Raw genomic sequence first — 535,785 nt, 5'->3', positions numbered from 1 at the left:
GTCAGAAGAACTGGATTCCAGCTCTGGCTCCTCTACCAGCCTGTTATAGAGTCTGGAAAATATAACTTTACCTCTCTGAGCCTCAGTTTCATCAACTGTAAAATGCAAATAAAATGCAATGTGAATGAGGACAATATGACCTCTAAGGTCCTTTCTAGCTCTTGTAGTCCTTGCTTCTCTGTATAGTATTAAAATAAATCTCTTCAAAGAATGTACAGCAACAGCTCTTTATAGCCTGGGAGAACTGGGAGCACAGAACTTTAGTGCGTTATATATTGCACTAAACTTAACCTATAATAAACCCTTTAATCACAGAGTTATCTTTTATTATTGGACTTCAAAATTTGGAGGTGAGTCAAAGACACTGGGTTCTTTGCTTTTGGCTCTAGATATAGTCAAATTGTCTCGAACAGCTCAAATACTCCATTCAATTGAGGCAGTAATTGGGGATGATTTGTATCAGAAGTAGGAAATAGGGCCAAGTGAGTCCAGTGGGGAATGGCTGTTTGGCAATGCCAAGAAACACTCCAGGGCACTGGGCCATGACCATGTCAGTGACACATAGCCCACACTGACAATGAATCCAACAGTAAACCGTAAGCTGATTGAAGTTTTGTTTCCTTTATAAACAAATAGGCGTGGCTGTGTTCAATAAAACATTGTTTACTGGTTTTGGTTATTATTATTTTTTAATTAACAATCATAAAGAAAGTCATTTAGAACAGGGGTCCCCAACCCCCGGGCCGCGGACCGGTACCAGTCCACAGCCTGTTAGGCACTGGGCTGCACACACAGCAGGAGGTGAGCGGCAGGCCAGCAAGTAAAGCTTCATCTGCCACTCCCCATCCCTCTCCATCACTGGCATTACCACCTGAACCATCTGCCCCCCACCCCCCATCCGTGGAAAAATTGCCTTCCATGAAACTGGTCCCTGGTGCCAAAAAGGTTGGGGACCGCTGATTTATTTATTTAAAAAAAATTTTTTTTAAATTTATTTATTTTACTTTTGGCTGCGTTGGGTCTTCGTTGCTGCGCGCGGGCTTTCTCTAGTTGCAGAGAGCGGGGGCTACCCTTCATTGCGGTGTGCAGGCTTCTCATTGCAGTGGCTTCTCTTGTTGCTGAGCACAGGCTCTAGGCACATGGGCTTCAGTAGTTGTGGCTCGCAGGATCAGTAGCTGTGGCTCGCGTGCTCTAGAGTGCAGGCTCAGTAGTTGTGGCGCATGGGCTTAGTTGCTCCGCGGCATGTGGGATCTTCCCAGACCAGGGATTGAACCCGTGTCCCCTGCATTGGCAGGTGGATTCTTAACCACTGCGCCACCAGGGAAGTCCCTTAAAAATTATTGAGGACCTCAAAAGAGTTTTTGTTTATGTGGGTTTTATCTATTGATATTTACTATGTTAGACATTGGAACCAAAATGAAAAATTAATAAAATAATAATAAACTCATATGTTAACATAATGTTTTTAAGAAAAATAACTATTTTTCTTAAATATGAGATAGGGACCAAATCTGCACATCTTGTTAATGTCTTGTTTAATTGAAGGCAGCTGGAGTCTCATAGCTACTTCTGCATTGACACTGTTGCCACATCACCTAACACGCAGCCTTCAGAAAACTCCATGGTACACTAGTGCAAAAATGAGAAGGAAAAAGTCAAAGAACGTCTTATTATTATGCAAATAGATTTGACTTCCTAGATCCTCCCCAGGAGGTCTTAGGGAGCCTCAGGTGCCCCAGGATCCCACTTTGAGAACAGCTGCCAGATAAAGTGTGTGTATTTGGGAAAGCTTGCCCACATGTGAAAGTGAGAGAGTGCACCCACCTGACTCAGAAGCATGGAGACGCAGCGACCTCAGGCGACTGGCCAGTACTACAACCCACAACGTTTACAACTACCACAGAAACGGTTCCTCAGAATCTGATCTAAAGAGAAAAATTTGACCCTTGCCTTCTTAGTCTGTTCAGTCTTGTCTAACAGAATTCCATTGATTGGGTGAATTAGAAACAAGAGAAATTTATTTCCCACAGTTCTGCAGCCTGCAAAGTCCAAGATCAAGGCACCTGCAGATTTGGTGTCTGATGAGAGCCTGCTTCCTATTTCACGTCAGAAGTCTTTTCCCTGTGTCCTCACACTGGGAAAGGGGTAGGGAGCTCTCTGGGGTCTCTTTTATAAAGGCACTAATCTCACTCATGAGGGCTCCCCCCTCAAGGCCTAATCACCTCCCCAAACCTGCCCCCCCTCACCCGGCCAAATACCTTCCACATTGGTTAATCCACATTTAGCACATCCATTGGGGCTGGGGGACACAAACATTCAGTCTATAGACCTTACCTAAAAAAATATTCTAACTGAAGTTTTAAAAGGTTTTAAAACAGAGATTTAACATGCTCTCATGACACAGAGTCTTTTGGAAATTTAAACAATATTTAATAGTAAAGTTTTTGTTTAAGGCTCCATTTATGACTTTTATTGTTATATATTTTATTTGTCCAACACCTAAAACTTTTATTTTCCCAGATAATGCTTGGCATAGTTTGTGGTATTAATCTTTCCAATGCATTATTTTTTCTGCACTTCTTATTATGGGGTGGTATTTGTTTCCATTCAGTAAGACATGTTTAAACAAGCAGCTTTGGTCAACATTCCGCTACTAATGCATTATATTTTTTAAGTAACTTTTATTTATTCATTTCTAATTTTAAAAGTAAAACATACTCATTGAAAAAGATTTAGAAAAAGAAAAATATAAAGTGCAAAATAAAGATCACATATAATCCCAGCTTCCAGAGAAAACTACTGACAATATTTTGTGCTCTAGTCCTCCAGATTCTATTCTATACATCACATCAATTTGTCATCACAGTACATAGATAGATATCTGAAAATCAGATGTAGCAAACAATTAAAATGTGGCCCATTTGCTTTAATGTTTGGTGTAAATTGAACAATGATGGTGACAGACTTTGCAAAAATACATGGCTTTAGTTTATACTAAAAGAGCATCTTGTGAATCTAGGCACTTAGTGTCAGAATATATTTTTCATAATTTACTAAGGCTAGGAAGAGTTCATTTATTGATGTTACTAATCTATCTAGAATTTGGTCTCAAGATCATATTCTTCCTTATGGACAGATAAGCCAGAGTTTACCAATTTGTTGGCAAGACTGTAATTTTGTAAATTACGGGGCCTGATAGAACATCACATAATTTTACACAGATGCTTCAGTAAAAGAAGCATCTGATGAGACCTTCCGAATTAACCAAATATGTTCTTGTATGTCTCACTGTTGTTTAGCTTACCATGTTAATTACCCTTTTCATATATTTACTCTGAGGTGTTCATCCAGTTATTCTCTGAACAGATGGTCCCCAGAAGTTACCTCATTCAGAACAAGGTAATTAAGCATGAAAATTATGATACGAAGTATAGTCCCGTTTTCCACAGAAAATGCTACAAAATCCTGCAGACGGGGTGGATTTAAACAAAGCGTCTTCAGGTGTTGTGCTTAGAACAGAGAGTGAAGGAGGCCCATACTTGGGTAAAACAGGTTACAAGAAGAATAGAAGCTGTTGTTCGGGTATTTCCAGTTAGTAAGGGAAGAACTTTCAGAGCTCACTGGCTATCCAACTCCCTGAGGTTTTTAGTGGTAAATCCCAAGTGAATATGTCAGGTTTTTCTAGGGCCTGATCTTTCTGCATGAAACTTTTGAATTACAAGACAGTTATGAAGCATTTTTTGCTTTGGTATATTAGATGTCTGGTTTTAATTCAGACATCCGGAAATTGTATGAAATCTTCAAGAGGTAAAGTTTAGTCCAGTCTAGTGGATGATCTATACAGTGATGGTTAACAAGTCTAAACCCCTATCCTAAAGTGTGTTTTGGAAATTTGTGGGGCTATTTTTATCCCTCACAATGATTGGAGGATGCAACACTAGCATTTAAACAGTGGGGACCAGGAATGCTAAACCACCTGCAGTGTGGAAGTATCTCCCACAACAAAGAATTATCCTTGTTTTGCGCAACTGTCCAATGTTCCACCAGACTAAACCCACTACAAATATAAATCAATGGTAATTTGGTAGATTTTAATAATGAAGAGCTTGTTGCTGTTATTGTTGTTGTTACTTTTACAAGAAGTTACAAAAAATACCCTGTGATTTAGGGGAAGGTGGTGTGAAGAAGGAAACATGAACGGATGAAAGACATAGTCTGAATAATTTACCAACTCTGATCTTCCTTCCTACATGATGCATGATTATAATTCTAAACAGAATTGACAGTAACTAAACTGGAAAGGGAGCTACTAGTACTGACTGAATAGTTTCCCTTTTCAAAGACATTTTCAAAGCTCGGTAGGCATCCCAAGGTGTCGCTTGTAGTAGTGTTGAAATTATGTAATGGCATGAAAAACTGGTTAGCAAATCTGTAGATTTAAAAGTCTGATAGCCTTCGTGGGGTGTGAATTTTTTTTTTTTTTTTTTTTTGCGGTACATGGGCCTCTCACTGCTGTGCCCTCTCCCGTTGTGGAGCACAGGCTCCGGACACGCAGGCTCAGCGGCCATGGCTCACGGACCCAGCCGCTCCGCGGCATGAGGGATCTTCCCGGACCGGGGCACGAACCCGTGTCCCCTGCATCGGCAGGTGGACTCTCAACCACTGAGCCACCAGGGAAGCCCGGGGTGTGAATATTAATACCATTTGTGGGAGTAACCTACCTCCTCATTTTCTCCACTAAGATTGTATGTTGTCTTGGCACATGATCCTTAAATTTCCTTCTCTGATCATCTACAAATACAGACCACATTTGTTCCCCTGCTCTTTCATTTTCGGCTTTTCTTTTATGGAATATCTTCTGATCCTCTTCCTTCTCTTAAATGCAGTCCTATCGATGACAAGGAGTTGCAAGGATCTGACTATTTCATGTCTTTCAGTGCTTCACCACTACTCAAAAGTACAGTCCAAGGACGAGCAGCATCAGCCTCACCTGGAAGCTTGTTGGAATTGCAGAATCTCAGGTCCTTCCAGAACTACTGAATCAGGATCTGTGTTTTTTTTTTACAAGATCTCCAGGGCAATCGTATGCATGACTAAAGTTTGAGAAGCACTGTGAGAGTGTAGCCATGCCCGATGGTTCACTTATTGAAATAGTGAAAAATTGCATAATAGTTTATTATAAATTATGTTATAGGCTGAATTGTGTCCCCTTAAAATTTCCCCTCAGAATGTGACTGTATTTGGAGACAGAGCCTTTACAGAGGTGATTAAGTTAGAATGAGGCCCTTAGCATGGGACTTAATTCAATCTGAGTGAGATCAAAACAGTATGGTACTGGCATAAAAACAGACACATTGATCAGTGGAGCAGAAAGAAGGCCTAGAAGTAAACTCATGCATATATGGTAAATTAATTTATGACAAAGGAGCCAAGAATATACAATGGGGAAAGGATAGTCTCTTTAATAAATAGTGTTGCGAAAACTGGACAGCTATGTGCAAAAGATGAAACTGTACCCCTATCTTATACCATACACAGAAATCAACTCAAAATGGATTAAAGACTTGAACATAAGACTTGAAACTATAAAAGTCCTAGAAGCAAACACGGGGGTAAGTTCCTTGACACTGGTTTATATTGCGCCTTTCTCTTCTACTGGTTTAGAAAATATACATGCAATTTATTCTTCTCATTGGTAATTCCTAAAATTTAAATATATTATTTGACAAAGTAAAAAATTGATGATTTTGTTCTCTCCTTGAACAATTCAAGAATTACAGTGTACTTTAACTTTGAGAGCACCACTCTCACCTTTACTTCTTTTGGTTGCCTAGTATTTTAGTATATGGCTCTTGATCTAAGTTACATGAGAAAATTTGTTTTCTCTATTTTTGTGTAGAAGGGCCTTTATTTTGTGATAATGTTAATAAGTCTAGTTTTACTATATTGTGATTAGGGAATGTGGCCTGTATTATTACTGTTCAAAATTTGTTCAGGTTTTTTTGTGGACCAATGTATGGTCAATTTTCAATGGACACTTGAAAACGAAGTGTATTATCTATCTTAAGGAAACACAGTATACCATGTTTTGTTGAATCTAGTCACAATTTCTTTCTTTTACATTTTAAAATCCCTGCTTGAGATTCATCTTTCAATTTTGGCACCTTATAATTACTTTTGGCCAGATGGCAATTGTAATGCACTTCTTATTGCTGGCACTGGCATAAACTTGGTCACCGCTATTTACATCATTGACACTTCAACTGAGTTATGTTTACATTGCTGGATCTATACATGTTGGGTTTAATTACCATTGAAAATGTGGTTGAAAAGATTACAGTGTATTTTGGCATTGAAACTAAAAGTTATTGGGTACACAGAAAGGTTTGGAAAGGTGAAAATTTGATATTAGTAAAGCAAATATTATTGATGGGAAAATTACTATAATTCCACATTTTCTTGCAAAAAACAACCAAAGACTATACAGAACCTTAAAACAATAAAGGACAATAACTATGAGTAGATGAATCTGTGGGGCATTTTGTTCCTGAGGCAAGCATAAGAGGATACCTATTGCACACGAAGTAAATCAACTGAATTTAGGAGAAATTGCCAAATCTCTCAAAATAGATGAAATAAATTTCATAACAAGCAGAGAACAGTGAGACTTCATGCATTTTGCAGGCCATAGGCATGTGTCATAGTTTAACTGATTATTAAAAATGACATGTTTTACAGTTGACTGCATCTTACATTCAATGAAATGTGATATATTGACCAGCTCTACCTTATCATGTTGCTTATGTTGTCTATATCCTCACATCATTTTTAAAATGTCTGTGATCTGCCTTGGACCAAGAGATGCAAATGAAAGTCTCCAAATGTAAGTGTATCTATTTCCCCTTGTTATCTCCTGTAATTTCTGCTCTTTGAATATTGCTACCATGCTTTAATTGCATGTATATCACAACTGTTATATCATCATTATCATTTAAATCTTCTAAGTTCATATTATAAGTAGCCCTATTTGGTCTCATTTTATGGTTTTTTGGTATGAATTTCTATTGCCTGATATTAAGATCGCAAACCCTGCTTTCTTTTTATTTGCATTTGCCTAGTTTACTTTTGCTCATCCTCTTATTTTCAACCTTGTGAATCCCTTTGTTCTAGGTGTGTTTCTTTTATATACTATAAAGTTTGGGTTCTTGCCTTGTGCTCTACTCTGAAAGTCTGCATATTGCTAAAAGATAAATAAGCACATTTAAAAAAAATTGACTGACATATTTGTCTTTTTTCTGTTTTTTTTATAAGTTTTAAATTCTTTCATGATGTAATTTGTTTTCTTTGCTTTTTTGATAATCTGATATTTGGAGAAGTTCATGGCTTTGTGGCCTTTATAATTTAAAATTGTTACTCAAGAAAATATATGCTTTTGCAAATAATGTATCTGATAAAGGAATTGTATCCAGAATATATTATCTCCCATTCTGAGGGTTGTCTTTTGGTCTTGTTTATGGTTTCCTTTGCTGTGCAAAAGCTTTGAAGTTTCATTAGGTCCCATTTGTTTATTTTTGTTTTTACTTCCATTTCTCTCGGAGGTGGGTCAAAAAGGATCTTGCTGTGATTTATGTAAAGACTCTTACAAAGCAATAATAAAAGACAAAAACTCAATTTTAGAATGGACAAAGTATTTGAACAGATATTTCCCCAAAGAAGATAAACACATGAAAAGATGCTCAGTATCATTAGTATTAGGGAAATGCAAATCAAATCCACAGAGATACTACTTTATATTCCCTATTATGGACCGAATGTTTGTACCCCACCAAAATTCATGTTTAAGCTCTAACCCCCATGTGTCTAAATGTGGAAATAGAGCCTGTGGATGTGGAACCAGGGGTATGGAGGAACGGCGGATACAAAGGGCTGACTATAAGGTACATGTAGATTTTTGACTGGGAAGGGTGGCGTGCACCCCCTAACGCCTGCATTGTTCAAAGGTCAATTGTACTATTCAGAGAAAATTAAGGAAATGGGGGAAAAAGGTAATGATTAAAGCTAGGGTAGTGGAATGGAGGTGGGGCAGGGAGGAATGCTATACAGGAAAGGAGAACATTCATTCATTCATTGTATATCACCTAGCTCAGCTATGAATAGTGTTTACATAGTCATTATAATGAAATTCTGATTATTTATATAAGCAATCTTACAGTATAACTCTGGAGACAAGGGGGATGAGAAATTGTGTGTGTGTGTGTGTATCTGTGAGAGAGAGAGAGATACAGAGATAGATATACAGAGACAGAACTAGAAGTGATGTCAATCCCTTATCTCCCCACGGTGTGAAATCAATAGATAATGCCTAAAATTGGGAATTCAAGAAGTGATATTATAAGCACATTATTTACAGACACAGAGGTTAACTATCAAAAGAATGAGCAAAGGGCTTCCCTGGTGGCGCAGTGGTTGAGAGTCCGCCTGCCGATGCAGGGGATGCGGGTTCGTGCCCCGGTCTGGGAAGATCCCACATGCCGCGGAGCGGCTGGGCCCGTGAGCCATGGCCGTTGGGCCTGTGCGTCCGGAGCCTATGCTCCGCAACGGGAAAGGCCACAACAGTGAGAGGCCCACATACCGCAAAAAAAAAAAAAAAAAAAAAAAAAAAGAATGAGCAAAAATAGTTAAAAAACATTATTCTGGGAAATGGGAAACAGAAGTGGGATGTTACAGGGATGACATGTTGGGGGTGGGGAATAGCTGGGATTTTTAAAATAATAAACCTTATAAAAATATTTGACTCTACACTGTATACATATAATTTTTTGTAAAATAAGAATGTATGGGGACTTCCCTGGTGGTGCAGTGGTTAAGAATTTACCTGCCGATGCAGGGGACATGGGTTCAAGCCCTGGTCCGGGAAGATCTCACATGCTGTGGAGCCATTAAGCTCGGGTGGTACAACTACTGGGCCTGCACTCTAGAGCCTGCGAGCCACAACTACTGTAGCCCAAGTGCCACAATTACTGAAGACCGTGCGCCTAGAGCCCATGCTCCACAGCAAGAGAAGCCACCGCAATGAGAAGTCCATGCGTGGTAACAAAGAGTAGTGGAATTAAATCCGCTATTAAATCGCGGAAACTAGAGAAAACCCGCGGTGCAGCAACAAAGACCCAGCACAGCCAAAAGAAAAAAAAAAAGAATGTACAGTCAACTGTGTTGAATGTCACCAAAAACAAACAAACAAACAAAAAACACACACACACAGATTCACTAACAGGAATTAAAAAAATAGATATTAATAACACTTGCCAACATTAATTTTCCTAAGAATTGCATGTGTTTTATCTTTTTTATGTGCTTTCCCTCATTTTATTTATGTATAGAACCTAGAGGAGCTACCCATATAAATATTTTTAGTTCATTATGAATTACAGGTTATCCATTGCCATTCTCTCTAAAATCATTTGGTTGTAGGAAACTTCAAAGGATAAATAATGTGTAATCTCCATCCCTTCCCACCCAACGGGCTCTCACTGAAATTCTTCACCTGTACCTTGAGGGCCTCTCCCATCAGCTAGATGTGAGTCATTGTTGCTTCGGGGCATGGGTTCCATTATTGGCACGTTAAAGTTATAAAGCCACTGGTTGAGGTGAAGACTGAAAAATCCAGATACACATTTACAGTTCCCTACCCACCTCTCCCCATGCACCCCTTCTGACCTTCTGACCAAGTTAAGATTCCACTGGCGGAAAGAAGAGAAAGAGGGGAGAGACCACACAGGAAGAGGTGGGTGGAGAAAGGCATCAGTGTTCAGCCTGAACAAGGAGGCCCAGTGTCAGCGGCCGGTCAGCTCCCAGAGGCCATCCAGTCTCTAGACACGTGAGGATGGTTCACTGCTCTGCTGTGTTGCCGTGTTAATTATCCTCGTCTTGTCACTCTCCTTCCCCTCTCTGACACCCAGAGCAGTCAGCGTGCCACACACTGCTTGTCTGTGAGCAATGACCAGCCTCTTTCCCAACAGAGGCTTTGCCACCTCCCACCCCACGGGCTCCATGCGTTCAGCTGGCCTTTCTGTGCCCATCATTGACAGCCCTCATCTGAGCAAGACTGGACCAGATACAAGGGAGGAGCCTTCTCCAACTGAGTGGGGTGTTGGGGAAACACTCCCCATTTCCTCCCTAACTGGGGTTGGGCCATCTGGAGGGGGCAGAACTTAAGGACAGGGAAGGATGGAGGGGGTCTGCATTTACTTCTCAGCTCACATTTCAAACACCACCAGCTAACTCTGCAAACTCTACCTCCAGAGATGCCACCCAGGACCCTGGTCTCCAGGTAAGGTGGGGAGGAATGGCCAGTCCTGGATGTACCCTGTCTATCTGCATGTCAGTGAGTAAAATAGTTGTCTTCTTGCAGGGTGACTAATTTAACATCAATAGTTTTGTTCTATTATTCAGTATTTTTAAAAGCAGTTTTCAAATGAAACCCTTTGCCTTTCTCTACTTTGAGGAAAATGAAATATTTCAAGTATAAAAACACCAAAGTTGGCACCCCCGATTCTGTAATCTTCCCTTTATGGCATTACATGATGGATAAGGTTATGATTAGCTTGAGGCCAAATGTGATTTAAAATACCAAAGAATGATGAAGTATGAAGTAATTTGTTTTGAACTAATAAACTAGTTTCAGCTGAATTATTAGTAAGATTTTTTTTTTAATGACCCAAATAGGCTTTTAAAAACCCTAGAAACTCGCATACTTGTAAGAACTTGACAAATTCCACTTCCTATGCTAGACAGATATGCAAGCACTGGCAGTTCTGAGCACCGTAATCTCAGCACTGACACTTTGCTCGTGTAACATTGATTTCTGAGGTTTTAAACACTTATCGAAGCTAAACTTAAAAGGGCAACAATTTAGTGCTTTGAAAAATCCGATAAGGTTTCTTACACATTGCTGACTCTTACTTTAATTTTAATCTTTTTCAATCCCTTAAAGACTAAAAGCTGGGGGCTTCCCTGGTGGTGCAGTGGCTAAGAATCTGCCTCTCAATGCAGGAGACACGGGTTTGAGCCCTGGTCTGGGAAGATCCTACAAGCTGCAAAGCAATGAAGCCCGTGTGCCACAACTACTGAGCCTGCACTGTAGAGCCCACGAGCCACAACTACTGAGCCCGCGTGCCACAACCACTGAAGACTGTACGTCCAGAGTTGGTGCTCCACAATAGAAGCCACCACAAAGAGAAGCCCGTGCACCACAATGAAGAGTAGCCCCTGCTCTCTGCAACTAGAGAAAGCCCGTGCACAGCAACGAAGACCCAACGCAGCCAAAAATAAATAAATTAATTAATTAAAAAAAAAACCTAAAAGCTGAACTATAATTTTATATTTTGAGTTAGACTTTGTAATCAGAAAAGTAGCTATTTCCCTGAAAGGATCTCAAATATTAGTCTTTAAGCTTAATACAAATATTTACTATATTCTCCTAAGAATCTATTGTTTTCAGAACTGAAATAGTAAAGATATTTCTAAATTGAATCTAAATTGGGGATTTTCCTGGTGGTCCAGTGGGTAAGACTCCATGCTCCCAATTCAGGGGGCCTGGGTTTGATCCCTGGTTGGGGAACTAGATCCCACATGCATGCCGCAACTAAAGATCCTGCATGCTGCAACGAAGATTCCATGTGCTGCAACTAAGACCTGGTGCAGCCAAAATAAATAATAAATGAATAAATAAATAAATATATTTTTAAAAATAAATTGAACCTAAATTTTATGTGAAAACCAAAAAATGGCTATAACTCTTATGCTGTTTCCACATTTGCACAGCAAGGCATAATAATTGCTAAAACATTAGAGAAACTGCCATTCTCCCTGGCATTTTGTGAAAGGATACAACTCGTGACTGAAAACGTTAGATTGTTTTGAATCTGGAGACACAGATTTAATAATATTGGATGGACTATTTCCTCTGTTGCTAGAACTTACCCCTAAGGGCATTTGAGTCTCACAAGAGTACAGCAGCTGCCTTGAGCAAAGCAAAGCAAAAGCAGGGTTTAGCAGTAGCTCATGTGAAAATGATTTAGGGAATGCAGGCAGCATTTATATCAGTATACACCCATTTTGAGGTTTCCACCAAAAAAGCGACTATGATCTTGGTCTGCATTAAGAGAAAAGCAGTGGTGACAGCTGCTCTCTCTCTACCCCAGAAACATGACATTCAGTTCTGGATGTCACGTCTCATAAGGAAAAGAGACAACTGCAAAGTTCTCAGAGGAATCAGGAGCACAAAGGGTCCTGCCACATGCCACACAAGGAACAGTTGCACAAACAACCTGAGCGTGTTTAGCTTTGAAAAGTGATGTATCAGGCTGACTGCCTTTAAATTTTTGACGGGTATTTTGTGGGGGATGCATTAGACTTAGCCCTTACTGCCTCAGGTTGTAGAACCAAAGAGTGAACATTACACGGAGACAAATTCAGGCTTAATCTTCAAGATACTATTTTATTAATGTTTCCAAACGTAGAATGAGGTGCTTCAGAAAAGAGTGAATCCCAGTCTTGAGCTCTGTTGAAATAGGTTGGACAACTCCTGGCAAGAAGATTTAAATACTGGGTGTGTCGTTAATAAGCCAATCTTTTTTTTTTTTTTAAGCCAATCCTTAAAGTCATCACCAAAGTCCAAAGTGTAGATTCCAGGACCTCAGTACAACAGTATAAATGCCCAGTTCTCTTCAAAATGTAACTGAAGGGGCTTCCCTGGTGGCACAGTGGTTAGGAATCCACCTGCCAATGCAGGGGACTTGGGTTTGATCCCTGGTCTGGGAAGATCCCACATGTCGTGAAGCAACTAAGCCCATGCGTCACAACTACTGAGCCTGTGCTCTAGAGCCCGAGCCACGACTACTGAGGCCCGTGCTCCTAGAGCCCGTGCTCGTCAACTAGAGAAGCCTTTGCAATGAGAAGCCCGTGCACCACAATGAAGAGTAGCCCCCGCTCGCCACTAGAGAAAGCCCCACGCAGCAACGAAGACCCAACGCAGCCAAAAAATAAATTAATTAATTTTAAAAAATGGAACTGAGGTTACATATGGTGATTTGGGGGTGCAAGCAATGCTTCCCACTTGCATATATCCTCAGATTATCAGCAAGGTCAATTTCTTTTTTTAAAAATTTTTATTGGAGTATAGTTGATTTACAATGTTGTGTTAGTTTCAGGTGTACAACTGTAAGCTCAATTTCTATCCCTCAGCCCCCATGCCCCCAACCCCATTATGTTTGGGAAACTCTCAAAGTGCTGTTACCAAAACGAGTTTGTTTTGCCTGGCGCCCAGCAAGCCAAATGCTGAGACACCAAAGTTTGAAGCAAATAGAGGGTTTATTCACAAGGCAGCCAAACAAGGAGAAGGGAAAACAAGTCTCAGATCTGCCTCTCCAAAGCCAAGGGGCTGGGGTACTTATGGGACAAAAAATACAGCAGCAGGGTGGTCTGAGGCAAAAGCAGAGGAGTATAGAAAAGGTGATTGGGAAAAGGTGTGTAATCATCGTTCTGAACAGGGGTAACTCATCTCCAGGCCTCTGCATGTTAAAAATGGAGGCACTTAGCACCCTCTGAGGGTGGAGTTTTGGCCCTCTGATGTCAAAAGGTCACTGAGCGGACACCTGTGCATGCTCAGTTGGAGGACCGGCAGTCCTAGCCCCTCTTACCCAGCTCAGCTGGAACTAGACACAGCTGACTCCAAATTCCTGGAAAACAACTCGGACAAACATCTTTAGGCTATGTGCTGCTTGGAGGACACGCAAGTCTTAAAACGACCTTGATTAGTGAAAGCAGGTGAAACGGACTTGACGCAGGGTTTCAGTGCTTTTTCATTTCAAGGGGCAGTCCTCCTTGCTCATGTATCACTGCTGGAGCCAAAACTCAGATGCCCACCCTCCACTCCCCTCTTGTGAGCCTTGGAGACTTCCACATCTGAAGACAGTTGCTCTAGAGTAGAAGGAGCCTCCATGCTGCTATTGCCATAGCCAGAGGGAAGTGGTATCCCAGTTGAAACCTAGGTAATCAAAGAGCTCTCTACTTACATCTGTTGCCATCACATGCCATTGCTAATCATGTCCAAAGCAACATGGCTGAAACTGTGGCTCACTAACACAGACCCTTCTCACACTCTTGGCAGTTCTGAAAGGTGTTTTAAAGAGCAAGGAGGTGGGATATAGAGGGTGGGAGGGAGATGCAAGAGGGAGGGGATATGGGGATATATGTATACATATAACAGATTCACTTTGTTATACAGCAGAAACTAACACAACATTGTAAAGCAATTATACTCCAATAAAGATGTTTTAAAAAAAAAAACAGAGCAAGGATGAGTAATACTCACCCTGGTCAGTTATAGAGCCTGAACTCCCAATTGAACAGCATTTTAGACTCAAATCACCAGCTAAGTTCTGGTCTATATGTCCCCAAGACTTATTCTCTTTACGTTACACTCGGCTGCCAGGAGAGATTTAATCAGGAAATGTGGAAAGACTTGATGCATCCCCATGAAGAGTGCTGCTAAAAAGGGAAAGGATTCCCATATCATGTTATCAAACCAAGTTAGGAGAATGGGAGCCACTTTGACCCAAATGACTCGTTAGGTTTATTGTGAATTTATTAGCCAACTGGGAAATTGCCGCTTAGTGGTTAGGACTGGGGGTTCTGGGGCTGGTCTGCCTGGTCACATTACTCCTCAAAGCCTCTGCCTCCTCATCCTTGTATTAGAGATGATAACAGCATCTACCTCACTGGGCACTTGTGAAGATTAAATGAAATGATCCAGATAAAAACAAGGTTAAGAGATTAGAATTCAATAAATTTTAGCTTTAAAACAGATTCTTCGGGACTTCCCTGGTGGTGCAGTGGTTAAGAATCCGCCTGCCAATGCAGGAGACACGGGTTCAAGCCCTGGTCCGGGAAGATACCACATGCCACAGAGCAACTAAGCCTGCGAGCCACAACTATTGAGCCCAAGTGCCACAACTCCTGAAGCCCACGCGCCTAGAGCCCGTGCTCCGCAACAAGAGAAGCCACCACAAGGAGAAGCCCGCGCACCACAATGAAGAGTAGCCCTGGCTCACCGCAACTAGAGAAAGCCCACGCACAGCAACAAAGACCCAGTGCAGCCAAAAATAAGTTAATTAATTAATTAAAAACAAAACAAAAAAATCCCAGATGCTTCTCGAGAAGATTCCCTGTGCTGGGAATCCTAAGTTTCCCAGTACAACCTGAGAATACTTGAACAGAAGGCTCTCTGCTAAAAACTTACATTAGTAATTTAGGGAGTCATTTTCTACATTATCTAGTTATTTCCTTTTTCTTACTAACATCTTTTGGACTGTACTTCTTCCTTAGACTTATCTTTAGTATACCTGTACTCAGATATCCTTGTACCCATAACAAGACTGCTGAACTCACAGGGGAAACAAAGCTTAAGATGGATCATCTTTGAAAAGCTTTTTGGATTTGATCCAGTAGTTGAACCAGACCTCTCCTGATAGGTCCCTCCCTGTCCCAATTCCCCCTTCAAGTGTGCTCTGTGTACCCTGGAATTCCCTGGCCAAATTGCCTCAAGAAGCTCATTTTTGCGACCTGACTGACTGGGCCCCATCTTCGGTCCATTCTCCCAAGAACGGGCCACACCACTGGTGTGCTTGCTCTTAGCTCGGAGGGGTGGGCAAGCATGTGGATAGAGCTTGGACATGAGGATGACATGTTCCCACAGGTGCACACAACCCCCTGTGGCCAGAATAGAGCTGGGAGGAGGGAGAGAAAGTAGATGGGCCATGTGGGGCCCAGAGCTGGGGCTGGACTGGCTCTTCCTCTTTCTCCAAGCTGGGGAGAGGAGGATGAGAAAGAGGAGGAAAAGGAGGAGGAAGATGGAGAAAAGAGGAGTGGGAGCAAAAGGAGAAGAAAGAGAAAGTAGTTTCCTACTTAAAAGACAGACTACTTGTTGTCTATTGGGGCCAGGTCTATTGTCTATTCTCTCTTGTCTAATTTCTTCCCTTTACACACACAAGTCTTTGTTTTCAGCCCTGCTTATTTTCTTAGGCCAAATCCCCAGAAGTAAACTGCTGAGACAAGGGTAAGAACATTTGTTAAGCCTTTTAAGATATAAGATATATTATCAAGTTCTCCTGCTGCAGCTCCTGTGACCTGGTATGTGGTGCTCTCTCCTAGACTTGATTCAGGCCTTCTACTGGCCACTCAGCTTGCCTTGCCCGTGTCCTGTTCACAAGACTTTTGTGAGATAAAAGCTGTTCCCTGACACCTTCTCCCTAAAACAATCTAGAGACTCCTGTGGTAGATGAGCACAGAGATCACCTTGCCATATTGCTGGCCTTAATGGGATTGTTTTCTGGTGTTTTACCATTAAATATAATGTTTACTTTTGGTTTGAGATATACACTTTTTTTTTTTTTTTTTTTTTTTTTTGCAGTATGCGGGCCTCTCACCGTTGTGGCCTCTCCTGCTGCGGCGCAGAGGCTCCAGACGTGCAGGCTCAGCGGCCATGGCTCATGGGCCTAGCTGCTCCGCGGCATGTGGGATCTTCCCGGACCGGAGCACGAACCCGTGTCCCCTGCATCGGCAGGCAGACTCTCAACCACTGCGCCACCAGGGAAGCCCGAGATACACACTCTTTAAGTCAGGTCAAGAAGATATTCATCTTGGACTAGTCAAAATTCTTGGTTTCAAAATCCCAAACAGAATCTGGGTAACTTATGGGAAGAAAATTTTGGAAGCCTATTTGATAGCCCATGGAATCTCTGGGAAAGCTGAAGTTCTAAACTCGGTTCATAAGAACAAGAAAGATTAGGAATTATAAAATTGGGGGTTCTTTTGAAATTTGGGGTTTTGCTTATTTCTGGACTGAGAAACATCCAGTAATAAATCTCCAGTTTGCAAATATGAATTCATCTGGTCCAAGTATCCATCTGCTATTTGACTCTTCACTGCAACATTCCTATCAAGTGGAGATCAATTAGTCTAAAAGCCAGTAATGGTCTTGCCAATTTTCTTTGACTTCCTATAGCATTTACCCATCGTTACTAGTTTTATGTCTTGGGTTATCAGAACAAACCCAATGCATTCTGTTCCCTCTACAAAGAATGCTTTTTTCCCGCCTTCAAAAGAAAAAATACTACTGATCTTTTAAATGTAAAGTAAAATTATATCTGTTCTAAAAGAAAAAAAAATGCTGGGAAGCCAGATTGCAGACAAAATTAGGCCCCAACAGTAGTCAGGTTGAGACTGCCTCCTGCCACCCCTACAGACCCTGAACACTGCCCTTCTGTTGCCATCAGACAGTCTATTCACCTGGACTTCTTTGCATTACCCACTTCTGACTCAGAGTAGCAGGTGAGGGTCTCTGGTTGACCAGGTTTGGGTTGGTGCTTGCCCTGTGTCTCCCAGGGTCAGGAAAAGCAAGTGTCTGGCTTTTCTACTGGGACCCCATGTCCCACTAAGATTCACACAAACTCCATACCCCAGAATAGGAAGCTGATGCTGGTTAGCTAAAAATATAAATGACAAGTGTCTACCACTCATCTATTCTGACTTTACTAAAAAATTTCACCAGGACTCAATACTGATTACCTTTCCAGCATTTGAAATGACCATATGATTTTTTTGCTCCAGACCTATTACTATAGTAAATATATTAATAGATTTCACTGAACTATCTTTCCAATTTTGGAATAAAACCCACTTAGTTGTGATATTGTATTCTTTTAATGTACAGCTGGATTCTGTTTGCTAATATTTCATAGGATTTCATGGTTAATTCATAGGTGAGGTTGGTGTGCATAAACCTTTTCAGGATTTGATATTCATATTTTGATTCCATTATAAAACACTTTGCATGATTTCCCTCTCTATCCTCTGGAACAGTTTAAATACTTGCAAACACTTACATATTACATACCATGTACTTCTAAGTGTGTTACATGTATTAATTAATTTAATCTCTGCAACAAACATATGAAGTAAGTACCGTTATTTCCATTTTACACAAAGAAAAACTGGGAGAGTGATTTAGTAACTTGCCCAAGGCCACAATGTTAATCAACATCAGGATGACATGTTCATTGAAAATTAGAAAGATTTTACCTGCAAGATATATCCAGGAATGGTATTTACTTGGATAAGGAGCTCTTTTAAAATTTTAAAAATAAATTCCAAAACAGGGGGTCTCACAGTGTGGTCTTCAGACCAGCAGCATCAACATCACTTAGAAAGAGACCTGCTGAATCAGAAACACTGGGTGGTCCCCAGAAATCTGTGTTTTAACAAGCTCTCCAGATGTTTCTGATACATGTTAAAGTTTAAGAACCAATGAGCCAGAAATATAACCATATCAGTCAAACGTTCAATGGAACATGGCTGAACCAAAAGGTAAGGGCAGATCTGAATTTGGAATCTTCAGGAATGTCTTTTGGTTTTGTCTATGTAAAAAGCTCTTCATTTGTGGAACTCATTCTCTCCCACAGCAATGCAATCGTGTGATTTTGGTGGGGCTGCTAAAACCAGGACCCTGTTCCACAGTGGGCACAGAACATTCCTGATATCCTGCTTACCTGGCTTTAGTAGGCAAAGGCATGCAACCCAAGTCAGGCCAATGAAAATCCCTCTGGGATTTTACATTTAGAGTTGGAGGGGAAAGTGCTTTGCTTTTCGCATTGTGGAGGTGGGGGCAGATGTTAACTGGGGGACTTTGTCTGATAATTTGCCTGCCATGTGGGAAAAAGCCCACCTGCACAGAAGAGAATAGGTCGAGAACAGTGAAAAAGCATAGTTGAGAGACCTGACAAGTTCATCCAAGACCTTGGATCTGTCATCCTGAAACCAGCCATAACCCGAAATTACCAGTTACAGTAAACTTACCAGTAAGTTTTTTTATTTACTGGTAATACCAGAAATTACCAGTAAACTCTCTTATGCTCAGACAATTGTACATTGGGTTTCTGTCACTTGCAAAGGAAAGCATTCTGCTTAGTACACTAGAGGCAGGGAGTGTATGGAGGGTGTTAACGTATTTCATAATCACAATATTTTAATTTTCAAATCTACTAGCATTTTGGCAACACCAAAGGGCTTATTTAAATTATGCTTTTATGCTACTTCATACCTTAAGCATTGTGTAACTAAGGTAACTTGCTTTTTGTATATTGTTGGTCCATAAACTTGCAATTTTTTTTGAACCCAAGCCATTACTTCCATCTGTCACCAGTGAGCTATGACACTTTATTTCCCTGCAGCTGGCAGCTGCTACAGAAAACATCAAGTCTAAACCATGGACTCCTTTGGGAGTTTGTTCACTTGGAAGAAAACTGAACAGGGCAAACCCTGGCAGCTCTCTTTCCTCTGTTTGGCTTAACCAAAAAGAAACCCTAACACATAGGAAGCACTCAATAAATATTTATTGAATACATGAAATAGAACCCATTAGAAACTTAACAATTAAAAATGAAAAACACTGCAGCTAAATTTAGTATCCATGCATGAATTTAGGAAATATATTCACTTCGGCAAATGTTAAGTATCAGGGGTGAGTGTAGTTACAGTAACAGAGATTGGATCATGGTGTCTTGAAGCTTTAGACAGGAACAACCAGGACACCTGCGCTTCACAGCCCAGCATCTGGGCTTGTCAGGTGGAAGGTGAACTATAAACATTCAGCTGGCGCTGCTTATCTCTGACCCAACTTCACCCTCGCAGCTGTCCAAGTGGATTACTGTATTGTCTTGGCTTCTAGCCGAGGCTGGCTTAGATGTGTATTTTTGAAATGTTTATGGCTGGTGAGATTCCAGCCTGAGTGGTGCTAAGCATTTACTCCGCTGAGACATCATTCCTAATGGGATATACATTCCAGTGAAAAGGAAGCTCAGGGAGACCTATTCATTCCCATTGGAGTACTAGAAAGATTCCCTTCACAGTTGTGGTTTTCTTTGGGTTTCTGGCATTTTTGAAAATTGGCCTTGTTTACAATTAGGTCTTCTGGCAAATTCATTTGTTTTTTTCCTAAAAGCAAATTTATTTAACCTCCAAATATGAGTATCCTTTGGCTACCTGAATCTAAAAAGTAGATGCTTTAAAATATGAGCCCTTTGAAAAAATCTGTAACTGAAACTTTTATATATCCCAGCTGTAATTTGCTAACCCTTTCTGGGCATTCTGGACATTCATAGAAAAGAAAAGAATATGTCTCATGTTTTGAATCAATCTGTTTTTTAAAAATTTTGATGAATTGATACTGCCACTAAATCAACACTTTAGTCTGCTTTTGATGTTTCCTTTGGGTTATTCCTTTAAATATCCTAAGGTTTTGATTCTAAATGGATTTAATTAACTGAAAGATTCCAAATATTTAAAACGTGAAATCTAGCCAATATTCTTCTAGAGTTTTCATTGGATATCATAACTGTAATGATCCATATAGTAGACCCTCAATATTTGCAGAGTCGGTCCAATTTCTATTTTTTAATAAATGTATTTATTTATTTATGGCTGCGTTGGGTTTTTGTTGCTGTGCGCGGGCTTCCTCTAGTTGCAGTGAGCGGGGGCTACTCTTTGATGTGGTGTGTGTGCTTCTCATTGCGGTGGCTTCTCTTTATTGCAGAGCACGGGCTCTAGGTGCGTGGGCTTCAGTAGTTGTGGCTCACGGGCTCTAGAACACAGGCTCAGTAGTTGTGGTGCACGGACTTATTTGCTCCGCGGCATGTAGGATCTTCCCGGACCAGGGCTCAAACCCGTGTCCCCTGCGTTAGCAGGCAGATTCTTAACCATTGTGTCACTGGGGAAGTCCAAATTCTTGACTCAAGCAGATTATACAAGTGGCTATGTTTGAGGGATTTTCTGTAAATCCCACCTCAACACAACCAAATTGATACAGCTCTCTGATGACATTTATCTTTTGTTAAGATAATAAAAAAATAATCCTGTAGATCTGTTTCTGCAGATTGGATATTGTTTGATTTTGGGGAGTAGACAATTTCACCTTTCTTTAAGTAGTTGAGAAACAAACAGAATCACATTATTTATCATGGAAATATACAAGCTCTAATTTGCCAAAATAAAGTGTCTGACACATACTGGGGAGGTTTTGGCATGCCCTAAAAATGCTGTAGGCCTTCTCTATACATTTACCAAATGATCATGGGTGTCTTCTGAACCATGTCGCAGGCACTCCCTTTTGGGAATGGAAAGCTTTGGGAACATAAACTAAGAAAACAAAGACAACACCTCTTCTTACAGAGTATTTTACATAGATATGTACTATTACAAAATAGAAGTCAGTTCCTCCTTAAAACTTTGTCACATAATACCAAGGATGATGACAATGTTAAAAGATTTTTAAGAAAAAAATTTTACTTCAAATACAAATATCCAATAGACGCCCCTCTTTAATTATGTATACTAGCTGTCAAGCTGAGTTCAAGAGCTTTAAACTTATATAAACACTATTTTTCCAAACTTATTAGAAGTTACTGACTCAATCAGCTCTCTCAAATAATTGAATCTAATTCTTTTTTGGTTTGTCAGAGCCACTTGCCTCTGCTCCATTCTACCCTATGTTTTGTGACATTGACCTCAAAACCTCTTTTAAACTTTCTTATTCTTCCTATGTGTTCTATTCTGGAACATTCCAAAGCATTCAGCCTGACCAAGCAACATTCTATTAGTAGAATGTAAAGCTCTGCTTTAGGCAATTACTAAAGCCTCTGAAATTGCTCCAGAAGTTTCTCATTCCTCTGCTGTATTGGACGCGTTCCTTATCCTTACCTTCTCTGGCTTCTGACTTCCCTGGCTCTGCACCTCTCCCGGTTCCTGTCTTGGGCCACTTGCTCGCTCTGATAATTCATTTTAGACACACCTCCCCGGATGGTGCTCTCTTGGAGGGACTGGATCCATACACTGTAGCTGGGGGTGAAAAGTTCTCATCCCCAACCTGACCCTGAGACCAGCAGGACCAGAAGTTTCAACAGATCAGCCCTGCCCAGCTCTTTTGGATTCTCTGCCTTTGCTCTTAGCTGTTTCTGATGAACACTGTCAGGCTCTTTGTGAGTGAATAACTCAGACCTTACCTTTTAAAAAGTAAGATAAAAAAAATCACACTACTTAACACAAAAATTACAAATTAAACATAGATTTCTTTAAAATACCTTTTATTGTGTTAAGAAGAGCTAAAAGAGATTCCAAAAGGTAGTTGATACATGTGAATAAGACTGATCTGCAGGGCTTCCCTGGTGGCACAGTGGTTGAGAGTCCACCTGCTGATGCAGGGGACACGGGTTCATGCCATGGAGCGGCTGGGCCTGTGAGCCATGGCCGCTGAGCCTGCGCGTCCGGAGCCTGTGCTCTGCAACGGGAGAGGCCACAACAGTGAGAGGCCCGTGTAGGCAAAAAAAACAGAAACAAACAAACAAAAAACTGATCTACAGATCTTATTCAGATTTTTCCAGTTGTCAGAATAATGGCTTTTATAGCAAGAGAAAATCCTAGATCATGTATTGCTTTCAGTTGTTTTGTCTATTTAGGCTTCTTTAATCAGGAACAGTTCCTCTTTTTTTTTTCCTTTCATGATAATATATATTTTAAAAATTTATTTATTTTATATATTTATTTTTGGCTGCCCTGGGTCTTCGTTGCTGCACGTGGGCTTTCTCTAGCTGTGGCGAGCGGGGGCTACTCTTCGTTGCAGAGCGCGGGCTTCTCATCGCAGTGGCTTCTCTTGTTGCAGAGCACGGGCTCTAGGCGCACGGGCTTCAGTAGTTGTAGCACGTGGGCTCAGTAACTGTGGCTCGCGGGCTCTAGAGTGCAGGCTCAGTAGTTGTGGCACACAGGCTTAGTTGCTCTGTGGTATGTGGAATCTTACCAGACCAGGGCTCAAACTCATGTCCCCTGCATTGGCAGGCCATTCTTAATCACTGAGTCAACAGGGAAGCCCCATGATAATATTTTTGAAGGGCCCTTAGTCATTTACTTTGTCCTTCAGTTTGGGTTTGCCTAGTGTTTCCTTAAGATTAAAATCAGACTGGGGGCTTCCCTGGTGGCACAGTGGTTAAGAATCCGCCTGCCAATGGAGGGGACGCGGGTTCAATCCCTGGTCCGGGAAGATCCCACATGCCGTGGAGCAACTAAGCCTGTGCGCCACAACTACTGATCCTGCGCCCTACAGCCTGTGAGCCACAACTACTGAGCACGTGTGCCACAACTACTGAAGCCCAGGCGCCTAGAGCCCGTGCTCCCAAGAGAAGCCACCACAATGAGAAGCCCGTGCACTGCAACGAAGAGTAGCCCCTGCTCGCGGCAACTAAAGACAGCCCGCGCACAGCAGCGAAGACCCAACGCAGCCAAAAATAAAATAAGTAAAAATGAAATAAATTTTTAAAAATTCAAAAAAAAAATCAGACTAGGTACTTTGGGCAGAAATTCCACAGATTTCTCAGTGTACTATATCAGGAAGCACATGAAGTCAATTTGTTCTCTATCTAATGATTTTAACTTTTATCCCTGGATAAGAAGCTGTTTGCCAGTTTTCTCCACTGTAAGGTAACTAATTTTTCTCTTAGTAATTAAGAAGCATATTGTAGGGACCTACGTGTCTCAACCGCCAAGCCCAAGCTCCTCTTGGGCCAGGTGGGAAGCGTAAGGGTGCATAGGGGGCCGCTCCCGCAGCTCACCTGCTTCTCTGCCCCGCCCAGCCTGCACCCCTAGGTCTCAGTCCCGCCGGCCCTTCCCCCGCGGCTGCGCCCTCAGGGTCCACCACCTTCCTTAGCTTTCAAGGCGTTCTGCTTCTCCACGCTGCCTGGCCTGTGCTGTCATTTGTCCTTCTGTACATGGTTGCATAACGGTCAGTAGACTGCTCACTTCCTGGGGGCAGGATTGGGTTTTATTTATTTTTGTGTCTTGGAATGTGTTAATTTGTTGCTTTTTTCAATGAATGGGTGTTTAGGTAGGGAGAGACCCAGGAAAAGTGATTTGCTTGGCTTTCAGTGCTTGTGTCATGTCACTGGGCCTCTAGACTTACTGAATGGTGAAATGTGAAAGCAGCTCTTTTGAAAGATAACAATAAAGATGTAAATGCCTCTTGCTTTTAAATCACACAATTTACTTCTTGTAAAGACCTAGGTGACCAGATATTCCAATCCTGGAGCTTTATTTTTTTTACAAAGGCGTAGAGAGGTTAAAGGATCCCCAAGATGAAGCACAGCTGGCACTATAAACTCAAGATTCCGAGTCCAGGACTTCCTTACAGTGCTAAATTCCTTTTGGTCTTGTCCAGCCCTTTACAGACACAAAGTAGGATGGACATATTTCATGGCCCTGGAAAGACTTTAACAGCAAATTAAGGTTGCTCCACTCTTTTTAAAAATTTTTTGGCCACACTGCCCCACGTGTGGGATCTTATTTCCCCGACCAGGGATCGAACCCGTGCCCCCTGCAGTGGAAGTGCAGAATCTTAACCACTGGAGAGCCAGGGAAGTACCCCCCAACACACCTTTTTTTTTTTTTAATTGGGGTAAAATTCACATAACATAAACTTGATTATTAACTATTTTAAAGTGTACAGTTCAGTGGCATTTGCTGTATTAGGTTTTTGTTTCTTGTTTTCTTACTTAAAAAATATCACATGTGGGCTTCCCTGGTGGTGCAGTGGTTGAGGGTCCGCCTGCCGACACAGGGACACGGGTTCGTGCCCCGGTCCCGGAGGATCCCACATGCTGTGGAGCGGCTGGGCCCGTGAGCCATGGCTGCTGAGCCTGCGCGTCCGGAGCCTGTGCTCCGCAACGGGAGGGGCCACAACAGTGAGAGGCCCTCGTACCGCAAAAAAAAAAAAAAAAAAAAAATCACATGTGAGATCCCATTAGACCTGGTCCCACTTAAACTTCAGATAGAGTTATTTTCAGAGGCAGATGAGTGAAAGCTTGTGTAGAGAAGGAAGGAAGTCAGTACTCCTGCTCCCCCACTCCTCTCACACAAACTACAGGGCGGGAGAGACGCTGAGTTAAACCCTTCAGTAGACACTTGCCAAAGACAATAAATGTCACTCCTTCGAGCAGCACTGTTTTATTATGAAGGGTTTGGGTGTGTTGTTGTTGGGTTTTTTTGTCTTTTTATTCTCCCTGTTATGCCTTAGGTGCAAAAAGAACGGAGGGAAAAATCTTAGCAGCTTTGATGACAGTTTTGGTTTGACTCATCCAACAGACGAGAGTGGGGTGGTGACTATTTAGGAAGCTCTGTGGAGGTGGGAGTGGTCTGACTCTCATCCAGTCACTGCAGTTCCAGTGGGTTCCACCTCTCACCTGAGGCTTTCCTCGCAATCTCCAGCCCCACCACCCCTTCTTTGGGGACTATTCATCTCGTTCCAAGTGCAGAGCTCTGAGTTTTTGAGTGGTCTTTTTATATACCTTGGTTCAGCTGCTGCAGTTTGACTGAAGACTCTATTTTTGAAATCTCTTTGTATTTGCCAAACTTACTACTTTTTCTTTTTTTTTAAATTTTAATTTAATTTTGGCTGCGTTGGGTCTTTGTTGCTGCATGCGGGCTTTCTCTCGTTGTGGCGAGTGGGGGCTATTCTTCATTGCAGTGTGCGGGCTTCTCATTGCAGTGACTTCTCTCATTGCAGAGCACGGGCTCTAGGCGTGCGGGCTTCAGTAGTTGCGGCACACAGGCTCAGTAGTTGTGGCTCGTGGGCTCTAGAGCACAGGCTCAGTAGTTGTGATGCACGGGCTTAGTTGCTCTGAGCATGTGGGATCTTCCCAGACCAGGGATCGAACCCATGTCCCCTGCATTGGCAGGTGGATTCTTAACCACTGCGCCACCAGGGAAGTCCTAGTTTTTCTTTAATTTGATGAATATGTGTTGTGATATGTCTTAAGTTCTTTCCCTGGGCATGAAATTTGTCTGTATTTCATGGAATCTAAAGTATAGGTCCACATGGTTCTTACTCCCTTTGAGAACTAAATTCTAATAGGAAAGATAAATAAGATATGTTCATCTGACAAATATTTATTGAGCTTCCTTCCTAATAGCCCACATGATGGCAGATGCCAGGGATGCAAAGATGAATTGAATGGCACTCAAGGACTCATTCACAGCATGATGAGAATTGGCAGTTTGGGCTGACAATAAGTTCACTCCTGAACTTAACCAGGGGACCCCTAGGACATGTTTGAATTTCTCATTTAGACCAGGGAAGGTGTGGTCTTATAAGACATCTTCACAAAAATGTAGGCCTAAGAATTCTTTTAATATCTTCTCTTATAAACAATTACTTGAGTGATAAAGAACCTTAATGAACTGGTGGGAGGGGGTCAGGGTCAATAAAAGGATGTTCTAGTTAGGGACAGATTAAAACTCTAACTCAAATCACCATGTCTAATCTTACCCAACACTGCCCCCAGGGCTTCCCTGGGGGCGCGGTAGTTGAGAGTCCGCCTGCCGATGCAAGGGGCGCGGGTTCGTGCCCCGGTCCGGGAAGATCCCACATACCGCGGAGCGGCTGGGCCCGTGAGCCATGGAAGCTGAGCCTGCGCGTCCGGAGCCTGTGCTCCGCAACGGGAGAGGCCACAACAGTGAGAGGCCCACGTACCACACACACAAAAAAACACTGCCCCCAGTTTTAGGCTATTTATTTTTGGGCAAAAAAGGAGATCAGATACATTTTATGATGCCTACTTGTGCCCTCAATGGAGATTTTTCAGGTACAGAAAGATAGTGCTGCTTCCAGAAGAAAGGGGTGGGCCTGGGAGGAGCAGAACCATGCAATTAGTTTTCATGAGAGAGATCCTGAAGAAGAACCCAGAGCTGCTTGCTCTGATTTTTGTTTAACTGGAAACACACCCTGAATGTTAGACAAAACCAAAATGGTTCTTTCATCTGACCTTGAGAAGAATTGAAGACTCTGGGTTTAATTACACTGCCCACACCCACACTAAACAATATGCACCTATTAATTCCCCCAGAGTTAACTGGGCCTATGAAACAATATAATCCAGCCCAGTGAATGTGGCAGAACAGGATACTATGTATTTTGTAGCTGCTCCTGTAGTCTGCATGTGTTGGTAAGAGTTCTGCTCTATTTCCTGCTTTAAAAAAATTTTTTGAAACATCACTGCCATATAATGACTTAAGACTTTTAAATCCTGAGTAGGCGAGCAAGGACATTTATATCTGCTGCTTAAGCCAAAACGAAGACCCTCCTTTGGTTATAGGCAATTGAATGGCTTTTAGTGATAGTTCACAAATAGTCTTCTGTGTGATGCTGGGATTCTGAAAGGAAGTCTAACAGACTTTTTTATTTTTTTAAAGTCAGTGTTCAAGTTAATAAGCCCCACATTTCCCCACAAATTCCTTAAATCATTTTCTCTCATACTGCTTTAACCTACTTCAAATAATTTGGGGTTCTTCAGAAAGGACAGTGTCAGGTAGTGTCAGTGTCAGATGGAAGATGAGTCTATGATCTTCATTCTACCATAAACCATAAATTCCAGGTTAGCACTGAAATAATGTCATATTACGTATGTGTGTTGTGTTGTGTTAAATTGAATTTCCTCTGTTTACAAGTGAGCAAAAACAAAGAGAACTTAAGCAAAAAAATCCTGAAGGGTGGAGGCCCTTGTGGGAGAATACTCGAGTATGGCCTTGAATGCAGGGAAGAGTGGGTAGCAGCATAAGCAGGGCATCTCTGGGGACCTTGGTGAACCCAGACACAGTCAGAGACTTTCTCCTTAGAGGGCTTGCTGCTTCAAACACTCCTTGGTCCAAATGTACTTCCTGGAGAAGAGAAGCTGATTGTCCCTCTTTGCTCAGGGTTCTGCTCTGGACTGGTCAACTATTCTCGTAGGACAGAACCACACAGCAGAAACAAGACTTAGGATAACCCACTCATCTGGGGACAGTGGGAAGTTCTTTTTTTTTTTTTAATTGTTTATTTTATTTATTTATTTATTTTGGCTGCGTTGGGTCTTCATTGCTTTGCGTGGGCTTTCTCTAGTTGCATGCAGCAAGCGGGGGCTACTCTTCGTTGCCGTGCGTGGGTTTCTCTTTGTGGTGGTTTCTCTTGTTGCAGAGCACAGGCTCTAGGCATGCAGGCTTCAGTAGTTGTGGCGCGTGGGCTTCAGTAGTTGTGGTGTGTGGGCTTCAGTAGTTGTGGCTCACGGGCTCTAGAGAGCAGGCTCAGTAATTGTGGTGCATGGGCTTAGTTGTTCCGTGGCATGTGGGATCTTCCCAGACCAGGGCTCGAACCCATGTCCCCTGCATTGGCAGGAGAATTCTTAACCCCTGTGCCACGAGGGAAGCCCAAGTGGGAAGTTCTTAAGTAGAATGGCAGTGAGGGAGGCAGGGACGGGGGGGTAGGGAGGGGTGGGGAGCAGTCCACTGCCCCCCACACATGGAGTTTAATACAATAACCATGTATTACAATTAAAGGCAAGCTTTGTTTATTTTCCATAGCAGAGGGATGAACACATTAAATGATCTGTTCTCTCCTAATACTCTATTTTCATGACTTTACAAAATTGAGGCTTAGTTCAGTGATGTGAGTCAGAGGCGTGACCAATGGAAAATAGAGGATGAGTCTGGCATCTTGATATGCAGTGGAAGATATGTGAGAGGCAAACAACTTGCAGTTATTACTATAAACATACAATCAAAGACAGATCTCTTATTTAATTAGCTTTAAAAAAATTGTATTATTATTTGGCTGCTTTGGGTCTTAGTTGTGGCACATGGGATCTTCGTTGTGGGATGTGGGATCTTTCACTGCGCCGCGTGGGCTCTTCATTGCGGCACGTGGGCTTCTCTAGCTGTGGCGTGGGCTTCTCTCTAGTTGTGGTGCAGGGGTTCTAGAGTGCGTGGGCTTAGTAGTTGTGGTGCGTGAGCTTAGTTGCCCCGTGGCATGTGGGATCTTCCCCGACCAGGGATGGAGCCTGCGTCCTCTGCATTGGAAGGCGGATTCTTAACCACTGGACCACCAGGGAAGTCCCTAATTAGCTTTTAAAATAGAATTAAAAAAATTTTTAAAGGTCTAAAATGTATCATTATTGTTCTATGCCACAGATGTTAATTGGCTTCTATTCTTGAATATGTGTATATACATATAGACACATGTACATATATTTTAACATCACTGTCCTTCGTCACACCCAAAACTTATGCTATGGGCTTCCCTGGTGGTGCAGAGGTTAAGAATTTGCCTGCCAATTCAGGGGATACAGGTTCGGGCCCTGGTCCGGGAAGATCCCACATGTCGCGGACCAACTAAGCCCGTGCGCCACAACTACTGAGCCTGCTCTCTAGAGCCCGCGAACCACAACTACTGAGCCCACGTGCCACAACTACTGAAGCCCACGCACCTAGAACCCATGCTCCGCAACAAGAGAAGCCACCGCAATGAGAAGCCCACTCACCGCAAGGAGTAGTCCCTGCTCGCTGCAACTGGAGAAAGCCTGGGTGCGGCAATGAAGACCCAACGTAGGCAAAAATAAATAAATAAAAATTTATTTTAAAAAACACAAAAAAATTATGCTATTACAGTCTTTTTAAATATACAGATGGAAAACCATAATTAAAAATGCCTATAGGGGCTTCCCTGGTGGCGCAGTGGTTGAGAGTCCGCCTGCAGATGCAGGGGACACGGGTTCGTGCCCCGGTCCGAGAGGTTCCCACGTGCCGTGGAGCGGCTAGGCCTGTGAGCCATGGCCGCTGAGCCTGTGCGTCCGGAGCCTGCGCTCCGCAAGGGGAGAGGCCACAACAGTGAGAGGCCCGCGTAATGCAAAAAAAAAAAAAAAAAAAAAAAAAATGCCTATATTATGTACATGTAAATGTAGCTGTTGGAGTCACTAGTTTGGTAGCCTGTGCTTGTTTAAAGATCCATTTATTTATTTATTTATTTATTTGTCTCACACAAATGTCCTAAGTCTGTTTCCCACAGCTATATGATACATTGGACATGATACATCTAATGCAAGTCCTGAGGTGAAAAGACTGTCAAAATGTTTTTCTGGAAATCCAGAGAACAGCTCAGCATGCCTGCAATGACCCCAGATTTGAACACTTCATTACTAGGAACGAGATTGTGTCAGCCCCTCTCCATCCCTAGTTCCTGGTGCTGTTAGAAACTGTGAACGAGGCCAAGAATGCACATATAGCTTCCTGCTTGGTTAATAAGTTGTCTTCATTTCTAGAGACACATGTAAGAAAATGTTTCTCCCTCTTCCAGAACTTAATAAACATGGGAGTCCTGGAAATCCTCACTCCAGACGGCAACAAACACTATATTTCACGTAAATAAATGAAGATATCGTTTCTTGAACTATTTATCTCATCATCACATTGGCTGGGATTTTTTTTTTATAGTTCTCTAAAAAAATTAACTTTGGGTTTTTTTCCTTTTTCTTCCATTATTTAGTAATAGAAAAGGTACCTATTTTATTTCCTCTGTCAACCTCAACCCACAGACGGTGAAAACAATTAGTCACCCAATTTACACCTCTGAAGGAAAACAAAACACCAAATAGAAAAAAAAAAATCTATCAAAGCAAATTCAATGATTCTTAGATCATCAGATTTTTCCAAACAAAGTTGACATGTTTGTACCTCAACCGCCAGACTGAAATCCCAGAAATCTGGGGTAACAAAGCAAAAGAAAGTGACTCATGCTCTCATTGGAATCTGCAGTGTTCACGGGAAAGCTCAGTCTTGGAGTCTCTAGCTCTGTACGTATGGCTCCCAGGTTCCCCAGGGAAGCAAGGTTAATTTCTCCCACAGGCCTTATTTCTGCCCTTTGTTCTTGCAGTATTTTCCGGGAGGGCCTACAAAGAAACTGGGGTTATCAGTCAAGCAGGCCTGGATTCCAATTGCCCCTCACACCCCCTGCTGTGAGGCTCTGACTGTCCTGTCCTTAGTATTCGCTTCTTCCTTAAACTGGAAATAGCAATATTTGGTCCAGGACTGTGGCAGGATGGTAAGCAATAGTGTCAGTGGCACCGGGCAGGAATGCTGGAAGTGATGGTGGCTGCTAGTGGTAACCCTGGGTTCTCCCTGTAGACACCTTCACACCGGGGGGGTGTGGGTACAGTAAGTGCCACCCTGAGAAATTTAACACTTGTTCCTCATTCCATAGACTCCTGAGACTTAACTTTTAAGAAGACAGTGGGAGATGGGGAGGGAAGGCCTCCTGCTCTGGCATTTCTTCATTTGTGTTGTGCCACAGAGAAATGCTTTGAAAGGGGTTACAGGCAAATAGATCAATATCAGAAGTATTGATGCTTCTGCCCTGAGGGAGGCTGCATGGATGAGGCTGCAAGAGTCCAGGGACCCGTTTTCTTCCACGGAGCAGCGTCGTTGTTTCACCCCAGTGTGCTGTACAAATACTCACATTTTCATGCCAAGTGCGGGTGGCTCTGTAGGCCTCTAGGAAACCTTATGTGCAGCTTCTAGATGAGCGTAGGCAGTCTAGAGAGCAGTAGAGGGTACGTCACTGTGATAAATGTCGAGGTACCCTATGACCCGTCAGTTCCCTCTCAAGGGGCATGTACGAGAGTATTTACCATGATAAGGTGTTCAGAGACAGGGAGCCGTGCAATCAAGGTGTGTGTCTCTGGGGATGGGTGCTAATGTAAGAGATGCCCACCAAGAAGTCCTGAGTAACAGACTAGATGCGCACACAGCAACACTGTGGGTCTCCAAAGCTGTGCTGAGGAAATGAAGGAAGAAACAGAATGAGATCTGCATCCTGACATCACTTACATAAATTAAAAATGCAGGAGTACAAAATAACCCTACATTTACAGTAAAACAGAAAACAAAATAATATACATTAAACATGTCAAAATGGTTGCCTATGGGAACTGGAAATAGGAGTGGGGAATGGAGATAAAAAGGGATAGAGGGATGGATGGATGAATGGATGAATGAATGAATGAATAAATAAATATGCTCCCTGTGCTGAGGGATTGGGGATATGGTTGACTCAGCCTTTTGCTTCTGTATTCCTAAATAAAAAATTATTTTGATTGGTGTGACTTTTAGAAGATTGGGAAGCAGCTGTTCTAGGTAATGCAAACATTTCCTTGGAAGCCACCAAAAGTAGCAATTAATAGCAATTCAACAAAAGTTAAACGTCAAACCAGGAGAGAAAACAATGTGCATACAAGGTGTTTTTCCCATAATATTTAATTATAGAAGAATAATTTGTAAAGAGAGGCCATTACTTTGAATTAAGATGTTAAAACCACTAGCTATGTTACATAAGTAATTATTTAAAAAATGCCTTCTTTGATATTGAAAGAAGATCATCAGGTGATCTAGGAAGTCTAAACTTGTAGAATGGTAGGGAGCAGTAGGGATAGTATTTTCTCTTAATACAATTTTGCTGGTCTCCCCACTGCCAGCGATGAGAGTCATGTTACACTTCTGGTCTCCATTCCCTACCCCCTGCCTGGTCAAAAATATCTGAGAGATGTGTCTGCAATCATCCCTTTGAAATCAATTTGGTTTTTCTCAGCAGCATCCCTCCTGCTGGGCCCTAGGAAAGGAGAGAATGCTGTTTTGGCTGAACCTTGAGTGATCAGTACGATTGGGAAGCCTGCAGATAAGTGGAAAGGACATTCCAGGTGTAGGGAACAGCATGAGTGATGGCACAGACTTAGGAATGTCCAGGGCAGATACAGGGATGGGTCTGGAAATGAAGAAACTACTCAGCAGCTGCGATGTTTGGCAGGCCTGGGCTCCCGCCACAGCTCAGACCCTTCCAGCTGTGGTTGATCCAGTCCTGGGAGCTTTCAAGTGTGCTGTGTTACATTTTGTGGGCCTGGAGTCAGCAGCTTCTCCTTTAAACCTCATAGATTTAATTAAAAAAAAAAAAAAAGCAGCCAATTACTGCCAAGTGTGGTTTTCATTTTCACTTGAATATTCTCAACTTCCCTCTGGCAGTGCTGCCAATTTCTAGGTGAGCTGTCCATCTCTGGTAGATTCTTGTGATTCGTTATATTTTATTTCTTTTCAATGATAAACCTCTGATGTATTCCAAATCTTGGGATGTTTGTGTTACTATTGTCCCAGATATATGCCTCTAACGTGCTGTGAAAGGGAAATGACTGGTTATCCATTAGACAGGAGGAACAATTTCTCAGTTCCCAAAAGGTTGCAGTGTTCAGCACCAAGTGCCAAATGTTTGAAAGTGAAGATCTTGGGCTACCCTGGTGGCGCAGTGGTTGAGAGTCCGCCTGCCGATGCAGGGGACACGGGTTCGTGCCCCGGTCCGGGAAGATCCCACATGCCGCGGAGCGGCTGGGCCCGTGAGCCATGGCTGCTGAGCCTGCGCGTCCGGAGCCTGCGCTCCACAACGGGAGAGGCCACAACAGTGAGAGGCCCGCGTACTGCAAAAAAAACAAAAACAAAAAACAAAACAACAACCAAAAAAAGTGAAGATCCCTAAACACTTACAATAATTTTTTAACTGCTTTTTTTTGAGATATAAGTCACATATGATACAATTCACCCATTTAAAGTGTACAATTCAATGGTTTTTGGTATATTACATTATTAATATTTTAAAATTGTGTTAAAGTAAATCTAAAGAAATTTGCCACATTCACCATTTTAAGTGTACAATTCAGTGCGGTTAATTACATTCATGATGTTGTATAATCATAACCACAGTCTATTCCAAACTTTTTCATCACCCTAAACAAAACTGCTCACAATATTGCAATGGTATAATTAGGTCTAGACTGAAAGAGTTTTGTTTATAAAAGAGGGTGTTTAATATCATCATCCTCTGCCATGGTTCCCCACCCCAGGTGTTCTTACAACCCCCTGCTTCCTGTTGGTACCTGAGCTGGGAGCACCAGCCTCGTGGTGAATCCCATCAATACCTGCAGGCTCCTCTCCAAGCCCAAAGGATGGGCCGCTGGAGGTTCTTTCTCTCCTGGAGATCTCAGAGGCAGAAGAAATGGCACCAGGCATGTGGGCCAGATGCTTTCAGATAGAAGCCCTGCATTTTGCATGAGTTTATTCAACCATTCCCTTTTATCTCCACTCCCCACTCCTATTTCCAACTCCCATAGGCAACCATTTTCATGTGTTTAATGTACATTATTTTGTTTTATGTTTTCTTAAAATGTATACAGTTTTGTACTCCTGCATTTTTAACCTGTGTAAGTTATCTAGGCCTGGACCTAGATAAAGGGGTAAGCCTTCCCATCCTTGTTTCTAGACTATCACTGAAACCAGCCTTTCCCCATATATCCTGGACACACACTCCTGACTTACAATAAGGGAAAATATGCACATATCTCATCACTAATGAGCTTACCTTCAACTCTTTTATGAGTCATATATAGCTTATATGAGAAATTGTTATCCATCCCCTGGTTCCTTTCTTTTAAATTCTATGTCACTATTCCAGAGGCTCTGTGTGCCTTAAGGTTCTTGACTATAAGCAACAGAAGCTAATTCTGACTTAAGCAGAAAAGGAAAGTACTGAAAACATATTGTGTAACTCACAGAACGGTGGGAAGGCTAGAGGTCCTAGGTCAAAGGAGGCTTCATATCAGGGGCCCAGAACTTGTCTGGGAAGGTCGTTAGTGTTCCAAGTAAGAGTAGGTTCTGTAGCTGCTATCCACAAACCGTGCAGGGAGGATGGCACTCTGTCCCCAGTGCCTTTGGGAAACTGAAGGTCGATACCAGAATGGATTCGCCAGTCTTGCATTGCTTTGGGTCAGATTCTGGACCTGCTGCATCTGATTGGCTAAACCTAGGCCTGAAAAAGAAATGGCTGGCTGGCTGGCATTTTTTAGCATCTAGAGTGGGAGGCAGACCCTGTCTCTTGCTAAGACTCAAATGGTGAGGAATTCCCCAAACATAGGAAGACAGTTCAGAGTGAGCAACCCAAAAAGTTACAGATGTCCTCTACAGGTAGGAAGCATCTGGTGTTCTGTACAGATCTGAGTCACAGCTTAATTTTATCTGTGTTTGAAAAATACTCTAAACTGGTTTGTTGGCCTCCCTTTCTGTTCTTAAAAAGATACACTTGGGCAATTTATTTTAGCAAGTTCTTTTAGAAATGTAAAAATTCTGACATCAAAACCTCACAGTATTTTTGTCTTTTTCAAGTTTACATTATTGTGTTGAAATATAACTATGGAGCAAGTCTTTTTATAGTAAACTTAACTATAGCTTACCTTCAAGATTCTAATCAGGTTCTTATTCTGACCCAATATTTACAGTTTTGTAATTTTCAGAGTTTGTTTTCTATTGTCTTTCTTCTTTTAAACTGGAACAGTTAGATTTTCTTAAAAAAAAAAAGTACATAGCTTGTAGTACATTACTACAAGGTAGAAAAAGAGAAAAAATAAGGCAGAACAAGAGTGAAGTACAGAAAAAAAATAGTTATTTTTGTAACCAAATCCAAGGTTAACAAGGATTTTTGTTAGTGAAACATCAGTTTATCCAGATTGCATTATTTCTCAGATAAATAGAATCATATTTCTTGTGTGTTAATAGCTAGTCTGTGTTTGTTTACTAGTTCAAAGACTATTTATTCTTTTTTTTTTTTTTTTTTTTTTTTTTGCTGTACGCGGGCCTCTCACTGTTGTGGCCTCTCCCATTGCAGAGCACAGGCTCCGGACGCGCAGGCTCAGCGGCCATGGCTCACGGACCCAGCCGCTCTGCGGCATGTGGGATCTTCCCGGACCGGGGCACGAACCCATGTCCCTTGCATCGGCAGGTGGACTCTCAACCACTGCGCCACCAGGGAAGCCCCGACTATTTATTCTTTAAAGTCTCAAAATCTTAGTCTGCTTCATTGATGTCCTATTTATCTGATATCTTTTTAATGAGTAATGACGTTTGAGCTGTCCCTGCCCTTTCACATTGAATGTACCCTCTCATCATTTCCTGTGGCTTTATGGTGAAAGATACTATATTTACTTTGTGATTTCATATTCCATCTCTGCCCCTAAAACTAACTGCCCCTAAAGAAACTGACGAGAGAGCCTCACTTTACGAATTAGGTACTTGCCTATCAGATTATTGTTCATTACAAAGTGGATTAGATCCCAGACCTACCAATTTCCTTGAACAGGGAAGAAAAGATGTTTCAAGTAAGATTTCATCAGTGAAAGAGAGCACCTTTGGTGGGAGTGGGGGAGGTAATTTGCATAATTTCCTTTCAAATTTTAGAAATTCATGGCCCAGGATGCTGCTGAAGTCCATTCTTGTCTCTGGGACTGGCAAATGTCTCTAACCTCCCCAAGCCATAGGATGCAGAAAGAAGCTGGTGTGAGAGGGAAGGGAAGGTCAGCCAGATGGTGGAGGCGTGGAGAGAAGGGTAGGGGGGAGGAGAGGAGGGAGGGTAGAGGTGTTAATTAGCTTTCCTTGGCTCACCCAGAGCCAGTGTCAAGCAGATGGCTGCACCCTTAATACCACCCTTTTTTTTTGTCCAGCAGGCAGTAGTGGTTGAACCCTGTGGTCAGGCAGAAAGCATGCACTTTTTAATTTTTTTTTTGCGATACGCGGGCCTCTCACTGTTGTGGCCTCTCCCGTTGCGGCGCACAGGCTCCGGACGCGCAGGCTCAGCGGCCATGGCTCACGGGCCCAACCGCTCCGTGGCATGTGGGATCCTCCCGGACCGGGGCACGAACCCGTGTCCCCTGCATCGGCAGGTGGACTCTCAACCACTGCGCCACCAGGGAAGCCCTGATACCTGTTTTTGAGGAAGGGAAAGGAATAAATATTTACTAAGCACTGACTATGTAACAGATATAATTTACATACATTAACATATTCAATTCTTTCAACATCCCTACATGGTAGTTCTTTCTCTGCTTTTTATAGATGAGGAAATGGAAGTTCACAGATGTTAAGTTAATCGCTAGAGGTCACATAGTGACTAAGCAGAATACACACTTGGGTATGCCTGACTCTACTGTCCTGTCTTTATTCTACCTGAACGCCAGTATCTCCATTGGTCCCCCCAATATCCTCAGTTTTATTTGTCCAGTGATTGGTTGAATCAGCCTACTCTACCTCTAAAGTAGTCTCCACGTTCTTTCTTTCCCCCACCCCAATGGCAGACAGAGATCTGGCATCCAGGTCTTCAACTGCTTAACTCTCTCGCACTAAATCATTTTTAGAGCTTTAAAAGACAAATGGGAAGTGAAACAGTATATTGCTGGTAATCCAGAACAGAGCATTAATTTGATCCCAATGTACAATTCTGCAATTCCCTTCTACCAAATTTTCAACCTTCACATTCACCTTGTACTTGCTAATATGTGACACATGGATCTTATTCTTGTATTTGATATTTATCCTATGGGCTGAACATGTTTTAGATCTAGCGACGTGTTGGATGTTAGCTAGATTCCATTTGGGGCAGATGATACATCTTTGGTTCTCTTTCTCATTGCTTAGCATCAATTTTTTAAGTATGCATTTTAGGGAATTCCCTGACTGTCCAGTGGTTAGGACTCCGTGCTTTCACTGCTGAGGGCCCAGGTTCAACTCCTGGTTGGGGAACTAAGATCCCACAAGTTGTGCAGTGTGGCCAAAAAAAAAAAAAAATCAAGTGGTCAAGTGGTTGATTTCCTCCAATTTCTTCATGATGAAGTTTGCTGGAAGCATTTGAGATGACATAGTAAACCTGAAACTGAAATAGGCTGTTCATATTTAAGGAGAAAAAGTCTTATATTACATATGGTTATTTACTATATTTGGTACTATTTTATCAATAATAGATAGATAGTCACAGAAATAAACATTATAGATCAGACTCTTATTTTCAGGCAAAAGTTATAGAAAATAAGAAGTTTTCCAAATGGAATTCTTACAAAGTCTTTAAATAATTGTTTTGGGAAGTTTTAAGAGTGTCTCTTGACTCATGCCTATTAGAGTTCTTTGCTCATTTCCTCTTAGATGAGGTAGGCTCATTATGAGAAATGAGAGATTGGTGAAAGGCCAGGACACTTAGATTATCCATTGTTGTATATTGTTCTACTCCCATTTGGGAGTTGTGGACAGAAAAGTGACAACATTTCATCATTTGCACTGTCCCTCAGGGAAATTCTCCTACCTTAAAGAATCATGATTTGGTCAAAATAATGGACCAAAAAGCAATATGCTTGGTTCTGAGTGACTGCTATAGATGATCATGCCATGGGGGTTCATAGGAGGAATGACATTTTAATTATTTTAGGGTGAAGCAGACATTTTGGATTCACTTTACTTTTAAAAATAATGATGCTGGGCTCATCGCTGTAACTTCTCTTTTCCCTGTGACGGTTGAGATCTTGTTTCTACATCCCTCACTTTGAGATCAACCCAACTTAAATCCCTTAAAGGAAGTATATAGTAAATGAAAAGAACTGAGAAGTTAAGATTAGAGAAATGAAACCAATTTCTTTTAAATGACAACACATTTCTGAAAACCTTGTGAAGGAGTTGATTCAAGTTACCACAGGGTGACTTTTCCAAATGAAAGTCACAGTGATGGAACTTTTCTGCAGTCATGGTTGTCATGGTGGGTTGTCTGACTTAGTTACTTCAGGTATGTAATGGTATACAGGCTTGTATTGTTCTGGATGTAACTCAAGAGCCCCAGTGAGACCAACGTCAGGAGCTATGTGCTATACTTCCTCTACGTTCTCCACTGCAGTGTCTCATAACTTTATCATCCCACGATCTCTTCTGATAAGCATAAAAATCTCATCTGCCCCTGCAAACCTGAGAAAGCCCCTTATAAACAGGGTGCCTTCTGTCCTTCCCCACCTTCAGTTGAGAATCACAGCTTTTACAAAGCCTGTCTGGCCAAGAAGATTTAGTCAAACTTTTAAATGTTTATTAAAACAATAGGTATTTTTTTTGCTATCCTAGATTTTGATAACTCCCTTTTTTCTTCCCTTCTTCCTTATCCTCATCCCCTTTGAAAATTTCTTCTCTATCCTTATTTAATTAAACTTGTGGTATGTCTTTTTTGTTTAGAAAGTTGTTACATTAATAAAAGAATTTAGGTCCTTGGATTACTAGAAATCAGTATTTATATCTGATCAATAGAATGATCAGTGTCCAAATATGTCAGCTTATAAAACAAACATAGTAGTGAAAAACAGAATTTCATAGGTAGAAACTACTGTTTAGGTTTCTTTCTTTAGAACTTTATTAAGTTCTCAGTTTTTTAGTATTCATATTCCAACCTTTTCAAGACAAAAATGGCAGTAGCTCTCTTCAAGTCACCAGTTTCACCCTTAACACCTGGCTTCATTACTCAAATACATCTTTTATTTATTTATTTAAAAAAAATTTTTGGCTGCATTGGGTCTTTGTAGCTGTGCACGGGCTTTCTCTAGTTGTGGTGAGTGGGGTCTGCTCTTTGTTGTGGTGCACGGGCTTCTCACTGCAGAGCACAGGCTCTAGGCGTGCGGGCTTCAGTAGTTGTGGCTTGCGGGCTCAGTAGTTGTGGCTCACGGGCTCTAGAGTGCAGTCTCAGTAGTTGTGGTGCACAGGCTTAGCTGCTCCGCGGCATGTGGGATCTTCCCGGACCAGGGATCGAACCCATGTCCCCTGCATTGGCAGGTGGATTCTTAACCACTGTGCCACCAGGGAAGCCCCTCAAATACATCTTTTAAATCTGATTAAGTCATAGGCTTAAAAAAAAAGGTTTTATACAATTTCTGACTCCTGAGAAATCACACAGGTTTATAGCATAGGTATAAAAAATGAAGAGTCCACAGAAAATTTAGAATTCAAGCAACAAATAAGGTGGAAATGGTATCCACTTACCAAAAAAAAACAAAAAGGAAAAAAAGCTTCCAAGTATACCTTATGAATTTTTAAATCTAATCTGTAAGAGACCAGGTTATGTTTTCATCGTGGTAAAATGTACATATAGTGAAATGCACAGATCTGAAGTGTACAATTTAATGAGATTTGATTACTGTATTTATCCATGTACCTGTGACCCTATCATTCCAGAAAGTTCCTCAATGTCCCCTTCCAATCAATCCTCACTACAGTAGATGACCAGTGTTCTGACTTCTTTCACATAGATTACACTTACTGTTCTTGAATTTCATATAAACCAGTCACATAAAATGTGCTTTGTATTGCTTGTGTGATTCATCCATGTTGTTACATGTAACTGTAGCTCATTCCTTTTAATTGCTCAGTAGTACTTATACCATGATTTATTTGTCTATTCTGTTGATGGGCATTTGGATTGTTTCCAGTTTGGGCTATTTTGAATAAAGCTACCACGAACTTCTTGTGCAAGTCTTTCAGTAGACATATGCTTTCATTTGTCTTGGAAATAGAACTGCTGGAATGCAGGGTAGGAGCATTTTTAACTTTATAAGGAGCAGTTAAACAGTTTTCTGAAGTGGTTGTACTATTTCATACTCCCATCAGCAATATATGAAAATTTCAGTTCCTACTTTACGCACTGTACATGTAAATCAGAGAGGTCGCTAAGTGCTTTCAATGTCATCTCTTTTCAGTGACTTTAACAGAATATTTTTGATATTGTTAAATCCCAAGCACGTGGGTATCCAAATTCTGGATAAGTCTTGCCCAGTTTCTAACATACATACTAAACATAGACAAATACAAATATTTCATGAAAAATATAGAATCATTTCACTTTATGGGATAGTTCTATTCCTGAAAAACTGTGTGTAAAGATTTTTTATTGGGGGGGGCACAGCATGTGGCACATGGGATCTTAGTTGCCTGACCAGGGATTGAATCCGCACCCCCTGCAGTGCAAGCGCGGAGGTTTAACCACTGGACTGCTGGGGAAGTCCCTGTAAAGATAATTTTTTATAAATCAAATCACTTACTGGATAAGACTTTCTCTACTTCAGTGTCTAGTTAACTCCTCTTTTTTCACATTGTCCTCTCATTCTCTAATTTCTTCATTCTCTAAATTTTAGCAGCCCCAGAGATTTGACACCTGTCATCGATGTCATTCCTTTGGGTCTTTGTCACTCATGGCTTAGTTTCCTAACCTATTTATTCGCATGTATACATTTCATTTCCACACACACAATACAACACCTTTATGGAGGAAATGAACCACATTTCATACTTAAAAAATTTTTTTTGATAGCATGTGGTGCTGCGCTTTGCACACAGGAGTTACTCAATAAAATTTCCTGCTTAGTTGGTTTTCTATTTTTGTTTTGCTTTAGGCAAAAGGCATAACATTTTACGACTCAGCTTCAGTAATGTTTTAATTATATGGTAATTTCCTCAATTTTCCATTTTCTTGACTAATGTAAGCCACGTTTAAAGTTAAGATTGTTGGGACTTCCCTGGTAGTGCAGTGGTTAAGAACCTGCCTGCCAATGCAGGGGACGCGAGTTCAAGCCCTGATCCGGGAAGATCCCACGTGCCGCGGAGCTACTAAGCCCATGCACCACAACTACTGAGCCTGCGCTCTAGAGCCCATGAGCCACAACTACTGAGTCCGTGTGCCACACCTACTGAAGTCTGCCTAGAGCCAGTGCTCTGCAACAAGAGAAGCCACTGCAATGAGAAGCCTGGGCACCACAATGAAGAGTAGTTCCGCTCACCACAACTAGAGAAAGCCCGCATGCAGCAGCAAAGACCCAACACAGCCAAAAATAAATAAATAAATTTAAAAAATAATAAATAACAAAAATAAAAACAAACAAAAAAAGTTAAGATTGTTGACTAAAATCTGCTTCCCTTACCACCTTACTAATTCCTAGTTTAAAGCACCCCCTACGCAGTGTGGTTTGAAATAAAAAGCACACCACAAGGAGGTTAGGGATTCCATCTGGGGTTTCCCTCTAATTCTCCCTGGAGATGTGGGTTGCTGGAGATGTGGGTTGCCATTTACAGGTCTCCACTGAGTACCCGATCCATTTGCCAGTCCCTGAAGACTGACATTCTTACCAGCCCAGCTCAGGGATCATCTGTCTGTGAGTGGTTTCCTCCTCCCAACTCAGAGGGCTGTCTGGTCCTTGTTGAACCTACACTACCTTGTTCATGCCTTATTTTTAGTACCGGGCACCGTGAGGCAGAATTTATTTACATGAATGTTTGCCTGTCCACCACAGGACTGGCAAGCTCCTCAAAGCAGGGATCATGCATGGACTTCAGTCATCCTTGCTCTGCATGTAGTAAGTAAGTCCTCCACAAATGTTTGATGAATAAATGCATGGGTTAATGAGTGAGCAAATGGGCATGACTTTTTAGGTATCCTGAACCTTTAAGAGTTTCTACTTTAATGTTTTTTTTAATATGCAAATTTATGGAGAATTTTAGGCCAGAAAAGCACTATTTATGTTATTTCTTTTACTCTCCTTCCATGAGGTAGATATATGCTGGGTTTTTTTTGTCCAGCATCCCTTCATTCCTGTTTAGGATGAATTCTTCATTGCTGATGGAATCCCATCCTTCATGGTCTGGTGAGGCCAACCTTGACTCCTGACTCTCTCCCACCCCTGACTGTCAAACAGGTGATTTTGGGATTGGACTTGGTTAACCAGAGTACATCCTAGCTCTGGACACAGCAGTCCATTCAAGGCTGGGCATGTGACCCAAAGAGGCAAATCAGTTTTCCTGACATTTGTTATATTGTGACTTAGTAGAACTTTGGCTTCAGTGTTTAGAAGCCAGGTTTTCAACCTTGTGGAGAGAGCTCATGTTAGAATAAAGCCTACTTGGGAGGAAAAGCAGTGTGAAGACATCTAGAAGGAGACCATTCTGATGATGGGATTGCAATCTCCCAGTGGCATGGACCAGTTGAGGTTTATATATTAATTATATTCGAGTTTAATACTCCAAAGAGTTTTCATCTCATCCTTTCTGTCCTGAGATTGATTTTAAGTCCAAGGAGATTCTTACCAACTGTAGGGAGAGCCATCTGCCTCTTGGTTTTGCTCTGTCTCCATTCTGTGCTGGCCTTTTCTATTTGTGACTTCTTTTAGTTCCTGAGTACGTTGGCCTCTGTCACGTCTGTCTTCAATGCTTCTGCTGAATTGTCTGCAGTTCCACCATGCCTTGAGTGGCCAGTTCACCCAGCTCAGTCTGCAGCATCCCTGTGCAATTCACTCAATTCAACCTGTTGGCTTTCCTTAGCTCCTCCACATCCTTCTGATGGGCATAGGAAAGGTGTACGTAAGGGTTCTCCAAAGAAACAGATCCGGTAGGAGGTGTATATATAGACAGATTTATTTTAAGGAATTGGATTGTGTGATTAGGGAGGTTAGCAAGTCCAACATCTACAGGATAGGCTGGAAGGCTGGAGATATAGGAGGAGCCAATGTTGCAATTCAAGTCTGAAAGCTGTCTGCTGTTAAAATTCTGTCTTGCTTGGGGATATCAGTCTTTCAGGCCTTCAACTGATTGGATGAGGCCCACCCACAGCATGGAGGGCAACCTGCTTTACTCAAAGTCCACTGATTCAAATGTTATTTTCATCTAAAACACCCTCACAGAAATGTCCAGATAATACTTGACCACATATCTGGGCACTGTGGTCCAGCTAAATTAACACATAACATTAACAATCACAGAAGGTTAGGCTATTCTGCACTCCCCTTGTTGCTCTTCATACCCCTTGTTGCCATTGTTTTGAGGCTGCTGTCTACAGTGATTCTAAGGAAGGCTGCTCTTGGCTTCTGTTCCGTTGCCTCAAGACAGAAGGAAACAAGAGACTTTGTTGTGAGGCACAAACCATCTCTACTCTTGGATCCTTCACCCCTATCCTCAACTCAGCTCAGGAATGGGACAAGGGACCATGACAGTGCATCTGGCTTCAAACTCTCCTTCCTTTTTCAGCCAGGAGGCATTCACTGGGGTTGGGGTGATAGGGATGGGAAATGGGGTGGAGGGGACTGGTTTAACCAGATTACACTTCTTTTCAAATCTTTTCTTATACCAATGTCAAAGTTATTGAACTTAAAAGCTGAGAATGGTGTGATTATCTTTAGTTCTGGTTTAACCATGCCATTCTGGGAAGAATGGCCCCCAAAATTGTGGTAATGAGGAAGAAGAAAAGAACATCCTGACAGCTGGTTGAAACGTCATTCTTCCATATCAACTGTGCAAGTATTGTAACTTCCTTTTTCCTCTGCATTCCTGAACTCAGCTGTGGGGTCTGGAAACAGTGCCGTTACTTTTCTAGATTGACCTGAAAGACTAAGATTTATGGGGAAATTTCAGGCAAAGCGACAGAGGAAGACTGGTGGGGAAGATATTTTAGGCAAGGAAAGTCTCACCTCAATAATCTATGAACTAAATGAATAAATTAAAGTGTTATTGGGAGGGATAAACCATACATCCAGACAAAGTGACTAAAGACTTTGTTTTTTCATGAAAAACTCTTTGAGTGGGGTCAGTTCCAACCAGAGCAGAAACAGCTGAATTACATGTAAACCCTACACTTAGACTCCAGTCTTTTTTGTTATTTTTACCATTCTAAAGGCAAAGATGCAGAATATAGGGTGAAGGGGCATACTTTTGTACGACTAAAAAAAAGCTGTTAAAAATCAGATGCATAGTATAGTTTAACAAATGCTTGAAAGATATCTTTTAAAAATAATTTAAATAAAATGTTGAGGTTTATGAGCATATTTTGGCATAAAATAAAACTAAAATACAAAAGTGCAAATTGGTTTTTCTTTTTGAGTAAATCACAAGCGATCAGTCAGATGGAACCATTGAGTTAAAATAATCCTGCCAACCCTACTCTTGCCATGTATCCAGATTTTAACAAGCAATTTGGAAAACAATTTTGAGCAGTGTATAAATTTCATGGGGCTATGCTAAGAGAACTCTATTGAAGGTGATAAATACCCTTTAAAACTCTTAAGTTCTTTTTAAAACACAAATATTATTTTATCAGAGTTGGAGTGGATTCTGGATAGTTCCTCAACCTTCTAAAACATGATTTATTCTTATGTTTTTATGATACCTAGAAAAAGTATTAACTTTGCAAAGTATATTAAATAGAAACAATCTGGTCTAGTGGAAGACCATGTATTAATTTATTTCGTCATTCAAATATTCAGAAAACATATACTGAAGAGACACCAGTTAAAAAAAGAGACACTGCTTAGCAATACTTTTCTTCATTTTGTACTGCATCCCTAGCTTCCCCATTTGTTTACACTGTATACTCAGCTAACTGCCAGCTGTCTCTCCCCTCTCCTGGGACAAAATTGGGTTACTTGCTAGCTTTCAGTCTCTCCTTCTCTTCTCCCTTCCTACCTACCCCCATCCTAGTCTGGGTCCCTTCTGCCCAGACCTGATAGGTATCCTGTGTTTTTTTGTTCCAGATCCATAAGACATACAGAAAGTAGGGCAAATGTCAAATAAATTCTCTGCATGTAGTGAGGCAGCTGTGTGTTTTGGGAGGAGTTTCAAAGAGGTAAGTGATGCCATGGGAAGTTGAAGTTTGGTGGCAATATACATGGCCTAACCACTAATCAGAACATGTGCACTGACAAGTAAGTGAAGGTTTATAGAAAAAAAATCAGGCAGAATATTTGAAATCATGATTGTCCTTGTAAATGCAGGAGCGTTGTCCCCATACTCATATAGTATTTGCTACTTCTCATTTATTGGGGAAAACGGTGGTGGTAACGGGATTGCAGGAATTCTTTAAATGAAGAGGGCTGGGCACATTTAGTATGAAAGAGCAGGCATGAAATAGGCCTTATTCCAGGTACGGAGTTAGGCTTGGGAAAAGCCAAGAGAATAAGAGAAGTTTACATTTAGTAAAGTGCCTGACCAAATGTTTGCACAGGTACCTAATTCTAAGGCTAAGAGATTTTCCATCTTTTTTCATTGCTTTTGGTAGGAGACACAGGATTACTATTAGCAAGGATTACTATTTAGCCTTCCCGTATTATGTTTAAACACTACACATATTACTTTAATTATTGCAAACCCCTGCAAGGTAGGAATCATCCCCATTTCCTATGAGGAAACCAAGGAGTAACTTCCATAAGGTTACACTACTATCACCAGCAAATCCCCAACTGTCTGACTCCAGTGTATTTGTTGTTTCAGCTAATAGGATATAATCTGAGTTTCCTAAAACAATGAGATTGAGGGATTCTCAAGCTTTCAAGAGAAAGCTTAGTGGGGTTGAGAGCAGTAGAGATCATGCCTGAAATCACTTCACATACAGTCTTCCAAAATGGAGAGAAAATAATTTTCAAATATTTCCAAATATTTTTTTTAACGTCTGAGGTAAAAGGAGGGTATGGAGTGAAAGCCAAGCTGTCAGTGTAGTGGAAAGGGCCTCAAGAAGACTGGAATTACATTGCAGTCCGGATTCTACCACCTTGGACACAGCACTCACCTTCTTTAGGCCTCATTTCTTTATAAGTAATTTAGATTTTCAAGGTCCTTTTAAGTTATTAAAACTTTACTTGAATACTTATAAACTCCTAACACCAACTTCAAAAAAGAACCTTTTCGACTTTTTAATTGTCAAGGACGTTAAGGAAGGAGGTATTTTAGATAACAAACAGGGAAGGAAATAGAACCGTTAATAAGAAGAGTATCATTACTCACAGAGTGCCCGGAAATTCAAGGAGGATGATATTCAACCGGTGCCTTTCACTAATTCTTATGTGCATGATTAATATTTAAAGAACAGGGCTTCCCTGGTGGTGCAGTGGTTGAGAATCTGCCTGCCAATGCAGGGGACACGGGTTCGAGCCCTGGTCTGGGAAGATCCCACATGCCGCGGAGCAACTGGGCCCGTGAGCCACAACTACTGAGCCTGCGCGTCTGGAGCCTGTGCTCCGCAACAAAAGAGGCCGCGATAGTGAGAGGCCAGCGCACTGCGATGAAGAGTGGCCCCTGCTCACCGCAACTACAGAAAGCCCTCACACAGAAACGAAGACCCAACACATCAAAGATAAATAAATAAATAAAATAAAATTAAAAAAAATATTTAAAGAACATTCTAGTCTTCATTTCTGCCATTATTAAGGTAACTAACCTGTAATTACTTTACCGATGCGTCCCTAAAGGGTTACGAGTTGGCCTTCCAGGTTATAGTTGAGGGTGAGGCTCTGGAGGCGATTGAAACCTCCTGGGTTCAAAGGCAGTCCTGTCGCCTGCCGGGCGGCTGTAAGGAAATTCATCTATTACGTGGATACATTTTCAAATGGAAGGAATCTGGTTCCCACACCACAGAATGTGAGGATGGATAATCCACGAAAAGCCCAGGGCAGGGCACATAGTAAACTTCAATAAATGTTAAGTCTAAAAGTTTAGAACTTTTCAAAGGGATTGATGGACATTCTGTTAGACCTGTGGTCAATTACATTTCAGGGGAATCCCTTTTCAAAGCAAAAAGCATTTCTACTTAAGTTTTCACAAGTTTCGATTTTGATACATGGGATTTTAGTGAAGCATGACCATGAAGAGCTTGTGCTATGTACTTAGTAACATGTTAATCATATCACTTGTGAGGTGGTTTTGATTTTATAAAGCCCTAAATTGTTAAGAAATAAACGGATCGGGGACCGCCCATCAGCACTGGCTTTTCTGTGGTCTTTATCCATCCGCTTCAAGACACGCGTGCGTCAATTTGATGGGAGGAGGTGTTTTGCTACACCGTTTTCCACCTGAGAGAAAAATAAAGGCTTGCACTTGGAACCCACACGCAGTTGGTCTTGAACCTCGGACACCAGCGCTCATTACGTAACTCCACAGCGGCCGGGCCTCCAGGCAGTTTTCCGAACCCTCACCGCGGGGCGGGGATAAGGTTACAACGCCCGCGGTCGTCCCGGGCTCTAAGAGTTTTGCGTGTGTCAGTTAGAGACGTTTACATTTGAATTTCCCTGAACCGCCGGGTGTGGGCGGCGGCGCGGACCCGCCCCGGAAGCCTCTGGGCCCCTTCCCGCCATCAGCCGATCAGACCCGACAAGCGGTCCACGCGGGCTGGTGGGAAGGCCCGGCCGGCGCGGGGCCCAAAGCCGCCGCGGTGCCCAAAGCCGCCGCGCGAGCAGTCTCCGGCACCCCTCCCCACAGCCCTCAGTCCTTCCGCCCCCCGCCGCGCCCAGCCAGGCGCGCAGAGCCGACGGTTGCCTGAGGGCCAGATTTTGAATTTACAGGCCCGGCCCCCGAGTTGCCGGCCCCCCATTGGCCAGCGACGGTCACGTGGAGACGCAGGAGCGCGCCGGCCATCTTGGGGAGCGCGGCGCCGCGGCCCGCGCCACCTCCGCCCCCAGCGGCTCGCAGCCAGCCCGCCCCTCCGCCTTCCTCCCCCCGCCCGCGGCTCAGCGCCGCCTGAGAGGAAACAAAGTGCTGCGGGCGGGAGACTCGGCGGCGGCGGCGGCGGCGGCGGCGCGCGGACTCTACTCGGCTCTCCCGGCCACCCTCACCCTGTATTTCCCGAGCGTGTGTGCGCGCGTGTGTGAGTGTGTGCATGTTTTCTTACAAAGGGCGTTTTACGTTTAATTGATTCGTAGTCCTCCCCCTTTGCCCTTTGTGCTGTAACCCCTCTCCCGCCATCCCAGGTGCTTCGTCCTTTCCCCCGACGTCGGCCTCTCCGCGAGCGCGGATCGTCGGTTCGTGCCTTCCCTCACGCTTCCCCGCCTGCCGCCCCCTCCGTGTTCCGTCGCTGCCCGCGGCCTCCGCGCTCAGCTCTCCTCGCCGATCGCCATGGCGACAGCGACCCCCGTGCCGCCGCGGACGGGCAGCCGCGCCGGCGGCCCAGCCACGCCACTGAGCCCCACGCGGCTGTCGCGGCTGCAAGAGAAGGAGGAGCTGCGCGAGCTCAACGACCGGCTGGCCGTGTACATCGACAAGGTGCGCAGCCTGGAGACGGAGAACAGCGCGCTGCAGCTGCAGGTGACGGAGCGTGAGGAGGTGCGCGGCCGCGAGCTCACCGGCCTCAAGGCACTCTACGAGACCGAGCTAGCCGACGCGCGACGCGCGCTCGACGACACGGCCCGCGAGCGCGCCAAGCTGCAGATCGAGCTGGGCAAGTTCAAGGCCGAGCACGACCAGCTGCTCCTCAAGTGAGTGCCGGGGGCGCAGCTCGGGCGGGAGGGCGAGGGCCGGTGTGCTCAAGTCCTTCGGAAGGGGCAGGGTCTCGGTCTCCAAGAAGGAGAAAGAATCTAGTGTTTTTCAGCAGGGGCGGGGGTCGCGCGGGGGTCTCAAGCTGTAGTGATGGTGGGACCGGGATGCACATTTCCCGATCCTGGATACCCAGTGGGACTCGGCGAAGTGCGCGCCTGGGGCCGCCAGCGACAGGCAACCGGCTTCGGGCCTCGGACCCCGGGATCCAGAAGGCTTTAAACGCGCGGAGATCGGGCGGGCGCCAGGTGCGGGGAGGTGGCGTCTGGGCGCGCGCTCGAATGCGCGCCCCGGTTTCCGGCCAGGCCCGAGACAAAGCGTCTGGTGGGTTTGCGGTGCAGGAATGGCCGGCCGGGGAGGACCGGCTGCCCGCCTGGAGAATGAATGAGTTCTGCGCGGGCTGAGAGAGGAAGGGGAGGGACCTGCCTCCGGCGTCCTGGTCTCCCGGGGGTGGGTCCCGCTTTGGCGCGCTCAGTCTTGGCCCTGTGACATTTTGCGATCTTTCTGCGCCTGCCTTGGGCGAAGAGGGAGGGGCGGAGTCTGAACTGCGCGCCACTGTCGGCTCTGGGCAAGTTGGGTGTTCAAGCTGGTTAGCTTTCTCTGGGGAAAGGTGTCCTTTCTTTCTGCCGAGACAGGCCCCGGTCTTTGGGTGTTTCTCTGCACCGGACTCCGCAAGCTGGGTTTTTTCACGTCTTGGCCACCGTTCTCGGATCGACGAACCGCCTGCCCTCCTGCAGCAGTCCTCTCCCCTAGCTTTTGTATCGCCCAGACATAGTCTCTTGCTTTTTCGGGTGTAGGGGAGACCCAGCTCAGTCCCCGCATCTGTCATTGTGTTGACAGGCCAGGGCAGGTGAAAGGGTGTTGTGTAAATGTGGAGAGTTGTGGCGAGGGAGAGCTTGTAATTTTTTCACATAAGAGGGTCTGAATTTTTCAGTCCAGGGCACACGGATAAACCAGCAAGCCTTTGCCGATCCTACCTTGCCTTTCTGATGAGCAAAATGCATAGTTATTCTCAGTAGGCAGCTAGTGTTGATGTCACGCTTTAGAATATTGCTCGGTTTTCCTCCAGAATTCCGGTGGTCTTCATCCCCTCTTGCCAGTTGAAATCTCTGGAGATACCTGATTCTGACTTTGACTTTTTGTTTCCCTGAATGTCTTTCTGTCTCCGTGTAAATGTTCCTGTATCGGTTTCTGTGATTTTCAGTATGTGAATCTCAACTTCCCCATCTTGTTAAATACTTGAAAAACGGTTCATAAAGAATATGTGCACTTGGTAAACAAACAAAAAAAAATGGTATAGACGGGCTTATAGTGAAAAACGATGTCTCTTGCCTCCTTCCAGGAGACAATCACATTTAGCCCTTTTGTTTTTATTTCTTTGAGTATTTAATTCCACAAAATAAAAATAATAATAAGCTTATGTTTCTGTTTCCTGGATTTTCTAATCTTTGGAGTCGTCTTTGAAATGGGTCAGTTCACTCACTGCTGTCTCCATCTTCCTCCAAACTTTTCATTACTGAATTTCTTCATATCTTGGATGCCATTGCTTATATGATTCACCATTATCACGTGTACCACTAAGAAGAAAAACTTCAGGGCCAACTATGCAGGATCCATCCTGTTGGACCCACCCTGTTTTCAGAGATGTTAAAGTGTGACACAGATTAAGTATCTGTTACCTGCCAGTCACTGTTTTATGTGGAGGATACAGAGATTTGAAAAAAATAAGTTACTGCCCTTATGTTGATGATAGGGGAGATACCCAGCAAGCGAGTAAAAATTGTATTTCATCTAATCTGAAACATTTTGACGCTGGTGCTTTTATAATCTTTTCAGAAGGTATCCACTGAAGGTTTTTCACACAGTAACAAGACTGCCACCTGGCTGACTGTAGTTGTAAAATGCTCTGCATGGATTGTAAAATGCATGCTGGTTTCATCAAGATTAAAAAGTGAAGAATATATGTGTTAGAATCAATGAAATTAGTGAATGTGATATAATGTTAGGATAACAGATACTAGGGGAATAAAAATAGATCAGGGTGAAGGGATGGTGTAGTTAAGGAAGGCCTGTCTGAGGGCTTGACAATTGAAAACAATTTTCTTTGAGATGTCAGGTAGTGTACTGGGATTTTATAGATAGATAGATATCTATATATAACTATATATAGAGAACCTGAATATATATATATATCTATTATTAGGATTAGATGTATTTTATTTTCTGATGTGCCATCAATTCCTCAAAACATACCACATTTTACTTTCATGTTTCAATCCTGACTTTCTTTGTACAGTTTTGTTCCTAAATAGCCTTCCATTTTTATTGCTGATTAAAGAAAAATTTGCCTTTAGCATATCTTCAAACTTTTAAAAGATATCTAATCATAATATCTATTATATGAGGCTACTTTCTTCCCTTAAGCTCTCTGCTCTTAAGACATGATGTGCAGTTGACGTCCTAGGAATTTACCTCATTTAGACCCAGTTTCCTCCTGTATCACATATTTTCGGTTCCTTGGTTTCTTCCTTCATTTTATTGGAGAACATCCTTAAGTTACTTATTCAGAAAAGATGGCAGGAGGTAGACTTTCCAAGTCTCATGTATCTGAAAATAATTTTGACTTTTGTCTCATGCTTGATTAATAGTTGTGCTAGGTGTAGAATACTGGTTTAACATTTTTCCTCACAGCTTGGAAAGTATCATATTGCCCCGTTGTCTTCTAGTAGCCAGTTGTTGTTCATGTCTACCTAATGCCAATCACAGTTACTTTCCTTTGGTAATTGCTTTGCCTCTCGGGAAGCTTTGGAATTTTCTTTTCTCCTGGTTTACTGGGATTGCATGGTGATAGGTCTAGGTATGGGTATTCTCTTATGCATTATAGTTGTTATAAGCAGGTCCTTTCCATTTAAAGTCTTGGTCTTTGTTTAGCTCTGGGAAATTTACTTTATTCCGTATGTTTTCTGTGCTCCATTTTCTTTGTTCTCTCTTGTTGGAATGTTGAACTCTTGGGTTTCTTGTTTTCTTATAATTCTTTTTTTCATCCTGGGAAATTACTTTGCTCTTCTCCAACTCAATAGTGACATTTTAAAGGCACAAGTCATACTTTTAATTCCAAGAAATCTTTTTGTACAGGTATTTCTCTTTTTTTTCAGCTTGTGTTTATTTTTAAGGATGCATTATTTTCTTTAATCTGTCTGAGGGTAATACTTAGGGTTTTCTTTTTAAATTCTCTTCTGTTAATTGGATTATCTCTTTTCCCTCCCTGGTCACTTGTTCTTTTTGTTTGGTTTGCTTTTTATCTTCCTACTCATTTTTGTCAATTGCTGATCCTTGGTTGTCTACATTTTCAAATGAAGAACTAGGTAATGCTTGAATATTACTGCCGGGTTATTTAGGTAGCTCCTTCCCACTTTTCTGAGTGTAAGAGCAAATTAGGATCTCTTTATGTAAGAATGGGATGTATTCTTGGCCAACTTGTTGGAAAGCCTGCAGTTATGTTAAGGGGTGCCCAGGATGGCGAGGTGCAAAGCTGTTTCACGAGTTAATCCCTCATTTTAAGTCTGCCTCACTTTCTCCTGTAGCCCGTGTGCGCGTTCTGTGGTAGGTACTTTTATCTACATTTTTTTTTAAGCCACTAAGTTTTAATTTTTTTAAAATTTATTTATTTATTTATCTTTGGCTGTGTTGGGTCTTTGTTGCTGCACATGGGCTTTCTCTAGTTGCAGCAAGTGGGGGCTACTGTTCGTTGCAGTGCGCAGGCTTCTCATTGCAGTGGCTTCTCTTGTTGCGGAGCGTGGGCCCTAGGCGCGCGGGCTTCAGTAGTTGCGGCATACGGGCTTAGTTGCTCCGCAGCATGTGGGATCTTCCCCGACCGGGGCTCAAACCCATGTCCCCTGCATTGGCAAGCAGATTCTTAACCACTGTGCCACCAGGGAGGTCCTCTACATTTTATCTACTAGAAATTTGTTGAAATGTTTGCTAATGATCCTTTTTCTGTTCACTTTCTTGCTATGGGTTTATTCATTGTTTACTGCTTTTTTTCTTAATATTTATTTGTTTATTTTGGGCTGCGTTGGATCTCCATTCCTGTGTGCGGGCTCTCTCTAGTTGCGGCGAGCAGGGGCTACTCTTGATTGCGGTGCGTGGGCTTCTCATTTGCGGTGGCTTCTCTTGTTGCCGAGCACGGGCTCTAGGCGCACAGGCTTCAGTAGTTGCGGCATGTGGGCTCAGTATTTGTGGCTCGTGGGCTCTAGGGAGCAGGCTCAGCAGTTGTGATGCACGGGCTTAGTTGCTCTGTGGCATGTGGGATCTTCTCAGACCAGGGATCGAACCCGTGTCATCTGTGTTGGCAGGCGGACTCTTAACCACTGCGCCACCAGGGAAGTCCCTACTGCTTTTTTATTAGGGTCTAGTGGGAGGTCAGTGCCTGTGCATAGTAATCCTTGGAAATCTTGGAAATATTTTAATTTTGAACAATAATTGAAGTATAATTTGTAAGATGAAAAGGAAGAAATGTTTTATTTTCTGTTTGGGTCCATTGAGCTCTTTCATTTAAGAATAATTTTCTGTGACTTATTTGGAGTTAGAGTCTTTGTAATTAGTCTATTATTTAGGTGGATTTAGATTAAGAAAGCAAGTTTTGGGGCTTCCCGTGTGGTTCACGGGCCTAGTTGGCCGTGGAGCAACTAGGCCCGTGAACCACAACTACTGAGCCTGCACATCTGGAGCTTGTGCTCCGCAACGAGAGGCCGCGACAGTGAGAGGCCCGCGCACTGCAATGAAGAGTGGCCCCTGCTCGCTGCCACTAGAGAAAGCCCACGCACAGAAACGAAGACCCAGCACAGCCAAAAATAAATAAATAAACAAACAAATAAATAAATAAATAAGCTTTCATTAAAAAAAAAAAGAAAGCAAGTCTTGAGAGAATTATAGATTCCAAAATTACTTAGTCCCTTCTTGGTTCTTTAGCATACAACATACCTCAAAGACAGAAGAATTCTCGGAGACACTTGTTCTGCTAGAAAGAATTTGACAATGGCTTCTGTGCAGGTGGTCTCTTACAGGGAAACTGATCTCAGATCTAAGATATAGCTACTCCAGTTTATTCCAAGCCTAATTATATTTCATTGGAAGCTTTTTTGGGGAATACTTGGCAAGAATGATGATGAATACCATCAGTCAACACTTTAAACAAAAAAGCAAAGAAAAACTGACTTAATTGAGAATTTCAGTATTAACTAATTCTGCAGGAAAACTAAATGTAAGAGAAAGTTATGTTGAACAGTTGTTCAGTAACTAATTTTGTGGATGCATACATTTTTTTTTCTTCAGTGGTACAGGTCCATAGTCTTTTATGTAAAACCCTTATAGCCACAAGTGTTTGGAATTAAAAGCAATTCCAACTTTAAGAAGGTAGTATGATGCGTATACTGTATATGACACCCCAGTGGGGTCTGGGGTAGCACTCTATGTGGAACAGGTATTTCTGCAGGGAAAGATTAATAGTCACAGTAAATGGAGAAAGACAACTGAAAATAGCCTCATGTCCATTCAGGTCAAGTTTTGTCACCAAATGAATTAATGAAAATTTAAGCTTTAGAGCTCTGGGATTACATATAAGAGAGTAATGATTCATGGTTTTTTTTTTTTTTTTTTTTTTTTTTTGCGGTACGTGGGCCTCTCCCGTCGCGGAGCACAGGCTCCAGACGCGCAGGCTCAACGGCCATGGCTCATGGGCCCAGCCGCTCCACAGCATGTGGGATCTTCCCGGACCGGGGCACGAACCCGTGTCCCCTACGTCAGCAGGTGGACCCCCAACCACTGCACGACCAGGGAAGCCCTGATTCATGTTTTTTAATTGACTACTTCTTAGTAACTTTGCTTGACTCATCAGGTTCTAGAAGTTGTGCTTTATTCCTCAAACACAAATAAATTTGATTGATTGATTGGTTCACGGTAGATATTCAAGCTTGAAAGGATGCAAAATTAACTCTAAAGTCATCTTCTCATTTTTGAGAATTATGAATTAATTAGGAAACTGGAGATGGGGGCTCACTGGAATATAACTAATAAAATGGATGCTGTAGCATTGTTTGAGATGCTGAGCAAGTCAATTTACTGTCCCTTCATTAAAAAAAATTTTTTTAAAAGGATGTCCCAGGACTTCCCTGGTGGCATAGTGGATAAGAATCCACCTGCCAATGCAGGGGACACAGGTTTGATCCCTGGTCTGGGAGGATCCCATATGCCATGGAGCGGCTAAGCCTGTGTGCCACAACTACTGAACCCACATGCTGCAACTACTGAAGCCCTTGTGCCTGGAGCCCATGCTCCACAACAAGAGAAGCCACCTCAATGTAATGAGAAGCCCATGCACTGCAACAAAGAGTAGCCTCCGCTTGCCACTAGAGAAAGCCTGCACGCAGCAACAAAGACCCAGTGCAGCCAAAAATATAAAACTAAATCTTAAAAAAAAATAAAAAGGATGTCCCAAGAAACATAGTTTAGGGTATTATAGGTATTGGGCCTCAAAGCCAGTGTTTTCAAATTAGTCTTTGAGATACTGGACAAAAAATTTGTTATTTAAAGCAGAATTTCATATCTTTTCAAAACAGATGGTGCTTCTTTTTAAATACAATTTTATGAAAAGAAAAGTTTTTCTCAAAATAGAATAAAGTGTAATGTTGCTTGTATTTTTTTCACAGTATATATGCACCTGAAGATTTTTAGGCTTCCTACCTCCATCCCCAAGCAAGTTTTGAATAGGATAGGTTTGAGGTTGAGGGGATCAAGCCTACATAGTATATTCCTTTGGGAAAACGACATTCCTCTGGTTTTGCTTTGTCAGTACGTTAGTAAGGAAACTTCTGTTGGGAAATTTGGATTTGTGTGTTTTCATTAAAAAATGTGTACAGATGTTCACACGCTACTCGCATGTATAATTGGGACACTTGTCAGGCACAGTAGCCTGAGACACAGTAGTGTTAAGCAAGAGCACTACATGAATTTGCACCTTCCTACATTTTGTGACTTGGGGCAGGTATTAATACTTTAATTCTTTGAGCTTTCATGCCTCATCTGTGTAATTGGGATAAGGCATAACTAGTAGTTGTTTTTTTTTTTTGCGGTACACGGGCCTCTCACTGTTGTGGCCTCTCCCGTTGTGGAGCACAGGCTCCGGACGCACAGGCTCAGCGGCCATGGCTCACAGGCCCAGCCGCTCCGTGGCATGTGGGATCCTCCCGGACCGAACCCACGTCCCCTGCATCGGCAGGCGGACTCTCAACCACTGCGCCACCAGGGAAGCCCCATAACTAGTAGTTTTCTGAATCTCAGGAAGAATTAAGAAACCCAGATCTTTTTCTAGCCTCTCATTTACTTGTCTCATAATAACGGATGGATTTTTATCAGAATTGGGTATTTGAAGAAATTAGGAAGTATGTGGAAGTGAAAGTAAATCAGATAAACTATTTTTTTTCTCTTTCTTTGGGGAGAAGGGGGTGCTGGGGATTTACTGTATATTTGGACTTATTATATATGTTTACTGTGTTGACTTTCTACATATTTTGGTCACACAGAATGAAATTTAGGTGCAGGGCTAAACAGTATCTGCAGGATTGTTTTAACATTCATATTTTTCAGTTTTCAAACCTAAAGTAATAAATGCTGATCTGCTCTAGGGACTTTCCTTTGTAGGTAGGATAATTAATTGAAAAACAAAAATCTTGATCCCATATATTACTTGGTCTTTTGTTTATGTCCTTATTTTGCCCTGGTAGAAGCAAGTTGCCAGTAACACCCTTGCCTTAATATGAGAGGTATAAAACTTCATGGTAAATATTACTTTAATTTTCAAGGGAAGAACAGGAAGGATAGACGCCTAGAATTGGTGTTAAAGTCTAGGAGACAGGTCCTAAGTAATGAAACCATCATGATACTTCCTTCCCATGCTTTCAAAGGATGTTTGGTAGAGCATATCTTTTGGAGTTGTTTATTTAAACTAGGAGGTTAGACTAGGTAATCTTTTGGTGTACCCAGGCTCAAGGAAGTAAACACACAGAGTGAAAGATAAAGCACTGTAAAAATATGCTGCTGAATGTTTTTTTTTTAATCTCCATATACTCCATTATGCTTGTTCTTTTCATTTGTCCAGATGATGTCACCTCAGGTATCTCTGAGTTAGAGATCTTTAGACTTCTACATCATCCCTGTAGGTCTATTTCATGCACAAACAGTGAGAATGAGCCTTAAGTGTTAATTGGGTAACGAGACCCTGTCTAACTGAAGTTCCCAATTATTTCTGGGATCCAGGGAAGTTTCCTAATCAGAGTTTTTAACTTTTTTTTTTTTCCCCAGTATATCTCTCTGATAAAAGGGATTGTGTTTTGGCTGTTATATTTGGGAAATTTAAAAAAACTAATTTTTTTGTTACACAAAAATTATATATTCATTATGGAAAATTAGAAAATACAGATAAACACCAAGAAGAAAATAAGTCACCCTTAGTTCCATAAATAAGAGCTCTGAAGTTTTTCTTTTTATATCCGTATTATTAACGAAAAATGGGTTTATGATAAATATTGATGTGTAACCTTCTATCACGCTACACTGCTTTGTGAACTTCTTTACATGTCAGTAAATGTGCTATATCGTCATTTTTGAAGATAAGTTAACAGCCTTCAATAGGTAGGATTAGTTTACTGTGACCAGAGATGTCGGCTTTGCAGTGATTACCTAATTTCTCAGAGGTCATAGAGGGCCATGATTATCCTCTTCCCTCTTTCTTTTTCTTTTTTTTTTTTTTTTTGTGGTACGCGGGCCTCTCACTGTTGTGGCCTCTCCTGTTGCGGAGCACAGGCTCCGGATGCGCAAGCTCAGTGGCCATGGCTCACGGGCCCAGCTGCTTCGCGGCATGTGGGATCTTCCTGGACCGGGGTACGAACCCGTGTCCCCTGCATCGGCAGGCGGACTCTCAACCACTGCGCCACCAGGGAAGCCCTATCCTCTTCCCGCTTTCTGAGAATATCAAATTTTTTCTCCTGGTTAAAATATTGATAAAAATGGTTAAATGTTAAACTAATTTACTGGTGAAATGTTAACCATTGGATAAAGTAATTACAACTTTGCCAGTTTTTGATGCCAGTAACAGCATATGGGTGTCCATTTGGGGGAATTTATTTTTAATTTCTGCAGGTTCTTTTTAGTTCTCGATCATTTTTATTGTTATGCTCATGTTGCAAACATAAAGGAGTAAAAAGATCCACATTTGGGTCATAATCTTAGGTTTCTGCTGATATCTTTGCTGTAGACCTAGATGATAAGTGAGACTTTCCCTAGCTAATATGTTTACTTGGTCCTTTTTAAATTTAATTTTTTGCCTTTATTGCATTTGTGTTTGTTGATCATAGGATTATAGCACTTTTATAGCTAGAAGGGGACTTGGATCATCTGATCTATCCAGCCCACTGCGTAGGTTCAGAAATTGAGACCTAGAGAGATTAGAATACTGGTGCAAGATGTGGGACAAAAAGAGCTAACATTTATCTTCTGCTTATTGTGTTTGCCAGGTACTGTTCTAGATGCTTTACAGACATTGTCTTTTAAGTGTTATGATAACCCTGTTTGATGGGTGAGGAAACTTGAGGCTCAGAGAGGTTAAGTATTTTGCCTGGGATAACTTAGCAGATAAATGGCAGAGCTAGAATAGATCCTAGCTCTGTCTTCTAGCATTGTTACAGGGTTTTCACATGGATCATGCCATTTAATACCGACCTGAAGCAGGCTCCTGGAGCACTGTCATCTGTCCTCAGAGTTTAAGTCTTACATAAGACAGTTGACTTTCAGGTTTGGGTGCTACTTTTGGAAATGGTACTAGATGTGATTTTTTCACAGTGATATTTGAGATAATCTTGGATTTTTCAGGAGGGTGCAGTAACTGAGGCAGCTGTTTGAAATACTGAGGGCTTCATTTGCTAATAAGGAAAGGGTAAAAATGAATTACTGAAAGAGACCTCTTTTGTCTTTTCTTCCTTGTTGAAAAACTTTCCTACTTTACTCCATACCTTAATAATAACTTTAAAATAAACTAAAATCTCTAAATAAGTCTTGAATACTCATGGCAGAAGTATTGTTTTCATTTTTTATTCAGCACACATTTGTGGAACAGGTACTGTTATGAAGTGCAGGTTTGTACTGCTCCCCACACAGAAGGCCAGTAAATCGAGAAACGAGTTGTTGGGGCAAAGAATAGTGACTTTATTTGGAAGGCCAGCACACCAAGAAGATGGTGGACTAGTGTCCCAAAGAACCATCTTGCCTGGGTTTGGGTGCTAGTTTCTTTCAGAACAAAGAGGGGGAGGTGAGGGGTAAAGTAAAAATGGTGATGCGTTGTTGCTAATATTTCCTGGCTCAGGCCAGAAGGGGAGGGGATGTGTTAATTTCTTCTTACCTGCATCCATTCCCAGGTAGGCCTGGTTAGGGTATTCCTAGTGAACTAAACCAAGGTATTTTAGCTTAACTGGGAGACAGGGTTCCTGGAGATGGCTCATTATGTATACTTTAAGCTGTAGGCAACATCCCTTTAATGATTAACTTATAGCAAAAGCAACAGAATACAAAGGTTAAAGTAGAAGAAACAGATCAATATGGAGTCAGGTTCTTCCCTATTACAAGTACTACATGCCAGGCCTGGAATCAGATGCTGGTAACAGGGAGATGGGACACTTAGTGCCTGTTAAGTTGCTTACAGTGTAGTGAGGAAGACATACAAAGCACTACAGTATTGCGATACTGTAACTGCAGTATGCTAGTACAATGTAATGAGTGCTGTGATAGCAGTATCCACATCTTGCTATGGAGAAAGGGGCTACCTCTTTCTCCACACCATGTAAGGCAGAGTAGGAGCTTTGTAAAGCTTTGAGACACATCCCAGAGGAATTGGGGAGGCAGTGAAATCCCAGTGTTGAGAGATAAGTAGGCTTGGCTTCTAAATGGAAAACATTAGTAGAGGCGTTGTCCTGAAAGGCAAGGAGATTTACAAAGGAAGGGTAGTACAGTTTTGGTGTGATAAGGCCTAGAAAGTATCCATTGACTTTGGTTCGTGGGGACTTATTGCTGACTGTGAGGAGCATCTAATGGTAGAGAAGAGCAGTAGGGTCAAAGCCACTGACCATAATTAAGGAAGAAATGGGGAATAAAGGTCATGAGTTTAGGTCATAAAGAGTGTTTGATGTGCAAGGAAGAAGACATTCTTAAAGGTCGATTTAAAGTAGATTCTTACTCAACGTTTATATAACAAAACATTGGATAGGGTACCAGAACACTTATCCCTCTAACATTCTGCACTAAAAAAATGATTACTTCACCGCCTTTGCTTAAAACACTTTAAGTGGCTTCCAGGATAGCTTCTAGGATGAAGAGTAAAATCCTCAGTATTACCTAATACTAGGGTGACCGTATAATTTAGCATTCAAACAGGGTTATTTCCTTCTTGGTGTGAGAGAGGGAGCTATTGATAATTATGCTGGGACACTGGCATCAATGGAAATTACCCTAGACAAACTTGGACATACCTAAAAGTTCTTCTCTTCATGAGCTGGCTCCTGAATGACTGTGGCTTCAACTCACACCATACTTGGTCTTGCTCTCTCCTCTCCAACCATGAAATTTTTTATTCAGTCCTGTTTACCATGCTCTCTCTTAATAGGGCCTTTGCATATGCAGTTTCCTTTGTCTGGACTTCTCTCATCATTGGGTTAACTCCTCCTTAAACCTCAGATCTCTAATTCATTTCTTAGGGAAATCTTCCCTATCCGGTTTTGTAAATGTGAGCTTGGAAAAAAAAAACCCAAAACCTGTGACTATCCAACAAATGTGTATGTGTGTACATAATTTAAGGATTCAGAGATCTCCAAGACTTCTTATGAAAAAATTACCTTCAACTATTTTAACTGCTCCTTTGATATTTATCTCGATACCTAAATGGCATTATTGACTTTGTGCCATGGAAGATGTGGAATTGAGTTTTTCATTTTGTTCTTCATAACAAATTTTTCTTCCTCTTATCCTCCCAATAGTCATACATTACATTTTAGTTGAGATTAGTTTAGATCAATTTTGGTATATAAAGTATTATTTCACTGTGTTCTGCTGCAAATGTGTCTGTAGCACCAATTCGTTCATATGTGACTGGTAAATAGAGAAATGATATTGTAATTAGAGGTTGTATTGACTTATATATGACTTTTCCTAGTAAAGGAGAGTCAGAATATCAAGAGTAGAGTTCAGAGGGAAAGAAAACTCTGATTTCAACTCTATTTTAAGAAAGTTAAAGGAGTGCCTGCACCCAGGATCCCCTCCCCCAGAGAGGTGTACACCACCTTTATTCTTGTAGCCGGGGTTGTGTTCAGAGTCTATTTCTATCTCTAATGTCTCAGTTCCTGCAAGCCAGCATGGCCACTCTGATGTTGTTGTGCATCTCTGAGCATCTCTTGAGGCAGCTCTAGACACACTAAACTGACTGCTTGCATTGTCCAAGTCATCTCCTGGAGTACTAATTATCATCATTATTATTTTTTAAAATTTGTTTTTATTTTTTAAATTTGTTTTTGCCTGCGTTGGGTCTTTGTTGCTGCACATGGGCTTTCTCTAGTTATGGTGAGTGGAGGCTACTCTTCGTTGTGGTGCACGGGCTTCTCACTGGTGGCTTCTCTTGTTGCAGAGCATGGGCTCTAGGCGCTCGGGCCTCAGTAGTTGTGGCATGCAGCCTCAGTAGTTCTGGCTCGTGAGCTCTAGAGCGTAGGCTCAATTGTTGTGGCACACAGGCTCAGTTGTTCCGCGGCATGTGGGATCTTCCCGGACCAGGGCTCGAACATGTGTCCCCTGCACTGGCAGGTGGATTCTTAACCACTGCACCACCAGGGAAGTCCCTGGGGTACTAATTATGTTACTGCTGGTGCTCTGGTTACAAGGTTGCATAGGTTTTTAGTGGTTTGTTCCAACCTTATTTTTCCCATTCTCTGTTAATTTTAATATGTGCAGAATGTAAGAGTTTTCAGGAACACATATATTGTGTTATAGCAAAAATACCTATACTCTATGAACATAATCCCCAGCAGAATTCAACAGTGTACTATACTTAGTTTCCCTTCCCTATACCACCTTTTGGTTGCCTGTGAAAATAGCATTTTTCCCACTTACTTAGTTTTGTCTAACTATAAAGAAAGATGATACCAGTTGTTAAAACACCAAGTTATTCAGAATCAGGAGGCTTTCTATTAGTTTTATCTTATTTAAAAGAAAATATTTATTTATTTATTTGGCTGCATTGGGTCTTAGTTGTGGCGCATGGGATCTTCGTTGTGGCATGTGGGGTTTTTCATTGTGGCGCATGGGCTTTTCTCTAGCTGTGGCACGTGAGCTCAGTAGTTGCAGCACGCGGGCTCTCTAGTTGTAGCACATGGGCTCTCTAGTTGTGGCGTGCAGGCTCCAGAGCACGCGGGCTTAGTAGTTGCGGAGTGTGGGCTTAGGTGCCCTGCGACATATGGGATCTTAGCTCCCCGACCAGGAATCCAACCTGCATCCCCTGCTTTGGAAGGTGGATCCTTAACCATGGGACCACCAGGGAAGTCCCAGTTTTATCTTATTAAAGAAGTATCATTTGGAGTCTGTGCTCTTTTCTAGTCTAGTTGCATTTCATAAACATTGATAGTTTTGATATAGAATTCTAAGTTGTAAAGAATATATCCTCAGGATTTTGAAGGCAGGCTCTACAGTTTTCTAGCTTCTGTTGTTGCTAAGAAGTATTAATGAGTGAGAAGTTAAAAAGCTTGTATCATCTTTGTGGTGTAGTTCTTAAATTTCACAAGGATGTTCCTTGGTGTGGATCTTTTTTCATCCACTGTGCTGGTCATTTGGTGAGAATTCTTCAGTCTGGAAATTCATGTCTTCAGTTCTTGGAAACATTCTTAAATTATTTTATTGATGATTTCTTCCTTTTATTACTTTTGGAAACTCCTGTTATTCAAATGTTGGACCTCTTAAATTGATCCTTTAGTTTTCTTATCTTAAAAAATCTTCTTTTCTCTGCTAGATGTTCTCAATTTTATCTTCCAACTTTTGCTGTCATATTCGAAATTTCCAGTAGCTTCTTTTTATTCTCAATGGTTCTTTATTGCATACTGATCTCATTTCAGTTTCATGGATGCAGTGGTTTCTCTTTTCAGAAGTCTCTGTTTTCCTTCATAGTTCCCGTTCCAAGTTAATTTCTTTTTCTAATTGTTTAGGTCTTTGTATCTGTCAGGAAACCAATAGATATCTTAATCAGAAAGGAAAACAATATGGAAAGTAGATGCTTATAAAAAATTATTAGAAGGGTCAGAGAAGCAGGAACAATACCTCAAACACTGTAGAACTGATCTTCTTTGGGAGCTTTTATGTCTGAGGTCACTACTGAAACCACTGAATTGAAAAAACAGTGTATAGCTATACCTCAGGACTAGGAAGCTGTCACTGCTGTTGCTGTAAGAACAACTGCCTCATGACACCAAGCAAACTGGAGAATGGACTTAGAATGGACATTATTTCAGAAGAACTTTACAGACCAATATCCCTTATGAATATAGGTGCAAGAGCTTCCCTTGTGGCGCAGTGGTTGAGCGTCCGCCTGCTGATGCAGGGGACATGGGTTCGTGCCCCGGTCCGGGAAGATCCCACATGCCGCGGAGCGGCTGGGCCCGTGAGCCATGGCCGCTGAGCCTGCGCGTCCGGAGCCTGTGCTCCGCAACGGGAGAGACCACGATGGTGAGAGGCCCTCGTACCGCAAAAAAAAAAGAAAAGAAAAAAAAGAATATAGGTGCAAAAATACTGGCAAACCAAACTCACCAACATGTAAAAGGATTATACACCATCACCAAGTGGGATTTATCCTGGGAATGCGAGGTTGGTTCAGTCTGTGAAAGTAAACAGTGTAATATACCTTATTAATAGAACAAAGGACCAAAACCATGTGATCATCCCAATAGAGGAAGAAAAAGCATTTGACAAAATGTACCAGTCCTTCATGATAAAAATATTCAAATGAGGGATAAAAGGGAACTTCTTAACTTGGTAAAAGGTATCTGTGAAAAACCTGTAGCTAACATCGTATTTAATGGTAAAGACTGACTGCTTTCTCCCTAAGGTCAGGAATAAGACAGGGTTGCCCACTCTTACCACTTATATAAAACATTGTATTGGAGGTTCTAGCCAGGGCAGTTAAGGAAGAAAAAGAAATAAAAGGCATTCAGATCAGAAAAGAAGTAGTAAAACAACTACACAGTTGACGCCTGAACAGCATGGGGGTTGGGGGGGCCGACTTTTTTTTTTTTTTTATAAATTTATTTACTTATTTATTTTTGGCCGCATTGGGCCTTTGTTGCTGCATGCGGGCTCTCTCTAGTTACGGTGAGCGGGGGCCACTCCTCGTTGTGGTGCGCGGGCTTCTCATTGCGGTGGCCTCTCCTGTTGCGGAGCACAGGCTCCAGACGCGCAGGCTCAGCAGCCGTGGCCCACGGGCCCAGTTGCTCCGCGGCATGTGGGACCCTCCCGGACCAGGGCCCGAACCCGTATCCCCTGCATCGGCAGGCAGATTCTCAACCACTGCGCCACCAGGGAAGCCCAAGGGGGGGCCGACTTTTGCAAGGCAAAAATCCATGTATAACTTACAGTCAGCCCTCTGTAGCCAAACAACGGCAGATCATGTAGTACTATAGTTTTTACTATTGAAAAAAATCTGCACATAAGTGGACCCTTGTAGTTAAAACCTTTGATGTTCAAGGGTCACCTGTGTCTTTATTTGCAGATGAAATGATTCTAAGAAAATCCTAAGGAATCTGTAAAAAACAAAAACTAAAAACTCTTGAAAGCTAATAAACAAGCTCAGCAAGGTTTCAGGGTATGAAAGCAATGTACAAAAGTCAGCTGTATTTCTGTAAACTAGCAGTGAACACTCCAAAAATGAAATTAAGAAAACTTCATTTTCCGTAGCATCAAAGAGATGAAGTACTTAGGAATAAGTTGAACAGAAGAAGTGCAAGACATGTATACTGAGAATCACAAAACATTGTTGAAAGAAATTAAAGAAGTGGAAGGACATCCTATATTGATGGATTAGAAGACTTAATATTGGCATATATATATATATATATTTGGCGGGGGGGGGTGTCAAGAAGTAAAAACATCTACTGAATATAAAACTAAAAAAGACAGAGTCCTCCTGGGCCCAAGAGACCCATGGCAGGGAGCCAAGAGTTCTGCATCAGGGCTGCTCTGGGGAGCCCTGGAAGAAGTCATTGCACAAGGTAGTGATAAGGGGTAGAAAAACAGTGTACTCCTGAAAGTCCACCTACTGGTTGCTGTTCTCGTCCAGATCACCCATCAGCTTCTTCAGGCCCTCCTCATCCACCTTCTCTGCCACAAAGTTGGGCAGCTCCTTGTGCAGAATTCCTTCATCTCCCCCTTAGTCAGCTTGAACCTGTTGCCCTCTTGGAGTACTTGTGGAAGGTGGTGACCATCACAGCCAGAACCTGCTTCAGGGGACTGGACATCTTGGATCTGGGGCTGCTGGTCTTGGAGGGTCTCCTGGGGAGGTGGGGGTTGGCTGTGGTTCTTCTGGGACCATGAAAGCTGGTGGCGGACATTTTGGGGAGTATCCATCTGCATGAACTCTCCTCGAGGCGGACATCTTGCCCAGGTAACCAGCACTGAGACCTGGCCCCACCCAACAGCCTGTAGGCTCCAGTGCTGGGACGCCTCAGGCCAAGCCGCCAACCAGGTGGGAACACAGCCCCACCCATCAGCAGACAGGCTGCCCTAAGACTTCCTGAGCCCACAGCCGTGTCTAGACACCTTAATATTGTTAAGATGGCAGTTCTCCCCAAACTGACCCACAGATTCATTGCAGTTTCTATCAGAATCACAGCTGCCCTGTTTGTAAATTGAGAAGCTGAGCCTAAAATTTAAATGGAAATGCATGGTATCCAGAATAGCCAAAACAATCTCAAAAATTGGAGGAGTCAGTTCTTGGTTTCAAAGTTTACTACAGTGATGTGTGTGGTATTGATATAGGATAAAAGAATTTCAGGTTTTAATGACCCTGCTTGTCAGCAGCAAAATTGCCACAAAGACCAGGATGGTGGCCCCATGATACTTCCTTCTTTCATATCGCTTATGGATGTATTAGAGTATCTAATTTGCATCCAGAAACCTAGCTGCAAGAGATTCTGGCAAATGTAGTTTTTAGTTTTCTAGTTTAAGAAAGCACAACTGGGAGGGTGGTATGGCCATTGGGTGAGTCAATTCACAGAGTTTTTCTCAGAGGTCTGATGACTATTGTATGTCCTCTGTATTCAGAAGTAGGGCTCTAAAAATCTGATGGGAAGTTCTACGCGCGAGTGGGGCTTCTTGACTAAGCTTCATTGTGTAACAGTGGAATCATTTCATTGGGAACACCCAGTATCAGTGTCTTCAGGTCTTCTCTCTTGGGCTTTGGCTGCACAGCGTACTTCAAGCTGAGGGAGATTGGGAGGCAACATCAGCATCTGTAAAAGTCCACTGGAATTCTCCTGCCTTTTCAGTATGGTAGTGCTGCCTTTGGCTGTACCAGGTGACACCAGGTCTGAGATTCTGTTTTACTCCTTAGAGAGTAAACCTTTCCTCTTTTATCCTGGTGAATGAGGGGCCACTGGCCCAGGAGTGTGATCTGCTTTGCTTCTTAGATAGATTTTCATCTAGTCCTACTTCAGAGTACTAGGGTATCTCTTGCTATCAACGGTATCTGCGGTATAAATTAGGTTACTTCTCACATAGCCCTGTGTCTGGCTTTGGGATTCAGCACTCTTGGGTGGACTAAGCTTGTTTTCACTCATCTAATTTCAGCTTCTAAAATTTTGTTCTTTCCTCACCAGTTGTTTTCATTGTGAATTTGTTCCTCAGTTGTTTAGTTGTGTTTCTGGAAGGGGTAATAGTGGAGTAATGTCTAATGTGCCATTTTTACCCAGAAGTTACATCAGGTGTTCTTGCAGCACTGTGTACTTTTTTGTCTTAGACAAGAAAGTTACTGACAAGTTTGATTTGTTAAGACAATTTTGATTCCCTTGTGATTGATTGATTCCCTTATTAGAGTGGAATCTCTCTGTGGACAGGGCTAGTGTCTGATTTTGCTTCTTCTTGTATCAGCACATTCCCTAGCACTCTCTAGGCTCCCCCCAAATAATTATTGACTTAGTAATAACCATTTTTTTAGGAGACTATTTTCCTATAAGATTGGGTTGCATATAACTCATAGAGGAGCAGTGAAATAACTAATGATACTAGTAACTGTATTGTTGGATAAAATCTGGGTTTGAAAAGTGATTTTCTGATGTGAAAAATGGCTATTGGCATAAAATCAGTCTCTTTCTGACCACACTGTATAAAATGATCACCCTCCTCTCTTCTCTCTCTCTTTTTTAAAAATAAAATTTATTTATTTATTTATTTATCTACCTATTTATTTAGTTATGGCTGTTTTGGGTCTTCGTTGCTGTGTGTGGGCTTTCTCTAGTTGCGGCAAGTGGGGCTACTCTTCATTGCGGTGTGCGGGCTTCTCATTGCGGTGGCTTCTCCTGTTGCAGAGCACGGGCTCTAGGTGTGTGGGCTTCAGTAGTTGTGGCATGTGGGCTCAGTAGTTGTAGCTTGTGGGCTCTAGAGTGCAGGCTCAATAGCTGTGGCGCATGGGCTTACTTGCTCCTCAGCCTGTGGGATCTCCGTGGACCAGGGGTTGAACCCGTGTCTCCTGCATTGGCAGGTGGATTCTTAACCACTGCGCCACCAGGGAAGTCCCTCTCTAACTCTTCATTCTGATTTATTTTTCTTCAAAATACTGATTACCCCTACTGTATAGGTATTTGTTTATTGTTTGTTTCTCCCCAGTATAGGGTACCTTCCATAAGATCAGATGGTATATATATATATATATATTTTTTATTTATTTATTTATTTTTTTTTGCGGTACGCGGGCCTCCCACTGTTGTGGCCTCTCCCGTTGCGGAGCACAGGCTCCGGATGTGCAAGCTCAGCGACCATGGCTCAGGGGCCATGGCTCAGGGGCCTAGCCGCTCTGCGGCACGTGGGATCTTCCCGGACCGCGGCACGAACCCGTGTTCCCTGCATCGTCAGGAGGACTGTCAACCACTGCGCCACCAGGGAAGCCCCGGGGTGGTATGTTTTGTTCGTTGCTGATTTACACACACCCAGATCAGTGGCCTGGCATATATAACAAAGTTGTGATTGTTGGTTGTTTTTTTTCCCCAATAAGTCATTTTTTGTTAGGACTTAAACTGTATGTGTCCACTTCCCATTCCTGTGTCTATTATGTCAGTGGATTTCTTTTGTTCAGAGAAATGGTTCTGTGGTCCAGTGTTGGTCTTACTGAATATTTTTCCTAATTTTAATCTGATTGCAATTAGGGATTGCCTGATTTTTTTTTTTTTTTTGTGGTACGCGGGCCTCTCACTGTTGTGGCCTCTCCCGTTGCGGAGCACAGGCTCTGGACGGGCAGGCTCAGCGGCCATGGCTCATGGGCCCAGCCGCTCCGTGGCATGTGGGATCTTCCCGGACTGGGGCACGAACCCGTGTCCCCTGCATCAGCAGGCGGACTCTCAACCACTGCGCCACCAGGGAAGCCCAGGATTGGCTGATTTTGATTGGGTTGTTGCTAATGTGTTGACTGCTCAGTTTATTGAATGAGTAGTAGAATTTTATTACCATCAGAAATTATCCATTGCAGCTTTTGAGTTTGTTCAGAAGCATCTTAGTCTTTTGCTTGTGTCAGAGGAGACCCTTGTTAATGGAATTGTGTTAACACGACTTTCTGGAGATTTTGTGTATTAAATTACATTTATCTTAATTGTAGAGAAGTTCATTGATTTTTCATAGTAGAAATATTGTGGATCACATCTCTTCTCCCTTTGGAAGGGAAGATACTTTGAGGACAGTATTGAAGCTGATAAATGAATGTTAGGGCAAACACATTTAATATGCAGTTTGAGTCTATTATTTTGAGAGAGATTACTTAGTTTCAGGACAGAAGGTTTTTGTTTGGGCATATTAATATCCTTTACCTTGAGCCCAAATAAAGTTTATTTTTCCTCTAAAAGTCTGGACCATGGCTAGATAATAAAAATGGCATGTTGATTCTGAACTCTAGGTATGAAGAGAGCCTCAGAAATGGGATTATTTGATAGTCAATTGAATAACTGCACTAGTGTTGAGTGGTGTTTAATTGCCACCAGACAGCTAGCTGTTCAGAAGAACCTTGCTGTATATTAACACAGAGCTCAAACAGCTGGGCCTAATTGGCCTGGCTCTCCATGTAGAGTGGGTCTGTTTTGAAGGATTTAAAAATCTTTGTTTTGTGGATATGATTAGAAATAATTTTATTAAGAATGGTTCCTGTTATCTGATTGCAGGTAAAAAACTAAATGGCTTTTCCCTTTCATTCCCTGTAATTTGTTTGTTTTTCTAAATAAGAATGGTCCTGAGGTGAATGTCAGAGATGAGTGCTGAGTAAGAAAGGTAGCTGGACACAGGCCTTGAAATCATTGGCATGAGTTCTTCGTGTTGGTCTTTCATCTTCCTTTGTAGTCTCATTTCCATTTGGAGATTATAAATTAGGAAGAATTATCAGTCTGAGTTTATTGAGTAGCTACTCTTTTTTTTTTTTTTTTTTGGCGGTACGCAGGCCTCTCACTGTTGTGGCCTCTCCCATTGCGGAGCACAGGCTCCGGACACGCAGGCTCAGTGGCCATGGCACACGGGCCCAGCTGCTCCGCGGCATGTGGGATCTTCCCAGACCGGGACATGAACCCATGTCCCTGCATCAGCAGGCGGACCCTCAACCACTGCACCACCAGGGAAACCCAGCTACTCTTATATAAGATGAACCTGACAATCTATAATAGCTTCTCAAAATTGCTAAGAAGTGATCTAAGCAACCAGAGAGTTGCCTAGTATTTTGCTATAGAATATTCTGAATGGGATTTAAAACTAACTTCAGAATCAGTTTTGGTTTCCGTAAGCTGTTGTTTTATCTGACATGTGAAGGCAGTCATTTAAAAAATCCAGATGCTTGAATTTCTATTTTTTATCTTTAGAAACATGAATATTTCTTGTCTGTTTTTTTCAGATGTGTAGCTTTTAAAAGTCTGTATTCTTAAGTCTATCAATATTATACTTTGGGTGAATTTTTTCATAAGAATACACATCTCCAACAGATTTTATGCATTTAGCAAGCATTTGGTGAACACAAATTCTTGCCCTTATCTATTCTTGTATATATGCAGTGTAATAATCTTTGGTGAGTTTCATGGAAATGCCATTTAATATCCAAAAACTAATTTTGTATACCTTTTTCTAGGTATGTAATTATTCTGCCTCTAAGAGACCATCTAATAATTGAGGTCTCATTTTGAATTGCTTAAAGTAACACTTTGTTCTTATATTTCTGTATATGAGAATCAATGAACAAGAACAAAAGTACTTGCGAAAAAAGTGAAAATTAATGGCACTTGTAAAAGACGGAATCCAAACCCAAGCATGTGTATAGATCCCATACTGAAAATGAACATGGATTCTTTGTTCATGGGTACCTAATAGGTGTTTTAGAGAAGCTGAATTCAGGGACTTTTGTGGCTGTGTTACTAGTCAAACTAGAAAATTCAGTCAGCTGAGCGTCTGTGATATATACTGACTTGTATGGTATAAACTGACCAGTGAAATGTTAACAGAAAGGCAATAATTTGCCAATGCTTGATTAATTAAAACTGTAATTTTTAATTAACAGTTTTTAATTTAAAAACTGTTCTGTAATGAGTTTCAGATTATGTCCTATGTATGTGTTTGTCCCTCCAGTTCTGCTTCTTGGTTTTTGTTTCATACTAATTCTTTGTTCCCTGTTTAAGTGATCAGTCTAATTTTTGAAGTGTTAAAATTATAATATGATTCAAGTAGTTATTATATACTTACTAGGTTTTAAGTTATTTTCTGTGTCATATATATGTGATATGACTTTATTTAAATGCTCTACAATTACTACCTAGCAATGCTGCATTTACCCTCATTCATTTTCCAGAACTTCTGTAATTGGTTGCATTTTCTTTCTTTCTTTTTTTAAAAAAATATTTATTTATTTTGGCTGTGCTGGGTCTTAGTTGCGGCACGTGGGATCTTCATTCCACCATGCAGGATCTTTAGTCGTGGCACGTGGACTTCTTAGTTGCAGCATGCAGGCTTCTTAGTTATGGCATGCATGTGAGATCTAGTTCCCCGACCAGGGATTGAACCCGGGCCCCCTGCATTAGGAGTGCGAAGTCCTACCCACTGGACCACCAGGGAAGTTCCGGTTGCATTTTCTAATCTCCACTTCCTTATTGGTGGGAGTAGTCTGGAATGGGGTACCCTTAGACAAATGAAGGATATTCCTGAGGGAGTGGGATACCTGAGTCATCCAAATAGAAAGGGTAGTACAGAGTCCTAAGCGAGTAGACACTGAGTTCCAGAGCCAGGTAATTCAGTGCAGAAGCCAGGGTTGAAATGCTGATCCTAAAACAAGTCAAGTTCAAAGAGTTCGTAAGTTGAAAAACCAAGATGATTAAAGCAGTGTGAAGTACAGTGGCATTGCTGGTAGTCAGAGGTGGTCAGGAGTAATTTAGAAAGTAGCAAGTAACGAGTTGTATTTAGGTTAGTCCTACAGGCCTCAGGAGATTATAAGGACAAGTCTCAGATTGTTAATTAGAACCAGGTTCTGTTGGAGACGTACATCACTGAGGCTATGTCTGTTACTCTTGACTCACTGCTATAGAATGTTAACAGGAATGTAAATGTATCCTTTCCAGCTGATTATTTTTTTTAATGGTCAGATATTCAATTAGACCTGGTTGCTTGCTATGACTGACAGTCAAGCTTACTTGAAATGAAAGCTAATTTTATTTATTTTTATTTATAGATAAGTGTTTTAAAATATTTACTTTATTATTTATTTTTGGCTGCGTTGGGTCTTCGTTGCTGCGCGCGGGCTTTCTCTATTTGTGGTGAGCGGGGGCTACTCTTCATTGGGGTGTGTGGGCTTCTCATTGCGGTGGCTTCTCTTGTTGTGGAGTATGGGCGCTAGGCACGTGGGCTTCAGTAGTTGTGGCTCGCGGGCTCTAGAGTGCAGGCTCAGTAGTTGTGGCGCATGGGCTTAATTGCTCCGTGGCATGTGGGATCTTCCCGGACCCGGGCTTGAATCCGTGTCCCCTGCATTGACAGGCAGATTCTTAACCACTGCGCCACCAGGGAAGCCCTAATTTTGTTTATTAAGGAAGGAAATTCTTAATTAGAATAGAGTGTTAATTACATTTTATAAAACTTTTTTTTTTTTTTTTTTTTTTTTGCGGTACGCGGGCCTCTCACTGCTGTGGCCTCTTGCGTTGCGGAGTACAGGCTCCGGACGCACAGGCTCAGCAGCCATGGGTCATGGGCCCAGCCGCTCCGCGGAACGTGGGATCTTCCCGGACCGGGGCACGAACCCGTGTCCCCCTCATCAGTAGGTGGACTCTCAACCACTGTGCCACCAGGGAAGCCCTTTATAAAACTTTTTTCCTAGCTGCAATTAAAGGTTAGGTTCTCAGGTGAACATCTACAGTAAATCGGTATGTTTTCTGACTTACAGTCAGCAGTGTGCATACATGAGAACGTCTCCTTATCTGGAGGTAGGAATAGGCAGGTCAGTAAGTGAACAAATCCAGTTAGGAAATATAGTCAAAGAAAAATGCCAATCTCTTCAGTGATACTTTCTGATAACTTTGGATTCCTGTCTAAATTACTCTTTGTTGCGGAGCATTGTCAGATGTTACTCTGTGCTTAGGTAATGTGTATTTTTCTGTTCATGTACGAATGTTTTATGATGTCAGTTTTGCAGGTTTCTGCACTTTGACCGTGCGCTGGTAATTAGCTCAAGACTTCCTGCATCATTTTTTAAAAAAATAAATTTATTTTTTTCATTTATTTTTGGCTACATTGGGACCTCGTTGCTCTGTGTGGGCTTTCTCTAGTTGTGGCGAGCGGGGGCTACTCTTCGTTGCAGTGTGCGGGCTTCTCATTGCAGTGGCTTCTCTTCTTGTGGAGCACGGGCTCTAGGCGCGCGGGCTTCAGTAGTTGTGGCACGTGGGCTCAGTAGTTGTGGCTTGTGGGCTCTAGAGTGCAGCCTCAGTGGTTGTGGCGCACGGGCTTAGTTGCTCCACGGCATGTGGGATCTTCTCGGACCAGGGCTTGAACCCGTGTCCCCTGCATTGGCAGGCGGATTCTTAACCACTGCGCCACCAGCAAAGCCCTCCTGCATCTTTTTTTTTTTTTTATGATAAGGGTTTATTTCTCACTCCTATGTCCTATAAAGGCTCAGCTGCCACTCTGTTCCATATCTCCATACTGAAGCCAAGCTGATGGAGCAGCCTCTCCTGGGAACATTTCCTGTCATTGAGACAGAGGGAAAGAAAGATGGGAAACTATGTTCGTAGTGTCACTTCTGCCCACTTTTCATTGGCCAAGTGAGCCCATAGCTACGCTGGAGTTCAGCAGGGCAGGCTTTTATTTATTTATTTATTTTGTAAGTATATTTATTTTTGAATTTTATTTTATTTATTTTTTTATGCAGCAGGTTCTTATTAGTTATCCATTTTACACATATTAGTATACATATGGCAATCCCAATCTCCCAATTCATCGCACCACCACCACCGCCCTGCCACTTTCCCTCCTTGGTGTCCATACGTTTGTTCTCTACATCTGTGTCTCAATTTCTGCCCTGCAAACCGGTTCACCTATACCACTTTTCTAACCTAACCACATACATGCGTTAATATATGATATTTGTTTTTCTCTTTCTGACTTACTTTACTCTGTATGACAGTCTCTAGATCCAGCCACGTCTCTACAAATGACCCAATTTCGTTCTTTTTTATGGCTGAGTAATATTCCGTTGTATACATGTACCACATCTTCTTTATTCATTTGTCGGTCAGTGGGCATTTAGGTTGCTTCCGTGTCCTGGCTATTGTAAATAGTGCTGCAGTGAACATTGGGGTGCATGTGTCTTTTTGAATTATGGTTTTCTCAGGGTATATGCCCAGTAGTGGGATTGCTGGTTCATATGGTAGTTCTATTTTTAGTTTTTTAAGGAACCTCCATACTGTTCTCCATAGTGGCTGTATCAATTCACATTCCTACCAGCAGTGCAAGAGTGTTCCCTTTTCTCCACACCCTCTCCAGCATTTGTTGTTTGTAGATGTTCTGATGATGCCCATTCTAACTGGTATGAGGTGATACCTCATTGTAGTTTTGATTTGCATTTCTCTAATAATTAGTGATGTTGAGCAGCTTTTCATGTGCTTCTTGCCCATCTCCATTTCTTTGGAGAAATGTCTATTTAGGGGCCTCCCTGGTGGCGCAGTGGTTGAGAGTCCGCCTGCCGATGCAGGGGATACGGGTTCGTGCCCCTGTCCGGGAGGATCCCATATGCCGCGGAGCGGCTGGGCCCGTGAGCCATGGCCGCTGAGCCTGCGCATCCGGAGCCTCTGCTCCGCAACGGGAGAGGCCACAACAGTGAGAGGCCCGCATACCGAAAAAAAAAAAAAAATGTCTATTTAGGTCTTCTGCCCATTTTTGGATTGGGTTGTTTGTTTTTTTAATATTGAGCTCCATGAGCTGTTTATATATTTTGGAGATTAATCGTTTGTCCGTTGATTATTTGCAAATATTTTCTCCCATTCTGAGGGTTGTCTTTTCATCATAGTTTCCTTTGCTGTGTAAAAGCTTTTAAGTTTCATTAGGTCCCATTTGTTTGTCTTGTTTTTATTTCCATTACTCTAGGAGATGGATCAAAAAAGGTCTTGCTGTGATTTAGGTCAGAGTCTTCTTCCTATGTTTTTCTTGAAGAGTTTTATAGTGTCCGGTCTTACATTTAGGTCTCTAATCCAGTTTGAGTTTATTTTTGTGTGTGGTGTTAGGGAGTGTTCTAATTTCATTCTTTTACATGTAGCTGTCCAGTTTTCCCAGCACCACTTACTGAAGAGACTCTTTCCTCCATTGTATATCCTTGCTTCCTTTGTCATAGATTCGTTGACCATAGATGCATGGGTTTATCTCTGGGCTTTCTATCCTGTTTCATTGATCTGTATTTCTGTTTTTGTGCCAGTACCACGTTGTCTTGATTACTGTAGCTTTGTAGTATAGTCTGAAGTCAAGGAGCCTGATTCCTCCAGCTCCGTTTTTTCCCCTCAAGACTGCTTTGGCTATTCGGGGTCTTTGGTGTCTCCATACAAATTTTAAGATTTTTTGTTCTAGTTCTGTAAAAAATGCCATTGGTAATTTGATAGGGATTGCATTGAATCTGTAGATTGCTTTGGGTAGTATAGTCATTTTCACAATATTGATCCTTCCAATCCAAGAACATGGTATATCTCTCCATCTGTTTCTATTATCTATAATTTCTTTCATCAGTGTCTTATAGTTTTCTGCATACAGGTCTTTTATCTCCCTAGGTAGGTTTTTTCCTAGGTATTTTATTCTTTATGTTGCAATGGTAAATGGGAGTGTTGCCTTAATTTCTCTTTCAGATTTTTCATCATTAGTGTATAGGAATGAAAGAGATTTCTGTGCATTAATTTTGTATCCTGCAGCTTTACCAAATTCATTGATTAGCTCTAGTAGTTTTCTGGTGGCATCTTTAGGATTCTTTCTGTATAGTATCGTGTCATCTGCAAACAGTGAGTTTTACTTCTTCTTTTCCAATTTGTATTCCTTTTATTTCTTTTTCTTCTTTGATTGCTGTGGCTAGGACTTCCAGAACTATGTTGAATAATAGTGGTGAGAGTGGACATCCTTATCTTGTTTCTGATCTTAGAGGAAATGGTTTCACTTTTTCACCATTGAGAATGATGTTTGCTGTGGGTTTGTCATATATGGCCTTTATTATGTTGAGGTAGGTTCCCCCTATGCCCACTTTCTGGAGAGTTTTTATCATAAATGGGTGTTGAATTTTGTCAAAAGCTTTTTCTGCATCTATTGAGATGATCATATGTTTTTTATTCTTCAATTTGTTCATATGGTGTATCACATTGATCGATTTGCATATACTGAACAATCCTTGCATCACTGTGATAAATCCCACTTGATCATGGTGTATGATCCTTTTAATGTGCTGTTGGATTCTATTTGCTAGTAATTTTTTGAGGATTTTTGCGTGTATGTTGATCGGTGACATTGGTCTGTAGTTTTCTTTATTTGTAGTATCTTTGTCTGGTTTTGGTATCAGGGTGATGGTGGCCTTATAGAATGAGTTTGGGAGTGTTTCTTCCTCTGTAATTTTTTGGAAGAGTTTGAGAAGGATTAGTGTTAGCTCTTCTCTAAATGTTTGGTAGAATTCACCTGTGAAGCCATCTGGTCCTGGACTTTTGTTTGTTGGAAGTTTTTTTTTTTTTTGCGGTATGCGGGCCTCTCACTGTTGTGGCCTCTCCCGCTGCAGAGCACAGGCTCCGGACGTGCAGGCTCAGCGGCCATGGCTCACGGGCCCAGCCGCTCCGCGACATGTCGGATCTTCCCGGACCGGGGCACGAAGCCGTGTCCCCTGCATTGGCAGGCGGACGCTCAACCACTGCGCCACCAGGGAAGCCCACTGCGCCACCAGGGAAGCCCTGTTGGAAGATATTTAATCACTGTTTCAATTTCATTACTTGTGATTGGTCTGTTCATATTTTCTATTTCTTCCTGGTTCAGTCTTGGAAGATTATACTTTTCTAAGAATTTGTCCATTTCTTCCAGGTTGTCCATTTTATTGGCATAGAACTGCTTGTAATAGTCTCTTAGGATGCTTTGTATTTCTGCAGTGTCTGTTGTAACTTCTCCTTTTTCATTTCTAATTTTATTGATTTGAGTCCTCTCCCTCTTTTTCTTGATGAGTCTGGCTAATGGTTTATCAATTTTGTTTATCTTCTCAAGGAACCAGCTTTTAGTTTTATTGATCTTTGCTGTTGTTTTCTTTGTTTCTATTTCATTTATTTCTGCTCTGATCTTTATGATTTCTTTCATTCTGCTAACTTTGGGGTTTTGTTCGTTCTTCTTTCTCTAGTTCCTTTAGGTGTAAGGTTAGGTTGTTTATTTGAGATGTTTGTTGTTTCTTGAGGTAGGATTGTATTGCTATAAACTTCCTTCTTAGAACTGCTCTTGCTGCATCCCATAGGTTTTGGATCATCGTGTTTTCATTGTCATTTGTCTTTAGGTATTTTTTGATTTCCTCTTTGATTTCTTCAGTGATCTCTTGGTTATTTAGTAATGTATTGTTTAGCCTCCATGTGTTTGTGTTTTTTACATTTTTTTCCCTGTAATTGATTTCTAATGTCATAGCACTGTGGTTAGAAAAGATGCTTGATAAGATTTCAATTTTCTTAAATTTACTGAGGCTTGATTTGTGACCCAAGATGTGATCTATCCTGGAGAATGTTCCATGCACACTTGAGAAGAAAGGGTAATCTGCTGTTTTTGGGTGGAATGTCCTATTAATCTCAATTAAATCTATCTGGTCTCTTGTGTCATTTAAAGCTTGTGTTTCCTTATTAATTTTCTGTTTGGATGATCTGTCCATTGGTGTAAGTGAGGTGTTAAAGTCCCCCACTATTAATTGTGTTACTGTCGATTTCTTCTTTTATAGTTGATGGCAGTTGCCTTATGTATTGAGGTGCTCCTATGTTGGGTGCATATATATTTATAATTGTTATATCTTCTTGGATTGATCCCTTGATCATTATGTAGTGTCCTTTTTTTTTTTTTTTTTTTTTTGCGGTATGCGGGCCTCTCACTGTTGTGGCCTCCCCCGTTGCGGAGCACAGGCTCCGGACGCGCAGGCTCCGCGGCCATGGCTCACGGGCCCAGCCGCTCCGCGGCATGTGGGATCCTCCCAGACCGGGGCACGAACCCGTATCCCCTGCATCGGCAGGCGGACTCTCAACCACTGCGCCACCAGGGAGGCCCTGTAGTGTCCTTTTTAACATTCTTTATTTTAAAGTCTATTTTATCTGATATGAGTATTGCTACTCCAGCTTTCTTTTGATTTCCATTTGCATGGAATATCTTTTTCCATTCCCTCACTTTCAGTCTGTATGTGTCCCTAGGTCTGAAGTGGGTCTCTTATAGACAGCATATATATGGGTCTTGTTTTTGTATCCATTCAGCAAGCCTGTGTCTTTTGGTTGGAGCATTTAATCCATTCACGTTTAAGGTAATTATTGATATGTATGTTCCTATTATTTTCTTAATTGTTTTGGGTTTGTTTTTGTAAGTCCTTTTCTTCTCTTGTGTTTCCCACTTAGAGAAGTTCCTTTAGCGTTTGTCGTGGAGCTGGTTTGGTGGTGCTGAATTCTCTTAGCTTTTGCTTGTCTGTAAAGCTTTTGATTTCTCCATCGAATCTGAATGAGATCCTTGCCAGGTAGAGTAATCTTGGTTGTAGGTTCTTCCCTTTCATCACTTTAAATATGTAATGCCATTCCTTTCTGGCTTGTAGAGTTTCTGCTGAGAAATCAGCTATTAACCTTATGGAAGTTCCCTTGTATGTTAATTGTCATTTTTCCCTTGCTGCTTTCAGTAATTTTTCTTTGTCTTTAATTTTTGCCAGCTTGATTACTATGTGTCTCAGCGTGTTTCTCCTTGGGTTTATCCTGCATGGGACTCTCTGTGCCTCCTGGACTTGGGTGGCTATTTCCTTTCCCATGTTAGGGAAGTTTTCAACTATAATCTCCAAATATTTTCTTGGGTCCTTTCTCTCTCTCTTCGCCTTCTGGGACCCCATAATGCAAATGTTGTTGTGTTTATTGTTGTCCTAGAGGTCTCTTAGGCTGTCTTCATTTCTTTTCATTCTTTTTTCTTTATTCTGTTCCGCAGCAGTGAATTCCACCATTCTGTCTTCCAGGTCACTTATCCGTTCTTCTGCCTCAGTTATTCTGCTATTGATTCCTTCTAATGTAGTTTTCATTTCAGTTATTGTATTGTTCATCTGTTTGTTTGTTCTTTAATTCTTCTAGGTCTTTGTTAAACATTTCTTGCATCTTCTCGATCTTTGCCTCCATTCTTTTTCCGAGGTCCTGGATCATCTTCACTATCATTATTCTGAATTCATTTTCTGGAAGGTTGCCTATCTCCACTTCATTTAGTTGTTTTTCTGGGGTTTTATGTTGTTCCTTCATCTGGTACATAGCCCTCTGCCTTTTCACCTTGTCTGTCTTTTTGTGAATGTGGTTTTTGTTCCACAGGCTGCAGGATTGTAGTTCTTGCTTCTGCTGTCTGCCCTCTGGTGAATGAGGCTATCTAAGAGGCTTGTGGAAATTTCCTGATGGGAGGGACTGGTGGTGGGTAGAGCTGGCTCTTGCTCTGGTGGGCAGAGCTCAGTAAAACTTTAATCTGCTTGTCTGCTGATGGGTGGGGCTGGGTTCCCTCCCTGTTGGTTGTTTGGCCTGAGGGTACCCAACACTGGAGCCTCCTCGGGCTCTTTGGTGGGGCTAGTGGCAGACTCTGGGAGGGCTCACGCCAAGAAGTACTTCCCAGAACTTCTACTGCCAGTGTCCTTGTCCTCAAGGTGAGACACAGCCACCCCCCCCCCAGGAGACCCTCCAACAGTAGCAGGTAGGTCTGGTTCTGTCTCCTATGGGGTCACTGCCTCTTTCCCTGGGTCCCGATGTGCACACTATGTGTGTGCCCTCCAAGAATGGAGTCTCTGTTTCCCTGAGTCCTGTCGAAGTCCTGCAATCAAATCCCACTAGCCTTCAAAGTCTGATTCTCTAGGAATTCCTCCTCCTGTTGCCGGACCCCCAGGTTGGGAAGCCTGACGTGGGGCTCAGAACCTTCACTCCATTGGGTGGACTTCTGTGGTATAAGTGTTCTCCAGTTTGTGAGTCACCCACCAGCAGTTGTGGGATTTGATTTTATTGTGATAGCACCCCTCCTACTGTCTCATTGTGGTGTCTCCTTTGTCTTTGGATGTGAGGTATCATTTTTTGTGAGTTCCAGTGTCTTCCTGTCGATGATTTTTCAGCAGTTAGTTGTGATTCTGGTGCTCTTGCAAGAGGGAGTGAGAGCACATCCTTCTACTCCACCATTTTGAACCAATCTACCTGCATCATATATATATATATATATATATATATATATATATTTTTTTTTTTTTTTTTTTTTTTTTTAATTTTTGCGGTACGCGGGCCTCTCACTGTTGTGGCCTCTCCCATTGCGGAGCACAGGCTCCAGACGCGCAGGCTTAGCGGCCATGGCTCACGGGCCCAGCCGCTCCGCAGCATGTGGGATCCTCCCAGACCGGGTCACGAACCCGTGTCCCCTGCATCGGCAGGCAGACTCTCAACCACTGCGCCACCCGGGAAGCCCTACCTGCATTATTTTTAATGAATGAAAAATAATAATACAACTAGAAAACTATGACATCAGTTATGTTCAAGATGTTAACTTGCTGCCTGGCCCATGTTTGTTTTTGTTGTGCTTATATGGCATATAAAACTTACTGATTTGTGGCTTCTTAGCAGATGGAGACTTGTGTAAGCAAAAATTTTTTTCATGACCCATCTAGCTTCGGAAATTGGCAATGTAATAGGGAGGACATCTAGGAATGTGAATTTTAGAGATTATAGAAGTGTCACAGTTATTTTTTCTTGTAGGAAAAGACGTGATATTTTACATCGCATAAAAAAAAGCAGAGTGAGTTTTTGGGGGGAGTGTATGGGGGATTTTCATTTAACAGTTATCAAAACACTCATTGTCTACAGGTTGTCTATACAGACGATAGAGGAATAATAAGTTGGCCGTTGCCCTCAAAGAGTTCTCAGTCTCTCAAGGTAGCTAAGTATATCCACAAATAGATAGGATCAGTATGGTAAGTGTAATATAAATATGTGCCACGTGCAGAAGCAGTGTTTGACTCTCTTCTCTCAAGCCAGGGCGTATAAGGGGTTAGCTTTTATTTGTAATTTTAAGCACATTTCCAACTTCTGATGTATATTTGCTTAATTTGTTCAGTAATGTAAAAGTTACAACTTTAAGAAAGACTTTATAATGGAACAATTTATACTTTTACAGAGTAACAGTGGTATAAGTGACTAAGAACTTGACATCAGATTTCAGCTGGTACCATTGCAGGGCTGGAGGGTACCTATCACAATAAGATAATAGCATATCCTACTCATCCCCTTAGTCCACCACTCCTTGTCTTACCTGGTCTTTATTTTTGTTGAAGAAATCACCATATTCTAGCCATTTAGGTGTACCGTCCTAATTTTTGGCTTCTCAAATTTCCTACACTCCACAAGACCATTGCACAGTAATTTCACTTGTGCTACAACATTCTGAATTTGGAATCATGACATGTATTATTATCTATTAAGCCAATGAAATCAAACAGAACATGCAGTAGCCAGTAAAATTGGTGTGAATTTTTTTTTTTTTTTAAATTCAGTATCCTTCTTGGTGGGCCATTTTGGTTTCTGGGAAGCACAGGTTCACTCTCCTGCCTTGAGTGACCATGTTCAGAAGCACCACATTATGATCAGAGACTTAAATATTAGACAGTGGTGCAGTAGAATTTTTGTAACTGTAAAGTCAGTAATTTTGAGTAAGTAGCTTTTGTAAATATTGTGTAATTCTCTATTATGGTATTTTTCCCTGTCAGCTCTGGTCATTTATATAGTGAGGTAAAGTAATATTCCCTCCACAAGGACTGATTCTTTTCTATGGTTTTCCTAGCTTTCAGACCCAGCACTTGTATGAACTAGGCATTTTTGTTACAAAGTAGTGACTGTATGGAATTTTTTTCTCCCAACAGTCCGTCCCCCCACCCTACCTTCCTAAACAAAGTCTTCAGGGAAAGGCTGCCATCTTGTGGTTTTTAAAAATACAGGATTTAAGGAAAAAGTTATTGTGATATGACTGCTGAGGTTTTATGTGTGTATGTAGTTGTTGTATAATACCAAAATGAGTAAGAAATGAGTACTATTAAATCTTCTCTTCAAACTACCTTTGTTATCCTTTGGATAGCTCTTTTCTTCATTTTATTATAATATTACAATATTTTTTAAAAGTTCTGTTAACTAAAGATTCCTCTGTTAAGCCCACTCTCACACATCAGTAGTAGAAATACTTGTCTGTAATATCAGTTTTAATTAAGAACAGCTATTAAGAATTTTTATGTTATTAAGGCTTTTCCCATATGACTAATTAATGATAATGGACTTATTTGGATTAAAAAATACTGATCTTTAAAATATAATTATTTGACAAAATATACCCTAAGGAACCTTAATTTTATAATGTAGAATTCCATTTAATAAAAAGTGATATTTAGAAGTAGAAGAAACCTTAATTTGAGTTTCATTCTTGGGTAGTTAATAGTATACACAGAAAAAATTAACTTTTCTTCAAAATACTAGGAAGCCCCTTATTTGTAGTTAAGGAAATTTTAAAATCACCTCTTATGTAAGAAATGGAAACTACTTGCAATCTTGGGGTCAGTTAATTCTGAGGTAATGTCAAAGGAGTTTCTATATATCATCAAGTCATAAAATTATTTTTTAAAGTAACATTTCATTTTCACTTATTTAATCACATCGTTTATCTTGATTTATATCTTCTGTACATCTTGTTTTATAATATTCATTGTATTTAAAAATAGTAAATTTCCATTTCTTCAAAAGTGTTTTAGTGAAGCATATAAATGCCTCTTTATAGAAAAAGGAGGACTTGTGTTCTCCCTCAGAGACAACCAGGATTCTGGTATGTTGGGCCTATGGACATTTTAGACCTAGAGTCATTCCTAATCAGGGAAGGGAAATCATTGAAAGAGAAAGTTATTATTCACCAAAAACTCTAGATATAGTGCTCCTGAATTGCTCCTGTAATTTTAGTAGGTTATGGCAGCCTTTATTTAAATTGCCTCTTCTTTTATTTCCCCCTTAAGCAGGGAGGGAGAAGGCTTCAAGTCAGAGGTATAACTTGATTTCTTGCACTTTTTCAAATGTCTTGCAGTTATGCTAAGAAAGAATCTGATCTTAATGGAGCCCAGATCAAGCTTCGAGAATATGAAGCAGCTCTGAATTCGAAAGATGCAGCTCTGGCTACTGCACTTGGTGATAAGAAAAGTTTAGAGAGCGATTTGGAGGATCTGAAGGATCAGGTTGCCCAGGTAAGGTAAACTCTGCTCTTGAGTCGTATTTGGCAGGTTAATTGCCCCATCTGTCTTGATTGATGGATTTTGTAAAATTTATTTTACGCTTTTTACTTTAAAAAATTTATTAAGTTATTTTGGTGGGTGGTTCACCTGCAAGGATAGCCTTGAGCTAGCTAACATATAAAGCACCCTCACCTCTCAGTCCTTGTGTCTGGATTATGCAGATCTTGTTGCTGCTCTCCGTCCTCTCTGTTGTGCTTATGCTCATTCTGTTTCTTGCTCTCACAGCCTATTTCATTATTGTACCAAAATGCGAGGTAAGAAGAGAGAAGGTGTCATAATGGTACTCTGCACACAGGAAAAAATGAAAGTGGTAGCTAATATCGTTAGTTTGAGTTTTGAAATGTAAGTCATAGGTTTCTGTTCATTCCCTGTTGCCGTTTACCAAATTAGAGAGGTGTTTTGATGTGACACTCTGTGGGTGGGACCAGCAGTTAAACCCACAGTTCTGTGATAAATGTTATCATGAGGGACTCTCATACATTAACAAATATATAGAAATTGTAATACTTGATTTGATTCAATCCATAGGTATCTATTAAATTCATTGCTAAATGGTTGCTGTATAATTTTCATTAATTCTTTTTCCTTATATTAGTTGGAAGCCTCTTTAGCTGCTGCGAAAAAACAGTTAGCAGATGAAACTTTACTTAAAGTGGATTTGGAGAATCGCTGTCAGAGCCTTACTGAGGACTTGGAGTTTCGTAAAAACATGTACGAGGAGGTAATTATATATAATTTTATTTTTTTTAAGGAATGGAAAGATCCCAAAAGGCTTTGTTATAAGCTATACGTATGAATAATGGGAAGAATTTTGTAGGCAAATTATTTAAGGCATTGTTGCTAAGACTGCGAGGAAGAACTCAGGGTGCTATGGTAAACTTAAAAGCTTTTACTTCCATCTAACTTAAAAAGGCTTGGCTACAGCTGTTAATTACTATCAACCTCTGCGTTTGTATTAGTTATATGTTTTGCCTAACAAATTACTTCAAATTAACAGATTACTTCAAAAACTTAGTAACTTAAACCACAGACTTTTATTATCTCACAGTTTCTGAAGGTCAGGGATCTGAGAGTTGCTTAACTGGATGGTTGATTCAGGGTCTCTCATGAGGTTGTAGTCAGGCTTTCAGCCTGGGCTGCAGGAACCGCTTTGGAGTTCATTCATAGGTTGTTGGCCAGAGGTATCAGTTCAGCATGGGCTTCTCTATAGGGCTGCTCATGATAGGACTCTTTGAGTGAGTGATGAGAGAGAGAGAGCAAGACAAGCCACATTAACTTCTATTAACTAATCCCAAAGTGATATACCCTCACTCCCCATCACACAGACCAACCAAGATGCACTATGGAAGGGGGATCACACAGCGGGTGAATACCGGGAGGCAGCAACCACTGGGGGCTGGTTACCCAGAGCACTTATAGTTATATATGTATATCTAACAGTGTCATTTATAAGGCGTAACTTCTGGTTAAGCCTTGAGGGGTGAAGGTAGCAACATTTGCCAAAAGAGGAGTGTACTGTAATACAGTTGAAGAAAAGGGAATATATATTTTCTCAAAATTGAAGAGGGTTGGATTTCACCCAGGTTAGAGAACATGCAGTTAAATACATAATGTTTTTAAAAGTAATGTAATTTTGAAAATGGTGACTAACAATGCTTTTGAAATAGAAATTTATTGTAGAAGTTAAATAATTTTTTTTTATTTGGAGAAAAAATAATATAATAAAAATCTGACCATTTTTATGACAATATAGTATTAAACTAGGTATTGTGGGGGCAAAGTGCACTCACTGGATAAGCAGCCAGACTTTGGACAGTTCTTGAGTCAGTTTCCCATTTAAAAATGAAATATCAGCACCTGCTCTTTTTTCTTCAAGGTGTGGTGAGGATCAAAGTGGAATATTGTGTGTGATAGCTTCTTGTAAACTACAGTGAATGCTGTCATATAATTATTATTATCATTATTATTATTTTCAATGAATCTATTTATTTATTATCTATTTTTGGCTGCATTGGGTCTTCGTTGCCGCACGTGAGCTTTCTCTAGTTGCGGCGAGCGGGGGCTACTCTTTGTTGTGGTTCACGGGCTTCTCATTGCAGTGGCTTCTTTTGTTGCCAAGCACGGGCTCTAGGCACTCGGGCTTCAGTAGTTGTGGCGCACAGGCTTAGTTGCTCCGCGGCATGTGGGATCTTCCTGGACCAGGGCTTGAACCCGTGTCCCCCTGCATTGGCAGGCGGATTGTTAACCACAGCACCACCAGGGAAGTCCCTGTCATATAATTATTAACTACAGTTCTGCTTATAAATTGAAGTATCTTTATATTAAGTTGACCTACATTTTTGTTTTGTTTTGTTAAAATTGTCCATGATCTATTATTTCTTACTTTTGACGCTGTGTGTACTCCTGCATCTTTAAACCAGGAGTTGAGTGTTTTTTTCTTTGTAAGTCACTGATTTTACATAAAATGTTAAGTGAAAAACGGCGTCAGTAAAAAGTAATTTAGTATTTTTAGAATGTTTGGGTAGCAAGTTTGAATTTTGGGGTTTTGCCTTTTTGAGAATGAATTTAAAATATTCCTCATTTCTTTTTTTTAACATGGAGAATAAAATTCTATGCAATAAGTATACCTAAATTCCTTATTATGAACAGTTTAGGGGTAAGAAAGAGGAAGGAGAAAAACAGGAAGAAGAGGAAAGGAGGCAGAGAAAGGGCAAAATGATTAGTAGGTACTCAATATTTGTTGAACTAAACCTTTCATTTGCATATTTTCATGATTTAAGTATCATTCATGTCATCAAATAGATGTGAGCCTTGGGAGATTAATGGCAGAACTGGAATTTGAACCCTGGTTTTCTGATTCTATCGAGTGCATCTTCCTCTGGTTAAGAGAAAAATGAGGAAGAAAAACTGCACGCTGTAATATGATACAGAAACATCTTCTTCTTATATCCCCCTCTTGTGGCCTCTTTAATTATTGCCATTAAAGACAGATCTGTTGTATTTTCAGAGCTAGAAGCTAAAATGAAAATTTTATCCTTGGACTTGTGTTCCTAGCCATTCAAGTTTGGATAGTTCCTTAAAACATAATGTGAAGGATTATGCCTATTATTTCTATTCTTTAATAGTGAATTGTCATATGTACTTGAGATAGCAACGTAATATTGTCAATAAGATTCTGTATCAATTGATGTTGATACCTTAACACTACCAGCTGTTAGGATAAGTCATGTAAATTAGCTTGCTCTGTCTATTACATCTTAGTATGCCTAAGAAAAGTTTTATTATGTATAAATCTTCCAGTTGAAGTTTTGCTGATAAGTTTCTAACTTATCTTGTAGATTTTTTTCAGAGTTGTCCTTAGTATCATCAGTACAATTTAGAAAAATAATTATGTGCTATTCAGTGTACCTAGTTATCCACGATTGCATGGTACTTTAGTAAGTCTTCCAGCCATTCCTTGCCTTTAGAGAAATAAATAGGTATGCTACTGAAAAAAACATAAAATTCCTAGGGCTTGAGATGCTACCATTTCTGTCATTAGTTCCAGCTCAAAAATCTTCTCACTTGAAAATGAAGGCAAAAAAGTATCTATTCACATACTTGCCCTAGGACAAAACATGAGGAGCTTGGTGTGTAATACTTCAGATGGCCTTGATGTCACTCAGACTTGTACCAGTGCAGCTATGGTAAGTAACTTGGTTTTATGTCATTTTTCCCCCCTAGGAGATTAATGAGACCAGAAGGAAGCATGAAACTCGCTTGGTAGAGGTGGATTCTGGGCGTCAGGTTGAGTATGAGTACAAGCTGGCTCAAGCCCTTCATGAGATGAGAGAGCAACACGATGCCCAAGTCAAGCTGTACAAGGAAGAGCTGGAGCAGACTTACCACGCCAAAGTGAGCAGACTCTTCTAGGGATGGCTTTACACACTTGAAGCCTTTGTTTCATAGTCTCCCTGAGAACGTGACTTGATGTTTGGTTTGTTCTAGTTTTCTTAAATGAATTCCCTTAGTCTCCATGAATATAAAAAATAGATTTTTTTTAAGAAAGCAGTTTTTTATAAAGTAAATGTTATTAGAGATTATTCAAAGAAAGTAGGGCTATTCCACTTTTATCAAAGGTAAGGTTTTTCTGTTTGTCCAACTGATCATTCATGTCAAGTCATATTAGTTAAACTCCAGCCATCTGAAAATAGCTTTTCCTTCAGTAACAAGTACTAATCTTGTTGGACTGCATCTAGTTCTGACTTCCATGTCATCATTGTACATAGGTTGTGACCACCACACTTTGGGCTTTTTTGAACAAAGGCCAAATGGACAGTGTCTGCAGTTTCCTCTGCCACTAATTATTCATTAAAAAAAGACTATAGAAACTTCTCTCTTGTATTAGGAGACAATGCAAAAATTTATTAAATCACTGAGTATGGGCTTTCATAGTAAATAATTTTAGCCCCATGTGTTAAATGTTACATGATTTGATTAAAAAGAGTTATTAGTGGAAGACTTAGAAAATTAGGGTCATAGAGGTGTTGAAAATAATTTCCATTGCATGGCCTCAAATTGTTCATGTTGCTTTAAATCCATGTTATGAAGTAGTAATTGCCTGGTGAGAGGGAGAGATCTTTTAATCCCTACATTTAGTTGTTCCGCACTTACTCAAGTGCTGGCATTGTGCTGGGCAGTGACAGAGCTAAAGTAAGGATCAGTCGGTCAAAGAGACTCTGGCCTCAAAGGGAGCCAAGGAGGAGACATACATAAAAAATGTGCCTGAGACACATGCAGAACAGAATGCTGTGGGCATTTGGAGGAGCGGGATATTGTTTCTACCAGAGGAGCTGTTTTTTTTGCTTCTGAAAGGAAGTGTGTCTGTTTGGTTTGAAATAACCTCTTAATTAGTACTTTCTGCTTATTGCTTTATATTCTGTATCAGATTTGGTGGGTTAGGGTGTATGATGCTTGTTGTCCTACAAATGCCACCACAGTTAAATTGCTCCTGTTCAGTCTCCTTATTAGCAGTGTTATCTGAGACATTAGAGATATAATGGATGAAATATTGAAGCACTAAATTTTGGGTAAAGACCCAGGTATATCAGCATTGTTAAGCTCCTATATTGGGAATTGAGCCGAAAAGGCAGAAAGACTTTTAAGGTAATTCATAACACATCAGCAAACTTCATGATGCTTTTCCTGTTTCATCAACTAGTTACTGGCAGGGTTTAGGTTTGAAATGAGAAGCCTTGAGATGAATCATGGTTCCTCATTTGTTTGTTCTAATTCACTAGATAAAACTGACTATGGTCTGCTTCCTTATTTAGCTTGAGAATGCCAGACTGTCGTCAGAGATGAATACATCTACTGTCAATAGTGCCAGGGAAGAACTGATGGAAAGTCGTATGAGAATTGAGAGTCTCTCATCTCAGCTTTCTAATCTACAGAAAGAGGTAAGTAAGCATGGGAGTTGTACTTGAAGGCCACTTCCACCACGGTAGTCTACCTGCTCAGCTCTGCCTGAAATCACTTTTCAGAGAGGATAGTATTTTCCTGAATTCTGGTTTCAGAGTGCTGTCCAGATTTTTTTCTGTTCGTCATTTCATAAGCATCCTCTGAGCAGAGACTGTTGTTCCTGACCTAATAGATTACTCAGAGCTGCCCTTGAGGGTGCAACCTGCTGGCTTATTCCTTGGGTTTACCCCAGGTTTTCTGACCCATCCAGCAGCCTGATCTCCACATAGTGCTCTTTCCAACGTACTCTTTTTCATCCCATTTAGAAACCATAATGAAGAAAAACCTGTAGAAATTCTGTGTGGGTGGTAAATGCTTTGTGTTTCTAGACAAATTCTTTCCGTGCTTAGAATACCCAATAGTTAGTATCTTGGGAAGTAGCATCAATTTGCGTCTTAGTTAAGAATTTAGTGACTCATTGATTCATTGGCACGCCTGTTGCATGACTGTTACTGGTTGTGTTGATGGGTGCCTGTCAGTATGTGATGGTGCACTCTGAGTGCAGTGTAAGCAGGCGTGGACACTGCCTGAAATCTGGTTTTTAGTCTGAGGGTGATGTCGATGTGCACACAAAATACATATACAACCATATAAGAATGCAGAATGTTTTGATAATCTGCTCACCTTAATTACTTGAGAAGTAACTTAAGCTTCTGTTTTCCTTAAGGGAGGAAATTTTGTTGTTTTAAATTTTCCACATGAGTAAACTTTTTTATTCTTGATTAAGCTTTCTTTTTCTTTTGTTTTTAGTAATATTCTTTTCTGATTGTAAAACTGAAGACATTTATTGTAGGAATTTAGAAAGCAATGAGTTATGTAAAACAGGGTGATGTAAAAAAAGTTAATTAAAAAATAGAAGTTTTTACAATGCCTATCATGTGTACTTTATTACTCACAACATAAATTTAAAAATTATTTTGGACCTATTTTGTTCTGATAGTATTTTGAAGTTTTCATGTAACAGTAGAGCTGGAAGGACAAGGAACTTTGAGTTCATTCAGTCTGACCACAGACCTGGGTGAGTTTAATGACCGGCCCAGAGACTGTAGGCTGATAAATGGGTTTCTTTCATAGTTCCCAGTTTTTCCCTTTACACCTCACTCTCTTCAAAGATTTTCTTTTAAGAATTTAACAATCTCACCACCTAGAGGGGTGGGATAGGGAGGGTGGGAGGGAGACGCAAGAGGGAGGAGATATGGGGATATATGTATGTGTATAGCTGATTCACTTTGTTATAAAGCAGAAACTAACACACCATTGTAAAGCAATTATACTCCAATAAAGATGTTAAAAAAAAAAGAATTTGGCCTTTCAGAGAATGCCTGTGAGAATAAGTGCATTCTAGAAAAAAAGAAAATAATTTAACAATCTCTTTTCCATTGCACCATTTAATAGGTACCTTTCTAAAAATAGTCCTGTCTGTTTTTACTCTGAGTTGACATTTACTACTTTTATCCATCTAATAAATCATATTCTAATTATCCCCTCTTCCTCAATTTTATAATTCCCTGTCTTTTGGGGGGTGGGGGGATGTGGCCGGTGCTTAATCCACTTGATTATGCTAGGTATGGATGTTTTACAGATGAAGAGACTAAGACTTGCCTGTGGTTAAATAGTGGTAGGCTCTGAAATTTGGTAGCTACATCTTCTGACTCAGGTCCAGGGCTGTTTCCCTGGTAGTTATGTTCCCATCTTTGCAAGTTTTTTGGTTAACTTCAGGTTAGTGGTTTTTAAAAAATGTTAGGCAGGGCCCTGGAGGTTTTGAGGAGTTCACTCCTTAGGAAATAGGAGAGAAGCACCTCCTTCAGCCAGAATAGTTTTAAATTTCTATCTAAATTTCAGGGGGATGAGGAATGATCCTTTCATCTATTCATTACTGGTATCAGATTTTATGATAAATAATGTATCTTGAGGGATATCTCCTTTGGTTGATAAATTTTAACCTTAAAAAGATCACCAAAAAGAAAAAAACCACATATTTTTCGTACTGTATATCTTAATTGTATTTGTTGTGGTGTCTTAGTTTCTTCATGCTGCATGTTAGGCCATAGAACTTCCTTTTTGTTTAAGTGACTCATGTTAGGGAAGTACTTCTTTAGTTATACTTAAAATTGACATAGCCTTTATTTTTTATTTAAAAATTATTTTAAACATCTTTATTGGAGTATAATTGCTTTACAATGGTGTGTTAGTTTCTGCTTTATAACAAAGTGAATAAGCTATACATATACATATATCCCCATATCTCCTCCCTCTTGCTTCTCCCTCCCACCCTCCCTATCCCACCTCTCTAGGTGGTCACAAAGCACTGAGCTGATCTCCCTGTGCTATGCAGCCGCTTCCCACTAGTTACCTATTTTACATTTGGTAGTATATATAAGTCCATGCCACTCTCTCACTTTGTCCCAGCTTACCCTTCCCCCTCCCCTTGTCCTCAAGTCCATTCGCTATGTCTGCCTCTTTGTTCCTGTCATGCCCCTAGGTTCTTCAGAACTATCTTTTCTTTTTAGATTCCATATATGTGTTAGCATACGGTATTTGTTTTTCTTTTTCTGACTTACTTCACTCTGTATGACGGACTCTACGTCCATCCACCTCACTACAAATAACTCAGTTTTGTTTCTTTTTGTGGCTGAGTAATATTCCATTGTATATATGTGCCACATGTCCTTTATCCATTCATCTGTCAATGGACACTTAGGTTGCTTCCATGTCCTGGCTATTGTAAATAGAGCTGCAATGAACATTGTGGTACATGACTCTTTTTTTTTTTTTAAATTAGTTTCTGTTTTATAACAAAGTGAATCAGTTATACATATACATCTGTTCCCATATCCCTTCCCTCTTGTGTCTCCCTCCCTCCCACCCTCCCTATCCCACCCCTCCAGGCAGTCACAAAGCACCGAGCTGATCTCCCTGTGCTATGCGGCTGCTTCCCACTAGCTATCTACCTTACGTTTGGTAGTGTATATATGTCCATGCCTCTCTCTCGCTTTGTGGCAGCTTACCCTTACCCCTCCCCATATCCTCAAGTCCATTCTCAAGTAGGTCTGTGGCTTTATTCCTGTTTTACCCCTAGGTAAATTCCATATATATGTGTTAGCATACGGTATTTGTCTTTCTCTTTCTGACTTACTTCACTCTGTATGACAGACTCTAGGTCTATCCACCTCATTACAAATAGCTCAATTTCGTTTCTTTTTATGGCTGAGTAATATTCCATTGTATATATGTGCCACATCTTCTTTATCCATTCATCCGATGATGGACACTTAGGTTGTTTCCATCTCCGGGCTATTGTAAATAGAGCTGCAATGAACATTTTGGTACATGTCTCTTTTTGAATTATGGTTTCCTCAGGGTATATGCCCAGTAGTGGGATTGCTGGGTCATATGGTAGTTCTATTTGTAGTTTTTTAAGGAACCTCCATACTGTTCCCCATAGTGGCTGTACCAATTCACATTCCCACCAGCAGTGCAAGAGTGTTCCCTTTTCTCCACACCCTCTCCAGCATTTATTGTTTCTAGATTTTTTGATGATGGCCATTCTGACTGGTGTGAGATGATATCTCATTGTAGTTTTGATTTGCATTTCTCTAATGAGTAAAGATGTTGAGCATCCTTTCATGTGTTTGTTGGCAGTCTGTATATCTTTGGAGAAATGTCTATTTAGGTCTTCTGCCCATTTTTGGATTGGGTTGTTTGTTTTTTTGCTATTGAGCTGCATGAGCTGCTTATAAATTTTGGAGATTAATCCTTTGTCAGTTGCTTCATTTGCAAATATTTTCTCCCATTCTGAGGGTTGTCTGTTGGTCTTCTTTATGGTTTCCTTTGCTGTGCAAAAGCTTTGAAGTTTCATTAGGTCCCATTTGTTTATTTTTGTTTTTATTTCCATTTCTCTGGGACGTGGGTCAAAAAGGATCTTGCTGTGATTTATGTCATAGAGTGTTCTGCCTATGTTTTCCTCTAAGAGTTTCATAGTTTCTGGCCTTACATTTAGGTCTTTAATCCATTTTGAGTTTATTTTTGTATATGGTGTTAGGGAGTGTTCTAATTTCATTCTTTTACATGTAGCTGTCCAGTTTTCCCAGCACCACTTATTGAAGAGGCTGTCTTTTCTCCATTGTATATTCTTGCCTCCTTTATCAAAAATACGGTGACCATATGTGCGTGGGTTTATCTCTGGGCTTTCTATCCTTTTCCATTGATCTGTCTTTCTGTTTTTGTGCCAGTACCATACTGTCTTGATTACTGTAGCTTTGTAGTATAGTCTGAAGTCCGGGAGCCTGATTCCTCCAGCTCTGTTTTTCTTTCTGAAGATTGCTTTGGCTATTTGGGGTCTTTTGTGTTTCCAAACAAATTGCGAAATTTTTGGACCTAGTTCTGTGAAAAATGCCATTGGTAGTTTGATAGGGATTGCATTGAATCTGTAGATTGCTTTGCGTAGTATAGTCATTTTCACAATGTTGATTCTTCCAATCCAAGGACATGGTATATCTCTCCATCTATTTGTATCATCTTTAATTTCTTTCATCAGTGTCTTATAATTTTCTGCATACAGGTCTTTTGTCTCCTTAGGTAGGTTAATTCCTAGGTATTTTATTCTTTTTGTTGCAGTGGTAAATGGGAGTGTTTCCTTAATTTCTCTTTCAGATTTTTCATCATTAGTGTATAGGAATGCAAGAGATTTCTGTGCATTAATTTTGTGTCCTGCTACTTTACCAAATTCATTGATTAGCTCTAGTAGTTTTCTGGTATCATCTTTAGGATTCTTCTCTATGTATAGTATCATGTCATCTGCAAACAGTGACAGCTTTACTTCTTTTCCGATTTGTATTCCTTTTCTTTTTCTTCTCTGATTGTTGTGGGTAAAAGTTCCAAAACTATGTTGAATAATAGTGGTGAGAGTGGGCAACCTTGTCTTGTTCCTGATCTTAGAGGAAATGGTTTCACTTTTTCACCATTGAGAACAATGTTGGCTGTGAGTTTGTCATAAATGGCCTTTATTATGTTGCGGTAAGTTCCCTCTATGCCTACTTTTTGGAGGGTTTTTATCATAAATGGGTGTTGAATTTTGTTAAAAGCTTTTTCTGCATCTATTGAGATGATCTTATGGTTTTTCTCCTTCAGTTTGTTAATAAGGTTTATCACATTGATTTGCGTATATTGAAGAATCCTTGCATTCCTGGAATAAACCCCACTTGATCATGCTGTATGATCCTTTTAATGTGCTGTTGGATTCTGTTTGCTAGTATTTTGTTGAGCATTTTTGCATCTATGTTCATCAGTGATATTGGCCTGTAGTTTTCTTTCTTTGTGACATCTTTGTCTGGTTTTGGTATTAGGGTGATGGTTGCCTTGTAGAATGAATTTAGGAGTGTTCCTCCCTCTGCTGTATTTTGGAAGAGTTTGAGACGAATAGGTGCTCTTCTCTAAATGTATGATAGAATTTGCCTGTGAAGCCGTCTGGTCCTGGGCTTTTCTTTGTTGGAAGATTTTTAATCACAGTCTCAATTTCAGTGCCTGTGATTGGTCTGTTTAAAATTTTCTATTTCTTCCTGGTTCAGTCTCGGAAGGTTGTGCTTTTCTAAGAATTTGTCCATTTCTTCCAGGTTGTCCATTTTATTGGCATATAGTTGCTTGTAGTAATCTCTCATGATCCTTTGTATTTCTGCAGTGTCAGTTGTTACTTCACCTTTTTCATTTCTAATTGTACTGATTTGAGTCTTCTCCCTTTTTTTCTTCATGAGTCTGGCTAATGGTTTATCAATTTTGTTTATCTTCTCAAAGAACCAGCCTTTAGTTTCATTGATCTTTTCTATTGTGTCCTTCATTTCTTTTTCATTTATTTCTGATCTGGTCTTTATGATTTCTTTCCTTCTGCTAACTTGGGGATGTTTTTGTTCTTTCTCTAATTGCTTTAGGTGTAAGGTTAGGTTGTGTATTTGAGATGTTTGTTGTTTTTTGCAGTAGGATTTTGTTGCTATAAACTTCCCTCTTAGAACTGCTTTTGCTGCATCCCATAGGTTTTGGGTCATTGCGTTTTCATTGTCATTAGTTTCTAGGTATTTTTTCATTTCCTCTTTGATTTCTTCAGTGATCTCTTGCTTAGGTAGTAGTGTATTGTTTAGCCTAAATGTGTTTGTATTTTTTACAGATTTTTTCCTGTAATTGATATCTAGTCTCATAACGTTGTGGTCGGAAAAGATACTTGATATGATTTCAGTTTTCTTAAATTTACCAAGGCTTGATTTGTGACCCAAGATGTGATCTATCCTGGAGAATGTTCCATGAGCACTTGAGAAGAAAATATATTCTGTTGTTTTTGTATGGCATGTCCTATAAATATCAGTTAAGTCCATCTTGTTTAATGTATCATTTAAAGCTTGTGTTTCCTTATTTATTTTCATTTTGGATGACCTGTCCATTGGTGAAAGTGGGGTGTTGAAGTCCCCTACTATGATGGTGTTATTGTCTATTTCCCCTTTTATGGCTGTTAGCATTTGCCTTATGTACTGAGGTGCTCCTATGTTGAGTGCATAAATATTTACAATTGTTATATCTTCTTCTTGGATTGATCCCCTTGATCATTATGTAGTGTCCTTCTTTGTCTCTTTTTATTTTTTATTTTTTTTATTTTATTTTATTTTTTTTTTTTTTTTGCTGTACGCGGGCCTCTCACTGCTGTGGCCTCTCCCGTTGCGGAGCACAGGCTCCAGACACACAGGCTCCGCGGCCATGGCTCGCGGGCCCAGCCGCTCCGCGGCATGTGGGATCTTCCGGGATCAGGGCACGAACCCGTGTCCCCTGCATCGGCAGGCGGACTCTCAACCACTGCGCCACCAGGGAAGCCCCTTTGTCTCTTTTTAAAGTCTAATTTGTCTGATACGGGAATTGCTACTCCAGCTTTCTTTTGATTTCCATTTGCATGGAATGTATTTTTCCATCCCCTCACTTTCAGTCTGCATGTGTTACTAGGTCTGAAGTGGGTTTCTTGTAGACAGCATATATACGGGTCTTGTTTTTGTATCCATTCAGCTAGTCTATGTCTTTTGGTTGGAGCTTTTTTTTTTTTTTTGCGGTACACGGGCCTCTCACTGTTGTGGCCTCTCCCGTTGCGGAGCACAGGCTTTGGTCGCGCAGGCTCAGCGGCCATGGCTCATGGGCCTAGCCGCTCCGTGGCACGTGGGATCTTCCCGGACCGGGGCACGAACCCGTGTCCCCTGCATCGGCAGGCAGACTCTCAACCACTGCGCCACCAGGGAAGCCCTGGTTGGAGCATTTAATCCATTTGCATTTAAGGTAATTATCGATATGTATGTTCCCATTACCATTTTCTTAATTATTTTGGGTTTGTTATTGTAGGTCTTTTCCTTCTTTTGTATTTCCTGCCTAGAGTAGTTCCTTTAGCATTTGTGGTAAAGCTGGTTTGGTGGTGCTGAATTCTCTTAGCTTTTGCTTGTCTGTAAAGATTTTAATTTCTCTGTCGAATCTGAATGAGATCCTTGCTGGGTAGAGTAATCTTGGTTGTACGTTTTTCCCTTTCATCTCTTTAAATATGTCCTGCCACTCCCTTCTGGCTTACAGAGTTTCTGCTGAAAGATCAGCTGTAACCTTATGGGGATTCCCTTGTATGTTATTTGTTGCTGTCCCCTTGCTGCTTTTAATATTTTTTCTTTGTATTTAATTTTTGATAATTTGATTAATATGTGTCTTGGCGTGTTTCTCCTTGGATTTATTCTGTATGGGACTCTCTGCACTTCCTGGACTTGATTCACTATTTCCTTTCCCATGTTAGGGAAGTTTTCAACTACAGTCTCTTCAAATATTTTCTCAGTCCCTTTCTTTTTCTCTTCTTTTTCTGGGACCCCAGTAATTCAAATGTTGGTGCGTTTAATGTTGTACCAGAGGTCTCTAAGACTGTCCTCAATTCTTTTCATTCTTTTTACTTTATTCTGCTCTGCGGTAGTTATTTCCACTATTTTGTCTTCCAGGTCCATTATCCGTTCTTCTGCCTCAGTTATTCTTCTATTGATTTCCTTCTAGAGAATTTTTAATTTCATTTATTGTGTTGTTCATCATTCTTTGTTTTGCTCTTTAGTTTTTCTAGGTCTTTGTTAAACATTTTTTGTGTTTTCTCCATTCTATTTCTAAGATTTTGGATCATCTTTACTATCATTCGTCTGAATTCTTTTTCAGGTAGACTGCCTATTTCCTCTTCATTTGTTGGGTCTGGTGGGTTTTCATCTTGCTCCTTCATCTACTGTGTATTTCTGTCTTCTCATTTTGCTTAACTTACTGTGTTTGGGGTCTCCTTTTTACAGGCTGCAGGCTCGTAGTTCCCGTTGTTTTTGGTGTCTGTCCCCAGTGGCTAAAGTTGGTTCAGTGGGTTGTGCAGGCTTCCTGGTGGAGGGGATTAGTGCCTGTGTTCTGGTGGATGAGGCTGGATTTTGTCTTTCTGGTGGGCAGGACCACATCCAGTGGTGTGTTTTGGTGTGTCTGTGAACTTATTTTGATTTTAGGCAGCCTCTCTGCTAATGGGTGGGGTTGTGTTCCTGTCATGCTAGTTGTTTGGCATAGGGTGTCCATCACTGGAGCTTGCTGGTCGTTGAGTGGAGCTGGGTCTTAGCGCTGAGTTGGTGATCTCTGGGAGAGTTTTTGCTGTTTGATATTACGTGGAGCCGGGAGGTCTTTGGTGGACCAGTGTCCTGAACTTGGCTCTCCCACCTCAGAGGCAAAGGCCTGACACCTGGCTGGAACACCAGGACCCTGTCAGCCACATGGCTCAGAGGAAAAGGGAGAAAAAAGGAAAGAAAGAGAAAGTGGCAGGGGGTGGTGGTGGTGGTGTGATGAACTGGGGGATTGGGATTGACATATATACAGTAATACGTATAAAATGGATAGCTAAGAAGAACCTGCTTTATAAAAAAATAAATAAAATTCAAAAATTCTAAAAAAAGAAAGATAAAATAGTTATTAAAATAAAAAATAAAAATTAAAAATAAAATAAAATTAAAAAGTAATTAAAAAAAAGAAAGTAGAGAGCAACCAAACCAAAAAACAAATCCACCAATGATAACAAGCGTTAAAAACTATACTAATGAAAAAAACAAAAAACAGAAAAAACAGACAGAACTCTAGGACAAATGGTAAAAGCAAAGCTGTACAAAATCTCACAAAGAAGCATACACATACACATTCAGCAAAAGAGAAAAAGGAAAAAATTGTATATATCTATATATAAAAAAAAGGAAGAAAGCAACCAAATCAATAAACAAATCTACCAAAGATAATAAACTCTAATTAGTAAACTTAGATAAACGTAAAACCAGAAACAAATGAGATGCAGAAAGCAAACCCCAAGTCTACAGTTGCTCCTGATGTCCACCACCTCAGTTTTGGATGATTTGTTGTCTATTCAGGTATTCCACAGATGCAGGGTACAACAAGTTGATTGTGGAGATTCAATCCACTGCTCATGACGCTTCTGGGGGAAATTTCCCTTTCTCTTCTTTGTTCGCATAGCTCCTGGGGTTCAGCTTTGGAGTTGCCCCCGCCTCTGCGTGTAGGTCACCTGAGGGTGTCTGTTCTTTGCTCAGACAGGACAGGGTTAAAGTAGTAGCTGATTAGGGGGCTCTGGGTCACTCAGGCCGGGAGGGGGGAGGGGTCGACGGATGCGGGGCGAGCCTGCGGCAGCAGAGGCCAGCATGACATTGCAGCAGCCTGAGGCGCGCCGTGTGTTCTCCTGGGGAAGTTGTCCCTGGATCTCGGGACCCTGGCAGTGGCGGGCTGCACAGGCTCTCTGGAGGGGAGGTGTGGATAGTGACCTGCACTTGCACACAGGCTTCTTGGTGGCTACAGCAGCAGCCTTAGCGTTTCATGCCCGTCTGTGGTGTCCACGCTGATAGCCGTGGCTCGCGCCCATCTCTGGAGCTTGTTCAGGTGGTGCCCTGAATCCCCTCTCCTCACATACCCTGAAACAATAGTCCCTTGCCTCTTAGGCAGGTCCAGCCTTTTTCCCGGACTCCCTCCCGGCTAGCTGTGGCACACTAGCCCCCTTCAGGCTGTGTTCACGCAGCCAACCCCAGTCCTCTCCTTGGGATCTGACCTCTGAAGTCCGAGCCTCAGCTCCCAGACCCCGCCTGCCCTGGCCGGTGAGCAGACGAGCCTCTCAGGCTGGTGAGTGCTGGTCAGCACTGATCCTCTGTATGGGAATCTCTCCGCTTTGCCCTCTGCACCCCTTTTGCTGAGCTCTCTTCCGTGGCTCCAAAGCTTCCCCCCTGACCCACCCCCCCCCCACTCCCCCAGTGAAGGGGCCTCCTAGTGTGTGGAAACTTTTCCTCCTTCACAGCTCCCTCCCAGAGGTGTAGGTCCTGTCCATGTTCTTTTGTCTCTGTTTTTTCTTTTTTCTTTTGCCCTACCCAGGTATGTGGGGAGTTTCTTGCCTTTTGGGAAGTCTGAGGTCTTCTGCCAGTGTTCAGTAGGTGTTCTGTAGGAGTTGTTCCACATGTAGATGTATTTCTGATGTATTTGTGGGGAGGAAGGTGATCTCCACGTCTTGCTCCTCTGCCATCTTGAAGACCTTCCTGACATAGCCTTTAAAATGCTGACTTAGAGGGGCTTCCCTGGTAGCACAGTGGTTGAGAGTCTGCCTGCCGACGCAGGGGACGCGGGTTCGTGCCCTGGTCTGGGAGGCCCCCACATGCCACAGGGTGGCTGGGCCCGTGAGCCATGGCCACTGAGCCTGTGCGTCCAGAGCCTGTGCTCCGCAACGGGAGAGGCCACAACAGTGAGAGGCCCGCGTACCACAAATAAATAAATAAATAAATAAAATGCTGACTTAGAAAATATTTTTAAAGATTTATATATGATAGTGTTATTATGTTTTGGAATTAGGAGTTTCATATATTGCTTATAGCATTTCTTTCATTTCTATCTAGATATTTGACTTTGGCCAAATTAATTGGTTGGTCAGAGACTGAGTGGCCAAAGTGTCTCCAGTGGCACTTTAAAATTACCTCTACTTTTTGTTTTTCTAACACCCGAACTCTGGAAACTTCTGTTGCAGCTAGATCATAATAAACTGGTACAATTATGTTACATACTTTAAAACAAAGAAAACCCAAGACCATTAGAAACCAGTTAGTAGAATATTAACTCTATCTGCCTGTAGAGTTACAGGCAGAATCTTAACGGATAGTTTAGTTAGACCTCTTCATTTTCCTAACGTGGATACCAGTTTAGTGAGGTATGTTACAGTTAATGGCAGAATCAGGAAGAAGAATCTAGGTCTGTCTCTCATGTTGTGTTCTTTATATTTCACTACAAAGCAGGTGTAGAGCAGCTATTTAAACTACATTTAACTATTTCTATTTAAAATACAAAACGACTCAGTAACTTTAAAACTTATTTATACCTAGATTGTGATTTTTTCCCTCTTAAAGAACTCTATAACATCAAAGGTGGACAAATAGAGACATTTTGGTGTTTACAAATTGAGGCTCAGAAGTTAAGTCTGAATCTTGGGTGGTTTATGTTCCTTTAGATTCTACCTTGTTGCCTATCTGTTTCTCCCACATGGGAGATAAAAGTGAAGAGATTGATTGAAGAGGAGACGTTTTATTTATTTTTTGGCCACACCACGTGGCCTGCGGGATGTTAGTTCCCCGACCAGGGATCGAACCCGTGCCCCCTGCAGTGAAGTGAGGAATCCTAACCACTGGACCGCCAGGGAGTTCCCAGAGAGGACACATTTTACACTTCTTATATTTTCTTCCTCCAAAAAAAATAATAAGCCTGAGAGGGAGAAAAAATGGATTTCTCAGTTTATAGCCTGGTTTTTTGCAAATGCAGTTAAATGCAAGTTCTCTGAGGCAGGATTTTGTTTAGTATCACTCTTGAGATGAATGCCTGCATCTGATATAGAATGTCTCTGGATTTTAATAAATTGATTGGTTGATTTTTTTTTTAATTAAAAAAATTTTTTTGGCTGTGTTGGGTCTTCGTTGCTGCGCATGGGCTTTCTCTAGTTGCAGTGAGCGGCGGCTACTCTTCGTTGCAGTGTGCAGGCTTCCCAATGTGCTGGCTTCTCATGTTGCAGAGCATGGTTTCTAGGCACGTGGGCTTCAGTAGCTGCAGCATGAGGACCCTAGAGCGTGCTGTCTTCAGTAGTTGCGGCACGTGGGTTCTAGGGTGCACTGGCTTCAGTAGTTGTGGTGAGTGGGCTCTAGAGCACAGGCTCAGTAGTTGTGGTGCATGGGCTTAGTTGCTCCGTGGCATATGGGATCTTCCCCGACCAGGGATCGAAGTCCCCTGCATTGGCAGGTGGATTTTTAACCACTGCGCCACCAGGGAAGTCCCTGGTTGATTATTTTTTAAATAACCTTTTTAATTTGGCATAATTGTAGATTTACAGAAAAGTTAGAAAGCTGGTACAGACAGTTCCCTTATCTCCCTCCCTGAGTTTTCCCCCATTGTTAGCATCTTAGGTGACTGTGGTTCATTTGTCAAAACTAAGACACTGACATTGGTACATTACTATCAACTAGACTCTAGGCTGTTTGGATTTTACCAGATTTTCTATTACTGTAGTTTTTGTGTTTTAGGATACCACAGGTCTCTGTAAGTCTCCTCTGGTCTATGACAGTTTCTTAGGCTTTCTTTGTTTTTCATGACCTTGGAAGTCTTGAGAACTGTCCAGGTGTCCTGTAGGCTGTCCCCCAATCTAAGTTTGTCTGGTGCTTTTCTCATGATCAGCCTGGGGTTATGGATTTTAAGTGCCCTTCTTGTTATTGTTACATCATATCAGGGATTACGTGACATACACACAACGTCACTGGTGATGTTAACCATCATCACTGATTAAGACAGTGTTTGCCAGGTTTCTCCACTGTTAAGTTACTATTTTTGCCTTTCCATACTCTGTTCTTGGGAAGCAAGTCACTAAGTCCATCCCACTCTCAAGGGTAAAGGGCAGGAATTTAGCTCCACATCCTGAAGAAAGTATTTACCTTTATTAAATGGAATTCTTTTGTAAAGATTCATCTTTTTTCCCCTCTATTTGTATATTTATTTATTCATTCATTTGTTTATATCAGTATGGACTCATGGAAATGTTTTTATAAAATGCTTTTTAATATAATATCGAATACTACATTGTTTTATTGGCTCAGATTGTTCTAGCTTTGGCTATAAGGAGTTCTGTCTGATTGGCTACCATGTTCCCCCTTTTTTTGAGCACTTCTTTACTTTCTGGTTCTATAAGATGCTCTAGGCTCATCTTGTATTTTCCCTGCCCCAGCACTAGAATCAGCTATTTCTGCAAGTAGCCCTGGTTCTTTTTATTGGAGAGGCATCTAGAAATTAAGATCTGGGCACTGAGTATGCTCAGTGGTATTGGGGTATCATTGTTTCTAGGCCTGCTTATGGGCAGAGCTAGGTAATAAATGTGTATATGCTAACCCATGTTTACACATTTATCTGTAATTGTATCTCTGTCCACTTGTGTTTATATTAAGGTAACCAAGAGTTTATACATATGTCTCTGACTCTAACCCTGTACCACTGGGTTCACTTTAGGCTTTCTTCCTTGCTTACCTGTAACTGCTCTCTGAGAGTAAGAAACCTGGTTTCTGCCATCCCGTTTACTTACTTGTCCAGCCCCAGTATACATGCAAAGTAATTTCAAATTTTTTAATCTGTACCCCTGTGAGAAATAAATTCACTAACCTGGAGTGTAGTGTTTCTGCATAACATAGAGCTGCTTTTTATCTTTAGCCTTCTAGATTTAACTTTTGCACAGTATGTGCCCTTTCTCTCCTGCTTTGATGTGCAGGTACTTGTGATTTAAGGGCCTAAGCTATACATCAGTCTTTCTGAGTTGATTACCTTTGTTATTTTCTGAGGTTATGGAGATGAATTCTGTCTTGGAGAAATACAGATGAATAATTACCTAGTGAACCACAGGGTTTCTAAGATGAACCTTCTGGTATAGGATGTGTGATTTTTCATTTTTTTAATACCAAATATGAAGTTTCTATGTTTACAATAATATTTGCAGACTACCATATATCATATAGTCTTTGCATGCTGATTGAGTGTGGGAAGGAACAACAGTTCTAAAGTGGTAACCGGAATCGCTTTTCTTCAGTTTCTGAACAGTTCCGGCAGTTCTCCAAAAGATACTAGGTTCCTTTTGTCAATGAGTTTTCTATCTTTTAATTCTTTACTTTTGTTACTTTATACTTTTGAGCTAAATGGTTTGCAGGGGAGCCAGACTTGACTTTTACTAAAACCACAGCTTATAATTTTGTTTTATTTGGTCAAGTAAAGAAAAATTGTATGTACATTTATGACACATTTGATGAATATATCTTTTTCTAGCCTTTTTATAAGATAAAACTTTCCCGAGGGCTGTATTTTGTATTGGAGAAATTTTGGTTTTTAATTTCTTAAAATAAAAATTTTCTTGGATTCTGGTGTCAGAGATTGGATTTGTTCCAGTCCAGGAAATAGTTTAGAATAGCTGCCTTGTGCTAATGTTGGAATGTTCCTAGAAAGTAAATGTGTTCCCTTGAATCTTAAGTCTAGAGCATGTTTGGAGAGGATTCAAGAGTTGGAGGACTTACTTGCTAAAGAAAGAGACAACTCTCGCCGCATGCTGTCTGACAAAGAGAGAGAGATGGCGGAAATACGGGATCAGATGCAGCAACAGCTGAATGATTATGAACAACTTCTTGATGTAAAGTTAGCCCTGGACATGGAAATCAGTGCGTACAGGAAGCTCTTAGAAGGCGAAGAAGAGAGGTGAGTAACTTAGTTGTCACCCTACCTCATAGTCTGCTTTTTGCCCCCACCCTTTCTATTTAAAGAAAAGTAAATAGTTTTTTTTTTTTAACAATTAAGGCAACTTTAAATATTTTCTTGTTTTTTTAATACCTAGCTGTAGAGATAGGTAATAATAGATCATACTTTTATCTCAACAATAGAACATGTTCAAGCAGTCTTATTATTTTAAATGCTGAACTCTGTCAGAATAGAGTTGAACTGTGTCAGGATAGAGTCTTTCCTTTGAGATTTAAAATGTTTTGATAATTTAATATGTTGCAAAATATCCGATTTGCTGAAAGAGACTTTATACTTATTTTTCAAATCTGGTTAGTGTATTAATCCTTTTATACCTTTTCTGAGAATAAAGTTCCAAAGGGAAAGTGTCTGATTTAGAATAAAAGCCATTTACTTTCAGTATTGTATACATTGTTATTGTAATTTTATAAAAAGAAAATGCAGGTATGAAAAACTTAAGGAAAGTATGCTAAATGTAACAGGGGTTGTGGTAGGGTGGTGGTAGATGACATGCTCACCCCAATGTCCTCCCCTCATCTCCCCACCCCCTGGTTTTCCAAACTTCCTGCATTATGGTTATAGTCTATTCCTACCTAAAACATTCAAATAATACTTTTTTAAAAAGAAAAAAAAATATTATGACAGTGGGCATTGTAGCACAAATAAGTTTCTCTTCGTTAAGATGTATGTTGGGGCTTCCCTGGTGGCACAGTGGTTGGGAGTCCACCTGCCGATGCAGGGGACACGGGTTCGTGCTCCGGTCCGGGAGGATCCCACATGCCGCGGAGCGGCTGGGTCCGTGAGCCGTGGCCGCTGAGCCTGTGCATCCGGAGCCTGTGCTCCACAACGGGAGAGGCCACAATGGTGAGAGGCCCGCGTACCGCAAAAAAAAAAAAAAAAAAAAAATGTATGTTGGCTTTGTCTAACAGATTGTCATTAATGTTTTGCTTTAGTAATGCATGTGCAGGATATTAATATCCTTTTTTTAAGGTAGGAAGGGCATCTGTGTTTCATAATTGGAATGTTTTATTCTTCCGTGTAGATTGAAGCTCTCTCCGAGCCCTTCTTCCCGTGTGACAGTATCACGCGCATCCTCGAGTCGCAGCGTGCGTACGACCAGAGGGAAGCGGAAGAGAGTGGACGTGGAAGAATCTGAGGCCAGCAGTAGTGTCAGCATCTCTCATTCTGCCTCAGCCACTGGGAATGTCTGCATTGAAGAGATAGATGTTGATGGGAAATTTATCCGCTTGAAGAACACTTCCGAACAGGTGGAAACACAGACCCCTTTTTGTCCAGCGTGGCTTTGCTGATTGGTGTCTTGCAATTGTAATAACTTCTCAGCCTTTATTTGGATTCAGTCTTTGTGGAATAAAAGTTTCCCTCTCCTTTTTAACCTAAATTCATGAAGTGTAGTATAAATTTAAATAGGAGGAGGAAGAGGGATGGTGTGCTTAGTAGTTTAAAGATTTTATTCTTTAGCTCTTCTTTAGAGAGCCAGGGCTTTTTTTCACATCTGGTCATTTTGTCACCATGGCCTTCCTAAGGATGAATTAATATTCCCTGTCCTACCTAGCCAGATTTGTGAAGAAGTTAGATTATGGGTATAGATGCTAAATATTCTTTCCCAGCTGTTAATTTTATGGAAGGAAGGAAATACGAGCCCAGACTCGGACACGTGTAGGGAGTGTTTTTCTCTCTAAATAAATGAATGAATAGTACTGATTTAATTTATATCAAGACTAGTATGAAGCCCTATCTTGAAATTATTTGTTTAAAAGTAAACATAAAATATTCATAGCAAGGAATTCTGAACTTTTGTGCTGGGGCTTTTGAGAGCTCAGTAGTGGAGGTCTTGGGAAGACCCTGGCTAGGCATCATTGAGCTGGGGTCGTGAAGGGGTATCAGGTGATGCCAGAGGAAGGCAGGTCTGGGGTGTAGTGGGGATGCAGTGGGATGGATGTCACTTCCAGAAGCACGTTCAGGATTTGTAAAATGTTTGTAAAACCACTCCTTTTCTCACCAAAGCTATTGAAACTATCTTGCATGTGGTTGAATAAATACTTTGGATGGGCAAAGGAGCTTTAGCAGTCCTGATATGGAAGAGCATAGGTTCTAAGCCCTCTTAGTCACAACTTTAGAAACTAAAGAACAGAGTAGCCTCTGCTACTCCATTGCAGTAGTTTGGCTGTTTTTCAAAAGGCATTGCTGTGCTTTGTGGAGCTATTCTGGAGCTGGCTGTCAGCCTTGTTTACTCCTGTCTTTGAGTTAGAGATGGATATAAATAAATTAATTCAGCTAATTGCCTTAATACCCTGCACTGTTCCTCAGGACAGTCAGGCAGCTCTGGGCAGCCTGCAGGCTAGCATTGATAGCCAGTGCTTGGGACTGGCTCATTATGTCATTGACCCATTTTTGATGGGTCAGTGCTTTAATGTAAGAGTTAAATATGGGCAGAAGTGGTACAGATGAAGAAGAAAAAGGACATATTTTCTTCCTTCTCTTTCCAAGCTTTATGTGTGTATATTTTAAAAGCTTAAAGCAATCAAAAATTAGATGTTTATAATGGTGGTTATGAAGCTAGATAGTGTTGTAAATTTAAATTATATACCTGTTCTAGCATTGAACATCACCATTTAATTTGGTTCACATCCCTTTTCTTGCAGTTTTGTCCTCTTTAAAATTAAACACCTTAATAATTAAAACTGCAGCATTGTCAAAGTTTCTGTTTTGCTGAATGACAAAACCATGTTTTCTTTTCATAGTAGGAAAATATGAACCATGGGAAGACAGTCATAAAGTTGTCTTAGTTTAACTGCCTATGGATTGATTTATTTGATTATTCCATAGCTTTCTGTATATTTTAAGTGACCTTGTTTTATTTTGTTCTTTCAATAGGATCAACCAATGGGAGGCTGGGAGATGATCAGAAAAATTGGAGACACATCAGTCAGTTACAAATATACCTCAAGATATGTGCTGAAGGCAGGCCAGACTGTTACAGTAAGTTAATTTAGTCATCATTTAATTTAACTTCATTATCTTAACCAATAGTTAAAGTAATTAAAACCATTTTAGCTTAAAGAGAAGCATTTTAGAAATGGGCATCAAAATGTTTTTGACATTATTAGGAAATTACAAGTGCTATTAAAGATTTTTAAAATTCTTTGTCATTGAGAGTGGTAATTGACTATTAAAAGTGAAAGAATTGACCTTTGAATTATTTTTATTTTCTCTACTCCAGTAGAAATTAACAGCTGACCCCCCCCTTCATCCCTAAAGAAGTTGAGGTGACTATCTCCTTTTACCAATTCCTTTTTAAAAATATTAAATACATGTTTAAGATTTTATGATTGATACAGACCTTCCTAAGTGTTTAAGATCAAAGGCTCAAACAGGTTAGAACTTCTCTTTTAAAAAGTGTATTCATAGAACTTGCCACCACATTGTGAAAATATCAGATGCTAATTTTGTGATAACAGGTAAAAATTGGAACAGATATCCTAACCACGCTATCTTTTCTTCTCTTTAGTAATTATTGTAGTGAGAGAAAATTTCTCAGTCCTATTATATGTCTTACGGAAGCTGCATAATGTGATGGAAAGAATCTGACATTTTTAATTCAGAAGATTCAGATTTGAGCGTGCCCTTTATCTCTTTAAAAGTATAAAACCACTATGCCAATCATCTGCTTTTTCCACTGGATACAGTTCCTCAGTGACTAAATAGATATATATATTCTATAGGTCTAGTGGAGAGCTCAATTTTCACATAAAAAATGTAAGGCATTTTTTTTTCCTTTGGTAGCTGGCATAAATGTGTTAAGAAGCTCTTTGGAATGTGGTAATCATAAGTGATATTTCTGTAAAATTGTACAAGGCAGGGCAATAGCAAAGATCAGTTTAAAACTCCAGAACAGAAGTAAGTGAACTACTATGTAATTTAAAATTTTCTTGTAGCCACATTAAAAACAAGTGAAAAAGAAAGATGTGAAATTAACTTTAGAACTATGTTTTAAATTTAACCCAATATATCTAAAATATTATCATTTCAACATCTGATGAATATAAAAGTTATTACATCACTTTAAAAAATATCTATTTATTTATTTATTTGGCTGCACTGGGTCTTAGTTGCGGTCCACAGGATCTTTGTTGCAGCATGTGGGATCTTTAGTTGTGGCATGCAGGATCTTAGTTGCGGCATGTGGGATGTAGTTCCCTGACCAGGGATTGAACCCGGGCCCCCTGCTTTGGGAGTGTGGAGTCTAAACCACTGGACCACCAGGGAAGTCCCCCTTTTTTTAAAAAAAATACTAAATCTTGACACTTGGAGATACCCTTACAGCACACCTCAGTTGGGACTAGCCATGTTTCAAGTGCTCACAAGCCACATATGGCTACCATATTGAACGACACAGCTCTAGGACATAGTAGTTTTAGGTTAAATTACCCAGTAAGGTTACTGACGTGTTACGATTATTATTAAACACTAAACCAACTGTATGATACCATATGGACTAGTGAAAAGTATAGCTTGAGGTTAGATTAACATTCCACATAACCTGAAAGTCAGCCCAGGTCCAGTTCTCTTTTCAGTTTTATCCTAGTAATGCTCCTTGCCCCTTTCCATTTATAATGGTGATGGAAGATCTGGAAGCTTCAAGTGAACACTTTAAGAGGAAGGGGTCTCTCCTAATTAGTAATTGATAAGGTTTTCTCCCCATTTAAAACAGTACCTGCTTATACTATCTCCAGTCTTCATTCTGCCATCATATGGCCCTTTATATTGCAAGACAATTTATGGAGTACAAAACTTTGCTGTCTCTTTTCATATGGTCTTGTAGAAAGATCAGGACTGGTAGTAGTGTCCCTACAGGTGAGGACATAGAGGTTTGTAGAGATGTAGTGTTATGTCCATGATACAAACCCAGTTTTCTAACTCTCAAGTGTTCTCTATTCTACCAATGCTCTTCTGCCAGTAAATACATAAAAAATGTTGCAGAATTTCCCTGCTTATGAAAAGGGAAATCTTTCTGTTTCTTTTGCCTATTTCTGTAGCAGTCATATTTTCCGTTGAATAATGGGTTATTTGTTTGTTTCCTGAATTCTTTTTGGAATTCAGACTCAGACACTGGGGTATTATGACACTGTCTCTGGTTGGATATATACCACCTTCCATTAGAATATTCTAGATAGGCTGTCTGCTGCAGAGATTTTGAGAGAAGTTAGTCATCTCCTCACTTCCTGCTATAGGCAGCTGGCGGATACCACTGGAAGGGGTAGAAGGCTCTAACACGGAAGGGCTGGCTCGTGAGACCCGTGGAATAATAGAATGCTAACAGTGAGAGCTTATATTCATTGAGTCAGCCATCTCCTCCATGTGGGTAATCATTTGTCTTCACAACAGTCCCGTGTATTAGCAGTACCATTTCTGTCCCATTGGAGGGTAAGTAAGGTAGCTTGCTCAAGGTGAGCTGGCATGTAGGCGAGCTAGGATGTGAATCTAGGCAACTTCACTTCAGAGTCCTGTGTGTCAACATTTTTATTTATCAGACTGGGAAGACGAGGCCTAGCTAAGCTCTATGGGATATACAGCTAGTTAATATAGCAAGTCTAAAGCTAGGCCATAGTTCTGGAACTTTTAGAATCAGTCCTCTTACAAGGTGTTAAAGTCTCATCATTATGTTGTTATTGGCACGTGGGAGAGCTGGGCTCTGTGTAGAATGATTTCCTTTTTTCTCTCTAGATCTGGGCTGCAAATGCCGGTGTCACAGCCAGTCCTCCCACCGACCTCATCTGGAAGAACCAGAACTCTTGGGGCACTGGCGAAGATGTGAAAGTTATATTGAAAAATTCTCAGGGAGAGGTATGGTCATTTTATTGGTACCACCACAGTGTCAATTTTTTTTCTTCATTGAAGTGTAGTTGACTTACAATGTTGTGTTAATTACTGCTGTACGGCAGAGTGATTCAGTTATACATATATGTACATTTTTTTTTTTTGGGCCACGTCACGCAGCCTGTGGGATCTTAGTTCCCTAACCAGGGATTGAACCCGGCCACTGGCAGTGAGAACGTGGAGTCCTAACCACTGGCCTGCCAGGGAATTCCTGTGTACATTCTTTTTTTAAAATACTTTTCCATTATGGTTTATCATAGGATATTGAATATAGTTCCCTGTGCTATGCAATAGGACCTTGTTGTTTATCCATTTTATAGATAATAGTTTGCATCTGCTCATCCCAACCTCCCACTCCCATCCCTCCCCCAACCCCTGCCCCCTTAGCAACCACCAGACTCTTCTCTATGTTCGTACCACAGTGTCAGTTTCACCTGAGAGTTCATCATGCAAGTGTGATTTCTTTTCAAAAATCAAATTTAAATGTGAAGTAACTGATTGCTTAAATCAGACCAAGGCTGCTGAGTCCATGAAAGTGATGCTAACTCCAGGTTTTAAGAATGAAATATGAGTGTATTGTAGTTCTGATTGTTAGTACAGGTTCCAGAGTCAGTCTGTGTCTAGTTTCTGTCTTCACTGCCCAGTGACTTTGGACTTTGGGTAAGTTCCTTCACCTCTCTTAGTTTTATCATTTTAAAATGGAGATAATAATAACAAGATAACTAATATAAATAAGATAATATAATGAGAATAATATAAATGAGACAATCCTTGGGAAATGGTCAGAATAGTATCTGGCCACTGGTAAATGCTTAGGTTATTAACCTTGTTACTGACTTTCAACATGCTCGTGAAACTGAGTTTAAGGATTGTGGAGTGTACATTTGCTTGATGTGTATGTTTTCAACACGTCAGTCCTAGAACTCTTGTCAAGGAACCTTGCCTACCCCCACTGTCACATAAAGACACTCCCAAATTCCCCCAGCCACGCACACATACCAAGAGATGAAAGTGTCTTCAAAGGATGGCGTGGTTTCAGGTCAAAGTACAGCATCCCCTTAGGGGTTTCTTCTCTGCTCCCATAGTGCCCAGGCACAGACCTTGTCTAGCTTGTCACGTTGTCCTCTCTCACTAGAGTAATAAGCATATCAAGGGCAAGGACCTGTTCTGATTTTTCCTGGCACATGATAGGCACTTAGTGAGAAATTACTGGATAAAATTTTAGGAAAATCAAACATGGACCTTTACTTAAGTTCAGAGAAATAAAGTGTAATTAATAGCATTCATTCTGGGGGTCTGAGGTGTTTGCATACGAGAAGTTCTCTGCCCAGCCATCTTTCCAGCCATCCCTCACTGTAAACATCTGCTGGTGTTTAGACTGCTCTTAGTAAGGATTTCACTGTCTGCTGAATGAAGAATGTCCTTTATCTCAGACTGAGGCTGAAAATGAAAGGGCATCTGATGTTTTCCACTGTAGACTTCAGTACAGTTCACCTCCAAATACTTGGTAGGTTCTCAGGGTGTGGGCGTTTACAGATGCCTTCCGGAATTCACAAACTTCGAGGAGCTGGATCTCCTCCTGTTCTCTGTGTGGAGCCCTGCTTGCTTTTTGCCTTCGGCACTTTGGAATTCTTCCCCGTTGTCACTGGTGCTGCTGCCCAAGTGCTGAAATTACTGCAGCTCCTATGCTGGTAGCTCCTTTGACATCTGAAATTGGCAGAATACATGTCTCTTTCAAAACAGTGTTACGAGTGCCGATTTGCCCAGATTGAAAAGCATGGTTTTAAGGGGCTATGGTAGATGAAATAGGGTTTCATGAACCATGGAATCTAGTCACCACCTTTTTCTGTGTGAAAATGTGTTCCAAGTTAGAAACGATCTTATAGGAGGCTATTTGGAATGCAGCGGGTTTAAAAGCGCACAAAATAGATACGACAAGTGAAAAAGTAGATGCCATGACATAGGATATGTCTGGAGGTAGTATTACCAGTGATGTTTCAATTAAGCCGAATGAAGCTCAGGTTTCCCTTCATAATTCAAACTGCTGAACTCTAATGGATTATTTGGTTGGTTTGTTTTCCTGTTCTTTTAATAAACTTCTGCATTCTGCTTGTTAGGCTCTATGAAGTGACCTCTGTCAGAAATGAGGAAAGTATTATGAATACAGTTCTTATTTCTGTGATTGCCAGGCAAGTACTTTTGGCATTTATTCATTTAATTTTGTGAGACCATATTTATTAATAGGTCCCAGACCATATTTATAATAATTCATAATTACCACCATAAAGACCACTTTTCTGTAAGATTGTAGGTAATCGGCTTAAGTCAGTGTAATTTTTTTACATATATTTTCTTGCTGAGACATTGGAGATATCAGGAAACCCAATTAAACTGGCTTTAAAATAATGGGAATATATGAGTTCACAAAACCAGCCATCCAGAGATAGTGGACTTGATCCATTGGCTCACCCAGTGTCCCCAAGGATCTTTCTATTGTCTGTTTCCTGAGTGTCTCCCTCAGGTGCATCATTCTAGGTTTACTTCTCGTGGGCAAGAGCATTGTGCCTAGTCAGGTCCTCGTCAGGGCTTTGCTCTCGTAGTACCAGCCTGGGTCACGTGCCCACCTCTGAGCCAGTTCCTGGAGTCAAGAGAACAGAGTTAGAGCTTGAGCCTTCTCCGTGGCTAGATCACACTCAGCTTGTGACACACATGTCACATCTCCATGGGAGAGAGGGTACCCAGGTAAAAGTGGGGGCTTTTACTGAGAAATGGCTGGGGAGGGGTGGTCCTAGGGATGAAAAACAGCAAATGTCACCATGGAGAAATAAAATGTTTTTTTAATGAGGGAAATAAAAAATAAAGCAGTCTCTCTGTACCTTCTAGAATATAGGCATCACTGAAATTTTTGTATATGCAGATGATTACTTATGTATACAGAGATATTCTAGTTTAACAGTCAGCTCCTTCATCAACAAAAACTGCCTTGATTTTTAGTATTTGCTGAACTGTGGTGATTTCAGGATACCCACACGCTGTGACTGAGCACGGAGTTGAAGAGGCAGCACGTGAGGTGGCGCTAGCTGGCCCTGCTGCACTGCTGGGGAGATGGGTGTACCTTTACGTGCCCAGGGCTTTACCCAGGCAGACCCATGGCATGTTGATAGAGACCATTTATGTGTGCCTTTCAGGGCACTTGATAGGGTTGGGTGTCTTGCTGAGAGGAATTTTTTTGGTAAAGACGTTTGTCTTTTAGCACCTTGACTAATAATTTCCTGGGCCTAAACCTTCCAGCAACTTTTGGTTCTAAATTTGTTTTATTATTTTTCTATTTAGTTTTGTCGACATTTATTTAGCTCACTTATATTCCATACAGGCTTTCTGCATTAAATTAACTGATTTTTAAATGTTGACAAATGAAAAGTGCTTAACAGCAGGCTTACATTAAAGGCAGTTATGCTGAAGTAATTCATAATTAATGAAGTTGGGCAAGTTGCTGTTTTCTAAGCTTCTCATTTGAGGCTCATAGTCTGGTGTTTCATCACAAGCTCTAAGAGCCAGTGTTTCCATATGGGATGTATATACACTGTCATGAGTTGCTAGAAGCTGAAATGTGAGAATTCTATAACAGATTTTATTTGACTCCTCTTTCCTCATTTTAAGATGAGTTGAGGGAAGCTAGGTACTCTGAAAACTTTTTGGGAATCTTTTTTCTGTTTTGTATGCCATCATCAGTTCAAAGAGTTGTAATTGATCTGAGGATTCACATGCTTTTTTATTAGTACTAATTTGGTTAAAGCAAGTGTTATTTGTGAAAAGACTCTTTGTGTGTATAAACACAGACTGATCTCACAGAATTGAAGTTTCTGGCTAACTCAGACTCAAAATGGTCCATCTTCCTCAGCCGTGCAACAATAATCAAAATTCCCTACAAAATACTACTGTACTACCTTACTTCATTTATAAAATATATATGTGGACATGTAAATAGAACTCTCATTTCTCTGTCACTGTTCTCTGGTTTTCTTCCTCTGCCATTTTAAACTAGCTGGTCTGTGTTAAATTTCAGGTAAGCTTTTACTGACGTGATTTTAGTGTCTTCATCTGGAGTTATCTTTCTCGAGTAACCTTAGGACATGCATGGTACAGAGTAAAATTAGACGCTCTGCAGCACTCTAGGACACACTCATTTACTTGCTGCTAAATCACCAGGTTAGCCTTAACCAGAAACACTGCTGCATTTGTGCAAGTCAGCATTCTCTACAGGAAAGTCATTTGTATTTGCGCCTTTCAGTAGAAAATGGAAATGGTTACTTTCTATTATGCCTCCAGTGAATAATAGGAGATCTGTTTTTTTGTACAGAGTACACTGGAACTTCACTAGTGTGTCATTAGTAAATAGTGTTCCTGTGTCTTGATTCTGTTTCATTCAAGAGGAACTAGCTGCTGAAGGAATGAAAGCTTGTCCTTTTCATCTCACTCAATCAGGTGGTCCTCTTGCCACCGAGGTCCCTGAGAGCACAGCAGTTAGCCTCTGACTTCATTTTATTCAGCATTTATTTAGCACCTTCTCTTTGCTAAGAGCCAAGATCTTTAAGCTGAATTCATGTTGAGTGTTATAAAGAATTTAGTGTGCCAAATCGTTTACAGAATTCTTAGTAACAGAATGGGATAAAAAGCAGTGGAAACTTCTCAGCAGGTATTTCAAATTGGATACCAGTAGCTCCCCTGCAGGGAATATTGAAAATCTAAGAACTGCTACTAATTATGCAAAAATTCCTGTTCAGTAGCTGAAGCTACTGATGAGCCACTTAAAAAAAAAAAAAAAAAAGTCCCTGATGTAGGAATGCTGTTTCTTAAATTTATGCAACGAAAAGATGTCGTCCTCCCACAGTCTTTGTGATTTTTAAGTATAGTGGGGTTTTTTTTAATTAATTAATTTTTTATTTTTGGCTGCGTTGGTCTTTGTTGCTGTGCGCCGGCTTCCTCTAATTGTGGTGAGCGGGGGCTACTCTTCGTTGTAGTGCGCGGGCTTCTCATTGTGGTGGCTTCCCTTGTTGTGGCACACGGGCTTAGTTGCTCCACGGCATGTGGGATCTTCTGGGACAGGGATCAAACCCGTGCCCCCTGCATTGGCAGGCGGATTCTTAACTACTGCACCACCAGGGAAGTCCCAAAGTATAGTGTTTTAACTTAAATCAAACTCTTGTGTTTAGGAGGTTGCTCAAAGAAGTACAGTCTTCAAAACAACCATACCTGAAGAGGAAGAGGAGGAGGAAGAAACAGCTGAAGTGGCTGTCGAGGAAGAACTTTTCCACCAGCAGGTATTACTTTAATATATGTCTTTTAAATTTTATTAACAGAATTACATGAAAACCAAAACCAATAGTGGAGCTTGTTTTTTCCCTATTACTTGATGAACTAAGTCAGTGATCTACCAAGTGGGGTTTGTTTTTCCTGAGGGGATCTTTAAGATACAGTACATTTGGGTACTGGAAGAAAATGTTTGCACTTCTTTTTTAAAAATTATTTCTCATATCAAATTTCAGTTTTGTCTTTTGTTTTATAATGTATGTAATATGTTATGGTAGGACATGTATGCCACATAAATAAGTATATATGGATTGGAATGCATGCTAAGAATTATTTATTGAAGGGTTCTTTGACTGAGTTTAGATGACTAAATTGGAGTAGGTATCTGCATATAAACTTAAAAAAAACAAAGAGTAGGGGCTTCCCTGGTGGCGCAGTGGTTAAGAATCCGCCTGCCAATGCTGGGGACACAGGTTCGAGCCCTGGTTGGGGAAGATCCCACATGCTGCAGAGCAACTAAGCCTGTGAGCCACAACTACTGAGCCTGTGCTCTAGAGCCCGCCAGTCACAACTACTGAGCCCGCGTGCCGCAACTACTGAAGCCCACGTGCCTAGAGCCCGTGCTCCGCAACAAGAGAAGCCACCACAATGAGGAGCCCGCGAAACACAACCAAGAGTAGCCCCTGCTCACCGCAACTAGAGAAAGCCCGTGCACAGCAACAAAGACCCAACACAGCCAAAAAATAAATAAATAAAATTAAATTTAAAAAAAATCATTACCTGATTAAAAAAAAAAAGTAATGTTCAGCTTCAGTGTGAAGCAAAATTCTTGCTGTCTTTAAGTTTTTAATCATTTAATTGCAAGATAGATTTTAGCTGCTGCTTGGACTTTTGAGAGTCCTTGAAATAAAGAAACTCCAAATTTGACTTTAATTAATTAAATTGGAATTATTAATAAGTAATGAGCCTTCAGTTTATATTCTCAAGCTGTTCATGTCTGATCATTAATCAGAATTCCTACCCTTATCCTTATAAGACGTCGTCACCATGTCTCCAGATTTATAAATCTGTTTGTTTTGCTTAATTAGCCCCAATCCTACTCCAAATAAACATTCTCATATTGTTCAGCCTCCAGAGTTGAGAACCACTTGAGGTGGGTTATGGTAGAATGAATTTTTGGCATGGATACTTCTTCGTACATTTTGGAGGAATATTTAAGAACAGGTGTTTTATACTTGGCTTTAATAAGAAACAGGTACAAGATCCATTTCCTGTCCTTACTTGAAACATTATAATGACTGGAAGTAAAATAACAATATAAGAGATATCTCAGGGTGCCAGGCTAGTGGTTCAGAGCATGAGTTGTAGCAGTTCAGATGCTGGAGAAGGCTGTTTAGGCCACCAGAACAGTTGAGAAGATCTCTGGAAAATAGGCTTGTCCAGTATTTTGAAGGATGGGCAATTATTTGAGTATTAGAAGGCAGACGGTAGTGTTCTGTGGTTGTTTGAATTATCTGTTGCTACATTAGGAGACCACCTTAAATTAAAACTCAGTGACTTAAAACTGATTTCTTAATTCCTATGACTCTGTGGTTTGACTGGGCTCCACTGGGCAGTTCATTTGTTCCCACACAATGGAGAGTGAAGTCAGTCATGCAGTTGCATTCAGCTGGAAGCTTGGCTGGGGCTGGAATGTTCTCCATGTTTGTTTCCACGTGGTTTCTTAACATTTGGTGGTTTAGCCCAACCTTCTTTACAACATGGCAGCTGGCTTCCAAGAGAGTGAAAACGGAAAGCATTAGATTTCTTAAAGGCCCATATTCTCTTAGTCAAAGTAAGTCATAGGCCAGCTTCAATTCCAGGGGAGGGTAAATAGTCTCCACCTCATAATGGGAGGAGTGGCAAAGAATTTATCATGATCTTTAATTCATCACAGGGTATATGTCAAGACTTGAGCACCAAGTATATCTGTCCATCCAGTTGTGTTTGTAGGGTGTGAGTGAGAGATAAGTGGGGAGGTTGGTGTTAAATCAGCATACTCTGGAATGCCTAGGGAAGGAGCTTCTGCACACTTTGGAGCAAGGAGAAGTTGAGACAATATCAGAGGGATGACTGTAGAAGGGAGATTGCAGACACACTGAGAGACTATGTAAATGGAGATTCATTTATTAAGGCATAGTGACCGAACTTGAGGGGGAGGAGAAAAAAAATCAAAGATGTGCGAGGTTTTTAGCTTTTGTGATCAGAAGAAATAATGATATCAAAGTTCAAAAGAGGAGGCTTCCCTGGTGGTGCAGTGGTTGAGAGCCCGCCTGCCGATGCAGGGGACACGGGTTCGTGCCCCGGTCCGGGAAGATCCCACATGTCGCGGAGCGGCTGGGCCCGTGAGCCATGGCCGCTGAGCCTGCGCGTCCGGAGCCTGTGCTCCGCAAGGGGAGAGGCCACAACTGTGAGAGGCCCGTGTACCTCAAAAAAAAAAAAAAAAAAAAAGTTCAAAAAAGGGAAGATGGAAGGATGGATCAGCTATTTTGACTTCATATTAGAGAATGAATCCAGTGGCCTTTCGAGTTGATTAGAAGTCTTTCTGGTTGACCTTCAAGAAACCAATTTCAGTAGTCAAGTGGTGTTTCACAGTCATGTTGTGAGATTTTAAGGAATTAGTGACTGATAAAGAAATGGATAGAGGGAGCCGTTTTGACTTCACATTTGAAGATGAACCCAATGCAAATGCTTCAGGATATGAAAGCTAAGCATCCAGCAAGCCATATTCCCTGATGTGGTTGTTCAGAATGCCGTCCACTGAGCTCCTGTTTCCTAAGTTGCCAAAGGATGTTATTGAATAGGAATTTTCAAATTCGGCTGCTTATTAGAATTTCTTAAGGAGCTTTAAAATTACATATAAATAGATACTCTCGCCCAGTTAAATGAGAAATTCTCATTTATTTTTAAAAATTTATTTATTTATTTTTGGCTGCGTTGGGTCTTCGTTGCTGCGTGCGGGCTTTCTCTAGTTAAAGCGAGCGGGGGCTACTCTTTGTCACGGTGTGCAGGCTTCTCAATGCAGTGGCTTCTCTTGTTGCGGAGCATGGGCTCTAGGTGCGAGGGCTTCAGTAGTTGTGTCATGCAGGCTCAGCAGTTGTGACTTGTGGGCTCTAGAGCACAGGCTCAGTAGTTGTGGCGCACGGGCTTAGCTGCTCCGTGGCATGTGGGATCTTCCCGGACCAGGGCTCGAACCTGTGTCCCCTGCATTGGCCGACGGATTCTTCACCACTGTGGCACAAGGGAAGTCCGAAATGAGAAATTCTCATTTAATTGATCTAGGGACCTAGATCAGAATTTTGTTTTAAGAACTCCTCAGGATCTCAATGTGCAGCTAGAGTTGAGAATCACTGTTCTGGAATTTGTTGGAGTATTCTAGGGGAGAAGTCCATACGAGAAGGTTAAAAAGGATAAGTGAGAAGTAATAAACGTCCATTTGAAGTTAGGTAATAATGAATTTGTAGTATCTCTGCCTTATTTTAAAATACCATGATCCATTTTCTTAGCACTAATTTTTTTTTCTGTTTTCCTCATCAGGGAGCCCCAAGAGGTTCCAATAGAAGCTGTGCAATTATGTAAACTTCTCACATCAACTGTCTTCCTCAAAATAAAGAAGTATGGTAATCCTTACCTACATGCAGTGCAGAGCCTTCTCAGAAGCACAGAATATTTTTATATTTCCTTTATGTGAATTTTTAAGCTGCGAATCTGATGGCCTTAATTTCCTTTTTTGACACTGAACGTTTTGTAAAAGAAATCATATCCATACACTTTGTTGCAAGATGTGAATTATTGACACTGAACTGTGTACTGTTTGAAAAGAGTCCCTCAAATTTTTTGACATTTTTTTTGTATGTGTGTGGTTTTTTTTTAAGTTCTTATGAGGAGGGGAGGGTAAATAAACCACTGTGTGTCTGGGTTTAATTTGAAGATTGCTCCATCTAGATTAGCAATCTGCTCTTGATTATTCTCTGCTATATATAACGGTGCTGTGAGGGAGGGGAAAAGCATTTTTCAATATATTGAACTTTTGTACTGAATTTTTTTGTAATAAACAATCAAGGCTACAAAAATTTTTTTTAAATAGAAAAGAGAAATTTTGTAAGAAGGCAATATTAACCTAATCATCATGTAAGCACTCTGGATGAAGGATTCCACAAAACTTTGTTTTATGGTTACTTCTTCTCTTAGATTCTTAATTCACAAGGGGAATGGGGGGAGGGAGGGAGGGGGGAGGGAAGGGTTTCTCCTAAAACGCATTAGTTGTGTTTTTTAAGATAGTGTAACTTGCTTAAATTTCTTATGTGACATTAACAAATAAAAAGCTGTTTTAAATATTAATCTGCTGTCTTTTAACTTTAGAACTGTTTTGGGGGAGAAAAGCGTTGTTTCAGTTTTACTTTTGATAAAAATAATTTGGCTTTTTGTTTGAACTAGATTTTTCTTTAAGGCTCTGACAATGGGGAATATAAACACACAAACTATTTTGGGGTCTCACCTGTTTTCAGTACTCTGTTGTCATTAATGATAGTACTAATAAAAGCCATAATAATAGCTAATTTTTTGGAGCCAGACACCATGCTCAGTGCTTTATATTTTTTAGCTTATTAACAATAAGACCTTTCAAAATCCATTTAAGAAAGCCATTTAGGAACATTAGGGACAGTGGGAGAAATTGGGTAAGACACTCCTTTTAAAGGAAAAAAATGGAGATAATATTTCTAGAATCTAGTTTTACTGTCTTTTTTTTTTTTTTTGCGGTACGCGGGCCTCTCACTGTTGTGGCCTCTCCCGTTGCGGAGCACAGGCTCCGGACGCGCAGGCTCAGCAGCCATGGCTCACGGGCCCAGCCGCTCCGTGGCATGTGGGATCTTCCCGGACCGGGGCACGATCCCGTGTCCCCTGCATCGGCAGGCGGACTCTCAATCACTGCGCCACCAGGGAAGCCCAAGTTTTACCGTCTTTTAAAACACAGAAGAGACACTGATTACGAGGAGTACAGTATGAATGATAGAAAATAGGTGTGTGCTGTGTGGGGTAGTTATGTATGGTGGTAACTAGGGTGTCATTTTTTACGCATTTGGAGAGTTTATCTTGTGATTGCTTTAGCTAAGTGAGTTAGTTCATCTTGTAGGAAGTAGAATATCCAAACCATCCCTAGAATGAACCGTTGATAACAATTCAGAAGCTAATCCAGAGCCAGTGTTTGCTTTTTCTCTTAAAATATTCCTGCAGTAAGCTGCACAGACTAGCAACTTACACTTGAAAATAACTCACAAAGTCCCAGAATTACTGTGCTCTGCAGATTTACTGCATTCACTGGTGCTGTCGGAGACACAAGATAAATGCTGGCTTAGAAATTCTGTCTGGTGAAGCAGATAAAATGATAACTTCTCCACACAGATTTATCTTCAGAATGAGAATGGCAGTGCAGGGTATGGCCCAACTTGGTTGTGAAAAAAGTGTTGCCACAAGATAGGATTCTTGCCATCAAAATTCATTCTAGGTACTTTATTGCCAGATAAATTGCGTTATAGGAATCACTTTAATTAGTTAAGCATTAAGAAACTTTGGCAGTTTTAATACAGAGGAATATTATATACTCTAGTGAAATTTAGAGTAAGAACCCAGGACTCAGTTAATACATAGCTGGGTGCCTCTGAATATGTGGCAGGAGATTGTTGAGTCGATTTAAGCTGACAGACTTTACACTAAATAGAAGTTTTCTGAAAGTGAGCTGCACTTACACCTGTTCCCACAGAGCATCTGGGAGGCAGAGGCTCAAAGGCTGCCTCTCTGTAGTAAGTGCTTCTCCCCATCAGTGGAGGCTGCGGCTGCATATCTGCATTATTGAACTGTTTCATAACAAGCGTGAAAATTTCCCCCCTTATTTCATCTGCAGTGGTCTAGTTTCACCACTATGTTTAGATACAGATTTATTTTCCTCTTGTTCAGCTCCCACCTCAGGGTTTTTGACTAAGAGAATTCTGGATGTTCGTATTTTGTTGAATATCAGCTCATCCCTGTTCGCTGTTCTTCTATTCTGGGATTTCTTTTAGCCTTACATTGAACCTATCCTCTTTCATATGTTTTAGGTTTCTTTGTGCTGTATTCTCGGTAACTTAGTATTTATCTCACTAATTATCTTCTCAGCCCTGTCTAATCTGTTTATCCCATTTGTTGTAGTTTCTAGTTTCGTTAATGGTACTTTTCATTTCTGAAATTGTGCTTGATTCTTTTTCAAAATTTGCCTGTCCTCTTTTCAACTTTTTTTCTTTTTTTTAACTATAGTTCTCATCTTTTAAAAAGGTCATTTTCATCGTACTTATTTTATAGTCTCTAGTCTGTGTTCTTGAGTATGCTCATTTTTTTTCTCAGCTACAGAAAAATTACTGGTGGTTTGCTTCCTCGTGGGGTTTTTAGGATTGTGAACTTATCTTCAGTAAGGGCTGTTTATTTTGTGAGTTGTCCCTGTCCCAGGGTTTTGCTACAGAGTAACTTGGAGGTTTCCTTTGCTGTCTCCCCAGTGATGAGGTGGTATAGTGGTCTGGACCTCTGTTGCTGTTTTCTCACCTTGCGGTGGTGAAGGCCCACTAGGACAGTTGTGCTGAGTGTTTGCTGGTTCTTGCAGGTGACTTCCATATGCAGTCCCCCGGCCCCAGCAGGAGCTGGGTTTTGCTCTGGGCCTGCAGGCGGTCCATGTTCTGCTTGCCTGGGCTGTGGGCTGCATGGCGTGGTCCTGTGCTTTGTGCACCGGGCCCTCTTCCTTGCATGGACTTAAAGCCATGTTTTCTGTCCCCATCTCCAGCCCCCGAGGCTTCTCCTTAAGACTTTGAGTTCTTTGTTCCCTTATGGCACCTGGGCATTTCTTGTTTTTTTAGGCTTAGTCCTAGATTAAAACAAAAATTAGTTCTAGTTTATCAATTTTATAGTGGAAGGAAGGGGTCATCTTGGCCAGTTCATTCCACCATCATACACACATACAAATAAATGCACATTTATTTTCATATGTGTGTAGTTGTTTTTTTTTTTTTTTCTTTTTTGCAGTACGCGGGCCTCTCACTGTTGTGGCCTCTCCCGTTGCAGAGCACAGGCTCCGGACGCGCAGGCTCAGCGGCCATGGCTCATGGGCCTAGTTGCTCCGCGGCATGTGGGATCTTCCCGGTCCGGGGCACGAACCCGTGTCCCCTGCATCGGCAGGCGGACTCTCAACCACTGCGCCACCAGGGAAGCCCCATATGTGTGTAGTTTTAGGAGATACAGTTATGCTAAATCATGTTCCTTTGGGTTTCAGTTTCTCACCCATCATCATCCCTTTTACCAAATCTTAAATTACAAAGAAATTTATCTGAATGCCCCTTCTTTTCCTGGCCAAATCACATGTTTAACACAAAGTGAGAAATTGAAGGGACGCTTTGATCCACCCTTCTGGATCATTGGCTTCTGAACAAAATGCAGATCTTTTTAGTTCCACTGCATGAAGTAGCGGCATGGATGTGAATTTTAGGAGGTACCACCAGAGGAGAATGACTCTTAGGGTTCAAACTTTTGAGCCCCTGAAGCAAAGTTCTGGAATTTCCATGATATTTACCTGGCAAAACCCAGAATTCTGAAATTGGGACTGACTCCTTCCCTTCCTACCAAAAAAGGCACTGAAAGAGGTGGTATTTAGGATTCGGTTTTTCTGCCATTTGTCTACCTTACTAAAGGGACATTCAGAACAAAGTTGATGGGAATGAGGAAAATATTTAGGCAAAATACATGTAAAGCTCACAGAGGTCACAGTTCATGTTGGAGAGGGAGCTTCACATTAACATGTTGAATGGGAAGAACAGTGAATTAATGCAGACAAGACTGGGAGTGGATGCGGCTTTGCTGTTTTGGAAGGTTAGAGTGCGGGCCGAGGACAATCACAGAAGTCCCCTGGGAGCCAGTTTGCCCTGGAGACATGCACCCGACAGCGGGGAATCACCTCACTCCCTACCTCCTATCCTTGCTTTCATGATACGTATTTTTCCTTTACTTTAACAGCACAGTAAATCCTGTCTTCTGCTGATGTTTCTTAAGAGACAAAATGCACCTCTCAGTTTAAGGAGACAGCTTGTTCAGTAGCTTGATTACTTATAACAATAAAACACATATTCATGCGGATTTATTATGTGAGTGCCCCAGTCTGTGTACCTTAATGATTTCTCTGCATTTTGTATACCATTTTCTTGATATTGGTGTTGATTTCTGTGGTTTAAAACATCATCCTCACCTGCCTTTTAAGCCTTCTTGCCTGCAGCTTGTGTACCCTAATGCCCTTTGCCACTATTGTCTGGTCTGCCAGCCTTCTGACTTTCTCCATGCATCTGGCTTACGGCAGACCTCCCCATACAGCTGTAATAGTTGGGGGCGCGTACCTTCCCTAGTCTTTGTTTTTCTTCAGTGCTTTGTGACTCAATGTGGATAATTATTTTCAGACTGTCTGGTTTGGCCTGTTAAATACGCTTGGGTATTTCCACAACCCCCTCCATATAATCTTGTGTCCTATGACGTAAGTTAGCCGCGAGTGTTAGCTAAGTGTCCATTGTGTGAGCACACCAGAGGGACATGTCTCCAGATAGCACGTCTCGCTCTGGCAGAAACAGGCTTTCTAGCTTAGTGGCCAAGAGCGGTCTTAGAGACAATGATCTTAGATCATTGTTGTGGTTTCCAAACTCTGAGTCCCAGCTCACTTGTTCCCCTCGTCCTTCTCATTCTCTCCATTCTCTATTTGTGAGCCAGGGAGCCTCCCAGCCCACCCCCGCCTTTAACAAGCACTGCTTTTTGACTTAGGCCCTGGCAGCTGGTCCGTTCTCTTCTGAAGCCTGGGATCGTGACCCAGCCTTGCTCTTCGCTGCCAGCTCCCCACTCCTTTGTTATGCTGCCTTCCAACCCGTGTCAAGAGGGCTGAACCCAAGCTCTTTCTAGGGCCAGAATTTTCCTCTCAACCATTTCCCCAGGTGCCCATTTCTCTTAAGTTTTTGTCCTGCTAAGAGAAAAATTGTTAGGAAGTTTGAACTTCGGAAAAACGAGCTGAAAACATTGACTGAGTGCCTGTTGCCTAGTTTTCATTATTCTACGTCATGAAAGAAATAGTGAGCCTGGACTGAACTGTGAGAGGTGCGGCCATGGGGTCACCAGGACTCAGTGCTTATGTTTACAAATCTGGGCGGGATCCTTTTGTGGAGAAGGAAGGGTTTGGGCATCAGAGGGGGGATGACTCAGGGTCCTCATACCAGAAGCTCCTGTAGGAACCTGAAGCAGGGCCTTTGGCTGTGTCGGGCACCTGGGGAACTTTGGGAACCCAACCAAGAGGAATGGGCAGGGGCAGGGTCCTGGATGTGCAGTGCTGCTCTCGCGCTGTGTGGGGGGCACAGAATATCACATGGAATAGTTTAGTATTCTCATGTGTAAGCAATAGTCTCTTGCTTATGCATGGAATAGTTTCAATCTCATACGGGAGGAGGAAAGACCCATAAAGAGGAAGGAGGGAGAAAGTGAAAGGATTAGACGTTTGTTGAATGTTCACACAGCCAGGCACTCTGCACAGGGTCGTCCCCCAAACATTAACTCACTTGAAGCTCGTAGTACCACACTGGGCAAGTAGTGTTATCCTTGTTTTGCAGATGGGGCAACTTGCCCAGAGGTTAAGTCATTCATTCATTCCTTCCTTCAATGACCGTTCACTGGGGGATTTAGTTTTGCCAGGCATTGCCTAGCCAGCAGCTGGAATACCAAGAGGAGAGATCCTGTGGTTTTCTTGGGAACTCAGTCTGATTGCCCAGGCCACCACCATCTTTTTTTTTTTTTTTGTCTGCCCGGCTTGTGGGATCCTAGTTCCCCCACTAGGGATCGAACCCGAGCCCCCTGCAGTGGAAGCGCTGAGTCTTAACCACTGGACGGCCAGGGGATTCCCCAGGCTACCAACTTCAACAGCTCTGCCTATTCTACTGTCCCAGGCAGCTGTTAGGAAATAATGTACATAGCTAGTATACCATTGACAGTGGTACTACTCATTGTCAACAATGAATGGGAACAATTCCAACTGTCAGGTGACTCCCAAATCCCTATTTTAAATCTCTGTTGTTTCTGATGTTCTTCAAATGAATGTCAAGGTAAATAAATATTACTTGCATGCTGCTGTTTAGAAAATTCCTTTGTGTAGATTAGCTGATGTGCCTTAGTCAGGAGTGGGCCGGGCATTCTGCTTTCTTTCCAGAGCTCAAGCTTGTGCTCATCTGTCTTCCTCACTCGGCACTGCATTTACCCTCTCTGATGAAACGGCAGGTTACAGCCTGGGTGGACTGCCCTTTCCTGAACTGGCTACGTTTTAAGATGTGTTTTTCCTGACATCAGGGAGCTGATTAATTGTTCTGGTTTAAAGTCTCCTGTGGGGTCACTGTTAGGTAAGCTAAGCAGGGGTGGTACAGGGCTTAACGAGTAGTTGAAAGCAGGCTGGGCCTCAGGGAAGCAACATGTTAGTGACAGATCTGGGAGTTGTTGAAAGTGGCCCAGAGAGTGTGCACGCACACCCCATTTATCCTAGTGGGCAGTAGGGGCTGTGAATGACAGGAATTACTAGAACTGTGATTCAGCTCTGATTGCAGAGGAGGTAAAAAAAATTTTTTTTTAATGATAGAGAATTAACTCATTTAAAACATGCCAAGTGTAGTCATGGGTTATGTCCCAAATTTGTACTTTTCCCACCTGGATGGTCCTTCTCCACAGACAGGCTGTAAATAGAAGAAAGAACAGCATTGTTTCTGCCTTTGAACTAACTCTGTGAATGGAAAACCCCTGATAGGAGCAGCATTAGTGATACTAAGTTGCTGGCACTTAATGGTGTGATCCTGAAAAAGCTAACATTCCTGTTTCTCAGTTTCCTTGTCTGTAAATTAGGACTAAAAGAAAAAAAAAAGTCCTATTAGAGAGTTGATGGGAGAATTATATTAGAGCATGTAGAAAGATCATACCAATATGGTAAATCTAAAATACATAGGAATTTAAAACTAATGATTACTTCAAATATTTTGATTAGGGGAATTGGGAAGTAAGGTGAGACTTTGGTTTTGAAGTGGCAGGTTGTTCATTGTTCTTAGTGTACGTAAGTCTACAAGTGAAGAGCTAACACTTCTGGTCAATTGAGTGGTTAAACAAGGAAGCCATTGAGAATACCGGAAGCGCCACATTTTATTCATCTCATGAATAAATACTAATTTCAACAAACATTTATTCAGCACTTACCAAGTGCCATGCTGTGTAAAAGGAAATCTTGTCCTGACCCTGATGGAGCTTACAGCTCAGTGTGGGCCTCAATTAAATCATCATACAAAGGCGGGAAACCACAGCTGTGGTTAAGTGCGCTTCTAGAAGGAAGGCACCACACACAGCAGGTTTCCCGTAAGAGACCAGGAGCAACTGGTCTCGCATAAGAGGAGGTAGGAAGGAGGCACTTGGGAACTCTGGTTTTAAACAACAGGGGCGGAGGTGCCCATGTGGCCAACCCGTCACAGATTGACAAAGATGCCCGTGACTGTCAAGGGGCCCCCTGTGCTCCGGGCTCATGGGAAATGGAGAGGATTTCTGGAACGTGTTTGCAATCACTTCCCGGTTCTCCACCGAGACCCGAACGCTGAGAAAATCTTCTGGCTCGCGCCCGTTGGCCGCCCTTCTCTGAGTGCTCTCCTGGCGCAGGGCCTGCGCGCTGCCGAAGCCGAGCTGTCCTCCCAGCTGCCCTCGAATGCACGCTGCGCACCGACTTGTTGTGGTTGATCCACGGAACTGAGGAGACAGGATCTCGCTTGTCCTTGATGTGGTGTCTGTAGGTTGATTTCAGACTTTTCATTTAAATAAATAATTCAAGCCTTCAGCTGGGAAAGGGGTTGCTACATCACCGGGCAAGGCCTCTGGCTGCTAAAGCAGCACGTGACCAGCCAGGGGGACTTCCCCCACATCCCCGCCCAGCTTGCTGGGAGAAGTAACTATGGGTCTTTGGCAGCTCTTTCCCAAACTGCATGATGAAGGTTGGGAAACACTGAATAATGAAATAAAGGAAGGCAGTCGGCGTGCTTCTGTCATCCTTGGCTCATGCATCCTAAGTTAGAGTTATGAGCTCAGCTTTGTGATGGTGTATCACAGGCTGCCTTGCAATTCTTCAGCAAGTTTTTTTCAGTGTGTTCTCATCAACAGACTCAGGAGGCAGGAGCTGACCTGTGAGTGACTCTGGGTGGTTATAACTGGGAAACGAGTCAACGCTCACCCATACTGTCTCAGCGGGAAATGAAATGGACAGGATTCCGGAAGGCTGTTGTTTGAAGAGGCTCCGTTCAGTTCCAAGAATACAGGGGAGGAGCAAGAAATGTGAACGTGTTTACTACCCATTCATTGACTCACACGGAAATTGTCCCCATTTGGGGCCTTGTGACCCCTGCTATGTCAGAAGAGCTACCGGGAAGTTGTGGAGACAGATGTGTCCTCCCCTCCTCTCTAATGCTCTGACCTGGGCGGACATACGGCCGCTTTCCTGAGTCTTCCAGGGTCGACTTTTGCTTCTCAGAGCTGCTGCCTTGTTCTTTTTCCTCCTCAGATCACTGTGTTCCAGGCACTTCTTCCCTGAGTGGTGTTGAACTCAGGAGTGGGGCGGGGGGCGGAGAGGGAGGGGGGGCTTCAGAGGATGTCACCTTGAGACACACTGATACTGACAACGGAAAGAGTTGGCCTGTCCCAGGATTCTCTTAATGGTGTGTGTGTGTGTGTGTGTGTGTGAGACAGGGTTTTTTTGTTTTTTTAAATTTTTATCGGAGCACAGCTGATTTACAATGCTGTGTTAGTTTCAGGTGTACAGCAAAGTGAATCAGTTATACATATACATATAGCCATATATCTTGTTTAGATTCTTTTCCCATATAGGTCATTACAGAGTACTGAGTAGAGTTCCTTGTGCTGTACAGTAGGTTCTTATTAGTTATCTGTATTACATATAGTGGTGTGTATATGTCAATCCCAGTCTCCCAATTCATCCCCCATCCTTTACCCCCCTGGTAACCATAAGTTTATTTTCTACATCTGTGACTCTATTTCTGTTTTGTAAATAAGTTCATTTGTACCATTCTCTAAAGATTCCACATATAAGTGATGTCATATGATATTTGTCTTCCTCTGTGTGACAGGGGTTTTTAATGTGCACCTGTGCACGCATGTGTGTGTCTGTGGGAGTGTATTTTCTGGTTCACAATTACTTCTTAAGCTGCTAAGTTTTCCTCTAGGAGAAGTACCCCAGTTTGGGTCCTCTGTCTAGATGCTGTTAACTCATTTTGGACCACAGAGGGCGTTCGATTCACAAAGCTTTCTCCTCATTTTGTCCTTTGGATGGCAAGTCTCTTATGCCCCGGGGCCCACCAGACACATCCTCCTTGTCCCCGGTGGGGATGGATCAGTAAGATGTGCCCTCACAGGGGCTGGGCTTTTCTGTCCATCTGGGAAGCCTGGCAGGGGTCGGGGCAGACCCGCCCGCCCGCCCTTGCACCTGCTTCGGGCCCTCGGAGCGCCCCGCACTGCCTGCCTTGACATGGGGACGCGGAGAGAACGCCGAGAACCAGCGCGTGAAAATCACTCTCTCACCACGAACCCCACCCCCGGCCTCCAAACCCAGCTGGGCGCGTGCCAGTCTTCCGGGGCGCTTGCGTCCTGTCTCCGGGGTGTGGAGGCCTCTGCAGCCGTAGGCCTGGCTGATGGGTGACAGCTCAGCGGTGCCTCCCAGTCTCAGCTGAGCGTGGGGTTTTTAAACAGACGCGCCGAGGACGGTCGGCCTTCTATCTGTGCCCGAAAGCGTCGTTCGTGGCACAGAACCTGAGGCTGCTTCTCCCCCATGCCGCCTCCTCTGGGTATCACTGCGCCGTCTGGCAGAGTTTCACTCCAGCGTGGCAAACAGCAAAGTAGTTGACCTCGGCGTGTATAACATCACTAAGAAAAATGACCAACCTTGACCCTACAGCCTCTGATTCAGGCCCATCCTTGGTCTCTCCTGTTCTTGCGGAGCCGCTCACTCCTACGGCGACAGCTCCAGCCCACTGCTCCCTGCCGAAGCCGTTTAGAGTTTGTGGCAGGCAGTTGTGTCCTACTACTTTTTTTTTTTCTAATAAGGTTTTACAGTGGAAAAGTTTAAACCTATATAAAAGTGGAGAGAATAGTATAATGAACCCCGTGTACCCATCACCCCGTTTCAACCATGATCCACATCCGGCCAGTCTTGTGTCTTTCATACTCCCCGACTCTGCCGTCCAGAGGAATCTGAGATATTGCACAACTTCTTCATAAATTCTTCAGAATGTATCTCTAAGAGACAAGGGCGTTTTATAAACATAGCCGTCATTCTGTTATCATACCTGAAACATAATTCCTTAATATGATCAAATATCCAGTGCTCAAAGTTCCCTGATAGTCTCATAATTTTTTTTTTTAATATTTGGTTTTTCTGAATCAGGGTCCAAACAAGGCCCATATGTTATATTTGTTGATACATTTTAAAAAGTCTTCTAAATGAATTATCCACCCCAAAGTGTCAATAGTACTGGTGCTGTTAAATGTTGGTCATTTAACAAACGATCAATCTCTCTCACTCCTGTAAACTAATAGACAGCAGTGCTTGATCACAGGCAGATTCAGTTTTTTGCAGGAATATCTCACAGTGTTTCTGTGCACATCCTACCGCATCACATCAGGAGGTACCCAGTGTCAGATTTTCTCTTTCTTGTGAGGTTAAGATCGATCTGTGGGTTTGGGTGCTGAGGGTCTGACTTCTATCATAAAGTTCCCCATCAGCTAATGGTTTTAGCTAATGATCATTAGGCACATCCATGACTTCATTTAGATTCTATCATTATTTCTACACTTTTTAGGTGCAAGTCTTCTCTAAAGAACTTTCCTTCATCCTTTAATACCCCAAGGTACAGTGCACACAAGACACTTTTTAAAAAGCCATTATCGGAATAATGATTTGGTTCTCTAGCATGCTCCAAAGGTGGCCAGTGAGGGTTTTTTTTTTAGTACCATTATAAACTCATGAATTTTAACATAGGTCATGTGTAACAATTCAGCATAGTCTTGTTCTCTGTGATGCCCCTATTGTCTACCTTAGGCCAGTGGGAGCCTATTTGGGTTTTATCCTGTGTCCTCTGGACATGACCACAGGAGTCCCCCTTGCTTTCTGATATGACAAGGTGCTTGCTCCAGATTCATCTTACACACATTCCCTGTCCCTGACCTAGACTCAGACATTTCTCCGAGGATACCTGATTCTTTTTAGTAGGAAAAGGGTATTTAGAAACCACAACCAGGTGTGCGCAGTTTTTGAAGACTCTGCATAAATAGCAATGAGCCTGTAAGAGATCTGTATATACAGAGGGGACCCAGGTGGTACACAAGGGCGTGATTGATGGCCACTGCATTTTTCACCAGGTGCATTAAACATAATAAATCCCACCTGAACCTCCTCAAATAGACTGTGCTTTTGTAGACCCTGCCTGAGTCTGATTCCTAGTCCTCCTCCTGGGATGAAGTAAATTTACCCATAACCGTTAGATTCTTTCCTCTCACCCTTCCTGTGAGCACAGGCTTCTGAGAGGCGAGGTTCGGGCCGAGGATTCTCTGCGCTCTAGAGGTTGCTCAGACAGAGCTGCCCTGCTCTGTGAGATCAGCAGGATTGCCCACGCCTTCCCAGATGGTGCATGCCTTCAGGGAGGTTCTCACACACAGGGACCTCCTAACTCAGGATTGCTAATTTCGTTGTAAGATGTTGCCTGCAAGGCTTGGGTCCTGTACCCTCACACAGGCTGCAGAATAGATCCACTGGTGCTCAGATGACGTAGTCTTAGATCACTTCCCATAGACCCCCCCCACCCTTAATGTGTCTCCGTGGTCTGGGGCCAGGTTGCCAGTGGCCCCTTGCTGCTGAGAGAACCCATAGAGGGTGAGCTCTGAGTCAGTGTCCTGTGGATGTCACCAAGCTGCCCGGTACCCTCAGCTGCTGAGTTGGAGGCATCAAATGTGGCTGGCCCCACGTTTACCAGGCGGGGACGGTGAGAAGGAAGGTAAATGATGGAGAAAAGCCAGTGACATTTCAAGCTCTGTAGGAGTACATTTTTACATTAGCAAAGTTATTTGCAAATTTCCCCAAAGCCAGTCTGAGCTTCCTGTCTAAGGGGCAGGAAAACAATGCTAGTTGTTATACTGTGGAAGTGATGCCAACTCACCCCTCGTGGGGGACACGCTCATCGCAATCTTGTCTACTGCTTCCCAGGCCTCGAAGGGTCTCCATGCAGGTCTGTGATGGATGTTCTGCACAGTCGCCCTCCCGGTCACTCCCAGACGTTTTCTCCCACAAATCTCCAGATTGACTTTAAAAAATCCTAACGTCAGCAGCCTTTAAGCCTTATCTGAGAACAAAATGCAGTTCATTTGTCTCCTAAGTGTTACTTATTTGCAGCTGGGTTAAAAGTCACAGATGCCTCCTTGCTGTGAATAGGGAGGGGATGGGGAGGGCGGGGGAGCAGGCCGTCAGGATGGGCCCACGCCTGTGCAAATCCTTTCCTGCCAAGCACTCCATTGCCCTTGGCAGACCCAGGGTCCCCAAGAGCCAGGGAGCTAGATGAGGTTACCCAGAATTTTAGAATAAAAAAGGACCTAACAGACTTTAGCACTGTTATTTTCCTTTGGGTGAAATCTAGCCCAGATCCCCAGTATATGAAGCAGAGGTAAAGTGGCTGGAGCACCAGAGCCAAGGTTTTGGGGGCTCTTTCCATGCCCTGTTCCCCGCAGCAACTCAGGGCTCCAAGAAGGACTTTTTGAGAAGTGCTCATGGCAGATACTATGGCAAACTTATCCTGAGTCTTGGCTCCCCTCACATCCCCCCGCGATCAACCCTGGAAGTGAGAAAAGAAAATAAAACCCCAGGAACACTTGGGCTGCAGAAGATGTGTGAGGAGCAGGGATGGATGCTTGGTGACATACCCTGGGAACAGGAAACGGGGGGGAGGGGGGAGGTGGTCATGTCCTTTTCTCTCTCCTGTATAGTACCTTTGGATGCATCATCACCTGCTTCATCACATCCCAGGAAACAGAAGATAGCAGTGCCAGCCCAGTGCCACCAGGTCAGTGGGGTAACATTAGGGCTGCATTCATCCATGCTGGGGTAGGTGCATATAGCATACGTACAGGGAGATCTGCCAGCCATATGGAGTTAACACGTGCCCCCCCGCCCCCCATTCCCCAACCCCTCCGGGCCCCCAACTATCCCCCTATGCTTCAAAGGAAAGCTGATGGCAATCCAGGCAGATGAAACTTAGAAAATGTGATGGGGATAGAGATATGAGGGCCAGAGTCACTTGCTGGGGTGTGGCAAGTGGAGAGTGGTTCAGTCCAAACGGCAGCACAGAGTATCTCCCACCCTCTCTGCTGACCCACCAGGGGTTTAGCTCCCCTGTCGTAGGTACACATCACTAGCCAAGGGAGTCAAGATCCCCAGGCGAGTATGCGATCACAGAAAAAAAACTAGACATGAAATAAGATGGTAGAATTAAGACCCAACATAATAGTAAAACAAATGTAAATGGATTAAAGTCACCAATCCAAAGATAGAGATTTTCAGATTAAATTGTAAAAAGAATATTTTAGCAGTATGCTGTCTACAGGAGACATAAAAGGATACAGAAATGTTTAATATTAATTCAGACAGAAAAGCTTTTTAAAACATCAGCATGGACAAGCAGAATATTAGAATGTTATATTTGGGGAAGAGGAGCAATATATCAAGAAGATATAATCATAAAGATAAATCTATTTATATTGCCTCAAATACATAAAGCAGCTACCAACAGGGCTAGAGGGAAAAATAAATCAACAATTGTAATCAGAAATTGTGTATGTCCCTCTCAGAAACTGACAGATCAAGCATGGAAAAAAGCAAAGATAGGAAGATGTGAACTACACAATTGATAAGCTGTAGCTTATTTATTCATATATATTTGTAAAAATCAACCATGTATCTTTTTTTAAAATAAATTTATTTATTTATTTTATTTATTTATTTTTGGCTGCGTTGGGTCTTTGTTGCTGCATGCAGGCTTTTCTCTAGTTGTGAGCGAGGGCTACTCTTCATTGCGGTGCGCGGGCTTCTCATTGTGGTGGCTTCTCTTGTTGCGGAGCACAGGCTCTAGGTGTGCGGGCTTCAGTAGTTGTGGCACGCGGGCTCAGTAATTGAGGCTCGTGGGCTCTAGAGTGCAGGCTCAGTAGTTGTGGTGCACGGGCTTAGTTGCTCTGCGGCATGTGGGATCTTCCCGTACCAGGGCTCGAACCCGTGTCCCCTGCATTGGCAGGCGGATTCTTAACCACTATGCCACCAGGGAAGTCCCTCAACCATGTATGAAGCCACAAAAACATGCCAGCATTTCAAAGAGTCAAATCATCAAGGACATAGTCCTTTGACCATAATGTAGTAATAACTGAAATACAAAACAAAAGAATAACACTCCCCACCCCTGCTCATTTGCTGAAAGCTAAATAACTCACTCCTAAATGACTTTTTTAAAAATTTTTTTACTGGAGTATAGTTGATTTATAATGTTGTGTTAGTTTTAGGTGTACAGCAAACTGCTAAATGACTTTTGAGTTAAAGAAAGAAACATAAGGGAAATTTAAAGTACTTAGAACTAAAATTTAAACATTAAAATTTTCAACAATTGTGGGAGATAAAGTAGTACTTAGAGGAAAATTTATAGCTTTAAGTCATTTATCCAAAAACAAACAGGAAGACTGAAACAAGAGTGATTTTTTTCTTTTTTTTCTGGCCATGCCGCACCAGAACTAAGAGTTCCCTGACCAGGGGTCAAACCCAGGCCCCCTGCAGTGGAAGCTCAGAGTCCTAACCACTGGACAACCAGGGAATTCCCACAAGAATGAATTAAAACAAACAAACAAGCAAACAAAACCCCCAAGAAGTAAGGCAATAAGAAAGATAAGGCTAAAAATCAATGAAATAGAGGACAAAAGAGGATGAGAAAAAGAGAAAATTAAGAAAGTTTTGAACTTACTCTTCAAAAAGGTTAATGAAATAAACCATTAATGCAGATTGGCTAGACAAAAGAATAAAAGACAAGATGAAAATAAGACACCAATGAATAAGGAAATAAGTACAGACTGAATGAAGGTGAGGAACGTCCACTGGCTGCACCAGAGTTTGGCTGGGATGTGACGGGTGGCCTGGCATGGGGTGTCAGAGACAGAGATAGATGGTGAGGGGGCCATCTACATGGGGGAGGGGATGGATGTGGAGACGAGAGACTGGCTACATGCAGAGAGGTTAATTAAATATAAGTAAATAAATAAAGACAATGAAAGCCAGATTTCCCATGGTTGGAAAGGGAGCTATAAATGTGAAAATGGGAAAAACAAGATTGAGCTCTGGTATTGGATTGGAAATGGTGGTGTTGGTTGGTGTGAACTCTTAATTTTTAATATATATAGAGAGAGAACAGAAAATATTACATAAGGTTTATCTACGAGTGAAAGGATAATTCAACAATAGTGTATCTTACTACACAGATTATAAAGTAGAAAGTCACACAAATTTCTCAATATTATATTGTTAATTATATTTAATTACTATCACTAATTAATTATGATATTTAAAATGATGATATAAAAACTCACCGAGTACTAGAAATTGAAGGGAAACACAATAACTCAACAAAATTATATAAGAAAAGTGTGTAGCAAATATCAATGATGGGGACACTGAACACTCTTTAAGATGGGAACCAGCAAATAAGCCTGCTGGCACGATTGCAACAGACCAGTCCTGGAGGGCCTGGCCACTGCACTAAGACAGGAAAGAGCTGGCATAGAAGGGTATCTACAAACTGCGAGAACCAATACAGAGCTCAGCAAAGGTGTGAGTGCCCGATGACGAGAGTTCCTCTACACCAGCACTAACCAACGAGAAAATAGAATAGAAAATAAGGTATCACTTATTTTACCATAGCAACACAACTATAAACTAGAAATTAAACTAACAAAGCATGCAGAAGAATTTTACTGACAACATTTAGAACTCTTATTTCAGGATGCAAAGAATGACTGAATAAATGGTGCTATGCTATGATCGTCACAGGAGATTGGCTAAAAGTTGTGAAGATCTGTAAAGATTGTAATTTTCATGAAATTAATATGTAAATTCACCACAATTCCAATCAAAGGTCCATCAAGCCTTTTAAAATGACTTAACAAAACTCTTCTAAAATTTATACACAGGGATAAAAAGCCTGTCCACAAATAACTAAGTCAATTTTGAAGAATAGAGCGAAGTTGGTGGGGACTGGGGAGGAGTTGCTCATTCCACTAGATAAAGAGGCACATTATGAAGCCATATTAAGAAAAACAGTGAGGTTAACTCAGGAAGGGACAAATGGGTTAAAGCCATAGACTGAGTATGCAAAACCAGATCGTGTTTATAAGGAACGGGGTACACAATCCAGGTGACACCACAAGTGAATGAAGAAAGGGGAGACTGTTTAGTAGATGGTGATGGCAAACCGCCTACCTTAGGGAGATAAAGTTGGATCCTTATATCAGGTACAGAGGTGAACTCTAGATAGTCTGAAGGCCTAAAGGTGATACATAAAACCATAAAGGAAGAAAATGTGGGAGACTATCTTTGTGATTTTGGAATGAGAAAGGACTTCTAAAATTTAAATAAGACGACCCACAGTACAAGACACATGACAAAAACTAGATTTGACTGCGTCAAAGTTAAGGATTGCTATTCAACAAAGTATACCGTAGAAAAGTTAAGAGAGAGTTGAACAAATGAGAGAATTTGCGGCACATCAAACTGACGAGGGAGACTAAAAAGGAAAAGGTAGTCAGCCCAACAGGAAACATAGAGAAGTGTAAATGTGGACAGATATAAGCAATAAGACCTAGGTTTATATTGTCAGATTGGCTAAAAATGAATAAATAAATAATAGCTAGTACAGGAAAGGATGTGGAGAAATGGGAAAACTCAGCCACTACTGGGGGCCGTCTAAAGTGGTATAGTTGTCCTGGAGAACCATACAAAAATAGTGTAATTAAACATGTCAACATGCTATAGCCCAGCATGCCCACCGACCAGAGCAGAGGAACCCTCCAACAGGGCTTTAAGGAGACAGGTAAGAGGATGTCCATCACAGCACTGTTGGATGTGGCAGGGAGTTGGAGGTTAACATAAAGGGAATGGAAAAGGAAATGGAATTCCAAGCAGTCATTGGAAGCAATAAACTAGATGTACAGCAGACAAATCTTAAAAACATAGTGCTAAGGTGGGAGGGGGGTGGGGGAGAAGAACTAGATTTACAGCATAATCACTTTTATGTAAATTAAGGCATATACTCACAAAACAATATGTTTTGCAAAGATATGTCCATAGTCAGTTTATATGTCAAACGTATTAGAATGAGTAACTAATGAAGGAAGGAGATTAAAGTGGAGATTAGGAATGAAGAGGAAATTATTATAAAACTAGAAGCTGAGAGGCATCACAGTGGTTAAGAGCAGGGACTCCAGAGCCTGGGTCTGAACTCCAGCTCTCCCCCTTACTAGCTCTGTTTCCTTGGGCAAATAATTTACCCTCTTTGGTTAAGCTTCTCCATCTGTAATAAGGGTCTGGTAGCTAATCTCCAAAGATGGCCCCAAACAATTCTGCCCCTCCCTGTATGTGCAGGCAGCTCCTCCCATCAAGAGGAGAGACCTGTGACTGCTTTGAACAATAGGACCAGAGGAAGTGATCCTCAGGGACTTCCAAGCCCAGGCAGGAAGCAGGAGAGAAGCTTCTTCCCTCTTGGAGCCCTGAGTGGCCGTGGAAAGAGGGGCCCTTTAACTGAGATGCCATGTGGAGAGAAACCACAGGAGAAGCACCTGGGCCGTCTGACTGTCTGAGACATATAAGTGCAATCAGAAAAGGCACTGCCCACAGACTGACTGGTGAGCCCTAGCCATCCCATGGAACAGTGAGGTGCCATAGAATGGTTGTTTGAGACCACTAAATTTGGGGGTGTTCTGTTAGGCGACAATGGATGAAGTAATTGTAAGAATTAAAGGAGGCCGTTTTCAAAGTGCTGAATAGCGCATGGCTCGTGGGAAGTGCTTGGCTCTATGTACACATTTGTGGAATAAAATAGAACAGGGACCTGTAGAGGCTGACGGTGCCAGAAACTGTGTCCTGGGCTAAAGTATAGGAGAAACTCAATTCTTTGCACCTGGTGCCCACAAATAAGATAAAAATAAAACCTACAATAGGTCCATCTATTCATTTCCTTGATAGGGTAACTGTGGCCCAGGAGGTGAAAAGTTTATCCAAAAAAAAGTTTTTCAAAACGACGCAGGCCTCCCTGAGCCCATCTCTTCTGCTGTCTTTGTGCCCGGAATTCAGAGCCTCCAAGAAGGCACTAGATATATGAGCTCAGTGACTCACGAGTCCCTCATTTCTGGGAACACAGACAACTGATGGACTATATTTGTTTTCCTCTGTAGCGCTAGAGCCAGAACGAGCACAGTTTTTATCCGTGATGAATTCTCAATTAGCCATAGGCTCCAGTATAAGGAAATGCAAGGATAAATGAAATCCACGCGTAATTCAAAGATCTCAATCAGGTCAGTCATTTCAACCTCCAGAAGGATCTCTTACAATTCTTTTTACTCCCAAACACAGTGTGCTCAATAAATATGTGTTGATTATTTAAAATTAATCCCTCTTCTTTTTGAAAAGGATTTAAAACCGTTTATGGTCCTTCAAATCATTGATCAAAGTTGTTTGTCAAAACCCAGGTGATAGACCAGACGTTAGCAACGGCGAGTGGAAGGAAGGGGTGGGAAGGGTGATGTTCATGCATGAACTGCTTACTGGGCACCTTACAAACCTTACAGGGACTGTCTGAGGTAGGTATCGTCCCCATTTTACAGAGGCAGAAACTGAGGCTTACATAGGTGGGACACCGCCACTGGGATACTGCAGAGCCCTATTCAAACTCAGGTAGCCTGACTCACAGCTGGTCCTCTCCCACTCTGTCCCACTGGGAAGCAAAGATCGAGACTCACCCCAGAGCAACTCAACAGCAAGGGGAAGGCAGTATGTCCCAAAGCCAACTCCAAGACACTAAGACTTTTGTAAAGTCAGAAAAGGTGGACTGTGGAACCTAATAGCCCGTGTATTTCTGCAGAACTGACACATTTTGGAGAGGGTCTGCAGTTCCCTGGGCATCACTATTTAGAGCCCATCTCTCATGACTGTAGCCTCCGTGGCAAGAAGCCTCCGACTGGCAGCCTGCAAGATCCTGCGTGTGCGTGGCTGGGAGGGATGGCGTCCAACCAGGTCCATCCTGGGCCCAACCTCTCCACCTAAAATAATCCCGAACCCCGTCCCCACCCACTGACCCACTTCCCATCCCACTTAAGCCTTCAGAATCACAACCTGTAATTCTGATCCAGCACGAGGGCTGCCTGCTCTGTGGCTGGTCTGCAGGGAGCTTCTGGGAAGACATTGGATGAAAGCGGAGAGGAAACATGTGCCGCCGATTCCTTCCCCAGGTTGCTTCCTCCTCTGGGTCTTTCGGCCTGAGGACACCCCCTGGGAGGGCAGGTTGAGGACAGAGGTTTTGTGCGCACCAGGCCTCTCTGTAAGCTGCGTGAAGCTTCCGGGCGAGGCAGACCCCGGCCGGGCCCAGGCCAGTGCCAAGAGGGGAATGAGAGGCCCCGGGGTAGGGAGCCTCCAGCCGGCTGGGGCCCCAGTGCAGGTAGCCAGGCTGCCGGTTCACTTCCATTTTCTCCTTTGGCTTCTCCACGTCCTCAGATGAGTGACTTTCACTGAAAATAAAATGACTGTGGCTACAGCCCAGCCGCACGCAAGTGGCCACCCTGGGTGCTCGGGGCACAGGGAGGGAGACCTGGACACGAAAGACAAATACACGCAATTTCCAAGTCATGCCATTTATTTTTCCTTAATTGGGTTTCACAGCCCGTCTGAGCTTCTGCTCAGTTCTCTGAGGAGCCGGAGAATTCGTGTGAACGCTCTGTGTCCCTGTCCTTCCCCAGAAGAGAAACAGGCAGGCACGTGAGTACACACAGGGGCCAGTGAGAGTGCCCTGCACTTGATTCTGTTGTTACTTTCCTCTCTGGCTTCACTGTGACACACGTTTGTCTCCATCTAATATTCTCAAGAAAAATGGTCCAGACAGGATACGGCGAGGGACGCGGGGAGAGGACTGTGTAAAGGGGTCGGTGGAGGGAAGCAGTGAACCAGTAGGATCATTTACCTGCCCCTCCTCGTTCCTTTTCCTGTTTCATTCTGGATTTTTCAAAAAGAAAGAAGCAGAGAGAGCGAGAGAGAACAAGACCACTGGTAACTCGTGCAGCACCCTGGTTAGCAAATGCACCCACCTTCGGACAGGTGCTGCGTGGCTTGTTGACATACGCAGAGCCTGGACCGAAGCTCCCGCTGCCTCTGTCCTCTTGGCTGGTGTCTTGTGCTTATGCTGCAGTTCCCGGACTCTCCCACCTTGAATGACCTCAGGGTTATTAAAGGGCCAAGAGGGGATGAAGTGTCTTCCAAGAGCTTTCAGAATCCCAGATGGGCCCTGGTGCTGTGGAGATCAGAGTCTCTCACTGGGCAGGGAGGCATTGATGCCTCCTTTGGCTGCCAGGGTGTCCTGCCCACCACCCCACATGCAACCCACTCCTTGCACGTGGACTCTGCTTAATTTCCCAGGGTGGGAGTGTGCAGTGGGGGGAGAGAGGCGTGACCCAGGCACAGTACTACTGTGCCTAACTTCCCAGCCCGGAAGCCCCAGCGAGCTGCCGGGGAGGGACCTGCCTGCTTTTGATATTTTGCTTCATTACATCTCATCTCATGAACCAAGACAGCAGGAATTTTCTGCAGCCAACCTCAGCAGGAAATGATCCCGGGAATCTACTGCTTCCTTAATTCATGGAAACAACAGGGAGGAGAAGGGGCATGGTTCTCTCATGAATGTTTGCATCACTCCGTTGAGAGGCTGGTTGACCTGACAGCTCAGGGACCAAGGCTGGGTGGACATCGTTTGTCAACTATATTACAGGGCTGCAATTCATATGCTACCAAGCTGGACTCTTGGCTCTGGAAATTTAATGTGTGACAGCTGCGTGCAGCCAGTGGTGTCCAGCATTTTAGAAAGGTCAATTAAGAAACGGTTGATGGTGGTGCAGCTAATGACAGCCCAGAGGGGTGAGCAGGGCCGAGTAAACAGAAGGGCTGAGATGTATATTACTGGAATTGAAGTGTCGAAGTGAAGCGTGCTGGGGGAAAACCTATTGTCACAGGCCATAAAGCACATCTGAGTTTTGCAGCGGAGAGCAGTACAGCTGTTTCTCTCCCCAGGCAGCGCGGGGAGCGGTCTGTGACCGGAGGGCTCGCCAGACAAAGGCAACACCTGCATCAGCTTGATCAATCTGCAGACAAAACTCATTACCCTCCTCACTGCCTGTTCCTTTGCACTTCCTGTAGCATGAGGCAGATGCTGGAGTGAGAGTTGCAGTGTGGGCCATGTTCTAGAAATCCATATTTTAAGCATTCCCCAAAGCTGGGCTCCGCCTTCTCTTCGGGGCTGTGGGTAGGTGGGCGGATGGGAGCCTGAGCGCCAATCTGAGAGAGTGCTGACCTCAGACAGCATGTCTGCTCCCTGGCTTCAGTGGACACGCAAAGGCAGGGAGCAGCCTAGACCCTTTACACTGCGATGGATAAAAGAGGGACATGGAGCCCTTAGAAAAAGCCTATTTCAGCCTGTGACAGAATTGGCTCATGGTTGGGGGAAGGCACTGCGTGGGGCCTTTTTCTTTGTTTTTTTTTGGAAAATCAGACAAAGGGGTCTTAGACTGCTCGGACAGGCTTTTTTGGCCACGTCTACCTGTCAAGCCGGAAATTCGGCAGAGCAATGGGAATGCTAATTGATACGCAAAATAGGTCCAGGGTTCCTAGAAATGTCTAATGATCCTCCAGTTCAATGTGAATGAAGAATTAAGACATGCGCTAAATGAAATGGGAATAGGAACACCAACCTTTCTGCTTTTGCTTTTTCTTTTTTCCTTTTTCAAATCTACTTTGGGAAACTTCACAGGTTTTGTGATTTAAAAAAATAGTATTGCAATCAGTGGGGGTTTGTCTTTCACACACTGGATATTTATTATTAGAAAATAGCTTCTATCAGCTGTCATTACCAAACAAGTTGAAAGGAGCGTGCTTCTCACCATAAATTGTTTTCTCCTTAATGAAATTTAAGTAAACAGTTCACTGTGGGGAGAGTTGCCACGCTTGTTTTTCCTTTAAAAACTGAATAATTAAATGAAGTTTAGTACAAAACATCCTTCAGATATGACTTGTCCTGCAGCTGTTACGCTGTCCCCTTGAGTAAGGGGCATGGAAGAGATGGAAAAGACACTCAAGCTATCAAATTACCCCAAAGAATCTACAGTAGAAACTGGGAAACAAACCAATGAACCCAAACAAAACCCATCCAAACCAACCATGAAATCAGTTTTAACATTGGCTTTTCAACTTTGATTATCATCTAAGTTTAATATATATATATCTCTCTCTATATATATTTGAAATAGTAATAAAAAAGGAAGAGTTGAATTGCATCCTTAGCAGGACAACCTTCCTCATATGTTAAAGAGGTGTTCAGAAAATTCCATACAGTATCTGCTAAATAAACATGTTTGGCAGCTTAGCAAATATCATATGATTGCAGCATCCATGATGTGAAGTCAAAGAGCGATTTGCTTTCTTCAGGCGGAGTCTGTTGCTCAGGGCGACGTGATAACATGGCTCTGGACGTTCTTCGACCCACGGGCTGGAGGAAGGGTTTCGGGGTGGCCCAGTGCAGAAACTTCCAAACCCCAAACAACAAATCAGCCAACCAAACACACAAACATCAAACAATTGTCTCCTTTGAGTTCCTCTTGACAGAGTGGAGGCCCAGCAAGGACTTCTGGTTAGAAGGGACGTTGACAGACTTTGGAATGAGGAGAATCACCCTCTGATTGGTCCGACGCCATTCATTGTACAATCGACAGTGGTACCTAAATGACACCTGGGGTCAGGAGAGGAAAAATAAGGGAAGGTTTCAGGTAAGCGGAAGCTGATTATCAATCCAAACAACATACATGCCATTTCAAACAGCTCCAAACAGCAGTACAGCGGGGCAAGAGCCGGGGGGAAACTGCTGTAGCAGGCAGCTGAGCGCTGGGAGACTGGCCCCAGCCCCAGAGCACCCACGTGTGAACAAAGGGCAGGTCTCCCTCGTGCCTCTTCAAACTGGGTAAAGTCGGAGTATTAATAGGAAATGAGGTTCCTCCCGAGTTTGGATTTATTTTCAGGACAGTGGTCTGGGCCCCAGAGTATCGGTGGGGCAGAAAGTTGGCTGGGGGCAGTGGGCAGAGTAGGTACGGCACCAGCCCTTGCCCAGCTGTGGGACTAGGCAATGTGCCTTTCTGGTCGTCAAGTTTCTCTCTGTTAAATGAGAGGGATGCTGGGGCTTCACGCACCCTTCTGTAGGTTGGACACTGCACAACTCGAAGGACCCCATTCACGGTATGATAGGAAGGGCACCCTTTGTACTGTGCTGTGGACAAACTGAACAACTGTGCTTGGCGGCCCCTGTGGGTGATCCCCATTGCCTCCAGCTCAGTCCTTCCATGGCATCCAGTGGGGAAGCTTTGGCCTGGGCGCCAACTCCACTGATGAGTTCTTCCTGAGCCAGTGCCTGTGCCCACCTCAGCGTGGCATCAGTGCCCTGTACACCACGGCCCTTGTTTCTCTCTCACCCTGCACTAGAAGCATGTTGAGGGCAGGTCTTGTGTTGTATTCATCTTTGCATGCTGTGTACCTATCACAGTGTCTGGCGCTTAGGAAGCTGCTTAGTTAAGTTCACTGAGTGACTAAGTATCCTGTACCTTCTAATTGCAACACTGCTTTAGATTTAGGCCTCTCTTACATGATACAGGACAGCACGAGCAGTAAACGCATCATCAATTGTGACATAACTTGCCCCCAAAGTGCTTGTTTCTTGTGTAAATATACTGGAATGAGATGCTTACATCTGTGGTGTGCTTTGGAGAAGGCTGGCACAAAGCACTGATGAACCGCCCAGGAAATTCAAATGATCTGTTCTTCTGAAGATGTACAAACTGCCTTTAAAAGCGGCAGTAGGGCTTCCCTGGTGGCGCAGTGGTTGAGAGTCCGCCTGCCGATGCAGGGGACACGGGTTCGTGTCCCGGTCTGGGAAGATCCCGCGTGCCGTGGAGCGGCTGGGCCTGTGAGCCATGGCCGCTGAGCCTGCGTGTCCGGAGCCTGTGCTCCGCAAGGGGAGAGGCCACAACAGTGAGAGGCCCGCGTACCGCAAAAAAAAAAAAAAAAAAAAAAAAAAAGTGGAAGTAGGTTCTAGTTTGAGTATATCAGATAACTAGGTAGTGCTGGGGAGGAAGGTGCCCATGACCTGAGAGTGACAAATTATCCAGGTATGGGCTGTTTAACCACCTGGGTTGTGTGGGTCATGTTGACCCTGGTACAGGGTCTACGTTGGTCAAAGAGTGGGCTGACCCCGTGGTTTGAGCTCGGTGTTTCTGGAAGTAGAGGAGAATGCAGGCCCTTGATCAGCAAGGGCTTGTCTGTCTTCATGGCAGGCTCATGAAATCCAAGGCCACTCACTTAGATTTCTGAGGCTAGAAAGCAGATGCCACAGGCTGAATGCCAGAGAGATTTGAGTATGAAAATAAAAGCTTTTAAACTCACACAGATGTGCTTTTCTCCAAGAGGCTCTGAACATGCCAAAGTGGATCAGAGGTTTTTTTCTTTTTTTTTTTCTTAAGCTTGATTCTCTTTAATCTGTTCTGTTCTGTCCTGCTGCTGCTTGGTGCTACTCATGAATGTAAGAGGCAGGCTGGAAAGCGTGCTGCTCAGGGCCAAGGGCAGGGACGGTGTAGGAAACAGACAAGTACTAATGAAGAGCTGAGGCGGTACAAGAAGTCTGGAACCTGGAAATATTACAGGAAAGCTGGATTCGAAATCAAGAGCCCCTTCGTCCGGGATGTTAAAGATCTGCGCACGCTTGGCGTCTCCAGTAAGCAGCAGAAGCGGCTGCAGCTGTGCGCAGGAGCAAGCAGCCCGAGGGCTCCGGGCGGGCGCACCGGGCCGAAGCCCCATCCTCTACGGATGTCTCCGCGACTTCAGGAGGGTTGTTTGCTGCCTCCAAGTCCCGGTGTCCTCGTTTGTAAAATGTGGATAATGATATCAGAGATAATGCATAAAGAGCACTTAAGACAGTGCCACTGCCACGCATTAGTGTTCTTGGCCTGTGATCTCTGATGGGTTAAATCTGGAAAAGAAGATACCTTTGTGACACTCCTTCTTGGATACAGGAAACTGGGGGCAAAAAGAAAAAGAGAGGCTGGGCTATTTCCTTGAAAGCCCTGCTCTCAGTGTGCCCGTGGAGGCCGTACCACCTGGGAGCTTGTTAGAACGTGACACCTGTGGGCTCCGCCCAGACTTAAGGAATCAGAGCGTACATTTAATAAACAAGATCCCCTGGTGATTCGCACGTAAGTTCAAGCCTGTGAAGCACAGGGCAACGTGGGGAGTCCATGACTTAGCAGGTCTCCTGGTTCCTTGGCCGGGAAGTAGAAAAATCAGCCCGCTTGTTCGGACAGACGAACGAGATCTTATTAAGCATTAATCTATCTTGATTGCCGTTCACCACCACGTCTGCAGGCAAATTCAACCGATAAGAAGAAAGCATCATGAAGATGACGCTGCATCGGGGAAAAGGAAGGTAGGTGCAGGGCAGAGGGACCATGGGTTTGCAGTCGCCCTGGGTAGTCCTGGCTGTGGTCTCTAGGAGCGCCAAGACACTCCCTCCCCTTGTGGAACAGAAGCGGAATAAAGCAGGTTTGATTTACAGCAATAAAGAGGCAGTGAGGAAAAAATAAACAACATGAAGGAAGAAGCAGCTATGGCAGTAGTAACACTGGGAACTTCATTTAGATGTTTCTTACATTTCTGAGGTTTTAAAGAAAGAGGGTGAAGAAAGAGCACAGGGCCACTATTCCAAAAACACTACTCTTTATGGGATGGGTTTCTTGAAGTGTCTTCATTTCTTCATCCAAAGGCTATTTATTAACCTCCTGTCATGGGCAAGGTCTGCACAGAGTTGCGGTCATGTGCATGGCACACAGAGGGCTGGAGCATATTAGCATCACCTCTCCCTGAGGGAGGTGATGGGCTGCACTGCAGCTTTGCTGTAAAGTCACAGCAGGCTTTGGGAAATCTCATTACGAATTTTGATTCTGCCCTCTCGGGAGTTTATGGTGCGCCGGAAGCATATTGGTGGGGCCAGGGCTTTGGAAGCTGCCTTCCCGGAACTGGGCCCAGCTCACTGACCTGTGATGGCACCGTGGAAGAGAAGAGGGCGGCGCGGGTGTGAATCAGCCACACCAGGTCGTGCTGGACACCCTCGGGGTGTGTCTAGACCCGCCCCACAGTGAGCCTTGCCGGGACAGTGTTCTGTGGGACCTTCCCCCTTCGTAAAGAGATTTTAAATGATTAACCCGTGGGACTGGGAGTCAGCCAGAGGAGCCGGAGCATCATTCATTTCATCCTGTGATTTAACTGGTTTCTGGGCTGGGCACTGGTTGCATCAGCGACGTGGTGGATGGTGGTACCTCCTGGGGGTCACTGCACGTGGGCATCGCTACACTGGGCTAATGCAGATCCTATGTGGACACTTTCCAAATGCTTCATGTGGACTCAGTTCTCACCTACTCTTCTCGTGTCTGTCCATGGGCTTCAAATGGTTGGTGACATGCACAGTGATGTTTCTGGGGCACCTTTCCCTCTCCCCGCAGCTCTCAGGGAGGAGGTGGTAGAGGTCTTGGCCTCCTGGGTCCCAGACACCTGTGTTTCCACACAGTAGGTTCCAGAAGGCAGAACTCCCCGAGTCTGCGTCAAGCCTGGGCCCTGGTGGAGGCAAGGAGCTCCAAAGGCACCCGCAGGGAAGCAGCACGGGCGCAGGTCTCTCCTGACAGCGCCCGGCGAGGCCCTTCCAGGAGGGCTCCTCTGAGGAGCCAGGCTGGGACTGACACTGTGTTTGTTTATCTAAGACATTTTCACAGCATATTCTCCTTAAGGTTGACAGCTTGTTTACAGTGCGTTTCTGCTGGAGGGCAGTTTCCAAGTGCTGTCAGCTTCTGAATTACGGCTCTTGCTAGGGCCGCTCAGTACAGCATTTATCTGGGAAGGAGTTAGTCTAGATTCCATAACCTGCTGCTGAGCTATGGCCGCGCGTTTTTCACACCCAAGGGGAGAAGCGCTTTCTTTCCCTCCAGCTGCTCGGCATTTTACAGGGAAGCCGGGGGCAGTGCGGGATGTGGTGGAACGCAGCAGTCAGAGGAAGAAAACCCATCCTCTGCCAGGTGCTCTGATGGATGTTCCCGAAGTCATCCCATCTCATCCTCACCATAGCACATTGGCCCAGGGGTTAGCAGTCGTTTCCCCAAGTTTTTGCATTCGGAGAAGGATGCTCAGAAAGGTTAGGGACCTGTTTGAAGTTACACAGCTATCAGGATGCTAAACCTTGGGTTTAAACACAGAGCCTTGGGATTCCGAAGGGACGTGCTTTTTACCACACAGCACTGCCTTTTGGAAGCATTTCTGGAATGACGTATGTTATCAGCCTCCTGAAAGAGCCACTCCGGGGACCTTTCCCTCCCAAATTTTCCTTTCACCTGGGATGAGAGATGAAATAGGACCACATCCTAGGTAATCTTTTTTCTTTCCCTCTTTTGCCCACCCTCCTCTTTTTTTTCTTTCTTGTTAGGTAAGTGTGTGCTTTACAAAGCAGATTTTCAAAAAGGCCTTAAGTTGGTTTGAATGCCCATCATTTAAGTCTATATCTTCATCCGTCCTTCATCTTAGGCACTTGTATAAGAAAAATCAGAGACTAGCAAACCTCTAAACATGGTAAAAACTTACACTTAATTATTTTCCAAAGCACTTTCCCATGGACACTTTCACTTCAATCTCGTAAGACCAGGGGAAGTTGGCAGGATGGGTATTAATCTCATCCCCACTTTACAGATGAGGATACTGAGGCTCAGAGAAGTGAAATGACTTCCCAAGGTGGTTCAGTAGTTAGACAGTAGTAGACAGACAATTTCTTTCTTTTCTTTTTTTTTTTGTTGGCTACACCACACAGCTTGTGGGATCTTAGTTCCCCGACCAGGGATTGAATGTGGGCCCTCAGCAGTGAAAGCTCTGAGTCCTAACCACTGGACCACCAGGGTATTCCCTAATTTCTTTTTCTTTTTTTTTTTTTTTTTTGCGGTACACGGGCCTCTCACTGTTGTGGCCCCTCCCATTGAGAAGCACAGGCTCCGGACGCGCTAGCCCAGCAGCCATGGCTCACGGGCCCAGCCGCTCCGCGGCATGTGGGACCCTCCCGGACCAGGGCACGAACCCTCATCCCCCGCATCGGCAGGCGGACTCCCAACCACTGTGCCACCAGGGAAGCCCCCTAATTTCTTATTTTTAAGCCTCTTCCCATCACTGTGTCCTTGTGGCTTCTGAGTCAGCCTGGTTGCTTGATTCACAATGAATCAGGACACACTTTGGAAGCACAGACATTTAAAGGAGACAATAATAGTTTTGCTTGGGGGCTTCATTAGGCTGGGAACAGAATGCCTACCTTAACCAGAGGACTCTGATAAAGCTCCAAGCATCGGAACACTACCTGTTTACCAAGGCTCATGTCATGCCCCTCTCACTGAGACTGAAATGTGTCCCCCAATTATTGCCTGAAATTCCCCCCTGAGAGGAGGCAAAGAGCTGGACAAGAGGGAAACGCAATGAGCAGGGGGTTGCGGTTGGTCAGTGTGGCAGGAATGGCAGCTGGTGGCACAGGACTCGGGAGACAGAGCAAGGGAGCAAGTGTGAGCACTAGAAGCTTCTACGTGCCGACACTGTGCTGCCGGTATGGGAATGGGACAGTCTAGACAGGAAATACATATTGAATAACAATGGAATGTGCTCGGATAGAGATGAGCAGGCACAGGAGAGTCATGCCAGGAAGCAGGGGGCCCGGTTTCTGAAAACCTTCTAGAGGATCGTGACATTCTTCCCTGCAGGTCCCAGAGGGAAGCATTAAGAGACAGCAGATGCTGCGCTTTGTGGGCTCTGCCAACTGGTACCTGAGCAATCATGGGGTTAAAACAATAAAGAACCAGAGAGGGTTAAAGATTTTCCCCTCATATACAGCAGGAACACTTATTGGGAAATGGTTTTTCTTTAGTGACAGCTTCTCAGCTAGATGAATTAGTGTTTTTATGCGCAGCAGAGTCAATATCCCAACCCAGCATAATCATCAGGCGAAGTGCAGCCCCACGTCCAACAAGGACTTTAGGCCGCGTCAGGACATAAAAAGAAAATAACCAGCAGGAGGATTCATGATCTGTGCAGGCAGCAACAGCAACAGTGGCCAAGTGCATCATTCACCATACATTACAATCCCGGCAAGAGAGAGGAGCATAAACGAGAGAAAGAGAACGCCAGGCCTCCTAACAGATGGAGTCCTTGGCTACGAGAGGAGAGGGATGTCTGGGGTGCATGTCTTTGAGGAACTCTCAGAAGCTGGGGCTTTTTCTTTACTTCATCTGCTCTTCCCAGCAGTGCACACACACACACACACACACACACATTCACGTGCAGTAGTAAACCGAATCACACACTCTCGCCAGCATTTGACGGTCTGTCTGCTCCCGGGTGGGTGAGGTGAGCTACAGACAAGAGGGGAGGCTGTGCCAGCTGGGGGGCTGCCAGCTCCCACCGACCTAACTCCCAGGCCCTGGGCCATACTTACTAGTGTCCAAAAGAGGTAAATAGTGAAGAGTGCGACAGTGAGTGCAATTAGTCCGACGGCTTCGAGCCGACTGCTAAAGTGCAGGTGGTCCACGGCGCCCCGTAGGCAGAGCCAGCCCGAGATGGTGGCCAGAGGAGTGATGAACAAGAAGCACACCATGTCTCCAAACAGAGTCCGCTTCTCGTGCTGGGGGCCTGGATTTCTGAGCCACTGCCAAGGGAAGGGAGACAGAGAAAAGCAAGGACAGGGTTAAACGCCAGGGAGGAGTGAAGACACACTACTCTGAGGTTGTCCTTGCCTTCAGCATCTGGAAAAAGGCACTTCTGACCTGTTCTGAGATCACACGGTAGCATTAAGGGCTCATTCCCATGCCCTGGCCCATGAACAGTAGTGATTATGATGTGAGTATAATATGACAGTAGTGATTATGACGATAGGAATAGTAATAATAATAATAATAAAAGCATCCTTGCTGTAGGTGTCCTGCTGGTTTTGAAAAGAGTCCAATGATTATTTATTATGAATCACAGTGACCCCATGTGGAAGGCAGACAGGACCTTACTTTCGGAAGGTAACTGAGCTGCAGTCATGTGCCAGAGCGTTCCTGTGTCTTGACCCTGGGAATGTGTGCAGGAAAGGGTTAACTCAGCAGGCCCCATTTGAGTTAACTCAAATCCTGCACATTCCTGAGAAAGCCCTGTTTTTTGTTTTGTTTTGTTTTGTTTTTATGCGGTACGCGGGCCTCTCACTGTTGTGGCCTCTCCCGTTGCGGAGCACAGGCTCCGGACGCGCGGGCTCAGCGGCCATGGCTCACGGGCCCAGCCGCTCCGCGGCATGTGGGATCTTCCCGGACCGGGGCACGAACCCGTGTCCCCCGCATCGGCAGGCGGACTCCCAACCACTGCGCCACCAGGGAAGCCCGAAAGACCTGTTTTTTAAGACTGGCTCCTAAGAGAAGAACTCTGAGTCCTTGTAATGATGTGCCTCATAAGAGCGTTTTTGTATGCCTGAGGCCTTGGGCCACATGGTACCAGTGTAAGCAGATAGTTTATGCCAACAGTGTGATTTATGCTGAACACCTATTTTTGCTGTAGGGGCTGGAGTCTGAGTAGCTTGAGGTCTTTCATGCAGGTGCTGCATGTCTTTTGTGACTGACCCCAATAAACACCCTGGACACATCCCTGAACACCCCTGAGCATCTCAGGGATGCTCACCCTGGAGGCTCGGGCGAGCATCCCTGAGAGATAATGCTTTGCATATGTTGTTACAGATTGTTGCTAGAAATATTAAGCACATCTGTGTGATATTACTTGGAGGGGACATCTGGGAGCTTGTGCCTTGTTTCTCTTGGACGTTGCCCCATGCACTTTCTCCCTTTGCTGATTTTAACTGGTATCCCTCTGTTGTAATTAACTGTAACCATGAGTCTAAGAGCTTTTCTAAGAGCTTTGTGAGTCCTTCTAGTCAGTCTCTGAGCCTGAGGGTGGTCTTGGGGAATGAGACTCATCTGACTCCATGTGTCTTGTAATGCCCCTGCCTCATGTTTTAGGACCCTGAACCTCCTACGTAGGACCATCTCTGACATCTTAATTGTGCTACCATCTTGACTGAACCAACTCCAGAAAGGGTGGGGAAAACGTCAGCTTGTTGAAAGACTAGAGATGAGCATTCCTGCAGGACGGGAAATAGGGTTGTTGTCCTCCCACTTGGGGAACTGCTAAATGCCTGCTGAGATGTTTTCCATAATCCATTCTAGGAAATGTCATGCTTACATATTGGAGTCAGTGCATAGTGGTAATGAAGCCCGGTGGCTTTCCTTTGGATTGGCATGGAAATGTGCCCAAGTAATTTGACATTCCCGTCTCACTATCCCGTGTAGTAATGACAGAGGCCAAGGAGTCCAGGGAAGGAGTGAGGTCACACACAGAAGATAGGGTGAGGTGGGAGAGACACCGGCTGGCTTCCATCTCATCTCGGGGACTAGCAGTGCTGTGAGCTGCTGAGCAGACACCCCAAGGGGCCAGCAGAGCATTTCCTACAAGACCATTGGTGGGAGGGAAAGGACCATGACAGGGGAGACAAGAGTGGATGGAAGTGACTGGAGAGAGGGGGAAGGCCAAGCTCAGGGCAGAGACAAGAGACAGACGAGCTGTGAAGAGGGCGAGCAAGTTGAGGAGAGAGCTGTGTAAGGGCCAACAAAAACCTCAAGGAGTGAGCACAAGAGATGGGAGGTCAAAGGCACAGAAGACAGTTTTCTGGAACGTTTCCTCCCTTGAATGTTTGCCTGAGGAGAATAGTAAATGACCCCGAATGCCTAAATTACCCCTTTCCAGTGACAATCCGCTTTAAAAATGGGCTGAGATGCTGAAAGAAGTCACCTCAGCTCAAAAATGGAGCTGAATACATATTAAAACATAGATTATGGGGAGTTGACTTGTCTGTGAATATAAACGCAGTATTATACAAATTTAATACAATACCAAAATGATCAAGTGCAAACAGTATTAACCCTGCTACGTGTTGTCGTGCTACCTCAGACATCTGGGCAGCTTCAAAGAAATTCAAAGAGCTCTTAGTTATCAACGTTTTCTTATCTAAATACTGGCACTCTCTCTGTGAAGTGAAGAGTAGAAATGAGGCCTTGTTATCCCAACTTTACAGAGGCTCAGTGAGGGAGAATGACTGCTCCAGGTGATACTGAGAAGGGGATCAGAATCTCTCCACTTTCATTCAGATGTCCTGTCAGTAAAATATTTGAAAATTGAAATTGCAAGACATTAAGAAGTCCAGATTCTTTAACAACAGTGCCGACCTAGCAGCAGCCTGACCCCCCACGCCCTCCCCCTCACCCCCGACGGCTTAGATTTTCCCTGGAAGCAGATCTGGGAGCCTGGCCTACTTTTCTCTGTGTCCCCACTTGTTGGAACATAGTAGGTTCTCAATAACTACGTGACAGATGTGCACAGACAAGCTTACCTCATTGGCTAGGACTCCCCCCAGTTTCTGTTCCTTGGGAATTCTGAGTACGTTTTATTACAACTAACTTAGCACTTTATGTGGCCCTTGACATTGCTCAATGAAATGACTCAGGAATGCAAGGAGGTAATTGTGGATGACTACTGAGCTCTGTTTGATGTAAAATAAATTGCAAAGGCAAACTAGAAATTGCGATTGCTTGTTTCCAGTTTCCTATTTTCTAATTGTTCTTTGATCTTCTATATTCCTGAAAAATTTCCAGGCCACTTTTTATGTTCATGACCACCAGTACCTGCATTCTGCACTGTATTAACACTATACATGTTCTTCCTTGGCTCAGTTTACTCTTTGTATTGTTTGCTGCTGGGTCACATTTAGGTATGAGGTTCTTCAAACAGGTACTGCTATGTTAAAATCTGTGACTTCTTCAGGACCCTAAGTATAATTTATCTCCTACACAAATGCAGGCCCCATGAATAAGACCACTGGTAATATCTGTTGAGGAAAAATTTACCCTGTGCCATGGTAAGAACCTCTGCCAAAGTATCCAAATAGGCTGATACAGGATATTTACACAAACAGAGTTTATAACAGAGAAAATGGGATTTTGCCTCAAGTTTCCAGCAATAGGGGATTGTCTAACTACAATATGGAATTTACTTAAAATAGACTACTATAAAGTAATCTGAAATGGTAATGTATATTTTATATTTACTGACATGATATATTGCTGAATAGGAAAAGAATTCTACTAGACAGAATGTGGAGTATGATCCTGTATATGTAGTGAGGTATTTACATACACATGGACATTTAATAGATTTAGTGAATTTACGTAGACAAAGACCAGAGGGATACTAGCAAAATAGTTGCTGCTCTTGGTGGTGGAATCAGAATGGTCTTTAATTTTTTTTGTATGTATATTCTTGTTTTTCTAAAATGAACATGGATTACTTGTGTAAATATATATATATATACATCCAGAGGGAGAGAGGGAGGGAGGGAGAGAGACAGGGAGAGAGGAGGGAGTCAGGGGAGGGAGGTGTCTAGTGCACAGCAAACTATAGCAATAAAATAAACTATTACAGAGCCAAGGCTGGGGCAAGCCACTGCTAGCTATTTGGAGTGTCTTATGCAATGTCTCGTTGAGTCTTCACAATAACCCTGTGAGGCAGGTGCTAACATTATCCCCATTTTACAGATGCAAACACTGGGGAGCAGAGTTTAATAACTCGCCTAAGGATAGATTGCAAGTGGGTATTAGAGGTGAGATTGAAACCAGCCTCACTTCTGTTCCTTGCTCTCCATATTTATGTTTTCTTTCTGCACCAAATGGCATTTGCGTGTGCGCGCGGACGTGTGTGTGTGTGTGTATACGCCTGCACATACACACACTAGATGTTTTGCAGATTTTCAGCTTGGTGGAATACGGTAAGTCCTGCTGTTTTATCGGTACATCAGATAACTGAATGGTTGGCTGGCCAGGATGTTATCATGGTAACTTTATAAAATATTTTTAGGCTGCTGTTCTGTTCTATGTTAATTCTTTTACTAAACCACAAAAAGGTCCAATTTCTGGGCATTTAATCTCAGCTACATTGTCATGCATTTTAGCTTAATTCTTTTTAAAAATTAATTAATTAATTAATTTATGGCTGTGTTGGGTCTTCGTTTCTGTGTGAGGGCTTTCTCTAGTTGTGGCAAGCAGGGGCCACTCTTCATCGCGGTGCGCGGGCCTCTAACTATCACGGCCTCTCTTGTTGTGGAGCACAGGCTCCAGACGCGCAGGCTCAGTAATTGTGGCTCATGGGCCCAGTTGCTCTGTGGCATGTGGGATCTACCCAGACCAGGGCTCGAACCCGTGTCCCCTGCATTGGCAGGCGGACTCTCAACTACTGCGCCACCAGGGAAGCCCTAGCTTAATTCTTAATAGGCAAAAGGTTGATCTCAATTATTGTTCAATTACATTTCTTGCTTTTCTATGTCTTCTGCCTCTCTTACCGGTTATACTTATTATATAGAGAGTATTATACCTATCCTGTAGTAGCATCTTCATCTCCCACACATTCAGTAAAGAGCCTGCTGAGGCAGAATGGCAGGTTTGTTGGTGTGTCCGTCTTCCCACTGACCTGAGGTAGGCCCTTACCTTTATGTCACTGGCATCTGTAGCACATTCAACGTTCACAAGGTTGAATGAATGACAGTAGCTTAAGTTTACATGTTTACTCAGACCTTACAATACGCCAAGCACTATCTTATCTGCTACATGTAGTAACTGATCTACTCTTCAATAATCTTTGAAAGAGGTACCATTATTATCATCACCATTTTATAGATAGGGAAACTGAGGCTCGGAGAAGTTAAAAAACTTGTAGAAGTTTGGCCTTGGCTTTGATCTGTGTGGTCTAGCTCCAAGGACTGTGCTCCTATTATATAATCGTTGTCAATAAATAAAAGGGGGGGGGAGGATTGCACCTTAACTGGTGTTATCAGTGCAAGAAGGAGCATTTACTTATCATGGTTCCCCTGGTACAAAATACCCATTAATTTATCCTGCTGCTTGTGGACAGCTTTTGCAGCTAAAATATCATTCTTGAAGAGTCTTTAGTTTGACCTTAGTCCTCAGCTTGTACTTGGTGGTTAGCTGTATTTTTTTTTTTTTTTTTTTTTGCGGTACGCGGGCCTCTCACTGTTGTGGCCCCTCCCGTTGCGGAGCACAGGCTCCGGACGCACAGGCTCAGTGGCCATGGCTCACGGGCCCAGCCACTCTGCGGCATGTGGGATCTTCCCGGACTGGGGCACGAACCCGTGTCCCCTGCATCGGCAGGCAGACTCTCAACCACTGCGCCACCAGGGAAGCCCGGTTAGCTGTATTTTAAGAGCAGAGGTCTGTGATCGAGAATGCTAATTTGCATGGCATCTTTCACTTGGCAGGTCCACCCATATGGCTTCCAGGGGGTCTGTGGGCAGCCCAGGGCACCTTCCTGCCTTTTGTTCTCTGATTCCATCAAAAACATAAAGCAGACAGAGATTGTGCAACTGAAAGCCCTAGCAGTGAGCTGCCCTTTTTTGTGGTGACCTCATTCCAATCACTGACTTGTTCCCGAACCATGAGATTGATCTACTCTTGGAAGTAGGTACAAAAACAACCAACCAACCAACCAATGAAACAAAACAGAAACCTCCACCGTAATCAGCAGTATAGGGCCTGAGATAGCAGAAGGAATTAAAGCAGCATTCCATTGCCAGGGACACAACATCATTCACTGGCTGTAAATGTACATCCAAGGTGAGCCAGGCACTAGTGGTTACTTTCAAGGTGGGTTAACTGTAGGTTCAGTTCTAATGACAGTGTCAGTTTGTTAAATCCCTACTGGCGGGTAGGGGTGAGAGGGTGCAGTGCTACAGGACATTAGATCCTGCCTCCCAGACTCTTAAATTAATCGGCTTAAATCTCCAAAGCAGACAGGACATCAGGCAGGTCAGTTTGTACTGGAACCAGATTACACTCTGGTGGCTAATAGCTCTGATCGATTACAACCTTCCCCATGAATCTCCTTAATAAGAAGCCATCATGAGAATGAAAGAAACTGATAGAAGGGGTAAAGGTGATAGAACCATAACAAATTTATGGAGTAGAAAAAAAAAGAAAAAAAAAGGCATGATCTCAGAATGTTTATTCAGAATGTTTACCTGCCTGAGCATCTCCTGTTTATCTGACACTTGGCAGAGTTATTTACCAAGCGCTTGCCTTTCTTGGGACAGGGCTTTTTTTTTTTTTTCTTTGCGGTACGCAGGCCTCTCACTGATGTGGCCTCTCCCGTTGTGGAGCACAGGCTCCAGACGCGCAGGCTCAGCGGCCATGGCTCACGGGCCCAGCCGCTCCGCGGCATGTGGGATCTTCCCAGACCGGGGCACGAACCCGTGTCCCCTGCATCGGCAGGTGGACTCTCAACCACTGCGCCACCAGGGAAGCCCTAGACAGGGCTTATTCTTGAAGTCCAACACAGCCTGCACTGAGTTGTCTTGCTTTCCTGGAGAGCCGCAATGTGAAAGGGGCAGTGCGAGGATCAGAAGATATGTGACAAGTCCTCTGCATAATTTAAAACTGAAGATGAAACCTGAAAATCATGCATTTCAGTTAACTTGAAACAGCAGAGAACAAAACCAAACAAACTCCCGCCAGTGTTTTAAATCCCCCAACTCCGCAGTCTGTCAGTGAATTTCCAGGACAGCTGAAGCTGCTCAGAAGGTGATTCTGATTCCAGGGCAGCTAAGGAGATGCTCGCTCCAGACATCCATCAACCCCGACTGGAAACAACGCACTTCAAATGAAAACTTCACAGATGATTTGCTCAGGACCCTAAATGCCAATCTCCAGCCTCAGCCTCTTTCCAAAGCTCCAGATGTGCATATTCAGCAGCCCACTCAACAGCTCCACTTACATGACTAATAGAGAACTCAAACTTAATCTGTCCACAACCAAACTCTTGATTTAGCACAGACCTCACGACCTTTCTTTTCTGCAACCCGAATCAGTAAATGACACCACCAACCACCCAGTCACTTTGTCATCCTGTTTCCTTTGTGTGTCTTACCCTGCACATCCAGCCCTTCTGTAAGTCTGGTCGGCACTCTTTCGACATACATCTGGAATCTGTGCACCTCTCTCCATGTCCACTGCTGCCATCCCGGGGCCACCATCACCTCCTACTTGGGAGGCAACAGCCTCCCTGCTTCCACTCTGGTCACCTCCTAGGCCAGTTCCAAAACAGCAGTCACAGTGACCTTGTAAATATATAAATCAGATCATGTTGCTCCTTTGCTTAAAATTCTCCAGTGGTTAGAATATAGTTCAAACTGTTTACCTGGGACTACAAGAAAACCTGACCTCACCTCTGCCTTCCTTCCTCTGTGTCTCTCCTATTACCTCTCGCCCTTCATTTTCAACTTTACACGTGGCTGTTCTCACATGGGGAATGGGCTCTGCCCATGTTCTTGCACGGTTGGCTCCTTCTCATCATTTAGGTCTCAGCTCAAATGGCACCTTCTTATTGAAAATGCTCTTTGCACCTGTGAGCACTACCTGGCTACATTTTCTTTTTTTTTTTTCTTTTTACCTGGCTATGTTTTCTATAGAGCACATGACACTCTCTGAAATGATGCTGCTTATCTATCTGCCTGATTGCTTGTTTATTTTTTGCTCCCCACTTCAGTGAGAGCTCCATGATGGCAGAACTTCATTTTTGTTCCTTCTTGGATGCCTCGATCCAAGAACAGTGCTGGAACATTGTAGATGCTTCATGAAAATGAATGAATAAACATCTGAGATGCCAGTAGCCCTGACCAGAAATGATCTTACAATATTAGTTAGACTAATCAAATCAATTGGTGAGGAGAAACTTTGTTGGCAGGTAAACATTAAGTCCTGAAGTTCACTGCTTTTAGCCCTCTAGGTTAGAGGTAGCATTCCTTATGTATCACTCCTTTTAGGTTCCCAAGAGAAATATCTACATAGTATTTTTTTTTAATATTTAAAAAATTTGTTTATTTTATTTACTATTTTTGTCTGTGTTGGGTCTTCATTGCTGCGCATGGGCTTTCTCTAGTTGCAGCGAGCGGGGGCTACTCTTTGATGTGGTGCGTGGGCTTCTCACTGCAGTGTCTTCTCGTTGCAGAGCACGGGCTATAGGCACGTGGGCTTCAGTAGTTGTGGCTCGTGGGCTCTAGAGCGCAGGCTCAGTAGTTGTGGTGCACGGGCTTAGTTGCTCCATGGCATGTGGGATCTTCCCGGACCAGGGCTCGAACCCGTGTCCCCTGCATTGGCAGGTGGATTCTTAACCACTGCACCACCGGGGAAGCCCCTACATAGTGTTTTGTTGCTACAAGGTGAAAAACCTGTAGTTTCTGTTCAAGCTTTTTTTTTCTAAGATGTAAATAACCGTGGAATACCATCTATTTTTCCATAGATCGTGAAATAGCATGAGAAATCCAGTAAATTATTCAAGGTCCTTTGTACTGTTTCCATCACAATTACTATCTTTTTTTTTCTAGAAAAAAACTACCTTGAAATATATGAGAAAAAGAGAATACCAAGTGTCCACTTAAAAATTATACAACTTGGGACTTCCCTGGTCCCAAGACCCAACGCAGCCAAAAATAAATAAATAAATAAATTAAAAAAATATATACAACTTGAGTTCAACCAAAAATATGTACTGAGTGCCTATTATGTGCCAGGTATTTTTACTGAATTTAGTAACACCAGGTGGTGGTGTTATTCCCATTTTGAATTAGGGTATTAAGCCTCAGTGAGGTTAAGTGACTTGTTCAATGTTATGTGGTGGAGGAGCCTGTATTTGAAATCTGCAGCCTACTTACTGTTCTTTCACATCTTCCCTTGAGCTTGCTTTTGTGCTACATAAAACCTTGATCCTAATTTTTGTTTGCTTTCACAATGGATAAGGTTGGAGAAGTAGCACTGAGCAGAGATAAAACACGTGCTTGGAAGCAGGAGACAGGATACTGCTTCCAGGTGCCCCCTCTTGGTTCCCCCTTATGCTGTGTGACCTTTATCAAGTTCCGTCACCTTTCTTGGGGAGTGAAAAATGGGGGGGTCTCCCTCAAAGGAGTGGGAAGGTGCAGCTTTGAGGGGAGTAGTGAAAGCCCCTCTCAAGTTGTCTTAACTTCCCACTTTTGTTCAAAATGTCAGGTTCAACTGTAGAGTGGATATGTCATCTTTTGACCCTACTCTCTTCTGAGCCCCAGGCTTGTGGATCCTGCTGTGTGTACTAGATCTCTCTCCATGTGTGTAATAAACATCTCACACTTCACCAGGTCCACAATGCCACACTGGATTCACAGCCACCACCCTAACTCTCCTACAAACCAATTCCACTCCCAGGTGGTTCCACACCAGTGCACGGCAACACCAACACCCAAAGGCTCTTGTAAGCAACCTCCGTGCCATCCTTATCTGCCTTTCCTCATTCCCCGGCCCCTCTACCCAATCCATCAGCAGGTCCTGGCAGTTCTTCTGGAACACATCTTGAACACGTTCACATCTCACTCTCTAGGGCCACTACTCTTTTCCAAGCCACCCTTGTCTTTCACCTGAACCATGTAGTAGTCGCCTCACTGTTCTACTCCTGTTATCCTAGAATCCAGGTTCTATATATAAAGCAGCAATATCACACCACTTCTCTTGCTTAGATTTCCCCAGCGGCTCCCCATAGCGCTTAGTCTAACGCCTTGCCGTGGCCCAAGAAACCTGCGTGATGTAGCCCCGCTGTTTGTACCCAGGGCTCCACAGACCCCAGGGGGTCCAAGGAGAGGATTCATGGGATCTGTGATTTTACAATGGGGGGAAAAATCACACCTTTATTTTCACAGCTTCTAATTGAAATTTAGTATTTCACTGAGTAATGCAGAAAATCTTAGTGGTATGAGCAGTACCTGTGACTTTGTCACCTAGAGAAACCACAGACATTTCATATCACATTACAACTGTTTCAGACAAACTGTATTTCATAGTTAGTTATTAGATCTACTACAAAATGTGTTAAAGCAGCACTTATATTTTATGTCACAGCTTTGTCTTTTAAATATTTTGATAGCTATATTATAATGTAATTGGTCTTCTTTGCATTCCTATGTATTTTTGTCTTATGTAATGAAAAACATGATTATGAGAAGAGATCCATCCGTAGGCTTCAACAGACTGCCAAGGAGTCCATGACAGAAAAGTTGAAGCACCTCCAAATCTAGCTCCTTTAACCCCTCAAACAGTGCTCCTTTGCAGTGTTTTTTCCTGTTTCAGAAATACCGAACTGGCCTGGCTCAGAGCCTTTGCAGTGGCTGTTGCTTCTGCCTGCTACTCTTCCCACATCTGGTTCCTTCTCATGGGTCATGGGTTCACATGTCACCTCTTCAGAGAGGCCTTCACAAACCCCTACCTTCTCTCTCTCTGGTCATCCTTTACCACAAGAGCTTGTTTCTTCCTTTATAACTTGTATCACCATCACAGATAATCTTTTTATTTATTTACTTGCTTATTCTGTCTTTCTTCCTAGCAGGTAAACTCTATTAGTACACAGCGTTCTTCTGGCCTATTCACAGTTATATCCCCATTTCCTAAAATATTTAGTTTGTGCTTGATAAATACTAGCCGAAGAAATACACAAATGCTTCTTAACCTGGGGATCGCTTTGAGTAGAAATCAGATGGGTTTAACTGAAATGTATACATATATATATAAAATCACTTCCCCGACTCTTCTGATCAAATCCAGTAAAGTAATTTCTGTCACAGACACATGCTTAGCAGTTGCTCTGGGCCTTCACAGCTGTGATGTGGCTGAAGTGTACATCATATTCAAGGACACCCTAGATATCTGTGATGCTCCCTGAAGTCCTCAGGCCGGTAAGCCAGTTAATGGGCTATAATGCTCCATAAGTATTATATTTGTGTCTGGAACATTATAATTTGGCTTCAGCATTATTTAAATAAATGCTACACACACTCACACCAAAGGTTTGAAATTTTCCAAGGATAAGATTAGAAGCATAGCAGGATTAGATGGCAAAATAATTTTATATATTCACTTGCAATTTCAGATATAAGTAAAATGCGAATCATCTGGCTCTAATTAGTTTAGATCATCACTGTGTGATCACAGCCAAATGGAGATTGCTTATCCAAAATATGAGAAGCGGGACTTCCCTGGCGGTCCAGTGGTTAAGACTTCGCCTTCCAATGCAGGGGGTGCGGGTTCCATCTCTGGTCGGGGAGCTAAGATCCCACATGCCTCGTGGCCAAAAAAACAAAACATAAAACAGAAGCAGTATTGTAACAAATTCAGTAAAGACTTTAAAAATGGTCCACATCAAAAAAAATCTTAAAAAAACAAAAACAAAATATGAGAAGGTACTGCAGAATTATGTGGCATATGTGATCCATGTAAATCTGGAAACATAAGAAGATGAGATAAACAACCAAGACAGGATGAAGAGAAAGAAAACAGAAATTTGCAGAAGAAATTCATCAATAAAATCCAGCAATAAGAATGATTACTCTGGGAGCCAATGGAATCATACCGTGTAGTCTACTATAAACAGGACACATACAGCAGCTCCCAGTTCCTGGAGCTCTGCTTCCTTTTGGCTCTTATGGGGCCCCTGGCCCTCCAGCTGGTAAAGCTGCTGGCATCTAACACTCTTCCTGCTCATCTGTGGTTGGAGCCCAGGTTTCTGGAGCTTCGAATAATTACTTCCAGCAGAAAGACAAGATCATGGGGTAAAAGATGCCAGGACAGGGTACCAAGTAAGAATCCCAGTTGGAACACTGTACAGAAGATGAGAATATGATGAATAACATGAATAAGGATAATACATCCCTATTTTAAGAATTGGGGATATTTAAAGGAATAGAGAGGGAGAAATCAAATTCACAACCAGGTCCTCAAAATGGGACCACATTAAAAAATCTGCGTCCCTCAGATGTAGTGAGAATGTGAGTATGAAAGCTACCCAAGCAGAGTGTGGTGGAGGGATTTCAATAAAATATGATGCATGTGTAAAATACAGGATAGAAGAGACAGTCTCACCAGGGCCATATATTCCCAAAGTCAGCAAGGATGGGAATACTGTGAAAAGAGTAACTTTCTGCTAGATGGACAACTGTGAGAACAGAGGAACTTTTACATTCACAGTGCTTACAGTCCAATGTTTTGCTGCCCCAAAGTTCCCCAAATATTTAGGGCCTGTCTGACCTTGCTGACGTTAGACACATCTTAGCAACGAATGGATCTGGAATCTCTCAAGGCTCCACTGGAGGCAATGGCTTAAGTTCATGAATTGCAGTATTTGCTGGAACCTCTTTAGTTTTGTTCGACACTCCTGCCCTCAGATTTCAAGGGGAGCCCACCAGCATTCGTGTAATTTGGATCGTGCTACGAACGTCATGCTCATGTTATCTAAGTTGTTCATGATTTGTAAGATTTCAGACATGCCCTTCCTTAGCCTCCTCACATCCAGGTGAAAGAGTCTCCCCCTCTCTGTCCAGGCTCCCCCAGCCACCTGTTTTTACTGCTCCCCTGGACTCTTCAGATACCCTCCATTAGGTATGGGGCCTGGAATATCAGACCACCAGGTAAAAATACGCTGCAGTGTCACGTGAGGGGAGGGTGATGGTTTCCATTTTGCTGGCATTACTTCTTTTGATTATGTTCAATGTTTGTAGACCATTTTGCTACAAATCTCCCAGAGCTGCCTTCAGGGAAGACATTCTTAATGGGTAGAGGCAATGGCTCCATGACAGGGGTCATGATGTCAGGGACTGGCATTTACAGACGGGCAAGCAGGAGACTGGCTGGATGAACACAGCTGCTGCTTGTGGGAAAGCTCGACTCCAATCGGGAGACACACATGCATTTTTAGCTTGAGCGATCCTGAGACATGTGCCCTCATGGCAGAACCAAGCCAACCATGGAAGAACCCAAGTTAATAACTAGCCCAGTCCTGTATATGTGCAGAACGGAATCAGCAGCCCTCCCATCAAGACTAGCAAATCATATCCGCTGTTGTGGCACCCCAGAATTATAATGTGGCCTCCTCACAGCAGAAGGAATTTACAGTGAAGGGTTGATAAGTTTCCCTTACTTTTCATGCTTAAAACATTTTAAGGGTGCAAGAGACACTTTTGGAAAATCTACATGTTCCCTTGCAGCTTATATAACTATCCTTCTAGGTCAGGGGTCTTTGACCCTGGGCGTAGGGCTTCAGAAAACCTTTGTGACTTTATTTGAACACTGGGTGTCTGTGCATTTCAGGGGAGAGAGTTCAAGCTTTGATCTGATTCTCAAACATATTTGCGGAGAAGAAGCACTGTTCCAGGGTATCTTCCTAAACTGTCTTAAGACACTCTTTGGTCTAATCCAACTCTCTGAGCTTTGATGAATATAGGAATATGGGCAGTGGGATTTGACTGCCTTCTGAGAATCCATAATCTCTCCTTAGACCTTGGTTTAAGAAAAAAATCAACCTAGGGCACAAACTATAATATTTAAAAAATTAATTGTGCAGTTGTAGGGCAGTAGAATCATGAAAGCAGCCAAATTAAATTAAAGGGCTTAAAGAAAAAAAGGACTTTTACTGGACAAAGATGGCAAAACTTCAGACCACATAAAAAAATCAATGCACAGATGATTTCCACACAATAAAAGAGTAAAACAAGCGAACAGGGTTTCATCACATAAATTGTGATAGGGAAAAGACAAAACTTTAAAAGGGAAGTAAACCATCCACACCTCTGTGCTAGTTTTCTCCTTTCTAAAACGGAGAAGGTTGTACATACAAATAGTAGAACACGAAAGTGCCTAGAACGGTGGCACAGGGTAAGTACTCAGTAAATGGTAGTATATTAAGGTAAATAGGATGTTGAGGAGTCAAATAAAAATGATAGCAAGGAAGGTTAAGATACGTTTTCTATAAAATCTGACACTGAACCTTGCAAACCTTATGCAACGTGAAGGAAACTAGTCACAAAGGACCACACACTGCAGGCTTCCATTTATAGGAAATGTCCAGAATAGGCAAATCATAGACATATAAAATAGATTCTTGGTTGCATTGGGCTGGGAGGAGGGGGAGGGGGAGGGGGAGGGGGAGGGGGAGGGGGCGGGGATGTGAGGACTGGAGAGTGAAGGCTGAAGTGTGTGAGGTTTCTTTTTAGGGTGATGAAAATGTTCTAAAATTGACTGTGGTCTCCTCCTCCGGGGGCTCATCTCATCTTGAAGTCGCTGGTATATATTGTCACTTCTAAGTAGGGGAATTCTTTTTCAATTTTATTTTTTATTTTTGTAATACTTTTCTTTTTCCCACACGTTTTAAAAATTGAATTATAGGGGCCTCCCTGGTGGCGCAGTGGTTGAGAGTCCGCCTGCCGATGCAGGGGATACGGGTTCGTGCCCCGGTCTGGGAGGATCCCATATGCCGCGGAGCGGCTGGGCCCGTGAGCCATGGCCGCTGGGCCTGTGCGTCCGGAGCCTGTGCTCCGCAACGGGAGAGGCCACGACAGTGAGAGGCCCGCGTACAGCAAAAAAAAAAAAAAAAAAAAAAAAATTGAATTATAGACACCTCCCTGGTGGCACAGTGGTTAAGAAGCCTCCTGCCAATGCAGGGGCCGCGGGTTCGAGCCCTGGTCCGGGAGGATCCCACGTGCTGTGGAGCAGCTAGGCCGGTGTGCTGCAGCTGCTGGGCCCGCGTGCCTGGAGCCCGTGCTCCGCAGCAGGAGAGGCCACCGCAGTGAGAGGCCCCTGCTCGGCCCCCGGTCGCAGCAACTAGAGAGGGCCTGCGCATTGGCGAAGATCCAACGCAGCCATAAAAAAAAAAAAAAAAAAATTGGACTGTAGGTGATTTACAATGTTTCAGGTGTACAGCAAAGTGATTCAGTTATACATATATATGAGTGTGTATAGAGATATATATATATATACACATCTATGTATATCTATATTTTTCAGATTCTTTTCCATTATCAGTTATTACAAGATATTGAATACAGTTCCCTGTGCTACATAGGCGGTCCTCGTTGTTTAATCTATTTTATCTGTAATAGTATGTGTCTGTTAATCCCAGATATAGTAGTGTGTATAAATTAATCTCAAACTCCTAATTTATCTCTCCCCCTGTTTACCCTTTGGTAACCCTAAGTTTGTTTTCTATGTCTGTGAGTCTGCTTCTGTTTTGTAAATAAGTTCATTTGTATCATTTTTTAAGACTTCACATATAAGTGATGTCATATGATATTTGTCTTTGACTTACTTTACTTAGTGTGAAAATCTCTAGGTCTAGAGTAAGACAACTCCTAAAAATTTTTTAGCACATATAAAAAGTACACAAATCATAAATAAGCTGGTTGATGGATTCTCCCAAAGTTTAAAACCCATGGAACATACAGATCAAGAAATAGAATATTCCTAGAGTTACAGAACCCTCCTCCCCCTCCCATGCCCCCTTCCAAGGGAAATTACTATCCTGATTTTTAATATCCTAGATTAGTTTCACCTACTTTTTTTTTTTTTTTTTTTTTTTGCGGTATGCGGGCCTCTCACTGCTGTGGCCTCTCCCGTTGCGGAGCACAGGCTCCGGACGCGCAGGCCCAGCGGCCATGGCTCTCGGGCCCAGCCGCTCCGCGGCATATGGGATCCTCCCAGACCGGGGCACGAACCCGTATCCCCTGCATCGGCAGGCGGACTCTCAACCACTGCGCCACCAGGGAGGCCCTCACCTACTTTTGAACAAGAACTTTGCCTGTTTTTGAGTCGCCAGTGCATATACTTTAGTGTCTGGCTTGTTTTGCTTAACATTATATCTGTGAGATTCATCTATGCCATTGTTGTGGTTGTAGTTCATTTATTCTCACTGCGTATAGCATGATTTATTTGTCCATTCTACTGTCATTTCTGTGCCAAGCCATCCTGGAGCCTGAGGAAAAATCAGCAATACTGATCCTGCTTTTATTTAAAAATTTGATATTTTGTTTATCATGGAGTTTTTGCATTACTTTTGATTGAAAAAAGCCATTGCATTAAAATATTATTTATCTTGAGTATTAGATTTTTGGGCACCATTTAAATTTTGCTCCTGAGGTAAGTGCTTCACTTACCTCACTCTGGTTCCAGCCCTGTCTGCTGGAGATGGACACATGAATTTTATACAGTTTTTGGCAAGTATAGGTAGTGTTGCTCTGAACATTGCCGTACATGTTTCATGGTGAACATAGGTATGCATTTCTGTAAGTATATACCTAGGAGTGAAATTTCTGTAGACAAATTAAAAAATATTTTTTATTAAAAAAATTGATTGTGGTGATGGTTACTGAACTCTGTGAATACATTGAATGTCACTGAATTGTATGCTTCAAATCCGTGAACTATGTGGTAAATGAATTGTATCTGAATAAACGTGTTTTAAAAATCTGAGACCGGGCCTCCCTGGTGGCGCAGTGGTTGAGAGTCCGCCTGCCGATGCAGGGGATACGGGTTCGTGCCCCGGTCTGGGAGGATCCCATATGCCGCGGAGCGGCTGGGCCCGTGAGCCATGGCCGCTGGGCCTGCGCATCCGGAGCCTGTGCTCCGCAACGGGAGAGGCCACAACAGTGAGAGGCCCGCATACCGCAAAAAGAAAAAAAAAAAAAAATCTGAGACCGAAAAACAGCCTTGGTAAAAGTGACTTGAAGTGTCTTGTAGATTCCCCTACAGACCACCCCCACCTCTTGCATGAACCCTGTTTTGTAGATATTTCTTTCTGCCTTGCCATAGCTTCATCCAATAGGGTCATTCTTCAGACATATGCATCTGTCAGGTACATCTTACAAGCAGCCGAAAATGTGTATATTTTGATGAACGAATGACTTCTGGGTTTCAACATTACACTCATAGCTTTTAAGCAGATGAGCCAGTGTTTAGCAAAATATTAGAGCCTTTTTCTTACTTTCATCTCTCAGGCCTTGTCTCCCATCATCTGCCAGCTTTATTGCAAAGATCTAGCCTTTGGAAGTAAGCAAAGTGTTAGGAGGGGCTGCATAATTTTCTAGGATGGTGAATGTTTTCTCTTCATCTGCTGATTTCTGTTTTTATTGATTCTACACAGATATGTCCTTAATGCCTATAAACTCTATTTTACAACTTTCCTGCTATTCCTACCTGCCAGCAGCATTTCACGTATACTACACTAGCCATTTTCCCTCAGAGCCCTAAAAGATTTTGAACTTCACCATTTATGCCAACTTTCTGTCTCTAATAGGATCGCTGGAGGTGAAGTGATGATAAAATAATGAGTAGAAAATATTTCATTTTCTTCTTTTAATCTGACCTCAGTCTTCACAAACAGATGTTTTACACATTTTAATAGGTGGCACACTGAAGAATTAAGCCTGCTTTTCAGTATTCTAAACTAAAAGCTTCAAAAGACTTTTTTTTTCTCTTTCATGTTAGACTCACACAAACATAACTTTGCTCTCATGTATCCATCACAGCATAAACCTATCCCTCTAGCTCTGTAGTAATGGATGGCAAAGAAACAGTTTTATCCCAGACAATCTCACGGGGTCCCTGTCTCTTCACGAATGAAGTCAGGCAGCCATGAGGCACCGCACAGGAATGTAAGTTTAGTGAACAATATGGAGGAGGAAAGCAAAGCAACAAGACCTGGAGGGTCTTTCTTATCTTTCCCCAAATCTGCGGCACCTGTCAAGAAAGGGAAGCGAAGAACTGAGGCAATTACATACAGAATTCAAGAGAAAAACCAGGGTTCTCCTTCATGAGCTGCAAGACCAGTGTCACCAATCCGAGTTACGTAGATGACAGTCTTTAAAGAAATTTACCTCGCGTGTGTATACAACCATATTATGAGCGATTAACCTTCACAACCTGTTCCTGAAAGGAGGGAAAAGGCTCAAACATTTTGAGTTCACCAAGCTTTCTAATAACATCTCTCCCTTAGGAGAGATCTCAGAAGAAATGGGTGACATAGTGACTCACGGAAATGAAGACGCAAGTGCCGAGAAAGAGTAACTAGATGGAAAGGGAAAAAGACAGGGTGTGTAAAGTCCCTTGGAAATGAAGAATGAGTTTTCTGGCTTCTAACAGGGTGGTGTACCTAAGAGCTTTGTTTCCCCGAGACCAGGGTATCAGGAGCACAGAGAAGAACTGCCATTCCACTGTCCCAGCACACAGGAGTCTGGCACAGCTCATTGTGGTTGTGTTGTTGTAATGCACTTCATTTCTTAGAAGTAGTTTTAGATTCACAGCAAAATTGAGTGGAAGGTACAGAGAGGCCCAATACACCCAGTGCCTCCCCACATGTACAGCCTCCCCCATTATCAACATCCTCCCCCCAAGACTGGTACGTTTGTTACAATCGATGGACCTAGATTGCCACGTCATCACCACCCCAAGTCCACAGTTTACATTAGGGTTCACTCCCGGTGTACAGTCTGTGGGTTTGGACACATGTATAACGACAGGTAGCCACCATTGCGGTGGTGTACACTGCCCTAAAAATTCTCTCTGCTCTGCCTTTCATCCTTCCCTCCCCGCTAACAGCTCTGGATTTCACGGATGAAGCCAACGTCAAGAGGAAATCAGGGCTTTAATCATCACTTTTTGCATTCTCCCCTTTTTAAGGGACATTTAGTCCCTTAAAAAGGCTGGCTGTTGGCAAAGAAGCCCTCGCTTCTGTGTGTGCTTGCACCTGTGTGTGTCAATAAGCAAGTGAAAGAAAGCAGTCTTGAGCCAGGAAGGAGGAAGCCAGGTATGGTGGCAAGTGTGTGGACTCTGGAGCCAGAGGGACCTGCATTCTCCTTCTGCCTTCTCTGCTTACTAGCCCTGTGGAGATAAGATGACTATATAAAGTGTATAGCACATAATATTTCCTCTCTGCCTAGGAAATGGTTAAATAATTTAAGAAGAGAAAACTCTGGAGTGTGAACATCTTAAGGATAAAAATAGATGGAGTCACAGCGAAATGAATGAATGCCCCTGGATTGGAGTGTCATGTCAAGATCTGTGCCTGTGCTAGAAAACGAAGATCTTAGCATAAATGGGCAAAGCAGGGTGTTATGCAGTGAATAAATGACCACTGAGCTCCCACTGCCTAACTGAGGATACTTCTCCACTTGGCTCATTCGAATATAATTGCCCATTAGGCAGCATTTAACCATAATCATGTACTGCTCACAATATTTCACACCATTATGTGTTTAAAAATGTGTATTCTTTCTCTGGATTTAAAAGTGTCAGGTGTTGGCACTTAAAACTGAAAAGGCAAGAGGAGGGCAGGCACAAGCCCTCAGCGGGGAGTTTCATGCTTATTTGGTAACTCTGCACCTGAAGTCTGCACCAGGGCTTATGCAATTTATGCCTCACTTCAGTTCAACCTGGTGCCTTCTACCTGCACAGGGCAGCTCCTGTGAGCTAATTGTGCCTTGTTATTTTGGCAGGACTTAGGAGAGAGATGATTACTGGATGTAGTCATTCAGTGACATTTCACTGCTCCTGGATCACACTCGCCTTTACAAAGCTCTCCCGCCAGCTGCCCAGGGACACTTTCCCCTCCACCCGCTGCCCCCCGAACTCCCATATAGTAACTTCGAATTGTCTGCCTTTCCAAGAAATGGACCCCTTGGTGGCCAGTACTACCTCTACTATTTGTTCTTACATTTGGAGGTAGCTCAAAGGGGCTGGAATCTTTCAGGATTACCTCCCTCATTCTGTTTACTTCTTGTTCTTGGCCCAGGTGTGCTTCAGGGGAACCTGGCTGAATTTTCTCCTGTCTTTGAGACTACCTGAGGATGAATTAGTGACGATTCCAGACATTTTCTCCCTGCCCCCTCAAGAGGCTGTTCTTTGAAAGGTATGCCACTCACAAAATGGTGACATTCGTTAATTCTAGGTGGTAGATACAAACCTGTTTATATAGTGTTCTTTGCCCTCCTCTGTATGTGTTAAAGCACAGAATGATTAAAATTAAAAAGTTGTGTGGGGGGCTTCCCTGGTGGCGCAGTGGTTGAGAGTCCTCCTGCCGATGCAGGGGACGTGGGTTTGTGCCCCGGTCCGGGAAGATCCCACATGCCGCGGAGCGGCTGGGCCCGTGAGCCATGGCCGCTGAGCCTGCGCGTCCGGAGCCTGTGCTCCGCAACGGGAGAGGCCACAGCAGTGAGAGGCCCGCGTAACGCAAAAAAAAAAAAAAAGTTGTGTGAAACAATTCTTGGTGTTTTGCATCTTTGCGCCTTGCTGCAGGAAACCCTCAGATGGGGAGGGGTTGAGGGCAGCTACTAGGACCAAGAAAGGTCCTCTTGAAAACATGAATTCTAATTTGTATTTCAACCCAAGCTTACTGTAAGTATCAATACAATTTAAAATACTAGAATTGGTCATGTAATTCTTTTAGTGCATGGAACAGGATTTCCCCCCCAAATTAGTCCTTCCCCAGCAGTGGATGGGCTGAAAACCCAGGCACCAGGCAGTTAGCTCCCTTCCATCTGGCGTGGCCATGTGAACACTTCAGTTGACTTAGTTTTTTAATGAAGTGATTTTTAATGAAGCAAGCTGCGAACTTAATAGGTACCTTAAGACAGCTTCTTTGTAACTAAGCTTTAAGTAACGAAGCAACTGCCAAATTAATCACCAGAACCAAGAGAAAAATCCAAGACTGAACAACTGCAGGATCAAGCATTGCTGGACTTAGGTCATCAGGCAGGTCATCTCAGCTGCTGGACAAAGGATGGGGAGGCTGGTGGCTTGCTCAGCAACCTTATCAGAGGTCCAGGAAGTGCTTGGCCAACACTAAGGGATGCTGCAGTGCAACGTACCTCTCACCACCGTTGGTGCCAGTACCCTGTCTCTTGGTGGTTCATTTATCGTGTGATGTTGAACCAGCCATTGAGGCTCACTAATCATGTGGGGACAATAGAAGGGAGACCATTGAGTTCAGTCTGTATTACCCTGGAAGAAAGATGTTGGTAGAAAGAAATCACATAGCATTAGCGAACTCTTTTAAACTCTTTGAAAGACATCACCCAATTCTGGAATCTCAAATGTAAATAGTAGGCACATAATGCAAGAGGGTGAAGAGGGCTGGGTGGGTGTAAGCACAAGGCAAGGCCTGGGGGAACTGGAAAGCGCATGCATGCCTCACCTGAAGGCATTCACACTAAAAAAAAGTGTTAATTCAATAAAGCACACCTGTGTGCGTGAATGAGGTCGCCAGGTGGCTAGTTCTGCTCTGTTTCACTGGTGAGGAAGCTGATGCACTAAGAGGAGAAATGACTTGTTCAGGTTCTCACTGAGGTGGTGGGCAGCCAGCTGGCTGTCTCACGGTTCTAGAACAGTAGCCACAGCCAGGATGTTAAGCCCTGCTAGGAAAAGTCACCGGCACAGATGTCACTCAGCGGGTCTTTGCTGCGTTGTCCGGAAAACAGACACAAAGTCCCTCCACAGGCTCCCCTTTCTGGTACATTATCTTTCCTTTGTCCTTCACGCTACGAGTCCTGACTCTGCTTTGGGAGGCCTTAGCCTGGACTGGAGCGGGTGGAAGAGCTGCCTCTGCGAGATGGAGCCGTAGAGGAGGGGCCTCATCAGCCCCAGGGGAGCTGAGGACCTGTGCTCAGTGCACGGGAAGGTAGGAAGTGGGAACTCCTGGCGGGTTCAGGTAAATCCCTCCCCCATCCCACTGCGCAAATGCTGCCGCGGTGCTTATCTTCCATTCGTCCCTCCAGCACACAGAAGGAGAGAGCGAGGCCTGAGTGCGGCTCCTGAGACCTTCCTTCCTCCTCACTGGGATCTTCACCTCACATAACCACCGGAAACCTGTGTCTTCATCTACCAAATGGGTAAGTCGATCGTTTCCCCCAAATACTATGGTGAAGCCTTTGCTTGCCCAGAGTTTGGATTCAGAGAAGCTTGACAAACGCCAGCTGGGCCTGAATCTATCCAAACGGCCTGGTCCTCCCCATCCCCCAAAACCCTCCTCTGACTCGGGCCAGCGTCTCCCTGCCAAGCCCTGAAGCACACGTTTTCTCCCCACTGGCTACCAGTGGTACAGGGCTCCTGCCACCTGCCATTCTTGAAAACCTAATGGAGGACTGATGACCGAACGGGGAGCCAGGATTTGTGAGAATCATCACATTTGTTGTGTGGCTCAAAGCAGTGGTGCTAGTTTGTGTTATATAAGCCCTTGTCCAACTGTGTCTGTCCTGAACTGTAAGGGCAAAGGGTCATTTTTTTTTTTGATTTACAACCACAGGCCCCAAATACGATACAGGGTTTGCAACTGGGGGAGGGAAGGTTCTCCATTCATCTGTTTATTCAACGAACAGAGGCTTCGTGATTGCCTGTCACATGCTGTGATTATGGTCCAGCCACCTTCCTCACTGGCCTGCCCTTCGCTCGCGGGTTGGAATGAAGAGGGGAGCTTGCCTGCCTCCCTTCGAGAAAGTAGGTGGTCCTCATGCCTGGGAAGCTTTCTCAATCAGTTTATACCCCCTCTGGTGTCATTCCCTAATTATCCCAATGCTACAAGGGTTTGCTGATGAAAATGAATACTCTGAAACACAAAGCTCACGTTTTTACTTATAAGAATACATTAAAAATCAAAACCAGGGACTTCCCTGGTGGTCCAGTGGTAAAGAATCTGCCTTCCAAGGCAGGGGACATGGGTTCGATCCCTAGTCGGGGAACTAAGATCCCACATGCCGTGGGGCAACTAAGCCCGCACGCCTCAACTAGAGAGCCTGAGTGCTGCAAACTACAGAGCCCATGCGCTCTGGAGCCCGTGCGCCACAACGAACGAGAAAACCCACATGTCACAACTAGAGAGAAAACCGTGTGCTACAACTAGAGAGAAGCCCGTGTGCCGCAAGGAAAGATCCCGCACGCTGCAATGAAGATCCCACGTGCCGCGATTAAGACGTGACGCAGCCAAAAATAAAATAAAATAAATAAATATTAAAAGGAAATCAAAACCAAACCAAACCCACTACAACGAAGCGAGCAACGTCCTCACCTGAGTCTGATAGAAACACAGTAGGAGGGTTTCAGTGAAGTCTCAAATCTATTAAATAGTGAAGCGCCAAGGTACAAAGGCATTTTTTTCACAGCAGTTCAACTCTGCTCCCTGTTGTATAGCTGGAGATGACAGTGAATCCAGGGCACACTTTAAAACCATTTTCCTCAGTGACTTAAAAAAAATTATAAATAAAAAGTTTGAAAAAAAATCCTTAATCCTCAGCTCCCTTTATATCCCATTATTCTGAGTAACTGATATGTGTGAAAACAGTCTGTTTCAATTTAGCTCAACCTCTGACTCACAGGGAACAGCTTTTAAATTGTTCATACAATTCTTATCAGTCAGCTGGGGTTGGGTAAAGGAAATAGGAATATGGAAACCTAATCACTCCTTCTGTGAAAAATCACCATGTCTCCCTGATTGGAGTAAGATCAGATCCTAGGAAGCCTTTCCTGCAGATTTCCACCATTTCCTGGCTGTTTCACTTTAATCACGACGTTGTTGAGGTGACCTATTACTTCATGAGTTTCCCGGTCAAGGGTGGGTGTTACTGATACACGTCTTAGGAAAGCCCACTGGCAGATATTCCCATCCCTAGAAGCTGATGTTGCAAGCACGCTACTTGCACATAGCAAACTGGGCTTCCTTGGCAAACTGCTCAATCAGATATGCAATCATGGCAACAGGCTGAAGTCAAGGCACACATTTTTGGGAACAAACTGTGATCTTTTTATTGGTTTGCTGTATTTCACCCTTATAAAAGAATGGTATTAGAGTTCAACTTACAGAGAGAAATGAGGAAAACTGAAAATGAGCAGGGAGGAGACCATAAAACTACCCAGGCTGGTCATTCCATGAATCCTTTTATGGTTAGTGGATGTCTATTTACTGCCAATACCAGGTCAATATTTTGGAGCTAATTCATCTGACAGATCGCCACTGGGTACGTTTTCCATCATCAACAAAAACTATGCAGCTTTCATGAGAGAAGTGCTGGCCGTGTATGTATGATATGTATGTGGGTTATATCTGCTCTTCCTTTTTGCTATGGACGGTTCGAATGCTTTCCTTTCAAGCTTTGCCCAGGTAGGCACAGATCTTAGGAGATTTACCTTAGCTGGACAGTAGAGGAAATTCATCCACAATTGAATAAACCGGATGATCGCAATGTAGCTCTCTTGGGTTGAAACTAACTCTTGTTATACTTGCTTACTTAGCACCAAGAAAATATTTAGGGTATAAAACTGGCAACGGACTTAAAAGACTAAAAGATTTAGTTCCGCCATGTAGGTGGGTAGGTAAGTAGACACACACAAGCAACTTACTGAAGTATAATTTACTTACCATACAATGTACACATTTTAAGTGTAGAATGTATTTTTTTGCCCAAGAATTTGAGCCTTATAGAGGCCAAAGAGATCACAGAGAGCCTGTAGCTCATCCTCCACACTGCAGCTCAGAGAAACAGCCACGCCACCCAGATGGTCAGTGGTAAGTGGAGAGGTGATGCCCTATTTGGAGATGCTAATAGTAACCAGCCTATTGATTTGGCCATTTTGAGTAGAAACTCACCCTTTTGCAGGGAAAGGGAGGAAAGACTTTATGTAGCAGCCTGTGTAGAAGATGGCTCTGGGTTCCTGATATGTTAAAAATGAACATCCAACCGCTGGCTGCAGAGAGTGTAGGAAAGGATGGAAGGGGAAGTGTCTTCCCAACAGGAATACTGAGGAAGACGAAGGCTTACGGTGAATGAAGGACTGAGAGTTTACTAAAGAATGGGAGTCTGAGGTGTTACAAAAATTCCGACTGATGTAACGTCTGGATGCTGACAAATAAAATTTATAAATGACTTTTTCAACCACTTCCTCTAGCAATGGAGTTGTTATTACCCCATTGATTTTGAAGTGAAATGTTATGGAATTTTCTTGCTTTAATGAGAAGGCAGATCCAACTGGTAAATAAAGTAATGATTAAAGCAATTAAAAGAGTGAAAATGAGTAATAAAGTAACAATACTCCTAATGCTTAACCCAAATAGGCAGGTTTTGCTGATTTACTAAAAAGATTCATGTTCATCTAGAGGTAAACATATTGAGAAGCAATGCTCACTGTGAATAAACCCGCCCTTTGGTAAGAGGATAAAAGTCAATTAGTAATGTCATTTGTTTAAAAATCTGCCTGCACCTGGTTCTCATTTGTCCTCCAGCTGAGAAACCAAAGACAACTTCTTTTTATTGCTTGTGGTCAAACAGCAAGTTCATTTCGCCATGGGATGATCAAATGGCCAGCCTCCCCGGCTTGAGAAGGTCTGCCTTTCACTTTCAACTTGTTCAATCATCATTAACTCTGAAAAATGTCACATTCCATTTGTGCAATGAAAATTTCACCACCAGTGACCGTTTGGGTGAAGTTTTTGTAGGCGAGGCCCTAAATCTTGCAGAGCACCTCACACATTCTCAAGGTCATTTGCCTCATTTCCTTGTTTAATGACAGTTGCCTAAGATGCTGGAGTCCGTCTATAGCCTGACATCAGCAGCTCTGAAGAAACCTCTGTGTTGGGGTACGTGTCCCTCTCTGAGACTGAAAGGGTTCACACGTGTGTGTTATCTGACACGCACGCACATACACCCCCTCCTTTGTTATCTATTGTATTATGCATACACACACTGGGTTTTTTACCAAGCAAAAGTCTTCTTTACTGGGGAGAGACCGGTAAAAAAAAGACCACTGGACGCAGCCCATTCAAAGCAGGGTTTCCTTACTCTGGGAAGTCGGCTTCCCTGGAAGAAGATGCAGTATCAACTTGGGAAGGTTCCAAAAAGTTTCTGGAAGGGAGAAATAGGCTTCTTTTTTTTTTTTTTTTTTTTTTTTGCGGTACGCGGGCCTCTCACTGTTGTGGCCTCTCCCGTTGCGGAGCACAGGCTCCGGACGCGCAGGCTCAGCGGCCATGGCTCACGGGCCTAGACGCTCCGCGGCATGTGGGATCTTCCGGGACCGGGGCACGAACCCGTGTCCCCTGCATTGGCAGGCGGACTCTCAACCACTGCGCCACCAGGGAAGCCCTAGGCTTCTTTTTAACGTTTGCCACTGGGCTTGGAAGTCTTCACCTCCTTTGTTTATTATTTAATTATATTTCCCCCTCTGCAGAGAAGTTCTGAAATGCAAATCCCAATGAATGCGGCATTGGGCCAAATCCCTCACAGCACTCTACAAAAAACGAATTTCTGGAAGTGGATGTCAAGCAGCAAGATGCCTAAATTAAGAGGTCACTTGATCCAGAATCTTAAAAAGAAGCATAGTGCTTATTGGGGCAAGTCAAATAAATTTTGTGCCATTTGGCAAGCAAGTCATAGTTAAAACAGGCCCCAGTTACAGGTCCTGATTAAATTTTCAAGGTCAAAACCAAAAGAATGTTTAAGCAGAGCTCCCTATAGAGTCTTAGTGCCAGGGTGCTAATACACCATTTTAAATAGCCTCCAAGAAGGGCTTCTTGATTTCTAGCTCTAGTTTAATGTCAAAGTTCCACTGGGTCAGCTGCTGAAATAAGGAGGAGGTTATCAGCCTGACTGGATTATAGCCATAATGTGTTGGTCCCTTTCAACTAGCTATGCTTCATAATGTATTAGAATATTTATTGTTGCCAATATCCAAGTTTTGAATGACTAGAAGTTGGGGGTAGGAGAGAAGGCAAAAATAATCTAATAATTTTTTCCAATTCCCCCAGTTAATACAAGACCAGACCCTGGGTCTAAAGAAGCATCATATGGCCCCTAAAATAGGAAAAGGAATGTCCTGACATTTTAATGGCTGAGTTGACAGCATCACTTTTAAGAAAAGAGATTCCAATCCTAAGAATCTCTTCAGGAAAAGAGATTCAGGTTATTAGCTGAAAAAAGCTTGCATGTAATTTCCTAGGAGAGACTGAGACTTTTCTTTTTTTTTTTTTTTTTTTTGCAGTACGCAGGCCTCTCACTGTTGTGGCCTCTCCCATTGCGGAGCACAGGCTCCGGATGCGCAGGCTCAGCGGCCATGGCTCACGGGCCCAGCCGCTCCGTGGCATGTGGGATCTTCCCAGACCAGGGCACGAACCTGTGTCCCCTGCATCGGCAGGCGGACTCTCAACCACTGCGCCACCAGGGAAGCCCCGAGACTTTTCTTATTCAAACACTTGAATATGTACCTGGTATTACAAGTGTATAGTAAATATTAACTCATTTAACCCTCATAGTAATTCCAATAGGTGAAGTCACTTACCTAAGGTCGTAGAACTATTCAAACCCAGAAGTCTAAGTCTATATGCATTATACAATGCAGCTATTTTTTTTCACAAAGACTTCTCAGACTAGGCAACCCAAATGCCCATTTATCTGTTGCTTCAAGGTGAGCAGAAGGTGTGCAAAGAGAACAGTGTTTGATCCGTTTGCTCCACGTCACAGGAATGGGAAATGGAGATCAAGTCTCTAAACGTCCCTTCTCCTCACACTGATTTCGCCCACTCTCTCGTCTCCACCTCGTGGAGGTCACCTTTCTACTGTTGGCTCCTGAGTGCTGGCTCTGTCTGTCTGTCTCTCTCACACACACGCACACACACAGAGCTATTACTGTGCTTCAGTGAAGCTGCACAGGGTTTATGATCTGGGCATAAAAGCAGACATCATTTGCTCATTAGAGTTAAGTTTTCAAGACGTGCCCCAATTACTGACCTCCACTAACGGCCTGGGTTTGCGCTCGACTGCAAACCTGAAGTGGCAGAGTTCACAGTAGCTGGTATTTGAGGATGACAGCCAGTGCTCCAGGCAGCTCCGATGAATTGTCCCCAGGGTCCCTGTACATTCACATGGAGAGAGCAAGTCCTCTTGGCTGCTGCCCTCGTGGCAGATCCTGCACATCGGCCGGTCATTGAAGGGGCTGCAAGAGAAGGAGGGGCACCTGCTGGTAACGGGCTGGAAACCACCGCCATGCCGTGGTCCTCTGGCTCTGTGTCCTTCGGACCCTCCCCCGAGGCAGCTGCTCAGAACAGACACCTGGTTCACAACCCGAGATCTATACTGGCACTCGGTAGTGGGAGCTGGGGTCCTTGGGCGTCTACTTCTGTCAATACAAAGAAATAGGGGGTGACCAATACCAGAGCAGGTGGGCCCAGGGCCATAAGCGAGTGAAAAGGAGCAATGTGTTAATTTTACCTTAGACATTGATGTAGTTCAGGCAAACTACCAATCAAAAAATAAAAATCATCCCTAGCTATTAAGAAGTTGTTTTGAAACGACACCAATTGTAGTTTCTAGACAAACTGCATCTTTTGAACCAGGCTGGGACACTTTTGAATGCCCAGAGGTTCCTTTCCTTTCTTCTTTCAGTGGGATGGGCGAGTGAGAGGAGGGAAACGGGCTGGCGGCCAACCCTGAAGCTGCCACACAGAACTGCAGTCTGAGCCAGAGCACGACGCTGTGGCAGCTTGGTCCTTGGAGCTTTCCTAGGATGCACTTTGGGACACTCAGGACGGTAAGCTGAAAGTGAGTAATGGTACGTGCTACCAAGGTGGCCTCAGTCCAGAGCTTGGCCTTTAACTTGGAAACACCACCCCTGCACATTCTATGAGGACACACAGGGTAGTGGTTTGTAAGGCAGGCTCTGGAGTACAGCTGCCTGGGCTCGAACCCCAGCTCTGTTGCTCACGAGCTGGCTAACTTTGGGTGAGTTACATCATCGCTCTGGACTTTAGTTTCCTCATCTGTAAAATGGGCACAAAGCATGGTGCCTTCCTCATATGGTGACTTTGAGGATGAGAAAAGATAGTCCAGATTACAAGCTTAGAAGAGGGACCAGCACGTGGTAAGTGCCTAGTTAATGGTAACTATTTTCACTTGTAGAAAAACTCAGGTTGGGGAAAATCAAAAAACATGGCCCTCATCACATAAGTCAGAGGCCAATGGAAGGCTCAAACCAAGATGGCCTCACTTCTCAATGGATACTGGAGGACTATCCCTCTCTGAGGAATGTCTTCTTATATTGCTAGAGGTCCTTACTGGGTATTAGATTTTAAAATGTCATCATTGTATGCGCCCTCGTGGCAGATACAGGACCAGACTCTTTACCCACCCTCTCCCGCCTCTTCCTGTCCCCCAAAGATGACAGTGTTCCAGGCTTATGCCCACCACTCTCTTTGACTCCATCTTTGTGGAAAAGCCTTTCTGGGGATGATCCTGGGAATGAGTGAAGGCTAAAAGGGGATTAAAAGAGGAAAGGATCTCCTTCCCACTTGCCAAAAGACCCTCTCATGCTCAGGGGTGGCAAAAGAAATTTTAAAGAGCTGACTTTTTTCTCATTATTACTGGCCTCCGTCCTTCACACTGAGCCAAATGCGTGTAAAACTGTAAAAGCTCTGGTTTACATTTCTACGTGGTAGGAGAACACACACGTACACTCACATTGGCTCACAGGTCTCAGTCGTTTCAGCTCTGCAGACTGTTCTTCCTGATCAAATGAGGTGACTGATGGCTCCAGGGTGATGGGGGCATATGCAGACAGATCACTATCTGTCTCACTTCACAGCAGAGCAGTGATGCTCACTGCCTCATCGTATACTGAGTTCTACCTAACCGATTGTTACAAGTTTTCCCAGAGGTGGAAAAATATATATTGACCTTTTTTTTTTTTTTTTTTTTTCCTATTTCTTCCCTTTGCAATAGCCGCAAAGATTGAAAGTAGATGGCACATGGATAATGTTTACAACACGTGGCAGTGTGTGAGTCCATGTCTGGTGGCCACCACGTCCGGGGCTAGGAGGGGGGGACAGAGAATGTTGTGGTGTCACTAGGAGTCCTGCTGCAGGGGCACGTAGGTGGGCCTGTATCTGCACCGGAGGGGTTGGCTGAATCGCTCAGACCAAGGTAAGCAGTTGAGGTCTGAGTGACTGACCCAAAGTTTCAGGGCCAGAAGTGTCAGCACTGAAATCAATGGGCAAGTCCAGTATTTTACAGTCGTAAGTCACAATCTCACTTACCCATTCTGAAACTACTGGAGAAGCCAAGGAGTACCTAGTGGCCAGGCAGCCTGTGGCTCTCAACCTGCCAGTGGGCAGCAAGAGCACCAGAGGAGACCTCCAGGGACAAAGTGCTGGGCCTGGATAAGCCGTCTCTGGGCTGCTCAGAGCCTTCATTCTGGCTCTGGTTTATCACTTGGGGGAGACAATAATACTCCACGGGGCAGTATGAAGGATTGTGGCTGGGATGCAGGGAGAGTGAAGGAGGAAGCAGCAGAAGAGGCCCCCATGTGGGGATGTGCCAGAGGAGACTGCCCCAGGAAGTAGCTGTGGACAGCCCCCATCACGGCATGCTGATTAGAGTGCACATCAGAATGTCACTTCAAAAGTTTTGCCCACATATCCAATCACTTTGGCTCAGTCATCTGAAACCAGGTGCCTCCTTCATTCTATTCTAACAAAGGGCTACCTTTGTTAGCACCTGGAGACAATGAGAATGTAATTACTGTAGTAAGGTCAACATAACAAATGTTAAGCAAGCAACCTTGTGCCTTGTGGGATCCTCCCCTGCCTGGCTCTCTGCAAGTGTGACTTTAAGCGGAAAAGTCCACAACGTGAGTTTTATCTTTTCACCCCATTGCTATAGAAATGGCAATGACAGAACATGTGTAGTTTTTTTTTTTTTTTTCTCTAAGTACCTCCTCTCACCTGACACAAAGACCTGAGCACTAATTACATTCCCTTTAGCATTTCCCATCTGACAGCCCTCCGGATCGATTACCGATTCATTGATTTTAACTGTGGTACTACCTCTGGGTGGCAAGGGTCCGCACTACTGTTGACAGCAGCTGCCCGTCCTTGGCTGAAACTTGCATGACATACTGCGGCTGCCCATTCACTAGGCTGCCACAGTCCTCCACGGTCTTCACCACGGGTGCAGCTGAACTGGTGCAATCTGGCAGCACTTCGGGCAGGTGACTGCAGCGGCTGGTTGTCATGGTAACGGACAGCAATTACTCTGCTAATGGCTTCCACATTCATACAGGATTTCCATCTAAGAGAGATCAGAAAACAGTTTACTTGGTCAGGGTGGTTAATAGAAAATGGACAATTTCAGGCCACCATCATCATGTCATTATTTAATAGAAATAACAGGGGTGGCCTAGACGCGGTACATTATCTTGCTACCATTTAAAACGCATGCGCACACTCAGCCCACAAGAAACAGTGGACGTGGTTATGAACAGGACCACGAGCGTGTCGGTGTCCGTAAACATCGAGGATCAGAGAGGGGAGGGCACGATGGCCCTGCAGCCAGATCTGAAGCGAAGATAAGCACTTCTCCCACTCTGGGCCAGAGAAGCAGTAAGTCTTTGTTAACACTCTCTCAAAGTTACTAGAACCATTATTAAAACCGCTTGCGGGGACTTCCCTGGTGGTCCAGTGGTTAAGACTCCACGCTTCCAACGCAGAGGGCCTGGGTTTGATACCTGGTCGGGGAACTAGATCCCACATGCTGCAACTAAGACCCGGCGCAGCCAAAATTAAAAAAAAAAAAAAAAGCACCACCTTTCTGACTTTTCCCATATCTGTGTTCCATAACACAATTATCTGCTCAATGTGTCTTGAAAATTACTTTCCTTTAAAAAGTTAACCTATTTTAGCCTTGTCTTAAAGTTATTCATGAAATGATAAGTTTGATGAGCTTGTTATATATATTTGTAAAGGATATTACAATAAATACATTAGTACTAAGTTTTTGGTTATTTGTGTACCACTTAAAATCCAGGGACACTGCCTTATCATAGGGGAACACATAGGCAAATGCAAGAAACTGATGAATGAGATCTCTACCACTTATTAAGAATAATCCATTCTTAATAGGGCCTTACCTCACTGACACATAGTCTACCACATAGAGTGCAAGAAATTCTGTTCCCAATCTGTGTGCTGTGGGCTTGAACTTGACCTCAAGTTCAAAGCATTCAGATCCAGTGGAGTAAGGAACACCGCTGCATCCAATAATAGAGCTGCATGTGATGTATAAGAAATAGAGGACTTAAGAGAAACTTGCAGGAGGAATTCTTTTTTTTTTTTTTGCGGTACGCGGGCCTCTCACTGTTGTGGCCTCTCCCGTTGCAGAGCAAGGCTCCAGACGCACAGGCTCAGCGGCCATGGCTCACGGGCCCAGCCGCTCCGTGGCATGTGGGATCCTCCCGGACCGGGGCACGAACCCGTGTCCCCTGCATCGGCAGGCGGACTCTCAATCACTGCGCCACCAGGGAAGCCCAGGAGGAATTCTTTACGTCTAAAGGTGAGAGGACACAGTTTCATGGTCTGTACGGACCATCTCTGCCCAGTCTGCTCACCTCGAGCTCCTGAGCCTGGGACAGCCTGGACTCAGTGGACAGTGGTAGGCTTGATGGATAGACTGAGTTCCTGTCAATAACCAGTCTGAGTGGTCAAGGCCCCAAGTCTAAATAAGTTTGCTTCCCAACCCTAAGAGCATGTTTGGAATTCCTCAAAGGGTTATTTTCTCCCAGATATTTGTTACATTTTACTCGACTCTTACAGGTTTGGAAAATAGGATCTGCCCAACTTCCAGAACAATGTGCATCAACTGGATGTTCTCAGGAGGAGAACGCAGTGTTTCCAGATGAACTTGAGCTGACACTGTCCCTGCTGACAAGCACATATCCCACAGGCCTGACCATTGGATGGGAACGGAATCCCCTTCTTCCTGCCGAGGTGTCTGGCTGGCTCCCTTTCCTGTTCTCCTAGGCTGCCTCTAGTCCTCTCAGGGTCTTCGGTCTGGCCTCTTCCAGGAGCCCTTTGGAACCTGGCAATGGGGCGAGGGCTGTGGACACCAGCCCTGGTCTTAGGCCTGATGTGGGGCAGAGGCAGGGCTGCCCCTTCCATGTCACTGTCACGACTCCGGTGGGCTTCTCAACCCCCAGGTACCAAGCATTCAAGAAACACAATGAGACGATTAGCTAGTATACTTTTCCTTGTTAACTAGGATTTGTTGCTTTTTTTTTTCTCCGCATTGCAAAAACAAGAATATACGTTACAGAAAGTACAGAACAGCACAAAGAAAATAAAAATCACTCAAAACCCCACCACTTGAATAACCACAGTAAACTTTTTAATTTTTGGCAGGGTTGGCAGGGTGGAGTCGATTTGTAGCTGGGGCCACAGAACAAAAAGGATGTTCAAAGGTCGGCTTCGAAATCTATGTCTAACCCCTGTCCCCTGGCCTGCCCTTATAAATCCCCATTGACATGATTTTAAATTCTCATAATGCCTCACGGTCACAAAGTGTAACTTCCTGGCACAGCTCTCTTGCTTCACAAGGCAGCCACAGATTAAGAGCCAGGGGTGTGTTGGCAGGAAAAGCAGACACAGTGACCTTCTTGCCACACGGAATCATTATGTCCGGGTGCAGTCTGAGAGTCTATTTTCGGGTTTTGCATTAACTCCAGCTCAGAGGGCCAAGCATTCTCTCCCTCCACTCCACGGAGCTGGAAGGAGGCAAAGAAGGGATGCAGAGTGAGAAAAGGAGGCCAGGCTGGTCAACGGTGAGGCTGCCCTTAGTGAGGGGAATGCCACTCAGACACACAAGGTTCCCAAGTTCATTCACTTATAACTAGACTAGATTAAGTCCTCACCAAAGGAAGTAGTTCTAAATGTCTGACCTAAATCTGCAATAAAATGCCCTTCAAACAGTTCTGGAAGTAGAGTTTCCTTAAAACTGTAGTTTCACTTCTGGATGATATTCTTCATTTCACTTGTCTTCTCAAGGGTGAAAGGGATATTACCCACCATCTGATCAGTTTATTCCATTCACAGAGAGTGCGTTGGGCATAAAGAAATAAAAGGCTCCTCTACCTTGCCTTCTTCTGCAAGCAAGCCCTGGCTGTTTCCCTCGTGCCATCTCTGCAGAACCCTGAACCCAACTTAGGATTGAAATGATACTCGAGTCCAGCACTCACTGAAGAACACGCCAGCACATCCACTGACCAGCACACATCAGAATAACCCTGAGATACTAAAGTCCTGCACGCCAGGGTGAGTCCGCACACTCCTCAAAGACCATGTCTTGAATTGAAAGTGGGGTGGGAGGGACTACACAGGGGATGGGCACCTCGATCCTGGTGGGAAGCACTGAGTTGGTTCCAGCCCCAGAGAGGGAATCAAATCAGGTGGAGGAGGAGACAAGGAAGCACACCTCCCCAACCTCAGTCAAAAGAAGCCCAGGGTGGGCTTCCCTGGTGGCGCAGTGGTTGAGAGTCCGCCTGCCAATGCAGGGGACACAGGTTCGTGCCCCGGTCCGGGAAGATCCCACATGCCGCGGAGCGGCTGGGCCCGTGAGCCATGGCTGCTGAGCCTGCGCGTCCGGAGGCTGTGCTCCGCAATGGGAGAGGCCACAACAGTGAGAGGCCCGCGTACCTCAAAAAAAAAAAAAAAAAAAAAAAAAAAGAAGCCCAGGGGGACTTCCCTGGCAATCCAGTGGTTAAGACTCCGTGCTTCCAATGCAGGGGGCACAGGTTTGATCCCTGGTCAGGGAACTAAGATCCCCACATGTTGCGTGGTGCGACTGGAAAAAAAAAAAAAAGAAGAAGCCCACGGGCTGAGATCAAGGTGTGGGGCAGGAGTGGGCCTTGCAGGCTGCGGGCACCAATTGGCATGCATATGTTGCACCTCAGGCAGTGACAAATGGCCCACTGCATTTCCCTGTCTCTTTCAGAGCCACCTGGGAAAACAGCAGGCAGGCTGTTGCCGGGGATGCTAGAAAGAGCTGAGCTGTGGGTTTGTAGCCTAGCATTGTCTTCCACTGATCTTTCCGCAAAATTTCAAGTGCCATTTGACCGCTTTCTTATCAATACCGCTCCTAGGAAGTCCACCCAAGAGTGCTGCTCTCTGGGATTTCTCTGGGAGCGGTGTCCATATACACTTGAAACCTCAAATTACACTGATGGGAGGAGTTCTTTGTTGGCCAGGCTTCACACCTTATATAATTCCTCAGGCTGAGAATAAAGCATGATTTGGCATTGGCCAAATTCAGCTGCACTCAGTGGGAGGGCTGGGAATAGGTGGACGAGAGGGAAACAAATAGAAAAGGAAGGAGTGGCTACAGAAATGAAAGCCTGATTAGACAATTGTGAAGATAAAAAGGCCTGTCTGTGAAACTGTGACCCCTTTAAGGAACAGAGTACAGTTTCATAAAAGCAAGGACCCAACCAGGCTGCAGCTAATTGTGGCTGCGTTTCTGCTGTCAGTAAGTGATTTCCATGGGAACATGGCTGGCATCACGAGGATGCGTCCAGAGGACGAGCGGGAACGGCAGGGAAGAGAGCCCTGCTCACCTGTGCAGCCCTCTTGCCTCACAGCCCCCGAACCTCCATAAGGACCACAGAGTTATGGGCAAGGCTCTGTTCTTAGAGGCAGGACACCCAAGCTTGCACCCTGGCTCACCACACACCATTCAGTCTCTCCGACTTTGCTGAGATTACTTGCATTTGAAATTAGGGTATTGATACTTCCTGAGCCACCTCATCTGGTTGTTTGTGAGGCCTCAAATAAGATGAGACATGTGAACGTGCTCTGGGAGCTGGAATGAGCCGTGCACAGGGAGCCATGCACATGTGTATTTTATTACTATATTAACCTTTCCTGCTCTTTTTCTGGCCTGGGTTGCATCTCGTTTCCGTCTTGTATAACTGCTCTCCTCCATGGCTGGTCAGTTTGTACCCACTGCTCCCTCTGGATCACACTTGAGCCCTGACCTTGTGCCACTCCATCCCTCCCCACAGGGAGCACAAAGGGAGTCTTGCTCACACCCTGTGTCTCCTCACCCTCCCAAGACCTGTCACCTTCACGTCCCCCAACACAGGTTGCACTTTTCCATGAAAATGTTTAGTACAGATACCTGATGAAAAACTGCTATTATGTTTGATATTCGTGTCTATTTGTTCCAGCAGCTACCATTATCTTAGCTAATCTAAATACACTGGAAAAGAAAACACAAGCCGCACCCAGCTGCCTTTTTAAGTCTGCTTCTATCAGAACTGTATTTTCAGTGCCAAGTCAACTTTAATCTCTCAGATGTAGGATAAGAAGGCTATTTTGGGGAGGTGCCTGATGCATTGGCATCTCTATTTGGGTATAAAAATTACCCACAGGATTTAAAGGTGAAAACAAGAGCATAAGGGTGTGTGCGCCCTGGCGCTAATTTGGTCGTGTGGGCTGCCTGGGCAGGCCCAAGCTCCGCGGGGCAGTCTAGAGCCAGACTGGACCTCTAAATTCAACCGTAATGCTAATTCCAGAGATTTTATTTTATTTTATTTTATTTATTTATTTTTTTATTTTGCGGTATGCGGGCCTCTCACCGTTGTGGCCTCTCCCATTGAGGAGCACAGGCTCCGGACGCGCAGGCTCAGTGGTCATGGCTCACGGGCCCAGCTACTCCGCGGCATGTGGGATTTTCATGGACTGGGGCACGAACCCATGTCCCCTGCATCGGCAGGCGGACTCTCAACCACTGCGCCACCAAGGAAGCCCTAATTCCAGAGATTTTAAAAAGTAGGCTCCTCAGGTGCTCAGTATGTCCTGGAAGGGCCCTGTATGACCTCCAAAGCCAGAGTTGGCCAACAAAGCAAATCAAAGGATTCGTTCATTATCTTATCCATTCAAACAAGCATTTTTTGAGAACTTACTAGGTATTCCTAGGAAGTTTCTGGTGGTGCAGGGTCTAACCATTTCAAGTCCTGCTTTGCATTTCCCAAGGGAAAGCACAGGCCACCAAACAGTATGGAGTGTTCCCCAGACCCTCTCCAGGGCTGCAGAGCCATGAGGACATGGCACCTTCCCCCTAGCAATCATGCCCTTGCCAATTCAGGGGATACCACCCAATGCCCTAAATTTGAGGGAATGAAAGTGCAGAACTATGGAATGGCTAGATGGCTTTCTGCTCCCACAGAGCTGTGCATCATTAATGCTGTTCCAGGATTCAGAAAACTGACCCTTAGTTTTACACGAGCAAATCTGCCTCAAAAAGGATCTCAAAAATGTCCTTTAGTCTCCTTCGAGGAGCTGCATACTCAGGGAGCAAGGCCTCCTCTAATGAGGCCAAGGAATGTATGCTACAAGTCGGTCAGTGATTGAAAGGGGAAAAAATAGCAATAATGGCCTGTCCAGGAACTTTCCCCTATGAGTTGGATTTTTAGACTTTGAATTCTAAGAACAGTCTCTGAGAATAGGATCGCTCTTTGATAGAACATTTCCCTGGCTTTTCAGGCATGGTATAAACAGACAGTGCACTGCATGGCTGATGAACTGAGTTAAGAGTATCCTGAATGTTCAGAAAAAATGAAGACAGGCAGGAAATCACACACTGACCTTCCTTTCCAATGGAAATGGAGCACATGACTAATTTCAAAACCATTAACATGTAAAAGCAGCATATTTCTTCTGAGAACATGGCACAAAGGCTCTCCAAGGAGATTGCTGGGACATGATTACCAGCAACACTTAAGTTTTCGAAAACGCACCAAGGAGGCTATTCACTAAGAGTGTGTTAGCGGCAAAATAGCTGCTTCATTAAACTTAAATAGCCGCAGCAGGGCTGTGCCTACAGACCCAAGCTACCAAATTATACATTTCTTTTCTGGATGCTTCACTGACCTCATTATGTAGAGCAGAGAGTTTGTCATTCCAAATAAAGTGACCATCCAAGTCTTTATAAACATGTCCATCAGGTGCTTGATGAGTCTGCAGAGTGAAACACTGGGAGCCCAGTGAATTAAAAAAACAAACAAACAAAAAACCGACTTCTCTTTTTGTCGTTTCATTCTTCCCTGCTACGTGCTCATTGTCACGCTTACAGAGCAGAGTAAGCAGGTGAAACGCCTGTTTCCGAGCATGAAGGAATTTTTGATTTGGGGGTTATGGCATTTTATTGAGAAACGTGTAAACACCAACGATGAACCATGGGAAGAAAAAAACCCAGACCAGCATAAGGCAAGTTGGATCCAGAGAGAGTTACAGCTTGTTCCCAATGTTCTTTTTGAAACTTATATCCAGAGTTATTTATCATTTCCCATCCACGTTATTAATTCTGATTCTCAGCCACAAGAAGTATCAGGCTAATTTTACTTCCATTTAAAATTACTAAATTTTTTTTTCAGCCAGGTAAAATCCTCTAGTTCTGCTGAAGGCAAATCAAGTAATGATTATAATATTTATACATATTTTTTCCCCTCAAGAAGTACTCATGAAATTAATTCAGATTTTGGAGGCTATCCCATTTTTTTCACTTCATTTTAATTATATAAAGGAAAATGGCAATTAAAATCCCACAACAACCCTGTGTGTTCAGAGACACAGCGACAGCTGAATCACACTTGTAAATAACAACTGGTCCTGCACAAGGAGCCCTGCTGAGCTAGGGGAGCCACGGGGAAACAGAGCTGCCCGGTTGAGTTCCAGGGGCTCGGGAACAATCAGGGCACATCAGAAAAGTTTAAACGTCAAGTTTAAAAAATAGAGGGGAGCAGGCAAAGCAGAATGAGATGTTCACGGGACATTACTCAAAGATGAGAAAAGTGTATGCTTCAAATGATATTCAGGGTGCCCAGTGCCAAATGGCTACCTGTTCAGCATAAGGAAGGTATGGAGGGTACGGCACACTGACCAGGATATCTGATGATATGGAAGGAAAATATTTTGGCTACAAATGAGGGCTGAACACGCTCTAAGGACTACAAGTTCTGGATTTGTGGATAGCTTCATACACATCTTCCACCAGCCTCCAAGTGAATGCCCGCCATTAAAGGAAGTTGATTTGGGGTTCATTCCAAGTCGTATCTCACCCTCCTCCATACAAACAACTCCGTACTAGCTACAAAGATGTGCTCCATCTTGACCCCAGCCTCCCAGAGCCTGGAATAAAGCCAGCTGTGGCTTATTTTAAGCCCCAGGGTTCCATGGGGCTTTCCCTAGCTGCATTTCACCAAGACCATGGGGAGGTTGCAGTCTTGCTCTCTCACGGGGTAGGGTGCAAGCTCTGCATTCTGCCAGGCTCGGGGGCCCAGGTCTCCCTGCAGTGTTTGCTGGAGCCCCAGGAGACGTTTGGCTGGTGGACCTCCATTTACACATGAGGATATCCGAAGTTACTCAGCTCGCCAAGAAATAGTAAGGCAAGTGCAGAGCAAAGACCAAAACTCTGGATTTTGCTCTTTAGCTGTCTTTGGCATTATGGGTGAGGTCCCTATCATATGCTTCATATTACTGAAAGTCCCCCAAACGCCACTTGTTCTTTCCTATGTGGTCAGAGTCTCCGGGTGTTTCTGTGTTGCCTTTGTACGTACTTGGCTTTGGATTCAGGGGAACCTCTGGGAGCCTTTGTGGGGGAGGGGACAGGGCCCTAGTTTTGGATCAAGGAGGCCTGGCTTTGAACTGCTACTCAGAATTTACTTGGCACTAAGCCTCAGTTTCCTCCCTGACACACTGGACCTGGGGTAGGTATGTGCCTGGCCTGTGGTGGTCACTTGGTAACCGGCAGTGCTTAAGATTGCAGTGCAGCAGGGTCAGCTCGTATCAGCCGAGGACCAGGGTGGGGAAGAGAGGTCCCTTCCAGACCCTACCTCTAATCCCCTTGCCTAGCCCACCTCTCTGTAGTCATTCTTACTACCCTACCATCTTCCCAAGCGAACGTCTTATGGGGGCAGAACTGCTGACAGTTCTGTTTTGACAGTCTTGTATAACATAGGTAACAAACACAGAAATGCTCCCTGGAATTACTCTTCTCAGCTCTTGGACACTGCTCCCCTTTCCCTCCACTACCCACACACTCACACATGCACACAAAAACCACAGTTTCTTTTTATTGGTTCCCTAGAATGTGTCCAGTCTTTTAAACCATCAAGATATAAACAAGCACAAGAAAAAGCTAATACTTAGCCAAGGACCAAGTTATCTGAGATCACTTTATCACTTAATTTCTTGACAGTTGTATCCTCTGGATTCTTGTGGACCGTGAAATTGGTGGCAAATAGGGCCTCATTCGTATTGATACTTCCTATTTACCTCAATGCAACGCACTTCCAAACCCCTTCAAAGGGGCCTCTTAGGCCTTCTGTTTTCTAAGCAGAGCACATGCCTCCTCCCGCAGTTGCTCCTCTGTCCATCTGTCCCATCTTGACCTGCATCTTGACATTGGTGGTTGCATTGGCCCTGCATCTTACACAGCCCACACCCATTGGAGTGTCAGCTTCATCTGGCATTTTTTAGTGTGAGAACCAGCCCACTCTCTTCCCAAGCCTCCACGGGAGCCGAGTGTTTAAAGTCTGCTAGAAATGCTCCAGGGCGTCAGCTTATGTGGAGGGCTGTCTTCCCTTAGGCCACTCAACCACTCAGGAGGAAGGTCCTAAATCAAATATCTGGTCTGTTCATTTCTTTGTATATTCGTCCTTGCAAAAATAATGAGTGAGGTTCCTTAAAGTGACCCCTCTTGTTTGACAGAAACAAAAACAACCTACATGGACACTGAATTAACTTATTATCCAAGACCAAACAACCAAATATTAAACCAGAGGTCTACCTTTACTTTAAAATTTTCATCTGATGGTAGTTTTCCTTCAGGACAGACAAAAAAATTACACTATTAATAGCAATAGTGAGAGTCTATTTTTCTATTTTCATAGCACTATCCATTTTCTATTCTCTAATTACTTAATAAATACAGTGGGTCTTTACTGCCTTCGAGGGTGAAAATAACAGTTATACCCCTACGGAGCTCGTTCATTTACTTTATGGGCTAAAAAATCTCTAGTGTGTCACAAATTAACACAGTGTTCCCGAGGACTGTGTTTTACTCTTGAGTCTCCAATTTCACTAATAAATGTGAAAAACACATGTAGCCAGATAAGTCCCTGAAGACCAGCCACTGCAGATGCTGAAGAAAGCAAGTTATTCCAGCTAAGATCAGCATTCACTTTCACATTGGAGACTATTTGTCTCCCAAATTCTCCTCCAATTGCTTGACATGAAGCAATGAAATTGGTTTCCAGTGCCTACCCCCAAAATCTTAGAAAACTAGTTTTCTTTTTTTTAAATAAAGGGTATCTTCAAAAAAAAGAAAAAAACAAAATTTTTGATCATCAGATAATGACCTTTTTCTAATCACATCTCCAGTGGATTCCCCACCACCTTCTGAGAGAGCTGTTACTCTTTTTAAAAAAATATTTTTATCAAGAAAAATTTCAAACAAATAGGGAGAAAACTACAGTAACCCCACATATTCTTCATCATCCCAATCTAGCAATTAAGATTTTGCTACACTTGTTTCACCCTTGCTTCCTTCCTTCCACCCTATTAAGATTTTTATGCAAGTCTCAGAAATTGTCATTTTACCCCTACATACTTAAGTATGAATTTCTAAAAATATGAACATTTCTTATAGAACCACAAAACCATTATCATACCTAACAAACTTAATAATTCCTTGGTATCATCTGTTACCCAAACTGTATTCAAATTTCTCCAACTGTCTTGAAAAATCGTTTATGGTTGCTTTGTTTAAGTGATCCAGACGAGGTGTAACATTTGGATACATCTAAGTCCCTCTCACTTGCACACAGCCACCTCCCTTTTCCCCCCTTGCCAATGTCTTGCTAAAGAAACTCTCACAGGGCTCCTCTTAAGCCCCATCCCAATAGCTACGTTCTTAATTTGTCTTGTAGCATCATTTAACTTGTTCTTCTATCCCCTGTATTTTCTGGAACCTTACCAATTGGTTTAAGTTCAAGTTCAACTCTTCTGCAACAATAGCTCATGTTGTGTGCTTACTTATTGCATCATAGCAGGGAGGCTCCTAAGATAACAATGAACCACTTTTAGTGGGTTCAAGTGAGGGCAGCCTGATTCCCCCATTGTGGAGTTCCCCATAACATACCTAATGGTCTAATGATTGCATCCCATTTATGACAGGTGCTTGAATCAATGATTTCATTTGGGGGCTACAGAATTATGCTTTTCCAATTCTAACTTCCCTTCCATGTTTAGTGGCTAGAGTTCTCATGTGAAAAAGAATTTTCCTTCATCAACACTTGCAATCTGGTCATTCTGAAATACAATTTGCACAGAGAAGGCATAATAACTGCTTCATTCTTTCCTTTGACTGCCAATTTTCAGAGTAAGGAATTGATGCTTTAGGTACATCCTACAGTAACTGAGTTGTTTTTGTTGCTTTCTATGTTATTCTTAAAGGTCCATCTGTCCTTATTGAAATTAAAAAAAAAATCAGATCACCACCCAATAACTAACCCTTCTGCTTGAGTATAGAGAATTGGATTTGTAGTGAAAAAGGACACAAAATATGTCTGAGCCCAAGTCCCTGCCATTGTGTATCTCTCTTCTCACTGGAAGGCCAGGCACTGTTTCCCTTGCCTACTTTGGTATATGACTCTTGTCTTTAGGGTTGATAGAGTCTTTCCCTAGGCTGAACACTCCCTGAAGACAGAGGTCTTCTGCATTTACTGATCCCTTAGGAAAACAAGAACAATCTGAAAATCTACCCTCTTCGGCTTACTGCGGCACAGCTGACTTGGTGTCACTTGCTCCTGTGGATTTCCACTGTCTTATCATTCACTGAATATATCTGAAGGTGCTGCCAGTGTAGAAGCCAGTCAGCAGAACTACACCACTTCAGACTGACTAGCTAAGGTCATCAAGTCTGTATTAGATTTTTGGGCTTCGTCTGTGACCCGTCAGGAAACCACTCCTGTCCAATGAAGCCTGCAGGTGCCATCTGGCATGGCCACACCCAGCTCCAGGCTGCAATGGTGGCACATTAACACGATGGGCAAGCTTCCACTAGGGGAAGAAAGAAACTGCATGTGGGTGAAACCTGCACATGTATGAGAAACAGCTCCCTTTTCACCTTCTCACTAATAAGGGTGAAAACATTCAGGCCATTCAGAGGTATTCGCCACAGAGGCATTTATAAGTCTTCCTTAACAAGGGCTGACAAGTGTCTCTGTGACTACAGGAATCCAGGGTCTTTCTTTTTTGCTCTCTAAGAGCAGAGATATTTTCTGCCCATTATTGCCTTGTTTTACTGACAGGCATCTGTCAGTTAGACATTAAAACAGAGTGATAGGGCCTCCCTGGTGGCGCAGTGGTTGAGAGTCCGCCTGCCGATGCAGGGGATACGGGTTCGTGCCCCGGTCTGGGAGGATCCCATATGCCGCGGAGCGGCTGGGCCCGTGAGCCATGGCCGCTGGGCCTGCGCATCCGGAGCCTGTGCTCCGCAACGGGAGAGGCCACAACAGTGAGAGGCCCGCATACCGCAAAAAAAAAAAAAAAAAACAAAAAAAACAGAGTGATAATGGGAAGATAATATGCTGACTTTGTCCACACATTCCAAGAGGGAAGCACTCATGAAAAATGTGTATTTTGGTAAACCTAGACGCTCATGTGCCCATCTGCATTTCTATTAAGTTGGAAACTGAGTAAAGCATAGCAAAGCAGTGAGAAGAGGAATAACAGAGGGATGGGATCAGAGGAGATTCCTAAATGGCCCTGCAGACACCAGCGTGGGGATCCGCTGCTCTGCGCAGGAGGGGGATGGGTTAGGAAATGCTCGCCAGAGATGATGAGCAGGATGGCAGCAGTTTTTTTCTGGCTTAACTGGAACTCACTGAGAGCTGCTGAGCCAGGGAACTGGCAGAAAACATCTTCCATGGCTCTATAAATGGAGGATGTTCACACATTCTGAAATAGCGTAAATACTCCCTTTTGAAACAGAGGTAAAAAGGGAAATGCACACTTTAAATAAACTAATAAAAGCAATTCAATTCCTACTGAGAATCTTCTAGTAAATAGTTCTCTGTCAGAAAGTAATATTGTTACTCAGATATTTGAATCTCCAGTCATATGTTCAGGTTCTGACTTCTTGGCTAATGCAAGTAAAAGCATATCCTACACACACACACACACACACACACACACACACACACACACACACACGTGCCCCGTATAACGCCATCTTTTTTTCAAACAAATAAAACTTTAATTTATTCAATTAATGATTATAATAGAATGCCATGCTTATGATGACAATTCACCATAAAATCTTACCATTCTGTACTGAGCCATGGAGCCTAGAGACTATTCAAGTATAATCCCTACTGTAAAGTTCTAATATGTGCACAGTGGGAGGAAAATAGGTGCCATTGTATTCAGTGGCAGCAGTCAACTTGAATAGGATAGAAGCCAGAAATCACTAGCCTCACCAGTAAAAAGTGTTACAATTTTATTTTTTAATTAAAAAATTTTTTTAACATCTTTACTGTAGTATAATTGCTTTACAATGGTGTGTTAGTTTCTGCTTTATAACAAAGTGAATAAGCTATATGTATACATATATCCCCATATCCCCTCCGACTTGTGTCTCCCTCCCACCCTCCCTATCCCACCCCTCTAGGGGGACACAAAGCACCGAGCTGATCTCCCTGTGCTATGCACCTGCTTAGCACTAGCTTTATTTTACATTTGGCAGTGTACATATGTCAATGTTACTCTCTCATTTCGTCCCAGCTTACACTTCCCCCTCCCCGTGTCCTTAAGTCCATTCTCTATGTCTGCATCTTTATTCCTGTCCTGCCCCTACGTTCTTCAGAACCATTTTTTTTTTAGATTCCGTATATATGTGTTACCATTCCTTTTTCTCTTTCTGACTTACTTCACTCTGTATGACAGTCTCTAGGTCCATCCACCTCACTGCAAATAACTCAATTTCATTTCTTTTTATGGCTGAGTAATATTCCATTCTATATATGCACATCTTCTTTATCCATTCATCTGTTGATGGACACTTAGGTTGCTTCCATGTCCTGGCTATTGTAAATAGTGCTGCAATGAACATTGTGGTACATGACTCTTTTTGAATTATGGTTTTCTCAGGGTATATGCCCAGTAGTCGGATTGCTGGGTCATATGGTAGTTCTATTTTTAGTTTTTTAAGGAACCTCCATACTATTCGCCATAGTGGCTGTATCAATTTATGTTCCCACCAACAGTGCAAGAGGGTTCCCTTTTCTCCACACTGTCTCCAGCATTTATTGTTTGTAGATTTTTTGATGATGCCCATTCTGACGGGTGTGAGGTGACACCTCATTGTAATTTTGATTTGCATTTCTCTAATGATTAGTGATGTTGAGCATCCTTTCATGTGTTTGTTGGCAATCTGTATATCTTCTTTGGAGAAATGTCTATTTAGGTTTTCTGCCCATTTTTGGATTGGGTTGTTTGTTTTTGATATTGCGCTGCATGAGCTGCTTGTAAATTTTGGAGATTAATCCTTTGTCAGTTTCTTCATTTGCAAATATGTTCTCCCATTCTGAGGGTTGTCTTTTCGTCTTGGTTATGGTTTCCTTTGCTTTGCAAAAGCTTTTAAATTTCATTAGGTCCCATTTGTTTATTTTTGTTTTTATTTCCATTTCTCTAGGAGGTGGGTCAAAAAGGGTCTTGCTGTGATTTATGTCATAGAGTGTTCTGCCTATGTTTTCCTCTAAGAGTTTTATAGTGTCTGGCCTTACATTTAGGTCTTTAATCCATTTTGAGTTTATTTTTTGTGTATGGTGTTAAGGAGTGTTCTAATATCATTCTTTTACATGTAGCTGTCCAGTTTTCCCAGCACCATTTATTGAAGAGGCTGTCTTTTCTCCATTGTATATTCTTGCCTCTTTTATCAAAGATAAGATGACTATATGTGTGTGGGTTTATCTCTGGGCTTTCTATCCTGTTCCATTGATCTATATTTCTGATTTTGTGCCAGTACCATACTGTCTTGATTACTATAGCTTTGTAGTATAGTCTGAAGTCTGGGAGCCCGATTCCTCCAGCTCCATTTTCCTATCTCAAGATTGGTTTTGCTATTCGGGGTCTTTTGTGTTTCCATACAAATTGTGAAATATTTGTTGTAGTTCTGTGAAAAATGCCAGTTGTAGTTTGATAGGGATTGCATTGAATCTATAGATTGCTTTGGGTAGTAGAGTCATTTTCACAATGTTGATTCTTCTAATCCAAGAACACAGTATATTTCTCCATCTGTTTCTATAATCTTTAATTTCTTTCATCAGTGTCTTGCAGTTTTCTGCATGCAGGTCTTTTGTCTCCTTAGGTAGGTTTATTCCTGGGTATTTTATTCTTTTTGTTGCAATGGTAAATGGGAGTGTTTCTTTAATTTCTATTTCAGATTTTTCATCAGTAGTGTACAGGAATGCAAGAGATTTCTGTGCATCAATTTTGTTTCCTGCTACTTTACCAAATTCATTGATTAGCTCTAGTAGTCTTCTGGTAGCGTCTTTAGGATTCTTCTCTATGTATAGTATCATGTCATCTGCAAACAGTGACAGTTTTCCTTCTTCTTTTCTGATTTGGATTCCTTTTATTTCTTTTTCTTCTCTGATTGCTGTGGGTAAAACTTCCAAAACTATGTTGAATACTAGTGGTGAGAGTGGGCAACCTTGTCTTGCTCCTAATCTTAGTGGAAATGGTTTCAGTTTTCCACCACTGAGAATGATGCTGGCTGTGGGTTTCTCATATATGGCCTTTATTATGTTGAGGTAGGTTCCCTCTATGCCCAATTTCTGAAGGGTTTTTTATCATAAATGGATGTTGAATGTTGTCCAAAGCTTTCTCTGCATCTATTGAGATGATTATATGGTTTGTCTCCTTCAATTTGTTAATATGGTATATCACATTGACTGATGTGCGTATATTGAAGAATCCTTGCAATCCTGGGATAAATCCCACTTGATCATGGTGCGTAATCCCTTTAATGTGCTATTAGATTCTGTTTGCTAGTATTTTGTTGAGGATTTTCGCATCTATGTTCATCAGTGGTATTGGCCTGTAGTTTTCTTTCTTTGTGACATCTTTGTCTGGTTTTCATATCAGGGTGATGGTGGTCTCATAGAATGAGTTTGGGAGTGTGCCTCCCTCTGCTATATTTTGGAAGAGTTTGAGATGGATAGGTGTTAGCTCTTCTCTAAATATTTGATAGAATTCGCTTGTGAACCATCTGGTCCTGGGCTTCTGTTTGTTGGAAGATTTTTAATCACAGTCTCAATTTCAGTGCCTGTGATTGGTCTCTTTACATCTTCTATTTCTTCCTGGTTCAGTCTCGGAAGTTTGTGCGTTTCTAAGAATTTGTCCATTTCTTCCAGGTTGTCCATTTTATTGGCATATAGTTGCTTGTAGTAATCTATCATGATCCTTTGTGTTTCTGCAGTGTCAGTTGTTAATTCTCCTTTTTCATTTCTAATTCTATTGATTTGAGTCTTCCCCCTTTTTTTCTTGATGAGTGTGGCAAATGGTTTATCAATTTTGTTTATCTTCTCAAAGAACCAGCTTTTAGTTTTATTGATCTTTGCTATTGTGTCCTTCATTTCTTTTTCATTTATTTCTGATCTGATCTTTATGATTTCTTTCCTTCTGCTAACTTTGGGGTTTTTTGTTCTTCTTTCTCTAATTGCTTTAGGTGTAAGGTTAGGTTGTTTATTTGAGATGTTTCTTGTTTCTTGAGGTAGGATTGTATTGCTATAACCTTCCCTCTTAGAACTGCTTTTGCTGCATCCCATAGGTATTGGGTGGTTGTATTTTCATTGTCATTTGTTTCTAGGTGTTTTTTGATTTCCTGTTTGATTTCTTCAGTGATCTCTTGGTTATTTAGTAGTATATTGTTTAGCCTCCATGTGTTTGTATTTTTTACAGATTTTTTCCTGTAACTGATATATGGTCTCATAGCGTTGTGGTCAGAAAAGATACTTGATACAATTTCAATTTTCTTAAATTTAAAAAGGCTTGATTTGACCCAAGATATTATATATCCTGGAGAATGTTCCATGAGCACTTGAGAGCACTGGAGAATATATCCTGGAGAATGTTCCATGAGCACTTCTGTTGTTTTTGGATGGAATGTCCTATAAATATCAATTAAATCCATCTTGTTTAATGTATCATTTAAAGCTTGTGTTTCCTTATTTATATTCATTTTGGATTATCTGTCCATTGGTAAAAGTGTGGTGTTAAAGTCCCCTACTTTGATTGTGTTACTGTCAGTTTCCCCTTTCATGGTTGTTAGCATTTGCCTTATGTATTGAGGTGCTCCTATGGTGGGTGCATAAATATTAACAATTGTTATATCTTCTTCTTGAATTGATCCCTTGATCATTATGTATTGTCCTTCTTTATCTCTTGTAATAATCTTTGTTTTAATGTCTATTTTGTCTGATATGAGAATTGCTACACCAGCTTTCTTTTGATTTCCATATGCATGGGATATCTTTGTCCATCTCCTCACTTTCTGTGTATATGTGTCCCAGGTCTGAAGTGGGTCTCTTGTAGACAGCATCTATATGAGTCTTGTTTTTGTATCCATTCAGCTAGTCTGTGTCTTTTGGTTGGAGCATTGAATCCATTTCCATCTAAGGTAGTTACCAATATGTATGTTCCTATTTTCTTGTTTTGGGTTTGTTATTGTAGGTCTTTTCCTTCTCTGTGTTTCCTACCTAGAGAAGTTCCTTTAGCATTTGTTGTAAAGCTGGTTTTGTGGTGCTGAATTCTCTTAGCTTTTGCTTGTCTGTAAAGGTTTTCATTTCTCTTTGAATCTGAATGAGATCCTTGCTGGGTAGAGTAATCTTGGTTGTAGGTTTTTCCCTTTCATCACTTTAAATATGTCCTCCACTCCCTTTTGGGTTACAGAGTTTCTGCTGAAAGATCAGCTGTTAACCTTATGGGGATTCCCTTGAATGTTATTTGTTGCTTTTCCCTCGGTGCTTTTAATATTTTTCCTTTGTATTTAATTTTTGATAGTTTGATTAATATGTGTCTTGGCATGTTTCTCCTTGGATTTTATCCTGTATGGGACTCTCTGTGCTTCCTGGACTTGACTATTTTCTTTCCTATATGAGGGAAGTTTTCAACTATAATCTCTTCAAATATTTTCTCAGTCCCTTTTTTTTTCTCTTCTTCTTCTAGGACCCCTATAATTTGGATGCTGGTGCGTTTAATGTTGTCCCAGAGGTCTCTGAGACTGTCCTCAATTCTTTTCATTCTTTTTCTTTCTTCTGCTTTGTAGTAGTTATTTCCAATATTTTATCTTCCAGGTCCCTTATCCGTTTTTCTGCCTCAGTTATTCTGCTATTGATTCCTTCCAGAGAATTTTTAATTTCATTTATTGTGTTGTTCATCATTGTTTGTTTGCTCTTTCATTCTTCTAGGTCTTTGTTACACGTTTCTTTCATTTTCTCCCTTCTATTTCCAGGATTTTGGATCATCTTTACTATCATTACCCTGAATTCTTTTTCAGGTAGGCTGCCTAGTTCCTCTTCATTTGTTTGGTCTGGTGGGTTTTTACCTTGCTCCTTTATCTGCTGTGTATTTCTCTGTCTTCTCATTTTGCTGAATTTACTGTGTTTGGGGTCTCCTTTTCGCAGGCTGCAGGTTCATTGTTCCCATTGTTTTTGGTGTCTACACCCCAGTGGCTAAGTTTGGTTCAGTGGGTTGTGTAGGCTTCCTGGTGGAGGGGACTGGTGCCTGTGTTCTGGTGGATGAGACTGGATCTTGTCTTTGTTATGGGCAGGACCACGTCCAGTGGTCTGTTTTGTGGTGTCTGTGTACTTATTATGATTTTAGGCAGCCTCTCTGCTAATGGGTGGGGTTGTGTTCCTGTCTTGCTAGTTGTTTGGCATAGGGTGTCCAGCACTGTAGCTTGCTGGTTGTTGAGTGGAGCTGGGTCTTAGGGTTGAGATGGAGATCTCTGGGAGAGCTTTCGCCCTTTCATATTACATGGGCTGGGAGGTCTCTGGTGGACCAATGTCCTGAACTCGGTTCTCCCACCTCAGAGGCACAGGCCTGAGACCCGGCTGGAGCACCAAGCCCCTGTCAGCCACTCTGCTCAGAAGAAAAGGGAGAAAAAAAAAGAAAGCAAGACAGAATAAAGTAAAGTAAAATAAAGTAAAGTTATTTTAAAAAATGTAGTTAAAAAAAGGAAAGAAAGAACAACCAAACCAAAAAACAAATCCACCAATGATAAGAAGCGCTAAAAACTGTAGAAAAAAAAAATGGATAGGCAGAACCCTAGGACAAATGGTAAAAGCAGAGCTATACAAACGAAATCACACAAAGAAGCATACACAGACACACTTACAAAAAGAGAAAAAGGAAAACATATATATTTTTTTTAAAAAAAGGAAGAGAGCAACCAAATCAATAAACAAATCTACAAATGATAATAAGGTCTAAATACTAAACTAAAATAAACATAAAACCAGAAACAAATTAGACGCAGAAAGCAAACCCCAAGTCTACAGTTGCTCCCAAAGTCCATCGCCTCAATTTTGGGATGATTCGTTGTCTATTCAGGTATTCCACGGATGCAGGGTACATCAAGTTGATTGTGGAGATTTAATCTATTGCTCCTGAGGCTGCTGGGAGAGAGTTCCCTTTCTCTTCTTTGTTCGCACAGCTCCCGGGGTTCACCTTTGGATTTGGCCCCGCCTCTGTGTGTAGGTCATCTGAGGGCATCTGTTCTTCGCTCAGACAGGACCGGGTTAAAGGAGCAGCTGATTAGGGGGCTCTGGTTCACTCAGGCCTGGGGGAGGGAGCGGTATGGAATGCGGGGCGAGCCTGTGGCAGCAGAGGCCAGCGTGATGTTGCACCAGCCTGAGGTGCACCGTGTGTTCTCCCGGGGAAGTTGTCCCTGGATCGTGGGACCCTGGCAGTGGTAGGCTGCACAGGCTCCCCGGAGGGGAGGTGTGGATAGTGACCTGTGCTTGCACACAGGCTTCTTGGTGGCTGCAGCAGCAGCCTTAGCGTCTCATGCCCGTCTTTGGTGTCCACGCTGATAGCTGCAGTTCACGCCCATCTCTGGAGCTTGTTTAGGTGGTGCTCTCAATCCCCTCTCCTCGTGCACCCCGAAACAATGTTCTCTTGCCTCTTAGGCAGTTCTAGACATTTTCCCAGACTCCCTCCCAGCTAGCTGTGGCATATTAGCCCCCTTCAGGCTGTGTTCATGCAGCCAACCCCAGTCCTCTCCCTGGGATCTGACCTCCGAAGCCCAAGCCTCATCTCCCAGCCCCCACCCGCTCTGGCGGGTGAGCAGACAAACCTCTGGGGCTGGTGAGTGCTGGAAGGCACAGATCCTCTGTGTGGGAATCTCTCTGCTTTGCCCTCTGCACCCCTGTTGCTGTGTTCTCCTCTGTGGCTCTGAAGCTTCCCCCCCACCACCCCCGTCTCCACCAGGGAAGGGGCTTCCTAGTGTGTGGAAACTTTTCCTCTTTCACAGATCCCTCCCAGAAGGAGGGAAGAATAGGGTCCCGTCCCTATTCTTTTGTCTCTGTTTTTTCTTTTTTCTTTTTTCTTTTGCCCTACTGAGGTACCTGGGGGAGTTTCTTGCCTTTTGAGAAGTCTGAGGTCTTCTGCCAGTGTTCAGTGGGTGTTCTGTAGGAGTTGTACCACATGTAGATGTATTTTTCATGTATTTGTGGGAAGGAGGGTGATCTCCATGTCTTACTCCTCTGCCATCTTGAAGGTCCCCCAATTTTCTTTTTTAAAAACAAAGTTGTGGAAGGTTATTTTCTGCAGTGATTCAGCACGTGAGCTGTAGAACTGGACACCTTTGGTTTGAGTTCCAGATTTTCCATCTGTCAGTTTTGTCTTTTCAAATGGTGGGGTAAAATGGTGCCCATCTCACATTTGAGGATTCAATGGGATAATGTATATAAAGTGCCTAGCATAGAGCTTGGCACACAGCAAACACTGCTACCTGCAGTACTGTGCTAGGGCCACAGCAACTTCAGATGTCTCTAGGGTGAACTATTGTTTGCAATATTTCTGCTCAAGCCACAGACGTTTATCACATTTATCACAATACTGATACTAATATGGGAAGCAACACAGTACTTTGAGAGGCACAGTGGAGGATCAGAAAGAAAACATGAGCTTAGGAAGGAATCAGGCACATGGCTCTGAATACTGGCTCTTGCCACCAGCTCCCAGGGTTCAATCTTCGATAAGCTGCTTCTCTGCATGTCAAGTTGCCCACGTGTGAAAAAGTGAAGGTTGGCTGACTTCCTTACAGAGTTATTGTGCAGTTAGCCCACAGGGAATGTAAAATGCTCTGCCCAGTGGGGGGCCCGCTCAGTGGTATCTCCCGTTATTATTAGAATGTTATATAAGGCTCTGGAGACTGACAGAGGTGGGCCTCATGAGTGCTGCCACTAGATAGTGTGATCCTGGACTGGGGCAGACAGGTCAGAACTTGCCAGGGGAACTTTTGGGTGGGACTGAACACACATCCCCAGGCACATCAGGAATCTAAAGAAATTAAGTGCTACTGGAAGGTGAAGTGTGCAGAGTCTATTATCTTAAAACACAGCATCAATATAATACAGAATAGAAGATTAGCTCCCTCTGTCTAGAGGGCATATATGAGGCTCTGGGGAGCCAGGTGGTCCACTATAGCTCTTGGAACTTTCCCTTTATCCTCCCTGGGTTTACTCAAGAGCTAGGTACCATTTGGCCCCAGAATGAGGTAACTACTCTGAGGCATTTAGCACTGGGGACGATGTGTCTTTGCACTTTCCTAACAATAAAGGGAGAATCAAATTGAGTTTGTAATTCCACTTCCACCTGTTGATGCCAACATTCCTAGAACCAGGCACTCTCTTTATCTTGTTTACACAGTACTCAGCACAGGGCCCACTTAGATGTTTACTAGGTACATTAGGGAGAAATGGATGTTCTTTTAATAAAACAGGGATATGTGGACAGAGAAATTTACAGCTTTTTGGATATCTGGGTCATAAGGATCTGCACACTTGAAAGAGGCTGGAATAAACTGCGTCATGATTTTTAACAAGTTCTACTTTCAAGGTGACATAAAATATGTGTCCTCTCTGCTAGGGGAGAAAATGCAACCAAAGGTAATCCATGATGACAGTGTGTATGGATGCAAATGAGGCATGCTGATTTCTCCTGCTTCATCTGTTCATAAATTGGACTCTCTTCTTAGATTTACAAACGATGATCACTATGGTAAATTCAGTAATAAAATTTTCTGCTCTAAACATGGCATTCTTCTCAGTATCTTTTTAGAGTCCTTAAGTGGTTTTGATGTACATGAAAGTAAAAGCTGGGGGAATTAAAAATTACACAAATAATGAAGATGAGTTCCTAGGTGAATTACCCATTACTGTGGAGGTTTTTGAATATTTTCATTAAAAAGAGTAAAAAGGCCATTTAAAGATAGTTGTGTATCTACAAATGATTGTAAAGTCATTTTCTTTATTTTTTTCCAACTCCCATAAGCCTCTTTTATTAGTTTCAAGGAATAAAGCTCCAATCTGCTTCAGTAAGCTGCATTATTTTTTAAAGTACAAAACATACGTGGTTTCTTTACATGAGCAATCTTCTTTAATGGCAATGCAGTGATTGGGAAGGCTGCATTAAAAGGTATGTTTTATAGATCCTCCCTCCACCTTCTATACCTCTCTACTTTCTTTTTAAAAAGAATATTAACACAAAAATAAACTCAAAATGGATTAAAAACCTAAATGTAAGGCCAGACACTATAAAACTCTTAGAGGAAAACATAGGCAGAACACTCTGTGACATACATCACAGCAAGATCCTTTTTGACCCACCTCCTAGAGAAATGGAAATAAAAACAAAAATAAACAAATGGGACCTAATGAAACTTAAAACCTTTTGCACAGCAAAGGAAACCATAAACGAGATGAAAAGACAACCCTCAGAATGGGAGAAAATATTTGCAAACAAAGCAACTGACAAAGGATTAATCTCCAAAATATACAGGCAGCTCATTGCAGCTCAATATGAAAAAAACAAACAACCCAATCCAAAAATGGGCAGAAGACCTAAATAGACATATCTCCAAAGAAGATATACAGATTACCAACAAACACGTGAAAGGATGCTCAACATCTTTAATCATTAGAGAAATGCAAATCAAAACTACAGTGAGATATCACCTCACACCTATCAGAATGGCCATCATCAAAAAATCTACAAACAATAAATGCTGGAGACAGTGTGGAGAAAAGGGAACCCTCTTGCACTGCTGGTGGGAATATAAATTGATACAGCCACTATGGCAAATAGTATGGAAGTTCCTTAAAAAACTAAAAATAGAACTACTATATGACCCAGCAATCCCACTACTGGGCATATACCCTGAGAAAACCATAATTCAAAAAGAGACATGTACCACAATGTTCATTGCAGCACTATTTACAATAGCCAGGACATGGAAGCAACCTAAGTGTTCCTCAACAGATGAATGGATAAAGAAGATGTGCATATATAGAATGGAATATTACTCAGCCATAAAAAGAAATGAAATTGAGTTATTTGTGGTGAGGTGGATGGACCTAGAGACTGTCATACAGAGTAAAGTAAGTCAGAAAGAGAAAAACAAATACTGTATGCTAACACATATATATGGAATCTAAAAAAAAAAAAGGTTCTGAAGAACGTAGGGGCAGGATGGGAATAAAGATGCAGACGTAGAGAATGGACTTGAGGGCATGGGGAAGGGGGAAGGGTAAGCTGGGATGAACTGAGAGGGTGGCATGGACTTATATACACTACCAAATGTAAAATAGACAGCTAGTGGGAAGCAGTCGCATAGCACAGGGAGATCAGCTCAGTGCTTTGTGACCACCTAGAGGGGTGGGATAGGGAGGATGGGAGGGAGACACAAGAGGGAGGAGATATGGGGATATATGTATATGTATAGCTGATTCACTTTGTTATACAGCAGAAACTAACACACCATTGTAAAGCAATTATACTCCAATAAAGATGTTTAAAAAAAAAGTATTAAGACCCACTTCTTTTTCACAAGTATCTGGCATAATACTTGCTGACTCATTCAATGAATAAATGAATTCACTGTCTTGATATCAAATTCTGCATCCAGGTCATCAAGTCACACAATCAGGGCTGATATAGACCTCCACTTTAGAAATACAGTATACTCTATCTGGCTTAACTTCTAAGCAGTCTAGTATCCCCTCTACTATTTGATAGTTACCTATATTTTAATCTTTTTCTTGAATTTTGAATAATCCTTATGTTCATTCCCAAACTTGAAACCAGGCACTCCTATCTACAGGTCATTTAGGAATGGTAACCGGCAGACCATGAATTTGAACTCTTAACTTGGAAATGACTTGCAAGCATCTCTAAAACAAAGAATTTCTAATTCCCTTCCTCACTTGTCCCTATGCATGTAGGCTTCTTAAGTTGGCATGGAGGATACTGTTGAAAAAGGAAGTAAAAAATGAATGAATGTAATGAATAAATGACTGTATGAGTAGACAAAGATACATAATACTTCAGAAGTAAAGCAATTCCCATTTTCCTATCAATTCAGGACATTTTGAAAGTATAGAAAAGGAGGCTCTTGGGTCAAAGATCTTATCCTGTCTACCCAGGCCCAGGTTCCTGATTTGCTGTATGAGGCAGAAGCATGGCGCAAGCTGCATGTTTCTGGCATCCTGATTTGGGACTCAAGGGTACATTTTTCCCAGTGGGGATAAAATGGCTGGTTAGAGTTGAAATGGTACCCTTACTTCCACATTCAGAAACACTATTATGTGACTGGGCTCTTAAGAGCTGATGTTGGAATCTAACCATCACATCATCAGGTTTCTATATGTCACAACATACCATGTTTGCAAGTTAAGGGAAGCCTGCCCATTCTGTTTCTGAATGATGTGAAGTAGCAAAACCACCAGAAAAAGCTCCTGTCCTAAAGAAAAAAAAATGTTGTTATTTCAGTCCCCTGAAGCTGTTGGTTTGGGTAGACAGGCAGGCAAAGGTGGCACAAGAGTGTAAGTGTGATGGTTAATTTTATGTGTCAACTTGACTGGGCCACAGGGTGCCCAGATATTTGGTCAAATAGTACTCTGGGTGTTTCTGTGAGGGTATTTTTGGATGAGTTTACATTTAAATTGATAGATTCAGTAAAGCAGATTGCCTTCCCTAATGTGGGTGGGCCTTGTCCAACCAGTGGAAGATCTGAATAAAACTAAATGTTGATTCTCCCCTAAACAAGAGGGAATTCCTCCTGCCTAACTGCCTTTGAGCTGGGATATTGTTTTTTTTCCTACCTTCAGCTTTGAAATAAAACGCTGGCTCTACTTAGGTCTCAAACCTGCCAGCCTCTGGAAGGGAGCTTATGCCATTCACTCTCCTGGGTCTCCAGCTTGCCAACTCACCCTGCAGATCTTGGTATTTGTCAGCCTCCATAATTGCGTGAGCCAATTCCTTATAATAAATCCCTATCTATCTATCGATCTATCAAATCTATCATCTCCCTTCTATCCTATTGGTTTTGTTTCTCTGGAGAGTACTGACTAACATAGCAGGAAGCACCAAAGAGCTGATAACCTAAAAAATATATATGTATATACATGTATATATGGCTTTAAAATCCATGAAGTAAAATCTAAGCAAATTCCCAATTACCTTCTTGTTGACGCTCAGGCTATTGTAAAAAGTAATGCACGATCCCGGATCACACACTAAGAGTGGATGACAGGGTTCTGCCAGGCAGAAAAGTCACGGGTTCTTCTCAGCATGTGAGGAGCCCTCACACACACCGAAAAGTAATTCGGAAGTGTGTATCAATGGCCTTAAAATGGTTGTGCCTTTCCTTTTAGGAATCTCTTTTTAAGACATAATGTTTGAACCTCTTCTTAGGGAATCTATTTTAGGGACATAATCAGAAATGCAAACAAGGACTAAGGCACAACCTTCAGTGCTCTTTTATACAGTGCAGTATTCCTTTTAGTGGCACAAGACAACTGTCCAACAGTTGGGGAAAGGTTAAATAAATGGAGTACCTCCAAAAATGTATTGTTAGTGGGACCATCAACATTAGTTTTATAATCAACATTTAATGGCACTGAAAATACAATACAAGGCTATGTGGGGAAAAAAAAAGTAGACTATACAAGTATTTACACCTATAATTTTAACTACCAAAGACAGAAAGGTGGTATATCAATGTATGAACAGTGGTTCTCTCCGGGTAGTAAGTGATTCTTATTTTACTTTTAATGTTTATGCTTTTCGTATTTTCTAAAATAAAAAAAATATTTTTATTGTATTTAGAAATAAAGGATGAGCAAATAACATTTTAGAGCCCTCAAGAGGGGAAGCATATTAAACCACCTCCTGAGAAAACAAACAATAAACACAAAGACCAAACCAGCCAAACCCAAACTCAAAAAAAGCACATGCCCTCATCATAAATATTCCAAAAAGCAGCCAAAAGGATTTCCTTTATTCCATAGGTGCAGACATGACATTACAGATCTCCAGGTAAGGAAATTTGACAACCCCCATCCACAGGAGCCTGCCCTAGGAAATGGCTAGTTTAGTGGGATGATCCCTGGGTCGGGTCCCAAAGGCCCCAGGCTCTTTGCTGCTGACTGGCTGGGGCCACCAGGGTGTTGTTTACTTTCCCTCAGCTTCGGTTCTTTCATCAGGAGTACATGAGAACTAAATCCACCTCTATGAGCTACACCGGGGGTTGTCAGAGTAAAATGAAGTGGTAAATTCACAAATACCCCCAAGTGCAAAGTACTGTAGCAGTGTGACCAACGGTCATCAAGGTCCCCACCACCAGGTTCATGACTGAATCCTCCGGTGGCCCCTCCTACTCCCCTGGTGCCAGACACAGATGTCAACAGTGGAGAGACAAAATGACCCAGACAGGATGCTCTCTCACTCTTTTTCCCCCATATAAATACAATGTGCCCTAAATTAACATTTGGTTGACTTTTCTTTTTTAACCAGAAACATGTCAATTTAGATTAAAACCCCATACTTAATGTGAGTCATATCCTTGCTAGAGAAGACAAATGTATAAACAGAAGCTGTAATAACCAGCCAAGGTTTTCTAAAGCATCATTTACTATTCCTGTTTGGAATTGTTATAATTGCCTGGCCATCAATTGTATATTTAAACCACGTGGCCTTATGAGAATTGATGAGCATTTTCACCTCTGTTTCATAAATGAGGAAACCAAAGCAAAGGGATTTTATGATTTTCTCCACACCCTAGTGGAAGAATCTGATAACTCCATCTCTGACCCCAATTTCTGTGCCTTGTTACCACTATTATTATTTAATACGGATCAAATGCATATATGATGCAAGGTACCCTTAGTCATTCTGGCTGGGGTGAGAGGGGGAGAGGAGGAGGAGTAGGGAAAGGGACATTAAAAAAGTGAAAACCCTTTTCCCCAAAGTCAAGGTTAACACAGTAGGTGATTTCTCCAGTTATGACAAATCTTTGATATTCTACAAAAGAATTCCTGAGTGTCCTAATAACACTGAGTAGGATTGAATGCTTAAAGGGAAAGTACATGTTCTTTTGGTTAGACTAAAATTTGGAAACAGGAAGAATTCTTGGTATTTAATGGTTGGGCAAGACAGTGTGTAATGGTTGCAAGATTTCATGATTGAATCTTACAAAATACACTGGTAGTGGCTATCACATTGATGTGTACCTCAGATTTTTTTCAGTATACATTTTACTTAGATGTGAGTAGAACATTATTCTCAGTTGATCATAATTCTCATAATTGTCTGTTGATCTGATGCTATACAACTTTTTTTTTTAACAAGTAGAGCACAAAAGTAGAAAATAATTTTAAAAACGTTGAGGCCGAATCACCTTCCTTAGTATTCCCAAAGGCTCACACTGTGGATGAAACTTATCTGTGAATCATCACACGTTTTTATAAGCATCACAATTCATCCACTTCCCATCTTTTGCAATGATTTAATTTTCTCCACAGCACTTTAGAACTGTGGGCTAGAAAGTTCTGTGAGCTGTCCTACTGAATTACAGAAAATTAGAATCCGGTTTGAGGGAAATAACGTCACATGTGCATTACAATGAAGAAAATGTGACATTTCCTTGGTTTCACAGAAGCCAAAATAAGTAACTTTTCTTATTTCTTACAGACAACAAGAAAAACCCACCTTGATCTCCTTTGCTATTAAAATCAGGTATTTTGGGAGTGGGGTTGGAAATCAAAGATTGTTCTCCCATTGAATGAAAGTGAATTCTGTGGATACAGCAGTCACTGAAGTTGCAAATGGCTTTTTTTCTTAGAAAAACTTTATAAAGATTGCCAGAGGTTTCCCCCTTTTTGGATATTGTGTAATAACAGCTCATGTACAAATTCCTGTTAACATCCACCTACAAGCATAACCTTATGCTACGGTTGATTTTAACAGGTGACCCCCAACTTATATATCATTAGTATTATTTATTCATTGACAACTCCATCCTCTTGGCTATACTTTCCCTATAGGAAAAGGCTGGATCAACATCTCATCCACATAACCCCACCCTTCATGCCCTTTCCTGAAAGGAAGCCTTCCCTAGTGGTATAAACTTTTTGGCCAGGGTGAGCAAAAGGTCTCAGTAGTGGTTGGGATGGGAAAACACTTACTAATACTTCCCTGGCTGCCATCCATTTCTTCATTCCCTTCTTATCTCCGACCCCTTCCTATATCATCTGTGCTGGGTGTTCAGCCTTCAGTATGGTTCTTTTTTGAACATGGTACAGTATTAATAAAATAGAGAATTGTAATTCTCTTGGAAGGACTGGAAGAAATTCTTGTTAGCACTTTGAGAATAATCGTTGTAATTATAAAACACAGTTGTAATTTTAACAGCCAGAGACTCTTCTGGACTAACAGTACATAAGCCCCAAATCTAAGACTTGAATAGAAAGGAAATCCAAATGCAGTTGATTCTTTTTATTTGAGGTAGTTATGCTTTATAAATTGCCGAGAACACTGAATTAGGGAACACTGGACCTTTGCTCCTAGGGGAAATACAGGGTCAGGTTCCTGTGAGCCTCTGGTCACATTTTCATCAATTGATCAATACATAGCCTTGCTTCATGTGTGTTTCTGTTTAAAGATATCTTATTTAATATATATTGTTGATTCATTAACATTGACCTCAGGGCTAACAATACTATAACTCATGCCTGAATGAGATTTATCTAACTTACATTTTCTGCATAAGGCACATCACAGCCTTCTTGTGCATAGGAACAGGTAGACAGCACTTCAGCGCTATGCTTGGGCCATTTTAAAGAGCAAAATTAGCAACAAAAAACACAAAAGTAGAATGTGAAGAAGACACTTGTTCACAGTATGAGAGTTGAAACAAGAAGGCAGAGCAGAGCGCTGCCTTGTTTGACCTCGGCTGGGAATGTGTGCATAGGGTGACTCAAAATTTTCACTGCCCTGTGCATGTCTGTATATTGCAGTGAAAACACTACAATTATTGATTTTGGGTTACCAATAAATTTCAGCAAGTAGGTGTAAATTGTCAAATATGGAATCCACGAATAATAAGGATCAAATGTAGAAATTCTGCCTTTTATCCAATAGCAGATCATGCTTTGTTTATCTCCTTTTCTCCTAAGCACTGATAGTCTCAATTAAAGTGACCTCTCATGCTGAACACTGAGAAATATCTTTATGCTAGATGGCCATTACAATTTTAGTGCAACTGTATATTATTCATTTGCTTGCTTGTTTTTGTTTTATTTTTTCAAGTAGATGAGTGTTAGAAGCTTTGATTTTTCAAAAACTAATGAACGTTACTGTGAGTGGTAGAAAATATAAAACTACAAGTTCACAAAATTTCCTCCAATTCCCTGTTATAGAAAAAGATAAAGTGTTGGGTCTGAGTTCTGATTTGAAAAGATACAGACGTTAATTTTTATAATTCAGGTAAAACTACCAATACTGCATTATAACTTATTCTGGTTTGGAAATGGTATGCTCAGAATTTGGTAGAAGAATGATGACCAATTCCTAAATGCTCTAGAAAGGGAGAGATTCTGAACTGAACATGTGAAAATGAGGCTTCTGTCTTCTCAAGCCCTTTTATCCTGAGTTGCATTTCAGGAACTAACACTCCAGATAAGATTAGAAGTTCAAACCTATTTTAAAAAAGTTGTCATCTTCTCTAAACTGTGGAGAAAGTTTTTGACACCATCCACCCAATAAGCAGGTGTAATAAATAGAAAAAAAAAACAAACAACAGGTGGGAAAATTCACACTTGTTAGAAACAGTTTCAGACTTGTGCTTGGGTTTTCAAAACTTAAGCCAAAGCATGTGTGGTATGTGATAACAGTGTCCCATGGAGTAGAATCTGAATAAGGCAAGACTGACTTGCATCTAGGTCTAGGGCAGCATTAAAGTAAGATTCTGGCAGACTCACTGTTTGCATTTGGGTCAGGACCCCAGGAAAGCACATTCATTCGTTCATTTGTTGGTTCATTGGAGGAAGTGCCATGGAAGTGTCTGGGGGCCCTTCTGTTGGTGGAGCTGCCGACAGTCACCCTGACCACACCACCACCATTGTTTCATCCCAGACAGGTTCCCAGGCACTCCGCCTGTGGAAGACGTCCAGGAAGGAAATGAAAGTCAAGTGCTATAAGGTATAAGCACGCAATGAGGGTATCTTATAATAACAACAAACAGATCATCCCAGTTAATCTTCTAAACAGCCCTGTGCAATATCAGTTATTATTGCTGGTTTATAGATTACTGGTGTTGTTTGAGACTCAAGGTTGCAGTCGTCCTGTCTTGTGCCTCTTACCTAAAATGAACTTCATAGCTATCTTAGAGTCCGAAAGTAAGCCTTCTTGAGCATCTTGAGCTATTTAATCCCACTGTAGCTTTAAAAAAACTGGCATCGCATCGCAGTTTCTACCATTCTCCATGTTGTTTAAGAAGCAATGAAAATCTTGAAAGCCATTTTAAGACATTGAAAATACAATGACAATATGGCCATTGTCGTATTTACTGATGAAACCTCAACTTTTAAGGGGATCTACTAGCTATCCTAGGCCAGGAGTCAGCACAAATCTCTTCTTTACAGGGCCAAAGTGTAAATATCTTAGGCTTTGCAGGCCATTTGATCTCTGTCACAACTCTTCAACTCTGCCATTGTAACATCAAAGCAGCCACAGACAATATTAGGCGAATAAGCATGGCTATAAAGAACTTTAAATAAAGTGTTATTTATGGGCACTGAATTTGGAATTTCATATAATTTTCCCAAGTCATAAAGCATTAGTCTTTGTTTTTGTTTTGTTAAAAACCATTTAAGAATGTAAAGACCGTTCTCTTGGTTCAAAAAAGCAAACATAGTCCCTGCCTGAATGGAGTTTACCATCTAAAGTGATGACTGTGGACACAGAAATAAAAACAAAACACAGAGAAATAAGTATAACCAGACATGGAAAGAAAACAGGAGAGGATAAGTCATTTATATTAGATGGAGTTTAATGTCTCTGTATGTTTTACTCAAGATGGTACTTTGCAAAGTATTATCTTATGCTTTGTAAAGCCACCAGTAAATTTACATGGAGAAGGAAAATCATCAGAGCTGTCTACGAAACAAGTCCAAGTGGTCACTGGCTTCCACTTTAACTCCGTGACTGTCTCAAGACAGTTTTTTGACATGTTTTAGAACTTCCACAAAACAGTAAAATATTCCTGAGCTCAAAGGCTGGATGGCATTGTAGCCTTACTAATGGCACTTGCACTATTGGCAAGGCTTTTTTTCCTGTGAGTTACATCAAAAAAAGATGCGTAATCACCTCAGTGTCATAAAAAAACACTGATAAAAAGAGAGAAAGTAATAAAAGGTACAAAAACAATACTGAGTGTTCACTCCACGACAAGCACTGCTCTAAGCATTTAACATGAATTATCTTATTTAATTCTCAATCAGTTATCTGAAGGACTATGCAAAAAAATTGTTAGTAGTAGGAAATGATGGCATTAAAAATATTACAGGCTCAAGGTCACACAGCGAAGAGGTGGAATAGGATTTGAACCCAAATTCCTGAACCTCTGCTCTTAACCACTCACAATCCCACCCCCCAATACCAGGAGATTTTGCATTAACAGCTGTCACTCCCTTGGTATTCCTTTCCCAAGATATGGTGTCATGTGTGCTGGCCCCCGTGCGTGCGCACGCAAACACACAAACATTCATCATACCTAGGCAGTCTTCCCTGCACCATTACCCTCCCCAATTCTACCTGTGCATGTGTCCAAATATCTGCTTTCACAGTGTGAGCAGGTATGTTGATATGGGAAGTCACCCTGAATAATAAAGGAATGTGAGGCTAGAACTCAGGGGACCTTGGTTCTAGCTCAGGTATGAACTGTGTGACCCCCCATGTAGATCACTTCACCTCTGGGAGACAGTTTCTTCATCTACTGAATAACAACTGTCCTTTTAACATTTCTGTGAAAATGATCAAATGACACAAAGCATGTGGAAGCATTTTACAATCTACAAGGAAGGGGTGAGTGATTGTTGGTTGTTATTTTTATCACACACAGCCTTTATTCTTTCCTCTCCCATTCCTTCTTTACTCGTTGTGACTTAGTATTTCTCAGAACACCAGTCCCTTTTCCTGCCTGCCCCTTTCTCTCCTCCTTTTTATCCACTGAGGAGTTATACAGTGGTCAGCATAGCAAAGATGATCTCTTCCCTCTGCCAGGTCAGAGAAGACAAGACAGACATTCAGTGGTGTTCTGGAGCCAGTTTCTTTCCAACCAGTTCTCACCAGTTTCTTTCCAACTCCATGTTCAGTGAAGCCATGCTGATGGCTTGAAATGGGCAACAGTGGAAGTATTTTCACTATGGAAACTAGCAAACGCTAGAAATCCCTCCTTCCTCCCCCTTTTCCCAGAGAGCTGGATGTTGAACTTTTACCAGCACACCACTGGACAGAGAAGCAAAATAATAAAATGGCGCAGGTGCTAGGATGGAGAAAGCACAAGAGTGGTCTGGGAGCATACAACGAGGCACTGTCATTGCTGCTGGGGTGGGCAGAGGCATTCAGAGAAGGTGTCCTGAGGAAATGAGGTTTAAGCTGAGGCCTAAATAATGAGAGGAGCCAGGAAGGCAAAGGGGAGGGAGAAGTAACAACTTGTGCAAAGACCCAGCACGTTAGAGCAGCTGATGGAAGTTCCTTAAGGCTACAGTGCAAAGCGGGAGGGAAGCAAGAACGAAGCTGGAGAGGTAAGAGGTTCAACTTGACCCCGAGGGCAACGGGCGGCTACCAGTGGGCTTTGGGCAGGCAGGGTCAAGGTTAGGAGTGTGGGATTCAATCAGAGCCATGGCATTTGATTTCTGGCTCCACCAGTGGGGGGACCTTAGGCAAGCTTCTAAACCCACCTGAGCCTCATCTGGGAGTGAGAGTAATTATAGTGCTCAGACCTCCTGGCGTTGCTTGTGAAGCTGCAGGTCACGTGCTCAGTACAAGGCGTGGCCCCTCAGAGCCTCTTGGTAGGCGTCCCAGCACAGAGCAGCTAACACAGAGCAGATGCACACGTTCTCTGGGAGAAGAGCTGTCTCCGCAGCCTCTTTCCACCTTTAAAATACTGCTCTTCTGCTAGTCTAGGACAGTGTTTTTCATACTCTGGATGGTGACCCACTAGGGGGTTGTGAACTCATTTTAGTGAGCCTTGAGCAGCACGAAAAGAAAAAGAAAGGAAAAAGAAATAGAATTAAGTGGAATTAGAAAGAAAAAAAAAAGCAAGCACCAGAGCCCATTGTACGTTGCAAGGTAAGTTTTTTGTTTGTGTGTACTGGGTTGCTGTGTAAAATTTATTTCTGAGGGTTACAGTTAAAAGGTGAGAAAGCCCTGGCTTCCACAGGAAACTTCCTGTGAGCTTTGGGGGTTGGAGAGGCAGGATGAGAAAAGCAGGGCCACCCTGGTTTTCTCCTGCTTCCCGAGCTGGAATGTCTCAGGAATTTACTCCCCTGAGTTTCCAAGGCTTTTTAGCTTCCAATAAGAATTAATGTTCCTTGGGCCAGGGAGGACCCTAGCTCTAGTCTCTCTGCTGTCTAGTGGCCCATGAAAGTGACCAAAAGCCAAAGGCCGGGTAGGGAAAGCGTTTCTTCTAAGTCGGGGTGGGTGTGTGAATGGGGGGAAGGGGTACTAAGGACCTCCAACTGCCCTGTGGTCACTAAGCCCAGCCCTGACTAAGTCAAACTCACTAAAACCATCCAAGGCAGATCGCTGCCCAAAGGCTTGGTGCACGAAGGAACTGAGAGGTGAAACAGACATTTAGTTTGGAAAGATAATTCTGTATGTGAATAGGTTTTAGGATAATTTATTTTCATCAAGTGTCAAAACATATCCAATTTGCCCTTTGGAGCTGCAAGAACCACTTGGCACTTCTTTTTCCTTTGCAATTTAAAAAATGGAAAGTAATGGCAGATGCCTGGTAAGCATTTGGGAGAAAAAACAAGCGCCGCTTGTTTTAAACCACACGATGATTTAGTTTCCTTGAGTTTCCACAGGGCTCATTCCCCAGGCATATGCAATTGGCGCTAGATTAGCTGCCGGCCTTTATTGACAAAGGAATTAATCTTCACCAATGATGTTTTTTAAAGCCCATTCTTTACAGTAAGTTGCCACAGAACCAGGGCTTCTTCACTTTCCCTTTTCCTCCTTTCCCTTCTGACAAGAGTGGCTAAAAATAACTTCTTAAACCCTTGATTCCATTGAGGAAGGTGAGGGAGCAAAAGTACAGAAGAACATCTTTGCCTTCGTGCAGGCAATCGCATGTCCAGTTCAGGCAGTCACTGAAATCACAGCCATCAGGAGATCACCTCTCACCTGGGATTAGGAGGGTGTATGTGGGTGTGGGGTGCAGGCAATGTGATAACAGATACCCTAAACATGACAACTGTGTATTTGGTCAGAGAAGAAATTTCCATCAGTGATCTGCAGGTACCCACTTCTTGGCTTAACTGCATTTTCCTACTTGCTTTTCACTCACCAAGATCATCTTTTGGTGGAGGGAGAAAGCAATATATAGTTCCTACAACAATAAAACAATGCCAGGCCAGGAACTGCCCACTTGAGTTTCCCAAACACCACTGAGAGCCCCTCCCACCCCAACCCTGGGTGGCCACTGCAAGGCTTTGTGGGCTCTCTTCAATGGGGCTGCCCAGTTTCTCACCTGTCTGTTAATAATTGAGCATCCACTGTGTGCAGCAGGCCTGGGCTTGTGCAGAAACACACAAAGACATAGAGAAAATGTTGTCCCTGATAATCTCCATGCTCCTTGGAGAAACAATGCATTGAATGAAACAACATGTGAGAGTTGAAAGTAGCCTAAAATTGTGGTACTGGAGTTTCTCTGTTATGTGGCATTCTGCATAATGACCTTTGGGCCAGGTTCAATGGGGGTTATTCCTTAAGTGCTCATAGATTGCATCATGTCTATGTTATCTGTGACACAGGCCAGCAGCGTGGAACTTGGTGACACTTATGGATGAAAAGACTCTAGTGTGTAGAGGGGACACTGAGATGACAGAGAACTAGTAAAGGTGGATGGACCCTCCCTAAGTCGGTCCTGACATGGTCTTAAATATCTGTGTGTGCTTGGTGGGGCAGGCTGAGGAAGTTGTCACGGTGAGGGCAGACTTCTTTGTTTGAAAGCATCTGTTGTACGTGTTCTGTGGGGGTGTGTCTTTGCTGGTATGCAGCTGTGGAGGTAGGCAGCCACACCTGGCCATGTGGGCATGTAGAGGGCAGAGAGGAGTTTTCCCACCATGAAGGGAAATCTTCCTTGGCAATCAACAAGCCTTATAATACCAGCATAAAGGAATTCTTTCTTTTGAAGTGAACTTCAGCTTTATTAAAGGAAATCCCAGTGGAGGAAATACCTTAAAAGACAAGGCTTAAGAGGCAAACACAGGTTTCAATACACGCAAATCTAAATTCCAACTCTTTCATGTACATATGTTAAAACAAGGCACTAGCCAGCTAGTAAATGACACAGAATTTCAAAGTCATCCTCCCTAAAGAATTATTTAATTTTCCTGTTAAACTGATTTCCCGTTAAAGATCATAACACACAGGCCATTTAAACCAAGAAAAATATGGTGACACCACAACGATTGGAGTATCTCCCAATAATACAGTGGTTCCGATGGAACAGGAAATAGAGAATATCGTCTAGGGCAGAGTGACAGATCACACTCCACTCAGCGAGAGACGTAGGAAGGTGGAGCTATACCCTGCAAAACTTAAACTCCCTTTTCTTTGCAGTTCTGGACCAGGGAGCTAGAATTTCAGCTGTGAAAGGGAAACACTCCACCTGTGTCCATTCTAATGCTTCATCCAAGACTCAGTTCTTGACAAGGTGGGTTGCCCCCGAGGACACCCTGGAGGGACAGGCATACGGCAAGTGGACTGGTTTCCCCTTGCTTTCCTTCTGGTTCTCAAAGGAATCACAGAATTCCCAGCATAATTCAAGGACAGATGTTAGAGTTGACATCACAGAGGCAAAGGTGCTTAAATAGAATAGTTAGATTGGGGTTAAGTGATCTGAGAACGATGGGAATGAACATGGCAGAAATTCCTGGGCTCTCAGGGAGAAACAGCAATGACCAAGAAATAAGAGGTGGCGGAAGTAAAGAAGACAGCTTTCATGATCCTATAGACTTACCTAAGAAAAGGGTCCTAACTGGCTAAACAAGCTCTGTACACACATATAATGGAACACTGTGCCATGTGAATACTCTCCAACCACCACCCTTACCTTTCCAGCTCCCTACTTCCAGTATCCCAACCCCAACAATCTTTTGACTCCCCCAGGACCTCCAATCCATTGAGTCTACCATCTTTTCACCCTCCCTCTCCCCTTGGATGTCCTTTCTTCCCTCCTGATCCAGTTTAAACAAATCGTCCATCATTATAACTAATCTCTTGCACGCACTCACAAGTCTTTGGCCTCTCTTGCTTGTCTATTCTCTTGGCAAAACCATGATCCAATTCTTTGCCAACTCTATGCCTGCATCCTTGCTGTTGAACATGGCAGGAGGAAAATGTACAATTGCATTGAATGGAAATTCACGACCACAAGACTCATCAAGCCCTAAATGCTGCCCAGCAATCATTCCTTGCTCCATTCCTTTATTCCTTGTCAATTCCCTTGACAATGATTTTTTTTTTAACATCTTTATTGGAGTATAATTGCTTTACAATGGTGTGTTAGTTTCTTTTTTTTTTCTTTTTTTAAAAAATTTTTTGCCTTATAACAAATTTAATCAGTTATACATATACATATGTTTCCATATCCCCTCCCTTTTGCGTCTCCCTCCCAGCCTCCCTATCCCACCCCTCCAGGCGGTCACAAGGCACCAAGCTGATCTCCCTGTGCTATGCGGCTGCTTCCCACTAGCTATCTACCTTACGTTTGGTAGTGTATATATGTCCATGCCGCTCTTTCACTTTGTCACAGCTTACCCTTCCCCCTCCCCATATCCTCAAGTCCATTCTCTAGTAGGTCTGTGTCTTTATTCCTGTCTTACCCCTAGGTTCTTCATGACATTTTTTTTTCTTAAATTCCATATATATGTGTTAGCATACAGTATTTGTCTTTCTCTTTCTGACTTACTTCACTCTGTATGACAGACTCTAGGTCCATCCACCTCATTACAAATAGCTCAATTTCATTTCTTTTTATGGCTGAGTAATATTCCATTGTATATATGTGCCACATCTTCTTTATCCATTCATCCGATGATGGATACTTAGGTTGTTTCCATCTCTGGGCTATTGTAAATAGGGCTGCTATGAACATTTTGGTACATGTCTCTTTTTGAATTATGGTTTTCTCAGGGTATATGCCCAGTAGTGGGATTGCTGGGTCATATGGTAGTTCTCTTTGTAGTTTTTTAAGGAACCTCCATACCGTTCTCCATAGTGGCTGTACCAATTCACATTCCCACCAGCAGTGCAAGAGTGTTCCCTTTTTTCCACACCCTCTCCAGCATTTATTGTTTCTAGATTTTTTGATGATGGCCATTCTGACTGGTGTGAGATGATATCTCATTGTAGTTTTGATTTGCATTTCTCTAATGAGTAAAGATGTTGAGCATCCTTTCATGTGTTTGTTGGCAGTCTGTATATCTTCTGTGGAGAAATGTCTATTTAGGTCTTCTGCCCATTTTTGGATTGGGTTGTTTGTTTTTTTGTTATTGAGCTGCATGAGCTGCTTATAAATTTTGGAGATTAATCCTTTGTCAGTTGCTTCATTTGCAAATATTTTCTCCCATTCTGAGGGTTGTCTTTTGGTCTTGTTTATGGTTTCCTTTGCTGTGCAAAAGCTTTTAAGTTTCATTAGGTCCCATGTGTTTATTTTTGTCTTTATTTCCATTTCTCTAGGAGGTGGGTCAAAAAGGATCTTGCTGTGATTAATGTCATAGAGTGTTCTGCCTATGTGTTCCTCTAAGAGTTTGATAGTGTCTGGCCTTACATTTAGGTCTTTAATCCATTTTGAGCTTATTTTTGTGTATGGTGTTAGGGAGTGATCTAATCTCATACTTTTACATGTCCCTATCCAGTTTTCCCAGCACCACTTATTGAAGAGACTGTCCTTTCTCCACTGTACATTCCTGCCTCCTTTATCAAAGATAAGGTGACCATATGTCCGTGGGTTTAACTCTGGGCTTTCTATCCTGTTCCATTGATCTATCTTTCTGTTTTTGTGCCAGTACCATACTGTCTTGATTACTGTAGCTTTGTAGTATAGTCTGAAGTCAGGGAGCCTGATTCCTCCAGCTCCATTTTTCGTTCTCAAGATTGCTTTGGCTATTCGGGGTCTTTTGTGTTTCCATACAAATTGTGAAATTTTTTGTTCTAGTTCTGTGAAAAATGCCAGTGGTAGTTTGATAGGGATTGCATTGAATCTGTAGATTGCTTTGGGTAGTAGAGTCATTTTCACAATGTTGATTCTTCCAATCCAAGAACATGGTACATCTCTCCATCTATTTGTATCATCTTTAATTTCTTTCATCAGTGTCTTATAATTTTCTGCATACAGGTCTTTTGTCTCCTTAGGTAGGTTTATTCCTAGATATTTTATTCTTTTTGTTGCAATGGTAAATGGGAGTGTTTCCTTGATTTCACTTTCAGATTTTTCATCATTAGTATATAGGAATGCCAGAGATTTCTGTGCATTAATTTTGTATCCTGCAACTTGACCAAATTCATTGATTAACTCTAGTAGTTTTCTGGTAGCATCTTTAGGATTCTCTATGTATAGTATCATGTCATCTGCAAACAGTGACAGCTTTACTTCTTCTTTTCCGATTTGGATTCCTTTTATTTCCTTTTCTTCTCTGATTGCTGTGGCTAAAACTTCCAAAACTAGGTTGAATAAGAGTGGTGAGAGTGGGCAGCCTTGTCTTGTTCCTGATCTTAGTGGAAATGGTTTCAGTTTTTCACCATTGAGGACGATGCTGGCTGTGGGTTTGTCATATATGGCCTTTATTATGTTGAGGAAAGTTCCCTCTATGCCTACTTTCTGCAGGGTTTTTATCATAAATGGGTGTTGAATTTTGTCGAAAGCTTTCTCTGCATCTATTGAGATGATCATATGGTTTTTCTCCTTCAATTTGTTAATATGGTGTATCACGTTGATTGATTTGCGTATATTGAAGAATCCTTGCATTCCTGGAATAAACCCCACTTGATCATGGTGTATGATCCTTTTAATGTGCTGTTGGATTCTGTTTGCTAGTATTTTGTTGAGGATTTTTGCATCTATGTTCATCAGTGATATTGGCCTGTAGTTTTCTTTCTTTGTGACATCTTTGCCTGGTTTTGGTATCAAGGTGATGGTGGCCTCGTAGAATGAGTTTGGGAGTGTTCCTCCCTCTGCTATATTTTGGAAGAGTTTCAGAAGGATAGGTGTTAGCTCTTCTCTAAATGCTTGATAGAATTCGCCTGTGAAGCCATCTGGTCCTGGGCTTTTGTTTGTTGGAAGATTTTTTATCACAGTCTCAATTTCAGTGCTTGTGATTGGTCTGTTCATATTTTCTATTTCTTCCTGATTCAGTCTTGGCAGGTTGTGCATTTCTAAGAATTTGTCCATTTCTTCCAGGTTGTCCATTTTATTGGCATAGAGTTGCTTATAGTAATCTCTCATGATCTTTTGTATTTCTGCAGTGTCAGTTGTTACTTCTCCTTTTTCATTTCTAATTCTATTGATTTGAGTCTTCTCCCTTTTTTTCTTGATGAGTCTGGCTAATGGTTTATCAATTTTGTTTATCTTCTCAAAGAACCAGCTTTTAGTTTTATTGATCTTTGCTATCGTTTCCTTCATTTCTTTTTCATTTATTTCTGATCTGATTTTTATGATTTCTTTCCTTCTGCTAACTTTGGGATGTTTTTGTTCTTCTTTCTCTAATTGCTTTAGGTGCAAGGTTAGGTTGTTTATTCGAGATGTTTCCTGTTTCTTAAGGTGGGATTGTATTGCTATAAACTTCCCTCTTAGAACTGCTTTTGCTGCATCCCATAGGTTTTGGGTCGTCGTGTCTCCATTGTCATTTGTTTCTAGGTATATTTTAATTTCCTCTTTGATTTCTTCAGTGATCACTTCATTATTAAGTAGTGTATTGTTTAGCCTCCATGTGTTTGTATTTTTTACAGATCTTTTCCTGTAATTGATATCTAGTCTCATAGCATTGTGGTCGGAAAAGATACTTGATACAATTTCAATTTTCTTCAATTTACCAAGGCTTGATTTGTGACCCAAGATATGATCTATCCTGGAGAATGTTCCATGAGCACTTGAGAAAAATGTGTATTCTGTTGTTTTTGGATGGAATGTCCTATAAATATCAATTAAGTCCATCTTGTTTAATGTATCATTTAAAGCTTGTGTTTCCTTATTTATTTTCATTTTGGATGATCTGTCCATTGGTGAAAGTGGGGTGTTAAAGTCCCCTACTATGATTGTGTTACTGTCGATTTCTCCTTTTATGGCTGTTAGTATTTGCCTTATGTATTGAGGTGCTCCTATGTTTGGTGCATAAATATTTACAATTGTTATATCTTCTTCTTGGATCGATCCCTTGATCATTATGTAGTGTCCTTCTTTGTCTCTTCTAGTAGTCTTTACTTTAAAGTCTATTTTGTCTGATATGAGAATTGCTACTCCAGCTTTCTTTTGGTTTCCATTTGCATGGAATATCTTTTTCCATCCCCTTACTTTCAGTCTGTATGTGTCTCTAGGTCTGAAGTGGGTCTCTTGTAGACAGCATATATATGGGTCTTGTTTTTGTATCCATTCAGCCAATCTGTGTCTTTTGGTGGGAGCATTTAGTCCATTTACATTTAAGGTAATTATTGATATGTATGTTCCTGTTCCCATTTTCTTAATTGTTTTGGGTTCGTTATTGTAGGTCTTTTACTTCTGTTGTGTTTCTTGCCTAGAGAAGTTCCTTTAGCATTTGTTGTAAAGCTGGTTTGGTGGTGCTGAACTCTCTCAGCTTTTGCTTGTCTGTAAACGTTTTAATTTCTCCATCAAATCTGAATGAGATCCTTGCTGGGTAGAGTAATCTTGGTTGCAGGTTTTTCTCCTTCATCACTTTAATTATGTCCTGCCACTCCCTTCTGGCTTGTAGAGTTTCTGCTGAGAGATCAGCTGTTATCCTAATGGGGATTCCCTTGTGTGTTATTTGTTTTTGCCTTGCTGCTTTTAATATGATTTCTTTGTGTTTAATTTTTGACAGTTTGATTAATATGTGTCTTAGCGTATTTCTCCTTGGATTTATTCTGTATGGGACTCTCTGTGTCTCCTGGACTTGATTAACTATTTCCTTTCCCATATTAGGGAAGTTTTCAACTATAATCTCTTCAAATATTTTCTCAGTCCCTTTCTTTTTCTCTTCTTCTTCTGGAACCCCTATAATTCGAATGTTGGTGCGTTTAATGTTGTCCCAGAGGTCTCTGAGACTGTCCTCTGTTCTTTTCATTCTTTTTTCTTTATTTTGCCCTGCAGCAGTTATTTCCACTATTTTATCTTCCACCTCACTTATCCGTTCTTCTGCCTCAGTTATTCTGCTATTGATCCCATCTAGAGTATTTTTTATTTCATGTATTGTGTTTTTAATCGATGCTTGATTTATCTTTAGTTCTTCTAGGTCCTTGTTAACTGTTTCTTGCATTTTGTCTATTCTATTTCCAAGATTTTGGATCTGGGAAATAGAATCTTGGATCATCTTTACCATCATTATTCTGAATTCTTTTTCAGGTAGACTGCCTATTACCTCTTCATTTGTTAGATCTGGTGGGTTTTTATCTTGCTCCTTCTCCTGCTGTGTGTTTTTCTGTCTTCTCATTTTGCTTATGTTACTGTGTTTGGGGTCTCCTTTTTGCAGGCTGCAGGTTCGTAGTTCCTGTTGTTTTTGGTGTCTGTCCCCAGTGGCTAAGGTTGGTTTAGTGGGTTGTGTAGGCTTCCTGGTGGAGGGGACTAGTGCCTGTGTTCTGGTGGATGAGGCTGGATCTTGTCTTTCTGGTGGGCAGGTCCACGTCTGGTGGTGTGTTTTGGGGTGTCTGCGGACTTTTTAGGATTTTAGGCCACCTCTCTGCTAATGGGTGGCGTTGTGTTCCTGTCTTGCTAGTTGTTTGGCATAGGGTGTCCAGCACTGTAGCTTGCTGGTCGTTGAGTGAAGCTGGGTGCTGGTGTTGAGATGGAGATCTCTATAAGATTTTCGCCGTTTGATATTATGTGGAGCTGGGAGGTCTCTTGTGGACCCGTGTCCTGAAGTTGGCTCTCCCACCTCAGAGGCACAGCACTGACTCCGGGCTCCTCAATTTGGGATGATGTGTTGTCTATTCATGTATTCCACAGATGCAGGGTACATCAAGTTGATTGTGGAGCTTTAATCCGCTGCTTCTGAGGCTGCTGGGAGAGGTTTCCCTTTCTCTTCTTTGTTCTCACAGCTCCTGGGTCTCAGCTTTGGATTTGGCCCCGCCTCTGCGTGTAGGTCGCCGGAGGGCATCTGTTCTTCGCTCAGACAGGACAGGGTAAAAGGAGCAGCCTCTTCGGGGACTCTGGCTCACTCAGGCCGGGCGGGAGGGAGGGGCACAGAGTGCGGGGCGAGCCTGCAGCGGCAGAGGTCGGCGTGACGTTGCAGCGGCCCGAGGCACGCCGTGCGTTCTCCCAGGGAAGCCGCCCCTGGATCCCGGGACCCCGGCAGTGGCAGGCTGCACAGGCTCCCGGAAGGGCGTTGTGGACAGTGACCTGCGCTCGCACACAGGCTTCTTGGCGGCGGCAGCAGCAGCCCCAGCGTCCCACACCCGTCTCTGGGCTCCGCGCTTTCAGCCGCGACTCGCGCCCGTCTGTGGAGCCCCTTTAAGCAGCGCTCTTAATCCCCTCTCCTCGCGCACCAGGAAACCAAGAGGGAAGAAAAAGTCTCTTGCCTCTTCGGCAGCTCCAGAGTTTTCCCGGACTCCCTCCCGGCTAGCTGTGGCACATTAGCCCCCTTCAGGCTGAGTTCTCGCCGCCAGCCCCAGTCCTCTCCCTGCGCTCTGACCGAAGCCCGAGCCTCAGCTTCCAGCGCTGCGCGCCCCAGCGGGCGAGCAGACAAGCCTCTCGGGCTGGTGAGTGCCGCTCGGCACTGATCCTGTGTGGGGATCTCTCCGCTTTGCCCTACCCAGGTATGTGGGGGGTTTCTTGCCTTTTGGGAGGTCTGGGGTCTTCTGCCAGCGTTCAGTAGGTGTTCTGTAGGAGTTGTTCCACGTGTAGCTGTATTTCTGGTGTATCCGTGGGGAGGAAGGTGATCTCCGCGTCTTACTCTTCCGCCATCTTTGACAATGATTTTACTATGACCTTTTTCTCCTCAAACCTCCAGTGCCTTCTTCCCTATCCTCATTCTCAGTTCATGACCTTGCTTCCCACTTCATGGAGAAAAGTGAAGTGATCCAAAGAGAATTTCCACAGACACTCACCACCCCATCTCCTCCCTTACTGATACCTGTACACGTAGACTTGGCTTCTCTGTCACCAAAAGTGAGCCACCTGTGTTTCTCTTTCTTCATTTGTGCACTAGATCCCATCCCCCTGCAGGCCTCTCTACTCTACAGGATTCACCCTCCCAACCCTCCCCTCTTTAACAGCATCAGTTTCTCTCTTACTGAACCATTCCCAACAGCATACACATATGTGGTTATTTCTCCCACATCAAAAAATTCCTTTTACCTTCTTCTTCTGTAGCTATCACCTTACTTCTCTGATCCCCTTGCAGTTAATCTCCTCAAAAGAGGTTTATTCATTTCTTTCCTCCCACTATCTCTATTTTTCAGCTTTATTAAGGTATAACTGAAGTACCCTAAAGTGCAAAAATTTAAAGTGTACAGTTTAATCAATGTATGTACTGTGAGACCATTACCAGAATCAAGATAAGGAACCTATGCATCATCCTCAAGAGTTTCCTTTCCTACCTTTCCTTCTCTTACACCCACTCCAATCAGGCTTTGGCCACCACCACTCCAAAGAAACTGCTCATCAAGTTACCTCCTTATTGCTAAATCCAATAGTCAATCTTCAGTCCTCATCTTATTTGACTTCTCTGTAGCATGTGACCTAATTGTTTTCTCCTTCCATCTTGATACATTCTCTTCACTTGGCTTCCAGGGCATTGAACTTGATTGGTTTTCTTCCTACCTCATCGACACTCTTTATTAGTTCCTCTCCTCCTCACTAGCATCTTATGCTAGTGAGCACCAGGGTTCAGTCCGTGGTTCTCTTTTCCTCTCTATGTACACTCAATCCCTTCATAAGTCTCAACCAGTAACATAGTTAACCCCAAATTTATATTTCCAGCCCAGACTGCTCTCCTCTACTCTATTCTTGTATATCCAGCTGCCTATTTGACATCTCCATGTGGCTGAGTAGTGACTTCTCAAATTTAACATGCCAAAGCTGAACTCCTTAATCCTCTACCACCAGCAAAAACCATTCTATGTGTAGTCATCTCCATCTCAGTCAATGGCATCTCCATCCTCCCAGATGCTCAGGCTGCCAAAAGACTTGTAGTTATTCTTTTCTTTTCTTTTTTTTTTTTTTTACTATAGCCACCAAATCCATCAGAAAATCTAGTTGGCTCTACTTTCAAAACATATCCAGAATTTAACCACTTTCACTGCCTCCACTGCCTAAACCCTGGTCTGAGACACTGTCATTTCTTGCTTGGATCATGACAGTGGCCTCTTAATCTTCTCTCCCCTATAGTTTATTCTCTGCATGGCAGCCATATTAATTCTTGTAAAAATGATGCCAGGTCACATCATCCCTCTGCTCAAAGCCCTCCAACTCTCTCAGAATAAAAGCCAAAGTCCTTACAATGGCCTAAAGGGTCCTGTATGTTCTAGTCCTCCCCCCATTATCTCTCTGACCCCATCTTTGGCTCACTCACTCCACTCCAGCCACAGTGGCCTCCCTCCTGTGCTACAGACATGCTTTTGCATTGGCTGTTCCTTCTGCTTTAAACACTTTCTTGCTGGCCCAGCCACTTTGTAAAATAGTCTGGCAGTTACCATGTGATCCAGCAATTCCACCCCTAGGTGTATATCCAGCAGAACTGAAAATACATGTTCCCACCAAAACTTGTATATGAATATTCAATGCAGCATTGTTCATCATAGCCAAAAAGTGGAAATAATCCAAATGTCCATCAAGTGATGAATGGGTAAATAAAATATGGTATATCTACACAATCAAATATTAGTCAGCCATAAAAAAAAATTCATCCGTGCTATGACCTGGATGAACTTTGGAGACATTTGCTCCGTGAAAGAAGCCAGACGCAAGAGGTCACCATTGTATGATTCCATTCACATGAAATGTCCAGAATAGGCAAAGCCATAGAGATAGAAAGTTGTTTAGTGGATGCCAGGGACTGTGGGAAGGGGGCAATGGTGAGTGACTGCTAATGGGTACAGGGTTTTTTGGGGGGTGATTATAATGTTACAGAATTGGATGATGGTTGCACAACTTTGTGAATATACTAAAAACCAATGAACTATATATTTTAAGAGATTGAATTTTATCATACATGAGGTATATCTCAATTTTATAAGCGCTTTCTTACCAGATATCTGCCTGGATTACTCCTCTACCTCCATCAAGGCTTTGCTCAAATGTCATTTTCTCAGTGAAAACTTCAATCATCTTACCACCCTCCTAGCTCTCCTGATCCCTCTTACCTTGTTATATCTTTTAATCCATGTTGTATGTTTCAGCTTCCAACATAATATACACGTCACTTACTCTGTTACTGTCATTTCCCCACACTTAAATGTAAACTCCATAAATTCATAATTCAGGGATTTTTGTGTGCTTGTTGACTTGTGTAGTACAAGTGTCTAGAATAGTGCCTCGCTCATCAATAAATATTGATCGAGTGAATGAGTAAATACCAAGCAGACTTTAAAGTTGATATTGCAGAGGACTATGGAATCATATGGAATAATATCCAATTATTCTTAAATGAAAAAAGTTGATTATCAAGCAATATATTGTGTGTGTATATATATACATATACACATGTACACTCTATATAGTATAGACAGAGATTCATGATCCCCAAATTGGTAAGAAATAGAAAATGCGTCACATGTGGAAAGTACATTGGGAGGATGAGAAACATTAAAGTACATAAAAATCACAGGGTGTTGAGACTATAGTATTAATTTATTTCTTAAAAAATATATTCATATTTTCTAAACTCAGAGGTTTTGGAATTGGGCAGATTTGGGACCTATGCACCATTTCTTACTGGCTATGTAATTCTGAGCAAGTTATTCAACCCTCAGTGACTCAGTTTCCTCATCTATGATTGGGGACGGTAACAGTACTAACCTCACTGGAATCTCTTGAAGATTAAATGAAATAATACACATAAAGCACTCAGCACAGTGCTTGGCATATAATAGGCATTTGGTAAAATGTTAGCTATTATTATTTATTATTATCTTTAATGGAGTTCAAAATGTACTACCTGCAGAATTTTTTTGTGGTATATTTTTGAGTCATACTTTGACTTTCTTTGAGCGAACAATGAATTTGAGTCTAGAGTCTCACCTTTGTTGTTGTATCTCTGTATATTCCCTCGAATCATTTTGAGCCCATCCGTTTGTTTGCTGACTGGCTTCATGAGACACATCTTTTTCCTGCTGATTTTGGGTAATGTTTGATTCATCTGGATAAGAGTAGCAGATTAGATGTACACTAACAGCATTGTCTGTAAGGCACTGACCTTAAATATTTCCATTTGATTTCTTTGGACATTTTTGTCAGTTGTTCAGTGTTTGCTCTATAGGTTTTTGAGTTTTGGCCAAACTGTAATCTGGGCTCTTTACTCTCTAAGAAGACTACAGAAATTACAACGCAAAGAACTTTGACAGAAAGCTCTCGCCCTTTTCTCTGGCTCAGCTCTTTTTACGGAGTGGTGTTGGAGGAATTAGCAAGGCAGAGGGAAGCTTACGATTTTTTATCTCCTTTTTAAAATTTGTTATAGAAGTAATGAATTCTCACAGTAATACAAATTCACTCACTAAAGTAGGATATAAATGGAGGCATAACACCTCCAGATCATATACTACCCCTAGTCCCAGTAACCACTTGCTAGAATTTCTGGTTTTAGTTCTTCTTGCAGTACTTATGCCTCCTCTCTTGATCTATCAAATTTTAGCAGCATCAATTAACTTTCTGTTTTAAAAAAATTAGAAATTTAGCTCACTACCTTTTCTTCCCTCCTTCCTCCTTTCCCCAAATTTTGCTATATTTTTTACTTCTAAGTTCTTTGTTAGCTTTAGAACTTTAGATAACATGCCTAAACATTTATTTCTTAATCCATCAATTTAAACCATATCTCTTAATTGTGTAAGATGAGGAACCTGGCACCATTTAATCTTCCTCCATTGCTCCTCTCTTCCATCACCTAAATTCTCTCAGCCATAGCGTGTATTTTGAATTTTAGGGTTTATAATTTAAATTGTCTGTAATCTCAATTGCCTTCCACAAAGTCTCTAGAAATAACCTTCAAAAAATGAAAACCAAGAAAGAGCATTTCAATATTATGATTCTATAGATATCACTCACTTCAGACCCTGACAGAAAGAGATACTGGGCTGCTTAACTCATGTTGCTTGAAAGAGAATCCTCCAAGCCTTAAGGTCAAAACTTTTAAAAATTGTATTATATTCCACCAGTTGCTGAAAATCAAAATACGTTTTCATTGTTTCATAGTTAGACAATGTATGTATTTCTTGTGAAGCTTTTTGTTTTTCCTGACGGTTTCAATTGCCTTTGTTATTGTTTTGTTTCTATCTTGTTGACAGTAGCAGCTTATTTTTTTGGCTTAATACTAACTTCATACAGTTGATTAATCAAATCAATACAGAAAATACACATTTTTCTTGAATATTTCCTGTTGCTTTCTTCATGCTGTAATTCAGACATACTGTTATCTAAACATATGTCTAAACGTATATTTCTGGAGCTCTTATTAATCAGATGTTTGACTTCTAGGATTGAGTGTCCATGCCCATTAAATTTTCTCTTGAATATTCTATCTTCTTGTCTTTTTGGTCTAAGGTCTAGGACATTTACCTGACTTTATTTTAAATCCAGTAAATGAATTAAATCATCCACTATATTTTGAATATCCACTGTTTTTTATTCCTTACTCCCATTTATATAGTTACCTTTTCTTATTTTATGAATAAAAAGTATTCTTTTTTTAAAAAAAGTTTTTTTTGGGGCCGCATTGGGTCTTTGTTGCTGTGCGCGGGCTTTCTCTAGTTGCAGCAAGCAGGGGTTACTCTTTGCTGCGGTGCGTGGGCTTCTCATTGCAGTGGCTTCTCTTGTTGCGGAGCATGGGCTCTAGAGCGCAGGCTCAGTAGTTGTGGCTCACAGGCTTAGTTGCTCCGAGGCATGTGGGATCTTCCCAGACCAGGGCTCGAACCTGTGTCCCCTGCATTGGCAGGCAGATTCTTAACCACTGTGCCACCAGGGAAGTCCCTAAAAAGTTTTATAATCAGAGAAAATAAACATGTATTTACAAGTCAGATATTTTTAGATAGTTTACACTTTGTCATTTGTGCTTCAGATGAGTTTTTCTTATTAGAAGAAATAAGACCATAGAGGTAAACTGAAGTCTCCTTTTGTTTCCCAACTTCTACTCTCATTTTCCTTCTTCTCCCTTTCTCTTTCCTACCATCCTTCCCTTCTCTCCCAGAGGCAACTACCATTAAAATTTCGTGTGTTTTCTTCTAGACTATGTTTTAATATTTTTACTACATATACGAGTGTCTATGAACAATATGTAGTATTGTTTCCTGTGCATTACATTTGCTCCATAGTGTACAAATTCCAAAATCATTTTGTTCACCCAACACTTTCTGAAATCAACTGATGTTGATACATATGGATCTAGTTGATTCATTTTTAATGACGTAAGTTGTCCTCCATATTCATTCATTCATTCAACAAATATTTATGCGCACCAGCAGTGTTCCTGGTACTGTTCTGGTGGCTAGGGACACAGCCACCAAGGAAACAAAATATGAACATAGCATAATTTATTTTATCTTTGCTCCATTAACAGATATTAGGTTTTTCCATGACAAAGAATGCTTTGGTGAATGTCCTTGTACAGGGCTTCTGTTGCAAGTGCTTCTCTAGGGAATATTTCTAGGGGTAAAATTGCTGCTTAATAGACCACATTTTCAACTCTACCAGGTATTGCCAACTTGCTTTCCAAAAACTTATATCAGACTGCATACCTAGCAAGCTGGGAAAATGCTCTGTCCCATTCATCCTGCCCAAGATTTGAACAGTCATACTTTATCTTTTGTCATTCTGATGGATGAGGAATGGTATCTCTTCGTTTTAGTGAGCATTTCTCCTAATTGTTAGTAAGGCTCAGCATCTCTTTTTTTTTTTTTTTTTTTTTTTGCGTACGCGGGCCTCTCACTGCTGTGGCCTCTCCCATTGAGGAGCACAGGCTCCGGATGCGCAGGCTCAGCGGCCATGGCTCACGGGCCCAGCCGTTCCGCGGCATGTGGGATCTTCCCGGGCCGGGGCACGAACCCGTGTCCCCTGCATCAGCAGGCGGACTCTCAACCACTGTGCCACTAGGAAAGCCCTTCCCACTAATTTTTAATGCTTTAATTTACCCTCTGCCAAATTCCCACATAGATTGTTTCTGGGGTTTCTATGCTATTACAATGAATAGATCTGAGATTTTAGTCAGATTCTCTCTCAAAACAGTTCTCTTCTGGTCCCTAAATTTCCCATCTTTCTCCCCGTCTCAGGGCTTCTCTTGTCTTCACTTAAACTGACCATATTTTTAAACCCACCTCTTTGTTCACAGATGAAAAAACAAAGATGCAGAGTTCTTACACTTCCTGTTCAGGTTCACACTGCAAGACAGAAAGCTTGGAGTAGCTCTTAGCCTGCATTCCATGCCTCTTTCCACTTATGCTCCCTCCCCTACAAGTTTCCATTTTCTGTCAAATTTTTACTTCCACTGCTAGTGAATGAAACTACTCATCTCACTGAATCTTTCTCAAGACTGGGTTTTCATGGTTTTAAAACATCTCTTCAAATTGGCAGATTAAAGACTGTATTTCGTTATTAGTTTCTTGATATAAATAAACATTTAAATACACAAATATCAAGTAAATAAATACTCCTTAAAAACGTTATCATGGAGACTTCCCTGGTGGTCCAGCGGTTAAGACTCCACACTCCCAATGTAGGGGGCCTGGGTTCGATCCCTGGTCAGGGAACTAGATCCCACATGCTGCAACTAAGACCCGGCGTGGTCAAATAAATAAATATGTAAAAACGAACAAAAAACTTTATCATGTTTTTCTTGGCCCGTAGTGTTCCGTCTTTCTGATTTATCTATTCATGCCTTTCCCCTAGTTTTGTTGTTGTTGTTGTCGTTTGGGGGTTTTTTATTAGTGGTGTTTAGAAATTCTATGTATATGTTAAAGACAGTAACTCTTTGCCATATATGTTTAACTTAAAAAAAAATCCTGTCATTTAGCTTCTAATCTCGTTTATAGTCTATTTGACTCAGAGGTTTTAGAATTTAAACCTATCAATCATTTTCTCTGTGGTCTCCTCTATTACTCCTCTACTTAGAAGGGTCTTCTCGGGACTCCCTGGTGGTGCAGTGGTTAAGAATCCGCCTGCCAATGCAGGGGACATAGGTTCGAGCCTTGGTCCAGGAAGATCCCACATGCCACAAAGCAGCTAAGCCCATGTGCCACAACTACTGAGCCTGTGCTCTAGAGCCCACGAGTCACAACTACTGAGCCCGCATACCACAACTACTGAAGCCCACGCACCTAGAGCCCGTGCTCCGCAACAAGAGAAGCCACCACAATGAGAAGCCTGTGTACTGCAATGAAGAGTAGCCCCCGCTCGCTGCAACTAGAGAAAGCCCACGCGCAGCAACGAAGACCCAACACAGCCAAAAATAAAAACAAATAAATTAATTAATTTAAAAATTAATTTAAAAAGGGTCTTCTCACATTCCAAGTGCAAATATTCAACCTAGATTTTCTATGACTTTTATGATTTCATAAACTCTTCAATCCATTCATAATTTACTTTGGTGTATGGTGTGATGTCAAAAGCTAACTTTCATTTTCTCCAAATTGTTTGTCACTTGGTTCAATCCTATTTATTGATAACTTCTTCATTTATGTATCACCTTTATCGATAGTAAGTTCTTACACATACTAGAATCTCTTCCTAGGTTCTGCTTCACTAATCTGTCCATTCTTATAAAACATCACATTTTAAAGTTATTTTAGCTTTATAATTCATTTTAATGACTAGTAGAGGAAGATGTCCAACATTATTGTCTGCCAGATTTTACTGATCATTTCTGTTTATTCTTCCCTATTTTTCTTTTGAGTCACCATTTAAAGATGAGATTTAGTCTTCCCATCTAGAAACACAGCATTTATGCTAATTTTCTTTTTTTCTCTCAGTATTTAAATTTCCAAGATATTATTTATTACTATTTAGTATTTTATATTCTAGTAAATGGGATCTTTCCCATTATATTTTGTAGCTACTTATTGTCCATACACAGAAAAGCTATTGATTTTGGTTTATTTTGTACACAGATTTTAATTTTTTAATAAATTTTTATTTATTACTTTTTGTTGGTTCTATTACATTTCAAGGTAAATAGGAATATAACATACAAATAATGATTATCTTTTTTCTCCTTTCCTCTGACTTTTATTTCTTGGGGGGGTTGTAGCTTCCAGAAGAATATGGAATGATCATGGTGAAAAGCAATTCTCACTCCTGATTTTAATGCAGTGCCTCCAGCTTGCCATTCAGTATGCTCTAAGTTGTTTCTCTGGCTGAGGAACTCTTGATCATATTAAGATGGATGTTTGTTTAATAAATGGTCTAGTGTACTTATCTTGAATTTTAAGCCTATTTTTTTACACAGCTCCTTTTTCTTATTTCTAAAAGTGCACTGCTTTTGTATTCTGTATTTTTTTGTCTTCATTATCTAATTCTTCATATTCCAGTCTTTGTCCCTATTCTGATCTAATCTGTTTATCACTGCTTTTAAAAGAATTAATCTTTGAATCCAAAAAGGGTCTCATGACTGGGTAGTATATACAAGGAGAAGAAAGATCGAGGGTACTGAATAATCTTCTAGTTAATAATCAAATGTGACTCATTTAAAAAAAGATCCTACTTGTTCACTTGAATAGAAGTTTATTGATTACTGAAATCCAGGAGAAAAGTTGATAACTACCAATTTGGCTGATTTTTATGTGCAAGAAACAATTAACTTGAAAACAAATAATCACTAAAACCCCACAAAAAACAAAAACCCACAGTGGTGAGGGGTTATGTCAAAGAGATATAGGATCCAAGTGTTAAGAACTCCAGTGGCCAAAGGTGGAACAATCTGAGAAACAAAATTAAGTAGTACTGCATTATAACCCAAAGTATAAGAGTCCATACCGATACAAATAATTGATTGAATAAATAATGGAAGGGGGGCAAGAGAAGAGGCAAATCTCCTGTGAAGAAGAAATCCAAATAATTTACGTAGACACTCCGACCTGCAGGACACGGAGCATACCTCCCTATTCCTTAAGTGTGGGCTGTGCATAGCAACTTCCTTCCAGAGTGTACAGTACGGAAAGGGGGGAAAAAGAAAGAGTAACTTTACACTGGAGAAATCTGACAAATACTACTTCAGACAGGTGATCAAGATCAGCATCAACAACAAGTCATGGTAGTATGTACCCTTCATATGTGATGACACTAGCACTTTATTTTGGTCTTCTCCAAAACTCATAACTCCAGTCCATTTATGAGAAAAATATCAGAAAAATCTCACTTGAGAAACATTCTACAAAATACCTAACTAGTGCTTTTTAAAACTGTCAAAGTTGTCAAAAACAAGGAAAAGTCTGAGAAACTGTCACAACCAAGAGGAGCCTAAGGAGATGTGACAACTAAATGTAATGTGGGATCCTGGATGGAATCTGGAACAGAAAAAAATGGATATTAGGTAGAAACAAAGGAATCTGAATGAAGTATGGACTTTAGTTAATAATAATGTATCAATATTGGTTAATAGTTGTAACAGATATACCCAACTAATGTAAGATTTTTTTTTTACTGTCTTAGGTACTTTCAAATACACAATACAGTATTATTAACCATAGTCACCATGCTGTACTTTACAACCCATGACTTATTTATTTTATAACTGTACCTTTTGGCCCCTTTTACCCATTTCATCCACTACACCTTTCTCCCCTCTGGCAACCACTAGTCTGTTCACTGTATCTATGGGCTTGGTTTATTTTTGTTTATTTATTTTGTTGTTTTAGATTCCACAAATAAGTGAAATCATACAGTATTTGTCTTTCTCTGTCTGCCTTATTTCACGTAGCATAATGCCCTCAGGGTCTATCTGTGTTGTCATAAATGGAAAGCGTCCATTCTTTTTTATGGCTGAATAGTATTCCAGTACATAGATATCATATCTTCTTTATCCATTCATCCATCAATGGACACTTACAGTGTTTCCATATCTTGACTATTATAAAATATTGCTACAATGAACATGAGGGTGCATATATCTTTTCAAATTAGTGCTTTCATTTTCTTTAGATAAATACCCAGAAGTAGAATTGCTGGATCATATGGTAGTTCTATTTTTAATTTTTTGAGGAATCTCCACACTGTTTTCCATAGTGGCTGCACCAATTTTCATTCCTACCAACAGTGCACAAGGGTTCCCTTTTCTCCATCCTTACCAACACTTGTTATTTCTTATCTTTTTGATAACAGCCGTTCTAAGAGGTATGAGGTGATATCTCATTGTGGTTTTGATTTGCATTTCTCTGATGATTAGAGACGTTGAGCATCTTTTCATGTGCCTGTTGGCCACCTGTATGTCTTTCTTGGAAAAATGTCTATTCAGATCCTCTGCCCATTTTTTAACCAGATTGTTATTTTGCTATTGAGTCGTATGAGGTATTTATATATTTTGGGTATTAGCCCCTTATAAGATATATGATTTGCAAATATTTTTTCCCATTCCACAGTTTGCCTTCTCATTTTGCTGATGGTTTCTTTTGCTGTGCAGAAGCTTTTTGGTTTGATTAAGTCTCACTTGTTTATTTTTGCTTTTATTACCTTCACTTTTGGTGTCAAATCCAAAAATCATTGCCAAGACTGATGTGAAGGAGATTACTGCTTATGTTTTCTTCTAGGAGTTCTACGGTTTCAGGTCTTACACCCAAGTCTTTAAGCCATTTCAAGTTAATTTTTGAGTATGGTGTAAGAGAGTGGTCCAGTTTCATTCTTTTGCATGTGGCTGCCCAGTTTTCTCAACACCACTTATTGAAAAAACTGGCCTTTCCCTATTATATATTCTTGGCTCCTTTGTCATAAATTAATTGACCATATATGCATGGGTTTATTCTTGGACTCTCTATTCTGTTCCATTGATCTATGTGTTTTTATGCCAATACCATACTGTTTTGATCATGATAGCTTTATAATGTAGTTTGAAACCAGGGAGCATGATGCCTCCTGCTTTGTCCTTCTTTCTCAAGATTTATTTGGCTACTCAGGGGTCTTTTGAAGTTCCATAGAAATTTTAAGGTTGTTCTATTTTTGCGAAAAATGGCAAATTGGAATCTTGATAGGGATTGCACTCAATCTGTAGATTGCTTTGGGTAGTATGGATATTTTAACAATATTAATTCTTCCAATCCAGGAGCATAGAGTATCTCTCCATTTATTTGTGTCTTCAATTACTTTCATCAATGTCTTACAGTTTTCACTGTACAGGTATTTCACCTCTTTGGTTAAATTTCTTTCCAGGTATTTTACTCTTTTTGATGCAATCATACATGGGATTATGTTCTTAATTTATCTTTCTGATAGTTTATTCTTAGTGTTCAGAAACACAACAGATTTTTGTATATTGATTTTGTATCCTGCAACTAAATTCGTTTATCAGTTCTAACATTTTTTGGTGGAGTCTTTAGGGGTTTTTTATATATAAAATTATGTCATCCTCAAATGGTCTCAGTTTTACTTTTTCCTTTCCAATTTGGATGCCTCTTATTTATGTTGCCTAATTGCCATGGCTAAGCCTTCCAATACTACATTAAATAAAAGTGGCAAGAGTGAGCATTTTTGTTTTGTTTCTGATCTTAAAGGAAATGCTTTCAGCTTTTACCACTGAGTATGATGTTAGCTGTGGGCTTGTCATATATGACTTTTATTATGTTGAGGTATGTTCCCTCTATACTCACTTTGTTGAGAGTTTTTTTCATAAATCGATGTTGAATTTTGCCAGATGCTTTCCCTGCACCTACTGAGATAATCATATGATTTTTATCCCTCATTTTGTTAATGTGGTATATCACACTGGTTGATTTGCAGATGTTGACTCCATCCTTGCATCCCTGGAATAAATCCCACTTGATCATGGTGTATAGTCATTTTAATATATCATTGAATTCAGTTTGTTGGCTTTTGTTGAGGATTTTTGCATCTATGGTCATCAGGGATATTGGCCTACAACTTTTTGTGTGTGCGTGTGATGTATTTCTCTGGTTTTGTTATCAGGGTAATGCTGGCCTTGTAAAATGAGTTTGTAAGTATTCTCCCCTCTGCAATTTTTTGGAAGAATTGTGAAGGATTGGTATTGATTCTTTGAATGTTTGGTAGAATTCACTGATGAAGCTCTCTGGTCCTGGAATTTTGCTTCTGGGCGGGGGGGGGGGTTGATTACTGGTCAGTCTCCTTACTAGTAATCAATCTATTCAGATTCTCTATTTCTTCATGATGCAGTCTTGGAAGGTTGTATGTTTCTAAGGACGTATCCATATCTTTCAGGTTGTCCAATTTGATGAGATGTTAATAATAGGGGAAACCAGGTGTGAAGTGTATGGGAACTCTGTACTATCTCTGCAATTTTTCTGTAAATACAAAACTGTTCTAAAAAAAGTTTATTAAAAAAAATCACACCTTCAGTAATAATATCCAATAATTTCTGGGTGTTCTTAAACCTTCAATTATTATACCACCATGAAAAACAACTCAGTAACTAACAGACAGCTAGCCCTGCTTGGTATTCCAACCAGCATCACTTCCTGGACTAATTACCAATGTACCTTTTCTCCTAGGTTATTGCTTAGTTATAGTTCCACAGAGGCTACTCAGTTATACTCTAAGAGCTCCTTTGAGAAAATAGCAAGAACAAATGGACATAAATTGCACCAGGAGGGTTTTGAGTTAAGAGTTTTAGAATGCTATGAATTCAAGTTATGTGATATTCCTTGCTAATTAATATTTTTTTAAATTAATTAATTAATTTATTTATTTTTGGCTGTGTCGGGTCTTTGTTGCTGTGTGCAGGCTTTCTCTAGTTGCGGCGAGCGGGGGCTACTCTTCATTGTGGTGTGCGGGCTTCTCATTGTGGTGGCTTCTCTTGTGGAGTGAGGGCTCTAGGAGCGTGGGCTTCAGTAGTTGTGGCATTCAGGCTCAGTATTTGTGGCTCGCGGGCTCTAGGGCACAGGCTCAGTAGTTGTGGTGCATGGGCTTAGTTGCTCTGTAGCATGAGGGATCTTCCTGGACTACCGATTGAACCCATGACCCCTGCATTGGCAGGCGGATCCTTAACCACTGTGCTACCAGGGAAGTCCCACTAGTTAACCTTTTAAAGGGTGAGATGACAATACATCGGTGTGGTCCTGAATTTCTACACTTTCCAGAAGGTTTTTATATCTTAAGTACAAAATTTACATAAACTAAAAGTTGGCATAAGTGGTACTGATCACATAGAAATTGTTCATCAAATTATCTATGGTCTCTGCCATTCTCTCCATCAACACATGATTTATTAATTTTGTTCCATAGATTTGAGTTCAGGCTGCATAAACCATGAATAAGGATTAGTTTAACAGTCATAATGCCCCCTGGGACAATGCTTCAAGTGAAGAAAACTCAAAATTGTCACGATGTGAAAATAATGACAGTCGTATCAATATTGACAAGTTGAAATGATATTCGACACCCTTACAGAGGCAGAACATAAAGCTTATTTCTGCTTGTTTTATGCAAACTCTACAGCTTTCCCTTTTAATGTTTTATTAATATTTGCCCTTGTGAAAATGTTTTGAAACCAAATCTAAGACCATCTTGATCTGCCTCTAGCTATTAAGCAACACTGTGAGACACGGACCTCCTGCTGCCTCTCTGACGACTTAAATCCTTTAGGAAAACAAGACTTTACCAGGCCCCCAAGCCATTTACAGCAATGATATTTTGCCACTATTTGTGATTAAAGAGAGAAGTGTCTGGCGGTGTGGCCCCTGTGTCTGTTGGCTTATTCCACCTGACTCCTTAACCTTTACAAAACTCTAATTTTTTGTATACTCAAATATGTTATAGTGATTTAGAAAAGTGACCAGGTAATAAATACTCTGGTTAGAAGTTACATACTCACCAGAATAAATAAGAAGTGGACAGGAATAAGGGAAAATGGCTCATGGAATAGATAACTGAATTTTCTGTTATTTACATGATTCTCATGGAGCTGATGGTGTGGTTAGTACAGACGATATGATGATGTGTTAGAGGTAATTCTAGCTATGACTTCATTCATTCAGTGGCATCTCTTGTTACAAACACTTACTCCAAATGAATGAATACTGGGTGTGCTGGATGAAGAAAAGAGAAAAGAGCAAGCAGAATGGAGCAAACCACAAAGTCCACCACATAAATTCCATCTCCACTTCACTAATGATATGTTGTTGGAAAGGTTTCAACACATTCTCTTTGACAGAAATGAGAAACATTGATCTGCATGCAGGGTTTGCATAGAGGTTATCAAAATAAAATTTTAGAGAATCATTAAAGGGCTGAGTACAGCATGTTAAATCCTTAATCAGAGATGGCAAAACCCAGAGTCAGACAGCTGTCTTTCAGAAGCGACCACCATAAGGCTGATGAAAGAGGGTTCATGGAAAGGTCAGGAAAAAAATGCCAACAGTTATGCTTATTGTTATAAAAAATATTTATGGTAAGCAATATAATTTGTTATTTTTTTTGTCCTATGTTGTCCCCTATTAATTTGTATAAACTACAGTACTGAATTTATTTCATTAGCTAGTATTGGAGAATGAACAAAGCTTAATTAAAATTCAAATTATAATTCTATCATGATGTATTCTGCTCTGGTATTCTCTGGATCTAATAAGAAATTATGCCTCATCAAACATATATAATTTGGCTTGAAACGGTAATAGTAGGAAGCCAAAATTATAGTCATAATAAAGTTGTCTGTGCTGGATATTTTCATTTCAGAGTGCAATATGCGCTGGGTAACCCGAGTCCCCCCAGACAATCATTTAGTCATCCAGGCTCACTCTGGGTGGAGCTTGTTTACATCCTATAATCACACCATTAACACTCACTGCTAAATATAAACACAAGGAATGGATATTAATGTTTGTTTCACAACTCCAGAGATACTACTACCCAATTATATTGACAGGCTCGATAGTGAATACACTGAAACTACCATGGTTACTCTTTGAGAGTGTAAACAAACAGGCATCTGCAATACTGAACAGCAATATACAGCATATTTCTTGGTCCACAGAGGTAGGGAGGTGGCATCATGTGAAGAAACAAGGATGGGTCTATGCCATGAGCACAGTGGTTTTGCAATGTGAGAACTCAGGGAAGGAAGGAAATTTTGGACAAACTACCAGCCTTTGAGGAACTCATGTTCACAGGAGGCACGCAATATACATCTGCTGATTGAGTCTGGAATTCATATAGCTGGCTGTGTCCTTGGGGGCTAGTCGTTTCACTTCCATGAACCTTAATTTCTCCTTCTGGAAAATGAGGGCATTAGATGTTCCATGGGAATTCCTTTCCAGTGTAAGGTTATACAATAGTGATCATATATATGTGAGTGTTTATGCATATATATGGTAACTATGTGCTTTCAACAGTAGCAACAATGATTAAGCTAAATATGAACTTGTGATTCTGTAATTTGTTACTGAGTCTATTTTATTATTTTTTAATAACAAAAGATTTTCTTTCAGTCCATGTGACTGTGGGCAAGTTAATGTTCTCCAAGTTTTCGTTTCTTTTTATATAAATTAAGCTGATAATAGCACCTATCGTTGTTTATAGCATGTTGTGAGCATTACCCAGATAATGTATATAAAGTTCAGCCCAGTGTGGGGGCCACAGTAGGTACTTGATACATTTCTTTCTATTCCTTTCTAGCCCTCTTTATTTGGTTTATAAAACAAGTGAGCAAAGAATGAATAGACTTATGATTGTCCACTTAGAAGGGAAACTATTTTTAAGAATTGTTACAAAAAGACTTTTTTTTTTTTTTTTTTTTTTTTTTTTTGCGGTACACGGGCCTCTCACTGTTGTGGCCTCTCCTGTTGCGGAGCACAGGCTCCGGACGCGCAGGCTCAGCGGCCATGGCTCACGGGTCCAGCCGCTCCGCGGCATGTGAGATCTTCGCGGACCGGGGCATGAACCCGTGTCCCCTGCATCAGCAGGCGGACTCTCAACCACTGCGCCACCAGGAAAGCCCCCCAAAAGACTTTTTAATGAATTACAGTTATTTAGAGAAGAAGCATCTGAGTTTTGGAAATACATTTTTTCAACACAAAGAAGGGATCCGAAAACAATGCGATCCTCCTTTAAAAGATAAGGTAATTATACATTGGTTTTACTATTTTGTAAATAAACCTAGACAGTATTAACTGTAATACCCATATAAAACCAAAATAGAAGATGTCACCGATCTTAGGTAACATGTCAAAGTTATCAAGGAAAAAAAAAATCCTTAGACTGTTATTGCTAACAACTGAAAAAAAGGGAGGTGGGGGGAATGCTACATATGAAAAGAAAATTAAACCAAGCACCCACATTTTCTGCCTGAGTAAATGGCGTAAAAGATGTTTGCTACAGAGACTGACTTATTAGTTAGAACTAATATAAGATAAATTTGATCTAAGACACTAAACATTTTTAGAACTAGAAGCTCAAAAAAATTTAGTTTTAAAATTAGTAAATCTTTCAAGAAAAAATCTGGTGAGTTTCTGAGGAGTTGAAGAAAAGCTAGCAGAGAATCCTGATTCTTCCTCAACTGGTATATACTCTTCTGTCAGGAAAACCAAGGAAAAATAGACTAGGATGTCAAAATATCAAGGGTATTGATTGTAAACTATTGAAGCTCATCAAAATAATTCACCAACATTTTCTGTCGTTCTCTCTTTTCTGTGTAACAGAGAACTGACCTGAGGGGCACATCAGAGGCCTAAAAGCCTCTCTAAAGAGCATTCCTACTTTGGGGCCTCCTTTCAATATTTAGTACAAAATTTGACTGTCTCACACCTTCACCAATTCTGGTTGAGGAGACTCAGTGAGTGAGCTAGATGGTAGCTTGGACCAAGTGGTCAGAGATGCAGGCCTATCCTTCAGCTGGTGCTTTGTAGGGAGGGTATTTGACAGAAAGATCTTGACCTAAGGTTAGCATGACTTCATCCCAATACTGCCAGACCATAACCTCTGGCTTCCGTCCCTCTTCCTCTGTGCTATGCCTCATCAGTCCTTGGCATGAGGTGGAACTAACACCATAGGGCAAAGGGCACAACACACACAAAGGCGGGGAAAACAAGATTTGCCTCAATGTGATGTTCAAAATAGTAGTTGATGCCATAATGCTGGTTCAACCTGAGTTTCCCTGGTTGCTCTATTTGCTAGATATGTATAAACACATTACAGTTCTTAATTAACTTACTTCTTGGTATGATTCATTTACCTCCTCACAGATTTCAGTTTCTCCAGATTCAGGAGCTAGGGAAGATGCAGTACTGGCTACTCCATAAAGGCCCTATGTACAGATGTGAAGAGAAACGTTTACCAAATGGTCTTTAAATTGAAAGCTTGAGACAGGGGAGTTTTCCTTTCTTATGGTCCATGTCTTTGAAAAATTAAACTTAAAAAAATGATTTTCTGGACTTTTAAGATGTGAGTCCAGTGAGTTTTTTTTTTTCCTATTGTCCTATTATGGTTGTTTGAGGCTGGGGTCCACACAGCAGCTGCATCTTAATCCCTCAGCTCACAGGTCTTGTAATTCTCCTGAGCATGTGGGATGTTCATTAAGGTTAAATTCTGGAGGGAAGCAGGTTGTTTCAGTGTGAGATTAGATGAAACAGCTAGGCAGAGGGCAACATGGTAAGCTAGTTTTGAGTCCAGGCTTCTGAGCAGGTGAGCTTGACTGGAACTGGTGAGAGAAGGGTCACACACACCACCCCACCTTAGACTAGGCAGCCCCAGGAGGAGTGGAAGGTGGGGAGGGAAAGACCTCGAGGAGGCTGGGTGGGAAGCTAATGGAATGGGAGTCTCCCTGATGTCCAAGGGGAGAGAGGGAAGGGCATGATTCTGGTCAAAGCAAGGAAGAGAGAGAATTCACGTTCTAGAACACACCTTGTGTTTCCTGTGATGAGTTTTTTCTTCAATGATATTGGAACACATCTTTTTTAAAGCTTCCATTTGTTGAGCAATAAATATGGACTAGGAATACTGCCAAAGACTTTATATACATGAGATCACTGTCCTCAGAACAATCATATGAGATGTGTATAATTATGACCCACCCCAGATTGCAGATGAGGAAACCAAGACTCTATATGTTAAAGAATGTGCCCATGGAAAGAAGCCAAGATTCTCACACTGGTCTGACTACCTCTTAAAGGCAGAGCTCTTTATCTTTATCTTTAAACTGTCCTACTCTTCTTTCATGAACAGAGGCCCTGAATTCCACAGAAAGTTGATTTTCAAAAGGGTAAACAACAAAAATTGCCAAGATGTTGAACGGTCAAGGATTCATTCATTGTTATTGCCTACTTATTAGAAAGGAGCATAAATAAATGCTGTTTCAGAAACAGTTTTTAGCTACCAGTGCTGGGAAAAAATATGTTGTGTTTAAAATTTTAGTTTTATTAATAGTATATTAATTATATACACTGTTATTTATGTGTATATATATATATAAATTACATATGTGATTAATTAGCAGTATTTCAATATTAATGCTGGTTGAAGCCTAAAAAGGGTTTGGAACTGTATGAAGAATGTTTACATAAGTAAAAGGTGAAACTTCTAAAGCAGCAGACAAACTAATGAGCCAATGAGAGATGAAAACCATTGAAAGAGAGAGGGAATTTTCTCTCTACTAATTCATAAGCCAAGGTTATGGGCTTTAACTGTCACTCTCATGCATTGCCAGTGGGAGTATAAAATGGTGAAACTACTTGGGAAAAGAGTTTGGCAGTTTCTTATAAAGTTTAACATATATTTAACACATGGATATGTCCATAAAAAGACTTACATATTTTTATTCATAATAGCCCCAAATAGAAAACTACAGGTGAATGTATAAATAATTTTGGGTATATTCATATAATGAATACTACTTAGCAGTAAAATGACATGAACTAATCGCATGCAGTAATATACGTGTATCTCATAGTTACCATGCTGAAAGAAGCTGGACACTGGAACATATACAGTATAAGTCTAGAGGCAAAATTAATCAACAGTCACAGAGATCACATTCAGTGGTTTCCCGAGGCAAGGCAGGTATTGGGGTGGGGAACTGACTGCAAAGGGGCACAGAATTCTGCAGAGGTGGAAGTGCTCTGAGTTTTGAAGGGACAGTGTTTACATGAGTGTGTATACATTTGTCAAAGGCATTCAGATGATATGCTTAAAATGTGTAAACTATACCTCCAAAAGTTGACTTTAAAAAAAAAAAGACTACTGGCTTAGAAGAGAATATGCATTAAAAAACAAAAATTCCTCCATCTCAGTTTGTCTCCTCCACAATGTTTTCTGTAACCAATGCTTGTTTCAGGAAGTTTATATCCTGTTATTTTTCCTTAGTTGCAAGGTAGATTTTGTTTGTAAAAGCCAAGGAGAAAAAAAATTATTAGACTTTAAAATACAGCGATTAAGAATTTTTAAACAATCTTACCCAGATAATCAGATTTCCTCTCTATATAAGGTTTTACCACTCAGAACATTCTTAAAATGCTATTTTCTAAAATGAATAGTTACCTCCATATGCCTTAAATAACATTTACTGAATACAATTTAATCCTCTCTGAATGCCTCCAGGTCATCATTATGAATATCAAAAGTTGTGCTATTCTGTAATACAGTGATGATTTCAGTTTGTTATGGCACATAGGACTGTTTGCTTCCATGCCAAATGGCCTCAGGGTACTGAGCTTTTTAAGTTTTTGTACTTGTATCTTATTCTTTCCTATTTTTCTCTTGTTGGGCTGTCAGCAATCTTTTCTTTTTGCTATTGCCTATTTGTCTCTCTGTAGGAGTTGCTTTCCTCTCTTCTAACTTCTAAGATATCAAATTATCAGGAACATACGTATAGAGCAGTGGTTCCCGCCTATTGATTTTCAAACCAGCAATTGATTGGTTTCAAACGTATCACCTGGAAACTTGTCAAAACTACAGATGTGCAGGCCCCATCCTTGGTGATTCTAATATCTAATCCAGGATGCATCACACATTATTTTTTTATTATGGAAATACGTTTGTGCATGTCTGAACACAAAAGTAGAAAAAAATAGTGTAATGAACTACTACATCATTCAGTTCAACAATTATTAGCATTCTGTCAATCTTTTTCATGTATCTGCTCCCCGCCCCCCCCACCTTCTTACACTAGAACTAGGATTGGCAAACTATGGTCCCACAGGCCAAATCCAGCTTGCTGCCTGTTTTTTAAAAATTGAGATATTATTCACTCATAGTAAAATACACCCTTTTATTCAGTGGTTTAATGGTTTATCAAGTTGCGCAATCACCACCACTATCTAATTCCACAGCATCACCATCAGCCCCAAAGAAACCCCATACTCCATCACTCACTCTCCACTTCCCTCAGGCCCTGACAACCATTAATCAACTTTCTACCTCTATGGCATTACCTGTTTTGGGCATTTCATACAAAGGGAATCATACAATATGTGGCTTTTTTGTGTCTGGTTTTTTCACTTAATGTTTATAAGGCTCATCCATGTTGTAGCATGTATCAATACTTCATTCCTTTTTATGGGTGAATAATATCTCATTGTATAAATACACTACGTTTTGGGGGTAAGGGAGTGGTAGAGATAAGTTGGAAGTTTGGGACTGACATATACACACTACTGTATATAAAAAAGATAACTAATAAGGACCTACTGTATAGCACAGGGAACTCTACTCAATACTCTGTAATGACCCATTATGTGGGAAAAGAATCTAAAAAAGTGGACATATGTATATGTATAACTGACTCACTTTGCTGTACACCTGAAACTAACACAAAACTGTATGTCATATACTCCAATAAAAATTTTAAAAAAAGCTCCCTCTAATTGTATATTCCCATTAAATACAAAATGAGTCCCAAAAGGTTTACTGTAAAGCATAACAAATACAAAGAGTGCAGAAATGTTTATTTTTATGTTTTTTAAAAGTATCAATGTTTATAATTTGTTATTTTAAGTAAAATCAATAATAAAGAAAAAAATTAGTATACCACATTTTATTTATTCATTCATCAGTTGATGGACATGTGGGTTGCTTCCAGTTTTTAGCTATTATGAACAATGCTGCTGTGAACATTCATGTAATTGTTTTGTCTTCAGTCCTATTGGGTATACACCTAGAAGTGGAATTGCTGGGTCAGATGATAACTCTATTATAACTTTCTGAAGAATTGTTAGACTGTTTCCAAAGTGGCTGCACCATTTTATTCCCGCCAACAATGTATGAGGCTGCCAATATATCGAAATTCTTCCCAGTATTTATTGTCTTCTTGATTCTGACCATTCCTAGTGTGAAGTGGCATCTCACTGTGGTTTTGATTTGCAATTCCCTGGTGATGAATGATGCTGAGCATCTTTTTGTGTGCTTATCAGCCGTTTGCATATCTTCTTTGGAGAAATATCTATTCAGATTTTTTGCCCATTTATAAATCGGGTTATTTGTTTTTTGTTTACTGTTGATTTCTAAGAGTTTAAAAAAATATATTCTAGGTACTGGACTCTTTTCAGTTGTGTGATTTGCAAATATTTTCTATTCTGTGGGCTATCTTTTCACTATCTTGATAGTGTCCTTTGAAGCATAAAAGTTTTAAATCTTAATTATCTAATTTTTCTTAGTTTGCCTGTGCTTTAGGTGTCATATCTAAGAAACCATTGCCTAATCCAAGCTCACAAAGATTTACACCTAAGTTTCTTCTAAGAGTTTTGTTTGTTTGTTTGTTTTTTGCGGTACGCGGGCCTCTCACTGTTGTGGCCTCTCCCGTTGCGGAACACAGGCTCCGGACGCACAGGCTCAGCGGCCATGGCTCATGGGCCCAGCCGCTCCGCGGCATGTGGGATCTTCCCAGACCGGGGCACGAACCAGTGTCCCCTGCATCGGCAGGCAGACTCTCAACCACTGCGCCACCAGGGAAGCCCCCCTTCTAAGAGTTTTATACTTTAACTCTTACATTTAGGTTTCACGCATCTGAATTTTTAAAAAGCTTCTCATATGATTAGTTTTGGAAAGTAAGAGTAAACAGATTCTGGCAGCCTCCAAGAATTTTTTTTTAAGTATGAACTTTGGTGCACAGTTTTCTTAATAAGTTGAATGATGAGAGGTCTTTCTAATCTACTTTTTGGTTTTTTGCTATATTGCAGAATGCTGAGATGTTCAGAGAGCTGATTCAGGCAAAGTGTGTACTACTGTTTAGGTGTATGGTTACCTCTTAGTACCCCAAAACTAAAACGGTCCAAACATATTTAGGAGGCGCTCCTTAGAGTTCCAAGTTTAAAAACACAGACTGTCATCTTAAGTCACTTTCAATGTATGGTGCCCCTTGTTCTGATCCATGTAGTGGGAAATGCTGGGGAGAAAAGAAAGCAAAAATTAGCAGCTGGGACCTAGCTTCTAACGAAAAGAGGACAGCATGATGGCCACACTTTTCATCTGCAGAAAGAAAGACATCCAGATACATCCACAAACCTTCAATTGTTAGTTGACAGTTTGTTCCAGACCCTGAGGCCAGTGGTTCTCAAACTTGAGTGAACATCAGAATCACCAGGAGAGCTTGTAAAAACCCAGATTCCTGGGCCCCATCCCCAGAAATGCTGTACAATAGGCTGGGTAGGGCCCATAAATTTGCCTTTCTAATAGGCTGGGAGATTATGCTGATGATTCTGGCCCTAAGACCAGAGGATAAATGGGCTGCCCATCCCACCCTGTTGCTTACTGAACCTTGAGCAAGCAAGCTTTAGGCCAGGAGACTCATCTGGTGCTCCACCTTGGTCAGGAACATGCTAATAGTATACTAAGGAAGTCACAAGGCCATGAGTATAGTTTCCAAGTTTGTTTTAAATTCTTAGTCACTGACAGTCTCATTTCAGGTTCCAAGAATATGATCATTTTTCCAAACACTATTTGGTCACTTGGGAATGTATCCTGATTTCAATAAAATTAGCAGGGATTATCTAAATTATTTTGTTTTTCTGATATTTTTTGGTATTTGACTTGCTTGATGCATGTGGATGTTAGCTGTGGTTAGGAATGCTATTCAGGAACATCCACTGTGTTTGTGATAATGGATTTGACCTACAGCCAAATGGTTCTCTTGAAATGTGGTTGTGACTTTGACAGATTGAGCCAAAGTTAAATTCTGATGAACTGCAAAGGAATTTTATCAGGCCCAGGATGTTTGCTAGCTGAGTTGGGCAAAAGAGTGAGCTTCCAAAACGTCCTGAGCAATCCACATTTATTCTGTCACCTATACTTCCTATTTTCTCAAGGGTCAGCTAAAAACTTCATTTTCCTACTTTCTGTCATTTCTAGGACCCACAGGCTTAAACCTGAGAACCAAATATTAAGCTGTGTTCCCGTCTCTTACATATCAGCAAGGGCAGAGTTCAGCAAGCAGAAGGGAGTTTACAGTTTTGCTGATGTCACAGAGGCAGAATGAGACCTCAGCTTCTTTGGCTATTCAGTAGAGAAGGTAAGTAGAAAACGTTTCTGTTGGTAAACTGAGGAGATCTAGGAACAGAGAGAAATCCGACAGGCTGGACACAAGAAGACATTTTGCATTTAGGTTCATATAGCAATGCCTGAAGTCAGCTCATCATTTTTTGAGAGAGAGAAATGGGACAGTGGCTTTGAGAAGAAGAAACAAAAGTTCTATGCTAACCCTGTCTGCAACAACCCTGCCGCAGGCCCAGCTCTGCTCTAAGTTTCATCTGCAGACTCTCAAGCTCTCTGTCTCCCAGACCACCCACAGAAGGGATTCAGCATCCACCCCATAGCAGCCTTCCAAAAGGAGGAAGGAAGCTTTTTATTTTAAATAGACTGCAACCCAACCCAAAGGAAAGCCAGTTATCCATACAACGACGAGAGGGAAACATACACGTGTAGCATTTTAATCCCAGTGAGAGATATTAGTCACCAGGCTTCTAAGAAGTTTGATTGTGTTATTCCTCTCCTCTTTCTAAATTACAATGGCAAATAAGTGCATTTGCACAGAAATCACCCAAACTTACTAGCTACTACATTAAATGATCCCACGATTCCTATTTTATGGGTACAAAAAAGTTGATCTCATTGAACTGGCAACTTAGAAACTTGAGGCAAATTAGAGCAATTACTAATAAATTATACATGTCGTAACTAACAATTTGTCTATCACCTAGAAATATGAGGAAAAACTGCCAGACTCCCTGGCCCTGCAATTCTAAACAGGTCTTTTCATTTTTTCCTTTCCAAGACCAAAAGCTTTTATTATCCATGCCAGTTCCACCATTACTGTTGATGCTCTAACATTTATAATACAAAGTTAAGAATACAAGGGATGGGATTTGCACTCCGTTTGGAACAGAGGGTGTGGCCGCTTAAAATTAAAAGATTTTTTAAAATACGCAACAAAAAACACCCCACCCTAAAAAAACAAGTGAGCTTCATTTCAGCTTTCCCTAAAAGAGTTAGTTCATAGAGGAAATAATGGCAAGAGATAGTAGCAAAATATCTTCTTGTTTGTAATCACTGTTCATAATCACTACTGTGTCTCGTTTCTGGGTAAGACGGTTTGATAAAATTAAAGGAAGTTCCGTGTTATAAGTCATCTGTAGTTCTGGGGGAGGAGGTGAGATTAGGTCAATTAACAAGGTAGGATCTTTCTCTTTTTCCTGCTTGTCTCACCTAGCCCTCGGGTGTGCCATTCAACACGAAAGGCGTTGACATCATTCATTAATTGAGGGCCAGATTCCTCCATCAGCATATTCCTCCCACCTGGTACCGCCTTACTGCCAACCACTCACATCCCCATCAGGTTTCATCTTCTGTGACGGCTGTTAAAATGTGAGAGGAGGGAGAGAGAGAGGCTTTTACTACTGAATGCTGGAATTCATTCTTACTGGTCTCCTGTTCAAATGAGGGAAAAAAAAAAAAAAGTATCCAGATTCTGGGGAAAGGAGGTCCAATGACTAGGACCTAGTTGTTGAGATAGGATGTAAGAAACAACACTGAAAATAAAACTTGCAAATTTAGGAGGATTTAGATATGGATCCCAAATACCCTCTGGCAATGGAGGAAATTTGTTTCCTGCATAATTTATACACTGCATGTCCCCCCCTCCCCGTACCCAGCAAAAATTATATACCTATTTCTCTACATCACATGATCATCATGTCAGTTTTAAAATAGTTTCTCTCTTTTTGCTTTGAATACAAATGATACCTTTGTTCATAATCGCATATTTTCACACTTTACTTTTACTTACAATTTCAGTATGTTTTCCCAGGCTCTTTATTTAGCTATTTTTGCCATATACCTGGTTACAGGACCTAAGTCTATGTCATCGTGTCTCCCTGGAGAATAAAACGGCAAACATCTCTGAGAATCACTAATGTTAGAGAGAATAAAGGGTAATCAACATTCATTGTTTTCTACCAGTGCAATAAGCAGAGTTTAAAACAAAACCAACCTCCCAGTGAATTCCAAACGTCCTTCTAAATTACCAGGGGTGCTATTTCACAACCTGACCTGCATACTTCCTTCAGGCTGCAGTGGGAGTTGTGACCACTCTGTGTCCACATGTTTGCGGGCGGGGTCATGGTAACTGAGTAAACACATTCTGTGGCAGCCTGCAGTTTGTGGAGGCCTGAGTGAGTGCATCCCAGTGAATTCCATCTCTGTGGGGCTCCTGCCAGGTGGGGTGAGTCAGAGGAAGTAAGGCTTCCCCCTGCAGGGGATGCACCTGCAAACCTGGCGGCCTGGAGGTCACACAGCTCCTGATTCATGCGGCGTCTGAGCATCTCACCTAGTTAGATGCTAAAGCAGGCAATCCCAGAGCAAAGAAAGTAGCAGAGAGAGTTTGGGGGAACAGTCCTCAACTCTCACATCTCTTTTGCCTAAAATGCATTGTGATGACTCCACTCGGTTCAGTAGTGCTAGAAAAGAAATGTTTGGGTGTGGATTATTGTTTCTCTTGTAGTTATAAAGTAAGAAGTGATCTCTGTTAGTGAGAACATATATACATCTTTGTAGTTAATCACGATACAAAAGCTGCTGAAGTTGATGGCAGAAAAGAACATTAGTTAAAAACATTATAAATTGGGGGCCAAAGGATGTCTTAGAGGAATATATACTTCATATCCATAATACTAAGCAAAAGCTATTTTTCAAGATGGGGGCCTAGAATGAAGAAAAGATGGATAGGGAACCCTCCTTCTACCAAGACGATCTGATTGCTGGGGATGATGGTCCAGGCCCCTGGCTCCCACTTTACTCTGTCAAAGCTACACCTAACTGAGCAGAAAAAAAATCCTGGAGACCACCACCCAAGGATGGAGAAGTCTCGTCAATATGTTCTACTTCTTTTATTTAGTTATTTATCTATCTATCTATCTATCTATTTATTTATTTTTGGCTGTATTGGGTCTTCGTCATTGGGTCTTTGTTGCTGCGTGTAGGCTTTCTCTAGCTGCAGCGAGCAGGGGCTACTTTTCCTTGTGGTGTGCAGGTTTCTCATTGCGGTGGCTTCTCTTGTTGTGGAGCAGGGGCTCTAGGCGTGTGGGCTTCAGTAGTTGTGGCATGCAGGCTCAGTAATTGTGGCATGCAGGCTCAGTAATTGTGGCACGCGGGCTCTAGAGCGCATGCTCAGTAGTTGTGGTGCACGGGGCTTAGTTGCTCTGCAGCATGTGGAATCTTCCCGGACCAGGGCTCAAACCCGTGTCCTCTGCATTGGCAGGTGGATTCTTAACCACTGCACCACCAGGGAAGTCCAATATGTTCTACTTCTGAATTGTGTTCTTTTGACCAAAAGAGGAGCCGCTTTCCTCCGTATTTGGGCATTGTTATTCTCCGGATAATCAGAGGTGGAGGGAAAAATAAGTAACCTTTTTATAATACTCTAGTTCTTGTATTTTGTTCAAAACTTTCTGTTACCAAGGAAATGATTAAGATCCTTAATTAGGGGTTTTCAAATCAAAAGCATTACAAGGATCAGAGGTGGCACCTTTCTAGCAGTGTTCATATGATGAACTCATTTTAAAATGGATTTCAGGGAGTCCTGACCAAGATTTCAGATCAACACATTAAATTTATGGAAACTGTCTATTTAGACATTCAGAAAATGGGTATCTTTTTGTAAGCTGCACTCTATTAAGTTTTTACATATTCAGTCACGTTCTGAGTATTACTTTATTCCAACAAATTAATTTTTATCTATGACTTAAAAGTCTTAATGAAAAGCTATTTAAGTTTCCCGTGACAGTTGAAGTCACCTGGCTATCATATCCTTAAATCTATTTTAAAATAGAATATGGTATTCTAACACTAAAACTTTATTATTGCATTTTCTTGTTTTCCCATGTGTAAGTTCAAATTATATTTTCACTTGCATAATATTTGGGTAAACTTATACCAGAATTATACCAGAACCTAAGCTGGGGTCATGTTTCCTCATCAATCACATTCTGTCAATACAGTAAGCCAGACATCCTAGGAAGCTCTTTATCAGCAGCCTAGAGGGATGCAGAACATGGGAATGAGGAAGCCTTCTTCCCAGGTATAGCAAAAGCAGTCTGTTAGCAAACTGATGTGAAGGGAGGTAGGTTTTTATTTTTTAATTTTTTTTAAGATTTTTTTTTTGATGTGGACCATTTTTAAAGTCTTTATCGAATTTGATACAATATTGTTTCTGTTTTATGTTTTGCTTTTTGGCCACGAGGCATATGGGATCTTAGCTCCCTGACCAGGGGTTGAACCCACACACCCTGCTCTGGAAGGCAAAGTCTTAACCACTGGACCGCCAGGGAAGTCCCCAAGGTCTGTAGGTTTTTAAATAGTGGATCAGAGTCTGTGTGGGTGAAGCTAAAACCCAGAACAACTCTACTGGCTAAAACTCAGGATGATTTGAAACACAAATTTTCGCGTGTATGCACCTGAAAGGCATCAGGGAAATTTAAAGCCCCTCGAATAGATTGATCTCCTCTAACAGGAAAATGTACCTCCTTTTCTCCCCGTGCCATGTCATATCCCCAACAGGCCTGTCCCAGTACCTCTTTTGGTTTCTTTTGGTCCCTTTGGAGGTGCCTGCTGTTCTTACATCCCTATGTCTCTTTTGTGACTCCCCAGAGTAACACTCAAAAAAAGCTCCTTCAGTCAGGTTCTCACTGTTTTTTTTCTCCTTGGATAACTTTCTCCTCCTTTTTTCTACTTTGTCACCCAGGGAATGACAAAGGAAGATATTTCCCTTTCTACATTCTTGGGGCTGAACCACATGTTTTTAAATCTTTTTTCCTGCTCGTGATGCATTCCTGACATGTCCTCTACAGGACATGGCTGGGTGGCCACACTACAGTGCAGGGTACCTTGAGGGTAAAATTATCCACAGCTCACTGGGGTTTGGGGACAAAATCTTATGTGACTCAATCAGTTTTGTTTTCTGTTTCGTCAGTCCTGACCCTTGGAGTCTCTCTCCTTTCTTGCTAGTTTGCCCTGCTTTCAAATCCAGGTCCAAATCCAGCTCTCTCTTAGCAAGCCTGCTGCTTGGTATCTAGTTTCTCTCCCTCTGCTTTGGGTCGGAGCTTCCTTGCAGAGCTGTCTGACCCTCTGCAGGGGCACTCAGGCCCTTGATGATTTCTGTGACGCTTATCTTCTTTCTCTCTCTGCCCAGGCCTCCTCCCATCCTCCATCGGCTCTCCACCAGTGGCACACCTAGGGTGCTGATTAGGGCAGTCTCCCCACCCAGCTGAGCTCACTCGGCTCCCTCCCATCTCCACTATCCAAGGTCTGAGCTCTGGAGCTGAATTTCCCCAGGCCCCTTCAGAAGCCCACTCTTCCGCACGTACCATTTGCACAGGTGGCCCCTGGCTCCTCGTTGGCTCCAGGGACCGTTGCCCCTAGCCCCGGGCAGCATGGAGAGCACAGCCATCCGGCACTCCTCCCGCTCACCCAGCAGGCAGCCCATGCGTCCTGCCTGGGGTGTCCTCTCAGGAGTGTTCTCCTGACTTGCCTTACACATACTGACTGACCCAAATTTGCTTCTGGTCTCATCCTCCAAGGCAACTCCCAGAAGCTTTTAGGAGAAAGGAAGGTCTGCGTGTTAGAGAGATGATGCCTGCTCTGAATGCCTTGCTATCTGGCCACGTTCAGAGGCAGGGGCTTGGTTTATCAGTCTCGGCCAGGCTGCTCCCCACCCAACATCATCAGTACACGGGCACCTCAAGATAGGGCTCTGCTCTTGGGCAACACGTTTTGGGTCTGAGAAAAATGGGCAGATACAGGGGTGCTGTAGGGTTCACATGAGGTCACACTGCTAAGGCCACTGTCTTACAGTACAATGTTCTTTCTAAGAAGCTGCCAAGCCATGGCTTTGCTTTCAGGTGTGGAGTCTGTAATTGATCAGTGTCCCCTCTTTACATTGGCTGCTGGAAAGCTTAGTGCCAAACCTGAGGGTTGCCTGGGGCATACAATGAAGTTGAATGAATTTGTATCATAACCTTACTCACCAGTCCATTTTATGTCTTTATCTTTGTTTTTCATGTTCCCTCCCATCCACCTCTCATTTATATTCCCCTGCTAACCACCTTAAACCCTTCCTGGATCAAGGTGGGACACGTATAAATAAACATACAAAATGAGGTAATTTTATGGCAACCTGAAATAGTCTCTTTTACACAGTTGGCTGGAAGATAACTTTCTGGACAGCCATAACTACTAAATGTTTTAACGTACATATTCATGAAACAGAAATACCTAATCCAGAAGTTTATCCTACAGACATACACAAGTGCGCAATATTTGTCTGACTGTAGCATTGTTTGTAATAGAGAAAAAAGGAAGTAAAGTAAATGTTCAGGAATGGCTGAATACATCATGCTACACGTATATGATGGCACACTGTGCAGCTGTTCAAAAGTGAGACATGGGTTTACATGTTTAACACCAAGGATGCCTTTAATGTATTAAGTGAAAAAGAGAAAAGCTTGTGGTGACGGGGAAGAGGAGGCTATATTTGTTAATTTAAACTTTCTCCCAACCCCACCACAAACAGCATGAACACTAAGGGGGGGCTTGTTGCTGATTGCCTGGTATAAACAAAACCGTCATACTCTGCACAGAGGCTTTCTCATACTCAAGGCAGTATTAAATAACAGGAATGAGGAAGTAACATTTGCAGAAGCTCAGGGAGCTACATTCTCTGAATTAGCACACGCTATAGAGTAAGGAGAGGGGAGGGTAAAGAGGAGAGACGAGGGAGGGGGCTGGCCTTTGAAAGAGACAAGCTTTGGCAGCTGAGGGTTTTCTTTTGGGAGTTTTGGTGTGAAATGCTATAAATTTCCTTTTCACTCTGCCTGCCAAACCTTCAGTAAAATCTACCTGTTTCCCAATACGTTTGTAGTTGGATTTGCTTTGGAGGGAATGTGATAAAGGGTTGCATCCAACCTAAAGGTCAGAGAGGGTCAAGGGCAGAGACGGCAGAGAGTGACCATCTGGGTCATCAACAGATAACCAGATCCCATGTGCAATCAGTTCTGTGCATATTGGGAAGGGCAGGTTGATGACTAAGAGGAGACTTGAAAAAAGGGGGAAAGTGCAATAAGTCAAACCAGCCTTCTGCAAAAGCGGTGGTCTGACTTAATAAATACTGAGATTAGTTTTCATACCCAGGATGACATATAGCAATTCAGAAAAAAACTGTGAAAGGATCACAGGTGAGAAGATGATTTCAGAACTTAACTTATGTCAGAATAGCCACAATTATTTACATTACAGATGCACAAAATGCTAGCTCTGACTACGTTAGCTTTTATAGAAATATCTTCTTCATCTGAAAATAAAAAAAGAGTGATATCTTCATTAACAATTCCCTTCACTGCCCACTTCACCTCTGTGCACCTCAGCCCCTTGGCCTCACACACAACAGCCCTGTCTGACTGTTGTTCATGTGCAGCTCTGTCTCTTCCAGAATCACCTCTCCTGGAACCACTGCTTCCACATCCTATGTGACCAAGCCAGTGAGAAGGTTCTAGAGATGAAGCAGGCCCTGTGGATGGGCTTCAGGGGCTCCCAAACCCCTGGAATGTCATGCAAACTCTTGTGTGTGGACAACTTTCCAGGGAAGGGGTCATAGTCTGATTCAAATATCCATGGGCTGATCCCCTAAATGTCAAGGGCTTCTGATTTAGAAGCCTGATATGGAACTCTTCTAAAAAAAAATCTCTTATTTCCAAGGCCTAACACAAAGCTTGGCATTCAGTTGGTACTTAATAATAAAAAAAAAAAAGCTCACAGTGACTGAGTATACAGAGTATGCCAAACACTGAGGTGTTTAATATTATGTTCCTTATTTTATAGATGAGGAAAATGAAGTCCTACGTGCTGATCCATGTTTGCAAGACTCAACCCTCAATATCAAGTGCACTTGATAAATGTTGAATGAATGTTGAATGAGAATAAAGGTGGCAGTTACGAAAGCTTCCGTCATGAAAGGTAAGGCAGCTGACCTCTAATCAGCATGGGGTGAGGGGAGTTGAGTCAAAAACTCAGGTTACCTGTCTTCCATGTAGTAGGCATTTCCTTATACATCTCTAACTTTGTTCGAAATAGTCTTTATTCCTTATTAGATATGAATGTGGACTCTTGTATACTAAATTGAACTCATTTCACCTGTCTCTGAATACAGGACTCTGGCATGTGTATGATCACTTTGTTCATCAGTAGATCAAATTTCATACTGGCAGGGACTTTGTCAAAAAATCTTTCCTCTTCTGGGCTCCTTCTCTTGTTGGGGCTTCCAAACCCAAATGGCTACAGGGACTAGTAGGGAATGGAGGTGATTCAAGTGGGCTGGGTGAGAACTGGGGCAGCCCAGCAGGCAGCCACATCCAGTGTGAAGGGCACAGCTGCCCCTTGGACTCACCACATCACTGTCACTTGAGAATGTGGGCCCAGGATGTTCAGATCTTCCGAATTTTAAGAGAAATCAGAAAAGTAGATTTAATGTGGAATTTCCTGAGTTTTAGATGTTGACAACTCATTCAAACATTTTTAAAAAATAGAGTATAGGCCAAATAAAACACATCATCTATGACTGGGTGGGCCTGTGAGCCATCAGTATGCAAACTCCGTTTCCGTTTGGGGAACATCCGGAATCATGTTCTGGTCCAGTCAGGCAGATTAAGTGTATGGAGGGGAGGTGAAAGGAATATTTTCAGTTTTGCTGCTTCCTAGATACTTTACTGAAAGGTTTGTAAGGGAAGTGGTTAAAAGAGAGGCTAAAAATTTTAGACTATCTGTGGATTTGAAAGAAGCCATCCATGGCCCCAAATGGAACATCAAGTTGTATGTGGCTTCCTCCCTCAAGCTACCAGTCAAGCTCGCTGCTGCAAAGCCTTGTCCCAGTGTGGACTGCCACATGACTTGAGCACTCGTCAAGCTGCTTGTTAGCATGCAGCACTCTGCTGAATCTGCAGAAAAATCCACAACCCGCCGCATGTCTTCTTGCATTGCGTGTGCTTCTGCGGGGCAACAAATCAGCCTCCAGCAGTGAACAAATGACTCTTCCCAAGACTTCTCTGGCTAGTTGGTGTCCACTGAGGAAGACCAGCTTCTCAGAAGAATGGACCTTCTCCTAACAGGGGGCCCCTACTTCACCTTGTCCTCTGTCAAACAAGGCTGTACACAACGCCAAATAAATCTGGATCAATTCGGGGATCAATTACTCCAGCACTTGAGCACCTGGGGCCCTCACCCTGCCTTCTGGACAGTAATAGCCTCTAGGGTTTGATGGAAGAAGCCATGCAAAAGCATAATGGAGAAGATGAGATTTTTGAGACCTTTAAGCATTAGTTCCTGCTCCAGATCTAAGAATTGTATGTGGAGAAAATTTCCTCCAGCCTTCTTCTTTTTAAATACATTAGTGAAATGGAAGCAGAATACTAATGTATTTTTCAAGGCTTTGGTAATACTGAACACAGTGTTCTCTTCAAACTGAAGGTGTTGTATACGTGTTTAGTTTGGAGTGAGATCTCTGTTTATGCACACACAGAACTTCCCTCTCATCACACCAGCAAATTGAGAATTTTCCAACCTTTCTTCTTAGAATAGCAACAAAAGAAAATATCACATCAGATACCTGAGCCAACAGTAACAGAGTACTGAAGTGTGGACAGTATCAAATATTATGTTTGGAGTGAAGCTTAGTTCTTCACAGGCTGCCAGGCATGCTCGTTTTAATTTTACAAGGAGAACACATGACTTGACTACTATGGTATTTAGAATCCCTATACTGGAGTATTCCCAAGGTTTTTTGTGAAATATCCAAGGCTGTTTCCAAAGAGTACTTTCCACTTTTGTTAACACTTTCCTTTCCCTTTAAGTCAACTTGAAAAATTGTGCCTAAGTTTCAGGTTAACTCAGATTTTTCCATACCCATATTTTTCCATAAGGACAAACAAATGATCATGAAACCTGGTACCACTGTCTAAACATCTGCACTTTTCAGGTTTAAAAATTGTGGACTTGGGCTTCCCTGGTGGCGCAGTGGTTGAGAGTCCACCTGCCGATGCAGGGACACGGGTTCGTGCCCCGGTCCGGGAGGATCCCACGTGCCGCGGAGTGGCTGGGCCCGTGAGCCATGGCCGCTGAGCCTGCGCGTCCGGAGCCTGTGCTCCACAGCGCGAGAGGCCACAGCGGTGAGAGGCCTGCGTACTGAAAAAAAAAAAAAATTGTCGACCAAGATCAAATTCATATTTTAGTGCAAATCTCAAAGAAAGAATCTGTTCAATCTTTCCTTTTTTACCCCACTTTTTCAACTCCTAAATATGTAAGAACATATATGTTAAATAGAGGCCAAGTAAGAATGGTTCTCCCAGGGAACAAACAAAGCAGCAAAGGATCATGGGCTCTTCTCTCCTGCAAACAACTGTGGTTCTTTAAACAAAGAATCTAATTATTACTTAAATTGCTTTCCCATCTCCTCATTCACAGGTTTTTGCTTCTTGTGCTGACAGTTAAGGTAACATATGAAGGGGAGGTAAATAAAGATGTGAAATTTCTCTGCATAAGGAATCAAGGTGTCCATATGTACTTGAGTTAAAGGTTGGATACAATTTGGAATTAGTTTTTTGTTTGGGTTTTGTTTTCAGTCAAGTAAATAATGACAATCTGAACAGGATACATGTATATACCCATATATATATATATATAATTTTTTTTTTTTTTGCGGTACGCGGGCCTCTCACTGTTGTGGCCTCTCCCGTTGCGGAGCACAGGCTCTGGACGCGCAGGCTCAGCGGCCATGGCTCACGGGCCCAGCCACTCCGTGGCATGTGGGATCCTCCCAGACTGGGGCATGAACCCGTGTCCCCTGCATCAGTAGGCGGACTCTTAACCACTGCGCCACCAGGGAAGCCCTATACCCTTATATTTTTATTGATATATAATTCACATGCTGTACAATTTACCAATTTAAAGTGGGTTTTAGTATATTCATAGAGTAGTGCAACCATCACCATAATCAATTTTAGAGCATTTTTATCACCCCCAAAAGAAATTCCACACCCATCAGCAGTCAGTCTCTACTCATCTCTGCCCCCAGCCCTGAAAACCACTAACCTACTTTCTGTCTCTATGGATCCGCCTATTGTGAACATTTTATATAAATTGTATCATACAATATGTGACCTGTGTGTCTTTTTTTTTTTTCCACTTGGCATAATGTTTTCAAGAGATCTATACACATGTCATACACACACACAAGAGTATTGTCTGAATGCTCCAAAAGCACCTCGGTGGCACTGTTCTGCTGTTAACTTTCTCACCTTTTTCAGAGACTTCACCTCACATCTCAATTCATTTAGGAAGTCGAGAAGTCCTGTGGTCTCTCATCACAAATGTTCACTTGCGGGCCTCCCTGGTGGCGCAGTGGTTGAGAGTCCGCCTGCCGATGCAGGGGATACGGGTTCGTGCCCCGGTCTGGGAGGATCCCATATGCCGCGGAGCGGCTGGGCCCGTGAGCCATGGCCGCTGGGCCTGCGCATCCGGAGCCTGTGCTCCGCAACGGGGGAGGCCACAACAGTGAGAGGCCCGCATACCGCAAAAAAAAAAAAAAAAAAAAAAAAAAAAAAAACAAATGTTCACTTGCCAGTAGCCATCTCCTGGTCCAGTTCTTCTAACACCTCACACTCAGTGTGTACAACACGACCTCAGCATTTTCCCTCTCCAAACATAATATTCCTCTGCATTTACTTATCTTTGTTAATGAAAAACCTTCTGCCACACTAACTTGAAAACCTAGTCATTTTTCCCTCATTCAAATCTAACGCATCCATCCCTGTGCTAGACGCCGGTTCTCCCCTTTCTACCTCCACAGCTTCTCCTGCCTGCCTGCCTCTGAGCCCTCAGTGACCCTCACTGGCCCAACCTCTGTCACAGTCTCCCTGCTCGGCTCTCTGCCTGCAGTCACCTGCTCCAGTCTTTCCTGTACCATGGCTGATCCCTAGGCTGAATGAACTGCAATGAATGGCTTCCTTCCTTCCTTCCTTCCTTCCTTTCTTTCTTCTTTCTTTCTTTCTTAATTTAATTGAAGTATAGTTGATTTACAATGTTGTGTTAGCTTCTGGTGTACAGCAAAGTGATTCAATTATATGTACATATACACATTCTTTTTCATATTCTTTTCCATTATGGTTTATCACAGGATATTGAATATAGATCCCTGTGCTATATCGTAGGACCTTGCTGTTTATCCATTCCAATATAATAGTTTGCATCTGCTAATCCCAAACCCCCAATCCATTCCTTCCCCCCCACCTTGGCAACCACAAGTCTGTTCTCTGTGTCTGTGAGTCTGTTTCTGTTTTGCAGATAAGTTCATTTGTGCCATAGTTTATATTTCATATATAAGTGATATCATGTGATATTTGTCGTTCTCTTTCTGACTTACTTCACTTAGTATGATAATCTCTAGTTGCATCCATGTTGCCGCAAATGGCATTATTTCATTCTATTTTATGGCTGAGTAATATTCCATTGTATATCTGTACAACATCTTCTTTATCCATCCATCTGTCGATGGACATTTAGGGGTTTCCATGTCTTGGCTATTGTGAATAGTGCTGCTGTGAACATAGGGGTGCATGTATCTTTTTGAATTATTGTTTTGTCTGGGTATATGCCCAGGAGTGGGATTGCTGGATCATATAGTAACTCTGTTTTTTTTTTGCGGTACGCGGGCCTCTCACTGTTGTGGCCTCTTCCATTGCGGAGCACAGGCTCCGGATGCGCAGGCCCAGCAGCCATGGCTCACGGGCCCAGCCGCTCCGCAGCATGTGGGATCTTCCCGGACCGGGGCACGAACCCGTGTCCCCTGCATCGGCAGGCGGACTCTCAACCACTGCGCCACCAGGGAAGCCCGTAACTCTGTTTTTAGTTTTTTGAGGAACTTCCATACTGTTCTCCATAGCGGCTACACCAATTTACATTCCCACCAACAGTATAGGGGGAGCTTCCCTTTCCTCCACACCCTTTCCAGCATTTATTGTTTGTGGACTTTTTAAACCATGGCCTGAAGGCTTTGTCTTGAGGGAAGAGACGGGGAAGGAAGAGCAGGGGAGCTGGCGGTTTTACTCGGACCTATGGCGGGCCTGGGGCGACGGTGAGGCAGGCTGTCCTCTCAGTGCAGAAGAGGAAGCCGGGTGCTTGGCAGCTCTTCCCTAGGCAGCCTGGGCCCCACCTGAAGAGGTTCTGACTTACGTATTTTCAAAGTTTCCAGATGACTATCATGTGCAGTTCTGGGATCTTACAGACTGTCACAGTAGCATGGTGTTAGGACAAGCAAGGGCTCTCGGGTCAGAAGACCTGGGTTACGACCTTGGTCTACCAAAGGTTAACTGTGATACCTGTCTCTACGCTCGATTTTGTCACCTGTAACATGGGCTAAATACACCTTCTCCATGGAACTGTTCTGAGTATGAATGAAATCAGATGAAGTACAAAGTAGAGTGCCTGGCACATAGAAGGTGCTCAGAAAGTCGGGGGGTGGAGTAGGGTTATATGCCTTGGTTCTGAATTGTCCTTTTCACACTGCTAATATGGCTCCATGCCAACCAAGAACCATTGTTTGTCTCCTACAAAGACCCACATCAGGGTGACTCCTTTGTTGACAGGCAAAATGACAGCTGGCTGAGGGTACCGTGGCCCTTAAGCTAATCCTGACACAGGTGCAGAGCTGAGTCCCAGCATGTTGTGCCCGTTTAGTGTCTGACGGTGCAGGGAGGAGTGGTCATGCCCGCAGGGTGGTGTGTGAAGGGACACTGGGTTATAAGTCAGGAGAACTCACTGTGCTCTGTGATGGGAGGAAACTTGCGCTGTACACACATGGCTCAGGTTGTTCTTGACACCCTATTCCACAGCCAACTAAACACGTCATTTTTCTCCCCTCCCGCAGGCTCTTCGTATGGATTAAACTGAGATACAGGGTAGTGATGGGCTTTAAAATACTTCACGCGCTCGAAGATAATTAACACATTAAAGTAAAAATTAGGGCTTCCCTGGTGGCACAGTGGTTGAGAGTCTGCCTGCCGATACAGGGGACATGGGCTCGTGCCCTGGTCCAGGAAGATCCCACATGCTGTGGAGAGGCTGGGCCCGTGAGCCATGGCCGCTGAGCCTGCGCGCCCGGAGCCTGTGCTCTGCGACGGGAGAGGCCACAGCAGTGAGAGGCCCGCGTACTGCAAAAAAAAAAAAAAATAAAATAAAATAAAAAATATATATATATATATATATATATATATATATAGGACCAATAGAGCATCTTAAACTTCTTCATACTTAGAAAAATATATTTTTAAATAGCAGTCTGCATCACTTCCAGTCTTCAGGAAACTACAGATAAGCTAAACAGCAAGTTCCTGAATGGAGAGTACTGATCTTTGGCAGCATTTAAAGAGAATAGGAGTAAAGATCTAAGAGTTCAGGCCCAATCCACTAAAAGAGGAATTTTTATAGATAAGTTTTACAAGTGGACGTATCTTCATTCCTTCTGGAAGTCAGACAATGGGGTGACACACATCTAACTAAACAAATTTTTCCAATAGAAAAAAAAAGGTTGTAAAAATTTTATTTCAAGAGTTACTAAATTGTATAACTTTGTAAATGTGAACTTAGCCCCTTAGTTTACATGTTAAACAATGTTTCTATTAGACTACATCTTTAAATATTCAGTATTCTCTGCCAGTTAAATACTACTGCTATATAAAACCTTAAACTGTAAATAAATAAATAAATAAACAAATAAATAAAAATAAAATAAAATACTTCGCCAGGTCTCACTAACAAGTCTTAGCCTGGCAAAGCCTTCTTGCGGGGTCGGCTGTGCATGCCTTCAATCTCTCGTTCCTGCAGGAGGAGCACTGGCTTCAGAAACAGCGCGGGCGGAACCGCAGAGCTGGATGGCACATGGACTGCCCCGCCGCTCCCACACGCCCCAAAGGGCAGGTGCCTCTGGCTTCCCAGGAGAGCTGCTTATTTTTTTTTAGCGAAGGAGGGACAGACGATCCCTTTTGTAAAGCTGGCCTCGGGGTGGGAGGGAAGGGGCGGGCAAGCGACCTGGCAGGGCCGTGGCACCTCCGTTGCTGTCTGACTACAGGAACTAGCCCTCTGCCCGTGACCAGGCTTTCCTGTGAGTCTGTGAGGCCACAGGCTGGTCACTTCCTTGGCTCGGGATCGAGTATCATAAGCAGCCATGGGACAGCTCAGAATTCTGACTGAGGGCAGGGATCTGAATATGGCAGGGCTTGAATTCTCTCATCTGGATGTTGGCAAGGGCTATGGGAAGTCGCAGCAGGCTCAGAATGCAGACCTCGTGGGGAGCTAACTTTGGACTGGAAGGGCAGTTTACTCGGGGCCCCAAATCCTCCCTCACTGCCAAGTGACTTATGATGTTGGGATCCGTCCGCTGAGGCTCCTGTGGCCGGGGAGCCAGTTCCCTCAGCTTCCTTTCCAACTGTGCCCCCTCCGCCTCCCAGACCCTTCACTGGTGGCCAGTCAGAAGAAGCACAGGATGCGAGGGGTTCTCTTAGAAGAGGTGGGTCAGATTAAATAAAATGAATACTTGAAAAATTCTAAATAAGTACAATGCGATAGATGCCTAAGAACCAACATTAGTAAATCCATCAGGAGTAATATGTAAAGCAAATAAATTTGAGCTGAATCATGTGATGCCTTCTTCTTTTTTTTTTTTTTAAATCTCAAAAGGACTGCTGATCTCTGCCGACATGGCAATGTATAGGACAGGCACTTCCGTGAGCAGTTAGGGTCTCTTTGACAAGGCAACTTGGGTTTCTACTAGAAGAAAGAAGGTGGTGGAATAAATACAAGCATTTGTCTCCCTGGACGCCAATAAAATGATACTAAAAGGGGGAAGAGGGACATAACAGTGGAGCAACCGGGAAAAGAATATAAGGGAAAGGAGAAGGATTTCAACAGATTTCTGGAGGTCAAGGAAAGGATGGCAAAGAGAACAGGGCAGATGACGGTTAATTTTATGTGTCAGCTTGGGTAGGCTGTGGCGCCCAGTGGTTTGGGGAAAAAACTAGTCTAGATGTTGCTGTGAAGGTATTTTGTAGATGTGATTAATGTTTATGAACATGTGAATTTCTGTAAAGGAGATCACCCTCTGTAATGCGTGGACTGTGGGAGAGAGGGTCTGGCCAATGAGTTGAAGGCTTTAAGAGCAAAAACTGAGGTTTCCCAGAGAAGAAGGAACTCTGCATCAACACTGTAACATAGAAATCCTGCCCAAGTTTCCAGGCTGCTGGCCAGCCCTACGGATTTGGGACTCAAGACCGCAATATTAGCTCATCTGAATTTCTAGCCTGTTTGCCTGACCTATGGATTTTAGACTTCCCAGTCCCTACAATCATGTATCAATTCCTTAACATAAATGAACCTCTATCTCTATCTCTCTGTCTATGAATATCTATATCCACCTGGTTCTTTTTCTCTGGAGAACCCTGACTCATATGGAGTGAGAATGTAAGAGCCTAGAACATGTAGGAGAAAACTTTGGTTAAGTGGGAGGGTGGGAGTGAGCTGCCTGGCAATGTACCAGTAAAACCCCAGGCTCACTGGGCAACTGCAACAGAGACTGGGATTTTGAAGGGGGTTGAAAAGCAGAGAGGTTCATTTAAGTCTACCTGATGTACAGGGGGCCTGCAGGCACCCCTCACTCTTCTCCCCATCCCCAGCCTTAGGTCCATGCACTGTGGTAGAAACCCAAAATTGACCTGTGGGCAAACTATTAGAGGACTCTTTTATCTCTAAAGAAATTTTAGGACTGCCTGGAAATTGTACTATATGTAAGTCATTAGCATTAGGGGAAGCTGAGTGAGGAATATACAGAAACTCTGTATTATTTTTGTAACTTTTCTCTAAGTCTAAAATTAGTTCAAAATAGAGCCTTAAAAAAATGTCTGGAAAGATGTAGGAGGGATAGAGTGTGTGCCAACACTCTAAAGAAAAGCCCTCCCCTCAGGCATTTGGAGCACCACCCCCAAACTCCTAACTAAAACCTAGCCCCTTCTCTGTGTTGGGGCTTGGGGAGGGACATGGCTCTTCAATACAAGCATTTCTGTGCTATTCTATTTTTTAACTTATACATGTATCATTTTGATAAAAACTTAAAAGGAGAAAAAGAAGTTTCTTTCAGACTTGAATGAGCTGTTTTTTATGTAGGTGACACTCACTGACATCACTAACACATTTCACTGCAGAAGAAAAAAGCCTATAATAATAGGACCAAAGGGAAACAATTTCAAATGCAGACTTAGAGGCTCAAACAGCAGGACAATTAGGAAATTTCTGAACTGTCCTCTTTGTCAGAAAGCAAAAGAAGTTTTTAAAAAACACTTTAGTAGCCCTCCTTCTCCCCTGGACGCCATGGATTTTGTCAGTGTATGAGTGCTAGTCCACCATAGATCTAAGTGTAAAAATGGACCAAATGCTTCATAAGCTGGTCCACTGACACCATCTCTTGGCTGAGGAATGAGATTTGTGGATTATTCAGTTCTACTGTGACCTAGCAAACCACAAATTGTAATACACATAGAGGAGAGAAATGTTTTACTGACAGCACCAGTATGAATATATTAATTATAACACTTAAAGCACATCAATGATAATTATGAACAGCTTCCTATGATGTTATGCTCTCATCCTCAGTGTCTTCTGCAATGATGCCAACATGCCTTATTAAGAATGAAATTTAGCAGCATCAGGCTTCTTCTCTGAGTTTTTTCTCTCTACATCCATTAGCACTATATTCTTTTCCTTGGCAAATGTATTCATTGGCCTGATAAAATGTCTAGTTTTGTGAACTCGCCACATGCCTAGCAAGCAAAGGTCCCCAAAGATGTTTTCATTGACTTCACTGCCTTTCGGAATTGCTGTGCAGGGCCTGCCAACTGGGTCTTCTTCAGGCCACGTGCAATATACAAAGTTGGGCAATTCACTGGGGCTGCAAATGTGGGCGGCTCTGGGGAAACAATTTCCTGGACAATAAAAGGGAAAGCCACCCCGTGGGTTTAGTTAATGCCGAGTGAACAGTCACAAAACTGCTGGGTGCCCCAGGGTATGTGGCACAATCAAAACCTGTGATTGCCTCCCCACACTGCCCCAGCTTCTTTTCTGCTCTCGAATTCTGATAGCTCAGCTCCGAAAAGTTCACCGGCAGTCAAATCTGTAGCTGGAAACAAAACAAGCTGCTTCCTCTCGATACCACAGGTATCATATTTACTGGTCCTTAATATTCTGTCCAAACTGGCATTGCTAAGGAGAATGTCACATCAGCCCCAAACACAAGACCTACCAACTGATGCTGCAGAACCTTCCACAGCACCTCCGAGCGTGTGAGCTCAGGGAAGGAAGGGGAGCTGGTAGCTTTGAGGCTGACGGGTAAGCATTGAATGGACAGTCCCCTGAAGCAGAATCAGACAGAAAATCATCATTTTCCATTTGCTTTTCCATCTCGTTTATGTTGTATTCAAGTAGAAGCTGTACAAAAACCCCACTGAGTCTAGTGCCCTTGGCTGAAAGTTTTCCTTAGTTGGGATCATTCCGTTAATTCCTACTTAAATGCTGCAAGTAACTGGTTCCTGGAGGTTACTGGTTGGATTTCCAGGTCAGGGTGCTTGATATGATTACTACAGAACTTTAAAGGTTACAAAAAGGCATCAGATGTCCACAAGTCACTCATTTTTTTTCCTTCCCGTTTTTGATGCCCAGCTGATTCTAAAGCAAACCATCATGACCCACAACAGGCTGTAGGAGGATGAGGCCTCCAACCGAAACAGCCTTTGAACTCACCTTCCTGTTGAGTCCAGTAGTGCTGATGGCAGCAAGAGCCAGAGAGCACACAGATACAGCTCTCCTGAATTCGGGCTGAGGTTCCAAGGCCAGTGGTAGAGGCCAAATCCATAATCCCCTTATACCAACCATATGAAATCTAGATGATAAGAAGCCTTATGAGCAAAGTATCTCCAGTGGTCAGAATCTGAAAGCGTTTAGGTGAGGTGCTAAATCAGTTATTAGGCAATTGATAATTTGAATAAAACTTGGAAAATCACCCTTAAAAGATGTGCCATCTTCAGGTTCCCAGTATTCGATATTATCAGATATCATCACACCACGACACTGGTGACTGCCCAAAAGGCCTGGGAAATGACTTAGTGGCCCATTAGATTTTCTGAGCTTATCTGCAAAGCTGCTCTAATCTCCCCTGAATATCAGGTCAGTGTCTTGCCAAGCAGCCAAACACTCACTTTAATCATTTTCAGGCAGAAGAAAAAAAAGTTCTCTGTATAAATAAAAAGCTTAACCCACTGAGATATGGTCTAAATCCCTCTTCCACTTCTCTTCCTTCCTCTCAACTCACCCACAGCTGAAGCAGAACAACTTCGTGGACACCTTTAAGAGACTTTCAGTGCACCTGAAATATATAATCCTACTGAAGTGACCTAAGATGGTATAGATGTAACCTTAATTATAGAACTTTCTTAGTGAATAGTATAGGAATGCACAATAGAACAGCCACTTTGGAAAATGATTCGGCAGTTTCTTATAAGAATTAAACACACACCTGTCATTCAACCCAGCAATCCCACACCTAGGTATTAATATTTACATAGGAGAAATGAAAATATGTTCACATAAAAAAATGATATGTGAATGTTTATAGTGACTTTATTCATAATGACTCAAATCTGGAGACAACTCAGACGTCCCTCAACTGGTGAAGAGATAACCTGTAGTATATCCATACAATAGAATACTACTCAGGGACAGAAAGGAACTAACTGCTGATCCACACAACGACATGGACGGATCTCAAATATATTATGCTGCATGAAAGAAACCAGACTCAAAAGGCTACATACCATCTGATTCCAAGTATGTAACATCCTGGAAAAGGCCAAACTATAGAGTCAGAAAACAGGTCAGTAGTGGCCAGGGGCTGGGAGTGAAAGGGAGAGTTGACTATAAAAGGGCATGAGAAATAAAATCTCAACTACCAAAAGTACTCACCAAAAAAAAAAGGCATGAGAGAATTTTGGGGGGTGATGGCTCTGTTCCATATCTTGATTATGGTAGTAGTTACACGACTGTACGTATTTGTTAAAAATGCATAGTTCTGTACACTAAAAAAAAAGTGAATTTTACTGTATGTAAATTATACCTCAATAAACCCAACTTGAATACAAAATCTCAGCAGAAAATGCTCAGTGATTAAGAAAGGCAGCCTTCAAAACAGCTGATTAACTTCCCGCCTACATTTAGATCTCGAGGCCTTCTCCCATGCCGGATCTGGTGATGCTCAGAAGCCAGGCACTCAGTCACTCTTGGACACATAGTTTAAATAAAGCACTAATATGTAAATCAATAAAGCTGCGTGCCAGCATGCCACTGCGTCTGGGGTTACTCATTTAGGAGGATGTTTTCAAGCCTGTACTTCATGAGAGAGCTTCTGACATTTTGACATGAAGGTGCTGTTGATTTTACAGGGTGCTGCATATGTTCCTACCTTGCTTTGCCTAGAGTTCTCACTGCCTGGATGTCACTGCTTTGACAATCATTGGAGTCAAGAAGTTATTTCAGACTGAGAATTCAAGCCTTCCCTGTGTTTGTGTTTTCGATGATAAAACAAATTAATCTTTATTATTCTGACCAGACATAACACAGAGAAAAGAGACTTCCCTAATTCAGTGATATTCTTATAGATTACTTGTACAGAATTGTTTTCGGCCCCAAAATATTTATGTCCTTGACATTCAAAGGATTTTGTTTAATTTTCTTCTGGATGCCATGACCGTAATATACTGTCTCCATTTTGAATGGCTATGATTTGAAACTAGGCTTTATTTCCTCTCTATCCTTCTCCCAGTAAAAACATTTATTAGAAATCTGCTATATGGAAATAAATGCTAAAGGCAGATAGAATGAGAAATTCAAAGATGCAGGCTTTTGGGCGGCCTACATCAGCTCTTCAAAACCTCCCATGGAAGGCAGAGTGTGATGTGTTATAAGCAGAGGCTGAAATATAGTGCTAAAGCAGCAAGGGGGTGGGGAAACAATCTGGGAAGGTGGAGTTTAAGCTGGGCCCTTGAAGGATGAAGAAGATTGGGACTGCAGGCAGTCCAGGATGAGGAACTACTTTGCATAAAGGGTCTTGTGAGTGCACGTTTGTTTAAGCCGGTTATCATCAGCTGGCATCCTGGAGCCTGAAAACCATGACTATTTAAAATTCTTTTGGAATTTCCATGTCTCAAGGCCTTGGGGCTCTCCATTTCTCCGTGAACCCCAAAGTACCCTATTCTCTCACACACTACAGCTTCATGTACTTAAGTTACCGTCCTTGTTCAAACGGCATTTATTTCAGCGGGGACCCTCGTTTAAGTGGATTGCTTGTGGCCGAGTGCCAAGTTATGAAGAGGCGAGAGAAAAATAAAAATAAAATGAATAGGAAAGGGAGAAGAGGGCACACTGGTGGCAGGCTTTAAGATGGGGTGGAGCACTTGCTCCTCTCCAGTGGGGTATGGATCCAGGATCTTTAATCTCCCTGGGGAGTGGTGTTAGCAAAAAACACTAATAATGAATGCAGGAGAAACTTCATTGTGGAATTGTCATTACTAATAAGAAAATGAAAATCATCTCAATGTTCATCAACAGGGAACTGCTTAGGACTTCCCTGGTGGCACAGTGGTTAAGAATCCACCTGCCAATGTAGGGGACATGGGTTCGAGCCCTGGTCCGTGAAGATCCCACAAGCAACTAAGCCCATGTGCCACAACTACTGAGCCCGCGTGCCACAACTACTGAAGCACGCATGCCTAGAGCCTGTGCTCCGCAACAAGAGAAGCCACCGCGATGAGAAGCCCACGCACCGCAACGAAGAGTAGCCCCTGCTTGCTGCAACTAGAGGAAGCCTGAGTGCAGCAATGAAGACCCAACACAGCCAAAAATAAAATAAATAAAATAAATAAATTTAAAAAAATACTCAGGCCCTTCACAATTAAGTAAACTTAAAAAAAAAAAACAGGGAACTGCTTGAATCGATAATTGATTATTTACATAATGGGATATTATAGTCAGTAAGAAAAAAAATAGTGTGAAGAGATGGGAAGATCTCTAGGATAAATTACTCATGTTATTTAAAAATCAGGGTATAGAGGAGTATGTATAATGGACTCCCTTTTATATTTGCATACGCACACAAACTTCTAGGAGGATACATAAAAATTGTTCACATTGGTTACATCTGGAGAGTGAAAAGTGAGGGTAGGAGAAAGAGAAAAATTTACTTTTCAATTTATACCCTTCATAACTGAGTTTATTTTTAACTACTTGTGCAGATGATGATAATCATGATCACATAAAGTATTAAACAATACTTACAATAGTTCCTGGGCTGACTTGCAATTTAATATGAAGACCACTGGCTACTGTTGTTAGAGGGCCAATACAGAGACTAGAGGTTCATTTCAATAACTATTAAATGGTTTAAAAGTGGTTACTGGATATGTCATTGTCTCAATCCTTGAGCAGCCAACAGCAGAGTGCAGCATCAAGTTAAGACAGAGAAACACAACAGACATGATGTGAATGTGTGGGAAAGCCAGGCAGAAAAGACTTCCTGGTGGAGGCACGGATTAGGGTTTGGATTGGTGAAGCAGAAGAAGCAAGGAAAGGGCAGCAATGAGAAAACAAGGAAACAATATGGTGAGCCCTTCACTTGACATACAGGCATTTGTCCTTCTTGTTTCTGTTTTGGATCTGATCCGCGCTGGAAGCAAGAAAGAATTCTAAGATCTGAAAATCCCAACCCCTCTCAATCGCAATGGCAGTACCTTTCCATCAAAGACTTTATAGACTGAAGCTACTTGGACCAAGTCCCATGAACTAGACTTAGTAAGGAGACAACACTACCAAGGAATTCCCTCCCACCGCCCACCCCCCAACACACATGCATGCTTCAGCATGTACACAGGCACTTTAAAACAAATTCTCATCTCCTTTTCTTTGTCAGAGGTAAAAAAGCTTTGCCACATATATGAATAATATTCGACTAGCCAACCTGCCCTTTAAAGGATTGTTCTTTATCAATGTATTTGCTTAGTGCTCTATCCCAAGAAGTTTCTCCAGAAACACTGTCCTCTTTTTGCCAGTGTGGGGACAGAGTAGGAAGAGGAAGATCTCTGCCCTGATCAACAGTCTTACGATTTCTCACCATCACTGGTACCCCAAAGGAAGGGCCAGGGGACTCAGGACAGTCTTTCCTGTGGATTCAGATTCTCTTTCTAATGGAAACAGTAGAATAACCTATTCAGTTTATTCTTCTAAATGCCAGTTTAGCCAAGATGACTGGATACCTTATTTTTTGGTAAGATTATCATTTTTTCAGACTTCCTCCCTCTCCCTCTCTGGAGAAATTATGTGAGATGAGCAATAATTCTCTGGGTTCATTTAGTACATCTGACCGACCCAGGCTTAACTGCTACTATTGTCAGGGAATTCACCATTTGTGCTATGGTACCAATATAGCAAAGAAACACTGCCAGTTACCTTAGAAAATGACCATAATAAATAATCGGCTGATTGTTTATCACTAGAAAGAAAATACTGAAGAACTTTTATTACAGAAACCCATTGGAGGCTCTTGGCAATCTAAGAAGAAATGAGGAAAGATTAAGAGAAAAAACAAAATAATATTAGCCTATTCCTAAAAACTCTCCTGGCTGGCATTATAAAACAATCTCTTGAGGGGTAAGATGGCGGAAGAGTAAGACGCGGAGATCACCTTCCTCCCCACGGATACACCAGAAATACACGTGGAACAACTCCTACAGAACACCTACTGAACGCTGGCAGAAGACCCCAGACCTCCCAAAAGGCAAGAAACTCCCCACATACCTGGGTAGGGCAAAGCGGAGAGATCCCCACACAGAGGATCGGTGCCGAGCGGCACTCACCAGCCCGAGAGGCTTGTCTGCTCGCCCGCCGGGGCAGTCGGCACTGGGAGCTGAGGCGCGGGCTTCGGTCAGAGCGCAGGGAGAGGACTGGGGCTGGCGGCGAGAACTCAGCCTGAAGGGGGCTAATGGGCCACAGCTAGCCGGGAGGGAGTCCGGGAAAACTCTGGAGCTGCCGAAGAGGCAAGAGACTTTTTCTTCCCTCTTGGTTTCCTGGTGCGCGAGGAGAGGGGATTAAGAGCGCTGCTTAAAGGGGCTCCACAGACGGGCGCGAGTCGCGACTGAAAGCGCGGAGTCCAGTGACAGGTGTGGGACGCTGGGGCTGCTGCTGCCGCCGCCAAGAAGCCTGTGTGCGAGCGCAGGTCACTGCCCACACCGCCCTTCCGGGAGCCTGTGCAGCCCGCCACTGCCGGGGTCCCGGGATCCAGGGGCGGCTTCCCTGGGAGAACGCACGGCGCGCCTCGGGCTGGTGCAACGTCACGCCGACCTTTGCCGCTGCAGGCTCGCCCCGCACTCCGTGCCCCTCCCTCCCTCCCGGCCTGAGTGAGCCAGAGTCCCCGAAGAGGCTGCTCCTTTAACCCTGTCCTGTCTGAGCGAAGAACAGACGCCCTCCGGCGACCTACACGCAGAGGCGGGGCCAGATCCAAAGCTGAGACCCAGGAGCTGTGAGAACAAAGAAGAGAAAGGGAAACCTCTCCCAGCAGCCTCAGAAGCAGCGGATTAAAGCTCCACAATCAACTTGATGTACCCTGCATCTGTGGAATACATGAATAGACAACACATCATCCCAAATTGAGGAGCCCGGAGTCAGTGCTGTGCCTCTGAGCTGGGAGAGCCAACTTCAGGACACTGGTCCACAAGAGACCTCCCAGCTCCACATAATATCAAACGGCGAAAATCTTCCAGAGATCTCCATCTCAACACCAGCACCCAGCTTCACTCAACGACCAGCAAGCTACAGTGCTGGACACCCTAAGCCAAACAACTAGCAAGACAGGAACACAACGCCACCCATTAGCAGAGAGGTGGCCTAAAATCATAAAAAGTCCACAGACACCCCAAAACACACCACCAGACGTGGACCTGCCCACCAGAAAGACAAAATCCAGCCTCATCCACCAGAACACAGGCACTAGTCCCCTCCACCAGGAAGCCTACACAACCCACTAAACCAACCTTAGCCACTGGGGACAGACACCAAAAACAACAGGAACTACGAACCTGCAGCCTGCAAAAAGGAGACCCCAAACACAGTAACATAAGCAAAATGAGAAGACAGAAAAACACACAGCAGGAGAAGGAGCAAGATAAAAACCCACCAGACCTAACAAATGAAGAGGTAATAGGCACTCTACCTGAAAAAGAATTCAGAATAATGATGGTAAAGATGATCCAAGATTCTATTTCCCAGATCCAAAATCTTGGAAATAGAATAGACAAAATGCAAGAAACAGTTAACAAGGACCTAGAAGAACTAAAGATGAATCAAGCATCGATTAAAAACACAATACATGAAATAAAAAATACTCTAGACGGGATCAATAGCAGAATAACTGAGGCAGAAGAATGGATAAGTGAGGTGGAAGATAAAATAGTGGAAATAACTGCTGCAGAGCAGAATAAAGAAAAAAGAATGAAAAGAACTGAGGACAGTATCAGAGACCTCTGGGACAACATTAAACGCACCAACATTCGAATTATAGGGGTTCCAGAAGAAGAAGAGAAAAAGAAAGGGACTGAGAAAATATTTGAAGAGATTATAGTTGAAAACTTCCCTAATATGGGAAAGGAAATAGTTAATCAAGTCCACGAGGCACAGAGAGTCCCATACAGAATAAATCCAAGGAGAAATACGCCAAGACACATATTAATCAAACTGTCAAAAATTAAACACAAAGAAATCATATTAAAAGCAGCAAGGGAAAAACAACAAATAACACACAAGGGAATCCCCATCAGGATAACAGCTGATCTCTCAGCAGAAACTCTACAAGCCAGAAGGGAGTGGCAGGACATACTTAAAGTGATGAAGGAGAAAAACCTGCAACCAAGATTACTCTACCCAGCAAGGATCTCATTCAGATTTGATGGAGAAATTAAAACGTTTACAGACAAGCAAAAGCTGAGAGAGTTCAGCACCACCAAACCAGCTTTACAACAAATGCTAAAGGAACTTCTCTAGGCAAGAAACACAACAGAAATAAAAGACCTACAATAACGAACCCAAAACAATTAAGAAAATGGGAATAGGAACATACATATCGATAATTACCTTAAATGTAAATGGACTAAATGCTCCCACCAAAAGACACAGAGTGGCTGAATGGATACAAAAACAAGACCCATATATATGCTGTCTACAAGAGACCCACTTCAGACCTAGAGACACATACAGACTGAAAGTAAGGGGATGGAAAAAGATATTCCATGCAAATGGAAACCAAAAGAAAGCTGGAGTAGCAATTCTCATATCAGACAAAATAGACTTTAAAATAAAGACTACTAGAAGAGATAAAGAAGGACACTACATAATGATCAAGGGATCGATCCAAGAAGAAGATATAACAATTGTAAATATTTATGCACCCAACATAGGAGCACCTCAATACATAAGGCAAATACTAACAGCCATAAAAGGAGAAATCGACAGTAACACACTCATAGTAGGGGACTTTAACACCCCACTTTCACCAATAGACAGATCATCCAAAATGAAAATAAATAAGGAAACACAAGCTTTAAATGATACATTAAACAAGATGGACTTAAATGATATTTATAGGACATTCCATCCAAAAACAACAGAATACACATTTTTCTCAAGTGCTCATGGAACATTCTCCAGGATAGATCATATCTTGGGTCACAAATCAAGCCTTGGTAAATTTAAGAAAATTGAAATTGTATCAAGTATCTTTTCCGACCACAATGCTATGAGACTAGATATCAATTACAGGAAAAGAGCTGTAAAAAATACAAACACATGGAGGCTAAACAATACACTACTTAATAACGAAGTGATCACTGAAGAAATCAAAGAGGAAATTAAAAAATACCTAGAAACAAATGACAATGGAGACATGACGACCCAAAACCTATGGGATGCAGCAAAAGCAGTTCTAAGAGGGAAGTTTATATCAATACAATCCCACCTTAAGAAACAGGAAACATCTCGAATAAACAACCTAACCTTGCACCTAAAGCAATTAGAGAAAGAAGAACAAAAACATCCCAAAGTTAGCAGAAGGAAAGAAATCATAAAAATCAGATCAGAAATAAATGAAAAAGAAATGAAGGAAACGATAGCAAAGATCAATAAAACTAAAAGCTGGTTCTTTGAGAAGATAAACAAAATTGATAAACCATTAGCCAGACTCATCAAGAAAAAAAGGGAGAAGACTCAAATCAATAGAATTAGAAATGAAAAAGGAGAAGTAACAACTGACACTGCAGAAATACAAAAGATCATAAGAGATTACTATAAGCAACTCTATGCCAATAAAATGGACAACCTGGAAGAAATGGACAAATTCTTAGAAATGCACAACCTGCCGAGACTGAACCAGGAAGAAATAGAAAATATGAACAGACCAATCACAAGCACTGAAATTGAAACTGTGATAAAAAATCTTCCAACAAACAAAAGCCCAGGACCAGATGGCTTCACAGGCGAATTCTATCAAGCATTTAGAGAAGAGCTAACACCCATCCTTCTCAAACTCTTCCAAAGTACAGCAGAGGGAGGAACACTCCCAAATTCATTCTACGAGGCCACCATCACCTTGATACCAAAACCAGACAAGGATGTCACAAAGAAAGAAAACTACAGGCCAATATCACTGATGAACATAGATGCAAAAATCCTCAACAAAATACTAGCAAACAGAATCCAACAGCACATTAAAAGGATCATACACCATGATCAAGTGGGGTTTATTCCAGGAATGCAAGGATTCTTCAATATACGCAAATCAATCAACGTGATACACCATATTAACAAATTGAAGGAGAAAAACCATATGATCATCTCAATAGATGCAGAGAAAGCTTTCGACAAAATTCAACACCCATTTATGATAAAAACCCTCCAGAAAGTAGGCATAGAGGGAACTTTCCTCAACATAATAAAGGCCATATATGACAAACCCACAGCCAGCATCGTCCTCAATGGTGAAAAACTGAAACCATTTCCACTAAGATCAGGAACAAGACAAGGTTGCCCACTTTCACCACTCTTATTCAACCTAGTTTTGGAAGTTTTAGCCACAGCAATCAGAGAAGAAAAGGAAATAAAAGGAATCCAAATTGGAAAAGAAGAAGTAAAGCTGTCACTGTTTGCAGATGATATGATACTATACATAGAGAATCCTAAAGATGCTACCAGAAAACTACTAGAGTTAATCAATGAATTTGGTAAAGTTGCAGGATACAAAATTAATGCACAGAAATCTCTGGCATTCCTATATACTGATGATGAAAAATCTGAAAGTGAAATCAAGGAAACACTCCCATTTACCATTGCAACAAAAAGAATAAAATATCTAGGAATAAACCTACCTAAGGAGACAAAAGACCTGTATGCAGAAAATTATAAGACACTGATGAAAGAAATTAAAGATGATACAAACAGATGGAGAGATGTACCATGTTCTTGGATTGGAAGAATCAACATTGTGAAAATGACTCTACTACCCAAAGCGATCTACAGGTTCAATGCAATCCCTATCAAACTACCACTGGCATTTTTCACAGAACTAGAACAAAAAATTTCACAATTTGTATGGAAACACAAAAGACCCCGAATAGCCAAAGCAATCTTGAGAACGAAAAATGGAGCTGGAGGAATCAGGCTCCCTGACTTCAGACTATACTACAAAGCTACAGTAATCAAGACAGTATGGTACTGGCACAAAAACAGAAAGATAGATCAATGGAACAGGATAGAAAGCCCAGAGTTAAACCCACGGACATATGGTCACCTTATCTTTGATAAAGGAGGCAGGAATGTACAGTGGAGAAAGGACAGTCTCTTCAATAAGTGGTGCTGGGAAAACTGGATAGGGACATGTAAAAGTATGAGATTAGATCACTCCCTAACACCATACACAAAAATAAGCTCAAAATGGATTAAAGACCTAAATGTAAGGCCAGACACTATCAAACTCTTAGAGGAAAACATAGGCAGAACACTCTATGACATAAATCACAGCAAGATCCTTTTTGACCCACCTCCTAGAGAAATGGAAATAAAGACAAAAATAAACACATGGGACCTAATGAAACTTCAAAGCTTTTGCACAGCAAAGGAAACCATAAACAAGACCAAAAGACAACCCTCAGAATGGGAGAAAATATTTGCAAATGAAGCAACTGACAAAGGATTAATCTCCAAAATTTATAAGCAGCTCATGCAGCTCAATAACAAAAAAACAAACAACCCAATCCAAAAATGGGCAGAAGACCTAAATAGACATTTCTCCACAGAAGATATACAGACTGCCAACAAACACATGAAAGGATGCTCAACATCTTTACTCATTAGAGAAATGCAAATCAAAACTACCATGAGATATCATCTCACACCAGTCAGAATGGCCATCATCAAAAAATCTAGAAACAATAAATGCTGGAGAGGGTGTGGAAAAAAGGGAACACTCTTGCACTGCTGGTGGGAATGTGAATTGGTACAGCTGCTATGGAGAACGGTATGGAGGTTCCTTAAAAAACTACAAATAGAACTACCATATGACCCAGCAATCCCACTACTAGGCATATACCCTGAGAAAACCATAATTCAAAAAGAGTCATGTACCAAAATGTTCATAGCAGCCCTATTTACAATAGCCCGGAGATGGAAACAACCTAAGTGTCCATCATCGGATGAATGGATAAAGAAGATGTGGCACATATATACAATGGAATATTACTCAGCCATAAAAAGAAATGAAATTGAGCTATTTGTAATGAGGTGGATAGACCTAGAGTCTGTCATACAGAGTGAAGTAAGTCAGAAAGAGAAAGACAAATACTGTATGCTAACACATATATATGGAATTTAAGAAAAAAAAATGTCATGAAGAACATAGGGGTAAGACAGGAATAAAGACACAGACCTACTAGAGAATGGACTTGAGGATATGGGGAGGGGGAAGGGTAAGCTGTGACAAAGTGAAAGAGCGGCATGGACATATATACACTACCAAACGTGAGGTAGATAGCTAGTGGGAAGCAGCCGCATAGCACAGGGAGATCAGCTCGATACTTTGTGACTGCCTGGAGGGGTGGGATAGGGAGGGTGGGAGGGAGACGCAAAAGGGAGGGGATATGGAAACATATGTATATGTATAACTGATTAAATTTGTTATAAAGCAAAAAAATAAAATTAAATTAAATTAAAAAAAAAAAAAGATACATGAACACCTCAATGTTCATAGCAACACCATTTACAATAGCCAAGACGTGAAAACAACCCAAGTGCCCATCTGCAGATGATTGACTTAAGAAGATGTGGTATACACACACACACACACACACACACACACACACACACACACACACAATGGAATATTACTCAGCCATAAAAAAGAATGAAATAATGCCATTTGCAGCAACATGGATGACCTATAGATTATCATACTAAGTGAAGTATGTCAGATGGAGAAAGACAAATATCATATATCACTTATATGTGGAATCTAATAAAAATGATACAAGGGAACTTATTTACAAAACAGAAATAGACTCACAGACATAGAAAACAAATTTATGGTTACCAAAGGGAAACAGGGTGGTGGGGGTGAGATAAATAGGAATTTGAGATTAACAGATACACACCACTATCTATAAACTAGATAAACAACAAAGACCTACTGTATAGCACAGGGAACTATATTCAATATCTTGTAATAACCTATAGTGGAAATGAACCTGAAAAAGAATATATATGTGCATATATACATGTATAACTGCGTCAATTTGCTGTACACCTGAAACATTGTAAGTTAACTATACTTCAATTTAAAAAATATGGCTAAAAAACAGCAGCCATTAGATGGTATCGTCCTTGGTAGTTCATCATCCATGCTGGCTGACAGGAAGGAACAGATGCTGCATAAAAAAAAAAAAAATAAAAAAAAAAATAAAACAATCTCTTGAATGGCAGGAAATAATATATCTCACAACATGGGAAATCTTGGGTCTTGGTGGGCTATTTTCTTTTATTTTGTGTAGGTCCCAAAAGAAGTTAGAAAATGTCATGTGCAGGGGAAGGAGGGAGCGTGGAAGTGCAAAAGCAGCAGCTTCCAAGTGGCCCATGTGGCAGCCAGTGAGCCTGGTAACCAGGAATCAGCCTAGTCCGGCAGTGGATCAGAAAGCAAAAAATGCTGACTTACGGTGGAGCAGAATTCTGCTCTTGTAGCTAAAAATAAAGTACAAAATTCCTGCTCCCTTTTCAAGCCGCTCTTTGGCCTTCCTCGACTTGGAGAATGTACTCCAGCTTGGGTCAGGGATGAAACTGGAGCAGCCACACTAGAAGAGCACTTGGCCTCACACCAACATGCTTCTTTCTCGACTTGGCTCTCTGCGAGCTCAGTGCAAACATTCAGCATTCCACGGCCGAGGCCACACACACGAAAGCCATCAGGTGGAGATGGCCACAAATATACTTTCTCACAGTGGGGAGAACAGGTGGGAAGATGAGGTGGGGGGAGGTCAAGAACAGGGTAGAGAGAAGGGAACCTCATGAATGCTTCAAACTCTATGCCAGGAGGACAACAAACTATCAGGCTATCAACCTGAGAGTAGCCATTTTTTTAAACAAAGTCTCATATATTCCCCTGCACCACTCCCTCCGTGCCAATCCCCAGATGCCAAACAAAGTGAAAAGCTATATCACAGGGAACTCTATTCAATACTCTGTAATGGCCTATATGAGAAAAGAATCTTTAAAAAGAGTGAATATATGTATAACTGATTCACTTTGCTGTACATCTGAAACTAACACAACATTGTAAATCAACTATACTCCAATAAAAATTAAAAAACAAACAAACAAAATACAAATTGAAAAGCTATAAAGATTTGTGGTTAAAAGAACAAGCTCCAAAATATTTGTGGATGTTACCTAAAGACGCCTCAAAGTGACGGACTGAAGTAAAAAAACAACAACAACTAAGAACTGGGAGAAATAGTACCACATGCCACAAGACATCAGGAGGAATCATACATGCCACGAAACCAGAGAGGCTCCCAGAAGGTTCTTTCTCAGCAACCCCTCTCAAGGAGAACTAGCATATTGAACTTGCCACATAATTGCTTTTCAGGTCTGTTTCCCAAATAATCCCTCAGTGAATACCTACGTCAGCAAAACAACAGGAATTTTTATATTGATCCTATAATACTGGCAGGTCTGTGGGCTATAAGCCTCAGTCGGGGCAAACACATAAAATATTGCCAATGGGGATATGACGTTTTTATCTAATGTAGATGATGCAGAAAATGGGTCCATTTTCTTCCTTTTTCCAGATGGCAGAATTTTTTTCCTTATACAATGCCCTTTTTTTTTTTTTTTTTTTTTTTTGTGGTACGCGGGCCTCTCACTGTTGTGGCCTCTCCCGTTGTGGAGCACAGGCTCTGGACGCACAGGCTCAGCGGCCATGGCTCATGGGCCTAGCCGCTCCGCGGTACAATGCCCATTTTAATGGCAATTATGCCCAGACCAGCTTTCAGTGAGCCCATTAGAACCAGCCAGCCCAGAACAACCTCTTGGACTACCTGCACCCTGGGGACAGGGAGGCTATTTACAGGGCAAAGTCCTGGATGACTTGACCTACATCCTGGGCCTCCCAGCTCCAAACTTTAATCCTTGTTCTTGAAGGTTACTCTGTCACTGACTTGCAGATTTGACTCTCACTATTCTATGCCCAGGCATAAATTTACCCCAGTACAGCTTCTGCCTAGCCAGTCCCCTTGCAGTAATGCCTCCCAGCTGATTCAGCCCCTGGTCCTCTGGCACCTGGCTGCTTCGGGGGGCAGCACTCCCCCTCAAAGAGATGTATTTTTAAGGCATGCTATTTGTTTCCAGATAGTGAAGTTCTCTATAAATCAAATATGCAATCTAATTTATTTGTTTCAACAGACATACCAAAAACATATGATTGTAAGACTGTTAGTGCAGAAGGTATGACAAATAAGGCACTGCTCTCACCCTCAAAGAACTTACCCATTCCTAATGCCCCACACTGTGTAGAAATCAGCCCACTCCATGGAAGCCATCTTATGGAACAAAAGCAAAATAATAACAATGCCTTAGAGTCATTCTAAACTTTATAGATTCCAAGAGGCTAGTACATATATTTCAATATTAATGATCTTAGGTCAAATTCTCACTAGTGAATTGAAAGAGATCCTTAACATCATTTAACCAACTTCGGGCTATCTCTATTCCCACCCCCCTTAGCACACCTCCCTCATTAACTTCCTTCTCCCCAAAACTTAGGAGGCGTCATGCTTCCACTCCATTCTTCATCCCACATATTCAATTCATTTTCAAGTCCTGTGTGTTCTGCCACCTTGAAATTATACACTTCTCTCCAGCCTCAATGCTGTCACCTTACTCAAGCCATCTGAATTACTACGGTAATCTCCTAATTGGTTGCCTTGCTTCCCCTTTTGTCCATGTACAATCTATTTGCCACGCAACAGCCAGTTATCAGGGTGCCCATAACATGCAAGGAAATGGTGGTGAATTTGGTCCCAGCAACTTTTATTCCTCTGGAATGCTGGGCAGTGATCTAACATGCAGGAGGATGAGGAATAATTTGGATTTGGCAGTGCCAGTGACCTCAAAGCATCACTCCTCTTTGAAAAAGGCAAGAATGAATTACTGTATATAAGGTTCCAGGAAGACAGCTGTAATCATGCGGATGCATGCCACTCAGAGACAGTACAGAATGGACACTACACATAGTGACATATTCCAGAGGGTATGGAATGAGAAACAGAGGTAGACCAAGGAAGAGTTGAGTACATTTAGTGAAGAGTGACAGGGCACAAAAGGATTTCAAGAATGAAGCTGGGAACAATACCCAGCCACCAGAAAGATGTTAACCCTGTCATGAGTGATGAAACCAGTTAAGAATTCCAGCCACACAGTAAGGCCTTGAAGGGTAAAGAGCTCACATTATCTGAGCCCTGATAGCATTTGTCTGGTGATTATCAGAAGACTGAGGAATAGAGACGAGGGTTATATTTAAAATGGTTATTAGTTTTCAAGTTCCTTCCTTACCGTTTGTTTGAAGTCTGGCCTATATACAACTGGCATAGTTTTGTGACTGTGAAAGATGTACTGCCTGTCACTATTCTTGGTGACTCTTTCATGGAAAATAAACTGATGTTGTATTTGGATGGGCAGAGGATCTTATAAAAGATCTAAAGGGAAGAGGTGGACACAGAGATGATGGAAAGCAATTTTACCAGCCTCAAACTGGAGTAAACTGTTACCATGCTTAGTCAAGCTTGGTTTGCTTGTCTGTTTTTGGTACTGATTTTAAAATGGTTAGTTATTTTAGCAGTCCAGTGTTGCATTAGCACTAAGACCACCATATCAGAGTGAAAACTATCACCAGGCCATTTCCCGGAGCCTGGACAGCCTTGCCCTCAGGTGAAACAACATCACTGCAGAGGTTTAGAAGGTGGTCAGGCTCATTAGCATCCCTTAGGCATTTTTAACACACAGAATCCAACCCCTTCTTATATCACATTTTGAGGCAGTTGAGCCCCTTGCTACAAGCCCAGTTCTTTTCACAAATCAGAGGTTACTGGGGGTTTAAGACGGAATTCATTTTTACTGAACCAGTGCTTTGCTCTTACTACAGTGGAGTATGCTGGCAGGAAACTCTGCCTGGAGGGTGCCATCAATAACTAGAGCAGAGGGAAGAGGGCAGAGCATAGACCACATGTCCTACTGGACTGAGCAGCTTGAGGATGAAGATGCTGTCTTGTTTGTCTCTTTAGCCTCAAGCCTCAAAGATGCCCAGCACTCACTCAATGCTTGTGGAATTGAACTGACAGTTGTAAAAAAAAAAAAAAGAAAAAAAGAAGCCCAAGGGTTGAAGCTTGGTGAGTGGGGTGGAAGGAAACTGGAAAAATAAAGGTTTGGGGGGTATTAGAGGAGTAAATAACTCTGGTAGGAAATGAGTGGAGAGAAAAAAAATTACAAAAATTTACCAAAAATGAATGGCGAACCAAATGTCAAAAGAGGATCCCACAAAACATTCCATTCATACACAGGTATGCATGAGTGCACACAAACACACGTGCGTACACATGTGCACACAAGCATGGTCAATACCAGTGGAGAATAGAACTCGCTAGAAGGACTGAAGGGCAGGAGGGGTCTGGGAGGAGGCACCCTCTTTGCTTTTAGCCCCTGCTCCCAGGATGGGGAGGTGGGGGGCTGCGGCTGAGGGAGGCTGGGTGCAGCCAGGGGGCGAACTCCAACTGGAGGCCCCACTTAGGTTGGGAGCTCCAGACACTGGACTCCACGGTTCTTTCCTTTGTTCCACAGGAACACAGGGGATGATCCCTCTTCACTAATTCCAAAGGAGATCCCTTCTAGTTCAATTTCCCAATGTAAACCAAAATTTAGCTGACAATTCACCTTGTTTCTATCATCCATATACAGCAATGAACGAACTGCCCCCTATAAATAGGTTTGCAACACTGGGATGTGCCTTTTGCAAACATGAAAGTGGAATTGGCCTGACAGCGATCAATAATGCTTGCCTACTTCCCTGTGCAGCTCTGTTTATTTTTAGTCCCTACACAGAGCACAATGTTTGTAGGAAAAACTCTATATATCACCTTCAAGAATAGTACTAACTAATGACCCAGGCAGAAAAAAAATTACACCTACTTTATTCCTATCATTCCCTTTTTTATAGGAATAAATTCAGACTCGGCAGGAATTTGTTCTACTACCTTATCACATAGATTCAGGCCTTTGGGGAAGGAGATCATGAAGCTTATAAATTTCCATACTTCCTTTATTACTCCCTGTTTTCTTCCATTTGCCAATTTAGCTAAGAGTTCGTTTCTCCATTGCACAGGCAAAGAAGTGCATCCTAGTGCACATAAACCCAAAAAGAGAGCTTTCGGTTGCTTAGAAATAGGAAGGCGTGTGACCCGCTGCCTCACCTCTCTACTTGTACATCATCATTGAGAGCACGAAGCTGCAAAACCCCAATGAGGAGCATCACTGGGTTCAGCAGTATAAAATGTGCATTAGAAAAAGGACTGGAAGCTGGAGCAAGTAATTGGGACTTGATTCTCCGCAAGGGTTGTCTTGCCCGTCTCTGCGTTTCCTATGGAGTTCAGCATAATGCCCTCACACATCCTTTAATGCCAAACAAGTTTCTCCTAGACATAAATTGTATTTGGATTATTTGTTGCATATTGGAGTCACCAGTGAACTTGTGAATTCCTTGGGAGCCCAACTAGAGTTCCATCCTCATGTTTGCATCCTCAGCAACCAGACCAAAGCCTAGAATGACATAAGCTCAGGAAGTCTTGATTGAAAGGTCAGATTATGTCACTGTGTGACCATGGGTAAGTCGCATAACTCCTTAGGTCATTCATGTCCTTATCCAGGGGGTTGAATGGAGTCTATGACAGTAACCATCAGTGGGCATGTGATTGCCCTGAAATTCTGGGCAAAATTTTATTTGGCAGAGTATGTGTATCATTTTTCTGAGAAGAGGGTATGTATCTTTTATTGTTTCAAAGACTCTGTGACTGTTCTCTGCCCCCAAAAGTTTAAAAATCTTTAGCCTAGAGCAGTAGTTTCCAAAATTATTGAATCATGAATTCCAACACTAAAAAGCTTTTGAACGTGCACACCATGCTCATGTACTAGATATGTACCCATGTACTATATTAGGTCCATTATAAAACAAACATCAAAATGACAAATGTACAAGGTAAATATGAAATAAGCAATACTTTAAATATTTATTTTCTTTAACTACATCTAAGAGTAAAAAACCCTTTTCATCTTACTGAACAATCGTGATTTTATCGAGAGTAATGTGACTGAGCATACTTCGTGTTGAAAATCTAGATTTAATTATTTGTGATGTGTTAATTTGAAGGTCAGTTTTAAGTTCAATTTATTTTACATAGGTGGGTTTTAATGGCTGTCATAATTTTAAGCAATAAAATCACATACAACATAAACATTTCCAAACTCTGTTTTTACAATATTCTCTCTATAATAAGAGTTTCTTTAAAATTCAGTTATTTTCTTACTTAGTCTTAAAATGATACCTTTATTTTGAGAGGACAAATTAATTATGTTTTTAATTTTTTAATTTTTATTTTTTAAAATTTATTTATTTATTTATGGCTCTGTTGGGTCTTCATTGCTGCGCACGGGCTTTCTCTAGTTGTGATGCGCGGGGGCTACTCTTTGTTGCGGTGCACCGGCTTCTCATTGCGGTGGCTTCTCTTGTTGTGGAGCACGGGCTGTAGGCGCGTGAGCTTCGGTAGTTGTGGCGCACGGGCTTAGTTGTTCCGCAGCATGTGGGATCTTCCCAGACCAGGGATCGAACCCGTGTCCCCTGCATTGGCAGGCGGATTCTTAACCACTGTGCCACCAGGTAAGCCCTAATTATGCTTTTTTAAAAAAATGACCTCTAAGTAGCATACTACTGAAGTTGCTTATTATCAGAGAAGTGGTCAACAAAATATGAAACCATTTCCTTTTCATACAAAGAAAAATGAATATAACTTATTGGTAGGTTTGACATCTCAAGTGTTTTTCAACAAGATAACCAGCAAACCTCTGTGAGGTTTCATGGTCCCTTCTTAACCTTATACAAAATATCGTATGGCTTCTGCTATATGGTGTATTAAAGGTTTGTTTTATAACATTAACTACAAAGTAGCATCCTGCAGAATTTTGTGTTCCTATGGCTTCAACAACTTGGCTGCACTAGCTTGCTTATGAATGATACAGTGAATGAATTTCTCTCTTGTAACCTTACCCTACAATCCTTCTCTAAGGAACAGCTGCTGTTTAAGAGGAAACGCTACTTAGGTTTTTTCATAAAACATTTTCATTAAGATTATAAATAAATCTCATCTAGTGGTGGCTCACCAAAAAGAAGCACTTAGTATATTTCATCGGTAAAAGAGAAATGAACAAATACAATAGGTTAGATCTAACATCTTACCAATGTAGAACAAGTCTTCTGCTCCCCATAACTTGTTCTAATACGGTATTTGCTTCTTCAAGATTTCAGCAATATCTTCAATAATACTTTCAGCAGCATTTTGACAAAGAAACTCATTTTAGATAGATTGTTTTTAACATATCTGGTCTTATATTAGGAGGAAGAACAAGCGTTTCCTAAAGATACGTAGCTTTTTTACTTTTGGGTACAAGTAAAAAACGTCAAAAGAGGTTCAAACCACCTTTTAGTTTGATGAAATTTCATAAAGATTAGTAGGTGAATTTAAACATTGGTTAAAAAAAAGTTGCAGAGGTTATCCTCCATGTTTTGCTAATCATGGTACCTTCATATTATCATTAGGAAATTTCTCAAGGCAAAGTATACACCTCCTTCTAAAGTATTCATTCTTAATGATAGTAGATGTAAGTCTGTATTTCAGTTATTTGTCTTGATAATTTTGAGATCTGAGGGCTGATTTCTGATCAGAACTGATTGTACCGTTGTTTTTAACTCACAACGCAGCTAACAAAGAGCCTGTCCTAGAATGAAGTGTCAGCTCTTCCATCCTCATATTGCTCCCTTGTGATTGCTTTCACAATTAGTGATATCTTTAATCCATATTTTGTTTTCACCAGAATCTTTTTAAGCTACTTGCCCTGTTTTTTTTTTTTATGGGGGGGTGGTTATTGTTATTGTTGAAAGCTAGTTTAATTGAAACTAATAATATTCTGCAGATTAACTTAATTGGACACATACGAATACAGTGCAACATGCTGTACACAAGTGAGGGGATCATTGTCAACCCTTGCATGTTGAGGGAAACTTACTCCTCCCTCAGAATATAGCGCCTCCTGACTTGAAGAACAGGGGAGGGTACAAATACAAATTCATATATAGTAGTAAAATTTAATTTTTCTTATTTTTGGAGTATAAAAAATGAACAGACATTCTAGTACTTTTTTCCCATGCCCCATTGGTTTATCTTGGAAATTTCACTTTCTAAACCCTGATCTAGATAATCTCCAGTGCCATTTCCAACTCAAAAATTAAAAATTAATGAACATCCTGCTAGAAAGGTACTCTCATTGACTGCTCAAACAACTCTTAGATAATCCCCAAACTTATGTTTCCTGGTAGCTCTGGAAAAACCCTCCATCTACAAGTCTACTGAGTGAGGAATGAAGGCAGGTTACCTGGGTGAGTCTTCTCCTGCTGTCACCTAGAAGAGAGCCTGGCTGAATTCATCCAGAAGAACCAGGTAAGGTTGGCCAGTGTCTGTCTCCCTATTAGCCTACATTCACATACTCCTCAAATGGACTGGCAGTTTTTAGCCTCCACAAACATTAAAACATGTGATTGTGATGTGTCTCCAGGCAAAATTATTCAGCACACACAAATTTCACTTGGAGGCCTTGACAGCTGCAAGTGGGAAGTATGTGATGGGGTCAGGTGTTCTCATGGTTGTTCTGGACAGCTCCATTTTGTGTGGGAAGGAGAAACAAATTGTATTCTATTATGTGGAAGGGCTAAGTTTTCTAACTTTAGAATCTGTTAGCACCTGGATTATTTTCTTTGAATGTGGTTTTCTACATTTGCCATGCTGAGGGGCAGGAGCTCCAGAAGTCTAGTGTGTTCTCGGTGGCCAGTGGTAACAGTCATCTACCAGGCAGTGGGCCAGACAACCCAGTTCAGTGACCAAAGCCTATTTCAAGAGTCTGAAAGGACAGACATAAACATCTAGGAGAAATTATTTGTACAGCGGCAAGACCTGGTTACCCTTAACTCTTAAGGGACTAACTTACAAGAACATAGGTAGGTTTCAAAATAAAGAAAGACAGGGACTTCCCTGGTGGTCCAGTGGTTAAGAATCCACGCTTCCAGTGCAGGGAACACGGGTTTGATATCTGGTCGGGGAACTAAGATCCCGCATGCTGTGTGGTGTGGCCAGAAAAAAGAAAGAAAGAAAGACAGGACCAAAAGACAGTCTTTGGAATTTTGTCCAGTCAAATTTCCTCCATGAAAATTAGCTTCTCTTCTGTTCTTTGAGAACTCCCAAGAAGGAGATTACAAAGCCTCTAATTCCTTTCCTCTCACAACCAGGGTCTTTCACGAAAGCTAAGGATAGTCACTCTTAGGAAATTAACCTTGATTGGCTATGTCTGTATTTGAGGACAGGATAGTGTAGAGACTATAGGTAACATTAAGGCTTTCTTTCTTCAGAAAGAAAGTTTTGTTAACAAAAGAAAGACAACAAGAAAAATAATCCTATCTAAGTTGTTTTCTATATTTTAGAGATTCCACCAACATTATCTACTATCATCAGAAAGCCTAAGATAATAAACGGTTGTATGTATCTCAGTTAAAATTATGTAATACGCTTTTCAGTAGGCTTTTTAGAAAGTGACAAGATGGCTCTTATAAATGAAGCTTTTATTTGTGCTACTTCCTTGCACACAGGTTTATAAGCACTGGTACTGTATTTCCTATATGAAGGGACAGAGGTTATTAACTGTGTGAATCTTGACTGGGTTCCTGTTACATGTTTGTATACTGGATTCCCTCTATTTTCCTGTGAACCTAGACCCTCCATACCCACCCCCATCCCCCCGTTTATGCCCTTCTTGCGTTAAAGTATGAAACCTACTGGTTAATCTTGCTTGGAATTTGTGATCAGACAAATGGTATTTGAGCTCTTCCATATAACACAGGTAAAAGAAACAGCCAAAATAGGAACTCAAACAGCCAACCAGTAACTGGTGAGCATTGCCCTTACAATTAAAAGTTGCCAACCAGAAAATTTTACATCTTTCTCCCTACAGAAAGGAAAAATAAATGGTCTTGAAAGATGAATATAATCATAGAGTATTAACACTGGAACAAGTCCATAAAAATGGTCCATTTTTTTGGTTCCTTTTCTAGAAGAGAGACATCAGGCTCAGAAAGGAGCCTGGGGACTTACTGCATATCCACCTCTTGTTAGAGGCAGAGCCAGACCCAGGCTCAGGGTTCTGACTAGGGTCAAAGAAGAATGGGGCACCTGGCCTTCTGGTCACTTACGTTGACATCAAAGAGAAATCTCATAGCAGTAACTAAAATTAGATAACCATTTTCATAGGGTGGTAAGGAGTTCTACAAGGCACATAAAGATTTAAATATTTATTAGTTATTCATACATTTTTGAAACTAGAAAGGGATTTTCAAAGCACGAATCTATTTCAGGCACTCCTAAATATTTTCTGGGATGTTCCCACCAACATCTGTCAACTGACAGAGGCCTAGAAAATGAGCTAACTTTATAGCTCACAACCAGCTTACTTCATGGTGGGCAAGAACCCGGCACACACAATGGTGCAGCCAGACCCAACTGCCACATCACTTGTGTTTGCTTCAATCAGAAGCCAACAGACCTCTTCCTGCCAAATGGAAACCACTCCCAGAATTTTCATTCCAGAGGGATGTCTGTGAGAGCTGTGCTTCTAACCCTTTTCGAACATACCATATCTGGATCAGGAATAAAAATGTAGGCTCTGTGTTTAAGCTGGAGAAGGAATAAAAACTAAAAAACACTGTCAAAATACTTTCTTTTCATTGAGCCTCGAAACCACTCAGCTCACCTCTTGAAAGTTATAACCTGCATGAAATAATGCTAGTTCAAAGTGGAGTGTTTTAATCTGCATTAATGACCTTTGAAAAGGTGAGCCTAGGAAGGCCTCTGAGATTCAAGCAGTGAAACTATCTATGCAGAGTACATGGAATCCATGAGCCAGGGTGCTCCTGTGAAGGACTCTGTGCTGGAAGTGAATGAATCCTCGGTGCTCTAAAGATGGACTCAAATTCAGTCATCTCGGCATGCCTCCATCTGCTCATCCAAATAACCGCCGGCTCTCTGTGCTGGCGTTCAATTGCTTAATCTAGCGTGAGGGGATGGTTTCTCTCAGAATCCAAGGCTCCATCTTGGTCTGGCTCCCCCAAACAAGGTATGGGGCAGATGCAGGAAAGCACTGCTTTTTTCCCTAGTCTTTTGTTAAAATTAGAATATGCAAATGTATGCAAAGTTAGGTATCTTCTGTGGTGAAAATTCCCACATACAAATATTAAATCTTCCTCATATTACCCCAAAAATAAAAGTAAAAAGCAACTGGATTCCCTAAAAGTGTACTTTTCTCCCATATCCATATATAATACTACTTCACATTCAAATATTAGGATAAATGCTATTTTAAGAGAATTCACTTTTAACTGGCTGCTTATTCCTTGTTAGGAATTTCAACCACCAGGTAAATCTATACCTATAACTGTATATAGCTGATTATCGCTTCCCATTTATAGTTCTAGAATGTGAAGGGTACCATTTTAATTGGTATTCAGAGGTCTGCTAATGTGCAGACCCAAGCAGTTCAATTATTTTGCCCAACTGGGAAAGTGAGTTATCTAGAAACAAATGGGAATGACAGATTAAAAGGCTATCCTTGTTAATACTTTCAAATTGGGCTAAAGTTAGTTATACCCTGTTGAGTTCTTCCACTTCTTAGGATGAACAATGCAGTAAGCATGTCGAGACATATTGCTTGGGCCTCTAATCTTAGCTGTGACATTTCCTGTCTCATGTCCTACCATCAATAGTGACCTACTTGCTATACTATGTGACTTTCCAACTGGGTCTTTTAATGCTCACACATGGGAAACACAATTATTTTTATATTTAGCACAAGGTATAGCTGTGAAACATTTCAAATGATTTCTAGTTCAGGATATCCACACTAATCTTATTTGGTGGTAATCTTTTTTTGCTTTGTCATTTAGAAACATAATAATAGTTATAACCCATTAAAAACAAAGCTTTCACCTTTTTTTTAAAAAAATGTGAAAATGCCACACTATGTCAGTATCTAATAAATTGAAAACTAATGAGCAAAAAGTAAAAGAATCACGTCCTAGTTACTTATCTTGTTTAAAGAACTGGACACAAATGATTCTTGTTGAAATTGACAAGAAACAACACTGCTGGTATTATTTAGGTTTGAAATTCTTGGAAAAGTGAAAATAACTTATTAATGATGATAAAAGAGTAGACAAAAACTAACATTCAGAAATGCAACAGAAGTGTACAAAAAGACAGAGCCACAGGATTTGTTAGGTAAAACTAAAGCTCATCAAAAAACAGTGCACAATAAGATTACAAATACTGAGCAAGAAGGCCTTATAATACAACAAAATATGTCTGAAAGTAACTCAGGAAAGTTGATTTGCTAGGCAAAGTAAAACTGTCATCCATAGTTTTATAATTAAGAAGAAAGCCATCATTGCAAACTTATGTAAGTGTGTATGTAACATAGCAAATGACTGTTTAAAATTTTAAGTCTTTTCTTGTTAGCTTTGATCCACAAACCCTAAAGAAATGAACAAAGGATCCAACACTCTAATGAGGAATACTTGTTCCATGTCACTAGTGAGTAAGCAAATTCCCAACACTTAACCAAATCTCCAAAACAGATGTCAGGAGTCTGCAATACACCTATTTAAGTGAATTTCCAACTCTGTGGCTATACCAGCTCAAAAGCAGCTGCTTTTGTGAATCATAAAGGGCCTTTCAAAGCACAGTGTTCACACATGGAAAAGCACATGTTCTACTTTGCCTCCGCCAAAGAAGCCTCACTGCCACCCCCCAAATCCTTGGGAAATATTCCAGCAATGTGTGTGCACCCATTATGGATTCTTTCTCATTGCTACTGCTTTTGCTATACTTTTTCTATAACCTCATGCTGTTTCCCACCCATACAGATTAGAAAGAAAAAAGAAAGAAAGAAAGAAAGACAGACAGACAGACAGACAGAAAGAAAGACGGCTTTGTTGAGCCATAAAAAGGCCAATCTACTGTATATGAAAACTACCCTATCAAAGGCAGGCTCTCAAGAGCTTACACAGACCATGCACCTGTCCAACTTTAGTAGTAATTATACGCTGACCCAGCCCTTTAATTACTGATCTCATTGTCACCTGGATCCTGATGGCCTCTTACCCAATCACACACCCAAATCTACCCAGATTATAAAGTGAGGAAGAAAGGGGTCCCTGCCAGGATACACATGAAGGAAGATCTGCTTTTGGAAATCTGATATGGGGAGTGTAGCTGAGAAGTGTACTTCATAGTAAGCGACTCTAACAGGTTTGTGTGGCAGTGGAACACCAGAAGACAGAAAACAGCATCAAGTGGGTTTGGACTGATCCTGGGCACAGACGCTGTAGTTTGCGAGGTCACCTGGGGAAAGATCTGGGGAAGATGAGCAGGTAGGACGGAAATGTGAAGTTCTTGTCAAAGTTGAAATGATGATTTATTTAGTTGAGTGGTAAAGGCACACTGCAAGCCTCAGAAAATAACGGCTCACAACATATGTAGCAAATGACACGGCAACCCACACAACTACAGGGAAAGAAAAAACACAAACGCACGTACTTTAATCGAGAAGGTCCTGAGCTGAAAGCCAAAGAAAAGGGACTTCGGAAGAAGGCTCTCTGTTTCATTTCTGTCAATCCCGTCCAAATTAATATGTGAGGTAAAGCTATTTTTCAATTTGCACCTTCATAATTACTTCAGAATAATTAACAACACAGTTCTAAGAATAAATCATTTTAGTAGATACCCGAGTGCAAATGAAAGATTGTGTGTAAGAGAAAACAATTTTAAGTGAATTTGCCACTCCAAATTATCATGCAATTATTATTCTCCCAATTTACAATTTAGCTTTATATGTATAATACCTTCCTTATTTTAAGCATTTATGCCCTGAAATTAAAGGAGTTGGCGTCCTTAAAATTATAATCAATATAAAAACTAGAGTTAAGAGTATTACTCAAATTTCCCTCTTGGATTAAGCTCTTGAATTCTTATATAATAATTGTAGTAAGTCTATCTTGTTTTCCAAAAAACTTTGATATCTATATTTTATTTTCCCTCAAAGAGAGAAAGAAAGCAAGCAGGCTTTTTTAGTTCTCAAATTTTACAGGAAAAAAAATCTACAGCGTGCATACTCAGCTCATTGACAATTATTACCCTACCTTATTCCTAGTGTAGGAGATAAAAGACTGACAATGGATTCTTAGAGATTAATACTTCTAAATATTAACTCCATTAACTTATTCATTTGATCGTTCATTCATTTTACATATACAGCCAGGGTCTCTGCCCTCATGGAACTTACATTCTAGTGGGCGAAATAGAAAAAAACAAGTATACAAGTCAGTAAATTACATAAGATTGTTCAAGTACCATACTGGAAACAAAAGTGGGACAGAAAGAGGTAATTGGGTGGGCGCCCTAAACAGATTAGATGGAAGAGTCCTGGGAGGTGCCTGTGACGAGGAACCCAGAATGGAAAAGAGGTAGTTGTTCAAAGCGAGGACGTGTGATCCAAGCAGAGGGAACAGCAAATGCAAAGGGTCAGAGGTGGGAGTGAGACTGGCTTATTAGACAAACAGCAAGGAAGCTAGTGTGCTTGGAAAACTGAATGAGGGCAAGAGGATAAGCGGCAAGGTCACAGAGATGGGCAGGGCCTGATCACTTAAGGCCCTACAGGCCACAGAGTCTTGAGACTGTCTTCCAAGGCAAAGGAAAGCCAAGGAGCGGAAGGCACATGAGCAGATGAAATTGAGTCTCAATCTGAGCTTGCCCACTACGTGGCCTAAGCGAATTGCTAGCATCTCTTAGATGCTAAATTCCTAATTTATAAAAGGGCACTAAGTAAATAAGGACCAGTTGCAATCATCAGTAATAATCATTATTGTTAATGCTCTGATATGTAAATAAAGTTAATAAAAAATTTTTACATTCAAATAGGCCTATACTGTAAAATAATATATCAGAAATATAGAATTATTGAGAAATAAGCAAATGAATCTTTTTTATTCAGTAAAGATCATATTCTTTTTTTTTTTTTTTTTTTTTTTTTTGCAGTACGCGGGCCTCTCACTGTTGTGCCCTCTCCCGTTGCGGAGCACAGGCTCCAGAAGTGCAGGCTCAGCGGCCATGGCTCACGGGCCCAGCCGCTCTGTGGCATGTGGGATCTTCCTGGACCGGGGCACGAACCCATTTCCCCTGCATCGGCAGGCGGACTCTCAACCCCTGTACCACCAGGGAAGCCCGATCATATTCTTATTGAGGACAAATAGACATAAATTAGTACATTCATTAGGGCTTATTGTGGTTCTAATCAGAATAATTATTGATCTTGGCTCAGTTCTGTCCTTAATTAGCCTGCATTTTCTCTCCTTGTCAACCTAGCCTTGTCATTTTGTATCCAGAAATGTGTAGCAGTTCAGTGGTACCTACCAACTACACAGCGGTCATAGGGCGAATTTCACAGCTATTTTTCAAATCACAATGTGTAGTAGACAATTATAATTGCCTGACAGCATCTATTGCCCCCTCACTTCCACACACATATTTCTTCCTTACTAACAGAATCCTGATTTTGTTCAAATTCTTCTCTTTCCTCCCTCAGGCAATGATGGGAGATCCTCTTGCTAGTGACTGATTTAGAGATGGGGCATGTGATCTTGTTCTAATCAACAGAAGAAAAGGCAGGTCTTCTTAGATTCTTCTGGGTAATGTTTTCATACTCTTCAAAAGGAGAACCTCTGGAAGGGGGATCCATTTTCTGTGCTGTAGATATTCTCACGCTTGCAATGACACGTCTGCACTACTGCAGCCGTCTTGCATAAAAGAAGAACCAGTCTTAAGTGAAATGGTCCCTGAGGACAACAGTGGCAGAGATGAAAGGAACCTGTATCATTGTCATTGTGCCACTGAATCAACCAATCCTGCTGCCTGCCCTGCTTCTCTCATGAGATAATATACTTCCTTACCATGTAGGTCAATTTGGGATAGTCACCCAGAAAAGCCCAAGGGGAAAACACCCTAGAAATCACAACAGGAAGATGGTACTTTGGCATGTGAAGCTGGTACCAAATGGCCTGTCTCTGGCTTTCCTAATCTTTCAAAAACTTTGACTTTCATCTCCCACTTGCCTAGGACATCTGTTTTCCCCCCAAGACCCAAATAAAGCACAGCTCTTTTTGGTCGTTTTTCCCATAAGGCTGCCAATTGTGAACCCTTATCTAATTACAAGAATATCAACAGAGAACACGTGGGACTAGCACAGATCCCAGGCACAGGCAGAAGCGCTCCAGAGAGGAGGTGCAGTATTGTGATTTGTAGGCAGGAGGTATTCCTTTTCAGGAAGGAGGAACTACCATGATCATAATAGGATACTGCCTGTTTTTGTTTTAGTTATGTAGAGTTATTTTAAAATTAGGAATATATTAGGAACCAGTAAAATTAAAAATCCATTTTAGAAAAAAGGCATAGGGCTTCCCTGGTGGCGCAGTGGTTGAGAGTCCGCCTGCCGATGCAGGGGACATGGGTTCATGCCCCGGTCTGGGAGGATCCCACATGCCGCAGAGCGGCTGGGCCCGTGAGCCATGGCCGCTGAGCCTGCGCGTCCGGAGCCTGTGCTCCGCAACGGGAGAGGCCATAACAGTGAGAGGCCTGCATACTGCAAAAAAAAAAAAAAAGAAAGAAAAAAGGCATAGATGATAACTGACTGTGTAGGGAAGGGATGCAGTGGGCTTATTGCTTGGGGAGCTGCTGGTGGAGGATGGGAATGAAGTAAAATGAAAGATTATATAAGCGTCTAATGATTCACAATAAGCAAAAAAGCAGTATGGCTTGACACCAAAGTAACCATTCCAGTCTAATAAGCATTTTTCCTACAAGAAAATTATAGAATTATAAATTTAGTCCATAATGGAGAGCAGAAACTGTAATGCACACAGATTTCATAATTTTGTATAGTATTTGAGAAACATGACTTAGAAAATAGGGTGAACATTATAACTGGTGAAAATTTGCTAAGAGATCATAATTAAAACAGAATAGTAAATGGTGCCTTAGCTCTTGAAAGGGTCACTATCAGGATTCCACTTAATGTCTTCACTACTAATGTGCAGCGAAAATGGAAATTCGTTCAATGTGAGGATGGTGTCTAGCTGTGAGAGGCTGTCAGGGGCAGGAAAGTGGGAGAAAGATATCTGGAGGAGTTAGAAACAATACACTTTAAGTAGATCAGGAAAAGCAACCTGAAACACCAAAAATAAAAATTAAATAAATGAAGGAGAGGAAACTGAAACTCACTGGCAATAATTCTGAAGGGAAAGAAAAAAATGACAACTGTTGACATTAGCTATAAGGCAATCACCCAGCCTCAAAAGAGAAACAGGCCAGGGTTTGTTAAAACAACAAATTAAGAACTTATCAACAAAAGATGCATCAATTCATGTGTCCTGCTTTTAAAGAAATCAGGGTAGGGCTTCCCTGGTGGCGCAGTGGTTGAGAGTCCACCTGCTGATGCAGGGGACACGGGTTTGTGCCCCGGTCTGGGAGGATCCCACATGCTGCAGAGCGGCTGGGCCCGTGAGCCATGGCCGCTGAGCCTGCGCGTCCGGAGCCTGTGCTCCGCAACGGGAGAGGCCACAGCAGTGAGAGGCCCACGTACTGCAAAAAAAAAAAAAAAAAGAAAGAAATCAGGGTAGCCCTACCCCTCTTTTCCCTATTCTGTGTATGCCTGATTTGGCTTTTGTAGAAAGCTTCATCTCCTTGGCTGTAATGAATATGTCTATTGCTAACAGAGATGCACGATCTTGTTTCTTGTTTTTTTTGTTTTTTTAAATTTACTTATTTAATTTATTTTTGGCTGTGTTGGGTCTTTGTTGCTGTGCATGGGCTTTCTCTACTTGTGGCAAGCAGGGGCTACTCTTCACTGAGGTGCGCCGGCTTCTCATTGCGGTGGCTTCTCTTGTTGCAGAGCACAGGCTCTAGGCACACAGGCTTCAGTAGTTGTCGCATGCAGGCTCAGTAGTTGTAGCTCGAGGGCTCTAGAGCCCTCAGTAGTTGTGGCACACAGGCTTAGGTGCTTCACGGCATGTGGGGTCCTGGACCAGGGCTCGAACCTGTGTCCCCTGCATTGGCAGGCGGATTCTTAACCACTGGGCCACCAGGGAAGTCCCGATATTGTTTCTTAATGATATAAAAGTGAGCAGGAGGTGGTAAGAGTGATTAGGCAGGTGGGGGGAGGTCATTGACAAACATGGGTAAAGTTGGTGAAAACTGAGGTTTTGTGAGGCTAATCACTTTTGCACTGTGTAAGGCTGTCAGAGCATGTACTATCCCAGCGAGCAGGAGCTGCATTATTGTGATCTTTTTCTTAGCTCCAGAAAGACACACTGTAATGCTCTAGGAAAGTTTTTTGAAAATGGTCAAAAATGCAGTTACTCCTGCAGGAAAAAGATTAATGGTAACACTGATTATAAGAGCTTTTATAACGTAGAGTTCTTACCTGAACAGAAGGGAAAGAGAATGTCAAAGAAAGGAAAACATTATTGGAGGGTGGGGCTAAATGAAGGAGAGAAGTTAAAATTAGGGAAACTTAGAAGGTTAAGGATGAGAACTTTCCAACTATGGGAACCTCTGTTTGGGTAACATGTTCACAAAGGGTAAGAGGAAGAAGATTTGCTATTAGGGATGCTGAAAAGCAGATCTGAGAAAATGCCAGTCAGGCACCACAGGGAGAACCGCCACTGACTGCAGGGAAGGGTGACCTGTGTGTTGCACAGATGTTTGCTTTCACCCCTCACCCAAGCCTCCCTCAAGTCCTCCCAGGCCCCAGCTCCTAGAGGAAAGCAGAGCCCCAGGATATGCAGGGGCATGTGCTCCTGACTTACAAGATCCAAAGGAAACCAGTATTTGAGTCTATGACCTAATCTAGGGTGGCTCATCTTCTCTGCTGCCTTGAACATTGAAATAACTTTTAGATGTAATCAGTCAATTTTCGAGTGATATTTTCTTGGCAGGTATGAGAAGAAAGCACCTATGTTAAGTGAGGCTTAATCTCCCAGATGAGACAGAAGATAGGGGTCCTTGATCTCTTGCAGTCATTTAAAGCTCGTTAGGATCTAACATAAAAGGGCTATACTAATGGCCCTGACCTCAGGCAGTTATGCTTAACTCAGCTGATCCATAAACTCTACCTGGATACGTAGGCTGTACAACACCTCAGTAACCCAGCTCTGAGGTGAGAGCTGGTACTTATCGAAGCCCTCAGACTACATCATAAACCTGACTATGTAGGGACACTTACTGAACAAAAGGTGGCCTATCAATGAAAAATATTATACAAGTTAGTCTCTGAAATAAAAATCTGCTGGAATTTTTTTTTTTTAAAAAAAGCTTTACTTAAACAAATGCCAAGTTTCGCCATTCAGTAGCCTCTAGGCCCAGCACCATCTAGTTCCTCCAAGGCCCCCAAACCTCCCATGGCCAAAGCTAGGTCATCACCCACACTGGATGGCAAAAGGGACCAAGCCATCTGAGACTTCAAAAGATGTGAGAGTAAAGCTGTCCCAAGTCTCAAAGTGGGGTCCATGAATCACCTGCTTTGTCAAGATGTGACAACAGGTATGGGAACATCAAAGGAACCAGGGGAGATGGCCTAGACTGGGTGTGGGAGGGAGTTAGAGATATTCTTTTTTTTTTTTTTTTTTTTTTGCGGTACGCGGGCCTCTCACTGTTGTGGTCTCTCCCGTTGCGGAGCACAGGCTCCGGATGCGCAGACTCAGCAGCCATGGCTCACGGGCCCAGCCACTCCGCAGCATGTGGGATCTTCCTGGACCGGGGCACGAACCCGTGTCCCCTGCATCGGCAGGCGGACTCAACCACTGCGCCACCAGGGAAGCCCTGGAGACATTCTTGAAGACACAACAGGGAGGCGGCGAGAGAAGAAGGCAAGTCAGGAATGGAGCAGAGACTCTGAACATGGAAGGGGCAGGCATGGATGATAGTTTTATGAAGTGTTAAGACTAGGGCTAAAGCAGAAAGTCTGGGACTATGATTCAGTTATTACTACCATGCAGACTTTTGGTGAATATCCTGTGCATGTCCTTTTAAGGCCTTGCAGGTGTTCACCTGTAATTCTTTGCGGCCCCTAGTGCACCTAGCAACTATTTCTTGAATACCGTCTCTTGAGAAGCTACAAGATGACAGGTGTGGTCCCTGCCCTCAAGGGGCTCCCAGTTTGGAGGGGGGGATTACAGGACATAAGGACTCTGCTGGCTGTATACAAGTAGGCCAAAGAAGGGCATGGAAAATGTTCCCAAAGGTGCAATACTTGAACTGCATTTTGCGTTAGCTAAGCTGAGAAGAGGTGCTACCTATGATAGGTGTTCAATCACTACTTGATAAATCATTTCCATTCATTTTGATTTGTAATGATTACCTGGAAGATTGTTCAAGGACTAGGAGATAGTTCTTATCACCACTGTTTTTATTATTGTCAATCAAAAAGATAAACCTATCCATTTTAGTGTCTGGGGTATAATCTGAAAAATACTATACCCTACCTTTGGCTGAGGTGAGGAGTGCACTTGTAATTTTTCTAATTACAAGACATCTTCATAGCAAAAAGTTTTAAAAGCTTTTGAAAAGATCCCATTTTGTTCACTTGAAATGTGTGTGTACATTTTAGCATAAAATATACTTGGCAGCTGCTAACATAATTGGGTGGCTACGTCTGGCAAAAACTTGATTTCTTTTTAATCAAATTTTCAGAATCATACTGGGTTTCTTGCCAGTGCTGCAATAGTGAGCAATAAATACATCATTAGATCAATGGTGGTCTGATGATGGATTACTCAAAAGATAGTTCCAGCCAAGAAGAATAAGCCCAGAAGTCTCAGTGTGCAAAGATTAATAGAATATTGTTTAAAACATAGATACTGAGTTAATATAGCAGGGAAGAAAACACTGCAAAATACAACAGAACAGCCATGGGTTTATAATGTAGCGATATTGATCATGGATTTTCCAAAGTATTCTAGAGCAGCCACACTATTATATATGCCTCTGATTAGACTCAGAGATGAGAAGGAAAAAGTTATTTAAAAAAAAAGAAAGAAAGAAAGAAAGAAAGAAAGAAACCAGGGGAAGGCCTGCTGTTATAATAAATTATTTAATGCAAGCAGGGCTAGTAGGTTGTGAAGACAATATAAAACAGAATCAATGCCTCCAAGAATCCCCAAACCATCAGCACCTCTATAAATTTCTTACCACCCTATCTGGCATTTTACTGGAGGTATTTCTTTCCCACCACTCTCTCCATCCCATCCCAGCCGTGACCCTTCACTTTTTGCCGGTTCTTTTCTCAGAGCTTCATATTTGTCCTTCTTCTGTAACACAGGATGCTATCTTCAGTTATATTTCTCAGCTTGTATCAGAAGAGTGTCTGTAAGGACACAGATGAGTGAATCTGTCAATTCATTCATCTGGATCTTTTTTTTTTTTTTTTTTATAATAGTGTTTACTTTTACTTGTTGACAGTTTGCTTTATTTATTTATGGCTGTGTTGGGTCTTCGTTTCTGTGCGAGGGCTTTCTCTCATTGTGGCAAGCGGGGGCCACTCTTCATCGCGGTGCGTGGGCCTCTCACTATCGCGGCCTCTCTTGTTGCGGAGCACAGGCTCCAGACGCGCAGGCTCAGTAATTGTGGCTCACAGGCCCAGTTGCTCCGCGGCATGTGGGATCTTCCCAGACCAGGGCTCGAACCCGTGTCCCCTGCATTGGCAGGCAGATTCTCAACCACTGCGCCACCAGGGAAGCCCCCATCTGGATCTTAAATTTCCCATAGAAACTGTGCTGGGAATATCTAATAAGATACATGTAACAATGTGACTTTAATATTATCCTTCTTCTTCTTCTTTTTTCTTAATATTGTTATAGTTAAATCCACAAAGTTAAAGCTAGAGTAGAACTTCTATAGCTCAATGAGTGTTCTATGAGTAGAAGGTATTATTGGATCCAAAAAACCAAAGTGAATGTAGAAGCTTAAGGGGGCATTATAGAGGAGAAAGAGTCAAAATGGCTAAAATTTAAGTATTAGGAGCTGTTAAAAGGACAGAGTGATTTGAAAAGTAAATTTTTTATAAGTAGATTTCACAATGGGAATAAGGGTATGGAAAGAAGGGCCAAAAACTTGAAAAGAATTTGTCATATTCTTTTTGCCAAAGAATTTTGCCAAAAGTATGCCATGGCCAAAAAAAAAGGAAAAAAAAAAAAAAAGAGTGAGAATTGTTGCTTAGAAGCTTGTAATGACCTGTGGCCCACTTTCCAGAAAAGTAGCATTCTACTGTAGTTTTTTAACTGGGCACAAATCAGTACCATTGTATAATCAGGGGCTGTGATTATACCTTAGGCTTTGGAAATTTTCTAGGTCCATCCAATCATGCAGAAGCTGGGCAAATAAAATATGAGCAAGTTCCTTTTGTCAGTGTAAAGACATTATTAGCAGCATAACATGACTCAATAGGCAAAGAGTACAGGTCTAAAATATTAGTCCCCCAAATTCTACATATAGGCTTTGCTGCCTTTGGGTTCTTTGACCTTTTGCAAATTACTTGCCATTCCAAGTCAAGCCTGGATGGTTAAGGTCAGGATCATTGAACCAATTATTATATATGGTGGTTAGCTTTAGAAAGAAAACTGTTCCAAGGTCACAGTCAATATAAAAAAAATTCTAAGAGGTGAAAAAAAACCTGTAGATGATATGAATGACTAAGCATGAGTCTATCATCTCATCACGAAGCTAAATAAAAACAATTCAAAACACATGGGCAACGTCTCAGTTAGTGGTGTCATCTTTGAATGTGAAAGACGGAATCTAAATAGGGTTGGCTCTCGGTATCCACGGATGAGGAATCTGCAGATATGGAATGCCGACTGCACTCCGCAATTTTATATAAGGGGCTTGAGTATCCCGGGATTTTAGTATCTGCAGGGGTGGGGGTCCTGGAACCAATCCCCCAAGAATACTGAGGTATGACTGTATTATGATCCTTTTGTGGCTGCTGTTTGCTCATCTGTAACAAAGTGGGAAAAAATCCTTGCACTCAAAGGATTGTTAAGATAAGCAACATAGGTTGCTATAAACATGCTTGCCAAGTGTTCCTCAGAACATAAATTGCTCCATAAAAGTCCCACTAACGATCCAGTGGCCTGGAAGAATCTAAGTTCAGTGTCCCAGCCTATACAGATCCTTTTGTCATCAGGGAAGTAAATATTCTGGGCACTTCTGACCTCAGAGAAGTTATTTGTTTTTTAGGTACCTGGAGGGTAGAAAGAGGGAAGGTCAACAACTTCTGACAGATCCTTTCTTTTTTAAACTTTATCAAGGGGTTTTACACTGAGAACTATGCCAGTCTGAAATGGGAGAACAGAATCCAAAGGTCAGTATCAAACTACATATAAAAAAGCTAATTGGCAATAATTAATACACCAGAATCACACTGATTTGAAAGGAGAGGCAGCAATCAATTCTCAACCCCTCTCCCTGCGTTGCTAAGAAAATCTACATACCCGATTAATTGGACACCTCAAAATACTTCTAAGATGACTTTCTGAAAATGAGACTCCCTGGGCCTCTGGGTAGGTGGCCTGAGACACTCTCGCGACCAACAGGCAGACCAGCTGCAGCTTCCCAGGGAGCTCCTTGACCTCAGATAAGTCTGTACTAGCCCTGCTGAGGTCCTAGCCCCCAAGCTCGAAAGAGTATTAGTGAGTCAAAGGTGGCTCTCAAGGACTGGGATTCTTCTACCTTTCAGGGAGAAATGCCCAACAATGTGAGTTAGGACTGACAAAGTTACCCCAGAGCACCCCAGGAACTCACTGGACCTGGAGTAGGGAATGGAACAGGCTGGGGTGAGGTCTCAAACTACCTTGCTTCCCGAGACAGACTTCTTTAGAATTGGGGCTAACCTGGTTAGGGGATTGCTAAGGAGTCCAAAAACACTTCTGAACACAGAACAAAAGGTACCATTGTTGAGGACAGAGAGTTAAAACATTAGCTATAAATTTCACATGGCTGGTAAATGCCACCTGGAAATTTTGGAACAATTATTTGTTGAATCAACTCACAGACTGTAATTGTTCTTTTATATCATAAATGCCATTCCAGTGTTTCTCAAAATATGTTGAGAGGATCCCTGACATCAGAATCACTTGTGGGTGCATGTAAAAGATGCAGATTCCTAAGTTCCACCCCAGATTTCTGAATCTAATCTTGGAGAATAGAGTCCAGCCCATGAACTGAATTTTTAAGGAGCAATGCAGTTGACTCAGGTGATCCATATCAAGGCAGGAGAATTATTGTGTCTACATAGTCCATCAGAAATGTAAAGACACAGATTAGTGATTAGAATATTTTCCCCCACTGTTTAAGTACCATAAAAATGAAAACAACACTTGTGATGAGTTCTTAAGAACCATTCCAGTATTTTCTACCCACATATAATAAACACAGTATTAAAATATAATTATGAGCATAAAATTATTGGGTAAAATATCAACTGTGCTTCTCAAAAATATTGCCTTTATTTTGTCACCAAAAGTAATTATGCTGTTAAAGGAATTTATAGTTTTTTAAGTATCAGTCAGTTTGCTACAGGAAATTAATAAGCTGTTATACTCCTCCCATACCCTTTTAGTCATCAGAAGTTTTGTGATAAAGGCTTTTATTCTTATTATTTTTTAAACTATAAATTGTGAACCATTGCAACTAGTGATTAGGCTGAATATGAATTTATATACAAGTTATAAATTCCTAAAAATACATTTCATTAGAATTACCAAGGCAGTCTAGAGCTAGTAGATTAAATAGCCTCTGTAATAAAGCTCTATTTACTTCTGTTAAGATTTTTTTTTTTTTGGTGCAAAACAATTCAGTTTTAATGCATTCTCTTAAGAAGTGAAAGGAAACAGTTTCTGATATACATGCTACTGCAAAGCAGTAAACCAGTGTTGCATGGTTATGTGACAAGCACCACATTTCTTTTCTAGAGGGATTTTTTTCCCCCTTATATACTCCTCCTTCCCAAACCATGCCTATTAATTACTTCATAAAATACAGTTTGCCATTTCTGAAGAATCAAACACTCGTTTTCTCCCTCACCAAAAATCACACGTTCAGACTGAATTCTGAATGAAAATGGACTTGAGAGGCAGGCTTTGTTTATAGCATGTTGTTTCTACTAAGGGTTGCCCCCTACCCACGTTCCACCCTAGTGCTCCCACTGAAGTGTACATGTTATGTTTTAACAGATGGGCCGGCTGGCGGCTGCTGGGCTATAAAACAGGAACTGGGAATCTGCTTGGAGTGGTATTGAACTGAATGCTCGTAAAGTTCATGGACATACACTGACCCAGACAGACTAGGAAGATCCAAACATGCTTATACACACACTCATCATACACCCCACAGATCAGAGGGTCCATCTCTCTACCCAGAGGAAGTTCAAGGCTGTTTCCCCCTCCATATCTCTATTTCATTCGCTTATCAATTTTATACACACACATATAAGTACACACATATGTAGGCACATCTACATATGCATGCATAGCTATATATCTCAATGTTTTTATACATCCTCAAAGATCAAAATATTCCCCAATTCTGTTGCCAAGTCTCTACCTAGTACTTTCAATAAGCTCTCATTCACATCAAATAAGAATTACAAGAAAATATTGCATTCAATTCTATTTAGTCCACACATAATATAAACTACATGTATGTAACTGCCCTCAAAAAAACAGCTGCTTTTACCCCTTACCAATGAGAGAGAGAGAAAAAAAAATTTATCCCAGACTGAGTCACAAAAAGTGTCAGGTTTAACCTTGTATCCTCTGCTGTCAGTTCCTGTCACAACTTCATCACTTAAACACACAGGTGCTCAAACAAACACCAACCGACCAGCCTGGTGGTCGTTTTCACGGCCTCTTCTTGGATTCCCCGAGGCCTCCCTGCACTGGGACAGTCACCAGTTACCCCCGGTCTTAACGAAGTCCTTTGGACACACCTTGCAGGTGGATGTGGAGGTCTGAGCACCTCATGAGGGATGCGGATTCAAGTGCTAATAAAAAGTAATTACAAAGTTTAATATCCGCGCTGTCAATTCCTTTCAATAATTGCAAAGCTGTGAAGCCCCTGCTACGGAACCCGACTGGTCCTAAAGTTCTCTGACCCCTAAAGATGCACCCGGAGCCCGATGATCACTGGCTCGGGCTACGCATCAGACACACACAGGACTATCTCGTCTCACCGACGCCGGTGCGTGTTAATTTTTCAGGAACCCGTCTTCAACCATCTAGGAACTGCTGTCCGCACGCCACTGGACTCGAAGGCCGCCCCTAGCGCGCGTGTCGCCGCTGCAGAGGGCCAGGGGACGCGTCCCCGGACCCCACCTAATGACGGCAATTACAACATGCCAAGTTCTTGCGAACGCAGAGCCGCGTCCCGGGCTGAGTTGGGACGCTTTGAAACAAGAAGTTCGGGAGTGGGGGTGCTGGCAAGGAATGAATCCCGTCAGTCCTGACCTCCCCACAGCCGACACGCTCGGACGGACAGATCGACGCGCGCCGGGACGCGTCCAGTCCCCCATTTGCCGAACAGCGCGAGAGGAGCCGCTCCCCTTGCGCGCGGCGACTCACCCTCGTCGACGAGTCCAGATGGCAAACCGACGCCCCTGCTGCGGGTCCTGAATCCCAAGTTGCCCCGAACCGGCGACAGCTCTCGCCCTAGCCCACCGGGGCACATTGGCTCCGGCAGGCACCTCGGAGGGAGCACAAACCTGGCGGCCGCCCCGGCTCAACAGCTGCCTGGAGCGCGCTGACAATTCACGGACCTGCTCAGCGAATGAGACGGACAGCAGGGCTGAAACAACCGGGATCCGAAGGGAGGCGGGGCCGGGGGCCGTAGGGGCGGGGTCAGATCGGGGCCCGCCCCGCCAGGGCGGGGCGCTCTTCAACGCGTGACTGGCGGAGCCCGCAGCCAATCAGGGTGGCGCCCGGGCCCGGGGCAGCCGCGGGCGGTGCCGAGCGCCCGGCTCCGCCCCGCCGCCGCCGTCCAATCGCCGGCAGCCGAGGGCTGGCTGAGGGACGCGCCCATGGCTGGGAAGTTGGCTGAGGTGAGGAACCGGGGTTCTGGGCTGGCGCTGTGGGGGCGGCTGCGGCGGGACCCCGACGCTTCGGAAGGGAAGTGGCGGCCCCGGAGGGCCTCTGTGGGCCTGGGGCCGCCCGGAGCCGCCGCGTGTCGGCGCGCTGTGGTGCAAGAAGCCCAAGCACTGCGCGGGCCGAGACTTGGTCGACACCGCCCACCCCTGGCGCCCGCAGGAGGTGCGGAACTTGGCTCTAAACGAGGCCCAGCAGTCGGAGGAAACTGAGACCCAAAGAGGGTGGGTCCCGGGCCGGATCACCCAGCCGCCAGTGGAAGCCAGGGCACGGAACTGGGAGCTGCGGGCTCCCTGAAAAGGCTCTGATTGCGGTCTGGTGGTTATCTCCGAAACAAAACTCCAGCTCCTCCCGCCCCCTCTGGAAGGTTCGCGACACATCCCTCCTAACCCCTGCCCTTCACACCACCGGCAGCGGGGACTTACCAGACGCCTAGGCTCCCTTCCCGACTCAAGGCGCCCGGGCACTTGCGCAGAGACCGGGGGCGAAAGGGAGGCACAGGCGCTGGACAGTCGGGCTGCCCGGCAGGATGGCATCCCCAGCGGTGGCTCCCCCTGCCGCTGTCCCTGGGGCCTGCCGGACGGACCAGGACCGTCTTCGCGGACTGGAACACCGCAGAGCCAGCCCTGGCCGTCGCACTCTGCACGCCCTCGCACCCTCCACTTCGGCAGCCCCTGGGCCTAGCTTAGAGACCCCCGTAGTGGCGGGCCTGGGGGCAGCCTGAGCTCGCTGGGTCAGTCGTGGCTGAGGGGCCCCGAAGGAAGACTTTGGGGGCTCTGCCCTTCCTGTCCGTTCCGGTCGCTGCTGCTCGTTTGGTTGGCGGATCAGCTCTTCAGCCGGGGTTTAAGCCCTTACCCTGGCTGCAGCACACATACATAGGGAGCTGGGGGTATCAAGAGTCAAAAAGCGGAGCTGGTTGTTGCTTTCCAGACTGAGGCCTAGAATGTTAGCAAGCCCTTGACTGTAGACTGGGCGTGGGAGCGGTCTCTGTGTGCCTAGAACTGCACCTGCCACAGGTAGACACCCACCCCATGTTAGTAAAATGAAGGTGTGCATGGCAGGCGAGGGGTCAAGCTCCCTGGTGCCCTGACACCACTGACCATTGTCTGCCTCAGATCCCAGAAGTCCTAAAGGTTTTAGTCTCTCAGTATGGGTAACTATTCAGACTATCATATACGAGGGAGTATGGACCTCCACAGGTGTTATTTCAGTGGCTGCCTGGCCCCCATAAGGACCTGCGTCATAGGTAGCCCACCTCTCATGAGCAGGTTCTGATGAGGGTCATTGGCAGAAGGAAGGCAAAAGTCCCATGGCTGAAAAGTAGTGAAATGGCCCCTCTCTGAGGTGAGCTCTGGCTTGGAGTCAGTTTCAAATTGTGTCACCTCAGCTCCCTGTCTCAATGGGGAAAAGCAGGCAGTCAGGTGGGCAAGAAAATCAGGGTCTGGACAGTCCTTATTGGGCCCTGAAAGATTGATTAGTGATGCAGAAATTGTGCATGTTTAAACCTTTCCTCATCTAGTGAACCAAAGGCCTGGTACAGGCAAGGAAGACCATTCCATCCAATTCCAACAGTTGCTTAGCATGCCGTGGAGTGGCCTGGGAGAGTGGCCTTTGCCCACAAGGAATTAGATGTAGACCACGTGAATAGAATATATACTAAGTCTCTATGCTGAAGACGGGATGGGGGATAGAGGAAAAATGTATTTCCTTGGATTTTTTTTCCCACTCCTGGATATGACTAGAGAAAAAGTTTGCCAACAGTGTTTACCATATTAACACCCTGTGAAGGTTTTTCACAGATGCTAATGATTGTTTTAAAAATCACCTTGGTAGGGCCTCCCTGGTGGCGCAGTGGTTGAGAGTCCGCCTGCCGATGCAGGGGATACGGGTTCGTGCCCCGGTCTGGGAGGATCCCATATGCCGCGGAGCGGCTGGGCCCGTGAGCCATGGCCGCTGGGCCTGCGTGTCTGGAGCCTGTGCTCCGCAACGGGGGAGGCCACAACAGTGAGAGGCCCGCATACCGCAAAAAAAAAAAAAAAATCACCTTGGTAATAGGAGCCAAACATTGGCTGTTGACTGTACTTGATGTAGTATTTATGTTAAATGATGAAAAAAGGAAATAGGAGACTTCCCTGGTGGCGCAGTGGTTAAGAATCTGCCTGCCAACGCAGGAGACACGGGTTCAAGCCCTGGTCCAGGAAGATCCCACATGCCACGGAGCAACTAAGCCCGTGCGCCACAACTACTGAGCCTGCACTCTAGAGCCTGCGAGCCACAACTACTGAGCCCATGTGCCTAGAGCCCGTGCCCTGCAACAAGAGAAGCCACCGCAATGAGAAGCCCGCGCACCGCAACGAAGAGTGGCCCCCACTCGCCGCAACTACAGAAAGCCCATGCGTAGCAACGAAGACCCAACGCAGCCAAGAATAAATAAATAAATTAATTTTAAAAAAAGGAAATAGGAAATTTCTTTTCAGGAAATAAGTTACAACTAAGCAAGTGACTTCCATGTCCCAATTTCCAAGGTTTTCTGTTTGTTTCATACAGACATTACTGTCATGGGTTCCTGGACAAGCAACTGGTCTCATTTTCCCTTATAGAATAGATGGCATTGGAAGACTGTAGATTACAATTCATATTTCCGCACCATGTTCTGTTGTAATTGTATTTGACAGGAGCTTATCACTCAGGCGCAGACTTACTCCATTTGTTGCCAGTCCCCCTTAATGATCTCTTGAGTTTGGGCCATCCCCATATTCTACAAGGGAAAATTAGACCTGTTACTTGGCCAAGGACTCATTATGGTCCTATTTGTATTAGACAAACAAAAAAACATGGAAATCTGGACCTGGAAATCACTTGTTTAGTTTCACCAAAAGAAATGTTCTTTCCCTCAAAGGAATGAGGAAGTTTATGGTATGGCTTGGGAATGAGAAGATTGAGGTGGGACCATGGAAGCAAGGCTGGTCCCTTTGTGGATGGTGAGCAAATTTGCCTTCAGGCACTGTCATCCACCTCTCACACTGAAAGAATATTTTGGGACCTTCTAAATTTCAATAGGGTGTGACTGATAGGAGCTGTGGGTTCTAATCTGAGTGGCTGCTGTGGTGAGCGCTCCTGGCAGCCACTTAACCTCTGTTCACCCTTGCCTCCTTGGTCGTAAAACAGCAGTGGCAGAATCCACTGTGTTTATCTGCTTAAGGCGGACACCATAATGATGGTGACACAGCACTGTAAATGTACCAACTGCTGAAATAGAGAACAAAATTGTGTTGAAACTGGAAAATGGTGGGGCCTGAAGAATTCCTTTTTACACTTACAATTTCTATTCATTTTAATCTCAATGGATTACTGTCCTTTCATTCTACGAATGGAAATGAGGGAAAACAGCCCTCACAATCCTTATTCTTTGATTACCAAATGTTTCAGAAGCTTTACTTAAGTGAAAAGTATTTTCCCCCTTTCCCAGGTCTACCACCTCTCCTAACATATATTCAGCTTGGAAAATTATTCAGAATTTGAACAGGTTGATCAAAGAAATGCGGTCGGAAGTAGCAGATTCTAATACCAGCTATGCTGTGTGTTCATTATGAGACCTTGGGCAAGCCGTTAACAGTCCCCATACCTTAGTTTCCCACCTGTGAAACTACAGTGATACTTCTGATTAATTTCACAGAGGTAGGAGAGATAACTAATGATAAGGCACTTTGAAATATTAATTGTAATATAGACTACAAAATATCATGTAGGTGTTTTTGGCAAACTAAAGTATGGTGTTAGTTTGTACACCACAACTAGGAGATATTTTTGTAAGAGAGAGAGTACTCTGGCACAATATCTGTGGCCAGGGTGATACCACCCACAAAACAATGACAGCTTATTGCATTTGAATGAAAATGCCACTGTTCCATATGAGAGTTATATTGCTACAGACCCAACTAAGTAAAAAATATGATAACAGAAATGGGTGGGGAAGGGAAGCCTCTATTCCACAAAAACATGGGATTTCCTCACATATGCCCCAGAAGAAAAACTACATTAAACTTAAACTACATTAAACTCACTCTGTGAGTACAAGTCTGATGAAAGACTAAAATGATTGTGAGAAAATGGCCTGATATAAAAATTAGGCAGACTGGTCAGAAGTATACCAGAAGATAGAAAAATAGTCTTAATTAAAAAATTTCATAACAAAATGAGTAACACTGAGGAATTAGACATTGGGGAAGGGAGAATCATGTGCTCAGGGAGGAAAAATGGACTCCTAACCTAAGTAAAAACTAGGAACAGTAAGGCTACTAAGAAACAGGACAAAGAATATGGGCTCTGGAAAGTACCATAGACCAAGGGTTGGATTTTCTTTCCACTGCTTTCTAACTTTGAGACCTTGGACAAGTACCTTAGTTTCTCAGAGCCAGATGGAGTGGGGGTGGAGGTGATAAGGTTTTTCTTACTGGCTTGTTATGTGTCTCAGACAAGAGTCTCAAACTCTCAGCACAGGGCCAGGCTGATAGTGGGCCCTCTACCAGTAATAATAACCTCTAATATTAATTGAGCAATTACTTTATGCTCTGCACTGTTCTGAGCCTTTTCATCTAATGACTCACTTGATCCTCACAGCTACCTTATGGTGTCGCTGCCATCTCTTCCTCACTTTCTATCTATGTGGAAGTACTATTCCAGGAATAGTATCCTGCTATGCAGTAAAAGTCAAAATTCTCTTTTTATAGGTACTAGAGATATTCCAAAAATCATATTTTTCTATAGGCAACCTCTTCCTTGAACATACTAAGAAAGGAAATAGCATTTAAAACTACCATTGTCGGGCTTCCCTGGTGGCGCAGTGGTTGAGAGTCCGCCTGCCAATGCAGGGGACACAGGTTCGTGCCCCGGTCTGGGAGGATCCCACATGCCGGCTGGGCCTGTGAGCCATGGCCGCTGAGCCTGCGCGTCCGGAGCCTGTGCTCCGCAATGGGAGAGGCCGCGGCAGTGAGAGGCCCGCGTACCGCAAAATAAATAAAGAAATAAAACTATCATTGTCTTACTTTCATGTGGAGTGGGCTAATACAGCCTTTCCTGGTACCTAGAAAATCAGGCTACAGTGAGCACTCGGTAGCACATACATTACAGCAAAGCAAATGAGGGATTCAGAGTTCGGCAGAAAGAAGGCCATAGAAAACAAGTGATTCAAAACTCCAAACCAATTTCCAGATCTTAGATTGTAAGCTCCTAGAAGATTTGGGCTTCTAAACTGTGCTCATCATCTGGGTTTGGGTTTAATGGAAGTTAGTTCCCTTGAGGCAATAATATTGGAATGATAACTGGCTAGCCAAAGAAGGAAAAAAAAAAGGTTGATCCCTTAGAAATGAATTCTATCATTAGTTATTATGAATACCCCAAATAATGACAAATTCATGTGTAAGTATGCCAGGGAAAAGTAGCCATGCACTATAACACACACAATCATTTATTACCCAAGAGAATTTAGGTGCTAATGTGCATGGTATTGCATCTGTGAAATTCTGAAACTCACAAAGGATTACAAGATATAAAGCCAAATAAAACATAATACAGAGGGAAATGATTTTGATTATGTAACATTTATATATAGCATTTCATTTTACATTTCAAATTGCTTTTCAGTCACTGGTTTATTCTTCACAGCACACCTGGGGAGTACATCAGTGCTGTTATCCTCTGTTCCCAGCTGAGGCAGCTGAGACTGAAAGAGGCAAAGTGTTTTGTCCAAGAGCACAACAGGGGCAGGGTGACAAATCATGCATTCATTCAATCATGAGTCTAATCAGCACCTACTCTTGGCAAGGCACCATGGTCTGTGGTACACAGAGGTGGGTACTGTATATGAGGCCCCTGCATTGCAGGAGCTTGCAGTCTTCTGGGACAATAAGTGGTTGGTGGATTATGTCTTCCGGAGTGATCTAGACAGGGTTTAGAGGAGGAGAGGGTGAGTGCCCTAAGATTCCTAGAGACAGTGGGATTTGAGACCCTTGAGAGATGGGTAGAATTTTGGCCAATAGAGGCTGAGGGTGGTGGGAATGACACAGAGACACAAAGATGGGCAAATTCAAGATGTATTAGAGAGTGTTTGACTGAAGCAGGGCAGTTGAGGAAAAAAGGCTGGAGAATGGAAAAGAGCAGATTTTCCAGGGCACTGAATTCCCAGCTAAATATATAGATTTTAGCCTGTGGGCAATGGGCACTGGACTCATTTCTGACTTCTCCCATTCACTCATTATTCTAACTTGTACTGAGTGCTATTATTATATGCTTAGTTTCCAGGTATTTTCCCATACATCAGCTTTTCTAAACTTCACAGCATTCCAACAAGATACATGTTATTTTTCCTTCCTTAACTGGATGAAAAAACGATCATGTAGGTAATAACTGACAGATGAGGAATTCCAAAGGAGCACTCTTCACTTCCTCATGAATATGTACTTATGGGGAGAATGAGTGCAAATTCCGGACAATGTACTCAGGATGCCCATCTAATAATATGCCCCTCACTCTAGCCATTGTCTTTCCAGAAACAAAAAGTAAACAGGCTAGAAATAAATCTAATTTCTTAACATGTAAGTTATTCCATATCTAAAGTCAGCTCCAAGTTAAAAAAGACAAAGGGTATTTCCCCCTATTCTCTCTGCCCTACAATTAACAACAAATGTCTGCATTTTTATAACTTTAGTCTTGTGAGTATCTTTAATACATTCTGACCTCAGCTTAGTGTTTCCACTAAACCAGAATCTCTTTCTGGAGTTGGTCAATTCTATCCTTCATCCCTTCCCCTTAGCATGTAACCTAACCTGTTTATCTTAGTGCCCTGTGAGGTCTCCATCTCAGATTGAATTTTGCCCATCAAGAAATAGCTTTTTCTCTCCAGATACAGGCTACTAGTTAGCATTTTTACTGTTTAATCATCAGGACTAAAATACAAGTGAGAGAAGCATTACTGTTAACCCAAAAATATTTAGCAAGGAAAAAGATTGCTTACTTAAATCTTTCTGTAAAGGAATAAAGAGATGCTCTAAGGAGGTGGGTGGATGTTTAGGTGACGTAAAAATTAAAAGTGAAAAAATTAACGTCTGTTAAGAAGGGTGCTTTTTATCTCAATCTGGTTTTGTGGAAGAGTTTTCTTTGAAAATACCTATCCATGATCAGTCAGGGAAGTCTTCCCCCAGGGTAAATATCTACCACAAATGACAGGCCAGTTTTGACTTTCTGCATGAAGACAAGTAGGAACCACCAAAATGGGGCATTTAAAAATTCTAGATGCAATACACAACATTCTCCTATCTCTCAACCCTCTAGTGCCTTGTTTGGCTTTGCCCAGATTGTGTTTTATGACCCAAGCCATAGATTCATGAGTAAATGGTTGTTTCTCCATATTTGTTTGTGTGTATGTGTGTGTGCGTTTTAAGAAGTTGAAAGAAAGTACAGTTAATAGTTAAGGATGATTAAATCTCATCTCAGATCTTAGATCTTAAGGATCTCTTGTGAAAGATATGGGAAACAAGCACTAGACCAGAAAATTGTACCTGATTTCTCCTGTCTTAAAATGCATGACTTTCCCCTCTGATTTCAAGTAAAGCAATGGGCTGAGACGTGGTGACCTGTGTTTCACTGAGGAAAGTGATGAAACTAATTTATAATATTTTGACTTCTAGATCTGCAAAGCTGGCATGCTTACCTTGAGATATGGAGAAAACAGGACTTTGAAAGACTCACAGGAAATCAGACAACTTATTGTAACCTTTTGCATCTCTTTACAGAAGAAAAATCCACCATGGATACTTCTGGGGATTCTCTGTATTGATGGAAGAAAGTGTTCAGAGTACCAAGTGAATCCCATTGAAGGCATGTATTAGCATTAATTTCTCCTAACCATTGAAATGAAGCCTACATGGCTCTTTCTCCCCTTAAGATGTTCAGCAAAAATGCCGAGACTCTCAAAGATTATTGAGGTAGAAACATGCTGGAATTAACCTTATTTAAAAAATAATAACTATGCAAAATAGATAATTTCCCCAACCAATAGTCTTCCTGTATGGAGGCTCTTTACACAGGAGCTTCTGAATCCTCACAGAGGGCTAATGGGATGTCGCAAGTAGGAAAATGTTGTGTGAGAAGTTAAATGACATTTCAACTTGGTGTCTGCCAAAGGCCAGTCTAGAAGTCCCCAAGAAACGAGTATGTCAGCTGACCAAACCCTAGGAGTTTCTGTGGGGAAGTTGTTGGTCTTGTCCTGACTCAAGGACCCAAGGTCTTGAGTTATAGCAACCCTGTAAGCCTATCAAGGAACTCTTGGTAGCCTCCACAATAAGCATTACAGTATTATCCACAGATATAAGTACTCAATAAATTTAATTGTTAGCAGGTCCTGAGCTTAATCAAAGGAGACAACTTCCCTTGGGAATAAAACCAAAACCCTCAGAGGCCCAAGGAGGAAAGAGCATGGTCAATGTCAAGTGGCCCCAGAAAGTTCATGCTTGGCTCAAATCAGCTGTGGTGGGCATGAGGACACTAATTTGCATTCAGAGTCACAGAAACTATTCAATTGTAAATGAACTGGAATATGTAATTGGACCTGGCCCTTGAAATTTTTTGTGGCCCTTTCAAAGCAAAATGGAGAAAAAGAAAAACCATGTCTGTTTTCTGACCTTTTCCAAGAAGCTGAAAATATAGTGCAAATGAGTCCTTAGTTGTGGGTCATCATCCTTAATGAGATCTGTCTCTGATTCCAAGGCTGGAGACTGTTCCTCTGCCTCCCCATTTTTACCTACCTCCAACTTGAGGTAGGTATCAAAGTCTCATTTTGGCCATATATTCTTCCAGCCACGTGAGGGAGACGGGAGAGGCTAAATATAACCACATTAAAAACCATCAGCAATGTTGGAAACAGCTTCAAGCTTAACATCAACAGTGAGTATGCAGCAGCAGCTTAAAGACTTGTGTGAACATGCCCAAATGTTTTCTAAGAATATTTTTCAGAAGAGTGTATTTATAGATATAATCTTTAATTGCATTATGAATGATAAATGAGAAGGTTAACAAACTATATTTCAGGACTGTTTTATATATTTATTTGCTGCTATCATTAGCTCTTTCTTTGTGACTGCAGATTATTTCTGCTTACTAGTCTTAGTGGAAAGAGAGAATTGCTGTACTTCAGTGCTGGGAAAGGATGTTTCAGTTGACAATGAAGGTTGCAGGAAGTCTTGTTTAAGAGTTATTTTGGTATTTGTCTCATTTTAAAGGCTGTGACTAGGACTTCATATCTGTCTAATAAGCATGCATGTAACATTTTTATGTTTGCTGAGTGCCTTATAGTCCCCCATTAGTCTCCACAGTACCCCTTGAGGGTGGGTCAGTATTACCGCCTACAGTTTACATTTGAGGAAATTTAAGATACTAAGGGATTATGTGATTTGTACAAGGTCACCCAGCATGCAAGCCTAGCTAATAAAAGATGACTTCAAAGCTCTTTCCAACTAAAAGTGCCTTATAAATGTTAGATAGTATTAATGGGCATGATCCCACGATGAGTAAAATACACTCCAGGAGTAAAGTGCTCATACGTGCTCTATAAAATTAATTCTTTTTAACCTCAGAGCAACTTTTGAAATAGGAATTCTTGAACCTGGCTGTGTATCAGAAACATCATTATAGCTTTAACAACATGTGAGCACCTGGGCCCCTACCCAAAGTACAGAATCATAATCTGGGAAGTGGGACCCAGATAATGTGTATCTTGAGGAGGGGATTCTGCTGCTCAGCCAAGTTGGGAGCCACTACAGTCGATTAGAATAATAACCTCAGTCAAGCAACAATAAGACATCGTGGAGTCAATTTAGGAGAAAAGGTCTGGTGTCTCCCAGGTTCTGCCCACCAGTTCACAACTATTATTAGCAAAAGAACTACCTCCATGAAATAATCAACTGCGGAATACATGTGTGGAATTCCAGGTAATAATGCAGAGATGAAAGTTTATTTAAGAACTAACATTGTTTGAATGTTATAATTTACTGGGTAAACTTACCGGGTCCACTCTTGGATTATTATTGGGTCCACCCTAATGTTTTTATTCTGAGTACCTTGTATGATATTCAGCATACTAAGAACCTATAGTATCTGCCTTTTCATCCATTTTTCAAACACGTATTTAATACTTGCTATGTGGAGATTGCAGAGTAAAATAATGGTTTTGGTCCACAAGGAGTTTATAATCAAGTGATAGAGCAAGACATAGGCCAAAAAAAACCAAAACCCTATAATACTAAGCTGCACATATTAAGTGATAATCAAAGTGTATATGAGGCATTATTCATAATCGCTAAAAAGTTGAAACAACCCAAATGTCTATCAGTTGATAAATGGATAAATAAAATGTGGTATATCTATACAACAAACTATTATTCAACAATAAAATGGAATGAAGTACTGATACACGCTACAACAGGGATAAAGTTTGAAAAAATTATGCTAAATGAAAGAAGCCAGTCAGAAAGAACCACATATTGTATGATTCCATTTATATAAAATGTCCTGAATAGGCAAATCTATAGAGAAAGAAAATAGAAAATAGATTAGTGGTTGCCTAGGGCTGGGGAGTTGGGCCAGGGGAGGAGATGGGGAGGAACCATTAGTGGGTACAGGGTTTCTTTTGGGGGTGATTAAAATGTTTTAAAATTGTGGTGATAGTTGCACAACTCTGTGACTATTCTAAAAGATGATTAAATCATATACTTTAAATGGGTGAGTTGTATGGTATATCTCAGTAAATATATATATATATATGCACACTTTATATGTGTGTGCTATATGAACTTGGTGAAAAGAGTGATTAATTAGTACGTACTGGAAGAAAGTGGTGGAAAATTTCCTGGAGGAAATGGCATTTGAGCTAAGTCAAAAAGGGTGATTTTTGTAAAGAAGGAAGGCATGCTCAAATATGTAGTCAAAGTGATGATGCTTTCATGCAAGGGCAAGTTATCTGGAAAAGATGAAGTTTAGGATACGTGAAGGGTACAGGAGATGGGGGCTAGGTGCAGAGCTTTTACTGCCTTACTAAGTTCTGCAGTTTGGTTTTCATTTTTGTAGAGCCATGGTAGGTTTGTGAGTGGTTTGATTAGGGCTGTGATTTGGAAGGATAATTGGAGGTGGTGATGAGGTCGATGGGGGATGGGGTGGGAGGGCAGTGAGCAGGGGAGACTATTTAGGAGACTAGCCTAGTGTAGTGTATAGGCAAGAGATGATGGAGCCCTCAACTATGACAGCAGCGGTGAGCACTGGAACAAGGACAGATTTGAGAAAACATTTAAGAAGTAGAATCATAAAATTTTGTGAACTGAGGAGTAGGTGAGAAGGCACAGGATATATACAGCAGGGTGTTTTAGACCACAGAAAGGCTGGGTCCTTTTTTGTTAAGTTATTTAGAATCCTAATGTAAAAACTATTGTTGAAATAACAGCAAGCAGCCAAATTATAGCTTTTTAACACCTTGTCAACAAGGGTTTGATTACAGAGATTCTTACATTTCTTTTTATTTTTTTTTTTACATCTTCATTGGAGTATAATTGCTTTACAATGTGTGTTAGTTTCTGCTGTATAACAAAGTGAATCACCTATACATATACATATATCCCCATATCCCCTCCCTCTTGCGTCTCTCTCCCACCTTCCCTATCCGCCCCCAGGTGGTCACAAAGCACCAGGCTGATCTCCCTGTGCTATGGGGCTGCTTCCCACTAGCTATCTATTTTACATTTGGTGGTGTATATATGTCCATGCTGCTCTCTCACTTTGTCCCAGCTTACCCTTCCCCCTCCCTGTGTCCTCAAGTCCATTCTCTATGTCTGTGTCTTTATTCCTGTCCTGCCCCTAGGTTCATCAGAACCTTTTTTTTAGATTCCATATATATGTGTTAGCATACGGTATTTGTTTTTCTCTTTCTGACTTCACTCTGTACAACAGACTCTGTAGGTCCATCCACCTCACTACAGATAACTCAGTTTCGTTTCTTTTTATGGCTGAGTAATATTCCATTGCATATATGTGCCACATCTTCTTTATCCATTCATCTGTTGATGGACACTTAGGTTGCTTCCATGTCCTGGCTATTGTAAATAGTGCTGCAATGAGCATTGTGGTGCATGACTCTTTTTGAATTATGGTTTCTCAGGGTATATGCTCAGTAGTGGGATTGCTGGATCATATGGTAGTTCTATTTTTAGTTTTTTAAGGAACCTCCATGCTGTTCTCCATAGTGGCTGTATCAATTTACATTCCCACCAACAGTGCAAGAGGGTTCCCTTTTCTCCACACCCTCTCCCACATTTATTGTTTGTAGATTTTTTGATGAAGGAATGTGTATTGTGAATAAAGGGTAGAATGAATAGAAATGCTATCACCCCATTTTGTGAGATCTTTGGAATCAGATCTCCACTTGTTGGAGGTGAAGCAGTTATTTATGGCCTGTTGAATGACTAAGTATTTACCTCTTGCTCAGATAGCTTCCCTAGAAACACTTCCTTTGGTGTGAGCAACTTGGATTTACTGCCAGGGCAACACCTTCCTTCCAACACCCACACTGCCTCTTGGCTCAGTCCTCACGGGCAGGTGTTAGTAAGCAGCATTTTGTTTTGCTTCTAATAAGAGCACAGCCTCTGAAAAGCATAGGCTGAATGTACCACACATTGTAACTTTCCCTTACAAGTGTTCTTATAGAGAAGATCTGAAACTGTGGGAGTCTTAAGGATCAGGAAGATGAAGACTGCTTTTTCTCATAATCGTGCAGGGCCACACCTATGTTTTCCATCTGAAGGAGGGGCAGCCAGTTCCTGGGCAAGGTCAAAATAGACCAAGTCTCTCTCATTGCATGGTGTTACACTCACCGGGGATCTGTTATGGCCATCTCCGGTGGCTGTGGAAGGTGTTGCCATGACACTGCCTGCTGCTAGCCGAGTTTGGGAACAGCATTTCCGATAAGTGCCTTACATGAGTTTAGCCAAGCCCGGAACACCGTTTAGAACACCACTTGCTAACATGTGGCTCATATCTGTGCCTGTCGGTGAACAATGACTACAACTAGCTGTGTTCAATCACAGTTGTTAGCAGAGCTAATTACAGCAGTCTTGGGTGGGAGGAATCCTAGAAGATACCTCTAAGGGACTTCTATCACACATTCAAACTTTGGCTTTGTAGGTAAGCAATAGAAACAGGCCCCTTGGGGAACCTTTAAACAACAGTTCTCTGCAACTCTGAACAGGGATCCATCTTCACTCCACAGTTGGTGAGGGATGACGTTCAAAAGAGAACCACCAACGGGAAAAGGAGGAAAGGGACGCTTAAAGCCAGTAGGGTAAATTTTCTGGATTAAATGAGAGCAGAACTGGGTATTCTTCCTTGGGATGCCTTTTACTCGCTGCATGACCTGATGGAGGCCACTTCCCCTTTCTGGGCCTCACTGTTCTCATCTCAAAAATAAGGATAACAATTGTGGCCCTATTTATATCCCAGGATTTCTGAAAGGAAAAAGTAAAAAATATATATTTAAAAAATAAAAGTTGGGGGAACATAGAAAATGCGATATAACTCTAGGTAGTGTAACTATTATTTCCTATGGCTTGTTCCACATTTTACTTATAAATGATGAAAAGGAACAAGGAAAAAAAGTCTGGGCTGTTGTAGAATCTCAGACTACATTTTCTGATGCCTCTGAGTGATTCTGCGGTTTGCTCGTCTTAAGTCTTCAGATTTGCCTCCCTCTCCCCCAGGGCACTGATTCTGGTGTAAACTCATCTCCAGTTTGAGGGGTGGAGAAGACCTCAGGAATCTAAAGAGGCAAGGCCCTGCAGTCATCTGGTCTTGAATCTTAATGTCACCTGCTGAAGCCCAAGTCCCAGAGGCTTCCTCTCTCCCCCCACTGAGACACCCGATTTGGGAGGACATCAGCTATGAATGAGTCACACGGTCAAACTGGGGCTTCAGGGGATACCTCCAGGATAGAACCAAAAAGAATTTGTAATGTGCTCTGAATGTGTCTCAGTCTGGGTCTCTAACTACAGTCTTGTTCTTGCTGAAAATCACAGCACACTTCTAACCAAGCAAGGCAGGTCTACTTATCTGATGCTGCTGTCGGTGATAGACTAGGATCATATTATGGATTTGGCAGGGAGGAAAAAGATTTATTTCCAAGATTTGAAGATTTATCTTTTCCACATATGTAAAACCAGTCAGAGCATTAAAAAATATTAGTGAAAAGTGATCATGTTTTGTGAGCAGGAGGAACCATTCTTGACTTCAGAATAATACAGAAGATTTTTAAGGATCCCAAATTCATGGTTTTAAAAAAAATGATTTGACGATAGGATACCAGCAGGATTATCAGACTCTTAACTGCCCCCTTATGGTGAGGTGCTGTCTCCATTTAAATGAACGCCTTACATTGAATGCTTAAATTTCCCCCTTTCTTTTTTTTCTCCTCCCCATCATTTAGCTTTTTTCAATGTTCAGCATAACTAAAAAGTCTAAGTAGGGAATTTCACATAATTGTAGGCTCTGCACCATTAGCAAAGTGATGCTTCTTTCTAAGTATTTGTAATCATCTATTCCACTCTTCCTTCCTCCTCCTGGAAAATTTACTTGGAGTGATTGTAGTGTCCTTTTTTTCTCTTGAAGGCATCCTTTTGACCTCACTTTGTGTACAGGCTATAAAAAATATCAAGAAATGAAATACTGTATTTTCCATGTAGTCACAATATACACAAACAGAAAACACCACTTTAAATGAATAGAGCAAAAGGGGGGGCTAATCTCTAAATTGCGTTTTATCTTTCGAAGTTATTTGGTAAGGTAAAGAGATTTAAAAAAATACTTTTGTAGCTCAAAGGTCATAATCACCCTGGATGTACGGCCTGCACCTGCCAGCTAGGAGGTTGTTTTGTGCTATTAGGTGAGAACTCAATGGCATCCTTTGCCCTCTCAACCTTTATTACTGGCTTAGAGAAATGTGACATTACTAAAAAAACTCTAACTTGAAAATGCTTCACAGAGCAGGATCCTTGCCACATTCAGGAATCTTGCTAGTTTGCAAGACGGGAGCTGTCATGCAGAACAAAAGACTGATACTAGAAGTCAGCAATCACAATGGGAATAAATACCACAAACTGTGGTTTCCTAATGTCTTAATCTCCCCCAACCTTAAAAGGGTGATGCTGGCCTTACTTTGAAGATAATTTTACAAAGAAAATGTAGGGACAGGTGGAGTTAATTCCTGAATCTTAGGTCCTCTGGCAGTTCTTCCCCAATTTCTAATGCCTCTTTATTACCCAGATTATAAATAGATGCCCATTTTTCTTGTCTTGGCATTAAGCTCCTGACAAAGAACATACAATAACACCTTCCTTACCTGGTCAAGGAATAAGTTGTCTCGAGTAAAGGAGTTTGCCAACTGATAGTTAAACTAGTCCCATGATGCAATTGTATGTTTTAACCCAGTTTTGAGGAAAGTGTTTTTTAATGATTTGTTTCTCTCTCTCTCCTGCTTTGGTGGGCAGAGCATGGACTGACCTTGTTGGGAGGACGTGGGATCACTGCTGGGGTTTTGTACAATACAATGCTGCAGTAAGGCCATCAATGTTTCTCAGGGGAGTTGGGTCACACTGGTACATTGTGAGTAGCACAATGAGACCTTAGGCTGAACTTGCCTTTAACTTGTATCCTTTCTACTTCTTCATGTTTCTGAATCATTAAGAAAAGTTCTACTTAATATGCTCTGTACCCTGTTTCTGAGGGTAGAAAACTTTCCATCAAGAATTGTTCAAATATAACATTTTGGCATGAGGAAGGGATGCCTATGGCTGGATTCTTCTTATTATGTGTAATCTATTGGTTGGCAGTGCTCCTATGAGTTGTTCTCCATCTTTTGTATGATTTTAATATTTCCCCCTTTTTCTGAAGCTCTATGCTCCTCTAGGCTTTAGAATTCAGAAGTACTGTGGCTTTGGTGGTCATTCTTTTTGAACCTGAAAGGGGAGGTAAAATGTGAAACATCAGTGCCTAAATTAAAGACTGGCCAGATGAGGCCATTCTCTGTTGGCTCTACCTCAGTGGTTTGGCATGGGTTTCTGTGTTAGTGGAGAGATATAAGATCTGTGCCAGATGCAGGACTTTGGCTCACAGTATCAAAGTATTCTGGTCTCTGTGGTGAGCAAGAGTCTTGGGTCTGGTGCATGTCTGCAGACTAGAATGGATTACCATGGTTTACTCTGCAGTGTCAGGGTTGCTCTGGAAGCCCCTGAACTCTGTTGCCCAGTTGCTTAGCTCTTCTAAGATAGATTGAAGGGGTTATGGTACTTGCCCATCACTGCTTACCATTTTGGGGATTTGAGCTAATCAGTTCATCAGGTCTTCAGCTCTTCTCTAATGCTTTTTCTTAGAGGGTCAATTGAGGTATGTTTGAAAACTTCCTGGAAGATATGTACCCTGCCATCTCTTCTGAACCTCTCACTCATCATCCACATGCAATTTTCTTTGTCTACGTCTTCTTCCCTCTCCCCACCAAAACTGTTCTCAATAAGGTCAAGTTATCTGTTGTATTAGTTTCCTATTGCTGCTGAAACAAATTACCACACACTCGGTGGCTTAAAACTACACAAGTTTATTCTGCGACAGTTCTGTTGGCCAGAAATCTGAGAGCAGTTTCACTGGGCTAAAGTCAAGATGTTGGCAGGGCTTACCCCTTCTGAAGTCTCTAGGGAAGAATCTGTTTCTTTGCCTTTTCTAGCTTCTGTAGGCCACTTGCATTCCTTGGCTCAGGGCCCCTTTCATGCATCACTCCAACCTCTTGCTTCCATTGGCACATTTCCTGCTTCCTCTCTGTAGTCAAATCCCTCTCTTTCTTCCTTTTATAAGCACACTTGTGGTTCATTTAGAACTCATCTGGATAATCCACAATAATTTCCTCATCTCAAGATTCTTAACTTAATTGCATCTGCAAAGTCTCTTTTCCATATTACATTAACAGGTTCCAGGGATTAGGTACTGGATATTTGCTGGGGGGGGGCACAATATTCAACCTACCACAGCATTGATTTCCTAATTTTCAAATCCAGTATCTTCTTTTCAGTCCCCATCCTAGCTGGATTGACATTTGATACTGTCAGTTACTCTGAGGAAAAACTCCTCCTCTGACCGCAAAATATAGGTTATTTTATTTTGTTATTCTTGTTGCGATATTTTTATTGTCTGTCTCTCCCTCTAGAATGCAAGCCCCTGAATAGAGTCCTAGGTTAACTTGTTTCTAAGCTCTATCCCCAGAGCTTAGAATAGTCCCTACTACTATCAAATAATGAAAGAAATTGGATAATACAAATTAGATGAACTTTCCCACTCCTAGGTCTATCACCTTTCATTATTATTTTCCTTCAGTGGCCCTTCCTCTTCCCATGCAGTCAAGATTGGTATTCCCTTCAGGACTTGGTCCTAGTCTGCTTTTCTTCTCATCTGCCAGGTAAGTGCTGCTCCTACCATATTCTGGGGTCTCTCAAATCTGTACCTCAAGCCCAGACCTCTGATTTGAACTTCCAGCTTTAATCTTTACCTGGATGTCTCACAAGCACAGCCCACCTTTCCCATCTAGATCCAAATACAACCAAAAACTAACCTCACCTTCCTCTTATACTCCCAAGGAATGGGAAGTGCCAAGATTTACTCAATAACCATAGCAAGAAGACTGGGAGCCATCCCAGACTTCATGCTTTCTCTCTACTTACTCTTCCCCTACCCCCTCCAGTCAGTCATGAAGTTTTGTCAACCTGACTCCTAAATATCTCTTTCTAACTCCCATTGCCCTGGTTCAAATCCTTATCGCTCCCATGAGTAGGAGTGATGAACTTACCAAACTCTTGACTTCTCTTGAATATGGTAGAATGACATGCTCTTAAACTTTTGGGATGTGTACCAGAGCTGCTGATCATTGCCAGCCATGCCCTCAGGCTCTGCTGAGTGGGCAGTGACTATGATTTGCATACCACATGAGCTTGGTCACCATAGCTGATTGGGCCAGGGATGGGTGCCTGACCCAAGGGTGGCTCTTTCTATGGGCTTGATCAGCCAACATATGATTTGGGTGGCTGGTTGTAAAATATAAGTTGAGTAAAATTCCTCTTTTGGAGTTTCAGAATAGAGAAGTTGAGAGACTAGGATCACTGTATAGCTGAACAGAAGGTCAGCAGGAATGGTGGGCATAAGCAAGCTGGGATTATAAGAAAGCAGATACTGTGAGTAAGGAGGGGAGCCAGTGAGCAAGATGAGAGCAGGAAAAGAAAGAAGCTGAGGCACTGTGAGTAGGGTGCTGCCTCAGTTTCTGTGGTTCTTTTTTTAAAAAAATTACCATTTATATTTAATGGAATTTTTAAAATTCATATTAATCCAATGCTTTATTTTTCAAGTTTTATTGAGATATAGTTGACATATAGGACTGAATGTTAAAGGTGTACAGCATAATGATTTGACTTACATACATGATGAAATGATTACCACAGTAAGTTTTGTTGAACATCTATCTTCTCATATAGATACAAAATAAAAGAAAAAGGAAAAAAATATTTTTTCCTTGTGATGAGAACTCTTAGGATTTACTGCCTTAACAACTTTCATACATAACATACAGCAGTGTTCATTATATTTATTACGTTGTACATTGCATCCCTTCTGTGGCTCTCTAAGAGTATTTCCTGAGGCCTGGCCCTACTGTGATTCCTATTGTCAGGTTTCTATGAGTCTCTGCATTATTATAAGCAAACAAACAAAATAACCCTCATCTGAGTGAACCCCTGCTTCCTTCAATAAATTGGCCAAAGAGTTATGTGTTCTGGTAAGCTGTTATGATGTTATGATGAGACATCTGGAAGAAAGCAGCACTGTAATCAAGAGCAGCAATATGCAGTCTCAAACTCAATGTTAATTCCACTTCTTTTTAAAGCATTAGCTTAGGAAAAAAAGAGGTTATATCACTATTTCCTTTGGGACTGGGAGAATATTATGAGCTTCTTGTGTCAAAATCAGTTTTTATTTAAAAACAAATCAATCCCTAAACATAATTTTAGAAAGGAAAAGTAATTGCTGCTACAAATATCATAGGAAAATGACTATAATAAGTGACATAACATTGTCTGATGCTTATCAACAGTGGGATAATCAAACCACCTTTTTAGATGACATGTTTCTAGATAGCTGCCTTTCCATTTGCCAGCTGTTGGGACCAGATGGATTACTGAAAGTCTCCAGGATTCTTAGTCACATGACCACATTCCTCTCTCAAATAAGAATAATTAAATTCATTGAAGATCTTTAGGTAAAAAACATTAGGCACATGTAATCAATGCTCTGAATATGGAATACAATTAGGAAGCATTTTTATTTATGTCTCTCACTATCCCTATAAAATGTATTCACTGGGGAGTTTCTCACTCTGTCTAGGATAAAATAAAAACTAGGTAGTGTTAGGACTGTTTCAAGCATTCTTAAGCAACAGATAGTCCTTGGTCACTCTAAATACTGTTCAGTGCATCTATTCCCGTGTTATATAATGTGGAACTTGGTTGAAAATTAAGTCTTACCCTTATCCCAGTGAGAAGTCACTTGCAGGTGGGCAGCTGTGGAAGGGGAAGGTCTTGCTCTTCTTGCTCCTGGCAGGAGCAAGATCCTTCTGGGGCTGGGGTGGGGCAAGGTGGGAGAATCAGGGAGGGGCAGGAGTGTGGTTCCTTGAGTGATGACGTTGTAAGATGGCCTCCAGCTTTCTGGGCCTGAGAAACATTTAAAGCAGACCACATTTCACAGAGACTTTTGCAGGTTCTTGGGAGATTGCACTCATAGCTGGTGTTGTCTCACTTGCCATTTCCTTGATTCAGGCCAATGCGCTCTCCACTTGAGCAGCCGCCTACTTCCTCAACCCTGAGGAGCCAGTCTTGCTCTGCTTCGCCTCTTCCGAGGCCTGCCCGCACCCAAGGCTCTCCCCAGCCAGCCCTCTCTCCCGTTTGGCACACATCAATCCATGAAGATACACACGCACACTCCCTTTCTTCCCTTCTTCCTTGGGCAAACTCAGGGCAGCAGCCTCCCTCCTTCGCTCTGCACCAGAAGTGCTTGCAAGCTCCTCTTTCACATGATTTTCCAGAAGGGAGCTTAACCACCATGTTCTTCCTACCCAGAGACATACATTGGGCTTTCTGATGAGTTCCACTCACGTCCCTTTTTCTTGACATTACATGACCTCAAGCTTTTACTTTGGTGGGAGGTGAGAGCACATTTTTCTCTTAAAAAATCCTCCAAATATCCAGCAGTCCTTATGTGATCTAGTATTTCCTTTGGAATGTAGCACCTTGTGTGTCTTGGTGCCTCAGCCAACACTTTAGTTTTAACACCCTGTTAAGTTTGTGGTGGATTTTTGTTTGCTTGTTTGAAATTCTAATGTCAGAAATGTGTTGTTTGGATGAAGTCTGTGTACATCCTACACACCTATGACCACATGGCTATATTCAAGCAAGAATTGCTCCAAAAAACAAACCTACAGCGTCTCTGGCCAGCCCTGATTTCTGAAGGGAACCAATGGATTCTCTCCTCCTTAGCTCAGCAGACCCTGAAACTCTCTGATCAACAACCCTAGGACATGGCCCACGTAGCTTTCAAGCTGTCTGGAGCAGGAAGAAAGGAACACACAGTGCCAAGATACACGAGAGGGCGATCCTCTCTATGGCCCTCTCACCCCTGGTTGTATTAAAGATGTGAATGTCCTGCAGGGCTACTCGGGGGACTTCTGAGCTTAGCATGCTTGAGGACTAGGAAGACTGAGAAAGGCTGGAATAGAGAGGCCAGATACCTCTGAGGAGTCAGGAGACAGAAGGGCTGACTCTGGATGAGGGCAGAAAATAAGGGAGGATACTGCTGCAGGGAAAAAAACCACCTTACCTGAGGTCCTTCACAATGTGAACCCCAATCTTTCTTTATCAGTCTCATGTTCTTCACTTCCCTCGCCTTCACTCCAGTTACACAAAGCCACCCGACATTTTCTAAATATGCCATTCCCTTCCACACTCTTTTATTTTTCACCTAATTTAAGTCTAATTTTCTATGATGCCTTCCTGCCACTTTCCTCATCTGGCTGCTGTACCATTTTTTACATGTCTCAGCTCCAGCTCTCACAGCACTATGTTGTAGTGCTTTATTAACTTTCCTCTCTCCACTGCCCAAGACAATGAGTGTCTCTAAGACAAAGACTGTGCCTTATTCATTTTTATACTCCCACCACCTTCCATTGTGCTTCAGTGTTGTAGGGACTTCTATTAGTTTTCTACTGCTGTGTAAAAAATTACCATATACTTAGCAGCTTGAAATAACACACATTTATTATCTCACAGTGTCTGCAGATCAGACGTCTAGGCGTGGTGTGGCTGGATTCTCTGATCAAATTCCCACTGCACTGAACCCAAGATGTAAGCCAGGGCTGTGATTCTCACCTGGGTTTCATGGTCCTCTTCTAGGATCACTAATTGTTGACAGGATTCATCTCCTTGAAGCTGTAGGGCTGATGTCTCCATTTTCCTGCTGGCTGTTGGCCAAGAACTACTCTCAGCTCCTAGAGGTTGCCCAGTTTCTTGGCTTGTTGGCAGTTCACAACATGGAAGGAAGCATGTTTGCTTCCTTCAAGGCTAGCTGGAGCACATCTCTTTGATTTCATCTTCTGCAACCAGCGAGAGAGAACACTCTCCTTTTAAAGGGCTCACCTGATTAGACCAGGCCCACCTGGATAATCTTCCTTTTGCCCTGTACTGTAATGTAACATAATCACAGCAGGGATATTTCATCATATCCATAAGTTCCACCCATATTCAAAGGGGAGGGAATACAAGGGTAATGGTTCATTGGGGTCACCCTAAAATTTTGCCTACCACAGGGCTCAATGAATATTTACAAAATCAAATAAGATGTGTTCCAAAAATTTATAAATTAGAAACAATGGCATTCAATTGTAAGATTTTTTTTCCTATTGTTACTCTGGAGGGCTTTTAAAGTTGTTTCTTAATTTGTGTTGGATCCATAATGGTTAAGAATGCTTTATGTGAGATAGCACGAGGCCTCCGCAGGGAACCCAGGTAGTACAAGAAATTTGGGATGGGTGCCAAGACCTGGTCTGATATCTGACTGTGTGTGTGACCTTAGCTAACTTCCTGAAACTCTGAATGTCAGAGTCCTCTTCAGGTATAAAATGAGGGGGGCGGGACTAAACAATGTCTAAGGTTGGCCAGCTTTAAAATTCTCTAATTTCTAAGACTCACTCATACTGATAAAATTAAAATCTAGCTAAGTGAATCACACTATCCAAATTCATAGAAATAGTTCTCAAAAGAATTTCATTACAGATGAAATTGCAATGATGCGATTTTAAGAGGAAAAGGCAGTTTTGTTTTAAATGAATCCATTCCTCTACTGGCTGAACCTGACTAAATACAAATAAGAGTACACAACTACATTTTTAATACTTTACATAAAATGGTGAAGAATATTTTTTCTTTAGATGACATATCTGTTCAGTTATGGTCAGATGTGAATTTTCCCCAAGATATTAAAACTTGATAAAACCACTGTCTTAAAAATAGCTGGGCCTCCCTGGTGGCGCAGTGGTTGAGAGTCCGCCTGCCGATGCAGGGGATACGGGTTCGTGCCCCGGTCTGGGAGGATCCCATATGCCGCGGAGCGGCTGGGCCCGTGAGCCATGGCCGCTGGGCCTGCGCATCCGGAGCCTGTGCTCCGCAACGGGAGAGGCCACAACAGTGAGAGGCCCGCATACCGCAAAAAGAAAAAAAAAAAAAAAAAAAAAAGCTGAATTGGGCTTCCCTGGTGATGCAGTGGTTGGGAGTCCGCCTGCCGATGCAGGGGACATGGGTTCGTGCCCCAGTCTGGGAAGATCCCACATGCCGTTGAGCGGCTGGGCCCGTGAGCCATGGCCACTGAGCCTGCGCGTCCGGAGCCTGTGCTCCACAACAGGAGAGGCCACAGCAGTGAGAGGCCCACGTACCACACACACACAAAAAAGCTGAATTAACTCAGTTGATGATAACTGAAAAACTATCAAAGGCAGTACTCAAATATTACAAATCAGTTTACTGACTACCTGTAAAACACGTTGAGATTCTTATATACATTTTGGGGTTTAAGTCTTTTGTTTTTCTCAAACAAAGTGTCTTTGGCTAGGATAATTATTCTCTTCTATCGAAAAAAAATGAGCTCTAATTTTAAACAGGTATTATTAAATTCCTCTGAGATAGACTTCATACAGATGCATTTGTTAAAACATCCTTTTATTGACTGTGCACAGTTATTAACAATTCACATTTCACTTTATCTACCAAGTGGAAGAACATTTATTCTTTCATTAAAAAGTTAAGCCCTTAGGGCAGCAACAGGGACACAGAGCATTTTTCCTATAAACGGCTCTGTCCAATGAATGTGAAATGCTTCCATACTAATACAAAGGAGAAAAATAAATAAAACAAGTAGATTTCTCCTGCCTTCCATCATCCCCTCCCTGCCAATACACTCCTCTTATTTTATAAAATGCCAACAGGTAAACAGTTCCCACATTGGTACTTCCATTAATCACAAGAGGAATATTACCATTTATTTGGCACCACTGAGTTCAGAACATCCTTAGAGCTGTGTGAAAGTGACAAAAGGAGCATGAGGCCACAGTCATTTGCTCAGGAAAATGAGTTCCGGACAGAGAGGGTGGAAAATCATGAGGGCATTCATCAGCCTCCCACACCTTGCTGCTCAAGTTTCTGGAGCTGTTTTTCAAGTTCTGAGACATCTACTCGATGCATCATCAGAAACTGGCCATTCAAATGAAAGACAGGGATGTCAAATTTATACCTGTCATACCAAGCAGAGTTTTCTGGAAGTGTGATGTCCACCTCCTGTAAAATAAACTGAAACAGAGACAGACTAAAGCTCTAGATTTCAGAGAACATGGAACAACGCAACGGCTGTAGTGACAAACTGATCCCCAGACTGGTTCTAATGCTGAGAGGTTTTTACTGTTGTTGTTTGAGGTCCGCAGGCAGCTAATGACCCTGAATTGCATAACCTGATTGATTTCTTTACATTCCCTAGTTTTGCTACTTTTCTGTTACATCTGTTAGGTTCAGCATCCACCTACTACTCAGTTCCCAATGAAATAAACAATGTCCCAACTGGGAAGCTGCCTGAGAATCAAGAAAGACATGTTTTGGCTGTAAGATTGGGAAAGGTGTTATGGTTTGCTACAGGAAAACACTTTCATGGAAATGACAACATAAGATAAAAGGAATAGGGACAAAAACTTAACAGAAGGCCCAAATGCTGTACCTGCTAGTTAACTTTGACTCATTTTAAGAGTCAGAGTAAGAAAACCAGTACTGCTCAGAGAAAAACACTTAGGTGTAATGACTTTTATGGAAATTAGCACTAAAATCTCTCTCAATAAAATTTAAATGACAAAATCATTCAATCTCTTTTCTTAAAGAAAGGATCCAGGCAGATACTTTATACTACATACAGTATCTATTCCATATACATAAAGCCACACTGTATTATATTACCCTGTTTTTATAAGGCTCCAGTACTTCCTTGGCTTCATCACAAAGGGGGCACGGATCCTACAGGACGAAAAAAGCCATTAAACCCAAAGAATGGCATTCAGCCTGACAAAAACCACAAGCAGCAGATTATACTTATTTTAAAGGACAGTTTTCTACCAGGTTATACTGTTTTATTTTCCAAAGCAAAACACTGCCACAGAATCTTATAAATAGCTAGTATTTCATGGTAAATGGGCTTTCAGCATTTTTTAGTTGTGTTTTGATTTTTCTTGACAAATAAATCTATTTAGTAAATGTTGATGCTTATATTTGTTACACATATATGTATGTATATATGTACATCTGTGTATATATATATACACACAATACATTTAGATGCTTACACTTTTTGTTACTGGCTTCATCTAATTGATATCTAGGAAGATTATTTTCCATATCATTTATAGTCCTAGGGCTTTGTCCTTCCTAGGTCAGGAGCACCTTCCAGGCCTGGCTGACATCACCAGAATGTCTTAAAGTCTGTTTTGATTGGGGGGCACTGAGATTTGCCAGGCTGTTTTTCCGTTTTTTGTTTTTGTTTTTTTTGGCCGCGCCGCGCGGCTTGCAGGATCTTAGTTCGCTGACCAGGGAATGAACCCGGGCCCATGGCAGTGAAAGTGCAAAGTCCTAACCACTGGACTGCCAGGGGATTCCCCAGCCTGTTTTTCCTAATAACCCATTGGGATGGAGTTAGATAGTGATCATCCCATTTTTAAAAGGGAAAAATCTCTATTTTGGGTGATGATTGTACCAACTCTTCAATGTTTTGTCAGTTTTCTCATTACAAGTGTCAGCAATAGGTTTCCCAGACTAACTCTCCACCTTAGGAGCAAGGGAGTTTTAGTGCCCATTGTTGTTTGCACCCTAACCATCTAGAGGAGAAGTCTGCCGAGAATGCTATGGATCATTGGCAGATTTTAAAGGCTTCTCAGGTCTTGACTCAATGAACAGGTACTACTATAGGTTCTCTTGTATGAGCTAAAAATAGATTCAACATTACTGATGTTTATATAAAACCTGCTTTTTAACATGACAGGAAAAGATGAGCTGTTATGGAGGCCCTTCCTCCAGCTTAACTCACCTTATTTTGAAATAAGAACCTGGATCATCAAAAGACAGTTTTCCTTCAGAAAAGTCCTTCTGGCCGTATTTTCCTGCTTCAGGGCTCATTATGTTATTTTAGCATTATCAATAAATAGATTATGGATAGCCTGTGACTTTTTAAAAAATTATTTATTTATTTTTGGCTGCGTTGGGTCTTTGTTGCTGCGGCAGGCTTTCTCTGGTTGCAGCAAGCAGGGGCTACTCTTTGTTGCAGTGCATGGGCTTCTCATTGTGGTGGCTTCTCGTTGCAGAGCACAGGCTCTAGGCATGTGGGCTTCAGTAGTTGTGGCGCACGGGCTTAATTGCTCTATGGCATGTGGGATCTTCCCGGACCAGGGCTCCAACCCATGTCCCCTTGCATTGGCAGGCAGATTCTTAACCACTGAGCCACCAGGGAAGCCCAGTCTGTGATTTTTAAGATAACCACGTTAAAATTCTCTGAGAAAGTTTCAAAAAGTCAAGAGAGGATCTTAAAAGCAAAAGCAAAACAAGAACCAGTGAAATTGCAGAAGTACCAAATTTGGTACTATTTGCTTTTATAATAAAAAGACTTTAGTAGAGCTAGGATCAGGTGTTTTATTTTGTTTTTTTTTAAAACACAGAGAACGGGAATTCCCTGGTGGCCCAGTGGTTAAGACTCCACGCTTTCACTGCTGTGAGCCCGGGTTCAAACCCTGGTCGGGGAACTAAGATCCCACAAGCTGTGCGGTGCAGCCAGAAACAAAACAAAACAAACAACCCAGGGACTATGGAAGTCTGGGCAAATTATCACGTGTGTATGTATTTTTATGAGGAAAGGTCATCAAATTTTAAAGAAATCTATGAGCTGAAAAATGACAAGACCCAGTGGTCTGGAACATTTGTACATCCTTGTCTAGGATTTTCAGTGTGCCAATACCAGCACTTATTTACCCTATCCCTGAATTGTAGTGGACATTTGGTGGGTTGGCTGTCTACCACCCACTCCCCTTTCTTGTAGCAAGAATGCTGTGATTTTGCCTCACAGAACTGCTCTCAGTATGTGGCTGACTCCTCCCTGAACGGGTGTGGAACACCTAATTTAGGCTGAGGCATCCAGCATATTGTAGCCCTTCGACTACAAATGGCTCAGGGATCGGCCAATCAGAGCCAAATGATAGTGTGACGGTTTTGCTGGAGTTTCTGTAGATACCTGAAATGTGAGATCTGAGGCTTGGGATCGCTGCAGTTACCCATATGAAGAGCCAGAGTGTGAACTGATTTAACCTAGAGAATGGAGTGCTGAAGAGACTGGTAATGTGCTTAAGTTTCAGAATCAAGCTACTCCTGAAACCAGACTAACCCATAAAATCCTTTTTTTGTTTAAGCCACTCTGGGTAGTACTTTCTGTTATTTATAACTGAAAGAGACCTGATACTGTACTTTTTCTTTCAGAGGACTGTGAACTCCGGGAGCTGAGAGTAATGTCTTATTATATGTCTAATGACACAAATGAAGGGTTTGGTACAAATTTTAAGCTGAGTGGAAGATTAGTGTGTTTTGCTTTGGCACATGTTTTTGGCTAACCTGGCTGTTGTTCAAACTGAAAAATAGTGCAGAATAGTTAGGCTGAGTGAGCACCGTTAGCCTTAAGGGATTATTTTATTTTTGTGGTTAATTTTCACACACATTTCTCATATGTAGACACAAATGATGAAATATTTTTGTTCCATAATAATGCAATATATACTCATGAATATGAAAAGTAAAGATTAACTATTTTCAATAAGAAATTTTTAAAAGACTTAAACTTTGTTATTAGATAACTGTCAGATATATTCAAATTGCTAAAATGCCTGAAATCTGAAAAAAATCTATCAAACAAGAGACCTTTTTTGTTTGAATGGCAATATTATTCACTAAAGGTAATTCTATTACCCTGCAGTTTATTTCTGTTTTGATTACAAATCACACAAAGTAATGTTAACTAGCAAAAGGAAATCCATAATGTTTGTCTTATAAATTTTAGAGGAAAAAGCTCTTAAATTTAAACTTGCTTTATAGCTTAAAACCAGTGTTAGGGATAAGAAAATAAGTACAGTCAGTCCCATTATTTGTGGATTCTGTATTTGCAAATTCATCTATTAGCTAAAACTTATTTGTAACCCTAAAATCAATACCCAAGTTTCTGTAGTCATTCACAGACATGCAGGTGCATAGAGCAGCGAAAAATTTGAGTTGCTCAAAGTGCACATTTCTGGCTGAGGTGGGACAGGATGATGCTCTGCCTTCTTGTTCCAGCTCTCATACTGTAAACAAGTGTCCTTTTCTACTTAGTGCCACTCTTTTTGCATTTTTGTGCTTTTTCTTGGTTATTTTGCGATTTAAAATGGCCCAAGCATAGTGCTGAAGTGCTGTCCAGTGTTTCTAAGCATAAGAAGGCTGTGATGTGCCTTATGGAGAAAATACTGTGTTAGATAAGCTTTGTTCATGCATAAGTTACAGTGTTGTTGGCCCTGAGCTCAGTGTTAATGAATCAACAATATATGTTAAATAAGGTGTCTTTAAACAGAAACACACGTAAAACAAGGTTACGTATTGATCAGTTCAAAAATGTTGTGACCAGAAGCTCATAGGAACCTAACCCTATATTTGCCCTAGGAGCAGTGGTTCAGTACTTGCTAATTCAGTGTTCGTGGTGACTTTATAGAACATGACTATCACAAATAATAAGAGTTGACTATATTTCTAAGTGATACACTTGTAAACATCTGATAGTTCTTTTCTTTCAATGTATGGATCAGATGACGATTAAATATATTAATTTACCTCCTGATAACAGTGGCACAATGAAGTAGGATAGGGTAGTAGGGTAGGATAAAGTTACCACTGTTGTAACTGGAACTGAAAAATTGAGGAGCATGTCTGAAGAAAATTTATACCATTGCTTTGCTTTCAACATTTTTCCCCTTTCTTAAATGTACAACTTTCTTCACCCAACATTTTAATCCTTTATGTTTTTAAAGTAGTGATTTTACTTTTTACTCTGTACCTTTGTGAATAAGGTTAGCACAGGCAGAGCAGTCTTAGAGGCAGAGAGATTTCTCAAGAGCAGTTGAAAGGAGTGTTTGGCAAGTTGCATGCTATTTCCTTGAAACCAGAGCATCTTAATTCTGCCAAAAGAAAAATAGAGAGTAAACTTATGTGCCGTAGACTTTGCTCTTTATAACAGAAACGGTAAGCTGCAAATCTGTGATGGAATTTGAAAACTTCAGATGTGCTTCTTGGAGTCCAGGAGTGTCAGAGAGGCCAAGATGTTTGGCAAGTCTTCATGATGCCTCAATATTCACCGTATTCCAAATTTAGAATTTAGAATGGGAAAAAATCCAAATGTATGGATTAGTTGTGTGTCTAATAACTTGGTTTCTGTAAGCAAATTCCATGGGCTTGTTAATTAGAATAAAAAATTAAATTTCAACCTGCAGATTTTGCTAGCATCCTGATGATCCCCTAAAATGTGGGAAGTTTCCTGAAATGGTTTTTATTTGCAGAGATAGCTTATCTTATAGGTAAGCATTCAACAATGCCCAGCCACCTTCATGGTAAAGGAGATAGTAAGCAAGAAGCACAAGTCTGCAGCTGAAGGTTAAAGCTATTACTTATGAGATTTATGCCCCTCTGCTGCAAGAGGTGGGGAAACACAGAGCTGTCCTTAGAGGAACTTATAGGGGAGGTTAGGCTGAGTCAACCTGTCAAAAACAAAAATCTACTCAGCTCTTCTAAGAAGTATTTTAAAAGGAGATGGTCATCGTTTTTTAAAACATCCACAAATGTACTAGTGTTTCTACTGGAGATATTCCAATAAGAACAGCTTGGTAATAGCAGCATGTCAAACACTAGGCTTTGAAGCTCTCTCATCCTGCTACTTTGCTCGACATAAGACACCCTACTTATTCCTAGTTATTCTACTGAGCCTCCAGCTTTGTCCTTTAAACTACAGATATGATGATTTCACTTTTAAAACACATATACACTGTTGACTTTATCACTTATCAATATTCCCTGCATGAATTCATTCCTGGTATCTTCATTTCTTAACTTCTCTTTACTCTATCTCTCCAACTTCATCTATCAGTTTCCCCTCCCTTATCTTGGCAACTTGCAGCACAAAGATTTTCTTTCTATTCCTTGAATAACCAAAGATCATTTCTTCATCAGGATTTCTGTACTTGCTGTTTCTCTGCATGAAAAACTCTTAAGTAGCTTCTCATCTGGCCTGGGCTTATGTCACCTCCTTAGAGATGCCTTAGTGACTACCTTACCAATGTGGGCCAGTCCACCACTCTTCTTCCTCATATCTTGCTGTGGTTTTCTTTTATCCTTCACTATCTAAAATTATTTCTTTACCTATATGTCCCCTCTCCTACAACATGAGTTCCATAGGAGCAGATACTTGTTCACCCCAATATTCCTGAGCACCTACAATTAACCTGGTACATAGTAGGTGTTCAAATAGTTGTTCGAATGTTAATAGTACTGGTGTGAGCCTTTCCCCCCCTCTTTAGTCTCACCTCTAACCCTGATCAGACACTCAGGGTGCACAGCAGTCACTATGTGGGCGGATCTCATATCCTAACTAAAGGTCAGTGCTCCTCATGGTGTCCACAAGATGCAGGCCAGGGCACTGCAGCTGGTCCCAGCCCCTTCACCACCACCTTCAATCTCCTCCTGCTCTGCTCCAGAGAGCACGCCTGTAATAATTATGTACTAATCTCTACTGGTGACCAGGCTTCTCAGCATAGGATTAGCTTTAAACTCATTTCAGACAGAATGATATGACTTTAGAGAAAAGCACTAAATCCATATCAAACCAGAGTAAAGTAGATGGGACAAAAGGATTGGATTCTGATCTGTGAAAACAATAATCTTTCCTTCTCTCTTAAATCCTTAAGTCTTCCACTTCTCCCTGGATCTCCCTGCTAACTAAATGGTCCTGATAATGCATAAAAAAGGAAAGCAATAAGGATTTTACAAGGACCCAGCATTATTCTAAGGAGGAAAATGGATCTAAACAATTTCACAATATGCTGTGCTGCTTTCAACTAAGTGATAAGCCGTGGTATATATAATATGTTCCATAAATTCAGCAGAACCAACACTCCAATAGGTGAATGTGGTTGGAGACAATAGCTTCCAAACATGGCTCTGTCTACAGAGGATATAAAGGAAGGGGAAGTATCCATGGAATGCTAGCCATGTTTTTGACAGGTAGAAATTTCTGCATCGTTGGTTTTGGCAAGGCCTTATGCCAACAGTGGCACACCCTCCTAGGGTATGAAGTTAAAGAAACTGTCTTAAATGAAGGAGAAAGAAAAATTTAAAAATCAGTTTTGTGAGAGTAAAGGTAGAAAGATAGCTCTTGGAAATGAGAAGGAGCAGGCTATCTAAGGCAGTGACCTAAGGTTACAACCAGGACAGTGCACGGCAGCTGTGTGCTTTTGGTGGAGGGATTTAAGATTTATTGATGTCAGGCTGGTAAGGAATGGAAAACTTACTGCTTTCACCTAACTGAGTTGAGACTGAGGTGTTAAGGCTTTTGTTAAAAAAAAAAATTCACATTCACAATGGAAATCTGCTTCAGTATTTCCAACACGACAAAACACAGCATGTGGTCTTGGTTGCACCCAAGACAAATAAAACCTGTCAGAGTAAACAGAGTTGCTCTTCATTCCAGATTTGCTAGAATACTTGTTCAACCAACCCAAAAAGCTAAGTAAAGTCTTCAGAGATGCCACAACCATCTTGTTTAAAACTAGTTCTCTTTTCCATGTTAGTCTCTATTTCTCCCTTTTTTAAATATGTATTTAATCACTTAAACATGGCACATATGTTTACTGAGAAATGCATTAGCATTATGCAATTTTACTACCTGCATATTTTCCAAATGCCCTAGCGCACTAGGGCACGTGCGTTTTACCACATTGTTAAATTAACTTATTTCTTTGTAGGCACTGTATTATAAAATTATATTAGAGTCTGATACAAAAAAAAAAAAAAATTCCCATACCTCTCCTAGGCAGAAATAAGATATTATGGCTAAAGTTCTGAACACTGGAGCTCACTTAGTTCTAGAAATGAAAAGTAAAATGAAAAATGTTACACTGCAACTGGAACACCCCAAACCCTAACACCACTGCTGTCAATGTCACAGTCACCCCATCATGCTTTCTTGAAGTAAAATCTTAATATTGGCTACTCTGACAATGTGACATTTTCATTAGTTCTATTATTTTTGAACAGTATCTCAGCACTATAAAAAATACTCTGAAAGGCGGTCTATGCCTGTTGACTCATGACTGTGGGAGGATAGCACCTTTTTGATTATGTCACTGAATTTAGTCATGAAGTGTGTGTCCTTACTACACACGAAGACACAATTTTATCCTTTGTATTTTGTTACATGCCTCTGTGATATGAGCAAAAAGAGCTGTGTTCATAATATCAAAGAAGCACAATTGGGTCACCTTTGTCACAGACAAAAAAAAAGCATAAGACTGGATTTAGAATGTGCCTAAAACAAATTCCACAGCCTAACAATAAAGATGGTGACTCCTGCTGTTTCAAGTCTGCTGCCGCTCAGAGGCATGGATCACCCTGAAAGAGAAAGGGAATGCTGGCTTTTCAACAAAACTGAGGCCCACTTCAGTGGTCTTTATGGCAGAATCAAATAACAACATGGAGGAGGACTGACTGGACCAATTCAGCCCTCCTTGAAGCAAGATAAGGAAGATAACTTTATAGCATTTTCCCTGCGAAGCACTGAAGGACATACCATTAATACAACTGATTACTGCATAGAAAGAAGCCAGGGTCATTTGAGCCTTTATTAAGGATTATTCATTTCTTGCATGAGGAGCCGCCCAGGCTATGGCTGCACATCACTTATGTGGGGTTCTTGGATTCTTCAAATGCTGTGTGTGTCTGACTCGAAGGGAAACAACATTGTTCTCGCTTGAGTACAGAAACTGACCTTCACTGACCAGAATTTTTGTTCATATGAAGAGTCCTTGGGCACACCGAATCTCCAAGCTCATATGATCCCTCATCAGCAAGCTGCAGTGTTCTTAGCTCATGTGCAAAATCAAAAAGTTTATATAAACTCAGGTACCGCCTTCATTATTAACAGATAACGTTGGAGCTTCTTCACAAGAATACAATGTAAATTTAATGCTGAGCTGACATTAACCAAACACTATTACCGTCACTCTTGCTGAACCTGTGTTCCAGAAGGAGGCTCAAGGCTTCCGTCCCGTCATTTATGCCATGTGAGATGTTAAGTGCTCCATTTCACATTCATTACCATCTAAGTACAACATTCCTATTTTTACACAATGACTAGAAAGACATGTGCGCGCACACACACACAAACACATCCCTCTCTTGGGAACAAAATCCATTATTTTAGATTACTGAAAGTTTATGTAATGAGGTAAGGTTGCTCTTAGGGGACTCATCTGGGTCACTGGGCTCTACTTAATCCAGGGAAACAGGGACAAATGATGCCTCCCCAGTGGTCTTATATGCTTTTGGTCAGTCAGCTGTGTCCAAACCTCCCTCTCTCCCCAACAAGTGAGAGCCTACCCTAGGATCTTGGGTCCCAGTGTGGAGCCAAGAGTGACAAGGAGACGCAGCATATAGAGACACAATCAAAGCTGCAAATTGAGCAGATACTTTGAGGTGTCAATTCCAAGGGGTTAAGCAGGGTTAGAATGAGGCTGTAGAACAGAAACAGAGGGTAGGGGGTGGAAGGCAACCTGGAGCGGGGCCCTCACTCCCTGCGTGCGTGAGATCTCAGGTTCTTTTTCAGCACCTCAGCCACAGCAGTCAGGGTGCCTGGCCAGGGGAACCACCAAGGAGGTAGCACCAACTCAGACATGATATTACAACAAGGATCCTCAGCTCACCAGCCACCTGTGGGCCCACTTGTACATGGCCTCATGCTCAGCTTCATTCTTTCTTTTTTTTTAAATAACATAACATTATATTAGTTTCAGGTGTAAAACATAATGATTTGATATTTGCATACATTGCGAAATGATCACCACAGCCTCACCTGGCTATGCATTTGGACTGCTGATTTGATCCCACATAACACATGAAACCCTGAGCAGACATACCCTGCATGTCCACTTCATTCCCTGCAGCTTCTACTTCCAGGCTTCAGTGCCAACAGGTTTACCACATGGGGGCAGAGAAGCCTGTAGAGAATCAGTCCCAGAAAGGAATGACTGGTCATATGAGTTCCTACAGACAAAACCCCTTTTTATTTTTTTTTAAATTATTACCATGACTGTGGGGTTTCCAAGTATCTGGATGTTTCTACTACACTGTTTGAATGCAGTGGGTGCTCTGTTAATTTGCATTCAACACACTGATTTGTGCAAAAGTTTTCTAACTATTTGAAGTGTGGGCCTGGCCTAACCAGTAAGATTATAATTTCACTGAAGGTATATGGCATTTACATATCCATCACTTGGTACATACACTCTGCCCCCATATCCCCCCCTCACCGCTTCAAATTCTTAGCAAAATAAACCATTATCGTTTTTTCTTCATCCTGTCTGGTGTTTAGTCCATTTCTTTCCCTCCAAATAAAACTCTCACACAAGGGCCTCCCTGGTGGCGCAGTGGTTGAGAGTCTGCCTGCCGATGCAGGGGATACGGGTTTGTGCCCCGGTCTGGGAGGATCCCATATGCCGCGGAGCGGCTGGGCCCGTGAGCCATGGCCGCTGGGCCTGCGCGTCCGGAGCCTGTGCTCCGCAACGGGAGAGGCCACAACAGTGAGAGGCCCGCATACCGCAAAAAAAAAAAAAAAAAAAAAAAAAAAACCTCTCACATGGAGAAATCAACTCCACATTCTGTATACAAGCAACAAGAATTATAGAGAGATGTACTCCAGCAGATTCAGGAGGAGGGAGTTAAATTCCTCATGGAAACAATATAAATACAAGAGAGATCACAACAGGGACATCTAATGGGCAACTTTAAATGTCATAAGAGAAAGGAAGAGTACTGTGGGCTGAGATTGGAAGTGGTTTCACGAGAGAAGGATCCTAAATCATGTAGGATTTCGATACGTAGAAAAAGGGGAAGCATTCCGAAGCCAGGGTTAGACACAAAGGCATGAAGTAGGAATGCTGTGGCCTTTTGGATGGGAGTCAATGAAGGGTTTTAAACGAGAGTGATGTGATAAAATCGGTGTTTTAGGAGATTGATCTGGCAACAGCGAGCAGGATGGCTGCAAAGGAAAGAAGAATGGTGATGGGAAAGAGTTCAATTATGAAAATCCAGGTGTGGGATGAGATCATTGATTCAACAATTATCTGCTGTTTTCCATGTCTTAGATACTCATAGGTACTGGGTTCAGTGGTGAACAGAAAAGTCAAGTCCCTGGCCTCATGGGGTCCATATTATAGGGAAGTTAGAGACTCTTTTATGTCTCTCAACATCAGACAGTGGTAAGCAGAGGGGAGGGAGTGAAACAGGGTGATGTGATGGTGACTAAGGCAGGTCCTTTAAATAAAATGCTCTGAGCAGGTGTCATTTTTGCTGAGGCTAAAGGCTGAGAAGGTACAAAGATCTGAAGGAAGAGCATTTTGGGGACAGGGAACAGTAAGTGCAAAGACTCTGGGGTAAGGACAACCTTGACTTAGTGGAAGAAACAGAAAGGACCATGTGGCTAAAGCACAGTAAGCAAGGGGAAGAGTGGAGGAGACAGGTCAGTGGGGGTTGGATCACCTAAGGCCTCACAGGCTATGTTAAAGAACTGAGGTTCTATTTTCACACAGTTAGATTTAGAGGAGGGAAGTGATGGGTCTTATGTACATTTTATATTTATTTAAAATATATTTTTTTGATGTGGACCATTTTTAAAGTCTTTATTGAATTTGTTACAATATTGTTTCTGTTTTCTGTTTCGGTGTTTTGGCCACGAGGCATGTGGGATCTTAGCTCCCTGACCAGGGATCGAACCCTCACCCCCTGCATTGGAAGGTGAAGTCTTAACCACTGGACCGCCAGGGAAGTCCCTCATGTACATCTTAAAAAGATGACTTTAATGCTGTGTGAGAATGGATGGCAAGAGTGGAAGCAGGGACCCAGTTAGGGGCTACTGCCGTAGTCCAGGTGAGAAAGGAGGGTGGTGTGGACAGGGCCAAAGGACCTGCCAATGAACCGGATATGAGGAATTAAAAATGACAGTAAGGACTATTCTAGTTTTGGTTTTGAGCTGCTGGGTGGGTGGCAGTGCCATTTACTAAAATGGCAGCTGAGGCAGGAACAGATTGAAGGATGTATGGGTCTGGGAGCTCAGTGAGGGAGAAGCTGAGACTCAAGTAGAAAGTCACGTGTACAGGTTTGGTAGTCAGGAGAGAAACCAGGGCTGGAGATAGAAATTTGAGACTCCCTCAGTTTAAGGGCTGTAATTACACCTGAGATCATGAGATCATCTAAATAGCAGAGAAAAAGAAGAGGACCCAGGACAAATCTCTGAGGCAATCCAACATTCAGAAGTTGGGTAGAGAGGAGCCAGCAAAGGAGGCAGAAAGGCTGGTGGGGTAGGAGGAAAATCAGAAAAGTGGGCCATCATGGAAGCCAACAGGAGAAAGTGTCTCCAGAAAGAGGGGAGTGGCCCACTGTCAAAAAGAGTGATAAGGGCTTGGACTAGAATAGGGGTAGTCAAAGAAGCTACCACAAATCAGATGAGATGCGTCTCATGTTGCTCCAAAAGAATGAAACCTTCCAACCAATGCCTACCCCTAAAATGAACTACCTTGTCTGACTCTTGCCTAATTTCACATCTTAAGTAAAAGGGGATATTTCTGGTGAGGATGGAGGGAGTGGGATAGGGGAGAAGAGTAAAAGCAAAATTTTACTGTCTTAAAAAGAGATAATAAATGTAAAAATCATTGTATAAGTTAAAAAGCAGAATAGAGAAATAAGGCTTAACTATTTATTACTAAATAATACAAAAAATAAGGTATTGTTATTAATAATGATAATGATGATGTTTCTACTGACTGAAATGTGCTTTTACTGGCCCCAAAAGGAAGATTTAAAACTCTAGGCATAATAGTCTCAGAAATAGGGAATTGCAAAACTGAAAAATATTTCAAACAGAAATAGCTGAAAACTTCAGATTGTGAACATTACTTAAATAGGAATTCCTAAGACATGATATCACTGATCAAAGACCCAGCATATTTATCTTCTCCTAAGACTGAATACCTAGACCAGCAAATACCTCGGCACCAGGTACTGGCTTACCTTACTCAGGTCTCACATAGTTACAGAACAGGGCACTGAAATTCAGTTTGCAAGGGGTAGAGGTTTCCCCTTGATAAGTTCTGAACAAAAGTCACTTCCCTTCCAGTTGCTCCTTCCCAATACTTGCCTTTATATTTTCAAGGAAGAGAAAATTCAGTACCACTATTACTTTACCAATGATATCCTCAACCCAACCCTTGTACATCAAAACAGAAGCTGCCTAGGCAGTGGTAAAGTTGGACTTATTAATAATCTTTCAAGACAAAACTTGTTCCAAAGTATTTTTGAATAAATTGTGTAGAGAGGTCAAAGTAAATTTAAATGAACATAGTTCCCATGAACTCATCAGTCAGGGGAATTAAGCACAAATGGTATGATTCTTCATCTAGAGCTTTAAAGTGACTATTTCTTACAGAGTTTCAGTTTGAATTCAGCATGTTTGAATTCCTGGATGCATTTCTGTGTGCAGATTTCATAAATATAAACCCCAAAGACAGGCAATTCCACTAATTAGTTCTCTGATGCTAGGCAATTCCTCATCTCTTTAAGCCTGTTTCATCAACTGTAAAATGGAAATACACCCCCCTGCCCTGTTCTCTCGTTTTACAGAGACTAGGAGAAACTCTGCCCGTAGGCTTTGCTTTTTAAATATCCTCCAGATCAGAGAAGGGGAAACCACACACAGAAGAAATGCCATGGCAATAGCTCAAGACGTCAAAGGTCTCCAAAGAAAGGCTTGGAAGTAGTTACCTGTAGGAATCTAAAATGCTAGGCCATTAAAAGAGGACCAAAATTCATACACAGATCTGGGCAGAAGTGTAAACGGGCTTGCTCTTCGCAAACTCGCTTCTCTAGATCCTCAGTCATAACTGGGAAGCCTTGGCATCAGAAAAGACCCAGCAGGAAAATGGGGGAGGCGACATTAGGGTGGCTGGACACTGATCTTGCAACTGTTTGAGCATCTGAGATGGAAAAGTGCCTCTGAAAAGGAAGAATAATGTGTTTCTTTCTTAGTGATGGACACATTTAAAGAATGATTTTTAATGGCAGACCCTCATCATCTTGGCATTCTCCTCCATGTCCAGAAGTGCTGCTGTGTTTGCCTAGGCCTATAGCAAGCTGACAGATGTGAAATGAAAGGGAGGAGGAATCTTCAGAGTAAGCAAGAGTTTGTTTTAGAATCTTTGGACCTTAGCAGTCACATTTTCCAGATCATTGCTTCAGAGGAGTCTACTTGGTAATGGGGTTGGTTTCCAGAAAAACATTCAGCTAAGAAAAATAAAATGAAGATGCTGATCAAGAACAGTAATATACTGTTACTATACACTCCCTCTAGCACCCAGGGGTCCCAAGGGGATTCTGGACTAATTCTTGGTAACACAGTGGGGCTTGCACACACTGTACCCCTCCCCTTATCCTCAACCCTGAAGATACTGACTCAGCATCTGGCCTAGGGCAGAGGCATATTCTGAATTCAGAGTGTGCAACAATGTTCAGTATTATTAAGACATAATGGCTGCTCTTCAATAAGCGGTGCTGGGAAAACTGGACAGCTACATGTAAAAGAATGAAATTAGAACACTTCCTAACACCATACACAAAAATAAACTCAAAGTGGATTAAAGACCTGAATGTAAGGCCAGACACTATAAAACTCTTAGAGGAAAACACAGGCAGGACACTCTATGACATAAATCACAGCAGGATCCTTTTTGACCCACCTCCTAGAGAAATGGAAATAAAAACAAAAAGAAACAAATGGGACCTAATGAAACTTCAAAGCTTTTGCACAGCAAAGGAAACCATAAACAAGATGAAAAGACAACCCTCAGAATGGGAGAAAATATTTGCAAACGAAGCAACCGACAATGGATTAATCTCCAAAATATACAAGCACCTCATGCAGCTCCATATCAAAAAAACAAACAACCCAATCCAAAAATGGGCAGAAGACCTAAATAGACATTTCTCCAAAGAAGATATACAGATTGCCAACAAACACATGAAAGGATGCTCAATATCACTAATCACTAGAGAAGTGCAAATCAAAACTACAATGAGGTATCACCTCACACCAGTCAGAATGGCCATCATGAAAAATCTACAAACAATAAATGCTGGAGAGGGTGTGGAGAAAAGGGAACCCTCTTGCACTGTTGGTGGAAATGTAAATTGATACAGCCACTATGGAGAACAGTATGGAGGTTCCTTAAAAAACTAAAAATAGAATTATCATATGATCCAGCAATCCCACTACTGGGCATATACCCAGAGAAAACCATAATTCAAAGAGACACATGCACCCCAATGTTCATTGCAGCACTATTTACAATAGCCAGGTCATGGAAGCAAGCTAAATGCCTGTTGACAGACAAATGAATAAAGAAGTTGTGGTACATATATACAATGGAATATTACTCAACCATAAAAAGGAATGAAATTGAGTTATTTGTAGTGAGGTGGATGGACCTACAGAGTCTGTCATACAGAGTGAAGTAAGTCAGAAGGAGAAAAACAAATACCGTATGCTAACACATATATATGGAATCTAAAAAAAAAAATGGTTCTGATGAACCTAGGGGCAGGACAAGAATAAAGATGCAAATGTAGAGAATGGACTTGAGGACACGGGGAGGGGGAAGTGTAAGCTGGGATGAAGTGAGAGAGTAGCATGGACTTATATACACTACCAAATGTAAAGTAGATAGCCAGTGGGAAGCAGCTGCTTAGCACAGGGAGATCAGCTCGGTACTTTGTGACCACCTAGAGGGGCGGGATAGGGAGGGTGGGAGGGAGGCGCAAGAGGGAGGGGATATGGGGATATATGTATACGAATAGCTAATTCACTTTGTTATACAGCAGCAACTAATACAACAATGTAAAGCAATTATACTCCAATAAAGATGTTAAAAAAAAAAGACATAATGGCTGCAAAGCTGTTCCTGAAAGCCAAGAAAGCCTGAATAATGTGGTTGGGTTATATTATACATGAGGGCTTAATAGAGTTTAAAAACCAATTTGAAAATTCCCTCATTCCATAAAGATAGCATTTAAGATGACGGCAAAATCAAGTTAGTTCAAGGGATGGGAACAAAGTACAAAAGGAATTATGCAGACTCCTCTCCACATTACCCTCCTTAACCAAAATGACCCATTCCCTTTGAAGGTATATCTGATACTTAATACTGACCCAGAAAGAAGGCAATTTCATTAAAACATCTTAGTCTTATTGTACCCAGCTAGTAATGCCAGTCTCCTTGCTATTTAAAAAGCACACAACTTCATTTCCAAAAGTAACTGTTTGCAATTCAAACTCCATCCACCCAGGCAATGCTTTCCATTTGTCACTAATACTCCATCATTTCCAATTCATCTTGCCAAAGAGGCGTGTTATCTACATGACCACACAAGACCTGAAAGATGCTTCATTCATTTTTAGCCATTTTGTAGCAAATGACTTTGGAACATTTGAGATATTAAATCCAGCATTTCTTTGGACTTGTGACACTAATACCTGAATGTTGGGAACTATCCACCCTTGAGGTCATGCCTCAGCCACCCTCAGTTATGTGAGATTCTGCAATTCTCTGAGTCCTGTTTTGTTACTTAAAACTTGTCACTGATAGAAAATCTTAATATTTTGGAACTGGATTCCAAGACACTTTGGAGATTTCCCTTGCTTTATGGATAAAGAAACTGTTTTACCAAAGCCTTTTATACTGCAATTTTTTCCCTCTATATTTCTCTTTGAACAGTGCCTGTTTTTATGTATAATGAGACCAACACAGAATTCTCAGAACTGCAAGGGACTTCCAAGTTCAACCCCCTTTTTCCAAAAGAAGTCTCAAAAAGTTTTATACGTTAATCCTCAGAGTACACTGAATAACAGATACCACATTTTGTTTAAGATTTAATTTAAGGATGGAGAGAATGAGGAAAAGTCTCAGCTTCGGACGGCAGAATTCTTTTACTATAAGAACGAGGTTCTGATCTTTAAATCTAAGATGATACAGATTAACTTTATTTTCGAACTTGGAGAAACAGAGCTGAATTTAGATCTCTCTCTCTCTTTTTTTTTTTTTTTCCAGTCTATATCCTAAGCTGCTTTGGCTGACTAAATTTCTATTAAATAACAGTATCCGTTCTCTTGGCTGACTAGAAGAACTACATGTTTTAAGAAGAAAACAGTTTAAAAAATTAAATAATTCAGTCTTATGTCCTTCCCTCTGACTAAAGTAGAAGCCACTTCCCCATTATTTCATGATTAATATGAAGAAGTACAGGAACAATGAGAGGAAGTTCATCTGTTTCCAGTAGTAACATTCTGGTTTCTGTTGGAATTCCATTGGCAACAGAGGAAGCAGCATATACCACATGCCTGCCCTATTACAATACAAAAAGCTGTCAACTTTGAACTCTTTTGAAATGTTAGTAAAGGAGAAAAGATAATTGTGGCTTTCCTTCAATATTATTTGGGTAACCTAGCCTTAAAATAGTGAACAAACATAAGTCCTTTATCCTTAAGGCAGGACCAAACCAAGATATTATGGCCTAGGTAAGCTAATAATTTGGCATACCTTCAAATGGATACTTTTCAAATATTCACTCAACAGGTGTTTGGGTGAGGAGTTGGGCATGGCAGGCCTTGAGAGAGAGTGGAAAGGGGGCTGGTGGGGCCTTTCAGTTTGCATACTCTATTCAGTATAACAAAGACCATGCAAACTGATCAGGCTACATCTCCTTGGAAGGCAGTTTGGTGACCATCTGTAGATTTTCAAATATGCCCTTCCCTACTCCAAGCTGTTTATCGAGGCGTTAGTAACTGCAGCATTTATAACTGCACTGGTAGCTCCTTGAAAGGTTACTGCTTTATAGTCTTTTCTCTACCTTGTTGCATTCCCAGTGATGCTTTCACACTCCTTATAGATCCAGCCTCCCTTCTATACCATGTACTGAGTGTTTGTTATGTACCAGGCACCGTGCCAGATACTAGAAATATAAAAGTGATTAAGATACTTTCCCTGCCCTTAAGGAAACACCTTGGGTAGGGGAAAGATTTACAAACAAATAATACAGTACCAGTGATGAAGCCTATAGCAGTAAAATGGTTATTACTAGATATTACTGGTAAAATGCTCTGAAATCCTTTCTTAAAATAGAAAGGTATTTTGCATTTGCCTCCATCTCTGGAAATCTTATCTTGGGTAAGGATTGGAATAAAAAGAGAGTAATGTTTTCATGCCTCCAGTTCTCTGCGGCTGTAACTGAGATGGGAAGGTAGGGATGTGGAATAATATCTACGTGAAACTTAGCTCAAACCTTTCACTTTGCATATTCTTCCTCAAATAATTTTGTCTCTCAAACTTGCTATGTGATACTAGGGGAAGGATGAAGGAAGCTCACCTACTCCCTGCTACCTGTGTAGCTACACATCCCTGGATCCAGATAGTTTCTCCCCTTCAAAATAATTGCAAACAAGATTAAAACTGCATGCAGGAACTATTCCAGCTGGCTTTTGGCTTCCTCTGATGTACACTCCTTGAATAAAGCAGTGGCAAAATTAGATTTAAAATAAGGAACATAAAAAAAAAAGTACTACTTGTACCAGATCTCTTCAAGGTCCTGCTACGTGTGAAAAACCCTGAGCCCTGGCATTAGAGTAACTAAACGCATCAGCCAGCTGGAGTATGCACATGTTATGAAATACAAAAACCTTAATAATAAAAAAAACCTTATTTTGAAGGCATATTTCCACATTGCCTCTGGGTACTTAAGAGTCCCTGAGAACCAGGCATCTGGAATAAAATAGAAATACAGTCCAATAAATTCCCAAGTTGGAAAATCCTCCTCTCTATTTCCTTACCTGCCATCAATCCATCTAAAGAAAACCACATAGCCATATTTTCCTCCGATAAAGGAGACATAAAAATATTGATCCTTCCTTGGCAGGTAGCTACTACTGACCACAATAAGCATGAAGAAAGAAACTCTGTGGAGCCTGCCTTTCTAAAACACTAGCCCCGCCAACCTTAATTTTCACAACAGGACCTTTCTGGTTCCAGGCAATTCCTCAGCAGAACAGGACCCTGGTTATTAGGCTACGACATTTCACACGGAACCATGATTAGTTCCGCCTTACCCCCAATATTACTATAACCACTCAGTATTTCCAGGGCACACTTCTTTTTCCAAGTGTTTTAAATCTCAATGCATACAGCTGTAAATATTGGTAGAGAGCTTCGTAAGCATTTTCACACAGTATTCCTGAGATAATTAGTAAATGAGAAGACTGTGGCCACTAATAGCCACTTCATCTTTAGCAGTCCCACACTGAGACATGGCTCTCATGGCTGCCTAACCAAGGTAATGTGTGGTTAAGGAGACGTGCTTATGCTGGGGAATGTGCTAGAAAGTGTGGGGGGCATAACAGATCTTAGATACTATCCCTGTCCTGGAGGAGCTGAGAGCCTTGGGGTTTAGCTGGGCCATACTGTGGATTTAAGTGCTCTAAAATATAAAGTACGACGTAAAATACTTTCTGTTAAGAAACAAGAATAAAGATCTGCCAGGCAAAAAACTCCTTGTTCTTCAACAGAACAGCCTTAGAAACAGACACTTGCCTATTCAGGTTAGTAGCAATTTAGTAGGGACTTTTTGTAACTCTGGACTTACTTAAAAAATTGTATGAGGGATATTTGTCAGGGGTGACTGACAAGGCTAAGTATTTGAGAACTGTACAGTCTGATTTATTCTCTCATGGTTCAGCACTCAGAGGGCTGCTTTTGCCCAACAAAGGCAGACAGGAGGTCCAGAGAGCCCCAGGACTCACAGTGCTCCTGCCAGCACCCACGATTAAACCTTTCAGCCCTCAATTAAAGGTCAACATGGTTGCTCAAAAATATTTATTTAAAAAGGCAGTCATCTCAGCCAGTCGAGATTATATTACCTCTTCATAAAACTCGATTAAATCCGAAGCAGGGCATCTGTGAATCACGGAAGAAGCATTAAGTTGTGATGTTTTCTGCTTCCTCTTAAAAAGCTACCTTTCCCACCCGTGATTCTGTTCACTTCCCAAAGCGCCATCGCGCGCGCGCGCGCGCACACGCACACACACACACTCACGCTTATAATTTGCCCCCGGAGGTTCACGGATTTATGGCTCCCGGTTTAATTAAATTTCCTGTAGTGACAATCGAAATCGGCAGCGTGCGGCACAGTGTGGGGCTCCCGTGCCCCCCTCTCCAGCCCGCGTGCCGGCTCCAGGAGGGGGCCCGCGAGCGCCCAACTGCCGGCACCCGACCACCGGCACCCACCTGAGCTTCGGCTGCTCGGGTCGCCGCTTCCGCCGTGCGCCGGCACTTCCGCCCCGGCCGCCAGGAGCCCGCCCCGCACTTCCGCCCCGGCCCGCAGCCGCTGGGGCAGGCATCAGGGGATCACAGGTCTGAGCCGATCGTCCCTCTGAAGGGTGGCCGCGCTTGGGCTGTTACGCATGAAAAGAGAGATACAAGAACCAAGTCCACACTGTTTAAAAAAAAAAAAGTCCACGGAAAAGTGACCTGGCATGTTTGGGAACCATTAATAACGAGCATCAGGTGTGAGAAAATAATGAGTAATACTCAAAACTAACACTTATTGATTGCTCACCATCAGCTTTACGTTCATAACTTGATTAATCCTGAAAATAATCCTATTAAGTGTTATTAGTACCATTTTACAGAAGAAGAAATGGAGGCTTAGTAGCTTGCCCTAGTTCTCAGAACTAGAAAATGGCAGAGTTGAGATTCCACCCCAGGCAGTCTGATGTCAGTATCCCTGAGCTTACCACTATGCACTCAGTATGTATTCCATGTTTTAAGAGGAGATACAAAACAAACCAAGGTCAGGAATTAATCCCCTAAACAAACCACATTGGTCATGTGATAACTTTTAGAGCGCACATCTAGAAAGTAGAGTTTTCAAATTCTAACTTTATCATTTCAACATGTGCTGATAACAAAAGAGGGGATTTTGTGACTGTCAACAGACTACCTATGATTATTTTTGAGTTGATACACTTTGATAAGACCTAATTTATCTGAAGAAAATTTAAAAAAGAAAAAAAAATCAATCGACAAAGTATGCTCCACCTAACAGTTGCTGGTATGTTATCTTTAAAGAAGTTATCTTGGGTCTAGTTATAAACACCTTGGTGGTACATGCATAACTTTGTGGAGTGATAGAAAAGCTTCCTAGAAATGCAACTCCAAATCAGCTTCCAAATCTCATTTCTTGTTGGAGAATGGAAATACTGTAAATTGGATTTATGACACCTGATTTCATCCACTGAACGAGAAGAATGACTCCACCCAAGGCCACCAGTGAAGGCTTTTAGCATTGGTTACTGGTAAATTTCTCCAAAGAGCCAAAAATTCACAAATTTCCAGTAATTAGTAAGAATTTCTTGGATTGTTCAGACCTCCTCATGATTGTTTTAGTTGAGGGTGGAAGTCCTGTGAAATGGCTGGGCATCCCTGAGAACTCACTGTAATCGATGCCCAATCACTTTGGGAGAGCTTGGCTGAGTGCTGCAAGCCCAGAGGACCAGTTTACCTCTAGGTGTAAGACTCACAGTGCTGGGCATCTGAGCCAAGCTTGGGAAAATGTCTGAAGTCTGACCAGGAAAAATTGTTGTCTCCAAAAAAAAAAAAAAATCTGCCAAAGCAAAATTAATAAACATTGGGCTTCCCTGGTGGCGCAGTGGTTGAGAGTCCGCCTGCCGATCTGGGGGACGCAGGTTCGTGCTCCGGTCTGGGAGGATCCCACGTGCCGCGGAGCGGCCGGGCCTGTGAGCCATGACCGCTGGGCCTGCGCGTCCGGAGCCTGTGCTCCGCGGCGGGAGAGGCCACAGCAGTGAGAGGCCCGCATACTGCAAAAAAAAAAAAAAAAATTAATAGACATTTATTAATGGTTACAAACTGTAATACTGCGTCAGCTATATTAATTGCTGGATTCAATGTTCAAAACAATTTCATTATATTTGAAAACAGTTTTTAGATGAGATGCTCTTCGTGAGGGAGAGTTCTTAAATATACATGGTGACTGTTGAGAAATCACAGCATATTTTAGTTACTTTAGCCAAATTATTTCAAAAGCAAAATTATAAAATCTTACATAGCAAAATTATGAAGTGTGAGATGTATATAGATTTTAACATGGGTCACGTGATGTGAAAATTAAGAGTCTTAAGAGAATATGAAGGTCTTGGGACTTCCCTGGCGGTCCAGTGGTTAAGACACCCCACTCCCAACGCAGGGGGCCTGGGTTCGATCCCTAGTCAGGGAACTAGATTGCACATGCTGCAACTAAAGATCCCGCACACCACAATGAAGATCCCGAGTGCCGAAACTAAGATACAGTGCAGCCAAATAAATAAATTTTTTTTTTTTTTTAAAAAGAGAGAATATGAAAGTCTTAGTGTAGCCATGGGTCTTGTGCAATTTTGTTCACTCAAAATGGGCTTGTCATAGGTACTTGATCTCCATCTTGTCCTCTAGGTCTGGACTCTAATTCCAAGCTATGCTCTTGGAATCTGGATAGGGCCGGTGCAAGGATCTCTGTGTTCTGGAACATCCATTCAGAACTCACATGGATTGAGTTGTCTCTTAGATCTCAAGGCCCTGCCAGCTTTGCTGTCAGTTCTGAGACAGAAGCCTGCTCTAGAGGAAGCCTGCTGGTAGAGCCTGGTCTGCAACTCCTGAGTTAACTCCAAGGGTACTTTAGAAAACACATTACCTGTTCTTCCAGAGATGACCTAGAGCCAGGCTGCCTTCAAGACCTCCTAGGGGCTGGACGTGTGGTGAGGAGTGAGGCATCTTCACTCCCTCCTGCCAGGCTTTGCCTCTTAGAGAGCAGGAGCAAAGAAATGGCTTTTGGTGTTAACACTTTCTCTTGAGAACACCTTAGAAAAATAATGTATGTCCTGACAGTTAATGACTGTCATTCATGCCAACTCTATTTTACAGTAACCTGGCTATGTGCTGCCACTGAAGAAACATGCAGTATGAACTTTGACTAGGAGGGACAGCCCCAATAATTGCCCCAACTGGGTGATGTGATCATGATGGTGGAGGTATTTAGAAACCTGGTAGGTTTCCTTCCCTGGTTTTTTTCTGGTCTTTATAGTGAGCTTATTTGTTTATCTCATGAACGTCTCATCCCCAGTACTGCAAACTCTGTGGGAAGTCATCTGTAGGGACCAGATATTGTGTTATGTTTAAGGTCATGAGAAAAACAGTGGCAACCTCCCAAAGAAAAGACTGGCTTCTGAGTCTGGATGTGTAGGGTCAGTGGGGTCGCTGTTGACTCCCCCAGGCCAACCATTACAGGAAACAGAATTACAAGTCTGTCTTACCAGGGGAGAATGGATCTCAGTAGCCTGATTTCTATATTCCCCTTGACATTTAAAAAACTCTGCTCTTGTGCCAGACATTCAGAGGAGAGTGAAGAAAATTTTAAAAGGAGAAAAATGTTTATTTGTTTTAAGGCTTTCTCAGTAATCCACTTATGCCATTTACATTAGTTAGAGAAACTTTCCATGTAAACACCATTAATTATGTAGCATAAGAGCCAAATAAAAATGCTAAAAAATAAAAGTAATTGTAGAATAAATTAGTGTAGCTTGAGTGCACATATATTATACAGAGACTGCAGACTTAATACATTTTATTGAGGGAGGTGGATTTGTAATTTTCTATTGTTTGAACTACTCGGATGGAACCAACAGAAATGACATTTTACAAATGGATACCAAAGCTGTTAAAGTTTAAACCCATATTGGCAATGAAATTATGGTTTTCACAGGGGCCTTGACTCATGCTCCCTCTCTAGATCTGTCTTGAAAAGACTATGGGAGGAGTTACAGGTTGAGTGTTCCATGGATTTCCCCAGAAGGTTTGCTGGAGCAGGACCTGACTGTCTACCCCGAAATCATTAGACTCCAGCATCTTCTCAAGTGCAGTAACAGAAGATGGCCTGTGTCTGTGTGAAAGGCAATGAGTTGTCTGTACCCTGCCAGGCAGAGAAGGGCAGAGACTGAAGCTGCTGAGGAAATCTGGTGTGGGGACCTTGCAGTAACAATGACAGGAAAAATGTACTTTACCTTTTGTAGTATTTTAGAAGTTTTCATGTATGTTATTTTTTTTGATCCTTCACAGGAATGCTGTAACATAGGTAGGGCATGTATTTTTACCAAGCCCATTTTCCAGACAAGGAAATTGATGCTTTAGGGAGGGAGATCACAGTGAAAGCATGTCCTAATTCCTATCTGTATTTTTTCCACTACCACACTCATATTTCTTTTTAAATGTAAATGAAAAACTCGTGGTTTAGTGTATAGCAATATTTTGTGCTATGTGGCATCTTTTAAGAACATTTGAGTGCATTTACATCATTTCCTCAGGGAAAGCTTTGTTTTACCTAGAGGAGCAGGAAATGGAGTTGAAATGGGAAAAGTTTTTCATTTTTATGGATTAAACCCATCTGTTATGTTCACTAAGCCTGGATCATGGAGGAGGATAGATTTCTTACAGCATAAAGAGACGAGAGAAGATGAAAAAGTGCTTCCTTCATTCCCTGCTTCAGATCCACGACTATCCAGGGAGTCCTGTTCAGACAAAACAGGGCAGCCAGCCCATCAGTCAGAAAGAGACACGTCCCCACACTCTGTGGAAGAACAGTCTTCCACAGGATTGAAGTTAACACTTACTGCTCAGAAGAGTTCTGAGGGATAATTTTTTTCACTGCTTTCAGCACCTTTCAGAAATCTGCTTAAATATTTTGCTATGTTATCTACTATGTCTGCACAACACAAAGTAAAGGGAAATTATCTTTCATTCATTTATTCAGAGTAATGCTTACTGAGTATGTACATTCCAGTGCTAGGCGCTAGAACTCTGGGGTTGAACCCGGTAGACATGCCCCTTGGTGTAATGGAACTCACAGTCAAATCTACAATCAAATGATCACATCAGTAAATATTTACTGATCTTTACTGTAGAAGTCCCTTTATCCAATGAGAGGGAGACTGGTAGCTGATTAGGTGATTGGAAAATGCAGGTAAAATGGGAAATCATTAAAATGTGTATAGGGGTATATGTGTGTGTGTATGTATTTTTATGTATATATAACAATTTTATTTTTTACTTAAAACAAATGAAAATTTATTTGCCAAATTTGGTAGGACCAAGGTGCTTTCTTTGAGGATCAGTCTGGTAACTGAAGGTTTACATTATCTTTCTTGCATAAAGCCCACTCAAAATGTATATCATCTATAACTTTCAGTTATAGACACTTTAAAGTAGAGGGAGAACTTAAAGACACTTGTGAAGTAATTTGAGCTCATTTAGATTTTTATTATTTTTCCTCAATCTTTGATACTTGTCTTGCCTACTGTTTAAGAGCAATTTTTTTCTCCAGCTTTTTCAAGTTTTTTCATAGCATTGAACTTAAGTTTTCATTGAAACAGTGACTCTCTTTTTATGCTCATATTCGATCAGTTTATGTGATATTTAATTAAACTATATAATTACAGTAATCAAGTTCAACTGCCATAAACAGGTTTGGGAACAAAAACAACCCTCTCTTAGTAAGGCTAGAGCTCAGCTGGTGGGGTGGAAGTGATGAAGGTATTAGGTGGCAGAAGTCACAAGCATTTATCATACTCTGGCAATCAGTCAATACATTTTCCAGATGGAGTTGAAAACATCAGTTAATTTCCCAGAGGAGCTCAATTAAAAGAGCTTCTATTATGATTAAAAACTAATAAACATTAGTAAGGAAAAGCAGGGGGTGCCATAAGGGTCTGTAATTGGGGGGATGTGACTCAGTCCTGGGGTGTCAGGAAAGGCCTCGCAGAGAACGTGACAGTTGAGTAAGATCAGAGGATGATTAGGCAGCTGCTCAGAGAGCGGCTGGGGCAGGGGTCCGGAGAAAAAGAGTTCCAGGCAGCAGGAGCAGCAGAGGCAATGGTGTGAGGGCAGAGGGAGTATGTGTTGAAAAGGAGGAAGTGAAAGAAGCCAGTCTTGTCAGAGCCAAGAGCAGATGCTGGGGAGCAGTCCAGGATGAGGCGCAGGGGGACGGAGGCCAGTTCACACCAGCTTTCTAGGCTCTGAAAAGCAGGAGGATCTTCCCGGTTATGGTTATGGTTATAAAGCAAGAGTCGGCTTATTTGATCAAGAGCAACAGCTGATTTGTGGAGTTTTGACCTCCAAATCTGATTTGGGCACTTCAGATTATTTGTTTTTACAATCTCAATACACTAGAGGTAGTGGAGAAAAAAATATTTTCTTAACCTCTGGCACCAGGATATCTCTTAGGGATGGAACTATCCTTGAATAGGAAAATACATGCATCAGCTGCTGGTCGGCAAATTTGAGGATCTGAGCGTAGATGTCAAGATCATAAGAGATGCTAAATATCTCTGCTGAGAAAGTGGGAGGGAGGGAGAAAGAAGGAAGAGGCAGGTATTGTATTACTTTCCTAGGGCTGCCATAACAAAGTGGGGGCTTAAAGTATCAGACATTTATTCTCTCACAGTTTGGGAGGCTAGAATTCTGAAATCAAGGTGTCAGCAGGGCCATGTTTCCTCTAAGAAGCTGTGGGTAGAATCTTTCCTTGACTCTTCCTAGCTTCTGGTGGTGGCTGGCCATCCTGGGTGTGTCTTGGCTTGCAGCCGTATCACTCCACTCGCTGGCTCTGTGGTCACATGGCATTCTCACCATGCTTCTCTGGGCCTCTTCTCCTCTTCTCGTAAGGACATCAGTTATATTGCATTAAGGGCCACCCTAATGACTTCATCTTAACTTGACTACATCTGCAAAGACCGTATTTCTAAATAAAGTCACATGCACAGATACTAGGGCTTAGGACTTGAATGTGTCTTTGCGGGGACATAATTCATCCCATAACAGGGATGAGGAGGCGGGAAGGATTAGCAAAATTGTGGGAGGTTAAATGGCTAGGGTGGATACAGCCAGTAAGAAATTGATGGTGCTAGGATGGCAGAAAAGAGTAATTCAGGGTTTTCAAGTGCTTTTTTTTTTTTGTGGTACGCGGGCCTCTCACTGTTGTGGCCTCTCCCCTTGTGGAGCACAGGCTCCGGACGCGCAGGCTCAGTGGCCATGGGTCACGGGCCCAGCCACTCCGCGGCACGTGGGATCTTCCCGGACCGGGGCACGAACCCGTGTCCCCTGCATCGGCAGGCGGACTCTCAACCACTGCGCCACCAGGGAAGCCCTCAAGTGCTTTTCTTACAGTGTAAGATGTAGTAGCCTGCATAACATCTCCCCCATTGTATCCATGTGTTGGCTCCCACCTTTCTGTTGAAAGTTTTGGTACCTGTGTTTGCTGATGCTTTGGATGTAAAGGGGAGAGAGCACGTGACAAGTGGAGTCATGGAGAAGGATTTGGGTCCCATGTTAGGGTGATGGACACCAAGGGTGTAAACACAGGAAACCTCACAGAGAACAATTCAATAGAGGCTGGAAAGCTGAACAAAAGTACTTCTGTGACTGTAAATCCCCCCACACCTAGATACTCAGAGAACTATTGGATTTCCACAGTCTCCAGCATGGGGGTTTGGGTCAACCTTATCTCCATCTTATTGGGCTAGGACCAGGGTTTCAAATACAATTATTAAAAACCTTCCGCTTCACTTTGTACTGTCAGCCTTTTTAAGGTATGTGCATGACTTTAGCTAAATTAGGAGTGTTTGTGAGTTGCTTAAAAAAAAAAAAGATGGGACTTCCTTAGTGGTCTAGTGGTTAAGAATCTGCCTTCCAATGCAAGGGATGCAGGTTTGATCCCTGGTCGGGGAGCTAAGATCCCACCTGCTGCAGGGCAACTAAGCTCGCGCGCTGCAGCTACTGAGCCCACGTGCTTTAGAGCCCACACGCCACAACTAGAGAGAAGCCTGCATGCCGCAACAAAAAGCCCGCCCACCGCAATGAAAGATCCCGCATGCCACAACGATGATCCTGTGCCACAGCTAGGACCCAACGCAGCCAAATAAATAAATATTTTTTAGAAAAAGATTAAAAATTCTGTTTTCTAAATCTCTTGCCCTAGCATTTTCTGAATATAAAAACTCCATGTGGGGACTTCCCTGGTGGTCCAGTGGTTAAGACTCCGTGCTCCCAATGCAGGGGGCCCAGGTTCGATCCCTGGTCAGGGAACTGATCCCGCATGCTGCAGCTAAGATCCTGCGTGCCGCAACTAAGACCCAGTGCAGCCAAATAAATAAATAAATATTGAAAAAACCCCAAACAAAACAAAAAACAAAATGCAGTCTCAGCCCCAGTCCTGGATGGACTGAATCAGAATCTGCATTAAAAAACAGAAAACAAAAACTCCATGTGGAATCTCACTTTGATGGCAAGAGAATGTTCTCTGAAGGTTAGTTCTCATTTCTAGTCAGTCTCTCCTTCCTTCTCAGAACACCTTTCTATTGCAGTTCTCTGTTGGTGGCTGAGGCATGGAAGCTCTTACCCACCTTTCACTCAAGTTAGCGTCAGACTCTCAAAATGAGGGAAAGGACTTCCTGTAGTGAGTCCAGATGTTTGTGCTAGCATTATAGCTATTAGCCATCAAGTCTGAGCATTGTACAAAATTAAATCTGTCCTTGAGGCCTGGAAGGGAAGACGATCTTGATAACAGTTTAACATCCTCAGAGTGAAATAGCAGAAATGGGGAAGAACCACTATCTCCATTAACTATGATCTCACATGACAGCATTGCTGTTTATTTCTGTGCTTCATTTACGCTGGGATTTAACATAAATGTGGTTTTGAAGCACATAAAAGCCCCCTTAAAACCTAAGTAATTGGCAAATGGTTAGAATAATTAATAAAGCAGTTTTTTTCTGTAAGCAGCTTGAAGAAAATGGGAAAATTTGCAGTTGGCAAAGACATTATTTGTGGCTAATCCATTATGCCTCTGTGCAGGTTTTCACCCCATATTGTAGGTATTTCATGAGTGCTGAGGCTGTTCAGGCAAAATGAAGCAAAAAGCAGAGCAATTATTCCAGAGCCTATGAACACAGTATGAGCTTATGGTTAGATATTTAGGCAAGAAGTCTCTAGGGTCTTCTCCTACTTTGTGAATCCTGTGTGAGTTGTTGGCTGGAGTAGCTGGATAATGCTCTTCTTTACCCCTGAAGGAGCTGGCTCCTTCTCCTCACCTTGTGCCAGGGAAATCGTGTCCTCTGGCTGCCGAGCGAAGATGGACCCTCTTGGTAAACCTGATAGTCATCCCCTTGTGCTTTCAAGAACCAGCCTGTCTCCCCCTTGAACCAAGCTATCTCTGCATGACTCCTGTCTGCTGAGGGAAGGTGTCCTCCACAGAGAAGATACCCATGTCAGGGCCAGGAGTTCTGAGCATGCTGGAGGAATGGCCTCTGAGGCTGGACCCAAGGCCTGTGCCGTGTGCTGGGCTCTCTCGTTCTGGACAGGGTTCTTTTCTACAATTCTTGTGTGAGGTTCTATTTCCACAGTTCCTGCTCTGCCCTTATTAGTCCTCATAACAACCCTTTTATGACAATTATTCAGCAGATATAAGAGGTGCCAGTCTTCTCTGACATCCACATTTTGACCACACCTTAAGCCCCAGACCATCTTCTCATAACTCTATACAAACTCTCAGTGGCTAACTCATGTTTAAAAGATTAAAGCAGAGAAAGAAAAAAAATATATATCAGCTTGAACTAGCTCATTGGTGCCAGTTACCCTGAAGGCATAAAGCATTCTCAAGTTGTAAACATTTCATTTTTAAAAAATAACAGCAAGTCAAGTGGGCCAGGATTCAGGAATCTCTTGAAATAGTAATAAATTTTAAAAGATTCTTTCTAAAATCAAGAGTGTTAGCTACTTTCTGGGAAATAGCAGGAAGACTGAAAAATCACAGTACTTGGGCAGGTGTGAATGTTAGAAAGAAAGTGGGGATCAGTTATTCCCCATTAGTCAAAGAGACAAGTCAGGAGTAATTGGCATAAGCTTGGTGAAAAAAAAGACATTTAATATAAGAAGAAAACTCATTATAAGTACAAGGAAATTTTGGCATTGCCCTCTTATACTGCTGGTGACAATTCAATTATAGTATAGTCATAGTTCTTATTTTGTAATTGTTAATCGGTTAAGGCATAGATTATCTTTATGAAATTTCTCTTTGCGCGCACGCGCACGTGTGTGTGTGTGTGTGTGTGTGTGTGTGTGTGTGTAAATGAAGAAACAGAGACACAGCAGGGACCTAAGTTACTAGCTCCATTCATCTGGGGAAAGCTCACAACCCAGAATTACTCTTTGCTTCCACTACTGTTAATGAGGTAGATGGTTACTTGTGAAGGCATCTACTCAGGTTTTTGCCCCCCAGGGTGTAATTCTGGGGTTATTCGTACCTTCTTGGTTTAGCACTGGTCTCCTTTATGATCATTGCTGCCTATCACATAAGAGCAGATGATGAGGCAGAATCTAAGCAAATGGAATGGTCAGTTCATGTTTCATTGTGTTATCTCTGCCCATCACCCATTTTTAAAGCTTATCTGGTTGTATATTCTCTCATAGCTTGCTTGGATTTCTTTCCTCTTGGTCTGGAAAGAGAGAGGGGGGAAGAGCATGTGCATGCGAGAGAGAGAGAGAGAGAGAGAGAGAGAGAGAGACAGAGACAGAGAGACAGAGAGAGAGAGAGAGAGAGAAGGAAGGGAGGGAGGGAGGGAGAGAGGGGGAGAGAGGGAGAGAGAGGGAGAGGGAGAGAGAGAGAAGGGAGGGAGGGAGAGAGGGGGAGAGAGGGAGAGAGGGAGAGAGAGAGAGGGAGAGAGAGAGAGGGAGGGGAGGGAGGGAGGGAGAGAGAGAGAGAGAGGGAGAGAGAGGGAGAGAGAGAGAGGGAGGGGAGGGAGGGAGGGAGAGAGAGAGAGGGAGAGAGAGAGAGGGAGAGAGAGGGAGGGAGAGAGAGAGAGGGAGAGGGGAGAGAGAGGGAGAGAGGGAGAGAGAGAGAGAGGGAGAGAGGGAGAGAGAGGGGGAGAGAGAGAGGGAGAGACAGAGAGAGACAGAGAGAGACAGAGAGAGAGAGGCATTTGAAGGTTGCTGCCACCTCATGTCAGCTGTGCTTCTGCAGGTGACTTGCATGCCGTTGTCTGTGTGCTGTAACTCAGTAACTCAGTGGTAGCCTGACCCTCAACAGCTGCTGAACCTTTTCGTCTCTAAGCAGGGGCAGAGGAGGCCATTATTGCAAGGAAATAACATGTGGCTTTCCAAGCTGCATGAAATACATCTATCGTGACTAGATGAATTACATGTTCATGAACACTTTGAAACGGAAGATCCTCCACTTGCCAAACACTCACCTTGACTGAGCACAGGGCCCGGCAAACAGTGCAGAGCTCTGGCGTGCTCATTTCTTTACGTGTGCATCACGAGCACTGGTTTCTAAGACATGCCATGAAAAGAAAGCTGGGAAGAGTTCTGCATTTCCATGAATTTCCAGGGGAATTCCATGATGATTACATTTTTATTTCATATCAACAAGTACTTATTAAGTTCCCACCATTCTAACATTATCGTAACAAACCTGCAATACTGTATTATTAGGAAAGGAATTTACTGGTCACATGATGAGTTTCTGCAAATACTATGAAGATCACCCTCCTCCCATTAAACAGAATATCTAACTAGCCTGTGTAAAACTATTCACACCAAGATGATGAGTTTTGATGTTTCTATGTCTTATTAATTTCTGATTAATTAGTAGAGAATCATAGAAACTCTCCCTATCTTACTACACATGGGAAAAATGAAGCCAGTAACACTGATGACCAAAAAGATTGTGACATTTAAAATGCTGTCCTTTGTGCTGTTCATAGCTCATCAGGGTGTTGTTCCAGCGCTGGTTAGGTTCATGTACACGCTGTTCCTCCTACCTTCGGCCATCCCTTTCTCGGCCCTAAGATCTCTCCATTTTTATAATCTCTGCTGGGCTGACTGTGCTGGATGGATGAGTCCACTCACAGCTGTTCACACCTCCTTCCAGTGCTCCGGTACTGCAGGGGCTGGAAAGAGACTCCCTTGCAATAAGGCTCCAGATGTGATTTAGGGCTCTGCTAATCAGATGCATTCACACAATACAAATTCAGAACTGAGTTAAATGGTGAGAGCAATGGTGGTATATTAGCCTCCCCACCACCCCAGCAAGGGTCTAGTAGGAGCCAACAGTGGTGATCCCTGGAGAGCTGCTAGTGAGGCCTATTCTTGGAGCCAACATTGCACTGGCAGCCTCTTGATTCCCAAGCTCCCTGAGTTTGGCAGAGAGGACACTCCCCTTGGGGGTGGGGAGAGCTCTGCAGTGTTGTTCTAGAATTCTTCTCTCCAGGCTCAGCATAGAACTGCTCCTCCTGACTGTTCAGTGATTCTGTTAGCATCTCGGTCTCTGTAGTACATCTCTTTCTACTTACTAGCTAGAGTGGTCTCTCTGATCTGCAATGGAGTCCTGACTCATCCACTGCTCAAAGATCACCTGGGAGCCCAGTGCACCCTGAGTCAGCCCTTATTCTGTCACATCAGATTACACTTAAGTTGTTCTCTCTCTCTCTCCTTCCCACCACCCCCTTGACCTCAGGCTGTAAGGTTATTCATCTTTTAGTCCTGCTCTATCTGTGATAAAGCCTGGCCCATAATATTCACTTAAGAGATGTTTGTTTAAATAAATGGATGGATGACTAAATGCACAGGACCAAATGTCCTGTGACACTGAGTTCATGGCAGAATGCAAAACTTGTTAAAAATGCAATTTTACTTCATACATATGCCATGAGTGTATTTTATTTAATAAAATATAGCAAGGCAGACACTTTTAGCTTGATATTAATCATTACCTTTTACTTAAACAGTCAAATGGGATTTGCCGCTCAGCAGTTAAATATCTTGCTGTCCCTGGAAGACAAGCAACACGCATTGATGAATGTGAGCCTTGCCTCTTGGCTCCTGCCTCCTGCCCATTACATTTCTTCCTGGGTAAATTCCAAACAGGTGGTACTAGATGCCTCTACTGCATGGAGCTATCGAAATTGTGGGTGAGATGATCTCTCACCGGAAACTAAGCCCTGTATTTTTTTTTTTTTTGCGGTACGCGGGCCTCTCACTGTTGTGGCCTCTCCCGTTGCGGAGCACAGGCTCCGGACGCGCAGGCTCAGCGGCCATGGCGCATGGGCCTAGCTGCTCCACGGCATGTGGGATCTTCCCGGACTGGGACACGAACCCGTGTCCCCTGCATCGGCAGGCAGACTCTCAACCACTGCGCCACCAGGGAAACCCAGCCCTGCATTTTTTAAACACTGCCCTTGACTTGAGACATTGATTCTTTCTGTGTTGCCATCAGCAACAGACACTGGCTTATGGTGCCAAGAGCCTGAATTGATGTTACATCTTACCTTCCCTCTGATCCTCCCTTCTTGTTATTATTCAGTCTGCTCTCCATCATTTATCTGTTTCATTTCCCCATTAATGTGTATTAAGTGCCTACAGGTTACATTGTAATAATAATAATATAATTTTTTAAACTATTTTAAAAGGCTTTCTCAATTTGTAACTCATTTAATTCTTGTTAAAACTTTCTGAGATCGGGTGGGTAGGCATTGTTATTCTCATTTTATTGGTGAGTGCAGAGAGATGCATAAAGGATAAGTGTCCTGTTAAAAGTTATTCAGCAGAACTGGGCCTACATGGTACCAGCTGACCTTACGTATAGGTTCAGTGTTTGCCTTGATCCCATACTTTTTATGGCAAGAAATAAGACAAAGATAGAGACATAAAATAGATGATATCAAATCTTTTTAGGCTTTGCACTGCAAACCAATATATCACATAGGAGAAGACATAAAAGGAATATCTAGATGAGAGTTTGAAAATACCTCAGCTAAATTACATAAGGTGTTACTACTGTCAATGAATGTACGTGGTGCATCTACATGAAGCGCCCGTATGGAGAGGACACAGGAAGCTTAGCTGGCGATGATGAATTTCTTTGGCATTAATGATGCCACTGCAGCAGCAGCGGCAGAGAAGGTCACACACTCACAGTGTCCTGACCTGGTCTGATGACACGTGGGATGTTGAACAACATTCCCAAGTCAGAGAGCAGCCAGGGGAATTGGAAAGGCAAAACATCCCAGAAACCAAGTCAAATGGGGATTGCTCGAATAGTCTGGGGAGGAGAGAGGAGGAATGGGGCATGGAGGAAATGGTGTGAAGTTTTTCCTATGTGACACCAGAGAGTAAAATACTCACACCAGTGGGAAAATTACAGGGAGGTAGAACATTTTCTGACAATTACAGGAATCCAAAAATGAGATGAGCTACGCTGAAAGGTAATAAACTCCTCGTCACTGGAAATGTTCAAGAAGATGACCACCTGTCAAGGCTACAGGAAGGAAGCCTCCCTTGTGAGGAGCTTAGATAGTCATCTAGTTGTCAGACCGACACAGGCTGGGAGCTGGTTGAGAAGCAGGCCATGCCTGGGAGTCTGATTCAGCAGCTCTGTGTGGAATCCAGAGAATCTCTGCTGGGAAACCACTGGACCAGATCAGTGGACTCCACGGTGGAGGGAAGAATGAAGAGGACAACTCTTTCATATTTACATTTTAATCTAAAAGTTAAAAAAAGGAAGTAAGCTTACTGATGTTTGAGGTCTGGTGAATTGGATGGTCCCGTCTCACAACTGAGATGCCACATAGGATACTAGAGGCAGAGCAGGAGTACTCCAGCACTGAAAGTTGCAGCAGTATCTTCACTGTTCATTCACATTAACATGTTTCCATATATTGTAGTTATATGGAAATTTAACTGTTAAAGAAATTTATGGACGATATTATTTTAAATAACAGAATTGCAAATAGTAGAGTCTACAATATTTTGAATGAAATGGGGAATAACCATGACAATCTTTTGTGTCACAGAGAGGTTTGTAGCTTATCTTGGGTCAAAATAATTAAAGCATAGTCAAACATGAAGTTGTGCGCTTTTTTTTATGAAAAGACATGTGTCCAATTATGCTGACCTTCTGTGATGACAACTAGCTGTTGGTAGTAGAACTCTTGGCAGAAATTTTTGTAAAGCAAAACACACTTCATTCCATTTATATAGGGTTTAGTATGGGCCAGGAGTTGTTCTGTTTTAATGAGTTAAGTCACTGATTCTTCACACAGTCTTAGAAGGTAGAGACTGCCAACTCCTTTTTATAGATGAGGAAACAGGCACAGAAAGGTGAAGTGACTTCCCCAAGATCACTCAGTTAATGAAAGAGTGGAGTTTAAATGAAGGCCTTTAATCAGTCATCTAAACTAATTTACTCCTTCTCTAAAATGAGAAATCAGTTGTTTTTTGACAGTAACTTGTGCTTTGGAGAAAGCATTTTGAAAGTAATGGCTGAAACTGTTTCCATCATTAATGTTATTTTTGTTGCCAAAGCTATATAAGTGTTTAAACTTTAAAAACCATAACATCACAAACTCAGAAACTTTAGAAATAGATTTCAAAACTGATTTAAAAATGAAGAGTTTTGGGCTTCCCTGGTGGCGCAGTGGTTGAGAGTCCGCCTGCCGATGCAGGGGACACGGGTTCGTGCCCCGGTCCAGGAAGATCCCATATGCCGCGGAGCGGCTGGGCCCGTGAGCCATGGCCGCTGAGCCTGCGTGTCCGGAGCCTGTGCGCCGCAATGGGAGAGCCCACAACAGTGAGAGGCCTGCGTACCGCAAAAAAAAAAAAAAGAAGAGTTTCAGTATATTTTGAACTCATTTATTAGATATATAAAACTACAGTAAGTTTCAATTTGTTGACAAGAACAAATGATAGAGCAGGAAAAATATAAATTTACTAGCAAATTTCTATAAAAACTTTCACATAATTGGTGAATGAGATTAGAAATAAGTTTCGTAATTTAGTAAGCCCAGCAGCATTTTTTTCTCCATTTTGTTGGATATGTTTTTGAGAAGTAGCTTTCTCACCAGTGGCAGCCATTAAAGCAGTGCCAAACTTTCAAATCCCAGTATCACAAGGTATTAAACTAAGATTTAAAAAAATAATGAATCATATTCAATTGCATTATTCTCAGCAGAGAAATGTTATCAATAGAGGTGTCTTTTTAGTGAGAGAAAAAAATTCTTTGCTCCTATTAATAAAATATAATAAAATAAAAATTATTTTAAAACATTTTATCTCCATGTTACATGTTACCTTTTTAAATTTTCTCATTTTGTGGCTTTAAAGATGGTAATATATTGATACAATAGTGTGTGTATATATGTATATATGTATATATATATATATATTTATATAAAACGTATAAGTGAATATATAAAAATAACAGGGTACATGCTCAGATAGTTTACTGAGATGGGCCCGTGGTCAGCAAAGGTCAGAGTGGGGTTGGAGACCACTGGATGTGATGTCCTTCAAGGTCCGTTCCCTAGTTTGGAATCTTCAATTCTCAGGTAAATGCTCTGTTCTTATTTGGTGAGTGATAAAACCTAAGTGCCAGAAAGACACTTCCCTCCAGGGCAGGCAGCACCTCATTATGCAGCTCACTGCCCAAAATCCCGTCAAAAAAAAAAAACCAAAAAACAAGGCTAAAGACCCACATTTCTGAGTCAACTTGATTTAAGACTTGGAGCTCTTTGTGTATTGTACAACATCTAATGCACTGTCAATACCCAATAAATAACAAATCATGATGTTAATAATTAAAATTTGATGTTACTGCTCCTGTGAAATGATTTTCTGAAGAATTATTCCCTATTCACTCATGAAGAAAAATGACAGGTAGAGACAGAGCAATAGCTTTTAAGAAAATTTAGTTCCAGCTACTCTGCACGTGGTTTTACTCCCCCATCTTTGGTAAATCTGATGAATAACTGAGCAAGACAGACCCAGAACCAGCCTAAGCTGCTCCATACTGCCCCAACCTTTTGTCTTTCAGTGTTTAGGTGAGAATGTCTAGGATGTTGAATTGTATGATTTTAAAGTGCTGACAAACATTAATTAACTAGGGGTACTTCTTTGTTTGAAGAGAGTTATGTCTAATTGTGAATATGTCTCCAATTATCTGCTCTCCTTTTTTGACTGTATTATTATCTGAAATCTGCAGTATCTAATTTGCTTGTACATTTATTTTAGTATGCTTTTTGAAGTAGGTGGCAACCATGAAAAAATGGACATATAGTCACCTTAATGAGACAAATCATAATTGTACAAGATTTATGTTTATGCTCATGTATGTGCATACATGTATTTACACACACACATACACACACACATCCTTACTTCTATTTGTAACCTGTTCCCTTTCAAGGTGTGAATTTTGACAGTTGTCATACCCACATTGAACTGGACTTCATTCCTTCTGAGCTGAGATTTTTTTTTTTTTTTCTTTTTGCTGTATGCGGGCCTCTCACTGCTGTGGCCTCTCCCGCTGCGGAGCACAGGCTCCGGACGCGCAGGCCCAGCGGCCATGGCTCACGGGCCCAGCCGCTCCGCGGCACATGGGATCCTCCCAGACCGGGACACGAACCCGTATCCCCTGCATCGGCAGGCGGACTCTCAACCACTGCGCCACCAGGGAGGCCCTGAGCTGAGATTTTGTTGAGATTTGTTTAACAGCAGAAATCAGAAAAGTGCTCCAGAAAGTAAATTAATCCTCCTGCAGAAGCAAGTGTAATTAATCATGAGAGAAAACCGGCCATGCATGTCAACAGTCCAGAGAATTAGCTGAGCCTTATTGATTCATTACCTACCATGGACCCCTCCTCCCACCCCATGCAGGAAGAGAGGTGACATGAAGACGCTAGCCATACCTGACACTGGCAGCATGGGCCTGGAGACCAGATGGATTACAAACTGCTAGGGATGCTGGGCTTGTGTTTTGGCATAAGCAGTGCACACTGTTAATTAGGAGCATAGCTTTGAACAACGTCTTAAATAATTAGCCAGGGCAGGTATGTGCTTGTGCAGGGGCGGATTACAGATTTTTCTGTTGCTTAGAGAAGTTTTCTCTAGTAACAAAGGAACAAAATGTAAATTAATCTACAACTGCAGGACTTAACATTTATTATGAATTTCAAAGTAAGCTTCTAAGAAAACCATCTACCAAAACCTTCTAGACATAACAGCGTATAAATACTGATGTTGATGTCACACCTAGCCTAGTGTCTGCACTGCTAATCAGATTCTAGAGGCAGTGTTATATGGTGGACATAACAGGCTTTCAAACAGACCCAAATTCAAGGCTTGCCTTTACCATTTACTAGCTCTGTTAGACACAGCAGATTTTAAAATCCTCATAGGTAAGATAGGAATCATAGTACTTGTTATGGGCTGAATTGTGTCCCCCACAAATTCATATGTTGAAGTCCTAACCCCCAGTGCCTTAGAATGTGACTGGATTTGGAGATAGGTTTTTTTATTTTTTAAATTATTTTTATTTTTTTAAATTCTTTTTAAAAAAATTTTTATTGGAGTATAGTTGATTTACAATGTGTTAGTTTCAGGAGTACAGCAAAGTGAATCAGTTATACATATACATATATCCACTCTTTTTTTTAGATTCTTTTCCCATATTGGCCATTACAGAGTATTCAGTAGAGTTCCCTGTGCTATGCAGCAGGTTCTTATTAGTTATCTATTTTATATATAGTAGTGTGTATATGTCAATCCCAGTGTTCCAATTTATCCCTCCCCCTCTTTATCCCCTGGTAACCATAAGTTTGTTTTCTTTCTTTTTTTTTTTTTTTAACCAGGGTATAGTTGTTTTACTATGTTGTGTTAGTTTCTACTGTACAACGAAGTGGAGTTCCCTGTGCTATACAGTAGGTTCTTATTAGTTATCTATTTTATACATATTAGTGTATACATGTCAATCCCAGTCTCCCAGTTCATCCCACCCCCACCCCCCGCTTTCCCCCCTTGGTGTCCATACATTTGTTCTCTACGTCTGTGTCTCTATTTCTGCCTTGCAAACTGGTTCATCTGTACCATTTTTGTAGACTCCACATATATGCGCTAATATACGATATTTGTTTTTCTTACTTACTTCACTCTGTATGACAATCTCTAAGTCCATCCACATCTCTCCAAATGACCCAGTTTCGTTCCTTTTTATGGCTGAGTAATATTCCATTGTATATATGTACCACATCTTCTTTATCCATTTGTCTCTTGATGGACATTTAGGTTGCTTCCATGACCTGGCTATTGTAGGTAGTGTGGCAGTGAACACTGGGGTGCATGTGTCTTTTTGAATTATGGTTTTCTCTGGGTATATGCCCAGTGGTGGGCTTGCCGGGTCATATGGTAATTCTATTTTTAGTTTTTTAAGGAACCTCCATACTGTTCTCCATATTGGCTGTATCAATTTACATTCCCACCAACAGTGCAAGAGAGTTCCCTTTTCTCCACAGAAGATAGGTTTGTTTTTTTTAAATTTATTTATTTTATTTTATTTAGTTTTGGCTGTGTTTGGTCTTCATTGCTGCCCGCAGGCTTTCTCTAGTTGTGGTGAGCAGGGGCTACTCTTCGTTGCAGTGCGTGGGCTTCTCATTGTGGTGGCTTCTCTTGTTGCAGAGCATGGGCTCTAGGCGTGTGAGCTTCAGTAGTTGCAGCATGCTGGCTCAGTAGTTGTGGCTTGTGGGCTCTAGAGCATAGGGTCAGTAGTTGTGGCGCACTGGCTTAGTTGCTTAGCGGCATGTGGGATCTTCCCGGACAAGGGCTTGAACCCATGTCCCCTGCATTGGCAGGTGGATTCTTAACTACTGCGCCACCAGGGAAGCCCGGAGATAGGGTTTTTAAAGAGGTAGAATGAAGCTGTTAGGGTAGGCCCTAATCCAATCTGACTGGTGTCCTTATAAGAAAAGGAAATTGGACACACACAAGAGTCTCCAGGCATGCAGATGTACAGAGGGAAGACCATGTGAAGAGGCAGCAAGAGGGTTGCCATCTGCAAGCCAAGGAGAGAGGCCTGGAGGACATCCTTCCATTATGACCCCAAGAGGAAACCAACCTGCTGTCACCTTTATCTTGGACTTCCAGCCTTCAGACCACTGAGATAATGTATTTCTGTTGTTGAAGCCACCCAGTCTGTGATATTTTGTTATGGCAGCCCTAGAAAACTAATACAGGACTTGTTATAGGGTAATTGTGCAGATAAATGGGGTAATTTTTGTATAGGGTCTGCATATGTCCTTAATAAATGACCATTGCTATTATCATGTAAATATTCAGTAAATATCATCTCCCTTCTCTTCCTCACTGAAGAAGTTGTCCTTTCCCAGGATTCCTCACCATGCCCCTGTGGTATCTGTTTGAAATTGGACTTGGGGCAGTATGGTTCTTTCCCTTGTATCCAAGAGGATGCTGCCAACACAACCTCTTTATGGAGCAGTAAGCCACCTCTCCCCAAACACCCCTCTTATCTCTGTTCTGGATTCTTCCCTCTGGCTTTTTTCAGGTTTAGCTCCAGGAGAGAGTGCCTCCTCTGGGATAGGCTTTCTGAGTAGGTAAATCCACCTTCTTCTGCCAGTTCAAAATCTACAAAGGAAGGGTTGTCTGCCAATGGTGGAGATCATGGTAAAGAGAGGGTGAGAATATCTCATTGGATACTGGTGGTATCATATATTTCTGCACTTTCTTCATTGACATGAAGAGGTGGATACCTAATGGCTCCACAATTTGTGCAAAGTCAAAGTAGATGTCATCTTAGAAACAAACATGAATATCTGTGAGGTTCCCACTCTGACGCTTGGCTTTGGAGCAGGTAAATTAACACAACCCCATGGTCACAATACTTATGCCCCAATTCTACACAGAAACAGTTGGTAACTCACAGCCCTGTTGCTGCTGCTGGCCTCATGTCTAGCCTCTTGTCTGGGAAGGCAGTGGGTGCCACCGCCTGCTCTCCTCCTGGGCTGACAGGGGAGAAACTGCCATGATGACAGCATGGCAAATGAAACCTGGCCTGGGCTATGCACAGGTGTTACCTTTAAGATGTTGAGGAGGTAAGATATTCTTCAGGCATGGAATTCAGAAGAGTTCTCTTTCTTCTGTGGGCCAAGAAGTTTGTTGGCTGCAACTGTTTGTGTATTCATTAAATTGACAAACATTTACTGCAAGCCTACCAACTGCAAACCACTGAAATGCTCTGTGAGGAGAATAATAATAATAATAGTAACAATAATAAATAGTTTATTATGTCATAGGCTCTGGGCTAGGCCCTTTATATATTATTACTGATTTTATTGATAACATTTGTTCAATGTCTGCTGTGTAGTAGGATCTGTGCTAAACAGTTTGCATGCATTTTATTCTTATAATACCTGATGAGGGGAGGTCCTCTTGGTCTCATTTCACAGGTGGGAAAGCTGAGATTCGGATGATGCTGAAGGTCACATAGCTGGTACATGCTGAAGCCAGGGGTAAAACTTAGGTTGTTCTGATCCCAAAGTGTATTCTTGCTTTATTTGGTTGTCCAGAAGATAGTTGAGAAAGAAACATTCTTTGATAATCGAAGCCCCTTGTGCGTTATGCTTGGAAGTCACTCTCAAGAGAAACATTCTATAAACAATGCTAGCTTTATTTCACCAAATCACGTGTCTGGTGTGGTTTTCAGACTACTGCTCAAATCTCCACCCCACACCCTGCAACCAGCTTTTCATGGACATTTGAGAGCTATTACTTTGGGTTAAGGCTGTGCCCAGTGGTGTGTGTGTGGGGGGATGTTTATGCCATTATGTCATTTGCACCTTCAGGTGAGAGTGTTTGTCATGTCGTATTCTCTTGGGGGTGCTGGAGAGGTCAGTGCATATTGATAGGGAGAAATAAGGCCACAGGATGTGTGAAAGTCTGAGGTGCAGGCCCCTCCAGGACAGAGCATACAGTGAGGCTCAGGTCTTCTGAGGGACTAGCTGGTTTGTGTCACTGTGAGCTGGGATTTCCTGAAGCTCAAGGCTGCTCTCTTTCCAAATCCATCTAATCTCTAGAGGGATGATGGCTTGGATAGAAATGTTAGGAAGTAGGCAGAGTCAAGCTGTTTGTGAATAAAAGAAAACTCCAAATCTCTGAAATTAATCTAACCATGGTCATGTCTACCTACATGTAGCCCATTTGAATGGAGATATGATTCTCTCTGTTTAATCCAACTACAACCTATTACTCCTAAACTAATGTTTATATCATGCTGACCATCTACAAAGCACTTTTATAGGCATCAGCTCATTTGGTTATTCCAGCAAACTCTGGGATGGATCATTTTCTTCCTTTTCCCTCTAAGGGAAGAGAGGCTCACATAGTTGAGTGATTTGCCCAGGGTCACAGGGCCAGACTGTGGGGCATGTGAAGGGAAGCACACCTCATTTTTGGGCAAAGCCAGAAGTCCTTGGCCACATCAAGCTGCCTCCTTGACTGAACGCCCTTATGGAAACCTGAAAACGCTGGGCTCCCAAATCACAGACAAGTTTCAATAAACAAAAAAGCTGACGAAAGTCTTTCTACTCCTCCTGGGTATACACAGTCAGTCTGAAGGCCTAAATCATGGAAGCACTCCCTCTAACGCTGCTCTCACTGGAGATGACTCTCAAGGCTTTGCAGCTGGTTGAGTCAGCTCTGCTGTTGAATGGGTGGAGCAGATAAAGTCAGTGCTGTGGCCTGATTCCTCAGATCTCTCCTTACTGTTTGTGTGTGCCAGTGGGTTTGGTATGATTTGCTTTCAGCGGTCAGGACTGTGGCTTTTTTTTCTCAGGTGATGGCCCTGACTGACAGATGTGGCAGTACCTCTGGTTGGATGACTGTCGGGTGGAGCTAACATTCCAGAGCTCCCCTGTGGGATCTGGTGAAGTCACTCCGGGAGTGTCTACCTAAGATCACACCTTTGCTTGATTTCCTGCCTTTCCCAGTCCTGCTTCTGTATCAGTGGCCTCTGGGAGGTCTTCCTGGATAAATCACTTGCACTTGAATCCTTGTCTCTAATTCTGCTTCTAGAAACCCTGACCTAAAATAGAGTATCAGAAGTATATTCTAGAATCTTTCAGGTGCCCTAGTTTGGTGTTTATTTTCACATCTTTGATTAAGCAGTTTTGATGTTAATTAGTTGTCTGACCTTAAATTATTTAAAATCTCCGAGCCTCTTTTGGCATCTCTAACATGGGGATAATCACACCTGCCTCTCAGGGCCATGGTAGGGATTTAATGAGATAAGGTAGGTGAAGCACTTAATATTTATAGGTGGTGTTCAGATATTACTACCTATTCTTCTAATATTTTGTGTGGAAATTTCTCTAGTGACATTGGATCAAAGTCACAGAATAATTCTACAGTGGTGCAGCCTTGTATCTCTGTGAATTTCCTAGACTTAGAGACAAAAGCTGTTTATAGCATGTAATCCAAGTGTCTCAGGATTTCGCAGCTGCTGATTGCAAATGCAGTCACATCATATTAAACCCCAAATGTCAATAGCAGCAAGCAAACCCCCATTTGACTCAAAGAAGCCCAGTCATTTATAGAGCCCCTCCGAGGGGTGCTTACATATGTCCACAATTATTCCACGCTGCTGTTTGCCGAGCCTGGATTTACAGATTTATGTCCCATCATTTGCACAGAGTTGCTGATCCCAGCCTACTGCTCTTCTCCTGTCAGCGCTGTCAGGTGCTGCTAGGGAAGATGGAGAGCCCCACGCCTAATGTCATTTTCACAGGGGAGCAAACCCGCTGCCCCCTAAGGCCTAAAATCCTCATTATTGTTTTTGTGAGGATGGGAGGATCTTTCTTTTTTATTTTTTGTGCTCAGCTGGGAGGGGTATGGCCAGGTTGCTTGAGTTCTCTGTGATTGCTGATAAAGTTCATTCAGCTGCAGATGGTAGTGCCAGGACTTGACAGCAGCCAGGCCCTATAATATGCACAGACTCTGGTAAAGCTGGAAACCCACTGCCCCCAGCATGAAGAATCAGGAATCTCTCCACTGTGCCTCAAGGTCGGGACCCCGATGGCCACCACGTCTGATAGCCACCAAATGAACAGAATGCTCCTTTTTCTTTGTGTGTGTGTGTTGGCAGGGTTAGGGATGGAGTGAGGTACAGGGGTGGGAAAGCAGGAACAGTGAAATGTACCCATAATGAGTTCACCAGAGCCAAAAGAGTTTCAGAATTTATTTATTTATTTTTGGCTGCCTCGGGTCTTCGTTTCTGTGCACGGGCTTTCTCTAGTTGCGGCGAGTGGGAGCTACTCTTTGATGCACAGCCTTCTCATTGCGGTGGCTTCTCTTGTTGCAGAGCTTGGGCTTGAGGCACATGGGCTTCAGTAGTTGTGGCTCACAGGCTCTAGAGTGCAGGCTCACCAGTTGTGGTGCACAGGCTTTGTTGCTCCATAGCATGTGGGATCTTCCCGGACCAGGGATCGAACCCGTGACCCCTGCATTGGCAGGTGGATTCTTAACCACTGTGCCACCAGGAAAGTCCTGAAAGAGTTTCAGAATTTTTTAATATTTTCAATTAACACACAGAACCCTTTTCTCCTCAGGATAAACACATGCTGTCAGTCTCCTTGAGTGGCAATGAGTTCTTGAACCTGCCACCACCTATAACCATAATCACCTGTCCCTCCAAATTCAAGCCCTGTTGCTGGTCTTAGAGCACAGGTAAAGCAATTACTATTTAAAACCACAAGTGGCTGCAGCAGCTTCAGCCTGTAAGTAAGTAGCATAATTTCTCTCTGGAGTAAATAGCCTTTTATTTAAGCAAAGATGAGGCCCGCGGGGTATGATCTGGAAGGAGGAATTGAAACAGAGAGATAGCTAAACCTATCAGCGTAAAAAATAAACAAGAATTTTCTGGGGAGAAGAGCCGAGAAAGGAGAAGAAGGGAACAGGAGCCGCACGGGATTAAACTGCAGCGTGGAGGCCATGGGTGTGGAGGCCATGGGTCTCTGAGAACGGCACGCGTTAGACATCACCAGTGGCCAAAGGATGTTCAAAGGCGGGGATGTTTTGTGTTTCCTTTTACGCTGCTTGCTCTGTGCTGAAAAGTAATTGCCTGAGGCGAGGCCTTGTGCCAGTGGTGTTTCTGGGAAAATCAAGGGGAAGAGCCTGTGTTACTGATCTAAGAACTAGAACGCAGAGCAAATGGAGCAGCCCTGGGACTGGCTGGGGAGAGACAAGAGAACTTTTACTATGGAAAGGAGAAATCAGAGGGAGAGCCTCTGGGGAGTCATGGAGCCTGAATTTCTATTAACCATAGGGAGGGAGGGTGTCAGCCCATTTTATGTAATTCTCAGAGGACAAGGTAACCTCAACTAATATCTGGATGACAGCCTAACTCACCCCCCTTGTCATCTGACTGTCATCCACCCCAGCCCATCGAACACGGCTGTATATGTCTGATAGCCAGTTTGTTTCTAGGTTTTTGCCCTGTAAGGAAGCTCCTCAGATCCCAAATAAGTCACTGGATGCAAACGGCTAAGTGGGAGGAAAAGCGTGTGTAACTGATACGGTGACCGAGCAAGACTCATGAGGTGTGATCATACAGCAACTTTATTTTGTCTCTCACAACCATTGGAAAAAAATTTTTTGGTTACCAAATACAATCTTTATTCAAAAAGGCCAGCTCATAAAATAACAAACACTCCAAGCTTGATTTGAAGTCAAATCTTCTCGCTTCCCCAGTTAAGCCTGCAGAGGTGGGGAGCTGGGGTCCTTGCCACCTCTTTGCTAGAATCTGTTTCTGCTCTTCCAGGGCTTGAATACAGTAGGGGAAGAGCAAGAGTTGTTAATTGGGGCACAGAAAAGTTCTCACGTGACTGAAACTGTCTTGTGGGTTGGATTTGCGGTCTGTGGGCTGGGCAGCTGTTTAAGTTAAGCTTTGGTTCTTTGGAGAACCCCATCACCGCGGGCCTTTCATCTGAAGCTCGCTTGACCCAGGGGGAGGCATCTCCATTATGGCCGATTGCCTCCTCCTTCTGCAGCCCCCAGACATATTGCAATGTCCTTAGCTTCTCACCACTAGGGCCTCACTGCCCCTCTAGGAAGTCTCACTGGACAGAAGCTGACCCCATGTTCATTCTTTGTTACGTGACCCACTTCTGCCCATGGGAAATACACGTCCATTTGCACCCTTGACAGACTCTGAGAGTGTAGGCTGCCCCATGCACTTATTCTTTGACTCATTTGTCAGCTCATTTTAAGTTTTAAGTGAGAGTCAGACACCAGCTCACGTGTTCTTCAATTGCTCTCCTCAAGTATATGTCCCCCACCCTTCCCAACTTTCCAGATGCAAAGGTTGCATAGTACACTTCTCTTCAGGGAAAACCTCTTTCCCCATGTCCTCTGAGTCCAGGTGTTTTTATGCCCTCTATGTAAATGAAAAGTCTAAGATTTCTCACCTGTACTTGTCACCAACTCTGACATTTCTGCGTGGAAATATAAAACAGTTTGGATTGTAGGATGTTGACTTTATGCTGTGGCTGAAATATTCCCTCAGAAGCACCATTGCTCCTCTTTGTATTCTGACTTGCATGAGGGCCACCCACCCATCAGACATGGCGGTTTATCTCTGAGTTCCAATAGGATGATGGTTCAAGTCTTTTTTTCCTCAGGGAACTCTTCAATCCCAATGACAATAAGTGGATACAAATGGTTAAGGGGAGGGAGACTATTTCCTCAGTCATTTCCCAGAAACATTTGGGGCTCAGTGCCTGTCTCACTGAGCCTCCCTGTGACAATTAAAAAATGTCCAATTGTTCTCCTTTTTCACTCTTGGTGGAAGGACAGAAAGTGCTGAAGTGAAGGTATATCAGGATGCTTTTCTCTGATTGGTTTTGAAAATTTTTTCCTAAGTCTCATATAATGAACCTCACATGTTAGGATCTAGCAGAGTTTGGAGAAATACTGCAAGTCTATGTAACCATAGAGCAAGGTAGAAAGTGATTTTCACCACTCTCTTGTTCTTCTCATCCTCTTACCTGGAAAATACCCCTTGATTCTCATTCAGACTGATCTTTTCTCATATAATGTAGTGACCTTCATTTTGAAGTTTTGAATTGAATATGATGCTTGGCTTAAAAGTTATGTTCTGAAGGATGTGAAAGTTACATCAAATTACAGATTTATTTTGTGCAATGTGGTTGCTGGTATTGGTTGCCTGAAGCCAAAGAACCATGAAAGGTACACTAAGAAATAGGGCCTATGGTTTTGCCAATGTGTCATTTGAGATATAGCTCTCCTTCTAAGTTGGCCAACTAGATTGAGATTAATGAGGAAGGTGTGTGTGGGGGGGGGGGAGGGTGGGTGGTTGTGTGTGTGTGTGCATGCGCATACATTTCATTCACCCAATCAATTCCAGTGAGATAATACAGAAGTGGCCATAAGGGAGAAGAAGTAGACAATGAGCACAGATAACCTCCTGTTCCATTCAGCGGTGTTAATTAGTAATGAGCATAATATTCATTTTTTTTTTAAAAAAAGGTTAGGCAGTGTAGTTTAGTAAAACAAAGAAACACCAAATGGAAACCTCGCTGCCATTTACTTAGAATCTGAAACCTTGGTTGCTAGTTCTACCTCCAGCTGGTACTGGCCATAGGACCCTAGACAAATTACTTCTTTGAGCCTCAGGTTTCTGCATCTATAAAATGGTGAAAAACCTATCTATTGTGTGGAACTGCCACTTAAAGGAGACACTGTTCAGGAAGTTCTCTGTGAACTGTACAATGGGACCTGGTGTTATGGGTCATGGCCAGGTGACGGTTGAGTTGACTGGAGATGAGGAGATCTGACACTGGTAGCTCAGGGCCTTGAATCAGGTTTTCAATTTCAATTTGAGTGTGAACCCACTGCCTGTATTGACGCAGCACAAAGCCAGGGGCAGATTTGACAGTGATTTGTTTAATTTGATTGATGAGGGCTGCAAAACTGGGTCATTCAGTCTGCAAAGTATCTAGGCTATAATGATCTGATATTGACTGTCTACATTCATCAAACTAAGTGGATAATTAGCATTTGACTTTGTGATGTATAGACAGTAATTGTGACTCTTTCTCAATTAAACATCTCATTCAAAGTCGTGACTTTGGTTGTCACGTCTGTGCAGATGGTTTCCACATTTGTTTGTACCTCCAGCTCTGGCTTCTTTCTTAAAAAACTATTTTATTTCTCCGTCAGTCACCAGGCATCTTCTGTAGCCTGTCTTCAACATATGGTCCTTCCCAAATCTTCCCTCCATCTGTAGTCCTCATTTCAGCCAGTCTCAAACCCTCAATGTTAACTCTGACCCCTCCCTACTCCACCCCTTCCACATGCCATCAGATGCCAGACTCTATCAATTCTACCTATGAAATATCTTGAAATCTTTTTCCTTCTGTCTAATTCTGCAGCCTTGCTATCCTATGATTTCATCAAGGCCCAGCCTATGATTACAGAAACCCTGTAACTGGCCTCCCTTTTCCGGGGTGTTCTCATTCCAATCCATCCTATACATTAACGCTCTCATCTTTTCTTCTGCTCCAGAACCCCCTGGAGGATTCTCACTGCCTAAGCAATGGAGCCCATAGCCTTCCACCTGGCCTTCTCAGCATAGCAAGGCCTGGCTCTAACTGGTCTTTCCGACTTCATCGTCTCCCGCTCCCCTTCCTGCCCAGTCCTGAGCGTTCTATCCCTGGTTCCCTGTGCTGACTCATGGCCTCCCAGATGCTGTTCTGTGTTCACACAGGTCCCTACTCTGGAAGATTCCTCCCTTCATTCTAGCTCTCTAAACCTCACTCCAAATGCTACCTAACTTTCAAAGGTCGTCACATACCTCTTCCTCACTGCCTTCCTTTAGGTTCCTGTTTAGAAAGACTCTCTCCCTAATCTGTACTCCAGGCATGTTAACAAGATTTGCCCTACTTTCTCCTCTCTAGACTGTAAGTTCCTCCAGGGCAGGATTTGTGTCAGTCATCTTTGTATTTACCAGGGGCCCCAGATCTTGCCTCTAATGCTTGCTTCTTAAATAACTGTTGAATAGATGAATGTCTATAAAGAAAGCAAGTTTTCCAATATATTTGTTTCTTACTTTCTTGTGTGGGAAGCAACTTCTTATTTGAATATTGTAAACTCATGTGCTGGAATGTTTTGAGATTATGCAATATGCTCCTATGGCTTTTTTCTTTCTGATAATGTAGGTCCTTTATCAGTGGTATGTGGCACTAATTATAGGGAAGAGGAAAGGAAATTCTGGAAAGTAGTTCACTGAAGAGGAAAATGAACATGAAATTTCTAACTATAAATGGAATAAATATGTTTGCTGAGAAGGATGTCTTGAAAGGCAGTATTCTTCTAGGGCAGTGCTGTTTTTAAGGGGAATACTATTGGGTTGACAAAAAGTTCATTCGGGATTTTACAGAAAAACCCAAATGAACTTTTTGGACAATCCAATAATAATTTTATAAAGCAGCATCTTGGAATTTTGTAGGAGAACTTGTAAGAACTGTAGAATAATCAAATCATTGAGAAACTGGGCCAGACTTTTCCTAGAATTCTGTAGCCCATTGGATCTGACAAGAGAGGAGAAACTGGCTGTTGGGCTGGGGAAAAGGACTAATGGAGACAAATTACAGGAATGGTAATGGTTTCATCCCGAGGATAGATGGATGGTGTTTTAAAAGACCATCATGTCATACAGATGGTGAACTGCTATTGTCACTCCCATCACACTGGGGAGCACGGCGGAAGAGAATATGGGCAAACCCAAGCATTGCATTTTGATGCAAAGGGTAGGACGAAAGATGGGATAAGTCTTGAGGATGGAGGTAGCATTTCATTTTGACACATTTCATAGTAATACAATAAAGTGTGCCTTTAGTGCTTTATTTTTAGGTTCACCAAAAGAGCCCAAAGTCATGAAAATGTCCTGCACCAAGATCTCTCTAGGAGATCTGAGTTAGAGCTTTCTGATGATGCAGTGTGATCAGTGACTGAGGAGAGCCTGAAAAAGATCAATGCTCAGTATATTACTTTACACACAGTAGGTGTTAGGTTAAATACTGTTGGGTAAAAAACCAAGATTAACTCTTAAATATTCACAAAGGTTCAGATGTAATTCTGCCTAAAGTCAAGAGGATGAGCTCCATGTAGACAGAACATCTATGATTTTTAAGTAACTTTGCTATTTTCAATACATGTATAAATGTAAAGTTTTGTGATTAAGTTCACAACTCAAAACAAACAAACAAACAAAAAAACAACTTTGGGCTTCCCTGGTGGCACAGTGGTTAAGAATCCGCCTGCCAATGCAGGGGACACAGGTTTGAGCCCTGGTCTGGGAAGATCCCACATGCCACGGAGCAACTAAGCCCGTGTGCCACAACAACTACTGAGCCTGTACTCTAGAGCCCGCAAGCCACAACTACTGAGCCTGCATGCCACAACTACTGAAGCCCACACACCTAGAGCCCATGTTCCGCAACAAGAGAAGCCACTGCAATGAGAAGCCTGCACACCACAATGAAGACCCAACGCAGCCAAAAATAAATAAATAAATTAGTTAATTAAAAAAAAAAACTTTGTGGAACTTTTGGTGCAGAAAATGTAGAGACTGTAATTATGTAGCCTATTGGGGTCCATTCTCTTTGGGGAATTGATTCCACTGTAATGGATTTTTTAATTTTACAGAGACACTTTGTAAACAAAGATAGGGTTTGTTGGTCCTAATAGGGCCAAATTTAATTTCAGGGTCTCCCCCTCTCTCTTGTGTTCTCCCCACTTATTAAATGCATGAGCTCAGGTTAAAAAGATAATCAAAGGACCAAGGGGAAGGTAATATAAGGTCAACATCTCTCCCCATTCCCACTTTCAGTTGCTTTCCAATCTACTGAAGTTGTTCTTGTCAAGGCCACTCCAGGTGGCTAGATTCATTGGCCAATTTTTCCTCCATATCTTACTTGACTTCTCAGCAGTATTTGACACAATTGACATTACCTCTTCCATGAACTATTTTCCTCATTTTTCTTTCAGAACACTTTTCCTCCTACCTCAGGGGCTGATCTCCTTCAGTCTCCTTTACTGGATCATTCTCTTCTCCACAGCCTTGAAACATTAGTGGTTCCCACAGCTCAGGCCTTAAATCCCTTGTCTAGCTATAGTCACTCTCATTTCCATGACTCAAAACCATCTATTGGCTGATGACTCTGAAATATATATATCCCTAGCCCCATCTTCTTCCTGAGCTCTCTTGACTTATATAAGCAACTGACTACCCCACATCTCCACTTGGATCCCAATAGACATATTCACCATTTTCTCTGTGTTCTAACATAGATAAGTTCAGCTATTTTTACTTGCCTTAAAACTTTAAAGCTTCTAATTAAGCATATAAATGTTCAGAAGTACATATAATTATCATAAATACTGCAGTTTACTGCATTCAAAAGAGGTGACTTGTTTAACCTTATACATTGTAGAAATTATAAGCCTAATTTTAAAATGATTAAGTAAATATCAGAAACTAATACCATTCTTAAAAATAGCTGCTACCTGTCTTTCACTGTCAGTATCCACATTATAAATAGTGGTGCGATTTTCAGGTGATTGCTGCATGCTTTCTTATTCATCCATTAGAGTGATTATGTTCCAACCCAAATCCAGCTGAAACCCAATGGAGTTTGCTTATGTAATTGACAATTTATGATTGTACAGCTTTTTACAATTTTTCTCTTATAATGTACCCCTTGAGATACACTGAGAACACTGAGTGAAATAAGGCAGGTATCATTTTTTTTCCTGCCAAAAATTGAGGCTGAAAGAGACTTGGTGATTTGTCCTAATCACACAATATAAATGTTATTGTTGCCTTTTGAACCCTGGGTCATCTGACTCCCAACTCCATTCTTCTCCCAATACCTTAAGGTATTTCCCCTTCAAAGTAACATCCACGAAGTTTTTCAGGCAAAACACACAGTAAAGTCATGACAAGAAGGATCAATTTTTTAATTTATAATTTTCAGTGATTATCTATACTATTAAGAAAATTGTACTATCCCCATGCCGTTTTTCGAGGGTGAGCAACCTGCATTAGATATTCCGCTCTGTTGATGTTTCCTAGTTTTAAAAATTATCTTTAATTATCCAAAAGATAAACAAATAAAATGGAGAAATAGAGAAAGAAGCAAATAACATTAACTTTCAAATGAACATTCCAAATGAAAAGAAGTGATTTTCCACACACATTTGGGCTTATATTCTGATAAGCAGGAGATCAGTGTTCAGCTTCATGCTGTTTTTCTGAAGCCCCTTTATTTATTTTTCATTAATCTGTCTCCCTTGTGGGCCTGGTGTTTAGTAATCTGCTCATCTCTAGCGTGATCCATACTATAATCCATTGCTTCTCCTTCCATGCATTTTAATGAAGCCATTTTTACCTCCTTTACATAACTGCTGTCCTGATTTCATACTACAGCATAACCATTCATTGTCACATCATTGAAAGCAAATCTTTAAAGAAATAACTCAAAAAAAAATGGGATGGATACAGATTTTTCATTCCTTTTTTTTTTTTTTTAAGAGAGCTTTGTGAACTCAGCAGCATTTTCATCATTTCGTCTTCAGTAGATGCTCAGGGTTGGAAATAGATATCCCCTGAACACCAATCCAAGTGAGAAAAACATTGGCAGTCAGAATCTGTGTGCCAGGGCTGCTGGGTCCCTCTGTCCTCTTCATGCCCCATCACTTGGCTGGATGCTCTGAACTCCTGCCACCTGCCCTGGGCTGCCCTTTTGGGAGGGCTTCTGTAGCTGTGGAACCATAGAAGACCTGTGTAAGAAGTACTTGCTTGTCATCGCTGTTTGGCTTCCGTCTTCCTGCTAGCTTGTCTCGCTCCTCTGTTTCCTGCCCGTTGTTCTGGACTTGGACCTTCTGCTCTGCTCTGCTCACCGGCGTTTATGCATTCCAGGCCTGTATGTGTCTGCCTGGCTTCTGACCCTTGCTCCCTGTGTGAGGTCTGATTCATGGCCTTGCTCTGACCCTGGTGTCCTGGCTAATGTCCTCTCCTGGCTGTTCTCAGGGGACCAGGGTGCTCCTTGTTCTGAACTTTACCTTCCATGTCTCGCTTCAGCTTGCCTCTCCCTCCCTTCTCAATCTTGCCTTGGATTTCTGGGTCATTCATTCATTCAACAACTAACTACTAAATGCCCAATGTGTGCTGTTGATACAAAGTTAAATAAGACAGGCTCTGCTCGTACAGAATTCACCAACTAGAGGATAAATCGGCCCCAAAAGAGGCAGATCCTGATTTTGTGAAGCTTATGTAAATTTGGGGGCCCTTGTTATGAAAAAGAATTGGAAGTTATGAATACACACTTAGGAAGAGGCCTTGGAAAGGGTCTATGTGAGCAAGATCCCTGAAACTTTATTACATAGTAAACTTACCTGTGTGGATAGATAATTTTAAAAAAGGAGTTAAGTTCTGGGGTAGAACTATGCAGGGGACCAAGGAAGGGTGAGTAACCTACACCTGGATGTCAGGGATGGCTTCCTGGGGAGGTTACCGCCAATGAGTTTTATAGCTGAGTACTATTTAAGTAGATGAAGAAGAGAGGGAAGGAGAAAGAGGCAGACAAGGCCTTGCAGGCAGAGGGTTCAGCATATAAACGTAGACTGTAGTGAGTCCTGGGTGCTCCCAGCAGCTCTATTTTGCTGGAGGATCAGGTGAATTTGGAGAAGGATCCTGCCTTCTCAGGATCTGCCTCTTTTGGGGCCGATTTATCCTCTAGTTGGATAAACTCTAAGAATCTGTGCCACAGTAAGGCTCTTGGATTTTTCCTGTTGCTTAGGTTTTCATCTCAAACACACCACTCTGGCAGGAGAATATGCAAGTGTGCATATCAGTTAGGAGATGTGGCAGTTGTTCAAGCAACAGGTGACAGAGTTATGAATTAAAGCTATAATAGCAGGAATAGAAAGAAGAGATGGGTCAAGATATATGTGGAAGATTAGATGTAGGGCCAGTGAAGAGCAAAGAGGAAGCTTGGGTGAATGTGAGGATGGCAGGACCATCATATGAAAAGGGGGTAGAGAGGACAGTGGTTTAAAGGGATTTGATACGTTTAGTCTTAGGGCAACTCATTGGCAGCGTTCTTTTAGAAAAATCATATCTGAGTCTGAGGCTGGAGGAGTCATGTGGGTAGTAGGTTCAGATTAAAGAAGTATCAGCATATAGGTAGTAATTGAAAGCAAGGGAATGAATGAGCTAACTCAGGTAAGTGTGGAGAGAAAGAAATGGAGGGTGGGATCCCAGGAAGGGTGCTTGGGAAGGTGTCGGAACAAGCCATAGGGAGGTCTGAGGAGGTTGGGAGAGTCCAGTGTCATAACAACCAAAAGAGTAAAACATGTCAACTCACCAAATGCTGCTGTCTTGCAATAAGAAGACTGAAAAATGGGCATTGGATTTGTTGACAGGAAGTAATTGGAGATGAGGATGAGAGTAGTGATGCGAACAAGCCAGGTTTCAATAGGCTGAGCACTGGATGAGAGGTGAGGAAGTAGTGATGAGTGTGGAACCCTGGGTGGAGATTTTTGCATGAGAAAACCATCCAATTAGCTCCATTCATTAGCATTAGCTCCAGTCACTAGAATCTAAGGGACTTTTTTTTTTTTTTTTTGAGATGGGAGATACTTGAATATATATTTAAGATGGGAGAGATACTTGAGCATTTTTATAGCCAGAGAGTTTAAATATTCAGAAGCTGGGATAGAATGTGGGATGGAATAAAGGCTTGTTATCTGTGACCCTGTTTGCTTGTTTCCCTTGGGAACTCCCACTCCTGATCCTATTGCTCCTTCTAAGAGATGAAAATTGTCCCTTTCCAAGGTGGCTAATACAGATCTGGCTGGTTGGTCTTCAGATCTTTTACGTTTTCTGTCAACTCTGAGGTTCAGTGATTGATTTATTGATGGTCCAAAGAAACATCCGTGTATTTGTCAGCCTACCGTGGTCTTGAGTCAGGCCACCTTGGAATGAGAACAGCGGAAAGCATAAAATGGGGTGAAAAGGAATTATCCTGACCCTCCAACATCCCTCTCCTTTGTAATCATCATCACCTCTCTGACTGGGGAACAACTGCCTGGTAGGGAACAATTTGCTTCAAAGGGAATAGCATTAGCTAGGGGTAGAAAAAAAATCAAGAAATGGTCAGTTTGCTCTTGCTTCTGGAACCTCTGATTTAGGCCATTGTTAAAACCACTGGTATCCGTTCTAGAGGCAAAGAAGATCAAAATCTACACCCCAGAGGCCATCTCAAAGCTGTGAAACTGAGATCCCATTTGCTAGCAGCTGAGAGCAGAGCAAAGTTGGGCACTGACAATAAATGTGAAAATGCTTTATAAACCAGAACATGCTCTACAAATGCCAGCTATCACAATCCTTTCTGAAAGCTGTTTGCAGAAATATTTGCCTGAAGACCCCATAGTACTCAAAATAAAGCAACAGTAACTCAAAGGCAATTGTATTCCTTTTTAAAGCATATGTTTTACTGCAGCATGAGAAACTAAACCTCATTTTCTGCTTAATGCCCACTTGACAGACTTGGTGGAATCAAAGAGCTGGTCTCCCACCATCTCTCACGTATTGCCTAAGTGCGTGCTGAAGTGGGCCTGCTAGCGATAACCAAACACAAAATGAAAAGCACTTTGCCAGGCGCTCCCCCCGACCCCCTGCCTTGACTGCTATTTAAATGATAAATATCCAGTAAAAACCACAGCACTAGAGCCCAATTAGTATTAGTGTTAAAAAGACTTTCACCCATTTCAGGGAGAAAATGTGTATATACTACATAGTTATGATCAAGGGAATGATGAGCTATGGGCAAATAAAAAACAAAAAAAACATTAGGACTCATGGTAGGTGACACATTTATCATTAGTACTCAGAGATACCCTGAAGTTAAAATAGGAACATCGTCTTGTGTGATCTGATTTTTAGAGAAAAGGGAATCCAAACGCAGTTACTCTTTCCCAAACTCAGTCATCCATATCTTACTTATTGAAACCTGAATATGTATGATGATGATGCTATTTCTCTAATTCAAGGCTTTGCTCCTTGCTAAAACAAATTCTTGGGGAAAGCAGCATTTAAAAGTTCTCATCATTATCCCCTAAATGTGAATGAGTTTCTGTTTTTTTCTCTTAAGTAGGAGAGTGTTGCTTCCTAAGTGGGGGTGAGAGGTGGAGAGGAAAGGCAAGGAGCAGCCCATGCTTCTCTTCACAGTTTGCTTCAGATCAGGGCAGCCTGAGGAATTATGGCAGAGCTAGTGGTAATTTACCCATATTCATGCATCCAGCCATCCATTGGATATCCATCCAATATCCATCCATCTCTGTGGCATTAGAATCCCAGTTTTCATTTTGAGTAGACACATATTCAGCAAAAGAACATGTTTCTAAATTTCTCCCCATCTCACTCCTTACAGCTAGGGGTGGCCAATAAGATATAGGCAGAAGTTACGTAGCAGAACTTCCAAGAACATTTCTTAGAAAAGTGATAGGACCCTAAGAACATTTTTTTTTTACCTTCCCACCTCCTTTAGTTTTCTTTGTCCTAGGAATGCAGATAGGATGGCCTATAACGGGCTAGTGCTCTAGCAGCCATCTTGTAAGTATGAGGATAAGGGATAGCACCATCAGAACAGAGAGTTGAAGGGAGCCTGGGCTTCTGGTGACAAAAGGGAGTTCACACACCAGCCCTGGACTGCTCACCTTTGGATTTCCATTACATGAGAAAGAAATAAATATTAGTTAAACCACTCTTTTTTTCAGGTCTCTGCTACTCACAGTTGAACTTAATTCCTGTCTCATGCAGATGAACATAGATTTTGTAGTAAACACACACACACACACTCACACACACACACACACACAAATAAAGTAAAATTAAAAAACCCTGGGCAGGGTTCTGTGTTTACCTTTGGATTCCACAACCAAAGGTCGATAAAGACAATTTGGTAACCTTTCAGAGAAGACCCTCCTCCACACACACACACACACACACACACACACACACACACACACACACAAATGCATTACCTTGTCTAAATACATTTATCAAGCATGTGATTACCTGTAGTATTCTACTGAGTTTCATGATAGAACTATTTCTTGTTTTCAAGTAGTTCACAATCTCTAATAGATCACACAGATGCAGGCATGATAAACTATTTGAAAAACAATACCTGCAAAGACAAGTTAAAAAGACTAGGTAGATTTGAAGAGAATATAAAAAGTGATATAAAATGTCTATTCAAAAGGATTACTGTGCAAAGAATTTTGACCTGGCAGTTCACATATCATGTAAGAACAAAGCAAGTGGGAATGATACCGATCTAGAAAGGATTTTAAGTGAAATGGGAATTCTGGGGTGGATTTACTGAGAAGCCAGTCAAGCTCACCCTTCGTGGCCCCTCATTTGCATGCAGTTCAGATCACTGTTTCTTTCCAGTTCGACTTCCCTTGTGTTACACTTCCCCTTGTGTTGGATGGTGGAGGAACAAATGAGGCATCTCTGGGATCCAAATAAGAGGAAGTTGAGATAAGGATGCCTTTAGTTTGCATTCAGTGGGACATAGTTATGAGGGTCACAATCACTTCTGTGTGTAGTAAGTTATTCCTAGCCATCGGGAGTAGGAATGGCTTCCAGAAATGCTCCTGCTGCCCACGGTGGCATCATGACATGAAGGTGCAGAGCCAGAGGTCACATAGTGATATGAACTTGTACTCCTACAGCTTCCAATGTTGGAAGTATGTGAACAGTAGAGCAGAACCATGTTTGAAATGCACAGAGCCAGAAGCTACTCTGGAAAATTCTTTTAATCATCTGATGTATAAAATTTTTTTTATTTTTTTAAATTGTGGTTAATTAGACAAAACAAAATTTACCATGTTAACCATTTTTAAGTGTCCAGTTCACTGGCATTAAGTACATTCACATTGTGCTGCTATTACCACCACCCATCCACAAAACTTTTCATCACGCGAAACTAAAATGTTGTACCCATTAAACAATAACTCCACATTCCCCCTTCCACCATTCCCAGGAAACCACCATTCTTTCTGTCTCTGAACTTGACTACTCTAGGTACCTCATATAAGTAGAATCATATAATACTTGTCCTCTTGTGACTGGCTTATTTCACTTAACATAATATCTTCAAGATTGATCATATTGTAGCCGATGTCAGAATGTCCTTCCATTTAAGGCTGAATAATAGTCCATTTTATGTATATACCACATTTTCTTGTCCGTTCATCTTTTGATAGACACTTGAGGTCCCTCCACCTTTTGGCTATTGTGAATAATGCTGCTATGAACATGGGTGTACAAATATCTCTTAGAGACCCTGCTTTCACTTTTTTGGGGTATAAGTGATGTGTAAAATTTTAAGTGGAGGATGAGGTTCTCATTGATGCCTAGTTAAAATGGACATTCTTGCCTATAGAAATTTTTTATAATGCATTATATGCAATTATAAACACACCACACATACAGTCTTTTTCTTTTTTGATGGGGATTGCACAACTTAGAACCTATCAGGATTTCTGTACTTGTTGGCACAAACCTACAGTACGACTACAAAACAGCCACAATGTTTATTTGTGAACTCATGTTTCCTGCATCCCAGCTGTCAAAAAAAATATTTTCACCAACCATACTAAAAAGACTGATTTATCTTTCTATTTTCCCTATAAAAAGTGTTATAACATCATCCTTATGAAGAGGCAATCAAATATTATTCAACTAATTAATGTAGAAAACAATTATAATAGAGGTGTGTCAGGTAATTAAGGAGTAAAACATATTTTGTTATTTTCCTGGACTTTGTGGTGTTTTCGGGTTTTGTGAGCTTTAAAAAATTTGTAATTTGTTATGCCCATCTCAGTCTAGATAAATATTCACATTCTTACCTAATTTTGTATGTGTAATGTTGTATTCCTTTTCTCAAAAAGAGTGCCCCAGTTGTATATGTTTTGGGCTCCACAGAACCTGGATCTGCTGCTGTGGAGGTCCCACAGACCCCAATGCTGGGCTCAGGAGGTCTCAGTTTCTTTACTTCCCTCCCACTAGATGTCCTGGCTTTCTTGTGTCCTGGTGCCTTGTGTAGGGAATGTCTGAGCGGGGCATTTGGGGCCAGGCTGAACAGAACATTTGGCACCCATGGGTGCTTGGTCATGAGGTGCTGGGTGCCCACAAAGTGTACTTCTCTTTAGCCAACCACCAGGAGGACCAACAGAGGAGGGCAGGTGAGGGAGGTCCATGTCTAACTGAAGGCTGGGCAGTTGTGGTAATGACTTGGCTCCCACTAGCTTCTGTGAACTCATAGTTATCTTTAAATTCTTGGGCAACTTCCTCAGGAGAGGTTCACAGACTCCTTCAACAACCCCTTCCTACAAGGCCCCTACCCAATATCCCCGATTTCTTTTTAGTCTGGAGGAAATCCCCCCTCTTTCTTTGAGTTTTTATCAGAGGTACTCCCTCATTATGAACATCTTTTCCCTTGTTCTTTAAAAATGGACTTTTGGTCCCCTCGAAAATAGACCCTGGAATCACTAGCAGCCCCAGATCGAATTCTCCTATCCTAGGGTGGCAGGTGGGGCTATTATTCTTCAAGTCCTCCCAGGAGGATAAGAGAAAATGTATGTATTCTATCTCTTTAAAGCAGCAAAGCAAAGGAAGAAATACCACATGGTTAAGTTGCCTTATTAAAAGAACCTCACTATTCATATCCTGGCATATACGTGATAAAGATTTATAGAATTTCAAAGTTGTAAGTGAGCCTACAGATCCTCTTGTCAACCCCTATGATTTTTTTAAATTTTAATTTATTTATTTATTATTTATGGCTGTGTTGGGTCTTCGTTTCTGTGCGATGGCTTTCTGTAGTTGTGGCAAGCAGGGGCCACTCTTCAACGTGGTTCACGGGCCTCTTACTATCGCGGCCTCTCTTGTTGCAGAGCACAGGCTCCAGACGCGCTGGCTCAGTAATTGTGGCTCACAGGCCCAGTTGCTCCGCGGCATGTGGGATCTTCCCAGACCAGGGCTCGAACCCGTGTACCCTGTATTGGCAGGAGGACTCTCAACCACTGCGCCACCAGGGAAGCCCAACCCCTATGATTTTACAGATGAAGCATGTACAATCCCTAGAGGGTAAATGATGCAGCCAAGGACGAGGCTCTGTGAGCCGCAGAGCCAGCCCCACTCCAGGCCACTTCGTCTCCAGTCCTGTGTTTTCTCTCTGTCACATTCACGTTAGATATGGTGAGGAAGTTTTAGATAGAGTTGTTGAATGCCATGTTAATACTATTTTATGAAAATGGATTTAAAATTTTTTGCTGGAGGTTGAAAAGAAAAAAGTTCTCATTTATTTGAGTTGGCTTGACTGTGACCTGCCTGAAGGCTTCAGAAAAGGCTAGATGAATTTTCAAGATCATTGTAGCTTTAATAGTGTGTGGTATTCACTCATTCATCCTCTTTAGCAGGAATTTCTTGAGGCATCTTCTATAAACAGAGCACCATATTGTGCACACAGAATAAAACAGTTATGGGATAAAAAATGGAATGTAAAACATGGTCCAAGCCCTCTGGGAGCTTAATATTCCAGTTGAGGAGCAAACACTGTGCCCACCTTCCTCCAATATACAAACGCATTTAGTATTAGTACATGGCACTTATCAAAATTATGATACAGAGAATTGAGCACCACAGCATCTGTGTGAGCATAAATGTTTGCTGGACCAAATTCTTCTCCTTAAATTAAGATGAGTGTCAAGATTGTCTTACAGTTATTTAAGAATCATAAGCCATTATTTTGAGTGTTTTCCAAGGTAGGAAAACGTGCTTCCTTTCACAACCATGTTGAGGCTTGGGTGCATAAGTATGCAGGTGTTCTATGTTGTAATGCATCTCCTTGATAGGGTAGGCCCTACAAACAGGGAAGCTAACACAGGAGATGGCTAGGAGGTGGCCAGTGCTCCAGCTTGGGTCAGAGGAAAGAATCAGGGTAAATGACTTGAAATTAAGTACATTCTTTTGTTTAGGATTTTATCCACTATTTGGGGAGGGGAGTGGCATGCAAAGTTATGGTATTTTTGTCTGTAATCCTCAAAGCAACAAAGCAAACAATATATATATATATTTTTTGAAACATACATTGATTTCCCTCCTCCTTGCCCTTGCCCCCTTTCAAGCCTCTAGGCAGTTCTGGGCTCCCTACTAGAAGATTCTTCTAGGCTGGGGATATATGTAGGGAGAGATAGAGGGAAGTTGATGTGAGAAGAGTTTGATGAATTCCAGAAGGAGGGTCTCTGCATCTTCTTCCTGAGCAGAATCCCAAGGAGATGGTAAAAAAGGAGGAATCTGAGGCAAAAAGGGCCCTGTAACTGTAAGAGTCCTGAGGAGTTTGAAAGGTCACAGAGAGGTAGTGTCTGCAGAGTCCAGGTCTACAGGGTATGGACAGCTCTGTAGGTTTCTGTAGGTTTCCATGGCCTAACCCAGCAGAGAATCACAGAATAGTAACAATGTCCACATTTGTGGCATGGAAGTAAGAGACAGGGTCGGGGATGTCCCAGCTATGCATGCATGGACTGCAACCAAGGACCAGATGCTTCCATTGCCAAAACTTGGCTTGACATTGACCTCTTGGAATTTAAACACAACCCCAGGGTGAGGGTCAGGGTCTCCAACTAACAAGAGAACTTCCTGCTGTCTAGGAGGGGCAGGGGGAATCAGGCCTTCTAAACAGAAATTAAATTTTACTATAGAAGAAAAGTTTATTTCTGGCACCCCTGAACTTATTCACTGAGATTCATACCCACTATACCAATTTGTTTTTCTCTGTAAAATATGTCTTAAACAATTATTCTTGTCTTTGTTTGAACGGTTGACGTTTCACAGGCAGGATTCAGATAAAAATTCGCACAATATTCCTAAAACTGCTTGACTCCTTGTGGTTTCTAACCAATTTTCTGGTAACTGTGCAGAGCTTAGAAACATCAGTCTAAAAATTTGACATGAGGGCTTTCCTGGTGGCTCAGTGGTTGAGAGTCTGCCTGCCGATGCAGGGGACATGGGTTCGTGCCCCGGTCTGGGAAGATCCCACATGCCACATGCTGCGGAGCGGCTGGGCCCGTGAGCCATGGCCTCTGAGCCTGCGCGTCTGGAGCCTGTGCTCCGCAACGGGAGAGGTCACAACAGTGAGAGGCCCGTGTACCGCAAAAAAAAAAAAAAATTTGACATGACATTTGGCAGAAATAAAGCCTTTAGCAAAACCCACCAGAGGCATCCTTCAAATGACCGGACACTCTGCTGGGAGCATTTCTGGGAAGGTTGTTATGGGCCTATATATGTTGAGACTCTCCTGGAATTTAAAAAATGTGAAACTGGAACTTATCAATGCAGTGTTAGCTAAATTCTTATGCACTGAAAACAGTACCATCCCATAAACTGAGTGGCTTATAAACAACAGAAATTTATTTTCCACAGTTCTGGAGGCTGGAAGGAAAGTCCAAGATCAAGGTCCTGGCAGATTCAGTTTCTGGTGAGGACCTACTTCCTGGTTCATAGATATAAAGTCACTAATCCCCTTCATGAGGACTCCACCTCTCAAAGGCCCCACCTCCAAATACTACCACACTGAGAATTAGGTTTCAACATATGAATTTAAGAGGAACACAAACATTCAGTCTATAGCAGTGCGGAAATAGAAAGGAACTGGCTACATTTCAAACTATCCGTAGTTCATATACAGAACATGATCCAGAGCAAGATACTGGGCTTCCATCACAATATGAGGTATGTATATTCTCACTTACCCATCAATGTTGTTATTCAGTAAAATGGGTCTCTTACTGAAATAGAATTTGTTGGGTGAAAAATACATTCGTAGGATTCGGATGAGGCCAAGGCATTGCTTGTCCAGTATTTCAAGCCCAGAAAGATGAGTTAAATCTTGAAGGAAATGATGACTTCATATCAAATTTAGCTGCTTTGATTCACTCACAACAGTTAAAAGCAAGGATAACAGAAACATTTTGGATGGTACATGTTTCTGAAAAAGGAACAGTTCAGCAGGCTGATAAGATCTAAGAGTTGTCCAGCTATGGAAACCACAGGATGCTGGATGATTCCTAAGACCTATTTGTGAAACTTTAAAGATGCAATAAGAGCCCTCTATTGATTTGGGGCTTTTTTCAGAGAGAGAGAGAGAGAGAAGAGAGCGCTCACTAGGTCACTTGGCAGTATTACGATCTACGATCCACGATCCTTAAAAAAAAAATCTAGCGATTTCATGTTATAATGTAGAAGACTATAATTATGATAGAGCTCAAAATTCCCCCAAGGGCATGATGGGAAACAGGTGGTGTCCTGCACAACTGCTGTTTCCTTACACGGGACCCAGCTCCTTAAACCCAGAGGTTCTCAAACTCTTGTGTGAGAACCCTCTTAGTGATCTCTGCATTTCCTCCCTCCCTTCCCTTTCCTTCTACTTCCTCTTGCTCCGTTAAAAACCAAAAACCAAAAACCAAAAAACTCTATAAAACTACCAAACTAGATTTATGAAAACACTGCTACCCTTTAGATGGGACACCAGTGATAGAACTGATTTATTTTTAATGTGATATTTTTGTATTTTTTTGGCAAACCATAAAATAACCCAAACACACAAGAATTCAGACTGCCGGCCACTTGGAAGACATTCCCAACTTCCAGCCATCTTGAGAATTGCTGTGATAATTACCTGGTGCAGTGGTTTTAAACTCTGGTCGCACATGAAAATCGCCTGGGAAGCTTTAAAAGCCTTCTCACTCCAGGTCAATTAAGTGAGACACTCTAGGAATGGGGCCTAGGCATAAGGAATTTGTAAAAGACCCTCAGGTATTTCTAACATGCAGCCAGGGTTGAGTAAAAGTGGTTTAATGTCATGTTTCTTTACTGTTGGAGTCGGAACTCTGATAAAGAGAGGCAGAGGTGAGCACCCATCTCTGCCACCTACTGCCCTCTGCTTTTTAACTGGTTGGAGTTATATAAAGCCTAAGTGGAACTAAGACTAAGCCTGGTAATTGTCATGGCAATGCCCTAGATTTTCCTATCAAATCCAATCTTATTTTGGATGGGAGACACAGAAGTGACTCTAGTGAAGTTAAAATATTTCTGTCCCTATTTAGAATATTCAGCATTAAATTCAAGAGTTTTCCCATACAATTTCAAACACTAAAACTTTTTAAAACAGTTTGATTCTCACCTGAATCAAAAAAATTTATCATTAATTGTAAAGTGTGCTTGATCACAGAGAGTTATCTAGGCAATCAGCATCATATATAGCCTTTAATGCCTCCTGTCTGTTGAATGTGAGTTCTGCATATTGATCACAAATTTGCCAATTTCTCTGCTTATTCTTCATCACTCCCTTCTTTGATTGAATATAAAATAAGCAGGCTTTGAAAATCATAGAGCTGGGAGGGACATGTGGAAACCATTTTATCTAGTCTTCTGACTTTACAATTGGATGCCTAATCCACTAAGAGAGTCAGGCTACTGATTTCGGACGCAGGCAGCAGAAAGTGGCAGCTTGCAGCAAGCAATAGTAGGAAGCAAGATCTTAGTTCCAGGAATGGGAGTCCTAAACACTGGACCACAGGGGCCAGCAGCTAAGGCCTGGGTCCCTAGTTCTTACCTTCCTTGTCAAGAAAGAATTCAGGCAAGGAGGCAGAAGGTAAAGAGAAAAGTAAAAAGTTTATTGGAAAAACAAAGTACACGCGGAAAGACGCACGGGCGAACGGAGAGAGAGAGCTGCACCTTTGGGAAGTTTAAGTCCTTTATAAGGGAGCAGTCTCCTGGGTCTTTTTCTTCTTTTTGGCCAATCATATTGTTTTGACCCTATGGCTAATTTGCTTCTGGACCCTCCCCTGGGTGCGTACGCACCCCTAAGTTAAGATGGATCCCACCGCAAAGGCCTCTGGGAGGAGATAGCAGGACTTACTATGGTCTGGCATCTGCCATTTTGACCTGTGAAGGCTTTTGCGCATGCATAGTGTCTCCCTTGCCCCAAGGATGGGAAGTGTGTGACCTCTTGATCCTTTAATAGGGTTTAGTCCCACCCTGTCCCTGCCATAAAATGCCCAATGTCCGGTTATTTACCCTATTCCTGCTGCTGATTTTTATATCAAGGTGCAGATCTTGAAATATAGACAGGAGTCCGGTCATAAATATGTAGTCCTGGAGTCCATTTGTCTCTTGCTTCAGGAAATGTAAACAGGGGCTGGTAATGAATGTCCGGCCTGGAGCTCATCTTCTTCTCTCCCCAGGAGGTGTGAACAGGAGGCCAGTTGTAAATGTCTAGCCTGGAGCCTATCTATCTCTTGCCTCACTACCAAGGTCTTTTGTTAAATTAATGAATGCTGTAGCCTGGAGGATGGCCACATCCTTCTAACTGGCTCCCTCATTCCTGCCCACCCCCGCCTTTTCTCCACACTGCAGTCAGAGTGATCATTCTAAATACAAATCCAATCAAGTCACTCCCTTCTTGCTTAACATTCTTCAATGACTCTGCATTTGCCTCAGGTGCAAATTCAAACTCCTTAGCCTCACTTAAAATCATCTGTAAACTGATCTGACCCTGATTCCCTCTGCAGTCATCTCCTAGAGCTCACTCTAAATTGCAGTCAGACCAGGGTTCTCAGTGATCTAAATGCGCTTCTCCAAATGTGCCCTATATGCCACCACACATTTGCACATGCTGTTCTTTCCCTCCACGATGCTCTCTCTCCCTCTAGGTAAGGAGACCCTTTCTCTATTCTCCCAAGTGTATGGTTCATATCAGGTTGTAGCAAGCAGGGGAGACATCAGAAATTGCAGCACAAGGTGTAGAAAATGCGAGAGGACTTACTGAGATGAGGGTAGAAGATTAGATGGTCAGTATTTACATCCTGAAATAAAAGACCTTATTAACTGTTTGTATAAAAAGCTTCAAAGTTACATGTAAGACTAAGGTCAAATGGGTTGAAAATGGAACTCTCTGGGGTGGCGGCGGTAGTGATGATATTTCAATGGCCATAATGGGAGAGAGAATGCTTTCTTTTTTTTTTTTTTTTTTTTTTTTTTTTGCTGTACGCGGGCCTCTCACTGCTGTGGCCTCTCCCGTTGCGGAGCACAGGCTCCGGACACACAGGCTCCGCGGCCATGGCTCGCGGGCCCAGCCGCTCCGCGGCATGTGGGATCTTCCGGGATCGGGGCACGAACCCGTGTCCCCTGCATCGGCAGGCGGACTCTCAACCACTGCGCCACCAGGGAAGCCCAAGAATGCTTTCTTTTAACTATGTATCTATCTATCTATCTATCTATCTATCTATCTATCTATCTATCATCTATCTACCTACCTACCTATCATCTATCTCTCTATTGTCTATCAATTTCTCTCTAATCTATCCATCTCTAGCTTTAGTTGGAGCTCAGGTGCAAAGGTTTAAATTAACCACACCTCAGTTTATGCCATATCATTACCATTGGTCCACACAAAGCTGCTGTTCAATTTAGTTTTTTTTTTTTAACTTTTTAAAACTCTTATGCAGATTCCTTACTCCTATTTCCCTCTTCCCACATAGGAAACTATTCTGATGTTTTTAATGTGGATCCTTTTACTTGTATGCATTCACTGGGGTCCATATATTTAAAATTCACTTTTAGTGGTACTATGTTCTATAGCTTATTCTATATCTTTTTTCACTATTTTTAATATTATACATGTTGCCATGTGTTTTTCAAGTCTGTGGCATTCTAACTGCTACAGTCACCATATTTGACCTATTTGTCTTCCCTTCCCTCATTCCAGGTAATGAGCACCCAGATAGCCTCCAACAAACAGTATTGAAATGTATATTCTCTTGAAAGTCCCCTTACAGATGTGTGTGAGACTGTCTTTGTGGTAGGTACTCAGGAACAGGTTCTAGAAATGTGCACACATTAGCTGACAAATGACACTTGAGCTTTGCCAGGTTGTGCCGTGGAGTGTGCCCCCATCTACATGCCCACCAGTAGGGCGTGATATCCCTCCCTCCCCAACACTTGATGTTACCCAGCTCTCTAGTATCTGCCCACATTACTGGAGCAAAGTGATGCCTCATTTTGTTTTTTATCTTTTAAATAAACTTTATTTTTTAGAGCAGTTTTAAGTTCACAGCAAAGTTGAATAGAAAATAGGGTGTATACCTTGTCCCACCCAGCTTCCTCCAATATCAACATCCTGCACGAGAGTGGTGCATAGGTTTTTTTTGTTTTTAATTAATTAATTTATTTATTTTTGGCTGTGTTGGGTCTTTGTTGCTGTGTGTGGGCTTTCTCTAGTTGCGGTGAGCGGGGGCTACTCTTCGTTGTGGTGCGCAGGCTTCTCATTGCGGTGGCTTCTCGTGTTGCAGAGCACGGGCTCTAGGCGTGTGGGCTTCAGTAGTTGTGGCACTCGGGCTCAGTAGTTGTGGCTCGTGGACTCTAGAATGCTGGCTCATTAGTCGTGGCGCACGGGCTTAGTTGCTCCGCGGCATGTGGGATCTTCCCGGACCAGGGCTCGAACCCGTGTCCCCTGCACTGGCAGGCAGATTCTTAACCACTGTGCCACCAGGGAAGCGCCCTGCATATGTTTTAATTGATGAGCCTACACTGACACATAATCGCCCCAAGTCCAAAGTTTACACTAGGATTCACTCTTGGTGTTGCACAATCTATAGATTTTGACAAAAGTATAAGGACATGTGTCCACCATTATGGTATCATACAGAATAGGTTCACTGCCCTAAAAATCCTCTGTGCTCCCCTGATTCATCCCTCTCTCCTTCCTAACCTCTGGTAATCACTGATGTTCCCTGTCTCTGTAGTTTTGCCTTCTCCAGAATGTTACATAGTTGGAATCACATAGGATATAGCCTTTTCTGATTGGCTTCTTTAACTTAGTAATATCATTTAAGATTTCTCCATATCATTCCATAACTTAATTACTCACTTCTTTTTAGTGCTGAGTAATATTTCATTGTCTGGATGTACCACATTTTACTTATCCATTAACCTATTGAAGGATGTCTAAATTACCTCCAAGTTATGACAATTGTGTCTAATTGTTTTGTGAATCCCTTAACTGCTTATTGTGGATATAAATAATTTTACTACTTGTGTCTTTTAACCCTCCTACTAGTTTTGTATGTGGTTGATTTACTACCTTCACTGTATACTTGCCTTTACCAATGAGCTTTTTCCTTTTGTAATTTTCATGTTTTTAGTTGTGGCCTTTTCTTTTTACTTAGAGAAATCCCTTTAACATTTCTCTTAGAGCTGGTTTGGTAGTGCTGAACTCTTTCAGCTTTTACTTGATGGCAATTATGAATAAAGCTACTACAAATATCTGTGTGCAGGTTTTTGTGTAAATTTCCAACTCATTTGTGTAAATAATAATAAGTGCCATTGTTGATTGTAGGTAAGAGTATGTTTAGTTTTGTAAGAAACCACAATACTGTCTTCCAAAATAGCGGTAGCATTCTGCATTCCCACCAGCAATAAGAGTTCCTGCTGCTCCACATCCTCACCACCATTTGGTGTTGTCACTGTTCTGGATTTCTACCATCCTAATAGGTGTATAGTGTCTTAATTTGGATTTCCCTAATGACATATGATGTTGGGCATCTTTTCATATGCTTATTTGCCATCTGTGTATCTTCTTTGGTGAGGTGTCTCTTTAGGTCATTTGTCCAATTTTTAATCGGGTTTTTACTTTTTTTATTGTTGAGTTTTAGGAGTTTTCTGTGTATTTTGGATAACAGTCCTTTATTAGATGTATCTTTTGCACATAAAGACATTTTCCCAGTCTGTGGTTTGTCTTCTCATTCTCTTGACTTCTGCAAAGCAGAAGTTTTTAATTTTAATGAAATCCAGCTTATCAATTATTTCTTTCATGGATCATGCCTTTGGTGTTATATCTAAAAAGTCATCGTGAAACCCAAGGACATTTAGATTTTCTTCTATGTTATGTTCTAAGAGTTTTATGGTTTTGTGTTTTATATATTGGTCTATGAACCATTTTGAGTTAATTTTTGTAAAGGGTATAAGTTCTGTGTCTAGGTTCATTTATTTGTATATGGATATCTAGTTGTTCTAGCAGCATTTGTTGAATATTATACAATAATTGTATAATGTGATAAATATTGCTATGTCTGAAATCATATTATGATATATAAATGTGTCAAAGCAATACACTGTATACCTTACTAATGTTACATGTCAAATTTATTCAATTAAAAAAAGACTACATTTTCTTCTTTGTCAAAGATCAGTTGACTACATTTATGTATGTCTATTTCTGTTTCTGGAGTCTATTTTGTTTCATTGATCTATATGTCTGTTCCTTTGCCAGTACTGCACTGTCTTGATTATTGTAGATTTATAGTAAATTTTGATGTTAGGTGGTATTCTGACTTGGTTCTTGTTCAATATAGTTTTGGCTATTCTGGATCTTTTATCTCTTCATTTAAATATTGGATTAGTTTGTCAGCATCCACAAAATAACTTCCTGGGATTTTTATTGAAATTTCATTGAATTGATGGATTAAGTTGTGAAGAATTGACATCGGTTTGGTTTAACTTGCATTTCTCTGATACCAATTAGTTAGGCTACCTCTTTATATACTCCTTAGCATTTTGGTTTCCTTTCCTGTAAATTACTTGGTCATATCTTTTGTCTATATATATAAAGTTTTTGAAGTTCCTATCTTTTTCTAGTTGCTTTGCAAGATTTCTGTGTATGCTCTGGATATTGGTCCCTGGTTAGTTTTATACTTTGTAAATATCTTCTCCTGATCTTCTGTCCATTAACTCTATCTATCATTCTATTCATTGACTAGAGATTCTTAATTTTGCTTTAATCAAATTCATAAATTTTTCTCATTATGGTTTGTGTCTTTGGGATTTTGTTAAAAAAGTCTTTCTTTACTGCTAGGTTATGAAGATATTCTCCTATATTTCCTCCTGTTAATTTCATAGTTTTGTCTTTCACCTTTGGTTCTTTAATGTACTTGTGATCACTTTTGGTCCAAGAATTACTTTATTTTTATACATGTAGTGAATCAGTTATCCAAATTTTGACTCCAAATAATTAATTATTTCCCAGTTAATTTGTGGTGCTACCTGAATTGGAAATCACGTCAAACTCTGGATCTTACTCTGAATAGTACTGGGTCTGATTATGAGCATTCTGTCTTGTTGCTTTGGCCTATTTGTTATTTCAGTGCAAACCACACTTTTCTTTTTTAATAATGGCTTAATTGTACAGCTGATAGCCTGGTATGGCAGATCTCTGTCAAGTCCTCTTTTTCATTGTTTAGCTATTTGTGGATATTTGTTCATCTCTACGATTTTTTTTAACAAAGTGAATCAGCTATACATACACATGTATCCCCATATCTCCTCCCTCTTGCGTCTCCCTCCCACCCTCCCAATCCCACCCCTCTAGGTGGACACAAAGCATGGAGCTGATCTCCCTGTGCTATGTGGCTGCTTCCCACTAGCTATCTATTTTACATTTGGTAGTGTATATATGTCCATGCCACTCTCTCACTTCATCCCAGCTTACCTCTCCCCCTCCCCGTGTCCTCAAGTCCATTCTCTACATCTGTGTCTTTATTTCTGTCCTGTCCCTAGGTTCATCAGAACCATTTTTTTTTATAGATTCCATATATACGTGTTAGCATACGGTAGTAGTTTTTCCGTTTCTGACTTACTCCAATCTGTATGACAGACTCTAGGTCCATCCACCTCACTACAAATAACTCAGTTTCATTTCTTTTATGGCTGAGTAATATTCCATTCTATATATGTGCCATATCTTCTTTATCCATTCATGTTTCCATGTCCTGGCTATTGTAAATAGTGCTGCAATGAACACTGTGGTGCATTACTCTTTTTGAATTATGGTTTTCTCAGGGTATATGCCCAGTAGTGGGATTGCTGGGTTGTATCGTACTTCTATTTTTAGTTTTTTAAGGAACCTCCATTCTGTTCTCCATAGTGGTTGTATCAATTTACATTACCACCAACAATGCAAGAGGGTTCCCTTTTCTCCACACCCTCTTCAGCATTTATTGTTTGTAGATTTGTTTGATGATGGCCATTCTGACGGGTGTGAGGTGATACCTCATTGTGGTTTTGATTTGCATTTCTCTAATAATTAGTGATGTTGAGCATCTTTTCATGTGTTTGTTGGCAATCTGTATGTCTTCTTTGGAGAAATGTCTATTTAGGTCTTCTGCCCATTTTTTGATTGGGTTGTTTGTTTTTTTTTATTATTGAGCTGCATGAGCTCCTTGTATATTTTGGAGATTAATCCTTAGTCAGTTGCTTCATTTGCAAATATTTCTCCCATTCTGGGGGTTGTCTTTTCATCTTTTTTATGGTTTCCTTTGTGCACAAAACTGTTAAGTTTCATTAGGTCCCATTTGTTTATTTTTGTTTTTATTTCCATTTCCCTAGGAGGTGAGTCAAAAAGGATCTTGCTGTGGTTTATACAGTCATACAGTGTTCTGCCTATGTTTTCCTCTAAGAGTTTTATAGTGTCTGGCCTTACGTTTAGGTCTTTAATCCATTTTGAGTTTATTTTTGTATATGGTGTTAGGAAGTGTTCTAATTTCATTCTTTTACATGTAGCTGTCCAGTTTCCCCAGCAGCATTTATTGAAGAGGCTGTCTTTTCTCCATTGTATATTCTTGCCTCCTTTATCAAAGATAAGGTGACCATATGTGCATGGGCTTATCTCTGGGCTTTCTAACCTGTTCCATTGATCTATATTTCTGTTTCTGTGCCAGTACCATACTGGCTTGATTACTGTAGCTTTGTAGTATAGTCTGAAGTCCAGGAGCCTGATTCCTCCAGCTCCGTTTTTCATTCTCAAGATTGCTTTGGCTGTTTGGGGTCTTTTGTGTTTCCATACAGATTGTAAAATTCTTTGTTTTAGTTCTCTGGAAAATGCTATTGGTAGTTTGATAGGGATTGCATTGAATCTGTAAATTGCGTTGGGTAGTATAGTCATTTTCTCGATGTTGATTCTTCCAATCCAAGAACATGGTATACCTCTCCATCTGTTTGTATCATCTTTAATTTCTTTCATCGGTGTCTTATAATTTTCTGCATACAGGTCTTTTGTCTCCTTAGGTAGGTTTATTCCTAGGTATTTTTTTCTTTTTGTTGCAATGGTAAATGGGAGTGTTTCCTTAATTTCTCTTTCAGATATTTGGTCATTAGTGTATAGGAATGCAAGAGATTTCTGTGCATTAATTTTGTATCCTTCTACTTTCCGAATTCATTGATTAGCTCTAGTAGTTTTCTGGTAGCATCTTTAGGATTCGCTATGTATAGTATCATGTCATCTGCAAACAGTGACAGCTTTACTTCTTCTTTTCCAATCTGTATTCCTTTTATTTCTTTTTCTTCTCTGATTGCTGTGGCTAGAACTTCCAAAACTATGTTGAATAATAGTGGCGAGAATGGACATCCTTGTCTTCTTCCTGATCTTAGAGGAAAATGCTTTCAGTTTTTCACCACTGAGAATGATGTTTGCTGTGGGTTTGTCATATATGGGCTTTATTAGATTGAGGTAGTTTCCCTCTATGTCTACTTTCTGTAGAGTTTTTATCATAAATGGGTGTTGAATTTTGTCAAAAGCTTTTTATTCATCTATTGAGATGATCATATGGTTTTTATTCTTCAGTTTGTTAATATGGTGTATCACATTGATTGATTTGCATATATTGAAGAATCCTTGCATTCCTGGGATAAACTCCACTTGATCATGGTGTATGATCCTTTTAATGTGCTGTTGGATTCTGTTTGCTAGTATTTTGTTGAGGATTTTTGCATCTATGTTCATCAGTGATATTGGTCTATAGTTTTCTTTTTTTGTGACATCTTTGTCTGGTTTTGGTATCAGGGTGATGGTGGCCTAGTAAAATGGGTTTGGGAGTGTTCCTCCCTCTGCTATTTTTTGGAAGAGTTTGAGAAGGATAGGTGTTAGCTCTTCTCTAAATGTTTGATAGAATTCACCTCTGAAGCCATCTGGCCCTGGGTTCTTGTTTGTTGGAAAATTTTAAATCACAGTTTCAATTTCAGTGCTTGTGATTGGTCTGTTTATATTTTCTATTCCTTCGGGTTCAGTCTTGGAAGGTTGTACTTTTCTAAGAATTTATCCATTTCTTCCAGGTTGTGCATTTATTGGCATATAGCTGCTTGTAGTAATCTCTCATGATCCTTTGTATTTCTACAGTGTCAGTTGTTAGTTCTCCTTTTTCATTTCTAATTCTGTTGATTTGAGTCTTCTCCCTTTTTTCCTTGACGAGTCTTGCTAATGGTTTATCAATTTTGTTTATGTTCTCAAAGAACCAGCTTTTAGTTTTATTGATCTTTGCTATTGTTTCCTTTATTTCTTTTTCATTTAGTTCGGTTCTGGTGTTATGATTTCTTTCCTTCTGTCATCTTTGGAGTTTTTTTGTTCCTCTTTCTCTAATTGGTTTAGGCGTAAGGTTAGGTTGTTATTTGAGATTTTTCTTGTTTCTTGAGGTAGGATTGTATTGCTATAAACTTCCCTCTTAGAACTGCTTTTGCTGCATCCCATAGGTTTTGGGTCATCTTGTTTTCATTTTCATTTGTTTCTAAGTATTTTTTGATTTCCTCAGTGATCTCTTGGTTATTTCATAGCATGTTGTTTAGCCTCCATGTGTTTGTATTTTTTACAGTTTTTTCCCTGTAATTGATATCTAGTCTCATAGTGTTGTGGACAGAAAAGATACTTGATATGATTTCAAATTTCTTAAATTTACCAAGGCTTGATTTGTGACCCAAGGTATGATCTATCCTGGAGAATGTTCCATGAGCACTTGAGAAGAAAGTGTATTCTGTTGTTTTTGGATGGCATGCCCTATAAATATCAGTTTGATCTTGTTTAATGTATCATTTAAAGCTTGTGTTTCCTTATTTATTTTCATTTTGGATGATCTTTCCATTGGTGAAAGTGGGGTGTTAAAGTCCCCTACTATTTTTGTGTTACTGTTGATTTCCCCTTTTATGGCTGTTAGCATTTGCCTGTGTATTGAGGTGCTCCTATGTTGGGTGCATAAATTTTTATAATTGTTATATCTTCTTCTTGGATTGATCCCTTGATCATTATGTAGTGTCCTTCTTTGTCTCTTGTAATAGTCTTTATTTTAAAGTCTACTTTGTCTGATATGAAAAGTGCTACTCCAGCTTTCTTTTGATTTCCATTTGCATGGAATATCTTTTTCCATCCCCTCCCTTTTGGTCTGTATGTTTCCCTAGGTCTGAAGTGGTTGTCTTGTAGACAGCATATATACATGTCTTGTTTTTGTATCCATTCAGCCAGTCTGTGTCTTTTGGTGGGAGCACTGAATCCATTTACATTTAAGGTAGTTATCGATATGTATGTTCCTATTACCATTTTCTTAATTGTTTTGGGTTTGTTATTGTAGGTGTTTTCCTTCTCTTGCGTTTCCTGCCTAGAGAGTTCCTTTAGCATTTGTTGTAAAGCTGGTTTTGCAGTGCTGAATTCTCTTAGCTTTTGCTTGTCTGTAAAGGTTTTAATTTCTCTGTCGAATCTGAATGAGATCCTTGCTGGATAGAGTAATCTTCATTGTAGATTTTTCCCTTTCGTCACTTTAAATATGTCCTGCCACTCCCTTCCGGCTAGCAGAGCTTCTGCTGAAAGATCAGCTGTTAACCTTATGGGGATTCCCTTGTATGTTATTTGTTGTTTTTCTCTTCCTGCTTTTACTAATTTTTCTTTGTATTTAATTTTTGATTATTTGATTAATATGTGTCTTGGCATGTTTCTCCTTGAATTTATCCTGTATGGGACTCTGCACTTTTTGGACTTGATTGAGTATTTCCTTTCCCATTTTAGGGCAGTTTTCAACTCTAATCTCTTCAAATATTTTTTCAGTCCCTTTCTTTTTCTCTTCTTCTTCTGGGACCCTTATAATTCAAATGTTGGTGCATTTAATGTTGTCCCTGATGTCTCTGAGACTGCCCTCAATTCTTTTCATTCTGCTTTCTTTTTTCTGCTCTGTGGCAGTTATTTCCACTATTTTATATTCCAGGTCATGTATCTGTTCTTCTGCCCCAGTTATTCTGCTATTGATTCCTTCTAGAGAATTTTTAATTTCATTTATTGTGTTGTTCATCAGTGTTTGTTTGCTCTGCAGTTCTTCTAGGTCGTTGTTAAACATTTCTTGTATTCCCTCCATTCTATTTCTAAGATTTTGGATCATGTTTACTATCATTGTTCTGAATTCTTTTTCAGGTAGAGTGCCTATTTCCTCTTCATTTGTTTGGTCTGGTGGGTTTTTACCCTGCTCCTTCATCTGTTGCATATTTCTCTGTCTTCTCATTCTGTTTAACTTAATGAGGTCTCCTTTTCGCAGGCTGCGTGTTTGTAGTTCCCGTTGTTTTTGGTGTCTGACCCCAGTGGGTGAGGTTTTGTAGGCTTCCTTGTGGAGGGGACTGGTGCCTGTGTTCTGGTGGGTGGGGCTGGATTTTGTCCTTCTAGTGGGCAGGGCCGTGTCTGGTGGTGTTTTGGGTTGTCTTTGAACTTAGTATGACTTTAGGCAGCCTCTCTGCTAATGGGTGGGGTTGTGTTCCTGTCTTGCTAGTTGTTTGGCATGGTCTTCCAGCACTGGAGCTTGCTGGCTGTTGGGTGGAGCTGGTTCTTAGTGTTGAGATGGAGATCTCAAGAGCTTTTGCTGATTGATATTACATGGGGCCAGAGGTCTGTTGTGGTCCAGTGTCCTGGACTTGGCTCTCGCATCTCAGAGGCTCAGGCCTGACACCCAGCCAGAGCATTAAGACCCTGCCAGCCACAGGGCTCGGAAGAAAAAAAGGATAAAAAAACCCCAACAAACCGATAGAACCCCACACCAAATGGTAAAAGCAAAACTAAACAGACAAAAATGATACAAGGAAGCATACACACACTCATAAAAAGAAAGCAAACAAACAAACAAACCAAAATAACGAACAGTCAGAACCCTAGGACAAATGGTATAAGCAAACCTAAAGAGACAAAATCACACAGAGACACATATACATATGCACTCACAAAAAGAGAAAAAGGGAAAGAAATATATAAAAAAGTAAAGAAGAGAGTAACAAGACCAATAAACAAATCCACCAATGATAACAAGCACTCAAAACTAAACTAAGATAAATATAAAAACCAGAAACAAATCAGATGCAGAAGGCAAACCCCAAGTCTACAATTGCTCCCAAAGTCTTCCGCCTCAGTTTTGGGAACATTCGTTGTCTATTCAGGTATTTCACAGATGCAAGGTTCATCAAGTTGATTGTGGAGATTTAATCCACTGCTCTTGAGGCTGCACAGAGAAATTTTTCTTTCTCTTCTTGTTCACACAGTTCCTGGGTTTCAGCTTTGGTTTTGGCCCTGCCTCTGCATGTAGGGCACCCTTAGGCATCTGTTCCCCACCCTGACAAGAGGGGGATAAAGCCACGGCTGATTAGGGCTCTCTCGCTCACTCATGCCAGGGAGAGGGAGGGGTACAGTAGTCATAATTGGAATGCCGGGCAAGCCTGTGGCGGCAGAGGCCAGCATGACATTGCAACAGCCTGAGGCATGCCGTGTGTTCTCCTGGAGAAGTTGTCCCTGGATCACAGGACCCTGGCAGTGGCGGGCTGCACAGGCTCCCAGAAGGGGAGGTATGGATAGTGACCTGTGCTTGCACACAGGCTTCTTGGTGGCAGTGGCAGCAGCTTTAGCATTTCATGCCTGTCTCTGAGGTCTGAGCTGATAGCCATGGCTTGCACCCATCTCTGGAGCTCGTTTAGGCAGTGCTCTGTATCCCCTCTCCTTGCACATTCTGAAACAATGGTCTCTTGCCTCTTAGGCAGTTCCAGACTTTTTCCCTGACTCCCTCCTGACTAGCTATGGTGCACTAGCCCCCTTCAGGCTGTGCTCATGCCACCAACCTGAGTCCTCTCTCTGGGCTCTGACCTCTGAAGCCTGAGCCTCAGCTCCCAGCCCCCACCCGCCCTGGCGGGGGAGGAGACAAGCCTCTCAGGCTGGTGAGTGCTGGTTGGCACCAATCCTCTGTGCGGGAACCTCTCTGCTTTGACCTCTGCACCCCTGTTGCTGTGCTCTCCTCCGTGGCTCCGAAGCTTCTGCCCTGTCCACCACCCATCCCCGCCAGTGAAGGGCCTTCCTAGTGTGTGGAAACTTTTCCTCCTTCACAGCTCCCTCCCAGAGGTGCAGGTCCTGTCCCTCTTCTTTTGTCTCTGTTTTTCCTTTTTTCTTTTGCCCTACCCAGGTATGTGGAGATTTTCTTGCCTTTTGGGAAGTCTGAGGTCTTCTGCCAGCGTTCAGTAGTTGTTCTGGAGGAGTTGTTCGACATGTAGATGTATTTTTGATGTATTTGTGGGGAGGAAGGTGATCTCCACGTGTTACTCCTCTGCCATCTTGAAGGTCTCCCCTTGTAGAATTTTTAGACTCAATTTATAAATTCTTCAAAAAATACAACTGGCATTTTGATTGGTATTGCATTGAATATGTAGATCAAGTTGAGGATATTTATCATCTTTATAATATTAAGTCATCTCATTCAAGAATTTGAATTGTCTTTCCATTCATTCAGATCATCTGTATATTCTTCATTGAATCTTTAATTTTTCTCCATGGCAGTCTTTTCTAAATTAAGTCCTAGATACTATATAGTTTTGAACTGTGAATGTCACTTTATTTTTTATAATACGCCTTTTATGATTTTGTAAGTTTAAAATATTTAAGTTGATATTGTATCTAGCAACCATGCTGAGCTATCTGAATAGTTATGTTATTTGGGGGCTTGAAAAAACAGAATGTATTGTTTAGTAGTTGTGGAGGCCAGACATCTAAAATCAGTAACACTGTACCAACATCAAGGTGTGGGCAGGGCCACACTCCCTCTGGAAACTCTAGGGGAAACTCTGTTCATTGCCTCTTCCACCTTCTGATGGCTGCCAGCATTCCTTGGCTTGTGGCCACATCACTCCAATCTCTGCCACCATGGTTACATTGCTTTCTCTCTTGTATATATCAAATCTCCCTCCATCTGCCTCTTATAAGGATACATGTGATTGCATATAGGGCCCACACATATAATCCGACATAATCTCTTCATCTCAAAATCCTTAATTTATTCATATATGCAATTTTTTTTTCAGATAAGGTAACACGTACAGGTTCTAAGGAATAGCATCTTGTATCTTTAGGGGCCATTATTCAGCCTACTGTGCTTTCCCAACTTGGTAAAATATATATAATTCAGCTCCCAATATTGCATGTTACTTAATGAAGAGACACAAAGGCCTTCCCACTAAAGTCAGGTACTAGAGAGGAATCATACAACTCCTATGTAACACTATTTTGAAGCTCTTACCTATTTTAATTAGACAAGAGAAAATAATTGGAGGATATAATAGTTGGACATGAAGAGTTAGAACTCTATTTTCAGATGACATGATTAGACATGTGGAAAATCCAAAAAAATTAATTAAAAATGACCTCAAATAAAATAATTTAGTAATGTAGCAGCTTATAAAATTAACATTCAAAATCAATAACATTCATAATAGAAACAAAAACCAATTACAAAATGTAATGGAGGAGAAGATCCTCTTATGATTAAAAAAAAAAAAGTGCCAAGGTAAAACTTAATTAGAGGTATCCAGAACCTACATGAGGAAAATAAACCTGAAAGTTATAAAAGATGATTTCAACAAATGGAAAAATGTGCCTCGTTCTTGGATAGAAAAACTCAACATCATTAAAAAATATCTTTTCTCTATTTTTATTTATAAATTTATGAAATGCCCAATAATGTTATCATCAGATTTTTTCCCCCTGTAGCAACACGATATGATTATAAAACTTGTCTGAAAGAACAAACAAGGAAGAATGGTTAAAACATCCTGAAAGAGAACAGCAATTGGGTGAGAGAATGGGAGGGTTTGCAGTTACATTACAGCAAACCACAAACCCTTTATAATTAAGACAGTTTGGTATTGACACATGAATAGACAGACAAGTGGGACAAGAGAGTAATGAGAAATAGAATAATATGCATATGGAAATTTAGTATATAGTAAAGGGAGCATCTCAAATCAGTAAGGACAAGATACATTTTTTAAAATAAATTTTTTTTTTAATGGTACACGGGCCTCTCACTGTTGTGACCCCTCCCACCGCGAAGCACAGGCTCCAGATGCACAGGCTCCAGACGCGCAGGCCCAGTGGCCACGGCTCATGGGCCCAGCCGCTCCGCGGCACGTGGGATCCTCCCAGACCGGGGCACAAACCCGCGTCCCCTGCATCGGCAGGTGGACCCCCAACCACTGCGCCACCAGGGAAGCCCCCAAAATAAATATTTTTAATAATAGAAGATTGTGGTTTACTTACAGAAAGATTAGCACACTTAAGAAAATTCAACATAGTATTTGTCAATGGAACTCAGCTGACCAAACTATTAAAACATTGTTTCTTGCTTTATAGTTCTGGACTGAAATCACAGATAATGGTTTCATTGTGTTCACTTTAAACTAGGGATATAAACTGTTTAATAAGTGAAATTAAGATGTTGTGTAGCCAGTGTCGTGCTGATAAATGTTTAATACATACACATATACATGTGTTTGTGTGTATGTATCAATATATATATCTATATCTATACACATATATATGTATTTATATATGTATACTATTAATTTTACTGATATAAAGGATATTTAGTAATTTATTAATAGTAATAAAATATACAATATTCTCTATTGTCAACACCATATAATTAATTGATTCTCACAGAATGCTTTCTTTGATTTTTGCCAAATTCTTATCCATAACCAACCTATGGTTGTAATTGATGAGTGTAACTTTCATGTGAATGTAGGTTGATATTTTCATTTACATTAATGAGTAAGCTGAAAGTGAAATGACAATGTTGAATCTTGACTTATTTGTGAAAGACATGAGTGACTTTGCTGAATTGGATAATAGGTTCCAACTACTGGAAGATTATTTCTCAATTTTTTGTGCTATTCATAGTGTAACAGCTACAGACAAATGCACTTTTAAGATGAATCTACATTGTTGACATTTTCTCCATCATTGTCTTAAGTCTAGGCCAGAGGTCAGCAAACTTTTTCTAAGGGTCACATGGGAAATACTTTAGACTTTTGGGGCCATTTAGTATCTATTGCAACTATTCACCTCTGTCATTATAGTACAAAAACATCCACAGATAATAGGTCCAAAAATGGGTGTGGTTGTGGTCCAGAAAGTTTTATTTACAAAAACAAGTGGCAGGTTGGATTTGGCCTACTGGCCGTAGTGATGTCTATAGTATACAGTCAACAAAACAATAACTTAAGCCCCTATTTTGGCACTGCCAACTTTCATGGTGTGAATACTACCACCATAGTCAATTTCATGCTAACAATATGATTTTTAATACTGAGTTGAGGAGAGATGTACAGCAGCATGCCATTCTACAGTCTTACCACCATATAGACACAACAGACAAAAATAACCCCAAGAACCTTGATAATAGTAAAATGTATTAAAATAATCAGGAAGTGATGAGTTTTGAATATTTATTAACTTTGCTTTGAACATGATTTATTTCATTGTACGTTTATATAATTTATTTTGTAATAATGGCTGTGTTTAGCAATCAGCTCACAAAATTCCTGAAAATTTAACAATCAGCTCTTGTGAGCTGGCATGAGCCAGCTACAGCACACCACTGTGTGTAGCCATGTGGGAACAGAGAAAATTGGATTCATTATTTACAGTATATACCAGAATTAATTCCAAATGGATCAGAAACACAAACATAAAAATAAGATGAGGGCCTCCCTGGTGGCGCAGTGGTTGAGAGTCCGCCTGCCGATGCAGGGGATACGGGTTCGTGCCCCGGTCTGGGAGGATCCCATATGCCGCGGAGCGGCTGGGCCCGTGAGCCATGGCCGCTGAGCCTGCGCATCCGGAGCCTGTGCTCCGCAACGGGAGAGGCCACAACAGTGAGAGGCCCGCGTACGGAAAAAAAAAAAAAAAAAAAAAAAAATAAGATGAAACCATGCAAGTACAAGGCAAGACATGGATGAATTCCTCTATAACATGAGAGTAGGGAAAACTTTCCAGACTATGGCTTGAAAGCCAGAGGTATTAAGGGAAATGAGATAGATTAGCTTCAGAAAATGAACTGAGGATTATTCTTTCTTTTTGCATTTTCTGGAACGACTTATGTAACATAGGAATTGTGTTTTTAACAGTTTGATAGAGTCTATTTTAAAAGCATCCAGGCCTAGAGCAATTTGGGATGGAGTTTTAACTACCAGTTACATTTCTTTGATCCTTGTAGGTCTATTTTAAATTCCTTTTTAATTCTTGTACCAGTTGACGTCTTATGTTTTCTAGGAATTTATCCTTTTTTTTTTTTTTTTTTTTTTTTTTTTTTTTTTTTTCTGGTACACGGGCCTCTCACCGCTGTGGCATCTCCCGTTGCGGAGCACAGGCTCCGGATGCGCAGGCCCAGCGGCCATGGCTCACGGGCCCAGCCGCTCGGCAGCATGCGGGATCCTCCCGGACCGGGGCACGAACCCACGTCCCCTGCATCGGCAGGCAGACTCTCAACCACTGCGCCACCAGGGAAGCCCGAATTTATCCATTTTATCTGTTTGTTTTTTAAATCTGCAGTTATTTCCCCATCTTCATTTTGATCTGTGTTTTATTTACTTTCGTTGTCTCTTTTTTTCTCTTGATCAGTCTTATCAGAGGTTTATCTTTGTATTTTTTCAAAGTAGAACTTTAGTTTTATTAATTTCCTCTACTAAAAAAAATCATTATATTGCTTCTTTTCCTTTATTATATCTTTTTTCTTCTTTGGGTTTGCTTTGATGTTCTTTCTTATAACTTCCTGAATTGGATGTTTAGCATATTTCTTTTCTTTTTTAACATTTATTTATTTAAATAAATAAATATTGGCTGTGCCGGGTCTTAGTTGCGGCATGCATGTGAGATCTAGTTCCCTTCAGGGATCGAACCCAGCCCCCTGCTTTGGGAGTGCAGAGTCCCCCCACTGGACCAATGGGGAAATCCCTCTTTTCAACTTTTTTTTTTTTTTTTTTTTTTGCTGTACGTGGGCCTCTCACTGTTGTGGCCTCTCCCGTTGCGGAGCACAGGCTCCGGATGCACAGGCCCAGCGGCCACGGCTCACGGGCCCAGCCGCTCCGCGGCACATGGGATCCTCCCAGACCGGGGCACGAACCCGTATCCCCTGCATCGGCAGGCGGACTCTCAACCACTGCGCCACCAGGGAGGCCCCCTCTTTTCAACTTTTATTGTTTACTGATAAGCATATTTAAAGGTGTAAATGCTCCTTCAAACACTGCTTTAGGTATGTCCCACACATTTTGTGTCTTCACGTTCATTCAATTCTAGATAGTCTCTCATTTTGATTATAATTTAATTTTTAACCTATGAGTTATTTAGTAACATGGTATTTTCAAAATATAGGACACTTAAAAAAACCTTTCCTGATACTAATTTCTAATATTAATTCATCTGCATGACATTGTTCCTGGCAAGTATATTGAGACTTCCTGTAGGCCTAATCTGTTAGTTTAAACATGAGTATGCTTCTAAAAATGTGTATTTACTATTTGTTGCATGAACTACTATAGCATATGTATCAAAGCATATATATTATACATAGCATACCACTGAACATTCATCTCAAAGATCTGAACAATATAATTAATAGGATAAGCCCACTAATTATACTGTTTAGATAAGGGTCTGCTTAATTTTTGTTTGCTTAATACATTTTTGATAGTTTGGTTTTAAAAGCTCCAACTATTTATATGTTTCTCTCCATATGCTGTCAGTTATTGTGACCTATTATTAGGTGCATACATGTTTGTGATGGTTATCTCTTCTCACTCTAATTTTTGTTTACCTTTTACCTTAATTTTTTTTTTAATCCACTATTATGATTGCTATTCCAGCCTTCTTTCATGGTTTTGGGGGTTTTTTTCTTCCTGTCTTGAACTCTTTCATTTTCAACCTTTTTGTGTCTTTTGGTTTTCAGAATTTTTCTCATACACAACATATGTTTAGATTTTGTTTTTATTTCTTAATACCCTCAGAAAGTATTTTTCTCCACTTATATTTATTGTAATTTCTTTTATAGTAGAAATTATTTCTCCCACCATATCTTGTATTTCAATTTATTGCATTTTCTGCTGGCTCAAAAAATTATTCTATTTTTGTTCAAGTATAGCTGCTTAAGACCCTTACTCATGTTTACTTATCCTATTACTTTCTTAAATTTATCAACGTCTGTATATCCAAGGAAATAATTTTAAAAACTTCCAGAAATAATGAAGAGATCATCAACTAGAATAAGAATCAAATTGAACAGTGGGTGCAAGATGACAAATGGGAAAAATACTTTTTAAATATTAAAAGAAAATAACTTTGAACCTAGAATTTTCTTTCAAATGTAATGACTTTAAAAAATATACATATACACATATTTGTATATATATATATGTGTGTATACATACATACATACATACGCACATATATATTCATTTCACTTCCAGTGCTGAAGCCTTAAAACTACAGAACAGGTAGTTGGGAAGGGAAGATGGAAGTCAGGTGGGGGTGAGCAGGACAAGTTGGAACCCTTATAGAAGCACAAGCTGGAACCTGTGGACAGACTGAAACTCATGTTAGTTCTTGTTACCTCTAACCTTGAATATATGTGCTTCTTGCAGAAATCGGGGGCTTTTATCACCATGGCCAAACACACACCTGGTCCAGAAATCAGAGAACCTTAAGGGGATCTATGGAAGGTGGAGCATTTGGAGGCTCCACTGCTTCTTCACACCAGTGAAGTGAGGTGGCAGGTAAGTGACAACACCTTTAGAACCTTTCACAGGGATCTTGCTTATGGCCCACCCTAACTGGAAACATACAAGAAAGGGGATTTGGGGAAAGGGAGTTCAGCCTAGCTAAGCTGACACAGCACAAAGCCACGGCTCACAGTTGGCCCTTTTCCTTCCACCATCTACATCTCCTAGCTTCTTTGTATTTTTTGTCTCTTTATCCTTTCCTGATGACCTCTAGGAGAGTTTCTCAATCTGATCTTCCAACTCAGTGATTTATTCACCTTTGTCCATCTTGCTATGTATCTTATCTATTGCCTTTTTCACTCTAGCTATTACATATTTCATACCTACTCCTCAGTTTAGTCCTTTCTTATGTTTTCTTGTTCTTGCTTCACATTGCTGGTATCAGCCTTAGCCTCTTAATATATTCATCATCTTTATTTTAATTTCTTCATCCATTTCCTCTTACAATTCTATATAATTTAGATGGTTTATACTGTTGAGTTTGTTGTCTTTCTTATATAGTAGTTGTATTCTTCTATGGTTTTCTGGTTATTTCTTTGAAAGAACTCCTCTACCCCTTTGAGTATCAGTTACTACACAAGGTTCTGTGCTGGGAAATGGCTACAACCCAGCCTTCAGTTGATGCACCTGTAGGTGAAACAAAGCCCAGGAAGAGAGCCTCATAGAACTGATGGTGATCATTCTAATTTTCCATCATCTACAAATAACTTCTGTAGTATGTCTTTCCCATTTAAACTCTCTAGAAGTAATCTCCATAGATTCATTCTCCCTGCCCTGGGGGTTTGGAGAATACCCAAAGGTAACTGGTCAGTACACACCACCCTTTCTATCCCTCCTTTCTCCTGCAGGGCTTTTGCACATCTCTTATTGCACCCTCCTGACCCCTGCAGCCATGACTGTTGCTGCCAGTTTCTTCGGTGATTGGCGGTCTGTCACCGTCCCCGGTGGCGAGAAGCGAGAACAGAAGAGACCCTCTCCTTTCACCCCTCTTCTCACAGCCACCTTAGCTGCCTTCCCTGGCTGGCTGAAGCCTTCTCTCCTTTCCCTCATACCCGCACCCCTCCGCAGCCCTCACATAACACTTCTGAGTCTTCAGACTGCCCAGGGACTTCTCATAGGGTTGTATTTTATTCATTTTTAGTCATTAGCTCCTCAAATCCAAGTTTCCCTCCAGCTTCTATAGTTTCTCTAGGGTTGATTTTCGGGAAGCAGCCAGTGGCCAGTGTAGTTTGTCATTTGACAGGATGAGAGAATGGTTTCTAGAATGAACAGGTGTACCATAAAAAGGGGAGAATTAGAGACAGCAGATGTTTGAGTTTTAAGGACAGAAAGGCTACAAGTGCACACCAAGAGATGCTTTTTTCTATGTTTAATTTTTAAAATTTATCTATCTATCTATAACTATGTAAATGTATTTATGTATGTTTGCATATATATGTGACTTTAAAAGTGAAATAATGCTGTCAGGCTTACAATGAAAACAGCAGTCTTCACCCCTTCCTGCTCCAAACTTCTGCTCCCTCAAGGCAACATATTTCGACATTTTAAAAAAACTGTTTCTTCTGGTGTTTACTTCCACATTCTAAGTAACATGCTTATATTACTGTTTCTTGATTTTTAAGTGTTAGCTATTATCTTTGGTTTCCTAATGTAGAAGATGGGGACTTGTACCCGATGTATTTTCCCTTCCAAGGAGTTCCCTTCCCCTTCTTACTCCAACTCCTAATATAGTTACGTCACTGCTTTCATTATTAATATTGAGTGTTTACACTATCATGCCCACGCAAACACTATTTACAGTTAAGACCTGCAGCATCCTAAGATTATATTTCCTTCCTTAAATAACTTTTTATTTTCTTAGGGTTAATACTTGTCTCTCCCCATTCCCACCACCATAGTTCAGTGCTCTCTATAACCTGTCTTAATTCTCTGATGGAGTTGTTGGATAGTTTCAGATGAAAACATCAGGTGATCTACCTGACTCTTCCCCTCCCCATTCCCATCCCTTTTGTACAAGCTCCATCTTCCTGCTCACACTAGAGTGCTGGTTAAACCTTCCCTTTATCATCATCTTGAAACTTCCTTTGCCCGCCTCCCTGTATGAGATCTCCTATTTCCTAATTTTGTATCTCCCTCTTTCTTGATTCATTCCCTTGTTTGGTGATGAAACTAATATTTTCTGGTCACTTCGTAAAAAAGAGTCCATAAGAGGTAAAATTTCAAGTATGCGTGCAGTGGTCAATTATTACTCAGGCTGCCCCACATTTTTGAACACCCCTTTCCCATTGTTTTAATAGTTTCCCACATTATAAATTCTGCATTCTTAAAGAAAGACATTTTTCAGGTCATTTTCTAGTTGTTGGATTGCAGACATGTGGCTTTGATTATACTTGTCAGCTGCATCTTTGCCAGAGTCAGAATCTGGATCCAGAACTGGACTACTTGGGAAAGAGGCAGGGCCTAAGGCTTCCACTTGACAGGTGCAGATCTGGGTACAGCAGCACAGCAGGGCTATGAAGTGATGGCAGAGACAGAGGTGGGACCTGGAACCAGTGCCAGCAGCCTCCTGGCTTGGTGGTTTCTGTGAGAAGCAGTGACTCCCTCACTGGGCAGCTCTGTGCCATGGTGCTTGGGTGTCACTCGTGGAAACACAGTCCATTTCCTCCACCTCAGTCTGTGAATTCTGTCTCATAACTAGTCCTTTTGGCTTAAACTGATATCTCAGTCTGTTAGGACCGCTATAACAGAATACCACAGACTGGGTGGCTTAAAATCAACAGAAATTTATTTCTCACAGTTCTGGAGGCGGCATGCTCGGGATCTGGTGAGGGCCCCCTTCCAGGTTGCAGACTGCCAACTTCTTCCTGTGTCCTCACATAGCAGAAGGGGCAAGGGAGCTTTCTTGGGTCTCTTTTATAAAAGGTATTGATCTCATTCATGAGGGCCATTCACCACCCTCCTGATACCATCACACTGGGCATTAGGATTTCAACATACAAATTTGGGGGAGACACTAATATTCAGACCATAGCAACTGGCTAGAATAACTTCTGCTATATTAAACTAGCCTGGCTAATATGCCTTGCATGCCTAAAGGTATCTTTATTCTACTGTAGGATATAAGGGTTTGATTGAGACTAGAATTCTAATTTGGAAATCATTTCCCTCAAAAACTAGAAAGCATTTCTCCATTACCTCTGGCTTCTATTGTTGTTGCTTAGAAGTCTGAAGTTGCTCTTTTTCCTGAATCTACATGTGATTCACTTCTCTCCAAAGCTTTTTTGTTTATCTTAAAATAGTATTTACTTTTAAAGTTTTTCTTTTTATGTTATCAAATCTACAAATGGTCATATTTTAAAGTCAAATAGTTCTAGATGTTGTTTTATGAAAAACAACTATTTCCTGACTTGGTGCCCCCATTTCCTTATGATAGGAAGCAGCCACTTTTACTAGTAGTATATATGAATATATAGTTAAATGCATTTTTAGCACATGTGAAATGGATCCCAGGAAGTTTTTCAAAATTCTCACATTTGGCTGTTATTCACTTTTTCAAGAAAACATTACAGATAAAAGAAGATGACTGCCTTGTATCTAAACAGACTTTAGGATATAGATGTTAAAGATCACATAATAACAATTGTTGGTGAGATTTTCCTGTCTTTTTACTCATTTGGTGGTAGAATCTGAATCTGGGCTGGGCCCTGAAATAGAAGGAGCTTCTATTTCTAGGGGGTGGCTCCATGAATGAGAGGTCTTTGAGGTTCCTGAAACCAGCATCCAGGATGGGACTCCTGACCTTGGAAAAGGCGGGGTAGTGAAATCTTAAGAGCTGCAGTTGAAAGCCCAGGAAGGTTGTTGTGGAGCTTCTTGGCCGAGCCTAGCACTGTGGGATTGGGGTCCCCCTCCAGGGAACCTAGAAGAACCACTAGAGGCTGGGCAGGTGGTGCACTGCAGAGGCCAGCCTCAGCTGATCACCTTCTATTCTATTTAAGCACCTTCAGAAACAGCAGCATCGGGCAGAGGAAGCCACTCCAGGCTGTCCAGGCTTCAGCTGCAACTTCATCTGCCTTCCCTGTTCCTGCTCACTCCAAGCCAACCAGCTTTTGTAGCAGTGGTGAAATTCTCCAGCCATAATGGAGTGTGTTTGGCTCCAAAGTAGCAAAGTAGTAGGATAGAAACAAACAGGATTCCCTCCTTAGGCTTTTTAGCATCTTGGAATCCTGGAATTTCTACATGTATGGAAGGGATGAGGGGATCCAAGAGATAAACTAATTTCCTGCTAATGTGGACATTGGGGGCTCCAGTGCATCATCAGGGACCCTCCTGAGGCAAGATTGGCTGTTATTCAACAAACAACCTGTGAAGTAAGATGTACTGGTTACACAAATTATATTTTACTGACACTATCTTTTGGTTTCTCTTGACACTAACAACTCTGGTTACCTGCTGTATGGACTCAATATTTGTGTCTCCCCCCACCCCCCAAATTCATATGTTAAAATCCTAATCCCAATGTGATGGTATTAGGAGGTGGGCTTTGGGGTGGTGATTAGGTCATGAGGGTGGAGCCCTCATGAATGGGATTAGCGACCTTATAAAAGGCCCCAGAGAGCACTTGTCCCTTCCTCCATGTGAGGACATAGTGAAAAGACTACTGTCTATGAACCAGGAAAGCAGGTTCTCGCCAGATGCCAAATCTGTAGGCACCTTGATCTTGGACTTACCAGGTTCCAGAAATGTGAGAAATAAATATTTATTGTGTAAGTCACCCAGTTCATGGTATTTTTGTTATAGCAAAACAAGACCCCTGTGATTTAATTTTTTTTTTTAATTTTTAGTGGTTGAAGATGAGAGGTTGGGGAGCACAAAGTGGGAGGGACTAGACCTGCCTTTATTTTTCTTTGTCCAAAGTTCCATCCCAGGTTGCCCCTGTTGAACCAAGAGAGTTTCTACACCTCACAGAGATAAATTTGCATCCACTTTGCATATTTCTTCTATGCAGAATAGGACGTTTTATCAAAGATAGGGAAGAAAAGCTTAACAGCTTTAAAGGTGGACATAAGGAGCTCTGACCTTAGTTTCCCTGAACAATAGCCCAAAACAAAAATGCTAAAAAAAAAAAAAAAAAATCCCCAAGCCATAAAACCAAACAAACAGAAGCACTTGGTGAATCGTTAGATTCCTGTACCAGGGTGAATAATACAGCTTCCACAAACAATGATGAGCCTGATAAGAAACTCAGAGCAGTGTTGGCCGCTGAAGATTTTCTGAAAATGAAAAGAGGCAAATAGCCCAAACCAGGCCACACATCTGTGACCCTTGCTAAATGGCTTGTTTGCTCCATCACAGCTGTTTTCAAGGTCCTGGAAGTCAGTTCCTTTGCTTAATCCAAGGTGAATTGGACCCACAGAGTCTTTCAGTCACACACAGTCCTGCCATAGTCATATTTGCACAGACGTTGTGTCAGCTGTCCTGATTCCTTGGATGATGTGAGGCTGTAGCTATGACTGTGAATAATGAAAGACACATTCTTCCTTTGTAGTTAGAGAGAAAGGGCACCAAAGAACAGATCCATATATTAAATGGAAGGTGTAGGTTGGAAATGAACAAATGGATTCCAATAAGATAAGGGAGATTATTTAAATTTGATAGCAAGTGGTTATAGCTTGAAGAAATTTGAATATGAGAGGTTCTAGTCAAGCATTTTTTACTAGAAAAAGCAAATCTCTAAAGTAAGCAAAATTAATCGGAATGTATCAGCTCAAGAGAGAACAAGATATGGCACTTGGAAAGGAAAGGTAATAATGGCAATAATAATGTTCAGCTTCTGTTATTTTTTGAGGCTGGTTCAATAAAATGTAACATAACATTAGCAGTTTCTTGGAAAAAAAACCCAGTCAACTGCTCTTCTCTTTTATCTATGGCTCCATATTCCACATAAATTATTCACTGCTGTGGTTAGTTCCTCATAGTTGGTGCATCCCCAAAGAATTCTGTGATGTTAAGTAACAATGAAAGTAAAATTTGTAATATTTTATTTGTTAACTAAAGCTTTATTTATAAATGATCATCCATTTGTTTTTAACCTAAATGCTTCCTCAATTTCAACTATTGGTTTCACTCCATTCAAATCTAGGATTCTTACTATGTATGCTGTAGTCTGGTATATTATGACATCTTTTTCAATTCAAAATATCCTAGTCACGGAAAGAGTGATTTTTCCACATTGTTTGCTAACCTGTTACCTTTCCACAGCCTTGGAGGGATGGCTGTATAATGTGTTACACTGAGAACAAAATCAAGTTGAGGCAGTGTCTTCTAGGTGTTTCTGTTTAATCAAGCTGGGTATCAGAACCCTAACATCAGCTTGGGTTTATTTGGTCCAGTTATCTGTATGATAACTTTGAGGACCTTTTTAACTGAGGACTTTATAAAGATAATAAAATGATTTTTTGAGAATAATTGAAACCAAAGCCCTGGAATTCAAACTAATTATCAACTTTGGCATTAATATAGACAACAAACTGTAAACTATCGCAAGTGGAATTTGATCTCATTTTCCAGTTCTCCCTCCTCTGTATGAATGGCTCAGGGAGTTTTTTCTGTTAACATATCTCTTCTGCTGAGCTCCCCTTTTCCTCATCAACAGTCCATGCTTTTCAATGTCCCTGGCTCTCTGTGCTGTTATGGGCCCATATTGCAGTTTCTCTGGCTCTATGTATGTCAAGTCTAAAGTTTTCTTCAAGTCTAGGCTGTATCAATTGTTATTGTAGACCTGCTTGAGTGTGGGATGCTCTAGAAAATACTGATGTCCTACTGTGCTTGAGTATCTGGGAGCACCTGTGGATTCTGTGCCAGTCCCTCCATTCCTTCCTTCTCAGCAAGCACTGTCCTGCTTCCACCCTCCCTCCTCCAGCTGTGGTGTAGTCCTCTCGCTGTTGTCTTGGATGATGTGCAGGATTCTAGTCACTTTCTTTTGGCTGAAACAGTGTCTCCCTCATGGAGGTAAGGTGAAATAAATTCCTCCACTCAGTGGTACCAAGATATTTCCTGCTCAGTGCCGTTAAACATCCTCCAAACTACAGCGGTTCAGGAGATGTACGATTACTGTCTACAGAACATGCAAGGAAGCCACTTAGACATGAGGATGTGTGTTGTGGAATTAAGGAGAACGGCTCACACCTCCATCACTAACAAAACTCTCTCCCTCCCTCCCTCTTTCCCTTCCTTCCTTTCTTCCCTTCTTATTCCTTTCAATTGCTTTGGAAAGAAGTTTGACTTACCACATACTGGACATGGAGGTGGTGGCTTATTAACCCATATTCCCACACATTTTCAGTCTTGACTCTGCATCTGAATAATACCTAACAGCTTAAAAAAAAAAAGAAAAAGATTAGAAGTTTCAGCCCCACTTTTAAACTACTGAAACAGAATCTCTGGGGATTCTCATCTCTGGGGATGAGACTCAGAAGTCTGTGTTTTGAAATATCTCCACTCTTTAAAAAATATGCAGCCAGATTTGAGAATCCACAGCCTGAATGTTGCCTGCTATAACAATAATGTATCAAGTACTATAGCGGATTGCACTGACTGTGTTAGAGTTAGTTTAGTTTACCTCTCTCTTTGATGGCCTGGCTTGAGAGACAGAGTAGTGACGAGGTTAAGAGTATAAATGGTTACATAAGACTGCCAAAGTTCAAATTCTTATTCTACCCCTGGGTGTTTTTTTTTTTTTTTTTTTTTTTTTTTTTTGCGGTATGCAGGCCTCTCACTGTTGTGGCCTCCCCCGTTGCGGAGCACAGGCTCCGGATGCGCAGGCCCAGCGGCCATGGCTCACGGGCCCAGCCGCTCCGCGGCATATGGGATCCTCCCAGACCGGGGCACGAACCCGTATCCCCTGCATCGGCAGGCGGACTCTCAACCACTGCGCCACCAGGGAGGCCCTCCCTGGGTGTTTTATTGGGCAAATTATTTAATCTCTTCACGTTTCAGTTTATTCATCTATAAAGTAATATTAAAAATAGTACTTTTCTCATAGCACTGTTGGATGATTAAATAAGATGAGAAAAGTAAAGCACTAAGAACAGCACCTGACACACAGTAAAGGCTGTCAAAATATCAGCCATTGCCATTATATAGTCATGCTTGAATCATAAGGGTCTCCTGGAGTTTGAAAAGACTTTAAAAGATGATCTAATCCTCAGGCAGTTGGATATTATTATGATTCCCATTTTACAGATTAGAAAGCTCAGGTTCTTTTTTTTTTTTTTAAACATCTTTATTGGAGTATAATTGCTTTACAATGGTGTGTTAGTTTCTGCTTTATAACAAAGTGAATCAGTTATACATATACATATGTCCCCATATCTCTTCCCTCTTGTATCTGCCTCCCTCCCACCCTCCCTATGCCACCCCTCTAGAGGCTCACAAAGCACTGAGCTGAGCTCCCTGTGCTATGCGGCTGGAAAGCTCAGGTTCTTAAGTGATGTGCTTGCCCAAGATGATTCAGGATGAAAATAACAATTATAATAACAAAAACAATAACAACTAGTGTCTATTGTGTGTTTACAACATGCCAAACACTATATTAAGTGTTTGATGTACTTAACCCAGTACATTAACCCATATCATTAACCCAGTGCTTTTCAACCTTTAACATGCACACACAGTCACCTGGGGATCTTGTTAAAATGTAGATTCTGATTCCATAGGTCCAGGATGGGTCACAAGATTTCTTCATTTCTAACAACTTTCCAGGTGATGGTGGCTCTGCTGGTCCAAGACTCACCCTTTGAATAACATGGATTTAACCTGCACAACAGCCCTGTCTGATGGGTTCTAGTTTTTGTCCTTATTTTATGTACAATAAACTTAGGTTGTGAGGATAAATAACTTCCTCGAGGTCACAGGGCTTGGAGCCGCAGTAATGGGGCTTGGACTGATTGTTCCGTTGCAGAGCCTGCCTCTTTCCCCATCCCGCCTGACTTCATTCACGCGTATGTGACAGGGGATCTATGCCACCTGGCAGATGTAGAGCAAATGCCATATGTTTCCCCAAGTTTTAAAGTCATGTGTCTACTTAAAGCAGAGACACTGATGGTGTGTTTTATATATTTTTAATCGTTCATTACACCCCTGGCCCTTTCAGCCAGAATGACCCATTTATGTCTGTGGCTTCTTTTGTGCAAGAAAGAAAGTCCTAAATTCCAGCTGATGGTAAACCTAATACTCAGGTCCCTCCTGAGCTATAACACTCGCTTCCACCCTTTTAAATCCTGACCTTATTTGATTTGAACCCTTTTCACCAAGGTTAGAATTCTTGGCTTCATATACTTAGATTGGATCCTTCGCCCTCCTGTACTGTTTTGGACTTAGCCTGTGCAGCAGACTCATAGATGCACTGCTTAGACCCCCTTTGAAGAAAGAACTTGTTGCCTAGCATCAGGAGTGCTTCCAGCTGTTGACCTCTTCAGGTCTGCTTCAGCTCAGAGGCCCAGGCCAGCTCTTCTCTGGTCTCCCAGGCCTGGCCATTTCTACTAATGATGACCCCGTTATGGGCACCCTTTGCTCAGAGCTCCTCTGCAGGCTGCCAGAGACTTTGTGAGGTTGGCATCATCATCTGACAGCTCCCACACCCAATCCTACTTTCTTTATTTCTTTTCACAAATACTACTCCCCAGCATAGTAAACCTTTTGCACTTCTAACTCCATCTCAGTGTCTGTTCCCCAGAGGTTCCAACCAACACCTCCCATCACTCAGCTAAGTGAGAGCTCTTGCTCAACCTAACCCAAGTTATCAACCCCAACCGGTGCCTGGGTAGACCTGGCCTGGTACTTGGTAGACATCTATGCCCAGGCAGGTGCTTGATTATATATAATCACTCAATAGACAGGTGCATATTGAGTAACCATTGGGTACTCATACCTTCATAAGCATAATCACCTCTTCTAAATGTCTCAGATAAAGGAGAAATGTGGCAAATTTAGATACCATGCCTCTATTTAGCCTTTGGTTCCTATGGTAATTGTTTGCTAGAGGTTAAAATTTAGCGAATATATACTACGTCTTAGGATCATCGGGTGCTGCCTACGTAATTATAGCGTTGTGATATATTGAGGAAAAACAGATGTCACCAAAATAAGATAAGAAGTGACTAGCTATGTCTATGGTGGAAAAAATACAAGGACCATGAGTCAGCAACACTGAACTGCAGTTCAAAAAGTAAATCACATACTGGATACAGAAAAATAAACAGAGAAAAAGATTGAGGGGCTTTTTGGTTTGGTTTTTGTTTGTTTTTTGGGCTTGGGTGGGTTTTTGTTCTTGTTGTTTTGGTTTTTGGCTATTTATTAATACTACACAGAATCCTGGGTCTTGGTTCTAATTTCAGATGGGGAGTTGTCAACATGAGTTAATTGGATGGGCTCTCAGAGCCCCCTCCCTAATCCCCCCATATCCATGTATTCCTATATTGAAGAGTTTGGAGTTTTGAATAAAGGGGCAGGTAGAGGAGAGAATGGTAATTTTTGAGCATGAGCTGTTCCCTGGAAGTGCAGGCCTAGGTCACTACTGTTTAGATGTGTGTGGTTGTCAGTGGAGAGGTGATGAAAAGAAGTTCTGGATGTCCAGAGGACAGAATGAGATCTTTCCATCTCTGGAGAAGGAGAAATGACTGCGAGATAGAAACCGTGTTGGAAACGAAGTAAAAGACAAGTCCAATTTTGATTAAAGCACATTTTGGCTACCATAGCTTAAGAGAGTCTTAGGAAACCTGTAGACTAGAAGCAAATCATAAAATAGAGAGAAAGAAATCATAAAGCAGAGAGCTGGGCAATAATATATGTGGGATGGACAGAAAGGTTTGAAAAATGCATCGTTAGGTCGAAGAAGGGAAATGAACTACCAAAGAAATTATGAGGTATTCTCTAGAAAATGGGCTTTTCTTGGTGCAGAAAGGGTAATAGTTTACATCTAAATCTGAATTTCTTGTCAACAAAGACTAACATAAATTAACCTGGGAGGTTGTGAAATTCACATCCATTGAAGATAGCTCCAATATGGCCCTGCATCAAGTTGAGAAAACAAGAAATAACCAATTTTAAAGTCTGTTTGTCCCCCACAATTCCCTGATTTATGGAAAAAATGAACATTTTTACCTTTTTTACTTTACCTACAGTCTGATATGCATGCAGCAAAGGTCTGAGTGTATAGTTTTCTGAATAACTAGTCTAGAAACCCACCAGAGCACACACAGTGAGGTGACTCTGTCACCCATGGAGCAGATAAAATGACATCAATAAATCATAAAATATGCCCAACAGGGCATTATAAATCATTTAGAGTTGCTATTAATATTTTAGACATGTTCATTTTTAGCAGTGTGTTAAAGTTTAGTGTTTGCATTCCATTTTAATTCAGCACTTGATAATTGAAATATGCTGTTAAAAGTGATTTAAAAAAATTTTTTTTTTTTTTTGCTAATCACTTAAAGATTAAACAGAATAAGGGAACTGATTGTTAGCTTCATTCTCTCTAAAAGTCCCTTCTGGCACTTTGGGCACTGGTCCCCAAACCCAAAAGAATATTCTTTGGCAGTACTCACCCAAGAAAAATGGTGGTTTTCAACACATTGGTCAGTAGAGCTTTTTCACTTTCTTTCTGTGACCTGCTGGCTGTTCCACTCTTGACTTCCTTGGTGGCTTTATGCTTTCTCTAGTTGGTCAGGGCATCCTACCTATGCCACTGTGGGTATCCACTTCTTTCATATTATTAAAAGCATCCCAGGTTATTAATAAAAACCACTCTCTACTGAGAATCTATTTTGTGCCCAACAGTGTGCTAAGTATTTTTTATTTATACAATATCATAGGTCTTCACAAAAACTCTGTGAGGAGAATACTATTACTCTTACTGCTTATAGGCAACTTAGGTTCAGAAGATTAAGAAATTAGGCAAAGATCTCAGAACTGGTCATTGGAAGCTATCTTTGTTCTAAAGCCTATGGGTGTTTCCAAGTCAGAACTTGATCCCCTTAGAGACTTGCCTGCTAATACTTATGGCTTCAATGTGTGGATCTCTGTTAAGAGATGCTAATATGTTTGTAATAACTCACACTTCATGAATTATGACTTACTAGCCACCTCTTTCTAGAATACTCATTTTCTTTTAAACACAAAGAGGCAGTTCAGGTAGCTGCCTTCAGGGGATCAGTAATGTCTTGGAATAGGGCTGCATGGGCGGACTGGCTCCACTTTTCTCAGAGCTGGTTAGGGGAAGAGATGTATATCTGTTAGGACTCTTGATTTTTAAGTGACACAAACGTGACTTGAGCTAGACAAAGAAGAAGGTGCTTCCTGGCTTACTGGATTGTATACCTGTAAGGTGTAAGGGTGTCTCTGGCTTCAGGTGTGGCTGATTCAGGTGTTAAATAGCTTCATCAGGACATTGTGCCTCTCCATCTCTTAGTTCTGCTTCCTTTGTGTCGGTACCATTCTGGGCAGCCTTTCTCATCACAGTGATTCCCACAAGCTTTCAGTTTAGAGCCTCTTGGTTTATCAACTTCAGAAAAATCCTAGAATTTAGTCTGTGTGACTGATTTAAGTCATGTGTCTGTCTCTAAACCAACCACTGTGGCCAGGGAGGCGGAATACACTGTTTGTCTAACCCCCAGTCACATGTCCATACTTGGATTAGGGGATGGGATGAAGTCAGCCTCATCTGAATCACATGGGAATAGGCGGGGTGTGCCTCATCAAAGGGAAATGGAGGTTTACTATCATAAGCAGTGGGAGGAATGGATTCTGAGCAAGGAAAAACTAGAAATGGACATTTAAAATTGCTATTTAAATTGAGTGGGTTTGAAGGTGAAATGAGAAAATATAAAAACATTTGATAAACTAAAAAGCACTGTTCAATTTTTTTAAAAAACGTTCTCCTTTTATTAATTGGTGTACTGCTTCACTCAGAGCTGAGAAATGAACCTTGTACTTTGATTTGATTAGTAGAGCATTCAGTAGAAACCAATGCAAATAAAACCAGCATAACCTTACTAGGGAAGCACAGCTGTGGAATATTCTTTTTTAAAATTATTTATTTATTTATTTATTTATTTATGGCCGCATTGGGTCTTCGTTGCTGCGCACGGGCTTTCTCTAGTTGCGGCGAGCAGGGGCTACTCTTCGCTGGGTGCACGGGCTTCTCATTGTGGTGGCTTCTCTTGTTGCAGAGCACCGGCTCGAGGCGGGTGGGCTCTAGAGCGCAGGCTCAGTAGTTGTGGAGCCGGGCTTAGCTGCTCCGCGGCATGTGGGATCTTCCAGGACCAGGGATCGAACCCGTATCCCCTGCACTGGCAGGCGGATTCTTACCCACTACGCCACCAGGGAAGTCCCTGGAATATTCTTTTCTTTTTTTTTTTTTTCCTGTTGATTTTATGGAAGAGAGAATCATGGAGGCGGTCCTGAGAGGGAAGAGGGGCCTTGCATGTCAAGAAAGGTCTGTGGTCAAATAAATAAATAAATAAATAAATGTGATTTTCCCTCTTCAAAGCTACGCTTTATTTTAAAAAGTAAATATTGATTTTCTTGATACAAATAAAGTTTATATGCAATTTACTGTAGGTGTAATGTAGTCTAAGTTCATCACATAAGCATCAGCTTTAAATGATTACTACTTAATCTAATTCTATTTTTTCCCCTTTTGTTTCTCAGAGAGAGCTTCTTTTTTTCTATCAATATATTTCTGTTGTTCAAAAAGCTATGTAGCCACTTCCATGGCTTAGGAAATTTCTGCTCAGATGTCAAAGCCCAGGAAGGCAAGTTCTTTCCAGTTTTATTACCTTCCTGGAACTCCTCAGGAAGAAGGCAGGGTGTGCCCATGTACCCTAAGCATTCCCAGGGCCTTTTCTGCTCACTCTACCTACCCTGAATCTCATTTGGCTCTGAGAAAAAAAAAAAAAATTCCCTTAAGCCACATGGTTCAGCTATCAGGAAAGTATCTGTATAATGTATCCTTCTCCCCTTTAAATCCCACTTATTCATTCTCCTTTGCATTAAATGCTCATCTCCACTGAGAGTGTGCTTTAATTAAACCTAGAAACACTTAGAAATGGAAAAACCTGATTCCCAAAAAGACGCATATAGAAAAGTGCATGAATATATACATATAATTATAACTCTTATGGATATTTTGTTATAGAAATGTATGTTCATAAAAATGTTTAAAAAAGGAGTAAAAAAAAAGATTTAAAAAATCTCCCATCTTACACCACTCACTCAGATATTTGCACTATGATAATTGTGGAAACTATGCTTTCATTTTGGGGGGTGGGTGGGGAGGAAGGAGGGCCTGGTATTTGCATATTTTCTCATTTATAAAAATGAGATGTTGTTACAACACTCATTTATAATCTTTTTTTCATATAACAGTATCTGATTAATATTCTTTTCTACAACAATCTATTTCTTAAAGGGGTTCTGTCTTATTTTTTTCCTAAACATCTACTTTAAGATATTCTTGAACAGAGTAGCAATTGCTAAATACAAATGTATAGTGATTTTTCTCTTTGCATTAATATATTGCTGTTCCTGCCAAGAGAGATGTATTTTAATATTGCTCTTCTGTAGATAATGTCTTAGTGCAAGGAAATAAATCTAACAATTTGTCCCATGGGGGGTGTTTTAAAACAGAGTTCACTCATTATTTTTCATCATGACACATAGTCTGTCCATCCATTTGCCCATAAGAGTGAACCAGTTCTAAAGAGAAAGTTACTCCTTCTTTCCTGATGAGTGTTTGCAGAGGAAAGGGAGGAATCGATTCAATATTTATTTTAAATGGTATTGATTAAAGATCTTGCTGTTTATGCTTGGCATATTATATCAATGTCAGCTGAACCCTTGAACACAATACATGCTTGTTATACTAGTTAGCCACAATCACATTTTAAAATGTGCGATCCTCTATTCAATTGTTTGTGGCACACAATCATGTTAGATTTTGGAAATGGAACCAGAAGATATCCCACTATTAGCGTATTTCCGTTACTTGTGTTTGTCAGAACATTCCTTGATTGAACAAACATGTATTTTCCCTGTATCTTTGTAGTATGAAAAATTTCATTTCACCAGTCGGAGAGCATGATCCTACTTTAGAATTGTAGAAATATGATGTTTAAGTCAGGTAAAATAATGCCAGGGAGGGGATTTGGAGGAAAGAAAGTTGCTGACTTGTAAAACTGGAAATGCCAGATATGGTCAGATCGAAAGTGGGCCAGAAGGCTTACTTCTAAGAACCAGGGAATGAGTTTGGATTTTTGGTCCGAGCAGGGCAGTGGAGTAGGAACCAGAGTGCCCTTGGGGAAGAACTTTCATCTGAATATTCCTTTACATGCCAGGCAGTTTGCTTCTGGTATCTCATGGGTTGCAAAGGCCATAGCAAAACAGGATGAGGTTCAGGCAAGGTGTCAGGAGGCAAATGTTAGTTAGCAGCAGGTCAATTCCCACCTCATACAAAGAGCTGCAGGTGTGCTAATTGCTAGAGCCTGGGGTGAATCTCATCTGAAACCAGCAGGTGGAAACCCATGACAGCAAGCAGTTAAATATGGCTTCCCTGACACGCTCAGAACTAAAGGTCAATTCCAGCATTACTCCTGGCACATCTAACAACTCATAGAAGGAATAAAGGTAAGTGATGCCAAGGGTGTGGAAACATGGGCAACCAGGTACATTTTAAGAACTCTTGTTTCAGCATGAGTGTCATGTTTTGTAGGGAATGGTAATAGCTGAGACTGAAAAAGCAGCTGGGACAGTGGAGGATTTTTATATGTTGAAGAATTTGGATGTTTTCTATGGGTGTTGGGAAAACTGTTGATGGTTTAAAGCAGAGGTGTGAAAAGATCAATTTTGCCATGGAGATAGATTATTCAGGCAGGAATGCGAGGGATTAGAAAATCTGAGAAGATTAATATGGAGGGCAAGGGGGCCCATTAGAAGACTAGGGCAATAAAGACAAAAGGATAAAGGTGTTTGTTGCAGCACTATTTACAGGGAAAAAACACTTGAAACAACGTCAGTAGCAACCAAAAGGAATGAAGCTGTGCAGTCATGAAAAAGAATAAAGCAGCTCTTTTGACATACTGATATGGACTATTCTCCAAGATGTATTAATTGAATAGAGCCTGGTGCAGAATAGTGTATATCTTATTCTAAATATTTGAATGAAAGTAAGGGAAAAATAAAAATATACGTTTGCATAGGCATAAAACCTAATATCAGGGTTAGCTTTGGAGGGGATCTGGGGTGGGAAAGGGGCTTAAGATTCACTGTAGTCTTTTGTATTGTTGGAATATTTTTCAGGTGCAAGAACTATAATTTTTAAAAGCTCAAAGTCTTATGAAATAGCCTATATGAGAGAGGATTTTTGGAACTTAGTGGTCCCAAGATATGGGTTTCCCTGAAATCAAGTCCCTTAATCGCAGCCACTGTGGTTTCCCATTAGATTAGTGTGTAGCATCTTGAACCATTTTCTTGGTGGCTACAACATCTCCGTTCTAGCCCCCATCTATTTTCTGGCCCAGGTGGGAGATGACTTGGGAGAATGGGGAATTACACGAGCAAATTGGGACGGTGGGCATTCTTGTAAATCTTCCCCCATTACCCGAGAATTCTCTGCCATGACATAGAATTCTACCTTCTCTCTTCCTTAGCCACACACGCCAGTTTTACGGATATAAGAATAGATAATAATCTTTTAGGTGGCTTCATGATATGGTCGCCAATATTTGATGAATAATGCATATTTTATTTAAAAACAGTGCTATGACAGCAGCAGTGAACACTGGGATTTCATGTTGTTTATGGCAAGAAGAGTGCTCTCCCTCCAACCCCCAAAGCCCACCCCTTCAAACCAAGGTTAATTCTTCGGTGACTTTTAAACTTTTAACTTCTGGATATAATATGTAAATATAAAGCCAAGCTGAGATCTCACTCCCAGTGGGTAACTCATGAGCTTGCCTTTTGTCCAAGATACTTCGGTTTTCTCATGTTGCTTAAAGGCTTTGAAGAAAAAAAATCCTAGAACTCTGTGGTATGGATTTTTCAGTCTCCCTGAGGCATCCAGAATTGTTTTTTTTATTTTTCTTCCCCTTTGAATCCATGAAAACAAACCCCTTTTTTCTTAATATAGTTTTATTCACACATTATTAAACTGATTTACCATATTTTGCACCACTCTAGGCTTAGCAATTACGGCTTTCTCTCATTGAGAGAATGAAACAATTATTCAGAATCTCATATAAAAAAGATTTTGACTGATTCTGAAGGCACACACCACTGGGAATTTTGCTAAAACTGCTGATGTTATTAAAGTTTACAATTAGGGGAGGTATGGAGGGATAGAGATTAAGCAAATTATAAATGCAACAAATGAAATGCTAAACTGTAAATTAGGAGTGTGTGGCCCTTAGGGCTCACTTGGCTGACATAAAACATTTCTAAGGAGTAGTTTTTACCCGGGATTTCATCATTCCTTACTTTACTTTGGAAAGTGCATTTTGTTGGATGGGTTTGCTCTGTGTTTTGGAACACCCTGTTTCCAAGTTTGATCTCTTAAAACACACGCACAATTGTTGTTTCCCTCAGAAAATGCTAGAATTTTAAACATTCTATAGTTTTCTCTAATGCAACAAAGAGAGAGGATCAAAAGTGATTATCCAATGAGACTTCCCTGTTGGTGCAGTGATTAAGAATCTGCCTGCCAGTTCAGGGGACACGGGTTCGAGCCCTGGTCCAGGAATATCCCACATGCCGTGGAGCAACTAAGCCCGTGCGCCACAACTACTGAGCATGTGCTCTAGAGCCCGCGAGCCACAACTACTGAGCTCGTGCACTGCAACTACTGAAGCCTGTGTGCCTAGAGCCCGTGCTCCGCAACAAGAGAAGCCCCCGCCGGCCACAACTAGAGAAAGCCCGCGTGCAGCAACTGAAGACCCAATGCAGCCAAAATAAAATAAATAAAGTAAATAAATTTATTAAAGAAAAAGTGATTATCCACTAATGTTTAGCACTCAAAGGCAAGATCACACACAATAATGAGCCGACAACACACAGTAAAGTTTGGGGATGAGTAAACAAGGGGCCATTATTGCCTACAGTGAACAACCTGGAAGTTGAGAGAATGGCATGTCCTAACCAGAAAAATAAATGACCAGCTGCAAGGTTAAAAGCTCATCATTCAAGGAGTGTCCATCTATTTGAAAGCATCTGCAAAGTAACCATCACCTGCATTAACTACAAACTCATTTGCAAGGCTTGGTGGCATCTCTCCACTTGACACCTCCCTAATCACTCATCTTGTGGGCTGAGAGTGTGCAGGCTATGTTTGTGAAAAGACAAAGCAAAAACTGAAAACCAGCAGGATTTTACCACATGGATGCTTGCCAGTAGAGGCAGAGGCGCGCGGGAGGAACTAGGTTTTCAGACAGTCTGTATTTGCGCCTTTTCCCTCTCTTTCAGACCCGTCTATTCCAACCATCTTTCAGCTGTTTGTTTGGGTTTTTTCTTTCTGTTTTTTGGTGAGTTTTTTTTTTTAAAGACATAATTTTTTAAAGAGAAATTTAGGCTAACAGCAAAACTGAGAGAGGAAGTTACAGAGATTTCCCTGCCTCCGCACACACATAACCTCCCCCATTATCAACATCCCTGGCTGAGTCGTACATGTGTTAGAATTGATGAATCTACATTGATGCATCATAAACACCCAAAGTCCATAGTTCATATGAGGGCTCACTCTTGGTGTTGTACATTCTATGGATTTAGAAAACGTACAGTATATCCACTATTATAGTATCATACAGAGTTGTTTCACTTCCCTAAAAATCCTCTTTGCTCTGCCTACTCATCCCTCCTTCCCCCAATCCCTGGCAACCACCAGTCTTTTACTGTCTTAATAGTTTTGCCTTTTCCAGAATGTCACACAGTTGGAATCTGGGAAGCTTTTTCAAATTGACCTTCTTTTACTTAGTAATATGTATGTAAGTTTCTTCCATGTCTTTTCATGATTTGATAGCTTACTTTTTTTTTTAAATGCCGACTGATATTCTATTGTCTGTTTGTACCACATTTTATTTATTCTTCAGCTACTGAAGGTGCCTTATTGAGGGCAGCATGCTAAGGAGCCCATATTATGCTCCATCGACTCATCAAACAATGATATTAAGAATGAGTCCTAAGGTGTTCCCTATCTGGGTTTTAATGTCCATAGTAGAAGGCGAGACTCCCCTGGCACCTGGCACAGCACTTTGGACCAAGTATTGTTTAGCAGTTCCAGAAGATAATCAGCTCCAATGGTCACTTGAGCTTCAAATTTATTTGAGACTTGGGTTATGTAGCTTCTTCAAACTCATGAACCCATGTCCAATATATTTCATTTAGTAAATGACAAATGGAATTGTTGGATGACATTGATGGCTTTTTATGTGAAAAGCGCTAACAGAAAACTCACTAACTAGGAGAAATCAATTCATCAAAAGTCTCTATGGATTATAGGATGAGTCTTCCAGCACATGGCAAGGACCCAATGACTTGAAAGTAAATGACAACACTCAATGACTGGAAATAGTGTTATTGCTTGTCAGATTGAATGAATTGAATGTGTGGCCAACCAATGCCTGCTTGTTATTTTAGAATCAGGTTTTCCAGCTGACCAATATTGACTACTTCCCAATCAGTCATAACAATCCTATAGAATCCTGAGCTTCTGATCATAATGTATATCAGATGAGAATTGCTAAGAGCTGAAGGAAAAGCAGTTAGGTAAGAACTAGGGAGTCTGGGAAAAATATTTTAATTACGCATCTAAATCCCAAACACAATGTTTCCTCACTTGAACACACTTCTCATAACTGCCCAATTAAAATACATAAAAGAAAAGGATGAAGCTCAAATACAGAGAACTGAGATACTCTTCAGTATCTAGAAACCCCTTAAAGATACTTCCATTCATTATCTGTTTGGGTTCAGACATCCCCTGAGGAAATGATGTCATTGCTCAAGTTCATAGAAAAGCAACAGCCTGAGATGAGTCAGAAAGGATAGATGTTGGGGCTTCCCTGGTGGCGCAGTGGTTGAGAGTCTGCCTGCTGATGCAGGGGACACGGGTTCGTGTCCCGGTCCGGGAGGATCCCACATGCCGCGGAGCAGCTGGGCCCGTGAGCCGTGGCCACTGAGCCTGTGCGTCCGGAGCCAGTGCTCCGCAATGGGAGAGGCCACAACAGTGAGAGGCCCATGTACCACAAAAAAAAAAAAAAAAAAAAAAAAAGAAAGGATGGATGTTCACACCGGGGGAGACTTCAGTTCTGCACCTGACAGTTGGAGCAGCTCAGATGTGGCCCATAAGCTTGCTTTACTCTATTTGGGTAAAGAGGCCTTCCTTCTTGGCTTGAAGATGCGGAATTTAACTTTTGAGGCAGAAAAAGGGCACATACCTAGAGGAGTGTTGGGGTGACATTGAAAAAGACCACAAGCAATTGATCTTACTTTGTTGAAGGTGGTACCAGATGACTTTCCAACAGTTTCTTTAGAGGCTGATCCCCAGTCTCATCTCTCAAGTGGTGGTAATCTAACTGAGTCCAGGAGCACAGACAATGGCTCTCTAGAGTTCTGGAAAACATAGAAAGTAATCAGTGCCAATTAGTCCCTAAAGCCAGGCTTAGTGTATTTTGTGAGTGCTAGCTGGGCAAGATTCTAGTTGAAGTTCAGTAATAATCCTGTCACTGGTAGGTATGATGACTTGGTAGTTGACATGACTAAAAGGGTTGCATTATTCAGTCTTAAACAAATCAGTGGAACTACCTTTACGTTATGGATAATAAAATCATGAATCTTGTTATCCCAAGAGGAAAGAAATTGGAACTATAAAAGTTTACCAGAAAGCTGTAGATAATTCACAATGACAGAGCTAAATGTGTTAGTTAGGGGAATTAAGGTTTTAGAGAAAAGGTTAAGCTTATATTTGGGGCCCCTTGTAAGAGAGGGAGTTAAGCTAATTGGTCTGGATCCCCCTGTGATAAGCCAGGGCAGCTAGGCAGTGGGGCTGAGCTCAGGTAGTTGGTGAACACTTGGAAGAGGGAGCAGCGATGATTTAGAGGTTTGACTGCAAGTATCAATGTCCTGAAAAATAATATCTTCAACGAGATAGTTTCTCTCTCTCTCTCACAAGAAAGAAACCTGGAGATAAGGCAATCCAGGACTACTGTGACAATAACAGTGTCAGGAAATTGCACTTGTTTTGCTGTATTGTGTTTGTTGCTTCCATCCTCAAGGCCACCTCACAGTCCAGGATGGCTGTTTGGGTCTTGCCATTTTATCCCAAGTCCAAGCTGGTGGATGGAGGAAGGTGAGAGAAGAAATAAAGCCCCTCCCATACAGGAAGATTTCCTGAACCTAGCACACAGCACTCTTTATTCAGCATATTGGCAGAAACTAGTTATGTCCTAAGCTGACTGAAAGGAAAGCTAAAAAATAATCTTTTAGCTAGATAGCCATGTACCCTGTTTAAAAAACAAATTCAGAATTCTTTAATAAGGAAGTAGTGGAGAGTAGATTTGGGAAGGCACCTAGCAGTGTCTGCCACACCTGGGTAACCCTCATGAGCTTGTTGATTAAAGTTCTCATTAAATTTTTGTTTCTGAGTTTATTGGATCAAAAGATCCCATCATCAGATGTCCAGGCATTGGCCCTTCCTCATTGTAGTCTCACATTTACCTTCCCTCAGTGCCTGGAATCCCTGTGCTTGGGCTGTTGTTCTCTGTGTTCTTCTCAACTATTTTTTTCTGCTGGTCTGACTCCTAGTGTGTAGGTAGACTCTTAGTCCATAAAGCCTGGTATGTTAGAAATGGAACGTTATGATATCCCAACTCTGTGTACCCATTCTCTTAGGGCATTCAGCTTCTGGTTTTCTTTGAGGACCCTGCCCCAGGGACCTTACCTTGTGCCAGCAATTCATGTGTATTGTAGCAGGAAAAACACATATTTTTTCTGTCTTACTTACTTTGATGCCCCTGCAGCCAGTGGGCCGTGCTATGGATGATATCTGTCTCATTGATCTCTGCTTCATTCATGGACATAGTCCCTGCTGGTGTTCATCATCTCATGTAATTTTAGGACTTCAGAGGCTGCCTGCTTGGGCAGTGGGGTGACACACTGTTTCATAGGACAATTGTTTTGGTGTGATACATGGTTTTCCAGGTAAAATTTCCTATACTTTCTAGTCAACTGATTTTTTAAATTTGGGGTTTTTTTAATTAAAAAAATTTTTTAATTAAGTATAGATGACTTACAATATTGTATTAATTAGTCTCTACTGATTTTAATAGAAATCAGTTTAACCACATAGCTCTTTTCATCCCGGTATGTTTGGAGACCAGCTGGGGACTAGGTCAGGAAGAACTAAAATACCACGTGAGAAGAGTGCAGAGTCAGGGCCAGAGGGAAGGGATCTGGAATGTTACATTCTCTTCAGAGGAGAGGAGAGGACTGACTGCCCAAGCACATGTTGCACAGATGCCTTGGAAGTGGCAGTGACCATTCTGCTGGCTAGCTGCCCGGCACAAATAGAGCTTCAGCTCCAGAAGAGCCAGGACTCCTGCTGGATCTGTTGTTAGAAACCTCAGTCATCCACTTGCTTGCCACTGTGATTTCTTTAATGGCAGAGGAAGAGGTGGAGTTTTAGTTGTGCTCCTGGGAATTTAACAAAAACTTGAGTATGCCCAGAGGATATTATCTGAATATTATCTTTTAGTGTGGTAGTCCAAAAAGATTAAGAATCATGGAATTAGAGAATTATAGTAATCTTTATTTGGACTTCATCGAGAAATCTTGACCAGCTTACCCATGAGGATAAGGGGAAAAAAAAGAAGTAGGTTTGAATCTGATTAAATGAGTATAGTCAATGGGTGCTGATTAATGGAGGTGGGTGTCTAATGGGTGTCACTGGGCTCTGTCCTTGCCTAATGAAGATAGAGAAGGTATGCTAGTTCAGTCTTCAAGGAACATTAAATTGGAGTGATAGCTAATATGCTAGAGAATAGGTTAGAGAGAATCAGGACCCCAAACATCTGAGCAACCTGAAATGATGAACTGAACCTAACAACCATGAAGGTTAGTGAGGAATAAATGTGATATCCTCTCTGGAGTCCAAATGACCAACCTCACACATACATGTTCAGGGAGACATGCTTAGGTCCACCATATTTAAGTGAGATTTTTTTTTTCCTTGAGGTATAGTTGATTTACAATATAATGTAAATTACAGGTGTATAACATACTGATTCACAATTTTCAAAGATTATACTCCATTTATAGTTATTATAAAATATTGGCTATATGCCCCATGCTGTACAATATATCCCTGTAGAGCAGGATTTTGTCATTCATTCCTCCATTCATCCATTCAAATATTTTTCAAAGTCCTTCTTTGCACCCCTTCTTTGTTTGGTGCTGGGGATTTCATGATAAACAAGATAGACATAATTCATTTCCTTATGGAAACAATTGAATAAGAAATGAAGTAAATGAAAACAGTATCCTAGAGAATACATAACTTTAACATTCAGGGAAGTTTACCATGAGAAAGTGACATTAAAGCTGAAATGTGCAGGATGAGTAGGAGTTGGCTTACCAAGCAGTGGGGAGAGGAGAGAATGCTGCAGCAAGAGGGAACAGCATGTACAAAGGCCTGGAGGTAAAATGACATAAAACACTGATGGAATGGGAGGAGGTTCGTTTAGACTGTGACATGAAGGGTGGGAGAAATAATGAGAGATGAAACTGGAGAGGGAGAACTGGGGTAGGTCTGGAAGGGTTTTGCAAGTCACTTTAAAGAGCTTGGATATTATTTTTGTTGGATGACAATTATAAAATATTCTTAAGCAAGGAAGTGACTTAATCAGAGTTTCATATTGGAAGGTCCCCACCAGCTTCAATGTTGAGGAGGTAAGAGGCGGAAGGGAGCACAGCTAGGTGCCTGGTGACCTGTTAGGAAGCTGCTGCAGTCACTGAGGTGAGAGATGGTGGCCAGCACTAGTGACAGTGCAGATGGAAAGAAGTGGGCAGAGCTGAAAAATATACAGAAGTGGAATCAAGGATTTGGTGATGATTTGGATGTGGGGGACAGCAGGGAATTCAAGAGTGGCTCTCAGGCTTCTGTCTTGGGACAAGTGAGTTGATAGTGAAACCATGTTCTGACTTTGGGGAACAGCAGGAAAGGAACATATTGGGGAGAAAAGGTCATGTGTTCAGTCTGGGACAGGTTGAGTTTGAAGCGATCAGGTGTTGTTCCAGTGGTGATGTCCAGTAGGCAGTTGGATAAAAATCTAGAGCCCAAGAGAGAGATTGGGACTAAAGATACAGATTTGGCCATAATCTCAATGAATCAACAAAAATAGTAAATTCAGTCTTTGTCCCTATTCATCAAAGTGGGGCTTAGAATAAGGGAATGATAATTGTGCCTCTGGAGCACAAGATGGCGTGGGCTGAGAGCTCTGGCTCTGCTCTGCACAGGCCGTGTGGGCCTGAGGGAAGTGACTTAGGTTTTTGAGTTTCAGTTTCTTCACTACAAGTTGGAGTTTATAACACCAGTTACTACAGAGAAAGACATATACCATATGAGATCACTTACATGTGGAATCTAAAAAAATGATAAAAGTGAACTTATTTACAGAGCAGAAATAGACTCACAGACATAGGAAATAAACTTATGGTTACCAAAGGGGAAAGGGGGGGAGGAATAAATTAGGAGTTTGGGATTAAATTATACAAACTACTATATATAAAATAAACAACAAGGACTACTGCAAAACACAGGGCACTATATGCAATATCTTATAATAACCTAGAATGGAAAAGAATCTTAAAAAAAAAATATATATATATATATATATTATATATATAACGGAATCACTTTGCTGTGTATCTGAAGTTAACACAACATTGTAAATCAACTATATTTCAATAAAAATTTAAGAAAATAAAATAAAAATAAGAAAAAAATCCAGTTACTGCACAGTAATTTTGTAAGAATGGAATAAAATGATGAATATAAAATGCATTATAGTGCCTGGCATGTGGTTAATGCATAAGAAATATTAAGTATTCTCATTATCGTTGTTGCTGCTATTGTGTTTTGCTCATTGTTTGGGAGAACTCACTCAAAGAGGGAAAGGCAGACTGTGCCTTGTTCAGATGAGACACTGAAATGTGAAAGTTTGTCACAGGAGGAATGGTTAAAGAACCTGAGGCCAGTCAGCTTGATTTACAGGAGTTTTGAGATACCACTTTTCAAATACACAAATGGCTTCCAGAAGAAAAAGGAGATACAATTGCACAGTGGGACCCGAGAGGATGGAGGTAGGATGAACTGACAGGAATTTCAAGGAGACTGACCTCAGCTCAATATAGCCAAAGTTCTCTAAAGATAGAATAATTAGTTTTTTGGAAGGAGGGACTCCCTCATCTCTAAATTAGAGATCCCATGGTTGCAGTTGGAAGAGTCATACCTGTTATTGGAGGTGGGTCGGAGGTGGTCTTGCTAACTGTAGAGTGAGTGCCTAGTTTGAATAGGGTGCTTGTCTAGGGCTTGGGATCCTCAGCAAGCTCATTAAAATTTATTACAATATTCATTCTCTAACCATAAAAGAGATTGTTTGCTTTTCTCCACTGAGTAGGGAAGGGACTGAGATAGTCCAGATAGAAACACCTCCCTCACATGGTCCTGCATTCTACGACCACCCAATCTCCATGTCCCCAAAGCACACAGATAGAGGGCATAGAACCACCTGGAGTGCTGCTGTGAGGCTTTGTTTTTCCAACATCCCCTCTTGCCCCCCGAACGCATCATTATCCCTCCCCAGCTGAGCAGTCTTCTCTCTCTCAGTCCTCCCTCCAGGGTACAGCTTCAGGGAAGGCATAGCGATAAGTAATAAATAAGAGGAGGTCAAGACTTTAAATCTCACCACGCTGGGTTTATTTTCTGATAGTAAAATGGAAGGAAAATAGAGTGAAACCTCCATGATTGATGGGCTCCCTCCTCTACAGAGGCTTTCCGGTTGCATCTTTGTGCTATTCTTGACATTTATGATATCAGGTATTAATATCTGGAAAGAAGAGCTGCTGGTGCTAATTATTCAGACCTGCTCTGACAGTGCACTGGTGAGCAACAATCGTATGTCAGATCCCATCTACGCATTAAGTCTTTAACTTAAAATAGGTGGGAATTACGAGGCACTATGGGCTTTTACTGTATACATTTCACAGAAAGTCTCTAGGATATATTAGTAAATCAGCTGTGATAGAGCTGCGGAAAAGCAAGCCAATAACCGTCTGATACATGGAATCCTCTGGAAAGTCTTTGACTTAAGAAATGTGTGAGAAACACTAAAATGTTACAAGGGAGGAGCATTGGAAATGATGGGACTAATTTTTTTTAATTCGGAAAGGAAAATGTTTGCCTCCTCTTCTAATTCTTCAGGTTGTCAGATGTGCCTTGTTTCTAGTAGCTATTTGTAAAGTTAATCATTTTAAGAGTATCAAACAGATTGGGTTTTTACACGTGATAAATTTTTGATGTTGAACCTTTGAAAAATGCAGTGATGTGATTTTTTTTTCTCTCAAGAGTTTCTCCCCAGAAGCCAGTGTTAATTTGCTGATGCCAACACATGACTAATGGGTTTTTATCTCAAAAGATTAATACACATTAAATCAACAGAGGATTAAGGACTCAGGACCGTACAGACTTTTGTCATCAGAGAATCCATGCTTTGTGATTCTGCCAGATAGGTCAGCAGTCCTCTCCTCATGAGGGACAGTGACTGGTTAGTTAGTTGGTCAGTCAGCCTGGTTGACCCTGTTATTGCCTATCCAACAGTCAGTTGTGTCTTCTTCCTTGTTAAAGAACACTGGTTTTGAGCAATGTGCTCAGCCCCCAATGATAAGATATGATTTGCCTAAGCCAGTAATGGTGAATTACACCTTTGCCTATGAGTGGTTTAGGGACGAAAAGGTGATGTAATTCTGGCCAATGAAATGTAAGAGAAGTAGGGGTTGAATGGGTTGGAGGGAGAAAGGACAGTGGTTTCTGGAAAAGAAATAAAAGGAGATCAGCATGTGATAGGTAGTCCTTTACGTCTCTGCTAATTTCCTACCTGATTTGGGATATGTTAGTGAGAAAACTGGTGCCCGGAGCTCAGCGGCCATGTTGGGATCATGAGGGGAGACCACAGCCAGTGCTTTGGGTGGCTGAACAAAAAGATGGAAAGAGCCTGGTTTTTCCCTGGCCAAACCACTCTGCCTACCCCTGAATCTCTCTTTTTTTCCTCTAAATAAATTTATTTGTTTTATTTATTTATCATTGGCTGTGTTGGGTCTTTGTTGCTGCACGTGGGCTTTCTCTAGTTGCAGCGAGTGGTGGCAGAGCACGGGCTCTAGGTGCGCAGGCTTCAGTAGTTGTGATGCTTGGGCTCAGTAGTTGTGGTGCGTGGGCTCTAGAGTGCAGCCTTAGTAGCTGTGGCGCACGGGCTTAGTTGCTCTGTGGCATGTGGGATCTTCTCAGACCAGGGCTTGAACCCATGTCCCCTGCATTGGCAGGCGGATTCTTAACCACTGCGCCACCAGGGAAGTCCTGAATCTCTTTTAATACAAATAAATGGCATGATTTAAGCCACTGTTAGTCAAGTTTTCTGTATACTGCTGCTGAAAGTATTCCATACAATTATAGTCAGTTAAGTTTGCAGGCCTGGGAATTGTTCTTGTGCTCTTTTTTTGATTCATAAGAGTCACACTTGCATGTAGTAAAACAAAATGTCAAACAATATGTAAAGCCATTAAATAACAAATCAATGTCCATTATCCTAGCTCCCAGTATCCTCCACAGAGGAAATCACTTTTAATTGCTTCTGTTTTTAGTCCTTGATGGTTATAACTATAATTTAATTTGCCTATTCTTCTATTCCAAACATATTATTTAAATAGTATCTATTGCCTCCCCACTCTGAAAGATGAGGAATTTATCATCAACTTTTACTCCCTCCCCATATTTATTACATTCCCTTTATCAGTTATATTTATAATATATCAATAAACATCACTTTTCATATTTTTACTATATAAATATTAAGTGCAGCATCAAGTGAAGTGGTTTAACACCTAGAAAAAGGAATGCAATCCTATGTCACTAAACTATTCAATGGAGCATGTTCTAAACATTGGTTCTCTTTCTTCACACTCAGATTCTTCAAAATCATGCTACACTTTTGTTGTTCATATTCAAATACTGGTTTTTTTTTTTATAAGGAAGTCTCAGTACTTACCAACCCCCCTTCCTTCTCTCTCTGCTATTTTTCTTTTTTTTTTTTTTTAATTTTCTATTTATTTATGGCTGTGTTGGGTCTTCGTTTCTGTGCGAGGGCTTTCTCCAGCCGCGGCAAGCGGGGGCCACTCTTCGTCGCAGTGCGCGGGCCTCTCACCATCGCGGCCTCTCCCGTTACGGAGCACAGGCTCCAGACGCGCAGGCTCAGCAGCCGTGACTCACGGGCCCAGTCGCTCCGCGGCACGCGGGATCCCCCCAGACCAGGGCTCGAACCCGCGTCCCCCGCATCGGCAGGCAGACTCTCAACCACTGTGCCACCAGGGAAGCCCCAAATACTGTTTTTTTTGAACAACTATTTTTTTTATCCTAAGTTGCTAATTGCCTTACTTTTTTTGTGGAGAGTGAAAACACAAATGTTTTCATTATATTACTAAGATATCAACTTCATCATACTATTTGTTAAATAGAAAGTACTTTCTTAGCAGATATTAGTCTCATCAATGTCTGACTTCCTATTCTCATTTGGTCAATAATATACTCCTGCAGAACTATGAAAAGGCATGGTTTAATTGTCTTCTAGAGGTGTTGCAGATGAGAAGTTTGATGCAATTTTATTTCAATTTTCCTGTAAATAACTTTTTCTTGATTTTTGTTTAGCTCCTTTTTTCTTTTTCTTTGGTGTTCAATTCCATAGGGATGGATTTGGAAATAAGCATCTACATATTTACTCTGCTTAATACTCAATCTTGTCTTCTGTTTTTTGTTGGGTTTTTTTTTTTTTTTAGTTCTGAGAATTTTTTTCTACTATTTCTTTTTTGAGAATTAACATATAATTTACATGCTATAAAATTCACCCTTTTGAAGCATACCATTAAATGTTTTTTTGTATATTCACAAAGTTGTGCAACCATAACCACTGTCTAGTTTCAGAACATTTACATCATCCCCAAAAGAAACCCCATAATCATTATCAGTCACTCCCCATTCCCCTCTTCCCCTAGCCCCTAGCAACCACTAATCTACTTTCTGTCTCTATGGTTTCATCTATTCTGGGCATTTCATATAAAAGGAATCACATGGCTTTTTGTGCCTTGTTTCTTTCACTTAGCATAATGCTTTTAAGATTTATCCATATATTAGCATATATCAATACTTCAGTCCTTTTTATGGCTGGATAATATTTCATTGTATGTATAAATCACATTTTGTTTATTCATCAACCACTGTTTTTTAAATTATTTTCTCCTGTGCATTTTTTCAGTTCTCTCTTTCTGGCAGTTTGGTTAGCAGGGTGTAGTTCTTGTATCAATCCCCTATGATTTCAAATTTTCATATCTTTGATCTCTTTCTTTTTTGATCAACATTTTAGTAGACTTCCTTGGTTTTATTTTTCAGCCCTTCTATTACATGTAAAAAGTTTTAGCAACCATATTTTAAATTTCCAGTAACTCTTTCTTGTTTTCTGGTGGTTCCTTTTTTATAAGAAGCCTCTTTTATTTTTGTTTCCATGACCTTTAGTTCACATTTATTGAGCACCTATCTAGGTGTCCCCAGCTGATGAAAGACACCCCCAAACAGTCCTATCCAGGGGGATAAGGGACATTTCCCTAGGTAGTTGTATCCACTGTGTTGTGAATTGAATAAAATAAGGGATCTCAGTATGTCTGGTGCTCAGTGTGTATTCAGTGTACGTAGGACTTTCTCTCTCTTTTGCTTCTACATCAGTCAGGCCCTCTTCCTGCCTTTGCTAAAATGGAGCCAGCTTTTCCATTGCCATTCCTCTGTGCTGTCACATAAGGGGACAAACTCTCCAGGATCGCTACAGACCAGGTCAGATGTCAACAACTTTAGGCTTCTTTCCTTTTGTGGTTTGTGCTTCTTTGTTAAGTTCAGATTTATTGGGGCATAATTTATATACAGTAAAATTCACCCTTTAGAGATGTTCAGTTTGTTGAGTTTTGATAAGTGCATACACTTATGTTACTACCACCATAATCAGGATAGAGAATAGTTTAATCAAAGCAAAAAGCTCCCTTGGGGCCCTTCTCAAATCTTTCATCTTGGCTGTGGATTTCTTTGAGTATTAGTGGTCAGTCCTACAGATTACTGTTACAAGTTTCTCTGCTGCAGCATGGGTCTTATTCTCATAAAAGGATCTCCACTGCCCATCAGGGCCTATCTATGAACTCTGTGGGTGGGACATGCTGACAGGATGATTTTCCTTTAGGGTATGTGGGTGTGATGTGCGAAGGCAGCAGTTCTGCTGCTCAGAATCCACAGTCTCTAATTGCTTTGGTGCAAGGGGATGGGAATGAGGTGGGAGAGGCTACCTGGACCAGATATTTCATAAGAGTACTTTAATTAATTACACTGATGACTGCTTTGCATGCTATTTCTACTCTTGTTTCTCGTCATCTGTATATTTATGTTCTCCTAGGACTCTGCCATAAAGAATGGCTTTTACCTCTGCTGCAGTCTTCTTCCAAATGTGTTCTGTGTTTTAACTTCCTTCACTCTGGTTTATCCAGTAATATGATCCCATCCTCTTTCTTATTACCAAGAACTTTATCAAAATAAATTTCTCACTGATATTCTTCCTCCTGGTCATGATCGTATCATGACTATTCCTGCTGTATTTCTTTACCATAAATGTCCTGTGATTTTTGTGAAGGAGTAGAAGTAAGTATATGTGCTGGGTGTGCCATCTTGAAGCATAAGTCTTCAAGGGACATTCACAAGAATGTGGTATATCCAAGAGGTCAGCAAGTAGTCAATTACTTGAATGTATTCTCAGATGAAACATTTCTTCAGGGAAAAGAAGAAATGTGATTTCTACCTGGGAACAAGCTTTGTGACTCACATCACCTTTAGCATATACTTTGGCTCTCTGCATGCAGGTTATTTATTTATTTATTTAAAAATAAAATACAATAAATCCCTAATTAAAAGAAAAATGAACAAACTCTCACAGGTAGCTTCAGGAAGTGTCCCAAAGATACCTAAGTATTGACATCTTACACAACCATAATTTAGTTTTAGCCATTTTGTAAATATGGTCTTACTGTAGTTACTTCATCAACCAAATAACGCGTGGGATGTAGATGGAAGCTACGATTTAATTTTTACTAATGTGGAACGTGAAACAAGGTCTCTTGATCTAGGTCACAGAGAAATTCAAACAGGAGTCAAAACACTGTATCAAAATCTACTAGAGCGGATATAAAAATACAGAATATTCAGTGCCTCACCTTCCCTACCACTAATTTTTTGAAAAAAATGCTTTAAGAAAGGAGAATCAATTTAAAAGTAAAACACCGATGTCTCATTCCAACCTACAGATTACCACTAAGATAGCTTTTATTTTTGATCTTTTTGTTCTCTTCCTTAAAATTATAGGGCAGGGGAGGTGGGGAAGCCCTATTAAAATATTCTGTCTTTGAGTTGCCAATAAAAAAGCTTCCTGCAGGCAAAAATCTGTAGTGGATGGGCTGCAGTATCCTCACTATGAGCTCTTGTAGTTAGACTATTCTGGCAATAAGAACTCTCTCTTCTAGGAGGAGGGAGGGGAAGGGAATGAGGCCGTCCCAAGCTTTCAGACGTCTCCTGAGAGGTTGGTGCCCAGTAGGTCCTGTGTGGGGAAGCCGTCTCATTTAATCACATTTTCTTTCTTCTGGGCCTTGGCTGTGATCACTTCTCTTGCTCCTCCTGTGGAGTACTTGGGCATGCTGAATGACCTAGGTGTAGGGGTCTAATGTATTTGAAATGGTGAGAAGCGTGACCTTCACCTTCCTAACCCCTGTCAGGGATTCTCTCCCACATTATAAGTTTGCTTCTGATATGTGATTTTATGCAGGTCAATGATGTTTTGGGTAAAGTGCTCACCCTAGTAGTGGATTCTAGCTGAGCTCTGTTATGAATGTCTGTCTGGAACAAGCAGCTTAACCTTCATATGAGGTGTTTCCTCGCCTATAAAGAGGGGATTGTAATACATGCCTTGCTTACATGAAGTAACAGATACACCAGGGTCTTTGTGCCTGAGTTTTGGAAAGCAGGAAGCTCTCTGTGAATGTAAGATGATGCTGTTGTGGCTTCCCTTACCCTTGCTCTAGTTCTGTGCCTGGCCTTGCCCACAAAACCCAGCTGCTCCTGTTTCTTCTGTGACTTGTGGTGGCACCTAGGGCACTCATGCGTTCATGCATTCAGCTGCCTCACTGTCTGCCAGCAGTCACTTGGTTACTCACCTGTTACGCCCTCCCTGCCTGTGGGGCTGGGCGGTGCTGCAGCAGCCAGTCTCTCTGGAATTAGGCTCTGCCATGTGGTCTGCCCACTGTCACACACCAAGACCTCATAAGAGTAGTCACCTCTCCCAGTCAGGGTCACAGGCCCTCGGGGCCAGCACTGAGCTGGAAAGGAAGAAAGAGTTGCAGCCCTCTCAGCATATTCAGGGAAGTGCTTAGTGAGTCTGCGTGAGAGCGTACAAGGGTGAGGGCCGAGATGAGCTCACATGTGAAGAATCTGAAGAATTGGGTGTAGGAGAGGATGTAGAAAGAGGCTGAGGAAAGGTGAAGGGTGTGTTAGATGCGTTTGAAAGCAGCTAATGCTGTGTGAGCGAGGAGGAAGCAAGACCAAGATACGCGACCTGTGAACTTCGTGTTGCTTGCCTCTTTTCAAGTCACTTCCCCCTCTGTTCCTGCTGTGTGTGAGCATGTTTCCCCCCATTGTGTCTCTTCCCCCTGCCCTTAGCTGGAAGGGGGATGGAGAATATGTGCTAGGCTGCGGGAGGGGAGAGAGAGAGTTGCACTGCCCTCTAGCTGCCATAGCAGAAACTACAGACATAACTTGGGTTACTGTCTGGTCGGTAAGAAACCTTTGAAAAACGTCTTTTTGCCTGACACTTGGGGAATTCGATTTTATAGATTTCTTCCCGAAAGGAAAAGTGGGTGAATGCGATAATGAAAAATAGAGGCATAAATTTAAAAACGAAGGTGATCATTTATCAGTGAATTTTTATGGTGGTTAAAGTTTAGTTTTTGGTAACTAAAAACACGGTGTGGGCAGCAGATAAGACCATCATATACCTTCTTGCAGCGTGCCCATCTCATTCCCCAAGGGTTAAGTAATATGGTCGGCAGCAGCACAAAGACATATTGCTGGGGTTTCAGGGTATGGAAGCAGCCTGAAGCCTTCCATCACATTTTCTTCTCAGACCCACCCAGTCCTTGGAGTCCTGTTCCTCAGGAGCAGGTTGGAGCTAGAAGGCAGGGAGAGATGAATAAGCCAAAGTTAAGCTGGAAAGTTGAAATCCTAGTGTTGATAACTTGGAGTCCACAGGCTTGGAGCTGGCTGCAATGCCCTCCCTCTTCAATGCTCAGCTTCCAGGTGAGAAGGCAGAGACGTCAAGGCTGAGTGACTGTCACAGAGAGAGACACAGGTGAAGTTCTGTTCTGGGCATCCCCAATCTTGGAATTAGTTTATAATCAGAAAAAATAGAAATCAGTGAGTCAAGACATTTACAAAGTGAAGTGGATGACAGGAGAGAAGGAGCAAGTGTTGAGTCTGTCAGGAAAGGAGAATGTATAATTAACTGAGCACTATTATATTCTAGGGGTCTTACGTAATTGAATTAGTTATCCCCCCTAGCAGTCCAGTGAGCAAGGCAGTTTTATGATGCCATTTTGCAGCTGAGGAGAAGAGGCACAGAGTGTCTCTTTGCCAACGTCACATGGCTTTATGGAGCTTTGTGGGAGATTTATGGAGCTCCCAGGCTCTCTTGTTCCAAAGCTTGTGTTATTCTCTTAATGGAAAGCAAGAAAAACGTATCATGTCCTCATTATCCAATAGTGCTGTGCCATTTTAGTGCTGAAGAAGTGTCTGAGGCCATCTACTCTACCTCTTTCAATATATTCATATCATAGTTGAAGAGACCAAATTGCCCAAGGTCAGGCAAGATAGGCTTGGAGTGTTTTCCCATCTCAGTAAATGACATCATCATCTACTAAAGTCTTCAAGCCAGAAATCCAGACTCCATCTTAGTGACTCTCACTCGCCTTACACATGGGATCCATCTTTAAGTCCTACAAGTTCCAACTCGAAAGCATTGAATCCTTCCCCTTCTCTTTCCTGAATTTAGGCAGCAGTCTCCTAATTGGTATTCTTAACTCCACCCTCCACCCATTAGACATAATGATCTTTAAAACATGGTATCTGTCACCCCTCTGCTGAAAGCACATTGAATACTTCCTATACTCTTAGATTAAAATCTAAACTCCTCATGTGGCTACTAGGCCATCCATGAGCAAATCCTTTTCTACTGAACTCACATAGGGTCCCTCTCCATCCTGCTGGCTATCTCTTGTCACATTGGTCTTCTGTGCCTTAGACATATTGAACTCTTTCTCATCTTAAGATGAGATGCCTGAAACGCTCTTCCTTAGAATCTGTAGTATCTTCTCATACATCAATTCTCTGCTTAAATATTAGAAAAGCCTTCTCTGACAGCCATATTCCTATTACCCCCTACAGGTACTATCTGTCACATTACTCCATTTCTTTCTTTTTTGGCATTTATCATTATCTATAATCTTCTTGTTTACTGTTTTTCTCTGTTGGAATATCAGCTTCTTGAAGGCAGGGACTTTACTGTCTTGTTCATCACTGTTTGCTAAGGCTTAGTCCAATACCTGACTTATAGAAAATGTAAAAATATTTATTGATTGAAAAAAAATGACCAAATCAGCTTGGGCTTCTTGATTCCAGGCCAGTGTTCTTTCCTTCACTAGCTGATGAAGATAGAAGATTTGTGACATACTTGAGAGATTGAAAACAGCAAGTTTGCCCCCAACAGCTAGTAGAGTCAGGAGAATGGAGAACTGGGAAGGAGACAGAGAGCTTGAGCACAGGATGAAGAGCGTGGGAAGGGAGATCAGGGATTGAGTCTTCAATGCACTGTGCCAGGATCCCCAGGGAACATTTCTTGACCTACCCACAAACATTTGTGATGGAGTCTTATTACACATAATAGCAAATTCCAAAGCAGCAGTGACAGCAGAAAAGAATGAAAGGCTATGGAAACAAGTCCTGAGAAGAGAAAGTAGCTTTTGGACAAGACTTCCTTCATCTCAGCGTTTTTCATGGATTTCAAATAAGGAGTACTATTTTTATTTGCACAGTCATCTTGAAAATAAAAATTATCTAGTTTCAAAATGGAAATGATTAAGGCACACTTTTAAGTTTTTCTTGCTGTTTTATATTTCTAATAAGTGCAGTGGTTACTCCACACCCCCCCCCACTGCCCACGTATTGGAGGCATATTCTGAAGTATCAGGAATTATCTTACCCATTTTGCTAAAATTTCCTCTAAGTAGCTGAATACAGCTTTAAAATCCTAAGAATTAATATCAACAGTTACTCATTGGGCATTTATTATGTTCACTCCTGTGAGCCTTGACCATGCATGATACTCAGAGGGAGAATCTCAGGGACAGACTCCATGTTCTATTTTTTGTAGTGTTTCAGGGCCGGGACATAGCAGGCCCTCGCAAAGTATTTGCTGGTAAGTGAATACATATATGGTCCTATGCTGGGTACCTGGGAAACAGTCACTGTCCTCAGTGTGCACAGTAGATGTTCAATACATTTTTTAAAAGGTGTGTGTAGTGAGGGAGCAGATAGGAGAGCGTAGCACGAGGTAGTGTGGGTAAATACCCCAAGGAGAGAAGTAATCAGTAATTTGGAGATGAAAAGGAGGAAATTATGACTTACAATTTCAGGATCAAGGAGAGTTTTGTGAAAGGAAAGTGTTTGAGGGTTGAAAAAATGGACACTCATTTACTGTGAGTGAATGCATTTTGCAGAAATGCTGAGCAAAGCTGAGGTAGAAAAGCCTTGTGAGCATAGGATTCACGCAGGAGAAGAAAAGCCGGTGTCTGGGGCACCAGGCCGAGGAGACTGTGCTGCTGAGGCTGAGCCTCCGGTAGAAGGAATTGGTACTGGCAGTGGGGATAACTCCTGAATCACAAATGGAGTGTGCAAGTTACTCCTCTGAGGCTTTATCCCACCTCGCTGAAGTAAATTCAGTCTGTCTACTGGGGATTCTCTTTCCCTCCCTCAGTATCTCAGAAACTTTTGTGGTTCCTTGAAACAAAGAGGAACTGCCCCTAACTTTTGGCTGATCATGGTAGTCCCCTTGTCAAAGCTGTCAAAGAATCTTAAATGGCAGTTGTTCTCTTTCTGTGCTCTTTTGGGGCTGCAGGAATCTTTCTTTACATGGGAACCCCATTGTCCAGGGTACAGCCTCCTTCATTCCACCACACAGTCAAGCCCCTCAGAGGCTCTCTCCTCTCCTCCAGGTATTGCCGGGAGTACGACGGGTGTCCCTGCTGTTTGCGGACACCACCGTGCCTTTCTGGTATAGGGCTATCTCTGTTCTCTCCTTCGCTGCACCTGCTTTTGCCTCTGTCTCCTGTGGAACTCAAGCTCCTCAAGATCAATCAGCCAGCAGGAGTATTAGGGAGTTTGCCTTCAAGCTTCTACCACAAAGCTCCCCCAATGTAAGGTGGCAGTTAACCTTTCTACTTGCTTAGAATAGGGGAGGAAAACACTGGTCATACAAATCACAGATTAATAGTTCAATAAAGTACCCTACGTATTCTTAATTGAGTGGACAATGAGAAGCCACTGAATGTTAGTATGTAAGAGTATTCCTATTTATGTTCATTTTTTTCTTCCACTATGCTAAGGATGGGGGGGAAATGCAAACCAAAAATAAAAACATGGTGGAGGATGTTAGAATTTGGAGATTTGGTAGACACGGCCTTAGAAGGAATCTGTTTAACACGGCCAGCTCATCTCCTGGCTGCCCACCCCCATTTTTCCCCTTACTTTGTCTAATCAAGTGATAGGGTTGACAGGCTTCCTGTTATATCTAGGTGAGAATCAACTCTTCATTTTTTCCTGGACATTACATTAACTTTACAGGCTATTTAAGGAGAGATTTTTACCTAAGACCATTTTCAAACAGGGCTTCTGGGTGGGTAGAAATTGTACTATACCTCAGGAAACAGAAAACAGTGACAAAAAATGAGAGGTTTTATTATTCTTGCTTACATTTGGAAGTAGGAAGTCTAGAGCGGATACTGGGGCTCCATGAAGTCCACAGGACCATCCTATATTTCCATCCAGTAATCCTTACCATGTTCTTGGGGCCTCAAGGTCACAACACAGTTGTTCCGCCTCAAATGAAGTTTCCCTGCAGGATGAAGGGTAAGGACGAAGCATCCAGGCAGCCGAGTCTATTTGCCTTTTAAAAGCCTTCCCAGAAGTTCCAGCTGGTGACTTTTACTTATATTTCACCCACCTGAACTGTGTCACATGGCCATTCATAGGTGAAAGGAGGCTGGGAAATGCAGTTCTCAGCAGGCACACTGACAGCCTGAGAAAAATTAAGGATCTGCTAGGAAAGAAGGGGAAATGGATACTGTGTGGGTAACCAGCAGTGAAGGCCACATTCCATACCATTTTGCCTTCTTATTCAAGTTAATGTGCCTTCTGGAAGAGCAAAGCAAGTTTTAGCAAACAAAAGTAAATCTTCTGCAAACACCTCTGTCTTCTGTGTACCCACCGAAAGGCAGAGTGATTTTCGTATTGGTATTTCATATTATGCATATTACAGTTTCCCTCCATCAGCACAGATCATCCTGCGTTGATAATATTTGTGGATGAATACATGTGGTTATTTATACAACTGTCTCTAATGGCTAGTTCTTTATTGAGCATTTTTAGTGCTTTTCTGTGCTCTCACTTTTTACTTTTCTATATGTGGACCTGCTCAACTGTATAAATACTTCAACAACCACTTATTTCTAGCTCCCAAATCTTTTTGTCTGAGCCAGTCCTTGCTCATGACTGTGCAGTCCAATATACCTAACACCATTCAGGGTAAAGACTTAGTCTCCCAGTTGCCTTAATTTCAACACCCCCAAGTGAACTTATTGTCTTTCCTTCACAAACTTCCACCTCTTCTGTGTTTTCTCACCTTGATGAATGTCCATGCCCAGGCCAGGAACCTGGGAGTCATTTCAGAATTCTCCCTTGCATTTCTTCCTCCTCACAACCATTTGATGTTAGAGTCTTGTCCAAATAGTGTACCGAAAATTCTCATATTTGCCCTCTTCTCTCTAACCCATTGCCACCTCTTGAGTTCACCTAGCTTGGACTAGCTCCTTTTAGCTATATTTTTGCCACAATAAATATCTGTTAGATTTCTTCATCAGCTTTGCATGTATCCAGAATCTGTAGCTCTCTGTGTTATTTTTCAAATTTCTTTATTTTATCTAGATGACATTGAAAAAATACAAGCAATTGTGGATCACCTGAATGGCTGCCTTAAAACTGAGAACTGACAATTGATTTCAGTGCCTGCATGTGTGTTGTGTTTTTATTGTACAAATGGGCATTACTATAATTATCAAGAGCTGACACAGAAAAGAAGGCAGATAGACTTTGTAGCCCAAAATGAGGCAATCAGGACACATGAAGTTCAATGAAGTCACTATCTTTTGTTATATTAACTAGGTTTTACCCTACTTCAGGTAAGGAAAACCATCATGTGGCCCAAGTGGTTTAAGTTGCTAAATTCAAAAGAACCTGTATTCAGTAGCCAGTCCCATGTTAAGAGTGGAAATTTGTTTCCATACAAATGATGTCACCTGTCACATTGAATTAATACCATTCATTTGAATGTCATTTTTGTTTAAATTTAATATGCAAATTTGTATAATTATGTAAGAGGAATAAGCATAAAATGCTTACAGCTGGTTTTAGGCTTGCACAAATATAAATATCAATACACTAAAGATATCTAAGTGGCACTTCAGGTCTTTGAGAACTTTTTCTTTTCAAGAGGGTGCATACAGGAAAGGAAACCATCAACAAAATTAAAAGACAATGTACTGAATGGGAGAAAATATTTGCATATGATATGACAGAAAAGGGATTAATATCTAACACATACAAGCAGCTCATACAACTCAATATCAAAAAACAAACAACCTGATTAAAAAATGGCAGAAGAACTGAATAGACATTTTTCCAAAAAGGAAATGCAGATGGCTAACAGGCACATGAAAAGATGCTCAACATTGCTAATCATCAGGAAAATGCAAATCAAAACCAATGAGATATCACCTCACACCTGTCAGAATGGCTATCATCAAAGAATACAGATAACATATGTTGGTGAGGATGTGGAGAAAAGGGAACCCTCATGCACTGTTGGTGGGAAAGTAAATTTGTGCAGCCACTGTGGAAAACAGTATGGAGGTTTCTCAAAAAACTAAAAATAGAACTAACACATGACCTGGCAATTCCACTCCTGGGTATATATCCAAAAAAAAAGCAAAAGCACTAATTCAAAAAGCTACATGCACCCCAATGTTCATAGCAGCATTATTTACAATTGCCAAGATGTGGAAGCAACCTAAGTGTCCATCAACAGATGAATGGATAAAGAAGATGTGGTATAGCTATATACAATGGAATACTACTCAGCCATAAAAAAGAATGGAACTTTGCCATTTGCATCAACATAGATGGCCTTGGAGGGCATTATGCTAAGTGAAATAAGTCAGTCAGAGAAGGACAAATACTGCATGATACCACTTATATATGGAATTTAAAAAATACAACATACTAGTGAATATAACAAAAAAGAAGCAGACTCACAGATAGAGAGAACAAACTAGTGGTTACCAATGGGGAGAGGGGTGGGGGGAGGGGCAATAAAGGTGTAAGGGAGTAAGAGGTACAAGCTACAAGGATATATTGTACAATATGGGAATATAACAATATTTTATAATAAATATAAATGGAGTACAACCTTTAAAAATTGTGAATCACTGTATTGTACAACTGTAACTTATGTAATATTGTACAACTATACTTCAATAAAATAATTTAAAAATATGTGCAAAAAAAGAGGATGCGTATATTTCTCAAGTGGGTTGCAGAAGGGTCAGCGAAACTTTTATGTAAAGGGATGGAGAATAAATATTTTAGGCCTTGATGGCCATACATTGTCAAAAGTCCTTGACTCTGATGGTATAGCGTGAAAGCATCATGAATATTATGCAAACAAATGAGCATGGCTGAATCCAGTAAAACTTTGTGTACAAAACCAGGCAGCAGGCCGATCTGGACTTCACGTACAGTTTGCCGAGTCCTGGCTTAGAGAATACGATCCCACCCAGTTCCTTGGCTTGATGTACACCTCTGTTCACCTCTCTAAACTCATCTTCTACCCGCTCCTCCAACCTTCCCTGTGCTCCAGCCACAGGGAGCTGCTTGCATTTCCCAGGCATGTCACAGTTTCCCTGATTCCATGCCTTAGCAAATGGTCCCTGTGACTTCCTTACCCATCTTCTTAAACTGACTAACTCCTACTCACCCTTGACTTAAAAATCGCTTCCTCTCTGAAGCTGTCTCTGGCCCCTTGTGGCTGAGCTTTTGTTCCGTCTTCTCCCTCTGTTCTTTTTTATATTCACTCTGCCCCCCTGACACTCTCATTGGTCTTGTGATTGGGCACTTACTGGACTATTTCACTGTCTTCTCTTTTAGACTGAACTCCCTCTTCTACGTAGTATGTGCTGCTCTACCCTTATAATTATGGGTTCCTACCCCCACATTTAGAGGATCAATGGAAGGAACAGAAGGAAATAATAGTGTGAATTTCTTATTGACTTTGTATTTATCCAAAGAAAGTGAGAAGAACCAGAAATATCTGAGTTTTCCTTAAATTGGCAAAGTTAGGTATTCTTCCATCTGTGGAAATGGGGGCTTGTGAGCTAAGTCAGTTTTGAGGAAATGAAGATTTATGTACATCTAGGTTTTGTGACTGTTAAATTTATGCCTGTGATGGAAGTTATTTAACTTTGACAAATGGAAGGAATCAGATGAAAAATAAAAGACGACAATGAAGAAAAAGAAGACTTACTGTGTATGTTTGGGGTATTGGTAGGTGGAGTGGGTTGGAGGTGTAATAGTCGAGGTTTGGGGGCAGGAGGACACCCAGAGCGGGTGTTGAGGGAAGCAAGCCCAAGAGTGGTCTTAAAGGGTAGGGCTGGGGCAGTTACCCTGAGCCCTGGGAAGGGTGAAATTTTAGGACTCAGGGACCAGCCATATTGGACTTTGCCTCCCTCTGTCTCTTTGCTTCTTCCTGCTCCCTTCCTCTATTTCTGTTTTCTCTAGATGTTTTCACCTTGCCTGTCTTTTCCTGAGCCATCCAGGATATGGTACTAAAGTCGATGCTTTGTTCCTTACATTTTCTTTCCTTTTCCCTATTCTAAAATTTTAGGATAGGTCAGTTGACTCCTTTGTTCCTAAACAGAATAGTAACAATTCAAGTCACTTCTAACTTTGAGAAATTTTCATTTTTGTCTATATCACTTGCAAGGAAAAACAAAAAGATTTCCACTATGGCTACACATTTTAGGAAAAACTCAAATCATAAAAATGCAAAGTTAAGGATTACTCTTTTGTTCTACTTGATATTATAATTATTTCACTTAAGGGAAACAAAAGTCCACATATTAAAAATTGGATAGTTTTATTAAGCCATGAATGACTAACAGTGAAATTTCCATAGGGAAAAGAAAGTTATTGTTTCAAAAAAGGGTAATGGGATACAATCAGGGAAAACAACTAGGGCTGCCATCACCGTCAACACCACACAGACAAATACAAATACAAGACAGTGGGTAAGCATACTGTAACTGAGTTCCCTAAGCAGAAAAATATCTTAGAAAATTTAAAACCACGTTGTAATTGTAAGGTTTAAGAAGTGATTCTGAGACTAGGCTAGATCTTTGACTAGACCTCTGAGCAGACCTTTTTCTAGTTGTGATTTAGATCTTTCCATGGGAGTGTAAATACTATATGTACACTTACTCACCAGACAGATCACATACATATCACTAATGAACAGGAGGTAATAAAATCGTCAATGGGAAATGTCACTGGATACATTTCGTTGTTAAGATTACCATTTATTATTTGGGAAATATAAGTACTTGTTATCTGATGTGAAAACCAAACTCTTTTGCCCTAAATAGTTTTCTCTAGATGATGATGTTACTGATTTTATGCAAACATGTTGACATTTTACCACATTATATTTCTAACAGGGTCCAAATTTCAGACAATATTTTTATAAAGAAGACCTAGGTTCTTCTTTTAGTCAACACATGGAGTTTAATGGTCCTTCACTGCAAACATCATCATTGCACCACTGAGAGCTTGTTGTGTGCATTGCATGTGTAGCAACTCAGTACTCAAGCCAGACATATGAGTGCTAATGATTACCCATGTCACAGATGTGGAAGCAGATCCAGAAAGAGCAGGTAACTTGTCTAAGGTCACACAGGTGGTGAGCAGCAGGGCCAGGATGACATCCCCAGCAGTCTGGTTCCTGAGGCCACAAGCTTCACCTTCACACTTTACTTCTTAGGATTCTAATTCCCAAGTGTGCCAATTTCTAATTGCTGCAGGGTATTCATTCTCAGTCCATATCTATTTATGATCTATATCCACCTTCCGTGAATAAAACCGACAAAGCTTTGTCTGTGTAAATGACCTATGTTAATGTCTCTTGGCATCAAGATGCTCATGGGGAAGTAGAAATTATATTTTGCAGTGCTTGTCTGGTTTCCTCATTAATGGATTATGTCTATAGGATATGAATTCAAGCGGTTGAAAAAGTGAAAGAATCATCATTAATAGCGGTATGACTGACATCATATGGCTCCCGATGTGATACACGGAGAGGGACACAATACCCTCTATGTGATGGCACTGCCAAATGTTTCACCTGAATCTAATTATGAGGAAACAGACAAACCCACATTAAAGGACATCCTGCAAAGTAGCTGGCCTGGACTCTTCAAAGGCATCCATGTCATGTCAGACAAAAAGGCTGAGGAACTCTTTAAGATTGGAGGATAAAGAGGCAGGACTGAAAAATGCAATGCATAATCCTTGTTTGGATTCTGGATCAGGGGGAAAACCACCTATAGAGGACATTATTGGGACAAGTGGGAAGTTTTCAAATATGGACTGTATATTAGATAATATTACTTTTCCTGAGTGTGATAATTGTGTTGTGGTTGTTTAGGAGAATGACTTTGCTTTTAGGAGATAGATGATGAAATACATGTAGTTACACACACATACACATATGTAGAACAAGTTAACAAAATGTTAACAACTAGTGTATCTAGATTAATGATAAATTGGTGGTGGTGTACTATTCTCACAATGTTTCTGAAGGTTTGAAATATTTATAATAAAAAAAATATATGTATATGGGAGCAGGGAAATGAGTGGGGATTTAGATAAAACAAGATTAGCTGAGTCGGACATGGTTAAAGCTAAGTGTTGAGTACAGAGAAGTTCATTATATTATTGTCTACTTTTTAAAATATATTTGAAATCTTCCCTAATGTTTCAGTCAGATTTCATGGTGCTGATTCTCAATGCATGATGAGTGTAAACTGCCATGACAGATTCCGTCTCTCCCTTTCTGTGTCTTGGCCTCACCCCCATTCCTACCTAGCCCAGCTACTGTTTTCCCTTGCCAGTATCCTGACTCCTCTTCCCATTTATTATCCAGACTGAAGCCAAAGGGTTGTTTTTTTTTTTTTAATGCAAAGTTGATCTTCCCAGGCTCCACTTAAAACATTCAAGGTCTGCCCATTGCTTTAGGAGAAAACTTACCATCCCTGCACAGCCTGCCCCTCCTTACTCTCCACCTCCTTTCCCTAGGTTCTGGGTGCACAGTCCTTTCAGGTTTCTGATTTTTACCCCATCCTTCTCTACTCCCATGGAGAGGCTCGTCCCTCGCACCAGAATGCGCTTTTCCCTCTTTACCTCCTTAGTGCTTATTTGTTCTTCAAATATCACTTCTTCACAAAATCCTTCCTTTATCTATCTGTTTAGGGTAAAGCCCCCAGTATTGTCTTCTATGGTGGTAGGCATATTTCTCTGGTGACATTTACCCCAATTGGAATTATAGTTCTCTGTGATTGGATTAATGCTTCCTCTCTCACTAGGTTGCAAGCTGTCTCGTGTATTTGTTTTGCTTACCATTTCTTCTGCTTACCATTGTGTCCAAAATAGGTGCTTGGTATTGGTACATAACTTTTATACATATTTTTTAAAATAAGGTTTTTCCACTAAAAGTATTTAGAATTTTTGTCGTTATAGAATTCTGCTGTGCTTATCTTCAAAAGGATAGGAAATTGTCTCCTAAAGTTTAATTTCAGTTCTTAATTTGTTGTAGATCCCTTTGACAACATAGAAACATTACTGTCATAATGCTCCTTGAAAAATTGGTTGTCACTTGGCCTCTGTTTCCTTTCACAATCAATACGACTTCATGCAAAACGATGTAGCAGTTCACATCATTCCGTCAGTCCCCATCAAAGAAATACTGCTTTCCAAAATTAAAATTGTGAATCAACTCACAGGAGGATGTCACCAAATAAACAAAGAATCATTACTTATATTACACTGCCAAGTTTTTGATAAGCTTAATTCCTCTAAATGCATTTAACTTTAATGAAGGGTCATACAATTTAATAACAACATAAAATGGAATCATTTATCTTTCCAATCCTAGACATTGGGCACATGTCTTCTCCTTAATACATTGTTTCAAAATGTGAAAGTTTTTTTTTCTGTCTCCTTCAGATTCGTCTCTCCTCATTTCTATGTATGTAGCTTGGGGAGTGATCTATATGTACATGTTTAATTAAATCACTCATCAGGCTGTAGATTTTACAGTTGGAAATCCCAAGGATTTGTTGTTTCAAGTTCCCCAGGCAATGATATTTACATAACCCAATAAAATTTGGTAATTATTAGTATATTAGTCAAGATTATTTCAGTCACAAGTGATATAAAACTAAATTCGAACTGACTTTGGCAAAAAGGGGAATTTACTGGCACATGCAACTAGGGAGACCAAAGGTGATTGCTGGTTTTGGGCTAAGATGAGGAGGATGGGGGCTCTCCTCATCTCCCCGCTTGCTTTCCTCTCTGCTAGCTTCATTCTCAGGTAAGCATGGCAATAAGATATTCATGGAGCAATAGTAGGTTATTCATTGATAAGAGGTGATCTTTGAATATTTGTAAATGGGGCAAGGGGCTCCAGCTGAGTAGAATCTGGGATTTGGAGTCTGCCTGGGTGTCTGTGTGACTTGTACTTTTTCTTTTCTTTTCTTTCTTTTTTTTTTTTTGGTTTAAAGAGAGGTTGTATTAAAGGCCCCTGGGAAAGGGACAGATGGGGAGGTATTACTTGGTGCTATCTCTCACATGGCCCAAGGACTAGTTTTTGATCCCTGTGGAAAGTAGAATTATAACAGATGATGAAGTCATTGTTTTTATGAAGAATTTTGTAAACTATGAAGGGAATGCAGCATGGTTTTTTGGTGTATTAAGGGCGTGATAGCTTTGAAATGCTCCCAGGAGGCAACATTAGTGCAAAATAGGACAGCATCTCACAGAGAAACAGTGATGAGTCGAAAGTTTCATTTCTGAACACCCTCTGGAGGCTCCCAGAGCTACTTAGGTGTCTGGTGCACAGAGGCAGAGCAACGCAGATTACAGTGACAATAAATTCAGCCCCTAGTTTTGTGGAGGATGTTTCTAATAAGTTTTATATGGATAGATTACTTGACCTCAGAAAGTTTCTTATAGAGAAGAAATAGGGCAGAAGACGTTGTCAGAATTAAAACAGAGTGAGTGAATGTGAAGATACAAAGAAATAGGGTATTATGTGTTGACAAATATTTCAATTTGATAATTCAATAAAAATGCAACTTATGTAGCAAGTCAGTGGCATTATCCAGGGGTGTTTTTCACTTATTTCTTCTAAGAAGGTCATGTTATTGCTCTGTATGGGCTTTCAAAGACAGAACCAGTGTTAGAAGAGCCATTTCAGACATGCTGCAAATAACTGAGCAACATTGAGATTCCTCACATCGAGAACACTCTTCCTGTATAAGCTCTTCTCTGGTTAAAAGCATTCAAAATTTTAAGAAACATGTATAATGGAATTGTAGGGACTTATACATTCAAATCAGTCATGTGGTCTGCAAAAGTTAACTGTAAATTGTAATCTAGGTAAAAGCTTCTGTTACTTTTGTTTGTATAAGCTCGGATCCTAAATAAAACAGCTGCCAGCAGAATGCTCATTAAAGTGGATTTAAGATTCCAAACTAAAAGTTATTGATTTCAAAAAGGATAAATACCTCTAAACCATCTGAAGTTATTAAATTACCAATCATCTGAAGTTATTAAATTACCAATTTAGTTTTTTTTTTTTTTTACTATCTTGGTTGTTTTGTAAGTAAACAGTATAAGGTGTTATGCTTGAAATGAAACTGAAAGATATCAACCAATAGTTATTTTCCACAGACATTTAGAAATTAATGATCTGCTGAAAAATGGTGATCATTTTTGGTCTCCTTTGCTCCAAATTCCTGGCTCTTATAAAAAATATAGCCTACTTCATGTCTATGAGAAGGAAAGGTTAGGATGAGGTTAGATGATAAATTTTTAGCCACCAGCATGTAGCCAAAAGAGCCTGGCTTGGTCCTATCACATTTCCCATGTATATTTATGTACTGTACCATTTGGGTATTATAATAAAAATTTTTATCTGTCCCTGGAGGCAAAATTGAGTTATATATTAAATGGTTATTTTCTTTGTTTTCTGCTTAGGTATGCATGTAATGTGGTAGCATAATATATATTCCACACTTGTTTCATTCCTGCAGAGAGATAATATTTTTGCAGCTGACAGAGGAAAGACAACCTGTGCTTCCAGAATGAGAGAGAACATATTGGCAGTATAAAATACAGATGTTCCCTGTGTTTTTTCTACTTCATGGTTGTATTCAGCAGAGGTTAACTTTCATGGGCATATTTCCCTATTTCTTGTTTAGGCAGTTGGACACAGAAGTCCACAGTAAGTTCAAGATTGCAAAGGTGGTTTCAAGGAAAGTATTTCAAAATGTTTTCAGTAGGAGGAAAGTAACTTAAAAATATGCTCCCCCTTCCTCCTCACAAGGGACTCTTTTCATAAGATTGTTGGAACCAGAACAACCTTCCTACTTCTCTATAAGGGAGGAACTTGAAGTATATCCAATTTTTCTTTTAAAGAATTTTAAGTGGGAAACAAATGTAAAATTTTCTTGTCACAGTCTAGGAAAAATAAGTGGAAACTGCTGTGACAAATATGGTATCCTAATCACATGTTTGATGCCTTCTTCTTTCCAGTTTCAGAAAGAAACAACCCAAGGAATGTAAAAGGAACATAGAAAGATCATTTATGCATCATAATCAGAAACTTCTCATCTGCATCCCTGAAGCTAAAGAGTTAGAGATGGAAATGGCACAGGTAGGAGTAAATGAAGGGGACACTGATGAGCCACTATTCACATTCTGGGTGTTCATCTTAGAAAAACTAATTCTTACTCTGTAAGAATAAGAGAAAAATTGCCAGGTATATTGAGAAATTCAGTGGTTCAAATGAGGGGGATCAAATGTTGAGTATTCAGATTAAATAACCTATAGTAAAACAGTTGCTATAGAATAAAGGGAAGAACTTGGGGGTGGGGAAGCTAATTTTCTTAGGTTCAAAAGCATCATATATTAATTTTGTTTGAAAAGTAAAGTAAAAATCGAGAACCAAAAAATAGATCTTAGAGATGAAAAGAAGAGTAACTATGGGACATTCTTCTAGAACTCTGAGAGTTGGGAATTCAAGAGAAAAGTCGAGAGGCAGAAAAGATTGAAGCTGGAGAAGCAATATTGTTGTTCCAGAAGTTCCAGAAGGAGAAAATAGTATGAATGAATGTCAAGCAATAATTAAAGAAAAAACATTTCAGAGTGGAAGGATTCATTGTTTACATGGAGAAAGCTTACCAAAGACTAGGCAGTATAATGAAAAGGAATCATACCCAGATGGTTTTCCATGGCCTGGGTAAAAAACAAATGCTGGAAGCAGCCAACTGTGAAAAAAAAAAGGTCACTAAAAAACGTCATTAGACTTTTTATTTGCAACACTAATGCCAGAAAATCTCAGAGAAAACTGTAAAGACTTCTGAAGAAAAAGCATTATGTTCCAAGAATTATAGACTGAGCCAAGCTGTTACCTAAGTGCAAGGACAAATGAAAACCTGGTTCAGATTTGTAAGAATTCAGAAATTATATGACTCATGTATGCTTTATAAAAAATATAACTTAAAGTAGACCTTCAAGCAAAAACTAATCAAAATACAGAATCTAATAAAGATAAAGCTATGTTTTTAGAAAAAAGAACAGTGAGAAATAAAACCTTAGATTTAACACTAAAGAATTGTTTTTAATGTGCTTGTGAAACTAAGTTCAATTTGTAACAAAGAATTTTAGAAAGAAAAATGTATGCTATAAACGTTCCCTAGAGATGTCAGGGGAGGAGAGAGGTGGAAAAGAGAAAGTAAAATATGACAAAGGTTTAATGCCAAACAAGGAGGATCCATATTTGTAACTATGAATTTGACATTGACATTGATAAAGAATAAATTAAAACATGTTTAAAAAATTTTTTTAAAACAAAACCAATTTTAAGTGAGACCATGAGAGAAAAAAACACATAGCCCCATTATTCGAAAAGGTGCCCGAGAGTGTGTGTGTGTATGTGTGTGTGTGTGTGTGTGTGTGTGTGTGCGTGGTTAGTGGAGGAGCAGCAAGAAAATACAGTGAAATGAACCAATGAAGTAAGATGAAAGGATTAAAAAGATAATAGTTTCCTCTATTAGATGTTTACTTCCACGCTGTCATGGAGTAACTGCTACTGAATTTACTCTTCCATTTTAAAACTGAACAAAATATGTGGTGACAATTTTTAAGCATTGGATAATAGGCAGTACAGGACTAGTGTCCTGGAAAGTCTGTAAATATGAGATAAGCACCACATTCAACCTTATTTTATGTCTGGGGGCACTTCCCAGGATGTGGCACAAGGAGGTGAAGCCCAAGTGAAGAACATCAGTCTCACTGAGCTGAGGAGGCAGAAATTAAAACAGAGGGGTTGTAAAGGAGGAGCTGGAATTAGCAGAATAGGATTCCAGAGAGGAGTAAGCTGTACAGATGAAGGTCTCAGAAGTCAGTGTGCAGATTCTCCTTAGCTCTTTGGCTGAGAGCTGGTCTGGGATTTACATTTATAGGTTAAGATTCTATAAGAACCTGAGATCCAGCAAGACAGCAGCTGCAGTGGAGCTAAGAAATAAATGGAAATGCCAGAGGTTATGCAGTGCTAAAAGATGTTGAAGTTTTGGTCCAGTCATAGTGGAAAGACTTCACTGGGCATATCAGTCATTAAATTGAGACCTCAGAAAGGTCACTTTTTAGGAGCCAGGAGTAAGACCATATCCCATGGTTAAGGTCAAAATTAATATACACTTACCCAAACAAAGCATAAAATGAAGCCCAAAGAATCAAGAGGGGCCTCCCTGGTGGCGCAGTGGTTGAGAATCCGCCTGCCGATGCAGGGGATACGGGTTCGTGCCCCGGTCTGGGAGGATCCCATATGCCGCGGAGCAGCTGGGCCCGTGAGCCATGGCCGCTGGGCCTGCGCATCCGGAGCCTGTGCTCCGCAACGGGAGAGGCCACAACAGTGAGAGGCCCGCGTACCGCAAAAAAAAAAAAAAAAAAAAAAGAATCAAGAGAATTACCCAATTATGTAGCTGTTGGCCAGAACAAATGCTACACCTTTAAAGGAGAGACAGCAAAATCCAGATGCTCTACAATATGTTATCCATAACATACAACACTCAATAAAAGCACTACTACATATGCACAGAAGGAGGAAAAAGGGACCCATAATCAAGACAAAAAAGCAAGCAATAGAAAGAGATCCTGAGATAATTCAGATTTTAGAGTTAGGACATAATTTTTAAAATGGTAATTATAAACATGTTCAAGAATTTAAAGGAAAACATGGACATAATGAGCAAAGAGGTGGGAAATCTCAAAAGAGAAATATAAACTATAAAAAAGTATCAATTAAAAATACTAGAAATGACAATTTCCCTCAATGCCTTGAGATTAGACACTGCAGAATAAAAAGTTTGAAAACAGATCAATAGAAAATATCAAAACTGGAAAACAGAAAATAGATTTTAACAAATGAGCAGAGGCTCAGTATCTTATGGAATAGTATCACTTGTCCCACATGTAATTGACATCTCAGAAGAAAAGGAAAAGGAGAATGGGTCAGAACTGTTTAAAGAAATAATAACCAAAAGTATTAAAAACTTGGTGAAAAAAATCATTATTCAGATCTAAGAAACTCATAAAACCCAAAGTGGCATATCTTTCAAAATATTCTTCTAGAATGGAAGCTAAAAATATTTTAAGACGAATGTAAACTGAAGGAATTGGTTTATAATAGTCACGGCACTAAGAGAAGTGCTAAAGAAAGTTCACTGGCTTGAATATAAAACTTAGGATTATAAGAAGAAATAAAGATTGTTGAAAATTGTAAATATAAACAAATTTTATTTTCTTTAAGTTTTTTGAAAAGATAATTGACTGATTTGAGCAAAATAATAACTGTGTTGTGGCATTTCTAACATATGTGATGGTAAACTATGATAATAGCCTTAAGAATTGAGTGGGATAAATGGAGTTCAACTGTTGGAAGATTCTTATATTTTACATGAAATGGTATAATATTAATTAGAGGTAGACTGTGATAAGTTAAGGATGTGCACTGTAATCCTAAGAGCAGTCACTAATACACACACCCACATACAGAAAGAAAGGGAGGGAGAGAAAGAAAAAGAGGCAATAAAATAGAGTATTCAAAAGTATTTTAGCGGAGATCACCTTCCTCCCCACGGATACACCAGAAATACAGCTACACGTGGAACAACTCCTACAGAACACCTACTGAACGCTGGCAGAAGACCCCAGACCTCCCAAAAGTCAAGAAACCCCCCACATACCTGGGTAGGGCAAAGCGGAGAGATCCCCACACAGGATCAGTGCCGAGCGGCACTCACCAGCCCGAGAGGCTTGTCTGCTCGCCCGCTGGGGCGCGCAGCGCTGGAAGCTGAGGCTCAGGCTTCGGTCAGAGCGCAGGGAGAGGACTGGGGCTGGCGGCGAGAACTCAGCCTGAAGGGGGCTAATGTGCCACAGCTAGCCGGGAGGGAGTCCGGGAAAACTCTGGAGCTGCCGAAGAGGCAAGAGACTTTTTCTTCCCTCTTGGTTTCCTGGTGCGCGAGGAGAGGGGATTAAGAGCGCTGCTTAAAGGGGCTCTACAGACGGGCGCGAGTCGCGACTGAAAGCGCGGAGGCCAGTGACGGGCGTGGGACGCTGGGGCTGCTGCTGCTGCCGCCAAGAAGCCTGTGTGCGAGCACAGGTCACTGCCCACACCGCCCTTCCGGGAGCCTGTGCAGCCCGCCACTGCCGGGGTCCCGGGATCCAGGGGCGGCTTCCCTGGGAGAACGCACGGCGCGCCTCGGGCTGGTGCAACGTCACGCCGACCTTTGCCGCTGCAGGCTCGCCCCGCACTCCGTGCCCCTCCCTCCCTCCCGGCCTGAGTGAGCCAGAGTCCCCGAAGAGGCTGCTCCTTTAACCCTGTCCTGCCTGAGCGAAGAACAGATGCCCTCCGGCGACCTACACGCAGAGGCGGGGCCAAATCCAAAGCTGAGACCCAGGAGCTGTGAGAACAAAGAAGAGAAAGGGAAACCTCTCCCAGCAGCCTCAGAAGCAGCGGATTAAAGCTCCACAATCAACTTGATGTACCCTGCATCTGTGGAATACATGAATAGACAACACATCATCCCAAATTGAGGAGCCCGGAGTCAGTGCTGTGCCTCTGAGGTGGGAGAGCCAACTTCAGGACACTGGTCCACAAGAGACCTCCCAGCTCCACATAATATCAAACGGCGAAAATCTTCCAGAGATCTCCATCTCAACACCAGCACCCAGCTTCACTCAACGACCAGCAAGCTACAGTGCTGGACACCCTAAGCCAAACAACTAGCAAGACAGGAACACAACGCCACCCATTAGCAGAGAGGTGGCCTAAACTCATAAAAAGTCTGCAGACACCCCAAAACACACCACGAGACGTGGACCTGCCCACCAGAAAGACAAGATCCAGCCTCATCCACTAGAACACAGGCACTAGTCCCCTCCACCAGGAAGCCTACACAACCCACTAAACCAACCTTAGCCACTGGGGACAGACACCAAAAACAACAGGAACTACGAACCTGCAGCCTGCAAAAAGGAGACCCCAAACACAGTAACATAAGCAAAATGAGAAGACAGAAAAACACACAGCAGGAGAAGGAGCAAGATAAAAACCCACCAGATCTAACAAATGAAGAGGTAATAGGCAGTCTACCTGAAAAAGAATTCAGAATAATGATGGTAAAGATGATCCAAGATTCTATTTCCCAGATCCAAAATCTTGGAAATAGAATAGACAAAATGCAAGAAATAGTTAACAAGGACCTAGAAGAACTAAAGATGAATCAAGCATCGATTAAAAACACAATCAATGAAATAAAAAATACTCTAGATGGGATCAATAGCAGAATAACTGAGGCAGAAGAACGGATAAGTGAGGTGGAAGATAAAATAGTGGAAATAACTGCTGCAGAGCAAAATAAAGAAAAAAGAATGAAAAGAACAGAGGACAGTCTCAGAGACCTCTGGGACAACATTAAACGCACCAACATTCGAATTATAGGGGTTCCAGAAGAAGAAGAGAAAAAGAAAGGGACTGAGAAAATATTTGAAGAGATTATAGTTGAAAACTTCCCTAATATGGGAAAGGAAATAGTTAATCAAGTCCAGGAGGCACAGAGAGTCCCATACAGAATAAATCCAAGGAGAAATACGCCAAGACACATATTAATCAAACTGTCAAAAATTAAACACAAAGAAATCATATTAAAAGCAGCAAGGCAAAAACAACAAATAACACACAAGGGAATCCCCATTAGGATAACAGCTGATCTCTCAGCAGAAACTCTACAAGCCAGAAGGGAGTGGCAGGACATAATTAAAGTGATGAAGGAGAAAAACCTGCAACCAAGATTACTCTACCCAGCAAGGATCTCATTCAGATTTGATGGAGAAATTAAAACGTTTACAGACAAGCAAAAGCTGAGAGAGTTCAGCACCACCAAACCAGCTTTACAACAAATGCTAAAGGAACTTCTCTAGGCAAGAAACACAACAGAAGTAAAAGACCTACAATAACGAACCCAAAACAATTAAGAAAATGGGAACAGGAACATACATATCAATAATTACCTTAAATGTAAATGGACTAAATGCTCCCACCAAAAGACACAGATTGGCTGAATGGATACAAAAACAAGACCCATATATATGCTGTCTACAAGAGACCCACTTCAGACCTAGAGACACATACAGACTGAAAGTAAGGGGATGGAAAAAGATATTCCATGCAAATGGAAACCAAAAGAAAGCTGGAGTAGCAATTCTCATATCAGACAAAATAGACTTTAAAGTAAAGACTACTAGAAGAGACAAAGAAGGACACTACATAATGATCAAGGGATCGATCCAAGAAGAAGATATAACAATTGTAAATATTTATGCACCAAACATAGGAGCACCTCAATACATAAGGCAAATACTAACAGCCATAAAAGGAGAAATCGACAGTAACACAATCATAGTAGGGGACTTTAACACCCCACTTTCACCAATGGACAGATCATCCAAAATGAAAATAAATAAGGAAACACAAGCTTTAAATGATACATTAAACAAGATGGACTTAATTGATATTTATAGGACATTCCATCCAAAAACAACAGAATACACATTTTTCTCAAGTGCTCATGGAACATTCTCCAGGATAGATCATATCTTGGGTCACAAATCAAGCCTTGGTAAATTTAAGAAAATTGAAATTGTATCAAGTATCTTTTCCGACCACAATGCTATGAGACTAGATATCAATTACAGGAAAAGATCTGTAAAAAATACAAACACATGGAGGCTAAACAATACACTACTTAATAATGAAGTGATCACTGAAGAAATCAAACAGGAAATGAAAAAATACCTAGAAACAAATGACAATGGAGACACGACGACCCAAAACCTATGGGATGCAGCAAAAGCAGTTCTAAGAGGGAAGTTTATAGCAATACAATCCCACCTTAAGAAACAGGAAACATCTCGAATAAACAACCTAACCTTGCACCTAAAGCAATTAGAGAAAGAAGAACAAAAACATCCCAAAGTTAGCAGAAGGAAAGAAATCATAAAAATCAGATCAGAAATAAATGAAAAAGAAATGAAGGAAACGATAGCAAAGATCAATAAAACTAAAAGCTGGTTCTTTGAGAAGATAAACAAAATTGATAAACCATTAGCCAGACTCATCAAGAAAAAAAGGGAGAAGACTCAAATCAATAGAATTAGAAATGAAAAAGGAGAAGTAACAACTGACACTGCAGAAATACAAAAGATCATGAGAGATTACTATAAGCAACTCTATGCCAATAAAATGGACAACCTGGAAGAAATGGACAAATTCTTAGAAATGCACAACCTGCCAAGACTGAATCAGGAAGAAATAGAAAATATGAACAGACCAATCACAAGCACTGAAATTGAGACTGTGATAAAAAATCTTCCAACAAACAAAAGCCCAGGACCAGATGGCTTCACAGGCGAATTCTATCAAGCATTTAGAGAAGAGCTAACACCTATCCTTCTGAAACTCTTCCAAAATATAGCAGAGGGAGGAACACTCCCAAACTCATTCTACGAGGCCACCATCACCTTGATACCAAAACCAGACAAGGATGTCACAAAGAAAGAAAACTACAGGCCAATATCACTGATGAACATAGATGCAAAAATCCTCAACAAAATACTAGCAAACAGAATCCAACAGCACATTAAAAGGATCATACAGCATGATCAAGTGGGGTTTATTCCAGGAATGCAAGGATTCTTCAATATACGCAAATCAATCAACGTGATACACCATATTAACAAATTGAAGAAGAAAAACCATATGATCATCTCAATAGATGCAGAGAAAGCTTTCGACAAAATTCAACACCCATTTATGATAAAAACCTGCAGAAAGTAGGCATAGAGGGAACTTTCCTCAACATAATAAAGGCCATATATGACAAACCCACAGCCAGCATCGTCCTCAATGGTGAAAAACTGAAACCATTTCCACTAAGATCAGGAACAAGACAAGGCTGCCCACTCTCACCACTCTTATTCAACCTAGTTTTGGAAGTTTTAGCCACAGCAATCAGAGAAGAAAAGGAAATAAAAGGAATCCAAATCGGAAAAGAAGAAGTAAAGCTGTCACTGTTTGCAGATGACATGATACTATACATAGAGAATCCTAAAGATGCTACCAGAAAACTACTAGAGTTAATCAATGAATTTGGTCAAGTTGCAGGATACAAAATTAATGCACAGAAATCTCTGGCATTCCTATATACTAATGAAAAATCTGAAAGTGAAATCAAGGAAACACTCCCATTTACCATTGCAACAAAAAGAATAAAATATCTAGGAATAAACCTACCTAAGGAGACAAAAGACCTGTATGCAGAAAATTATAAGACACTGATGAAAGAAATTAAAGATGATACAAATAGATGGAGAGATGTACCATGTTCTTGGATTGGAAGAATCAACATTGTGAAAATGACTCTACTACCCAAAGCAATCTACAGGTTCAATGCAATCCCTATCAAACTACCACTGGCATTTTTCACAGAACTAGAACAAAAAATTTCACAATTTGTATGGAAACACAAAAGACCCCGAATAGCCAAAGCAATCTTGAGAACGAAAAATGGAGCTGGAGGAATCAGGCTCCCTGACTTCAGACTATACTACAAAGCTACAGTAATCAAGACAGTATGGTACTGGCACAAAAACAGAAAGATAGATCAATGGAACAGGATAGAAAGCCCAGAGTTAAACCCACGGACATATGGTCACCTTATCTTTGATAAAGGAGGCAGGAATGTATAGTGGAGAAAGGACAGTCTCTTCAATAAGTGGTGCTGGGAAAACTGGATAGGGACATGTAAAAGTATGAGATTAGATCACTCCCTAACACCATACACAAAAATAAGCTCAAAATGGATTAAAGACCTAAATGTAAGGCCAGACACTATCAAACTCTTAGAGGAACACATAGGCAGAACACTCTATGACATAAATCACAGCAAGATCCTTTTTGACCCACCTCCTAGAGAAATGGAAATAAAGACAAAAATAAACACATGGGACCTAATGAAACTTAAAAGCTTTTGCACAGCAAAGGAAACCATAAACAAGACCAAAAGACAACCCTCAGAATGGGAGAAAATATTTGCAAATGAAACAACAGACAAAGGATTAATCTCCAAAATTTATAAGCAGTTCATGCAGCTCAATAACAAAAAAACAAACAACCCAATCCAAAAATGGGCAGAAGACCTAAATAGACATTTCTCCACAGAAGATATACGGACTGCCAACAAACACATGAAAGGATGCTCAACATCATTAATCATTAGAGAAATGCAAATCAAAACTACAATGAGATATCATCTCACACCAGTCAGAATGGCCATCATCAAAAAATCTAGAAACAATAAATGCTGGAGAGGGTGTGGAAAAAAGGGAACACTCTTGCACTGCTGGTGGGAATGTGAATTGGTACAGCCGCTATGGAGAACGGTATGGAGGTTCCTTAAAAAACTACAAATAGAACTACCATATGACCCAGCAATCCCACTACTGGGCATATACCCTGAGAAAACCATAATTCAAAAAGAGACATGTACCAAAATGTTCATAGCAGCCCTATTTACAATAGCCCGGAGATGGAAACAACCTAAGTGTCCATCATTGGATGAATGGATAAAGAAGATGTGGCACATATATACAATGGAATATTACTCAGCCATAAAAAGAAATGAAATTGAGCTATTTGTAATGAGGTGGATAGACCTAGAGTCTGTCATACAGAGTGAAGTAAGTCAGAAAGAGAAAGACAAATACTGTATGCTAACACATATATATGGAATTTAAGAAAAAAAATGTCATGAAGAACATAGGGGTAAGACAGGAATAAAGACACAGACCTACTAGAGAATGGACTTGAGGATATGGGGAGGGGGAAGGGTAAGCTGTGACAAAGTGAAAGAGCGGCATGGACATATATACACTACCAAACGTAAGGTAGATAGCTAGTGGGAAGCAGCTGCATAGCACAGGGAGATCAGCTTGGTGCCTTGTGACCGCCTGGAGGGGTGGGATAGGGAGGCTGGGAGGGAGACGCAAAAGGGAGGGGATATGGAAACATATGTATATGTATAACTGATTAAATTTGTTATAAGGCAAAAAAAAAAAAAAAAAAAAAGTATTTTATTGGCCCAAGAAAGCAGAAAGAACCAACAAAGAAACAAACATGAGATGGGACAAATAAAAAACAAATTGCAAGATGGTGGTAGAATTAAACCCATTAAACCATATTAATAATTATATTCAATGTAATGCACTAGATGTTCCTATTAATATTAATAAGTTTCACAATAAAAAGGTCAGTTTGTCAAGAGGATACAACAATCTTAAATGTGTATTCATAGCTCCTGGAACACCTAAATATTATTAATTCAAGGATGACTCAACACAAGGAAATCCATTAATGTAATTCACTACGTAAATAGATCAAAGGAGGAAAACCTCATGACATTTCAATATGAGCAAAAAATGCATTTGCTAAAATTCAATAATCACTCGATTAAAAACAAGTAAACAATAAATCTTGGCAAGCTAGCAATAGAAGGAAACTTCCTTAAGCTGATAAAGGTTAACATATACCAAGAGCAAATATCATATTTAATATAAAACATAAGAAGCATTCCTATTAACATTGGAAACATGATAAATTTGCTCCTAGCATTGTTGCTCTGTAACCTTAAATGGAATCTGACTCTAACGCAATAAGACAAAAAGAATAATATATATATATGTGTACATATATATAAATACTATAAAAGAAAGACACAAATATAATTATTTGCATAAGATTGCCTTGAAAATCCAAGGAAAAAATTATTAGAATCAATAAAGAGTTCAGTGTGGCTAGATACAAAATTATCGTAGAAAAAATAAATGCTTTCCTATATATTATCGACAATATATTAAAGAATAAAACAGAAATGGAATCCATTCTCAGTAACGATAAAAACCATAAAGTGCCTAACAAAAATATAAGATTCATATGTTGAAACCTATATAACCATAGGAAAAAAGATATAAGATCATCCAATAGATGCAGATACATAGCCCCTTCCTAAATAGACAAAATTTTGAGATGTTAATCCTTCCCAAGTTAATTTAGAAATGTAATAGGATCCTAATCATTATTATAAGACTTAACAAGTTCATTCTATAGGTCAAATGGTAGAGAAAATAATAAGTAATTGCCTGGAAAATTCTGAGAAGAAAAAAAAATGGGGAAACTTCTCTTTCAGAAATTAAAACATATTTGAAAATATAACTGTAAAAGTATAGGGTTGGTGCAGGTAAAGGCAAATTATTACAATAATTACTAAGATTGAATAGAACTTAAAAGTATACACTGCTATTTCACATAATAGTTAAAAGCTCTGAATCACAAGCCAGGCCACATAGTAGCTGTGCATTCTTGGGCAAGTTAAATAAACTTTCTGTGCCTTAGTTTCCTTACTTGTAAAATAGGGACCATTATATCATCTATATCTTAGGATTCTTGTGAAGATTAAATAGGTTAATACACATAAAGCCCTTAGAACAGTGCTTGGAATATGGTCAGAACTATGTAAGTGCCAGCTGCTATCAATGATAACAATGGTAAACAAATCAGTTGGAAGACATTGAATTACTTCTCAAATCAAGGTGAAGTTCAGTTACCTATTTTGAAAGAAATACAGTTGGGGTAGCTGGTTGTCCATTTTGAGAGATATATAGTTAGACACATACCTTGCACCATACTCAAAGAACTAAACATAAAATTATCAGATGACAATATAGAAAAAACATTCATAAGCATGGGGTGAAGAAATTGTATCGAAGATATAAAATATTAAAGTCATAAATGAAAATCGTCACATATTTAAATATATAAAAACTAAAAACAAAACAATGTACACAAAAAACAACATTAATAGACAACCCACAGCCTGGGAATATATTTATATTATATTAATAAAGGATTAATATAAATACAAATCAATAGGAAAAAGACAAACACTCCAGTAGAAAAATTAACAATACATATGAAAAGCAATTTACAGAAAAAGAAATACATATGTTCAATAAACTCTACAAAATGTGCAAACTCATTGGTAAATTAATGTGATGCATTTTCATCAATTTTCACGTGATTAGTGAACATATAAAAGCTTGGTAATACCCAGGGTTGATAAGGATGTGGTAAAGGGGCACTTTGACACTTTGTTGGCAAGAGGGTAAGAGGACAAACATATTTTGGAGGGAAATTTTTCAGTATCTACTAAGATAAAAACTACCCATTTTTGTTGACTTAGCAATCCCATGTTTAGGAGTTTATTCTAAAGACTACCTTACATGCACATGGACCTAAAGTTTTATGTATAGGAATGATCACAGCAGGGGTGTTTATTATAGGGAAAAATGGGAAAAAGTCAAATACTCATCATCAGAAGAGCAGTTAAATAAATTATGGTAAAGTCATAATGTTGAATAACATACAATTATTAAAAAGGATGTAGTACATGAATTTCATATATTTTTAAAAGATTTATTTATTTATTTTTATTTATGTTGTTTTTGGCTACGCTGGGTCTTTGTTGCTGCATGCGAGCTTTCTCTAGTTGTAGTGAGTGGGGCTTACCCTTCCTTGCAGTGCAGACTTCTCATTGCGGTGTCTTCTCTTGTTGCAGAGCACGGGCTCTAGGCGTGTGGGCTTCAGTAGTTGCAGCACGCGGGCTCAGTTGTTGTGGTTCGCGGGTCCTAGAGCGCAGGCTCAGTAGTTGTGGTGCACTGGCTTAGGTGCTCCGCGGCATGTGGGATTTTCCTGGACTAGGGCTTGAACCCGTGTCCCCTGCATTGGCAGGTGGATTCTTAACCACTGCACCACCAGGGGAGCCCAAATTTCATAATTTTATTATATATAAGTGAAAAAAAAGTAAGTTTCAGGATAACTCCTCTTATTTTTTACACACACATGCACACACACGTGTGTGGGAAGGCATAGGAAAAATACTGAAATGAAAGTATTATACTAAACTGTTAATCATGGTTAACTCTGGGATGGGGTGAGGGAGATAGAGCCTCACATTTTTAGTCTTTATTCTTAGGTACAATTTTAACTTTTTAAAATGAAAGCATGCTCATACACATCTCGTGTAATAAAGAACAATGAAACATAATAGAAGAATAATGACTTGAGAAGTTGAAGAAGCACCAGGATGCAGATTATTTTCTCAGTGAACACTCTTAACTTAGCAGCTAATTCATGTAACCTTAAAACTGTTACAGAGCAAACATATGAAATATTTTAGTTCACTTAATATGGCTAACATAATCCTGAAACCAAACCTGACAAAGATAACACATAACAAAGCTACAGTTCAAGCTCATAAGCACGGATGCAAACATTTAAAGTAAAACACGAGGAAATACAGGTAACACACGACATTGAAGTAATGTTTATTCCATAAATGCAAAAGCATTTTAAGACTGTGACAGTTCTTAATGTTTTTCACAGGTTAAAAGAGGCAGGACACCTGACTGTCTAGAGGTGACCTGCTCATCACTGATCCATTCATTCATTCATTTAACAAATTTCTGTTGATCCAGGCATTCTTTTCAGTTCTGGCATAAGACCAAACACTAATCCATACCACTAGGAACATACATTGTAAAGAGAATAATAGATAACTAGACAAATGCTAAATGGTAAATAATAAAGTATGAAGAAGTATTTAGATACGAGAAGTACTAGAAATAGGAGAAAGAGATGGTCAAATTTTTACCTGAAATCAATAAAAATAATATTCATGTTGGAGAAAACTAGGATTATTTCCATTCAAGTTGAAAGCAGTACAGCCACTCACTCCCACTCTTAGAGCTGTATTCAACAAGTTCTAACCAATGCAATGGGATAGCTGAAGGAAATGTCATACATATTTGAAAGAAAAATTATAATACACAATTATAATTGTACATTTATATGATTATCTACCTAGAAAACTGAAGACAATCAATTAAAAAAACTAGAAGTGTTCAGTAAGGTGGCAGATTACAAGAAAAATATAGAAATAAATAAATAATGTAAATAATTCATATAAATAAATAAAATAAATATAGAAAAATTGTTATATACTAGTAATAATCAGTTATAATACATAATGGAAAAAGATGTCATCATAATAGCAAAGAATAATATAGCATGCTTTGGCACAAACAATGGAAAATGCATAGGACATATAAAAAGATGATAAAGCTCTGAGGATAGAAAAGAAGTCTTAACCATATTTTTAGAGAGAAATAATCAGAATTATAAAGATGCCAGTTCTCCCTACATTATTTATCTATAAACTCAATGAAATTCTAATGCAAATAGTGATGGGATTTGGGGGGGAGTTTAGAAATTATTTTTCTTTAAAATTCTAATCTTTATTTTTGTCTAAGTTGCACATACTCACTTTAAATATGATGAATTCTGCTGTCTTATAATAACAGTTCTCGGCTTTACTCTTTCCAGCTTCTGATTGCCACTCCCAAAGTCAACAGTTTCCAATGCTTTGAGCAGTTTTTACTAGAAGAAGGTTTTCCCGATACTTAAGTTTTGCTTATTTCTTTCAGTTTTGAAGATTATCAATCCACTTCCTATTGTGAAGAGTAAGGTTTAGTTTTCTGACCTACTCCTCAAACCCCAGCAAGGCTTCCCCCACACAAATACACACCACACAAACGAGCACATGTTTCACCTTCTTCTCTTTACCCTGACAATATTTTTGACTCTATCAGTATCTAAGGTTAAAATTAGTATGTCTAGGGCTTCCCTGGTGGCGCAGTGGTTGGGAGTCCGCCTGCTGATGCAGGGGACGTGGGTTCGTGCCCCGGTCCGGGAGGATCCCACATGCCGTGGAGCGGCTGGGCCCGTAAGCCATGGCCACTGAGCCTGTGCAAAAAAAATTAGTATGTTTATGTAAATATTATATACACAGTGTCTACAGTTTCCTGTCATATACAACTTGCTTTTGGGGGGAGTTAATAATTGCTCACTTTTAAATTTGCTTTGTTTTTGATACAATTGACAGAGAGGGGAAAGGAAGGAGGGATAGAGAGAGGAGAGAAGGAGGGAGCGAGGAAGGAAGGAAGGGAGGGAGGAAGGAGAGAAAAAGAAAACCAAAAGAATGAACCTCTAATTTCAGTCAAGCACTCAGAAAAAAATAAAATCTAAGAATTCAGTTCTTGAAAATATGCATTTGGGCCATCTTTCTACCTCACACTGGACTTGGTTACTCTCCAGACTTGCTGCCCCACGTTTTCAGGACCTTCCCTTCATTGTCATCCTGGGCACATTCCTTTTCCTTTTCCTCATGTTGGAGCTTCCATTTGCTGGGTCCCTTGTCTCTTTCATGGTTTATACACTGGTTTGTGGGGATCACTTTGTCCAGTAGATTCCAGGAAACTGTGACATGCAACTGGCCTAGGAGGAAATGCTACTGCCACTGCTCCACCGGACACTAGAGAGAACTGCTGTCACCTCTGCCACTGCATCTCAAACCAACCACTGGGAAGACTCTGGGAATTATGCGCTGCCATCACTGCCCCCCATTATGCCCATGACGTCTGTGCCTGCCAGTTCAAAACTCTACCTGGAACAGTGTTTTAAAATTAATCTGCAGCCTCATAGCACAGGGAGATCAGCTCAGTGCTTTGTGACCACCTAGAGGGGTGGGATATGAAGGGTGGGAGGGAGGGAGACGCAAGAGGGAAGAGATATGGGGACATATGTATATGTATAACTGATTCACTTTGTTATAAAGCAGAAACTAACACACCATTGTAAAGCAATTATACTCCAATAAGGACGTTAAAAAAATTAATCTGTTAGAACCTTTAAATACATCTTTATAGGCCATGTTTATAAATGTTAAGAAAGGTTAATGTTAAGAAAATCTACTGGGACTTCCCTGGTGGCACAGTGGTTAAGAATCTACCTGCCAATTCTGGGGACATGGGTTCGAGCCCTGGTCCGGGAAGATCCCACATGCTGCGGAGCAACTAAGCCCATGCACCACTACTACTGAGCCTGTGCTCTAGAGCTCATGAGCCACAACTACTGAGCCCGTGTGCTGCAACTACTGAAGCCTGCGGGCCTAGAGCCTGTGCTCTGTAACAAGAGAAGCCACTGCAGTGAGAAGCCCGCACACCACAAGGAAGAGTAGCCCCTGCTCGCCGCAACTAGAGAAAGCCCGTGCGCAGCAACGAAGACCCAACACAGCCAAAAATAAATATATTAATTAATTAATAAAAAAGAAGAGAAAATCTCCTTCATTCCTCCTACTCAGGTTGGAATAATTTGAGATAGATCAACTTCAAATGGTGGTGGTGCCCAAATGGGTTTATTCTCATCAACTTGGTGGGTAACACCAACCTGTTAGGAAAAATATAGTTTATAATTTTAAGTAAACATATACAGCAAACATTTCAACAAAGTAATCCATAACACATGGTCTAATTGCAAGGATGTAAGTCAACATTTGGTAGAAATATTAAAAATAAACCTTCAAATATTATAAGAAAGCTTTGTCCGTAGCAAACAGACTTATGCAGAAGCTCAGCTTTCCGGTGACAAGATATAGAATGTCCAGTTTTCATTTAAATTTCTTTGTAATAGGTATGTACATAATTGCTAAATATTATTTATTTATAAAGCTGTAAGAGATAGCACAAGGAATAAAAGTTTTATTTTTTAACATTCATGAAAAATTAAGATCTGCTTCTACTACTGCAGTAGTATTTTCTATCAAATGCTAAATAATATGTTCAATATAGTGGTGAAATATAGAAATTAACTTACTTTCTGCACATGCAAAGGTTTAGCTTTTTTTTTTAATAAAGGATGATAACAGGATAGAGACCCATCAATCTGATATTTAACTTTACTTTGCCAGTTATGTTTAGTATTCTTGGTTTGTGCAGTGAATTCTCTTCCCTATGGAATAAAAATGGAAAAATTTTCTTAATTTCAGAGTAGAGACCAAATGACATATGTGCTAGTGTCAGTTGTCTCTAGAGACAACACTGAGGAAATGAGATTGGTTTTAAGGGATTGGAACACAAACGAAGAAGAAGAAAATTAAGAAATAAATTATATGATGATAACAGTTGTTTTCAAGCACTGTGCCACTTAAATTCTACAAACTTAATCAGAGAAAAGAGTTGTAAGTACTTTCACATTCCAAGTTAGATCAACTTTGGGTTGCATATTATCCATCAGTAATGATTTAAAATCTATTCTCTGCTTCAGATTTGGAACAATATGACTTTGGAAGACATGGAAGGAAAGAGGCATAGGGTTGCAGAACAGAATTTATAAGCATTTTTCTGAGTTTCTCTTACCTAATTATATATCCATTTTTTGATCAAGAAGACAGTGGTGGCAAGAGTCATTGCAGTGGTTGAAGGACAGCAGTTCTACACTGAGCCCTCTAATCGGGATTGCACCCAAGAGCCTCTTGTAATATAAATTCCATTCATGAGATAGTTTGAGCCTGAACTTTGAACAATTCCAGATGAGAATAAGTGGCAGAGGAAAATTTGACAAGGCTGACTGTGATTCTCCATGATGTCAAGATTGATAAATGTGGGGTGGGGCTGGGAATCAAGATGATCATACCTCCCCTGCCACCCAGTGGCCAAAGAATGAGTTCTGCGTAATTGGGATGTACACTCCTAGGGTTATGATTTTCTCAGTCTATACTGTTTTTCATTTTCCCATGATCCAACAATCTTTATTTTGAACTTCCATTCTATTTGGTGGTGGGAAATTAATCCAGTCAATTCATCATCCTCCTAAGGCTTGAGGGATGTGGGTGCGGGGAGGGGAGGGTGTTAAATTGCTTTGAGGTGTCACGTGGAGAGGGTGTGGCCCAGGTCATCATCTGTCCTGTGTGGCACTTGCTGTGATGTGGGAGGCCATCGGGTTCCTGGTTGTCATTACCCTTCTGTCCTGATGTCTGCATTCCTACCTCATCTCTGGGTTTGTGTGGTTCTTGCTGCTGTGTCCCTCATCATGGCTGCAAGTCCCCTCCAGGTCCATCAGCCCCCTCTTGGCTAAATTTCTCAGTTTTTAGAGGTACATTTTGCATTATATTTCATGCCACTCTGGGACTGTGGGAAACTGAGGAGTTATCTCATGCCCTGTCTGCCTGGAGGGGCTGCCATTTCAAAGTAGCTCAGGGCATAAATTAAGATGTTTCCAGCTGTAATAGGAAACTTATCTCAAACTGCCTTAAGGCAAGTTTTTAGCTCATAGAAGAAGTCAAGAGATGAGGTGAGCTTCAGAGTGTGTAGATTCAACAGTTAAAGGGTTGGGTTCTCTCTGCCCTGCCTTCTGCCTGTCATCTTCATTCTAAGGTGGGCTGCCTTGGTTGTATGATAGCTGCCTGCAGAAATTAGAGCTTTCTCTTTTATATAATTGGTTTTTCATGCTTTTTTCTTAAAAATGAAGAGGAATGTTTCTAGAAGTCTCTGGCAAGCCCCTCTTTATCTTTTGTCAGCATAACTGGACCATAGGCCTATTTCTAAACCAATTTTTAGTAAGAGGAATGGGATTACCCTTAGACCAAAATCAGGCTGAACCCTGAATCTAAGGGGGGGCTCACCATCTCCTCAGGCATTTGTCTGTGTGTGGGAGGAGTGAGGACCTGAATGAAATATGGAATTTGTTAGGAAAAGAACAAGGAGGATGGATGTTCTCTAGGCAATAATAACAGCCAAGATTTAGTTAGGAAAACAAATCACTCTAGGAATTTCAAACAGAGTGAGATTTAACCCAGGGAATTAAGCTACGTATTTGTTGAAAGGAATGAAGGAGAAAAAAGGAAGGGGAGGAAATTGATGTTAGTCAATGTTCAGGAACTCCAGGAAGCTGCTGTAGCCCCTGTAGGAGACCGCACCTGTCTAACCCTGAATTGCTCTGAGCCAGTGCTCTTATGCCCCTGCAGAGACAGTGCAGTTGCTAGAGGGGTACACTGCTGCCACAGTCAAGGCCAGAAGATGTGGCTCTGCCTTCTTCCCTTTAATCTTTTTTTAAAAACAGATTTATTGAGATATAATTTATATACCATGCTATTTAACCATTTAAAGTGTGTAATTCGCTGGCTTTAGTATATTCAGAGTTGTGCATCCATCACCACAATCAATTCTGGAACATTTTCATTAGCCCCCAAAGAAACCCATTCTCCTTAGATGTCACCCCTCAACCCCCCATCCCCCTCCCCAACCCTAGGAAAACACTAGTTGATTTTTTGTCTCTGTAGATTTGCCTATTCTGGACTTTTCGTATAAATAGAATCTTAAAATATATCGTCCTTTGTGATTGGATTTTTTGCTTAGCATATTTCCAAGGTTCATGCATGTTGTAGCATGTGTCAGTATTTGCTTTTATTGATGAATAATATTCCATTGTATGAATATACCACATTTTATTTATCCATTCATCAGTTAATGGGCATTTGGGTTATTTCAGCTTTTTGGCTATTACTGATAATGCTGATACGAACATTCATGTATAAGCTTTTGTGTGGATGTATATATGTTTGGTATATACTTAGGAGCTGAACTGCTGAGTCACATAGTAACTTTAAGTTTAACCTTTTGAAGAAATGCTAAACCAATTTCCAAAGATGCTGCACCATTTTACATCCCACCAGCAGTGTATAAGGGTTCCAATTTCTCTACATCCTCACCAACACTTGTTGTTATCTTATTTTTTTTATTATAGCCTTCCTAGTGGGTATGGAATAATACCCCATTGTGCTTTTGATTTACATTTCCCTGATGGCTAATGATGTTGACCATCTTTTCTTGTGATTATTCATCACTTGTATATACTTTTTTTGAGAAATGTCTGTTCGGATACTTTGCCCATTTTTTAATTGGATAATTTGTCTTTATTATTGAGTTGTAATGTTTCTTAATATATTCTAGATACAAGTTCCTTATCATATATGTGATTTACAAATATTTTCTCCCATATTGTGGGCTGTCTTTTCAGTTTTTGATAATGTCCATTGGTATATGAAAGTTTTTGATTTTGATAAAGTCTAATTTATCTGTTTCTTTTTCTTTTGCTGCCTATACTTTTGGTATCGTATTTAAGAATCCATTGCAAAACCAGAGATCATGAAGATTTACTCCTATGTATTCTACTAAGAATTTTACAGTGTTACTTCATGGATTTAGGTCTTAGATCCATTTTGAGCTAAATTTTGTATATGATTTGAGGTAGAGGTCCAAATTCAGTCTTTTGCATGTGAGTGTCCAGTGGTCCCAGCATGTCACTTTAATCTTCTGCAAGTCCTTTCCACTAGCAGGTCCTGGACTGAAACCTGCCCAGCAAGTGGGATTGGGAAATGTAGTTTCCAGCCTTCTAGCCCCTGTGATACAAGGGAGAAATTAGATGGGTGGGAACCAGCCTGTAGTATCCGGCAAACAACTAATACATCAGCCTTCTGTGGGGATTTGCTCTCTCTTTGTTGTCTAGAACCAGCAGTCCCCAACATTTTTGGCACCAGGGACTGGTTTCGGGGAAGACAACTTTTCCACGGATGGGTGGGGCGGGGCAGGGGATGGTTCAGGCGGTAATGCGAGCAATGGGGAGCGGGCCACTCACCTCCTCCTGTGCGGCCTGGTTCCTAAAAGGCTGCTGACTTGTCCTGGTCCACAGCCTGGGGGTTGGGGACCCCTGCTCTAGACAGAAAGCAGGCCACAAGTCTCCTTTTATTCAAAGATCTTAAACCTGTCTAGGATCAGTTCATCACCCTCAGGTCTTTGGAGGGGTACAGGATATAGGGCCCCAACTCACTTTATTCTATTTCTCTCCTTTCTGTTCTTCCGTCTCCCCAGTTAAGAGAATTCTAAAATTGAGTATAAGAAAAACTCTGTCATATATCTTTCCAGATATTTCTGTTTTACATGCTTTTGTTCTCTAGTTTTTCATTTTTTTTGCGGTACGCGGGACTCTCACTGTTGTGGCCTCTCCGGTTGTGGAGCACAGGCTCTGGACGCGCAGGCTCAGTGGCCATGGCTCACGGGCCTAGCCGCTCGACGGCATGTGGGATCTTCCGGACTGGGGCACGAACCCGCGTCCTCTGCATCAGCAGGCGGACTCTCAACCACTGCGCCACCAGGGAAGTCCTGTTTTCTAGTTTTATCTCTTTCCTCTCCTAGGTTGAGCCTTCAACCAAACTGCCTGTACTAAAAAGTAGGGTCTTGACTGAGATGGGGACAATTTTGGATCAATACTTTGAAGTTTTATCCTGCCACATATGGTCATACTGCTGATGGGGTGAAAATAGAGGTGAGATGGGGCAAATCCTCATAATAGTTGCTAAAAATAACAAAGTAAGGGCCATGCTAAGACAAAAGAGCAACAATAAAAATTTTCTACTGCTTTAAGAAATATATATGGTACTAGGTATTGCCTACCTTTAAAGACATATTGCATTGCTTTTCTAAATTTTGAAACAGTTTGAAACATGCTATGATGAGCATTTTTAAAAGAATGAAAAAAATCTTAAAGATGTATGAGATTATTTTAGATAGATTATTAGACAATAGAAAGTGGCATTTTGCCTGACAAATTGGGATATGGTTTCGTGACTGTGATGCAATGCTGCAGAGACAGAGGTGAGACTTTGGGGAAGGGAGAGAGATTCTCAAGGAGGAGATCAACAATTACAGGTAAGGAGCTAAAACTAATGGGTAAGCAAGACACTGATGCTTTTGCTAGAGAATTCCAGTTATGACCATGCAGGTATTAGGGGTAACTTAGCAATGATTTTACAACTGTATTTTATAATAAACCATAGCATACTACTATAGACTGAACTGTTTAAACACCTTGGAGACTTTAATTTATTTAGCTTAAGAGCTTAGTTGAAAGGAAAAAAAATAATGGAAACTAAGCTGTAGGATTGCTTTTCCTGAATTCCAAATTTAGCTTAAACATATTTCTAATCATCTGTGCCAGGAATATTTTCCTGAAAATCATTTAAATTGTATAATTTGATCACCTTTATTAATACAGGGATGTAGATGGGCATAAACATACTCACTGTATTTTACTGTGTTGATTTTTAGCCTAGGTAATCCTGTAAGTGATTAATTATATTCCATCTGATTATCAAACTACTTAACTTAAATCCAGTGTGATCATAAAAGATGAGTAAATCTTTAGTGCCAAGAGAGGAGATTCTACACATGGTTACATTTAAGAAGACAAAAGAAACTGCACCATGTGACCAGTGCCTGAATAAGATTAAATCCCTATTACATTGGTGTCATAAACCAAAAAGGTATAGACTGTGTGCAGAGCAATACATATTCACAGCCATCATTTTGGGTCTGTATAACAGAAGACAAATGTTCTTGCTCCCTAAACTGATTCTCTTATGAAACTAGATGGGGAACATTACATTGCCAACTATATGAAATGTCCTTCTCCATTTTTAATTTAGGTTCAGATGACTTCACATTACATGTGGGTATAAATGGGGAACTTTTAAATGAGCAATAATAGAAAAGGAAAACATTGCGTGAGAACTCAAGGGTGTGATATCAATATAGCTCCCAGGGAAAAGGGAACCCTCCTACACTGTTGGTGGGAATGTAAATTGGTGCAGCCACTATGGAAAACAGTATGGAAGTTCCTTAAAAAACTAAAAGTAGAGTTACCATATGATCCAGCAATTCCACTCCTGGGCATATATCCAGAAAAGATGAGAACTTTAATTCAAAAAGATACCTGCACCCTAATGTTCATAGGAGCACTATTTACAATAGCCAAGGTATGGAAGCAAGCTAAATGTCCATCAACAGATGAATGGATAAAGAAGATGTGGTATATATATATACAGTGGGATATCACCCAGCCATAAAAAAAAAAATGAAATAATGCCATTTGCAGCGACATGGATAGACCTAGAGATTATCATACTAAGTGAAGTAAGTCAGACAAAGACAAATATATGATTTCACTTATATATGAAATCTAAAAAAATTATGCAAATGAATTTATTTACAAAACGGAAATAGACCCAAAGGTATAGAAAACAAACTTATGGTTACCAAAGGGGAAAGGGTGGGGGAGGGATAAATTAGGAATTTGGGATTAACAGATACACACTACTAAATATAAAATAGATAAACAACAAAGATCTACACTATGGCACAGGGAACTATATTTAATATCTTGTAATAACCTATAATGGAAAAGAATATGAAAAAGAATAGATATATATGTATGTGTATAAATGAATCACTTCGCTGTACACCTGAAACATTGTAAATCAACTATACTTCAATTAAAAAATACAGCTCCCAGGGCTTCCCTGGTGGCGCAGTGGTTGAGGGTCCGCCTGCCGATGCAGGGGGCGCGGGTTCGTGCCCCGGTCCGGGAGGATCCCACGTGCCGTGGAGCGGCTGGGCCCGTGGGCCATGGCCGCTGAGCCTGCGCGTCCGGAGCCTGTGCTCCGCGGCGGGGGGGGGCACGACAGTGAGAGGCCCGCGTACCGCAAAAAACAAACAAACAAAAAAAAAAAACAGCTCCCAGGGGAAATTCAAAAAGGGAACCAGTATATTCAGTGTCTCTCACATGCAGACCATACTATTTCATTTAGTCTTCGGGACAGGCCTAAGAGGAAGGCGTTATTATTTCTAGATGTGGAAACTAGATCAGAGATATGTCAGAATCTAGTTTGTCTGATTCCAAATTGTATGCTCTTGTGGTTGTTACATTTTGACAGCACTCTTTCAGGTTCAAAGACAGAAAGAAACACAATTCAAGTTAGCTCAGGAAAAACAAGGAATTTCTTGGCTTGTGAAACTGTAAAGTGTGGAAATGATCCCCCTCATTCAAAATTGTCTGCTGCAGGCATGGTTGGATCCAGGGGCCAAGTGGATCTGTGTCTCAGTTCTACTTTCCTCTGTGTTGTATTCACTATCAGGCAGGCTCTCTGGAGCTCCAGCTTCAATCCCATGGAAAAAGAGATCCTTTTTCTAAGTTGGAATAAAAGACACAGTATTAAATCTCATTACCCTAGCTTGTTCTAAGTAATCCTAACCACACACTATACACAATTTGAAAGAAAAGTGAATGTGCAGGTCTAGCTATTTCAGAAAATGTGAATTCTAACTCTTAAACCTTATGTATATATGTTAAAGATGTGAATATAGAAGCAGAATAACTGCACTATTTCTGAGATATTTTTGCATACAGATCATGGATTTAACCTGATAACTATAGCAATTGGTGCTGATCATAAGGATTCCAGAAGTAAACAGATGGCCTTTACTTCTCTGCTGTTGGAAAGGTCTTAATGACACTATAAGGTCATACATACAGCTTCATTCGATATTCAATATATGATAATACATTGCATAACATGCTTTAAAAATACATTTAAAAGAGAGACGGGCCAACATTTATCAAATACCTGCTACATACAGGCAGAATGTAGGCACTTTATATTAACTTTTGTGTTACACAAATGATTCAGTAGGCACTAGCCACACGTAGCTATTCAAACTTAAAACTTAAATTAATTAAAATTAAATTACAATTTAGTTCTTTCGTTGCACTAGCTACACTTTGAGTGCTGAATAGCAATGTGACTAGTGGCTGCCATGATGAATGGCATAGACGTAGAACATTTCCATCATTGTAGAAAGTTCTATTGGACAGCTCTGGATGTCTATCTCAATTCTTTCCTTTTTCAGAATGAAATCTATCAATCTTAAATAATGTTAAATAACACCATGAAGAAATAATCAGTCCAGAATGTGGCATTTTCTCTAAGAAAACTGATCTGAGCTCTTAGAAGAGTCAGTGCCACGGGCAGATAAAGTTGGGGTAGAGGGTACTGTTCTAGATTACAAAAGGCTTCAGAGAGATAACAACCAAATGTAATGTTTGATCCTGGTCTGAACAAAAACAGTTAATTTCCTATTTGTTTCAATGAGGAAATTTGATAATGGACTAGATATTAAATGACAGTATGGAATAATTGTCAATTTTGTTAGGTGTCATAAAGTTATTGTGGTACTTTGGAGTATGTTCCAGCTTTTTGGACATCTGTGTTAAAGCATTTAGAAGTGAAATATCTCGGTACTTTTCATTTATTTTGGAATGATATAATAAAAATAGAGGCATGAAGTGACTATGGCACAATGTAAACGATTGTTAAAACTAGGTGGCAAGTACTGTTTCTAATTTTGATATATTTTAAAACTTCTGAAATGAAAATATTATGGAAAAACCTCTTTAAAAATTTTTTTAAACATCTTTATTGGAGTATAATTGCTTTACAATGGTGTGTTAGTTTCTGCTTTATAACAAAGTGAATCAGCTATACATATACATATGTTCCCATATCTCCTCCCTCTTGCATCTCCCTCCCTCCCACCCTCCCAATCCCACCCCTCTAGGTGGTCACAAACCACCGAGCTGATCTCCCTGTGCTATGCGGCTGCTTCCCACTAGCTATCTATTTTACGTTTGGTAGTGTATATATGTCCATGCCACTCTCTCACTTTGTCACAGCTTACCCTTCCCCCTCCCCCTATCCTCAAGTCCATTCTCTAGTAGTTCTGTGTCTTCATTCCCGTCTTACCCCTAGGTTCTTCATGACCTTTTTTTTTTTCTCTTAGATTCCATATACATGTGTTAGCATACGGAATTTGTTTTTCTCTTTCTGACTTACTTCACTCTCTATGACAGACTCTAGGTCCATTCACCTCACTACAAGTATCTCAATTTCGTTTCTTTTTATGGCTGAGTAATATTGCATTGTATATATGTGCCACATCTTCTTTATCCATTCATCCGATGGTGGACACTTAGGTTGCTTCCATGTCCTGGCTATTGTAAATAGAGCTGCAATGACCATTTTGGTACACTCTTTTTGAATTATGGTTTTCTCAGGGTATAAGCCCAGTAGTGGGATTGCTGGGTTGTATGGTAATTCTATTTTTAGTTTTTTAAGGAACCTCCATACTGTTCTCCATAGTGGCTGTATCAATTTACATTCCTACCAACAGTGCAAGAGGGTTCCCTTTTCTCCACACCCTCTCCAGCATTTATTGTTTCTAGATTTTTTGATGATGGCCATTCTAACCGGTGTGAGATGATATCTCATTGTAGTTTTGATTTGCATTTCTCTAATGATTAATGATGTTGAGCATTCTTTCATGTGTTTGTTGGCAATCTGTATATCTTCTTTGGAGAAATGTCTGTTTAGGTCTTCTGCCCATTTTCAAATTGGGTTGTTTGTATTTCTGTTATTGAGCTGCATGAGCTGCTTGTAAATCTTGCAGATTAATCCTTTGTCAGTTGCTTCATTTGCAAATATTTTCTCCCATTCTGAGGGTTGTCTTTTGGTCTTGTTTATGGTTTTCTTTGCTGTGCAAAAGCTTTTAAGTTTCATTAGGTCCCATTTGTTTATTTTTGTTTTTATTTCCATTTCTCTAGGAGGTGGATCAAAAAAGATCTTGCTGTGATTTATGTCAAAGAGTGTTCTTCCTATGTTTTCCTCTAAGAGTTTTATAGTGTCCAGTCTTACATTTAGGTCTCTAATCCATTTTGAATTTATTTTTGTGTATGGTGTTAGGGAGTGTTCTAATTTCATTCTTTTACGTGTGGCCGTCCAGTTTTCCCAGCACCACTTATTGAAGAGACTGTCTTTCTCTAATGTATACCCTTGCCTCCTTTGTCATAGATTAGTTGACCATAGGTGCCTGGGTTTATGTCTGAGCTTTTTATCCTGTTCCATCGATCTATATTTCTGTTTTTGTGCCAGTACCATATTGTCTTGATTACTGTAGCTTTGTAGTATAGTCTGAAGTCAGGGAGTCTGATTCCTCCAGCTACGTTTTTTTCCCTCAAGACTGCTTTGGCTATTTGGGGTCTTTTGTGTCTCCATAGAAATGTTAAAATTTTTTGTTCTACTTCTGTAAAAAATGTCACTGGTAATTTGATAGGGATTGCATTGAATCTGTAGATTGCTTTGGGTAGTATAGTCATTTTCACAATATTGATTCTTCCAATCCCAAAACATGGTATATCTCTCCATCTGTTTGTGTCATATTCTATTCCTTTTATCAGTGTCTTGTAGTTTTCTGAGTACAGGTCTTTTACCTCCTTAGGTAGGTTTATTCCTAGGTATTTTATTCTTTTTGTTGCAATGGTGAATGGGATTGTTTCCTTAATTTCTCTTTCTGATCTTTCGTTGTTAGTGTATAGGAATGCAAGAGATTTCTGTGCATTAATTTTGTATCCTGCAACTCTACCAAATTCATTGATTAGCTCTAGTAGTTTTCTGGTGGCATCTTTAGGATTCTCTATGTATAGTATCATGTCATCTGCAAACAGTGACAGTTTTACTTCTTCTTTTCCAATTTGTATTCCTTTTATATCTTTTTCTTCTCTGATTGCTGTGGCTAGGACTTCCAAAACTATGCTGAATAATAGTGGCAAGAGTGGACATCTTTGTTTTGTTCCTGATCTTCGCGTGAATGCTTTCAGTTTTTCACCATTGAGAATGATGTTTGCTGTGGGTTTGTCACATATGGCCTTTATTATGTTGTGGTAGTTTCACTCTATGCCCACTTTCTGGAGAGTTTTTATCATAAATGGGTGTTGAATTTTGTCAAAAGTTTTTTTTTTTTTTTTTTTTTTTGCGTTACGCGGGCTTCTCTCTGCTGTGGCCTTTCCCGTTGTGGAGCACAGGCTCCGGACACGCAGGCTCAGCAGCCATGGCTCACGGGTCCAGCCGCTTCGCGGCACGTGGGATCTTCCCGGATCAGGGCACGAACCCGTGTCCCCTGCATCAGCAGGCAGACTCTCCACCACTGCGCCACGAGGGAAGCCCTGTCAAAAGTTTTTCTGCATCTATTGAGATGATCATATGGTTTTTATTCTTCAGTTTGTTAATATGGTATATCACATTGATTGATTTGTGTATATTGAAGAATCCTTGCATCCCTGGGATAAATCCCACTTGATCATGGTGTATGATCCTTTTAATGTGTTGTTGGATTCTGTTTGCTAGTATTTTGTTGAGGATTTTTGCACCAGTATTCATCTGTGATATTGGTCTGTAATTTTCTTTTTTTGTAGTATCTTTGTCTGGTTTTAGTATCAGGGTGATGGTGGCTTCATAGAATGAGTTGGGGAGTGTTCCTTCCTCTGCAATTTTTAGAAGAGTTTGAGAAGGATGGGTGTTAGCTCTTCTCTGCTTGTTTGATAGAATTCACCTGTGAAGCCATCTGGTCCTGGACTTTTGTTTGTTGAAAGATTTGTAATCACAGTTTCAATTTCAGTGCTTGTGATTGGTCTGTTCATATTTTCTATTCTTCCTGGTTCAGTCTTGGAAGGTTATACCTTTCTAAGAATTTATCCATTTCTTCCAGGTTGTCCATTTTATTGGCATAGAGTTGCTTGTAGTAATCTCTCATGATCCTTTGTATTTCTGCAGTGTCTGTTATAACTTCTCCTTTTTCATTTCTAATTTTATTGATATGAGTCCTCGCCCTCTTTTTCTTGATGAGTCTGGCTAAAGATTTATCAATTTTGTTTATCTTCTCAAAGAATCAGCTTTTAGTTTTATTTATCTTTGCTATTGTTTTCTTTGTTTCTATTTCATTTATATCTGCTCTGATCTTTATGATTTCTTTCCTTCTACTAACTTTGGGTTTTGTTTTTTCTTCTTTCTCTAGTTCCTTTAGGTGTAAAGATAGATTGTTTACTTGAGATTTTTCTTGTTTCTGAGGTAGGCTTGTATTGCTGTAAACTTCACTCTTAGAACTCCTTTTGCTGTATCCCATAGGTTTTGGATCATCATGTTTTCATTGTAATTTGTCTCTAGGTATTTTTTGATTTCCTCTTTGATTTCTTCAGTGATTTCTTGGCTGTTTAGTAACGTGTTGTTTAGCCTCCATGTGTTTTTGTTTTTTATGTTTTTTTCCCCTGTAATTGATTTCTAATCTCATAACGTTGTGGTTGGCAAAGATGCTTGATATGATTTCAATTTTATTAAATTTACTGAGGCTTGATTTCTGACCCAAGATGTTATCAATCCTGGAGAATGTTCCGTATGCACTTGAGAAGAAAGTGTAATCTGCTGTTTTTAGATGGAACATCCTATAAATATCAGTTAAATCTATCTGGTCTATTGTGTCATTTAAAGCTTGTGTTTCCCTATTAGTTTTCTGTGTGGATGATCTGTCTATTGGTGTCAGTGAGGTGTTAAACTCCCCCACTATTATTGTGTTATTGTCTATTTCCTCTTTTATAGCTGTTTACATTTGCCTTATGCATTGAGGTGCTCCTATTTTGGATGCATATATATTTATATTTATATTTGTTATATGTTCTTCTCGGATTGATCCCTTGATCATGAGGTAGTGTCCTTACTTGTCTCTTGTAACATTCTTTATTTTAAAGTCTGTTTTATGTGGTATGAGAATTGCTACTCCAGCTTTCTTTTGATTTCCATTTCCATGGAATATCTTTTTCCATCCCCTCACTTTCAGTCTGTATGTGTCTCTAGGTCTGAAGTGGGTCTCTTGTAGACAGCCTATATATGGGTCTTGTTTTTGTATCCATTCAGTGAGCTTGTGTCTTTTGGTTGGGGCATTTAATCTATTCATGTTTAAGGTAATTATCAATATGTATGTTCCTATTACGAGTTTCTTAGTTGTTATGGGTTTGTTTTTATAGGTCCTTTTCTTCTCTTGTGTTTCCCACTTAGAGAAGTTCCTTTAGCATTTGTTGTAGAGCTGGTTTGGTGGTGCTGAATTCTCTTAGCTTTTGGTTGTCTGTAAATTTTTTTTTAAAATTAATTAATTAATTATTTTTTTTGCGGAACACGGGCCTCTCACTGTTGTGACCTCTCCCATTGTGGAGCACAGGCTCCAGACGTGCAGGCTCAGCGGCCATGGCTCATGGGCCCAGCCGCACTACGGCATGTGAGATCTTCCCGGACCAGGGGAAGAACCTGTGTCCCCTGCATCGGCAGGCGGACTCTCAACCACTGCGCCACCAAGGAAGCCCTCTGTAAATCTTTTGATTTCTCCATTGAATCTGAAAGAGATCCTTGCTGGGTAGAGTAATCTTTTTTTAGGTTCTTCCCTATCATCACTTTAAATATATTGTGACACTCCCTTCTGGCTTGTAGAGTTTCTGCTGAGAAATCAGCTGTTAAACTTTTGGGAGTTTCCTTGTATGTTATTTCTCATTTTCCCCTTGTTGCTTTCAGTAATTTTTCTTTGTCTTTAATATCTGTCAGTTTGATTACTATGTGTCTTGGCATGTTTCTCCTTGAGTTTATCCTGCCTAGGACTCTCTGCACTTCATGGACTTGGGTGGCTCTTCCCCTTCTGGGATGCCTATAATGTGAATATTGTTGTCTTTAATGTTGTCTGAGAGGTCTCTTAGGCTGTCTTCATTTCTTTTCATTCTTTTTTCTTTTTTTTTTTAACATCTTTATTGGAGTGTAATTGCTTTACAATGGTGTGTTCGTTTTCTGCTTTATAACAAAGTGAATCAGTTATACACATACATATGTCCCCATATCTCTTCCCTCTTGCATCTCCCTCCCTCCCACTCTCCCTATCCCACCCCTCTAGGTGGTCACAAAGCACTGAGCTGATCTTCCTGTGCTATGTGGCTGCTTCCCACCAGCTATCTATTTTACGTTTGGTAGTGTATATATGTCCATGCCACTCTCTCACTTTGTCACAGGTTACTGTTCCCCCTCCCCATATCCTCAAGTCCATTCTCCAGTAGGTCTGCATCTTTATTCTCATCTTACCCCTATGTTCTGCATGACCATTTTTTTTTTTAGATTCCATATGTATGTGTTAGCATATGGTATTTGTTTTTCTCTTTCTGACTTACTTTACTCTCTATGACAGACTCTAGGTCCATCCAACTCACTACAAATAACTCAATTTCGTTTCTTTTTATGGCTGAGTAATATTCCATTGTATATACATGCCACATCTTCTTTATCCATTCATCTGTTGATGGACACTTAGGTTGCTTCCATGTCCTGGCTATAGTAAATAGAGCTGCAATGACCATTTTGGTACATGACACTTTTTGAATTATGGTTTTCTCAGGGTATAAGCCCAGTAGTGGGATTGCTGGGTCATATGGTAGTTCTATTTGTAGTTTTTTAAGGAACCTCCATACTGTTGTCCATAGTGGCTGTACCAATTCACATTCCCACCAGCAGTGCAAGAGTGTTCCCTTTTCTCCACACCCTCTCCAGCATTTATTGTTTCTAGATTTTTTGATGATGGCCATTCTAACCGGTGTGAGATGATATCTCATTGTAGTTTTGATTTGCATTTCCCTAATGATTAATGATGTTGAGCATTCTTTCATGTGTTTGTTGTCAGTCTGTATATCTTCTTTGGAGAAATGTCTATTTAGGTCTTCTGCCCATTTTTGGATTGTGTTGTTTGTTTTTTTGACATTGAGCTTCAAGAGCTGCTTGTAAATTTTGGAGATTAATCCTTTGTCTGTTGTTTCATTTGCAAATATTTTCTCCCATTCTGACGGTTGTCTTTTCATCTTGTTTAGGGTTTCCTCTGCTGTGCAAAAGCTTTTACTTTTTTTGTAACATCTTTGTCTGGTTTTGGTATCAGGGTGATGGTGGCCTTGTAGAATGAGTTTGCGAGTGTTCCTCCCTTGGCTATATTTTGGAAGAGTTTGAGAAGGATAGGTGTTAGCTCTTCTCTAAATATTTGATATAATTCGTCTGTGAAGCCATCTGGTCCTGGGCTTTTGTTTGTTGGAAGATTTTTAATCACAGTTTCAATTTCAGTGTTTGTGATTGGTCTGTTTATGTTTTCTGTTTCTTCCTAGTTCAGTCTCAGAAGGTTGTGCTTTTCTAAGAATTTGTCCGTTTCTTCCAGGTTGTTTATTTTATTGTCATATAGTTGCTTGTAGTAATCTCTCATGATCCTTTGTATTTCTGCAGTGTCAGTTGTTATTTGTCCTGTTTCATTTCTAATTCTATTGATTTGAGCCTTCTCCCTTTTTTTCTTGATGAGTCTGGCTAATGGTTTATCAATTTTGTTTATCTTCTCAAAGAACCAGCTTTTAGTTTTATTGATCTTTGCTATCGTTTCCTTCATTTCTTTTTCATTATTTCTGATCTGATATTTATGATTTCTTTCCTTCTGCTAACTTTGGGGTTTTTTTTGTTCTTCTTTCTCTAATTGCTTTAGGTGTAAGTTTAGGTTGTTTATTTGAGATGTTTCCTGTTTCTTAAGGTAAGCTTGTATTGCTATAAACTTCCCTCTTAGAACTGCTTTTGCTGCATCCCATAGGTTTGGGGTCATCGTGTTTTCATTGTCATTTGTTTCTAGGTTTTTTTTGATTTCCTCTTTGATTTCTTCAGTGATCTCTTGAATATTAAATAGTGTGTTGTTTATCCCCCACGTGTTTGTATTTTTTACAGATTTTTTCCTGTAATTGATATCTAGTCTTATAGCATTGTGGCCGGAAAAGATGCTTGATACGATTTCAATTTTCTTCAATTTACCAAGGCTTGATTTGTGACCCGAGATATGATCTATCCTGGAGAATGTTCCATGAGCACTTGAGACGAATGTGTATTCTGTTTTTCTTGGATGGGATGTCCTATAAATATCAGTTAAGCCCATCTTTTCTAATGTGTCATTTAAAGCTTGTGTTTCCTTATTTATTTTCATTTTGGATGATCTGTCCACTGGTTTAAGTGGGGTTTTAAAGTCCCCTACTATGATTATGTTCCTGTCGATTTCCCCTTTTACTGCGGTTAGTATTTGCCTTATGCACTAAGGTGCTTCTATGTTGGGTAGATAAATATTTACAATTGTTATATCTTCTTCTTGGATCGACCCCTTGATCATTATGTAGTGTCCTTCTTTGTCTCTTGTAATAGTCTTTATTTTAAAGTCTATTTTGTCTGATATGAGAATTGATACTCCAGCTTTCTTTTGATTTCCATTTTCATGGAATATCTTTTTCCATCCCCTCACTTTCAGTCTGTATGTGTCTCTAGGTCTGAAGTGGGTCTCTTGTAGACAGCATATATATGGGTCTTGTTTTTGTATTCACTCAGCCAGTCTGTGTCTTTTCGTGGGAGCATTTAATCCATTTACATTTAAGGTAATTATCGATATGTATGTTCCTATCCCCATTGTCGTAATTGTTTTGGGTTTGTTATTTAGGTCTTTTCCTTCTCTTGTGTTTCCTGCCTAAGGAAGTGCCTTTAGCATTTGTTGTAAAGCTGGTTTTGTGGTGCTGAATTCTCTTAGCTTTTGCTTGTCTGTAAAGGTTTTAATTTCTCTGTCAAATCTGAATGAGATCCTTGCTGGGTAGAATATATTGGTTTTAGGTTTTTCTCCTTCATCACTTTAAATATGTCCTTCCAGTCCCTTCTGGCTTGCAGAGTTTCTGCTGAAAGATCAGCTGTTAACCTTATGGGGATTCCCTTGTGTGTCATTTGTTGTTTTTCCCTTGCTGCTTTTAATATTTTTTCTTTGTATTTAATTTTTGATAGTTTGATTAATATGTGTCTTGGCATGTTTCTCCTTGGATTTATCCTGTTTGTGACCATTGTGATTCATGGACTTGATTAACTATTTCCTTTCCCATATGAGGGAACTTTTCAACTATAATCTCTTCAAATATTTTCTCAGTCCCTTTCTTTTTCTCTTCTTCTTCTGGGACCCCTATAATGCTAATGTTGCTGCATTTAATGTTGTCCCAGAGGTCTCTGAGACTGTCATCAATTCTTTTCATTCTTTTTTCTTTATTCTGCTCTGCAGTAGTTATTTCCACTATGTTATCTTCCAGGTGACCTATCCATTCTGCCTCAGTTATTCTGCTATTGATCCCTTCTAGAGTATTTTTAATTTCATTTATTGTGTTGTTCATCACTGTTTGTTTGCTCTTTAGTTCTTCTAGGTCCTTGTTAAACGTTTCTTGTATTTTCTCCATTCTATTTCCAAGATTTTGGATCATCTTTACTATCATTATTCTGAATTCTTTTTCAGGTAGACTGCCTATTTCCTCCTCATTTGTTAGGTCTGGTGGGTTTTTACCTTGCTCCTTCATCTGCTGTGTGTTTCTCTGTCTTCTCATTTTGCCTAACTTACTGTGTTTGGGGTCTCCTTTTTTCAGGCTGCAAGTTCATAGTTTCCGTTGTTTTTGGTTTCTGCCCCCAGTGGCTAAGGTTGGTTCAGTGGGTTGTGTAGGCTTCCTGGTGGAGGGGACCAGTGCCTTTGTTCTGGTGTATGAATCTGGATCTTTTATTTCTGGTGGGCAGGTCCACGTCTGGTGGTGGTGTGTTTTGGGGTTTCTGTGGCCTTATTATGATTTTAGGCAGCCTCTCTGCAAATGGATGATGTTGTGTTCCTGTCTTGCTAGTTGTTTGGCATAGGTTTTCCAGCACTGTAGCTTGCTGGTCATTGAGCAGAGCTGGGTCTTGGCGTTGAGATGGAGATCTCTGGGAGATTTTTGCGGTTTGATATTACGTGGAGCTGGGAGGTCTCTTGTGGACCAGTGTCCTGAACTTGGCTGTCCCACCCCAGAGGCACAGCCCTGACTCCTGGCTGGAACACCAAGAGCCTGTCATCCACACAGCTCAGAATAAAAGGGAGGAAAAAAAAAGGAAAGAAAGAAAGAAGAAGCTAAAATAAAGTAAAATGAAAAATTTTAAATGTATTAATATAAAAAATAATTATTAAGAAGAAATTTTTAAAAATTAATTAAAAAGAAAAAGCAACGAACAGACAGAACCCTAGGATAAATGGTAAACGCAAAGCTATACAGACAAAATCATACACAGAAGCATACACATACACACTCACAAAAAGAGAATAAGGGAAAAATATTTATATATCATTGCTCCCAAAGTCCACGTCCTCAATTTGGGATGATTCCTTGTCTATTCAGGTATTCCACTGATGCAGTGTCCATCAAGTTGATTGTGGAGATTTAATCTGCTTCTCCTGAGACTGCTGGGAGAAATTTCCCTTTCTCTTCTTTGTTCACACAGCTCCTGGGGTTCAGCTTTGGATTTGGACCCGCCTCTGCGTGTAGGTGGCCTGAGGGCATCTGTTCTTTGCTCAGATAGGACGGGGTTAAAGTAGCAGCTGATTTGGGGGATCTGGCTCACTCAGGCTGGGGGAGCGAGGGGTACGGATGCAGGGCGAGCCTGCGACAGCAAAGGCCAGCATGACAGTGCAACAGCCTGAGGCGCACCGTGTGTTCTTCTGGGGAAGTTGTCCCTGGATCACGGGACCCTGGCAGTGGCGGGCTGCACAGGCTCCTGGTAGGGGAGGTGTGTAGAGTGAACTGTGCTTGCACACAGGCTTCTTGGTGGCTGCACCAGCAGCAGCCTTAGCGTCCCATGCCCGTCTCTGGGCTCCGTGCTGCCAGCCACTGCTCGCGCCTGTCTCTGGAGCTCCTTTAAGCAGTGCTCTTAATTCCCTCTCCTCGTGCACCAGGAAAGAAAGAGGCCAGAAAAAGTCTCTTGCCTCTTTGGCAGCTCCAGACATTTTCCCGGACTCTGTCCCTGCTAGCTGTGGCGCACTATTAGCCCCTTCAGGCTCTGTTCACACAGCCAACCCCAGTCCTCTCCCTGGGATCCGACTGAAGCCAGAGCCTTAGCTCCCAGCCCCCACCCACCCCATTGCATGAGCAGACAAGCCTCTCGAGCTGGCGAGTGCTGGTCGACACTGATCCTCTGTGCGGGAATCTCTCCGCTTTGCCCTCGCTCCCCTGTTGCTGCGCTCTCCTACGTGGCTCCGAAGCTTCCCCCCCACCGCCACCCGCAGTCTCTGCCAGGCAAGGGGCTTCCTAGTGTGTGGAAACCTTTCCTCCTTCACAGCTCCCTCCCACTGGTGCAGGTCCCGTCCCTATTCTTTTGTCTCTGTTTTTTCTTTTTTCTTTTGCCCTACCCAGGTATGTGGGGGAGTTTCTTGCCTTTTGGGAGGTCTGAGGTCTTCTGCCAGTGTTCAGTAGGTGTTCTGTAAGAGCTGTTCCACATGTAGATGTATTTCTGATGTATTTGTGGGGAGGAAGATGATATCTGCGTCTTACTGTTCCGCCATCTTGAAGCTCCTCCGACTCATTCTTTTTTCTTTATTCTGTTCCACAGCAGTGAATTCCACAATTTTGTCTTCCTGGTCACTTATTCTTTCTTCTGCCTCAGTTATTCTGCTATTGATTCTTTCTAGTGTATTTTTCATTTCAGTTATTGTATTGTTCATCTCTGTTTTTTTGTTCTTTACTTCTTCTAGGTCTTTGTTAAACATTTCTTGTGTCTTCTCGATCTTTGCCTCCATTCTTTATCCGAGGTCCTGGATCATCTTCACTATCATTATTCTGAATTCTTTTTCTGGAAGGTTGCTTATCTCCACTTCATTTAGTTGTTTTTCCGGGGTTTTATCTTGTTCCTTCATCTGGTACATAGCCCTCTGCCTTTTCATCTTGTCTATCTTTCTGTGAATGTGGTTTTTGTTCCACAGGCTGCAGAATTGTAGTTCTTCATGCTTCTCAGAGCTCAGTAAAACTTTATTCCACCTGTCTGCTGATGGATGAGGCTGGTTTCTCTCCCTGTTGGTTGTTTGGCCTGAGGCAACCCAACACTGGAGCCTACCTGGCTCTTTGATGGGGCTAATGGCGGACTCTGGGAGAGTTCATGCCAAGGAGTACATCCCAGTACTTCTGCTGCCAGTGTCCTTGTCCCCATGGTGAGCCACAGACACACCCCACCTCTGCAGGAGACCCTCCAACACCAGCAGGTAGGTCTGGTTCAGTCTCCTATGGGGTCCTTCCCCTGGGTCCTGATGCTCACACTACTTTGTGTGTGCCCTCCAAGAGTGTAGTCTCTCTTTTCCCAGTCCTGTCAAAGTCCTGCAATCAAATCCTGCTAGGCTTCAAAGTCTGATTCTCTAGGAATTCCTCCTCCCATTGCCAGACCCCCAGGTTGGGAAGCCTGATATGGGGCTCAGAACCTTCACTCCAGTGGGTGGACTTCTGTGGTACAAGTGTTCTCCAGTTTGTGAGTCAGCCACCCAGCAGTTATGGGATTTTATTTTATTGTGATTGTGCCCCTCCTACCATCTCATTGTGGCTTTTCCTTTGTCTTTGAATGTGGGGTATCTTTTTTGGTGAGTTCCAGTGTCTTCCTGTCAATGATTGTTCAGCAGTTAGTTGTGATTCTGGTGCAAAGGGAGTGAGCGCACGTCCTTCTGCTCCACCATCTTGAACCAATCCAACAAATATTTGCTTCTTTAGACTCCTTTTCCACTGCTCAGCCAATTGGATGTATTTGCCCTGGGCTTTGATTTGAGAACTGAGACAAAGGAGAATTCTTCTGGCAGCTCAGGGGAGGCAGCAACATCCCATTCCTAGAGGGAGTGATTGCCTCAGTCAGGATCCAGGGTAGGTGGTTTTGTTGGTGAGACGTCCACAATCCCATATCCACTGGTGGGGCAGGGCTTCCCCAGAACAATTCCAAGGAGTGATTGTAGCTTTTAGTACAGAACCTCACCATCCCTGTGTGCTTTCCCAAGCCAGTCCTCTGGACTTCCTGGCATCTCACCAAGTACCCAGTAGCTTCTCAATAAATTCCTTTTCTGCTTAAACTACTCAAAGTCAGTTTCTTTTGCTATGTAACCAGTTTATTGGAGAGTCTGAACTCAGTGATATCCTAACATGAAGCCCCTTTATTTTATTTCTCCAATAGTGTTTTCAGGTGTGCTTTGATGGAGACGTGTTTTCTGTGCCTTCACAACATCTCGGGTAGCTCCTGTAGCATTCCAGAGACTCTCAGCTTTTGAAACATCAAGAACAGTATAATCCACTGTACAGCTTGAATCTCACATCCAATTTTACACTCTTCCCCTCCCCCCAAGCCCAGGTTTGACCAGTGGTGCGAATGGTCCCACCCTGGGATATTTGGTGTGCTTTGCTTCTCTCTCCCTCCTCTACTTCCTTCTCTTTCTTCATCTTTTGGGTCCATCTTTTCCATCTCTTTCAGTGTTGGGTTCTGGAGGCAGAACTGAGGAAGGGATTGATGTTTCCTGCCGAGCTGCTGTGGTCCACATAGGATGGTCAGTGCCCCCTGCAGAGGAGACATCTGGATCCTGCTGAAGTGCAGTGCATGTGTGGGTTATTCAGGAGGCCCTGCAGGGTCCTAGGCTGCACAGGCCTCTGACATGGATGATCCTTCACAACCTGAGTTCTTCTGCCCCCTGCCCTTTCAGCTCCTGCTCCTTGGCCACATACCCCCACTAACCGGCAACCTTCTTAGGTTAGATTGTGACAAAATTGCTTAAGCCCAGATACCCTCCAGTGGTGTCTATTTGGCCTTAAGGAAACCCAGGTGTTCTTTTTTTTTTTTTTCCCCAGGCATTCTTATGTCACCAAGCAGTGGGAATAGAAACTACACACTGTTGTCTCTTGACAGTTCCTTTCCTCCTGTTCTAATGTGTGAGGAGATATGCCTGTTCTACATAAGCAGAAGTCTGCCTACGGGTGGCAATGCCAGATTCCACCTCTGGCCAGCTCTCCTCATTTTGTGATTGTTTTCCTTGTCTTCCCCTACATCTTAAGTTAACTTGCCATAGAAGGGAAGACATATCCCCCTTCCCTCTAATATGGGAAGGAAAAAAGTCACCAGTTGGGTGACAGCTTCCATACAGCAGGAATTCTGCCAACTCTTCTGGAATTCTTTAGTTTTTTTCCTATGGGGGTAAAGAGATAGAGATTGTGTGTGTGTGGTGGGGATGCGTGTAGCAGTACTTGATGGTGCTATCAGAGCTTGTTTTGTTTACTTCTTATTAAGTTATGCAAGGGTTGTGTCTGTATGCATTCTTTAAAATGTGGGCCAATTAGCATCTATGCTCTTTGGCTGTGAGACTATAGCCACAATTCCCAAACAATTGGAAAAACCCATTCACCATCCTGTTATACTTGCAATAACAAGTATAATAAGGGCCCTTACTGATTCACAGTGCTCTGTCATGTGCAGTTTATTGGTGGTTTAATATCTATTTCCTCTTCCCAGTGGCACTCCAATTTACTTTTGGGACATTTCTTCTTCCCACTTTCCTGTGCTCTTAGAGAGATGGTGTATCAGGCACCTGCTCCCCTATAGAAGTTTGAAGGGACAAATACTTCATGTTGCCACAGGTCTGGCAAGAGGGAATGCAAAACCCAAGTTCAGCCAATGGATGTTCTCTCCTGTGACTTTGATCTTGAGAACATGTTGTGAGGACTAAGGAAAGAAATTGTTCAAGTTCATTAATCTCAATGGAGACAGCACGACCAGGCTGTTTCCACTCTGAATCTTTGGTACCCTCTAGAGGAGTTCTTTCTTATATTCAACTTTAGTACCACAGCTTCCCACCTCTTTTGGAGTCCCTCAATAGCCTCCCCAGTTTTGTTTTTATTAAGTTAGTCAGAGTTGACATTTGCTACTTGAAACAAGAACCTTGACTGATGTAGTAAGCACTGATACTGCAGACAAAAGTAGATCACACCACAGGAATTTTTTTTTTTTCTGATGCTCATCTCATTGCCATGGTCACTTTTGGTCATCTCTAACTTTCTTTTCACATACAGTTATGAAAATCCTTATTATGCAGAATGCTTAGACTTGTTTATTCCAAAATGGAATAGATTTATTTGTGTCAAATGTTACAGTTTTAAGAAGGAAGGTCAGGAAGATATCAGTCTCTTTAGTTCTATCATTTTCTGACCTTGGTATATGGAAGAGGAAGCTTGTTTCCTGTTGAAACTCTTCTAAGCATGATACCACATCACATGTAGACTTTTACATGAACATCCTAGATAGGCATGTTGTTGATTCAAGAGCTTCTCCAAGCATAGTGTTACACCAGGAAATATATATAGACTTTTACACGAACATGTAGACTTTTACACGAACATCCTACATAGGCATGTTGTTGATTCAAGAGCTTCTCCAAGCATAGTGTTACACCAGGAAATATACCAGTAGTACTTTTACAAACTGACAGTCCAGATACATTTGAAAGTCAGAAGAGTAATTTAGCACTTAAATAAAATGAAATAAAATAGAACTTAGCTACTCAAGATGCAGTCTGAGAGACACACATATCACCTTAGGAGTTTGTTAAAATGTAGGCTCCATCCCAGATACTGAATCAGAATCACATACTAACAAAATCCCAAGCTGTTTAACATGTACATTGATGTTTGAGGAGCACTAGAATAGAAAAATATTAGAGGACATGACATAACAGTAAGTGTTGTTTGATGAAACTTGTTCCAATCACATACCTATGAAGAGGTGAATTTGGTCATGATGAAAAATGTACTTCTTACTGTGGGTCACAGTAAAAAAAACAACTGGAGAGAGCGACACAAGCAAGATGGCCCAGTAACATGCCCCTCATTATATTCCCACCTCCCAACAAAAATCTGGCATCAGTTCATAGACAAAGGTGACTGTGGGAAATGTGGGATCCAGCATCATACGCCAAAGGATCTGGGAGGAGTCTCTAGAAGCCAAACTTGTTTGCTAAGAGTTAGACCTGCTAGGCTGACTTCATTTTCTTTATTGGAAATCTTATCAGACAGGTAAATTGAAGGAATAAGAATACATCTGGATTTATAAGGTAATTGAAAAAAATATCCCATGAAATCCTTTTGGATCAGATGAAGAATGTGGGCTGATGTAATAGAGTTGTAGTATTTATAAGTGGTTGAATGACCATACTACAGGATGTGAATACATTTAAATGGAGAATAAAGTCCCTGTCAGAATATGCCTTTGACTTTCACCTGCCTCCACATGTTTAATAAGTATTTGCTCAAGAGCATTGTGGCTTGCTGATCAAACTTAAGATATCTTGATTTTGAGCTCCTTAGCCAATATACTAGGACAAGAATTAGCTCCTCCAAGATCTCAACAAGTTCTAAGATGGACTGCATATAGAAAAATGGAATTTCATAGGGCTAAATTAATAGTTCTGTAAAATTACTAAGAAAGTCACACCTAATTATATAAATAATATCTTTAAAAGCCAGATTTACTAACAAATATGAAAAATAGTTGGAATTTTAGTAGATTATAAATTCTATGTTAACAGAATAGTATATACTTATCCACAAAAAATGCCCATTTAATCTTATACTATATGAATAATGCTTATAGTATTCAGAATAAAGGTAGTATAAGTCTCACTCTAATCCAGATTGTTCAGGCTTTATCTGAAATGCTTTATGTGTTCATTCTGGGTTCCACATATGTATTGTCCAGAGTTCTTTGGATAAAAGCAATAAAAACCAAGTCTATCCAACTCAAGGAAAACAAATACAAACATTCCAAAAAATGTGAAGGAATTTGTTCAAAGAGTCGCTCCTAAAAATCAAAGGGAAAAAACTTCTTTTTCTGGCCATAAAGGATTGACTGGACTTAGGATCCTGCCCTAAGCAACCAATATTGAAACAACACTTTTCAGATATTGGGCAAGAAGACTGTGGTCCCAAAGAAAAAGTAAGCAAATGAGGTGAACCCTAGAATCACTCAGGCTTTCTGACCAGAGGTACTTCCTGGACCACAGTGCAGGTGAGCACAGGAGACAGACACTGGAATTCAGAGAGGCTGAGGTGGCTGGAATTTGGAGAGCAGTGTACCAAAGAGGAGAGAATTACACAAGGAAAAACCTCTATAAATTTTCATAGGGTCCTTCTGTTGCAGAATAGTAAGCCACAATGAATAGGGTGAAACTGTACAACACAGGTACACACCCGTCAAGAAGCTGTAAGCTGAACAATTCCCAGAGATCTTGAGGGACTGATAAACTGAGTGAAGAGTGAGTAGTCTTCAGTGAACATCTAGGGACATTCAGTAGAGATCTCAGAAAGGTCACGCCTTATTATAATGCATCAGTCTGGGTCTAATCAGGAGATAGAAACTACATAGGTTAAACATGGGGGGAGGTTTCATATAAAGAAGTATTAACTCTGGTAAAAAGTGACTGTAAGATATGACAGTTCTGTATGGTATTCTAGGGTGGAGAAAGTGCTTAAGAAAGGACAAAACTGGAAGGGGTTCAGACCTTATTATAGAAGCTATAGTTCAGTCCACTGGAGAGCACAGAAGTTTGCTGGTTTGCCTAGGCTGGAGCTGTTCTGCCGTCTCTAAGCCATCAGAAAGCAACCCTCTGCAGTGCAGGCAAAACACTGGTAATTAGTAAGGTAGTATGGGCATGCAGGGAGAGTAGTAGCTCTATGGGAACCCTCTGGACCACAGATGAGCTCCCTGAAGAGGGAGCAGCAGCTCGGTAGATACTCTCCAATTCAGAAACAAGCAGTGCAGGGAGTTGTAGAGGGTGCAGGGACTCAATGGCAAACCTCTCAGTGCAGGTAAGCCATGATTGTGGGACTAAAGAGGGAATTGGGGTACCAATGTGGGCAGGAGGCTTTCGAGTGATGATGTAAGCAGAAGACCTTCAGGGTACTATCTTTATGGAGAGGGCTGCAGGACATTTATCACTGTGCCAGAATGGGGCTACGAGGTCTGCTGAATAGATAAAAAAATTAATGAACCTCTGACCAGACAAAGAGTCACAAGAAAATGAAAATACAGACCAATATTCCTCCTGAATATAGACATAGCTGAGCAAAATTTTAGCAAATCAAATCCAACAGTACATAAAATCTGTAATACACATTGGCCAAGTAGGCTTTAAACCAGGAATGCAAGGCAGTTTTAACAATCAATTCAATCAATTAAAAAAATAAAGGAAAAAAAAACATGCAATCATTTCAATTGATGCAGAAAAACATTTGACAAAATTCAACAGTCATTTATGGTAAAAACTTTTAATGAAGGGACTTTTTCAACAATAAAGGGTGTCTATGAAAAGTCTACAGCTAACATCCTACTTCCTGGTGAAAGACTGTTTATTTTTGATCTAAGTTGGAGAACAAGGCAAAGATTTTAACTTTTACCAACATTAACATTTTATTCAACATTGTCCTGGGCATCCTATCCAGAGCAATAAAGCAAAACAGAGAAATAAAAGTAGCAGAACTGTATTTATTTGCATGTAAGAAATCCTAAAGTAACTTTAGAAAAACTGCTAGGACTAATAAGTAAATTTAGTCAGGCTGCAAAATATGAAACTATTGTACAAAATTCCATTGTATTTTTCTATATTCGCAACAAAAAGTTAAAAGCTAAAATTCAAAAATAATTCTGTTGACAGAAGCATAAAAAGTTAAAAAGTACTTAGGAATAAATTTGTTTAAATATATGAAAAACTGGCACGCTGAAAACTAAAATATTGCTGAGAGACATTAAAAATGATCTAAATTAATGGAGAGATACAACATGTTTATAGATGGGAGGATTCAATTAACATGTCAGTTCTTCTTGAAGTTATCAATATATTCAAGGCATTCTCAATCAAAGTGAGCTTTTTAAACATTGACAAGCTAATTCTGCAATTCAAATGGAAGATTTAAAAAAAAACCCTCAAATCTTGAAAAGCTGAACAAATTTTGAAAAAAAAAGGAACAAAGTTAGAAATTGAAGTCTTATTATAAAGCTACAGTAATCAAGATAGCATGGTATTGGCAAAAGAATAGAAATATGGATCAAATGAAAGGAATAGTGAGTTCAGAAAAAGACCCATTCTCATATGGCCAATTGATTTTTAATAAAGGTGTCAAGGTTATTCAATGGATAACCCTGATAATGTTTCAGTAATTATTTCTATAATTATTCATTGGAAAAGATAATCTTATCAGCAAATGGTGCTGAAACAAATGAATATCTATATGAAAAATAATGAACTTCAGCCCTTGTCTCAAACCATACACAAAAAGTAACTCTAAGTGGATCACAGACCTAAACATAACAGCTAAAACTAGAAACTTCTGGAAGAACTCATGGGAGAAAATCTTCATGACCTCGGGGTAAACAAAGATCTCTTAGATGAAACATGAAAAGCAAAGCTATAAAAGAAAAAATTGATAAATTAGACTCTCAAAATAAAAAACCTTTCTTTTGAGAGACAACATTGAGAAATTAAAAGGCAAGAGACAAACAAAGATTATATTTGCTATACACATATCTGACAAAGCCCTGGTATTCAAAATATGTAAAGAATTCCTACAACCCAATAACAACACAACAAGAACACAAATGATCTGATTAAAAATTGGGCAAAAAACTTTGGATGCTTCATCAAAAAACAAATGGAATGCAAGTACATGAAAAGGTGGTTAACATCTTTGATGGTCACCATCATTAGTAATTAGGGAAATGCAAATTAAAACCATAATGAGATACCACTATATACCCAATGGAATGGCTAAAATAAAAAGACAGAAAATACCAAGTGTTGATAATAATGTGGAGCAACTCTCACACATTGCTGGTGGGAATGTAAAGTGATGCATTAACTTTGGAAAACAGTTAATCTCTATTATATATCTGAACACACACTTACTGTATAATCCAGTAATTCTACTCCTGTGAAATAAGAGATGTAACAACATATGTCCAAAAAAGGGCTTTTACAAGAAAGTTCCTAGCTGCTTTATTCATTATAAGCCCAAATTGGAAACAACATGAACATTTGGTGAATGGGCAAATTGTGGTGTATCCATACAATGGAATAATACTCACCAATAAAGAGAAAGCAAACAGCTTACACAAACAACTTTGATGAATCTCAGAAACATTATGCTTAGCGAAGGAAGTCAGACACGAAGGAATACATACTATATGATTCCACAGTAGGAACTCTAGGAAAGACAAATCTAATCTATAGCTACAGAAGGCAGCTCAGTGGGCCAGGGATAGTGAGGTGGGGAACTGACTTCAAAGGGGTACAAGGGAACTTCCTGGGAATGGAATTGTTCATTAACTTGATTGTGGTAGTGGTTACATTGGTGTATACATTATTCAAAACTCACCAAACTGTATCCTTCATATGAGTGCAATATATTGAGTGCAAATCACGTCTAATAACGTTAATTAAAAAATCAAAGGAAGTGGAGCAACCAGGTTTCATAAAGCATAAACCAGGGTAGCTTTGGGGAATAAATGCTGTGACCTAATGGCCAGTCTCTAGAACACTGTCAAATGGATCAATCAACTCTAGATTTATTCCTCCTTGTGTTGCTCTGATTAAATTTAGGATTCGTGGCAGAGAAGGTCTGAGGGGACTAGCTTAGCTCAGGTGCCCACTCTTGGATCCGGAAAAGCTGGACCATCCTGACTGACTTTCCCATCCAGACCGCCCTGAGTGTGGCAGGGTGGTCCCCCAAGAAAAATGAAGGTACTGTTAACCAGAAGAAGGGGTGATGATACCTGGTAAACAAACAAACAAACAGAAACAGTCTCCCCTTGTTTGTGTCCAGGGGTGAAAACTTACCCCAAGGTCATGAAGAGAATGGTGAGGGGCTTCAAACATATATGTTCATTCATTCCATTCAAGCGTAACTTTGAGCATGGACTGTTTGCCAGGTGCTGTTATTGACTGGGGTCGCATATGCATTTGAGGTCTCTCTAAAAAGAAAGAGTTCGTATTAATGTAAGGAACAGAAGCCTGGTAGGAGTGGCTCATCTGGCGTGAATATGGAGCACTAGCCTTTAGGGGAGGATAGAATTCAGCTTAACATTAAAAAAAACCAACAACAACAACTTTCCACGAATAAGAAGTTTGTATCTTCTTGGGTGGTTCGCACGCAGGGTAATTCGTAAGTAAGAGGAAGGTGATCAGCCAGAGAAGTAGATTCTAGAATTCACGTCTCGCCCAACACTCAGATGGGGAAAAAGCCTTTTTCATCGTTTTAACTTTGCGTCTTTGGGTTTCCCGGGGCCTCCCCAGCGAGTCGGCAGAGGGAGCCATTCCCCAACAAATCTCCGCGCGGGGCCTCCGCGGGCCTGGAGGGATTTTCCTGCGGGTCCTTGGAGTTCTCTCTCCGCCCAGCCTCGGTAAAGTGGGCCCCCTCCGTCCCCCGCCCCCCAACTGCTCGCCCCACCTCTCCAACCACTTTGTTGCCGCGGCGCACAACTCTTCTACCGCTAGGTCACTCCTCCCTTCTCTGTCCCACGGTTTCGCTCCTTCCCTGGCACCGCTGGGGCGTGCCGTCCACTCCATCTGGTCGCTCGGGTGCCGTCCCCAACCCTCCTCTCCTCGTAGAGGGTCTAGAACACCTCCGGGGACTTTGACACTGGGGCATTGAGAGTGAGTCGGGACGCAGACGGGCACTCCCTCCGCCACCTCTAGGTTCACCCCCACGCGGTGACCCCAAGGTTTGCCAATTTAGTAGCCAGACTATTGGCGGAGTCGCCTCGGCGCGGTGGAAGCCGCTCAGGACAGGGGCGACCCGTGATCGGGCGCAGGAGTCGGGCCAGGAGGATCCTGCCGGTCACACTAGGGACTTCGCGCGGCGCCGAGGACGCCCGCCTCCAGCGGTCACTGCCCCGGCGGCAGCAGCTGCAGCAGCGGCAACTGCTCGCATCCCGGGCCCGGCTCGGGTTACTCCCCTCCTCCTTCAGCATCTCTGGCCAGACGGAGAAAACCTTACTCAAGTTTGCAACGAGTACTTTCCCCGTGCGCAAAACTGGGGGGTCTGGAAACGCGCAGAGACCCGCCTCCTTTCCTGTGGTCTCCTTCTTTGAGCCTTAACCAAGACTTCCAAGTATCGCTCTCTTCTGGGACGCTGCTTGAAGGCTAACTGGAACAGATTTTGCTTCTCCCCTGGCGTTGCGTGAAAACCAGGGGGAAAGGGTTGCACTGCGGATCTCAGGATCTCGGGTAAGAGTTGGGCAATCTCCGTTCTGGCGGCCGCTGGACCTTGGCCGGCCGCTGGATGGTTTCTTATGGGTGCGGGCACATTTCCCTTAACCAGGATACCGCGGGTGCCCGGTGAGGTGGGATGAGACGGGCTCAGTCTGACTTGTTTACTTGTCTCAAGGGTTTATTGTTAGTGTTTGGATTTGGTCTTGTTACTTGGGGCTGGGTAGGAACTTCTTGGAGTATTTTTCATGAGGAAATGCCCCCGTTACGCATTTTATTTTGCATAATTTCTGCCCTTGTATTTCCTTGTTTGTGTTGCTTCTGTATTGACCGGTGTCATAGCTGGGTGTAGGGAGGTTTGGGGAGAGTGAGACTGAGAATGAAAAGCAGTTTCGGCGGGGCTCTTGCTTTCAGATCGGCTTTACTTCTCTGGGATCTTGTTTTCTGAACTCCTCTTTCTCCGGGACTTGATATTCAGATTGTGCGGTCAGACGTGGGGATGCTCCCTCTTACTGCGCTCTCAGCGTCCTTTAGGGGCGTCAGGATCACAGGCTGGGTGACTTAAACTGAAGGAGTCTCTTATTTGTTTGAATACCTGGCACCTCAGGGAATGTTGGGAAGGGCGGTTCTTCCAGCCATAGTTACCACGGAAAGATCTATCTCCTATTGGTCTTTTAAAGTCCTTTCATCTAGAACTTTTACCCCTGGTTTAGGGAAATATTTTGTCTTTATTTTTCTTTCTGGAAATAAGAATGATACCACGGAATAGATGAAATGTAGTGATATCTTTGATATTTCTTTAGAAAATATCCCTACATGAGGACCCAGATTCTTCAGGGGAAAGTTAAAGTTTGAGATTTTGTTAGCCCTAAAGTTCTCAGGCAGTGATATCCATGCTATCCCAAGGCAGAGGAAAATGCTGTTTCTTCTTGGCTCTCCTGGCCTTTCTCCTTTATATTATGAGTCTCACTTTGTGTATGGTCTTCCCACCTAAAGATGCTTCATTCCTTATGGATGAAAAGACTGGGACCGGATCATTTTCCTGATGTGAATGCTCCAGGAGGTCAGCTTGCAGGGTACTTTTTGCTGTGCTGCTCTGAGGTCAGAGAGTTCAACAGAGGGGTTGCTCTGGGACCAGGGGGCCTGGGGGCAACTGTCAACTCTGCCACTTTCCAGTTGTGTGATTTTGGATGTTACTTAACCTCTCTCTCCTCATCTACAAAAGCAGAATAACAACAATGCTTACGCCAGAAGGTCGTCCAAAGGATTAAATGAGTGGATGTGTGTGGAGTGCTAACAAGCCTGGCAGATAGTAAGCATGTATTAGCTATTATTATTATCATTAGCAACATCATCATTATTATTCTAACATTATTAGCATGTTGTATCATGATGATATAGTTTTTGTTAGCTGTCATTAAGTGTTAGCTATTCTTCCTATTTGAATGGACTTTGAAAGCTGTGCTCATGTGGCTTTCAATCCCACCTAGAATGTGATGCATTGTCAAACTTTGCTCAGACGTGGTCTTTGTATTGCTTTCTGTTGGGGACCCTTCAGAGGAAAGAACAGTGCATGTGGCAGGGCTGGGATTTGTAGAGGAGGCGTCATGGTTGGGTGCCAAGTGGTGCTTGGGATAGGCTAGCAGGTGGGAAATCTACACTCAGTTTACAGCCTGTAAACTACATTGCCTTAGACACTCCTTGCATTACTATACCTCCTTTAACCTATTTTTTTAAGAGGTTAATCATTTGTTCAATAAATGTTTATTAAGCATCTATTACAGTTCAAGCACTCTTCTAGGTTCTATATTATTTAAATTCGTTGGCTTCATTTTAGAAATGGATATGCACAAGTATTTGCTTTATGCCCATCCCTCTCCCCAGACACACACACACACATCAAGTTTAGGGCTTCACTTGGCACTATCACTCTATAAATTAAATCCCCAACACTTTTTAGCTCTAATGATTTCAATACCTGTTAAAATGAAGAGCATGTATCACTGAGGAACTGAACAAAATATTCAGTATAACTTCTAGCAGGGCACTTCTCCCATCAGCTTCATCATGTGTGGGGAGGTAGGGAAAGAGCTGGGTAATCTCTGGTGTTCCTTCCGGCTCTAACATCCTTAAATTAGCCTTAGTTCATTGGTGGTTGTTTTTGAACACCATTTTTTTTCTTTTAACATTTGTTTTAGGTACATAAATTATGTCACATCATTGCATGTCAGTCAAAGTGAGTAATGACACTGATAATTAATAAAAAAGGAAAGGCATTTAGCTCTGCTTGTGTTTCATCAGCTATTCTGAGACTTTGATGTATATCAGAAACATGGAGTGGGGCTTATTAAATGTATTAGATGAAGCTGTGAGAAACTGCCAAAATTTGACCATTTTTGATCTAGGTAAAATGGTGATTTCATGTATAATAGTTCTACCTAATATAAATCCTAGCCACCTCTGCTTGGATTCAGGTGCAATAAGTCTTGGGCGAGATGTGAAAAGTCTGCATTTTTACAAGTTCCCCAGATGGTTCTAATGCAAACCCAAGTCACAAGCTCATTTAACAGTAGTGGATTTACCTTCCTCCTGATTGTTTAATAGCATATATCTAAAATACAAATCTGATTGTGTCATTCCCTTATTTAATAATCTTTGGCGGCTCCCCAGATGGTAAGCATCAGTGTCACCTGGGTGCTTATTGAAAATGCAGATTCTGGAGCTTCATCCCAGATGTAAGGGCCAGAAATCTGCACTTGAGCAGATCCCCAAATGAATCTGAGGTGACCTCAAATCACATTTGGAGAAACACTGGCTTACAGCATAAAGCTAAACCTCCTAACATGATACACAAGACCAGCTTCACATATAATCTTCTCTGGGTTGTTTCTCTGCTTCCCTGTTCTCCAGCCTTTCAGCTCCACTGATGTTTATCTTGTTACTGTTCCTTAAAGAATACACTGCCTCTTTCACTCCTCCCGGACCTGGCTGTGTATGCTGTTCCCTCTGCAGGAAATGTCTTTGCTCCCTTTTTTGGTCTAACCAACTTCTTACTACCTAGTCATCCTTCAAGATGCAGTTCAGTTAAGACCTCCCCTCTGAAGCTTTTCCTAGTTCGCTCACATAAACGGTGGTATCTCATGTGATTCCTATTCTGCTTTGTGGATAGCTTTAATATAGCATCTATCATACTGTTATCAGCTATGTTATGTTACCTGAATTTTTCTCCGACTGATTGGTGAGTTTATCATTCCTTATTCTGAGCCTTTATTCCAATGGCTGGCACATGGTAGTTACATGATAAATGCCTAAAGAATGTGGAGGAAGAATGAATGAATGAATGCAGTTGACTTTTTCTTAGCACACCAAGTGTTTGGGACAGTCACTACGTACATACTAAGGGTTGTGGAGAAGCCATTCAAGAATTTACAATTTGTCTAGACAGAGTCTACAAAGTTAAGGACACAGAGTGAAAAAGGACAAAATAGAATATTCTAAGAAGACTTATGAAACACCAGATGCCACTGAATTAATGTTACATGTTCAACACTGTGGTAGTACTACAATACAAGAGCTGAGTTTATCATACCTTTGGGATAGTTTTGGTTGTGAATGACAGTGTCAAGGCACTGTAATGGTTTACCCTGTACTTTTTAGTTTATAAAACATCTTTGCATCTTTTTTTGTATTTGATCAGAGACATGGTGACTGGTTCAATATTGTTTTTCCTACTTGAGTACAGGATGCAGTCCTAAAAATAGGTCCAACGATTGTCCAAAAGTCTACATGTTACAGGGAATGCTGGTCCTAGAGAGACAAGTATATTATAAATTTATAATTATATCTTGCCATTTGGACACAGTATTCAGTATTTACTTCTTTCTTTACTTTTTCTTTCTTTAAATGTTCTATAATTTTGATATTTCCTACTGTTTGAACCCCAGTTGACCTGTTCAAGTTAAATAAGTGTCTGGTTCAGGCTAAAGATTTGCCATTTTGGCATGTCTAATAAATTCCATCTTTGTTTCACATATTAAGTTTATGAGACAAAGTCTTCTTATAATTATGATTAGGTTTTTATTTTTTTCATTTTCCATTTATTTATTTTTTGTAATCATGGAAATATGCAATACTATTTGAACAAGTGAACGAATTGCAGGGTAATGACAAAGATAGTGATGCTTCAAAAATTGAACTTTTAGCTCATAGGCAGCTCCACCATAAAATAAACAGCAAAACAATGTTCTTTCATAGGCTGAAGTAAGAGAGTTCCAATGACATAGAGCAGGAAGGTAGCAGTGTCAATGAATGAAGCACAAACATCCAGTTTGTTTGGACTTCAAACAAAGCAATATTAAGAACAAACTCTGCTCTCATTTTCTCAAGGATGTGTACCCAGTATTTCATTTTAAAAATTAGCTTAGCTTTAAGAATTAACACAAGATTCATCGGGTTCTGTTGATTTGTCTTCTTTTTCAGTTGTTTCCAGTATGAACTTTTTCTAGCTTAATTTAAGCTTGCATCTGGCTGTACTTTTGTTGTCTCTTAACTAATCTCCTAATCTCTTGATTTACTCATTCATTCCTTTATTCTCTCTCTCTGAATTTCCCAAGATTTTATATTTGTCTCTTGTCTCTCTTTTTTTCCCAATTTAAGATTATTTTTCACTGTAATCATTCTAACTCTCTTAAAAAATAGTTATTGCAGAAGATTAACTTATAGCAATTAATAAAAGGATTACTCATATTATGATGATAAGATGCAAACCAATGTTATTTTCCTTGATACAACTTTATTTGTAAAAGTGCAGGTCATCATCTGGATGCTATTTGATGATGCATACTTTGTGCAAGTAGCCAGTCTGGAAAGTGTGAATGTGATAATATATCCTATTATTATAGATGTTTATTACTAGTGATTTTTCTTATTTCAGTCCCAGTGATTTATACTCTTAGATAAAGAAACTGTGTAAAGCACTTTAACCACCTCAATTTCCTGCTTAGAGGGCAATAAATTGTACCCTTTCCCTCATCCAACACAAAGAAAACAGTATTTTAGTATAGAAAGCCTCATCTTGATACATACATGTGAAGGATATTAGCATCTGTTAAAAACATCTTATCTTTGGGAGCAAGGAGACCCCATCTAGAGGGTGACTGAGTGCCTTGTCCTTAACATCCTGGGCAAGCCAGCTGAGCTGCACAGATTGGGTTTGTGCTAAAATCTCACCACAGGTGATCATTCCCATGATGGAACTTTTAAATACCTTTGGTAAAGAATCATGTTCATTTGTCTTTTTTTTTAAAATAATTTTTGGTGACAAATTGAAAGTCAAACTCCACAAATTCAGTTTGTTTCACACAGAACAAAATAAAAGTATGAAATCTTTGTTTTGGGTCCAGGGGATTAATTCTACAATCAAAATGAAAAATTTCAAATATCTACCCCCACTGATATTTTGAGAAGGGTACTTTATTATTTTTTTCGGTCAAGGAATCGTGACAAGATGTGACTTTTGTTCTTTAAGAAAGTAATTGGTGTGAGTTTTATTTTGGCTCCATCAGATATGTATTTGGTGTATAGGGCATAGGGATAAATACTGTGTGGAATTACCAAGATACTTGCCTTAAAAAAACAGATTAAAAAAAAAATACAAGTGACTGTGTAAGGCTGAGTGTAGCCAGGGCCAGGTGGACAGTTCTGAGAGCCGCTCTGAGGGCTCATCCTAGAGAGAGGTCTCTGTGGTCACCAGAGGTTTCCTGGCAGTGTAGGGCCTTGAAGGAGAGAGATTTGAGTACGCGAGGCATTTAAGACGGGAATGCAAACACATGGCTGCAGGAATTTGCAAGACATCTTTAAGCAACAGTTACTAAACCATTCCATAGGAGTAATGAGTTAACATTTGAGAATTGTTTTATGACAGCCACACCCGGGGCTATAGGACTAGATTGTGCCTGTGCCCACAGCACTAATGTGCTTTAAAGGAGCCCCTCATATTACACTGCTATTATTCTATTATATACACCCAATGTGGTTTGGGGAACCCAACTGAGAGTCAAGTAAAAAATTGAGCCCCCGTTCCATGCGAAGGTGTGAAATGAGAAAACTGTTATTTCTTTCAACCACTATGGTGCTTCTTAGGGGTGTGGATGGAGACAGGACTCCTGTTTCTTCTAGCATCATCTGAATCTGGATTCATATTTTCCTTTAAGAAGTTGAGAGATGATCTTGCCACGCTACTCTACCGTCTTTTTTAGCATAAGGTCATCCGTCCAACCATGGATTTCGCTTCATTTCTCCTTCACTTCATACACTATCATCAAACATTCAACTCTGAGTGGCTGACTTTTAAGGCTTAGGACAATGAAGTTCACATCTTGAAACTTAGGTGCTAAATATTCAACATGCTTGTTTTTTGACAGGCATCTGTCCATCCCACCACTGGAACTTTCTCACCGTCCATCGTTTTCTGAAGCCTCTGCCAGCACCTCCTTTTATTCTCCCTGTACCTCCCTCTTTTTGCTCACTGCTGACCCCACCCCCAAATTCCTATTATCTTCTCAACAGCCATTATTATTTTATTTATTTATTTATTTATTTTTTGCGGTACGCGGGCCTCTCACTGCTGTGGCCTCTCCTGTTGCGTAGCACAGGCTCCGGATGCGCAGGCTCAGTGGCCGTGGCTCACGGGCCCAGCCGCTCCGCCGCATGTGGGATCTTCCCGGACCGGGGCACGAACCCGTGTCCCCTGCATCGGCAGGCGGACTCTCAACCACTGCGCCACCAGGAAAGCCCAGCCATTATTATTTTTAAAAAATTTCCTGTCTCATTCCCCATATCCCTTGGTGCCCTCATCTTTCTCACCTCTCTTCTCCCATATGTTTTCCCTCACATGAAGATTGGATAACCACAGTATAACGTATTTGCCCTTTCAATATTCCCCCACCTCCTGTACATCCCTTGAACAGATAGGTGTGCAAAATCAGGCCATCAGCAAGGTTAGAAATGCTTGAGACCTCTGCTTTCAAACTTCAGGGGCATAAGAATCACTGGCAGATACTGGCTCACCTCTAATGATTTTGATTCAGTAGGTGTGCAGTGGGGACCAGGGATGTATATTTTTTAGTATATGTGCTGCTGAAGTGAGCACTGGGGATGGGTATTTTTGACAAGGTATTATTCTGACACAGATGGTCCATGGTTGCACTAATAATTCTTGTTAGGGCTATATCGCTCCATTCAGAAGGCATGAATTTTGTTTCCTTTTCTTTTCTCTTTTCCTTTCCTTTCATTTCTAATTTTTAGTAACTTTGTCGGAGGGAGTCAGAGAGAATAGCTGGTCTGTGAGAAACCGTGCCTCTCCATCTCTGCTTGGAGGGACAATGGCTGTAACACAACGCTGTTCATGTGACAGCCGGAGAAAGGGGCCCATTGTTCGGGGCTTGGCTGATGCTCCATTCCACTGCGGTCAGTCATCCAACTGAGCTTGGTAGCCCCAAGGAAACAGACACACTTGAATCAGAGAGACAAAGAAAGGAGGTCAAGGCCTTTCACAGTTAAACTACTTGCAGCAATGTGTCAGAGGTAGGATTTGGGAAGGAAAAAAGTAATTTTGTGGAAGCATCATTAATCTGCTGGTTTTGGGGGGCATGAGACACGGCATTAAAGGGACACAAGTCTGTTAGAACTCCCAGTTGATCTTTGGCCAAAGAAGAGTTGTTTCCTACTATGCCCAGTGACTTATCTTATGGAAAGGCTTTAGTATTGATTTTAAAAATAAAAAAAGATCTCCCTCAGTCCATGATAGGCAAAGGTACCTTTCTCAGCCTCTTTTCCCCACGTTCATCAAAGACAAGTATCTGATCTGAAAGCTGGCCTAAATCAAGGCCTGTGATCTCACAGAACGATTCTTTGTTCTGTGGTGTGGTCGCCAGGTATACGATATATTAAAAATTTCCTTCCAAATCTAGACTCAGGTATCAGTTTAGAAGCTGAGAATTTTTTGAGGTTGTAATACAGTTAAATGCATTAGAAAGTTCTTGATATATTTGGACAGTTATAAGGTTGGGGGACTCCCCAGGTGTCATGTAGATACCAATCCTCACCCCCAACTTCCAAACTGGATTCTAGCCCTGGAGGGAAAGGGTTGTAAACTTTCTGTAAAGATCTAATCCAGAGCCCAACAATTGGCTACGTTCTTTGCATCAGAAGAAGATTCAAATTCAAGGTCATAGCCTCAGTAAAGGTCACGGACTTTTCAGACAGGATTGTTCTTTTAGCCTGATTACTCCCTTTATGAAAAAGTTTTTCATTCAGCCTTTGCCTCTGGGTTCCTTTTAAAGGGAAACTTAGTCCAGTGTTCCTGTGGATATTTGTAGGTGGCTATTTTTTTTTTTTTTTTTTTTTCCCCTGCAAATTAGGCACAGAGTGCAGCCTTGGGTTAAGCCAAATGGGAAAATCCTTCCCTGGATGTAATGGGTTATGGAGAGCCCATTTACACAGTGTCAGGCAGCTAGTGCTCACTGGCCGTAGGAATCCTTTTGTCTCTGAGGTAAGAGGTTTTCTGACTGGGCGTAGCAGGCTAAAGGAGGTTTGCACCCAGGAGAAGGCGATATATGATTCGCTTGAGGTCACTTAGAGCTTCTTGTAATTGAGTCCGTCACTGCACCTTGATTACAGACTATCATTGTAAGTCCATTAAGGGAGGAGAAGCAAGTGGATTGTAGAGGGGCAAGTGGCTTATTTATTCATATGTTTGCACTCCCCCTTTCCCCCTTGCAGTTTGTTTGTACTTTACTAAGTGGATATTTGGTTTTACCAGTGATAGAGATGCCTTTGAAGTGGAGAAGGGGAAGAGGAGACTGTTCTTTGGAGGTGGCAGAAGAATTGTGTTCAACACGCTCCTGATTAGTTCATTAATTTTCAATTCGTTGTCATTAGGCCTGTTCATTTGGCTCCATTCCTGTGATTTAGAGAGGCTCACCCCTCAGTGCTGTGAGGGATGAGTACTGTGCTCTGCTTGAAGTTCTGTGTAGATGCAGCTTGTGTTGAAAAAATAGGGCAGGGATATGATGTCTTTCACTGTGGTCGTTCATGTCCCACATTTAATGCTAAATGCACTTTTAGGCATAGGATGCTTGCTGGGACTTATTTTTGTGTCAGGATTAAAGCCCTGGCCAAGGAGGGTTTCTGGGATGCTTATATTGTTCTGTTTAATCTGGGGGCTGATTAAATGGGTGTGTTCATTTGGTGAAAATGTATTGAGCTGTTTAATTTTGATGTGTATACATTTTTGGTATATATTTTATACTTCGATTAAAAGTTTGAAAAAAGATTTAAAGCATGATGTTTAATATAGAATTAAAACTGTAACAGTGATGGAAAACAATAAACTCTGAGCACCCCAACCGTCACAAAATTTGAGTCTTGCTGGGGCTAAGAGGGCCTGGAGCTTTAAATATCTTTGAATTTGCCCTTACTTCCATAGCCGGAAGAGCTGTGTGTCAGAAAGCAATGGACCAGCACCATCATATTTGATTGTTCTACTTTTCCAGGCAGCAAATCCAGTGCCTAAAAGGTCAGCGGTGTCAGCAGAGCCCCACTCTTCAGAATCTAAAACAAAAGTGCCCCTCCAAGTTGGTCAACTAGTAAATTTTCTCCTTCCCACTCTCCACCCTCCTCCTGTTCACTGTAATCTGTCAGGAAAAATCAGAGAACAACTCTGGATCATGGATGTTTTTCTGTCTCTTTAGATGACAACTCTCCTGAAGTCTAATATTGGACTGCTATTATTTTCTTTTTTCTTTCATTTTTCTAACTAGGAGAAAGTGAGATGAGGTGTGGGGTCTTTGTCTCATCTCTCTCACTTATTTCAGCCATCACTTCCTGAGCTCCACTATGAGCTCCAGGAGCAATACCTGTGAAGGTGGAATGGCCCTATAAGCAAAAACGATGCTTCTGACACATGGGCGACCTGTGATCCTTTTTCTATCTAGAGGACATTGTTCATCATCAGTGTGGGTCATTGTACCTATAGAACATCCTAGCTTGATGTTACCATATGGAGCTGGTAGACTCAAATGGAGACAATAGGAGCATTTTTTGGTTTCCTAAAGGAAAATTTGGAGTTCTTCACTTTGAAATGGTTCAAGCACAGCTGTGAGAGGTCTGAGTAACCTTCTGTACACTTCCTTTGGGCATTGGGCTTAAAGATTAACTGTTCATTTACACAAACACATGTGATTAAAGTCATGAGCTAGGAGACAAGATTTTGATGGTCTGGGTCTACTCCTGGCTGGTCGTGTCATTTACTGTGTGAAATGTGACACCCTGGGTCAGGATCTGGTCACCCATAACCCTCGTGATGTTGGGCAGGCTACTTACGCTCTCTAAGCATCTTTGCATCCCCTGTGAAGTGATAACAGTATATATTTCAAAGAGTGTTACATTTAGCATAGTGCTAGGTACATAGTAAGCTCTCAATAAACATGTTATCATTATTTAACACCAAATAATGTTAAAATGGGGAAGAAAAATTAACACGGTTAGGAATAAGTTTTGCTTATGATTTTTATGAACGAATTATTCATGTGCTTAAGTAAGATTCTATTAATTAAATACAGAAGTTAGGAAATCTGATCTCTGATATACTCTGATATAATAAATAAGGAATTTAAAATATTCTGGAATACAACAACAGTTAAATTTACTCATGACCCTGAATATTTTTTAATGATGATAGTATCTTATTAAAAGAAAAGTTATTTATCTCTAGTACAGAATTAGGATGAGGCTTTTTTTTGTAATTAATTAATTAATCTTTGGCTGAATTGGGTCTTTGTTGCTGCGCGTGGGCTTTCTCTAGTTGCGGCGAGCAGGGGCTACTCTTCATCGAGGTGCGCAGGCTTCTCATTGTGGTGACTTGTTGCAGAGCATGGGCTCTGGATGCGCGGGCTTCAGTAGTTGTGGCACGTGGGCTCAGTAGTTGTGGCTCGCGGGCTCTAGAGCGCAGGCTCAGTAGTTGTGGTGCATGGCCTTAGTTGCTCTGCGGCATGTGGAATCTTCTTGGACCAGGGCTTGAACCTGTGTCCCCTGCATTGGCAGGTGGATTCTTTTCCTTTTTTTTTTTTTTTTTTGCGTTACGCGGGCCTCTCACTGTTGTGGCCTCTCCCGTTGCGGAGCACAGGCTCCGGACGCGCAGGCTCAGCGGCCACGGCCCACGGGCCCAGCCACTCCACGGCATGTGGGATCCTCCAAGACCGGGGCACGAACCTGTGTCCCCTGCATCGGCAGGCGGACTCTCAACCACTGCGCCACCAGGGAAGCCCGGCAGGTGGATTCTTAACCACTGCACCACCAGGGAAGCCCAGGATGAGGCTTTTAGTTAATGAATTTGTTCTCCTCTAGTAAGATATCAGCAGAATGGAGAAGAGGGTTCAAACAAAAACTTGAGCACAAATGTTCACAGCAGCATTATTCACAATAACTCAAAGGTGAAAACAATCCAAATGCCTACCAACTGATGACTGGAGACTGGATAAACAAAATGTCATAACTCCATACAATGGAATATTATTCATCCATAAAAAGGAATAAAGTATGATACATGCTAGCACATGGATGAATCTTGAAAATGTAATGCTAGTGAAAGAAACAAGATACAAAGGCTACATGTTGTATGATTCCATTTATATGAACTGTCAAGCATAGGCAAATCCATAGAGACAGAAAGTGGATTAGTGTTGCAAGAAGCTGGGAGGTGGGGAATGGGGAGTGATTGTGTCATGGGTATGGACTTTCCTTTGAGGGCTATGAACTGTTCTGGAAGTAGATAGGGATGATGGTGGCACATGTGATTAAATGATGAATTTTATGTCATGTGAATTTTATCTCATTAAAAATTTTTTTTGCCTTTATTAAAAAGAAATCAGCAGATGTTTTGCCTTTAGATGAGATATATCTGTATTGATCAGTTGATCTCTGTTCACCGTGTGTCTGAACAGCCAAGCCTTTGCTGCATGTTGGAGAAAATACTCAAAATGAGAAGCCCTGGCCCCTCTCCTCAGCATATTGCCAGTCTATGGGGACAGAAAAGGATGAGGAAGCAGGTGATATGTCTGGGTGAACCCATCTTAGAATGGGGAGAGATCACTGTGGGTTTGTTGATCAGAGAAGGCTTCTTAGAAGAGATGGGAATTTGAAAGGTAAGTGAGCTTCATGTAATGGAAAAGAGGGAGAGAGTAACCCAGCTGGTAGAAATGCAGGGCTGGGTGAGGGAGGGTGAGGGCAGGAGCAGGGGCAGGCAGAGATAGCCAGAGTGGAGTGTCTGTATAATGGAATATCAAGAAGTAAAGTTGGAATAGGTTGGAGTAAGTTGGAAAAGTTTTGAAAGCTGCTTAAATTCACTAGGCAGTGAATAGCAAGGGATTATCATTGATGATGGAGTAGAAAATGAAATAAAAATGAGGAAGATGATAAAGAGGCTATTGCAGTAATTTCACTAAATCTAACACAGTCTGCTATTTATTTATTTAATAAATATTTATTGAGCACCTATTATGTCCCACGTGATTTTCTATGCTAGGGATAGGGCAATACCTAAGGTAAACAAGGTCCCTGCCCTCTTGGCTTCACGTTCTATAATAGAATACATTTCAAGCATTGACTGCTCTGTCCAGTGGACAGATGTAGTTGAAAAGCTAAGGCACAGGTGTGCTATAATGTGTGGGTTCTAGAACGAGATTTCCTGGGTTTAGAATCCTGGTCTGCTCCATTGTTTACTAGATATATAACCTTGAGCCAGTTACTCCAGACTTCAGTTTCTTTATCAATTAAGTGGGGATAATATTAATTCTCTCAGAAAGCTGTTATGAGGATTAATTGAGATAATAAATGGAAAGAACTTAGGACACTATGTGGCATACAGTAAGCTCTCAGTAAGTTTTATTTGATTGTATTGGATTGATTAATTTCTACTCAAGGATTTGTCTAGGTCACTTCTGTTTTTAATACAGTGAGGCTATTGCAGATTCCTGGTGTGTTGCCTCTCAGTCTAAGCTCTCTTTCATGTGCCATACTATTTTGGATATTGAACTTGTTGAATTAATTAGTGTAGAAACTCTGCCTTCTTAATTCAGGAAAGCAGCAAAGTTCCTCTCTCTAACAAACTACAATTATGATCTTGGCTTGGACAAAAGCTTCCAAATAATGTTCCTTCTACATTCTGAATCAAGAAGTTTTTTTAAACATCTTGGCCTGAGAGATACTTCCCTTTCAGTATTAGGAGTCTAGTGCTAAGGAACGTGGTTGATGCCCAGACCTTACTATATCCAGTCTCTTTCTGGAGACACAGGCACAATTTGAGTTTAATTTCTTTGTTTTACCTCATCACAAGTGCCCCTGGCCACCTCAGCTCTCCATGCCTCTATGGCCTTTTCTGGGAATTAGGGTAAAATAACCAACCCCCTCATCAAGAAGTACGTTCTTGGAATGTATCTAGAAGTAATCCTTGGAACTTGTGGGAACAGACTGCATAAAGTGTGAGGGCCCTTCCACTTTTAGCATAAATTGATTCTAGAATATAAACTTCTTGAGCACATGGGATATATATTGTTTATCTCGCAGCCCCCAGGTAGTCAAGCATAGTGCTATGGACTGAATTGTGTCCCCCAAATTCATATTTTGAAGTCTTATCCCCCCCCGTGTGCCTGGATATGGGACCTGTGAGGATGCGATAAAGATTAAATGAGGTCATAATGTGGGGCCCTAATAGAGTAGAGCTGGTGCCCTTATAAGAAGAGGAAGAGACCCCAGAACTTTCTCTTTCCATCATATAAGGACACAGTGAGAAGGGGGCCATCTGCAGGCCAGGAAGAGAGCTCTCACCTGAAACTGAATTGGCCAGCACCTTGATCTTGGACTTCTCAGCCTCCAGACCTGTGAGAAATAAATTTCTGTTGTTAAGTCACCCAGTCTGTGGTATTTTGTTATGGCAGACCTAGCAGACCAAGACATATAAACTTTCTCGTTTTTCTTTCATTCTTCCCTTTTCCTTCCTTCCTTCCTTTCTTCCTTCCGTCCTTCCTTCCTTCCTTCTTTCCTTCCTTCTCTTGCTCTCTCTTTCTTTTCATAGAATAGGAACTTAAGCATTTGTGGACCTAATTTTGAGATTATTCAGAACTATAGGGACAAAAGAATAACATGAAGTGGAGAACCTGACCCACAATCCTAATCCTCATTTGAATGGATAATTTTGACCTTGTCTCCCACTGTACACCAGTGAGGCCACCAGGTATCATCATTACTTAATGGAAACTTCCTCAGGACCCCATCTTTCCTCTAGTGGAGATGCTAACAATTGGTGAACAGTCAATAACGAGTGAGGACCATTGTCCAGAGGATGCAAGGTGAGGGAATGTGTGGACAATGTATGCTTTGGACTTTCAGGTTTTGAACAATTGACCTCTTAGCTATTCTTTCATAGGAGGCAGAGGAATTGAAGTGGTGAGAGTGTGAGGGGAGGGTCAGTAATGGAGGCCATGCCAGCCAGGAAGCACCTCACCTGGGCCAGGAGAGGTCAGGTGGTTCTTCCCTCTGAGAAGAAGACATCCTCCTTCAAGAAGGGTGAGGACTGTGCCCGAGCCCAGCCAAGGACTCAGCTGCAGAGAGTTCCTCAGAAGAGCTAGCCAGATGGTCTACTTTTATTTTGGTGAAGACCAGCTTGGGGCAAAGGCACTTTTCTTCCGCCGTTCAAAAACAAAAACAAAAAGCTTATGACGTGGAGCTCTGCCAAGCTAGGGAAGGAAAAAGAAATCCTGGCTTTTTTTTCAAGGCAGGATGTAAATGATGCTTTGTAGTTTTGTTCGTGCAGCCACCGGGGACTGTTTGGAGGGCCTCCCCGCAGCCCATCACTGCTGTAGGGTTTAATTTTTATGATCGTGATCGTCATCCTATAAGCTAACCCTCTAGGTTCAGCTGTCACCTTCCAGTATAAGTGTCTTTGGTTGAGGATATTGTGTTGTTATGACATCCAGAGAGCTTCTGAAAGAGATCCCCCAAATTTGCCTTTAGAATTTTTAAGTGAGTGCTTATGGGTTGCCTTCTCCCTGAAGGACAAAACTCTGCTCCTTCTGAATTTGCAGAGTTAAGGTGTGGCAGACAGAGACATTACCTCTCTCTCTATCCACAGAGGATTTCTTATAGCTTGATCTAAGGAAACTCATGTCTAGTTGGGGAACTTGGAAGAGCATTTTTCATTTCTTGTCTAGGTTGTATTCTTTGTGAAAACGAGGCTATGTCATTAAGGCCCCAGTGACATGTAGATTCATTCCCTGGCACATAAGGGAGACCACAGTGTTTTCATGGGTTAGTGGCTGACGTGCCCTGTCTGTTTCCTCTGATGGGGAATGTGTCAGGCTCCACTGCTGAGGAGGATGGCAACCACGGCCTGACAGGCAGATCTTCAGAACAAAGTGTCAGTCAGTAAATACAGGGCTTCGGAAGCCAGGTGAGTTTTTCACTGAGTTCTAAGAACGAGTTCGTTAAAACAAAAGCAGCTTCCCAGTCTCTGTCTAGGAGTTGGATCCATCACAAGTAAGACCCTAGGCAGAGCAAACCTCTTCAGTGTCTACTGGGAACCAGAGTGCACTTTCTTCCATGGTGTGCTCTCCGAGACGTGAGGAGATGACCTCTGCCAGGCTTTGGCCACTGTGCCCACAAAGAAAAAGCCATGTGCAGTGACTGTCCCACCCATGCTTTGTGTCCCAGCAGTTGTTGGCAGCTGAGCAGCTAGGGAGAGTGAAGATGCCTGCGGGCTGTCAGTGTCAGGCTTCAAGATCATTGTTGAAGGCCCAGTGGGGACCCCATGTTTAGAAGAAAGAAGTGCAGATGAAGCAAAACTGCTTAAGGAGAGACTGACTTTTGGGACGTTTCACTTCATTGACGTGGTTCAAGTTTTACCTTAAATGTACTTTATGCTGACTTGTGGGAGATGGTAGAATCACCCAAGTTTGAAATTCCAGCATTACTCATGAGAGTAGCTGCCCACTTTTAGAACTGTATCATTTTGAGGTCATTTTTTGTGTTTTCTCATCTTGGTGCCAATGAAAAGCATAAACAGTGATGTCAATCTCAAGGTCAGTGTCACTAATTCATATATATATATATATATACTCGCATGGCCTTGGGTGAAACAAATAAATCCTTCTAGAGTGAGGGAGTGTACTTCCCCTTAGAGCTCTACTAGGTGGCCCAGAATGGTGGGATGAGCCATGCATCTGGGGCCAAAAGCTCCTGATCTGAGATCCACGTCTGCCGCCGTTTGATCTTAGACACCTAAAAAACTCTTTCATGACTGATTCCTTATTTATGAGATGAAGAGGTCAAAAAGGCCCTTTGCAACCCCATGGCCTCTACCGGGAAGCCTCTGGGGCGTGTCTGGAGGGCAGGGTGCAGCTGAGCAGGTGGGTGAGACTAGGGTGGGTGAAGCTCACTGCTGGCAGCACCCTGAGCAGGGCTGCAGCTTCACAGTGGCCACGGGGCTCGACACCAAATGGAGGAAACACAACCATGTGACCCACAGAGCTTGCTCCTTCTGCCCCTTCTCTGCCCTGGAGAAGCCGAATATGAGTTTGGGGACAGCTGCCTTTGTGAGGCTCTTCCCCTGCACTGGCTCCTGGTTTTGGTGCAGCCTGGCTCCAACATGTGGAACTTAAAGCACAACTTTAGCAAAGTCCCCGGTTATAGCTAACTTCAGACCAAATCTAAACTACCTTTTTCTATCCATAATGGATACATTTTCTTCTACTCCATTATGACAGATCTTCAGGAAAACGGGTAAAAATGAATTGTTCTCTCTGTGTATCTCTCTTTTAAAAATTTACACACAAATTAAAAAAAAAAAGAAAAGGAATTGTTAGCCTTTAAAATCTGATATCTGCTGTTGTTCCCCAAGAGACCCTGAAAAGAGGGTCCAGTGATGGCACAGAGCCCCCAGTTCGGGAGTATGGTGTGGAACGCCCAGTCCTGCCCCTCTGGGTAACAGAGAGCCAGGATTCTCTAATCCACACCACATGCGGTGACCTGAGCAGACCCAACAGGACAACAGAAGGCTTGCTGTCTCCTTGCCGACCAGTTGCTCGGAAGCCCTGGTACAGCTGTGGCCGGCTTTGTGGGGAAGTGCAGCGGGACTTGATCTTTTAATCTCTTTTCTCCCTTATAGGTATTATAAATAACAACTGGTCTGTAGGAATACCTGCCAGAAGGGATTGAGATCTGCATTCTGTACTCAAAAAAGCATTGTTTTGTGTCATCTTAACTTCGTTAGCCATTAGAGGAGTAGGAGGGGGGAGAATAAAACCCCAAAGCAGAGCTACTTTGATTTGACCCAGAAAGTCCAAGTTGAGGAATTTAGAATTGAAATCGAGGAAAGCAAGGTACTCCAAAACCTCAAATTCCTTAGAACTTCTCTGAGAAAGTAAAAAGTGCACACAAGTCCACATCCCTAAGTTCATTCCAAGTTAAACAAGTGAATTGGAGTTTTGAATTCAGGCAGACAGTGAAGAGATGGGATTCTGACAGGCAGGGTGGCTTCAAAATGTTGGATGCTCTTTGGTTTCCATTTGCTTAAAGTTGAGAGGGAGCTAAATTGTCCATTTTGGCTTCTGTTTGTTGGTTCTGGAGGAATTATGATCTGTTTTAGAGCTCTCTAGTAGGGCAGAGAGGTTACATTCTGCCACCTCCCCCCACGCCCCGCCCCCTGGCAGAGAAGGCAGTGGTGACAGTTGGCTGACACAGGATCACACAGATGTTATTATGTTTGCTGATGTTTCCCTCCTTCCACCCTTGAGTTCTAGAGACTAGATTACAGGTTCATGCATGATCCATGGAAGAATGCATGATGTGTGTTGTAATCATGCAGACAGGTACAAAAAGAAGCAAACAAGAAGTCCCTACCTCTTGGGCAGATATCTGTTACTTACTCCTTAGAATTCGGCTTATTTCTAGGTATTTCTTTTTTAAAACTGTGATAGCATAGGCATAACGTTTGCTATTTTAACCATTTTTAAGTGTACTGTTCTGTGGCATTAAATATACTCATATTGTTGTGCAACCATCACCACCGTCCATCTGCAGAACTTTTTCATCTTCCCAAACTGAAACTATGCACCCATTAAACAGTAACTCCCTGTTTTCCTGTATCCCCAGCCCCTGGCAACCACCCCTCAATTGATACTTTCTGACTATAGATGTGACTACTCTAGGTACCCCATATAAGGGAAATTGTACAATATTTATGCTTTTGTGTCTGCTTTATTTTACTTAGCATAATGTCTTCAAGTTTCATTTATGTTGTAGCATGTTTCAGAATATCCTTCTTTTTTAAGGCTGAATAATATTCTATTGTATAGATATACCATATTTTGTTTATCCATTTATCCATTAATATACATTTGTGTTACTACCACTTTTTGGGTATTGTGAATAATGCTGCTATGACATTGGTATACAAATCTGTTTGAGTCCCTGCTTTCAATTCTTTTAGAGTATATACCCAGAAGTGGAATTTTTGCATCATATGGTAATTCCATGTTTAATTTTTTTAGTTAATGGAAACTCCCATACTCTTTTCTACAGCAGAACAGTGTTTTACATTCCCATCAACAATGCACAAGGTTCCAAATTCTCCTCATCCTCAGCAACACTTGTTATTTTCTGGATTTTTTTTTTTTTTTTTGATAATAGCAATCCTCATGGGTGTGGAGGGGTATCTCATTATTGTTTTGATTTGCATTTTCCTAGTGATTAGTGACATTGAACACCTTTTCCTATGCATATTGGCCAATAGTGTATTTTCTTTAAATAAATGTCTATTTAAGTTCTTTGCCCATTTTTAATTAGGTTGATTATCTTATTGTTGCTGAGTTGTAGGAGTTTTTGCTTTTCCATATTCTGGATATTGATCCCTTATTAGATGTATGATTTGCAAGTACTTTTTCCCATTGTGTGGGTTGCCTTTTCACTCTGTTGATAGTGTCCTTTGATGCACAAAAGTTTTTAATTTTTATGAAATCCAGTTTATCTGGTTTTTCTTTTGTTGTTTGTGCTTTTGGTGTCATATCCAAGAAATCACTGCCAAATTGCTTTTAGATATTTTAACGTATAGCTCCTTTCTCTGTAATACCACAAATACCATTACTTGTGTAATTTTATCTTTTGAAGGAATTTTGCTTTGAAATAGCTCTTTTTTTGTTGTTGTTGGCAGATGGACTTGATATAATTTTAGAATTGGTTGATTTCACTTTCACCCTGCTCTATCATCTCTCTTCTCTTCGTAAGGGATCACAAAGGCTCATTGTGGATAAAGAGAAAAGAGAGAGTAAGGGAAAGGCTTAGTTAGAAAAGAGCCTCAATCATTTGTATTATAGGGGCTGAGGAGAGAAAGGCCATATTTCAGAAGTCTGGGGAATATGAGAGGGCCCTTTAGCAATCACGACTTGCAGGAAGTGTATGACACCAAACTGGACTGCCATTTGTCTGAGAAGTCTGAGATTTATTTCCTAAAGCTCATTTTTTCCCCTCAGGCTGGAAAGATTGTTGAAAAGTGGGCAGATCTTAGCTACAAACCTCTAGGGAATTGACACTCAGTCTCCACCCCAAGGACAGAGGAAGTTGTTCCATATCTGAAATGCCTCCAAGTGTACAGACAATGACTTTTTAAATTTTTCATTCCTTTTTAGAAAACACCATACATTCCTTTTATTTTTATTAAATGCTGCTCTGATTCTTCTAATAGCGTAGAAAATTCTTTTCCTGCTTGCCAACTTCTCATACTTTACTCACTGTTATTTCTGGGTTATATTCTATGCACAAAGCACCATTGATAGTAACCACACATCCAAAACACCATGGATATTGCTTGGTATAAAAATGCAGCTGGGGCGGGCCTCCTTGGTGGCGCAGTGGTTGAGAGTCCGCCTGCCGATGCAGGGGATACGGGTTCGTGCCCCGGTCTGGGAGGATCCCATATGCCGCGGAGCGGCTGGGCCCGTGAGCCATGGCCGCTGGGCCTGCGCATCCGGAGCCTGTGCTCCGCAACGGGGGAGGCCACAACAGTGAGAGGCCCGCATACCGCAAAAAAAAAAAAAAAAAAAATGCAACTGGGGAGTGCATCATAAATTTATACAATCTCATCTTCGAAAAGCAAATTAAACACAGAGAGAGAGAAGCCCTCAAGGACATTCTTCTTTACACTTGATTGTTCCACAAGAATATTTACAAGGTATATGTGTTGTAGTCTTTTCTCATTTCTTATGTTACTACCATATGTCACGACTTCTGTAACACTGGGCCTCTGTTTACTTGAGACAACTCTGGTTAGGTGAGTATTGGTTTGTTTCCGTACTTGGCATGTGTTCAGATAAGAGAATTCCTGCTTTTACGTCTGGTCTAAAGAATGGTTTTCTGTGCTAGTAATTGTCCCCATGCTACTGCCTGCACAGGGATAAGAGAGCTGTGGGTGTCTGGATTTTTGCAGTTGTAAACAGTTGAACAATGGCGTACTTTTTAAAGGCAACTCTTTTCAAATGAACTGCAGTTTAATTAGTAGATCCCCACTGGCCTCCATATGCGACTTGAAGGAATCAGTGAACAGCTTTACTGGGGACAGGAGCAATGTCAATAAGTTTCTCTAGTATGTATGTCATAGAATGAGATGTTAAGTTCCTAAAATCCAATTTGGTGGTTGGTTCATAGAGCCCAAGACATCCAAGGAACTGGTATCCTGAGAAAGCACCTTCCTGGTATTGCATATTAGCTGCCTATTTTAAAGTCATAATTAGCTTGGGAGCTAGCAAATGCATCTCATCTGCAGCATCCCATCATAACTCCTAATTTGAATGTCTGCAAGTAGGCACCACAACAAAGCCAGAACTGGGCCCCTCCTGGTCTTGCCCTGCTCCTTCCTCTCCCCATTGTGCCTGTTTATCATGGGCTGCAGGCAAGTGAGGTGGAGCCTGAAGGAGAGAGAAGCAGAATTCAGAGCGAGCAGCCCAGGCCCTGCTCCCAGCTTAACTGGCACCAGGAAAAATGCCTTCAGCTGGCTCGGGGGCTTGTGCACTCCCGGCTTTGCTTGTTTGCCATGGAAATCCTGGTTGTAACAGAGGCCGCTGCCATTCAGACAGCGAGAGGGAAGCTGCTTTCATGGGGAGGCTTTTTTGGCACCGTGTCCGACATACACTCCAGTCAATCACGGTAAAGTGCCTAATAACAGATGTGGTAATTAAGCCTGAAGAACTCTGTCTCTATTTTTTATTGCAGGGAATAACAAAGTGCCTCATTAAACCTCCAATCATGCTGATTTTTGAATTGGGCATCCTGATGTCATCAAAAATGACATCTCTGCGAGAGCTTTCTTCTTAAGTCTTTATCAGCCTAGGGTGCTGACAGAGACAGGTTGGATCAGTTTTGGTGAGGACACTTCTGTTCTTTCTGCTCTGCCCTTTGCACTCCAATACTGAAGCATACGCAGATTCCTGGGGTACCATCAGATTCCTTTAAGTACCTTGGATAAAAATAAACAGTTTTAGCTTTTATGTGCTTGTGTGAATATAAAATGCTCCCTGAATCTCTTTGGTCCAAATTATACTGCTTATAGCAAGAAATTAACTTCAGCTTTCAATCCTAGAAAGGTTTCAAATAACCTGAAACCATGATAAATTACCATATTTTAATAAAATAAATTATCTTGGAAAAAGATTTAATTACATCTGAAAAGGTCTGTCTTTGATTGTGGCAGTTTCTAAGGCAAATGTCTTCATTAAGGTTGTTTTCCCTTCTTTCTTTTATAGTGATGAACATGAGTCTGGCTCATCATGGAGAAAATGAATCTAAGAATTTAATAACTTGGGCCAGGTAGAAAAAGTATATGTCCTCAGTAGTAAGAGAACATGGCTTGAAACTCCCTGGAGCGCTTCCTGGATTGTTTAGCCCTGGGTCTATGTGATCGTTGGTGCTCTTGGGAAAGACAGCCAAGTGCTCTGCCCATGTTTGATATGTCTCTACATGACTCTATTGGATAGTGTAGATTTGGAAACAGCATTTATATCATGGAGATGATTTTTTATTTGTTTCTAATCCAGTGTGGCCATAAGCATAGAGATGTTTAAGTATTTTGAAAAGGCCCTGGATCCCATTTTATAAAATTATTGACTCACACCCTTGTCTCCTAATGCAGAATTTTGAGTTTTTCAGGATATTGCCAAGAGCATTTCTAGTTGATTATATTCTTAAATTTAGCCCTCTTAATCTAATCCAATGAAGCAGATGATTCATAGAACATAATCAAGATTTAATTTAATTTCAACCCAGGTATTAATAAAGCATAAACTTGACCTGCTCATCTAATTAGCCTTGAACAAGCAGTTTGTATGTATTTAACATTTGTACACACACATACATGGAAAGGGAAACCAATGTTAATGGCACTCCATATTTGTTTATTCAAATGACACCTAATCACTTTTTTACTACCTTTATCCATCTAGACATTTTCTGCCATTGATGTCAAACATATTTCTTGCCAAATATGAAAGTAGGCACGTGCACACAGACCTTACCACATTAAAATTTGTTTTAAGAAACTATCTCTATGTACACCTTGCATCAAAAAGTGAGACCTCCTAGGTACAGTAGGAAAGACCTGTGGTTCAAGAGAAGACTGTTGCTAGGATTATTCAGTTGCTGGAAAAGCAAAGCTTTTCTTTAAATAAGATTCCTATTAGTTTTCTTATATTTTCCTTAACAATAGCAAGATCTTCTGGGATGATACAGCTCATGTTTTAGTTCCCGTTCCATTGCTGGGGAAATGTTTCTATAAATTCAGAGAGATATCTTTCGGATGAAGTGGAAACTTGGCCAGCAGAGCGGTCCTGAGCTAAAGCGCCACCTCCTGGTGGAACAGATCACTTCAGGGATGGTTTCTCAAAGTTACTCGGGCGTTTTCCCCAGGTATGGATCCCGTTCTCAGTTGTTAATCTCTCACCTCAAGCCTCTAGACTCATATCAACTGTTTGTGACTCACAGGATACAATCCCCTGACTACTCTTCAGCCTCTCAGATCACTGCTGAAAACAATGTGGGTGTTGCATGCCCCACAGCCCCAAGTTTTGACCTATCTCAATTAACAGCCGTTTATTGAACATCTGTTATATTCTTACCGATGGGGAGAGAAGTAGAGATCAAAGAGGAGTGGAATGAAAGACAAGATAAAGACATGGGCTCTGCTTTCAAGGAGCTTGTAGTCTAGTTGAGGAGAGGGAGTTGGTTATGTGAAAAGATGACCAGCAGCACAAGGTAACATACAGATGAAGGATGTGGAGAGTTGGTTCCATCAGAGATTTCTATGCAGCTTTTAGTGAAAAGACCAAAGAATATTTTTACTTATGTCCTGAAAACATCATTAATTAGATATGGAATGAGAGAATAAATTATTGCAAAGAGAGAAATAAGTTGACAGGAAGCTTATGTAATGGTTTGAATTTCAAACAGTTAGGGAGGCGTACATGTTGACCCAAGGGAATCATAGAAACTAATCATAGACCCTTTCAAATTAGCAGAGCAAGAAAAATATAATCCATGCAGGAAACTTTTTCCATCCTCCATAGATTCTTCAATTGAGGTAGGCTTCATGTATAGTTTAAATCCATTATATTTTATTTTTCCTTTTAAAATTAAATGATTAGAAAGTTTAAAACCTTGAACAAATGACAGTAATATAGTTTATAGGGACTTATTCATAAGAAGGAAATTAAGGTATTCAGTATGATGGGGTCAACTTAATCTTGAATGCTTTGTGCTGCCTGTAGTTTCCAATATTTATGATAAAATGAAGATACTACTATTAGAGATTTTGAAATTAAAAAAAGAGTCAAGGAAGGGTATTTATAATAAAGACAAAAGAGAAATGACATTTAAAAGATCAAGAACGGAGAAAGGGAAGAGATTTTAAAAAATGTCATAAATTGCAAAGCCTGTGGCCCTTCAGAGTTCAGAACTCATGGCTTCAGTTCAAATACCTTTAGCTTTTTTGGTTCAAATTGCCCTTAAAGAGTTATTAGAACCTGCTTGAAAGTAAAGGTATTTTTTTTATTAGTTTCTGCTTTATAACAAAGTGAATCAGTCATACATGAAAGTAAAGGTATTAATCACCATGAAACCTGTAACTATATTGTTGTTAATGTTACAGTTTATTTATTTATTCTTAACGTTATACTTGGTGTGCATTTATGCCCACCTGTGCTCTTCATTTTCTTTCCTTATTTGGGTAATGTACGACACATGTACATTCGGGGTCCATTAAAATCTTCTTTTGCTTGTATCACAATGGGACCTTCATCAGAGACCATCAAAGGCCTTAGGTAGTTCTCAAAATTGAGCCTAGGGCTTCCCTGGTGGCTCAGTGGTTGAGAGTCTGCCTGCCGTTGCAGGGGACACGGGTTCGTGCCCCGGTCCGGGAAGATCCCACATGACGCAGAGCAGCTGGGCCCATGAGCCATAGCCGCTGAGCCTGCGCATCCGGAGCCTGTGCTCCGCAACGGGTGAGGCCACAACAGTGAGAAGCCCGCGTACTGCAAAAAAAAAAAAAAAAATTGAGCCTGAAGTTCTTTTCCTTTCTATATTTCAAGGATATATTTAAAATGACTTTATAATATAAACTTTCCCTTTTCTAAACTGTATTTATATTGCACTTCATGAACGCGTTGAAGCAGGGTGGTCCTTCAGTTACTGTAGACTGTAATAATCTGCTAATTATTGAGGGTTTGTTCTGGTGTGTTCCCAGACATTGTTTTTATGATGAAGTTTGCTGGGATGGGTCCCTCTACCAGCCCACACAGAAAGGCCCTAGGAATTGTGCTCTTCAGCCATGGGGACTCAACTCTTCCCAAGAGTTCTTAGCACAGCAAAAGGCTGCCATTGAGAGTTTGGTTCCATTGCTCCTTTGCCCCTGACTCCTGTACCTTTCCTTGTTACTTATATTGCGTGAATCCCAGCACATCCTGGTCCCTCTCTTTGCTGCTCCCAAATGTATACTCATGGTCACCTCACTTTGCCCACAGCTGAGATGAATATAGGTCTACAAAAATCATGACCAAATGTAGCCATGTGTGATCAGGGGTGCTTACTGAGAATAAAGGAATGCCAATGAAAAGAAAACCTTTAGCTTTTAAATGAATTTACAGAATAACTAACAAGCCCTTGAAAATGTCCATAGGTTCTCTATAGAAACAACATAATTTTTTTCTCTAATTTTGAACAACTATTTTTCTAGCAAAGGTTTAATTGTATTTCTATGTTTATATTCACTAGTATTGTAATCATTTTATTTCAACTCCAGGATTTCCCTTTGTAGTAGTATAGTTTAGCAATTAAATGGGATAAAATCTTGAAATATTATTGAGCCTTCCATATGTGGTAAGAATATGTGGAGATGAACAGTGTACTCTTTTTTTTTTTTTTTTTTTTTTTTTTTTGCCATACGCGGGCCTCTCACTGTTGTGGCCTCTCCCGTTGCGGAGCACAGGCTCCGGACGCGCTGGCTCAGCAGCCATGGCTCACGGGCCTAGCCGCTCCACGGCATGTGGGATCTTCCCAGACCGGGGCACGAACCCGTGTCCCCTGCACCAGCAGGTGGACTCTCAACCACTGCACCACCAGGGAAGCCCAGCAGTGTACTCTTGATATCAGGGAGTTTACCAGCTAGTGGAGAGATGAGATAGAAAATGGTGAATAAAATAGTGTGTGTTATTACTCTGACAAAGTCCACATCATCTACTCCCCGGATGCCCCAGGGGTTATGAGGGTAAAGAAGAAGGATGTCTAGGTTGGCCTGGGAGCTCTTCTAAGAGGAAGTAACCTTTGATTCTTGAGGAACTAGTGAGAATTAAGTTGACCAGATAGTTAAGGGCATTCCAAGAAGAGAGAACAGCATGGGGAAAGACATAGAGGAGTGAGAACGTGTAATATTTTGGGAAATTCAAGTAGCAAGGATTGCTCAAGTGATATTTAGAAGTGGGAATATTTACCTGTGGGAATTTGCTGGGTGATAAGGCTCAGTTTGGGCTTTACCACAAAGGCAAGCTCTCAAAACTTTTAAGTATGAAAGTGTGACGTTCTGATATGTGTTTTGAGAGGGTTGGTGGCAGCATGGAGGATGAATTGGAGATTAGTTGGAAAAAAGATAAATTGATCAAACTGAAAAACTAGTCAAAAGTTAATGGTTTTAGGCCTTGGTTTTAAAACCTACTTTATCTTTACAACAAAAGGTCAAACTAAAGGACCAATACCACAGAACTGTTTATTGCTGTAGTTAGAATGAGGAATGAAACTCAGTTAATAATGAATGATAGAGGCATATATTTCTCAACTCTTTATTTTGTATTCCAGTGTTAAAATAAAATTAAAAATTTACTTAATGACTCAGGAAGAGCCCCCCCCACCAAAAAATATACTGGCCATTTCCTCATTCCTGATAGAAGTTTTTGATAAGATATAAAAGT

At 41.5% G+C, this 535,785-nt stretch overlaps 3 protein-coding genes, 1 long non-coding RNA gene and 1 pseudogene across 12 annotated transcripts; 2 read left to right on the top strand and 3 right to left on the bottom strand.

The window, feature by feature from the left end:
* Window positions 1–48,285: 48,285 nt before the first annotated feature.
* On the top strand, window positions 48,286–119,240 carry LMNB1 (lamin B1). The gene is made up of 12 exons (XM_082623111.1): window positions 48,286–48,445; window positions 48,549–49,052; window positions 83,233–83,389; window positions 84,033–84,158; window positions 87,161–87,331; window positions 88,750–88,875; window positions 103,521–103,741; window positions 104,823–105,048; window positions 106,676–106,780; window positions 109,526–109,645; window positions 114,892–114,999; window positions 118,565–119,240. The coding sequence occupies exons 2-12, from the start codon at window positions 48,694–48,696 to the stop codon at window positions 118,604–118,606; spliced, it is 1,761 nt and encodes a 586-aa protein (XP_082479237.1). The 5' UTR covers window positions 48,286–48,445; window positions 48,549–48,693; the 3' UTR covers window positions 118,607–119,240.
* On the bottom strand, window positions 65,408–65,696 carry LOC309805212 (protein S100-A2-like; annotated as a pseudogene). Its single transcript has one exon. The product of its transcript is annotated as a protein S100-A2-like (transcript).
* Window positions 119,241–139,067: 19,827 nt separating the features above from the next.
* Window positions 139,068–306,234, bottom strand: MARCHF3 (membrane associated ring-CH-type finger 3; the record flags this gene model as incomplete). Of its 3 annotated transcripts, XM_082623119.1 has the most annotated exons (5): window positions 306,014–306,232; window positions 180,357–180,600; window positions 177,268–177,472; window positions 149,023–149,232; window positions 139,068–142,206 (listed from the first exon to the last, which is right to left on the bottom strand). In XM_082623119.1, the coding sequence occupies exons 2-5, from the start codon at window positions 180,542–180,544 to the stop codon at window positions 142,048–142,050; spliced, it is 762 nt and encodes a 253-aa protein (XP_082479245.1). In that variant the 5' UTR covers window positions 180,545–180,600; window positions 306,014–306,232. The 3 variants fall into 3 exon arrangements, with proteins under 3 accessions (XP_082479245.1, XP_082479246.1, XP_082479244.1); XM_082623120.1 differs by lacking the exon at window positions 149,023–149,232; XM_082623118.1 differs by lacking the exon at window positions 139,068–142,206 and having other exon boundaries at window positions 148,813–149,232; window positions 306,014–306,234.
* A 9,158-nt stretch (window positions 306,235–315,392) lies between these two features.
* Window positions 315,393–453,728, top strand: LOC309804378. Its single transcript, XR_014294118.1, has 3 exons — window positions 315,393–315,472; window positions 414,529–414,660; window positions 453,362–453,728. It is a non-coding gene; the product is annotated as an uncharacterized lncRNA (long non-coding RNA).
* On the bottom strand, window positions 329,914–350,970 carry LOC309804640 (glutaredoxin-like protein C5orf63 homolog). 6 transcript variants are annotated; one of them, XM_082622060.1, is made up of 5 exons: window positions 350,737–350,919; window positions 350,561–350,597; window positions 335,342–335,462; window positions 331,189–331,245; window positions 329,914–330,537 (listed from the first exon to the last, which is right to left on the bottom strand). In XM_082622060.1, exons 2-5 carry the CDS (start codon window positions 350,566–350,568, stop codon window positions 330,361–330,363), a joined length of 363 nt encoding a protein of 120 aa, XP_082478186.1. In that variant the 5' UTR covers window positions 350,569–350,597; window positions 350,737–350,919; the 3' UTR covers window positions 329,914–330,360. The 6 variants fall into 6 exon arrangements, with proteins under 6 accessions (XP_082478186.1, XP_082478188.1, XP_082478189.1 ...); XM_082622062.1 differs by lacking the exons at window positions 350,561–350,597; window positions 350,737–350,919 and adding an exon at window positions 350,928–350,970; XM_082622063.1 differs by lacking the exon at window positions 350,561–350,597.
* Window positions 453,729–535,785: the final 82,057 nt, after the last annotated feature.

The sequence above is a fragment of the Mesoplodon mirus genome (genome assembly GCF_964341445.2).
Source record: "Mesoplodon mirus genome assembly, chromosome: 5".
NCBI classification, from domain to species: Eukaryota; Metazoa; Chordata; class Mammalia; order Artiodactyla; family Ziphiidae; genus Mesoplodon; species Mesoplodon mirus.
Note: the sequence above shows the minus strand (reverse complement) of the source record. Positions and strands in the feature narration are given on the sequence as shown.

Coding starts and splice junctions, on each gene's coding strand:
- LMNB1 (XM_082623111.1), top strand. CDS start 48,694: ATGGCGACAGCGACCCCCGTGCCGCCGCGGACGGGCAGCCGCGCCGGC. Junction 49,053..83,232: donor CACGACCAGCTGCTCCTCAA/GTGAGTGCCGGG, acceptor AATGTCTTGCAG/TTATGCTAAGAAAGAATCTG. Junction 106,781..109,525: donor AGGCAGGCCAGACTGTTACA/GTAAGTTAATTT, acceptor TTTTCTCTCTAG/ATCTGGGCTGCAAATGCCGG.
- LOC309804640 (XM_082622060.1), bottom strand. Junction 331,246..335,341: donor TGCTAACCTTATTCACAAAG/GTACAGAGTAAA, acceptor TTCGTCCTGTAG/GATCCGTGCCCCCTTTGTGA. Junction 330,538..331,188: donor TGGAGCCTTATAAAAACAGG/GTAATATAATAC, acceptor TCTCTGTTTCAG/TTTATTTTACAGGAGGTGGA.